At 47.1% G+C, this 576716-nt stretch overlaps 2 protein-coding genes, 1 long non-coding RNA gene and 1 pseudogene across 10 annotated transcripts; 2 read left to right on the top strand and 2 right to left on the bottom strand.

The window, feature by feature from the left end:
* The first annotated feature begins 93633 nt into the window (after nucleotides 1–93633).
* DBX1 (developing brain homeobox 1) lies at nucleotides 93634–97712 on the top strand. Its single transcript, XM_059711135.1, has 4 exons — nucleotides 93634–94000; nucleotides 94659–94760; nucleotides 96676–96878; nucleotides 97350–97712. Exons 1-4 carry the CDS (start codon nucleotides 93634–93636, stop codon nucleotides 97710–97712), a joined length of 1035 nt encoding a protein of 344 aa, XP_059567118.1.
* A 14631-nt stretch (nucleotides 97713–112343) lies between these two features.
* On the bottom strand, nucleotides 112344–478859 carry NAV2 (neuron navigator 2). 8 transcript variants are annotated; one of them, XM_059709130.1, is made up of 39 exons: nucleotides 477123–478855; nucleotides 357104–357221; nucleotides 348972–349024; nucleotides 327068–327140; nucleotides 318408–318666; nucleotides 313819–313887; nucleotides 307473–307633; nucleotides 267569–268670; nucleotides 262474–262586; nucleotides 257214–257322; nucleotides 254972–255361; nucleotides 226002–226124; nucleotides 181296–181434; nucleotides 173558–173849; nucleotides 171870–172572; nucleotides 168860–169318; nucleotides 168176–168241; nucleotides 166738–166782; nucleotides 164124–164284; nucleotides 162407–162595; nucleotides 155891–155943; nucleotides 152856–152879; nucleotides 152667–152741; nucleotides 148021–148104; nucleotides 147301–147412; nucleotides 145894–146039; nucleotides 143078–143250; nucleotides 136654–136807; nucleotides 135475–135637; nucleotides 134653–134753; nucleotides 132411–132506; nucleotides 130512–130680; nucleotides 128042–128277; nucleotides 125691–125845; nucleotides 125420–125491; nucleotides 123617–123813; nucleotides 122572–122690; nucleotides 118417–118620; nucleotides 112344–115777 (listed from the first exon to the last, which is right to left on the bottom strand). In XM_059709130.1, exons 1-39 carry the CDS (start codon nucleotides 477378–477380, stop codon nucleotides 115652–115654), a joined length of 7341 nt encoding a protein of 2446 aa, XP_059565113.1. In that variant the 5' UTR covers nucleotides 477381–478855; the 3' UTR covers nucleotides 112344–115651. The 8 variants fall into 8 exon arrangements, with proteins under 8 accessions (XP_059565113.1, XP_059565119.1, XP_059565114.1 ...); XM_059709136.1 differs by lacking the exon at nucleotides 477123–478855 and adding an exon at nucleotides 373335–373460; XM_059709131.1 differs by lacking the exon at nucleotides 166738–166782.
* On the bottom strand, nucleotides 473017–474272 carry LOC132241059 (uncharacterized). The gene is made up of 2 exons (XR_009454451.1): nucleotides 473549–474272; nucleotides 473017–473345 (listed from the first exon to the last, which is right to left on the bottom strand). It is a non-coding gene; the product is annotated as an uncharacterized LOC132241059 (long non-coding RNA).
* Nucleotides 478860–571893: 93034 nt separating the features above from the next.
* LOC132242426 (small nucleolar RNA SNORA1) lies at nucleotides 571894–572023 on the top strand (annotated as a pseudogene).
* Nucleotides 572024–576716: the final 4693 nt, after the last annotated feature.

The following is a 576716-nucleotide window of genomic DNA, read 5'->3' as shown; positions in this document are numbered from 1 at the left end:
TAACCATCATGCTTTGGTAGGAAGAAGTGTTTTCTATGTACTTCCCAGGGTATCACACAGAATATTAAAAAGTCATGTATTCAGGGTCAAGAGTCAATAAAATTAATAATTTTTACTGCTTCATCAAGGATATTTGTAAGAGTGCCTGAAATTTTTTATTTCCTGCAAGTGTGCGGTGGTACCGAACACAGAGGTTGTGCTAAGCCTCCAGATCACCAACGTTGCTTTTGCAGCATCGGTGCAAATGTCAGCATGGTGGGGAAAAGGAAGTAGCATTTTAGTATAAAGGGGAAATAGTTTTGACCATACAGACCCACTCTGAGAACCACGGAGCCTAACTGTAAGTTACATGAGGACAAGACCTGTGCAGTGGTACGCTGGAGTGGCTAGTATTGGCTTGCAAGAGCTAATGGTTAACTTTTAAGGTTGCATGGCAGCTAATGTTACATTGGCTGTTTGATATCAGCCTTGGCAGGAGTGTTTACTCCATGGCAATCAGCAGGCATTACAAATCAGGGTCTTCTCCCCTTCCTCCCCCCTCCCTCTGCCCCTGCTGCTAGTTAAACATCTACCAACACACCACGGTCTGTGTCCCTGCTTCTGTGTGAATCGGCATCTCCCACGGTGCCTGCCACGTTTACCTATTCAATGAAAATTTGTTAAATAAATAACAGTAAAGAAGTAAGTCCACTAATGCTTGATTGCCTCTGGGCTTAGCGATTATTCAGTTCCTTAATTCCTTTTCTGAAACCCTTGGGCCAGATATGTTTCCTGATTCAGATTTTTTTTTAAAAAAAATCTGAGAATGATAATATCAAACATATAGCCCACATTTACATAAAACCCGCAGCAGTGTCGACAACAGCATCTCAATGAGATGAAAAGGTTATATAAAGTCTCACATCAGTTCATGCCAGGTTTCTCTGCCAGATAAGTTAGGGAACACAAAACAAAACCCTTTGGTTTTCTGAGCTTGGAGGATTTCAGAATGGCAGAAAAAGATGTGGACCTCTCTCAGGCTTTGAGCTGACAATGCCGGGAATTCGGCCCTGTCTGGATGGACACCGCCCAGTGGAAGCCCATTTCCACAGATAGGCAGTACAGGGTTCATGCTCTATAGGTGGGAAACCAGGTCATAGCTTGGGCCACATAAAAACAAAAAAAGATGGGCTTGGGGACATCTGTAATACTTTCAACAAAAATAAAAAAAAAAAATTAAAAAGGTGGGGAAAACACACACACAAACGATGGGCTAGGTGCGACTCCCAGAGTGCGTTGGCCTGAGGAGTGTGGAAAGGCGGCAGTAGGTGGAGACTGACACTGACTGCAATTCCCCCTCCCCGTCCCACTGCATCTTCTCAGGCCCTCTCCCTGCGGGGGGAAAGCAAGCCCCTCTCGAGGTCCTGTGTCTGCCTAAACGCTCAACGGCCGGATTTATTAACTTCGTATCTTAGCGAGGACTTCACGCCAGACCCACCACAGGCCTGAAGGTGGCTCCCGCTGGGCCCCCAGGATGAGGACAAACGGTGGGGCTAAGAGTGCAGTGGCGGGGCGTGAATAGGGCCTGAATCAGGCCGGGCCTAATAACGCGTTTACTAACACCTGTATGAGTCCTCCATCACTAGGGGTGAACTGCTGTCGGACAAGCCATAATCCCGTAAGCTTTTCATTTGCATCTCCCTCATTAGCTGATTAAAACTCGAGGCAGGCAGGTTTCTGCAGCTGCTGGGCCCATTCCTTCACACCGCCTGCCTGGGTGGTTTTGGTAATGAAGTCATGTGGGTGGATGTGAGGTTCATATGTATGGAAGGGATTAAGAGTCTTAGAATTTGTGTGAGCCGATGTTGCCATATTCTCTCTACTGGAGCCCAGTAATTGGATGGGAGGAGAAATGGCAGACCCATTAGTGCGTCTGTTTACTCAGGAGCGGGGTGCTAGAGATTCAATTTTGCTTTCTTTGGCTCCCTCGCCTTTGTGAGGCGGGCCTGCTTTGTCTCCTCGGGCCCTGAGCACCTCCAAACCCCAGCCCTGCTAAGGCGATTCTGTCACAAAGGAGGGACAGTGGTGACTAGGGGCCTGGAGAGAAGAAATGCAGGCCCGGCTCAAGTACTACTTGAAGGCAGCCCCATCCCGCCTAGTCCAATCCTGGGCTAGAGAGCAAGAGATAATTGAAATTTATCAACACTTCTGGGTCTTTTCTTATTATTATTTTATTAGTTCTCCACATTTGGGATTAACCATCCTCGGCATCAAAGGGTCCGCAGGCTCCTTATTTGGGAAGTGAGCGGTTAGACATTTCAGAGGCTTCACAAAGCAATTGTTGTACTTGCCCGGTTTGCATAATTTTAATAGAGGAAAAATAACACGAAGAAAAAATCCATTTCCTGTGCTGTTTGTTCAGCTGGAGACAGAGCTCCTTGTGCCTGATGATGTAAGAGATGCTCCATTGTCTCGCCCCTCACCCCGACAATGAGGGCCCACTAATGTCGTTAACAAAACCGGACCAGGCAATTCTGAACGCTTTGAAGCTGAACATTGTCTCCAGAGTGTATGGGGCGCCGCAGACAGAACGATGTTTATTCATCAGCAGACCTGGGGTTTGCAAAGCCCAGAGACTAGGACTCGCACCAGCAAAGAGTGAAGAACGGAAATGTGGACTGATCCCCAGGCCAGGAGCTTGAAGCTGGAGAATATAGGGGGGAAGTGTGAATTTGGGAATTTTCATTTTCTTTCTTAAAAATATTGGAGACGTAAAGGAGAATATTTCAACTTGAATTTTGTGAAAGTTTATCTTATATTTTTAACTTTTTTACATTAAAAGCCACAGCACTGTTCTATTCGGGTGGCTCTGATGGTTGGAGCATCGCTCCATCCACCAAAAGGTTGTGGGTTTGATTCCTGGTCAGGGCACATAGGGGAGGCAACTGATTGATATTTATCTCTCACATTGGTGTTTCTCTCTCTCTCTCTCTCTTTCTCTCTCTCCCCCCTCCCTCTCTCCCTCCCTCCCTCCTTCTCTCTCTACAAATCAATAAAAATATGTCCTCAGGTGAGGATTAAAAAAAAAAGCCACAGCCACAACCCCATTCACAAATTCTAATGTGAAACTTACTGTGCCAGTCGTCGTACCACTTGTTGAAATATTCCATTTCAATTGCATTTATGTTTTTAATGTCTTTACTGAAGGAACAAATTAAATGCAATCAAATGCAAGACTGAATGCCTGAGTTAGGTCATTTGCAGGGATTTTAGTGGAATCTTTTAGTGAGATTAAGGGATTCAAATGAGACCCTGATAGGCAATAGCAGAGAAACACAATACTAGTCATTACCAAAGTTTCCCACAGTAAAATCAAATTTTTTTTAAAAAAATGAACAAAATACAGCAAGCCAGAAAACCAAATAAATAAATGAAACACTACAATAAACATCCTATGCGTATGCTTATGTCGGTAAAACAAAAGTTTTCCATTTCTATCCCCCTCTGCCTTTATTATTTTAATCATTTTTCCCACTCCTGGTAACAATGTCAGTAAAGTGACTGAATCCCCTGTGCTTGGTGCTGATTCAACTAACATTTTGGAGCCCCTCCTCTCCGCTGTGTTTAATTTAGAGTTAGAAAGAGCTAACCCAATAAAATACACCAGATTTTAACCACAACCCAGCATTGACCACCAGCATTAAAGGAAATCTGGTTAGAAAGATAGTGAGGAAGAGAAAATAGGGGAAAGTTTTATCCTGGCTCAAATAATGATCTTGAAGCCAGAGATTCATTGGATCTGAAGAGTAGAATGATCCTTAAAGATCCTCAAATCCAATGATGCAATCAACATTCTAAGTCAAGCAGGTCAAACTGTGGCCACAGGCCGCACTCGGCCCACAATGAGTATTTTTGTGGCCCAGCCAACATAATGGTATGTAAGAAACGTTTTAATAAAAATTTCTTAACTTAATTGTTGCAATATCCTGTTATACATAATTATTAATAACGAACTACAATGTTCGCTAATGGCTGATTAACTATAATCGTGTTGCATTCATTTCCCTTCCGTGCCTTCTGCACAGGCGCACCATTTTTCTCCACTAATACTAGCAATGAATATTTTAGCAGCCCATTGCCACATCATTAGTCTTGGACTGACTTGTTTGGTGTGCGCAACAGGAAATATTTCGCTTTTGGAGAACAAGAAAAATAGGTTTATTTGCGTTATGCTTATTAATTTGTGCAGTTATTCAGTGTCTGGTAAATTAATGTTCAAGAAAAAATATTCATTTCTGTTAAAACGTTCTATTACTTTATGTTAATGATTACTCATTTATTTCAGCCCTTTGTATTCAGCATGTCTCTATCAAAATAAACCTATATTTCTATGAAAATTGAAGCTTTTGTTTTTTTGTGGCCCACATAAACTTAAACCTTGTTTATTTGGCCTGTGTTAGCCTTTGAGTTTGACATGCTTGCTCTAAGTCCTCTCTTAGCAAAAATTCGATGTAACCCTCTAATTTGTTCCAAACATTTATGACCCATCACATTCTGAAAGTTTGTAATCCTGATCTACAAGCTGATCTTCTGGCCACTTTGCATCCCTCTCAAACTTTACATAATCTTTACATAATATATTCCTCAGGGGAAGGAAATTAACATTTTTGAGCACCTACTTACTAGATAGCAGGTGCCATATAGCTTAGTATGCTAAGTGGGAATAATTATTCTCATTTATATAAAGAAACTGAGGCTCAGGGAGGTAGAACAGCTTACCCAAGGACACTCAGCCTCTAAGCAGATGAGCCACCCTGGTCTGACCTCTTGCTCCATAACAAACCACTCCAAACTATGTGGTTTAAAACAACAACCATTTTATTATTTCTCACGAGCCTGTGGTTTGGTTGGAGGTGTTGCTGGACTGGGCTGGTGTGGCTGGAGCTACATGGTCAGGGATGGCCTCACCCAGGTTTGGCCTCAGCTGGGATGGCTGGGACAGCTGGCCCTGCCTCTACATCATCCTTAAAGAGGCTAATGCATATGGCGGCAGTCTTTCAAGAGAGGGGGAGCAGAAGCTGCAAGGCCTACTGAGATCTAGGCTCTGAACTCTGAGTGACTTCCCATCATTCTAGTGACCAAAAGAAGTCACAAGGCCAGCCAAGGCTCAATGGGTGGGGAAATAGATTTCTGCCTCTTGATGGGAGGAGCTATAGAGAATGTTTGGCCATTTGCAATTGAACACATGGCCTCTCGTCTATGCTTTCAACTCTGGAGTCAGTCCATGTTCAAATCCTGATTTTACCAGGCATTAGCTGTGATGCCTTCAGAAAGTTAACTTACCTCTTCCTGCCTATTTCCCAACCTGTTAAACAAAGATAATGACAGGACCCTCTTCTAAGGGTAGTTATGAGGATTAAGTGATTATAAATTTTTCACTTAGAATACTGCTGGTATAAAGTCTGCACAATACTGTAAGTATTAGTGACCATTATTATTGTTATTATTCTGTTGTTGTTAACTGATATGGTGTACAATCTACCTCAATATTTATTAATGTTATGTGCTATGACCTGGGGACATGAAATAAAGGAGTTGGGTGGGAAATATTTGATATTTATTTACCACCTGTTTATGTAGGCTCTACGCTAGGTGCTTCACATGGAGTATTTAATTCTTACAAGAATCCAATACCATAGGTGTTATTCTCCCTGGTTACAGGTAAACTAAGGTGACTAAGATATGGTCTCTTATTTTTCAAAATGCTCATACATTAGTGTGGAAAACATTACTCAAAAAATGACATCTGTTTTGTTCTTTTACAACACAGTCATGCATATTATTAACTCACTAGAATTCAACATTTTTGTTAGTAAGTAACTGAAGATGCTGATGTGCAGAGAAATTAAGCATCAGAGAGATCCAAAGCTAGTATGGGGAAGTGCCTGGATTAGGTCTGGTGTCTTCAGCCACTTCGCTGTGGGCTCCTCCATGATGCCCAATGTCTCACTTATTTAAATCAGCAAATGTCATATGAGGAGGAAAAATGTCTCCAGAAATTGTTAAGAAACACTTGACTACATGAAGGCAGAACATTCAAAAGAAGCGCAGGATGGCTGTCCCTGATACATTCCGCACCCTGTCATAAAGCTTCCAGGTATTTACTGAAATCAGTTTTGGATGTGGTATGCCTATTAAGCAGATATGGCAACACTAATGCACCATGTCCTTCTCAGGACTAGATTTATAGAGCCCAGTTCATAGCAGGAAACAGTTCCACAACCGGCTTGGTTTGTAATCAGTTCACAGATGCAAAACATGAATCGAAGTCCAGGATGGCCAAAACTAGAATAGCTTTAGAAAACTGGGACCCTCCACTTAGTTGACAATTACCTCAGATCTCAGTCAAGGCTAGATTAGCACAGGTGGCTCCTTTGCATATTGGAGAGGACCAATATAAACCATCAGAAAGAGCAGGGGCTGGAGCCAGACAGACCTAGCTTTTGATCCACACCCCAGGCAAGTCCTTCACTCTATGAATCTTGGTTTTCTCATCAATAATAAAAACACTTTTAGAGAAGTGTAGTGTGGACTGTGTGAGGTCCTACACATAAAATTCTGACCACAGTGCCTGGTACATGGTAACCTCTTCTAACTGGTATAAGATGAATTCATAGTACCCAAGTAAGGAACCCAAGACATGATCAAATCCTGCCCTGTAATCACCCCTTCTTTGGAGGGGGCTACACACATGAGGAACAGAAGTGGAATGGAAATCAAAGTTGAATTTTGGCATCAGCTGCTTGCACACCCTTGTCCCGAGTTCTGGGAAAGCTATACATGGTTTTAGTTTGAGGATGAGGCAGAGCCTTTGCATTCGCCTCCCAAATTTAAATTTCAGAATTGTCTACTCTCTGGTGGATTCATGGAGGAATAAGGTCAAAGAAAAGAGGAAGAAAAAGTTGGTCAGGTTTGGAAAGAGAAAAAGTAAAAAAGGAGACAGAGGAAGGAGATGCAGAAGGAGGAGGGGGCAGAGAGAAGAAGATGAATAGTTGGGCCCATCTAAATGTGCTGGGCCCTGTCTGGATCTGCTCTTCACACAGAGGTAGGAGGAAATGGTAGGGGTTTAGTAACACAGTGACCCTGTCTACTGGTAACCATGTCCTATTCAATGTTTTAGATTCTCATCATTCAGATTAGCAGCTCTTCATCCCTTGACAGTGGTCATGGAAGAAGGTGAGTGAAGGTAGACCCAGCATTGAGACACCCGGTATTGGAAGACTCACCTACTCTACAGCACATAATTGTAATTACTGTCATTGATGTTGTTGCTGTGGTTATATTCCTGTGATTCAGTGTCCCCACTATTAGAGAAGAGGAAACTGAATAGCGAGGACTATGGTTTCTTTCAGCTCTGAATTAATAACAGTAATATTTTAGAAAAACTATACAGAAATAAAAACCTATAAATCAAAATTTACTTTATTATGCTAATAATGCATTGAGAGATAGTGTGGCATAAATAGAGCGCAAAGGGTCATACTTGGGCATATTATTTAACCCTTCTGAGTCTTAGTTTCCCCATCTGTAAATAAAATTAATGATATCTCACACCTGCCAGAATGGCTATCATCAACAAATCAACAAATGACAAGTGCTGGAGAGGATGCGGAGAAAAAGGAACCCTCCTGCACTACCAGTGGGAATGCAGACTGGTGCAGCCACTTTGGAAGACAGTATGGAGTTTCCTCAAAAAGTTAAAAATGGAACTCCCATTTGACCCAGTGACCCCACTTCTAGGAACATATCCCAAGAAACCAGAAACACCAATCAGAAAGGATACATGCATCCCTATGTTTATAGCAGCACAATTCACCATAGCTAAGATTTGGAAACAGCCTAAGTGCCCATCAGCAGATGAGTGGATTAAAAAACTGTGGTACATCTGCACAATGGAATACTATGCTGCTGTAAAAAAGAAGGAACTTTTACCATTTGCAACAGCATGGATGGAACTGGAGAGCATTATGCTAAGGGAAATAAGCCAGTCAGAGAAAGATAAATATCACATGATCTCACTCGTTTATGGATAATAAAGACCATTATAAACTGATGAACAAAAATAGATACAGAGGCAGAGCAGCATGGAACAGACTGTCAAACTACAGCAGGAAGGCTGGGGAGGGTTGGGGGGGGGAGGGCGGGGTAAGAGATCAACCGAAGGACTTGTATGCATGCATATAAGCATAACCAATGGGCACAAGACACTGCGGGGTAGGGGAGGCCAGGGGAAGGTCAAGGGGGGGAAAAAAAGGAGACATATTTAATACTCTTTGTAATACTTTAAGCAATAAAACAAAATAAAAAAACAAAAAAACAAAAAACAAAACACACAAAAAAAACCTAATGATAACTATCTCCCAAATTAGGGAGTTTTAATGAGCTAATCTATACTAATAAAAGGGTAATATGCTAATGAGACTGGAGAGACCGGACATCTTCCAGAAATCCTTCCAGATGTCCTTTTGGACAAAGGCACAGTGGCTGCAAGGGCCGAGGAGGGCCAGCGGCCAGCAGTGGCAGCAGCAGCGGGGTGATGGGGGTGGCACCTTCCTCTGATTGCCCGCCTGGTCACCTCCCACAGAGAGAGGCCATGGGTGGTGGCAGCAGTGGGGCAATTTGGGGTGGGGCCGGCCGCTCGCTGTCCCCAGATCTGCCCATTTGGGTTGCCTCCCGCAGAGGGAGGCCACCGGCTGTGGTGGTGCAATGGGGGACGGGGCTGGCAACTCGTCACCCACGTTGTCCCCGATTGGCCTGCCTGCCAGTCGTCTCCCACAGAGGGAGGCCAGACTGTGGCTTAGGCCCGCTCCCCATGGGAAGCAGGCCTAAGCCATCAGTAGGACATCCCCTGAGGGCTCCCAGACTATGAGAGGGGGCAGGCCGGGCTGAGGGACCCCCCCCCCATGCATAAATTTTCATGCACCAGGCCTCTAGTATGAAATAAAGTCTTGCATGTGGTCAAAGTTCAAGAAATGTAGTTATTTTTATTACTGAAAATATAATATAAGATTATTTTATCAATTCTGATCTTTATTATGCTATTCAATGTACTGCCATTTTTTCAGCTTTAAATTTGTCATTCCTTATCCACCACCTCCCATCATCATTCTGTTCACCCACAGACCATGCCCAGTTGGAGCCCTGTAATAGAAGTAGCTTCAGATTCAGAGTCAGGAAGAACTAGAATTTAATTGAGGCTCTATAATTTTAAAATTTTATGACTTGGGGCCTATAATTTACTTTCTCTGAACTGTCTTCTTACTTAGTTAATAATTCTGTGGCAAAATTTCTAGTTGCTGACCCCAGTATCCATTCTCTTCCTTTTTATCTAGGCATAGTGCTGCCTAGGTATAAGACTACATTTCCCATCTTCCTTTGCAGCTAGTTGTGGTCACACGTCTAAATTTTGGCCAGTGAGATATAATTAGGAGTGTCATATAGCCCTCCTTTAATTGTTCTTATTTCTTGGAACAGAGGTATGATGGCTGGAACTCAACAAACTTCTTGGCCCCTGGGGATGACTTAACAGAGAGCTAAAGGAACCTAATTCCTGAGATAGTAGGGTTCCCATTCCAGCCCAGTAATGTCTACCTCTGAACATCTCATGAATGATTTAAAATAATTATCCTTGTTTAAACTAATCTTATTTTGAGTTTTCTGTCACCTGCAGTCAAACCTACATAAGATAACGAATATTGAAGTTATTGGCATATTATAGGCACTCAATAATTTTAGTCTCTCTCATCTTTCCATCAAATCCATTCCTCTTATTATAGTGAGAGAGCCTTTCTTAAATTCAAATATCAAACAAGAAATTCCACAGAGGTGCTCACATTATCCCCATTTCAAAATCATAGTTGGGTTATGAGGAAGATCAAATGAAATAATTCTGTAAAAATATGTGTAAAACTCTATCTAAATGGGAAGCATCAAGATCTTTCTTGCTAAGGCCACACCCCTTCTGACTACCCTTATTCTTGCTCTCTTCTGCGGAATCCCAACCCCTCCTCGCACATACCTCATTTTCCAGTGACACAAAACGGAACACCTGATACCCAAGTCTCAAACTTTTCTACTGATGGCAGAGAAGAATAAGCACAGGCCCCAGGGATATCTGAAAATAAAGCCTGAGTAGCCTTATGGAAATACCCCAAATTTCTTGGAAGCATTAGATCTTATCTCAAAAAATTAATTTGGATTTTAAATATCCTCCTATTTACATTGATAAGAATATCCTGTTTCAATCCCTCGACTTTGAGTAGCCTATGGCTTTGAGAACTCCCCAGATCCAGATCTGGAAAGGAAGCCTAAATTTTCCATATCTTTGTGCTGTTTCTTCTGCCTGAAGTGCCTTGCCTTGAACTTGACCCTCATAGCCTCCTCTGTAAAAGTGCTCATGATTCCTTTAGGCCAGTGGTTCTCAACCTTCCTAATGCTGCGACCCTTTAATACAGTTCCTCATGTTGTGGTGACCCCCAATTTCATTGTTACAAATTGAACATAATTAAAGCATAGTGATTAATCACAAAACCAATATGTAATTATATATGTGTTTTCCTATGGTCTTAGGCGACCCCCATGGAAGGTTAGTTCGACCCCAAAGGGGTCTCGACCCACAGGTTAAGAACCGCTGCTTTAGGCAAACCTAGTCACTCTAACATGTTGTACATCCCTCCACTGTAGTACTTAAGAGATTATCTCTAAACTGGTTTTGTGGGTGGGGACATTCAGAGTGGGATGGGCTTTCTTTTTCATTAATCTACAATATCCTCCAGGGAAAGGACTGCAATTTTGTACCATCATCACTACTACAATTACCCAACCCCCCTCCCCATTAGAGCCTAGCACTATGCCTACTCCATAATAGATGTTCATTAAAGTTGAGATAGAATGGATAAATGAATGAATGTTCAACAAATAACTCAAAATTAAGAGGCAACTTTGTGGACCTTAACCTCAAATTTCACCCACATGCACTGTCTAGTTTGACTTGGGTCAATGCCAGCAGTGACCTCTTCCATGTATGTGGCTTACCACACTTCTAAATTGGGCCCTGAATCCTTCTACATGGACAATGCAAATATAAAGGCAACTACCTCTAACGCAAGTCACCCCAGGCAGGAAAATCCACTGCCAATGTCCCAATGGTCTCCGAAATGTCAATACTATGAAGGTTGACGCTAAGCTCCACACACCCCACATTATCAAATGCCCGTTTGCTTCATGTTTTGTCTGGACTGTCAGCACCATTTAATGCTGAGCGGGTCCCTTATCTTTATTGATCACTTAATTTATCTTTTCTTAACTTCCCTTGCACCGTCTGGTGCCGTGTGTCCGTCTGTTGAGGCTGTCATGACTGGTTTGCTCTTGAAATAATAGGGGCAGCAGGTGGTGTGACTAAGTCGACCCTTCGCAGAATGGGGGACCATTCCCAGTCCCTGTCTCAACCTGCCAGTGTGTCTACACCCTCCCAGCTGTTCCACATTAAAGCAGTCAACTGTGACTTTACAGTCCGAGTTTTACACAACTGTTTTACAAACCGGGAAGAAGGTCTTTTGTGGCAAATCCTTTGTCAGGAAGTACAAGGGGGGTGGGGGGAGAGAAAGCCAGTTCCAGACTGGGTGCATTTTAATAACTATGCAGATGGATGCAGACTTCTTTACTTTGGTGAGAAAGGGCCATGGATGGGAGTGGGAGGCTGACTGGCAGGAGAGAGAGAGCAGGCTGACTACTTGCTCTTGGGACGATTTAGTAAGAAGAGCAACTGCTCTTTGAACACTAGCTTCAGCTTCAAATGGACTGTATACTCCATGAAAGCCTTCATTCCTCTTGTAGAGGGAAAATAAGGGCAGTTCGTTAGAGCCCTGTGTCCTGGGGTCAGTACTCTGGGGACAGGTATTATGCAATTGAGAAAATAGCAAGAAAACGATGCCTTTGGGACTCAAAAGCCAAGTTTAAGATTTGGGGCTTGTAATCACATGTGAAAAGAAATGAGACCAAGTGAAAAGAGCACAGAGTTTTGATTCAGACAGATCCAGGCTCCAAAGTTAAGTAACTTTGACATGGTCAGTGTTAATGATATGGAATATTAAAATCTCTATTTCTTAAAACAGAACTCTTTCAGCCTTGCTGATCAAGGAAAAAAGAGGGAAGACACAAATTACCAAAGTTAGGAATGAAAGAGAAAGCATTAATATATATCCTATAGAAAATAAAAGGATAATAAGATAATATTATAAACATCTTGTGCCAAAAATGTTGATAGCTTGAATGAAATGGACAAATTCCTTGAAAGACATAGACTACTCAAAAAGAAATAGATGATCTGAATTGTCCTGTATTAAAGTAATTACATTTATTATCAAAAACTTTCCCACAAATAATACATCAGGCCTAGATGGGTTCACTGGTGATTTCTACCAAATAGTTAAGAGAGAAATATGACAATTTTATACAAACTCGTTCATAAGATAAAAGAGGAAAAAACATTTTCCAAGTCATATTTTGAGGCCAGCATTACCCTGATAGTGAACCTAGAGGAAGATATTATAGGAAAAAAAACAACAAGCTAATATCCCTCATGACACAAAAATTCTTAATAAAATTTTACCAGAATCCATCAATATATGAAAATTATATATCATGAGAAAACAGAATTTATCCCCAAAATTCAAGGTTGATTCAACATTTAAAAGTTAATCAATCTAACCAATCAGGTAAATGAACTACAAACAAAATGCCCTATGGTCATATTAATAGATACAAAAATAAATTGACAAGATCCAGTATCTATTCATGATGACATTTTTGGCAAGAGAGGAATAGAAGGGCACAACCTCAACTTTAAAAAGGCCATTTATAACCCTCTATTAAAAAGTATAGTTAACATTATATAAAAATTTTAAAAAATCAAAACTATAGGAACAAGGTCAGGGTTGTCAGGGGCTAGCATGAGGTAAGATTTTGGGGATAATTGGAATATTTTATATCTTGGTTGGTTGTTGGTTACATGACTGCATATACAGTAAAACTCACTGAACTGTACATCTAAAAAGGGTGAATTTTCCTGGTTGGTGTGGCTCAATGGTTGAGTGTCAACCCATGAATCAGTCCACTGGTTCAATTCCTGGTTAGGGCACATGCCCAAGTTTTGGGCTCTATTCCCAGTAGGGGGCATGCAGGAGGCTGCCAATCCATGTCTCTCATGGATGTTTCTATCTCCACCTTCTCCTCTCTCTAAAAGCAATAAAAAACACATTTAAAAAATAAAAAAATAATGAATTTTATTCTATATAAGTTGTATCCCAACCAACCTGCTTTATTTTTGAAAAGTATGATGGCTGATGCCTCCTATAAAAAGCTTTGAAACAAAACCAATGTACAAGTGAGTTAAGGCCACCTTTTAAGGAATAAGTATGCTTATGCATTTATACTGTTACAGAGAACAGAAAAAACATGAAGAGTTTCCCAATGTTACATGAAAATAGCCCAAAACTGATAGGTCAACTTCACAAAGATAGCAGTTAAAGAAAACTCCAGTATTGTAATTATAGATGGAAATACATAAAATATTAGTAAACCTACTTGAGCAATATTTGAAAAAAATAATACATTAGAGCCAAATAGGATTTATTCCAAAATTGCAAAAAAACGTTTCAATATAAGATAATCAGTGTATTTACATTGATTCCTAATTTTGGAAGAAAACCTCAATAAACAAAAGGTAATAATGAACTCAAATCTCAATAAACAAAAGGTAATTATGCAACTAAAATAGAACATTATAAAGAATTATTTGAAATTATCTGAAATACCAGAAGAAATAAAACATAAAGTAATAAAAGTGGAGATAAAGTTACAATTAATACAGATTATATAATTGTCCAGCCGGAACCCTCCCCCCACCCCCCAAAAAATGCAAAGAAATCCTATCATATGCTACCACAAGGATGAACCTTGAGAACATTATACTAAATTAAATAAGCCAATTACAAAGAGATAAGTACTGCCTCATTCTTATATGAGGTATCTGAAGTAGTCAAACTCACAGAAAGAGAAAGTAGAATGTACTTACCAGGGTCTGGGGAGTGGAGGGAATGGGAAGTTGTTCCATGGACAGAGTTTCAGTTTTGCAAGATGAGAAAGTTCTAGAGATCTGGTGCACAACAATGTGCATTTAGTTAACACTGCTTCACTGTACACTTAAAATGGCTTAAGCTAGTAAATTTTATATTATGTGTTTTTACAATAAAAATACTATTGGAACTACTTAGAATTTTTTCTTTTAAAAATAATAATCTATGATTGGAATGCTATAGAAAATTAGCAACCAGTTAGAAAATATAATGGAAAGACAGTGCCAAAATGACAAAACCAACAATATAATACCTTGAATAAACCAAAGCTTGCAAAACCTAAATAAAATAACCATAGGCCCTGGCTGGTTTGGTTCAGTGGATAGAGCATCAGACTGTAGACTGAAGGGTCCCAGGTCCAATTCTGGTCAGGGACACATGCCTGGGTTGTGGGCTCGATCCCCAGTTGGGGGTGTGCAGGAGGCACCCAGTCAGTGGTTCTTTCTCATCATTGATGTTTCCCTCTCTCTCTGCCTTCCTTTATGAATTCAATAAAAATATAAAAAGAAAAAAAGAGAGTGTGTTGTTAATATTGAAAAAAATCATAAAACTTTACTGAGGAACTAAAACAAAAAACTTGAATAAATGGTGAGACCTAGCATGTCCTTCAATGATAAGGCTGATTATTATAAAGCTGTAAATTCTTCTCAGAAGTAAATGATATTTCAATAAAAATTCCAAAGAAAAAATAAAAATTTCAATTAGATATTTTATTTATTTATTTATTTATTTTTAAATATATTTTATTGATTTTTTACAGAGAGGAAGGGAGAGGGATAGAGAGTTAGAAGCATCAATGAGAGAGAAACATTGATCAGCTGCCTCCTGCACAACCCCTACTGGGGATGTGCCCGCAACCAAGGTACATGCCCTTCACTGGAACTGAACCTGGGACCTTTCAGTCCGAAGGCCAGTTCTCTATCCACTGAGCCAAACCAGTCAGGGCTCAATTAGATATTTTAAAAGTACATCCAGAATGTTAAGCTCTGAGAACAGTCTAGAACACTTTAGGAAAGTATCATAATTAATCAGTGTGAAGGGCACAGGGTTAGTTATGCTAGATATTAGATATCAGAACATATTATAAAACTACCATAATTAAAAAGCATGTCATGGTGTACTTTCATTTTCAGAAAAGACAGGAAACTTTTCTGAATTAAAAGGTCAAAAACATACTTAAGCATATAATAAATTTAATATGTGATAAAGGTGACTTTTCAAAATAGTAAGGAAAAGGTCTAAAGTCCATTATTCAATAAATGAAGCTGAGACAACAGGTTCATCACTTGGAGGAAAAAGTTACATATATGTTTATTCCTTATTATATATCCAAATACATTTCAAATGCTTTAACTATTTAAATGTGACGGGTACATATTTAAATAATCATAGAGTGGAAAAGGATAATTTTCCAGAAGAGCCCCACTGGCAATCTGTGACTAATTCTCAACTCTTTCTGAAATTGGTGTTGAAAGAATATAATTGGCCACATCAAACCCCAACATGAAGATCCTTCCAGTTTTAAAAGTCTAAGATTCTGTCAGGAGTTCATTTAAACTAGCAATGCTCAGGTTGGTTGGTTGCCAGGGTCAATGCACAGAGAAGTCTCCTTATCCTAGTCCTTTTCCCCTTCAACTCATCAATGATTACAGATACCTACTCTCTACATAGCCCCTCCTCAGCTCTATAATAGGGAAAATAAACAACATAGAGTCTGTACCCTCAAAGGACTTATAGCTTGTCTTATAATAAGAATTGCTCTTCAAAATGATCATCCCAAAGATAGTGAGATCCAGAATTATCAGGAAAGGTTCAACTGTGTTTCCTTCCTTGGTAACAAAGTGGTGCCAAAGCTGAGAGACCATCTCCATAGAAATCTATGACCTTCTAGAGGGCAGAGCCCAGCCTTATCCATTGCTGTACCCCCCACAGCGCCCAACTTGGTGGATCTCCCAACAGTCCCTCCACAAATGTTACATGGAATGACAGAGGAGCTTGACATGTCATCTTAAATGCCAATAAGCCCTTTTGACTAGTTTCAAAGAAAGCCCAATTTGTATTAAAAAGATTTTATACTTAAACAATAGTCAAAATTAGATACTGCAATAACCTTGATTTTGTTATACTAGTATCTCTGTTTTCACTCTTTGGTCTCAGCTCTTTTGCTTAAAAATTTTCTGCATTTATTTGCATACTTATTTATAGGTTTTTCAGTTGAGATAATAGACATAGCATTCAATTCCTCTGGTGTGTTGATATTTTAAAGTTGTGGGATGCAACGTTTATATAACATTCCTAATTTCCAGGTTTTTTTCTGTGCTCAAATGTGAAGGCCAGGCCCTTAAGAGATAATGATCTAAATAATTTTCACTTTGAGACTAAGTTTAAAACTCAACCATCTATAAAAAACTCCTTTACAGATTTTACAGATTGTTTTTCCAGGAAAAAATCTGACTTTCCTGATAAACTTGCACACATCCATTTATTATAAAATGGGAGTTATGCAATTTATCCTATTTCTGTTTGGTTTAAGCTAAATAACTTTGTCTCTGGTTCACAATTGCTTTCTCTATGCAATTTTTTTTAACCTCTCATTTTTGAATGTCTTACAATTTTATTTAAATTGCCTCAGAACTTCTCTGGAAATTAGCAGGTATAGAGTACTAAAAAGTAAACTGATTACATTAATAATGGCAATTTAAGGATAGAGTCTATTAGGTCCTTCCTCCATTTTCTCTCCTATTTTGTTTAATTACTTAGATCTTGGAGTCTTTCAAGAGCTTTGATTGATTTCTTTTGAAACCCACGTAGTGATATAATCAGATTGGATGCTATTTATTCTTTCTCTCATAATGAAATCAGAAATGACTTCTTTGGTTCCCCAAAAAGAATTTTTATAACAAAAATAAAAAATTTAATAAGCAACCAAAGCCAAGTAGCAGGCAATCGTATTGTCCAAGAAAATACTAGTATGAAAATCTGAAATTCTCCTCGAAGAACAAACATTCAAAATGATATACAAGACAAAATATTGGCACAACCCAAATAATAAGCAACATGTTTTCTTACAGACAGTATCACAAGCTTTAACCAATAATCAAAATCTGGGGTTCAGGTGTACCCCTGAAGACGAATGTCATCAAGCATGATCACATTTCCAATACACCCCTGCATCAGAAATAAAACAATGTGAGAGAGCCGCTGAAATGCCTACCATCACATTGTGGAAGTTGGACTTTCTCTAAACATCTTCAGTTAAAAGTTCTCCAGTTGGCATTATTTACTGTGAGCCGGGCAACCACATAGCGGGACCCGTCACCTCAAGGACCCAGGGTGTAAATTAGAAAGAGTGCACTAGTGAACGGAGTTTGGTGGCCGTTTGAGACCCTGATGGACATTTGTCTACCTCACAAAAGCCTCCGTACAATTGGACACAATTCGTCACAACTGACAGTTTTTCCTCTGAGGAGGCCCAGATCTAGAATGGCACAGATGTCCTAGTTTTTCTCCTTTCTCAGTTTGGATCACAGGGACAAAATTCACCCCGCAGATTCAATAATTCCAAAGCAGTTGCTCTTTTTCCCTATCTCTCTGATGTTCTGAACAGTTTCCTTAGCTTGAGAGAAGCAGCCCCTCAGCCATTGCCAGACCCAACCAGCAGGAGGAGACGTACAGGGGCAGAAACATTTTATGAACCATTATAAAGGCTCTAAAAACCACAAGCTGAGAGACCATCTCCATAGAAATCTATGACCTGCTAGAGGGCAGAGCCCAGCCTTATCCATTGCTGTATCCCCCCACAGCGCCCAACTTGATCTCCCTACAGTCCCTTCACAAATGTTATATGGAATGACAGAGGAGCTTGACATGTCATCTTAAATGCCAGTAAGCCCTTTTGACTCAAGTCTCCCTTACACTAGTTTCAAAGAAAGCCCAATTTGTAGCCAGACTCTACAGCAGGGTCATAAGAAGGTACAACTGCAATAAATCCTTGTGGCAAGCACCATCAAACTCTTGTGCTTTTTTATTATTATTATTCCCAGAAAAATGACAGAGGAAAACAAAAAAATTGTTGTGTAGGCACCTTGCAGGGAGTACAGTTTCTATATAATTGTCTTAAGAGTCATTGAAGCTGTCCTTTAACAACTCACAAATTATCTCCTGACAACTTGAAATAATAGATCTTTTTGTTAAAAGGAGAAAGGTTACGGAGACCAAAGGTTAAACAGGTCTTTTCATCATGATAAATCACTGGTTAATGAGGTCACTATTGTTGGGTATTATAACCATTCCCTTTAATGCCATTACCTCCTGGTTGTAAAGCTGACACTACTAATGGCCTGCATTCTTTGAACTTTTCCACAATATTGACTGGCTTTTCTGAGCAGATGTTCCTTGGATGTGATTGCAAAAAGGTCTACAATTCTTAGTCATGGAAAGAACTTCAAGAAAGCTTATGGAATCCAGGCAGTCTAGGCATTTGCAGAGAGGCAGTAAGAGGCTGCATAAATACAAGAACAAGCTTTAATTCTGTGATAACCACATCCATTTGCTGTAAGTACCTGAGGAGATACAGTGTGGCAACTAGCACTGGAGAACTTAATGAATGGTCATTAGTTAGAAAGAAGGTGATGGGTGCAATTAATATTTGGGTTACTCCTTATGCATTGCAATAAAATACATCTCACTTGATCCTTAAAAAAACTCTCTAGCCCTACTCGGTTTGGCTCAGTGGCTAGAGTGTTGGCCTGCAGACTGAAGGGTCCCGGGTTCGATTCTGGTGAAGGGCACATGCCCCGGGTTTCAGGTCCATCCCCAGTAGAGGGCGTGCAGGAGGCAGCCAATCAATGATTCTCTCTCATCATTGATGTTTCTCTCTCCCTTTCTCTTCCTCTCTTAAATCAATTAAATATATATATATATATATATATATATTTACAAAGTGATCACTAGCCTATTAAAACAAAACAAAGCTCTAAGTTCCATATCTGATTATCCCTTTTAGATGGGGGGGACTGAGAACCTGTGGAGAAATCGTTTTCCTAGGTCCTACAGATATTAGATGATGAGCAAACGCTAACTCCAAACCTTGTGCTCTTTCATACAGTCATTACCACCAGGAGAAGTAAGTAACGAATTCTGCATCAGACTCTGTAGGAAGCATCAGTGGCCACAGATATTTCTTTTACAAATGACAATTCCATGACAGAGTAGTTCTCCATTGTACTTGATGACTGAACAGAAATAGAACTATATTAGTTCACAATAGAAAGATTTTAGAGATCAGTTACATAGGGAACAGAGGCCCCGAGGCAGGCAACTAAGAAACACTCCAAAGTAGAAAATGAATGAATTATAATCAATATCATATTTTTCATTCTTAGGGCAGAATGGCTTCCAGGGCCCATTTTCAATTTTTAAATCACAAAATCTCTCTTCCTTTGTTTTGTTGTTGTAGCATTGTTTTTGTTTTTATGTGGATCAAAAATGAAAAACTGGATTAGTAATCCAGATATATAGCTAATATGAAATCAAATATGCACAATGCCCCCCAGATATACACAATTAGTATTGTGCAGACAGGACATCCTGGTATTTTTAGCAGGAATCATACATCCCATTCAACATCTGATGTCCACTGCCCTTGTGAAAGAAGAAAACAGTGGAACAATGCAATTGCAGTCATGAGAGAGCTGATAAGCACTCAATAAATATGAGTGAATTAAACTGAAAAATGTGTATAGGTTTATACTGTGCTTGTTTCATAAAAAAATTGAAGCATTGAAATAATTAAAATGTTTTACTTTTTGAATTGTTGAGAAAGAACTTTCCTCATAGGGAAATGCAAGAGAAGAGTTTAGGTCAAGTATACTTGGTCACTCATGAAGGGCAATGACTAGTTTTATGTACTTTTCTACCTGTCAGATAGTAGGCATTCAATACATGTTTATTGAAGAAATACATAAAGATACAAATTATGAATGAAAACTTTACAATACACATTATAGGTAATGGCTGAGTACTTTCAAGTTCCCTTTTCAAAACTGGTTCACTTCAAACACTTAAATGGTCATTACAACTCCCATGAGTCATTTAAGTAGGGAACGATTTTGTCTATTTTGTCAGATGGGAAAATAGATTCACAGAGCAGACTGCAAACTGCCTAAAAAGGAAACATTGATGTCAAAAGGAAATCATTTTTTTTTAAATTGCAAAATTTTACTGTCCAAAGTAAAATTGATAAAGTTAATGCAAGAAGAGGCAGTCTTAGTTGTGTACATTCCTGAAAAAAAGGAAAGAGATTTCCATCCTTGGAAAAAGAGTCTTCCCTTTTGCACCACAAAGGGTAAAACATGGTGTTGAAACATTAAGTTAATCTCCCAAGTGCTTTGTTCTGAATCACCAAAGACTCTGAAATAGGGGGAACTCTGGATGTCTGCAATCTCATATCAAAGCCTTAATAATTAGCTGTTTTCCACCTTTTTTTTTTTTTTTTAAAGAACACAGCCCTGGATTCACAGGGGGGGATTAGGCAAATGTTAATTAGTAGGGCTTAATTTCCAAACCAAAGCTCAAACCAGGCCTATTCAACATTGAGATGAAATGTGAAAAAAGTCAGAAACACTTCAGGGTGTTTTGAAATACAGTATATGGATATTAAGTCCTGTATTGGTGAAGCAAAAAATTCTGCTTAATTTTATTTTCACTACATTCAGGTATCACAGAGAGTATGAACTGAAGATTAAACCTATTTTCTCACTTTCAGGGTTTATAGAGCCCCAATTATTAAATTAACTTGAATAGGTGATTTCAAGAACCTGGGCACAGGTCAACAGACAGACATAAACAGAGGATGGCAATTTCCATTTCACTTGAACTTGTTAGCGTTGGCTGGTATCATTATTTCCATTTTAGCCGAGAAAACAGGATCTGAGAAGTGAAATTAGAGGTTAGTATATAAACCTAATAGGTAAGGACTCCTGCCTCTCTGCTTCCATGATTCTGGAACTTTTCCTGCTGACAGCTCAGGTTAGTGGTCAGCAGTATGGGATTATAATGTCTGCAGTGCTTTAAAATGCTTTCGTATAATTGTGTGATAGTATGGATGGGCCAGGTAACTTAACTGTTACTCCAGGGGTGGTCAGTTCACAGGTTGTCAAGAATACACTCACCAGGAGCCGTCATCTTAATACTATCTCAGAAATGATGCACTCTAGTGAGGGGCAAGGCATGCTTGATCAATAGCTCACACTACTGCTAAATTGCATACATGGTGTCAAAGGGGGATATTATTAGTGAAACTAGTATCCTGTTAAATAGTGCAAATGCAGCTAGAAAATGGGCTCTCATGGGTGGAATGAGAGGCATTCAAGACATAAAGATGGCTAAAATAGTTTAGGGATCCTTCCCATGAACAAGGAATAAGAATCCACTGCTTCTATATTTTGAACTCTTTAGGAATGGCACCACAGGGGCAAAGGGGAAGAGATCCAAAGACCCTGAGAAGCTTGCTTTCAAGGAGGGGTAGAAGACAAGTACATAATCCATCAGACCCTCCTGACTCACCACTGTTATCATTTAGTACATATGTTGGCCATAACTTTGTCCCAGTCTATAGGATAAATTCTTTTTTTAAAAAAAATATGTTTTTATTGACTTTAAAGCAAGAGGAAGGTAGAGGGATATATAGAGAGAAACATTGTTGTCAGAGAGAAAAATCAATTAGTTATCTACTGCGCACCACCTACTGAGGACTGAGCCCTGCAACCAGGCACGTGCCTGGACTGGGAATTGAACCGGCAACCTTTTCGTGCATGGGACGACACTCAACCAACTGAGCCACACTGGCCAGGGCAAGAGAATACATTCTGACCTTCAATTTCTCAATCAAAGGAATCCAGGGCACCTTAGTCTAAAGTTTAGGGTTAGAGCATCATCTCCATCCTGCTTATCTAGTCCTGACCTTGGGCTGTCGAAGTTTGATAACTTGGCTTCTGCCTTCTTCCCTGGGACTTGGTAACTTGGATGCCTGGATGAGTATCTTCTTCAACTGTCATACCAAACTCAGAGTTTGTGTCCTGCTCTTGAAACACAGCCCAGTGGGTGAGGTCCACTAGGATAGTATAATCTTCATCAATTTGCTCAAGACAGTCTCAATTTACGCCTATTGATACAGTGTAATTCTTAATAGCATTCACTCTAAAAATGTCCTAGTATGCATAAGAAATTATCTGGTCACTCTATGTGTGAGAGAAGATAACCTCTTCTTCAGCAGTACATTCCCAGTAGTTAGCAAAAGGTCTGGCAGAGAGATGGGGTTCATTATGTGTTTGCTGAAAGAATGAATGAGTAAATGACAGAATATGTCACAGTGTGTCACCTGGGACCAATCTTCCTTGATATTATTTCTGCTGATTTAATTTGCAAACATCCCTTTCCTTGCCTTTCAAATACATTATTACATTTTCTGCAGCCTTTTAAATTAGGCAATGGGTTGAACACATTAAGTATGATTAAAACCATAATTCAAAGTGATAAAATATTCTAAAACAAAACTTCATTTGCAATCTTTGGAAGATCCTAGGGAAACAACTCATTAGTATAAAAACTGGTAAATAAAGAAAAAGAATTAAGCACTGATCCTGCCTTTCTTATAAGACTGGCTGTATCTTACCTTAAGCCATTTGGCACAAGAACTCTAAGATAGTGCCACTGGGGTGAATGTTAAATTAATTAAACAAGGAGGCCATTAGACTGCAGTGACTCTAAGGCCATGGCAGTCTATATCAGCAAACCAAATCTAAGCCTATACATGCCTTGAAGTTATAAAATCAAAACCCAAGGACAACCAATCAGAAACAGCCATCTCAGCTTTAAGCTATAGCCAATCAAATAACTAACTCGCTGGTCATCTGCCTCTCCTTTACAAAGGCCTTTCCTCTAGTTCCTGTGGGCAGAGTACTCCTAGCCACTTCAGGTTCAAATGGATTTTTGCTCAAATAAACGTTTAAAGTTTTTAATATGCCTCAGTTTATCTTTTAACAGGAGGGAGAGACCACATTCCTCCTGACATAAGAAGTCAGGACAGGCTGCATGGAGGAGGAGGGGGCATTTGAATCAGAACATGAAGAGAATGCAGAAGGTTGTGACAAATGGAAAGGCAGACGATAAAGTAGATGAACAAACAGGCAACCAGTGATAGAAGCTACATGGGCAGGGGCAAAGGCTTGGAATCAGGTGAGCTCACAGCCTGGGAAGCTTGAAGGAGATCTAGGAGGTTGACTGAGGGCAAAGAGAGCTCACCACAGCTTGTGTAAGTGTTTTGTATTTTTCAAAGAACATGCTCCATCCAGAACTTGCCTTATCAATTAATGTATCATTGGCTTGTATAGATCTGGCTAATGCAGGCTCTTTTCTACTCTTCCTTCCTCTTGACACAGAGATAATACCTATCAGCTCCCAATATAGACCATCCTCTCCTCAAATGGGGGGGTGGGGGGAATATTAGTTTCCTTTCCACGAAGACAGCCACTGTAATATTCCCCCGAATGTATAGGACCCCAAGTTGAAGGTCAGACTGAAGAGATTGCAAGGCCAGGTGCATTCTGCCAAGTTCCCCCAGCCTGCAGGCATTCCTGACCAAGGCCGTACCAGCTGCGAGCCTCTTCTGAGGAGTGAGGCTGCTCAGGCTCCCCTCATTTATCAGGTTTCCAAGTGAAAGAAGTAAAATTTGTAAAAAAATGCTCATTTCATGTACACTGATTAGCATAAAATTGCTCCTTTGTCTCAGCAGTTAGGGAAGACAATGGTGCTGAGAGTTCTGGCTGGGGAGGCTGCGCCTCTCCCTCCACCCTGAGCTCAGCAAGCCACACCCAGGGAACCAGCATCAGCCACACTTCCAAGTGGAAAGGCTAAAGGCTGGGTGGGGGGCTGAGTGGAGGATGGGGTGGGGTGGGGGGTGGGGGACTCTGGCCCAAACTCTTTCATCTTTGGGTGAAAATATAAAACAGGACCTGGAGAACTTGGATGGGACCAAAAATATTCCTCCCCAAAGTGTGGTTTCTGCATTCCTTTGGGAGTAGTTTAAAATATCAGACACTTCATTCACTCATTTATTCTTTTCTATTTATGCAGTGGCTACCATGCTCCAGCGCAGAACCCTGGCATCTGAGAAAGAGATGAGAAACAGCAAACTGAGTGATTGCTTTTTCCAAGGAGAACTTGGGAAAATTCATTGGCCCTATGATGCTGAGATCGAAGTACATATATTTGATTCCAAAATGCACAATTTTCTACATTTTAATCTCTCTCAAATGGGGATAAGTTCTATAATGAATAGCACCCTAAAGTTAAAAATGGCAGGAATTTTCTTTCTTGGTGCCACATAAAATAATGATGTCTCCAATAATTGAGGGAATCTTGGATTGGATAAAAGTTTTACAGTGAAAGTCAGTGAAAGAATGTTTGAAATTGATAAACAAAAAAGTCTTGTATTGACAAGCTCTGGTCTCTTAAAGGAATTTTCTTCCCCATCCCAACCTTCCACAGGAATATTTTCCAGGAGGCAGAATTGTATCTTATCAATCTGAGATAATATACATATTATCTTTGAGAAATGAGATTGTATATTTAAAATTCCCTAGGTGTTCCTGGTCCCTAACAAAACAGCCTAGAAACAGAATCAATCTTAGGCAAACAGACTTGGTTCTAAATTGCATTTCTAGTACTTATTATACCCCCTTCCCCTCCCTCCTTTTTTTTTTTTTTTGAAGCTTCACTTAACCTGATCTGTAAAAGGCAGATACATGTTCCTAAGGTTATTGGGAATTAAGTGAGATAAAGCATGGCATGTAGGACATGCTCAATGAATGTTGCTTCCCTCTTTATACTGGAAATATAGCTCAAAAAAAATCCCATTCAATCTACAAAACTTGCCCATCAGATCTGAGGAACTGATAACTTGAGCAAGGTCACACTGCTGGTGAAAGAGAAAGAGCTGGGATTTCTGAACACTCTAGTGCCCTATTTTGTATATAACAGCCACCTCCATGAAAATCCTCCTCACAGGCCACAAGCCCTGGTCTCTGGCTCCTGAAGAACCACGATCCATTCAAAAAACGAAGCTCAGAATAAACAAATCCAGCGACTGACGTTAAAATGACTAGGCTATTTGTAAGACATTGATTGAATCTAGCGAACATCTGTGTGAGTTATTGTGTTAAAAACACAGGGGTCATAATTAGCTCTGATATGATCCAATGCCTGTGACCCTCTCCCCTTGACATCCTCTGGGGGCCACCAGTTCTGGCCTGACACAGCTGCTCTGCTACCCCAGTTTGCAGCTATATTGACACAGCCATTTTCATGGTAGGCCTGTTGTAAATTTGTTGTTACATGGTGCGTCTGCCCCAAATTGCACGGTGTACGTAAATTTTTGTGTGTGTGGTGGGGCTGGCACGGGGGTTGGGGGGGTACCGGGGCTGAATGGAGCGTGTGATGGGGCAACCCGCAGGAGACCTAACCCTGATAAATTGTTTACTTGTTAGTGATGGGGCTCAAGAGCGGGCCAGAGGCTGCAGGCTCAGCGGGACAGACGTAGAAGGTGGACCCACGCCAATTACCAGCCATTGTGGTGTCCCATCCCATGATTGACACCAATGTCTCCCCTCTCACCATGGGTCCTTTGACTATCCCAGACCCAACACAAGCCCCACTGTGCTAATACCACGGTGTCTTCAATTTCCTCGGCCGCCAGCAAAAATTAACCTGGGCCTCCAGCCTGGAGAAGACCCAAGGCCTTTATTTTATTATGCGTTTTCCCCCCGTTTTTCAAGGATGAGCTAAAAAATAGAGGTTGCTAAGGCCAGTTGGGCAACAAAGGAAGCAAAGGGACAAACATTATCTTTGGATGACTGACTTCAAAGTTAATGATCTTCCCCACTGAATCGTGCCCTCCGCTCCTCAATGAGGTCTTTTCCATCAGATAAAGAAGCGCCTCTTTAATCCACTAACGCTTCTTTGTCCCTTTGTGGCGAAATGATCATTTCATCAGTTTCGGGGGACTCTCTGGCCGGAGAGGTTTTTTAGCCTGAGTGATTCAGAGGAGGAGAGACAGAGAAGGGTATTTCTCTACTTCATTTTTCCTCAAGTGACGGCTGAATAACTATGCAAAAAAATTAAGGCATAATGACCCAGCAACAGTGACAAAACCTAATTAGTCACGGAGGCCACTGGGTAATGAGCCGCAAAACCCGGCTCTTGAGTGTGTAATAACTGTATTTTTCTCCATTTCTTCCCCTTTAGTCACAGCCTTGTGTGGCATTTTTAACAAACTAAAATGGCACCAGATGCAACAGGGTTCAGACATTTTAACTTGAATTAAGAAACCATATGTTCCGATGAGTCATGGTCTCTTCTTTCCCACAGACCAGGTCTTACATCTGTGAGGTAGCACTGCGGTGGTAAGGCAGTGGTGACCATGGGGACAGTCACCCCGCCAAGATGGCAAGGTGTTGGGGTTGGGAGTGGGGCCTCCAGAACCCTCCCTCGACGGAGGTTCAGTTCCCGCGGGTGTCCTGGAAATTCCAGATGTGAGGCTCAGATACCTGCCCTAAGCATGGTGAGAATGAGAAGCTAAAGGAGGAAGAGCCAGCAGGAGGGGTCAGAGGTGGGAAGGACTCTGTGTCCAAACAATAGAGTCTGGGATGCTAAAAACTGCCTTTAACCATTTCTGAGGAGGTATCACTCTCAAGAGTTTTAAGACACACATCAGCCAAGTGAGGCTTCCAAAAACCTTGGGGTGTAGGGCATGTTACCTCCATCTTTCTGAGACAAATACTCAAAAGATCAGAGGTTAGGGAAATGCAGGAATCAAGATTGGAAGCCACATCTGTGATCATTATCCCAGTGTATTTCCTATGGTTTGCTGTCATGATTATTACTGTTAATAGTAATTTCTCACCCTTAAAATTAGAAAAATTTAAAGGGTGAGAAGTTTATATAGCCTAGTTTGGCATGATATCTCTCCTCAACCCTAAGGTCCAAAGTCAGTGAGGAAAAATGTCCTTAATACATCATTTTTATTTTGAGCAGGGCATTGTCCAAAAGTGTTAGCTTTTACAGTGTTTCTCTTCTACTTCCATGAATATCATTTTAATTCGAGCCATCACCAACTTTGGGTCTGGGATTGGGCTTATGAAACAACAGGCATTCCATACAGTCTTTGTTCTCTGAGAGATGAGAAGGCCGGCTTTTCTTTTGTCCCTCTCCAAACCCAGCAGACCAAGACAAAGTCTCCCCAAATGAATCCAGGTCCCCGTAGACCTCAACAAGGACCTCATTTCCTCCTGAGCCTCTGGCCATGGAATCCCATAAGGAATCTTGAATGAGGAATCCCGTGTGGAATATGGAGTACAGGATTAATCAGAGAACACAGACACAGGTTTGGACAAAGACTGTGTTACCTCCTTGTGGAAATGTTAAAGTAGCATGCAGCACTAGTCAGTTTGGCTCAGTGGATAGAGTGTCGGCCCACAGACTGAAGGGTCACAGGTTCAATTCTAGGCAAGGGCATGTGCCTCAGTTGCAGGATCGATCCCTGGCCCTGGTCAGGGTGCATGCGGAAGGCAACAAATAGATGTGACTCTCTCACATCGACGTTTCTCTCTTTCTCTACTGCTCCCTTCCACTTTCTCTAAAAATCAATAAAGTGCATGCATTTAAAATAAAAAAATTCAACATGAATTCTGTCCCTATAACAGAAACAATATTTGAAATAAAAACACAAGCAAGAAAAAAAGCACAAATAAACAAACAAAATAGACCAGGACTGGCTATATAATTTAGGAGTTTATATAACATAAATTATGTTTTTAACTCCCCATAGAATTGTGGCACAGCAAAGTCCTGGTGCCTGGGACTGCATAACATGACAGCTCTTTGTCTCTCTAATCTAGGACCAGCTGCATAATTTGCTGGGCCCTGTGCAAAATGAGAATGAGGGATCCTTTGTTAAAAAAATAAAATTAGCCCTAGCCGGTTTGGCTCAGTGGATAGAGTGTCAGCCTGCGGACTCAAGGGTCCCTGGTTCGATCCCGGTCAAGGGCATGTACCTTGGTTGCGGGCACATACCCAGTAGGGAGTGTGCAGGAGGCAGCTGATCGATGTTTCTCTCTCATGGATGTTTCTAACTCTCTATCCCTCTCCCTTCCTCTCTGTAAAAAAATCAATAAAATATATTTTAAAAAATTAAGAATTAAGAATAATTCTTAAGAATTTCAACATGGGCCGAAACCGGTTTGGCTCAGTGGATGGGGCGTCGGCCTGTGGACTGAAGGGTCCCGGGTTCGATTCCGGTCAAGGGCATGTGCCTGGGTTGCGGGCACATCCCCAGTAGGAGATGTGCAGGAGGCGGCTGATCGATGTTTCTCTCTCATCGATGTTTCTAACTCTCTATCTCTCTCCCTTCCTCTCTGTGAGAAATCAATAAAATATATTTAAAAAAAAAAAAAAAAGAATTTCAACATGGCTACCGCAAAGCATTAAAACAAGTGCAGAGCCCTTCTAAGCACGGGGTCCTTTGTGACTGCCCAGGTCACACATCATGAAGCCAACCCCGCCAGGAAAGCCCATGCACCGGCGCCTGGGGGTAAAGGCAGGCACCCGACCCTGCGAACAGTCCAGCCGAGGAGGCCGCCTCGCAGCATTATTCCAACTTCTCACTCATAACTGTTCAAAGTTGCCTCTTTCTTCTCTAAACTTTGAACTTCAGAAAGTCTACTTCACTGTCTCAGAAGTACTGCATGTAAACTGGGGAGTTTCTCGAGGCAGACAATGCCATTTCTTCTTGACTCTTCTCCAAACTTTCATCTATTCTAGTGCAGGCAAGCTTGGCTGCTCTGCTCATTGGGCCTTTTCCTCTGCTCAAGTCAAGTCATTATCCTCTTTTTATATACTGCACTTCGTGCCCTTGTGAACCTGTTGAAAAATAGTGAAAGAGAGTTGAAAAGTACCACTGGCTCCTAAAAATAGTGCTGACTACGAGGCAGAAAGGGGGAACTCCGGTTTTATTCAGTGCTAAAGATAACACCACCAGAATGATAGACTCCTCCGAATTGTTTGTCCCCACTGGCCATTGTCCCTTGGGCACTGAATGAGCCTCTTAGCAGCTCTTGAGCGCCTGTCACAGGTAGGCACCCAACAGAGATAATTCCCAGCCTATGCTTGACTGCCCCTTTATAGACCCTCACTCATGGTTCTGAAAGGCCTCAGACACTGTTGAATAAACTCCTACTCGCTTCCATAAACTTTTTCTCCCACTGAATTTTCCGGGGATGTGAGCAGCTTCCCAGCCTCACCAGAGGATGCTTCTGAATGCACTCCTGTTCTGAATCAAAGCCTGACAGCCAAGCTTCTTTCCAAAGCAAGAGAGAAAAAGAAAAACGGGCCATTGGTCCCCAGGAGAATCTCTGGGCTTTCTCCTGCAGGTGAAGGCCAACTCCTGGCAGCTCTGGCCTTCATCCTGCTCTTCTCCTGGGTTTATTTATTTGGGTTGCAGGAGACTTTTTTTTTTTTTTTTTTTAATGAAAGAAAAAAAGTCTCTATCTGTTTCCCAAGCCCTGACTCTTTTGGTTTTGAAAAAGAAGGAATTTCCTTTAGGACATAGAGACTATGGGGCACGCTCGTCTTCAGAATGTCCTAGAAGAGCATGGCTTTAGAGCTGTGCCAAGCTGCACTGGAATCCAAACTCTGTTGTTTACTGATTGTGGGGCCTTGGGCAAGTCACTTGCCTTTCTGAGCCACGTTTTCTCAGCTATAAAAATAGGGCTAATAACAACCTATCTCACAGGCTCTTTTCTTTCAAAGATTAAAACAGGTCATGTATGTCAAGTATTTAGCATGATGCTCAGGAGGAAACAGAGCTCAATAAAATGTAGAATTGATTCCTATCTGATGAATCTCTTTTTCTTACATTATTCCTCTCACTTACTAGATTCCAAATAGCCCTTTTAGGCCAGTCCTTTGCTTCTGAAGGACATTTTCCCGCCTTCCATTCAGATCTTCCTCCTTAATACTTACAACCCAGCTCTTGAAGATGTCCCAGGTAGACACATTTGGTTATATTTCCTCATTCAAATAATGGAATGGGAATGAATGTGACCTCAAGGACTGTTTGAAGGTCATTGAAGCAATGGGCATGAGAATGCTTGGGAAGAAAAAGAACTTTTAATCATTGTTCTTTTAATTCAGTACTCTTTGCTCACCATTTATTTCACTCTGTGAAATAAACAAAGTGAACATTTTGTCCCCCTATTCCAGAAAGATTGAGAGATCCTTTTAGCCAGAAAGAGGAAAATGAGTCCCAGAGTAGGGCAACCTTCTCTTCCTTCCCTGTCCCTCCAGCATTTCCACTGAAACATCATCAATAGAATAGTTTTGAAATATCAAGCACCAGCAACACTGCCTCTGTGAAACCACATGGGATTTGATCAGCATGCTGATGAAGTATGGATCTTCAAAAATCAGCAGGATTGGAGGTTAGAGAGGAGCACATTCTTTCTCTTAACAAGAAAAAATGCATTTGTGCACAATTCTGGTTGTCTCCCTCTTTTAGGATTAGCACAAAGCTCCCTAATGAGGCAAAGTACTAGGAAAAACTGTTCAAAAGAAATCCTGCCCCACTTCTAACCCACCACCAGAAAGAATCCATTACTCTGAAACATTTTTCCTTCAGTTTCAGAAAGCAGGACTGCTTTTCAGTAATCACTTACTCATTCAGCAACCATTTATTGAACATCTACTCTGTGTCTAGTCCCGTTCAACATGTGGGGCTATCGAAATGAGTCAGGAACAAATCCCCATGGCCAAGGACTCACTGTCAAGGTAGGACAATGCGACTATAGGCAAAGAACTCTAAGACATAATTTTTTAAAAACCACTATGGCCCCAAAGAGGTGCATGTAAAATAACATGGAAGGTTAGAAGAAAGGGAGATTAGTTCAATTTTGAAGAGTAGGAAGGAAAGAGGAGAGGATTGGGAAAATTACCTGGAATTGTGTCTTAAAAGATATAAAGTTGCATTTGTCCTTGAGGAGATTGTCTGGGAAGGAGACAAGCTTTCAGTGAAGAAACAGTCAAAACTCGGAAGTGTGAGATCAAGGGGCAAGTTCAGGAACCAGAGACTTAGCACATGTCCATCCAATGTTCAAACAGGACTGAGCTCTGATAGACAGGGACCTTCCTTACACACAGCTAGTGGGCTTGTTTGGAGCCACTTTCCTGCTTTTGGTTAGATTCTACAAATGCTCACCTCCTTTCAAATTACATAGAACTCCACCAGGAAGTGTGGGAAGCCAAATCAGGGTGAGACTTGGTCCCTGTCCCCCCAGGGGTCAGAGCTCTGCTTCTAGGTCTGCTCCTCCCCCCAAAACCAGTGTTAAAATCCTCTTTACTGAATTGAAATTATCTATAGATATTATCATACATGAGATAGTCTACTTGCACATATAATTTCAAAAAAGCAATGTATGCTCTATCAGTGATATGAAGGAGAAATAAAAGGGAAATAATTTATAATAAAACAGCATGCGTTTCAATATGTAAATGCTTGAGGAGACTTAGACCAGTAATCTAAGTGGATCAGAAATGCTCATTCACATATAGAAGTGGTGTACATGCAATAGGGATAAAAGCAGACTGGCACAGCTATGTTTTGTTAGACTCAAATGCTACACTCATTGTTGCCATCAGTGGATGGAATTTTCTGAAATGGTGACAAACTCTTGGCCAAAGGGTTTTCATTTTCTTAACAATGGTTGTTGCATTCCTGGTTAAAAATGTAAAAGATTATTTGGTGTCTATATGTAAAACATAATTAGGTTTGAGCTTTGGATAATTATAAACAAGTTTCTAACCTTGAATGTCTAGTGGAACATGACAAAATCTTGTGGGTGATAGGATAATTACTCATTGTCTGGGACTACACGGTGCATTGCCCCTGCACAGGAAACAACAGTGTTCCTCTCCAATCAATGTGATGACCAGTCCTCATATATGTAAACAGGAAATGACAGTGGTCCTCTCCAATCAATGTGATAACAGTCCCCACATATGTAAATTCCAAAAATGTCTCCTAGGGGCAGTGCCATACCACTGAGGATCACTGGTGTAGAGTTTAGTTGAGGAGCGAAGGTTCACACTCCAAAAGACAGTCAATATGATAAGTAATTATCTATTAAATGTCAAATCAGTCATTCAGAACAGACATCAAATACTATTCAAAGGAGAGCAAGAAAACTGTGGGTTCAAGTCACCAAGACATTCTTCACAACTAACCATGTCAGAAAAATTCTAGACTTCGAAGTCAGATAGACCCTCTCCAGAATCTCAACTTTGACTCTTATTCCCTGCGTGAATTTGGGTAAGTAATTCAACTTCCCCAAGTCTCCTTTTGCCTACCTGTAGGATGGGAGTAATGATACCTACTTGAAAGGCCAGTAGAACCTGGCTGGTGTGGCTCAGTGGTTGAATGTTGACCCATGAGCCAAGAGGTCATCTATTCCTGGTCAGGGCACATGCCAGGTTGTTGGCTTGCTCCTTAGTAGGGGGTGTGCAGAAGGCAGCCAATCGATATTTCTCTCTCATCAATGTATCTCTCCATCTACCTTCCTCTCGCTAAAATCAATAAAAACATATTTTTTAAAAAAGACAAGTAGGATTAAATGAGATTGTACATGTAAAGTAGTTAGGAGAATACCTAAATCATGGGTGATGCTCAACTTGGAGTCTATTATTCTTTTATTTCATAAAATAAAGCAGTCATCTTTTCCTGTGCTTAGACACATACATATCCCCCTTCTCTTTCTTTCTCACTCTAAATATGATTTTTCAGAAGATTGTCTCTTTCATTGATTTTATCACAGACCTATTGCTTCACTGTAAGTCTGTCTCCTCTCTAATTTGGCAATTTCTGTTTTTATCTGCATTATTTCTGTCGGTATCACTTAGTATTCTACCAGGAAAGTAGAAACTACAACAGTTATGTGAACAAAGAACATTTTTTAAAAAATATATTTTGTTGATTTTTTTACAGAGAGGAAGGGAGAGAGATAGAGAGTTAGAAACATCGATGAGAAACATCAATAAGCTGCCTCCTGCACATCTCCCACTGGGGATGTGCCCGCAACCCAGGTACATGCCCTTGACTGGAATCAAACCCGGGACCTTTCAGTCCGCAGGCTGACGCTCCATCCACTGAGCCAAACTGATTTCGGCAACAAAGAACATTTAACTTAAGGATTTAAAGTATTCAAAGACTCAAAGGACAAATTGGATTCTAAGACGGCACAAAACTCATAAACACAGGAAGTATATCCCCTCTTCCTCCTCGGGCTTCCCAGGCCCCCTCTAATCCCTCCCAACGGGTTTATCCAAAGAGAAATTCGGATTGCAGAATCTCCACCCCAGCGTCACAAAGCAGGTATCGAAGGATGGGCTGGGAGCTGGAGAGCTCAGTAGCCAGCACGCCTTCCTTTGCTCTCCTATTCGGTTTTCCTTTCCTTTTTTTTTTTTTTTTTTTGCATAATTTTTATTGAGATATAATTCACATGCCATAAAATTCACACTCCTAAAATATACAATTCAGTACTTTTCAGTATATTCACAATGTTGTGCAACCATTACTACTGTCTAATCCCTGAACATTTTCATCACTCCAAAAGGGACCCCATGCTGTTAGCAGTCACTTCTCATTCCTCAATGCTCCACGCCCCTGGCAATCACTAATCTACTATCTGTCTCTGCAGATTTGCCTTTCGTGTCTGGCTTCTTTCACTATGCATAATGTTTTCAAGGTTCATCCATGTTGTAGCCATGTATTAGTACTTCATTCTTTTCATGGCTAATTAATACTCCATTATATGAATATACCACATCTATTTATCCACTCATCAGTTGATGGTAGAGGTGGTGAGGAGAAAGCAAAAGACAGACAGACATAATCTAAAATTCCTCAGGAAGGTATCCCCTGCCCTTTTCATTCATTACTAGTATTGTGTTCCCAAAGACTGGTACAATGTCGTCTACATAGTAGGTGCTCAATAAATGTTTTAAAGAAATAAATGGAAATTCACCCAGTGTGTGTGGTTCAGTGGTTGAGCATTGACCTATGAACCAGGAGGTCAGGTCATATGCGCAGGTTGCTGGCTTGATCCCCAGTGTGGGACATGCAGGAGGCAGCTGATCAATGATTCTCTCTCATCATTGGTGTTTCTCTCTCTCTCTCTCTCTCTCTCCCTCCCTCTCCTTCCTCTCTGAAATCAATAAAAATTAAAAAAAAAAAAGAAATACCATGGTGTCCTAGTCAAAATATGTGCCTGTAAAGAACAGAGACTCTAGTAATCCATTTAAGTAAAAGTGAGTTTATTGTGAGGATAAAGGCAACTTTCCCATAACCCAATTGCAGAATGTGCAGCAGGGTCTCATGAGAACAGAAAAATTAACCTCTTTTCCCCTGGAGCCATGTGTATCTCTCACTTGGGCTCCTTTGTTCATGTCTAATCTACTCTTCCTCATTATAGATTAATTTCTCCTGCCAAGTTTTAAATTTCTATTCTCCCAAAATTCCACTCTGGGTAGCTATGTTGGCTACCTACCTGCCCACAGCTCCAACTACCCACATTGCCAATTGACTCAGTCTCTGCCTAAATTTCAAACTCCTGGGAAAGAGACTCTAATTGGCTAAACTTGGGCCAGGTGTCCACACTGGTTTAAGCAGCTGTGAAGGCTGTACTTGTGCTGTATTTGTGCAGTTCTTTGTGCTCCCTCTTCTAGACTGTGAGTGAGACAGGTTTTCTAAGGTGAGGCACTGTTTGGGGAGGAAATGGTGATGCTATGTATGTCATGGCTAAGTACAAAGTGAAGGAAATTGCTTTTCACCCTTTGAAACTTTAGGCCATCATCCATGGTCCTATGCAAATGCCTTTAGGATATAAAACACCACTATAAGCACAGACATACCAGCAGTAAGATGCGCCGGTGATGCACTGCTTTTCAAGCCAATATTTCATATGCATCTAGCCTCCAGGAAGGAGATTAGGCTATAAGGTTGACCACTTAGTTCTGGCATATACTGTACAGCATCCCCAGTGCTTCTAATAATTGGCATCTCCTCTCCACTACCCATGGGCACTCTCAGACTAACCATTTGGGCCCATGATCAGGCCCATGATCAAGCCAATGATCAAGATCAGAGTGCTTCCCTGACGGAGAAGTACAAATAGCCATCTCCTTTCTGAACTTCTCCAGGACTCCAACTTCTAGGCACATGCACAGAAGCACATAGGAATCAGTGTGTTAATTTGAATTAATCAGCTGTGCTGAGGCAGGAAAGGAAATGGTAGCTTTCTGTAGAATACCCACCTGAAGCTGATGGTCTGGAATGGTCTTCAGACTCTTCAAAGCTCCCCTAGTGGCCTGAAGGGGACAAAGCTACCTCCCATGCCTCATCTTATTTTCACAACAGAAGATAATCTGGTGGTTTTTTCTTTTCTTTTCTTTCTTTTTTTTTTTTTTTTTTTTTTTTTTTTTTACCATTTGGGCCACATGAAAAAGTTTAACACATGTCAAGTTACAAAATTAGACCTAGAAAAAAAAATAACCTAAATATAGTACATTTTAATACTTGTTTGTATGTATCATTCTGATAACAGTGCATCAAAATTCAAGTTGAATAGTTTAAAAAACACACACTTGCATTTCCTTCATTGTGGCATTCTGTCCTTTTTTGCTTAGTATGATGATAGAACCCTCAAAAACCATAATGTGAATAAATTTTTACAAAATGATATATTAGTGAAAGCCTCTAATGCCAAGTTTATATCATATTCATCCCCCAAATGTCTATAACCTGTTGTTTAGTTTCTAAAAACTTAGTCAGTCTGGAATGGAATTTAATCCTGAAAAAAACAACAATAAAAAGACAGATAAAGTCCAGTTCTTTCCTCAAAACACTTTTTAAAAATTCTTTTTTAAATCTTTAAAGGTTCAGCCTGTTGGTTAACTAAGAGAGTGCCCGGGTTGATTGACAGTATCTGTCAGAGGCAATGAACTCCACTTGGACGTTGCCTTTATGCTGGTGTGTCAAGTTGTTCAACTGTGACCCTTCCATCTGTTCCAGCTAATCTGAAAGTCATTTAGACCCAGTTCCCCATTCATTTGAAACACAGCACATTCTCCTGTTAACACACATATGCAAAGTTGTCTGCTGTCAGCAACCTATGGGTTTTCTTGAAAAGTCTCGCTTACAACATCTGTATAAACATTTACACAACAGAAAATCCATTTCTTGACCAGTACTGCCTCCCTAACTTAATTTTTTCAGACATTTCTAAGTATAGAGTTATTTTTGAACAGACATTAAAAAGTTTACCTCCCCAAATTAACTTTTAAGGAGGAACAGTCAACTGATTTTGACATTTCCAAAAAGAAATCATTGTGTTGTGTCTTAAGACTACTTGAGAATTCATTATCTTATTTTCAAGGATTTGGGTAAACATGAAAATGTTTGCATACTTTTTAAAAGCAACTTTGGGAGGAAATAGTCAAGTTCATCAGATCTACTGAGTCAGAATCTCTGGAAATAGGGCTGGGAATCTGTATACTCAGAAATCCCTCCATGTGATTTTGAGAATCAACCAGGTTCAGAAACAACTGGTCTGACTTACTTACACTTTACAGAGAAGCATTGCATTACTCTACTTTCTTATTTGTACGACTCATATGACTCTATTAAATAAATTACTTAGCTAAAAAAAAGAGTATAATGAATGAAGAAAACAGGAAAGGTATTTGAGTGATTTACACAGATGTTTCTTTGCATTATGTGTAAATTGAAATTGCATTTGGATGTAACACAATAGGAACACTCATATTATCCTAAATGCATTAAGACTTCCTTTGGTCCGAAACTTTTAAAAAAATTGCTTTGCTTTATTTCAGTCTGGTTCCTTCTCTGAACTCTGTCCAGGTCTACCCTGTATATCTCAGGTCTGGCCTCAACCCTGACATTGAATCTCTGTGTGACCTTGAATGAGCCACTTCTCTTCTCTAAGACTTAGTTTGCATGAGGAAGTTAGAGGAGATAATCTCTAAAGACCCTTCTAGCTCTGACATTCTCTGCACATCTAAAACAAGTTCTATATGCATTTAAAACAAGTTCTATAGATCCTTTCTTCTCTGATGAAAATCACCTCTAGCCTAGAATATTATCTCCAACCATACACAATTGGGGGCCCACAAAGGTACAAACTTCTTAAGGTATTTTAAGAAAGTATTTCTAAGCTTTAAGAGCTTAAGGAACACCCTTTGTGAAATGTCCTTAGAATTTAAATTTGCATCACTAGCTCCAAAAGTTTTTTCATTGATCTGTTTACAAAATATGCCACTCTCTTGTTTGAGGTTATACTTCTAATATTCAAAGGCTCTTTTTGTTACATTCATGAACAAATCATTTAATCTCCTCAAGCTTTAGTTTTTTAAAAAATCTATAATGTGGAAATGAATCTGCTTAAGCACAAAAGAAGAGAATTCTTAAGTACAAAAGGAGATAAGGAGGAGATAAGCACTTTCTAAACTGTAAGTTCCACAGCTGCCATTATTATTTTTATTATAATTATTACTACTGCTGCTGCTGCTCATAAGTTGGTCCTCTTCTGTATCACTATTGTGAATAAAGTACCATCCGATAAATTACTGTTTTTGGACATCTATGGAGAAAAATGGAAGGGAATTGCAGACATGTGTCAAAAGTTTTTAAAACATTCATAACGTTGGGCACAATAATTTGACTTCTAAGGAGGTGTCAAATTATGTATCCTATCTTTGCATAAAGATGTTCGTCAAACTACCATTTTATAATGGCCCATATCAAAACCAATGTGATGTCCATGAGTAAATCATCATCCAGGCAACATTGAAATATGTAGCCATTCAAAATGGTGTTTTGGAAAAATATTTAATGACTTAGAAAAAGCTCATGTTACGTAGTAAGGAGTAAAATAAAGCAAGATGAAAACATGTGTTTAAATATTATTGCAATTTTGTGGCAAAATATATTGTCTAAATGTATCTTAACGAAAAAAGATATATGGAAGTATTTTTCAGTGACAAGAATTGGAGTATAGATAACATCTGTCTTTTATTTGTTTCTGTGTTTTCTAAATTTTCTTTTAAACATGTATTGTTTATCTTTCTACAAACTGCAGCACCTCCTTCCCTCCCAAATTTCGAATCCCATATTCATTCATCCAATAAAAGCATATTGAGTATCTACTGGGTGTCTCCATCCGCTGTTAGGCAAGGTGGAAATGCAGAGGTATACAGGGCATGGTTATAGGCTTTAAAGAGCTTGCAGTCTAGAAGGAGAAATTGTTCCTTAGAACAGTACAAATGAATTGCCAAAGAAGAGAGAAAGTTCCTGTTGTTATTTAATAAACAACCAATAAGTTCTGTATTCAATCCCACAAAGAATTGCTATTGAAGTAATAAGGAGTTGATAGAGGTATTTTAATCTGATTAGCATCTGCATAAACTCATCAGAAAATGGAGAGTATTTTAATTTCATTTTTACTTACTGGAATGCTCTTTTCAAATAGATTGGGCTTAGAATCTTCCATTTAGATGTGCACTTCCAGAGCATGGGTCATGAACTGCAGTTGCTTATACTGGCCAGGCAGATTATGTAGATATCTCCGTGGACATTTCTGATTGTCACAACTGGCATCTAGTGGGCAGAAGCTGGGGATGCTGCTAAACATCCTACAATGTTCAGGACAGCCCCCACAACTAAGAACGTCAGTAGTGCGAAATATGAAGTGAGAGGGCTATTGAGATTGATTGCTGAGAAATAAATCTGAGAGATGACACTTGTCATTGATCCAGAGAAAATCTTCCCCAGGAAGATCTGGGGGCAGAATGGGCCAAGCAGGGGAAAGAGCAGAAGCAAAGGCTCTGGGTGGGAACAAACTTGGTATAGTTGAGACACAGAAATCAGGTTAGTCCTGCTGCCCCTTGCCTAGTTCATGATGGAACTTGCTGGATAATCTGCATGAACTGAAACAAAGAAATTTTAAAATGCTAATAGGGTCTTAATCCTCTGGTCTAACTCTCATTTTACAAATGGGGAAACTGAGGCCACAGGAGTTAAAGTAAGTGGCAGAGAACTTAGATCTGGCTCTCAGTTTTGCTCTCTTCTTGGGCATTCTGGTTTAACCATCACTGATTTTCTTTTCTATCCTAAAAGTCTGATCTAATTGTTCTTCTAAATAAAATTCACCATATACTAATAAGTACTTCACGTATGCTATTTTATTTTTTAAATATATTTTTATTGATTTCAGAGAGGAAGGGAGAGGGAGAGAAAGATAGAAACATCAATGATGAGAGAGAATCATTGATCAGCTGCCTCCTGCATGACCCCTACTGGGGATCAAACCCGCAACCCAGGCATGTGCCCTGACTGGACTCAAACTCAGGACCCTTCAGTCCGCAGGCCAACGGTTTACCCACTGAGCCAAACCAGCTCGGGCATGCATGTTATTTTAAAAGTGTTCCCTATAAACGTGTCCTGCATGATCTACTCATCACCATGATACTCTAAAAGGAATATAAGATCCCTGCTTTACAGATGGTAACTTGGAGATTCAGAACACAAATCTAGCCTGTGTTCATGGATTGGAAGAATTAGTATTGTCCATACTACCCAAAGTGATCTACAGATTCAATGCAATCCCCATCAATATTCCAATGGCATTTTTTACAGAAATAGAAAAGATTCTCAAATTCTATTAGAACCACAAAGGACCCCAAATAGTCACAGTGATCTTGAGAAAGAAAAACAAAGATGGGGCCATCACACTTCCAGATTTCAAACTATATCACAAGGCTATAGTAATTAAGAGGATGGGACTGGCATAAAATCAGATACACAGACCAATAGAGAGGTCAGAAATAAACCCATGCATATGCAGTCAACTAATCTGTGACAAGGGCACCAAGAATACTCAATGGGGGAAAGATAGTCTCTTTAGTAAGTGATACTGTAGTGAAGAAAGTGGGCTATGTTCTTAAGAGCCAGGGAGGGACTCTGCCTCAAACTCACCATCTACTTACTCATGCTTTGCATTCCTTAGCCTGAGTCAGTCTCATATTTCAGAATGAAAGAGCAGGCTGCAAGTTTAAGTCTCTGAGATTGGCAAAACAGAGCTTTTTTTTTTTTTAATTTTGTTTTATTGCTTAAAATATTACAAAGAGTGGTACATATGTCTCTTTTTTTCCCCCTTGACCTTCCCCCAGCCTCCCCTACCCTCCAGTGTCTTGTGTCCATTGGTTATGCTTATGTGCATGCATACAAGTCCTTTGGTTGATCTCTTACCATCCCCCCACCCCCCCACCCCAGGAAGTGTACTCCTCTGCCAGCAAAAGGGGAGGAGGGAGGGAGGGTGGAGGGTGGGAGAAAGGGAGGGAGAGAGAGAGTGAGAGAGAGTGAGAGAGAGCATAGAGCTGCTAAAGCTGGAATAAATATCAGGACATCCCAAATTGACACCTTTTCCCCATTTTATCCCAGAGTCAGCACAAAAAGGCTCTGTCAATACTGGTAGAGTTGAGTGAAATTGCATTTGGTTGTTTCACAGCAGGATAATTACATGTCCTAGAGTGTCCGGGACAATGCTAGTTTATGCCCATTGTCCCAACATAAGTATTCCACTCTCACAATTGTCCCAGGTTGGATAATGCATTCTTTGCTCAGGAGCTCTAGGGTCCATAGGCCATAAGCGCAGGGCATCGCCGGGTGCTATCTGGATGAATCTCAGCCTCTTTCTAGCTAGACTCTGTCTAGGGGGCAAAGACCAGACAGAACAACACACCAGCAATTGGCCAAGTAAAGGAAAGATTCTACTCACTATTTGCCACCAGATCAATAATACAGCCATCGGGGACATTTATTGCTTTTACCCATCTATCATTCATTACTACACCTTTTAGTCTCTCTTTCATTCCTCTACCTTCTGGGAAATCTCCCTGACTGTGCTTAGGAAATCTCACTCCCATTACTATTAAGCCAGGGGCCTCAGGGATGGACATGTGACCCACGCTGGTCAATCACAGCATTTTAAGTCCTTGGTCACAGGTTCAGGAATAGACATGTGACCTAAGCCTGATGGATGAGAGTTCAACACTGGATTGCCCACATGTGAAAAGCTTCTCTGCTACAGGATGACTGATAATCTTGAAAATCAATTTCAGGATATTTTGGAACCTGGTTGGATTGCTGAGCAGTTAGGAGAGAGCCTGGTCTCACGGGTGTCTTTCCACTCTGAGAAGAAAGCCTGTCTGAGAATGGAATCAACACAGAAGAAAGGCAGAATAGAGAGCTGGAGAGGAAAAAAATGCATCCTAAGAACATTGTGTGATTTTCTCTACCCAAAGACGCCCCAAACTAGGATTTCCCTTAACATTTAGTTGGGAGTGATAAACTATTAAAAAATTAGTAATTCCATTAAAAAACTAGTAATTCCATTGTGACTATTTGAGGTCTTTTGTATTGATTTTTAGAAAAAGAGGAAGGGAGAGGGAGAGAAAGAGAAACGCTGATGTGAGTGAAAATGGATATGAGCAAAATATCAATTGGTTGCTTCCCGCACACCTCCTACCAGGGATCGAGCCCTCAACCCTGTCATGTGCACTGACCTGTAATCGAACCAGTGACCTCTTGGTGCATGGAACAATGCCCAACCAACCGAACCACACTGGCCAGGGCAATAATTTAATTTTTAAAATCCAGTTTAAGTTGAGTTACTATCTCTTAAAGACAACAATGAGGACAGTTCTATCTAATATCAGAGCACAAGTAAATTATATCTCTCAACCATAAGCCATCAGTAATATAAAAGATCTGGCTCAAGCCCTCCACATATACAGTCTTGTAGCTGCTAAAATGTAAACCAAACTAGGGACCGTCTATGTCATTGTCAGAGTAGGACACTGGTCTGACAACAGGAATTACCACAGGGGGCTTTCTGGTTCAGAAAGAAAGTTCTGAAATACTGGGTTGAAAATATTTGAAAAAGTTTCTCTCCCACAGGACTTCTCAGAGCCTTTAATATGCTAATGACACTGTGAATCTCCAAGTAGGGATGTGGTCTTCAGTGTTTACCAAGCTTATTTCATTGTAATCAACCTCCCCTCCAGCCCCCTATCTCAAAACTTCTAAGTGTCACAGTTGTTAGCTAGTTACCTGCAGCATAAGGACAAGTGTTGCAAGATGTCTAACCCAACTACCTCATTGTACTGATTATAATAGTGAAATCCAGAGAAGTTGTTTTGCCAAAATCCCATCACTGGTAGTGGCAGAATGAGAGCCATAACCCAGGCGCCCTAACGTTCTGTCCAGGGTCCCCTCTACTAAGGGATGTGTTAAACATCTAAAAAGAAAACACTAACTGTCATCTTTAAAATAAAGGGAGGAAATTTCTCTGAAGATGACCTTATTGAAGAGAAACATTTGCAGCTTATAGAACACAGCAATGAGAGATGCGGGAAGGTGGACTTTTCCTGTCTTTTGTTATTGGCATTGACCTGGAGGCCCTCAGTTCTCCTCACAAGCTTAAGGGGCTTAGATCAAGGGCAGATTTTGAAATTGAATTTATTCAGATTAAACAAAACCTTCAGTGAGAGGATTTACTCCCCACAAGCTGTTGCCAAGTTGGGGCTGTCCAGGCCAGGCCCATTTTCCTGAGCTACAATCACTTTGTTCCCAAGTTCCTGGCAGTACCCGGGCAGCCAGTTTCCAGGGACATTCAACATTCAGAGCTTTCTCAGCCTCTTGGATCCTTTCCTATTTCTCCAACATTGTTAGACAGGCTCCCGGTAGGCTGCAGATTTTCTAACCATTGTACAAGGAGGTGATCTTAGAAAACACAGCCAGAGGTGCAGAGTCTAGAAACAAGTTTCTTTCTCGGTTAGCATTTGACCAGTCACAATGAGATTGACCCTGGCAAACAGGCCATGTTGTCCTAATAAACAATCCAGATGACAGGGCAGATGAGAATCCCGGGTTACAAGTAGTTGTGTTTTGGGGATTTTCCTTTTAACACCATATCCCTCTGTTTGCTAAATGCTAATTTCATTCTCCAAGTCGGAAAAGTTGGCAGTGATGTTGAGAGGTCTGGATGTGGCAGAGATAACAGTCACAGGTATGTTTCTCAAAGCGGGTGCTCTGCCTTCAGGATACATTATCCACCCTCTATGTCAAACGTGCTCAGCCTTTAAGTCTGAGGTTCTCTAAGCATTGGGAGGGGCTCAAGTCCCAAGTTTCTACTTCATGTTTATATTTTTAAATGAGCTTTTATTGCTTGTTTTCTTATTATAAAAAGAAATACATAAGTCTTTTAGAAATACTGGAAATATAAGGCAGAAAGAAGGAAATAAAATGATCTGTAATCTCACCACAAAGAGATAAAAGGCATTAACATTTTAGGCTCCAAGTCTTTTCATGTTTAAGTATCTTAACCGAATACTGGCGAGAACAAACTTTGCATTTAGTTCGTAGCCTGTGTGGTTCAGCTTTGCATCAACCTCAAAGAAAATACTTATAATTTATTGAGCTACGATTTAAAAAAAATTTTTTTTTAGTTTTTCAAGCTGGATAGGGTCTGAGAAACCCATTGAACAGATAAGAAAACTGAGCACCAAAGTGTAACTGACTTCCTCATATCAACCCGGCAGCTCAGTGGTAGAGCAGAGATCAAGAAAATCTTCTGGTTCTCAATTTGGCATATTCTTTTCTTCACTGTACCCGCTGTTTCAATGTAGAAAGAATTGTGGTTATAAAATTCAATTTGAGTAAGAACATTTAGCTATGTTGACCTCAAAGCATTGAGGAACTTGTATGCACTAATTATTTGGCATTATGGAGAAGGAAATAATCTCTACATACATACAAACTTCCAAACTATGAAAGGTCAGCTTTTTTAAGCACAAAGACTTTTATCTGAATAATAGCCAATTTCAGGGGAAATTATTCTAAATATGCCCTTTTAAAGATAGTCACATTTAACAACACTTAATCTCATCTTGATGACCCAAAGCTATAATTATGAGCACCCGTTTTTATTCTGTGCTATAATACAGTGAGACCTTCTGGGATTGGTAAATTGTAAAACTCTGAATGGCTCCAGACTGCTAAGCTTTCATAGTTTTATGTTTGCTTTATATGGATTTTCTGTCTCCCCCTTTACAATCAAGCTGTCAGCTATTATTCTTTTTGCTCCCCGTATGTCTGAGATCCTCTCCCCATTTGTTCCCCATCTGCTATGCTGCTTCAATCACTTATGTGCTGCGGAGGCTGATATTCATGTTTGTTAGAAGTGTCTGTAACGTATAAGAAAATAGGCTCTGGGTGAGTAGAGAGGGGATCCCTTAGCTATAAAGTTAGTGAGCAGACTTAGGGACATCTATTTTAATTGCTCAGAAGCTATTTTAAGTTTGTTTTCTCTTTAGATTGGCAAATAAATAATGTCCATATAAATGATACAGCATAGTATTTAAAAGCAGATATAATCAGGCATGAAGAGTTCAGACATCCCTTGCTCATTTATGCGAATCAGTCTTTCCTTGGGAAGAGATCCAAATCTCTAGGCAACACCGTGGGTCTTGGGGATGTTTTCTTCATTTCTTTTAAATTTCTGAAATCACTTTCCAACATAACATTGGTCTTTTCTTAAACTGAAGTGGAGAGCAAATAGGAACACAGCAGAGGCATCCCTCTGGGCCTGACAGATACAGAGCACAGGCTCCTGGCCCCAGGGCCTCCTTCCCCAGGTCTGGTACCTGGCACCAGGGCTGTCCTTCCCCAGGCAGGTCCCTCATCAGGGCTGTCCTTCCCCAGGCCTGGTCCCTGGCACCAGGGCTGTCCTTCCCCAGGGGCTCCTATCCCTTCCCCTGAAATACAACCTCTGCCCATGTTTCACTTGTCCACTTGTTGCTCCTGTCTCTTTAAAAAGATTAACTTTTCACAGCGTAACTCTGATCTTGCAAGTTAAAACAGATTTCCCTTCATCCAAATTCTAAAATTCTCTCAAATGATCCGTAAGACTGATTGTCCTACTCTATTACTACATTTTCTCCCAGATTCTAAATTCCTCACAATACACTCAGCAAGAGTAGACGAGCAAAGGAGACAGACTAGTAACAGCTAACCTCCGAGCTCACGTGATGCTGAGATCATTTTAAAAGCCACCATTGGAGATGGTGCTGTGGGAGCAGCATGGGCTATAAAAGCCAAGCGATTTGCAAAATTATGCCAAGACAAGGAATTACTCAATGCAAACACCTGCTCCGGAGTGATTATCAAATTATCCGCCGCGTAACTACGGCCCTGCCAGTTGACTTCCCTTCTCCCCCACTCACCCCCGCCCCCCACCTCCACGGTCATTTGTATTTACCAGTAAACACCCGCAAACCCACGGCACTCTGCGAAACCCAAAGGCCAAATTAAAGGACGCAGACTGGAGTTAATGAGGGGTTGTGATAACAACGGCCCGGCAACAGCCGAAGGCGCATTAACAAGCGGCCAAGGACTTCCTCGCGCAGGATCTCACTTACAGTTTGAAATCCCTGCACGCTAAGGCTGTTGTTCCCTGGGAACGTCGCCACCGATGAGTTTCCCCAAACAATGTGTAAAGCTGGAAAAGAAAAACTGAGGTTAAAATATCACCCTAAGCTTTCCTTCTACTTCGCCTTCCCCTCCCCACCCAACCTCCTCCAGCCACCACCACTGCCACCTTTCTTTCCAGCTGTCAGTTTTTAAAGTGTATGTTTTAATTTTTCACGGTTGAGCACATCCAAAGCTGTGTTAAGGGGCATGGGATTCTATTCTTCTCTAAAGTCTACATGCAACCCTGGATTACCACAGCTGGCTCTGCTAACGTTTGCAAAGTCTAACTTACTATCTAAGACTATTTCCAAGGCCATTGTGAGCTCTGTTTCGGGCACGAAATCCTCTCCTTGTAATGTAGACCATCTTAAATGGTCCTTTTGTGACCGTGGTCTCCACCCTTAAACAAATGCAGGGCATATTTTCCCTGATGGGTGTCCCAAGGAGAGCTTGGGAAGAAATCGTTTTTATCTAGGCGGTTCACCCAGACACACAGACTTGCTTGTTACCGTATTTAAAGAAAGTGGCCACAAAGAAATAGTCATTGGATTTACAATAGGGGAAACCTAGTATGCATTTCCAAGGGATCACATTTTGGGGAGAATTACAGAATAATTACACATATGCTTAGATCACGAGCATTCAATGAAGCGGACGGCATTTTGAGGATTTAAGATGTTGGGGCTGTGGTCCTCTCTAAGAAACCGGGATAATTCAGACATTCAAATGCAAAACCGCACCATTTGGAGAGTGTAATGCGGTCTGTTCTGGTCACTGTTACAAATTCGGAAAGGATCCCCTGGCTGCAGACATTAGAGGCACTTAATACTTAAATCTGTTTCCAAATGTAAAGCATAGAACAAAAGTGCTGGGCATTAATGAAACGTATCCTAACACTGGTGTGCTGACACATTTCATTAAAGTGTCACTTGGGGAGAGTAAAAAATAATGACAAGAGCTTTGCTGTAACTTGATAAGGTCCTCAGATGAAATATCACTAACTATAACACATTAAACATCCATTTTAACACTATCAGGGTTTTCAGATGGGGCTGGAATTAATTTCATGCTTAGCGTGTTATCTATAAGCAATTACTATAAATGAATCTCTTTTAGAGGTCTGCATGCTGATTGGTTATTCATGTTAGTTTTATTTTAACCATCAGGAAATCAAATATTGCTGGAAGTTATTGCAATTATCTTAAGAAAAATACTTTAAATACCAAATCTCTTGTTTATTTATAAGGCCAGCCATTAGTTAATTCCTGAAAGAATGTATTGTCTGTATTTTTAAAAATAAACACTTTTAACATTTTTGTTGGGTGACTGGACTGGAAAAATAGTTTTCTACTGAACTCCAAAAAATTAAAGTGTTCTTCCAAGCTCAAAATGCCTTTTATAATTAGAAAATGGATAATAATAAGAATTCGACAAATGTAGACCAAAAACTCAGCATTTTATGACTTCAAAAAAGCCTTCCAATTTAATGTTCTAATTCAATGCTAAGTAGTTTTCTATTTTGGAAAAATGTCCCTGTGTAAATACATGTAATTTGTATTTCCAGTAATTTTTCAAAACTTCTCCTAAGATCTTGTGTCCAAAATCTCAAAGTCAGAACTTTGCAACTTTGGCAGCCACCTTAATACTCTTAACAAATGGATTTATGTAAGGTGTTTTTCAACATTAATAGATTTGTTTGATTTTTGTAGACCAGTCCTCTACAATGTGGTGAGGCAAGGAATTCTCCCAAGCAAAAATCGAGTTGCAAAGTCACACAAAACAGCAGAGATAAAACAGAGAAATTAGTCTGAAGCAAAACAAGAGAACAGCACAAGAAACTCGGAGCTGGCAATCTCGCAATGTGAAAGGTTAATCACAAGATTTAAAATCTAATCTTGCTTTCAAAGGCAGCTCATGTAATTGCATACATTGTCAAGGGACATGAGAACAGTGGGAACAGGAAAAAAAATTTTTTTTTAAACAAGCGGGCTTGATATAAGCCGTAAATTTAATATGGAGAAAGGCAAAAAATTAGCAAGAGCAGGCTCAGACTTCAGTAAAGGGTCAGCGCGGGAACCGAGACAGTAGAAATGGCCACAAAGAACCACTTCTACAGAAAAGGGAACCTTTAATTTTGGATAAATATGTATTCCAATGGGATAGTCCCCAAAGACCTTTGTGATTCCATTCCATTCATTCATGTTGCCTGACAAATATTTATAGGGGGGGTCTACGTGTGCTGATATTGTGGGAATACAAAGATAAATCCGACACCAGAGGGAGAAAGTCCTAGCTCCATAAGGCACAAAGCAGAAAGAACCAAGCGAGAGTTAAGAGATGAGAGAAATAATTCCACAGAGGGGATGGCACTTAAACTATGCCTAGAAAAATGGGCAGGAGTTGGCCATAAGCAGGCGAGAATGAGACAGGAAAGCACGGAGTACGTGCAGAAGGCATTGACGACGTCAGGCTGAGTGGAAGCTCATTCCAAACCCAGGAGCAGTGTGAGCTGGAAAGAGAGATGGCATTGATGTATGGGGCCTGGAGGAGTCTGACTTGATTCTATGGAAAGTGGGAACTCACTGGAGTTTTGGGATCCCAGGAACAGTATGATGCTTCGGGTGTTGGAGAAGGTGAATCTGTGTGGGGCAACTGAGAAGAGGAAGAAGAAAGCAATCTCAGCAGAATATATTTCAGGACAGTAAAAATGTAGACCTTTGTGTTCTTGGGCTAGAAAGTACCGAAAACATATCTATGAGTTATGTGTTTCTAAATTTCAAGACTGCCACTTCTTGCTAATTGGAAAAGCAGTAAAAGGTGACACTGAGAAACATGTAGTTTATCAAGGAAGGATGGAAGACCCCAGCCAGTGGGTGATACTCAGACCAAATTCACCTGTTTCCCAGGAGAGAGGCGTGTGATCTTTGGGTGCGTATTAAATGCCAGGGATGGAAGAGATAATAACTACCCCTGAGGATGTATGGAATTCCCTATCACAGCAGGAATATGGGTACATCTCAGGCCTAACCACGACATACAACTGCCAGCCATCCCATGAGCAGCCCCTGTTGCCTGGAAGTGTGCTAACCAGGACAAAACAACCTCCTCATTAACACAGGGAAACAGGCCTCACCGTGTCAGCAAACACATTCAGGGGTTCTCGGTCATAACTGTATGGTGTTAGAGTTTGGGGGAGACATTACTAAAGGGGATAATGTACTAGTGATTAAAAAAAAATTCTGGTTTGTTTTTGTAGTTTCTTTATCTGTCACATTTCTATCGTATTTTATACTTTTTAAGGTGATTTTAAATATGATATTTTTTCATTTCTCCCAATAACCCCATTATTTTGTTTTACAGAAAGAATTACAGACGCCCAGAGAGGATGGGTGGCTTTGGCTCAAACCTCACAGAGGAATGAGCACCCAGAATCCAGTTTCTTGATTCCCCCTCCATTTCATCATCTGGCCTCCTCCTACTTGTAATCAAGAAATGTTCATTCAGCATCTCTTCCACAGAAGGCATGTTTCTAAAGCCTCAGGTTTTTCTGGGAGTTTTAACAAAAAAAAATCTCAGCAGGGTTTTAAAGGCGGAATGAAACCTAGCTCGTCTTTCCTACACAGAGCCCCCTGGTGGCAGGTAAAGTAACAGTTTTGAGTTAGGACGTCCTGAGTTTTTAGGATCTGACTTTACGGAAAGATGAGAATACTGAAACATAGAAAATAAATTGTAGAAGGGTTCATCTAATCCAGCGCTCTTACTTGGCATCGTATTAAGAAACTGATGTTCAGAGAGGTCAAGTAAGAAGCTCATGGCAGCACAGCATCCTGAGCTAGTGCTTCTTTCCAGGAAGAAAGGCACCCCTTAGCATCTTCCTCATTCCCCTTTCTCTTGTGGGTTAACAGTCATGCCCCTAGGCAGTGTCTCCTTAGAGAGCATAAGCAATTGCATAAGTAATTGTACAGATGGACACCTCCTGGCTCCTGCTCTTACTAGTTATGGAACCCATGTGACTTCATCCCCCTTACCCCCTCTGAACCCCAGTTTCCTCATTTATAAACTAGGAATAGAAATCATTTCCACCTCAGTGGGGTGTTTTTTAAGGGTTAAATGAAATACTGCAATGACACACTTTGAACAAGCCTTGATATGTGGCAGTTGTTTCTATGCTTAATCTGCCTTGGTACATCTGGAGCCCTTAGCCCTAAAGTTTTCCTCCTGAGATCCGGAAAAATAATTTTCAGAGGAAGTGAGTGCTTTTAAAGATGGTTCCTTCTTCAAGATGAAAATGGCTATCACATAACCTCTGAGACAGCATCTCAGTGTGCCCAGGGAGCCTGGTTCTTCTTCCAGGGTTACCGAGACTGGTGTTTCTCATGGCAGAGCCAAAGGAATGTACTTCCAACCTCTTCTGAATTCACCTCAGCTCCATGGGGATCAGGGGAGAGGAACAGCGACATTTTCCATAGCCCTCTATCCCTCCCCAGCGGGGGCCCCATCTAAGTTTCTCAGTTAAGAGGCATTGTCAGCCCCTGTTATCTTCAGTTGTCAATGGAAATGAATAAGGATACCTGCTCCCTCCTCCACATAGTTGTTCTGAGGATCAACTTTCAGTATGTGAAAGTGCCCTGAAGACAATGATTATCAGCAACATTGTTGTTAAGTCACCATTTGCTATTTCAACTGATTTATTGGGTACTAAGTATGTGTGAATATGAGAAACAGGATGGGCGTGGTCCCTGCTCACTTGTAGTTTACAGTCTGTGTTTCTTTAGTTTACTATTATTTTTATTGTTGATTAAAGTAAGAATAACTATAACTTGTATATAAGAATAAAATAACAATTATCAGTAGAATGCCTATTGTGGATTAGATGTTTAATTGATAAACAATAATAGCTCCTTCATTTGAATACCCAGGTAGCATGCAAATATCATGTAATTAACTCACAAGAAACCAATAGGTAGGTATTTATAGAGAAACCCTTTGAAGCTGAAATAGTGTAACTTGCTAAAGGCCTTATTTCAAATAACTTTCAAAACACAGTTCCAGAAGCTAAATCTAGCATTATTTTCATTGTGCCACTAATAACTACGCCATTAAGATTTTTGTTTGCCTTTATGTCATGTGGGAATGTTGTGTGGAGCAATCCTGAATGTTACACATGAAAAATTTATCATAACATCACCTGATTGGCACTTCACTCAGTCTGTAATTTTGTATACCTTCAAAGACTCATGTTTTTTTGAAATACACCAGAGATGACAACATAACAAAAGTTTAGGATACTTTCAAGATTATTTAGAGAATTAAATCAAAGAAAGTGCTGGACATTTGTTTTTATAATAAATATGTTGGCCCAAACTTCTCTTCTGCACCCAGAAGTTAATGGAGCTCATCTGGACAGCATGCATTTAAAAGAATGTTTGTTATATCTGTGCTCAGAATCTCAGATGTCTGTGGTACCTACCACAGAATATGACCTCTTGTGTCCATGTAATTTTTAAGAGCACTCTCTTTTACTCTCAAAATAGTCCAGGTTGGGACAATAAATTATACAACCATCGTACCAATAAATCATGGCAGTAAAGAAAATGTCCCATCTTCTTTGAAACTAAAAAATAGAAGTAGAATATTGGACTAACCCTCTTATTATCATAAACTACCCTGAAAACTGGACAGAATATATGAAACAATTACTTTCATACACTGGACAGCAGTCAGCTCAGGAATGTGAGGTAAGCGCTGTGACTGTCCCAGATTTCTTTCCATAGGCATTTTTGAAACCTCAGGGCAGATATGGAAAATCCAAGCAGAGCGAAGTAGTCTCACTGACCACAGGAGATAGAGGTCATATTTAAGAGAGGATGAGACAACTAGAATTTGTGGGGGGAAGTACTGGAAAGAAGAAAGCTAGACAGTGAAAGAGCTCTAGAAATTTGCACAGGGCCCCATGAGTCTTTGGCTGAATATTGAGCTGCACATGCAGGGAGCAAGGCTCCACAGTCTAGGCAAAGCACTGCTGATGTGATATAAGCTGAACAGCCATAGGAGCTAGGCAGGGGACATCAGGTTCTCTAGAGTGGTGAGACCTGACAGATTGCCAAGGACATTTAAGAGACTCCAGTAAGATAACTCCTTAAAAGTAATGCTCAATTATTCTAAGGGTAAAAGGTTTTTCTAGTCTCACACTAATATAGCCTTAAAAAAAAAAGCCTACATCATCACAAACAGGTGCATAACATATTGTGCAACAGGAATTTTCCAGCTCCATTATAATCTTATGGGACCACCATGGTGTTTGTGGTCCGCTGTTGACAGAAACGTCGTTGTATGGCACATGTCTGTGATGTCTGCCACTGATATCAACATAAAGGAAGGAGAAAGCAAAAAAAGTTCCACCCAGAGACCTGTGCAAGCCAACATGAGTGACACCATATATTTGATGAGCTCTTTGCACCTTTCTTGTCTTCAAATGAAAACTGGAGCCATGAAATTCCCATTTGGTTAACATTTAGATATGGCCATGCCAAGCTTTCAGGACCATAAGCATGGAAATTGATGAAATTACAGTCTGTTCAGGGAAATAATACGGTGATGAGAGAAAAAGCCTGTGTCACGATCCTGGTGGCAGCTTGTTAAAACAGGTGAACCTTTTCTTCCTTCTCTACTGGAAAACATCCCATGGTACAATATGCCAAGTAGATGCTCAGGGAGAGAGATCAATGGGGGGAAAAAGGATGACACAAATAATTGAGATATTTTTAAGGGCATGTAAGTCAGTGAACATTTCATTAGTATCATTTCAGCGATTTTCTGCTCTCACAGAAGTAGCCAAATTGAAATCACATCCTTCTACTTAATAAGCAAAAGAATGTGATTATGTTGCCATAACATTTAAGATTTGAGATGGTCGTGTGACAGGCATGAAGGAAGTCAGATTTAAAGAATCTAAGTAAAATTAACATGGCCCTTTCCCATGAATGCTTTTCAGCAGAATACATTAAAAAAATAATCACTTCTTTATGAGCTACGAACAGCCACAACTTAATTTTCAGAGGAATGCATTTCTAGCATGTGCTATATTGAAGTGATTGAAAAAAGCGTTGCTGTAGCTCATCATGGAGCACTCAACTTTCATCTTAAGTACCATCTCCCAAGGTCAAGACTACAGAGTTGTATCAGTTAGTTATTGCTGTTTAACAAATAAACCCCAAACCTTTTGGCTTAAACAACAACCCTTTATTCATTTTCATGAGTTATACTGATCTGGATGAGATTTAGCTGATCTTGACCAGGCTCAGTCCTGGTCAGCTGGGATGTTGACTGTGGGCTGATTGGTCCAACATGGCTTTGCCGGGAGTGACTTAGCTCTGCTCTCACATGGTAGCTCGCCCTCCAGCAGGATAGCCCAGTTTATTTTCTTGGCAATGGCAAATTCCAAGACAAAGAGTAGAAGCAATCAAGGCCTACTGAGGTCTAGGCTCAGAACTGGCATGTGGTCTCTTTACCACATTCTTTTGGCTCAATATAAGACATTCAAAGGGTGGGGAAACAGTCCATCTCTAGATGGATGGACCTGCAAAGCAATATTGCCAAGAGGAAGAATAGATGCCTCTATAATTATCTAATTGAAAATGGATTGCTCCCAATTTACAAACAGATTGGTATCCAAAAGCATACTTGTACCCCATTGTTTAACTCTAGGGACACATATTCCTAAGGTAACAAATGTTAGATTCCCAAGTTAATCAACCTATTATTCCATAAGATTGAAGAAACAACTATGCACTGGTGATATAATCTAAAAATAAATCATGTCGTTGCTAGGAAAATACCAAATAAAGAGGAAATAAACACCATTAAATCAGAAATTACTTTTTATTTCTTAGATAAAAGTGCCGTAAAGAAGCAAGTTTTGTTACAGGAGGATGATGATAGAAGTATTTGGACTCACCAAGACAGTAAGGGACCTGTGAGAAAATTAGGAGTGCCCGGTCCCCAAGCCCTCCTTTACTATCTACCACTCCCATCATCCCTTACCCACCAAGCACCTAGGGTGGGTTCTAAGTTCCCACCCTGCTAAATCTCATTCCGGTACTTACTACTGGGACAAACAGCTGGAGCAATGTTTAAGCTGGAAGCTTTGATTCCAATGAAGATATTTTTGTGACGATGCTAGAAAGAACTTCAGTTCACTTTCAAGTGCTTAGAACTTAATACCATTTGTTCCTTTCCTTGAAATTTATTTATTTTTATTTTTTAAATATATTTTTATTGATTTCAGAGAGGAAGGGAGAGGTAGAGAGAGCTAGAAACATTGATGATGAGAGAGAATCATTGATTGGCTGCCTCCTGCACGCCCCACATTGGGGATGTAGCCCACAACCTGGGCATGTGCTCTGACCAAGAATTAAACTGTGTCCTTCTGGTTCATAGGGGGATGCTCAACCACTGAACCATGCCAGCTGGGCTGAAATTCATTTTTTATGATGTTTCAAACATACAAAAAATACAGAGAATCACATAACAAACACTTCTGTATCTACTGTTCAGCCCTCTCCCTTCCTCAGAGGACACATGCGGACTCAGCTCCACACAGTCATTTCTAGAGAAGTTAGTAATAGTTTGAAATTATTCAGACAGGTATAGCTCATGTCTCTTCCCCCTGTGATACTATATACTCCTGCAGTTAGGCAGTAGATTAAACATAAACAATGACAGCACAGTGATTGTAAAAATGACAACATCAAACTTCAATTATTTTAATCCTGTCGTTTTATGAGAACATTTGGAGTTTTTATGTCTTTAACACAGTGAAACTTCATATTAAGTGTAACATATAATTCATACTTCAATATTTTACCAAATTTGAATACCTTTACAATTAAAAGTATTCTTTTTAATTGTTACTTTAAAGCTAAAGAATTAACCAAATCTAAAAAAATAGTTTCAATTATTATATGACTGTTATGAAAACTATTTTGTCATATAAAGGAAGAAATATTAAAAAATGACCCATTCTGGGTGTCAAGCACAGTAAGTGCCACCACTTGAAATACTGAACTATGTACGTACTTCTGCATTTCTGTCTCTAGTCTAGATCTCTCTTACCAGCTCCAAATTGATATATTAGAGAGGCTGCTTGATAAGTACTTGGGTATCCTACAGACAACTCAAAATGAGTCATGTAAATGGACATATTGATTTTTCCCCAGCCTGTACCTCTTTCTAGCTTTTCAATAAATGACACCACCATTATATATCCAGTTATTAAAGCTAAATCCCAGGAAACACTGTTGATACTTCCCCTTCCCTCACTTTCCATATTCAAATAATCCCCAAGGGATTTCCACTAGTATCACCTTCGCGCAAACCACCTAGAGCCAAAAGCTTCCAGCCTCCCAGCATTTGCACCCATCTCTTCGATCCATGCCTCCCACGAAGCCCCTGGACCAGGTGATGTTGGCTCCTCAGAATCTTTCAGTGACTTCCCATTGCTGAGCATCATTACCTGGGTCTGCAGCCCTGAGTTTCTTGTCCAACATCATTTCAGCACCCTTTCATCCCCAGTCACTGTCCGCTATCTACAGAGGGCTTGTTTCTGATTCTCAACCCCCACCCCAATCCTTTCCCCAACTCAGAACCTTTTCACTTGCCCTCTCCTTGTCCAGAGAAGCCTGGAAGACTTTTACCCCAGGTCTTGGCAAGGGCTCATTCATTGTCATCCTTCAACTTATAGTTTAAATGTCACTTCTTCAGAGCAGCCTTCCTTGATCCCATTTATACCCATTATCAACTTCATAATTATAGTGTTTATTTGGATCCTGGTTAATGGTTTACCTCCCTCATTATAATGTAAGCTCCAAAAGAACAGGTTTGCTTGCTCACCACTGTATCTTCAGTGTCCAATGCAGTGTGGACACACATTGGGTACATAGGAAGTAAATCCTTGCTGAGAGCTGAGAGTGAATCAGTGAACTCTCCCTCCCTGCTCTGCATCTATAAGATTGCTGCAGAAGCTGCCATGCTCTTCTGAGACATGTCCCCACTGGTCCAGGACAGTACATCTGGCTCACATTGAAGCACCAATGATTCTGCTTGTGGATTTTGGAACTGGGATTGAGAGAGAAAGAGAGCTAGCTATTCAATCCCCCTCAGGTAGATAAAGATCCACCATAAAAGCTCAGGGGCCACCAGTGACTTTGTTTTCTACCATGTGAGTCAGAAAAACAAAGACAACAAACTTGCAGGGAGACAAATAAAGCAGAGGAGCATAGAGCAGACAGTCAAGAGACGAGAGCACCCTGACGGTGTCACTGTGCCTGGTCCCAGGTGTCCTGGGGCTCCACTGCTGCCTTGTCCTTGGTGTCCACTGGACATGGCAAAATTCACATGGGACATTTGAATGAAATTACCAAATAAATGGATTAAATTATTCTAAAATACAGTACATAGAATGTTGTAACTTGAAAGACCATATGAGACTTGGAGACCCTCTGTGATTTTGAGACTGTGATTGTTACACAAGTCTTTCCCCTAAAAATTTCCTCCAATCCTCAAATGTATGAAGTTCTTCTTCAGAAACTCAAAATCACAGATAGAAAGTTGAGGGTACCTCCACGACACGTGGAGAGAGCAAAACCAATGGATTGTGTCAATTAACACTGACAAAGGAATCTGGTTTCTCCTACCAAATCCTTTCCTCACCAAGGCCTTCCTGCCTTGGACAGGAACATTTTACAGAAATGTCAGCACCCCCAGGCTCCACGAGGAAGGATTTAAATTATATAATAAGTCAGTAAAGGAACTTTTAATTTTTCATCTACTCATTTGAAGTCAAAACATTCCCAAACAGCCCTAGCCAGTTTTGCCCAGTGGATAGAGCATCGGCCTGTGGACTGAAGGGTCCTGGGTTCAATTCCAGTCAAGGGCACATGCCCGGGTTGCAGGCTCAATCCCTAGTAAGGGGCGTGCAGGAGGTAGCTGATCAATGATTCTCTCTCATCATTGATGTTTCTATCTCTCTCTCCCTTCCTCTCTGAAATCAATAAAAATATATTTAAACAAAACATTCCCAAACATAAAGTAGAAATGTTAGCAGAGAGTGATTAAAAATCACTTTCCACATTTTGGATTTAAAATTAAATGAGAATAATAAGATAAGATACACTGAGAACTAGTTTCTCTCATGACCTCCACCACACACTCTGTGCCATACACTCTGTGGTTTCCTAAAATTTAGCATGCTTCCTTAACTAGTCCCCCCGGCCCCTCGCCTCTTGCCCCCGCCAACTCCCCCACCCCCAGCACCCCGGCTGCTGCGCACACACACACACACCACTGATACACTGAACTTCAGCAAAGAAACAATTTGTCACAGCAACAGCTGAAACAAGAAGTGTCAGCAAGATAGATTAGACTTATTACAGTCTCCAGCACTCATTAGAAACATGATGACTGTGCCCTCATCTTACAGCATGGGCTGGGAAGCCAGAACCAGCCAGAACCTGATGGCCATGCAAGCCCACAGCACTCACTCTCGCCTGGGCCATTGGAGACAGCCCAGGCCCACCGACCGCACCTCTCTCGGGCATGACCACCCTGCCCATTTTGCCCTGTTACCAGCTTCATCAGACTCTCTTGATCGCTGTACAATCCAAATATCGCACAGCAGCACCTTCATAATTAAGGAGACCTACCAAGGAACAGTTTTGCTCAAAGAATTGTTTTTTCAATTCCTTGTTGCACCCTCATCATGGAGGACCTAGAGCCCTGAAGAGTGTGCCCACTTTTCTCATCTTTAATTGGCTGAGATTTAGAAAGAAAAGAAACCAGGGGAGGAGAATGGGAAAAGTAGAGTGGAAAGTACATAAGCTTGGGATCACTTATCACAGACACTCTGCTACCGATGAGCTATAACCACAGGCAAGATGTTCAACATTCTGATTCCTGAGTCCCTGGTTTCTGAGCCAGAAGTCTGCATGCAATCCTTCTTCTCCTCATTATTCAATCACCCCCATTTCCAACTACATCTTTAACATCTGCTTCAGTTGAAGCCTCTGTTTATGTCCCTCTCTGACTTAAAAATCACTCATTGGCTTCGCAGTGATTATAGCAGAAAGACCCACCTCCATAGTCAGCATACAGCCATTTAGGATCTTGTCCCTAGAACTGAAATAGGAAAATGATTGCAAAACCAGCTGGACTTAGCATTGATCCCTCTGGATTACCCCACATCTGGCTCCATGGCTCAGGGTGCCATGGTCCACCTGCACAGCTGGATCACGCCCATCTCTCAGTACCAAAATGCCCGCACATACTGTCCCCCTGTTGGCCTCAGGATCCCTTTATAATCTTAAAAGTATTGAGAACATCAAAGAGATTTTGTTTATGTACATTATATCTGCCAGTTATTACTCTATGAGAAATTAAAACTAGGATATTTTTTAAATACTTGTTAATTCAATATTCTAAAAACTGTGACTTATTAACATAAATAACAGTTGGGTAAAAATAACTATATTTCCAAAATAAAAAATAAAGGAGAAGAGTAACATTGCTCGGCATTTTTGCTAATCTCTCTTAATGCCTGGCTCAACAGAAGACAGCTGGATTTTCATAGCTACTTCTGCACTGAATCTCTGGCAATATCGCATGTCATGCAGCCTCTGCAAAACTCTACTATACACTCGTGAGAGAATAAGAGTGAACGAATCAAATAGTATTATTAAAAAAATAATTTTGAGCTTCTGAAAGACTCTTAGAAGCCCCCAAAAGTTTTGAGATCACATTTTGAGAACGCCTGATCTAGTCTGTGTGGGATGAGTTCAACTTGTCAAGATCAAGGACCATGGGAAACAGTGGAGCTGAGGACACAGCTATTGAGTCAGGCCGACTTGAATTTGAATCTCAGCTCTGCCACTTAGAAGTGTAAGCCCCAGGTTGCTCACTTCTAAGATGGGAATAATGCCATCTATTCCATGGAGTTGTTGTAAAAATAAAATAGGGTATATCTGTGCTTGCCACCATGCCTAGTACATGATAATTACTGGGGAGTGGGGAGACAGGGATAGGAAGAGGGATAGAGAGAGTCACTAAATAGCTTTACAAAGTTATGTGCTGTCCTGACACACTTTGGCTTTAAATATCTAGTTTGAAAGAAAGGTAAAAACATAGATAGCATATTATAGCATGGTATGGCATGGCATCCTATCATATCCTTCCCTATCCTATCCTATTGTGGAAGCTCCTGCAGCCAGGCTGGTAGTTGGTCAGCCACTTGTCCTTAAGTAAAGAAGATTACCCTTGATGATATGGGTGGGTCTCATCCAGTCAGGTGAAGGTCCTAAGAGCAAAAACAGAATTTCCAAAGAACAAATTCTGCCTTAAGGCTGCAGCATCAGTTCCTGCCTGAGTGTCCACCCTACAGATTTCAGACTTGCCAGCCCCCACAAACACATGAACCAATTCTTTTTTGTTAATCCTCACCCAAGGATATGTTCTTCATTTCAAAACTGGCAACAGTCTAATTGAAGGCACACAAATACTGAACAAAATGATTCTTGATGGTTGCAATTCCATTGCTTCATGCTATGAGCAGAGCCTGGACCAGAACAGTCATCGGTTTGAAAACAGACATTGACAAAACAACTATTCATTTCTGTGGATTCTTTTGAAGTTTGAAAATGAACTGTATGTTAATAAACACTGACTTTATTCTCATGACCAGCTCTTCCTTCCCATCTCAGAAAGAAGCACGAAAAGTAAGTCAAGGCTTTGATTCAACTTCTGCAGGGCTTACAATCGCTGATCATATCTTCAGGTTGGCTACTTTTCTGGCCTTCTGTCTGTTTCCCACATTATCAGTCATAAAACTGTTCAAGGTCCAAGGGTCACAGCTAGTTTCCCAAGTGGCATAAAAAGGGCAGTGCAGCAGGGTGCACCCTACTCTCTAGCTGCACTTAGCAAGGGGAGAACGCCAAAGGGGAGAGTTGGGAACATGATCTAAAGTCCCAGAGCAGGCTGAGTCCCCAAATCCATGACAAGGGGAAACAAAGTACACAAGAAGGCAAACCCCAAGTGAGGTTCTAGGGCTCAACAGCAGAAAGGTCACTGATGTCTCCCATTTCCCAAGAGTCCTTGGTTTCCAGCATGGTTAGTGGGTGGATAGGATCATATGAATTCTGGACACCGCCTCTCTCTCCTTCACTGACTTATAGGATATACAGCATCCAGCAGCAAAAAACTACAAACAAGGCTGACAGGTGTGCCCACGACAAATGTAAGCTTTCCCAGGCAGTCATTCTAAGAAAGCATTTATCAGTCAGAGCCAAAGGGACAACTCCAGCAGGTGATCCTTTCATTTCCCACTAATTCAATTTGTGTAGAAATAAGCATAGCTCATTCCCTAAATCTGCCTTTCTCTGGAGGGTAACTTGATATGGCCTGAAATTGCTAACTTAATTCCCATCTCCGGTTACAATCAGGAAGCTATATTTTTACTTGATTAAAATGCAGAAATCTGAGATCTGGAAAGGACCTTAGAATATAGCAAGTTTAGCCTCTTCGTTTGATGGGGAGGAGCTGGAAGGCCACAGAGAAATACGCACATAAAACAGCTCAGCTAATGAATTGGTGGGGATCAGAAACGACACGGTGAGATCAATCCAGGATGCTCTAGCAGGCTGTCCACAATGTGTGGGGTCAGGCGAAGGTGAGGATGGATGTTAGAGGGTGACAGGGTGTTGCTCCCATAGAAATGGCACCGGTGATCTGATCCAACCACTTCCAGGAAGCCCTGGCAGCATTTCAACCTTTGCCTAAATACTTGCACTGATTGGGGTCTCACCATTCCATTAAGGAGACCCAAAAGAAAAGTTCTTTTTTTTTTTTTTCTTCTCATAGAACTAAATCTGTTTTCTTAAAACTTCTACACATTACCCGAGGGGCTCTCACCTTGGCTAATCATTCGGCTCACCTGTGGAACTTCTACAAGGTCCTGATCACCAGGCTACATACCAGGCCAAACAAAATAGAATTTCTGAGGGTAGAAACCAGGCCTTGGTAGTGTCTAAAGCCCCTCAGGTGGTCCCAATAAGGAGCCAAATTTGAAAACCCCTGCATTTGGCTCAGCTAGGAATGCCAGGACAAAGTAGTACAGACTGGGAGGCTTAAGCCACAGAAATTAATTTTCTCACCGTTCTAAAGGCTGGAAGTCCAAGATCAAGGTGTCAGCCGGTATGGTTCATCCTAGGCCTCTCTCCTGGGCTTGTAGATTGCTGCCTTCTTGCTGTGTCCTCCTTACACGGCCTTTCCTCTGTGCATGCACATCCTGATCTGTCTCTCTCTCTCTCTTTTCTTACCAGTAATATCAGATTAGGGCCTCACCCTTATGCTCTCACCTTTACCTCCATAAAGGTCCTATCTTCAAACACAGTCACACTGGGGATTAGGGCTTCACAGATTAATTTGGAGGTGGGGTGGGGTGGGATCAGGAAGACACAATTCTGTTCATAATCGTCCTGCTCATTGACTAGAACTGGTTGAGTCAGAGCTCTTTACCTGAAGTGCCATAGCACCCACGTGTGCCATGAGATGTCAGATTGTTAGGGTGGACAGTTGGATTCCAGGGCCATCAGAGGCCCTGAGACAGCTGCCTCTGGCCCTATGCGGCTACCTAAGCATGCTTTGAAACCAGCACCACTGAGCAGGGCCAGATGCAAGCAATCTCATGAGCCCCCAAATCAGCCAACAAAATGAGCTATGTCTAGCCTTCATTGATCCATCTGATGAACTGAACCTGGCCAAGACTCTCTCCTATGGCAGACAGCTACCTCACAAAATTCAGTGCCGAAGGAGCACACAGCACAGGCCAAAGAGACAGGGGCTGGAGGCCACAAGGTGCAGCTCCCGGGGTTGGCCTCTACTCTCTCCCTTTACATATATCAGGCGGCCTGTTGTAACAGATGAGCTGTAAAGGAGACAGAGAAGCAGCAGTCAGTGGCCTAGTGGCCTAGAGAACAATCAGGAGATCTGGGGGCCTTGGAAGCTCTCTGAGAAGCTTGTTAAAAACATACATTTTCAAAACTATCTGCTGGAGTTTTCAGTATGAACATAGACACCCAAAAATTGTTTATTTTTTAAAACAAGCACTCCTAGTCTTGTTATTATCAGAGAAGCCAGGGAAACACTGCGCTAGAACTTGGCCCTTTTAAACACGCAAGCATACCTCAGAGATTCGGCAGTTCGGTTCCAGAAGACTGTAAAAGAGCGAGTATTGCCATAAAGCGAGTCGTAATTTTTCTGCTGGTGGAGGGACTTGCCTTTATTAAAAAACAAAACAAAACACAACACCCATGGAGCGCAAGAAAACGCGGGATGCCTGTGTCCATTCCAGGGCCCTCACCTCCAAAAACCCTGAACCTGAATCCCCAAGGGACTTAGCATTTGGAAGTTCATCATCCAAACTTCTTGTTTGTTCTTGGGGCCTGTTCTAAAACAACCCACAGTTTCGGCTTTGGGCCAATGAACCAGCTCTCTCTTCATTCTCAAAGGCTGAGCATGTCTATCATCTCTTAAACTAGAGGTGCATCCACCAAAACCATGTGGAATTTATTTTAGCACATGTGTGCTACATCAGGGTCTTGGCAAAGAGTTTGAGCTGGAATGAAAACCAACTAACAACCCAGTGGGCATCCTCAAGGGCAGACATAACAGTAACACTACTAGCGAGAGCTCGCCACCCAACTTTCTTAGCTGATTTAGCTCCCAAAGCACATGGGTCATTTTCCCTGAGTCTCAGGAACCCAAAGGGTTCTGATGCTGGCGATGTCAAGATGGCACTTCCCCTGTGGCTGGGTGTCCTCGAGGCTGCCTCTCCCAACCCAACCTGCTCCATCTGACTTTTCAAACGCTGTGTTCAGAGGCTCTTCCTAGATTTCCTTACTAAATGTTCAAAACTTTCCCCATCCATTGGATCAAAACGGGAAACTTCTTGCCCTCTCTGACACAAATCATTTTAGGTTTTGACCACCTGATGGGTATTTGGGGTTAATTAGAAAATCCCCATCAAGAGTTCAGAGGCCAGTATCAGCTGTCAAAATCCCACATTCCCCCCTCACCCCTCTTTCAAGTGCAAAACAACCTGTGTCTGAAGATGTGCGGGAGATAAAAGGGCGCACAGCAGCTCTGGGGGCTTTGACTCAGTCCCATTCAGGGCCCCACCGCCATGAATACGGCAAAACCTCAAATGAAAGTTTTAATCTCCCCACTGCATTCAGCCTAAGGAGAAAAGGGCTTCCTTTTAACAATTTCCCCCTTAAGCCTTTTGTGTTGCAATGCTCCTGAAAAGAAGCAGAGATCTCACTCCGACCGGCGAGGGCTTTACGCCAAAGAAAGCAATGCACCTCAAGCCCTTTGTGCTGAAATTAGAAGAAGGACTCGCCGGCCCCAAGCAACCGGCGCAAAAGCAGCAACCCGCGGGGACTCAGCGCGCGGGGGGCAGAGGGTGCCCGCGCCCCTGCAGGCGCCCGACTCTGGGCCTAATGGCAAGAGTGTGAACTCACCGTGGGCCCCACTGCTCCTCAGAACTGAGGAGTCTGGGGTGGGAGTACGACAAGGATGGTTGATTTCCCAGCCGGGACACCGGTCTGCAACCACCAACATCTGCTTGTTTTTACACTGCGCCCAAGGAGAAAGAACAACTCCAATCCTCTCCAAGTCACCTTTTGGGGAGAACCTCCTATCGGGGTTCACAGGACCCTGGCTGATGGCTGGGAAGCAGATCCCGGCTGCCTCAACGTGCCTACTTTTTATTTATTTTTTTTAAAGCTTACTTATTAGAGAGGACTAGAGAAATAGAAACATCCATGAGAAACACTGATTGGCTGCCTCCTGCACGCCCCCTACTGGGGATCGAGCGGGCAACCAAGGGCCCTTCAGTCCGAGGGCCCACGCTCTAGCTACTGAGCCAAACCGGCTAGGGCTCGGCGTGCCTACCTTTGGGCGCAGATTTGGGGCCACTGCCGGAGCGGGGCGCCTCCCTCTGCAAACGTCTTTGCGCACAGCGCTCCTCCCGGGCACCCCGCCTTCCTGCGAGGACCCGAGCGAGCTTGCGTCTTTGCCTGCCTGGCTATTAACCCCTTTGCACGCAATTAACGCTACCCGGTGCGGGTCACAAGAAACGGAACCCCTTAGCTCTTCTGTCATTAAGAAAACAAAACGTTTAATGAGTATAACGTTCCCTTCTTTATTCTTCCAATGGGCTACCCTAAATGTTTGAAATTGGCACCTGATACTAATTTAAAACGTGGGGATTAACACCGGAGACGCAGTTCTGAGCCCAGCACGGTTTTATTAGCGCCTTAATTTGGTGTCGCTGAATTCTGACAGCCCAGTGAATGCCACCTTTTCAAAAAAAGTGGTTTGTTGTTGTTTTTTTTGTCCAAAGACACGAGTTCAAAAGGTCCTAAGAGAGCAGAGCGCCCGGCTTTCCGCGCGAGTCGCGCACGGGGCGGACCGAGCCGGCCCTACGGCAGCCCCGGCCTGGTCCCCCCTCCCGCCTCCAGAGCGGGGAACGCGCCCCTTCCCTCCGCGATTCTGTCTCCTCCCTTGGACAGTCTGCATCGCCAGCCCTTTCACCATTTCTGAGCATCATTTTTATTGAGGGTCACAGACGTGGAGCCGTTGCCACTGTCCATGGCCAAATTGTCTTTGATTTTATATTTTTCTTTTAAAAATCTGTTGTGAAACGCCTTCCTCTCCCCCCCCCCTCCGTCCCCCCACCGGTTCTTTTAGGTGGGGTGACTTGGAGTGTAGTCTTCTGGACAGTGAGAGGAGGGGGGTAGGGGTGTTTCAAAAGATGTCTCCAACTCAGACGTTTGCAGAAACAGCGCTGAAAACGCGATAGGGGGTGAATCAGAGCCAAATAGTATTTCATGATTACATATATCTGTGTTAAATGGCGTCTATCACTTTTTTTATATATAAAAAAGCACATAGGAACACTTTAAGATTCCTTCCTTTTCATTTGCCACTTGCCGAATCAAAGGCTGCAGAAAATGCTCTGTTGATCATTTTAAGTTGTGAAATTTTAGCCAACTTCTCACTCCAGACACAAGCACACATACATACACACTTCCAAAATGAGAGCAGGAATAAATGATGGTGATCAGTTCCTCTACATCTATGTTCTAGCTGCAAGCTCAATGTTTTAAAAAACAAAACAAACAAAAACAAATCGACACGGCTTTATTAAAGTGTTTCTAAGTTCCCTTCCAGTTCTAATGCTCTAGAAATAGCGTTATTTCTCAATTTCTGGGTAGTTGAAGTGAAAGCATATCTTTAAAAAACACACACCATAATTAGCTGGATGATTAGATGAATGCAATACAATTTAAGTACTAATTTTAATACTAATAAGTACACACTATGGAAATATTTTTATACAAAATGATATTTCAAATGCACAAAGATTGCTGCTTTTAAAATAACCCTCATGCAAATTTTCTGTAGAGTGAAGACTTTCTAATAGGAATAAACACCCCCTTATTAATCTACTTGTGTGTCTGAGTTTTCTTAAACCAGATTTCTTTAAAAACCAGGCATAGATTTCTCATACACAAGGTATGGCTATATTAACAGTGCACTAAAATTTACAATTTTCTAGAACCAAATACAAACTGAATAGGTTGGATGGCATTTCTTATGTAAATGAGAAAAAAAGGGAGCTCTAAATGTCATTTTTATAACTATGTCTTAGAATTTAAAATCATGCATGTTTTTTTTAAAGACAAATTACATCTCTTCTCATTAGGGAAAATTAGAAGAGATGTAAAACCTAGAGATATCTCTTGAGCAGTGAAAAAAGTCACCCAGAGAAGATAAAACTATTTTTAACTCCACTAAATAAACGGGTGTCAAATTTACATTGTTATGAAGAGGAAATAATCACATTAAGATATTCTACATTTTAGCTGAATTATGAGTAATGTCTCTTTTGTGTGGGTCAATTTATGTGGCTCTTTGAGGGAAAGTTTTCATTTGATTTTGATGCTTTCCGTTAAGTTTGAAATTTCAGTTAAGCTAAGGTAGAAGAGGAACAAAATTGTAGGATATGGTGATATTTGAGTTTTTATTTTTCTAACACTAAAATCTCCTTCAGAAATCAGCGATTTGAAAATTAATTTGTGAGCCTTGTTACAAACTGTCATGCTATTTCTCACAAAAATATTTTCTTGCTTGTCTTAAAGCAAAGAGACAACCTGGTATAAACCACCTGTTGTGCTATCCACCTACTCCAATTAGACAAGTCTCTTGCCTCTGTGGGAATAATGACCACATGAATCACTACTTTCAGACTAACTGAATCTCAACACCACAGTCAGGGTAGTCTTTTCATGCTCACAAAGTCAGCAGGCATCTTGCCTCTCATAAAGCCTCAAATCTATCAAGCACATACAGAATAATTCACATCACTGCCCCTGAAACCCTTTGAAGCAAATAAACAGAAAAAAAGAAAAAAGAAGATTTGATCTCAATTTAAACATGTTAACAGTAACCCTATATTATTCCAGATTTTATCCAGCTGTTTTGGATCTTTAATGAATTTAAACAAGAGAGCAACCCTGTTTTAAGGATTAGAGGATATAAAGGTTCAAAAGGAGTCAAATCCTTTTCTGAACTATGTATCTTCTACCCTGGCTTCTTGCTTGGCAGACTTTTAAGATTCAATGCCATTGATTTCTTTCTCACTTTTCTTTCGCTGCAATGATCTGACTTCCTTATAAATACTTTCCAAACCAGATCTCTCATATTCTTAACTATAAACATTATAGGTCACACAGGGTGGACTCAAAATCATTTGTCTCACAGGGCACTGGGATTTACTTCTGAAGCCATCCATAATCATCTATGTCAGGTTCAATGAAAGAGGGCTTATTTAGTTTCATTCTTTTTTTAAGGAAGACACGAGAAAGAAAAAAAAAATAACCTAAATATGACCACATTTAGGGTTAAGTTGCAACCACTTAATCAAATAATTACATCCCTAAAATGTGTGAATGTGCTTAGTTTTCCCAGAACTACAGAGAAAAAGACATTCTTGTGGATAAGAAAGCTTAATGTCCAATAGGAGCTGATTCTGCAGATTAAGTTCAAATGAAGAGCCAGAGGGAGATATAGAGGTGCAACAGCCAAAAAATGAGGTTTGCAGGTGAATGTATAGAAGTGAGCTGTTGGTACATAGCAGTCCTCACTCTAACTCAGTGGTTCTCAACCTGTGGGTCGCGATCCCTTTGGGGGTCGAACGACCCTTTCACAGGGGTCGCCTAAGACCATCGGAAAACACATATATGATTACATATTGTTTTGTGATTAATCACTATGCTTTAATTATGTTCAATTTGTAACAACGAAATTGGGGGTCATCACAACATGAGGAACTGTATTAAAGGATCACAGCATTAGGAAGGTTGAGAACCACTGCTCTAACTGCTGATTAGAAGGGAGTCTGTCATCATAGTGGGATGAACCAGACCCCCCAGAAGATACTGCTGGGGCTACAATGAAGGGTCATTGTAGAGTGTCCTTAATTTTGCAGTTAAAGTGTTTGGAAAGATACAGTTCTTTTGTCATGGGGAGGGAGAAATGAGGGTTTGGGGGTAGCAGTGGAGGGAAATATTTATTGAACAGTGCATTATACAGGTAAGCATCACATGAATTCTCTCTGATCCCCATTTTTACAGATGAGTAAAAGAGTTCGGAAAGTTGAAGTTTCTTTTACAAGGAGACAGCAACTGCTTGGTGGGGCTGACATTCTGATTCAAGCCACTGTTTCCAAACTATCATGCTGCCTCTCTACTCAGGAGTAGGAAGGCATGTTTTAAGTGTTCATAGAAAGTTTCCATATATATATGGAAATAGGTGTTAAGGCCTCTGTCTTTTCCTATTATCTGTTCTTGCATCATTCATTCAACAAGTTAATACATTTTTCATTAAGCATCTTTTACTTTACATCACTCCAAACTATATTTAGTACAGGTTAAATGCCTTAGTTAAGGTCTCACAGAAACAGGCAATTAGACTGGAGTTCATGCTCTTAATTAAGCACCATTCTTGACTACTTCTGCTGTCATCTTGCAAAATAGGTGATCTGGCCAAAAGGAGGAGAGAATATTGCATAAAGATGATCTGACAAGAGGATGTGTATCTCCTAACTTAATAGGAAATATAGTATTTGGACAAGATTCTAGAGGAGCAAGAATGAATCACCAATGGGAAGAGAGCAACAAAGATGGAGACATCCAAGAAAATGGGATTGACTTTCTACAGAACAAAACAATAACATCCATATTTATCTGTCAGATTAAGAATAAGTGAGACATTACAATACCAAAAAATAACATTCATTGTTAATATAGAAAATATGAAAAAATAGAAAATAAAATAATCCATACTAGAAGTCCCATCACCCAGAGATAGTCACTATTTTTGTAATATAAATTTATATCTACTATATAACACATGTATAGGAACATTTTAAATAGAATTATTATCTTAATATAATTATTTTAAAAAAATTATTCCTAATTTTTTTAAAAAATACTTTATTGATTTTTTACAGAGAGGAAGGGAGAGGGATAGAGAGTTAGAAACATCGATGAAAGAGAAACATCGATTCAGCTGCCTCCTGCACACTCCCCATTGGGGATGTGCCTGCAACCAAGGTACATGCCCTTGACCGGAATCGAACCTGGGACCCTTTAGTCCACAGGCCGACCCTCTATCCACTGAGCCAAACCGGTTAGGTCTCTTAATATAATTTTCAATCTGGTTTTTAAATCACTATTATTATGACAAGTACATTTTCCATGCCATTATAAAGTCTTTGAAAACACTCTTCTTAATATTACATATCATAATTTATTAAACCAATTCCCTATAGTTAGGCATCTAGTAATTTTATTTTTGCCACTATAAGTGCTTTAAAAAAGTCTCTTTGGACATTTCTGATGATTTTATCAAGATTAAACAACACTTTCAGGTTCTTGATACATACTGCCATTTTGTTTCCAAAATGGTTGTTGTCATTTACCCTCCATGAATAAGATGTAAAAACAATCTTTTCACTGCTGGGTGATAATATTAAATTTTTTTTCTACCAATGAATGGAAAGGGAAAGAATGTTATTATTTTATGTTCCTTCATTATTAGGTTGAATATTTTGACATGTCTTTTGATATTTTTATCTTTTATAAATGATCTTTTATGTCCTTTGGGGGTTTTGTTTGTTTGTTTGTTTTTTTGCTATTGATATGCTTGAGTGGTTGATTTTAAAGAGTTCTTTACATATTAACAATATTAAATGATTGTGTGAAACTATATTTGGACCTTGTTTTTCAAAGTCCAGGCCAAATTATGCATCTTTCATTATGGCTTTCCTGACTCCTTTCACCCTAACTCAAGTCTCCTGATTCTAAAGTCCTAACATAATATTCCATACTAAATTATGCACTGTTTGCAGCCCTTTAGAGTTTTTTCTTTTGTCCTCTATGGTAACTTTCCTTAGGAGAGTTAATATCTTTTAACAACTACAAAGATGACCAAGTTGGCACTTGAGTTTTCAGTGTCTTTAGCTATGACACAGTTGTATGTATCCCCATTTAACAGTGATAGAACTAGGGTTCAACCCAGGTTCCTCAGCTACTATGTGGTTATCCTAAGCACTCGACCAGGCTTTCCACTCCTCCTGTAGTGCTTCTTCTAGTTTTCACGTTAGCATGTTTACATTGAAATAAAACCTTTATCTTACTTTAACATTTTCTCTCAGTGTATTTTAAACATCTGAGACACAACTCAAAGAGCTCATGAAGGAGACTGATAAGAAATAGAAGCAAGTCTGATATTTTGGATTTTTTTTAAGAAAAATAAACTCTTTTCTTTCTAAACATATGACTGTAATGATCCTTCACCTTTACAGTAAAGAATATAAAATTTCACCTCAACTTGATTTTATGGGATATACAGATATACTAGTGTGTGTGTGTGTGTGTGTGTATAATTTCCAGGAGTTATTCTAAAATCACAGCACAAGTCAACATCAACAGAAAGGAAATTAAACAGCCTATGGCTTTCAACATCGTGTTTCTCTCAAATTTTGCTCCAGAATTCAGGTCTTTACAAATCACGTGGATGTTCTGAATAAATGGCTTTATTTTTCTTTTCAATAGAATGGGAACTTATTCAGCACTCACTCATAAAAAGCTTTTATTATAAAATAAAATCTCTGAAATGGAAAGGACCCAGGGATGGCCTAGAATCTGACGTAGAGAAGTCTGACCCACAGTGTATTACTTTCTGTGCTATCCACTATGAATGGCTGGGAAAGGGACAAACAAGGAGGAGGAAAAGGTCCCATAGAAAGGTGAAATTCATGCCTCCTCTCTGGAATTGGGCAGGTATGGAATCTAGAGAGGCCTTCAAACTTCTGAAGAAAAGACCTGATTTGGATGTCATTAACATGGCTGGACTTCCAGGCCTTCTACAATGGTCTTTCATTTCCATGCGAATATTGGAAAATGCCCTTCCTAAGGAGGTGGGAGCATGCAGGGAGAACAGACCTCTTTGCCTACATCTCAGCTCATTTACATGCTCTCCAATGGAGGTCATATCGATAGGAGACCCCACCTCTGTCAGCTTTGCGGGTCCCTTAACCTGAGAACCTTGAGGCCCATTGAGAGCTATTCATACTTGGCAGATTGATTTCTTCAGTCATTTTGTCATAGTAACTGACAATTCACTGCCATCCAAGTGTATCTGGGAGCACAATGCCCACATAAATATTGTTGGCAATTCTCAGCATATCCCTTTGTGGAAATGGTAGGTTAATTTACTTCTGCCGCTTGACTTTCTATAGCTACGTGGCAGAAGATCATTTCCTCTGCAACCATAGAGGGAACAGACCCAGTTGGGCTTGATTCAAAGAAGCAGAGAGTTCAGAATCCGCCATCAACGCAGAATGAAGTGAATCAAAACTTCAAACACAGGTTATTCTCAGGGGAGCGGAGAGGGGGAGAGACATGAGAATTTTCTTGTTGCTTCCCCAGCTGTAATCCAACCATCACTGAATGGGGAGGCAGCCATATAGCTGTGGCAAGGCAAAAAGAATGAGGGCTTTGGCAGTAGACATTTCTGGATTTGATACCTGGCTCCACTGCTTAGTCATGGTGACCTAAGTCCCTTAACCTTTCTGAATTCAGTTTCACCATATATATAGTGGGATTACAAAGGTACCCACTTTGCAGAATGGTTTCAAGGATTGAATGAGATCATTGGTTTATTCAGCAATCTCTTCTGAGTGCCTGCTCTGCATTAGGCACAGCATCTAGGATTGGGAAATGAAAATATTTGAGGGAAGAGGTCTCTACCTTTGATTTTAGTGCATCCAATTAGAATGGAAAATAAAACTGCTTCAGTGCAAAATTTGACTCTGTGACTTGGCTTGGAAGAGTCAGGGAAGGCTGCTCAGAGAAGACATCTCTCAAGATTTGAAGGAGAGGAAGTTTGGCAGGCATACTAGCAGAGAGGAGACATCCCAGGCGACAAGAAGGCCAGAGGGGTAGGTGATAGCACTCATATTGTTGCTGGAATATAAAATGTCCAAGGAGCATGTGGCAGAAGACATCGATGAGCAGAGAGAGAACCAAATCACAAGAGCTTTGTGCATGCCCAATGACGAGGAGTTTAGATTTTATTTTATTTTTTTTTTAAATTAAATCTTTATTGTTCAGATTATTACATTTGTTCCTCTTTTTTCCCCCCCATAACTCCCCTCCTCCCAGTTCCCGCCCCACCCTCCGCCCTCACTCCCCACCCACTGTCCTCATCCATAGGTGCACGATTTTTGTCCAGTCTCTTCCCACATCTCCCACACCCCTTTCCCCCCCAAGAATAGTCAGTCCATTCCCTTTCTATGACCCTGATTCTATTATAATCATCAGTTCATTCTGTTCATCAGATTATTTATTCACTTGATTCTTAGATTCACTTGTTGATAGATGCATATTTGTTGTTCATAATTTGTATCTTTACCTTTTTCTTCCTCTTCCTCTTCTTAAAGGATACCTTTCAGCATTTCATATAATCCTGGTTTGGTGGTGATGAACTCCTTTAGCTTTTCCTTATCTGTGAAGCTCTTTATCTGACCTTCAATTCTGAATGATAGCTTTGCTGGATAAAGTAATCTTGGTTGTAGGTTCTTGGTATTCATCACTTTGAATATTTCTTGCCACTCCCTTCTGGCCTGCAAAGTTTCTGTTGAGAAATCAGCTGACAGTCGTATGGGTATTCCCTTGTAGGTAACTGAGTTTCTTTCTCTTGCTGTTTTTAAGATTCTCTCTTTATCTTTTGCTCTTGGCATTTTAATTATGATGTGTCTTGGTGTGGTCCTCTTTGGATTCCTTTTGTTTGGGGTTCTCCGCGCTTCTTGGACCTGTAAGTCCATTTCTTTCACCAGGTGGGGGAAATTTTCTGTCATTATTTCTTCAAATAGGTTTTCAATATCTTGCTCTCTCTCATCTTCTGGCACCCCTATAATTCTGATGTTGGTACGCTTGAAGCTGTCCCAGAGGCTCCTTACACTATCCTCGCATTTTTGGATTCTTTTTTCATTTTGCTTTTCCAGTTGGATGTTTTTTGCTTCCTCGCATTTCAAATCATTGACTTGATTCTTGCACTCCTCTGGTCTGCTGTCGGGCGTCTGTATAATATTCGTTATTTCAGTCCGTGTGTGCTTAATTTCTAGTTGGTTCCCCAATATAAGATCGAGGGTCTTATTAGTTTTCGTGTAGAGCTCATTAAGTTTATCGGCAGCTTCTAAACAGTTCTTGAGAGACCTTAAAAGAGTGGTTCTGAACTCTATTTCTTCCATTGACAATTTTGTCCTGTTTCTTTGTCTCCGCATTTTGTTATGCTTCCTTGGTGCACCCCCTAGTGGTCTTTGTTCGCAGTCTTATAGATAAATCTTGATTGTTGTAGCTAATTCCAGGGAGGGTTTGACCTCCAGGCCAAGTGGCTATGAGAATCAGCTGTGTCAGCAGTGAGAGAACTTCTGTCCTCTAGGGAGGTGCTAATCTAGCCTTTGCCTGAGGCTATCCGGCAAATGCCTCTGTGCAGGGCTTGGGCGGGGCGGGTCGCACAGGATCAACAGGGTGGGCCTGAGAGAGCAGTTATGGCGGCTCTCAGTCCTGTCCCAAGGGGCTCTGCCTCTCTGAGTCCCAGCACCCGCTGCAAAGCTGGGAGAGAAAGCTGCACTCGCTCTGACCGAAGCCAGACAGTCCCGCTTCTCCCGTTTGAGTCTGGGTCCCTAAAGACTCGCCCGGATCTGGTGCTCAGAGTCTGCGACTCCCTCCCGATTGAAAACAACAACCGCGCCCTCCGCCGCCAGCCCGCTCTGTGCACTCCGCACCTCAGAATTTGACTTCAGCACTGCGCCTCCTCTGAGTGTCTGTATGCGTTTCTCTTTCCTCCTAGTTGTGGGGAGTTTAGATTTTAACTCAAGGGGCCTTTGAAATACACCTGTCCCAATTAAGCATTTACTATGTACCATGAGCTGTGCTCAATGATTGTGATATTCTTTGTCTAGTCAGGGGTAATCAAAGACGATGTCACTGTGGAGTTGATTTTCCACTTAGTTCCTTGTGATAAATAGTGAACCAAGTTTATGTATGGTGAGGGGGGTGGAGGATAAACCTTTTGAAAAATTCTACCATGTCTGGAGTCAAAAGACATGGATCCACTTCCACATGGTTTCTTTATCTCTCTAAACCTACCTCCTTCTCTCTGGTGCATGTGTGTAAATATCATCTGCCAAGTCTCAGTGTAGAACTTTATGACACAAAGGATGGTTAATACCTTAAAGAAATGAAGTGCTATCTAAAGCTGTAATCTGCTCCATTTTTCTCCTTTCTGTCTTTGGAGTGTGTGACCAGAAAACTTAAATATCTGAAGGAGCCCAAGCTCTAACAGAAGGGAGCCCCAAGCCTCCCAAGTCCAACACCCCCTATTTCTGAGGCCCATGTAAAGGAGAGTCAGGACTTTGGGGGAACTTTGAAGACAAATTCTAGAAATCCAGATATTTGGGCTTTACCTTGGGGGAAGTTACTTGATCCTTGTGAGCTTCAGTTCCCTCATCTCAAAAGTAAGGATAAATGGAGTCTGGTCAAGATGGTGGGGTAGGTAAACACAGCACTTGGAATCTCACATGATCACATTAAAATTACAACTAAGTAACATAGGCATCATTCAGAATACCTGAAATCTAGCTGAACGACGTCCTATCATAAGGATATGAAGAAGAAGCCACTTTGATACATGTAGGAAGGGTGTAGACACAAAATAGTCAGGCAGTTAAAAATCAGGAGGGCAAAAATAAAATTAAAAAAATCAGTAGGGCTATCTTGGTTGCAGAAGACCTCCCTGAGGAGCAAGGTGTCCTAGCCCCACACCAGAACCTGCAGCCTAGGGTTCCAATGCTGGGAAGAGAAATCCCCGTAACATCTGGCTGTGAAAACCTGCTGGACTGTGGCTGAGTGAGACAGAGGGCTGATGGAGTTCCAGGCAGTTTGCCTTAAAGGGACTGCATATGGACTTACTTGGACTCACTCTCTCTGAGTTCCAGCACTCTGCAGCATGGATATATGAGGAGGAACTGAATTGTCCGGATTCAAAATGAGGGCTGAAGGGGCAACTTTCTCCCAGGCAGAAGTGCTACAAAAGGCCATTGTTCCTTTGCTGAGCACTTGCCCTACAAGCCAGAAGGCACCATATCTGAGTCTCCATCATCCTGGCTCACACTGTTCACCCAGCCCTGGTGATTCTCTGAGATCCCATCCCACTCAATTTACAGGCCCTCCCCAGCTTTTCTAGTGGCTTTTCTATACAAAGAACTTTCTTGGCTTATGCTTTGGACTTTCCTAAAATCTTCCAAACAAGCAGCATCTGGCTTCTGCATACCCCATACCTCTTGCTAAGTGGCCCAAGGCCCGGTCTAGCAACAGCAGCTTTGGTTCACAGTGTGGCCTCTCCCAGACACCTCTAAGCCCAGCCCAAGTAGCAACCATTTTCAGATTGCTCTGTAGCTCATGCTGGGTGGCCCATAGCAGGGCACAGATGGTGGCTGACCTTAGCCTGCACCTCCTGGGAGGCCCCAGAGCCAGTGCATCCAGTAGACAGCTTCAAACCCCAGAATATTACAACCCAACCATCTCCCCAAGTGACATACTCGAGGAGTGGACTCAAGCTGACACCAAAGCCCCACTGAAGCAAGTCCTGCTTAGTAAGGGCAGTCCCTGCATAGCAGCTACTCCTATATAGTCCCAACCTGTCCTCAAAACCAGTTGGCCTGGGGGTGAATCCTTCCCAGTGATGTGCCAATAGCAATCAAGGCTCAACTACAACAGGACAGTGTACCCTGCCCACATAGGGGAAGTACCTGGAGCACCCAGCTCTGGTGACTGGGGAGGCCAAAATGAGGAGACAAAGAAACATACTACCAAACGAAAGAACAGGAAATAGCTCCAGAAAAAGAACTAAATGAAAGAGAGGCAAGGAAACTATCAGATATAGAGTTCAAAACAATGGTTATAAGGGTGCTCAAGGAACTTAGCAAGGATTTCAACAGCATAGAAAAGGACATGAAACCATCAAAAAAAGTCAGGAATGAAGGATACACTCACAGAAATGAAGAATAAATTACAGGAAATCAACAGTAGAGTAGATGAAGCAGAGAATCAAATCAGCAATTTGGAATATAAGGAATCAGAAAACACACAATCAGAACAGCAAAAAGAAAAACAATCCAAAAAATGAGGATAGTGTAAGGAGCTCTGGGAGAACTTGGATTGTATAGTCAGAGGGATACCTTCCTACCATCTCCAACTGATCATAATATAGGTTAGAGTAAGCCACATGCCTCCCTACTCCAGTGACAGGCTCTTGAAGAGCTCTGTCTTCTTCCTCTATGATTAATCTCTGTATAATATCAAAGCATGGAGCATCAGCAGGTGCTGAATAAGTGCTGTTACTTAGCAAATGATTCTCAGTCTGACAGTGAATATTGCAAACTCCTTCATATCAGACCCCAAAAAGGCAGGCACCCAGGCACTGAGTTAAGAACAAGGAGGCTCCCTGGAATCTGGATGGCACTTCAGTGTGTGGAATGAGAAAGCTGGACCTTTTCAAAGTATGAATGTTCCCTTCTGTGAAATGGGGAAAATTCTACCCAATTACTTCCTGTCTAATTTGTTAAAAATTAATTGCACCAAATCTGACGTAATCAGCTCCATTAAGCACCCTGTACAAGGACAATATTTGTTGTTGGTTTTGTAAAGGGACCAGTAAGGTGAGGAGGGTAGGATGGCAGGGCTCCAAGGAGAGAAAATCTCAGTGCTGAGATGTACAGTCAGAAAAGAATGTTTGCAGATAGAAAACTGTTTGTTACAGAGTGCGCTTCCCAGCAGCCTTCTGGCTGGCTCGCTAGCCAGAGGCTAGAACTGTTTCCAAACGAGTTCTGCATAGGCTTTTGAAAGAAAACAACGTGGGCTCTCTGCTGGCAGCTGTTCAGGCTACTGGTATCTTGGAAGTACAATTTTTTTCTCTTTCTTTTTAGCGAAAGACACATTTCTGGGTCCCCAGACACTAGGAGAAGAATGTTTTTTTTTGTTGTTGTTGTTTTGTTTTGTTTTTTGCAGGTGGGCATTAAGTAAAAGTATTCAAATTCACACTATCATTCACAATTTTCAGGCCTGTTTCATTGTGGTGTCAACTAATAGAAAGATTAAACCATGATCCTCTACATAAATCTCTTCCCATGTGTTTATTCATAATAATTTTTTAAAATTCAAATGACAAGACTTGCTCACCAAAGCACAGGAAAGCATTACAGAGTTAAAAAGGAAGGACACACACTTTCTCGACCCATTTCAGCAAATGGCTCACTTTCATAGTAATTCAGCCACTCTAGCAACAAGCGCTGTTTTCAACTGAACTATTATTGATGAGCTACACCTGGCATTTCCATTCACTCATAAGTATTATAATCACACTACAAATTTTTCATCTGACATAAAGCTTGGTGAAATGATTCTTTACCCAGAAACCATCAAAATAGCCACTGAGATGTGAGTAGGCTGGAAACAGGAAGGCAGTTGCAAAGAGAAACTCAAAGACTCGGGAATGTTTCCCTGAAAATGGAAAACTGTGCCATCAAGCCAGGACTCCCCATTTCTCAGAATCCTCACTGTGAGGTGATAGGCAGAACACAGAGAGATTTTAGGGCAGTGAAAATACTCTGTAAGATATTACAATGATGAATATATGTCATTACACATTTGTCCAAACACACAGAATGTGCAACACCAAGAATGAACCCTAAGATAAACTATGGGCTTTGGATGATCATGATGGGTCAATATAGGTTCATCCTTCATTTTTTTTAAAAAAGTACCATTATGATGATGGGGGAGGCTATGCATGTGGTGGGAGCAGGGAAATCTCTGTATCTTCCTGTTAATTTTGTTCTGAGCCTAAAATTGCTCAACAAAAATAAAATATTAAAAAAAAAACAAAGCTATTGGAGGCTCCCCTTGTTAATAGGAAATGGGAGAATATAGACTCCAAAGAAAGGGGGTCCTAGGCTGAGTGGAACCCCCAATGCAGCTGAATTGCATAGAACAGCCTTTTCCCTTCCTGCTGTATTTGGCTCTTGTTCCCTGATATTCTTAACTAACAGGCCATTTTCTAATTGTCATCTTGGTCATATTCAACTGAAGGGAAAGTGAACATAACATTTGTTGAGCACCTTCCATAGGTATTTCTTTCATAGCAGGATGTTTTCTGATAACATTTGGAATTAACCATGTAATCAATATAGGAGTCCTCAAACTACAGCCCGCAGGCCACATGCGGCCCGTCGAAAACATTTATCCGGCCCGTCGGGTGTTTTTGCCGCCGCTGCCTGTCCTGCTTAGCAGCCTACTCGTCCCAGGCCCACAGTGCGCATGTGTGGAATGTCTGAGGGACAGTGAACTGGCCCCCTGTTTAAAAAGTTTGAGGACCTCTTAGAACATAGGATTTGTTCTGCTATTGTTTTTAATGTATCCCCACCTGTAACTTGTAGAAATAGAAGCATTTTGAGCCAACATGGCAGCTTCATTTGAATGGTACTGGTGCTTTCTTTACACACAACATCCACAACAATGGATGACGAGGGAATAAAGGTGATAAGAATAAGTAAGAAATACCAAAAATAGTATCTCTGACTCTATGAAAGAAAGTGCTTTATTCTTGATCAAAAGCTGGATATAATCAAAGCTGGATTTGCTAAGTAATGTTTACTGCAATATTTAAAATTTCCTTTCTCTTAGTGAAATTTCCGTAGGAAAAATAGCTTTGAGATTGAATATCTGAAACCCATGGCCCCTGAGCCCCTTTCTTCCATCCTATTACTGTTTTTATCATGTGCTTTCTTAAAATAACCCTGATCCCCCCCACCATCACATACTGCACTGTGCTCGGCAGGTGCTTTTTAAATAAATAAGTACTCTGAGTCAAAATAGGTCACAGACGGCATGACGTTTAAAAACCAAGTTACTTTGTTTCTCTATGGAACGGCAAATAGACCTGAAATTCTTTTGAGAAACACCAGTGAACCCGAGTAAATCAGAACTGAGCCTATCTACTTCCTGAAACGATGATGTCCTTTGACCAGAGCCTGAACGGAGGGGGTGATTTCCCTCGAGGCAGACTGCCTGCGCCTCCTCTGAACCCGCTACAGCCATCTGGGCCGAGAGCTAAGCTCCCGAAAGCAAACACCAGGAAAGGGCCCCCGAAGAAGGTGGTCTTTCCTGGGAAGAGTTAAACGGGCCTTCGCTCAGCTCCAACCCTTCTCACTCCAGAGAGCAGCCCTGGGAGTCCCCGAGGGGGCCTTTGCTGCTCTGACTTCTCACACACTCCGTCTTTCAAATGAATTTAAATCTTTTCTTGTCCAAATCCCTGCAGAAGAAGAAGAAGAAAAAAAGCAACCACTCTGCAGTTTTTCTACTATTATGCAAATAGATTAATCAGGCAATGCTCCTGTGAGAATTAATTTATACTGAACCCAACGAGGCCTGGACGCTTGCTGACTGAACCCCCAGGCCAAAGCCTCAGCTAGGTAGCACCTCATATTATTCCTTTGACGAAATGTGAACTGACATAAATACTAAGGCTCCCTTTCAATCCGATTACCCCGTTACCTCACATCAATGCTACCCCAGCCATCAGATTCTGGCGTCTTTCCTTTCACCGGCTCCAGGGACAACAGACAACTCCTGCTCGATAAACAAGCACCCACGCTGCCACCTCGGACCCCCACTCTTAACCCATCATCCTCACTCAATGGGCCCTATTCGACAAGGTATTTTATTCTGTTTGTAGGAATCAAGGACTGAAACACAGTTCAAAATCAGGCCTGGCTGTGGCTGTTCATTCAAAGCTGCCCTTTCACACAGTCAGTTACTAAGAGCCCCTGGAAATAACACCCCTGAAGTATCCACCCTTTAATAGACGTCATCCCCTAGGGACGCTCCCCCATCCCCTCCGCTGGGCTCCCTCCCTTACAGCTCATGAACTCTTTTTAAAACACACACAAAACAAATAGCAGCACAGGTTCCCTGGGCTTGCGCGACCTGAGGCTCAGTCTAAATGAACCTACATTTTAAACCATACCTTTGTACTAAACTCATGTTGACAACCACTAAATTCTTTCCATTGCTCTGCATAGAAACTTTTAAAAAAGTTTATTTCTCCCCCATCTCTTCCCCTACCCCCAAACTCTGCCCATTTATAAAGCTTGGCTAAACAATCCACCAGGTGGGGGGAAAGCTTTTCTATGTGGGCAGCTCGGTTTCTGGAAGCCCTACCTTGGTAATTAGATTAACAGGCAATATGTGAATAGCAGGGACCACAACAGACCCCACTCCCTTCATGCTTTATGCCATTTATTGCACATAATTGATAGCAAAATATCTTGACTGATGGCAGAAAAAACTATGGATTTGTGAGCAACTCGCTGTTGAAAATGGAAATGAGGGAGAAAGAAAACAAAGCAGGCTTTATTTGTCCAAAGCAACCTCAATGCATTGTAGTACTTGGTTTTTTGAGAGAGGGGCAGAAGTTACATGTGATCATAAACTGAGGCTGTTGGTACGTTTGTTAGCCTTGTAGTTAGTTAGTTTAAATATTTCTGTGCCTCCTTTGAGCACTATGTATATACAATAGAGGACAGTGACCTTAGAGGCAATGCATGTCTTTCTGAATCGAGGAAGGCAGAGGTACCTCTGTAACCGCTGTCCCTCTGAATTTGAGAAGCCCTTTGAAACATATCCTAACTATGCATATGAAGAAACTATTCACGCTGGAGAAATAAGAGAAAGCAAAATAAGTAGTAAGGTTGAAACACACACTCAGCTACCTATGGAGAAAGTTATGGTTTTACCAAATACCATTCATATTCTTTTTGTGTAGAAGAGGCATTGAGCGAACATATTAGAATTTGTGAATTAATTTTCATTAAAAGTGACACCCTCTTCCTTTCACCCTAACGTTGGTGCCTTTGCCCAAATGTCTAAAATTGGCTGCTTAGCCCTACCTGGTTTGGCTCAGTGGATAGAGTGCCAGCCTGCGGACTGAAGGGTCCCAGGTTCGATTCTAGTCAAGGGCACATTCCTGGGTTGTGGGCTCTGTCCCCAGTAGGGGGCATGCAAGATAGTCTCTCATCATTGATGTTTCTTTTTAAAAAATATATATTTCTTTATTGATTTCAGAGAGGAAGGGAGAGGGGGAGAGAGAGAAACGTCAATGATGAGAGGGACTCATTGATGGGCTGCCTCCTGCACGCCCCCTACTAGGGATGGAGCCCGCAACCCAAGCATGTGCCCTTGGCCGGAATCGAACCTGGGACCCTTCAGTCCACAGGCTGACGCTCTATCCACTGAGCCAAGCCGGCTAGGGCCATCATTGATGTTTCTATCTCTCTCTCCCTCTCCCTTCCTCTCTGAAATCAAAAATATATACAAAAAATAAAATTAAAATAAAATTGGCTGCTTAATGCCTTCCAAGTGCAGGTTTAGTGGCTATTCAGGAATATTTTTTTAAAAATTATTGATTGATTTTGAGAGAGAGAAACATCGATTTGTTTATGCATTCATTGGCCATGACCAGAGCTTGAACCCACAACCTTGGCATATTGGGGGGACTCTCTAACCTACTGAGCTACCCACCAGGGCTTTAGGAATGTTTTCATACCATATTTTCACTCAAAAATAAGGGCAACGGCTTTATTCCTTCCCCTTGGCCTGGTTGTTTACTGTTCATTCAACAAACATTCATTCAGTATCCACGGATTGCTAGGTGTCTGCAGTGGCAGCTCTCAGTGGCATTCGGGATGACCAGTGTGGTTAAAATCCTCACTCCACGCCCTTCCTTTACCTACAGGAATCTTCTGCAAGCTCAGCTCTACTCGGAGTCCTGTCCCTCAACAGGGAACACCTAAGAAAACTAAATTCATGAGCCTAGGGGGCGCAGCCTCTAGTCACTCTCATTGTTGCTGCCTTTTTCCGGGTGACAAAGGTTCCCAGGCTACCCTGATTGACCCTTGCCCCCTAAGTTCCCGTTGTGACCCTTTGTTTCCTTGTCCTTTAGTCCCTTCACAGATCACCTGCCTGCCCAGAACCAGAATTACTCCAAACATGGGGTCTTCTTTACTCTAACCCAGAGATTTTTCAACCTTTTTCATCTCACGGTGCACATAAACTAATTTCTAAAATTCTGTGCACACACACACAAAAAATAGGTATAATTTTGATTCATTCACACTGGATGGCTATTGTTGTGTTGGCTGTTATCATTTTTTCCTTTGACAATCTAAGGGAAAAGAGGTCAGTGCCCCTGACTAAATAGTCAGGTATTGCATGCTTTAAAAATTCTTGCAACACACTGGTTGAAAATTGCTGCTCTAATCCAGTGGTTCTCAACCAGGGGCAATTTGGGCCCCCATGGGGACATTTAGCATTATCTGTAGGGTGGAAATAGAATGTTTGATTTTTATAAACTAAGGAAAACTTTATCAGTTGCTAAACGCCCTCTGGATGTCAGTTTGGCCTTCATGTAGAATGATCTCTTGATCCCTGCAGTGCTTCACAGCAGAAGAGGGCTCCAGACCTGGAATTTAAAACACAGACTAGTCTTGTCAACCTTCAAAATCCCGACTTTCTTCAGAGGATGGTTCTGAGTCAGTACAGAATAGTGGTTATGGCCATAGGTTCTAGGGTCAGACTGAGTTCCAGGCCTCAGCTCTGGCATTTATCTGTGTCAGGATTCAATCAGCAGAACAGATAGGTGACATTATATATGTGTATACATATGTCATATGTATACATTATATGCATACTCTACACAGTAAGTCCTCACTTAACATCATCAATAAGTTCTGCAACTTTAAGAGAAATGACATATAATGAAACCTATGTAACCATAGGCTAATTGATATAAATAATAGTGAAATTCCTAGGGCATCCCATCAATGCTATAATGAAATGTTTTTCGATAACCTGCTGTTTGTATGAAGAGAGGCTGGAACCCACAAACACAGTCTGGAAGCTCACAAGAACAGACTGAAATCCATGACAGTCCACACAGCCTCTTACCTGTCGTTGCAGATGTCCTCCTGCGTCAGGGAGGTGAGCACACAAACCTGGCCCAGGAGTCAGAGGAGCTGGGACGGTGGACACCTGCTGCCCAGCGGCTGCCTCACACCAGGCAGGTGAGCCCGCTCATCAGCCACAAAGTGACCGCTGCTTCCCTCCCACGCTCCAAAGCCCTCAGGTCTATTTTGTACCCACCTTACCTGGGATCATGTTGGGAAGAAAATTCTGAAAAACGGACTTCAGCGTAGGCAGGCTGACACAATGCGAAGCCAACATAGTTACATTATTAAATTTCTCTAAGTTTCTCTGTCTTCTATAGATAAGTGGAAATAGTAATAGTATCTACCCAAAGGGGCTGTTTTGAGGATTATTTTAAATAATACATGGAAAATATTTAACTCAGTACCAGGCATATAGTAAGTACTCCATAAAGCTATCACTATCATTGCTGTTATCGGTTTACATGCTGACATCTAAGAGGAAATCAGGTGTAGGCTTACCTCAGAGATATTACGGGGTTGGTTCCACACCACCACAATAAAGCAAGTATGACAATAAAGCAAGTGGTCATCTTTTTGCCTGTGGAGGGTTTTGTGTTCAATTCGTAAAAAGTGCAACACCTATGGAGCACAATAAAGCAAAGAGCAATAAAGTGAGGTGTGCCTGTATAGGACTAAGATTTTAGCTTCTTAAAGGGAAAGGGCACTACATATCCTCTGTATCTAAATATATCTAGTCACTGGCCCTGGCTGGTATTGCTCAGTTAGTTGGGCATTGTCCTGTGCACTGAAAGGTAGTTGGTTGGATTCCCAGTCAGGGCACATGCCCACTTGGCAGGCTCAATCCCCAGTAGGAGTCGTGCAGGAGGCAGCTGATCAATGTTTTGCTCACATTGATGTATCTCTCTCGTCCCATCCCCTCTCTCTAAAAATCAATAACAAACAAGCAAATAAATCCACTGTTCTAGATACACACACACACACACACACACACACACACACGAAGCAAGCAGAGAGAAAAGTATATGCAGAGGTAAGAAAGAGCCTGCCATCTTAGAGGAGGAGAGAAGAGATCAGGGAGACAGTAACGTTGTAGAAAGGTGGGGGGCTGGCAGGGGCGTGTTCCTTTTTTATCTTAAATGCAATGGGAAGATCCAGGATGGCACAAACTGTCAATCTTGTTAATTCCAAGTGTTCCCAGACCTGGAACATTGCCTGCTAGCACATGGCAGAACCTCAGTATTTGTTGATTGAAGGAGAGAGTGGGGTGATAAGATCTGATCTATGTTTCTAAATCTCTCTAGCTGCTGTAAAGTATAGCCCCAGACTCTCTTTGATTCTTCTGGTAACATGAAACTTGCTATTTATTTTCTTTCTTTTGGCAGCCCTTCCAGTATTTGAATATGGCAGTCACATCACATCCCTCTAGGTTTCCATTTCCCCAGGCCAACAGCCTCAGCTTTTCGGCAAAAGAACTTCTGGGATGATGGAAGTGTTCTATGTCTGTGCTGTCCAATAGAGTAGCCACTAGTTTCACATGGCTTTTGAGCACTTGAATATGGCTAATGTGACTGAGAAATAGATTTTAAATTTTATTTTTTAATTTAAATTTTCTAATGAATTTGAACTTGCCAGACAATATAGTCCCACATATATACATTTATACACATAGTCCCTGTCTAAGAACCTAAGTGAGGGTTGGGTAGGGATTGCCAGTGCATTAATCAAGTACATTGTAAAAACTAAACGTTCGTTTTATTTAATGCTGTGAGGCCAGGTGTTAATACATACACGGTAAGCTGAGCTTGGTTCCCAAGCTATAGAATTTGACTCTCTATTAAACATATTTAGTCTACTAGCATATTTGCTAGTAATATCCATTAATGGCCAACAATAACAACAGAAATCACCACCTAATCATTCAAATCAGCAAAGAGGACTGGCTCAGGGAATATAAATGAAGATTAGACAGTCTTCTGACAAAATCTGGGAGCTTTCCCATCTGGTTACATTCTAGAGAATCAAACAGCATAAAATGAAGAGCTAATACTGATAAAACTTTAGTGTGACTGTGGAGGGTTTTGCTTTTTAAGAAGAGATTAGAAGGGAGACCTGGGAGTAAATACACTGAATTTTGGAGCAGGAAGGGTCCTTTTAGATGAGGCAGGAGAGTGCTCCCAGCACCTGAAGGGTTTACACTCCACACAGTCCCAGAATGCATGCCTTGTGCCAGGCATCAGGACACAGAGTCCACGGATACAGTGGTCCCCCTCAAGGAGTTCATGGTCTACAGGAAAAACAAACATGTCAACTATTTCAATAGGTACAGTTGCCAGAGTTAGCAAATAAAAATACAGACTATCCAGTTAAATTTAAATTTTCAATAAGCAATGAATACTTTTTTAGTGTAAGTATAGCCCATGCAAGAATTGGGACACGGTTATACTATGAACAATATTTGTTGGTTTAAAATTCAAATGTAATCATGCATCCAGTATTTTGTCTGGCAACTCTAAATATAGGGTACTTCAGGAAAATATCTAAGAGACAGACCTCAGAGCACATGTCAGAGAAGGATCACAGAGGAGGTGAGGCTGAAGCCAAATCTTTTCCAACTAATAGATGTTAGCCAGGTAAGGAGAGGACTTAAGGATTTGACATGCACAAAGACACTGGGATTTGGGAGGGAATACCTGGGGACATGCAAGTAGCTCAACAGGGATAGAATACGTAATAGGTAGAATTTTTATAACTGTCTGGGAGAAGAGCCAAAGTCAGAACCCAGAATAGCATTATTGTCTAAGTGATAAAGAGAGAAAAGAGAACTCGTGAAGAGAATAGAAAAGAGCAGTCTGAGAAGGAAAAAGAAAACCATGAAGCCAGGAAGGAGGGAGAAGTCCACAGTAACAAATGCTGCAGGCAGGCCAAGTAAGATAAGAGAAATTCATTGACTTCCGACTGGTGTGGCTCAGTGATTGAGTGTCAACCTGTGAACCAGGAGGTCACAGTTAGATTCCTGGTCAGGGCACATACCTGGGTTGTAGGCTCAATCCCCAGTGGTGATGGTGGGGGACCGGTGGGGTGTGCAGGAGGTAGCCAATCAATGATTCTCTTTCATCAGTGACATTTTTATCTCTCTCTCTCTCTCTCTCGCCCTCCCTCTCTGAAATCAAGAACAAATATGTGTGTGTTTTTTAAAAAAAGAGAAGTTCATTGACTATGCCAACATGGACAGCATCAGTGATGTTGACAAAAGCCATTTCAGTGGAGTGTGATGGCAGCAGGTTTAGAAAAGTCATGGTGAGAATTGAAGGAAGCAAAGGTAGGAATTGCTTCCAAAAAGTTTGGTTGTGGAAGAAGTACCATGCTTAGACCTGGACAAATAGGGAACTAACCTGGGCCCTGAACTGTAGAGAGGCTGGCTCCTCTCTAGCTCCTCCCATGTCCAAGGGCCCACGGGGACAGGCTCACCTAGAGACCATACACTCCCTTTAAGATCCTGGAATTCTTTGTTCAAATGGAACCAAGCCTGTTTTCAAAGACTGTGTAAGCCTCTTCCTAGGTCTCTCTTTCTGAGGGTGGACCATGTCACTAGTGTGCCCATCTCTAAACCTGAGGCATGGACAGGCATGGCTATTTGGAGGGGACTGGGGGGTGAACGGATCTTGAACATGTAGACCAGGTGTCCACATCTTGGATGCATAGCCCTTTATGATGTGGGATAGAGTCAAGGTGGGAAGTGAAGTAGGGTGCACCACAGGCTTCCATCTATAGTCTGACTCAAGTCTCACAAAAGCCAGAGGAAATCTGTTAAGAAGATGTAGTTAGAGATGGACATAAAGTCAAGAGGGGGTCCTTGGAAAATGAGCATACTTTTAAAGAAACTTGGTAAAGGGCATATCAAAACTAAAGACAGAATAATGGAAAACAAGGCCCCTGTATCAATCAGGAGTTCAGCAGCGAATATTTCCAATGGAGAGACCACTTGGAGAAGTGTGGGCAGGATTAAGGAAATAAACAAGGGATATAAATAAATGCACCCAAACACTAGCAACAGTGGAAGGCCATGTGTCCGCTTATATCCCTAGGCCTGAAAGGGCAGAAGGGTGGCAAGACATTGCCAGAGCCCAGTGAACTTGGGAGCTGAGGCTGCAGCTCATCACAGAAATGCAACAAAACAACAAGAGGGTGGAAAGAATACATACCTCAACCTTTCTCCTCTCCTGCCCTTAAGTTGGTGCCACTGCCTCCCACTGACTGAAACCAACAAGAAGAAACCAGACAGCCAGGCATCCTGGGGTCAATGCATTCCCTAGAGGCCAGCCTCGTAAGGCAAAAGCAAGGGAAGAGGAGTAGGAAGTAGACTTGAAAGGGCACACAGAATAAATAACTAATATTGTCCCCAAGGAAGCAGGAGAGGACTTAGACTTAACTCAATGGGGATGGGAACAGAATGGAGAGTAAGTTGTCAGGAAGGAAGTGGAGGGCATTTCTGTCTCATGGCCACCTCTTCTCTCTGCAGTTTGAGGGGAAGGTTAATAGTGGATGAGGGTGAGCAGGCAAGGGATGTTTTGATTTTCCTTCTGCAGATGGGAGCTGGCAGTGGTCTTAAGGCCTTTGTGCAGTATATGTAGCACCCTAAGATAAGGCTATTTGCCCCATCCCTTCCCAATGGTAGAGAAATGTCACATTCTCTTAGGTCGCCATCTCCTTTCCCTACACTGACTAAGCAGAACTGAAGAGCAGGTGAAAATCTCTAGGGACATTTCCTCCTCTTTTTCCTGCAATAACTTCTAGGCCCACCTCAGCCTCAGGTCGGCAAACCTCCAGCAACTCAAAAGCCCACACACTTCAGAATACTTCCTTTTCAAACACTGGCTCACGGCTCAGGGTCCAAAACAGCCTCTACCTGATAGGTCTCTCTTCTGACCAAGTCAAGGCTCCCTGCCTGTTAGAAGAAAACAGATTTCACTACTTTAATGAAAGAACCAGCAGCCTTGCCTGTAATCCATCCATGACAGAGACAAAATGAGCTAAAGAATTTGGAATGTTATAGAGAGAAGTTCCCCCACCAAACCTTCTCCAAAGAACAGACCCTAGATCTACAAATGACTACTCTTCCTTCCTGTTTTAAAGAAGAGAGAGAGAGAGAGAGAGAGAGAGAGAGAGAGAGAGAGAGAGAGAGAGAGAGAAAGATTCTGGTTTAGAGAAGAAAGCCTCAGTCCATAGGCAAGCATCTTTTTCCCTTGTGGGCCCTTAATTGTTGGACAAGATTAAGTTTTATTATTAATACAAGCGCCAGGAGACAGCTTGACAAATCGGTAGAAGCCTTGCAGCACCACTCAGCACAAACAGGCCCATTCTTTGTAAAGCCCACCATTGTCCCGGGTGTATGTGTGGTGGTGCAGGGCAGGCGCATTCATTTCTGCAGGACTACCACCCAGCTCACTAGACCGCTATCTCCCCGCACCCAAGGGGCCGCCTCCACCTGACCATAAAACCAGCCTCACTAAGAGGCATCTGCTCCCATCCCTGAGTCCTTGGGGACCAGAAAGAAGGCGGGGTAAATTTCATATTCTCTCTCTTCTTCCTCCCACCGTCCACAAAACCAGCAGTTTCAGGCCCAGAGAAAGATCCCATACGCTTTCCCACTCAGCACCCATCAGCCAACTTCACCTTCATCCAAGCCTCTCTATCCAACAAGAACCTCGGACACGTAATCGATAGTTCCAGCTTGGGGTGAGGGAAGGGAAACAAAGCTGGGGAGTGGGGGTAGTGAGGAAGGGGGTTCATTGTGGGGCCCTGATTGGTAATGAAAGCAGCTGAATGGCATGGCGACAGCCAGGACTCTGGGAGCAAACCAGTGGTGCCATCATTCCTGTTGTACACCTGCCGTCGGGCCACACCTTGTGGCAGGGCCAGGACTGTAAAGGAGCCTCGATCAGAGAGGCATTAAGCAGGGAGGCATTGTGGGGCAGGAAGTGAGGAACCAGGCCTCAGGGATCTGATCTCCAAATCCAGTGGATCTCCAGCCGGGAGGACCAGAAGCTGCATCCTCCCTAAGCCAATGGATTTGCCTAGAAGCCTTCAGCTCACTCCACTCTCCTTCCCTCCACTCAGGGCACACTCCTCACTCCCAGAAATGCTGTCCATTGGGTGGTCCAGCCCAGGTCAGAGGCTGGGAGCAGCTGAGGCTAGCTGAGGGGTGCCGGAGACCTGAGAGTTTTTAAACCTTAGGAGGTCAGAACTGAAAGGCTCTTAAGCACTCGTTAACACAATCACTCTTTTTACACAGAGGGACACTGAGGCCCGGAAGACAAGGACTTTTCCCAAAGTAAAGTGAGGTGGATCCAAATCTGAGTTAAAAATATATCTAACCCTGAAGTCTCAGAGAAGTAAGAAAGAGCAAAGGATATATATATATATATATATATATATATATATATATATATATATATATATATATATATATATATATAGTGTGTGTGTGTGTGTGTGTGAGAGAGAGAGAGAGAGAGAGAGAGAGAGAAACATCAGCATTTGAAAAGAAGTAAATTTGCCAAACAAAGGGGTGTGGAGGGGGGTGATGGAGAGAAAAAGCACTCAAGGATTAGCTCACCAAAATTTAATTTTTATTCTTTTGATGGGTTTTGGTTGCCTTTGCCCACAACTCACAGTGTGAAGAGCCCTGGGCCGAAGGGTCCAAGCAGCTAGCTAAACTACGACCAAGGCAGCACTGCGTCCACCCTGCTCTACAGAGATCCTCTTTCTTCGGGTTAAAAAAAAGAAAAAGAAAGAAAGAAAAAAGAAAACACAAAACACCCACAAAAAAACACAACACACAGTTAACCACCTGTCAGGGCTGAGGATACAATGAGGCTCCTGGAAAAAGAGCTTTTCATGCATGCGTAATATATTTGTTCAGCTATTCACTTAATGAAGCTGATAAATGTGATGCAAGACAATAGTCAAGTTAATCTATTTAGTAAAATGTTTTGAGACTTTCAGGCTACGTTAAGGAGGGGAGCTGCCGGCGACATTTTCATTTAAATGCGCTCATCTCCCCTCGTAGGCTGCACAAGGGGGTTCAGGCAATCTATGTGAATATAATTTCTTATAAATGTGTCTTTAATGGGTTTAATTCACCCTTGCCAGCTGTTTTGGGGGCTATTTTGTAAGAGCAAAACAAACGTTTCAGGCTTGCAAAGCTAGTTAAAATTAGTTTCGGTCAGAGAGGCCAAGCTATATTTCCTGCAAACCATCTGCTTGATTGGCACAATAGAAGGATTTTCAAGGAAAAGGGGGGTGTGAGTGTGAAAGGAATGGGGGTGGGGGGAGATGCTAGAAAGGGCTGGGCGGCCGGTAGCTCCTTGTGGCCCATTCTAAAGGTGAGCCCTTAGCGGTGTCTTAATAGAGCGGCTTGCCTGGACACTGGGGCGGTAGGACAACTCTTTCAGCCCAAGCCTGGCTCTCCTCCTTTGCCTAGCGGGTCGGCTCTCTCTTTCCCCCTAAAACCACCGAAGCCAGGCGGCGGTGCTCCCCCCTCCCAACCCCCCACCCCAACGCCGCTACCCGGTGTCCTGCCAAACTTGCAATATCCGCTCTGTTGGAAGCTCCAGCCCGCTATGCGAAGTAGAACCTCAGGGCCCAAACCTTCCCTAACTTAGTCACTGCATCTTTTCGGAGGACCGGGAATCTGAAGCCGCTCTCTATTTTGCTGTGCCTTTCACCCCCTCCTGGGCCAGAGCTCACCAGGGGCGCTCCCGGCTCGGCCCCCTCTGGAGAGGGTCTTGCGAGCAACGAAAGCGCAGCGCATTGGTTGGGACGCTCCCACTCTCCCCTGTCCTGGGGAAAAGAATCCCTCAGAAGAGGTTCTGAGAGCCCTTCCTGTGGGTCCAGGGCGCCCCCCAGGAGTCCCGCTCGCTCTGCTGTGGCCTCCGGGGCCCAGCAAACGCGCTCACGGCACTGGCTAGGATCCGGATAGGGCCTGCATTCTCTCTTTTCCTCCCCTGACTTCTTTTCCCTTGAAAGAGAAACAGCCCGGCGCTGGGATAGAGGGCGCGAGTGACTTCTCCGACATAAACTTGAAGATAACGACATTACAATGAATGGCAGGGCGCACAAACCCATGGGCTCAGGTCAAACCGCATTAGTCACAGGTCTTAGCCGCAGCCGCCGCGCCGCGCCGCGCGGCCCCTAGGCTATCCAGGAGTTTCAAAAGACGCGTTCAAGGAGATCACGGAAAGTAAGATCCTTTCGTCCCGTTTCTTGCTTCCTTCGCATTTATTTTGCCTTTTCACGGGCGGCCAGCCCTCTCTCCCGCCCTCCCTGTTCGTCCTTGGCGCCTTAGGAATGCTTGCAGACCGCTGGAAGTGGGGTCCACGTGGGTCGCAGTAAGGGGTTGACCCACATTCCAAAAAAAAAAAAAAAAAAAAAAGTCAGCGCCCCCTTTCCGAAGAAGAGAAGAGAGCAGCGGTTAGTCTGTAATGAGGTCGAGTGGCCGTGTGTGTGTTTGGGGTGGAGCGTGTCAGTGGGCAGGACAATAACTGTAATAGCTACTCCCAGGAGAAGGTCCCAGCGGGAGAGGAGGCCCAGGGAAGGGGGGCGCTAGGAAGGCCGCAGGCTGGCTTTGAGTTCTCACTGCTCCCCAAAACAGAACCCTGCAAACACAGACTGTATTCTGATCTCCCGAAGTTGATCAAGTACTTCCTAGATGAGAAACCCAGCACCTGTAGTTGCTGCTCGCCTCCTTCACACTGCTCCCCGAGGGAAGGAGGGAAGAAAGGAGGGGAAGGGCAAAACGAAGGGGATGGGGGCGGGGGGAGGGAGAGAATACAAAAATACAGAGTCCTTCATCTGCCCTCCGGAAAGCAGCTGGGGAGGATGGTGGTGATTGTGATGGAAAACTTGGTCTTGTGGCAAAGTTAAAGCTCAGGTGTTCACATGCTTTAGATTTTTCTCCCTTACTTTACTGGAAAACTTCAAAAAAAGGTAACTTTTAGAGTTCTTCATAGACCTCCCTGTTCCGGGGTCTCTAATGAACTGGAGCCATGTACTTTCCGTATTTAAATAGTCACTTATTTAAAAGTCATTCCTTGCCCTCGGCGTTCCTGTCGCCCAGGACGTCCATGCGCAGTCAGGGGCGCAGACACTCCACCCTTGCACCGCCTTCGAGTCCTGATTCATTCGGCTCCAGAGCCCGCCCCTCAATAACTTTTTAATTTGAATCAAGGGAGAACTTCAGCAGGCTCCGTTTCTGGCTTAATGTGATATAAATCGCAGATGCACTTTTATTGAATGGTTAAAGCAGCGACATGGAGATCATCAACAAAAAAAGAATGCCTCGAACAAAACCATCCGGAGAAATAAAGCTGGTTAATAAGATTTTTGAGAAAGCTTTGTGTTAAAAAGCAAAAAGGAAAACCAGCTGAAGGTGACAGTTAGTTCATGGTTAATAGGATCAGGGAGGCCTGGCGAGGCTGCACACTTCTCTTGGGGGAGGGTCAGCCTCACTACAGAAATGAATGTAACGTTTAACGCATCTGTTATCACGCAGAGCAGAGAAACCGAGGGATCCAGGCTCAGCGCCCCCTGAGAGGACAGGGAAGGTCTGTCTGCAGGAACAGTCTTGTCTGAGGCCCCAATCAAGGATGGGCTTTCCTGATGTGGACCGACATTCTTGGGAAGCGCGGCCTTCGCTCTGTTTTCGGACGTTTGTACACGGCAGTTAGTTAAGAAGCTGCAAAACCTTGACCAAGTTAAGCGCCCCTACACGAGTAGGTAGGGCAACTCCCTATCTTCACTACTGTGGCTTTAAAGTTCAGGCTGTAAGTGAATTTCAACGGAAACTGCGCAAGGCTCCTTGCTGTTGTAGAACCGCCTGCGTAGCCCTGGCTGTACTCCAGCCACCCTGGGTTAGGCAGCTTCTGGCCCGGAAAGCCCTTTGCAAGCGGACACCCTCCCCGGAGAGGTGCTCCCTTCTGCCCGAACCCCAGGCGAGCTGGTTGGTGACACCCCTAGAGAAAAGTGGCCGAAAATCGTTTTTCAAGTTGCTGGGAGTTTACCTAAGGAGACTTTTTTGACTGCTCAGGTACCCACCAACGTGCTCAAACCCAACGAGTTCCGCATAATGAAATAACTCAAATCAAGACCTCTCCTCTCCACTCCTAGCAGCCAGTAGCCCCTAAGCATCCATTTCAACCCCTCACCCCGGTTTTTAGAGCGGCACCCCCTCCACACATTGACTCAACCCACCTCTCACATCTGTTTTGTGCCTCAGCTGCAGTAACGTTTAGGACTAGAGACAGAAGAGGGAGTATATTTTCATGTTCATTGCCTTGAAATTTTCCGTTGCTCTCCCCCGCCCCCCCCCAAAGAGGGAGGATTATTTTACTGATTGCCTGGAGGTGAATTTCTATGAATATTTATTGATTTATTTTCTAGGCTCAGCAGGGGAGCTGCAAATAAATTTAGTGCGTCCTTTAAATAATTCCTTTTCTATGAGGCAAGATGTCATCTGAAACTCCTAAATAGGCATTTAATTAGCCCGGCGTTGCTTCGGAACAAAAACTCCCGGCCAGAGCTTTGGGGATGCGCTGTCTTGCAAAGAGGCGGTCGATGTGCAGAATTGATGCGCGCCGGCCTTTGTTGCCGGCCCATTGTGCGGGCGATGCTTATGAAGACTAATCCAATCATAAATTGCACCTCTGCGCCAATCAGAGCGCCCAGAGCCTCTGGCGAATGAAGCTCGAGTGGAGAACTTTGTTGAACTTCATTGTCAGAGCTGTCACTTTTCAAAGCGCTTTAACGGGCGGGCCCCTATAAAACCATCACCTCGACGGGAGGACCACGGAGGACTCGCAGGCGCCCAAGTGGCAGCGTTCGTTATTTGGAGACTTTTGCTAAGCCCAAGAGAGAGGGTACCGCGGGGGCGGGAGGGGCGGGAAGCGAGGCATTTACCCTTCCGCCACTGGAAGAAGGGTTATTACGCCCTCCTCGCGCCTAACATGATGTTCCCGGGGCTCCTCGCGCCCCCCGCCGGGTACCCCAGCCTCCTGCGCCCCACACCCACCTTAACGCTGCCCCAGTCTCTGCAGTCGGCATTTTCCGGACACTCCAGCTTCCTGGTCGAAGATCTGATCCGCATCAGCCGACCCCCTGCCTACCTGCCCCGCAGCGTGCCCACGGCCAGCATGTCGCCCCCCAGGCAGGGCACCCCCGCGAACCTCACAGACACCGTGGCCTCGGACCTGGGCTCCCCTAGTCCGGGCAGCCGGCGGGGCGGATCGCCGCAGACTGCCGTCTCCCCTGCCAGCGAGCCTACGTTTCTGAAGTTTGGAGTGAACGCCATTCTCTCCTCGGCGCCCAGAAACGGTAAGTGAGCGCAAAACGCTGAGGGCTCGGCCAGGTGCGAAGTCCTTCTCGCCTTAGTTTCCTGTACGCGGAGGGTACCCACGCACACACCGGCGCACACGGGTGCGCGCTATCCCGGAGGCCTCACGGGAGACTTAGGTTTGGCGGATTCCGGGGAAGAAAAGTCTCCAGGCTCGCCCCACCCTCAGGATGAACTTGAGCCGTTCAGGCGCCGCAGGGAGCGCACAGTACTCTGGCGCAGCTCAACTGAGCGCGCGCTGCTGGGCGTCTGCGTTTTGGCCCTCCAGCCTCAGGGAGCCAGTTTTTTTTTTTAATTTTATTTTAACCCAAGACAATATATTTACTAGCTTAGTTGGTATATGGATCTGCAATTCTTATCTCACTCCTACCTATTTCATTAGTGCCTAGGATAAGATGGGGGGGGTGAGGGGGGAAGAGACAACTCTGAGGACTGTTTTGGGATGAAAGGAAGAATTTCCACAAATGAGGCATGTTAGGAAAATGTTAGATTTTATTCTGTCAACACATTGAGGAAGATGCCTTTGAAACCAGCCTAGGGGTTAGTTATATCATGTATTCAATGAGCAGAATAATCAAGTGCGTGATCAAATTCCCTTTCTGTCTCCCTCTCTTGTCCTCCTCCCTCCTTCTCTTCCAGAAGCATCCCCCGCGTTGCTCCAGAGTGGCCCTCCCAAGACCTTCGCCTTTCCCTACTTCGAAGGTTCCTTCCAGCCTTTCATCAGATCTTCGTATTTCCCAGGTAGGTCTCGCCCCCCTCCCCTTCGCGAGGCTGAGCGGCGCCCCAGTTCCAGCCCGTCGCTCCCTGCCCCGAAGCCATATTTCTCTGTCCACCCCTCGGGGTTATGCTCTGGTTCAGAGGTTGCGAGGCGTACAACATTCACGAATCCGTCGCGCCAATTTGATGCCCTATTTAGCACAAGCGGTGACTGCTTGACACTTTGCACCAATTCCCTGCTCTACAAATTAGCAGGAATTGTCATGGTCCCAATTTGAGGCGGTTCCCTCCCCGGCGAGGAGCTGTTGGCATCCCTTCACGCCGCCGTTTTCCCACAGAGTCAGTGCACTTGGTCACGATTCCCCACAAAGGTTTCAGCACCATGACCAATTGGTCAGCTCCTCCGGGCAGCCACCCACAGACCGGCCCTAGTCCCTCCGAACTACCCAGAGACACCTACCAGCCGGGGCTAATTTCCTTTTAAGACTCATTCAGGGCTCTGGGCTTTCCACGAGACCACATGGGGTGCCCTCTTGTGTGGGATGCCTGGGGTCGCCCTGGGGGAGGGAGGCTGGACCCTCCCACAACCCCAAAACTTCTTTATCCAACCTGATTTCTCAACCTCTTCTCATACCCCCGCCCCGCCCCCAGCCATATTTTTTAAAAGGACCCTTAGGCTGATAAAATAAGTCTGAGGGAAGCCCGGAATTGTTCCTCGTCTAAAAGAGAAGCACCTTCAACAGGTTCCACGAGGTTTTTCATCCTGGAGCCTCAGAGGTGGCTCAAAAACTCTGCACTTGGTCCAGACTCTGAAGGCCACCGAGGAGCCCCTATGCAGAGAGGAGACGGGCATGGTCGGTGGGGGATGGGAAAGCCAGGACCGCACTCCCAACTATCAGCCAGAGAAACCAGCAATTGCTTTTTAAAAGGGGGAGAGAGAATTCACCAACCACCACCACCACCACCACCATTCATGCTGCGGCTGATAATGGAATTTGCTCCCTTTCTCTCCCAACTCAATGCTCTAACAAAAACAACCCGAGCTTTATAAATAGCTTTTCATGTCCATTTAATGAAAATGATGCGGGAGAGAGAAGCCTCTGCCATCAGTATTCTCGCAATGGTCTTGGCCTGCAGTTGTGTTTAGTTTGAAAGTGTAAATCTCTTTTGTCCCGGTAATATATGGCTTTCGCTGCTTGTCCTCAGTCTTTTTCTGTTAGTTCATTACTACACAATTACCATTCACGCTTCATTAGCGTCTCTGTTTCTTTTGGGTCCCCCCCCCCTCCCTTAAAGCGAAACTCTCCCCCTTTTTATCATGCCAATACCCATTGGGAATCGGTCAATGTGCTAATTAGCTGCCACTTTTCATGTATTCCGGCCGAATTCTTTACGTTTTGTGGGGGAGGGGAGGATTTTTTTTTTTTAAAAAAAGATGAATACTGATTGGGTTTTTTAAAAAAAATCCAAAGAGGATTTTCTCCTCGCTATCGAATCAGTAAAGCACCTCATTTTCACCGAAAGAAGGCAAAAGCCGCCGAGGTCATAAAAGCTTAAGAGGGAAACCCAGTGGCCTCAGCTGGGCAGTTTATTGTTGTGATTTATTTTTGCTGTTGCTGTGTTCGCTGATGTCCGCAGGTTTGTTTCCCTGAGACCGTTGAATGGAAAAAACCGCAAACAGGCTATTGTGGGAGCGGTTTTCTGTGTTTCCGTAGCTTTACCTAATCCGGGTTTGCACGGTTGAAAGGGGGCGTTATTTGGGCGGAAAGCGCCTTTCGCTCTCGAACGTTTGCGGGTTCGTGGCCCGTTCTCGGGCGGGGGGGGGGGGGGCGGCGGGGAGAAAAGGGAGAACTTTAAAGAGATGAAGGGATCAGAGAGAAAACCCTGGGGGGGGGAGGGAGGCAGGTGCCCCGCCCACTCACCCCCCCTCCCCCCGCAGCGTCCTCCAGCGTCGTGCCCATCCCCGGGACCTTCTCCTGGCCGCTGGCCGCGCGCGGCAAGCCTCGCCGGGGCATGCTGCGCCGAGCCGTGTTCTCCGACGTGCAGCGCAAGGCGCTGGAGAAGATGTTCCAGAAGCAGAAGTACATCAGCAAGCCCGACCGCAAGAAGCTGGCGGCCAAGCTGGGCTTGAAAGACTCCCAGGTGAGAGCCCTCCCCCACAGCCCCGTCCTCACGAGCTCCCTCCTCCCCCAGGATCTCACAATTTTCTGGAACCCCTTAGGTCCCCTTGTGCAGAAGGGAAAAGTAAGGCATAGAGAGGGAATGAGAGCAGGACCCAGCTTTCTCGGGGCTGCTCGGGACAGCCCACTCCTCTCCCCGCCCTACCTCCTGGGACTCAGCGTCCCCCCCCCGCCCCCGCCCCAAACCCCCCTCCCGCCCTCCCACCTTCTGGGCCCGGGACCCGTGGGTGCGGCGAGAGGCGCGAGGAATGGAGGTGGCGGTGAGGGGATTTAATGCTGAGACCCACATCAGGGGATGGGGGACAGGAGGAGAAGGACACAGCTGCCTCCCCACCCCACACCCCCCGCCGGTGCCCCGCCCCACGCCCTCGTCTCAGAGGAAGGGTCTGCGCTCACCTCGGCCTCTGCCCTGCTCTCCCGCCTCGCGCACCAGGTGAAAATCTGGTTCCAGAACCGACGCATGAAGTGGCGGAACTCCAAGGAGCGCGAGCTGCTGTCCAGCGGGGGCTGCCGCGAGCAGACCCTTCCCACCAAACTCAATCCGCACCCGGACCTCAGCGACGTGGGCCAGAAGGGCCCGGGGGACGAGGAGGAGGAAGACGAGGGCCGGGCCAGCCCCCGCCACCGCCTGGCCTATCACGCGTCCCTCGACCCTCGGCACCTGCGCGACCCGCGACTCGCAGGGCCACTGCCCGCCTCCCCCGCGCACTCGAGCAGCCCGGGCAAACCTTCGGACTTCTCGGACTCCGAGGAGGATGAGGAGGGCGAGGAGGAGGAGGAGATCACCGTGTCTTAGAAGCCCCCCTCGCCCGGGGTACTGTTTCTAAGTGCTTTGAAATGGGAGAGGTGGGGGCAGTGGGGTGTTCCCTTAGTTCCCGCGGTGGACCCGTCGCCTTGCCCAGGGCGATCCAGCCTCTTCCGTGACCCATGGGAACTTTTCCTTCCCAGGCACCACCCCTCAACAGCCTCTCCCCACAAGTTAAATGTAGGCCTTAGCCGCAGCCTTAACTTGTACACAAGGGCTCCCCTCCATCTTTCCTGCAAGCTGTTTTAAACACGGTGGGGCGTTCCCTCCCAGCCTGGGTTTAGCTGGGAGCCAGGCCCTGCTGGTCCTTAGCAGCACAACCCTATGAGGTGGAGACCCTGTGTGGAGGAGGAAACCCAGGTAGGAGCCACAACAAGCTTCTAACTCCAAGACCCCTGACTTCCTAGATCCCTCCACCCGGCTATCTGGGGTAGCAAGGGCCTCCTACCCAACTCCAGATCCTGGTAACCAGTCTTCCCATGACACTGCCCTGAGAAAACTCAAGAATTTCCAAAAAAGAAAGAATACTTACCTGGACCTTCTGGCCTACGGTATAACATAAATCCTGAGTCTTTTCTGTCATACTCTAAACACTCTCGGCGCAAAGAGTTGAGTTCCCTAAATGAGAAGAAAAGTCAGTCTCTATTTCTGTATGTGTGTGTTAAAGCTTTTTCTTTTTTAAAAGAATTTCTGCATCCATAGTCTATGCACCAAGCACTCTACCTTGTGCCCTTGTGTTATTTCTGGGGAGATTTCGCTGACCTGCCAAGCTCCTGAGCACTGGGCATGATGAACAGAGAGAGACCCACAAGCCTCTTTGATATTATTTTCTTTACCGAACGTTGCTGTCTTTGCACAGCTTTTATGAACTGTACACTATTTTGTACACATGTATTGTATGGATATTTTATACCAAGGTTATTGTGAGTGACTCGAAAGGACTGACTAGATTTATTTCTCTCTCTCTCTTTTTTTGCAATGGTTTTTAAACTTTAAAAAGGTAGCTGTTTAATTGCATAACTTATAAAGAAATATTTTGTATTTTTAACATGTACAGATTTTTATATATGTATATATGTATCAAATGAACAAATGCCAAATAAAAAGTAGAATGCATCCAAGGCACAAGTGATATCATTAATTCACAGAGCGTTAGAGCTGAAACGGACAAAGTGTCCAGTCTGAGTGCTGCAGGGATTTACAGAAGGTAGGCTGATAGTCACGAGGGAAGGCACATGTCTAAAGCCACCCAGCTGCTCAGTGGCCATCTGGAACTGGACCCATCTCAGACCCCCAGGCCAGCGCCTTCTCTGCTTCCCTGTCCCACAAAATAAGCATATTTGCTATGGTTACAAGTAAAGAAGCTCCAGTAAAGTACCAACAAGTTGAGGGGGCAATATTCTTTCTCCTCTTCTCTAAGGACTGAAATGATGGACTAAGAGAAACCACTGAAAGCTTAAGTCGTTTAAGTTTGTAGTGGTTTTCCTTTCTCTCCTTGAAAGCATAGTTCCCAGTCCCCAGAGAAACTCATAGTTGGTTTTGACTTTTGTGTATGAACTGATTTTATTAGGAATACCACCCACAGAGGCATGACTGGGGTCCAGATCCAGACTCTGGGCCCCCTCCCCCCAAGGGAAACTGAAGTTCTTTAAGAGAGTAAACAACCTAGAGAGTTCAGATCATCAGGCTATAACCCTGCCTGGGGATTTTGCATCCTTTGAGAGATTGGTTTCTGTCTCATCAGCCACACAGACCACTTTCTTTCTTTTTTTTTTTTTTTTTAATGCTTAAAGTATTACAAAGGGTATTACATATGTATCCATTTTATCCCCCCGCCCTAGACAGTCCCCTAGCCTCCCCTGTCACCCAGTGTCTTATGTCCATTGGTTATGCTTATATGCATGCATACAAGTCCTTTAGTTGATCTCTTCAGACCACTTTCTTTACTATCATAATCCACACCCCAACAGTCAGAAAACATGTTAAGGTCAAATTTCAGTAGTCTGTATTATATTTGAAGTGTGAATATATTCTTTTCACAATGAACTCTCTTTCCAAATAACACCTCCATGCTGAGTTTCTCATATCCTCCCCTGCTGGGCCTGTTCCTGTTTTCCTTATTCTTTATCATCATGGGAGTTTGAAAAAAAAAACTTTATTGTCATAATTTTTTAAATTCAAGAAACCTCCCACACTTTTCCTTCCATAGGAAAGTGCCGAGCATGGTGTCCTGCACAGGGTCGGCCTATGTGTGCCCTTTCAGACAGGAAACTTTCTGCTCTGAGTCACTCAGGGTTTTTCTCCTTCACTCTGCTGTTGCTCTCAGACAACCAGAGGTGGGATCCACGTCTCCTCCCTGCCAGCTCAAGCCTGCCATTTTAGTTATAGTCAAAACCATTCAGGCATGAGCTGGATTAATGTCTTCATCTGGAGGCACGCCGTGTTCATTGCAGCATTCTCCACAACAGCCAAGAGGTACTCATATTCATGTCACTCACTGTTTATAGCAGCTTCCTCAACCCAGATGTCCATCAAAAGAAGAATGGATAAAGAAAATGTGCTATACACACACAATGGAATATCATTCAGCCTTAAAAAAGGAAAGAAATCCTATCACATGTTCAACATGTGAGAACCTTGAGGACATTATGCTAAGTGAAACAAGCTACTAATAAAAAGACACATTCTATCCGATTCCACATATATGAGGTATCTAACATAGTCAAACTCATAGAAACAAGAAGAATTGTGGTTGCCCAGGGTTGGGGTGAATGGGAAATAGGAAGTTGTTGTTCAATGGGTACAGAGTTTCAGTTTTACAAGATGAAAAAGGTCTATAGATCTGCTACACAACAACGTGAATCTAGTCAATACTACTGAGCTGCAACTAAAAAATGATAAAGATGTAAAATTTTATGTTAGGAGTTTTTTTAAATCTCAGTCTTAACAAATAAAAATTAGGTAAAGTGGAAAAATAACTCACATGTTAGAAGAGATAAAATCCAGCAGTGATCAAAATTATGGCATGCAAGTGAAAAAAATTTGAGGTAGCAATATTATCATAAGACAATGTAGAATTCAAAGCAAGAAACATATAGTATAAATAAAGCTTTTCCTATGGTAATAAAAGTTAAAACCCAGAAAGGAAAAACAATACTCTAGAAAATTTTAAAGTATATGCTACTCCCTGTGTTCACAAAGCTTTACTTGAGAACCACAAATGCTGAATTTTTGTCTCATGTTAATGTCTCAGCTGACCATCACAAGGGTGAGAACCATATCCATTTTGCATACTGTTTCCCTAGTGTTGTGCATTGTCCCTAACACATAGTAGGTGTTTGATATGTGTTGAGTGAATAAATAAATTAAAAGGAGGGATAGAGACACTCTAGAGCAGTGGTTCTCAACCTTCCTAATGCCACGACCCTTTAATACAGTTCCTCATGTTGTGGTGACCCCCAATTTCATTGTTACAAATTGAACATAATTAAAGCATAGTGATTAATCACAAAAACAATATGTAATTATATATGTGTTTTCCGATGGTCTTAGGTGACCCCTGTGAAAGGGTCATTCGACCCCCAAAGGGGTTGCGACCCACAGGTTGAGAACCATTGCTCTAGCCATGGGTCTATAAGTTATAATCCTTCAAATGAGTTGAAGGATGACTTAGGCCCATGATAGAAAGAAAGAGAAAAAGAGAAAGAGACACTCAAATACTGCTCTCCTCAGATCCAGACCCATATAGTCAACAGTCTTTGGATATCTTGGGTGTCCCAAGAACTTGTTAAATTCCACATGCCTAGGACCAAGTGCCATGTCTTCTAGTTGCAACATTCCATTCAAACAAAACAACAAAAATGAAACCCCCACAGAAACAAAAAACCACTTTTGTCCCTAACTCCATGAATGCCTTCATTGCTCTTGCTCAAAAATTAGAGACCCAAGTGTCATCCTTCCCCTCCCTCTTCTTCCCACTCCATACAAGGAATCAACCACTGAGGCCTGTCCCTGTATGTACTTTCTGGTTTTCTTTCCATTCTCATTGGCACTACCTGAAAGAAAAGCTATTCTTCTTTTTCTTTAGAATAATGTACTATGAGCTGGATATGATGATTAGCATTTCATATACATTATCTTTCATCCACACTATGACTATTTTCAATCCCATTTTAAGCTTCAGAGATCTTCTGGTTATGTCCTGTCCCCAGCACTAGAGCATCTGAGAAGGGTCTGTGGAGACATTTGCTTAAAGCCTTGAAGGAGGATATGATTTTTATGGGGTGAGAAGTGGGAAGCATATACCATATCATTTCAAGAAATATCCAGAAAGAGCAGAAGGAAGAATGTATCTGGGCCCAGCTGGTGTGGCTCAGTGGTTGAGCATCAACCTATGAATCAGGAGGTCACGGTTCCGATTCCAGGTCAGAGCACATGCCCTGGTTGCAGGCTCAATCCTCAGTATGGGGCGTGCAGGAGGCAGCCAATCAATGATGCTCTTTCATCATTGAGGTTTCTATTTCTTTCATCTTCTCCCTTCCTCTCTGAAATCAATAAAAATATATTTTAAAAAAATATATATATCTGGAATGTGGTTGTAGACAGTGATAGTATAAGAAAATGTTTTTACTTAGAGGCAATAAGTTAAAACAAACAGCTACTAAGCAAAACATTTCCAAAATGCTTCTTTTTCCCTTTTTTCAAATATCCTATCTAATAAAAGAGAAACATGGTAATTAGCTGTACCTCCGCTACCCTTCCCATTGGCCAATCAGGGCGATATGCAAATTAGCTGCCAGCCAAGATGGCGGCTGGCAGCCAGGCAGCTTGAAGCGAACATGAGGCTTGCTTGCTTCAGTGATGGAGGACTCCAACATTCCCCACCTGCTGCTGCCGGCCTCTGAGCTTGCAGTTTGAAACATTGTTACAAATATAGAAGCTAAACAAAACCCCAGAAACCTTCTTTCAGCCAGCCGGGATCTCAGAGCTGGAGTTGAAACAGTGTTTTGATTATAGAACCCAAACAAACCAGATACCTGCTTTCGGCAGCAGAGGCCTAAGAGCTGGAGCCAAGCCTCAGAGCTAAAGCTGGCCCAGAATAAAAAGAAAAAAAGGAGCAGTTGGGAGCTTCAGTCACCCGCCAGCCTGAAAATAGCCCTCAGCCCCTCACCCAGACTGGCCAGGCACCCCAGTGGGGACCCCCACACTGAAGGGTGTGTGACCAGCTGCAAACAGCCATCATCCCCTCATCCAGGCTGGCCAGGCACCCCAGTGGGGACCCCCACCCTGATCCAGGACACCCTTCAGGGCAAACCAGCTGGCCCTCACCTGGGCACCAGGCCTCTATCCTATATAGTAAAAGGGTAATATGCCTCCCAGCACCGGGATCAGCGGAACCGCAAGGCCTCCCGGCACCGGGATCAATGTGACAGGGGGCAGCACCCAAACCCCCTGATCGCCTGTGACTCTGTGTGTGACAGGGGGCGGGGCCACAACCTCCCTATCGGCCCTGCTCTGTTCGTGACAGTGGAAGGCACCCCAACCCCCTGACAGCCCTGCTCTGTGCCTGATGGGGGGGAGCTCTGCGGCTCTGTGTGTGACAGGGTGCGGCGCCCCAACCCCTGATCGGCCCTGCTCTGTGTGTGACAGGGTGTGGCGCCCCAACCCCTCCCCCGCCCCCCGGGCCCTGCTCTGTGTGTGAGACGGGGTAGAGCCATAACCTCCCCATCGGCCCTGCCCTGAGTGTGACAGGGTGCGGCACCCCAACCCCCTGATCCGCCCTGCTCTGGGTGTGACAGGGGGCGGTGCCCCAACTCCCCTATCGGCCCTACTCTGTGAATGACAGGGGGGAGCTCCTCAACCCCCTGATAGGCCCTACTCTGTGCGTGACAGGGGGGAGCTCCCCAACCCCCTGATTGACCCTGTTCTGTGTGTGACAGGGTACAGAGCCCCAACCCCCGTGATGGGCCCTGCTCTGTGAGTGACAGGGGTCAGCACCCCAACCCCCTGATTGGCCCTGCTCTGTGCGTGACAAGGGGTGGCGCTGCAACCTCCCCATCGACCCTGCCTTGAGTGTGACAGGGAGCGGTGCCCCAACCCCCCAATCGGCCCTACCCTGAGCGTGACTGAGGGTGACATCGCAACCTCCCGATCCTCCCTGCTCTGTGCATGACAGGGGGTGGTGCCCCAACTCCCCAATTGGCCCTGCTCTGAGCCTGACCAGGGGCTGCACCTAGGGATTGGGCCTGCCCTCTGCCACCCGGGAGCAGGCCTAAGCCAGCAGGTCATTATCTCCTGAGGGGTCCCAGACTGCGAGAGGGCACAGGTGGGCTGAGGGACCACCCCCCCCCCCCCAGTGCACAAATTTTTGTGCACCGGGCCTCTATTATATATATAATAACAGAAATGGCTCCAGAGTCCTAGTGTGCTGGGCATAGTGCTGCAGCTTTCATTTGCTCTGTCCCTAATTTTACTGCAACCCTGCATGGAAGGCTCAATACCTGCCTCTGACACAATGGGAAACTGAGGCTGAGTAACTCTCTCCCAATTCCCAGAAGGCAGAGAGTCTAGCACATTCTCTTCCCACTAAGGGCAGGGGCACCATAGAACCCAAATCTCCACCCCTTCCTAAACCCCACTACTAACTTCAGACTCCACACTCTTGGTAAATAGTTACTTCTTCTGGTAAAAGGTGTCTTTAGCTGAATTTGGAAAGGCAGTACTAATTAACTATAAAAATGGCTGTCCTGGCTAAGACCTACCTAAGTCTAAAACTTTACACTCTCCAAAAAGACAAAATATTTCCTCAATTTTGAGTTGATGGTTTTACTTTAAAGTAAATTAAAAAAGACTCTTTAATGCGGATGCGGAAACAAGCCCAATTAAGTGCAATATGGGATTCCAGACGAGATCCTGGAGCAGAAAAAGAACATTAGGTAAAAGCAACAACAATCTGAATAAAGTGTTGACTTTAGTTAATAATTATGTATTATAATCATGTATTAAGATTGGTTTATTGATTGTGACAAGTGTAACATGAAATAAGATGTTAATATTGAAGATGAGTGATGAGTACCCAAGACACTCCCTGTACTATCTTTGTAGCTTTTCTGTAAATCCAAAATTATCCCAAAATAAAACATTTATTTTTTAAAAAACCCAAATGTGTTTGTATAGTTAGTTGTATGTGTTTCTATGTGTTACTAGGGAGAAAACACAACCACATTCTTTATAGTTTAAATGACAAAAATACTATAGAGTAAGGTGCTGATTAAAAGGAAAATTTAAATTCATTCTTTGGTAAACCGAAGCAACGACAATGTGCATGCCACCCCCTGCCCCAGCTCGGTTGGGCTGACAATTCTATTATTTACCCTGCTCATCCCTAACCCCCACCTCCCACCATCAGGGGTAAAGCCTCCTGGAATTCTTCTTGGCACAAACATCTTGCTTTAGGCCCATGTTTAGACTGGGATTAAAATAGGATTATTTACACCACATAGGCACCCCAATGGGAAAGGAAGGCCACCCCTACACGTTACTAAACTTTTCTGTAAATACCACTCCCCAGCAATCACTAATAAACTAAGCAAAGCAGATCAAGGGGTGAGAGAGCTGTGTTTTGGTTGTTCTTAGCAAAACGTTTCCTATCAGCAAGCAGCTGCCACTAAACTCCTCATTCTCAAGCCAAAAGGACTCATTTACTGGGACTGATGATGCAAGCAGTGCTAACCTAAGGTTTGTATTCTAAGAAAACTCACCTTTTAAAGCTATAGTTATGGGGAAAATAACCAGGACTGAACAGTTACTAGTTATTGACAAGGCCTTGAACAGGCTAGTTTGCAGAGGCCTGGTTTATGTAGACTTATTTGAGGAAATAGGTTCTCATACAATGTTCTCACATCAGTTTTCTTTGCCTTATATGCACCCCTGGGTTCATGCAGGGTTATTTACAATAGCTAAGATCTGGAAACAGCCCAAGTGCCCATCAGAAGATGAGTGGATAAAAAAAGCTATGGTACATTAACAGGATGGGATACTATGCAGCTATAAAAAGAAGGCTCTCTTACTCTTTGAGACAGCATGGAGGGACTTGGAGAATATTATGCTAAGTGAAATAAGCCAGTTAGAGAAAGAAATATCACATGATCTCATTTATATGTGGAATCTAATGAACAAAATAAACTGACCAACAAGCTAGGTCCCGAGGCATGGATGCAGGGAACAGACTGACAGATCGCAGACAGCAGAGGGAGAGGGGATGGGAAGAGATGAACCAAGCAACTTGTATACATATATGCATAGCTCATGGACACAGACAATAGTGTGGAGAAGGCCTGGGGTGGGACAAGGGCTGGGTGTAGAGGGGCAAAGGTGGGGGTGAAAATGGAGGACATCTGTAATACTGTCAACAATAAAATACATATTTTTTTTTAGAAGAAAAGGAGGAGAAGCAGCTCCCATTGGTTTAGGGTTTGCTGCCCCCAGGCCCTAGCCTCAGGTTTACAGCTCTATCTCAGCAGGAGGTTCCTCCCTCAGGGAGGATCTGCCTGGCGCTGCTCCCAAAGGCTTGTCACAGCAACCTAGACTCAGGCCAATGCCCTTATTATCTCATTTAACTGCAAGTCCCAAGGGAGGATGAGCTCTCACAAGGATCAGTCAGTGGCTGGACAACATAGAGCAAATCTGGTTCCATCTCTGCTCTGCTCTCCTCAGTTGCTTCATCCTAAGGCTGATCTCCAGAAGACAGCACCAAGTCCAGGTTACCTCCAGACATGACAATAGTCAGAGGAAGAGGCATCAGATCTGCTCTGAGAATCTCTCGTAAGAGCTAAGAAACTTTCTGAAAAGTCCTCCCCTCTGCAAAGGCTCCTGCAAGTATGATATGTTTAAGGACCAACCACCTAGGAAACAGACTGGGTTTAACTTTAGATCATATACTCCACCCTTGAGTGGGGAGGAGGGGATGGGGTCAGCCTCGAGTCACATCACCCAGTGGGGGAGGGGCAGATACCTGTGCGATATCAGGGTTCGGTTAGGAAGAAGCAGATGATAGATGCTGAGAGGGACAGAGCATTTACTACAGGTGGATATTGGCAAGTTCACTTTATAGATGAGCAAACTGAGGCTCAGGGAATAACAGCTTGACTAGGAGCACGGCTTGCAAATAGTGGAGCTGGGATTTGAACCCAGTCTGTACAGCTCCAGAGCCTGTGGGCCTCTTCACTTCCGTAGTCACCCAGGAAAGGAAGCCAGGACACCCGGTTCTTGTTCTGGCAGCACCATTAGCTCAGTGTGTGTTCTGGGACCATTTCTCTCCCCTCCCTGAGCCCCACTTCGCTCTTCTAAGTGTAATAATGCCTTCTGGACTTCATATGCAGAGCCCAGGCGGACCACCCATGAGATGAAGGATGTGAGCACCTGGGCAGCTGCAGGTCCAGGGTGGGGTGCGGTGAATCGGGCAGGCCCTGGGATCAAGCCCTTACTCTGCCCCTGATTAGTGAGAGCTCTGACAAGTCCCTTAACTAGTCATTCTGTAGAGTGGGGATGAGGATGCCAATGTCACATGCTTGTTACGTGGATCACAGAAATCCACGAAGGCAAGTTACTTGGCTTAGGAAGATGCCTGGAACACATCAATTCCTTTTCCTATTTTCTTTATAGGGAATTTGGTTTCATTCTCCAAGCATGGAGCAGAGGGAAAAATACCACACTCAATTTTTTAAAAAATATTTTACCTAAATTAGAGGGGTGAAGGGAGAGAGAGAGAGAGAGAGAGAGAGAGAGAGAGAGAGAGAGAGAGAGAGAGAGAGAGAGAATTTTGAAAGGCGAGGCCCATGGATTGGCATTGAATGGCATTGCTTGGGCTTTGCTACCCCCTCGTGGCCACTCTGAGGAATAATGGGCCTGTAATCGCAGCTTGGATTGCAGGAGCTGGGAGAGGTACAGTCTAGTTCCCCAGGGCTAAAGGGGAGGCTACAGCCTGTGTCCCATGTGCTTCCTGGCTAGTGGGATAGCTGCATTGAGGAGCCACTAGTCCAATGCCTTCAATAGACAGACGGGAAAACTATGGCCCTGAGAGCAGGTGGGACTTCTCTGAGGGAGGCAGCCAGGGTAGGAGCCAGTAACCCAGGTCTCCAGACCTCAAGGCCCTGCCTGAAGCAATCCGACTTCGTGAGTGTGAAGGAAGCTCCAGTGACCATCTGGACTCACCTGCCCAGCAGGGTGGGGGTCCCTCTGCAGCTCCTGTGTCAGGTGGTCCTCCAGCCTTAGCCTGGGGCTCAGATGCCTCTGCTCTGCATCCTCCCCTTGTGGACCCAGTTCTTTCCTCTGAGGGTCCCCAGCCCAGCCTCTGACACTGCAGGGCTACAGGAGTGAGATCGGGAGGACCAGGAAGACGGAGAAAGTGCTTCATGACGTCGACACTCTGGGTGCATCACCTCTCTGAATCCTGCAAGACAGATGGGTTAGCCCGGGGCAGCGGGTGCTTTTCCAAAACCTCATTGTGAAGTACAACACTCACAGGTACTATATTTAAGGCAGACTCACTCTAGGAGGGGTGCCCTGGTGCCTCATCCTCTTGACAACTCTGAGGGAGCAAAGTGTGACCCTTAACTGCCATCGTGGGCACTTGGGGCTCCATCCCATTGGGAATCTCTAGGAGCCTATAGAACGTGCCTCCCACTTGTCCCACAGGAGGTCGGGAAAGCAGGGCACTGTCCCTCACTCCTGTGCCTTATTGGCTGCAGGTTGTCCCTGGGGCACTAACTCCCCTGTGAACGTGGACTGAACAAGCCTCTGTGGCACTGGAGGGAGGACTCAGGCAGAGAGAGAGACGGAGGTTGTCGGCGCCAGCTGTCCACTGCAGGCTCAGGTGAAGTCAGGGCCTGGACTGATGCACCAGCAGTGATGCATTTGGCTCATTGATCCCTGTCTGTTATTGATGCTCCAAGGTGGTGGTGGCTGGTCACAACCTCAAAAAAAAAAGACTTAGAATGGGAGGGTCAGTCTCCACTGTTACAGCTGGTCCTGGAGCCAGGATCACTCTTCAGCACCTCCTTTCTCAGTCCCCTTTCTGAGTTGCCCTCCCCCTCAGCCAGCACTTCGTAGGCCTGGATGACTCAGACCTTCCCTTCTGAGGGTTCTCAGCAACTGGTTCCCTGGGCCTTGTGGGGCTGTGGTGGCTGCAGATACTCATTCACAGTTGTTGCCAGGCATGGAAAGGGCAAGAGGTATCCCTGAGAGCTCTTCGAGCTCCAGGCGTGCTCCTTTCTGCTCACATGCTGCAGCCCTCACTCCTCAGCGTAATCAGGGTCAGTTACCTGTCACTCTGAGTGTAGCAGTCCCAGGTGATCAGGGAGCAGGGGTAGTTTTAAACTCAGTGGTAGATGAGTAGAAGGGACCCTCTTCCCACCTCCACCCGTCTGCCCCTCCCACATCAGGGACAAGCACCTCTAATTTTAGAGCATGAAGTTGTAGGGATGGGAAGCAAGAAATCCCCCAGGTGGGTTGCTGGAGGGGACCATTCCTCATTCCACTTCCCAAACACATGTACCCTAACTACGGGCACTTGGACACCAATGATGTCTAAAGGGTGAAAATGTCTACATTTCCTGCAGAACAGGGCCCCATCACAGAATGTTTTACCCAAGCTGGTGCCTTAACTGAGCCTTTAACAGGGCAGTTCAACCTCCAGCTTTATAGCAGGAACCACTAGTGGGATTCCACTGTCACGTGTCCCGTTATTCATAATTCCATGTGGGAGAGCAAACATGTGTTAGGATTATTTGGAAATGTTTATTCTATTCTATTTTCTTGAACTATTTGTCAATTTTCTCAACAAAACCACACTGTCTTAATGGTCTTTATGGCAAGTCTCCCTTCTGGTGGAAAGATCTCTCTATTCTTGATGGGCTGAGCTTCACTCTTTGTATTTTTTTTTAAATAATGTATTTTATTGATTTTTTACAGAGAGAAAGGGAGAGGAATAGAGAGTTAGAAACATAGATGAGCCCTAACTGGTTTGGCTCAGTGGATAGAGCGTCAGCCTGCGGACTGAAGGGTCCCAGGTTCGATTCCAGTCAAGGGCACATGCCTGGGTTGCAGTCTTGATCCCCAGGAGGGGACATGCAGGAGGCAGCCAATCAATGATTCTCTCTCATCATTGATGTTTCTATCTCTCTTTCCCTCTCCCTTTCTCTCTGAAATCAATATATATATAATTTTTTTTTTTTAAGAAACATTGATGAGAGAGAAACATCAATCAGCTGCCTCCTGCACATCCCCTACTGGGGATGTGCCCACAACCAAGGTACATGCCCTTGACCAGAATTGAACTGGGGACCCTTCCATCAGCAGGCCGACGCTCTATCCACTGAGCCAAACCAGTTAGGGCAACTCTTTGTATTTCAATATACATATTAAATCATCTTGTCCATTCCATAAAAACTGTGTTGGGCTTTTCAGTGGGATTGCATCAAAACTATAGTCCATTTGGAAGGAACTGACATCTTTCCATCAAGTCCTCTAATCCATAAACATACCCATTTCTTTGGGTTCTCTTTAATTTCTCCCAATAATGTCTTATAGATTTCTGTGAAGAGCTCTTGCACATCTTACATTGCACTTATTCCTAGGTGTTGGATATTTTTGATGCTCTTAAATTGGAACTTTTTAATTTTTTAAACTTTTGGCTGCATATAGATGTTCAACTGATTTTTGTGTACTGCTTTTATATCCAACACATTTCTCCAACTTGTTATTTTTAATTCTTTTGGATTACCTAAGTACATGTGAAGAAAGACAGTCTAATTGCTTCCTTTCCGATCCTCATGATTTTTTTCTCTTGCTTCTTTGCACCGTCTAGGGCAGTGGTTCTCAACCTGTGGGTTGCGACCCCTTTGGCGGTCAAATGACCCTTTCATAGGGGTAGCCTAAGACCATCCTGCATATCAGATATTTACATTACGATTTATAACAGTAGCCACATTACAGTTATGAAGTAGCAACGAAAATAATTTTATGGTTGGGTCACCACAGGAGGAGCTGCATTTAAAGGGCCAGCAGGTGGAGAACCGCTGCTCTAGGGTCTCTACGTGACAGTGAAGTTATGTGATGAGAGGAGGCACCCTTACCTGTTTCCTAATCAGAAAGAAAAAATATTCAACATTTTACCATTAAATACTGTTTAATATAGTTCTTGCTTTTAAATGTTCCTTGTAAATATTGAAGACATGTTGACTGCAGCCTATGAGAGCCAGCTAGGCCACGCTGGACTCCCAATCCACACAGACTGAGAAAATGTTTGTTGCTTTAGGCTGCTAAGTTTCTGGGGGAACAAGTTCCACAACCAACGCGGAAGGGATGTGTGATCCTCCCCTCAACGGTGATGTTAGGAGCACCGTGTGGCAGAAAGGGCACAGGTTTCAGAATCAGGTAGGCCGAGAAGTCCACTTCTACCATATGAGTTATTTGAGAAGTCCACTTCTACCATATGACTCATTTAATATTAGTCGTCCAGTTTTCTCCTGGAAAATGGAGATAACATCTCCTCTTAGAGGTGCTGTGATTCCGTGTGATAGGGTAAAATTCTCAGTACAGTGTGGCACACAGTAGGTCTCTATATGCACAGCTCCCTTCTTTTACATAAACTGATCATATTTCATAGATGCCATCAGAATATATTGTGTAGCAATGGGGTAGAACATGCTATGGAAAATCTTAGACATTCAGGACATCTTGTTGCCGAAACATTGCACAAGCTCCCCTTCATTTTTTTTGACAGGCATTAAAACTGCCTGTGCTGACCATCTGGATTCTCTCTCCCCCCCTGGTTGGGCCACTGCTGTGCATTACGATGAGTTAGATATCACACGTCATTAACAGTTGAGCCAGCTGTGTAGGATCCATTTCACTAGGAACCCACAGGCCTCACTTCGAACCAAGCCTTGACAATTCTTGTTGCTGCTGTTAGAAGTAAATGCTAAGGTGTAAGGTAATCTCCCACTGCCTACACTCTCTCTTCAATGGATGTCAACAGCAACATGGAACTGGGCCCCCAGTTTAGAAGCTGCCCAGTGAGGCAGGCTTTGGGTTGGAACTCCAAATCTTACCTCTTCCTTTATAGGATCCTGGATAAGTTGTTTTCTCTGAGCCTGTTTTCTTCTGTAAAATAGGAATAAGAATATTTACCTCCCCAGGGTCATTTTACAGATTGCATTGGGGGGTTTGGGAAGCATTTGGCAATTAGTAGGTACTCAATACATTTTTTTTAAAGTCTTTCTTGTGCCAAGGGGTCAAAGAGTGGGCTGGCGGGATACTGACGCTGCTTGTTAGTGTAGTCTAGGGCTCAGAGCACGGGCATCGCCTGGGAGCTTGAGTGTCGGACCCACCCTAGACATGCTCACTCAGGATCCACATTTCTACAAGATCCCCGTGAGTAGCAGTAACTCAGACGAGAAACTGAGAGGATGTAGGATGTTGATGACATCGTGGCAAGGGTGGGTCTGCAAATGTTGTGGGCTCTCCCTGTGTTTGTTGCATCTGAATAAGAATGACTTCCTCTTGGCATGAAACTGAACTCCCAGGAGGACTTGCTCCAGCACAGAAAAGCCAAACCACTAATCTGAATAAATAAGCATCAATTTTATTGAATCATGAATAATTTAAGACTGGTACAATCATCAGCTTTATTCTCCATGACGTGGGGCATGATCTCCAGCAGATCACTGGCAAATCCAAAAACCTCATGACAAATGAAAATTAAATAGGGAGAGAGGGAGGGGAGGAGGAAGGGAGGGAGGACGGAAACATACCGTACACAAAATACTCAATTCCTAGTTTTCTCTTTAAAAATGGCTAGAAAAAATTCATCAAAATGCAGCACTTTAATCGATTATTTACAATTTCTATGTTACAATGAAAAAATGTACATCTTATAGAACATATTTCATAAACTGCTCCACTGGAAAACAACTAGATCAATACAGCAAACCTCCCGTTGAATATCCACAACGTTGGATTATTTTTTCTTCCTTTTGAAGTAGATTCGCCACAATCAAATTTGAATATACAGAATTCTGAAGTTTAGAGCATCAGCAATTAAATAAAAAATGTTCCCAAGATACAACGAAGGTGTAGGCAAATCCCATTCCTGGTCCCCCCACCCCCACCCCACCCCCACCTTAAAGGAAAAGGCATTCCCATCTCATTTATGGCCTGTATAAGTCTTGGCAGTTTGGGAAGAAACTTTTGGCTTCCATTGGTAACTCAACATAAATGTTGCATAGAATTTCATACATTTCAAAATTAGCCTAACTGTAGAAAAAGGCAAAATGGAAGCATTTCGGACAGAGCCCTAAATGAGCACAAAGTCACTTTGTCGAAGGTGAGTGACACGAATAAAGTAAAATATGACCAAGAGGAGAAATGTGCACATCAGACAACCCTGCTTCCGAAGCTCTGGGAAGGTCACTGAGTTGTGAATCACACAAGGGCTACACTACTTGGAATCACTTTCACCAGTCAGGCAGCACCAGGGACAGAGGTCTCGGTTCTGAGCCTGGACCAGTGGGAGGGAAGTCTGTGGGAGAGGGGAGAAGAAAAGAGGTGTCAGAGAGAGAGAGAGAGAGAGAGAGAGAGAGAGAGAGAGAGAGAGAGAGAGAGAGAGAGAGAGAGAGAGAGAGAGAATGAATCTCAAACAATACTGGCAGGTGTCTACTCACAAGGTGACTGGGAAAACTGCCCATGAGGAACAGTCAATTTTACCTCTTCCCAAATTCACAGTATGAGCGTAAGGTCATCACTGGGGGATACATTGAGAAGGACCACTCTTCAGGTTGCCCAGAAGGCTCAGGGTTTGGCCTGTGGTCACAGGCTAATTACATGGTTTAAGGGTTTTATGAAAAACAGAACAGAACAAGACACACTCACACATCCAGATGACTGATGAAGGCTTAGCAGACGAGAGTCCGAGTTTACTGAGATTAAAACCGGGACAGTGTTGAGAGGTTTGTCCATGCACCAGTTAGTGGGAAAAATTCCCCTTTTCCTTTCGAGGAGGGAGAAAATGGTTCTCCAATGCAGTGTGAGCAGTGTCAGGTCAAGCTCTTGTGGTAAAATGAAAACACAGAGAGATGGACCTTCAGAAATAGAAATCTAAAGATGGAATAAAAACCCTGATCATTAACAGAGATGCCCCCACTGGGGTGGAATATTGATTCTCCTTATAAAACAGAAACAAACAACTGAAAGGTTTACCACACTCTGTAAGGAAGATACCAGTATGTTGAAGACACGTAGTAGCACGGCGTGTAACCAGCAACATCACATAGACCTGGAGGAACTTCTGCCTACGTGTTAGCTGGAGACTGTTAAGAACCTAAAAAAATGGATCTTTTTTTTTTCTTTTTTCTTTTCTTTTTTCCCATAGTCACACACCCATACAAATGAGTCTTTTGGATGAGATAAAAGTCACAGCAACGTGAGTTCTCCTACTGAGTGGGATGACTTTTTAGCCCTGTTTGCTCTGATGGGGAAAATAAAAAAACGGACCCCAGGCAGGCACGACACTCATCCATGAACACGGTTAGTACAAAACCAGTAAGGCATCACTTTGGGAAGGTCAGCACCGAAGAGGTCAGGCAAGGCTCGTCCAACGAAGCCCGAGGCTGGGGCATCCAGGAGGGAGTGGCCGGGCTGCCACTCCCTAGTTGAGTTGCATCACGTTTGTTCTGAGAAAAGTGCAAGTCTTCCGAGAGGTGACCTCACCACCCACCTGAGGTTGGAGCTGGCACGCTGGAGGTGTCGACATGCGTTCCGAAGCCTCGAGGACAAGAAGGAAAGGCAAGGTCCCGGCTCCCCCACGTGCTGAGGATGGGGTCCCGGTCCACTCCACAGGACGTGGTGACCCAGGCCCCAGTGGGAGGCGAGTGTGTGGAACTGTGAGGATGGACAACTGAAAACCAAGACTCAACTCCTGCGGTTCTCACTTTCACCAAAGGATTGATTCTGACTACGGGTGGAGGGGGGGGGATGGGGGGGTGAGAGGGTGGGGAAGGGAAGGAGACAAATCTTCAAAATCAAAGAGTCAGAAAGGGAGAAACTCAACCTCATTCTCAAAGGGGTCATCAGTTCTCAAAAGGAGACCAATTCTCACTGGACACAGTGTTTGCAGAAAAGAAACCTGATTCATTTCTAAGGAGACAGACACATGCTGTCTGCCCTGGCAGGTCCGCTCGGGCACATTCTCACTCCTGCACACACACTCGTGGGCTCACCGGAGGTGACGGGGGGAGGTGTGGCTGGACTGGAACAGGCAAAATACCTCTCGGGGAAGGAGAGCACCATTTAGAAAACAGAACAGAGCAGAGAGCACGAGGCGTTTTCTCCTAAGGTTTCCCTGTGCCTAGCTCTGACGTTGGCTGTGTGACAAAGCAAGTGCCTCGTTAGCACCAGTTCTCTGTGGCCGGTTGGGTGAGTTGGCATGGACATGAGGGTGCTGGCGGCCAGACCCACTTGGCAGGGTCTGAGTGAGGGGAAGCCGTGCTGTCGGGGTTTCAAGATTTGCTCCAGTCTCTCTGTCTCTGGGCAGCTGGTGGCAGGATGCTGTTTGGTTTCAGAACTTCAAGTGGGGTTCCCATGTTTAACCCTTTTCGTTTCAACGGTGATGTTCCTTTCCCGAGAAGTATCTTCAGTGACTTGGGGAGGTCACAGCAACAAGGCAAGAGCAATGATTTAAATGGAACCGATGGTAGTGCAGTCCTCACTGTGGAAGGAAGCAGTCCCAGGGGGCTGGCCCGGGATGGCTGCACCCAGGTCTGGGCGGGAGGACAGGGGGCTGGCTCAGGAGGGCATCTTCAGGATGGTGCAGAGGAAGGAGGCGCAGTGGGCGAGGCGAGGAGGAGGTGGGCAGGCTCCATGGCCGGACCCTGTCACAGAGTTGACTCCAGGGACGAGTCCAGGATGTCGTCGTGATGGCTGTTGCTGTTGGAGTCGCTGTCGTAGCTCTGGGGGCTGGAGTAGTTGGCTGCCTCCTGCAGCCTCATCAGCATGTTCATCTGAAAAAGGCAGAGAGCATGAGCGGCTTTCTGGCCAGTCCGCCACCCGCCGGCCCTGGCCTCCTGCGAGCTCACGCCTGCTCCGCCAGACTCACCTTGGGACTGCAGCCCACATGGGCTCTGGGCCAGGCTTCCAGGGTTCAAATCCCGGCTGCACCACTTATAGCTGCGTGACCTTGGACAAGTACCTTAACCTCTTTTGTGTCTCGGTTTCTTTATTGGTCAAATGTGAGTAATAATCACACCTGCCCTATAACGTTATGGTGTGGATTGAGTTAACACATGTAGGGCACTGAGAACAAAATGGAAAGTCCCCCATCAATCTGACACTTATTTTTATTTGGGGGGGGGCACATCTTACTCAAGTCTGGGTAAAGGTGCCAGTCAAGCGTCCCTGCTTCTGGAACATGCTCATCAGTGCCGCTGACTTCCAAAGCATGGGATGCCCCCTTCGACGAGCCTCAAGCTCATCTGTGCCCCAGTGGCTGTCACGGCCTTCACGGGGAGGGGGAGGGCAGCGCCAGGAACAAGCAGAGCCACGGAAAACAGAGAGGCCTGGATTCCAATTCCGGAATCTTTGGACAAATTACCTCATCTATCTGAGCCACCAGTGCCTGGTCTATAGATTGGAGAGAACAGCAGCTCCTATTCCCTAGGACTCAAATAGGGAACAAAATGACATAATGCGTATGGGGCCCTGAGACTAGGGCCTCGCACATAGTAAGTGCTCAATGAACGTGATGTGCCATCACCACCACCACCACCACCACCACCACCACCACCACCACCACCATCATCTTAAAGATAACAGTTTCAAGGTAGTGTCCTTAAATCTTCCCTGACAGATTGTCTTTATTGTTTTTAGTTTGGGAGTGGAGGTGGGGAGTGAACAACTACTTTTATTTTCCTTATAACTATAAATTGTGTGTGTGTGTATTTTATATTTTGCTTAGAAAGTAAGGTAGGAAGGCAGGGTTTCTCTGAGCTGAGGCCAAGACTTGGTGCTGCTGGGCATGACATCCAGCTGCCTCCAGCCAGCAGCCCCAGGATGCCTAGCAGTTTCCCTGGGTGAGTCTGGCCACGGACAAACCATGGGCTGGTGTCCACAGTCATCCCTGGGAGCAGGGAGTGGGGGTGGAGGTCAAATGCAGCCAACCACCCTTTGCATCTGAGATTACTTATTCATTCATCACTTCCACCCACAGCACGTGGTCCCGCATACACACAGGTGTGGCCTGTGCTCTCGGAGGTCTCAGTCCCCTGAGAAGAGAGACTAGTAAACGAGATGGATAGCCTGGGCAGAGGGCATGGGCTTGGGAGGAACACCCATATCTAACTTGTCACTCTGGGAGCCTGGGGTTGGAGGGAGCCCTCAGGTGTCACCTAAACACCCTCTGTGTTCAATCAGTGATACAGAGAGTTCTGGCTGAGCAAAGGATGTCTGGGAGCGAGCCGCCATTCTTCCCTCCAGCCACCGCGCATTCTATTTTTACGTAAGACCTCATGAGCTCGCACCCACAAAAATGTCCCCGTGACTCTGGATTTGAGCAACGGTTAACGTTAGAAATGGCTTCTTAAAGTTTGATCTTTTTCTCTGTAAAACAGTTACATCCACTTAAAGTATAGTTCCTGTTAAAAAAGTCTCAGCAGGACCAGAGCTCCACCCCTCCAGTCTGGAGGACGGCAGGCGACCCAAAGCACCGTTCTTTTTTAAATCCAGCAAATCAATTAGTCAGCACACGGGTTGTCTTTCCATCCTGCCGCATCACTTCTGAACATTTCCTTTCACTAGGTAATGAGAGCTAGTTCTCTGATGTGCTTTTCCCTTTGCTTTAGCTGCCACGGGCGCGCAGGGCTCCCGGCAAGGCATGAGAACGGTATTTCACCAGGGCAGGCTCTGGCACATTTGCTTTCACCACATTTCATGGGGCAGTTGCTTCTTTAGGTCTCCTTCTGCAGGATGACTATGCAGGCGTCTCATATTGGCAGAGCAAGTACAGCAAGTCCTCGAATAACATCCTTTCCTTATGCTATAGGCGAGAGGCCCCAGGACCCTGATTCTTCTATTCCATGTGGTTTCCCTTAAAGTCACAGGACCTACTGAGGAGGTTAAGTGAGGACTTAGCTGAACTGCAGCGTTACCACCACGGGCCCAGGTTCTGCTTAAAGGATCTTTATGGCTTCAGCAATGACAGCGTCAATAAGCAGCTCAGACAATGTTAAGGCCTAACTCACCTCGCTGGCCACGGGGCCCGTGTTCAGGCCTCCTGCCTGCGCGATTGCTGGCCTGGGCTTCTGCTCCTCACCCAGCTCTGCCCCTGCTGTTACTGGGGGAGAGTTCGCTGGAGCAGGACAGCACATGATAAAGGTGGCACTGAACCCAGAGGGCAGAGTGGCACAAGGACAATTAAATTCTCACCTTTGACCTTCTGCTACAGACCATTTCAGAGGGGTTCAAGACATTAGCGAAAAACTAAAACCATAGAAGAAAATCCTGGCAAACGTGTCCCTAATCTTGGGATGGGCCCAGTCACCCAAAGCAAGGCTGGGGCTCAGTCGCCTGTTTCCAGCGGGCCTCGCTCCCAGTAGACAGTAAGTGCTCGGTGATGGCTGAGCTGCTCCGGGAGCTGAGAACTCACCAGCGGGTCTCCTTCAGCGTCGCTGGGGGGCATCTGCTTGCTGGCCGAGCCCTCCCGAGGCATGGAGTAGCCGTCGAAGCCGACATCCTCGGGCCGGAGCTGCAGCAGGGGAGGCCACTCGTGCTGCTGCGGGCTGGCTGCCCAGGGGTAGGTGTCCATCACCCACTTGGCAGGGTCCTCCCAGGGGGCCCGCCTTCCGTAGAGCTAAGGGGAGGCCAGGAAGGAATGGTTAGGAGGGGCTCAGACCTCCTCTGCAGCCCTGTTTTGCAGCTTTCCGAAAAGTTCCCCAAACGCAGCGTTATGCCTCCCCTGACAGGGTAATTCTACTTCCAGAATGCTACTGTAAGGGAGTCATCCAAGGTGCAGAGTGGATGTGCTAAGACTGAAGGCAGCATGACCCACGTGTCAGGAACACCGGCTCTGGAGTCAGGTTGACGGGCTCACGCCTCAGCTCTGCCACTGACTCACTGTTACCCTAACTGAGTCTGGCTGATCTACCTGAATGGTGGCCAGCTTCCGTGGTAGAAACAGTCCCAGCACAGCCAATGCCAGACTACCAACACGACCTCACTGAATGTGGAGCTGGAAAGAGGGGCTGGCTATCAGCTCCAGCGCCCTCCTGCATTACTGCCAGAGCTAGCACCCTACTGCGTTACCGCTACCTCCAGCACCCCCCTGCATTACCACCAGCTCCAGCGCCCTCCTGCGTTACTGCCAGATCTAGCACCCTACTGCGTTACCGCTACCTCCAGCACCCCCCTGCATTACCACCAGCTCCAGCACCCTCCTGCATTACCACCAGCTCCAGCACCCTCCTGCATTACCACCAGCTCCAGCACCCTCCTGCATGCAACCACCTGGAGAATTCCTTCCGCTGGCCACCAACACCACAGGCAGAGGTCACAAATGACCCTGTTCTGGTTAAAACCTCATTTCTTGAGGAGGGTCTGACTCTCATAGTCCCTCTGTAAACTTTCCAAACAGCAGACTGGTCACTTTCAAAACAGCAGACTGTTAACAGAGGTTACATGTGGGTGGTGCTTCTCCCACCCATATATTTCTCAAATTTTTCCATATTAACTAATTTGCTCTTAAAAGAGAAAACGATATTATCACTTAATTTTATAAGATCACTACCATGCCTCCACACTCCTTTCTTTAAGCTTTACTGATAACACGATTTTAGCAGTGAGTCTCAGACAGGATTCTGTGAAGGGGGCCTGTGCGTGTGCGTATACATCTGTGTCAGAGAGAAAGGGAACACAAACATGTGCGGATATTTGGGATCGAAAAAGGCTGTTCCAGAGTAGGAACATTCCTGCAATTTTTAGAAACTTCCCCCTCCAAGGGCCTTCCCCGTGGAACTGGCCTGCTTTGCCCGGGCCAGACTTCACATGGGTGAGGCTGCACCCAAGCCCCATTTCTGACAGCTCCTGCTTCTGTCTCCGCCCTCCCGCCTGGAGGAGACGCTGAGGGCGGCAGGACCACAGAGGCTGGAAGGGGGAGGTCAGCCAGTCCTCAGAGGGGTCTGGCCTGGTGGTTTTCAAATATGTGCCCTTCTCCCCTGACCCCATCACTGAAGAATTTGAGAAACTTTTGGGCTCCACGGAAGGCAGCCTGAAAAACACTCTGTGGGCCCAAACTTTTCAGAGCACAGATGGGTACCCTAGAGAAGGGAGACTTGCCCCGGTCTCAGAGCAACCGGTAATCTGATAAAGCGCCCGCGCCTCCCTTTATGGGGGGTGGGGGAGACAACGACGACACAAAGACCTTTCGAGTTACTCTATAGACACTTTGGCAAGTGTTTACAGTGACAACGCCAGAGGGGAACAGGGCTGGGGCCTGACTCATCGGAATGTGCAACTGGCAAATGCGAGCAGCATCGGCAAGAACAGGAGGTATTTTACAGGCCTCCCCACTTGCCGCTGGACACGTTCCAGTCCAGGTGGTGAATGGCTGGGTAAGGACCGTGGCAAGTACAGGAAACGCTGTGAAGCGCCTTGGCCCCCGTGCAGAGCCTGTGGCAGCGCTAAGCAACAGCAGAGACAGTGGATAGACAGACAGACAGACAAATAGGACATTTGCTTTCACCACAGCACACATTCGGGAAGAGCCTCCAGGCAGTTACACACTCACACCCCACTGGGAAAAGACTCCGGAGTCAAGACTTGCAGAGGTGTCTGGTATCCACTAGGGGGCGATGCCGCAATTCCTCTGGGAGAGGATGTGTCTGGTGGAGGGACTGTCTAGCGGTCAGTGGCGGACCTATCTCAGCAGGAGCCTTGGTCCCCCTCCCCCCACCACAGGCAGCCCTGCCAGAGTCCACCCTGGGGCCTCAACCTCTTCTTAGCTTATAACCTCGGCCAAGAGCTCACCTACTCTGAACCAATGTGCTGCCTTCATGGCCTCTCTACTCACCTAGCAGGGCCAGGTGAGGACTAAATGGCCCCGTCCGGTGCTCAGCACATAGCGAGCATGGAATCAAGGTGACACGGAGGAGAGTAAGGAATTTAAACCTTTTTAAAATAGAGGAATCCTTTTGTCAAGTGAAATCTGACGTAGAACTCCACTACCTGAACCACAGTACTTGGCTCCCCGAACCAACTGAGGCTTCTGGGGAAGTTCGGACAGTGTGCAAGTCAGGGGAGTAACCGAGGAGTCAGCTAGGCTGGGCTCCAACGCTGGCTCATCACACCCCAGAGTCAAGCTGGGGTAAAGCTCCCGGGGCCGTGGTCTCCTCACCTGTCAGGTGCTCTGAGCTGTTAAAGCTACACGAGAGGCATGTCAGGCCCCCAGCACCGTGCCCGGCAAGTAGCAAACCCTCAAAAAACAGTCAGCAAACTTTCCTTCCCAACTAGAGGCATAAGAACACACCAGGTTTCCCGTGAACCAGCAGGTTCCCTGAGGCCTCCAAGGCTCAGCAGGGCGATGAGGTCGGAGGGCTGAGACCAGGGGCTCATTTCTGAGCAGACTGGTAAAATGCTAACTCCAGCCGCCTCCCCTGGTGGCTCCCAGGCTCTGGAAAGATTGTTCTTCAAATGACCTCCCAGCAACAGGAAGGGATGACTTTTCCTGTCTGTATGTCTTATGAGATGGAGGCATGGCTCTGGTTTCCTGCCCTTTTCAAGTTCTTGTCTGAGTGCCTCTGAAGACCCTCAGTGCGGCTGCATGTTACCGACAAGCAATCAGACACTCGCTAGGCTCAGCCAAATGCATGGAAATGACACACAGCCCTTGTACTGTCACACACACGCGTGGGGCACGCACCCTCCGTGATCTCCACAGGCCTACGGCAGCGTCTTGTGTCTCCTGATGCCCAGGACCGAGGAACAGAGAAGCCCTGGGAACCGGCTGCTAAACTGGTTGCTGACTGTTGAGCTGTGCGTGACACATGCTCATCACGGAACCCCGGGGGCCAAGCCCAGAGCTTCTCAGGCTGCCTCCAGGCTCCACAGTAAAACTTCCATCTACGGCTGAGCTGCTGGAGCTGACCCTGGGCTGAATGAGATGGGACATGCTGCCTCATGAGCCCACGGTCACCGGGGAGGGGTCCCAGGCAGGGAGGGAGTGCCATGGCTGCCCGAGGGCGGAGAACCTGGGATTCCAGCCAGAGGCGTGGACTCAAATCCCAGATTTTTCCAGGTTGACTCTTATGACCCCCGGCAAGTCACTTATTCTCCCTTGAGACTCAACTCTTCTCCTCTGAAAAATGGAGATAAAAATATCTCTATATTCCTGGACAAATGCAGGGCTTGAACCAAATAGCAGATATGAGAGGACTTCGTCAACTGTGAAGTGCTACACACGCTTGCTTCCGTTTCTTTGCACTCACTATGCTGAGGGCATCACAGCCAGGATGCATTTACCCTTTGCAACAAGTCTTTGTGGCACAGGATTGTCATTGTCCTTTTCTATCCACGAGGGCATCGTGGCACAGAGAAGCTGAACGACTTGCCTGGGGTCACACAGCTTACAAGAGGCAGAGCCAGGACTTACAGCCAAGTGTGTCCCTGCACTGTGCCAGACTGCTGGCCTCACAGGTGAGGGAGGGGCTGTCACCTCATGTCAGTCAGAATCCCAGAGGAGGAGATAAAGCCCCCTCATCTGGTCACTAGAACAGCCCCCTTCCTCCCCCCTCGTTTTGCCGTGTCTCACCTGGAGTCCTTCCCTGACGGCTTCCAGGAGGTAGGGGATAATTGAGTAGTTCCACAAGTCGGTGAACCACACCCTGGAGCCATCCACGTCGATGGGGCATGACAGGAAGAGCCGGGGGCCTGGGGACCAAACAAAAATCCATCAGAGCTGAGTTGGGGAGAAGCCAGGAGAAGCCACGATCTAAGCATCCCTCCCAATTTCTGAGTGACAGCAGAAATTCCACCTGCCGGTGGCGGGCACAGAGCAGGACACGTGGGCTCTCCAATACCCCTCCTCCCAACCCCCAGGATCTCTCTGCCCCAGGAAATCACCCAAAAGAGAGGAAAGGCTTTACGGAGAAAGATGTTCCTCGTGGTATTATTAGTCCTGACCTTTGAAAATGCAAACACACTAAATGTCCAAGAAAACAGAAATGGTGCCGCGAATGATGGCGTACCCGCACGTGAGTCTATTCCAGCCTTTAAAAATAATTATAAAACTGGAGCAGCAACTCAGGATGCTTATGAGACAATGTGAGGTGAAAAAGAAATGAACGTGCTGTAGGTATACTCTGATGGCAACTAAGTAAAATATCTATGTGTGGACAAGGGCAAAAATCAGCTCAAATTAAAATAATCATGTCAGGAGGGTGGGATGATCAATGACTTTTTTCCTCTGTTCTAAATTCTTAAGCTCCAGGAATGTTGGTAACGTTTTACTTTATTTTTAAAGCAGAGCCTTCGGGGTTGGGCACTTCACTGAGCTGGCAGTTTCCACATCGGCCCTGGCTGGACCATCTCTTGCTGCTGATCAGCCCCAGGGCATTGGGCAAGGCAAGAGGGGCAGAGACACAGCAAGGGATGTGGGCGAGGCAGTCGGGGGTCTGCCTTGGGCTGGGACTGTCCCCTCTGCCTCCTTCTCTGTCCACATGAACAGAACAGAGTCCAGCTGACTTGGGCCTGCAGGGTGCTGCCCTGGCCAGGGCCCCCGGACAGTCTCCGAGGAGCCAAGCTCTGCGCCGCCCTGAGCCAGCCCACCCACCGTTCTCACCTGGCTGCCCACCTACCTATGGTGACGTCTGAGGAGCTGTGAGCCTCCAGGAAGCGGTTGAGGTGATGCCAGACCTTGGGAATCCAGTCGATGATTTTCACCAGCTCCACATTCCGCACCCGCCCACTGATCTCCGTCTCCATGAGCTTCCGCCTCAGGAACCGGCCAAGGAAGCCCTTCACGGGCTCCGTGTGGTTGGCACAAAGCACCCACCTGGGGGACATCAGGTTTTCAATGATTACAACAGTGAAGAAACGAGGGCTAACCTCAAGACTCAATGCGCACGAGAACTAGACAGATGGTGTGTATGCTGACACTGAAGTAGGACTCCCTGTGCAAACACTGAATGTATATTAATTCACTTTTCCTCACAGCCACCCCATGACACAGATATTATCGCCATCCTCATTTTACAGACGGAAATGTGAAGGCGCAGAGAGGTTATGTCCAAGATCAAAGAAGCAAGTTAATAGAAGAGCTAAGGATAGAACCAAGACAGTGCAGCTCCAAAGTCTGAGCTCTAACCACTGAGTCTGCTGCCTCTTGTGTTTGTGTCACTGTGCTGGGCCATAGAGCTGTAAGAATGACTGAGACACATTCGTCCCTGTTCCCAGGAGCTCACAGTCTTGTCGAGGAAGTAGATAAGCAAACAGAGGAATTGAGGCATGATGAAGCCCAGGGAATCAGGGAAGGCTCCTCAGAGGGGCTGTCTGGGCTGGGACTGGAAGAATGGATGGAGCAGCCACATAAGCAAAGGCAGGAGCAGGGGGTAGGGTGGCAGGTGGGAGAGCTCGCTGAAGCATTTGCAGAGACATGGGAAAAGGGGTGAGTGTTTGGGGAAACTGCCAGAGGCCATGTAACCAGACTTTAGACTTGACCTGCCAACCCAAGGAACCTGGATGCATTCTGGAGGCGATGAGGAACCACTAAAGCACTTCAGGGGGGAGGGTTTATGGTCAGATTTGAATACTAGGACGCTCATGCCACTGCCACTGCCACTGGCGTGGAGGATGAGGCCACTCTGCAGGCAGTAGTGCCCAGAGAGGTGATGTGGCGTGGCAGTGGCGGGGGAAGGAGGAGGAGGAAGGACTTGAAGCATCTTTAGAAGAAAGCATGGACAAGACCGGGACAGCCTGGATGCGGAGGGGAGCCACGATCTCAGGGGCCTGGAGGAGGTCACATTTCCCAGGGAATGACAATTGAGGCCCACTTGCCAGAGATCTCCCTCAGGGATGCCTGCAGAGTGGCCAGTGAGAATGGGCGAGGGTGCCATCCCAGGACAGGATTCTTATCCTCATATAAGGGCCAGCAGGAGGCGAGGAGCGCTGGGGTCACCAAGGGGTCAAAGTGGGGCAAAGGGCATTTAGCGATGGCACCACAAGGCAAGTGGCAACCCACCCGGGCACGACAGTGCAGCGGCTCTTCCCACACCCAGCAGGGAGCCCCGCGTGGTGCTGGGGCAGAGGACACATGGCAGCTGGAGGCAAAGGCCCACAGACCCCCAGACAGCTCTTGGGGACAAAGCAAGGGCTTTCATTGCTCATGTTCACCTGGGCCCCCGAGAGGCGCGCCCCTGATGTGCCGGGGAGGCGAGTGGCCTACTGTCCCTGCCCGAAGCTGCCTCCCTGGTCTCTGCTACCCCAGGACTTCGTGACCTCACACGAGTCATCTAATTCTCCCAGCCTCAGTCTCCCCATTTGCAAGCTGCGAATGAGAAATGTAACTACGTGGGGCTATCATGAGAATGAAGGGTGAAGCTGGGAAAAATGCTCCACACGATGCCTGGCACAGATCTGGTTCTCAGAGGGTGACACCTTACCTGAAGTTGTGATGGAGCTGCAGGTTGGGAGTAGAAGAGGTAGCCTGGTTCATTGTGCCGATTATGTAAGGGCTGTGGGGGACATGGAGGAAAGAAGAGGACTTTGTGAGGCAAGCCCAGCTCCGGACAGGCCTACAGGGTCCGTCCAGGCAGCTGGCTGGCTGCCTCCCGGCCCCCCACGCTGACCCCAGCCGTGCATGGGCACAGGTCTGTGCAGCACACCTCCCCTGTGGCCGTTCTCCCGGGGCCAGGGCCCGGAGCTGGCCTTTACCATCTGTGGTCCTTGCAGCTGAGCAGCCCATTGAAGATCTCGCCCAGGGAGCTGACATGGTGCAGGTTGTCCAGGATGATGACGAGAGGCATGTCCGCAGCGTTGTTCTCACTGGCGCACTGGTCGGCAAGGTTGGACAGGTACTGGCGCAATTCCTGCATGGGCCAGGGAAGGGCGGGATGCAGCCGATGAAGAGCACACGCTCAGAGCCTGCACGTCGCCCAGGCCAATGCAAGGGGCAGGCCCTCCACGGGCAGCATGCCTGCCTGCTGCAGGGGTCGGCTTGGGTGATGCGGGGAGGACAGGGTGGGGAAGGCCTGCGTCCTGCCTTCTGGCTTTCACTAGGGAACAGAACTCCTTCAGCCGAGGGCCAGAGCACAGCAGCATGGAGGTGCCCAGGCCCGGTTCTGTATCCCTGCTCTACCACTTCTCTATATGTGTCGCCATTTTTCTTGGATAGTTCTTTTTGTGCCAACCTCCCAGGAAGCTCCAAAGGGCTCCAGAGGTGCCTCACACACCTCTGTGTAAGCTGCATACGTTCCGTATAAGGTGCTCTTCCACGGCGCCTGCCTGAGGGCCGTGTATGCAGAAGCCCTCCATGAATAATATCACACAGCATCCCGTAAGTGCCGCTGAGAAGCGCTATGGCAGACAGACATCCAACAGTGCAGGGGGAGGTGGGTCTGCATGCACAGGGGCCTTGGGAGGTCTGGGTGAAAGGGTGAGATCTGAATTGAACTGTGAAGAATGGCTGGGGGATTGGCTGGAGCTGGGGTCAGAACACAGCTCAGAGTGGCTGGGGAAGGCCTGTGCTCTAAAAAGGAAGAGAAGAATAATGGTGCAGAAGGGGAAAGAGCTGAAATGGCGAGTTAAGGACCGGCCAGAGAACCCAGGATGACTGCCTGGTGATGTCACCATCATGCTGGCATGACCTAGAGCGGGGCACAGCTGAGGGCCTCACACAGCCGAACTTCTGTAGCCCACAACCCTCTGGGGTGGGTACTATGCGTAGCTTCCGTTTACAGAGAGGGAAACTGAGGCACACCCAAGTCAGGTGACTGCCCTGAGATTGCAGAGAGGGCAAGCAGCGGGCTGGATTCAGACTCGGTGCCTGTTCAGTGTGCTCCTCACACCCGACACTCCGGCATGCCAGCCGCCTCCTCCTACGAACACACACATGCCCACGTCTCCCTCATAAGTCACAATGCGGCTTCAGCCCAACTTTTTGAGTTACTAGTAATTTTTCCTTCTTTGAGCTCCTTTCCATCTGGGTTCTTGGCCTCAGCCTTACAATGACAGGGCTCCTGGGCCTCCCACTCCTACTCAGGCCTTCGTGGTACAGAGGGTGAGATGCCTTCTGCACGAGGTGCCCAGCCAGGGGTCCTTCATTCACTGGTCCTGGAGAGAATGCCCCCCTCAGCTCACACCGAAGCTTTCGACTCGGAAGCTCGGACCACTTCTCTCCAGTCCTGTCCCCATGTCTAAGTCACCTGGAAACCTGTGAATGGCCCAGGTTCCCGGCCCACGCAACCTATTGGAACAGGGCACCAGGAAATGAGGGTGAGGAAGCCCCATCATCAGGGATGCCAGGTGATTCCTAAGGTGGAAGAGTCCTTTCCAGTTTACCTTGGACTCTGGCCCCTTTGCAGAGGTCCAGCCAGAGGGAATTACCATTAACTCCACTGTGCGAATAGCAAACAAGTGTGAGAAACCCCTTCCCAACCCGCGGCTGGGACTAGGTCAGACCGTCCAGTGTCTCCATTGCTCCCTGTGAGGCAGGGCCAAGCCTATTTGCTGGCTCTGGAGTCCAAGGCTTTGACTTGCGCTCCAGTCCACTTCTCAGTACCGCCTGAGTGACCTCAGACACATGACCATCTGCCTCAGGCCTCAGTTTCCTCCTCTGTGAAGTGGGGATAGCAGCAACTGGTCCCTTCATGGCTAATAGCTGTGAGCTATGAGGTGGCCAGCTTGCGGTCATGGGGCAGTCTGTCAATAAGAACTATCATTCTTGTTCCAAAAAGGGTTTCATTTTGGAAAAACAATAGCATCACCAGGCACATGATAAATTCTTGGTAAATTGAAGTGGACTTAAGGAACTATTAGCACTGAACATGTAGCTCATAGTGGGGAAGCAAGAAATGAACTAGATTGACTTACAGGTGAAATTTAGTGGGAAGTTTTGGGTCAAAGCCTAACTTCTTGCCATCCTGACCTTCACTGGGCTCTCATAACCACCAAAGTGAGCGTATAGAAAATGCTGCTTTCCCATCAGGGTGGGGTGACATCAACAGTTCTGAAAGGGCCCAAAGGTGAGCCCTGGCTGGGCAGCAGCCTCGGAAAGCTCTCCTCACCTTGCTGGACTTGTGGTCCACGTTGAAGGTGGCGATGACCCCGTCTGTTAGCTCTCGTCCCTCCCGAAGCACCAGGTACTCGGACAGCCGGTTGGCCAGGTAGGTCTTCCCGGTGCCGCTGGGGCCGGAGAGAATGATGCGCCGGTGCTCCACCAGCAGGGAGACGTAGCGCTGCAGGATGGGCTTGGGGATCAGGGACTCGAACGCCAGCGAGTCCAGGCTGTTCTCCGCGAGCCCTGTGTGGGAGAGGAAGTGTCTCAAGTCCTGCAGAAAGGGGAGCTCTGTGTTTGCCCAGCTGGGCCTGCCATGACCGGAGGCCACCCCTTTCCCGGGCAGCCTGCTCACCGAGGCCCTGGTGCAAACTGCCGCCGCTTCCTGCTCAGGAGCAGCCTGGGTGCGGGCTCTGGTTCTGGCTTGGCTGACTTTCGCTCACCTTTCAGACCTGGGCCCCTGGCCTTCGTCTGTTCTCTGCAGAATTCCTAAGACTCTGGGCTCGGCTTGTCTGTCTGGATTTGCCAACCGATGGCGCTTGCCCAAACCTTTGCCTCCCATGTCTGCCAGCACCTTAGGGTTCCTTCCTCACCCTGCTCTCTCCTGAGTGCCAGGCGCCACTGCTTCCCACACTCAGATGCACCATGAAGGCAACAACAGTTTTATCTTAAAAACAAGCAAATGCAAAGTAGGACCATCTGATTAGGGGATGTGAACCCTGGCTGTTCCGGTGTGTAATGGGGGCTGTTGTGTGTATGGGGGGGTTGTTCCGGTGTGTAGTGGGGGCTGTTGTATGTGTAGTGGGGGCTGTTCTATGTGTAGTTGGGGCTGTTCTGTGTGTAGTGGGGGCTGTTCCGGTGTGTAGGGGGGGCTGTTCTGTGTGTAGTGGGGGCTGTTCTGTGTGTAGTGGGAGCTGTTCTGTGTGTAGTGGGGGCTGTTCTGTGTGTAGGGGCGGCTGTTCCAGTGTGTAGTGGGAGGGGTTTTGGTGTGCCTGGTACCCTTTCTACCTTCTCCTATAGAACTCTTTCCTCTTATGGGGAGCTCAGTAAGATGGTTTAAGTATGGCTTGCCCAGCCCCTGCACCCACACAGGTGTGGGCTTATGACTAAGCTGAACCAAAGCCTCTCCCGGTCACAAGGACGGATTCAGTGATGAGTGTCTGACTCACGGTGGGGCAGAACTACCCCGAAGAATTTTCTGTCTTACTATTCCAAAAAGACAACCGCTTTCTTCTAGGTTTCTAAGTTAGAAAAATGAATCAGGGCCATGGGGGCCATGCCATGTGCAGAGAGCTCAAAAAATACAAGAAACTGAGGCAGTGTGGTCCTGGTGCACTGTGGGAACACCCGAACCCAGCTGTGTGGGAAGTGTGTCCTGGGCTTTCCAGGTAAAGGGCCTTTACGTTTCTGTTTTTGCTAAAGCTGGTTTGAGTACGTCTCTGTCGCTAGCAGCCCAAGCCCCGACTGGAATTCCACTTGCCAACAAGGTGAGGCTGCCTGTGAGGTTCAAGCAGTGCCTCACTGCTTGGCACCAGCAGGACCAGGTCTGCGTTCCCAGGTCTAGGATAAGGAATGCCGAGGTACCTTAGGAAAACCTTCCGATCGGGAAACAAAACTTGCACCAAACACCCCCGAAACTGCACTGTTAAACTACAGGCAAGATCAGTGCCCTCAAGGGAAGCAAGAAACAGGACAACCTGCAGGTTGCACTTAGTACCTTGTTGATTGGTCTATTCTTTAAGGTGGTTCATCAAATATAGGAAAAAGGGGTTTTGCAGTCAGATACATTTGTGTCAGCCTGGATTAAACAGCCTTGTGAATGCCCAGAGATAGGACATGAAAGGATAGAGCCTTGAGTGTATCAGGACACTCCCGTCCCCTGCCCCCCAGATCCAGATGGGGATAATGATGCAGTTTCCCAGAGTTATTTGGACATGAGATCCCCTCCCCTCCCCCCAAATACTCTGTGGACCTGGAGTTCCGTGGAACACTCTTTGGCTTGGGGCTCAACATCTCTGGGTGATGAGGCCATCGGAAGCCCCAGCAGCATCGTGCGTGGGCTCAGGGTGCCCAGAGCGAGTCCTCTCTAGCCTACAGCAATGCGTGGCTTCCCCATCTGTAGGATGGGACCCCATCCAAGGCTTGCTGGCAAGAGTAATTCCTTGGCATTGGTGGAGCCCCATTTCCACAAGGTTATTAAGATTCCATCATCTCAGAGTCATCAGGCTAATGGGAACGTTTGTTCTATAATTTCAGCAGTCAACTAAAATTATTTGTTTCCGACGGTGGTTGAAAAAGCTAAGGACGGTTTAACGTGCTTAGGTAAGAATAACTGTGGTCAAAGGGAGAAAAAAACACAACAACCCACATCCATATGCACAAACAACACTGTGGCCACAGTATGCCGAGCCAAGTCTCAGAATGAAGAGACACACATACGCAATTCCTGAAAGCTCCGGCCCCTGCATCCGGGGAGTTACCTTTGACGGTCACGGAGATGGTGGTGTTCTCTCCCACCAGGTAGCCGCAGGGCAGCAGCTCGGGCGTCTCGGAGGTGTTGCTGCGCTTCACTTCCCCGATGCTGTAGCCCAGCACACTGTCCGAATTCAGCCCGAGCTGACTCACTGGGTCGACGTGAATGATGTATTCCTGGAAAAAGTAGAACCAAGACTCCATCAAAGATGTGGCTAAAAATCTGCCCATGACTCATGTTTTCGTTGGGTGATTTACAATCATCTGCTCTTCTTTCTCAGCTGAAGCCCGGGTTGAAATGGGCTGTGGAGCGAGGGCAGAAGGGCTCACGTTCTACGGCATCGGTGCCTCACTGTCACGGGCACTGTGAACGTTTAGTCTGGGTCAACCGAGCACGGAAAAGTCAGGCTGCTTTTCCTGAGCTCAAGTCTCAAAGGCATCGAGACCTGTGAATGGTGCTGGGAAATTTCTGACAAGGAATCTCTCCACCAGGCCCTCCTTTTGGCTCAGAGCAAAGGCCATACGGATGACAAAGGGAGCAGAACCCGGGGCTGCTAGAAAAAAAGCAGCTCCTGGAGCTTTAAACAGGAAAATGTGTCCTTCATCGGGAGAATTCCCTCTGAGGTGAGTGACCCAAAGGTTCAATTTAGGTCCACGAACTTGGAACGAAGAGCCATGGGCTGCGGGCTCTGAGATGGCCAGACGATGGCCAAGGTGGAAGCTCAATAACAGACGTCCACCTTCAATGGTCTCTTTCCTCACATGTGACACCCCACACGTTCTTCTCAGCCCAATGTGTTGTATTTCTAACCCAAGGATGTCCGACTGCCCGTCATCAGAGATACGGTTTTGGCCCAGGTAACAGGATTGGCTGCCCTTGACCTTGAACGCCTGCCTACTCACATTTCTATGGACTGGCCTGTGAAGATGATGAGCAATCTTTGGTCAAAGAACAGAGTTTCCTCTGTATGAAGTCACCTGGGTCTAGATGCTAGAAAGAGGCCAGAGTGAACTAGTTAAGTCAGAAGCAAGACCAACTCAACTGGACCAACAGAATCTGGTTTTAGATCCATGACTTTGGGCAAGTGACCCAACCTTCTTCGCCTTTAAGTGGGAAAATATAGAACCTTCTTTACAGGCCGGAAAATAAATCGGGGTGATGTAAGGAAAGTGCTTGGTAGGGTCTCAGGCACAGAAAACGTGGGTCATTAGTATTTCCCAGGGGACATGACTAATGAACACTTATGGCTGTTGACTTACTTCAGGACAATAGAAAGAAGTGTGCTGAAAGCTTCCTTCAAACCACACTGAATTTCAAGGCTCACTTCAGTACTCTTTGCTCATTTCTCCTGTGTTAAAACCCACTCCAATGATGTGATTGGAATAAATACAAAAATAACTATGCCAACATCCTTGACACTGGCCATTGACCAGATGTTAATGTCCCGTGTAGCACTAATCACAGAATAAAGTGTTGGCAAGGACGTGGGCAAATCGATCAAATCGCTGGAAATAAAGAATGGAAATCTGATGTTTTAGCCACAGCCAATGAACACACACTCCAAAGCAGATGCAATCGGACGAGTCTAAGGTAAAGGTAGATTTGGACAAGAGCAGCTCCCTGTCAGGGGTTCAAACAATTGCTCACTGCTGGAGAAATGACCCTCTGGCTCACCAGTGACGGCCAAGGGCCGTTGGAACAGTCTGGTACGTCAGCAGTCTATACTTACCATCTTCCTTCTGATCATTTGAGTGCCAGGGGACAAGTCCCAGCAACATAAAGATGTGGGAGAGGGGAAAGGCCTGAGAAATGGCCGGGTTCAGGACATGAACCATCCTTCCCTCCCTAAGCCCAGGCCCCGCTTCAGGCAGACTGCCATAGCCATCTGTCTCCTTGAATCACTTACTTTGAACAGCCGTCTAACCACCCCATCGAGCACATCCCACTTCGTCTTGCCACTCACTCCAATGCAGCCAATAAGAAAGATGTGTGGCCTGGAATCCTAAGGGTAAGAAAACGTATGCAGGTGAAAAACAGGTGGACCTTTTCTGACACGCGTTAGCAAGGACCCAGGCTGTCCCAGAGCTCCACCAAAGGTCCGAGAGGGGAATACCAGTCCTATTTGTTTTAACATCAGGTATAATTTAGACTGAATGCAATAGTCTTAACACCTTCCCCTGCTCTATTGCTAAAAATGCAATCTGTGGGGCAGGAAGGGAGGCTCTCCTTTCTGGAATCTAGAACCTTCTACTGAATGCAAACCTTGTCCAGTACGCAGGTCACATCCCTTGCTTGGCATGCTCTCCCCTCTCCTGTCTGCCCTTTTTCCTTTCCCAAACGTTGATGATAAACTCACCTCTTCCAGGAATCTTTCAATGATTGATTTACCGGGCTCAGAGCTCACATTACTTTAATGATTCTGTATACAACTTATATAATGGCATAGTCTGTATTGTTTATTTTTAGGTATTTCTGTCTCATTTGTAAATTAAGTTTGTTGTCTTGCTAGCTCTTAAACTCCCTCAGGATAGACTATGTTTCTATTTTATTTCTTTTTGTTTCTTAAATAATGTGCATTGCCTTTCTTTTAATTAAAAGTGAAAACATACTCAATTGAGAAAAATTTAATAAAACTCTGGGAAATTACAGAAAAATCATCTCTGCCCACAGGGCTCTGCAGAGTGGAGGCTAAGTAATTATATTGATTATAAAGAAGCTAATAGAACATTCCATTCAGTTGGGTTTAAAAATATCTGACATGCTCATAAGGATGTAGAATTAGGTGAGTGGCAGGGGGCAGGGACGGGTGTATCTGGCAGTTAAGCACAATCAGCAGAGAACAGAGCACCAGTCTGCAGCGAGATGACCTGGCCCCATCGCTTGCTTTGTAACCTTCAGTAAGTGATGCTTGAGCCTCAGGATTCTCAATTCTGCGCTGATCCAGGGCCACACAGTTTTTTAAAGTGACTCACAAACTTTTATAAAACATAAAATCTATCTGTTCAGCCGGTAATCACTAGAATACAACACATTCGCAGCTATCACCTGCATGTGTTCTAAGAATGAACTCCCCCCGTTGGCAGTCCATCACTCCACCAGCGAGGCTCTGAAACTGGAGTTCGCTATTGGAGCTTTCTGGGCTGAAATGAGGTGAGAACTGCTGGCAGCCCTCAAATTCCCTGAGACAAGAGAGCCAGCACCAAGTGGAACCCCTGGCTAAGGCAGGTCTGGCTGCAGACACTTTGCTTGGGTGGGAACTACAGGTTCCCCGGCTCTCAGAGACTAAAAGAGACACGTTGGCTGGAATGCTAAGAACTAACAAACAAAAACCTGAAGGGGACTTAGTGACTCATGCAGCCTCGGCCCACTTATCTGTGAGATGGTCATTCACAGCATGACTTGGATTTAATCAATGGGTACTTTACGGTATCTTCCCTTCTTTTTCAGCCGAAGCCCAAGTTGAAATGGGCTGTGTGTGGAACGAGGGGGAAAAGAGCTGACCTTCCTTGGGGTCTCTGCCTCACTGTCACAGGCCTGTGAACGATAGGCCTGGCTAAACACCAACATTGATGTTCAACCCCACTTCTACCCCAGAATAGTCCCTGCTGGGACATGGCCTCCTGAGACTCTGGAAGAGAACGAAAGTACTCAGAAAACTCAGATTCCACATCCCAGCCTTGGTGAGTCAGGATATCCCACCCTTCACTCTTAGCCACCTGTGTGCTCCCTGCACTCGCCCCGTGTCCCTGGATGTCTACTCCACTGCAGCACAGCCGCTAACTGCATAAACTGGTGCTCTCAGTCAGCTTACTTCTGTACCTTCTGTGCTAAGTGTGCTTAGCGGCCTTTGCCCAGCTTTGAAGACATATTACATCCAGAAAAGCCATTGCTGAGTGATGTTAGTGTTTAGTGAGTTGCGTGAAAGTGAAGGTGGGACCACTCTTTATTAGACTTTCGAAACGAGAGAGGGCAGGGCTATTCTCTCACTTGTGTCAATATGCTGCTGCGATTCTGGTTAGTTAAGGAAGGCATTAGTGTTTCCAAGTCCCCTTAGGTGCTGAGGTCATCGGGTTTGATGAAGAAATCGCTAAGCTAGGTAGTGCTACCTGGGGAAAGGCAGGCAGAGCGGGGAAAGGGATCCAACTAACCTCCTTCCACTTCATTTCCTCCTGAAAGCTGACAACTATCTTAACATGCCTGCCTCCTTCCTTCCGAGCCGAGCATTCACCAGTGTCATCCAGCAACATGTCTGCGAATGGAAAACATCAACAGCCTTAGGCACATGGGGCAGCAAAGCCGGCCTCCCGACACCCCCGCTGCCTGTCGGCACAGCAGCGGGACAAACCAGGTGTCGGGGTGTGGGGGATGTAGGGGTGGCGAGGAGGGGAGGGGGCGCAATGAGAATGCAACCACAGAAACCAACGGTGGACCAACCAAGGAATCAGCGGGCTGACGATGTACCTTGCCAAATGGAAGTGCGAGGGAGACTCAACCAAAAGAGCAACAGCAGCGTCATGGATAAGGAATCAAAGCGTCAGCTTCCGTATGCTTACAGAGAAAACCCAGACCATGTCCAATAATTACTGCACCAGCCTGGAATCCAGCCCGCAGGCCGGAAGATCACAGACCAAGCCATGCCCCAAGTGGGCGCTGCTGCCGTGGGGTTTGTATGCAGCGTTCAACTCGCAGGTCAGCCTCTTAAAATGGATCAAACAGAAGTCAGCATGGTGGGCGGGGGGAGCCAAGCTCATGGCTTGGAGCACTTGAGGTGCCGGAGCAAAGCATGACAGCAGTCTAACGGCTGGGCTCATGTTGGTAGCAGACGCACGCCTAGACACACACACACCCCGAGTGCACGCACGCCTGCTGCCTCCCCATTTGATCTGTTGAGCTGCTTATCTTGGGGCTCTGGCTTAGAGACCGGGTGCCGGCTGCAGGCCTGTCCTGCCCCAGCCCTGTGACCCACTCACCCAGGCTGGTTGACTCAGTGAGGTTCAGGCTGTGCTGGGAGAGGCCCATGGACTGCCTCGGGGAGGCCGAGAGGGACACCTGGGAGGGCGCCCGGCTGCAGCCGCTGCCTTGAGACTCTGACTTTAGCCGGTCATTCTCAGCTTTCAGCTTCTCTATTTCACTCTGCAAAGCGTAAAAGAGAAGCTCATTGACTGGGTGGAGAGAATGCGAGCAAGCCTTTTCTGGAGGAGGGGTTTGGAAGTCCCCTGCAGGGATTCAGTGGGTAGCCCTGCCGAGGCAGAGTTAGTTACACCATCAGAGGGATTCACAGTGTTTGTTGCCTTTGCTGCATACACAGTGTGGCAGGGCAGGGACCATCCTTTCAGAGAGCTGGCCTTTGAAAGGCCTCAGAAATGTTTCCCAAAGTCTGAGTGGTAAGTGAAAAGGAGTCGTATCTAAGTTTGAGCAATTCTAGGTTTGACAGATTTGTCTCCGGGATGGCGGTGTGTGTGTGTGTGTGTGTGTGTGTGTGTGTGTGTGTGTGTGTCCCATTTAGAAGAACCCTCAGAGATCTTTCATTCTATGAATCGTTATAAAGAACCTATTATGTGCTAAGCATTCCCAGAAAAAGGGATGCAAAAAAGAATAGCTCAGAAGGCACAAATGCCTTCAACCTGCGGCAGAAGATGAGAGGGTTGTAAGAACAGACCAACAGGACCTGGAAAGGCTTTGCAGAGGAAGAGGCCTCAGGCTGAGCCTTAAGGGAAGGGTCCATGTGATTGTGCAGAAAGATATCCCGGTGGAGGGACACCATAAGACAGAACTTCCTGGCATGCAAAGGGGGCAGAGACTGGCTCCCTCTGGCTGGTGAGAAGAGTCTGAAGAGTAGAGTTGGTGATGGTGAGTGGGGGGTTGAGAGCGACAAGATGCTGTAGAAGGCCTTGAAGGCCAGGTGAAGGAGACCGCGACTCACCCAGGAGGCAACAGCAGAGCCACTGGACGTCTCACATGAAGGAGGGACAGGGCTCTCTGATATTTTTTAGCAATATGTGGGAGGGACTGACTGTAAAGAGAAAGGGACTAGGAGAGCAGAGGGCTGCCACCAGATTCTGATGTGGCCTTGGGGTGTGGCAGGAAGCAGGCACCTGCCAATCCTTCCCAGATAGCCGTGGGCTCCGTCAGTGCCCCTGGGTGCTCACCTGCATCCTGTTCATGGCCTCCCGGAGTTGGTCGAGCTGGTGTGCAGAGCTGAGGGCTTCAAGACGGATGTCCGTCAGTTTCATCTCTTTGTCTCTCAGCTCATTCCGGAGCTGCATGACCGTCTCCGCCTCACTATCCATGCACTCCGAAATGCTAGGGAAAGAAGGATGTTACTGACAAAGGTGCCCTGAGTTCACCTCCTTCCTGGCCTCCACTGACCCCTGGCCCATGCCCGTAACCAGCGGCCCCATGCTTCCTGGAGATGACAATACCAAAAGCCCCTGAAATTCACAGATTTTATGGCTTCTCTACTTTCTTATCTTTGTGGAGCTCTGGCAATCAGAACGGTTTTGTGTGTTTCTTTTAGCAAAATTCCAATAATCTAAGAATAAACAGAGCCAGCAAAGGGGAGTAGTAACCTTGCGAGTTTGACTCCCTAACCCTGCCAATATGTACACAGCTGGGCCCCTATAATGACACCACATGGCCCTTGAGATCTAAACCCACTCAGAAACGAGGTCAACTGTCTGTTTTAAAGATTAGATACTCCAGGGTCAGGCAGCTGAGGGGTGATTTTTATTTGCCATAAAATGGAAGAAACCGAAAGATACCGGTGGATGGAGTTAGTTCTTTTAGCCACTAAAACCCACCCCCCTATGTGTCTAGAGAGCAACATTCTTTCATTCCCCTGCCCCCAATGCTGCTTAACAAGCTACTGGCAAGGAAGAGCAGCATCTCAGGTGGTTAGAGAGCAGAGAGGACCATGTGACATGGAAGTCAAAGCTGTATCTGAAATGTATGCAGCAGTGTGGCTGTCTTTCCCAGATACACCCCCTTCAAGGGAGGTGGGACCCTATGGAGTCCCTCTTTCTTAAAAGGTGGTCCTTCTAGGCTGGGCTCCTTATTTGATTTAGTTAAGGTTGCTCTTCAGATACCTGGCAAGTCATCCCAGAGTGGAAGATCATAAAAGTCAAAAGGAATTGTAATGCTAGAAAAGATGGTTCTATTAAAAACAAGCTCTGTTGATTTCAAAGATCAGAGGGTTTGGAGTGAGGGGCGATCCAGAATAGAAAGCTTTGACTTTTTTGGACAGAAGAAGAAAACAAAACAAAACAAAAAACCCAACAAAACCAAACAACCCCAAGTTCATACAGTTACAAAGCTGAAGCTGATTATCTCTGAAAGGCATGGGGAACATGTGGTCTCTGCAGAAACAATCCCGCAGCCCGTCCATAAAACACAGGGAAGGGATCTGGGGCCAAGCAAAACCTGACCTGTAAGAGTGGTTGAGGGTGTGGAAATGCTAATTGCCAAAGAAAAACCATTTATAATCGTTAAAGAGATATAACTGTACTTCGGGGTCAGAAAGGCTAGAAGGAAAATTAACACCTGAACAGCCAAATCTTTTTGTTACTGGTTTCTTGGCCTGTCCCTAAACTATTTTGATTGGAGAGATACAAAGAGAGTAAAACCACCTCCCATTTTTAAGCGTTGTCAGCAGCCAAGGAAACTTCTCCGCTTCTAAATCTACTGAAACCTCCAAAGAACTCCTGAAAATGTTATAATTATTCCCTACGAGAGACTCAAGGCCAACAGATTTGGGACTAATGGGGCTAGAGAGACAAAAATATCTTTAGAATTCAGACCATCACTTCCCACCTAAGCTCTGTGCTGTGAATAGCTGGGGTTTGTAAGTAAGACTTAACTATAGTCATGCTTCTTTTTCTTCTTTTTTTTGTTGGGTTCGGAGTTTTGCAGGGGGAACTATAGTTTTCGATGCAAATGGAGTATAAAGTCTGAACTCGACTCCACTGGGACACTGGTCTCAGCCAGACCATGCACAGATCTCGAAGGCTCCCATTCACGGCAGAGAGCAGTCGGCCTTGGTTCACGCTGGGTCAGTCTGGTCCGCCTGTACCCACAGCCAGGCACTCTGCTCCAGTCTCCTCCACACGGTCTGTACCTGTTCCCTAGAAAGCTGTCCCAGCAAGAGGCACAGTCATTCCTCAGCACCCACCCGACTCTGGAATATAGAGCATGGGTAACTGCGAAGCTCGGCCAATGATTCTGCCAAGGGCAGCAAACCAAAGTGAAGGTCTGCACAAGGCCCTCCCATGCTCCCTCCACAAGGGGCTGGTTCTCAGAAACACACACTGCAAGGCCACAGGGAGCGATGGCCTGCAACACAGAGATGATGGTGAAAACAAGGTCTGCAGCAGCTCCGAGAGTGGCCCCTGTCCCTACTGCTCGAGGCGGAGCCCTGCCGCCTCGGTTCCTTCTCACACTAGCGCCGTGGGGTCACTCCTGGCACTCAGCAGGCACTCAGTACAAGTTTGTTCACTTCAGGAACCACTTCCTGAAGCTACCAGATGTATATCGTTTCCACACATTGTTCCAGCACATTCCCGCTGTTGTCCGGAAGGCAGGCTGTTGGCAGGCCTAATTTTAAACGCCTCGAGTGCGGGAAACTGCCTTCCCACAGCGCCATTCCTGTCGCCCACGGGGTAGGGCCTTTGCTGAGCGCCGACTCCTCCGCGTTTGGTTTCTTCTTTGAACCCCCTCTCATGTCTAGATTTGCACATTCTTACAAACCCTTCAAGGTTGGAGAAAGCATTTGCTCTCGCCCAGCCTTTGGAAAAGTAAACAAAACAAACCTCTCCTTGTGCATGGATGCTGTGGGTGTCCGAAAGCTGGAGAGCCGAGTCTGCCCGGCCCAGTCCCTGTGGGAAAGTGGTCTGGAGCGCGAGTTCTCCAGATGGTCTGGGGGCCCTGCACGGCCGAGGGCATCATTGCCACTCGCCTTCATCTTATTGGCCGCCCAGCAGCACTGGACCCAGTTAGTGCTCCTGCTTCCAAACAGCTTCTTCTCTCTGCTCCTGGGTTTCCTCCCACCTCACTGGCTGCGCTACTTTCTCTTCTTCAGATGTCAGTGACCCAGAGCTCAGCCCTGGTCCTGCTCTTCTCCATCTCCATTCAACCCCTTGGAGAATCCCTCCAGTTTCCCAGCTTTCAACACCAGCGATGAGCCTACATCTCCCGAGTCTATACCTCCATGAACACTCGGCTGGTTGACATCTCCAGGTGACTGTCTCCTGGGCATCTCCAACATCTCCATGTGCTTCCAACTCCTCTTCCAGAATATATCCTAAATCCACCCAGGACTCCCACTAGCATCAGTCACGCATTCATTCCACCTAATATTTGAATGTCTGCAAAACCAACCATGGAGCTTAGCCTGTAGATTTTTGGGTAATGGTGGAGGGATGGTGGGGGACAAAGCAAGATAACCAAGAAGAATGTTGGTGATATTTGCAATGGTAATAAATGAAATGGGAGCGGGGAGAGGGGATGGTGGCGGGGGTGCTGTTTTTTGCAAGGTGCATAGGCAAGGCCTTATGATAACACTGAGCAGACACCTGCAGGAAAGGAGTCTCTTGGGGGAAAGTGCACCAGCAGAGGGCACAGGCTAGCGGTGGGGAGGGTGACTGGAGAGTTCACAGGAGGGGAAGTGGATGAGGGGAGTGCACTCTCAGCCCCTTATGTGATCTCCCTTCCTCCACTCTTGCCCCCTATATATTCCTTATTCACAAAGCAGAGACTGATCTTTGCAAAACACTATTTCAGATCTCACGTTCTTGCTTAAAACTCTCCAACATCTAGCCATCACATGAAATCAGATGCAAACTTCAAAGCCTCACATGCAAGAGGCCCCACCTACCTCTGTGGCCTTGGTTCCCTGCCCATCATGTGGCAGCCACGCCCGCCATCCCCCTGTTTTTCAGACCCCCAGGCCTGTTTCCACCATAGGCTACTTGTGCTACTTATTTCTCAGGTCAGGAAGGCTGCCCTGCCTGTTCCCTCTCCCTCCCGGCACACCAGTTTCTCATCCTCCTTTGCAGGTGGCTGACCCCGAGCCCTGCTCAGTGGACTGTGGGACGAGGTGACATGTGTCTCTTCCAGACATGGCCCATAAAACCCTCCTGCATGCTCCCCCCCCACCTCCCCCCGCACAGCTGGCAGGACACAGCACCCAGCTGAGGACTCCGGCCCATGGGACAGCCGGCCCCAAGTGGAAGAGACCCGGTGCCTGCATTGCCTCGGCAGGCCACCTGCTGATTATGAACATCTGCACTGAGCTTGGAGGGAACCAGAGACAAACATTCAGATGTCCCCTCTGAGCTTTGGGACTGAGTCTGTTACAGCAGCTCGTCTTCCTGACCAGATCGCACCAGCGGTTGCTCCTGCCATGCAGGTCTCAGCTGAAGTGCCATCTCTGCAGAGGCCCTCTCCTGACCATGCTGTAATGATGCTCTGTAGCCCAACACGCTGTTTTTATCCCAGCATTAACCCTCAGCACTGTCTGATTTTCCTAATTTGCTCAGAGTGATGTGTTGAATGTCTATCTCTCCCTCTGGTACACGGGTCCACTGGAGCAGGAATGTACCTGTCCTGTACGTGGTTGTAACCGGAGCCAGGAAAAGTGCCAGGCACAGACAGAAGCTCGGAAGTGAAGTGTACTGTGTCCTGTCCCTACTACCCCCCCTGATCCCCAGGGGTGGGAATCTGGTTAACATCCGCCTTGGTCTCTGTGGAACATCTGGAGTGGTGCCCTGCTCACACAGGTTGTTCTATACAAAGTTTAAATCCAGAAAGAAAGCAGAGGTGAGGAGCTCCTTTCCTTTCTGCTCCAGAACGATGGTGCATGTGGCAGCCACAGACAAATGGTCCTTTATCTCTTAGGCACTCAGCAGGTCAGAAAGGACTGGCATTCTCAACCACTGGTCTCATCCTTCGCACAGGAGCACAGAGCCCTGGATGGTGGGGGTGGGGGGTGCTGGAGTCCAGGCCTCAGTGCTCCTCCCACTCCCCCTGCTCAGGTTTACCCTTGCCCATAACAGAAGTGCATGTGTCTGCAGCCACCCTTGGACCAGGTGCTCCCCCAGGGACAGGGCTACTAATCTACTTAAGTAAGATGAAGGCCCCTGAAGGGCCCTGCTTCACCGGTGGGCGGGCCCATGCGGAGTTTCCTCCTCCACGTGGTCTGTGCAGCAGGCGAGCTACAAAGCCTGGCCCATCCTCTTGCCCACATTTCCTGCACCCACCGGGGAAGCTGGCCTTGGGACCCTTGTGTAGTTGCTGTCTCCAGGGGGCTGGCTGGGTGAGGGGCCTCAGGGACGGCTCCACAAACCTGGCCGCCTCAGGTTGGAGGACGGAACAGGAAGAAGGAAGCCCTTCAAGCACGGTGTCTGACTTGGCCCCCACAAGAATCCAGTGAGGTAGATGTAACGAATCTCGTTTTCATCAATGAAGAATCTAAGGTGTCTCACTCCAGCTCAGTGCCCATTCGAACCCAGGTTCTGTGGCTCTCTTCTCGTAGGCACTGTCTCATCTTGTGGACAACTGTCTTTGCAGACGACCTGAGCTTCATTCAATTCTTTCTCTCCTAACCGGGTCTCTAACAAAAGTCAGCCCCAGGAGCAGGGGCATCTTTCTCACTGCTGCAGGAAGCCAGCTGGGCCGCCTTCTAAGGGGATACCTCGGTCTCCCACCTGGCTCTGTCCCATGCCATTCCTGACCTGTTCTTGCCCTTAGCATCTGGGCTTATGCTTTTAGATGGGGCACAGGATGTTTTTAGATGGACTATGACCAGTGAGTGCTCAGTGGAAATCATGGGAGGCTGGCTGGGCGAGAGCAGCTGACTGGTCCCTTCTATGTAACCAGTCACCAAGTGGAGCAGTGCCTAAACCAAGGCCGAGCGAGCAAACACGTGTCTCACTTAACAGAACCAGCTGTGTTCCCAAAGAGCTCTGAACAAATGCACTCATTTTAAACTTAGGAGGGGAGTTCAGGGTGATGAGTCATTTTACAAAATATAGATCCTTTGGTAAAGAGAACTGCCACTGAACCTCTCCATTTTTTTAAACTTCCAATTTCTGAGTGCTGACCTCTGAGAGTCAACACCAAATTATGGTCAAAGAAGAAAAGGGTAATCACACTAAGCCTTGTCACCCTAAAGAACCAGAACTTCAGCTAACACTGCCAATGCTTATAACACCATCTCCTCATCACAGCAAGATGGCTGTAGCTCTTTTATATCCATTTATCTTGTTCAATCCTTAGGGTGAGTAGACAACTATTACCCCAATTTGATAAATAAATGGAAACAAAATGAGGTTCAGCAACTCGCCCAAGGCCAACCTACTAATTATCCACAGTGATGTGGCCACCAGAACAAAAACCTGTTTCTTTTCTCTTTCAGCCTCTCCAGTCTTAAATCACTGAAGGGACATGCCTAGTCCCTATGAAGGCAAGACATCAAGGATCCCCAGGAGCAGAGGTATCACAGCAAGTCTGCCAGTCACTCCTATTTGAGAAGGTTCCTAAGGGCCAAAGACATCGTCTGACTCGGACAGGCAGACTTACAGGGAGTTGGAGTGGGAGGTCCTGAGCAGAGGCGTGGAACCCGAGGAGCCGTTGTGCGGTAACTTTGGTGAGGAAGGCAAAGAAGAGTCCGTCATCTCCTCGATGTCTGAATGAGAGGACGCCGACTTGGGGGACTTCTTCTTCCCGAACGCTTGCTTGAAGGAGCTGCGTAACTGAACAGACCAGACCGTCAGCCTGGCAGGGGCCGCGGCCAACACTCAGGCCTATGCAAAACGGGGACATGCAGACCAAAGAGCAATTAGTTCTCCCACGTTTTCCTCCCACTATGAAAAAGGTTCCCAACAGCTCTCTCCAATCAGTGCATTAGGGGAAGAAGAGTTATCTGGTGTGGACAGCTCGAAGGACTGGCCCTGTGGGTAACATTCCATGCCTACTCTCAGGTCAAGACTAGATGCCAACAGCAAGACAAAGCCTGGCTCAGCAGGTGATGTCGGGAGGATGAGGTTACACAGCAACGAAGCAGGATGCTCAGACATGGTGACGGATGCGGATGAGGTTAGTCATATCAATGGATGGGTTAGCTTGGTATCTGATATTAACAGTCTTGCTTACCTCATTGACCTGCCAGAGAAAATGCAAGCAAAAAATGGGGAAGGGGAAGGAAAAAAGACAATTTTTAACAGAGAAAGCCAGTGACAGGGAAAGCTTTGGACTTTTCAGACACGACATGGCTAATTATAAACACCACACACAGAGGAGGTTTCCAGTAAGATCACAAATCTTTGAACGTATAAGGGGCACCTTCCTCCATTATGCAAGGAAAAGGATAGCGAGTCTGGAAGTCCCTACAATCCGAGTTCTTCCAGCTTCTCTGTCTGGTTGAAATGACTGCCCCCACCTTCTTGTGCTGATCATCGTTTTGTCTCTCATCAGTCATCTCTCTAACGCCTTAATTTTTCTGGGGGGGCATGTCTTTTCTTTTCCCTCAGCAACAAAGGGTAGTTGTACTGCTGCACTGGTCCCAACATGGCTGTATATCTCTCTGATATATGTACTTAGGAGCTCCTGCTGTCCTTATATATACATGAGATAACATAATAGCAGGGAATTAGATATCCCACTGTGTTACTAAAAATGGATATTTTAACCATATTGGAAAAAAGAAGCTGGTATATCACAAATTCTCCAAACCATGAGGTGGATCTGAGAATTCTAATGGGAACATAAGGAATTAAAGTGCAATGTTTTCTCTGAGAGCCATGGTAAGCATGTAATTTTCTAGGCCCCAAAATAAGATCTTTTAAAAAGTAATCTCCTTTTCAGAAAGTCCCATTTCCTTCTGAAAACATAGTCTGGGGGCTTTCTTGGCCATTGAGAAATGCAGAAATGGGCCATTCTGAAACAATTAATGGAATTTTTCTTCCATTAATGTTTCATTTATAACAAACTATATGTCCAGCTTAGGGGTGAATCAACATCCCATTCCCCTCTTATTCTTACTTCTGGTCATATTTCTAGAGAGTAGTTATGGAAACAGAAGAATTTGGCACATAAGCCATCAACCTAAACCTTTGCCTCTACTTCTGGTGAAATGCCAGGTAGAAGAGGAGATTACAAAATTTACACAGAGGTAAACTCGGGGATTATCTGAGGATGCAAATTATCCATCCTCCTCAATGGCAAGGATAACCAAGAGTAATAACTTTTAAAGCAAAATAAGTAAGTTTTATTTCTTAAACTGAAGAAAATGAGTAGTCACGATTTTTCATAGAAAAGAATCCTCCCTCACCACTTTGATAATCAAATCAGACCATATTTCTCAATAGCATATTGGAAACAGCAACATGAACTACTTCTATTTGTTTAACTCATAAGCCATTAGTAACTTAAAAAAAAATTCCATCAGAATGATGAGAGGGTCACACTAAACCAGCCTTTTAGCTTGCAGCACAAGTCATCAGTAACCAAAATGATTATTAAATCTTTAACTATTCTGTTCCTAGACCTTGCCAACCATCCAAGATGACACAAAATGAGTGAGAAGTGTATGGAGTGAATGAGGACACCAAAGCTACTGTGAAAACACGATGATGTCAGCATGGACAGATGGGGCCGTCTGAGTACTGGCCAATGTCAGGTCAACTTGGGCTGAAGACAGGAACTCTGCTGCCTCAACAGCAGAACTAAAGACTGAGTTGGGAGAGCAGAGTGGGACTTCCCCAGGAGAATGGGAGAAACTGTTCAAGATGCCTCTATACAGACAGTCAAGGAGCTCATTGGGATCGTGGAAACACGGAGAATCGCTGCATGGGGACCCTTCTATTATACTTGACATTTTGAGGTATAAACCCCAAGATCAGAACCATTCACTTACTGCTAATATCACTGTTATTCAACACACTTACAGGCCATGGTCAAAATTTCTCAAAGAGAAGGGTGGTTTAAGGCTACCATGGCGATTGTGTAAATAAATAGATAGGGATTATGATTAACAATGGATAATTAGTGGTAACACTCCGAAAAATACATTGGAACTAAGAAACTACTTAAGAGTAAATTTGCTCTAGTACCTGCAGGTTTCTGGCCAACACGTGATGAGGAAGAAATGACACATATGAAATGAAAGGTGAGTACTTCACATAAAGTCTCATGAACACAGTGAGACTACAAGGTGGTGGTGATTTCGTAAATCCTAGTGTTTGGCTGAGCACAACATTGATTTTAGTAGAAACCTATCCACAAACCACTCCTTCGGATCTATTCCCAAAGGTGGACGTTCTGAAGTTAAGAGCAAGCCTGGGTTCTGAGACTGGCTCTGATAGTCAGTGCATGAGAGTCTTTGGATGTACACTCACCCAATTCTTTCTCTTCTTTTTCTTTGAATCGCTTTCTATGTTGCTGCCCACGCTGGAGTGGCTGGTGGCGCTATTGATGCTGGACACGCTGTCGGAGGAGTGCTGCCTGCGGATGCGGAGGTCTGCAGACTGGGAGGTACCATTTCCTGCAGACCCAAGGTGGGATATCAGCAGCTGCTGCCTCAAGCCCATTCCTTTGTCCCAGGGAATAACCTCACACCGAAATCCACACACCTGAGGACCACTAGGTGATTCCTGCTAGACATCACCTTCTTTTCCTCATGGATAGTATTAAGGCCCTTGAGCAGGTAGGTGCTATACCGTTTGGTCAATTGAATGGGGGCATACTCTCTCTCCACTTTACATAAATATGGGGAGGCTCAGAAAGAATCCCCCCAACACCAGCTCTATTAAGCTTTAGACAGGCATAGAAATGAGTTTGTGAATTGCAGCGGTAGTCACCTATGTTTTTAGCGCTCCTCTGCTCACTGCACTAGCCTCCTTTCCTCTCAGGGACGTTCCATACGCTATTCCCTCTTCCTGGAATGCTCTTTTCCCTCCACTCTGCCTGGCCAGCTCCTCCTAACCTTCCCATATCAACTCTATCATCAAGTTCTCAGGAAGCCTGATGTCTGAAACACCAGTGGTACCAGGAATACCATTGCCTGAAGTGTCAGTGATTCCAAAATTAAGTCTGCAGACAGTTTTCCTCATGAGCACAGAACTACACCTGCAGCCTGGTTTTTAAGAGCACCGTTTCAGAGTCAGACAGACGGGTCTAGTCCCACTTCTGCTTCTAACTACTCCAGGATCACCTCTCGCCTCTGAAACAGTGTTCCCATCAGCACCATATGGAGAGGACCAGGGTAGCACTCATATGGGTGGTGGAAAAAAAATGAGATCATTCATTACATAACTGAAGCACTGAGCGCAACGCTCAGAACACAGTGAGTGGTTCATAAATGTTCGCCTTCACTATGGCTTCTACTATTACTGTTAATGCCATTACCGCAGGAGGGAACTCATCCTCACGTCCATATTGCCCTCCAACTAGGAAACACACAGACAAAGCAATTCACTCAAAAATATTTTCCTGGACAAACATGAGATGAACTCATTTCAGGTTGCCCCACATCAGTATGGAAACATCAAAGCATTAGTGAAGATAAGGGCTATGAAATATTGACACTTTGCCAAAAAAAATACATTTTCTCCCATTTTTGAGATACATCAGAGAAGAGGATGAGATGGAACAGCTACCTCCCCAGAGGGCAAAAGTCACCTGATGAAGTATCTGCCTCCCAGGACCTGTCCACGGACAGGACACCCAGCCCCGGGTAGAGAGCTGCATCACTCACTGTTAGGGGAGGGCTCCTAGGGGCAGGCAGGCAGTGTTTCTGTACCTACCTTTGCAGTTGAGCTCCGGAGTGTTAATTACTCCATTAATGGCAGCCTGGGCAGCTGCATTCTGTTTCTTTAGCAACTCAATGGTTTTTCTTAACTCATTCAGTTCGGAATCCTGAGGAGTAGAGAAAAAAATACTGGTTGTTCTAAGATCATTCTCTGTAGCCTTAGCTGGTTTGGCTCAGTGGATAGAACATCGGCCTGCAGACTGAAGGTTCCCAGGTTCGATTCCGGTCAAGGGCACATGCCTGGGTTGCGGGCTCGATCCCCAGTGTGGGTTATGAAGGAGGCAGCCAATCGATAATTCTCTCTCTTCATTGATGTTTCTCTCTCTTTCTTCCCTCCCTTCCTCTCTGAAATCAATAAAAAAAATATTAAAAAATCCTTCACTGTATAGAGTTCAACTGAAGTGCAAGTTTCAACAGAGGGTGATAGGGAATACAGGAGTTCTAAAAAAACCTTTGTCTCAAACAGGAGGTTGGGCCAGTTTTCAGCATAGGTATCTGAGCCAAGAAACCAGCAGGAATAGGACCATGACAATCTGTCCCTGATACATGTACCACCTCTCCATCCAGGTCGTATTTTCACTCAACATGACTACTCTTTAACAATTCAAGAAGTACACTAAAATCTATACAATTATCCGGAATGAAAGAGAATACTATTTTTAGGTGTGTTGTTCACTCCAAGCAGGGAGGGGGGAAAGCATCCTTTCTGCTTTACCTTCTGCTCAGCCGTCATGGTCAAACTCTGGAGCCTGATGGTCATGTTTCCAAGACTCTGTTCAAAGGCTGCCACGAGGTGAGCCTGGAGGGAGAGACACAGCCCTGTTACATTACCTTATAAGGTGAGTGTGCCTAAGCAGTGCCAGCCTTACAGACTGAAACCCTCAGAGGGCCACATGAGTTATCCCCTGCCCAATTCTTCAGCCTATTGAGCCCCACTGCCCAGTACCCTTTGGGATACAGTTATTCTAGCTTTTGTGTCTCAAATGCCTCATGGTTCTTCCCACCTCAGGGCCTTTATCCATGCTTTGCCCTCTGCCTGGGATGCTCTACCCCCACTGCCTCCCCGGCTAACTAAGTTTTGCATATCCTTCTCAAGAGATCTCAGCTCACGCTGTCATGACACCCCCGATGGGGTTGGTTCCCTCAGACTCAATCTCAAAAGCACAATGGACTGTGGTATCACAGTCAAAAATACACATGCTCTTGTGACTGCTGCTTCACGTCTCTACACAGCAGGATAACCTTCTGTTCATCAAGCACCAAGCTCACCGCAGAGGCTCACACTGAGCATGTTTGTAGGATGAATGGACAAAGTGGTTGGCATATTTTGCCCGTTATAATCTTCGTTAATAAAAAGCCACAGAAAGGCCCATCTGCTACCTCCTTAGTTAGAGAGCCCTTCCCCTGCTCCCCCAGGGAATTATGCCCTTCTCCTGAGCTCCCCTGCACGCTTATATACCTCAATTAGAGGAATATAATGGCATCAGTTGCATCATTATTTTCTATATTACTAAGACAGTCTTAAAAATGCTACCAATTATAATTAAAATATGCATCCAATTTTCAAAGATGTTAAAATGTTTTTAAAAAAAAGTGTATGTTAGAATTGAGAAATGTGATGTTTTCCTATCTTCCCCCTTCTCCGCAACCCTCTTCAAGGGGAAGATGTGACTTTGTGTTCCAACACCAAACCTTCTTCCTTTTTCCACAGAGCAGCAGGTGATACATTGACTGGCTGACTAAGGGTCCTGATAATATTGTTAAAACAAAGAATAAAGAATGGACAAGTCATGTAATTCTATTGGCCTCAGTTTATTCATCCATAAAATGGGAGCTATAGCTTCTTCCCAGCGTTATTATGAGCATTAAATGAAACAATGTAAGTGAAAATGGTCTATAAACTATTAAGGAAGTGTAAAACACAGGAATAAATGGACCCGGGGGCGGGGGGAGGGGTGAGAAAGGAAGAGGCCTGGGAATGAGAAAACGGCAAAAAATGCTATCAGAACATAAGAATAGGGAGATCAAGAAAGGGTCCTCGGAGACGGGTGGGTGGACACACAGAGGGTTACAGAAGGAATGAGAAGGATACTTGAAAGTCTTGAGAGAAGTTAACACTTGATCAGTTGGAAAATTCTAGAAGAAAAGATGGGTGATGCACACAGTGAAGAGTAAGAGCTGGATACAGCTTTGTGGGGGAGGAGTCATTGCCCTGGGCTGGGAAGAGGGCCTGTGGACACTGCAATTTAAGGAGGAGAGATTTGAGGAGTGAGTCAGAGGCCTCTATCACCAGACCTCATCAAGCGAAAACCATGGTGGGAGATAAGATCGTCTCTAAGATCACCGCTGAGTCTTTTTTCCAACAGCCATAGGGTCTGGCAGGGAGCAGGGCTATTGGTAATAGAAATGCTAAGTGGACTAGCCAGTTTCTTTCTGATTATATGCTCTCTGTCTTAAAAGCCAAGAAAATGCCTTTGCATTTTAAAATAAAGAGATGTACTTTAGTTTGCCCTGGAGAATGTGGCAAAACCAAAGCCAATTTAATTCAAGACAGTCACATAGTGGATGAAGGAAGCCGTCCAGGACATGGACGTACTAGTAAAAAGAAAATGAGTGTTATCCATGCATTTCAAAAGAATGTCAAGATCACATTTAAATGACTGGATTTCCATTTATTTCAAAACTTTGTTTGATTGCCACCCATGATTCTATTCATGGGCATTTATATCTTCTATCCAATAAAAACCAAAACCTGACCCCATGAAGACTGCCAGAGAGAAAGTGTTTCTGCAAAGCTCAGGAAGAAACCACATTTGCTCTGAGGAACCAGAGAACTGTGTTTTGCTGGGGAACGGAAGGACCGACTTTGTGTCATGAACGCAACTATGAAAATACGGGCTGAGGTTGTTGCGAGCCTGGTTCAGGCCTTCTCATCCAGCACCATCTCACATTCCCGGGAAAACAAACACAAGTGGTATAAAAACACCCGAGAAGGTGGCTCTGAGTAGTTTGTCCTAGAAAAACAAACACAGTTTGGCCTGTGGGAGAGATGGCAGACAATAAAACACTCTGGTGGTGTGTGGTAAGGCTAAATATTTACTTTAAAACAATACTGGATTCACTGGCCTTGCGAGGAGCAACACACACTTTTAGAATAATAGTAATGTCAGGGCTCTCACGCTGACTCCTCTGAAACAGAGAGCAGGGTCCCAGCGGCCCAAAGCAAGGTCCCGTGGAGCATGAGGTCATTGGAAGAGTGAACCCAAGTTCATTATAAGTAAACTAGAGGCCTGGTGCACGAATTTGTGCACAGGTGGGGTCCAGCCAGCCCCACCCCCGATTGGGGTGGGGGTGGGGATCAGGGGTAGGGCCGGCCAGGGGAGGGGCCCTGGACGGTTGGTGGGCCGGCCCTGTCCCCTGGTCGAACTCCCAGTTGAGGGGACAATTTGCATATTACCCTTTTATTATATAGGATTACTATCTTTTGATGATTAAGGGTCAATAATTGACAGCTGTAATTCTTACCTAAGGGAGCAGTTCTGAACTTAGGAGGGGGGCTGCTGTTAAATCTCACATATTTGGATTATACCAGGAGATCCTGGCTTACTGGGTCAGAGGTCGGTTCTGGATGTGGTGACCCACATAAAGAGTCCACCCTCAGAAAAAGACCTCTGCCGTTTTTCTGAATAGGATCTAAGCCTCAAAACCCAGATCTCACATCAATTTCCGAAGTTCTTTTGAAAGCATTACTCATGGTGGATGATGTAAAAAAAGACAAAGAAGGATTACAAAGCACACAATGGCCTGGTATGTTAGGGTTTTAAAAGAAAATTGAAGATTTCTAGAAATGTAAGAGAGCTAAAAAAAAAAAAAAAAAAAAAAAGAGCATAAGTGACCACAATCACCAAATACTGAGCTTGTAATCAAGGCCCAGTGCTGTGTGAGGCACCACGTGCAGACTTTAAAGAGAAATAGTTTCCTTGAGCAGCCTCAGGCTCGAGCCAGGAATTACCTGGGCTAAAACTCCAGCTAAATATTAATTCCGGGTACTGACTCAGCTTCTTGGTCCAAGGAAGACAACCTTTTGAAACTACTTTTTACTTAACGGCATGCCATGGGGTCGTGCAGGTTGCTTTCTGACTGGCGCGTACACATGTATTTATGGTCTCAGGCTGGGCTGTGCATTCCTGGGTAGGAAGCCTGGCCCCAGCGGCATCGCAGCACCTTCCAAACCTCAGGCTCTGCCTTCTGAGCTTCAGCCCTGCAGCAGGAGTCCTGTACAGACTGGTCTGATGGGGTAGGAGATCTCTGTGTCTACTCGAACTCCCATAATTCTATAACCCCATACAGGGAAGTTTTCTAGGAGCAAACCTGACCACCTCACAGCTCTGCTTAGAACTCACTGAGAAGGCTCCACTAACAGCTGAGAGCCTTTGTGATGTGCCCTGACCACTGCCTTTCATTGATGCCTCCTTCCTTCCCCCCTTTTCCTCCCCTCCACCTGCCTCTTCCCCCTATCCAAGCCATAGATTCTAATTACACAAAACAACTTATATAATCTCCAAATGCACCAAGCTCTTTCACCTTGGGCTTTTGCACAAATTATTCTTTCAGCATAATGGTTAGTATGCTGTCCTCCCCATGCACCCTCCCCTATACAGTATCCATCAGATGTCACCTCCTCCAGGAAGCCTTCCTGGATCTCCTCCTACCCCACAGAGAATGCGTTATGTGCTTCTCCCACATATTCCCACAACCTTTTCTCTTTATCTCAATCATAACACTTATCATGTCATAGCAAAATTGTTTTGTCTTTCTGCTGTACCAGACAAAGAACACTGAGATGACAGTGACTTGCTTGCTTTGCTGTTGAACCCACAGTGCCTGGGGCATAGTTGGCACTTAAACAATTGCTGAATTGAATGCCGGTTGGCAGTGCCCCCTGAACACGTAATTGTGTATGTTATAATTACAGAGCAGTCAGCTATTTACTTGGGAGCCTTAGATCCCTCCACATTTTTTTCCTTAGATGAGAATTTTCAGAAAGAGGAAGGGAAGAAAATGAACATTTCTGACCATTTAATATATCCCAGGTACTGGTCACATGACAACCCTGAGAGGTATTATCATCACCCATCATTGAGAACAGCAAATCCAAGCGCAGAGGGTAAAGAATTTTCCCAAAGCACAGAGCCTGCAAGTGTCAGCGCCGACATTCACACCCATGATGCTAAAGTCTGCATCCTATTTATTACACCACACTGGTTCCATGGTGCTCCGGGGCAGGAGGCCTTGAGGTAATGCTCAGAAGCGGGCAGGGGCCTCCCCTCCCGATGGCTGCTGCCCTGGGTCTATACTCACATTTGCTGTCAGCTGGGTGGTCAAAGCTGAAACCTTTTCCTGGGAGGCATCCAGCTCCCGCCGCAGTTTGCGAATCTAAAGGGGACAAGGGACAGGGTTACTGGCTTTGGGAGTCCATTTCCAGGTTGAGCTGGGTAAGAGAATTGATGGCAGTGAAAGTGGGAATCCGACCAGCAAACTGTTCCTTACCTCTGACTGGCATTTTTCTTCTGGCTGTAAAGAAAACACAGGGAGATTAGAGGATCAAATCTAATCGGAGGAACAAAGAGCGGAGCAGTCCAGCCTGCCGGGACCGCATTTGGATGAGCCCAGCAGTCTGGAAGATTCATTCGTTTCTTTCCTGGGGTATTTTTCTGGCTAAACTGGTTCGATTAATTTGACTATCTGAAAAGGCCAAAAACAAACGGCATATTATTTGAAGAAATTAGGAAGAATTGGAACACCCCCATTGTTGTGAGGAGCCCCTGTCCCCATGTGGAGACAGTGACTCGGGACAGGGTGTGGTGAGAAGGGGATGAGCCAGGGCAGGGTTTGCCAGATTTAACAAATAAAATATCGGACAACCAGTTAAATTCTATTACTATTATTATTGTTAATTATTATTATTATTTTTAGTTTAAGTATGCCTCATGTCATCTTGGGACATACTTATACTAAAAAATTGTTTGTTGTTCACCTGCATTTCAAATTTAACTGGGTGCTCTGTATTTTACCTGGCAAACCCCACCTGGGAGTAGGGAGGCCTGCACGTAAGTTAACTCTGCCCCAGTTCATCCTCCCTCTCACCTCCCCAGGGCACTGCAGACAGGAAGACGCCTAGAGCTAAGGGAGGCCAGGAGCCCCTGCCAGCCAGCCTGTGGACATCCCAGATTATAAGGATAAATGTGACCTTTACCTTCCTGCTGCCCCACCTCGAGTTCCCCAGTTACCTATGACCCTGAGGAGTAAAGGTGAAGCCTGTGGGTCCTCTTACTGGCAGAACCTTCCATGCTGGGCCCCGTGTCTGAGGTGACACGGCTGTGCCGGTGGGAGAACAAAACGACCTCCCTCCTCCCGCTGGGGGACCCCGCTGCAGGTGGAACCTGCCTTTCCCTCTCCCTGGGTTCCCAAGGGGCTCACAATAGAAGCTCCCCTACCCCTTCCTGCCCTTCTCACCACCCCCACTCACACATTTCCAGGGGAAGCAGGGACTTGGAAGCCAGGCAGGCGAGTGAAAATCACTAAGGATCCTATTTCGTCCTTGGGTCCTCCCTGTATGTCCTAATCCAAATTTATTAGTGATAAACCCATTATTTTTTCAAAAACAGCATCTGGCTCTGGTGCCTACTTCTCTATTCAGAATACAAATGGGGAGGATTCATTAGACCCCAAAGACCCCACACCCATCAGCTGGGGGGCAGGTTCCTGTCGGTCTCCCTTCACTCCCTGCTCCCCACTGCCTTCGCCCCTGACCCTGCCCAAGAGCCCCCGCCCTCCCGGCTGGCTCCTACAACAGCAACTAATTTTTAGGCACCAAACTGTCTAATCCTTGCAGTAACTCCATAAAGTAGGTTAGTTTGTATTCCTTCTGGGGCTCAGATAGGTTTGGTATCCTGCCTACGTCACATAGCTGGACCAACTCCTCATCGTAGAAACACTTTCAGGAGAAGGTCTGGAGATGTCCTCAGGGTCCACTTTTTCCTCCCAGATAATATTTCCTTATCCCATCCATCCATTCCCCATCCTCCTGCCTAATGAATATTTATTGATTTCCTATATGTACCAGGCACTGTTTAAGAACCTAGGTAAGTGAACACGACCAAGTCCCCTACCTCATGTTACTTACATTCTGGTACTAATAACTAGCATTTACTCATTAGTGCCACATGTCAGCAATTCTTCCAAGCACTTTATATTCAGTATTCATTTAACCCTCATAGCAACCCTTGGAGTAGGTAGTAATACTATCACCCCCTGTTTGGCAGATGAGGAAAATTAGGCACATAGAGGTTAAATAATCTACCCACGGTCACAGCTGGTAAGTGGTAGAGCTGGGATTAGACCCAAGAGTTTCATAGTAGAATGAAGACTTAGTGTTTGCACTGCCTGGCAGTTGGAAGGCCATCCCTAGGCTTTCCTAGTAGATGATGGCTTAAACAACCCTTCCCAACATTACTATATAGAAAGCCTTTAAATTGAAAGCCGGGACTCTGTGGTGAAACTTCAGACAAGACGATCAGCTGAAGAAAGAGGTACTTTGGAGTTGGAGGGGTGAGGTGGGTAGGAGCAGAAGAGTATCTCTAGTTCCTTTGAATCAAACCATGTCAACAACCACAGAAGTCTTTGCTTGCCATAGGCCTAAGAAAGAAGAGTCAGGTGGTGGTCTCTTTAATTTGATTCTGAGGTGGCCTTTTACTTACAAGGGGCTATATATAGTTTGTCTTGCTCTGTAGCCCAGAAATCTAGCATTACCAAACGTAGAATTATTAAGCAAACAAACAAACAAACAAAAACCAGCACACCTGTCCTCCACAGAATTAAGGGCTAAAGAATTGTCAATTCTCAATTAAGAAAATATTTTTTCCCTATAGGAATTCCCAAATATTTATGTGCATGGCTATAAAAAGTAAGCTCCACAGAACCAATCTAGCACCATATTTGATTACATTTGGCTTCGGTCACTACACTCTCATTGATGGTGAACATGTAGGAGTGCTTACTCTGTGCTCTGTGCATTGTATTTATTGCTTTACATGCATTTTCTTATTTTATGGAAGCCTATTTTTTGAACACCTATTGGGCACCAGGAATAAAAACAGAAAAATTTCTTGTCCTCAAGGAATTTATATTGTAGCAAAATATAATCTTCAGAACATTTAATCCTCATTACAACTCCAGAAAGTAGGGACAGTTCTTCTTTCTATTTTACAGATAAAGAAACCGAGGCAGGTAGATTAATATACTGTTCAAGGCCTTTCTTTTCAAATTCTACCAGCAGGTGGCTAAGGCTTTTCACACATTCTAACTCGTCACCACGCACAGCACAATGCCACTAACAAAGCAGCCGATTCCTGATTTATTGATTGATACGTTATAGTCAATAGCTGTTTGTAAATTTCAAATCTTGTTCCCTTATAATGGAAATACTCTCTCCAGGAAAAATGCTGATATTTTACCCTTGACATATTTGATAAAGGAACCCCAGCTCGTATGATCATAGCTACACAGCATGGATTTATACTTACTGTTGAATAAATGGACGATGTGCTGGAAACCAAGGAGAGCGAGGATCCATGAACTATTTTAAAAAAAGGAAAGAAAAGGTGAATTACATAGCTGGCTGCTATGAAACCAAAAAAGGGGGGAGGGAAGGAGAAACTGAGCATCACAGGGCACTACCAGGTTCAGAGCAACTTGACCTCACCTTGACCCGACCTTTCCTGGTTTGGCTATAGGTCAGCGTCAAATAAGGAATAGTTTGTTAGGAGATCAGTCAATTTTCTGTTACCACATTTTTTCTACAACCTTCTAAATACTTTTGCCCCCTGACTATCAAAATAATACATGATTACTTAATGAAAATTTTCAAGGACAGAGAAGTGCTAAAAAACAAATCCACTAGAATAACCAGCATGGTTCATAATTCTATTAGCCAGGGGCAACCTGTTACGATTCCTTTCTTTTTCTCATGTATTCATTAGGGTTGAGATTGTGGTGCTTGTGTAGTTTATACCCTGCTAGCACCTGCCACTTGTATTTGCAGAAGAGGAGCTGATTATGGCCATAGCGAAACCATTCTAGAAGAATACTTGCTTACAAACATATGTCTAGAAAACACAATCCAGCGAAATATAGATTCTGTGTTCGATTTCTATCATGTCCACCCAGGGACAAGCAAGTGGTGTCGTCTTTTCCGTTTCTGACTGACACTTTTTGACGTAGGACCATCCTCATACCCCTTTAGCATCCTGCCTGCCCTCGGCCAAGAGGAGACATCCTAGTAGCCGCTTTCATGACATTTTAAAGCCTGGTCTTTTCTAGGACAAGGCATTCTGGCTGACTTCTCTGGTGGGAAGCCAGTCTTTAATGACATTTTCTTGGTACTCTCTCCACAACTTGTTTGAAAGAGAGAACTAGGCATGTGGCAACATCTCGGACCTTTTCATTGGGCGAAGCTTTCCTGGCCACGGTGGAATGCCTCTGCCACAGCGCCATCGCCTTCGGCCTGAGAGTGGGAGGCTCGGGAGTAACTTTCCACGTGTGCTCAGCGGCTTTCACGTACCACCCAAGGATTGAACTCAACTTGAATCAGCAGGTGCAGAAGCCACCTGCCCACAAGATACCCGAGGAACAGCTCAGGGTGCACTCAGGGGCCTCCTCCAAGTGGTTCGGACACTCTGCGTCCTGCACGTGGCTCTCAGCACGCCCGGGAGAGTGCTTGGCCTCCTCAGAGGCTCTGCCCATACCTTCCCTTTGCTCAGGGTGTACCTCATTTCTATCTGTCCAAACCTTCACGATCAGCGCAAACCCCTTCTCCATGAAGACTTTCCTTATTGCCCTGACTGCCACCTGGATGGGCCCTCTCCTTCTGAACCCACAATGCTCTGGGCTTGCCCTGCCTGCCCCCTTCTCTCTTAGCAGGTGCCTTCACACTGAGGTTGCCCCTGCACCACCACTCACAGCCACCTTCCTTAGAGTTCTAGATCTTTGCCTCCGTTCTCCCTCCATCCAGGACTCATCTGACTCATACCCCATAAAAAATCAGTTAAGGTGTTAAAGGCCAATAATGGCTTTCAGTGTTAATACGTCCACACATTAACAGAAGTTTCTCATGTCCTAACCTAGGGACCTAATTGTTCCAGAGGGTAACCTACTTCAGCCCCACGGCACAAGCAGCAGCAGTAGCAGCGGGAGATTATACTGGAGGCCACGCTTGGGGCAGAGATGCAAGTAACATAACCCCTTAATCACACCTTTCAGTCACACTGCCCGCCAGACACCTGCTGCAGAAGCCTGCACAGGGCTGCTGAATGGCCTCTGGCTGCTGGAAAATGGAAGTTTTCCTCTTATATTTCTCCACCTCATGGACTCGCTGACAGCCTGCAGCCATATCTCCATGGAAGCTGGGGCTACAGGCAGAGAAGAGCGCATCTGGCAGGGTTCGGGCGGAGGTACTTACTTTCCTCTGTAATTAACCCCTCTCACTTGGTCAGAAGCAACAGCAAAGCTGTGGTCGAGAGAAAGACTTCTGCCTTCCAGAGTCAACCACAAACTGAATGTGGCTGCCCTGGACCACTGCAGCTGGCCCTCCTCTAAGTGAGCTGAGCCCACAAGTCGGAGCCCACATTGTGCGGTCTGGATACTCTGGGACAAAAGGCCTGTGAAAGTCACAAAGCCGAAACGGCAAAAGCAGGCCATGCATTTCCTCTCTAAACTTGTACCGCCAACATTTTAAAGCTACAAGGAATCTCAGGTCATCTCTGACATTGTGCAATCTGAAACTGAGAGAGACTGTCAACTGCTCAAGGTCACACAGCATTCAGGGACAGGATCTGCTTGCATTGCCCTTAAGCAACCTGTTGTGTTTTTTTTCCACTCCAAAGACATCCATTTTCAAAATGCCTCCCGCCTCTCCCTAAATGTATGCTATTAAAGTTGACTTTATATGTGCACAATGCGTCTGATGGAAATGAATCTACCTGAAATAACTTTGAAAGGCTGTATGTGCGCCATACCTATATCTAATCCACAGGGTTATCATACCCACTTCCTTCCAAATGAATGATGGTTAGTAAATCCCACAAAATCATTGCAAAAGTACTTGTGCTAATTCTTCCTAAATTTCTTGCCTGCTTTCTGGCATGTGATATACCTACTGACACTCTTATAATGAGGTTCTAAAGGGAGATGTGAATTTTTTTTCCAACTGTTTCTGCAACACTGTTAAAAACTCAAAAGAGAGGAAAAAAGGCTCTCCCCAGTGAAATTAAAAACGTAATTGCACTCAGGTGGAATCTAAAATTAAAAATAAATGAATAAACAAAAGAAAAAACATAGATATAGAGAACAAATTGATGGTTGCCAGGGGAAAGGGAGGTTGAGGGGCAAAGAGGTTAAGATGTACTAGTACAAATTGGCAACGGAATGTGACCTACAACATGGGGATTATAGTCAATAATATTGTAATTGGGGGGGACACTTTGTAAGTTATATAATGTCTAACCACTATGCGGTACACCTGAAACTAATATTAAATGCCAACAAATTAAAAATAAATTCTAAAAAAAGAGATATAAAGAAAAAAACACCATCTACTTGTACAAGTCTTATTTTGTTGTTGTTTTTTAACAACTGTGGAAGGGATAAAATCAATCTGGTGCCAAATTTCCCCAAAGATGGAAGTGCTATGTGTTTAAAGCACATCAACAGCAGTTTCTTCCTCTTCCTCACAACTTTGACTTTCCCCTCTGCATTCAGTTCCATGTCACCATGAATCATGGGATTTACAAAAGTCTAGACATTGCTCGTGGGCAAGCACCCATTGTCAATGCCACTTTGCCATGCAGATGTTCCACAGTTGTGCTGTCTGACTCCAGATGGAATAAATTAAAGCGATCTAATGAGGATGCCGTAATGGTCCTGGACCTTTATGAGGCGACGTGTGCTTGTTTGGACAAGTTTCAGTGCTGCACACGCGTTCACTCAGGTACACACACAGCAGAGAAGATGAATACAGCACAGGACACACTCCACCTGCAAGTCGTCATCAGGAGGGCTGGGGATGCTCCGTGGCCACGTGTGGCCAGCACACCCACTATAACAGGAGTTCAAGACAAACTGCCTACTCTACACCTTACGGTCAACATATCCTCCAGTATTGCTGCTCTGAGTGGTTACAATACTCATTTCTAGCTCTTAAATCCAGCGAAACTCCCTCAGCCCCCTATCCTCTGTTCTAGTAGGTTCCCATGTATGATTTACAGACTTGCGCCTGCTCAATGAATGTCCCTGGATGCAACCGATACATAAATGAGGGTGGATACATAAATGAGGGGGGAGAGAATTAAGTTGCTAAAGGGATTAATAGGCAAAGCAGAAGCCAACATCTTGCATTTCCCTCTTGACCTGTTAGGGATTTCTGAAACAATCACAGGTTTGTTTGAGCTTTCCTACCAAGAGGATACTGGGCACATATCCCCACTCTCATGGAACTGGGAGCAGAGGGAAGTGCCTATGGCTCTCCTCCCACATTCTGTTCTGTCACTGACAAGACAAAAAGGGGCACAACCAGAGACATAGCCCTCAGCTGGGGCTGGACTGCCAGCTGCCAGGACACTGGTGCGGAAGCCGAGTCTACAGGCTGTGACGTGCAATAACATCATTGGGTTAACATTTGTGTATATCATCTCATTAATCTCATAATTCTGTGGGCTGAGTACTATTAGTACTCCCACATTATCAGTGAAAAAACAGAGGCAAAGAGAGGTGAAGTAATTGCCCAAGATCATACACCTAATAAATAGTGAAACTGGAATTCAAACCCTGGTAGTCTTACTACACACTCTTAACCATTCATTAGTCAGTGAGTCCTGCCTCCAGTGTCTGACCAGTTCACCCTGGGGAAGCATTGGGGGGAGTGGGTGATGTCCCCCCCAAAGCATTTTGATAGCTGTTTCCCTAACTCACACCTTGAGTGAAGGAACAAAGGGAAAGAAATAGGAATCGCTGGCAAAGTTGCCCACAGTATTTTGATCTTAAAATTCTGATTTAAATGATTTTAAGATAAAAATCCAATCCAAAATATTCCCACTTAGCAAGCAAAGAATTGAGAGGACAGAAGTTCTCTCACTGCTGACACAGCTGATTCTCATAGCCACTTGGCCTGGAGGTCAAACCCTCCCTGGAATTAGCTACAACAATCAAGATTTAACTATAAGACTGCGAACAAAGACCACTAGGGGGTGCACCAAGGAAGCATAACAAAATGCGGAGACAAAGAAACAGGACAAAATTGTCAAAGGAAGATATAGAGTTCAGAACCACACTTTTAAGGTCTCTCAAGAACTGTTTAGAAGCTGCCGATAAACTTAATGAGATCTACACGAAAACTAATAAGACCCTCGATCTTATATTGGGGAACCAACTAGAAATTAAGCATACACGGACTGAAATAACGAATATTATACAGACTCCCGACAGCAGACCAGAGGAGCGCAAGAATCAAGTCAATGATTTGAAATGCGAGGAAGCAAAAAACACCCAACGGGAAAAGCAAAATGAAAAAAGAATCCAAAAATGCGAGGATAGTGTAAGGAGCCTCTGGGACAGCTTCAAGCGTACCAACATCAGAATTATAGGGGTGCCAGAAGATGAGAGAGAGCAAGATATTGAAAACCTATTTGAAGAAATAATGACAGAAAACTTCCCCCACCTGGTGAAAGAAATGGACTTACAGGTCCAAGAAGCACGGAGAACCCCAAACAAAAGGAATCCAAAGAGGACCACACCAAGACACATCATAATTAAAATGCCAAGAGCAAAAGACAAAGAGAGAATCTTAAAAGCAGCAAGAGAAAGAAACCCAGTTACCTACAAGGGAATACCCATACGACTGTCAGCTGATTTCTCAACAGAAACTTTGCAGGCCAGAAGGGAGTGGCAAGAAATATTCAAAGTGATGAATACCAAGAACCTACAACCAAGATTACTTTATCCAGCAAAGCTATCATTCAGAATTGAAGGTCAGATAAAGAGCTTCACAGATAAGGAAAAGCTAAAGGAGTTCATCACCACCAAACCAGGATTATATGAAATGCTGAAAGGTATCCTTTAAGAAGAGGAAGAGGAAGAAAAAGTTAAAGATACAAATTATGAACAACAAATATGCATCTATCAACAAGTGAATCTAAGATTCAAGTGAATAAATAATCTGATGAACAGAATGAACTGGTGATTATAATAGAATCAGGGACATAGAAAGGGAATGGACTGACTATTCTTGGGGGGGAAAAGGGTGTGGGAGATTCGGGAAGAGACTGGACAAAAATCGTGCACCTATGGATGAGGACAGTGGGTGGGGAGTGAGGGCGGAGGGTGGGGCGGGAACTGGGAGGAGGGGAGTTATGGGGGGGGAAAAAGAGGAACAAATGTAATAATCTGAACAATAAAGATTTAATAAAAAACAAAAAAAAACGAGAAAAAAAAAAACAAAGAATGAAAAAGGCATCACTGAATGCAATAAACTTGAACCACTGATGCCTGAATAACAAAGCAGAGAATTCTTGAGAGCAGCAGAGAGGCATGGCTGCCCGGAGCCCCCCAAAGTCATAAGGGTCGTTTGACCGCCAAAGGGGTCGCGACCTACAGGTTGAGAACCACTGTCATTAAGGGCCCATGAGCACTGGGAAACAAACTCTCCAGGAATGCGCTCCTCCAACATGGGGAGCCAGTGGCTGAACCTCAAGATGAGGGTGCATGCCAAGAAGCTATGGCCCATGTCCAAGAACGAGAAACCTAGAGCAAAACTCAGTCAGCTCTAAGGTTCACAGTGATTTTTTAGTAGCATCTTCCCTCGAGTCCTGAGAGTTCAATTAAGAGTCAGACCCTACTATTCAGTTCTCCAGCCCGAACCCCCCCAGTAAGTGGGGGAGTTGGAAGCACTCACAGGTGGACTCTTAGGCCAACGAAATGAACTTGACATAGAGGAGAATTAACTATACACCCCCTAACCTGGGAGACGGATGGCCAGTCTCCTTGCTTACCTTCTTCAAACCCATCCCGGAAGGAGCCTGAGCGGCTCATGGTTCTGCTCTTCTCATCCAGGGACATGGAGCTATTTCGGAAGCGGCTGTCGGTGTACGGGTCATACTGCCCATCGGCATTGGAGAGGCTGTGGGTCCTCAGCATGGTTGGGTTGGACAAGCTCATCTGGGTGACAGTGGTGGGACTCGCTGGAACAAAAGGAATGGAATCAAAAGGTTAGGAATTCATGTCTTTGTTCAAATCCTGGACGGGGATGACGAGGAGACTGCTCGTTATCAGCCATATCCGTCCCCGCCAACTTCTCTCTCTTGTCTATTTTCTAAAAGGTGGTCACATCAGCATTTGAGTTACACACCGAGAGCTAAAAATAAGGGAGGGGAGGTGGGTCAGTTCCAAAGCAGGGCTCTGGGCCTCAGCTTTCCAACTTGGCACGTTCAGACAGGCTCGTGTCACCTTCCAGGCATGAGCTAATTACTCCCTGGGCTCATCTGGAACAATTCTCTCCAAAGCCCAAAGCCCGAAATAGCCCCAGCGGGCTTTTGATCAGATGGGAAGCGTTTGTGCATGACAAGAAACTCCTGCCTCAAAGAGTTATGGCTGGGAAAGAACAGCGTGAACACGGGTCTCGTCGCCTCGGATGGGGAACACTGAATAAGGGAGCCTCAAGAGCTTCGGTGCAGAGGCGGCACATTTACCTTAGCCGAAGCCAGCTTTCTTATTAAAATCCAGTCATTTTAGTAATGTCCAATATTTCCGAAGTATCCCTTCAGTTAACTGAGAATGCAGAGTGAAATCAGACTTGATTCCAAGCCACACCTGTCCTTAAAGACTGAGTTTATTGCTCACAATACTCAGGAAAGGCAGGGTGGCCTCTCAAAGGAAGGCCCCTCCTCCCTCCCATCAGCCTTCCAAGGCTCAGCTCCCATCCTGCCACCTTCATGCGACCTTCCCTGTAATTCCCGCCAGGACTGACTTTTCCTTTTCCTAACTGTAAGTGGTACTTGCTACCTGATCATATTCCGTTTCTACATGGTTTCCTATAAACAGAATCCCCTGACTTGTCAGCAGGGACCGTGTCACACATTCTTTTCCTTTCCCCACTGTGCCCGTCAAAGCATCATGTCAGGAGTGGGCACTTCCAAGAATACTTGTTCAATCAAAACATGGTTTTTATCTCTAGCTTAAGAAAGCATGAGGATGATCAAACATGGGACATGTTCTTTTGTTTTTTTAAAATATATATTTTTATTGATTTCAGAGAGGAAGGAAGGGAAATAGAAACATCAATGATGAGAGAATCATTGATTGGCTGCCTCCTGCACGCGCCACACTGGGGATCGAGCCCACAACCTGGGCATGTGCCCTTGACCAGAATCAAACATGGGACCCGTCAGTCCGCAGGCCGACGCTCTATCCACCAAGCCAAACTGGCTAGGGCTACAACCTAGTTCTTTAGGTCTTAGAAATAGGGTACATATTTCTCAAAAATGGGATCAACCACAGAAAGACGATTACTGATTAGAGTATCAGAAACTTTTCCATTTCCTCTAGTTCCTTTGCTGTCAATCTCCTGTAATCAAACTGCATTGCGGAGGGCTGGCCAGATCCTGAGCGGGAGGAGACCACACGTCTATGACCAACAGCTCTCTTCCAAGCACAAGCTGACCTCTGCCCCAGGGAGCCGATCAACACAGCTAACGACAAGCGGCTACTCACCAAGCTGAGAGAAGTTGAACCTCGTTCCGGAGGGAGAAGTGACGCTGGAGCCGGAGGAGAAAGGGGAATTGGCAGCCGTGTCCTGCAGGCCTCCTGCAGAGTGGGACCGTAACCATTCTTTTGCGTCTTCTTGTGTGCGGAGCTGGGAGGTGGGGGTGTACCTGGACAGACGGAAATCAGGCTGGATTAACTATGAATGATGCTTATAGATAATGAACTCCGGGGAGCTGACGAGGAACACATATCCAAAGTTGATGTTTAAAAAAGTCCGATCACTATATATTCCCGAAACCTACCAAGTTTTTTTGCTACTTGGCCGCCTTTAGGGAAAATTGCAATTCCTGTCAGTTTGAAGGGAACACATAAAAGGAGCAAGGCCGGTGAACGCTCAGAAGAGCCGTCACGGGGCGTATCTGTAACATGTTGATTCATGACAGTGTCATGTCCAAGCCCCCACCCTGACGGCACCGAAGCAACCAAACAAACTGCGGCTTGAGCTTGGAGGATTTTAGTTAGAGAGCTCAGGGCATCAGCCTTCTAGAGCACACACAGGTGGCCATGAATCACGGCACGTCAGAAACCAGACACGAAAAAGTGTGAGGACAGTGATGCCACTGCAATCTAGCATCAACACGTCTTTACAAAAGGAACCCAAGTCGTTGGGTTTCACACAGGGGAGGGGCTGGAGAAGTCCCACAGTCCCCCTCCTCATTGACATTTTTGGTAATAGTTTATCAAATGTCTCCAATGGGCTCAGTGCCTTCACAGACGTGATCTAAAATCACAGAATTTCGCCCTAACTGGTTTAGGTCAGTGGATAGAGCGTTGGCCTGCGGACTGAAAGGTCCCAGGTTCAATTCTGGTCAAGGCCATGTACCTTGGTTGCGGGCACATCCCCAGTAGGGGGTGTGCAGGAGGCAGCTGATCGATGTTTCTAACTCTCTATCCCTCTCCCTTCCTCTCTGTAAAATATCAATAAAAATATATTTAAAAATAAATAAATAAAATCACAGAATTTCTAAATCACTCAAGTGGCCACAGAAAACTTAGATTTACAAACAGATTGCCATGAGGTAGCTACTGATTAAGTCAACCCCGGGATTCTTTTGGCTTACGAGAGGAGTTGTAGGTGTGTTGGGGTTGGATGTGTGTGAATGGAGGGAGGGAGCTAGAAAGGGAAAGTCAGAGTGAGAGGGAATATAAAATGTGTCTTCCTCCATGTTTTCACTCTAGTTGATGGACATGTAACTTTCATGTAACTCTAGGTCCCATCAGTTGCTTGTAGACAGCCTGCCACACATCCCTATTCTAATTTAAAAAAAAACACACAAATTTTAGAAAGCCAGAGCTACATAATTTTCATAGGATAGGTCTGCTCTAGAAAGAAATATATCCAGCATTTTGAAATATCAATATTTAGAGAGGTTAGCGTCCTCTGTGGGCAACAGTGGGGCATCAAATCCAACTCATATTAAAAGTGGCTGAAATGGAAGCATCTAGCATGGTTGCCAACAATCCGCCCCGCCCAGCATGATGCACACTGTTAGGTACAAAAGGTCTTGCCAGCTCCCCTTTCTCAGGACACTGAGCCCCCTCCCACAGAACATCTGCTGGGGGATTTTCCAATACTGTGATTTTTAGATTCCTAGAATTGGCTTTACTCGGAGCTCCTATAGAAAGGAAGCATTGATACCTACCTCACATTACTGTTCAAAATGCTCTCAGCCTTACGAGCTACAGGTTATCAACTACAGACAGACATGACAGTGTTGAAACATTTCATCTCACGTCCCATTTTTTGCAAAAGCACGTAATGCTCAGTGCAGGGTGAAGCTGATGCTACAAAGAAGGAGGCATTTAGAGAGCAGGAGAAATGACAGCTGCAACCACGAGATGTTTAGACCACGCGGCAGGTGTCAGAACTGAAGTTCCTCCGATTGGCAGAGTGAAGTAGATGGTGGAAGCCATGGTGACTTATAGCATCTTGTTTTATCAGGACTAGCATCCAACTGAGCCCAAGCCGTGACTTACAATGAACGAGAGGACATTACTTCCTCATAGACTTTTCCTTCTTTCACCAAAAGCTGATCATACCGATGTCTTGTTGGGCACCGGAAACTGACGCGAATTTTGATTATTATTCAGATGAGTGCAAAGTATCCGTCCTTAGTAATTTTCTATGGGCCGAAAGCTAAATATTTTTAAGCTTGAGGGTGATATTTCCTTCCTCCTTGGCTCGCGTCCTGGCTAACAAATCAACATGCTACAAGTCAAGTCCTTTGTCTCAGAAGGCAGCCTGTGAACTGCATGGTCATGGTGACATGCTCAACGATTAGACCCCCTGGCCCCGGAAACAGCAGGAACTGCTCTCTGGGCTTCACAGGGATGTTGTTCATGACACGGTTTCACCACATTAAGCCCCCAAAAGCACAGCCTCTGCTCAAGCAAATAAACCAACGAATGGACAGATGAGAATGAGAGGGTGTGAGGGCAGCGTTCATCCAAGGTCTGACTGCGGTGGCCAAAGCGGGGACCCCAGCCCAGCCCGAACCCCCACCAGCCAAGCCCCAAAGCCACACCACATGGCATGGATGCAAGGAGGAGACACAGATACCTGAGTCCTTTCTTAGGCAAAGTGTTCCTATCAAGGTGCGGGTCACTGTAGGAAAGTTAAAACAAAAATGAGAACCTCAGAGAAGCACAGAAAAAGCAGGCGGTGTGAGGAGGGAAAGGCTGAGACGGGGCTGATGAGATCTGGGGAAAGAGACTCACTTCACCAGAGGCGCTCCCTTCTCCACTGGCCATGTAGCACCTCCACGGGAAACCAAAGAACCCCAGCCCTGGCCTGCGCTGACCCAGTGCAGACCTTACCCCCGGAGGCCTGGGGCACTCAACCCTACAGGTTCAAAGCCACACTCGGGGGCTGCCGCACCTTGAAGCAGAGCCCGTGCCTTCCGCCGCCCCGTCGCCCATCTCTGCACCATCACTACTGCTTCTCGGAGAGAGAGATGCCAGCTTTTCTGCGCCCCTAACTCGGGGCCACGCCCAGTGCCACCGGCAGTGACTTCAGTGAGAGAAGGGACTTGTAGGAGGGTTTCAAGAGGCCTGCCGTCTGCATATTTGGAATTCACTCATGAATTCCAGGTCCCTCTCCGTTCCTGCAGTCCTTATTGGACGTAGCTAGGAGCTGAGCCCTGGGCCCGAGTCGGGGCGTGTTACAACTTGCTGGCTGATAAAGTCAAGGCATTCAGATTTCCAAAGAACCAGGGTTTAAAGGCTTGGTCTGTGGGTCTGACAACAACAAAGTTTTTGCTGTTGATGGGGTGAAGGGGGTTTTCATTAATTTTTTTTTTTCTAGCACGAAACAACATCTGTTTGTTATGTTTGGCTAAGCCATGCCTCCCCCACAAATTTCAGGTCAATATCCATCTCTGAGGCCCACCCACAGGGCAGCTGGGGGCAAACAAGCCTCTTCATTTATAAAGTCTCAACGCGCCACAGATTCTTTTTCATTATCGTTACAGGAAATGGGCACAGGGAACACAGCAGCCTGCAAAACAGACGGAGCCAAACTGCAGCAAAGGACTTGGAAAGGGAGAAGAGCCAGCTGCGTGGGGAGCAGGGGGAGCGAGGGGAGCGAGGGGGTGGGAGACAAAGGTGAGGGCCAAGCTGCACGGTGGGTGGTAGATCATTTCTGGACTCGGAGGGGAGGAGAGGGGAGGGGAGGGGAGGAGGAGGGAAGGGAGGGAAGCAGGAGCATGCCACAGGAAGGCTGAGATGCAAGTGAGAGCTTCTGCCGCCCCAGTTCAAGTGCAGGTTTGCGGTTCCTTCCCAAGCTGGGAAGGGAGGGGCCAGCCCAGCCCACCTCTGGGGGCTTCAGTGGACAGCGGAACAGACCCTCACTGGCATGTCCAGGGGTCACATACTACACCGGAGCCACGAGCACAAGCGGAAGCCTCAGGCCAACAGCCTCACACAAAACGTTTGGCTTAACACAGAGGGGCAGAGGAACCTGGAGGCTCGGTGGGGTCCCGGGCCTACGATGTCATTACCTGTCCTGTTTCCTGGGCAAAGTACTTCTGCAGAACTTAGGGCTAGCGGCAGGGGAGGAGAGAGGGCTAGAAGTCCAGGCAGGTAGAAAACAAGAGAAGGAACATTAGATCGGAAGAAAGGGGAGGAGTCGTTATATACAGTGATTTTTCTCATACCCAGGGAGACAATGGACACACCACGTGGCAGCGGGACCCGCAGCTCTGGGGCGCTTCTGGTTTCCTGATCTCCTCTCACTGGCCAGCAGCCCCTCAGTAGGAGGGTGTCTGCCATGAGGACTGCGAAATCGAGCCCACTGCCTAAAGAACATCCTGCCACACCCCCGTGGCTGCAGCCGGCCACCCACTCTGCCTACACAATTACAGCGGGAGGAAAAAGAACAAACAGAATAGGATGGAAGGATTTCAAAGGTGGAATGCCATTTCGGATGGATGCATTAAATCTGCCCCCACGAGACTTCCAGTGGCTCCAAACACTGAGAATAACCACAATGAGAAAGATAACAGGAAGCAGAGCCGAGTTTCATTCTACCCCAAACTGGCTTTCCTACAGGAAGACATCGGTGATAAGAAAGAGGGCCGTCTCCCAGGCAAAGGGGTTGCCCCTTGGGATTCCTGACATAATCCTTTGCCTCCTGAAAGGGTGTCTTTCTGAGAGATACAGGCAGCCAGACGCACGCCACCAACCTTTCGGACAGTGTGGTCTTCACACTGTTGGTTCGCACAAAGGGAGCCAGGGAGTCGTCCTTAGAGGAAGCGAGGAGGCCCGAGGAGGAGTTGTGGCTCGGCCCGCCTCCGCTGCTGAGGGAGATGTCGATGGACTCACAGCTGGTGTGCAGGCTGCTGACGGACTGGAAGCCCTTGCTAACTGCTGAGGAGCTGCTGGCATTCGTGCCCCAGGTGAGGCTGTTGGAGGGGCCTGAGTGTGCTGAGCTGGGGCTGGAGGCTAGCGGAGACGGGTTGATGTCCACATTCTTACTGTAGAGCGGACTGCTGCTCCCGCTGCTCAAGGCGCCGCTGCCCGAGGGGGACTCTAAGTTACCTGGCTGGGTCAAGGTGGCATGAGGATTGGAGAGGACCACCGCGTTTTTCATGTTTTCAGCTGTGGCCATGGGCACTTGCTTGCTAGGCTTCCCACCAAAGAGTCTGTGAAGAGACAAAGGGTTGTTTGGGTTGAACACCCAGAGCCAAGGGGCTGCGAGCTACTAGAGTCGGGGGCACAGAGACAGGAGCCTGGGAGTCCCTGGGGGAGGGCACCGTCGTTTCTACTGAAATGGCTCCAGGCATCCAGGGGACAGGCCGCGGGGCTCGGTGCATCACACGAGTCTAGCCTCCAGTTCTACCTGCAGCTGAGACCTGGGGAACAGTTTTCTGCAGGACTATGCATGCTCATCCAAGATCTCGCTTCCCTTTCTTTCCAAGAGTAGCTAGAAAACTGCCCTGGCCCGGGAAACATCTAGAAGGAAAAGAGCTGCCTTCATCATCTTTGCATCCATGACCCCAGGGCAGTTTAACTCCGGGGATTTGGCCGATTAGATCTCTAAGCACAGCATGCTGAGTCAAGAACCTGAGTCTAGATCTGGATGGGGCCCGGGGAAAGCATCTTCACAGGCAAGCCCCGCCTGAAAGATGTGCTCTGAGGGCCAGAGTGCTAGCACCACAGAAACCTTGCCGAGTTCACAGGGCGCTAGACCAGACTCTCAGCGTGAACTGTGTCTCTGTGACAGACACATAGAAATGCCATTCCATGTCACCCCCCTGCTGGTGACCAAAACAGTGCTGTTAGAACACAGGCAATGGCACACACGTCTCCCTCTTCCATTGGCGGAGGGATACCTGGTAGAGGGGCAGAGTTGCTTTAAGTCAGGGGGGTGGTACACGCTCCAGTAACGCAAGTAATTCCATCCACTCAACTCTGCCTTTCCCCAAGCTCCTCAGTGCGGTCAGTTTGATCTCTGTTTTCTCCAAACAGTTCTTACAATTCTCAATTATTGTGAAAACAAACAACCGACAGACCATATAACCAGTCCTCACTACAATATCTGGTGACAGATGAGAAACACTTTGGCCTGGTGACCATCAGAGAATGAAATATCCGACTGCACAATCGTGGCTTTAGGATGCTTACACACTTCCAGCAATGGGGACCTCATTATGTCAAGGCGTGGCTCATCCCAGGGCCAAGCACTTCCAGCGAGAAAACCAAAACAGGATCCATCTTCACGTTTGCTCATTGCTCCTGACCCTGCTCTGTGTAACTACACAGAAGAAGGCCGCGTTTCCCTTGAAGAGAGTTATCACACTCCACCTAAGGCCTACCTTCTCCAAACCCAGGCACAATGAGGGCCCTGAGAGCGCCTTCCGGAGTTAGTAAACAATGAAACTGCCAGGCATTGGCTGAAAGGTGTTCCGTGTTGAACCTAAGAAGCTGCTGCATTCTCAAGCATTCTATTACACTAGCCTAAGGGTCTAGTAAAATGCCTTTGTAGTCACTAAAGGAAATCTATAATACCAAAGAGCGAATATTACATAGAATACTTGAGGCAAGAAGCAGAGAAAAATTTCATTTACAAGGCAATCTGTTAAAAGAACAAAGAGCAGCCCAATAGGACCTTCCCCTGGAAAAAAAAAAAAGTAATCATTACTGAAATTCTAATAATCAAGTCTAGACAAAGAACTGAGCTGCCTCATTATACCTTTCATGTGGAATGCTGCTTCTGAAGTCTCTTCAAACATTCCGATCCATCCCCAAATATGTACATGTGCACATAATTTTTGTTTTTTTCACTGCTCGGTTTTCTGCCCTTGAGACTTACTCTTTCCTACGACAAGAAATTCCCTGGGAAGGTAGAATAAGCCCTGTCCTATGCATATGCAGTTTGAGGATGGTCCAGTGGACATGGATATTATAAGGAGATACTATGAACAGGCAACAACCATACACATTTAAAAGAAAGTTTAAGAAAAAACAGCAAATCATATTTTCATGCAAAAATTTCCATCCAGGGTGGAAATGTGAGAAAATGTCTTATTCCTATTACCTTAAAAGGCAATAGGAAACCAATTTCTCCTTTTTAGAAACACTTCTGCTTTAAGAGGCTTTTTGTTTTATTTTAAGGAAACTAAAAGTTCAGAGACTAATGCGGAATTATACATGCAGTTATAAATAAGTATGCGGAGAATATTGGACTATTTGAGTGAAGGATCTGGCCAAGATCACTGTTTGGCATAATGATGAGGAATCTCAGCCACAGAATTAACAAGACAAGAACTTTCTGCTTCCCTGAGCTACCCATCCAGATATGGATGGTAGCTAACTTTTATTGAGTACTTACTAGGGGCCAGTATTGCTACACAAGATTAATCTCCACAAGAACTCTCAGGTGGGTATTGGTACCCCCATTTTACAGATGAGAAAACTGAGGCATAACTGCTAAGAAAGCTTACATGGCGGCTAATTAAGGTGAACCCAAGATGTGAACCCAGGATGATTGATTGCAGGGGCTTATGATTTTCAACCTAACATGGAAAAATAATTGACTGCAAAGCTGCTGGAAGCATTTGACCAAACAACTTTATCCTAGGACTGATAAAAGTGGAGAAAACAGAGGTTGCTTTAACTGAGAAACAGGAAATTATGAATCCAGGACACCATTCCATATATTCCAGTTCTGCTCAGGGCCACTTCCCCACCTACCTGCGGAGTGTGGGAGAGGCCACGTCAGGGTACTTTGCGCCCGGCTGGAGAGTGGCCTGAGCCACACTGGACACAGGCTGGGCTGCTGGGTTCACCTTCACTGAGTTACAGGAAGCCACGCTCTCGTTGTCGGACGAGATGCCTTTCTCTTTGTCCGTCTGGTTGACCAGACCCGGCAGAGAGCTGCCCAGGGCCGTTTTGCAAGGCTCCCTCAGCTTGGGCACCGGCAGGCCTGCGGACTTGCTGCTGATGTTGGAATCGATGCTGCTGGTACTAGACCTGTTCCCAGCCCCGTTGCGGCTGGTGGACTTACTGGGCCGCGGCAAACTCCGGTACTGCAAGTTTGTCCGGGAGCTGAGGGACAGGTACCCGTCGTCCTGGTTCTGAGCCCCGTCCATGCTCGTCTTCCGGCCAGTGGACCGACCCACAAGCGCCGATGACTTTGGGATTTTGCCCAGGGTGGCTGACCTGCTGGTGACAGTGGCTCCGCTGGCTGTGATCATGGCCAGACCGGCGGCCGAGCCACTCTGCTTCTTGAACCCAAAGCTGTTGGCATTGGCAGTGGGGGTCCTGGCGCTGCCGGGGAGGGGCTTTTTGGATTCGTCCCCACTGCTGCGGCCGGCGTCCGACGGGGAGCGCTTCACCTGGGAGGCTTTGGGAGAGAGCCTTCCTTTCTCGGACACCTTCGCATCGTCGGTTTTTCCTGGGAGAGAAATCGGCACAGTTAACCTGCAAACCCAGAAGCCAGCTCATCAGCTCAGCCTGTTTAAGACCCTCCCCTTCTTCAAAGAACCAGCTCACTTTCCCCTTGGGGAGAGCAGCGCCTTGGGAGGCAGAAGACAGCTTTTTAGAAAGACAATCTAGTCTACCACTGTCACTGGGAGCCTTTTAGGAGATGTCAGCGATTCTACTCACTTGCAGAGCATCTGAATTCACCCAGAGCAAAGCCCAGCCAGCCAATCAGCGCTGTGTCTGGAGAAGAGACCCTGACTTTTACTGAACTTCTCCCTTTGTCCATTCAAACGATGTTCCTAACACTTCCAGGAGGCACCCCTGACTTCCTGCAAAAACACTTCCCCTGTTTACACACACCCTTCAGTCATGGACAATATCAACTCCACATACCAACAGTTTATAAACACTTGACCGTGTGCCCTTGAGGGTTAGCTCCTGCCCAGCACACGGTCATACTCGTTCACTGTGGCCTCAGCCAGGAAACCATCTGCAGACTTAAGCCCTCACACTCACATATTTCCATCTGGAAAGAGGAAGAGCTGTGAACCTGTTTGAAAGAGGATTATTAGCAGAGTCTACACCAGCGACGGCGAACCTATGACACGTGTGTCAGAGGTGACACGCGAACTCATTTTTTTGGTTGATTTTTCTTTGTTAAATGGCATTTAAATATATAAAATAAATATCAAAAATATAAGTCTTTGTTTTACTATGGTTGCAAATATCAAAAAATTTCTATATGTGACACGGCACCAGAGTTAAGTTAGGGTTTTTCAAAATGCTGACATGCTGAGCTCAAAAGGTTCGCCATCACTGGCCTACACCCAGAGAACAAATACCTGAGCATGTACAGGGACTTAAAACCACACACACAATTCCTTGCTAGAGTGACTGCGGTTTTGGTTTTCAAACTGACACCTGTGGATGCCAGACAGCGTCTGCCTCTTACTCACCGGTTCCTGGAGTCTTGAGCGTGCCCGCCGGGGCAGCCGGCTTCGTCCTCGGCATGGTGATGCCCACCTGGGCGGTCATGCCTCGCCGCCACGAGCCCGTCTGGGAGATGACGGGGTTCTTCTTGCCCGACGTGCTTTTGTCAGACTCATCAGACACGTCCGAGGGATTCCGCCGCCACTTGGACCCCGGCTCCATCTTTATGCCGCTGTCTGACCCTCCGTCGGACTTCTTGACATCATCGCCCGACCAGAGGGAGTTCCTCTCCACCTGCGAGTGCTTCTCCGCGTCGGTCTGTGGGTGAGACTCCGAGTTAGTCCCTCCCAAGCCCCAGGTTAGAGAGACCCTCACCACAGAGCAGAGATGCCAATACACAGGATTAAGGGGAGAATAGTAACCCCTTGGTACTCTGGCTATCTTATTAGAAAGCCTGATTTTTGGGGTCCAAGGAAAGTAAAGAATGTAAATGTCCTACAGGGATGTGAGGAAGGAGAGTACAAGGGGCCAGAAGATCACGAGGGAAAGAGCCCCATAGAGAGCCGTGAGCAGACGCAGATGTGGCGAGAATTCAGCCACCAACTCTGCCACTTGGCGACAGACCTCCTCTCACTCGGGCAGCCTGATCTCTAGCCAGCATCCAGCCTCCTGGCTGTTTCCCTTTGTTCTGCCGGCTCCCTATCACTCCCCTGGCAGAGAGAGCTTTGAAGCTCGCGCAGCGCCTGCCTAACGCTCGGAGCCAGTGAGCTCCGAGCCAGTGAGCGAGCAGGCGAGGGTGGCTGCTACTTCTACAGGGAGGGAGAGGGGCTGAGAGGAAACACATCCTCCAAAGCCATTCCCCCCAAGCTCACAGCCGGCGGTGCCTGCTCCTATCCCAGCTCCGTGTCTGTGCCCCATCGCCTTGCTCCTCCTGTGGGATTCTGCTCAGACCGGGGATATGATTCGCCAGCTTTCTTTGGAAGAGCCCTCACCTGCTGGCATGGAACCCAGGAGGGGGCAGAAGTGTGATGTCAATGATTCACTGGGTGAAAAGGCAGGAGCTAACCAGATGGCCTTGGGGGCCTCCCTCAGGGTGGGGCCAGGCCAAGGACAAGCCAGTGGGAGAAGCCATGCAGAGAATGGGGACGGGAGGTCAGCCACACTTTAGGGGGGCCATACTAAGACAGAAGTCCCAGAGAGTGGGCACCATCAGCAAGGCAGGAAATCAAACTGATCACCTGGCCAGAATCTGGCCTAATGCCTGGGATCCACGAGTACACCTTCCTCCACAAAATACACTGGCTGGGAGGGATAAAGTGTAAATACAGACGAGCAGCCCACACTCAATCGTCTCTCTGTCGCCACCATGGACTCCTCTCTCTCAACCCCTTCACCCCCTATGAATTCCACTCATCCACGACAGCCACATGACGAGTGCGTTCGGTCATTCCTCAGCACATACTGAGTTCCTGCTGCTGGTACCAGGCACCAGAGACATGAGGAGGGCGAAAACCTGCTCACCTGTGGGGAACCCCGCTGTGGCGAGGGACAGAGGGAGACTTCCCGCCCTGAGCACAGAGCAGGAGCTCCCAGGAGGCTGGGTGAGGAAAGGTGCGAACAGGCGAACACAGGCCTTCCAAGCCACTGCGCGCTGTAACAAAAAGATGTCACCTGATCCCGGCGATTACCTGGTGCAATAGGGTAAGTAGGTAAGGAGTGCTGTCTTCATCTCAGTTTTACAGGTGCGTGGAAACTAAAGCCACGCACGCCCTGTCCCCCCCCCCCCCCCCCCGCGTTCCTTCCTCGGAACAATTCCAGGATACCCATTCAACCAGGATCTCAGTGCCCGCTGCTTGCAGGCACCCACCGCGCAGGGCCTGAGGATCTGTGGGTAAGACTGGTTCCACACTCCTGGAGCGTACAATCCAGCGAAAGAGGCAGAGATTGCACAAATAAACACAAGCAAATGACTAGTTGTGAACTATGAAGGCTGTTATAAGGATAAAGGTGTCTGAGAGAGAAATACAGGCATTGTCGTAATTTAGATTATGAGAGCAGGGACAACGTTCAGGTAAGGCCTGTCTGAAGAAGTGCCCTAAAGAATGAAAAGAAACTTGCTAAGAGAAGAGTTTAGGGAAGAGCATGCCTGACAGAGGGAAGAGCATGAGCAAAGGCCCTGGGCATGAAAGTGTGGCTCAGGAAGCATTCACCTAAAATGTTTGCCCGGGGCCACTCCCTGCCAGGCAAGCTCTGGGGCACTGGGAATACTTCAATGGCCAAGGTCAAGTAGAAATCATTGCTATCTTGTCAGATACCTTGTAACACTTTCCAATATATTCTAAGAGGTACCGAAAGCTTAGCACGTACCACATCCTGGGGTTCTGCATTCGTTCTTTTAATAGTCATTCCTATGTAGCAGTAATAGTAACAGTAATAGTAACAAACAGTAATAATAAAATTGTAGCAGTAATAGTAACAGTAATAGTAACAAACAGTAATAATAAAATTGTAGCAGTAATAGTAACAACACATTTTATTAAGCACGTACTGTGTGTTGGGCACTGGGCTAAGGTGCTTTACATGTGTCATTTAATTTAATCCTCACCAAAAATCTCTGAGGAAGTTACAGTTCGGTCTCAACTTGACATAAGACAATTGAGGCGCAGAGTGGAAACGTGTCCAAGACGACACAGTGAGGAAGTGGAGGGGCAAGGATTGATTCCACGGAGTCCACGCTTTATGCCTTTATGCCACGCTGCCTTCCTGGAGAATAAGCCCAAGGACACGAGGCATCTCTGCTTGCCCGGCGGCTCCTAACGCCATCCCAGCACCCAGAGGATTCTCTTTCCATACTGGCTTGCTGGTTGTTCCCCAGCCCCGCCCCCTGAGAAGCTCCAGCCTCGCCTCTCGGGTGGGACCCCCCAGAACCCCGATTCCACCAGTGGCACAGAGAGTGCTGGTAGCCCTGGCTCAGGGCTGTGGCTAGAGTCCCCCTCTGTAAAAAACAATCACCCCATCACCACACCCTCACAACTCGGACCTGGCGGCAGCCTCCCCCACACTGCTCTGAACACTGGGTGTCTGCCTGGGACACTGCTGCCTTCACGTTCCTATCTGCTTAGCAAGCCCTCCCTGAGCCACAGGCCAGACCGTCTGGTGGCTCCACTAGGGATCAAAAGATGAAACGGTCCCAGCCTTTCTGTTCCCAAGGCTTCCAACACAAGCCAGCTGTATCCCCACCCCTAACCCCGCCGCCCCCCAGCCCCGGCCCCAACCTCTAGATGCCTTTGTCAGCTGTTCCATCTCAAATGGCACCTAATGTTGGAAGGATTTTCCTGTGGCCCCTACCTGGAAGTCCATTTAGTCACTCAACATCCAGGTGGGGAAACAGCCATACAGGAGAGGGGAGAGGCCTGAAGACTGGAGAGTTCGTGACCCAGGGCCCACAGCGGGGAGGCCGATCCTCAGACTGACAGGGGGGAACCAAGGTGGGGCTGAGCAATGAAGGCGGCGGCGGGGGGGGGGGGGGAAGCCTGGGGCACAATGGGGGGGGAGCACATGGGCTGGAGTCGGGCAGACTTGAGGTTCAAGGACGGGATGCTGCCACTCCTTTGCTGTGTGTGACCCTGCAGGAGGTGGCTTACCTTCCCCAAGATCATTACCTTGCATAGAAAACAGGGGGCAAGTAATCCAGAGGAAATTAAGAAAGAAACAAGGTAACTCTGAGCAGCTACCGAGAACCAGGCACCGAGCGAGAGAGGTCAGATAAAGCGTTTCCAGGGCACCCCCACTCTCTCCCTGCAGGATGGATCTATTTACTGTCATTTCATGGGAGAGGAGGCAGAGGCTTGGAGAGGTTGGTTAGCTTGTCCAAGGATGTCCACACTTTTCCCTGACCCACAACCTGGTCTGGCTGCCCAGCAGGCTGCCCAGCCCTCCCGGAGGAAGTCAGTCAAGGGGCTGTGGCGCCTCGGCGGGGAGCGTCTGCCCAGGCGCTGAGAAGCTGCGCACGATGCCCGAGGCGGATACCTGGGCACGGGTGCCTCGGCCGCGCACACTCAGGGCTCAACATCCTGGAGGAAAAGTCACTTAGACAGGGCCTCCACCTGCCAGGATCGCTCCTCCCCATGCGCCTCCTGCTCTTCCAGCAGCTAAATGAGGCCGAGCTCAAGCTTTCCAGACCACACCGTCCTGTTCCTTAGCTGTCCTTCCTTTTAGCTATTCCTCAGAGGCTTTCGAACCTGAAAACCTAGGGCAACCTGTTTCCCCGGGACACGCTGAACCGCTTCTCCCCGACTCTCCCCGCCGTGCCTGGGACACTGTGCTGCCCACCCACCCAGGGAACCAGTATGTGCAGAACCGGAGTGAGCCCTGGGGAAGGCCGGCCAGGCACATCTGCCCGCTGCCCGCTGCTGAGGGGGAGGAGTAATGGCCCTTCGCATCCCCCCGAGTGGTGCAGAGAGGATGGGGAGGCTGCATCTACACAGATTCAAATATTTGGAGATGCTCCCTGGGCAGGAACAAAGGGGTGCCACTAAAAACCCACTTACAGAGACCATCGCAATAGGAATCTTAGTAACTATTGGTGCAAGTCGATGCTTTATTCCAATTCCTATTTGCTGGGCTTTTATTTAAATACTAGAGGCCTGGTGCACAAAATTTGTGCACAGCGGGGGGGGGGGGGTGCGTGTCTCAGCCCGGCCTGCACCCTCTCTAATCCAGGACCCTTTGGGCGAAATCCTTCTCACAATCTGGGACCATTGGCACCTAACTGCTCACCTGCCTGCCTGCTTGATCGTCCCAAACCACCTCTGCCTGCCAGCCTGATGCCTCTAACTGCTCCCCTGCCAGCCTGATCACCCCTAACTGCCTCTGCCTCGGCCTCTGCCACTGTGGCTTTGTCCGGAAGGACATTCAGTCTAATTAGCATATTATCCTTTTATTAGTATAGATTTTAAACACAGGTCATTTTAAGCAAAAACAACCCAGTGGATAGTAAACCCTTTATTTATTTATATTTTTAATTTTTTTATAAAAATATATTTTATTGATTTTTTACAGAGAGGAAGGGAGAGGGATAGAGAGTTAGAAACATCGATGAGAAAGAAACATCAATCAGCTGCCTTCTGCACGCCCCCTACTGGGGATGTGTCTGCAACCAAGGTACATGCCCTTGGCCGGAATCGAACCCGGGACCCTTCAGTCTGCAGGTCAACACTCTATCCACTGAGCCAAACTGGTTAGGGCAAGGATATTAAACCCTTTAAGTCCCTTGTAATTAACTCTCTGATCATGATCAAGGGTCATGTATTTTTGAACCTGTTCTGATGTGACCTGAGCTCGATGAAAGCAAAAAGCCGGTCAAAGAGGGGAGGGTCCTGGCATGAACTGGATTCAAGTGCACCTGACAGAAAAGCATTTGTGGGTCCCAGCTGCTAACTCTGTGTTGCTGTGGAAAATAGATTCCACCCCGGCTTTGTGCAGAGGGAACACAGACCAGGAGCTTCCTCCAACAGTGTTTTGTTGCTTAGTGTGCGTCTTAGGAGCAAGCCTGTTCCCAGCTGGCGAGTAAATAAAAGAGAAACTACTGATTTCCTGATCCTCCTTGCCTCTCTCCCTCCTTCAGTCCCCTCCTCTCTGCCTCCCTCCCTCTCTCCTCTCAAGTATCTCCCACAGCCTGCCTGCCCCTGAATGCAGACACCCAGGGGTCAATTCCTTGGTTCTCCATTTTAGTATCTAAGGATGTGTGGAAGCAGTTTTTATTTATGTTACGTATGTTATGAAATTAGGATGAATATCAAAGAAAAAATTGGTGTCCACAAGGAAAGGAGAACCAGGGGACACTGTGACGTTTGGCAAGTGGAGGCGGGAGGGACACAGGTGGTCTGGGAGCTTGTAACATGTCTAATCACTGACTGAACAGTGATCACTCTGGGGCAGTGTGACTTAGGGTTGCTTTTTTTTTTTGAGGTATAAGACTCATATAATGAAGTTTGAAATCATAAGTATACAGCTTGAATAAATTTTATCAGTTTAACTTATATAACTACCGCTCAGAAATCAAGCTACAGAAAGAACATTATCAGCACCCCCAAATCTTTGTGCCTCTTTCATCTGGATAGTTCCCCCCACCCCTGCTAACAACCACTAAAACCCATCCTCACTCTCCAACAATAATTAGAAATTCTGGCTAAACTGAAAACTCAAGAAGTCACAGGCAAACTACTTAGAGCAGCGGTTCTCAACCTGTGGGTCACGACCCCTTTGGGAGTCGAACGACCCTTTCACAGGGATCGCCTAAATACATCCTTCATATCAGATATTTACATTACGATTCATAACAGTAGCAAAATTACAGTTATGAAGTAGCAACGAAAATAATTTTATGGTTGGGGGTCACCACAACATGAGGAACTGTATTAAAGGGTCGCGGCATTAGGAAGGTTGAGAACCACTGACTTAGAGGCTACACCTACTACATGGCATCAGGCAGTGAACACTCCTTTCTGTGGACCTGAATTACTCCCACACTCTGACGCATCCACAAAGAAAAGATGCCTTTGAGAGCAAAGAGATTCCAAAGCAGTCCCTATCTGTACAGAGTGAGAAATGCCGAGAAAGAAAGCAGATGAGGAAGGGAGTGAACAGACACGGAAGGGAGTGAGCGGAGGGGGCAGGTCAGCTCTGCCCTCCCAAGGTCCCTCTGGGAGACTCTGTCGGGATCAGACCTTCCACGGGTTCCCCAGAGGCAGCGGCTGCGGGTGAGGAGACCCATCATGGAAAAGATTACAGCCCCCATATGCCAGTGCCATGACTGACCAGACCTTGTGCTGCTCAGGCCCACCTTGGGGAACAGGCGTGAGGATGGCACTTGGCTTTGCACTAGTGAAATGGGCCGACTAGGCCAAACCATCCCTCCGACCACTCAGGAATGCGATGAGGGTGAGTGAATGGAACCCTGAGAAACTGCTTGGAAAGCAAAGACAAGGTGGCACTGTATTCAAAACAGAACAGCTGAGCGTGTCAGGTAGGGGTTGAAAATGCAAGTTCTCAGGGTGAGGCAGCTGTGCACCCTGGGGCCTGGGTGCAGGGCGGGAGGGGGGGACACCTGGGCATCGCTGATGGTTGCCATTGGAGAACCTAGTTTCAAAGAGGTAATATCTTCTGATTTTTTTTTTCCTAGAGAAAAGTTGTGTTAAAATAACACAATTTATAAAATTTGACATGGAATTCAGTTTCAAAGAAAAATAATACCGTGGGCCCAATAAACCACATCGGCAGGAGGATGTGACCTACACCCGGAACAGTGCCCAAGCTCTGGTCGGGGCGTTCTGGTCCTCCCATCCGGGGCTTTCAATCTTTGTTCCCACCTCATCATTCTCAAGGGATCAGACACATGCCAGTGGACGGCTAAGAGGGGACACACACCCCAGGTTAAGAATGGCCACTGAGTCAGCGTCCTATCGTTTTAAAAACATTATTAAACTGAGGTCCAGGAAGGAAACATGATTTACCAAGGCCACCACAGTGAGAGTGGTGAGGTCTCCCCACTCCCATTTCCAGTGCCCTGAGCCTGACCCCCTCCCCTGCAGGCAGAGGCCACTGTTGGGGGACCAACACACAGGCAGTGAGCAGGAGATTGGGCCTCGTCTCATGAACCTGGGGATTCTGCTCACCCCTGATGGCCCCCTGGGCCCACAAGACCAAGGCTTTCTGCTGGCAGGGCCTTTGGGGGAACCTGGGGGTGGGGAACCTGGTCCTCACCTGCACATCCAGGTTTTTGCGAGAAGAGGCAGGTGTGTTGGCATAGGAGCTGATGGAGGAGCTGGTGTTGATGTCATCAGTGCTGAGGTTGTCTATGGTGTCGCTGATCCCGCTGCTGACGGAGCTGCTGTCATCCCAGCTGCCAAGACAAACACATACTGAGCATCAGAACCTCCCGCTGCGCCAGCTCAAGCTGCCGGTGCCAACATACGCACACCATCCCCAGGCTCCCTTCGCCAGCTCAGGCTGCCGGTGCCAACATATGCACACCATCCCCGAGGCTCCATGTGTCATGAAGCCCCAGACAAAGCTCTTTGCTTCTGACGTGACTCATCTTCATGGGAGCCACCATTCTTGCTGTTTTGGACGGGCAGCTGGGTCCAGGGGCTGATATAGACCTTCCCCGAAGGGCTGGGTGCTTCCCTGAGCAGAGGTGGCTAAAGACAGTACCCACCTCCTAGCCTCAATTTCGTCTCGGGAACATTGTAAAAGCCAATGGCCACTTCCCAGGCCTCTCGGCGGAGCAGGAGCCGTGGCTTTGGAGACTAGAGCCGAGAGCGGTGCAGAGAAAGATGCAGTAGCAGCACTCTCCTTGGGCATCAAAGTAAGTACGAATACTCTGGGCTCCACTCCTGCCTTTCACTCCAAGGCAACGAAAGGCAGCAGGAGCCTGAGAGCTCTACTTGTAGCTCTGCCTCTAATCATATCCCAGGATACATCTAAAATAGAATTCTTCACTGCCTACCTCTCAAGTCCATTGAGACCACCCGCACCCCTGCCCAAGGCAAGTGTCTGGGAAACGATTCTTCTATTTCGTCCTTGCCATCTCCCACACTATCACGACATCTAAATCCCCCGCCTGGTCCTGCCGTCTCAGCTGCAATGTGCACCTGCCACCCCACAGTTCAAGCTGCTACCGACTCTGCCTAGGTTACGGCCAACAGGTCGCTGGGCTCTGTGCCCACTTCTAAACATGCCATTCTCCCCATGGCAGCCATCTGAAACGTAAGTCAGGTCCTGCTGCTCCACTTTCGCATGCTCCAGTGGCTTCTTGGGTACTGAAAACTCACACGCCTACTCTGGCCCTCAAGACCCTCTACCTGCCTCCCTCCTTAGTCCTGTCCCCACCAGCCTCTCCATCACTCTCTGGCTCTGACCACATGGGCTCTACTCCTTCTAAGCCAACAGGGTTCTTGTATTCAGGGCTTTCCACTTGTTGTCCCTCTTCCTGGACACTTGCTGCTGCCTCCTTCTCATCTGAAGTGTCACCCTCAGAAAGGCCTCTTTCCTGTCTGTCTATGTATAGCCCCCCCCCCGTCCCCCCCAATCCACCAAGCCTGCTGCATTTTCTCCTTTGGTTGCAGGTGCATCGCAGGTGATTTAAACTCATGGGGCTATAAAAAAGCCTCCAACACTGCTCTACTTGATCTAGAGAAAATAAAAGCAAGCACTATGGTTTCCTATCGTACAGGTAGAGAACCTGAGGCTCAGAAAGGCCGGACCACTAGTCAGTGGTGGAGCAGGACCGGGATCTGGACATTATGACACTGAAGTCAACCTCTTTCCTGTGACGTCAGGCAGCATTCCTTTTTTTTTTTTTTTTTTTGAGGATAGTTCCTTAATTTTATTTATTTTTTATCCTCACCCGAGGATATTTTTCCATTGCCTATTTTTTCAGAGAGAGTGGAAGGGAGAGGGAAAGACAGAGAAAAACATCAATGTGAGAGAAACACATTGATTGGTTGCCTCCTGCACAAGCCCTGACCAGGGCCTGGGCCAGGAAGGAGCCTGCAACCGAGGTACGTGCCCTTGACCAGAATCGAACCTGGGACCCTTTGGTTTGCAGGCCGACGCTCTATCCACTGAGCCAAACCTGCTAGGCCAGGCAGCATTCCTTATGGTAATCTTCAGGGCACACGGGCACACGGCACGGCTCACTTCCCGGGAGGAAGCCAAGGCTTACGGGGGACCAGGTTCACCTTCATACAGCAGGCATGGTGAGCCAGCAACTACTCCTGTTCTGTCTGATAGCAAAGCGCTGACTTAGCCACTGTACCCACCACTCAGGCCTCCACCCGCGTCTTGCCTTGGAAATGCCGGGTGGGTGAGGCCCACCCCCAATAACTCAGAAGTTCTAGTTCATTCCAGCAGCTTACTAGTACAAGGTGCCTCCCTGAGCTCTAAGGGGCAGGCAGGATGACAGAGGCTTAGTGAAAATTTCTTTTCATTTCCTTTCCCTCCAGCACTCCTATTTGGCTTCCAAAAGCCCACCCGGAGGGTCCCACAGAAATGAGGGGAAAATGTGTGCCTGGGCCCCAAGTAGAAGGATAAAGGTAGGAAGCCTGAGGGCTCAGAAGGCGCTGTATTGTGAAGTCACAGGGTCCAGGAGGTCCCAGGCTCCAGGGTCTTAGCAAATGTCACGCATGTGATTCCACTGCTTTGGTCTGGCCTCCATTTGGTTCCAAATCCTCCTTTGAGACCTTCTCCAAATCCCCAAGCCCACCCTCACTTCCCTGAACTCTGAATTCCCAAACTCACACATTTGGATTCATTTCTATACACTCACACCATTTTCTAGTTTTTTCCCTATGGAAAGGCCTGCCCTACCTTCCAAATCTACGCAGAGGCTGCCGGGGGATGGCAGCTGAGTGCCTCTCAGGTGTCAGGCATAGCGCAGGGCACTTTGCATATATTATACATCTCTCTCCAGTCCCCATATCATTCCTGCAAGGCACCTATTATCCTCCCCACGTAACAGATGAAGAAATCAAGGCTGAAAGAATAAGTATCCTGACCAGTGCTTTTCAGCCAATGTTGCTTTGGGTTTAAAATGCAGAACTGTCTATCGATTTCAGAACATGTGCTCCTCTGGCCTGGGTCACGCCTTTCACAACAAGGCCAATCACGGAGCACCTGCCATGTGCCAACCAGCCAACATTTGCACGAATTCTTGCCAACTCTCCTGTATACTCAGAGGTGGCCTTGCCTCATAATGAGGAAACTGAGGCTGTGAGAATCATCGTCCAAGGTCACTCTACAAAGGTAGGGCAGAGCTGGGGGTGAAACGCTACCTGACCCCAGCACACCTCTTCCCCTGCCAGCACCTGCAGGGTGACGCTGCAGCGAGGTCAACCTCGCCTTGTGAGTCACCTCTCCTCCATCTCCAGGCACATAGTAGGTGCTTCTTAAATGCCTCCTTACTGAACTCATGTGCAGAGAAGAGATGGGGCACGTTCTGATGCAAACTCACCACCAGCACTGGATTCAGAGCCCAGGTCTCTCACCACTTCATTCTTTCACAAACCACAACTCTGTGCCTCAGTTTCCTTAGGGGTGACACGTGTATGATACCACCTAGGCTGGGGAAAGCATGACATAACAGATGGAAAAGGCCTCAAATCTGCTCTCACGATTAAATGAAAACCCCAAGTCTTTCATTGCATCGGCTCTGCAATTAGGAATCTAATGCATGAAAAATTCCTGTACTCTGATGAAGAAGGACTGGTGGGAGAGGTGTGTGGCTGGTGAGGAGGCAGGACAAAAGTTGGTAACAGGTGCCCGTGAATCCATCCCCAGATTTTTTTGCTTTGAAATTGTACCTGCTCTTCCTCTGTGGCCTTTCAACACCAGGATATTATTCCAGTGGGGCCCGGGGCACTGATCACACACCTGACTCTTCCCCCTCAGGACCAGAGCATCACGAGGCTTATCCTTGTAACCGAGCTGGCCCTGAAAGGTAGGTGTCAGTGATCTGCCCCACAGAAGAGTGGGAGTGGGGCGACCGGTGATGCGATGAAGGGGCAGTGACACCCAGGGAAGCCCATGCTGGGCAGAGCGGCCTCAGTGTCCCCCGAGCTGCCCGCATGTCAGAAACCAGAGCTGTCCCCACCCTCGGAAAGCCAGCCATGTCTCCTTCACTTCTGGGTCTTTGGGACACTGCGAAGCCTGTCTAGATATAAAACCACTTAGTTTCAACTTGTCTTTCTGCCCCAAATTCAGGGTATAAATGGTCACGAGCCACCAAGGGTAGGTCAGTAAGTCCCGAGATGTATTTTAAGGAAAACTAGCTCCATGAGATGCTCTGTGGTGAGGATGCTGCCTTAACGAGGGGACGTGGGCACGCTGGCTCTTCTGTGCTCCTCGTAGAGATCCACATTGTGCGTGTACCTCTTACTGGCTATGAAGTCCTGGAATGATCTCTTTAACGTCATCTAAAATAGTATTGCCCAAACTTAGATGACCACACAGGAGACGCTGAGAAGAATGAAAACACAACTCTGGAAAAAGTGCACTTATAGCCAAGAGCTGTCAGCCGCCAGCCACTCCATCCTCAGCAGCCCGGAAGGCAGCGAGCAGAGGGAAGCAGCATCTAGAGGAATGGCGCCCGTGGGCTCCTGCGTCCAGCTGTACCTAAAGCAGGAGCACCCCTGGGAGACCAAGCTGTGAGAACTAGTCCTTTCTTTTGCTCAGAACTGGTTTGCTTAGTTTTTTTTACCACTTGGTACACCCATGCCAACTAGTGGGGAACTGCAATTTGTTTGTAAAGTGGCTCCAGACGTGTGGCCAAGAGTCAGACAGGAAAAATGTGGAAGGCATGCAGAGCCCATTCAGGCAGCAAGGACATTAGTGGAATCCAGTCAAGTGGCAAAGGAAATTAGGTGCAACCCAGGATGGGGAACGAAAGTCCATTGACCCAAGTCAGGCGATAAATGTTGAAAGAGGTACAAAAAACTGATTACAACTTCAACTTGAAAGAAACCCAGAGGGTGTGTGTTTACTGTGTGGTGAAATGAGACTCCAGCCCAGAGGCCGGAGGGACCCCAATGACACAGCAGAAAGAACGGCTGTGTTTCCAGGTATGGCTCTCAAGCGGTCATTCTGGAATACGAGTTGGCCATTCCTGCCTCATGGTCTTCAATCTGATGGAGCAAAACCATAGGCCGGTCCTGGGCCCACCTGAGATGATAACCTACTACTCTTAGTTAGGAGAAATGATGTTGAATCCTGGAAAGGTTTAAAAGGATGAAGAGAGATGATGAAGTAAACCACAACATTAATACTTAACTTTTGGATGAAAGTTTTCTGGTCATTGGGATAATCTCTGTATATTTATAATATTTAAAGGGGTATAAGACATACTAGAGAATTTGAAAAACAGTCTTGTGATGGCAATTTTAAATGAGTACTGATTTCTGATGAGATTTTTAAGATAGAATATTTGAAATATGCATTCAGACTGTAAAAAGACTGGGAGTGTTTGAGATAATGTATGACATTTGTGACTGTGATGGATTTGTAAGAGTTGGCTAAGTGCTTAGAAAGATTTTGCTTGTTAGGCTGGTAAGTCCACTCTGTCAGACATATGAAGAGCCCGCGCAAACCAGGTTAGCTAAATTTGTGAACACAGCCTGAATTATTGAAGAAAACGATCCAAGTTTGCACACAGTACTAATTGTTTAGATTCAATTTGTTCAATCTGAATGGATAATCAAATAAGAAGTGGCCATCCTCTTAGTTTGTGCAAAACCACTGGATTTATAGGTGATATTTATAAGAGAGCATTGGTTTAAAAATTAAAACTTCAATAAGCCATATAGTAAAACCTGATTAACTCTAAGAAGCTCTTTTTGAGCACCAAGCATTCCGCAAGACGTGTGGGAAGATGTTAAATGAGCTTTCACTTTCAAAATGGATGGCTTTTACATGAAGGACCACAGGAATCGATGAACCCAAGAAAGCATCTCCCCTCTTCACTTCCCCCAACTCTGGCTCACCTTTGCTCTGCACGTGAAGACTTCCGAGGCTACTCCAAAGACCTTAGTGGAAAAAGCCTTGTGCTCCACAGCCTTGAGAAAGAAGACCCCAGGGCCTGTGCCAGATCAGGCTCCATCAGAGCAGACTGAAAGGGCTGTGGGACACACAGCTGCTCTCCCTGTCTTCTTGTTCTTCTTTTTTTAAATTTTAAGACAGCATGTCATAGATATGCCCTCCAAATTTGTTGGCTGAGGTATTTGGAGAAACGGCAAGAAGATGCATCCACTGATCCCTCACAATCATCAACACAAGAGCACCATTTCCCAGGCAGATCAGTCATGAACCTTTTTCTCTACTCAGTAAAGTGTCCTCCATCGGTCCAGCAGACAACGGCACAAATGGAGTTATAAGCAATCAGGTCTGAAAATGACGTCACCTCCCTTTAGCCAATGGTGGGAAGAAGGAATTCCATCAAATGTTCGCTATTTTTCCTCAAGACTCGGAAACTCAGTATTTTGGATCCTGAGGCAGGGTCCTTGAATGGAGGGATTGAGACAGCAACCAAGGTACGTGACCTTGACTGGAATCGAATCCGAAACCCTTCAGTCCAAGGACCAATACTTTAACCACTGAGCAAACTGGCTAGGGTGGACAAGCCAATGTTTTTTATTTATTATTTTAATAGATTTGTAGAGATTTCAGATAGGAAGGGAGATGGAGAGAGACTGAAACATCAATGATGAGAGAGAATCATTGATCTGCTGCACCTTGCACGCCCCCTACTGGGGACTGAGCCCACAACCTGGGCATGTGCCCTGACTGGAATTCAACCTGGGACCCTTCAGTCCGCAGGTCTTCGCTCTATCCACTGAACCAAACCAGCCAGGGCCCAAGACAACATTTTAACCAGAAGCAAGGCTCTCAATTTGTCTACTCCTCTTGGAAAAATACAGATGAGAAGAGAAAAAAAAAGGGACCAGGAAATCCATCCAAAACGGGAAAGGCTCATAAAACCAGGAGAACCAGTTTCAGAGTCTTCCAAGGGATGCTGACATCACTGCGTCAGGAATTCAAATGCCACTCAGAGGGCTTAAAGCACAACGGGAACAGTCCAAACACAAGCTAGCTGCTACGGAAGCACAGGTGAAAGAGTCATAAATTATTCCGGCTTCTCACACCACACTCCCTGTTTGCCTCACTGCTGTGGGAGCCAGCATTCCACAGAACTGAGCAGGGATTCCACAGGACTGAGCAGGGAAACGTGCTTTCGCCAGGCCCCCTGAAGCACCACCTTTTTTAAATCTCAAACTCTTCTGGGAGTAGGTGGATGCAGCAGGAATCTGTAATGGTCTTGAGTGAGTGTGGTATTACATTGATAATTTCATCTCCCATGAAGCAAAAAGGCAAAACAGAACCCCAAGGTTAGAGGGATGATTAAACGGATTTTTCCACTAGGATTTACACGCCCAGCCGCAAAGATTCTGGCTTTTCTGGGAACAGGAGTTAGTGAAGGTTCTGGAGGGTCATTACACTTCTCAGATGGACTCCCCGCGAGATAATGTTGTTTATTCAAAGGAAAAACATGCTAAACGATGTTGTAAAAAAGTCCGATGGCAGATATCTATTGGTTCTCTGCTCACTAATAAGCCGCAGCAGGTCAGTAGAGATGCAGTACTGTAACTATGGTTCTGAAAAGCAATCTTCACAAAGCAGAGCCCCCAGCCCCTACCCCCCATCCCCCTCTCCTGCTCCAAAGACTCCATGTGCTTCCAGGAGGCCCTAGTGTCCTCAGAAACAGTCTGGGCCACCTCGTCCCCTTTCTGCCTCTTTTCTGGTAACCAAACACACTGCAGAGCCAAGGGCTGTGTCCAGGCCTTACCTGCTCACTTTTCCAGTTCTGCTCCAGAATCCCAGTAGAGCCCATTTACACCGCTGTCCGTGCCCCCTGCCAGACAGTTGTATTCAGTTGCAAAAGCCCAGACTGGTGGAACTTGTTTTCTGGCTATTGTTCAAGGCAATTGTTCCTTCCAAACCCCAGGGCCCAGCCTGGAATGAGATCCTTCAGTGTGGATGAGTGAGCAAGCCCAACCACAGGCTCAGCAGTAACCCAGAGGAAAGGAAAGGGTTTGGCTACCTACAGTTCCCACCAGACAGGTATGTTAACTATTTCCTCCCCAGGAGGTTCTCTCAAGAGCATCATCTCTAACCACTGCTGGGCCTATTAGGAAAACTCACTTTCAAAGAATGCAACAGGGCTCCTGCAGAGGCCCACCTTTCACTGTCTATCTGGGAATGATAATCATATCATAGCCAACTTTAACTGAAGTTCAAAGTTGAGCCAGACTCTGCTAATTAGATGCCTTGCATTATTTCATTTAATCCTCACAACTCGATGATAAAAATAATAACGCTCAATGTGCCAGGCCCTGCCACTTTAGTTTATCCCAGGTACTGTCAGGCTAATACTATATCCATTCTACAGATGAGATGGCTGAGGCTTGGAAAGATAGGCCCGAAGGTCACACAAGTAGGAAATGCTGAAGCTGGGACTCAAACATAAAACCAGGAGTATTCAACTGTTGGGGGCAGAAATAGAATGTTGGGACCAGCTATAATTATAAGAAATATTAACCATGATTGTTTTGTTCTGATTGAAAAAAAAAAAAAGCACATTCCAACCTGGCTGGGAGTTGCAAGCGGGACCTGGGAGCTAACCTGGAAATTTGGCAAAGATTAACAACCTTGTTGCAGAAACCAGAGGCCTCAGGCCTTTGCAAATCCCCAGCCCTTTGCATTGCATATAAAGTGCCCATTTTGCATACCTATTCTTATTCCTGCAGCTGGCTTATGGTGGGGCAGAGCAGATTTTTGTGGATGGCCTGCTGCTCTCCCATACTGCCAGCATTATCCGAATAAATGCTCATATAGGATTCAATCCTGTCTCTGCTGAATTGGCTCAAGTAGTGACAGGTAGACAATTGATAGTCTGGTTATTTATTCATTTGACATATTTTAATGAACACCAAAAGAAAAAAAGATACAGTTACTCAAATAAAGCCACCACTCTCCAGGGTTCACCTCTGGGATCAGCCTACATGACTTGCAGTTCTGGTGCAAAATGACTCAGGACCTGAGCTCAAATTAAACCATGGGCAGAGGTAGACACTAATCCCAGTACATGGAGTCTCCTCTAGCAGGGCCAGGGTACCTCAGAGCCCCAGAGGCTCTGGATCAGTGGTTCTCAACCTTCCTAATGCCACGACCCTTTAATACAATTCCTCATGTTGTGGTGATCCCCAATTTCATTGTTACAAATTGAACATAATTAAAGCATAATGATTAATCACAAAAACAATATGTAAGTATCTATGTGTTTTCCGATGGTCTTAGACGACCCCTGTGAAAGGGTCATTCGACCCCCAAAGGGGTCACGACCCACAGATTGAGAACCGCTGCTCTGGATGGAGGCGGCACAGGCTCTGGAGAGAAGAGTAAAGCAGATCTGTGTCTGAACTCTGGCTCTGTCACCTACTGTTATGACAACAGCCTCTCCTCCAGGCTCAGGGCTCCTTCTGGGTGATATGGTGCTAGTAACACCCAGCCCTCGTAGCCTTTTGTTGGGACCAAATCAGAATTCCAGGCACACAGGAGATAACCGGCTCCTGTCAGCTGCAGTCCAGGACCCAGGGGACCCGCAGGGACTGCAGGAAGGAGACGCAGGCCACACTGTGAAATAGATGATATCGTTCAAGTGCAAAAACTTGCTTCTTTCTGCCATAAATGGACAATGTCCCAGGGGAGAGGCAGCTTCTACAGACGGTGCCAGGTGCAAGGCTGATCGTTTGGGGAGGAGAGAGGGACCACCGGCCCCATAAAGAGGGCTGGAAGGGGATTTAGCAGCACTCAGAACGCCTGGGTTGAGTTTCACCCCAAGGCACCTTTGTCCCATTTTGGTAACTCATTCCTTGAGCAAGTAGGTGGTCCCCTGAGTAAGCGTGAAATTCCTCCCTTTGGCTTGGTTGGGATGGAAACCCCAGCAGCTCTGGTCCAGATGCCTTAGACCCTCATTGTTACAATAGGCACCAGCCAGTCTGCTGACCTCAGTTACACAAAGCCCTCCTCCTCCCGGCTCCTCTGGAGGGCTCTCCTCCGGGGAGGGCTGCTGACATTCGGTCCACTGCCTGACGCTTTTGCCAAAGATCTCCACAAACCCACCCTGGTGCTCTGTTTACCAGAAGATACACGGACCCTCGGCATTCACAGAATTCAGCGTATTTTATATAGCTAATGAAAATAACAGGCAACATTTACACAAGGTGAAACCTTTTAACAGGCACCTTGCTAAGTATATTACATACATAATCCCACACACTCCCCCTCTCCATGACCTCGTAAGGCATAAACTATGAACGTTCCCTTTTCATAGATGTGGAAACTGAGACTTACAGAGGCTAGGTGACCTGCCCAAGGTGTCAGAGCTAATAAATGGAGCTGGATTTGAACCTGGATCTGCCAGATTCCGAAACCCAAGCTCTTCTTAACCTCATTCATTCAACCTAAGAGCAGAGGGAACGATGCTTTTAAATAGATCCTGGTCATAAAAGAACGCAGAACTCCCACTTGTTATCCAAAAAGCCCAGGGTACTTTTTAATGCAATCATTATTCTTAAAACATCCCCAATTAGTTAAAAGGCAAGGGGTAGGGGAGAAGAATTCCAGACAGGGCACTGGCTGGCTGGCTTAGTCTGGACAGATGGAGGGGGGTGTGGAGCCCCAGCACTCGCATTAACCCTCTGCACCTCCCCTGCCGCCCCTTACCCCCCAATACATTTTAGGGGGTCTGGTAACCTGAATGCACAAAACAAAATGCAACAGCCTCAGGGCAGCCGACAGAGGTGGCTGTACCCCAAAACCAATCTGGCCTCACTTTGCAGTTCGACAGGGGCCTGCCCCTTCTGGGGCAATGGGGTAGGGCAGTGGTCGGCAAACCACGGCTCGCGAGCCACATGTGGCTCTTTGGCCCTTTGAGTGTGGCTCTTCCACAAAATACCACGTGCGGACGCACATGTACAGTGCGATCGAAACTTCGTGGCCCGTGTGCAGAAGTTGGTATTTTGTGGAAAAGCCACACTCAAGGGGCCAAAGAGCTGCCTGTGGCTCATGAGCTGCAGTTTGCCGACCACTGGTGTAGGGGAAGGAACTCAGGTCAAGAAAAAAACCACTCAAAGTTAGTGTCACAACCCAAGAGCAGCTCAGTCCTAGCTAATTAGCCACCCCCAGCACACGTGAGCAGCCGGTGCCAAGCGCGGGTCAGCATGAACATGCTGGGTGTACAACCTCTCCCTCCAGGACGCCTTAAGTCCAGCTTTTCAGGAGGCAGGGCACAATCCCAGCCACCCAAGGCCAGCCCCAAGGCTATGAACCTCCCCAGATTTGATTTCCGCTTTAGGCTTCCACCCACTCTGAACTGGGTATAAGCACAAACCCAGCCACAGAGCTATCCATCTGCCCAGGAGCCTCAAAGAGATCAGAGACACCCAGGTAGGTACTGCTGCCAGAGCAGAGTTGCTTCTTAATATACACCCCCCTCCCACCCAGGAACCAGCAGAGTCTGAGCAGCCGGGGCTGGTGAACTTTGGTGAGTTCTTCACAACAAATAGTGCCTTCACCCAGCTGACCCACATTTAAACTCGCAGATTAAACCATCCCAGCCATCTCCCATGCCCAACAAGGAAGGCAGAGTGGTGGAGGGGACCTGGGTTCAATCCCTGCTTATTAGCTGTGTGACCTTGAGAAAGTTACTTAACCTCTCTTAGTTCCAACTGCCTCACCTCAAAATTAAGGATAATATTGCCGGTTGTGCAACAAAAATTAACTGAGACATTGTCTGTTGGATGCCTGGCAAGTAGTTAAGTGGTAATGAACATTGTTTTCTCCTCCCCTTGTCTGGGCTAAAAATAAAGTTCCTCTTTGGGCAGTTTTATAGCAGCCCTAACAAACAAGTACTCATATTTAAATCTCCCATGCCATCTCTCCTGGAGCCTAGTTTCCAGAAAAAACCCACCCAGTCATTTGTAGTATTAGTAAAATCAACCACTAGTTCTTAGAGTCCAAACAAAACCTCCAACTGCAAGTCATTTTAATCAGGGCACTGGGAACCACTAGCAGTTCTTGTGTGGCAGAGGGAGGGGGAGTGTGGGGGCGGACAATGCCTCTACCCAGCTCCCCCTCCCCCGAAAACCTGAAATAAGGACCTAAAACAGCTGGGTGATCAACACTCACTTTTTCTGTATCAGTAGCCTAAGTTGATAAGATGGTCTGGGAAATATTGGCGTTACCCAAGTGACCAGGTGGACCAAGGGCATTTGGGTCATGGTCCAGCTCCCTCTAAAACTATAAAGGTAAGAATGAAAGGGGATGGGGGTGGGGGAGAAGGGTGCTGAATTTCCTGACTTCCCCAGCACTGAGCCCCCGGGGACTTCAGCAGCTGCAGCCACTGACTGCTCTGCCCGGCTTTCTAATGCCCTTCGGCTTTCTAATACCATTCAAGGAGCGACAAGACAGGACATGCACCATACCCACCCTCAAGCCCCAGAGTTTAGGAAATCGTCCTACCTTGTAAGGTTCCTAGGCCAGAGCATTTCACTACATTGTGGTCCTTGGAGAAAGTGGACAAAGACGCTGAATGAATCTCAGGATGGCAGCTCGTCAGCGAGCTGAGCCAGCCCACTTCACGCCAGGGAGTCCCAGGCACCCAGCGACGCTGCTACGAAAGGACCAGCTAGGAGGGGGATCACCATTCCGAAGCCCAGGAAAGAAACCCGACCCACCAACAAAATTAACCCATAAAATGCCGAGGGATCCAGAGGTCAGGCCCCCGTGGTAGTATCAAGTCAGCTGTGAAAAGTTTCAGCAAAGCAAAAGCTAACACCAAGCTCTGAAACTGTTACCGTAAAGCACTGAGTACAAGGGCCCTCCATGTGGTCCCAGGGAGTCTGCAAGGGCAGATCAAGTTGAATAAAATCTAAATGTGAGAAAATATTTTAAATCCCCTTGGACTGTACCAAAAGGTTGGAAAAGTCTTTTCAGTCAAAAGTGCTACTTTTAATAATGAGACAAACGTCACTAATGATAACATTTCTTAGCTCATGACATCAACAACTGAATGCAAAGCGTTTGATTGAAATGATTAGCCTAGAGATGCCTTCTGGATCCCAAGGAGAAAGACACCTACTTGCACAGTTACGATGACATACGTTTCTTCCTGGTGATGTCAATTTTGATGCAGTGCCAACAAAAATGTGCATTAATTCCTCATGCTACTTATTCGTTTTTTCTTTCTTTCTTTTTAAAGAAGCTCAGTCTAGGCATAGCTACTTTAAACATTACGGTACAGAGGCTGAGAGGGGAGTTGGGACAGGACTGAGTCCCAGTGCTGGGATGGGATGGGAAGGGGTTGCACCAACTAATCCCCTATTAAAACCTGTAATCAAGGAATTCAAAAGGAACTATGTAAACAGATGCCATGAACAATGAACAACTGTTTTACTACTGAGAACTCAGAAGCAAAATTATGTTATAGCCACAAGCTTTTATTTCAAAATGAAGAAGGATTAACATGCTCTCCAACAAACCTATCCCTCTCTCCCCAAATCCTACCAGTTGGCTCCTGGCAGCTTTCAAAGACTTTCCCTGAGAAAGGCTGTCCCCCTGGCCTGGGCCACCTCTCTGGTAGGCTGGGGAGTAGGGTGTTGGGTGTGCATGAGTGTGTGTGTGAGTGCCTGTGTGACCTGTTTGGGGAGGGAAGCAATAACTGGTTCCAAGCAGGGTCTCCGTGTGGTCAGCGTTTGCTCAGCAAACAGAAGCCTCTCAAAGGGATGAAGAGCCATTCCTCCCCCACCCAAGGGGGAGGAAGTAAAAGGTCAGCGGTCAGCTCAGGGAGGAAACAGGGTCGAGTGGTGCTTCCCAGGTGAATGCAAAAGCAAACGTGTCCAGGAGCAGAGCTTGTAATCTTAAAGGAGTCCCAACGGAAGTCAATCATTCATATCTCGTCCCTGGGCCCTCCCCTACTTGAAAAAGTGCTGCAGCATCTGCAGTGGGGAGTGGGGGGCAGAGGCCAGGGCGTGAGGAGGGGTGAGTTCAGGGGAGGCAGGTACAGTCCAGATTTATTGAGATAAAAGAGTCAGGACAGACCCAAGTCTGGCTGACAAAGATGCTTTAAACCATTCCTCTTACCTTCTACATGTCTCTGGAACTGAATTTATTTTTGCAAAATGACTAGTTTGAGAATCTGACTGACCTCTGGGTCAATTTGGGTGGAACGGGATAGTAACTATGTATGTGAAGACATATATATGAACACACACATATACACAATATACATAGTAAAATATTCCCACCGTTTGCTACAATTATTCCTTGGTTTAAGCAAAGATCTATATATATAAAAGGCTAAGTGACCATTTGTCCATCCATCTGTCTGACTGACTGACCGGGTACATATGACATGCACTAGCAATTTAAAGATAAATGTTGACTCGCGCATGCACGATACATACAAATTTCTTGCTGGCACCAACCGCATGCGTGTTTTAATTTTATATACACACTATAATATACATACTATTTTAACATGTAATTTTTTGCAGTAATGTAATTTCGCATGAATCTTTCTTCTAATTAATTTCCTTTCGATGTGCACAAATCCGTGCACTGGGCCCCTAGTAGTATATAACTATCCAGATTAATTGTCAAGAGAATCTAAGAAATGTCTGTCCATTCATTTATTCATTCATTTAACTAACTTATGTTGACTGGGCACCTGCGATGTGCCAATCACTGTTCTAAGTGATGAGAATAGAGGCATGAACAAAACAGACAAAAAATTCCCTACTCTAATCAAATTTACCATTTAGTGGTAGAATTATAAAATAAATGAGATGAAATGTCAATTATACAGTATGATAGTGATAAATGCTAAGGAGAAAAAGTAATATAGGTAAGAGGATGTGATTTGTCAAGGGTGGGGAGGTGGTGTCTGAAATTTTCCATAGGGTGACTTGGGAGCTGGTGTTTTGAATATGTGAGGTTCGAGCCTACCAAGAAAGGAACCAATCAGTGCAAAGGTCCTGAGACAGGATACAACTTGCACATTCAACCTGAGAACCCAGAGCCAAGTGTGGCTGGAGCAGAGTGAGCAGTGAAGCAAAGGGGAGCCTAGGAGGTCAGGTCAGAGAGGCTGGGGGAGACAGGAAGATGCCTGAGGAGATCCTGGCAAACCCCTGTAAGACTTTCAGAGAGGATGCACCTGGGTGAATACATGGAGTTTATTCTTGTATAAAAGTTCATGGAAACCTCCTACAACACTACAAATATAATCTTTTTAATGCACATTTTTACAAGAGGGGGCTTGATTGCACAAGGCAGTATACTTTGAAGGGCTCAGCCCTCTTGATGTGGTTAAAAGTAAGAGTCACATCTGCAATGGGAAATGCTCTAAATTCTTTGAGCTACAGGTTCATGGAGCTGGGGCTTTTCCATGCTATGAAAGGTAACACTCAGTATGACTAAGAGATGATGCAATGGGAGGAAAGAAGAAGGAAGGAAGGTCACCAGCTCTATGAGAGAAGATGCCCTTTGGCCCTTTTCAAAGAGCCAATCTTCACCTGTCATTTAGGACCCTGGCTTCTACACAGGCTGAAGACTTTCTAGAACTCATAACATTTTTCTCCATAGAAGCAAAGTTATTGAGGATATTAAAAGTCCCAGGTTAACTCATAGAGCCATTTTTTAAAACCAAAAAGTAACTGATAAACTCTACCCAGGTATCAAAGAGTAGAAGAAAACTTTATAAACAGAAAACTACTGAGATTAGTCTAAGAAAATGTCCACTTATTCTAATGAATACTTTTATCAGAACGACACTAATGAGGATACTTTGCTCCTTCTCCTCCAACACTACCAGCTTCTCCCTTTTTTATCAGCCATAAAACACATCAACCATTTCATAAAATAAAGTTGTATGTCCATGTTTTGCACGACCCTGCTGCTCTTTGCTCCATGTCACAGCAAAACACCGGAAAGTCCTGTGCCCCATTCTCACATCAACCCACCAGACTTGGGTCCTCACTATTCCACTAAAACCACCTTTAATTTCTCCCAAGAACATCAGTGGCTTATTTCTTGCCCAGGCCAATGGTCAGTTCTCTATTCTTCCTCTGAGTTTTCATCAACTGCAGTGCCCAGGGCTTCTTGCTTCTTGAATGGGCCCCTCCTTGGGTTCCCATGCCTCCATCTGTACTTGGTGTCTTCCTCCCCCCTGTTGGGCCTCTCGCTTTCCTTCGCTCCCCTCCCCTCACCTCTCCTCTCCAGACCTCTAGGGTTCTGTCCCTAATCCCTTCTCGCCTCTACCCAGTCTTTTCCTAGGGGATCTCATCCATGGCTTCAAATACTAGATATAGACGAACAACTCTCAAGTTTGTTTCTCTGGCCTGGCCCCCATCATGTACTCAACACATCTAAAACGTAACATACCTTATACTAAACTACTGCTTCTGTCTACTAGTCTCTTCGCATTTCATGGGCCCTGTGCTGTGGTTCCTTCTGCCTGGATGCCCTTTCCCACATGTCCCCACGGCTGCCTTCTTCTCGTGCTTCAGGTCTGGTTGGAATGTCACCTCCTCAGGAATTTCTCCCTAGACTCTGGTCCAGTTACTTTCCATCACAGGATACTAACTTCAAGGTACTTACCAGTCAACACATTATCTTGTTTTTAAATTATTATTAGGGGAAGGAGGGTATTTATTGTATTTTCCCAAAACTAAGCAAGCTCCTTGAAGACAGGAGTGCTGTCTGCTTTTGTTCTGAGCAATCTCCTCCCAGTGCCCAGGGCCCCTCTGACCGACTGGGCACAGCAGGACAGCACGGGGAGGCGAATGTCCGTCCTGCGTAGTCTCCCGGGGTCTCTGGACTGAAGGACTTTAGCTCAATGGTCCTCCGGCTTTTTATTTGGGCACAGACCCATTTGAGAATCTAATACTTCCTGGCTTGGCCCAATTTAGATAGACACTTGGGTGTGTCTCCCTATTAAAACAACGTGTACAGACAACATTTTGCACACAGTTTCGGGGGATCCTTGGTCTCCCTAAAGCCTGGTGAAGGGCAGCTGCTTCTGTCTTATGGCACTGACTTCACACAAGGGCTAGTTTCACTTTGATACTGTGATCCTTCGTTTCCTTAATTTGAGAGTCAGTCTTACACGCATCTGGATGACTTTCTCCTGGCTGGCTAACAACAGGCCAAAGAGAAAAGAAGTGTGTGCCTGCATCTCCTGCCCTTTCTCCGTCTCCTCAGCTCCTCCCTGGGCTCAGGACTGACAGCGGAAGTGAGAAGCCCACGCTCCTGTGAGGTGATGTGCAGACTCTCTGCTCCCCCTGGTCCTGCCCAGCTCATTCTTTGCACTGACACAGATCCCGGGGCCTGCCCTGCATTTCCAGGGAGGAGGTGGCACTGTCCTGGCCTGGATGGATGAAGAAGAAGGGGAAGAAGCTAAATGATGTGGGAAAATGAGAAGCATAGCATTGCGGGCTGTGGAGTTCTCCTGATCGTGGTCTGCAGGAGACAGTGGGAAGGGGCGAGATCCTCCCGGACCTTTGGCAAAGTCTTCAAGTACAGGCATGAACACGAGGGAGTTTGTGTTTCTAACAACAATTGTTAGAAACTTGGTAGCTTCAGGGTAGAAAATGAATGAGATTCAACACAACAGCCACTTGGAGCCTGACCTGTGCTGGACATTGGCAAAAAGGGGGCAATGGAAGACCAGGCCCAGCCCCGGTGGAGCTGGGTCCTCAGAGGAGACGGGCAAGTAAGTCATGCTGGATGCTATGGTAACAGTGACGAAGGAAATAAACGGCGCTAGGAAAGGTGGGGGGGGGGGCACTTCCTTTAGGGAGACTGGTCACAAGAGCACCCGAGGGAGTGGCATTTACGCTAAGAAGACAGAAAGAGACGCGTTTCAGCTCCGAGTGCTTTATCCTGGGAAGCTGCGGGTTCTGTTACCTTCAATTCTTGGGATTGCCTGGAGCCCACACTTGTGGGTTCTCACTCGTGAAAGCGCACACACTCCTCCACCTCTAAACAAAAGGCTTCACTCACCGCCAGGAGGAGTAGCCACACTGTTATCCATGTTGACTCCCCTCCCGTCCTGACCTGAAGTCGGAGGCTTGTGAACAAAACCCTGGACAGAGGGGCTGGAGGCCGTGGCCACCTCTTCTGCCTAAACTCAGCTCCTCTGCCCCCAGCCCAGCACCAGACGCCTTTCCTCACAGGCTGCCAGTCGACTCCAACGTTTCCAACCAAGGACACGAGGCCAAAGTTACTTTCAACGATAACAATAATCCAGACGTAGAGGCTTTAATGCCTATAGCTCTTATTTAATTCTCAGGCTGTGCTAACATCATCATTATTCTTAGGTTGTAGAAAACCAAACTGGAACCCAGAGAAGTGAGATGATATCCTCACGGTCACAGGACTGCCAAGGAACAGACCGGAGCCCATGCCTTCCGGGGCCCAGCCCGTTTTCCAGGAGCCCACAGGGCTTAGTGGCGAACAGCTCCAGGTCCCTGTGCCAGCAGATGACCCGGAGACATTAAGGGGGCCTGGGGCCACTAAGAGGTTATCCCCACACCCTGCAGCTACTTCTACGGCTTCTGGGCGTGGTCCAATTTAGATCTACCCTTTTACCAAATGCCAGGATATCATGGCCTCTCCTAGATTCCCAGTGACTGTTTTCTTTAAAACACTGGCTGGGTGTTGACTTTTGTGTGTCAGGCATTGTGCTGGGGAAACAGTGATGGGCAAAAGAGAAAAGGTCTCTCTGTCCCCTCAGGGTGTGTGTGTGTGTGGGGGGGGGGGGGGCGGGGAGATGAGTAGGGGGGAGGGGGAAGGGGGGAGAGTAACAGGCAGTCAAATGAAAAACAAACGCATTTCATTCCAAACCATGATACACACCATAAGAGAAAAGGATGGTGAGCCGTGGAGCACATTGCAATCCAGAAGAGAAGACGACTGTCCATGCAGTGAGAACAATCTGTGCCCCGCGGCCTGTGCAGGAACGCTGTGCAGGGCTGAGAGTTGGTAATCTGGTGAGAATGTACAACTTTGTGCCGAGATGTAGCTTTTTACACAGTGAGAGCTAGATTATCTCATAAAACCCTATCTCAAACAGCTTTGGCTGATAATAGCAGCCGCAAAGATTCCTGTGTCATTGTCCCCATGGCCAGTTAGGAGTAACAGCAGATTAGAAAGTTAGTTCATCTGGTATTTAGGGAACAACTGAGAGCTGGGCCTTCCTGCATCTTTGATCATGGTAACAAACCTGGTGATTTAGAAGAAAATAGAAAAAAAAAAAACACAGAAAAACAAAAGAGGCAAATCCACATAGTAATCTGCTCTTTAAAAAAGCAAAACAGAAAAGAAAAAGCAAGTTGAAACTAACAGCATGGATATCAGGAGCTCTATTTTTGTAATGGTGTCATGTGTGCTTAGGGAGAATCATAGGGTTCAAATATTTATTTCCGAAGCTGGAGTATTATCTCTATTGAGATGGGTGGGTAATGAATAAAATATTTCTAAGACACTCTTTGGCTTCTTCTAAACGTGGCTCTAGCTGCAAGTGTCCTGGGCAGGGTGAGATAATGGAGGCGGGGGAGGCAGGGCCGGGGTGAGGAGGGGAAGCATGTACTAGTAGGTGCTACTAACGGGCAGCCTTGAACAGATGTGACCTAAGCCAGCAGTCTGGGGACTGTGGTCTCCCATGGGCCCCGGTCAGCAGCTCTCATGCCCTCTCACGCCGTTGAGCATGCCGAGTCACTTCCAGAGTACGGCTCTCAGATTGCCTGCCTGAGCAACGAGTGCCAGCCCAGAGGTTCTCTAAGACCCCTCCAAGCATGAAGGTTTTAAACCCTTCCCACTGAAGTCCTTTTTCAAGAGGAAATTCATTTGCCCTATGAATGTGACTCCTAGTCCATGAGTCCCCTGCTGGGGGCTGCCCTTGAGTTTACTGTGGACTTTCTAGGTGTCAGGTGTTGTGTCAGATGCTGTAATGCCTCCTCCCACAGAACTCTTCCTACAACCCTATGAGGCTCAAAATCTGTTCTGTTTCGTAGCTTTGATATTTCAGTGTTTCCCTTCTGAGTCTAAAGGGACTATAAAATAGGTTCGCAAAACCTTCCACAATCTCTAAACCTCAATCTTGTCTAAGTCAAAAGAAAAGAACTGTTAGTTTGGCAAAGAGCCCACCAACTCTGTTTGCCTAGTGGGGAGGGTAGCTGCAAAGTTACAGACTCGTTAAGAATTAAACTCCTTCCAAAAAACTGAATTCAAGTCCTTCTACTTGACCATTAGTCTCTAAGAGAAACCTGTTTTGAATGGAGAAAGAAATTTTGCTCTGGGTATTGAAAACCAATTGTGTGCCAGAATGTACAATCAAAACTCATAACACCCCAGTAAAATAGATTTTATTATCCCCAACTCACAGATGACCTACAACTCTGAGAGGTTATGTAAATTGCTCAAGGTCACATGGCTAATGAGTGCTAAAGAATAAGTTTGCCTGATTTACAAATCAGAATCCTTCTTGGGTTTTTTTAAGCTCTCATTTTTAAAATATATATATTTAAAATGTTTTTATTGCTTTCAGGGAGAGAAAAGGAGAGGGAAAGAGAGAGAGAAACATCAATGATGAAAGAGAATCATTGATCAGCTGCCTTCTGCACGTCCCCTGTCATGGGCTCTGCTTCGTGAATCAAAACTCTGCGGGGATCAAACCTGCAACCCGGGCATGTGCCTTGACCAGGAATTGAACTGTGACCTCCTGGTTCATAGGTCGATATTCAATCAACCACTGAACCACACTGGCCAGGGCAAGCTCTCATTTTTATTGAGTTTTTATCATGCCATTTTCTATGCTAAATTCTCCGATCTCATTTAATCCTCTGACAAGTCCTATGTAGTGGGCATTATTATCCCGATGCATATGAGAATAGTAAGAAGCAGTGGGGTAAATAACTTGTCGAAGGCACACTGCTAGTGAGACCCCATGAAGCAGAATCCATGACTGAAACCAGCTGAAGCACCTCTGAATTTTTGCCTTGAGTCTGGTCCTTGGCACATGGAGGATGGTTTCCTTCACTTTGCCAATAGCCACCTGACCAGTCAAGTATTGAGAGTGCACTGGCAACCATCTTTACCTAGAGGCCCCTTTCTTCTTCCCTTCCACTCTCCCTCTCTACAACAGTAGGTGACGCCATGGGTAGGTAACATCCTGGTAGTTCCTAGTTCTGTAAATTCATTTAAATGCAGAGAGAAAAACTCTCATTCAATTCACAGCACAGTACAAACAGACATTACATGTGTAGGTTCAGTTGCAGGCAGCTAGCTGGACCCAGACAGAATCTCCATTCTTCAGCCAACCTTCTCCAGACCATGGCACCAGGAACAATGCAGTATGGATTCAAAAGTGTGTGTATGGCGCAAGGCAGTCCCCTCACCAGTAGTGAAATCATACTCAAGGCTATGTGCTTCTACAGGGACTCAAGAGCATCATCTGCACACACACGTCAGAATTAGAAGGAAAACGTAGAATACGGGCTTTGTTTGCAGCCCACACTAGTGTGCATGCATTTAGCTCCAAGAATGGTCTTTGCATTGCTGTTTATAAGCACAAAAGGACTGGAACTCACTGAACATCCATCCGTAGGGAAAAAGTTCATCATTGTGGCTCTTCTATAGAATGGACTACTGTGTAGCCATTAAAAACGATGTTGATAAATCCTGTTATAAAAACCATGCTCGTGCCCTGACCAGTTTGGCTCATGGATAGAGCGTCGGCCTGCGGACTGAAGGGTCCCGGGTTCGATTCCAGTCAAGGGCATGTACCTGGGTTGCGAGCACATCCCCAGCAGGGGGCGTGCAGGAGGCAGCTGATCGATGTTTCTCTCTCATCAATGTTTCTAACTCTCTATCCCTCTCTATTCCTCTCTGTAAAAAAATCAATAAAATATATTTTTTAAAAAAACAAAAACAAAAAAAACCATGCTCATGCTGTAGTGTCAAATTACAACAGTAGATTAGAAAACACTTCTCATCTTTTAGAGGGTGTACAGTGTAGCAGCGAAAATTGGGGACTATCGGGTACACTCCCTGGCTCTGCCACGTCTAGGTGCCTGGCTCTGGACATGTGGCTTAACCAGTGTGCATCTGTTTCATCTTCTGAATAGTGGGTTCTTACTCCTAGAGTTATTGTAAAAATTAAATGAATCAATACACGTGAACAGCTTAGAACAGTACCTGGTTCATAGTGAATGGTCAAGAATGTGGGTCTTTCATTTTATTTACTTTTTAAATATCCATCCAAGGATTTGTTTCTACTGATTTGAGAGAGGGAGAGAGAGAGAAACATTGATTGGCTGCTTCCCATATGCATCCTGACTGGGGTTCGAACCTGCAACATTTGGGTGCATGAGACAACACTCTAACCAAGGGAGCCACCAGCAAGGGCCCAAGAACATTTGGTCTTTTAGAAAATAAATTGTGCTTACACGAATAGGAAAAAGTCTAGCAGTCACCAAATTGTTAAAGGTTGTATGGCATCATAGCTTTTTACTTTCCCCCTACTGTTTGCTTATCAGCATTTTCTAGTTTTCCATAAGAAAACAAATGTTTGGCTTTGTCTTTAATGAGGAAGAAAATCACAATTAATTAAAAAACAAAACAAAAAAAACCCTAAGTTTTAATGAGAAACAGAAACCTCACCAGCCCTTGTTTATTAGAAAAGCAGTGGGTCAGGCCAGGTAGTTACAAACCGTATAGCGTTTCCTGGTCTTTTCTAGTTCAGTGCCCTAATAGCAAGAAAGAATCTGCACCCCAGCCCCGTGGTCCTGAAGATTCAGAGGCAGGACTGGGGAGAGGAAGAGAGCAGAGAGATGGGAAAGCCTGATTTTATTCACAGCAATCCACTTGGTTTAAAATGTCAGGAAGTTTAGAGGATTAAGGGTATTACAGCTGCTATTCATAAAGGTGTTTTGTTAGAGCGTCCAAATAGCAATCTGGTGAAATAAGCCGTGCACAGCCTTAAATGAAAGCCTGCTACAGTACTTAAAGTTTCCTAGAGAAGGAAAAAGACCCCCAGGTATTCATTTACCTCAAGAGCAGCTGCCTGGAAGATACTGTAATGTATCCTTGTGCAGCCAATGCTACAAAACAGCTTACCCGTCGCCCAGTGAGGAAGTTCGAGCCCAGATCACCGCGGGTAGAACTGCAATTAGCAGTAATGAGAGGCATGTCTGCATTCTGATAAGAGCCACAGCTGTACACATATTATAGGCTCGGGCCTCTTTCCACAGAATCCAAGGACACTTAAAACTGCTGGAATCTAAGGGGCAGAAGGCATGTTCGATTTCAAAATTCACAAATTAAACAAGCAGAAGTGCCTGCTACACTTATCTCACAACACATCTGGGATGGGAAGGTCATGGGAAACTCTGGGGACCAGAGGGGAGTCGCTGTTACAGAGCTGGAATGAGCATGCAGGCGCTGTGCCGTGTAAGTCCATGGACACGTGTTCCCATGTTCGCTCTCACACGCGGGGGCAGACAGTCTTGTAAATGAGGCTCTAAATCAAATGTCTGAGGCGCAGATTCCACTCCCCCCTCCCAGTTTCTCATGAGATCATGGAAAGTGTCTCAAGAGAGAAGACTGCTTCACCATTACGGGACGACGATGGGGTCAACGTGAGAAGTGTTAGGGTGGAGAACGGGTGGGGTTTAGAGATAGGCTGAGTGAATTCTGGTTCCTCGAATCAGCTGAGCTGTATGAACGGGGCTCGTCTACCTGTCTGAGCAGTTTTCTCATTTGGTGGTGGTGACTACACAGGTCCTTTGCCCCTCAATATGTTTAGAGGGTAGAAACGGTGGCAGGTGAGTAGCAGGTGTGTATAACGTGTGTGTGTGGTGCTCTGATAAAATTCAGGGTACTATGGAAGCAAACAGGAGGGTCAGCTGGCCTGGTCTTGGGGGTTGGGGTGGTTAGGGCAGGCCTCCTGGAGGAGGTGACACAATGAGAGCTCTGAAGGATCCGAACCAAACTGCAGGTGGGATGGAGTCGAGATGGAGGGAACAGTAAACTAAACACAGGAACCAGTCTCCGCAAAGGCTGTAAAGCGAGAGAGAGGATAGTTTCGGAGAAACGGCAAGGAGTTCAGTGCGGTTGCAGTGAGGGGAAAAAGAGGTAGGAAATAATGAGGCCAGATTTCATAAGCCCAGTAACAGAGTTTGAACTTGACCCTGGGGGGCATCAGGGAGCTCAGATGCATTCACTGCTGCTGTGAAAGCCATGGGAAGCCAGGGTGCAGATCTACCAAAGAAAAATCACCCCGGCTCTGTTCATTCCCAGGTCAGAATCTCCCTCTCTTGCTTGCATTTATCTAATTTCTCTGACAAACAGCATTTTGAAAATTATTTGCACCCCAGGGAAAGCTCCAGGTCACAGCAGGGTCTACCTCATGCTCATCTGTGCAGGTTCTAGGGACTCTGTTCAGACACCACCGAGTTTCCCAGCACCCACCTCCATGCAGTTCACTTTCAGTAACCAAATCCCAAATCTTATACACGACTGGCTGGCTGGTAAACTGAGGTGCCCTTGAAATTTGATCTGAAAAGGAACTGAGGGGCCACATGGTTCAATCCCCTTATTTTATGGGTGGGCTCAGATGAAAAGCAAGTCCTTTGCATGAGGTCACAGAGTTTGCTGACAGGTGAGACCTCAGACCTCCAACCCCCAACCCACGCTTTTGCTTCACCCCCCTCTCTCTCTGTTATGGGCCAGGACTTCCACATTCCCGCCCCGCTGTCAGGAAGATCTCGCAGAGGCCTGTCCAGCCACGAGGGGACATGGAGTCTCATTTGTCAGCAAACTCTGCAGGAAGGAAGGGAAGAGATGGTCCGAGAGGATGAATGTGATAAGAAGGGAAGTAGTGAGAGTGATCTTATCTATTAAAAAAATGCAGCAACATCACAGCAGGTCGAGGAAAAGAATCAACTCTATTTACGCGAGGCACTCCAAGGTAATGAAAAGTGCTCCCAGCGTTACCCTATTTGGAAACAGTTATCAGATGGCAGGGGAATGAAGCGTGTGCAGACGCACACACACTATTCCGTGCAAATGGTCTAGCTAGCAAAATAACCAGAGGGGAAAAAGATCTGAGCAACTTCAATTTTCCACTGCCACGTGGATCAAAGTCACGGCAGCAGCAGAAGAAACACACACATCTAAATTTAGGCATCGCCCACTCCGGGAAATTTCTGTGTGGACAGAGCCCCGGTGTGAATGATTTTCCTCTGAGCCTCTCTATCTGGGCCTGAGCAGGGCCTGAGGGTCAGGCGGGAGGTGCCGGCTGCCAGCCTGCTCTTGCTCATGTCCCTGAGGTCTCGCCTGGCTGTCAGGGGGCAGCGAAAGCTCTGGGAGTTTTTGGATCTCAAGAGGTAGCTGAGGAGAGGACAATGAAGATGAGAGGGGGAAAAAAGACAGATACACATGAAGACAGAAAGATACACACACACACACACACATATTTTAGTGGAAATAAAAACTCACTGTGAGAGAAAACAGAGAATTTCAATGTAAATGTAAAGAAGGAGGCCTATACTTTGTAATAATCTATTAGTTTTGGTCGATTGGTTTCATGTGTATTGTCCCCACTGTGATGTGAGCACACTGAGAGCAGAGACCACATCTGTCTTGCTCACCACTGTACCCTCAGCACCTTGTTAACTGCAACCCCACAGTAACTAATGAATAAATATGAGAAAAATAAATAAGGAGGCTAGTAATGGAAACGCAGACCGACCGACGTAAGCTTACAATACACAGGTTGCGAGTTCCGAACTCCTGTGCTGTTCCCTTGTCTCCACTGACCATCCCACAAGACCGGCAGAGCGGTAAAGCATAGTGATGGTCTCTCCCCATGCTGCAGACACGAAATATTTTGACAAATTCTGAACAGCACAGTAAAACAAAGGGTCCAAGGTGAGGGGCGGGTGTGGCAGACAGTTGCTCTGACCCAGGCTGATCTTGGAAGACCATCACAGCAGGAGCCCCAGCACCCTGGTGGCCACCACTCCAGGCACCTGTTACAGCTGCTGGTCAGCGGGCTCACACACCAGGCCCGATGTAGATAAGAACCAAATGTGACTTACCTTTCAAAGGAGAACTGATTTCCCCAAGGACTGGCTTTTGTCGTCCAGCCAACCTGTCACACCTATCTCCTCCTGGTGACCGTGAATACACTCTGCTGGCTAAATTTAGACGCGGAGGGCCTTTTCTGAGCTGTCATGTCACTGCAGAGAAGGGCAGATCAGTTTCCTCGACGCTAACAATACCACTCACCCGACCAATGCGGAGAGATGAGGCCGGGCGCCAAGGGGCTCACAGGACCTCTCATCGTGGCCCTACACCTCCAGGGAAACTTCCACATCCTGGGCATATGGGCAGCGGGTCTCAGTTATTTATTTATTTATTTAAATGTATTTTTCTATTGATTTTAGAGAGGAAAGGAGAGGAAGAGAGAGAGACAGAAACATCAATGATGAGAGAGAATCATTGATCAGCTGCCTCCTGCATGCCCCCTCCCGAGGATTGAGCCCACACCCCAGGCATGTGCCCTTGACAGGAATCGAATTTGGTACCTTTCAGTCCACAGGTTGATGCTCTATCCACTGAGCCGAACCAGCTAGGGTGCGAGTCTGATTTTAACACTAGATTGCCCAAGGAAGTCATTTTGACTGCTTTTTAATTTCAATTAGAAAAACAATTATGTATATAAGGACACGATGTCTTAGAATTTTGTGACGTTTTGTACAACATATAAATGCGTTTATTAATAATTGTAGTTACCTCCCCCTCCTTCATTTCCGGTATATATATATATGTGTTATACCTATATTGCCCAAAAGCAGTCATTTTGACTGCTTGGGAAATTTTAAATAATCAAATGACTCTTATTATTGAATTGAGTAAATTTCTTATATGACCAGTTCGGCTCTGTATTGAAATAACAGTTTTCATTTTTTTTCGATTACCGTCACATGATAACATATAAGTACATGATAAATTGTCGATACTTGATAAGTTGCAGTTGCTCAATAAGCTAAACTAGTACTTGTTATTCGAATCTTTATGCAGTGATACTTGTTCTAATAAGTTGTTTATTTTATTTCTTTTGCGCCCTAAATTCATGAAAGAAATGTCGAATAGAAGTGAGTTATTGGAAAAGCTAAGGAACATAAGTGCTCCGATATTATTCTTTCACAATGCAGTCATTTTGACTGCTTTTGGGCAATATAGGTATATACTAAGTTTCAGTCTTTCTAGTGTTAAAGACTTCTAGGAAAGGATGTGCCAGCATGTCACTGAATACTTCCTCTGTCTCAGAAAGCTTGCTCCTACAGAGACCTTACCAACGCTTCCTGCGAGACAAGAAGTATATGTTCTTTGGAGACCAGGGTTCTAGTCTCAGCAGCACCTCCAAACACGTGCAAATTCTTTTAGGTTTTTGTAGCTCAGACCCCTCAGCTGTAAAATGAGGATGCCTGGCTGGGTTGTCATGAGGATTAAATGAGTACATTTTGATATAGTGCCTGGTCATAGTAAGTACTACAAAGATGTTAGTATTATTACATCAGCTCCTCCAGCTGTGTCACCTCCAGCAAGTGCACTTCTCCGAGCCTCACTTTAGGTCCCTGATGTGAAACATAAAGCTCACACTGACTCCATTTACAGGAGTTTGTCAGGAGGGACTGAGGCGAAATCCTTGGAGCGCTGAGCCCACTGCTGGGCACACAGGATGTGCTTTCCATGCTCCTCTCCCTATTGAAAACCTGCCGCTCTGGGTGGGAATCCGTCCCCCTCGTTCTGTTGTTACAGAGCGAGTAAAAAGAAGCAAGCCACTTGAGACGGAAATCATTCCCAAATATTTACTGGGCTTCCAGTATGACAGTTCCTCCCCAGGCCCTGGCTGTGAAAGTGTTAAGGCAGACAGGGGGTCTCTGTTGTCAGAGAGCTCAGGGTCTAGAGAGAGTGAACCAGAGGCACATCGGTTCCTGCCCTGCCTGGGAGTGGATTCTTCCTTCCGAATAACAGCTATCATTTATGGGGATTACCACAGGTGGGCCTCACACCGACTGCACCGGGCAGGGCCTCTTATTATCTGCATTTCCTTACTCTGGGCCATTTAATGGTTGGTAAGTGGCTGAGCCGTGATCTGGCTCTCCCGGATTATTTAGGTAAGAGGGTATTCCACAGCCTCGGCTCTTCACCACGGCATCACAGTGCCTCGGGTTTAAGGTCTTACAGCAAAAGAAGCATGAGAAAGCCCTGGCTGATTTGTCTAAGTGGTTAGAGCGTCAGTCAAAACACACCATTGTACACCTAGGCTCACCATGACCGGGGAGAATTCTAGAGGATTAAAAAAAAAAGCATGAGAGAAAAGAAAGGCAGATGAGAAACCCCGAATGCCTAAAGCCCATCTGGTGGCATCTAGAACAGAAGCCATGGCCAGTGCAGGCCAGGGTGGGGGCTAATGCCCATAATTTGAAAGGCAACCTAGTGGATTTAGATGCTATCTTATTACGGCACCACCTTAAGTTACACCGAGGCAGTGGCAGGGAGAGGGGATTTATGAGAACAGCAAGAGGGAGCTACTCTTGGAAGGAGGTTCTGAAAGAATTAACTGTAACCTGATCAGAACATCAAAACACCCAGCGTTTGAGCCCATTGTTTTATGTTCCATTAGCGCGGGTGGTCATTTCCTCGATGGCAGCCGGAGAGCCCTGGCCACCATGCTGCCAGGCTGGAGTGGTGGTGGTGGGGGGGGTGGGGGCAGGGGGGAGGGTGTGCAGCAAGCTTCATGGGAGGAAAGGCCAGGGCTTTAAGTGTGTGAGTCACAGGAGGGAAACTGAAGCACAGAGAATGCTTAGGTGACACTGAAACATGGATTCTGAAACTCAAGGTTCCTCCTAAGAACACGTTAGCTGGGCAGGCTCATGCTTGGGCACCTAAAAAGAACAAATGCAGCCTAACCGGTTTTGCTCAGTGGATAGAGCGTCGGCCTGCGGACTCAAGGGTTCCAGGTTCGATTCCGGTCAAGGGCATGTACCTTGGTTGCGGGCACATCCCCAGTAGAGGGTGTGCAGGAGGCAGCTGATCGATGTTTCTCTCTCATCGATGTTTCTAACTCTCTGTCCCTCTCCCTTCCTCTCTGTAAAAAATCAATAAAATATATTTTAAAAAAAGAGAGAACAAATGCAGCCTTTCAGGTGCTTTGCAGGAGGATGTAGTGACAGCTGTTTCTGGGAGTTCCAGGGGAGCTTCTGGATGGGGCTCCCTCCCTGCAGCTGAAAGAGCCCTGGGGTTTGAGAACCACTTTTCAGGGTCCGGGGGCCCTGCCAGCGAGGAGGGCTAGAGGCTCACCATGACCGGGGAGAATTGTAGATGTCTTCTCTGCAAGTTCTCCCGACTCCCCACGGGCCCTGCATGCCTTCTAGTAGCTATTAGATGTTATTAACAATAGGACAAAACCAGAAGCTAGAAAGCCCAGATCCAATGAATTGAAGGGTTGTTTTTCTCACTGAAGAATGGAAGCAGTGGATCCTAATCATTCAAGATGGTCGGTGACAATCGAGGGCTCTGATCGCCTCCCTGGCCCTCGGAGCAAGTGCGGAGCCGCTTCCCACCACAGCCCTGGCGCGTCCCTCCACTAGGAGCAGCGTGTGCGGGCAGGTGGGGGTGAGCCCCTCGCCTCTCCCACCAGGAGGGCCCAGCTGCCTCCTCCTTGGAGAGGCACAGGCAGAAAACAGGTGTGATTCTTTTACCGGTTGGACTCACGTGGAGCTACTGCAGAGATGGAGGGGGATGGCTCAGGTAGAACAGGAGAGGCCGTGTCCCACACCTGGCCCCGTGTGTCACTAGGGAGGAATGCAGTCATTTAAGAATATGGAGAGGACTTGAGCGGGGGCCAGAGGAGCTGGGTTCTAGTCCTGCTTGCTGTGTGACTCCGGACAAACGATCCAGCTGCTTTCTGGCAGCCGCATCAGCCAACATGAGCGGGAGGTGCGAGTTCCCCCTCAGAGGTGGGCATCATGTGATATGAAACATCAATACAAGTCTCGTTTGAATCCAGTCCCATCAATGACCAGCTGTTCCCCCAGCTGCAATACTAACCTCACCGGGTGGTGGATGGTGTGGACGGATGCACAGCACACGAGAGCACAGGGCACAGGGAGGCCAGGGCTTGTCCTTGTCCACTCTGGGTGACCTCAGAACCCTCTCTCCCGGTGGCAGTCAACATCTGGGCCTGCTCTCTTGGCGCCTACTGGAGGGCTGGTTGCTTAGGGCAGAAGGCATTTCCCAGCTCACTTCCTCCCAGCTGCCCTCCAGTTTACAGCCCATCTATGGGGACACCCGGGCCCCTGGGTGTTTGTGTAGTGTTTAATCATTAGGAGGTGGCCTGTTCTAATACCATGAGCCCAGGGCATCGACAAATAAGTCAGCTATTTGCCTCAGTCTATCAGAGTCTGTTTTCAGAAGGCTTTTCTCCAAGGACATAGGGGTGACCCCTGACGTGGCTGGGAGCCGGGAGCCGGTGACTTCCTAAGGGTGAGGTGTTAAGTATCAGAGTGAAACATCTGCCAGCCTGGAAAACACACCCTGGGCCTTCAGAGAGTACCCCCATCTGGCCCCCGCTTTCCTCCTTCCCTCCCTGCCAAACCCGGGCTACGCATTCTCCTCACCACCGAAATCCCACTTGTTTTCCAAGATCCATGGACAGTGCCCTCCTTCAGGAATCCTTCCCAGACTACCTGCGCCAGACTCTCTGACCTCTGGACCCAGGGCACTGATATCCCGGCCTGCACTGCCCTTTCCCTCAGCTACTCGTGACCTGGTGAGGACACCAGTGTCTATGAAGAAGGCTCTACTCCAGGTCCCTAGGTCCCCCGAGCACGACCACAGTACCCACAAGTCCCCCGTGGGTGCTATGCCGAACCACAGGTCATCTCAGGCAGGCCTGCCTCTTGTCTTTATTGAAGAGCTACCCTGCTAAGGGTGGAACCGGTGCTGAGAGTGAGAAAAACCAGTGTTCACAGTGAGAAATCCAAGGCCTTGCCTGGGGAAACATAACTAAAACTGAAGTTTAGTTCAACAAGTCTTAACTGCTCGTTGATAAATAAGATAATCCCCGCCTTCAACTTAACATAGAGAAAGGAGTCACGGTTTTGTTAGGAGTTAAAATAAAGGCTCGCACAGGGTCCTTCCGGAGCTCCAAGGAAGGAAACTTACTGAGATGCCTAGCAAGGTGGCATTGGAGCTGAATGCTGGGCGGTGTGTGTTGGCCTCGCAAAACAAGGCCAGGGGCGGGCATCCCACGGTAAAGCAAGCAGACCCGGAACACGGCAGCAGGCGGGAGACTGAGACGAGTTAGGTGCTGTGGCTTATGAAGAGGAAGGTGGGGCTGGTGTGGCAGCAGGGGCCACGCCTGGGCGGGCGACGCCAGAGGTTTGCACTTTATCCTGCCTCTGACTGGGGTCACGGGATTTTAAGCAGGAAAGCGATGCCCAGGGTCGGAGCGATATTTGGGGAGGGTCACTGTGGCTGTGCTGGAGATGACATGTGGGGGGAGCAACAGGAGAGTGGCAGCGAGAGCAGGGGACCAGTGCCAGGATCATGGGCCCTGAAGCAGATGGATGGAAGGAGGATGGAGAGAGAAAGGAACAGCTCTGGGCTCCAGGGGAGCTCCAATCTGTAATGGGGGACTGACCTCCTGGGCACCAGAGTGGCTGGGTCATTAGCATGACAAGTGCTGCCTGTGGACCCAGGGCTCCCCTGCAGACTTCCTGCAGGGACATTCAAGGCCAGGGCCCACATTAGCTCTACCAGCTTCAGCTTTGCTCTCTAGCCCTTGATTCCAGATCATTAAGAGCACAGCCCTTTGTTTAAAGTGCGAGGCAAGGCCATTTAATTGTCCTAGCTAGACACCCTGCTTTACTCCCCTCTGTGCACCCCTCCGCACCCCGGCACAACCCCTGCAAGGTCAGTACCCCAGGCCCTCCCACGGCAGCTTCTTCATCCCAAAGCATGAAACATAATCAGTGCACGCTCTGCGGCCCCCTCCAATTATGCCTCTGATCTTGACTTCCAAAAGCAGAGCTGAAATTATAGCCTGGCTCAGAGAGACATACGAATCCACAGGGTCATAAACCCTTTCAAGTACCTTTTCAGGACCTCTGCGGGGGATTTTAACAGGTTTGCACCTCTGAGGCTGTTACAGGAGGTTAGCCGGCCAATTCCAAAGAGTGGGACCTCCTGCCAAGATGCGGACTGTGCTGACTATCCCAGCTTTTGCCAGTTACTCACTGGGGTCTCAGGACTTGAATGATATTTTCTACTTCTTCTCCCACCAGAGTTCCCCAGGAACTGGAGAAGCAGAGGTACAAGAGCTAATGAGACCCCCCGCCCCCCTCACCTACCCAAAGCAGAATCACAAAGAGAAGGGTGCCTTGAGGCATGGAAACGATGCAGGAAGTGGCCACAGCGCGGGACCTGGGCTGAAAGGACCCAGCCTTACATCCAGGCTCCCCAGGCCTCCCTTCCCATCTGCAACCAGCATTCTAACCCCTCACAAATAAAACTTGCTGCCACTAACAGGGTATTCAGGGGGCCCAGGCACTGAGCTAACAGGGTCCCTACACTGTCCTCATTCGCTGTCACAGCAGCTCGATGAAGTGGGCTCATTTTTACGTTACAGATGAAGACATGGGGAGAGTGTGGGGGTCAGAGATTTGAAATAATTTCCCCCCAAAAGGTAGTGGGCTGGGTCAAACCATTCAGTCTCCCACAGGAAAAGCTCCTGGATACCGACAATCCCATATCTGAAGGCAGGCTGGGGTCACAGTTAACTTACTTTGAGGACTTTATGAGGACTGAGTGCGATGGTTCGCCATAAACCACGGCACCAGGGTTGGTCTGTGTCAGCCATAAGAGTTGTTTATTGCCACAGATGCCCCATTCTGATTGGTCAGTGTGCTGTTCTGATCGCTAAGTGCCCTTCTCTGGTTGGTTGGGGCCTGCATTGCAGAGTGGGACAGTCATTCCTCATTCATGGTGTATGTAGTGAGCACCCCTCGGAGCCAGGCACAGTCTAGAAAGGAGATTCACCTGTTTTACTGATACTGATAGTCCAGTGGGGAGACATAACAAAAAATAAAAATAAAATAAAAAATAAACACAAATGCAAACAAGGATGTGAAATAAACAGACTAAATGCTCTAAAAGACACCACAGGGGAGAACTTCGTTAGTCTGAGTGGTCAGGGAAGCCGGCTCTGAGCGGTGGCAGATGTTTGAATTGAGACCCGAAGGAGGAGCGGTGGGAAGAACATCCCTGGAAGGGGGAACAGCGAAGGAGTTTCCTGTGGGAGACTGAATGGTTTGACCCAGCCCACTACCTTTTTGGGGAAAACGGTTCCGAAGGGAGACAGGGTCTGGCAGGTTCAAAAGACTGAAGGGAAGCATGAGTCGGGGTGGATAGGGATTAGGACATGCCCTGCCTTGGAGGCCATGGCAAGGAGTCTGCGTTTCAGTCTATGAACAGTGGGAATCCACTGGGGTGAAGGGTTAGGCAGGGGGCAGGGGATCAGATACACAAGGGGAGAAGATCACAGGGGCTGCTGGGCGGAGAATGTACACACAATGCCACGGAGGGGACCATGGGCCCAGTCAGGAGGCCACAGTGGGATCTCAGTGAGAGACAGCGCGGCCTGGGCCCCATGATGGCAGGTGAGAGAGCAAGAAGGGGAAGAGACTGGAGAGAGCATTCAAAGGAACTATGCCCAAGACTTCCTAATGGACTGGAAAAGGAGAAGAAACCTAAATATCCAGTATGTCTCATGAAACATTCTTAGGATAATAAAAATAATAATACTAAATTATTATGCTATCAGCTATAGCTGGTCTGGCTCAGTGGACAGAGCGTGGGCCTTTGGACTGACCGACGGGTACTGGGTTTGATTCTGGTCAAGGGCACATACCTCAGTTGCAGGCTCAATCCCCAGCCTTGGTCAGGGCACATGTGGGAGACAACCAATGTATGTGTCTCTCTTACATTGATGTTTCTCTCTGTCTCTCCCCCCTCCCTTCCACTCTCTAAAAATCAATGGAAAAATACCCTTGAGTAAGGATTAACAACAACAACAAAAACTCAACCAGAGAACAAAGCAGAAGTTAAAGGGAAACCCTGGAGGGATGAGAGGCCCCGCCCCCAGGACCCAGTCTGGGGTAGGGGCGGAGGGAGCAGGGCAGGGAGGCTTCCCAGAAAAGGCAGGGCAGGGGCCTGTCCTGGAGCGTGAGTGGGCGTCACCCAGATAAGGAGAGGCAGGAGGTTATTCCTGCTTGCTCCTAGAGAGAGCTAGGTCCGTGGACTATTCACCAGGACTTACCTGCCCTTTAGGAGACAGGCAGCACGTGTCCTGGAGAGAATGCTGGCTCTGGAGTCAGACAGGCCTGGTTGAAACTGGAGCTCTGCCACTCACTGCCTGTGCCCCCAGCAAGCAATGTGGACTCCCTGACCCAGGGCTCCTGCCTGGCTGAGTCCTCTGGGAGGTTAAAGCCAAGATGCAGAGCATCCAGGAGAATCCCTGGGACACAGCAGGTGCTCACGAAGTCAGAACTGTTGTTGCTGACGATGAGTGAGTCTCAGACTGGGACCCCAGATGGCAAACTGCCCAGAGTCCGGGAGGAGTGCCGGCAGCCTCCCAAGCGACCGCATCTCTGGTGCACCCAGGGCCCTCAGGAGTTGCTCCCACACGATAAGAAAACATGGATCCCGGCAGCACAAGGCAGGGCAAACCTGAAGATCCACCTTCATCTCCCCACAGAGTGCTCGGCCAGCAAAGCCAGCTCTGGCTGACCAGACAGCACCCAATGTGCTCCCACACTCCCCTTCTTGAGTCTACCCGTGCCCTTGTAAAAGGTGCCGTGACTGACTCCAACCCCAACCCAGATGCCCTGTGGTTCTGCAGCCCATCTCTCCAGGCCTTCCCCATATCCACGTCCCGACACCCCAAAGCAGCAGCCAGGGAGGATGCTGTTTAAGCCTCATTTTGCCACTGGGGAAACCGGAGGGCTGTGCGTCCCTCTCCCCCAAACTCAGGGCAAGCTAACCGAGAGGTAGAAGTCCTGGAGCCATGCAACCACCTCATTTCCCTCAGGCCCCGTTTAATCTCTCCCACACAGTCTTGCACCATCCCTCAGAACATCAGTCTCCCTTCAGATCTCACTTCAGGCAGTTTCACAGGACTGAGCACCGTGGGGTGATGAGGAAGATAAATCAAAGCGCACAGCAGAGGAGGAGAAACAACGGGGCTGCAGCCCAGCAGACAAAGCCACCTCCTCTGGGATGGTACAGAGACAGAGAAATGCCAGGGGCCACCAGGGAGGACACTCCTCACTCCCCGGGGGAAGGGGGCTGGAGGGGGAGCCTGCAGGTCACCAGGTGTGATCAGTGTGACAAAGGCAACTCCTAGCCTTTCCTGAAGGCTGTGGCACTGAAGTAGTTAAATGTTCTTAAGAGAAAAACATGACACTCCTTGCTTCAAGCTTCCCTACTCTTCTCCTAAGTCAGGGTTCCCTCAACAACGCAGGGCCTGGCTGCAGGGCCTGGCTGGAGCCGGAGCCACGCACTGGGCTTTCCTTTCACGGAGCCTGGGGAGTTAGACCTGAGAAGAGGGGTCTTACGGGTCAGTGGTCCTGATGCCATCGCCTGTGTAAGCGAGGTTCCCATCTAGAAGGATGGCACCCACCGAGCCCTGAAGACAAGGAAGGCAAGCGCAATGGTGGAGGGCAAAGGCTGTGTCCAGAGAGAGGCAAATTCAAATCCTAACTTCACACGGAGGCTTTGGGGAAGGGATGTCACCTTTCAGAGTCTGTTCCTTTATACATATCACTCATGGTTTCCTTGTATAAACCCAAGTGCTGTTTTGTGGTGCAGAAGTCTGGTGTTGCCAACTGCATGAAAAATCGCAGGACAGGGAAGTCCCTCCAAGCCTCCCACCGCTGCCCGGTCCCCAGGCTGACCGCCCTGTCCCGGGACAGGCTGTACTGATTTAAGAAGCGATGTATATCCAAGTCCAATTAAATCCTGAGTCAAAACACCCACCCGAATACATGCAATTCACTGCTTATCAGTCACTTGGAATTTTATCTTGATGCAAATAAGACCACAATTGCACGAGCTTCCACTCCTAGCATAGTTATGGTGACGCTCCAAGTTAGAGCAAGAGCCTCTGCAGGGAAGGAAGACCTCCTGCCAGGCATCGGAGGGTCCCGGCCCCACATTCTCATCCTCGGCTCTGTCCGCCGGGGACTCCCCCTTTTGGAAGATTTCATCTGGTCCTTCAGCTCTGGACATTCTCAGCCCCTGCCCCAGCACCCTCCTCTCTCGCCCTCCTCTGGGAGCAGTGAGGCTGAGAGCAGGCTTAGCTCCGAGGTGCAACGAGGATGGACACCCATGTCTCAGGGAGGTCTGCCACGTGCAGTAGTGGGGGCCCTTGGTTGGGTCTGCACACACCAGAGGTCTTGGGTGAGAACACCACTCCTGACAGAACCAGCACAGGGTGCCACCTGTCACTGCACATACCAGAGGCAAAAAGTTCCTGGGGTCCCTGCCCTGCATGGATGAGCTACACTTGTGAGCCACTCCGTTTACTCTGCCCTCCAGTGTCAGACAAGACCACTGACTCACCAGAACCCAGGGACCTTAGGATCAGCTGGTCTGACCCCGCAGATGAAGAAACGAGGGGAGGGGGGACATCGAGACCAAGATGTTCGATGGGGCAGAGCCAGATCTAGGAGTAGGTCTCTTGGTTCCCAGAGCACTGCCTCCCTTATTACATGGGCTGCATCCATAATAATCACCAAAGAGATCACGTGTGCTCTTATGCAAGCTACTGGGCTTCATGCTTTCCAAACACCGCGATGACCTTGCTCCCCGAAGCCTGGAGGACAGCGAGTGGTCCCTGGGCCACTAGCTATCTCCCGGGCCTCGATGTCCTCATTGGCAAAGTGAGAGGGCTGCCCCTGATGATTCTGAAGGCCTCTCCCCCCACCTTGCATCCTCAGCTTCCCACCGGACTGCCTTGGGAGAGGCCGCCTTGGGAAAACACTCTCCCAGGCACGGTGACCTTGAACAGAAACTCGGGCTGGCATAGCTGTGCAGCAGGACAATCTTCTAAAGGTTACACTGTAACCAGGACACCTCTCCACAGGCCCGTGTGAGGGCTGCCTTACACACCGGGCTCATTTCAATCAGCTCTTACATTTCAGCAACAGAAATCCGGGCTAGGCTGCTCTTCAGAAGTGACAAAGGATATTAAAGGAAACAAAAGAAAATCCCAAAGGGATGATGAGATAAGCGGGCCTATTTGGACACTTGGGTAATGTTTCCGAAGGATCTTTCAAATCATCACCGACAGGAAAGGAAACCGCCTGCGTTTTATTATGACAACAGGTTCCCAATGTAGGGCTGCAGTTAGCCCCCAGGGGTACTCCCCGTCCTTCCGGCTCTCAGGGCACCGGTGAAAGTCTCCGGAGAGCTGGCACCTCGAGTTGTGAGGGCTTATTTAGGGCTTCTCTCCCCTCTATTTGACTTCAAGTTTCTTGAGAGCAGGGAGCAGGGACTACTTCCTATTCATCTTTGGATCCCCAGAGCCTATGCATAGTAGGTGCTCAGTAAATATCGGCATTTTCTATTTCTGTCACATATCAAATCTCAGTCCAAATGTTGAAATAAAACTGACCCATAGGACTGTTTAAAAATTCCTTAACCTATTCAGTCACTATCTGCTCACTCTCCCCCCAGAGGAGCTACTAGAGCCCATCAGTCAGATTGGGTGGCACAGCTCCTGGCATCCGAGAGGTAAATAGGAAATATGTAATAAATTACATGACACAGAGTTGGCTAAATAATGGGGGCTTGGCATTAAGTATGTCATAAAATGATAGTCAGTAATGCAATTCATATATTTTCTGCTGTCATACCATACGGGCATATGGTAGAATTGTATATACTTCTCTTCAGCTTTGAATTTAAGTGTAGCCATGGGACTTCCTTTGGCCAATGACAAGCAGGTGGAAGTTACAGGGGCTATTTCAGCAGGAGCTTTAGGAGAGAGTATGTGGCTGACCATTCTCCCTTTCTCTTTGCCATGGGGATTGTCAATGCTTTAAACAGAAGCCCCTCTGACACCTGGGTCCTAGAGTGAAAATGATGAACATACAACAGAGCCTTCTACTAGTCTGCAGTGGCCATTCATGGTGGTTTTTTTTGGAATGTTTGTTACACAGCACAACGTATTCTACCCTGACTGAAGCAAAGACTTGCCCAGGTACCTGGATTAAAACACATGATGTTCTTTTCTGTTGCAGGGCACAGGTGCAGTCAGAGTCTGACTTGGGCGTGGGAGCCTATGGTTTGGGTTGCTGGGGGATAAGCACCCCATTTTGGCTTTCTTCTTTGACCTCTCATTCTTGCTTTCATACTGCTAGACATCTTCTCATCCTTACTTTGAACAGCCACCAGGTCTACAAATTACTTTGAAACAATTATTGAAAAGGCTACATTTTTTGGAAAATGTACTTTGGAGAGTTGGGGGAGTGGCTGTGCTCCCTGCCCCCCAACTAACCACCCTCCTCTCTCCTCTGCGTATCCCAGCAGGAGCTCTGCCAAAAAAAAAAAATAATAATAACTGGGTTAGGGACCTGCTGCCTCAGCTGTGCCTCTAGAGCAGCAGTTCTCAACCTGTGGGTCGCGATCCCTTTGGGGGAGGTCAAACGACCCTTTCACAGGGGTCGCCTAAATGCACCTTGCATAACAGATATTTACATTAGGATTCATAACAGTAGCAAAATTACAGTTATGAAGTAGCAACGAAAATAATTTTATGGTTTGGGGTCACCACAACATGAGGAACTGTATTAAAGGGTCGCGGCATTAGGAAGGTTGAGAACCACTGCTCTAGAGTGTAACCTGGAATGAAGTTATCAAGTTGGGCAACATTAGGAAGTGGACGCTCCTGATCCTCATGGGGTCACTACACTGCTTTTTTTCTTTCTTTTCTTTTTTTAAGTGAAAACATTGAATGGACAAGAAAGGAGACTCCACCGACTGTTCTTTCTCTTCTCTTTACAAGCCCCTGGGAGAATTCCTTTGTGGCTGAAGGTGCAGCTGGTTTGCTTCCTGTCAGCACCGGCCCTCTGTTCAGCACAGGTGGCCCCTGCCCACCCAGTCCACAGGAAGCAGCTCTTACTTTAAAAGGAAGCCAGCGATTCCAGCAGAAAAGAGGCCCCTGGGAAAGGCCAATGCAGTAATTAGTACCCTGTTACCTCGGAAATAGAGATTTGCCTCTAAGGTTCCTTTTATGAGCTTTAAATGAAAGGGACATTCACTCCCGCCTGCTTTGCTCCACACAAGCAGGAGAGGAAAGAGAAAAGGAGGGGAAAGAAAACAGAATGGAGATCACTGGTGCTGGGTACCATGCTAGAGGCATCTCTCTGTCCCCAGAAAATGAGTATAACCCTTGAGTGCAGGACTAAGAAAATGCAAGGAGAATGAGAGAGGAAGGACCCAAGCAAGGAAAGATGAAGACGAAATCGTGTGGGAGAGATCAGGACGGGGTGGGGGAAATAAGGCAAAGTTCATTTTCACTTAGGTCAGTAGGAAGCTCAATGCTCAAATATCCAACCATGTAGCACCTATGGCTAGTTTATCTGTATTCTCAATTTCCTCCCTTTTCTACATGTCATATTCTAACTCACACTTCCCTGGGTTCTTGTGCTTTCCTTTAATACACAATTATTCTTTCATTACATGTGGTTACTCTGAGCTGTTATGGAAAGAAGAGGGCTTGTTAATTAATTGACTGTAAAGAGAAGAGAGGCCAGGGGATCGAACCCAGGGAGCCCTGGATGACTTGCAGGTCCGAGGAATCATCAGAATGTTTTATTTTTATTCAGTACTTTACAGAACAGGCTCACCACCTTCACCTCGTGCACGTCTCACAGTGGTCCTGTGTCCCCCTGGCCAGGTAGCAGAGTGTATCCACGGGTTTTGGAGACCAAGCCATGGACATCCGGCGGGGGGTGGGGGGGGGGGTGGGTCATTATTCTGCCCACCACAGGCTTGGCAGGGAGGCGAGGGGAGAGGTCATTCCCACTGGGGTTCCGTCCCGCCTGTACATCCCAGCAGAGGCTCTGCCTAAGAAATGACCGGACTGGGGACGTACTACCTGGTAGGGGAGTGAGCTCCACCTGCAGCCCGGGAACTCTGGACTGGATTCATCTCCTCTCTGCAGGTCGGGCCTGAATCTGTGGCTGCACTGCTTGGTGCCAGGAGGCCGCCTTGTTCCACACAAATCACAGTCCTGGCTAGGAAGGAGGGCTCAGCTTGGCAGGCTGGCCAAATACCAGGCTGCATAGATACATCCTCACACCGTGGGACTTCTGATTCGAGCTGAAAGTGGGACAGCTCTGGGTGCCATTGCCAGGGCTCCACAGGCCAACAGAAAGGCAGTGCGGTGACTCCTAGTGTGAGCACAGTCTCTACACCTAGAACGTTCAGGGTTTGGGGGCAAGGAAACCCAGTAACAAAAGGGAAAAACAGTTTCTCCATCCCGCATGGCATCATGGGTGTCTTGGCATTATGGAGGGCAATTTATATTTTTTAAATTTTTGGTTATTTTTTGTTAATCCTCACAGGGGGATTTTTTTTTTTTTTTTTTTTTTTTTAAGAGAGAGAGAATGGAAGGGAGGGGAAGAGGCAGAGAAAGAGCAACATCCATTAGTTGCCTCCCGCATGTACCCGGACCAGGACCTGGGATGGAGCCTGTAACTGAGGTACTTGCCCTTGGATCGGAATTGAACCTGGGACCTTCAGTTGTGGGTCGACGCTCTAGCCACTGAGTCAAACCAGCTAGGGCACAACTTACATTTTGTTCAGGTCTCAGGTTGAAGCTTCACCATGCAGCACTAGTTATTTTGCTATTTTTATCATTACCCAAAGTCAATAGAAGCCACTGGCGTTCAGTAAGAGTTCTCCTGGTTCAGGAGGAAGGTACCAAGCAATTCCAAAGTGCCCCTGCTCCAGCGCACACGACAGCCTGGTTTCTGGCTTTCTTGTGCTCTCACTGACAGTTCCATGACCCAGGGGTGCCATTTACAGGGAGGTCTAGCTGCCTGTGCCCACTGCAGGCGGAAGCAGGAGGGGGATGACAGAAAGGGCGTGAGCACAGCCATGACTTGCAAGAACAAAGGAAGAGACCGGAAGTGGAAACTTCCCCGAGGCTGTGCTTGAAGCTGTGAAAGCACCAACTCGCTGGAGTTCAAGAACTTCTGAGGGTGCTGAGGGCACAGACAGCGGTGCATGTAGGAGCTGGCAGGAGTCCAACAACGCTTTTGCTTGTCTGGGATCCCAGCCCCTCGGTGTTCCTGGGGTGTATTTCTTCTTGCCAGGCTGCCTGGCCAGAGACCTCCACACCCAAGTTCTCTTTACTTGTTATCTGGGGCCCCTGACGTGTAATAAGCCACCTCTACGGGTCCCCTTTGATCCTCCCTTCTCAGCTGCTGGCTCTTGTTGGCTGGAAGTAGCCACTGATGACTGTCGGGTGAAAAGTGGAGCCCCGGGTGGCAGCCCTGAGGGAGTGACAGGAGATCAAGGGCAGACGGGCCTTCTCTCGTCATTTGCTGTTTCTCAGAAGCTGCTGGTGACATCTAGATTCAGGGACTCACAGCTGACCTGGTCTCTATCTCCCAGGCTCCGAAGGTACACACTGCTATCAGTTACTTTTAATAACCCTGAAGGTACCCCGGCCACATCCTACTGCAAACAGCTGAGGTCAGGGGGGTAGGTCAGCGCCCTTCAGGCTGTTCTGCAGAGCAGCACGGCTCAGGTTAATGGTTTTCCTGTTCCACGGGAGGTGACCTGCCCTTCGGATGCTTGTCTTCCCTTGGCTCAGGTCTAACTGGGCCTCATCTCCAGCACTTTTCCTACTTCCTCTGTAGAAGCAATCTGTTGCTTGTGTGTGAATCCTTAAGGACTGGGCTCTTTTTATAAAGAACTTCCTGGAAATCTCTCAGCTCTGGGACCTTCTTGTTTCAGGTTAAAAGGGAAGGATTCTGGAAAGGTGCTGGGTTCTCTGCATTTTCCCACTCGTCTAATTTAAATTATTTAAATAACATATTTCCAATTGCGGGGACAAGAATAGGCTTGCCTAATCTGCAGCCAGCCATTTCCATACGACCTTTTAAAAGAATAATATATCTGCACACCATCTGTGATAGTCTACCTTGATATTTCACATGAAATAGCCCACACTATCCTTACCCTAAGCAATATTTGTAAAATCATGGTTTGATGTGATAGGTATAAGTTTGTTTTTTTAATCCTCACCTGAGGATATGTTTTCATTGATTTTATTCTACTACTAGAGGCCGGAGGGATGTCCGGTCTAATTAGCATATTATGCTTTTATTATTATAGATTTTTTTTTGTTGATTTGAGAGGGAGGGAGGGAGAAAGGTAAAAAGGGAGAGAGAGCACAAGAGTGAGAGGGAGGGAGGGAGAGAGGAAGAGAGAGAGAGAGAGAGAGAGAGAGAGAGAGAGAGAGAGAGAGAGAGAAAGAGAGAGAAACATCGATTGGTTGCCTCCCAACAGAGATCAAACCTGCAACCTTTGAGCCACCCAACCAGGGCATAGTGATAAGTGTAATTGTTAAAAAGAAATACTTCCCTGTCTGCCATTTACAATTATTTCCTATCCTACCAATGTGAGCCTCCCATGTTGGGGGACACTCATCTAGAATACAGTTTGGGGAAGAGATTTACATGAAGAACTTTGCAGAAACAAATCTAACACCATTTCAACTGAGCCAAAGATGAAATAATAATTTATCATTATTCTGTTCACAATAATTTTGGAGAGTAAAGAAACTTAACTTATTCTAGAATAATGCAAAATATTTCAGTGCCTAAAGGTCAGTACTTATATGAGACAGAAAATTTATAAGCATTATTAAATCCTATTTTTTAAAGTCACCTGAGTTCTTTCTTTAAAAGTTGGTCAGTTAGCCACTTAGTCTCACATCTGGGGAGAACCAGAAGACATTGCTGTCCGCATGGTCCCAGCACATAGAGGTTGGACTAGAAAAACATAACAGGCACTATCATCTTTCCAGCCCCCACCCAAACCCTCCACTCCAAAAGCAGAACCAAGCTCAGCTGTGATCTGTGATAATTCCATTAGCCCTGCAATGAAGCATTAAATTAAACTGCCTAGTGCAGATTCTTCTTTTGCTACAAGGGGAGACGTACCTTGTAAGGCCTGCACTTCATGCTAATGGATTTACTAACCAATTGCGTGTTTACAGCAGAGCACAAACAAGCAAAATAATTTGGCGAGATTGTGAAATCTCCAGTGGGAGTGTCACAACAGCTGATTTCCCCACCGATAGTATTTACTCTAAAGATTTTATTTCTAGAGAGCTTTACCTTTAGAAAGAACCCTCCCATGGTTCATCTTTCTGTGGAATCTCCAAACCACTCCTTAAAAAAAAAGTAATTACAGGAACACAACTGACTCGAGCTGGCACTGGCGTGGAAAGCCTTTGGTCATCTCTGGTACAAATCACCACCCTGGACCCATGGGGGTGGGGCGGGGGGGGGGCGGTTAGACTCTGAGAAGCACAGACTCCAGTCAGCGGCAGAGCCCGGGCCAGGTCCCCATTCCCCACACTAAGGCAGCGCTCTCTCCATCAGCCGAAGCTTCCCAGCCTTCCCGAGAGAAGGTGAGGACTTTCCTTCAGCAGATCCCCTTTCTGGGGGTGCCTTTGGTGTCTGCCTCTTTGGTTCGCTGCCCTAGTCCTCTGAAGCCAGAGAACCACAAAGTCCCCTTGCAAACAGTATGCTCTGCTAAGAGAACGACAAGGAGCTGGGCTTGTGCTGCAAACACTTGGCTTTCCAACACCTGGGGGTTAGCACCCCTCACATCCAAATTCCACGGTATGTCTCACCAGCCCAGGTGTGGAAAGAGGTCAAGTACGCCAGAAAAATCCTGGCACAGACAGGTCACTGAAGGTGCTGACATCTAGAGGTGCAGCACAGCGGCCCTCGAAGGGGTCTTGGGAATCACAACGGCCCAAACCTCTTCTTTAATAATTGCTCACGGTCACAGAATAGGTTTGCGTCAGAGTAAGGACTAGACACTTGGATGCCAAATATCCCTCTTTCTCTATTCTAGTGTTTTCTGAAGCTCTTTTCGTCTCTGACGGTAGCAGCAATGAAGACCGGTGACGCCCTATAACCTCAACTGCTCAGGCTCTAACCTCAGGGCAGGTGTATAAATCTGAACACTTAAGCCTTGCCTCCCATTACCAGGCAATGGGAGCCTGACGGCGAGGCCAGCTCAGCCGAGGCCGAAGCTCCCGTCTGCACACACACCTGTGCATCCCGAGGGACTCTGTTCCAAGCTGCAATGCCTAGAAAGCTGCCAAACAGTGGAAGGAAAGCAGATCCCGGGGGCCTGCTGAGCTGACAAAGAGGCATAGCAACAGTCAAAACAACAACGAAGGCTCCAGCCTGAACTCCCTGCGCTCTCGCTCTCAGACGCAGAACAGAGCTGGAGCACCCTTCAGCCCTCTCCTTCCTGCTGTGCCCGCTGCTCACCCCAGACACGGCTTTGGGCATCCAACCTCCACGTGGGTGAAGCAGCACCCATTCGCTCTTGATGTCACCACCCTCATTTCTCGGGCCGCTGTGGAAGGACCCCTGCGCCTGGCCAACCCCAAGTGGAGCCACTTACCTGTCGGCGTCTCCGAGGCCCAGGGAGGTGTTTCTTTGCAGGGTCTCCCGCACTACAGCCATCCCATCCGGGAGCCGGTTCAGGCGGCGGGTATAGAGGCCAAGTCCGCCATCGGTCATGTACCTTTAAAAGAAGAGGAGGATGCAAACGTATGGTCAAAAGCAAGTCTCGTACAGTCTCATCGCTCATATCCAGGGAAGGCACTGAGGCTTCATCGTGGCTCCGTCACTGATCGCAGCCCAGGGCTCACGCGGCCGCCGAGTCAGCCCAAAGGATCACCAGCTCGCTCGCAAAAATAGAACTCAGCTTAATTAACCCAGACTCACAGGAATCCATGAAGCAGAAGGGAACTAGTGAATAAAATTAACTGCCAGATGTGTTCATGACATTCTTTTTAATGTCAGCTATTATACAAGCAGGTTTTATTTTTTTACCCAAGTCCTGTGAATGAAACTGACAAGTCATAAGTACATCATAGGAAACAGTACAGAACAGGGCCCTGGAGAATGCAGGCAAGCTTTTGAGAGAGGCGGAAAGAAAGGATAGAGGATGAGAGGCACCTCTGCCATCACAGGCAAGTCGCGTCTCTGGGATTTTCCTTTAAAGGATGGGGATATCACAGCCTTCCCGCCTCACAAGGCAAAGGTGGGGGTTAGTGAGATGAGGCCGATGAAAGTGCTCTGAAATGTGCAGTGGAATCTACAAAGGAAAGACATCATCAGGGTTCTCATCATCTGGAAGTATCTACGATGGTGCATTCACCTTTGACACTGATGTCTTCAGGTGATTGTCACAAAGCTCTCTGAATAACACGAATGCTAACGGACTGCTCTCCAGATCTCTCGGTGAGGCCACAACACTATCTTCTGATGAAATCGGTGTTGTCCAGGGAAGGGGGTGGCCCCTGGGACTTTCTGTATAGATGGATGACTGTCCATACACTAGACCAGTTCCCGAGTCATCAGTAGGAGGTGGTTCAGGTCCGAAGCAGCTTTACAACTCTACCTTGGCTCCCTCACAGAATCTAACACACACACACACACACACACACACACACACACATGCACACACACACACACACATTTTGTTGCTGTTAATCCTCATCTGAGGATATCTTTCCATTGATTTTTAGGGAGAGGGGGAGAGAGAGGGAAAGACAGAGTAACATCAATGTGAGAGAAACACATCTATTGGTTGCCTCCTGCACGTGCCAGACCAGGGCCTGGGCTGGGGAGGAGCCTGCAACCAAGGTACGTGCCCTTAACAGGAATCGAACCCGAAGGCCCACGCTCTATCCACTGAGCCAAACTGGTTAGGGCCACAACATCTAATATTTTAGCTTTAGAATATACAGGTTAGATCAGCCGTGGGCAAACTACAGCCCGCGGGCCGGATCCGGCTTGTTTAAAATGAATAAAACTAAAAAAATAAAAGACCGTACCCTTTTATGTAATGATGTTTACTTTGAATTTATATTAGTTCACACAAACACTCCATCCATGCTTTTGTTCCGGCCCTCCCGTCCAGTTTAAGAACCCATTGTGGCCCTCGAGTCAAAAAGTTTGCCCACAGCTGGGTTAGATCCTAACGGTTTTCAATTCGTGTTTGGGAACTTCTTGCGACATATTCTTAGAAAACGGAATTATAAGGTGCTACGGGGTTGCCCAGAACCAGGAAGTTCAAGTTAGGGGCAGAGAAGAGAGTGCTCAAGGGAGCCATCTGGGGCGAGAAGGAACTCACAGGACGGGACAGGGAACGTCCCGTAGCGCAGCTTCCACAACACCCTGCCTGAACTGAACTCCAATGTCTCCCCTTGCCCCCAGTTATGACATTAAAGACCACAGACAATGCAACGCCAACGTAATGGAAACTGTAGGAGTCAGTCAAACCAATCGTTTGTGGTTGTGCCAACCACACAACAGCACAGACTGAGCTTTTCATTCAACTGTTCCATATTAACGACAAACAGCACTCGGTGAATAGACTAAAAACCACCGAAACTGCCCTCCCAGTCCACTGTCCTCCTAATTTTGTTCCTCTCAGGGAGGGTGAGAGGGCCATGAATCTTGACTAGTCTAAGCCAATCATAGGCCTTCTATACGCCTTGCCACTGACTAGTTTAGAAATGGGTTGGATGAGATAAATTTGGCTAGTGAAGTCATGTCTGCTGGAGACTTCTGGGAAAGTTTTTCCACTCTTAAAAATGATATAAGAGCCCAGCTGGATGGCTCAGTTGGTTGAGCATCATCCTGTGCACCAAATGGTCACTGGTTCACTTCCCAGTCAGGGCACATACCTCTGGGTTGTGGGTTTGGTCCCTGGTCAGGTATGTAAGGAAGGCAACTGATCAACTTTTCTCTCTCATATCGATGTTTCTCTCTCTCTCCCCCCTCTCTCCTTCTATCTCTCTTTCCCTCTCTCCCGAGGAAATAGCAAAAAGATGGCTGTCTGCAAGCCAGGAGGGCGCCCTCACCATGAATCGAATCTTCAGAGACCTTGATTTTAAACTTCCCAGACGCCAAAAGTGTCTGAAATAAATGTTTGTTGTTTAAGCCTAAATAAACAAATACCACTTAATTTTGTACTTTAAATGGTGAATTTTATAGTATATAAATTATATGTTAATTTTAAAAAAGTGATGACAGCTAGAGTTAACTAATTCTTTGTGTAATTACTTTTTAATGCTTGCCTCTCCCATACAGGACAGTAACTTCCTTGAAGGCAGGGGCTATTCTTATTTTGTTCAACTCTGTATCCCATGTGCCTAGCACATCCTCAGTGCCTATTAAATACTGTTTTTGTTGAATGAGTGTAGCCCCAAAACACAGTCATCGGGTGGGGTTTAGCAAGAACTTGTTGGAAGGACACCAGGTTCTCCTTCTTAAATGTCAGCAAACTTGAGATCTAAGACACATGGCAAGGCAAAGTAAACGACCTGTCAGTCTGTCCGCCTGTCTGTCCATCCTTCCACCCACCCATCCAACAGAGGTAGTGACTCGTGGTCCAGCGGTGGGCTACAGGCACACATCCTACAACTCGCACATGCAGAGAAAACCACCTACACCCAGCTGCAGTAACTTTGCCAGAGGCTAGACTTGCTAGAGCAAATGTCCTTTCAAGGACAATTCAGCGGAAGCTCTTCAAAACACAATCTCGCACCATTAAGCAAGGCAGTTAATTTGATGTCAGTAAAATCCTTTCAAGCATACAGATAAACAAAACATTTTCAACTGGGGAGATCTTGTCAAAGGACAAGCTAACTTTAGCATTCACTTCCCTGCCGAGCATTCACTTCCCTGCCGGATTTTTATTGCCGGTGAAACAACACACACAGTTGGGCAATTACACGTACCCGGGCATGTAGACGAGGCCCACACACAACACCCCTGGCTTTCTGTGAAGGGCAGAGCACAGAGCCTGGTCAGCATTCCCGAGACGGGACACGGAGACGTGCTGCAGCCCAGCCCGGCAACACCCAGTTGCAATATAGTTTGGTTGAAAAATGACCACCAATGACAGTGGGATGGCCCTGGAGGGTGGGACTGATGTGATAACTTGGCTTGTCAACTGAGGCTGGGAATTCCAATTTTGTTTAGACAGAGATGAAGGGAAATGCAAGGCTAAATCCAGATCCTCTACCTTCTTAAATGCACCTGAAAGCTAGGGAGCTGAATGCAACTCGTCTGATAATAATTCAGTTTTATTGCAAATCTATTTCATTCATTCATGAATGTGTGTGTGTGTGTGTGTGTGTGAGAGAGAGAGAGAGAGAGAGGGAGGGAGAGAGGAGAGAGAGAGAGAGAGACAGAGAGAGAGAGAGAGAGAGAGGAAGAGAGAGAGAATTTACTTCTAGAGGTTTGTAGAAATATATTCAATATATTAAATCCTATATTTTTTATAATACTATTCAAAATAAATTCTGTTGAATGTTCTCATTAGCAGACAGCATAGCACTGGGGATAGCTGTCACTAGAACCAGCCTCACATTCAATAATCCAATTTGACATACTTATTTCTAAGTTATTATCCACCGATTACAACAGTCTGATTCACAAAAAAGCTCGGAACATATTTTTCAGTAACCCTCCAGCCTCAATACAAAGATACATTTTTTTGTTCAACCCAAGTTTGCACAGGAATTGTCTACAGAACAATGTAAACTGTGTTAATATAAAATGCCGTGATCAAGTTAATCATAATTTACAGGGGAAAGAAAGCATAATTTACAAGGGAAGCCATCACTGGCGTATTCCTCTGAAACACCAGCCCTTGCCCAGCAGTTAGAAAGGCTGGTGTTTCTGAAGGCTGCGGGGGAGAGGAGGGCGGGAGTGATGGCTGCACCCCATCTTGGGGAGCTTTTGGGAGGCGCACGTAGAGTGGAGATGAAATAACTTGCCTGAGGTCACAAGGAAAGGAACCAGCCGATCCAGGGACTGAATCCTGAGCCCTGTGCTGGCTTCCTTCTCTTTGGGGGTAAGAAATAACTAGTGCTGGAGCCTAATGAGGTGCTGGTAACATCCTAGAATTTGCTCGACGGGGTCCTGCCTGAGCGGCCAAGCAACTGAAGGATTCCATATTCTCCTCTGGATTTCGGCAGCAATGGATGGAGGGGGCTCGCTGCCTTGCCTTCCACCGCTTCCACCAGGGCTGGGATGGAGAGTAGGAGCTTCTGCTAAAGACACAAGGTGTCTGTGGGGTGTTTCCCTTGCTGTTCGAGGCTGGGGTGCTCCAGGTTGGCCAATGAACATCAGAGCTAGAAACAGGGCTCTGTGGTCAGACAGACCTGGGTTCCACGTCTCCTCTGCTCCTTGCCAGCAAAGTGACCTCACACGCGTCACTACGACCATGAACTAATGGATACCGACGCTTGCTGGGCACTGAGCAAAGGGCTTCTCATAAATCATGGTATTTGAGCTTCAAAAGAATCCTCTCAAGTGTATTATTCTCTCTAGTTTTCTGATGAGGAAAATGAAACTGGGGTCAAGATCACAGTGCAAGCAGGTGGGTTCAAATCTCAGCTCTGTCACTTTCTGGGTATATTTTCTTTGAATTCTAGTTTCCACGTCTGCAAGACCTCACCGGGCTGTGGTGGGGGAAAGACACAGTGCGCAGACAGCCCAGTGCCAGGCACGTCGGGAACGCTTATCACAGGGCAGTGACTGCATTCCCGTCTCCCTCTTCAGTTCCATCAACACCAGGCTCTGCGCCAGGTACAGGGATGGAAAGACCCGGTTCTAGCCCTGCTCTGGCATAGCTCAAAGCCTACAAGGGGCTCAATCACAGAACAGGTAACCACTCCTAGGTGAAGAGCAGTATTAGAGATGATGTACACCAGGCCCTGAGCACATGGGGAGGGTGCCACAGAGGGGTTTGCCAGCCAGAGGAGGAGGATCCATCTAGGTACCTGGATAACATGGACAAAAGCAAAGAGAAAGGGAGGGGAGGGTAAGCTGGGGGAAGGGTAAGTAGTTCACCGTGGCTGGAACATCAGGAGCAAAGACACCGCTGGGCTGCGTGGGGACTGGGGCACAGTCAGGAAGGGCTTGCATACCAGCTGGGGTGGAGACCTCTGCCTGCAAATCCGGGGCACGAAGAAGGTACTAAGCCAATGAGTAGCAGGCTCTGGCTTCTGTTTCAAAGGGAACCCTCACTCATGACTCCATTTTTGGTGAGCATCTTCTCACTGCTATACCCTTCTACAGATTTTTCAGGATGTACCATCTGCCCGAGTCCTCCCTGAGTCACCCCAGGCCTCTGGGGAATGACCAGACTTGCAGGGTAGACCTCACCATCCCTCCAGCCAAGAGAGGTCTGTGGGGGTGACGTGCCTATGACAAGACGTTTCTCAACAAAATAGGTGCCTCCCCTGTGACTGACACTAGCTACAAAGGAGCTCTTGCATCTCATAGGACCTGTTAGAACAAATGCACTAGATTCTGAGTCCAACGTTCAGTTCATAGATCTCTCCTCTTCTTTAAATTTAATGGGGCAACAATGAGAAACCAGTGGGGCTGGCCTTGTGCCTCACCTTGGGAAGGAGGGACAGGTGGCTCCTTGTTTTCAGGGTTCACAGTTCAACACAGCCTGCGAAGGTGACAAACGGACCTTCACTGACCTCAAAAGAAACCACCTTCCTTTGGCCAGGAACTGGGAAGGTGAGAGGGGACGGGAGGGTGAGAAACACGTACTGCCCTGATCTAGTTCAGCGCACTGCTAACAGAGCATGACATTAAAAAAATCTAAGAATCCCTCGGATGCGAGAAATGAAAGCAGTGCAAACAGGAGAAAGAAAAAAATCAAGCCCAGACGAATGCTTTTCTTTAAAGACACGTCAGCCTGTCTATGTTTTCTGGACACACTTTTGGTTCAACTGTGAACATTGTAAAGAAAATAGAATGAAAGAAATATGTAAAATTTCCCTTGCCAATATCAATATAAAAAGTGAACACTTATATCAACACATACTTTGTGACGCGAGGTTGAAAGAAACGATGTGGGCTGACGAAAGCCTTGAAGTTGAGCCTCTCACTAACATCCAAGTCCCCGAACAACACCAGCTCTCATAGTGCTGCCTTCTACTCCTCACAATGCGGCCTGACATTCATTCTCCAAGTTCATTAGGATGTAAATTGAGTTTCTGGACAAACCTGTAAAAGGATCCCTTTGGTTTAGGGCCTCTTGGAAGTCAGATGAGCAAACTTCACTCTGGGTCACAGAAGGACAAATGGACAAGCTAGTCTAACAAAGCCGCCTGAATCTTTGTGAAGAAAGCAGATCTTTATGACGGAAAAGAAGCTGCTATGTTTGACTCAAGGGTAGAAGAGAATGCATTTGAAATGCAAAAGATGATTGGGGCAAAACTGGGCTTGATTTGTCAGTGCTAATTATAGAACCGCCACACTCCAATTTAGGCGAACACTTAAAATTTTATCAAGGAAACACTTGGGAAAACCTCAACATTTTTAGGCACAAGAACTTGTGCAAGTATGGCATATTTCATTTACCCCTGTCCACCACCTCCACCACAAATGACAAGGACAGAGACCCATTGCAGAATGATTCTCATACCCTCCTCTCAGGATATACTTAATATTTTTAATCCAAATAAAGGTGAATTGTGATCAGAGAACATGGTGCTGCTTCTCTGCGATGGGTCATCCCAAACGTATACACAATGAAACAAAACCAACAGCAGCCTTTGGAGAGAAAGCCCAAGTTGGCAGGTCTTTCCCTGTAACAACAGGACTTTAACATAAATAACCTGGGTTGGACAATACAGATACTCGAGAAACATTTGTTTTCACATCTCTGAGGACTCTGCCGGCAGAGGGGAGACGGGCCTAGCGAACCCGAGCAGTTTCCTACCTTTCAGCTGGATGCAGAGCTGGGGTGCCTGGCAGCCCTGCTGGCTCTTCAGTTCATCACCACGCTGGGATCTACTCCTTTTAGGAGGATGTGGGAGCTCAATTCTCATCTCTAGCAGGCGCTTCCCTTATTTGCTCAAGCCTGGAGCTGCCCCCCCGAGGCCATGCCAGGAGCCACCTTGGCCCAAAGCACAGACCAGGACCATGGCAAACGCTGTCACTGCAGAGGAGCTCTTCCAACGGCCCTGAGCCACCAACCGGGAATATCCACAGCTCAGGGGACAGCGGCCCCTGCCCTGGCCGGTCTGCACCTCCTTTCCATCTCACGCAGTCCTGGCTGGGAAGCAACCAGGTGGCAGGGAAAACCCGGAGTGTTCTCTGATCCCGGTGGGGCAGGAAGTCAAGCTGCCACAGAAGGGACCGGGCTCAGGAGGTCTGGAGCCTACTCGAGCCAGCCAGTCACAGAGCACACAGAGCACGCCTCCCAGGGGAGCACTGCACCAACGTTGCTAAGCTAGTCAGACAAGAGCCCAGCTCCGGCAGGCCATGGGGACAGAGGCAGCTGCAGGAGAAGGCAAGCCTGAGTGAAGGAGGTGTCACAGTGTCTCAGGGCCTCCTTGATGCCTCACTGGGAGGTGGGGTGTGTGCCACAGACTTCATTTCCTAAAGGTAAGTGCTGCAAAGGTACACTGCTGGAGTCACGTGCCTGGCCCTCTACCTGCCACTCAAAATCTGGACCAGGGGCCAGCAGCTTCAGCATCGCCTGGCAACCTTGCAGAAGTGCAGTATCCCGACCTCCTGAATCAGATGCTGCAGTGCAACAAGCTCTGAGTACACGCAGAGAGTGGGACGCGCTGGGCTCTGGATGGGGAGCAGATGACCCACAGGGGACACAAGTTCTTCTGTGTAGACTTACCGTGTCCCCTTTCATTCCTATGTTTTGTGTAGATGTCATAGTTTACACAATATTTCCGTAGCATGGCACATCTCGTATTTAAAAACAACACGTCCAATAGAGGAACAAGCTCCTTATACGACACAAACTGCTTAGTGACCCTTATCTAAAGTAGAAATTTTAAAGCTTAAGGTATGGGGCCCTTTTGGGAAACCCCTGAAAGTGATGGAAACCATCTCACATATTGTCCGAAACATGCATCCGGTGTGAGTCAGGTTCACAGACCCCTCCCCAAACTCCATGCTCGGGGGACCCTCTCCTGAGCTAGGACAGATGGTAGTCCTGGCTGAGATGGGCCTTTCAACACTTTCTGTGAGTTTCCACACCCCAAGGCTCTGGGCTGTGTTTGCTCTGAGCTGACTCAGCCGTGCCCAGGGCATTGCTGTAACTCACACGTCACCCTGAATTTTTGCACACAGGCTCAACCTCACCACCCAACCTCACCACCGCTTTGGGTTTGGGCTTGCTCTCTCGCCAAACTGCTAGCGGAGGAGGGATTGAGCAAGTGGGGAAATTCCTGCCTGGTGATGAAACACGCTGCCAGGGTCTGTGTGACTTCCACAAAATACCAGGTGGAATTTCACACGTTTAACAAAATCCCACATGGCACTCATTTCCACAGCATTTCGGTTTATCCTCCTTAAGTGTCTATGCGCCTATCAACTCCAAAAGTGTTTGAATGTAAAAAAATCTACCATTTTTACTAATAAAACACACAATCACACAGAGAGCCAGGGATTATAACAAGAGTGGATCGATCATTCCTATTTGGATCGATACACACGCACACTTTTCAGACGAGTCCGTCACTATGCCTGCTGGAAATGGGAGCGGGCAGAGGCTGCACACGCGGGGAATCTGACAGCCCCGCGTCTGGAACGTGGTCTGGCCCCGGTTTTCTTTATTGTGGCTCCGCTGTCAGCGTGGCGTTGCAGCCGCGCCTCTCGCACCAGCACAGGAAGCTTTTTGTCCACCCACTGAAAGATGAAACACATGCTAACACACAGGAGACAGTTCTCCAGACAAAGCCCCTTTAAGCTCCTTCCTGGAATGAAACAGATGGTGAAAGGAGGCTGACGGACGGCCAGGAATTCTCAAACCTCTGGAACACACCTGAGTCACCTGGGGAACCCGAGGAAGAAAGGGCACATTTCCAGGCCCCAGCTTCACAGAGGCCGAATGTTATTAGGGGGGCCCAGACCCTGCTCTATTTTTTTTTTTTTAGAGCATTTAAGGTTTATAGAGAAATTGCACAGAAAGTAGAGCTCCCATATACTCCCTCTCTCCTACCACCAGTCTCTCCTATTAACATCTTGCATTAGTGTGATGCATTTGCTAAAACTGATGAACTGATATTGATGCATTATTTGATATGAATGACTACATTCATTATTAGTAATGTCATTAATAATATTCATACCTTATTATTAACCAAAGTCCATGGTTTAGATTAGGGTTCACTGTGTGTTGTATGGGTTTTGGCAAATGCATATTATGTATCCACCATCACGGTATCATACAGATAGAATTTTATTACCCTAAAAATGCCATCCTCCCCCTATTCATCCCTTCCCCCAAACCTGCATTTTCCCTCCATTGATTTTTAGAGCAAGTGGAAGAGAGAGAGGGAGGGAAGGAAAGAGCGAGAGAGAAACATCACTGTGAGAGAGACACATTGATTGGTTGCCCCCCCCCACACACACACCCATGGGGTGCGGATTAAACCTACAGCCCAGGTACGTGCCCTTGACCTGAAATCCAACCTGTGACGCTTTGGTTACGGGCACTCTAACCACTGAGAACACCGGCCAAGGCCAAACCAGCATTTTAACAGACGTGCAAATAATTTCTTGCAGGTAGTGAGGATCAGGAATGCTGACTTAAATCTTGAGATCTGGATGGAGGAACTGTGAGCCAGACTGGCCTCAGTTTCCCTAACAGCCAAATAGTCACCATAATATAGTTTTAAATTTCAAATCCTCACCATGACTAGTCTTGCCCTCTATATTAAGGGGACAATGTGCATGTTAACAGTACCTGATCTCTGAGGGCCCCTCCATCTCACATTAAGGCTTGATAAGCATTGTGAGGACTCCAAGGTTTTTCTAAAATATCAATGAACTCATGGTCTTACACATACAAGCCTACAGGCCTTGGAACAGTGCAGCTGTGGACGCCCAGATGAGGAAGTATGAGTGAGCAGCGCCCGGCACGCTGAATGCAGAGACTGGGCAACGTGTGGGCGGCGCAGCAGGGGCGTCATGAGATGCCAGTCCCCTGGAAAAGCCCCCCAACTTTGTCAAAATATCCTTCCTCCCAGGCACTTCTCATCCACGGAGACGTGCTCACTGGCCGTCTGGATGCTGCTGCACCTTATCATTCCTGTGGCTCCAGACGCGCCTTCTCAACCCCAAAGTGCTCTAGGACACAAGTCCACGTTCCCCATGAGGTCAGCGGAATTTATGATGGTTTTTAGGATTGTGTGTTACCTTTCATGGATGACAAGCACCCCAGGGGCGGGAGCCAGACACCCAGTGTCTCCTCGTCTGGTTTCATGGAGACACCCCCCAGGTCACAACCATAGTCACGACCCAACTGGTGAGAAGCCAGCTGGCGCTCCGGTTTGGGCCCCTGCAAGTTTCACCTTGTCCTCTCAGCGCTGTGGCTGAAGGAACCGTCAAGATGCACGGAGAACATTGGGCAGGAAGGTGACTAACCCCTTCTGCAAACTGAGGTGCAGAGCGGCCTCGGGGGCATCTCCCAACCCCAGCCAGGGTTTCTGGAAGCTGCTGAGGGGCTGCACTAGCGCCACATGCAGGTTGTTGCCCTCGAGATGGTGCCTGTTTTGAGGTGGTGCCATTTGTTCAATAAACATTTATGCAGCCCCTACTGTGAGGCAGGCCCTGACTCGTGTGCTGGGAATGAGAATCAGACTAAGTCCTTGACCTCGAGGCGGGCTCAGTGTCTGGGTGTGGGAAACAGGCCTGCAGATGTTGCATGGGGCTCAGCAAGGGGCAGAGCAGGGAGAGGCCAGAAAGGGCTGCTTCGAGGAAGGAACCCTCAAGTGGCACCTGGAAGGGTGAGCAGGTGCCCCTGGGGTTGGGGCAAGGAAATTAGAGAGGTCACACAGACAAACATGCCAACGCAGAGGACCTACAATGCACAGTGAATTCACCGTGCGGCCTTAGATGCTAAATTTCTGCCAGGTAACATTTTCATTAAGAATATCATTATTCTGAAAAAAAAAATGAGTATCATTATGCAGGACACTCATTCTAAATGGGATTCAATGCATATACTACTAAAGAAATATATAGGCCTCTGCCTTCAAGCATGGGGACTAAGCAAAATTGGGTGACCCCAGGATGCTCAAATTCCCTGCCACGAAATGCACAGGCACAACAGCTGACGACACAGGAGGCCTGACCCTGCTCGCTTTCCCACGTGTCCACGTGCCCGGGGCTCACAAACAGAACTCAGTGGCCTGGAGCTTTGGCTCTCAGTGGGAGTGGGCCCAGCTCCAGGGTGGAGCTGGAGTTTGAAAGAGCATATTTGATGTTATAAATTTACCTTTTAAACCAAAGGTAAAAACTGTTTCCTCCTAGAATTCCAACATGTATGGGCCTGGATGGTGCCACTGGCGTTTTTGAAACAGGGGCAGGCGCAGCGCCGACTGCGAGGACGAGCATGTCCCTCCTCACAGCAAGACGGCTGCTGGAGGTGACTTGGGCATGAGACACCCAGAAGCCACGTAGCCAAGCACCCAGGCCCATCAGCTCACTTGTGCACAAAGAGCAGCACAGGGTGGTGTCACCGGGAGCGACAGGCCCCCCCCCCCCACCCCCCCGGCGGCAGCTGCCCCACTCTGGTGGGAAGGGCAGGTTAACAGGGACCTGAGCACAGGCCAGTGGCCTCGAGAGCAGGAAGGAAGAAACCGGTTGCCTACAGGCTACTCAAATTACCTTCCACCAGTGCAGTAGGAACTGCAGTCATAACAGCTGTCTGGTGTTCACAGACAAAAAGAACAGGGTTCCTGACACGTTTCCTCACTGTTCAACTTATTCAAATGCTTGTACTTGCACAAGGATAAGATTCAGGGCAGCTGACGTAGTTCTTCAAATGGGGCTGGGCACAGCTGGATTTCCCAGACCCTGCACAGCTGGAGTGAGCACATGCAATACTGTAACGCTTTTACTCTTTAAATAACTACCGTTTGCACTACACGACCTATGGAGTGTGACTTCCACTAACAGCCTGGGTGGTGTGCAGACGCTGAACTCATAGCGATTCTCAATAGCTACAGTCCACTCTGCCTCCCACTCCTGTACCTTCCATGTCAGAACCTGGAGCAGGGAAAGGAGGCGTGCACAATTTCTGTGTTTATTTTTTAATTGATTCTAATTTTTATTTATTTTTGTATTAATCCTCACCCAAGGATATTTTTCCCCCCATTGGTTTTTTGAGAGAGTGGAAGGGAGGGAGAGAGACACACAGAGAGAAACATGGATGTGAGAGAGACACACTGATTGGTTGCCTCCTGCACGCGCCCCAACTGGGGCCGAGGATCGAGCCCGCAACCGAGGTACATGCCCTTGACCAGAATCAAACCTCAACCCTTCAGTCCACAGGCTGATGCTCCAACCACGGAGCCAAACTGACTAGGGCAGATTTTTGTGTTTTTAAAAAGGGGATGTAGGTGAGATAATTTTCAGAATGAAAAGCTTTGGTGCCCTGCGACCACACCCAGGCTGGCTCGACCTGGGAAAGCCTGACTTGTCCAAGAGACCTCTTTCTCCTGAACACAACACCCACCTCTGCTCAATCAGCATCGAAGCTTCGGTGGTTCCTATGGGAACCTGGATACCCTGAATCTTAGACCAGGAAGAACTTTTAAAGGTCACATCTCAGCCTTGCACCTCACACAGAAATCGCTTCTGCAATATGTGGACACAGGTTCCCAGATTCTACTTGATTACTCTCAGGAACAGGAGGCTCATGCCCTTATGCAAGAACAGCCCAGCCTGCTTTGGACAGGTCTGCTTTTCAGCACGTTTTCCTTTCACTGGTTAACGGTCATCCCTGTGTTTAGGAAATGAGAAACTGAAGTCTAACCTCCACCTGCTGTTCAGGTTTGGCCTCTGGGATCTGCCCTCTTCTAAGAGTTTTCCACATCAAGCAGACTTGTTTCTACAAATATTTCTATTATGTTTTGGGTTTTGAACCCTTCACCTTCCTTGTTCCCTTTCCCCAAACAAACCTCTGCCTGACTCTGCTCCCCTTAAAACCTGGCACAGAGAACAAAACAGACTTTGTCTAACTTGCAGATACTCTGTTGCTTCCCACATTATTATTCCATTAATCCGGTTAAAGGTTAGGATTTCTAGAGCTCTCTAGGACCTAGCTACAGTACATCTTTGGGTCTCAGAACCTAAAACCCAGCAGGGGGCAGCACCCAAAGGAAAGGAGCTTGGACCTCAATGGCTGAGTCCTCAAGCTTCCCCAAACTGGCTGCACCCTGTAGCAGCTGTATGACCTTGACAAGTGACTTCTCTCATCCTCAGTGTCTACGTCTGTACAGTGGGGGTGATACCATGTTATAGGCCTCCTAGGGTTTCTGTAAGGATTCAGTGAGATAATACTTGAAGGTACCTGCCATGTGAAAAGCTCTCGACAAATACTGGCTGCCATTATGGCTATGAAATACTACTCTCCCTCTCCCTTCATTCTACACCCACTACGGAGCATACACAGTACATCTGGCAGGAGTTAGAAATGCAGGGGTAAATTACACCATCCCCCTGCTCAAGAGTATCTTGGTCTCAGGGACTGTTATACAAATAGACAAAGCCAAAAAGAACTGGGAGGTATGAGCAGGTGTTTGGGAACCCAGAGGAGGGAGCCCCATGTCTGCTGGGGTCGCCCGGGAAGGCTTCCTAGCCTCAGCAGATCCTTAAAGGACTGTGACAGGTGGATGGCAACTGAGTGCAGAGTGGTTGATAGAGAACAGATGGGTGTACAGGCACAGAGTTAGAAGAACATGGTTCTACATCAAGGAAGATGTCAGTGGTCCAGAGTGGCAGGACTAGGATGCCAGTTGGGGGGGGGGGGCTGGGCCGTGAGGGGAAGAGGAGATAAACAGAAATGAGCCTTGGCAAGTGGATCCATCACTCATTAGCCCCTCAAATAAAAGGGAGGGCCTACTTTGTGCTGGGCACAGGAGTTAGTGTTCAGAAGACAGACAAGGTCTGTGCCTCCATGGAGCTTACACACCAACGTGGCCTTGTATGTCATGCTGAACAACAGAGGGTTAGAACATAGCAGGCTGTATGTTCCAAAGATGACCACAGCAATATCTCCTGCTCCATCCACATGATCTTCAAGGTGACCTTGCCACCCTCCCATTGAGAAAGAGGATCTATGTCCCCTCCTCCTGAATCTGGAGAGCTGACTGCTTTGATGAACCCAGTATGGTGATAGTGACACTCGGTGAGGTCTGAGGGTGGGTGATGAAAGGTGATGCAGCTTCACTTTGCTCACTGTACCACTCACCTTTGGGAACTCTGAGGACCCAGGTGAGAAATCTACCCTTCCTAGGGCCTCCATGCTGTGAAGAAGCCACGTGGAGAGGTCATGAGTGTCCTAGCTTTAATTTGTCCCAGGCCAAGTGGCAGTTATGTGAGTCGACAAGCTCTGGAATGACCTGGACCCCCAGGCATCGAGCCAGCACCAGCCCTGGTGGCTCCCAGCTGAGGCTCTAGATGAGGTAGAGCAGAGACCAGCCCTCTCACTGTACCTGTCCTAATTCCTGATGCAAAGACCCCATGAGCATACGAACATGGTGGATTCAAGCAGCTAGGTTTTGGAGTCATTTGTTAATCAGCAATAGAAAATAAAACAGAGTTTATACGGAGAAGGCAATGTGGAGCCAGGTGATAACGTGATCAGGTCTACACTCTAGAAAGAATTTTCTCACCGAAAGGTGGGACAGATCTGTTGGCTGGGCATTGAGATCAGAGGCAAAGAAAGCAAGGAAGGCTTGACTTCAGTCCTCTGGGGAGAAATATGAGCAAGGAGACTAGAAAACATGGCAGGAAACGCCAAAGAGACAGAATCAGCCAACTTAGTGCCGGTCTTCCAGGGACAAGGGAATGAAAGGTCTGAGAGCCTTCCAGGTTCCGGCTGTGGAAGAGAAAGGGATGTGGAAACACGGGAGGAGAAGCGAGTCTGGGGGTAAGACGAGGAGTAGATTTTTAACATGTTTACACAGCTTTAGTGAGAACCCTGAAACACGGTGGCTACGCTCCTGTGTGGTGGTCAGCCTGGCTGCTTAACCCACCCGCTCCATGACCTCGGGCGGGTTACTGCCCTCTGGCGGTGTCCTCGTCCGGAGAACAGGCGGAAGACCACACAGGTTAGTTAGCGAGGCTGAACTGAGACGATGCATACAAAGTGCTGCAGACAGGGTTTGGCATTCAGAAATGCCCAGAAACGGTGGCTGCTCCTATTCCTCTGATCACAATGATCGTGATGACTAACTAGCTTGCAGATGTGGTCAGAGGCTAGGCAGGTTCTTTGAATCCAGAGGGCCCGGCTGCAGGGCATTAATGAAAGCTGTTCCCACGGAACCGCACACGTATCCCTGGTGAATGGTTTATTCAACCGTAAAGTCTGTGTCAACTTCACAATAGCTGCACCAGCCTGCAGAGGCGTGAGGGAAGGCAATCTGTTAGCGGTCCTCAATTTCGTTCTCCCTCCCTCTCTCCCAACGCCATGGTTGAGTGGTTTTAATTAACAACTCCCACAGAGTTAAAGCAAAAGTCACTCGATTAATAAAGCTCTCACTCGCCACGCATGGTTCTCAGGTCTCCAGGTGGCGCTGAGCTTGTAATTGTGTGTTTTGTTTGGGTTCGCAGTGGGTGGGGGCTCTTGAGAGTAGAATTTCCTCGGAGAAGTTCAGGTTCCCCATCTGCAGAGGCTGGAAGCGCAGGTGACGGACACACCCAGCTCCACGAGCTTTAACAGCAAAGGCCGTGCGGTGGGGAGGCTCCTCGGTCAGTCACCGTGCGAAACGGGCTCCGGAGCAGAACCTTCCCGCCTCCAACCACATCACTGGTTCTCATTTCCGACATCCAAGGAACCGGTTTTGCCCCCATTTACTTTCTGCACAGGCACCCGGGGAATGTTGACACAAGTGTTTCTCAGGCTGCAGTAGAGACCTGGGGTGTTTAATTGAAATGAAACACATAATAATGCTTTCGAGGCAAAGAAAAGTATCCGCCTTGGCCACGGCCCCGCCAGCCTGGCCATCCAGTGGTCCTTGTGCAAGCATTCCCCAAGCATTTTCAAGCTGCCATGCAACGCGGCCCTCTGCGCCTCACCCTTCGGAACGCCTCCTTTTAGCTCTCGTTACGGCTCCTTAAGATGGCACGGGGGTGTAGCCAGGGCCTCCGACGTCCAGAAGGCACCCATTCTTCCTTTCTGGCCTTGCCTCCCACCCATCAGAGCATGGGGTCTAGCTACAGCGAAAAGCCACAATGCAGAGTTCTTAGAGCAAGGGCTATGAATTCTGCCCGGTTGAACACATTCTAGCAGTTTGTGTGACCTGTGTGACCTGTTCAAGCAACGTAACCTCTCTGATCTTGGTCTCCCAACTGCAGAAGGAGAACGAAAAACTGCCCCTCTCTCAAAGAGCTGGTCTGAAGAATGAGTGAGACATTACACGTGAAGAGTTCAGGCTGGGGCCTAGCATGTAACGGGGACTGCAATGCAGTTTTGCTGCCAGGAATCACAGGACGGCTGCTGCGGGCCAGGCCAAATGGAGGGCCTGTGTTAGCAGGCACTGTTGGGCCACTTCTTCCTTCAGAGCCAACACCACATTTATTCTCATCCCGTGTCTCTGACAACTTCACCCTTTAAACTTCGCTGCTCAAGTATGCGAGATTTCTGGTTTCAAAACTGATGACCGGGCGATTACAAGCACAAGGCTCTGGGGCCTGGGACCTGGATTCCGACGACACAGCAGAGAGAAACACAGACCCCCGTCTCCCACGCGTCCCAAGATCAAGAAATGAATGGGGGCTTGATTTACAGCTAGAAGACTCTGGGGACAGACGTGGGCCTCTCCTTAGACTGGGACTCTCATTTCACTTGGGTTCTCGAAAATCCTCAGCCCTCCAGAGCTGTCCATGCCGGGGTGTCTGTCTCATTCCTTAGCTATTTCGGGATTAAGAGGAAAGCTGGAAACCTCCATTTCTCAGGGAGATTTCTTATCAGGACCCTGGGGATTCTGGAAGGGATGCCATGGTTCTTGCAAGGCTGCACAGAGTTTTGCTTTGTGGTCACAGCCCCGGCAGGATGCGGCAGCTGGAGCCCTCGCAGATGTTTCTAGGGGCTGATGCGCTGCTCTTCGTCTCTGGGCCGCAGGTCAGCTGCCTCCTGACCCAGATGACTCATTCCCACCAATCATCCTGTAAGGCCTGCTTGCAGACGGTGATGGTTAATTTTATGTGTCAGTGTGCTAAGGCCATGGTCCTGGGTATTTGGGCAAACACTAGTCTAGATGTCTCTGTGAAGGTACTTTTTAGAGGAGATGAACCTTTAATTCAATAGACTTTAAGGAAAACAGATTATCCTCTAGCAAGTGGGTGGGGCACATCCAATCACTTGAAGGAAGGAAAGAATATCAGTCGATATTCCCCAGGGAAGAGGGAATTCTACCTCCAGGCTGCCTTTGGACTCAAGTTGTAAAATTTCCCTCTGGAGAACCCCAATACACAGACCAATTCAGGCCCAGTTGGCAGACTTGTGGTCACTGTACTCAGGACTAAGAAATAGCATGAGATCATCTCAGTGAATATTCTAAGTACAGTGAAGGATTGGGAAGGCAAGTGGATGCAATAACTCTGAGAAGCTGAAGGGGACTACCATTCTGTGTCTCAAACTATCTCCTTTCTTCCTCACCACACACCTGAGGAGAAGGTTACCATTTAACAGACGGAAAACAGGCTCAGAATAGGCAGCGATTTCCCCCAGGACACACAGATGGCAAGTAAGGACGGCAAGGCCAGGTCTTCTGACTCCACTTCTGTCTTCCATGACCCCACGACCCCCGAGCAGCATCATGGGAGGATCATGAGTGCTCAACAAAACTGCAGTTTCTTATCTTGATCTGAGCACAGGCACATATTACCTATTTTTTTTTTTTTTGAGTCTTTCAACATGGGCTTACTGTCCTAGGGCCAAATCCTCCCAACATCATCCAAATGTTTCTTCTCATATTCACCTCAACTCGAACTTGGTATCCTCTAACCTTGCCATCATAAATCTGTTGAGCGGCTCTGTAGCTGCTGCCCCTTGAAAAATAACTGGGAAGGGTATTTTTTTCCCAGTGATTTATATGCTTATGATAAAAATTTATATATTTGGACTGGGTTTTCTAGAGGGAACTACACGAAAACTTAACAAAACTGTGCAAAAGCTTCACAGGGCAAGGGGACCTCAGGGTCCCACCATGACACCTCGGTTCTCCCCATTCCTGGCACATCTGCGAAGCACTGAGCAGAGAAAGAGGAGCCTGCAGACAAGAACACGTCTGCAAGGGGTTGGTCCTGAAGGAGGCGACAGACTAGCCAATTCATGTCCAGCGAAGTGACAGAGGCACCGAGTCACACTGAAATTCCAGGGCGCCAAGAGAAAGCAACAACAGAGTGCCAGACCACCCTTTTCATCTCTTCCATGGGCCTAAAACCATTAAGTAACAATTTTCCTTATTCGTAAAGTGTAAACGATGTCATGAAAAGCTAGGGCCTGGGGGTGACGATGCTCAGCGTACGGAAGGGGTGCCATACACCCCCGCCACCCACCGAGAGCTACAGAGCTGGAGGACGTTTCTCCTGTCTGTGTAACTACTTCTCAATAAATGCGAGCTCACAGGTCCCAAGTTTATCTTGAGGAGAACCTGTAAGGACCAAAAGTGAACCCCCAAAATAACGAGAACCAGATGGGGCAGCCCTAAGAACAAGTTTCGTCTGTCCTACCCCAGAGCACAGCCTGGGGCCGAGGAGATATTTGTTAAATGTTTGTTGATTTGAAATAACTAAAATACAGAGTCTCTCCATAGCGTTGATTAATGAACCCAAGGTGGAATCTCCCTGTTAAACACCCAGGGCCAGCCTGAGTCATGCCCACATGTCCCCATGTTGACGTTGCTTGCCAATGAAGAGCCCTGAGAAGGGCAGGAAGTCTACCTCGACAGGCAGCAGGCAGTCCAGAGGGTGGGAAGGAAAGGAAGGAGTGCCTTGCTCAGTCTGACTCACCACAGCAGGGTTTGCAAACCCAGCACAGCGACTGTCTGCCTGTCTGTCGGCTGGAGTGTTTTGGGGTATTTGTATTTGTCATGTGAATGTCAGTTACAGTCTCATCTCAAACCCCATCCACTGTAAGGAGAGGGTGCCCCGGGGCTGGCAATGAGTAAGGGTGGAAGAGAATGAAATACACTGAGTGCTCTCACCCTGCACCAGGCACTGAACTAGGTCGTATGCGTACGCCGTGTCCCATTTAATCTTGGCGGCATCATCTTATCATGAGGATGAGTGGAAGGAGCTATAACACCCAGGCACGGTATCAGCACTTCGCATGTGTTGGTTATCTCATGACAGCAACTCCAGGCATGTTATTCTCATGTGCAGATCGGGGAAGCTGGCTTCCCAGAAGGAGGAAGTGAGGACATAAAAGGCCCCCGCTGGCTTGCTCTATTCTCAGGTCCCCCCTGGACCCCCCACATCATGCCTCTCAATGCTAACATTTATTGCCACCCACCTTGTGTTAGCATTAAGTGCTGACGCATAGGGAGCCTCCCCCACAGGGCCCCATGCTCCTCCGGGGCAAGTCTAGGAAGGCTGTGGGATTGGGGTTTTCCCCAACCCCCAGAATTACAGTCCACCGGCTGCTCTGCTTAAACATTCAGCCAGCCCTGAGGCCTGAGACAGTCAGAGGGACTGGGTGGGTGTCAACAGGCAAGAGGGAGCACCGGAAACGGACTGAGGGTGCTGAGGACAAAGGTCAACTACTTCCCAGCTGGTTTCAGCAGAGGCTGCAACCCGGGAATTGTCCTTGTCTCTCTGACACCTTCATGCTCCTTGTCAAATGACCCCATGTCAGGCTGAATCAATGTGAAAAGTCCCTCGAACCCTCTGTTCCCAGGGCCTCGGCCTTACATAGAGCCACGTCCCCGCTCTCTGGACCCTGATAGCCGCTGACCGAGCCCACCGGCTCCCGTCGTGACTCTCCAATCCTTCCCAGGCACCATTCTCGGGAAAACATGCCCCATGTCCACATGTTCTCACGCCCTTGCTCTTGACCTTGATCAGCCTGGCCACTTGTTCACCTTTCAAGATGCTGTTGCTGCTAGTGGACCTTATGGTAGTGACATCCACCGAGGGCTCCATCCAGGCACAATCTCACAGGAGCCCCACAACTCCCCTGTGAGAGGGGCCCAGGGTATTTAATAGCTTGCTCCCACACACAGGCTAGGAGTGGTGTTGCCAGCCCCAGAATCCAGCTTGGGCTCCACAACCACACTCTTCCCACTGCCCCTACCGCACAGTAGGCTCTTTATTTTCTGTCAGTTCTCCCTACAGAATTCACTGATTCCCCCACTGATCCCTGCAGCTCAGCACTCCTGTGGTGAAAGACACACGTCCTTTCCATGAGCTCCTGTCTGAGGTATTAGAACTTGGGCACTGGGTCTTGTTCATTCCCCTTGGGCTCAGTGCCTTTGGCATAGTCGCTAGTACACAACAAACTCAATAAACACTTTCAAATGGAATTTTACTGCCTTTTGCCTGGAGCCTCCTCGGAAGGCAGGCCAAAGGAATGGCTGCCAGTTCCCAGGAGAGCCCACGCTTTGGAAAGCTTTAGGACCAGGAGGGTGTTGGCAAGGATCGGAGGGTGAGCAGCCCCTTCAGGGCCCACTTCATTTCTCCATGGGGCTGTTGGCCAATAAGTCTTTTTCTCAGTCCCAGTCTCTGCCTGCTAAATCCACAGTCACCACCAGCGGCGAGGGTAAGTGAGAGAATGCTGGACACTCTCTCCACTTTCGGGCATGTTGTTAGCTCCGTTGTTCTTTCTCCTCTGATAAAAGTGCCTCTCCAGTTGCCGATAAAGGCCAATAGATTTCTCACACTCTGTAAATCAAGGGGGCCCACTGTGGATGCAAGAAGAAGCAGACCACTGAGGCCTCCTCAGCCATCGGGGATGACCGAGACCGGTAGCCGGAGCCATTACTCTGCCACACTGCCCATGTCTCATGACATCACAACCACGCAGGGAGAGCTGCCACTGGTTGGGCAACACTTGGAGAAATCAATCCTGCCCCATGCATGACTCCCTATTCTTGCTTACTCTCCCCCGAGAGCTGTCTGTGAAAACAGGGCTCATTGTATTTGCCTGGGATATTTAACACCAAGGAAAATATTGGACAGGAAGGGGTGTTTATGGTTTCTGTGAATTCGCACATCGGTAAGACCTGTCAGTGAGAAACCACTGAGGGGAGAAGAGGGAAATAGAAAGACCCCTTGACTAGGGCCTGGCCCAACCCCATCTCCAATGTACTGGGCTACTCTGGGCCTAGAGGCTTCTTATTGGAGAGGGGGAGAGAGAGAGAGAGAGAGAGAGAGAGAGAGAGAGAGAGAGAGAGAGAGAGAGAAGGAGAGAGTTTGAAGAGGATGGCAGTGCATTAGGGCCAAGTGACTTGCCCAAGGCCCTAAAGATTTGTCTTCAGAGCTGAGTCTTTACCCTCCCACATCAGGTAAACCTTTCTAACCCCAGAGGCCCACCCTGCAGTTGGCTGACTGGCAACCTGGAGTTCATAAGCATTCCCAGAGCTGCACAAGCCAAGACCACTTCAGAGGGAACCACCCAGAGAAACAGGAGCCCCTTCTGTCAAACCCCAGAGCTGCCCGCCATGCCCTGTGGAACCCGCCGTGACCTGACGCCTTCCAGGACGGCCTTGCCTAAAATCATTTGTCTTGGCTCCGGGGTGCATTTTTGGCTGTTAAGGAGTTCCTGGCTTCCTCTCCTTCCTATCAATTTGCCAGGAACAACAGACGGTCAAGGTCGCTTCAGGTCTGGCCTGGGAAGGCCATGAGAAACAGTCACCAGATAAGAAAGCCTTTCTTGCTAGCGGTGCCGCATGTTTGATTCACAGGCTGCCTGCTGTGTGCTCTGCTGAGTTGGTGACAAACACCTCGCACATCTGTCCCATCGCAGTCAACGGATGAAGAAAGAGAAGAACAGAGGCACTTCCGTCTCCATGACCCCATGGCACATGCTCCACTCTCCGAGCTGCCTCTTTTCTCCTGTACTGTCACTGTCGGGCTCACTGGGACTGAGGTGGCCCAAGGCCTGGAATAATGGGACAGTATAAGACAGGGCCAAGGAGAGGAAGAGCACGTGGCTGGGCCCCAAGCTCAAGGGGCTTCCACCTTAGGCACATATTCATCCAGAGGCAGGCGGCTGGTCTTGGTCCGCTGAAGGCCAGGTGTAGCGTTCATTCAGCAAATATGTGTTGACTACTAATTAAGGAACAGGCAGGCACTGGGCCAGCCAATGATGATACGCAAGCATCTAAGATAGATTTGACTTAACCTTTAAGGGCTTGTAATGGGTATGGGCTCCTTTCCTCATAATCAGTGCACTGAGACCGTCTGAAAATGCTGTATGGGTGCCTTGTTTGATCTTACACACACACACACACACACACACACACACACATGTTTATAATAATGCTGAGGCAGTGCTACCGGTGCTAATGATGGGCATGTTAAGTGCCACAGGAGCCCAGAGGAAAGAATCGCTGCCTCTGCTTGGACAGAATGAGGAAAGGCTTCCACAAGGAGGCGACCTGGTAGGCAGTCATGAAAAGGCAACCCAAGCACAGAGTGCTGCACATGTAAGTGATGTCTGGAAGCATGAAACGCCTTGCTATGGATTAAACATCGTGTGTTGAGCCCCAACCTCCAAAATGATGGTTTTAGGAGGTGGGACCTCTGGGAGGTGATTGGGTTTGATGACATCATGATGGGATTGGTGCCCTCGTAAGAAGAGGAAGACACACCGAGCCCCCTCTCTCCGCCACGTGAGGACAGAGTGGGCGGGAAGGAGGCTCTCTGTGGGGCCCCACCTTGCTGCACAGCGATCCTGGACTTCCCGCCTCTAGAGCTGTGAGAAGTGAGTCTGCTCTGAGCCCGCAGGCTATGGTATCTCGCTAGGGCAGCCCAAGCTGATAAAGACATACCCTGACATGTTTATGAGCTACCAGAACTTCAGCAAGGATGGGTTCCTCAGCGGCTAAGGCACTGAGTCTCCCAGCAGGCACCAGTGTGCACACGGTCCCCGTTGACACAGGAATCCCTGCCACGCGGCAGGGACGACGTCAGCCATTACAATGTCAGCATTGAAGCCCAACTTGTTCAAAACCCCACTTTCTCTCCCACACCAGACTACTCAGCAGGCTACGTTCGGAAGACAAGCCAACTATTACAATGTCCATTTCCTCGGCCCGCAGTCGTAAACCGCTGTAAGGACTCTTAGAGTTAAAAGCAATCAAAACCACAGCGTCACATCCTGTATTGGCCACTAGGTGGAGCTATGTGTCGCACCAAAAGACACCAGAGGTGAAGCTGATTTCCCCAAGTGTTCTGCAAATAGAACCATTGGGTGTCACAGCTGGTGGTGGCAAGTGATGTAAGCCCAAGGTCCTGTGAGGGTAGGGCTGCAGAATAGAGCATTCACAAAATAATTATTAGATACCCATTTGTACTAGTCTCTGAGTTTAGAAAAATAATGGGCCCTGTTTGCCTTCTAGGACCTACATGTTTGGAGTAGGAAACATACGTGCACCCACATGTGTGCACACACACTGCACATTTCTTGAGCATCTCAGACTCTGTCAGGTGCTTTTCAAGTCTTATCTCTAATTCCCAAAGATTAAGAACTTGTTCCAGTTCAGGTGGCAGAGCCAGGACTAAAACTCAAACCTGTTTGCCTCTAAGACCACGCTCTTTCCTCAACACCGTCCAGCCCCTCTCAAACAGTTTCCCACACAAAGTGAAAGGCTCACCCACAGGGTTGGCTGTAAACCAAAGCCACCAGGAACGCACGAGGCAGAGCTAACTCTGACTGGAAAAGTCAGGAGGGCATCACAGAGGTGGTGTTGATTTTAGGGTCAATCTGATGGGCTTGATGGGAAAGGAATTCCAGGAAGGAAGTGGCATGTCCTGATGGCACAGAGCTTTGCAAATGCAGGGAAGAGCCTTCTGTGATGAATAGCAGGCAGCCTAGAGCAGTGGGGCGTGTGGGGGTGTGAAGAGGGATGTGACCAGGGCTAAGGCAGAGAGGGTGGCTGAGGGAAGGATCATAAAGAGCCTCCCACGTTCCGTTAAGACGTTGAGATGTGTTCTCACAGGCAATGGGAAGCGATCAAAGGGGCTTGGACAATTATCTGGTGCTAAATGTAAATGGTCATTTTTTTCCCAGGAGGGGATGTATATTCATACTTTAGAAGATTATACAGCTCAGTGCCTCCTTGGAAAAGAAAAACAATCATCTCTCCAAACATATGGGTGCTAAGTCTGTCCCCTTCATTTTATTCTGCACCATATGTCACCCTGAATGCTTAGAAGATGAGTAGATGGGTTGACTTCACAGATCAAAACTTAGTAAGAAATATCTTCATCTGTTATTTTAAACTTTTTCCCACTCACTACAGCCAAAGCCCAATTTACTGATCTAATAAAGGTGGCAACTTGTAAAGTACTTAGACACGACTGGCGCACACAGGGAGTTAATTTACACACACGCGCACACATTCCGCACTAGGTTCTTATTAATGTCATTTCAGCCCCACCTCGGGTAGACCTGAATGATACAGACAGACATACGTGCGTACTGTACAGTGGAGACAATGAACTACAAAAAATAGCTGTTACCCCAAGTTGAAGTATGGTACTATTTTAAAAACAAAGGTCATAGGTTTTCAGAAACTAGAATTTACTTCCACACCAGGCTTTCTAAATAAACTTGCTGTAAACTTTTACAAGAACTCCTTTCAAAGACCCTCCTCAGGGGTTTATATATTACTCATACATCAAGGCTGTCTCCACTAAGCCAAACACATATCTGGATGAAGACTTGAATCATTTCATTGTTTCCAAGTGCCTGGCTGTTTGAGGTTGATAAGATACCTAGACCCTGTCCGAGACTCTGTGGCTTTATCAGATTCTATAGGCCTGGTGCACGAAATTCGAGCACGGGGGTGGGAGGGTGTATGTGTTGGGGGGTAGCGGGGTCCCTCAGCCTGGCCTGCACCCTCTCCAATCCGGGACCCCTCGGGGTATGTCCAACTGCCGGTGTAGTCCCGATCCCTGTGGGATCTCTCTCGCAATCTGGGACTGCTGGCTCCTAACCACTCACAGGCCTGCCTGCCTGATCACCCCTAACCCCTCTGCCTGCCTGCCTGATCACCCCTAACCCCTCTGCCTGCCTGCCTGATCACCCCTAACTGCTCTGCCTGCCTGCCTGATTGCCCTTAACCACCTCTGCCTCGGCCCTGCCACGATGGCTTTGTCCAGAAGGATTTAAGGAAGGACGTCTAGAAGACATCCCGTCTATCTGGGCTAATTAGCATATTACCCTTTTATTTGTATAGATTTGCCATTAATCAGACGCAACCTCACAGAGAAACCTAACTATAGAAGGTTAAGGACCATGTTAATGACAGTGCTTCCAGGCACAGTGAAGCGAATGGTGTGCCCAGGGCCACAGAGCTCACAAGGGGCTGAGCAGGCTTTAAGCTCTCAGTGTCTGACATCTCAGGCTGTTTTCTTTCCACTACACTGATTGCCTAGGTCAGCAGTTCTCAACCTGTGGGTCGCGACCCCTTTGACGGTCGAACAACCCTTTCACAGGGGTCACCTAAGACCATCCTGCATATCAGATATTTACATTATGATTCATAACAGTAGCAACATGACAGTTATGAAGTAGCAACGAAAATAATTTTATGGTTGGGTCACAACATGAGGAACTGTATTTAAAGGTCCAGAAGGTTGAGAACCACTGGCCTACGTACTATGACTTATTTCGCAGATTCTGAAGCAGAGTCTAAATGACCAGTCCCTCAATATCTACAACCCTGTCATAGTTATCAAAGGAAAAAGGAATGAGTACAAAGGACATTCACTGCCTTGCCCTGGACTCAGCATGTGAAGCAAACTGATAACGTAGCCCCCAAAGCAAACACTAGCATGCATTCCCGCAGAGTGGAGTCATGCTTAGCTCACATTCTGGAAGGTTACAACCAGGAGGAGCTTTAAGTGCCATCTGGGCCATCTCTCCTCCTTTGGGCCGTAAATTTCCACATTAAGAGAATGCGAGAAGAAAAACCAGACCGGAGTTCTCTAGTTTCAGTAATCGGGTGGTTTGCTTACATGTCCACACTGTTATCTACGCTTGCTCTGAGAGCTAGCTCACTTGGTAAAAAAATGTAAGCTTCCCAGAGCAGGAGCTGAAAGGTAAACATCCCTGCCTGTTAGCAGGGGTGAAGGCTCTGGTTTGAGTAGCCAAGGAAACTAGGACTTTCTCACCAAGGGTCAAGCTTTGCGTGCTTCAATGTCGCCACCTTGTGGAAACTGTCAATACTACATCAAAATCAACACTGACCATCTATTGGGGAGTCAGAGACAGATCCAACAGAAAAATAAACTCTATTACAGGATATGAAAATTGCAAAGTAACCTGAAAACTCCTTGGTTATATATGACAGTGAGATGTGATAATGATAACCTTGAGGCCATGCTGTATTCCAAAAGTCTTCTAATTATAATGAAAAGATTAAATCAGAGGCAGCTTAATTTTAGTAATAGGCATAGGTTATTGTAGGTTTACAAAAAACTAGAAACACAAAACGATGCCCTACAGTTAACGCGATCATTTCATAGCAGTCCATCAACCTTCCCAGCCATTCTAGATGGCAGAAACTTGTTAGGTTATAAGGGTTTAGTGGCTCCTGTCATCCAAATTTTCACTACAGGATGGTTCTAAAGTAACAGGCAGAAAGCCAAAGCACCTCTATGTCTAAACTTTTAATTAACTCAAAGAACATTTCTAGTCAGATCAGTAGAGCTAAGCAAAAGTAAATTAATTTTGAAATAAATTCCAGTTGTGCTATTTCAACACAGCAATGAGATACTGGGCACGATGGTGCGGCACAGTGGCTAAGGAGCAGGACCTGGGCTCTGCCTCTGAACTACTACAGGGCCTTGGGCAAGTTAATTAACTTTCCCGAGCTTCAGTTAACTCATCTACAAAATGGGGATTGTGATATCACCTACCTCAAAGGATTGCTGTGAAGACAGAAGAAGGTAATATACATAAAGCACCTAGCACAGGGCTTGGTACAGAGTGGGAGAATGAACTATTATTCAATTATGAAACTACTGACTCAACCATGGGTTCTTGATCACTGTTCATGGAAATCAGTGGCACAAGTGTTATGCCTGATTTTTATTGTCAATCATTTTGGCTGCTAGAATGCTAGAAGAGGGAAAGATCTTGGAAAATTTCTGTGCAAGTGAGGGGAACAGATTAAGTCTCAGGCAAGTGGAATACACAGATGCATCTTCGGTTCACACAGCGATCGGGGAGTAGAGCCAAGAACAAGAGGGAGGCCTAGGACTGCACATGGTCACAGCGCGGCTCAGGCAGCAAGCAGCTCATTACAGAGAGGTTAGGTTTGTTCTGTCGCCCATGAATCCATGTGCTCTTCAATTCAGCAATATCTATAAGCTCCCAGATGTATAATGCACTGTGCATTTGGCAGTGCACAAGCCAGACAATGTCCTTGCTTCCTGGAGCTTATTATTGCAAGCAGGAGGGGATGGGGAGACCATAAAATCTAAACAAAGAATCAGGGTAACTTGAAACAGTGATAAGGTTTCAGAGGAACATAAGACGGGGTGATGGAGAGGACAGGGTAAGGGACAAAGCTACATAAACTACTTCAAGTTGAATGGTCCAGGTGGGCTCCTGCAAAGAGATGCCCGTTGAGCAACAAGAAGGAACCGGCCACGCAAAGATGTGGGGAACCGAATCCAGGCAGAGAAACCGAGGGTGCAAAGGCACTGTGGCAGGAAAGAGCTTGATGAGACTGAGGACTGGGAGGAACAGCTATAGCAGGGGAAGCAGGGGGTGGGAAGGGTGGAGAACCGTGCGATCTAAGAGTCAGGTAAGAGCCAGATCCCGTAGGACCAGGTAGGCCATGCTGAGGAGGCTGGACTCCACCCTGAGTGCCAGGTTTTGATTAAAGAACTGACACCGTGTGGTTTGTTATCAAGTGTCACTCTGGCTGCAGGTAGAGCCTTGCTAGAGCCTCCCAGTGAGGACTGCCAAGCCTGGACCACGGCCCAAGTCACGTGGTTCTTCCCAGAAGGTTTCCCTCTGCACCACACAGCCTTGGACGTGGACCGCAGAAAGCGAAGTAGGCAGCTTGATGGGCTCCAGAGAACTTAAAGTGCTGCCAACACAAATAAACAAACACACACTAGGTGCCAAGCCTTCTCCGCGCTGTGAAGAGAGAAACCCCAAGGACTCACCCGCTGGTGATGTCATCCGTCCGGATGTTCTTGCTCAGGACGTCCCCGTCGCTCATGTAGCCGGGGGCGTCCACGCTGAGGCCCTCCAGGTCCATCTCGTCTCCGGCCTTGTCGGAGACGTCCACGTGGCACACGCTGCTGCCCCTGGACGCCAGCTGCCTCCTCAGAGGGGCAGGGTACACGTAGCGGCCCGACTCGGTGTTGATGAACCGGCTGGCGTTGGCTCGAGGCGGGTACCCGTTGCCCATGGAGGGGGCGTCTCCTGCTTGGAGCCGAGGGCTGGACTGGCCGAGTCTCCAGGACAGAGGCGTGGGCCTGCCCGTCAAGCTGAGGATGCTGCGCCCGCTGACCTCCGTGGTGACGTTGGTGTCAAATGTGGTTTCTAATGTGCTGAACACATACAGGCCGCCTTGGGTTAGAGCCCACTAAGCCTAGAATCCTTTGCAGTTTATATGCTCTTTAATGTTTTTAAAATCATGAACGATTCCCCGTACACAAGACAGGATCCAACACCAGGTGCCCATGGGCCACACTCTGTTAGAACGGAACAGAGGAAGATGTGCACCCATACCGCATTCGGGAAAGCCCAGTGAAGGCTGTTCCCACCAAAACACGGCACAAGGCACTCATGACCACGACCTTGATTCAGTTACCTTAGCTACTGGAATCATCTTTCTAACCCAGGCAGGGACATGGAAAATGCTGCCCTGATAGCAATGGGCACAGAGGTCCCCCGCTGGGATGCTGCCTCACAGCTCCCCCTTCCAAGGGCAGGACGCACCTGCCCCCGTGCAGCTCCTAACGCCAGACCTCCTTCCCTCAGCCCCTCCTGACCGAGCAGGCAGGGGCAGCCTTGACCTTCTAACTCTCTCAGGTTCATTTCCCCCACACGTTGGCTTTACATTTTTGCCCTAAATGACAACTAAACCTGGGGCAAAAGGCTGGAAAGAGTGGTACGTGCTTAGGCTTGAGATCACATCACTTGGGGAATATACCAAAGTGCCAGGGTCCCTGGCACCGGGAAGACTCTTTTGCAGCCCCCTGTGCTTCAGCCCCGACACAGTCAAGGCAGGCGGGGCACCTCCTCAGAGCTGCGTGGGGTCTCCCACTGCGCAGAGCGAGCGGGAGTCTTGCCGGCAGGAGAAACCACCGAGCTGTCCCTTCTGTCATCATCATCCTAGTCCACGCCAAGGAACCCACAGTCAGTCCATTTCAGTGATTATGGTGGAAACTTAGGGGCGTTTCATATCTAATCACAGAGTCCCAGGGTCCAATGGGTGGCTCCATGCAATCAGAAAGCTAAAGGCTTAAGGGGCCCCCCACCAATGCCAAGTTCACTCTCCTCTGAAAGAATCAAGTTGTTTGGTGTCTCGGCTGCTTTTGTTTCCCTCTGATCCTGCCCTGCAAGTGGCCTCACTATCCGTAGGCTGGGGTCCCCCTAAAGTTTGGGCCCTGGTCTTACTTAAGGTGGAACCCACGGTGCTTCATCTCGAGCTGCCAAAACAGCGGGCAACAGGGAAGCCCTGCTGTCTCCTTGCTACTTCACGTATCAAAGCGATTGAAGATGAGAAGCAAAGGAGAGCCTGGGAGATGAGGCAGCAGGGGTGGGGTGGGGGGGAGTACCTAGGACATGGCCTTGATTACCAAAGCCAGACACAGGCCGTAAATCGCCATCCTGCCAAAAGCTTGAAGGGTGTCCTAGGGCTGCATCCTTTTCAGCTTCTTGCTCAGCAATGAAAGCAACCTGATAAATGTTTCCAAGGTAATGCTAGATTTCATCCAACAAAATCACTGTTCAAACACGACCATGCATTTTTATAAAGGTGACCTTACATGTCTTACACGCGTGCATGACTAACAACATTACAGAGTAACGACTATCCGAAGACGGGGCAGGAATTCGAGTTATTCACTTTATCGCTCAGGTCAAATGCAGTTCACCTGCTCGTTTCGACAGCACAGCGTAGTTTTGGGAAATGCACGCAAAGCGGAATTTAAATGGAGCTGGCTGAATGGACTGAGCAGCCTCCTACTTTGGGGAGGAACCTGTCCGTACTAATTCTTGCTACTTACACTCCCCTTCTGCCCGCTGCATGGCATTCTTTGTCAATTCCAGCACATTTGGCAATCAACGTTATTTATTCCATTAATAGCCAACTCAGTGACACAAACAGACTCAGGAGAAGCCGTGTGACCATCTAGTTACCAGCTAGTTCAGTAAAGCAATTCACACTTCAGATACCTGTGTGTAACCTGAGTTCCCCGTAAACTGGACATGGTCTCCTCCAAATTCTGCCGCAGATCGGCGATGTTCTTCACTGTCCGCAGTCGCCGGGCCTCGGGGTCTTCCCCTGGAAAGATGAGGGTTAGGACTGCTTTAATTCCCAGCTAGATGGTGCACGTCACGGGAGCAGGAATTGTGTCCATGATGTAACCGTGGCCCATGCTCAGGGCCTGGCTCACCACGGGTGCTTCAAAAGGATTTGCGAAAGAATGAAAGAATGAAAGAATGAATGAATGAATGAACGCATGCCCAAAGGCGAGTGTTAAATCCAAGGAGAGAAGTGCTGCTTCTCCCTCTAAATCCCTCCTAAAATAAGTGATGTCTAACTCGTGGGAGAAGCATAGAAACTAGTCTGAGACGTAAATACACTGTCACACTGATTCCAATACAGACACGCGCACATGTGGTCCGATTCCCAGGAGCGCTTTCAGCCCAGGTGAAAGTGGGTGAGACATTTTGTTTTCCCATCCATCGGTGACACACACTGCTGTCTACCGGCCCTACGTGACAAAGGGACTTGGCGAGGCTACAAGATCTGTGCTTATTCATCACAAACATGTCTACCGAGAGAGGTTTGCCTTTTCTTTATTATGTCGTCTTCAATTCTGGCTCTTCTACTCACTGGCTGTGGTATCATGGGGAAGGTGCCGACCCTCTCCATCCTCCTGATGCCGCTACCCTACAGTGAGGACAGTAACGGAACTGACTTTGAAGGACCACTGTGGAGACTAAATGGCACAGGGCTGGGGATCCCGGGGCACAGTGCCCACCACCAGCTTCAACTCATGCCCATGCCCGCTGGTGCTGCAGAGCAGGGAGCCACTGGGAAGACTCAGGGACTCGCTTTGGGAGACAAGGGAATTCCATTCTCTGGGCACAATTTTCCACAAAGTACGTGGCCCCGGAGGGGTCAAGCTGGCACGGATGTCCCAGGAGACGCAGGCCACACAAGGCAGAAGCCATGTGCTCTCTCACAGTAAGCAGCCTTGCTTCAGTGCTCTGGCTGTTATAATTTGTTTGGGAAAGAGGAACAGGGGAATGACCACATAACAACGAGAGGGACCAAACATCTTTCCCCCAGAGAAACCTCAGGGGCCGCTGAGAAGACGGAAGAGCCACGATCAAGGGTCTTTAAACACCTGTGACCATCTCAAGCGTGAAGCAACATTTTTAAAGAAATCTCCATAGAGAACATGGTCTATAGCAAGTGGAATCTACATCAGATGCTACGTAGGACTTCCAGCATTGTCATTAGCAGAACAATAGGCAGCTAAGAAATGTCACGGGATTAACCTTCTTTCTGAGACAGAAGACAAACTACTTCAATTGTTCTTAGCATGGTGGTGCCCGGAGGCTGGGGAATGGATTAAATAACAGTTATGTGACTTTATGGAGGAAATTTGCTTTAGCAAACTCTGTATACTTGGATATGCAAGTGTTTTCAATTTTCTCCCTCTTTTTAACCAAGAAAAATTTGGAAGGCATTTTTTTTTTCCCTATTCTTATCTGAAAAGTGGTCAGACTTATACTTCCCACCCAATTCTTTAAAAGACATCTATGTAGGTATGTGTTTTTGAATGAAAGCAGTGACGGAATGGCCCTGGCGGAATGTAATTGCATCGATCTCCCGGGCCATAGTGAAACATCTGCTGCTGCCGGCGTGGCCACATTTCATCTAAGTAAGGCTGCCAACAAAGGTAAGATCCTACGGACAGCTCTAGGCCCTGCAGCCAACATTTATTTTGAAACTAATGACCTTCATTAATTAGCTTAATCACACACAATAAGTCTAATAATTATTGATCCATGTCCCTATTAATGACATGGTTACTTGTGCTAACTCTCCTTCAGAAATTCAAAGATCTTTGAGATGGGATGGCATCTCCCCTTTGCATTCAGTAGCCCCCACACATATCTATTGATGCCCAAGAAATATTATTGTCCAAAAGACGTTTGGCCAGTGCAGGGCTGAAGAAAGAGCGTGGGCTTTGCATTCCGAGAGATAAAGGTCTGAATCGTGGCATGGCTGCAGATTAGCCACTTGACCTTGGACAAGTCACCTATTCTCTCCAAAGGACATCTGTGAAATGGGGATAAAATCCTTCCTTTCGAAGGGTAGGAGGGGGATCAGATGAGATGACACATAAGATATGCCTGGCACAAAATGAGGGCTCATTGGATTCTACTGTCCTGGTTCCCCCTTGGGGGCGTCTGGGGGTCCTGCTGGGAAATGTGCGCTTCCCGCACAGCCCTATATACACCAGATTCCAAGAGCGATACAGAAATGCAAACTAGTAAAATCACTTGCTCTGCTTAGGGGGTCATGTTCTGAACTGTCAATTCTGCCTCCTTGGAAGATGCCTGAGTGTAAGATTCTCCCCAGCTCTCAGACCAAACAAAGTAATAATATACCTGGTAGCCATGCTCTAGTGTAGAGAGCAGGATCCTTTCAGCTCATGTAAAGAGATCATAAAAATTAAGCTATTCCACGTCTACCTGTGCCTTTCGCGTCTGCCAAGGGCAGCCCTCCCTCAAGTCATTGGCCATGATGGAGAGAACACCGCACATTCTGGGCTGTGTTTAGAGATGTCGGGTGAGGGTGTTGAACATGGAAGGAACCTGGGATTCTTACTTGGAAGAGGAAGGCTTAAGGGACAAGCTGCTACATGGCAAAGATCGACATTGTCTGTGGGCTTTAGGAAGCTGGATTCTATCCAGGGATTAGAAATATAAGAATAAAGAACCCTGTTACCCATTAAAGCCACAAAACATGGAAAGGCTGCTTTATGAAGGAATAATCTTCCCGTCACAGGAAATACCCAAGCAGAATCTGAAAGAGGAGTCATCAGTGAGTGACAGGCTGGATAGTAAACAAACAGGAGTGTGTGGTTCCTCCAAACTCTGCAATCCAAGATGCGGTCTTAACTGTAATGCTATGTACCTGACAAAGCACCTCGGGAAAATCCATCTATTTGCATAAGCACGGGGAAGAACTAAGCAACTGATCAAACAGCCTCATAAAAGTCCATTCCTAAATAAACGCACCGTTCGTTTCCATTTCAAGGGATCAGTTATGGAAAAGTTAAATTCAACCCTGTTGCCACCATGCAGCGTCTCCACAAAATAATTCACCCCACAGTCACACACGTGAGGAGTCCTACTGCTTGGATGTAAAGACCCATGAAGAACTGTTCATTAGCCACCAGCACCATTTCACTGAACGGGGGAGAGGCTTGCTCAGGCCCGACTGGCTGCACAGGGCTGTTCCCCGAAGCAGCCGACAGCACTCCGGATCTCTGAGCTCTCGGCTGGTTTCACGGTCCCGAGGCAGCGGAGCCCTGGGCAGGAGGAGAAAAGCTAGCGATCACAGGCTGCTATTGGATCACATGCTCCAGAATGTGTTATGCAGAATGTTCTCTGGTGGCTGCTTTTCCAAATGTGACGTTTGCTGAACCGCATGCCTGACACGCATCCACACTGCTCCTCAGGACACACATCTGATCCACGCGGGGCTCTGAAGCCTGGCCTCGCTCTCTTGATGTGTGCACATAGAACACGAGCTGGGATGTGTGCGGAGACCTGAGCAGGCATATGAGCTCCACACCTTCCCTTGGTCCTTTTCCTGGGCTATCTGTGCCCGCCCATGCGTGCAAGGGAGCTACAAACCCCGGAGAAAAGCAAGCAGAATCCATCCCACATGTGGGGCCCCAAACGATTGGAAGATGGGTCGCTCACAAACGGCTTGAGCACTCTCTGCCCCATTGCTGTGCCCAGCTGGCAAAAGCAGAAGGAAATAGTTAAAAAATTCAGATGATCGTTGGAAATTAATCCTCGGAGCTACTGGTGAGATGGGTAAGATTCGATCATATGGGCTGCAGACCAATGCTGCAGCTGGAGTGGCTATTTAAATGATGTGGTCATGGACAATGAGTCTGATAAATGGATTTCAAACACAGATTCAATAACACAGATTGAATAACACAGATTCAATTTTCAGTGCAACTCTGGAAGTGGTAAGATAGGAGAATAACAGTCACTGCTAAAAGTGCTTACCACTCATTTCCCTGGTTAGAAGTTGCTGGAACCCAGGGCACAGTGGTCGGGAAGAGAGACAGAGGTGGACACCCAGAATGCACTGCAGCAGGCATTCTAACTCAGATGCTAAATTTTCTCCTTTAAATGAAGACTGAAGGTGTAGCGTTAATATTTGTGGAATTAATTCCATGACAGCTGTGGATTCTATGTTTTTATAGAATGCCCCTTTAATCATCATGGCCCGTGGTCGGCAAACTGTGGCTCGCAAGCCACATGCGGCTCTTTGGCCCCTTGAGTGTGGCTCTTCCTAAGCCTTAGGAGTACCCTAATTAAGTTAATAACAATGTACCTACCTATATAGTTTAAGTTTAAAAAATTTGGCTCTCAAAAGAAATTTCAATCGTTGTACTGTTGATATTTGGCTCTGTTGACTAATGAGTTTGCCGACCACTGGTCTAGGCTATAGTTAAATAATTTTTTTTTTTGGTTTTGGTAAAAGCAGCGTACTGTAATCTTTCCAGTTAATAGAGGATGCTGAGAACAATGTTCAATCGGTGTTTCCATACAGGAAAGAAAAAAAAAGGCAGTATCTTGAGTCCCAACTTTTGTTGGAAAGAGATTTTAAGAGTAAACAAGGTGCTTCAAGTTCAGTGTCAGAGCAACCCAGTGCCCCCACACACGTGAAATGGGACGTAGCTTAAAAGATGCTTTGCCAACAGGTAAGAGGCTTATGTGCAGTTCTAAGGAGGAGGGAACAGACTGTGTGAGAGACAGAGCTGGAAAGAAAGAGAAGAAAAATAATAATAAAAATTATAAATTTGTTTAGCTCCGTGGTCGGCAAACCGCGGCTCGCGAGCCACATGCGGCTCTTTGGCCCCTTGACTGTGGCTCTTCCACAAAATACCACGTGCGGGCCCGCACGTACAGTGCGATTGAAACTTCATGGCCCATGCGCAGAAATCGGTATTTTGTGGAAGAGCCACACTCAAGGGGCCAAAGAGCCGCATGTAGCTTGCGAGCCGCGGTTTGCCGAGCAGCAGTTGGCCGACCACTGGTTTAGCTCATCGATCAATGCCACAGCAAACCAACTTCGAATCATGCTGGGTTCATGCCCTCCCAGCAGGCGGTCCCACAGGAGGCCGCATCGCCAAGGGACACAGAGTTTCTGGGGCTCCACACTCACCGGTGAGTTCTTCCAGGGCAGGCTGTCCACTCTTGGAGTAGTGGCTGGGCTCCGTGCTCACCCCCGCGGAGCTGGACTCGGCGGTAACATTCCCTTCGGTGTCTGTCTGGGACCTTCACACACAAACCAAAGCAGAGATGCTTGTCACGAGCGGTAACTCCCACGTCTGGACCACTGCGTTCTTTCCACAGCCCCTCCCCTCCTCCCCAGCCCCTCCTGCAGCAAGAAGCTTTAGGATGGAGCAGACCAGCAGACTGACGCTAAATAATTCATTTGCGCATGTGGAGCAATGTCCTAGAAACAGAGAGAGCCACCAAACTGGAAAAGATGAAATATTCATCGCCCAAATGGAGGGTCTGCTCTCCTGCACTGGGGAAAGCTCCTCTGTGTCCCCATCAGGGCGCTGGGTCTGGCAGGAAAAATGCTGGAGAGTACTGGGTGGTTTGGACCATTTAGTCAACGCCAGACAGCGACTTCTACGTCACCAGCAACACCAGCAAGTCAAGCATAAGATGACTCCACTGGCAGCCCCCTTCCTCACCCCACCCCACCCCACTCCTCCTGGCATGGGCTCTCTGGAAAGGTGACTGTGACACACCAGTCAGGACTTCGTGCCAAGCAGGTGTGTTTGCCCTCCAGGTGTCTGATTCACAGCTCAGATCTGCTGACATGAAAGGTCTCATTGATCATTCTTTCAACATTTGACTGAAATGTGTACTTCCCCAAACCTTCTCCAGGCCCTTATTTGTCAAGACAATTGAGGCAACGGCTTCATGCAATGTGTGCTTGCCCTGACTACCCCTGTTCATTTAGGGCATGCAAATGTATAGCGGCATTCAGATGCATAACCCCGGGTGTAACATTATTAATTCATTAGCATCCTGAGCTAATTCACAACCAGACTTCACTGTCTATGAAGAAAGCATTTGCCAAGAATGAGAACTGTCTTAAATGTGGGGGATGTGCTGATAACCCTCAAGTCATCTATCTAGTCCTCCTCCCTTTGGCCTGGAGCCATCGGTTCCCAGTTCTGGTCATCTCTACCTTTAAAGAGTTTTCATATTCCCAGTGTTCCTCTGCATCCGCTGGCCAGAGGCCCAGCTCTCTTCATCTCTGCCTCGGCCCCATCAGGGCTTTGTAAACAGGTACGCTGCCTCCAGCCCGGGGGCTGTACGTGGCAGCCAGGTGTAAAAACCAACCCACAGATTATGTTCTCATTGGTATGCACACTATTTGAAAGCTTTTGAATTAGTTTCAACATTTAAAAATTGGGAGATTTCACAAGAAATAGCTGGAATTCTGCCTTCTCCAGTAAAAATAAGAAACTCTGGATTGAATGCGCTCCACCTGCCGGTGACACGTGGTGACTGCTCCATCCAGAGGCCTGGAGTTCCCTCCGCCACAGCCCGGCTCATCCTGAGACTCGTGTCTTTTTATACTGCCTTTGGGGCCCAAGCAGGAGACGGGCTCTATCCCAGGCTGCCCCTAGGCCTGCTCCTCTCCCACACCATCTCCACTGTTCTCTGTGATCCTGATGTGACCACATCACCCTCTGATCAAAGGCCACCAATGGTTTCCCATTTCCCACAGAATAAGGTCTACACTCCTTACTGCGTTAGAAGGTGCCCTATTGCACGGAAGTCTTCCTTCACTCCCAGCCCCATCTCCTGCCACTCCTGCCCTGTACACACAGGCCTGCCCTCTGCCCCACCCACACGTGGCTCCTCTCCATCCCCAGATCGTGCCATGTCTTTGGCGGTGTTGTCTCTGTAGTTGTTGTGAGCTCTGCCTAAAGGCCCCGCTCCTCTTTCTTCTTTAGTTTGCTCCTAATCTGCCTTTAAGATGCAGTCCCGAGTCATCTTGAGTTGGAAGCCCTCCCTGGCTTAGCCATCAGCCAGATGATCACGCCACCCCGTGTGCATGCCTACAGCATTCCTTATTCTCCTGAGGCCTGCTCGTTACACTCTGATGTAATTAATAAATCTTTCCTCAACTAGATGGACAGCTCTGCAGGCGAAGACTGGCTCTTTGACATGTGCCCATAAGAACACCACTTGTTAAGTTCACACTCTGAGCAGGCACTCAAGGCAGGATAAATGCACTGAATGAATGAATGAATGAATGAGAAACGTTTACGTCTAGGATGGCGCTGGGCAGCGGGAAGAACATCACACTTGGGGCCTGACCCTGTAGCTGGCTTCAGGTCTGGAGTCCGTAACTTGACAGCCATGCACATGGGAGTAAGTCACTTCACCTCTGAATCCCCGGGCCTGCATCCGTATAGTGGGAACAACGGCAACCTCTCCTGGCTACTACAAAAACCACATGTGGGATGACATAAAAGTGATAGAGGCGTTCACTGTTGCTTCTACATTGATAAACCAAATTCATTCTGAGTGATTCCTAAAATGATTTATCTTCCTTTCATCCCCTGGTAAAATCACTAACATGGAGAGGATATGGGGAGAGCCCTGTAGGTTACATACAGCGAGCCATCAACTGGAGAGAGGGATTTAACGCATCAAGGAAGTCTGCACCATTTTAAAAACCTGTTTGATCGAGTCTCTCTCTCTAGAGATGGAGACAATCAGTCGCAGAGATGCGCGATCTGCAGAGCGGAGACAGTGCAGTGGCCAGCAATGTTCTCTCTCACTGAGCAGAGGGGTTAAACACTAGCTCCCCTGGCTATTAGCTCTGTGACTGAGAGCAAGTTATCTAATTCCTCTAAGCCTCCACTTGTTCAGCTATAGAACGGGGATTTCAAAAAAGGTAGGCAGCTCATAGAAACGTGGGGATGAAGAAATGAGCCGAGGCATGAAGAGCTCTTAGCTGGGTCTCTGCGCACACATGGTGCTCACTCAGCGGTGGTTCCTGAGGCCAGTCCCAGGACCACACAGGGTGCTGCAGGAGGGACAGAGGCCAGGGGCCCTGGCTCCATCTCAGCGCTTTCCTCCCCAGCCTCTGCCTGGCTCACCTAAAGCGAAAAGGCACCTCGAGGGGCAGAGGGACATCAGACAGGGGAAGCTTAACGTGAGGCTTGACAGATACACAAGGAATTTTCTCCTTCCTCCTACTTGCCAGACGCTTGCTCTTTACCATTAAGAGTGTTTCCTCTCATAAAAAAGCTTGAAATGTTTGCCCTGGACAGTGTTCTCAGTGGTTAGAGTGCCAGCCTGTGCACCGCAGGGTAAAGGGTTCGATTCCCAGTCAAGGGCACGTGCCTCGGTTGCAGGTTCGATCCCTGGCCCCAGTCGGGCGCATGCATGGAACAATCAATTGATATGACTCTCTCATGTCGGTATTTTTTCCCCTCTTTCTCTCTCTCCTGCCCTCCTCCCCGCCCCCCATCTCTCCTTCCCTTCCACTCTCTCTAAAACCCAATGGGAAAAATATCCTCAGGTGAGGATTAACAAAAACAAAACAAAAAAGCTTTGAATTTTTAAAGAAAGGTTAGATATTTTATAAACTTGTAAATGATTCCAGACCCAAAAACAGGGGGGATAGGACTGATGGTGATCAAAGACTGCCATATATTTTAATTTTGAAAACTGTTCAGAGAACAACTGTATTAAAAGCTGTGCGTGCAGACGAGTGCTGAGTCGTTATCTAAGCCTTGGCCCTCTTCTCTGGACTGTTAGCTGAGCTGATGACGTGATTTAATAAAAAGATGACTAGCTCCCAGTTACAAGGTTCGGGCGTGACCCTCAGGCCTGACATTGCCTCACTGGCTGGACCCAGCTGGCTTTACTCTGAAACCACTCCAGGCAGTCTTGCCAGCAGCTATTGGCAGGAGTGCTAACAATCTCCTAGGACACCACTCAGGCAGGGAAGCAGGGGAATGGGCACGAGTCTAAGCCTATGAACGGCTATGTACACACGTGTGCATATGTGCACTAGCATTTTATATACAAATATGTACCTGTGCTTACACTTACATGTGACTGTTGATGTACTTCCACATACCTATGGGCGTATGAGTGTGTGTGTACAGCTGTGTATGTGAATGTACTTAGGGTGGAAACTATAAAATGAGAGCATAGGATATGGCATTCAATCATTCAATCCTTAGTCCCCTTTTGCTATGTAGAGGTATCGGTTATCATCCAGCTGTGCAGTGTGGTCAAGGACACGACACATCCGAAGCTCAGGATCGATCAACTGCCTACTGTGAGCACAGCTCTGGGGCTTCCTTAGGATCAGTGCTAGGGGAGCTGCCATCTGCTGGAGAGGACTCCTCCACATGCACCAAGTAGAGCCCGGCCAGTGTCTGCATCCCGCAAAGGCGTGTGGTGGAGCTGGGCAGCCAGAGGCTCTCACGGGGCCAGAGCCACACAGAGCAGAGCGAGCAGCGCCTGGCTCCACGCATGTTCCTATGGATGTGCTGCCATCAGAGTCAGAGACCGAGGGACAGATAACAGACAGAAGGACAGTCGGATGCAAACACCCAGGCTTGTCTCCTCAGTACACCCTGGTTCTTTCCTTCTAGAATTGGCCCCGCTCGCCGCTCCCCATCTCCCTCTTCCTGCTCTCTCCTCCGACACCCCAGCACACAGCAGGGACTGGAAACGTGCTTACTCTGTGTGCTGTGGTGAGAAACGGCGTCCAAGACCACACCTCTGTGAGGAGAAGCCTCAGCTACTCAGCAGGGTGGCTTCTGGGGTTTTCATTTTTAAAGTACATTCAGGATGGGCTGATGTTGGAGCCTGCTGAGTGACACCAAACCACCCCTCACGCATCTGCTCATGCTGCTGCTGCTTCTGAAATGCACCCCCGCACCTCTCCCGCCCCCCCCCCCACCCTCCGCCACCCAGTCCCCACTCCCCATCCCCACAGGCCTGGTGCACTCCTACTCATCCTGGGTCAGCTCAAATTTGACCTCCTCTCTTTAGCTTTCTCTGACTCTCCCCAAGCCCTGCTGTATTCATTGTTCCCTCAGGCGCACTGCCTATACCTCTGTGAGAGCTTATCCCTGGTACCTCAGTTGTTGACCTAAATGTTCCCAGAGGGCAGTCCTGGTTCCTGCCCTCAGTCACCTAGAAGCCACCAGAAAGCCCCCTTGTCCATGGCCCGGGGAGGGCGTGGCGGCTGCTCCTACCTGTACAGGAACGGTGCGACCGTGGCAGTGTTGGGGTGGCTGTACTGCTGCTGGGGCTGAGGTAGCTGAACACTGACGGTGTTGCTTCCTGTGGTCTGGGTGGTCCCGACGGAGCCGCTGACAGTCTGGCTGCTGATGCTGTGGTTCAGGGTGGTCCCGCCGGGGCCTCTGCCTTCCGAGGACGCCAGGCTGGAGGAGGAACTGGAGTGTCTGCCGTCCAGCTGGGGCTTCTGCTGGGGCAGCCCCGAGCTCGGCTTCCCACCCCGGCTCCGCTCCCCGTCCTTGGAAGGGGCAGGGGCACTTGGGGACTTCCCGGGCATGCTCTTCATCCCTGGTTTTGGTATTCCACTGAGGGAAGGGGCCGCGGCCTCCTTCTTGGCACTGCTGAGCTTGCCCCCTTTGGGGATGAAGCTGGCGATCTTGGAGGACTTTTTTGGCATCTCGGTCGCGGCTGCCCCGCTGGGGTCTTCTCTGGGCCCCTCTTTGAGGTCCGGCCTCTCCGTCACAGAGGCTCTCTTGGCAAGGTCCTTGCTTTTCTCCTTTTCCTTCTCCCGCTGCTGTTTCTCCTTCTCCTTCTCGTTGCCTTTCGGGGAACTCTTCTTGGTGGTCAGCGCCCGGCTGAACGTTCTCTGGGCAATGCCCTTGAGTGCGATCTTGGGGCTGCTGGAAGCGGGGCCCGCCGTGGAGAGCGTGCGGCCGGTGGCCTCCATCTCTTCGCTCTCTTCGACGCTGGACAGAATCTCCAGGCGCTCACAGCTCGTGTCCCGAGACCCCGGGCCCTCCCCTGCCTTGGAGCCCCCTTTGCTGTTGAAGAGTTTCAGCTTTTCCAGCATGGACTTCTGGGTGTTGGGCGCTGGCTTCAAGGCTTCGGGGCTGGGCCTGGGGGCCTCGGGCACGGGCTGCTTGACCGAGAGCATGGACGACGTGGCGCTGTGCTTCACGCTGATGGACTTGCTGCGCCAGGGCTTGGTGGCCGCGCCGGGCTGGGGGATGGCCGAGGAGACACCGCAGTTAGCAAGGGTGGAGCTGCTGCCACTCTCGAAAGAAGCAGGTGCACTTTCGCTCATCCCGGGGTGGGAGGAGGTGGGGCTGGCCAAGGGCTCTGCGGAGAAGGGAGAGAGAAGGGAGACTGAGTTACACTGGTGGGCCTGCCTCACTGACGGCGAGGAGGGTCGGCCATGGTGCCTCAGGCGCTCACTCCCAGCCCAAGTGCCTCAGAGCCCCACTCCCTGCTCTGTGCGTTACCTGAGGCTAATTTCAAATCCTTCCTCGACTTCCTCCTGCTCTCCATCACTCACAGTTCACATTTCCGCACGTGCTGTGCAAAGGCACGCTGATCTTAAGATCAAATGTGCATGCACAAAGCACAATTAACACTTATATTTACAGAAAAAGAAACAAACTCACACCTGCACCCCCACTGTGGTGTTGTAGGAAGGATGCAGGAAATGTCTACTGCTTTTGAGTTATTCAGCCCACAGCACCATTTCCCAGTTACGAGAAACAATTGAGCATTATCCAACCCAACTTTAAGAAAACAATATAGCAGATACATTAACACAGAACAGGCAAAAAAAGAAGAAAAAGAAAAGCCCTGGCCAGTGTGGCTAGTTGGTTAGGCACCCTCCTGTCCTATACATCAAAGGGCTGCCGGTTTGATTCTGGGTCAGGGCAAATGACCAATACATAGGGGGCATGCAGGAGGCAGCCGATTGATGTTTCACTCTCACATCAATGTTTCTCTCTCCCTCTCCCTTCCTCTCTCTGAAAATCAATAAAAATATTTTTTTGGAGGGAAAAAAGGAGTAGAAGAAAACCAAGCATCATCTTCACAGAAGGATGATTACCCACAGAAGTTGCTAAGTCCCATCAGAGCAGATCCGTTTTCCCTATGTTTGGCACTTTTAAAGAGTTACAAACACGATTCAGACTAGACTTAAAGTAGGAAAGACTTTTCAGCTTAGCGGATAAGCTGTGCACAGGGCTTCATTGTCGCGGGTTATCTGAAAGTCAAGGCTTCCCCCTTGGCGCTCAGGGGGGATGTCCCCGGCCAGACTCTGCTCAGAAAAGCCTCAGCATATTTCCAAACTGGAACTGGAATTTATTCTGGGAAGGGCGGGTTCCCAACTGGAGTTCTGCTCACCACCAAGGGGGCCCCTATCACGGACATGAGCACCGTAGCGCCCTCCTCAGGAACAGCCAGCACCACACAGCCCTGGCTGTGACTAAGGGGGGCGTCAGAGCCAAGGCAGCAGAAGGCCCGTGGCGGCTGAGCCCCGTGCCCACCCGCACCCGCTGCGCCTGCCCACCCGCCTGCCCAGTGCACAGAGCAGACGGATGCGGCACTTCAGACCCCAGAGCGCACATCCCTGTTTGCAGTCAGAGTGACAGGACTTACCGAGCGGCAGCCACTTTCTCCCGAAACAACTCCCTGTGAAAAGCTCTCCTACCAGAGAAGCTGTCCTTCCAATTGTCACAAGTGTTTCTGGTTAAACTGCTCATGTTTCTAATTAGCTTTTGTCATCCGTAACTGCTCCGGTGCCCAGAAGCCGGCGGGATTAACGGCTGCTTCTTCTGCTCTTTCTTTCCTTCTTTTCTTCCTCTCTCTCTCTCTAATACCTATCTTCCGCTGCCTTCTAGCAACAGAGTAAACTGTGTACAGAGCGGCTTTTTATGATTTAAAAGTCAACGGCCGCCCAAGCGGAGTGAAGGCAGCCCCTGTGTGGGACACGCGCAGTGCGGGGGGGTGGGGGGGTAGGGGGGGTGGGGGGGGGGGAGTGCCGGGGCAGGGGAACGGCTTCCCTCGCTCTCAGCTGCTCAGGGAAGCCACAGCCCAGGGTGATCCAAAGCAGACCTCCCAATGTTTTAAAACACATACATCTTCCTGACTTACTGGGGATTTGGGTTGGGATGGGGAGTGGGGGTGGGGTGCTGCACAATCCTCCCTAAGAAAACTCACGGGGCGGTGCTGGATCTTTTCCTGGGGAGGCCGGAGACTGGCTCAGAGACAGGCTCATGGCACCCACCCACACTGCCTGCCTTCCGAGCTCTCGCAGCCTGGTGCTGCTTCCAGAGGGCCTCGGGGTGTCGGGGCACAGTGTTTGGCACACACGCGGTGAAGAGGGGATAACTGCCCAACTTTAGGGATGAGGAGACTGAAGCTCAGGGAGGGCTAACGACAGACCCTAACTCATGCAGCTGGAAGCGAACGTCCCTGCAATGGGACCCAGGGCTCCTGACACAGTGCTCCTGTGGGACCACGTCACGGCGACCTCCTTTGAGGAAGAATACCTTTCAACAACAGCACGTGAAGGACGAGAGTGCTTTCCAGGCACCGCCTTTCCTATTGCCTAGGTGTGTTTATGACATCTGAGGTGAGGCCTGAGCCAGCCCAGACACTGGAAAGGAGGCAGCCTGTACCCCAGAGGCCGGCTCTCTGGAGGAAATCCTAATGCCCTTCCAATGCCCAATTCTATTTCTCTTAGGACAGCTGTTCTCCCTTTATCAGGGGAGGCTGAGACCTGGGCAGAGCATTCATTCATTCATTCATTCATTCATTCATTCATTCAATATATCCATTCATATCAATAGTCACTCATTCAATGAGCACCTTAGTATGTGCAGACATGGTTCTAGGCACTTGGGATACATCGATGACAAACAAAGATCCCTGCCCTCCTGGAGCATACATCCTAGCGGGAGGAACAAATGACAGTCAACACCATTCATGAATCCATTGTACCATCTGTTAGGAAATAAGTGCTCAGGAGAAGGGCACTTTGGGAGCAGGTTGCAACAGTCTTACAGGAATGACGACGTCACATCTAGAGGCACACTGCTCTTCCCCAAAGAAGTTTTAGGCATATTCCCCACTGACCATGCACTGACCATACACACATGAATCACTGGGCCGTCTCTGCTCCCACGCATTCCTTGGAACTCATAAGGCTTGTTGGAAATGGTTTCGATGAGAAATGCCCTTACCTAGCATCTCTGTGTATTTTTTTTTAAATGTTTTTATTGATTTTTAGAGAAGAGGAAAGGAGAGGGAGAGAAGGGAGGGGAGAGAAACATCGTTGAGAGAGAAACATTCATAGGCTGCCTCCTGCATGCCATCTACTGGGGATTGAGCCCAAAACTTGGGCATGTGCCCTGAATGGGAGTCGAAACAACGACCCCTCAGTGCATGAGGCGATGCTCAACCAAATGAGCCACACCAGCGGGGCAACATATCCATCTGGAAATTAGCCAACAACTAACTAGCTAAGGACTGACCCAGAGTTACACAGGCCCCGGGTTTGTCTAAGTGAAATGTGCAGACTAACTGAAGATGCTCGTCTCCCTCAGGAAAGATGTGTGATGGAGGGAAAGGGCTCACACAATGTAGGCGGGACAGGCACTCACAGAGTCACTTCTCAGGCCCTGGTGAGACAGCTCCCAGAAACTCCTACTTGTCTTTCAGACCCCAGCTCAGTGCCTTCTCCTCCGCCACTGTCTGAGACCCTCCAGCTGAAGGAACTGTCTGGCTTGCATCACATGGAACTGCTCCCTACTCTGTGTTTTCCTAGGAGACTGCCCATACCTCCCCATAAAAGGATTCTGGGGGGCCACCTAATTACACCAGGCACTGGAAATACAGAGTTGCATAAAGTGCAGCTGCTGCCCTCTACGAATTCACTGTCCAAAGGGGCAACAGACCTCAAAACAGAACAGAGCAATCACATAAAGGGCTGTGAGGGCTGTACAAGACCCAAGGACCGGGATCCACCAATTCTTCCTGGAGGGTTTGGGAAACTCTCACAGAGGAGGTGACTCGAGTTTGTCATGCTATGGGCTGGTTTTTTATTCCACTGGTCTGTGAGTTCCTCCAGGACAGACACCCCCGCCCCCTTCCCGATTCATCTTTGTGTCCCAACACCTGCCAGAGCCCCGGAAATGGTTATACAGTTAACCCTAGAAAAACAGCTGAATTTCATGTATAATTTTGACTCCCCCAAAATGTAACTACTAACAACCTACTACTGAGTGGAAGCATTACCAACAACATAAAGTCCACGAATACATATTTTGTATGTTTTATGTATTATATACTGTGTTTTTACAATAAAATAAGCTAGAGAAAAGAAAATGTTATTAAGAAAATCACAAGGAAGAGAAAATACGTTTATAGTATTTATTGGGGGAAATCTATGTATCAGTGGGCCTGCACAATTCAAATCCGGATTGTTCAAGGTCAACTATACATGGTTTCTGAATTATTGGTTGGTAGTTTTGACATTTGCAAGTTATAGTTAATGCAATGGGAGACACAATTTGTGATTAGTCATTAGGGTTTTATTAAAACTTCTCAGTCTAAACTCAGAAAAAAGACAAAACCCCACACCCCAGGATCAGGGCTTGGAGCTTCAGAACCCCTCCTCCCTGCCCCCGTTGGCCCTTAGCCTGGGCTCCCCTGGTTGTGAGATCCTGGGGGCATCTGAAGGACACTCATTACTGCTATAAAGGGAAGCACCTGGAGATGCCTGTGCACTTGCTTTCCAGAACTTCCCTAAGCAGGAGGACAAGGCAGCTGAGGTTCAGATCAATACTGTCGCTTGTGTCATGGCCAAAATCCCCTTAATCATGAAGGGGGCTCAGGGTCCTGTGTGGTCTGCCCAGGTTCACTTGACACGACTCTGTCACTCACTTCAGATGCTGGTGAAGTGGCTGGTGGGGCCTGCTCCTCTGTCTTTGGAAAGCAGCCATCTTTAATACCAGGTGCTGAGATTCTGAGCACGAGTTTTCTTACCAAGCCTCAGAGCTTGTCATCAACAAAGGGTGTGGCCCTAGATATGCTGTTTTGCCCCTCTACGCCCCAGTCGCCCCACTTGTAAGAAACAGGATGAGCTGTCTCCCTAGAGTCCTTTCAGCTCTATTTCTATCCCATCTCAGCGGGACTCCACGTGGCCCTGTGTGGCTGGGCCACAGCCAGGCCTGTCCCTCTGGCCCATGAACGCAGCCCACTCACCAAGTTCTACCATCACTCTCAGCTGTGACACACAGGGCTTCTCCACCTCCAAACAGTCCCCTCCAAAGTCCTCTCAGGATGTTTACTAATAAATGGAGAGACCTGGTCCAAGTATAGTCAACCTTGGAGAAGTTTCTAGTGAATTCAGAAATGCTAGTATTGTATGAAAGCAAGCATGGAAAAGAGAGGGTGGGGTGAGTCCTTTAAAATTAAGAGCACTTCTCTCCTTAATAATGGAAAGCTCATTTCTTTTCTCATGTCTGGGAACCTTTGTTAGAGCAAAGGCATTGAAGAGGGAGAAAGGAGAAAAGCCTGAAAGAACATCAGTATTTCCCCAACACTGCCATGTGGGCCTCTGAGGGAGGTGACCTTGTTTTACAGGGCACATGGGTGAGCACTTTTAGATTTTAAAAGTTACATATTTATCTTATTGCATATTAGGAAAGATAAATAGCCATCTATAAAGTTGCAGTTTCATGACTATTAAATGTAGATTAAATTTGAGTTGATTTAAGGAAAATAGGAAACAAACAAATACAAGTGGTTCACAGATTTGGCAAAAATCACGCGAAAGGTTTGTGAAAGACTAAAGTTGGGGAAGCACTTTTCCATTAAACAAGAAATATTTACGTTATATTAAATCTTTTTAAATGTAATCAACCAAATAGAAATCAAGTCAGAAGGCCCAAATAAAGGCAAGGTTGAAAACTAATCTAAGATGGCTACTTTTAGAACTTTATACATATTTAAACATGACATTTTGCTGAGAATGGCCAGATAGGGCAACATGACCGGGCTTTGTTTAGCCAAAGATATTTTTTAAAATAATCCCTTTCACAAGTTTTTGATTACTAAACATAGTAAGACTGACAGTTTACATCACACCCAACAAGTCTCAAAATACCGTAAGTCAAACTGATAAATACCAAGACACCCTCTTAGGATGTACAATGAACTCTGATAGGTGCTGATCACAGGGCCCCAGACAGACTTTATGTCCCACTAACGGATCTGCAGGCTGCACATCTCGGCCTGTAAAGACCAGCTTACAAGGTCCACCCACCACCAACTGACAAACCACAGCAAGAAGAAAAAGTCTCATTTGAAATATTGCAGACAGGATGCCTTTGAAGAAAGGCTTTTATTTTGCTAATTTTTTTAAGGGTTTAGGGAGAGCATGAATCCTCCTTCAGGAAGGGGAACAGCTTGGTTTTTCTGGCAACCAGCCTTCACCTTCCCAGACAGTAACCGAAATACTTTGTAAATGAAAATACTGTCCACCACAGATAAACAAGCGTGTCTTCCTCTCTCCCTCCACGAGGGCCAACACTGGCCCCGGGTCCCTCTGTCCCCAGCATCTCAGTTCAGATCTGAGTTAGGGAGATGTTGGTGGTCTGGTCCCAATGCCAGCAGGTACCCAGGGAGGGTACTCTAAACCTGCGGATCCCACCTCCCATCACCCTACTGTGATTGCAAGCCTGCCTCGGGGAGGTTTCCCTGCCTAAGTCTTCCCTGTAATCTTCAGGAAAAGGCCTGATTATTGGGCCTGGGAAAATGTTTGCAATTTCCTATAATTTGTTAAGGTGTCAATCTTGAGCATTCGAATGTGTTAGGGTAATTGAAACCAGTTGTGTGTGTGTGTGTGTGTGTGTGTGTGTGTGTGTGTGTGTGTGTGTGTATAAGTACATAGACTCCAGGCACATAGACTAGAGACTGTTTTCAGAGCTGCTTAAGTCAATTTCTTCCCAACCCTGTTAGCCACCAGACCACAGAGCCTCCCTCGATCCACTCAGTGGTGCTGCAGGATGCCCTGAGCCTGGCTGGAGAAGCTTTCTCAGAGCTGTTGTGACCAATGTCTACTATTAAGGGCACAGGCTTCAACACAGTCTTCTCTCCAATTCCTTCTTGGAGAGAACCCTTGGAGGTAGGGAGAGGGAGAAGGAAGGCATGAGAATCACAAGGACAGTGAGAGGGCATGGAGTGAGAAGAAGCTGGGCTCTGGGTCCATATGCTCCGAATCTTCTTGTGTCTACAATTCCACAAGCTCCTGGAACAACCGAGTTAGAATACAGATAGTGATTTATACAAACAAATCTTTTTTTTTAAGTTGTTGTTAATTCAACCCCTGTCAAAATCCCAATGATTGTGGGTTGTTTTGTGTGTGTGTTTTTGCAGAAATAGAAAAATCCACCCTAAAATTCATACAGAATTTCAAGTGACTCCAAATAACCAAAACAATCTTGAAAAAGAACAAAATTGGAGATCGCATAAGTCCAGATTTCAAACGTACTACAAAACTACAATAATCAAGTTTGTGTGATACTGGCATAAAGACAGACATATAGACCAATGGAGTAGACTAGAGAGCCCAGAAAGAAACCTTTGCATATATGGTCAAATGATTTTCAAGACTATTCAATGGGGTAAGGAGAGTACATTCAGGAAGTGGTGCTGGGAAAACTGGATATTCACAGGCAAAAAAATGAAGTTGGATTAATACCTTATACTATATAAAAAATAACTCAAAATGGATCACAGACTTAAACGTAAGAGCTAAAAGTATAACGCTTTTAGGAGAAAACAGAGGACAAAAGCTTCATGACACTGGACTTGGCAGTGATTTCTTGGACATGACTCCAAAAGCAGAGGCAACAAAAGAAAAATAGATAAGTTAAACTTCCAAAAATTAAAAACATTTGTGCATCAAAGGGCACTATGAACAGAGTGAAAAGGCATCCTATGAAATGGGAGAAAATACTTGCAAATCCCATATATAATAAGGAATTGATATCCAGAATACAAAGAGCCCCTGTAACTCAACAACACAACAAACTGATTAAAAATGGGCAAAGGACTTGAACAGACTTTTCTCCAAAGACGATATCCAAACAGCCAATACGCACATGGCAAGATAGTCACATCGTCAATCATCAGGAAACGCAAAACAAAACCACTATGATACACCACTTCATACCCATTAAGATGGCTATTAAAAAAACAAAAACAGAAAATAAGTGTTACTGTGGGAATGTAAGGTGGCACAGCCATTGTGGAAAACACAATGACAGTTCCTGAAAAAAATTAAACATAAAATATGATTCAGCAATTTCAATCCTGGGTAAATACCCTAAACAAAGTAAAAGCAGGGACTTGAACAGATATTTGTACACCTACATTCACAGCAGCATTACGCACCACAGCCAAAAGGTAAAAGCAACCCAAGTGTCCATCCATGGATAAACAATAAATATTGTTTGGATAAATGAATGGATAAACTAAATGTGGTATGTACATACAATGCAATGTTAATTCAGCCTTCAAAAGGAGGGAAGTTCTGACACGTGCTATATCATGGATGAACTTCAAAGACATGCAAACTGAAATGGACCAATCATGAAAGGACAAATACTACATAATTCCACTGGTAAGAGGTACCTAAAGTAGTCAAATTCATAGAGACAGAAAGTAGAATGGTGGTTGCCAGGGACTGGGGGAGGATGGAATGGGGAGTTATTGTTCAATGGGTACAGAGTTTCAGTTGGAGAAGAACAAAGAGTTTGGGAGATAGATGGTGTAATGTTGTACTACAGTGTGAATGTACTTAATGTTTCTAATGATTCTGAGAGAGAGAAACATGGATGTGAGAGAGGAACATCGATTAGTTGCCTCTCATATGTGCCCCAATCGGAATCAAACCCGCACACAACCTTTTGGTGTACGGGACGATGCTCCAACCAACTGAGCCACCTGGCCGGGGCCAGGGCATTGTATTTTTAAATGGCTAACATGGACAATATTATGTGAGATATATTTTATTACAATAAAAAAATAAGAGTTGTATTGGGTGCAGGTAACAGAATTCTGACAACCATGGCCTGCACAGGTGAAGGGTTCACTACTTTATGTCCAGTGTTTAGCATGGGTGTTGCATATACAAAGGGCTCAATAAATGCTGGTTAATTCTTTTTAAAGTTTCTCTGTTAGTTTGATGGTTAACAAATCACATGAAATTGTAAAGTTTTCAGTGCTATTTCATTCTAGCTTGAAAAACAATTGCATTAACGGACTAGTAGTCCTCTAATAAACCCTGGCAGGCACATAAATTACACCACTTGGCTTTTTCTCCATAACTTGGCTGTCATTAACTCTTTGGTCGAGCTCTTTCCTTGATTGGGATGCCTCACTGCCCGCCTCATCGCCTCACACCCATATCCAACCTTTGCCCCCAGTCCCCCTTCCCTGCTATTTCCTCTGGGAAACCAGAAGCCACGCCTTTTCATCTAAAGAGCCACAAGGCCCTGTGGGGCTTCTCTGGGGTCCCTGACCCTTGCTGCCCCGCACAGTGGTTAGCAGTTGCACTCAGCTTTCTTGCAAAAATGGCTAATGCACTAATAGGTGCCCAGAAATGGCTGTTGAAAAAAAATCAAACAACTAAAATCTATTACTCACACTGGACCCCTCCATATGGTTCAAAATTAAAATCAGGTGTGCCTGGCTTTCCCCTCCTGGCTAACCGTGCCAGCTGTTCTCTTTAAAGCTAAATGAACTCAGAAGACTAGAAACCTTGGTGATGTTTGTGATGCTTTCAATGATCTTTTTTTCTTCTTCTATGTATGGTGTAAATCTTCCTACACCGGCCACTGCAAATGTCATATATGAGTACTCCAGTGTCTGTGCAGGTGTGACCCATATCAATGTGCAGGTTGTAGAAGCGTGTTATCGTAACAATGAAGCTGCCTCTTTCTGCACGACCACAAAGTTCCCTGCTCTCCTGGCGACTTTCTCACCCAGGAGGCAGTGGGAAAGAGGCCCTTGACAGCTGGGGCAATGGTGGTGGTATTTCTTTTTAATACATGACAAGGTAATTCTTTTCCTTCAGTGGCTTATTTTGGAGAAAACCAAGTGAAACGAGGGGTAATGAGGTCACTCGCTTCCCTGTTGGTAACCAAAGAGCCGTAAAAGAACATAAGGAAGTATCATTTTCCTACACAATTTCCACTGCCTTTCCTCCAGTTTCACGGGGCACGTTTTCAAACCCCACTAACTGGCATAAAGAACCGGTAAAGCCGAGGAAAGGCTAGACTTGCTGGAAGCATTCGTATACAGCCGGACTTAAGTTTCACCTGTAATAGCAGCGTAGAAAGAGAATACATTCTTAAAATCTCCCCCTCCCTCCCCCACACCCTGTACCTCAAAAGGTGCCCTACACATATTTTTGAAATCTTCCCACTCAGCTGGGTAAGGAGACATTGTTCAACTGCTGACATTTCAAGGAAGATAACTTAAAAAAAGTGTTCCTGTTCTTTATCTTTCATTTCTTGAAGCCAGATCACCCATGAAACACCTCCTTCCTCTCTTTTGAACTTATTTGTTCAAAATCCCAAGCAATATGTTTCAGGAGAAAGCTTTTGTTCTAATTGGTCGAGCCATTTCTCTATCTTGTACCATATATGGCTGTGAAAAAGTACAAAACTGGCTGCAGAAAACCTTCTCCCTTTTTTCAAGGGTGTATGAAATTTCAGAGATTATAAACACTTTTCAGGGGGCCGGGCTCATTCTTGCAGGAGGTCACTGTCCACGCTAACAGCTCTTTGGCAGGGCGCAGTGGTTGTACACTATTGCCAATCCATCCCTCTAAGACACAGTGAGCTAAGGAGTTCTGCAGGCCCCTCCTCTCGGATCCCAGCCCAACCTTCCTGCTTTCTCCTGGGGCAAAGGCCTGACGCTCCGAGATAGGAGCCTCCAAACCAATGTTAAACCAAAATGCTTTCCACTGAACAACACAAGTAATAGAGAGCAGGGATTCTAGGGTCATGGAAAACAGAGGGCTAAACAGAGGCGTACCTTGTTTTATTGTGCTTCACAGATTTTGCTTTTTTATTTTTTTCCAAGTTGAAGGTAATACCCTCTCCTCCCCATCAAAAGAATTATGATTGCCTTATTGCAGTACTCTCTCTATTGCAGTGGTTTGGAAGGGAACCCACAGTATCTCCACGATAGGTCTGTAGTAGTCAAACAGTGTCCTTGCCTGCAGGACTTCTCAGAGTCTTTAATGTGCTTGCTGACACTGGAAATATCCAAGATGAGAATGGGATGGTGTGATTCCTTAAGTGTATTTTTGCTGCCATAGAACTGATGTTATGGAAGAGCTTAAGGAAATAGCCTATTATGGGACGCAATTTGGTAAACACGGTCCTAGTGGAGAAAATGGGCACAAAACTCAAATAAGAGAAGACAGCTGTTCAACAGGCTACAGCCACTAACCAGGAGAGCTATGCACGGGAGAAGGAAGAGGATCATCCCCTGTTACTTCCCGAGAAGTTACAATCTAATAGGCTGTGGAAGGATTTCATGATATGCACTCTGGGCATTAAACATCCTTAATGTGTACCTGTTCCCTTTTATTTCAAAAGGATTAGTGGGAGGCTCTTCACTGAAGACCATGACTGCATGAAAACAGGAAGCAGGCGTCTGGCTGCACCATGATATGCCCAAAGAAGAGATTTCTATCAACAGTCAGGCTCACTGCGACTCAGCCCTGGGACATGGCAGCCACAAACACTGATGTGTTCTTGGCCTGTATTAATAGAAGAATCACATTCTGAACAAGGGAGGAATGGTGAAATCTTCAGAATTTTGGACCTGGGAAGGCTTCTTAGAGATCTGCTATAAACTCACTCATTTCCCAAAACAGGGACAGAGCCTTAGGCAGGTAATGCCTTCTCTGGGGTCTTGCAGTTGGTAAATGGCATAGCTATTGTTGAACTTGGGACTCTGCAGCTGGTTAAATAAAGTAGCTTTGCTGGTCCTACTCCCCAACTCACCAATTCAGAGTGTCTGGGAGGGACCCAAGTGGCTGGAGTGCTAGCTGATCCCCAGGGGACTGTCGTCCCTGTTGAAGTGCAAAAACCAGGTATTTAAGAATTCCAGTCTTCCTACAACACTGAGAAATGGTAGCTTGCCCAGGACCAGAACTAGAATCTGAGCATGACCCTAATCACTCTCAATAAGGAGCAGCCGAAATTATTGAGACATTCGGTGTGGAGAAGAGAACTTAGGATAAGGCAAGTGTTCCAGGAACTCATATCACCAAGGTGGCTTTCCTGTCTCTTTGATTTTTCTGCCCACTGACCCTGAACAGAAGTAAAAAAAAATGGGCCCATGGTTCATGTCGGCTCTGAACAAGAGTGTGTGGACAGTGAGAGGCCAGGGATCCATGACAGCACTGGGGGTGGGGGTCGAGGGTTCCATGGAGAGACGTAGGGACAGCCAAGGAGGAGCCAGAGCTGGGGAAGGCAGTGTTCATAGCAACAGTGGAAAAGGGGAGCACAGCCAATCTGTTTTTATATGTTCTCTACTTCACTTCTACCAGAGCAGCTCTCTTTACATGCAAGATTTTATTTGACATAAGGTTTCCATAGGAAAAAACCTATAACAATATTAATAATTATATGTTAATAAGAATAATAGCCAACATATATGGAGCCTGCACTTTGTACCAGACACTGTGCTAGAAAGCATTTTCAAAAATATGTTTTTATTGATTTTTAGAGAGAGCAAAAGGGAGAGGGAGGGAGGGAAAGAGGGGGAGAGAGAGAAACATTGATGGGTTGCTTCCCGCACGCACCCTGACCAGGGATGGAACTTGCAACCTGGGCATGTGCCCTAACTTGGAATCAAACCGATGACCTTTAGGTGCACAGATGGCACTCAACCAACTGAGCCACAGCAGCCAGGGCTAGAAAGCATTTTTATTGTATTGACTTTTCATCAGCAAGATAAATCCAGTGAGAGAGGTAATGATGGTTCCATTTCACCAATGAGGAAGCTGAGTCATGGGGCTTTAGCAGGTTACCCAAGATCAAACAGATTAGGGCCAGCCAACTTTAATTCAAGTCCACACTCTAGCAGCTCTCCTAGTCTGCTCTGCCTCCAGAGGAGACAATGAACTGGACTCTCAATGCATGTGCTCCTCTCTTGGTACAAGATACAGCATTTTCATCAAGTCTTCTGTCAATGGTTTTCAGAGACTCGACAGCAAAGTTCTCTGACCTTTAACTCCATCCCTGAGGAAAAAGAGAATTTTTCCCTCCAGGAGGTTCTTTTAAAAAATGGGGCTGTCAAACACTAAGCAATAATTTAAGTATGGTTTTTGTTCTTCAAAATGTAGAATGCTGGCAAAATGTAATCTTTCTGCTATTATTTTTTCTGCCAATCAAAATCAGAAGCCAACCAAAGACCTAACTTACTAGATTTCTCGGGGGGAATCAATGCAGAAACTGAGAGCTGAATTGGACTATTATTCACTATCTGTGATTGTATTATGCCAAATGTGCAGAAACAGAAAGAAAAAGAACAGTCATTTATCTGGATTCTGCCAAGAGTGCAGACACTCAGTATCAGATAGATCAAATGATTTCGGGCCTTCGTGGATGTCACTGATCCACACAGCACTCTCCCAGACTTCTGAGCCTTTTCACCTGACAGTTGTCTTCTTAATGAAAAAACAGAATTTTTCTTCTGAAGAAACAAAATACAGCGAGGTAGAAAGTGCCCCGGGAGACTGCTCACAGGCTTGACTCACCCAAATCGGGAAGCAATTTCCTGCAGGTGTCTGCTTTGTTTTATGCAACAGGCCTGGCTGTGACAAGCTGAGGGTAGACTGCGTTTCCGTAAATGGCGCACTCATCCTAGTAACTCTTCTGTGAGGCTAAGACATCTTTTAAAAACAAGACAATTGTGATGAGGCGGGAAGCACGCCAAGGTCATTGCCATATTTTGCATGGTGCTCCTCGCACCACCTGGAGAAGTATGCAACAGCAGCACTTTGTGGATGGGTTCAAGACCAACTGAATAGCTTGGTACCCTGGAGTGGGTTACCTGGGCTAGCTGAGCTCCAGTTAATTCATAAGTGAAAATAAAACTAACACCAGTGACTATCACTTACTGAGTGCTGATCAGGTGGCAGGTACTACTGTGCTGTGCTAAGTGCTTTAAATTATTTCATTTAACGAATTCATTTAATTAGTGATTTCATTCATTCAAACATAAGCAAGCTATGAAATGGGTTTATTGCAGCTCAGACACGTTAGCAGCTTGCCCGACGCCATGACTAGCGATTGGTAGAGTGAGGCTTTAAACACGAAGGCCTGTGCTCCTCATCCATGGACTGCTCTGCGGGGCGATGGCGACCAGAGCGTTCTGCCTTCCCCACGAGGAGCAGAGCAGCAATGATGGGAGAGCACCCTGCAGAAAGCCTGCACACAGATCTTTAATCCCCTACAAACACTGAGCTTTCTCAGAGTGAGGTACAGCTGTGGCAAATGTTGGTAGAATTGTCTCCCATAAGCAGAGGGGGACCAGGGGACCCTCTAAAAGCCCTCTCTGACCCAACTCTATAGAGGAAGAGACAAGTGCCCTTTCCGTGGCCTCGTGCAGTCTAAACTCCCCAAATTTTGCAAGGAGCTCCCCACAGCACTGCCCAGGCAAACTGCAATCACTGGCAAGCTCCCTGTTCCTCTCCCCACCAGGGCCCCGTGTGCCTCGTCCACCTCACCAGGCTCGCTGGAGGCAGCCCAGTTCACACACAGCTCCGCTGTCTGCCGTGATGACTCAGACACTCCTGGCAACATCTGCTCTGTTTCCGTAAGACTCAAAAGGCTCTTCACATGAGTGCGGGTGAAAGGGATTCAAGGGGTTTCTCACCCATGCGCAGGGCTCTGAGACGTAATGTGGAAACCAGGCTCGCTCGAGAACCAGCTTGGAGGATTTAATGCGCACTTACTCATGCCAAAGCTCATTACACGCTGTACCAGGAGATCTCTGTCATCTTGAATAAAAAATTCTGGAGGTACAGTAACCAAGGGTATGATTCGGGCTCAAAGTGATTTGGAGATGTTTCTCCTCGGAATCTTAAAAGAACCACAACATGCAGTGTTTGTTCCTCCATCCATCCTATCCCATCCCAGCCCTCCAACATTTTGGACACGTCCGTTCCAGGAACTTTCCCAGGTGCTGGAGATACAGCAATGAATGCATGGTCTACGCCTTTAAGGGGTTCTAAGTCTTAGAGGTGAGAGAGACCATCAAGCAGAAGTAACAGCGAAGTGTGAAACTGTTGTGATGGGGGATGTTCATGGAGCTGTGGATCACAAAGTGGTGACTTAACCCTGGGAGTCAAGAAAGCCATTTGAGCCAGAGTTTCCCACCTCTGCATAGAACATTTAGAATGCAATTCTTCACAAAGCATTAAAATGAAGTGTCTAGAGACCCAAACCTAGTGATTCCAATCAAATTCCGAAGGACAAAATCCCCAGATTCTCCACTTGATCAGGGTAAAATCTGGTCAGCCAAATGCATCCCTGGTACTAATCACAATCAGTAACTTCAAGGGCATATCCACGACACCCTGGCATAATGAAAAACGGGACACACATGCAATCAGAATGTTATTCCTCCTGCTCACCCAGCATACACATACTCTCTTCATTCAGCACCCTAACTGAATTTACCTCCACATTGAAGGATCAATACTTACAGTCCCAGTCCAGGCTGAAGAAAACGGGCCTACAGACTTGACTCTCTCATTCTTTCCCAACTCTAGCTGACAAGCCAAAAGCAATGTTGATGATTTCAAATAATATCACTGACTACTGATCTAGTCTCTCCCTGCTATCAATCCAGACACCACAAGTTCAGGGCAAATGGCTAAACTTCCTCTATCAAGAGACACATATCGCCGTGACAAAGATGAGAATGAGTGACAGAGACCCCAATGCAATTTTATACTCTCAATTTGGGACTTAAAGGAGGAAATGAAGGCAGGAAACAACTAATATGAGCTCCACACTGGCCAGGACTGAGCTTGGTATCTGGTTTCTGTCCTTAATCTTCACAACCGCCTCCTGAGGAGGGCAGCATCAAGCCTGTTTCACAGAACAGTGAACTCAGGCTCAGGGAGGTTGAGTCACTGGCCTGACAGCACACAGCTGGTGAGGGCCAAGGTGAGATTCAACTTGAGTTCTGTGCAACATGGAGGCTAACAGTTCGTTGCCCTAACCGGTTTGGCTCAGTGGATAGAGCGTCGGCCTTCAGACTGAAGGGTCCCAGGTTCGATTCCAGTCAAGGGCATGTACCTTGGTTGTGGGCACATCCCCAGTAGAGGGTGTGCAGGAGGCAGCTGATCAATGTTTCTCTCTCATAGATGTTTCTAACTCTCTATCTCGCTCCCTTCCTCTTTGTAAAAAAATCAATAAAATATATATTTAAAAAAATAGGAACTGAGTGCTATAAATGGCCATTCCTTGGAAACTAACAAGAAAGTAGGCTTCTGTGTTTGGGGTATTGGGGTGGAATGGAGAAAACCTTCACAGAGAGCAGCTGGGGAAACAGTTCATGGATCTCCCGGAAATCCTGAGTGAGGTTACAGGCAGACATCAATCAGATCTCCCAAGAGCAGGAAGGTCTTTGCAAGGACCACTTACCTCTCAGTTACCCAGGCATTGCATCTGTCTGCATCAAGGGCAGCCCTGCATCTGCTCCTCCCTGCCTTAGTCTGCTCTCCTTTACCTCACAGCACCCCCACTTCCCTCCCCAACTTCTCCCTGTGAGGGTCGCAGCCCAGCTCACCCTCCTCTCATCTCCTCATCCTCTGCCCTTACAGGTATTAGCCCTCTGTGCCCACCACAAGCCTGAGACAGACTCAGCTTACTGTAAATGAATATCTTCTCTAGGACAGAGGTCAGCAAACCAGGGCCCAAAGGCCAAATCTGGCCCACCATTAATTTTTGTAAATACAGTTTTATTGGAACACAGCCATGATCATTCATTTACATTTTGTTTATAGTTGCTTTCTCACTATAATGGTAGAACTGAGCAGTTGCAACAGAGGCCCTATGACCCACAAAGCCCAAAATATTTATCATCTGGTTATTTAAGAGAATGTTTGCTAAGCCTGGCTCAAGAATATGAATTCCTTCAGGCCAGAGACCCTGTTTCATTCATCCTTTTATCTCCAGCACCTGATAAGAATAAATGTTACTTAAGTGGGTGAATGCATGCATGAGGGTTAGAGGAGCGTCATTAGGTCAGGAACCTAATACAGTGATTATTGCAAAAAGGATAATCAGAAATGCTCTCAACAACCAAGAAGAGAGAAGCTAGCTAACTGTGTTTTCTAGTTAAGCCAATTAACAGCAATAACAAAAGCCTTTCATGTTTTAATGTTCATTGATTTGTTTTGTTTATTTTCCCTCAAAAGCATGTTATTCCATTTGCCTTCCTCAGTAAAGATCTAATTGAAAATTCCATGTGATGCTTCAGGCTGCATTTCTGAACATCAGTGTCCATTACTGAAAATCAAAGATGTAGCTTTTACATGTACGGCGATCCATCTTCCAGTTAAATGCGGAGTTATTGTTTTTTTTATATATTCCAAAAATATAAACTTATTTCTCCATCATTTTAATTAGTAATAACAGCTCAATAACTTATTGAGCATATATTGTGTAAAACTCACTGTGCTAAGTACTTTACTTGGATTGCCTAATTTGCTCCTCACAATATCAAAGAAGTAGATACTGCTACATCCCCAATTTATAGATGGGAAAATGGAGGCCTGGAAAGATTAAGTAGCTTGTCCAGTGTCAGGTACACATCTTCTGGCTCTAGTGTCTGAGCTTAATCACTCTATAGCTCATTCACTCATTCATTCACTCTACCAACAAATGTTTATTTGAAGTCTCTACATACCAAGTTCTGTGATGGCAATAGAGAGAGGAGAACAAGGCCCAGTCCCCACTCTCAAGGAGCTCACCTGCTGATGGAGGACAGACAAGATAACCATAAGGCATGGGGAGGATGACTGGGGATTAAGGTCAGGGTGCCCTGGGAACTCAGAGAAGGAGTTTCACACCCAGTCCCAGGGGTCAGGAAAAGCTTTCTAGAGGAAACAGTCTAACCTGGAACAGAGGAGAGGAATTAGAAACTTGGTGGGAAGAATGAGGAATGAGGAGAGGAGAGTACATTTCCAACAGAGAGCAGATATGTGAGATATGTGAGAGCATACGTGCCCTGCACGAAACTGCTCACTGCTCCACGTGGCGGAAACTTCACATGAGAAGGCAGGCCAGCTCACAGGGGCTTTGTAGGCCAAGGTGGCAAGTCTCCACCCTCCAAATGGTCAAACAGAGAGGAGATGGTAATGGAGTGTTCCAAGGTCCATTCTAGAGCAGGGTAGGGAGCATCCGGCCCATGGGCTGTATCACTTGGTCTGACCCTGCCAAGGCAGCCACAGGCGTGTCTCAAAATTCAATAAATCTAGCAGCTTTTTTCATAGAAACATAATTTTTAAGTTGACAATTTTGTATGGCCAGCGAATGATGTTATAAATATCCAAAAGGCCCTTGGAAGAAAAAAGGTTCCCCACCCCTGCTCTAGAGGTTCTCTCGCCTACAATTTTTCCCCTCTCAAGAAAAATCATTTTCTTCTTTATGAAAATAAGGCAATTTCTTATTTGGGATTTCCCCCTACCTGTACCCTGCCAAAAACTAACCCTTGATGGACTCCATGGAACCATTAGACTAGTTGTGCCCCAAATTTAAAGCACTGAATTGGTGCAGCAAATCTGTGTCCCATCTTTGAGTTAAATTAAATTATTCACTGGAGGGACTCAGCTACCAAGCTTTGGAGAGGGAGGAATGTGAAAAAACAATATGATTTTAACAGCTGGTACCAGAGCTCCTCTTAGAAGCTTTGTTTGGGAAATACCTTGGATCTAGGCCACTCCAACTGTAGAAGATGAGGCGGTCGGGGTGGGGTTTGGAAGGAGACAAGAAGACAGAGATAAATTGCTCTGTATAAGGAAGGGGAGGGAGAGATGGACACTGAACAATGCAGTAGGTCCAATATTCCATTATAATCTGCTTGTATTGCAGCACTGTAACCCCTCCATGGCCCTAAACCTCCAGGAAAAATCTACTATGCGCCCAAAGCCTTATGTCACTCTTTTGAGGATCGAGTGAGTTGGGTCGGTTCCAATGGGCAAGAGAGGGATATTGCACATGGAATGGTAAGATACATGATCTACAAGCTCAAGTATTTCAGCAAAATAGGAACGAGGAACAGATACTGACCAATAGCGTGCTTACTGCTCAAGATCATTCTTCAAATTAGGAGCAGACCTGGGACCAGAGCTGGGGCTGCGTGGCTCCCTCCCTCGTGCCTCCAAGTCCTTCTCTCAGGGAAGGACAGGCACAGACTCGGCTGGCACTGGGCAAGGGCTCCCACAGGCAGCTCTGGCTAAACTTTCACATCTGACCAGCTTACCATTTGGAGAGATTCTGACTCCCCCTGCAAGAAAGGGAAGAGCTCCGCCAGGATGTGTGTGAGCGTGAGAAAGCCAGCCACAGACCCAGCCAACAAGAGAAGACTCACCTGGGGTGGTCAGCAGCAAAGCAACGAGAGGAGGAACAGAATTCTCCAAGAATTGCCAAGGACATGGATGGAAACAGCGTGCTGATGGCATATTCCTTACTGAAAGGAGCCCCCACACCCACGTTGATGGGCAGGGGATAAGAAGAGCAGAGAAAGGAGGCCCTTTTAGGTTCTTAATACACATCCCAACACAAAAATACAAAGTGTACAAAAGTGATGCTTCCTTTCATTGAAATAAAGATCAAATTAGGCATCCTCAACGTTTTTCAAAGGCTTTCTGGCCCGGTTATGTTACAGAAACCAGGCAGGGTGATTCAAACCTGCCGTCCATACAGAGGGAAGGGGAGAAATGCCAGTGATTCCGCAGCTGCCCGGCCCGAGTCCTGGAGAAGCCACTGTCACAGCAATGCTGATGCCGAAACAAGCCAGCTTCCAGAGCAGGACTTAACCCAAATAAACCCGAAGGCTATCGATTTAGGAGGCGAGCCTTAAAATAGCAGCCAGGAATGCGAGGGTTCCCTGGGACAACTCAGATGACCTGCCCCATCCCCGCCTTTAGTAAAACTGGGCACTGAAAGTGTCTGTTTAGTTGAGTTTCTAAGCTGCCAGTATGTTTTCAGGTCAAGGAAGACCATCTGGATGCAAACATACTTGGTGAGCAAATGCACAAAGGGATGCACTTGGAGGGGCAGGTAGGGTACCCAGAGAAGTGAGACCAAATTTGGGTCCCCAGGAAAACCATTCCAGAGTTAGGAAGAGGAGTACCCACAGTGTCATGCCCGCAAGGTGAGGATTTCCAGTGCAACTAATGGGATGGTCTTCATGAAGATGGGTATTTGAAATGGACTCTGAAGGATGCATTTTCTTTTAAAAATATATATTTTTTATTGATTTCAGGGAGAGGGAGAGAGGATAGAAACATCAACGATGAGAGAATCATTGACTGGCTGCCTCCTGCATGCCCCCTACTGGGGATCGAGCCAACAACCATGGCGTGCACTCTCCTTACTGGGAATCAAAGGAACCATGATCTCCTGGTTCAAAGGTCGACACTCAACCACTGAGCCATGCCAGCTGGGCCTTTATTTTAAGGAGTGTCTATTCGGTGACGGGTTATGGGACACAGCCATGAGCAGTGACCAGTCTCATGGGGGGATAAGGACAGTCAGGCATTCTGAAATATTACAGTTAAATGCTGTTTTTTTTTTGTTTTCTGTTTCATTTAATTAACATTTTAGTAACCAGCAGCACAGACGGTAAAGTCCAAATGTGATTGATTAGGTGGAATGTAAATATTTGCTCAAAGCTGTGGGTGTTTGAAAGCAGAGCAGCCCTTCTCAAGAGATACAGAAATGCATGAAAATCACTTTTTTTTTTTTCCTTTTTGCAGTTTTTCCCTCTACAAGTTAAGGGGGGGGGGGGGGGGCGGGAGAAACCTCCTAGGGTCCAGATCTCAATTTCATTTCTATTCTTTTTTTTTTTAAATTACAAAACCAATTGACCCTAGCCCAACTTGCTCTTGAGAGTTCACTAATCAACACACACACACACACACACACACACACACACAGAGTTCACTAATCTTTATTTAATTAGATAAAATTAAGAGTCACTACCAAATGGACATTTTGCTTAAAAATTAGAATGTAAGCACCAAAACAAGTTCCTCAGTGGAGCCCTACCCTGGCAGAGGCTCAGTGATGAAGTCTCTGCAGCCCACCACCTCACCAAGGAGACCTGGCTGCCACAGTGGCTGCAGGAGTCATCACGTGCTCACGAAGGCAGAGCTGCCTTTTGCTAAGAGCCACTGAAACTCCCTGGGATGCAGCTGGCCCAGGTCTACATCACCAGCGCTCCATCAGGGCCCTCGTGTCCACAAGTACACTTGTCACTGGATCCTGGTGGGCCTTCCCTTCTATTGTGAGCCCACCACCATGTCAGCAAAGCTCCTTGGGCAGAACTGTGTGTCTCTCTCCTATCCCAGGCTGGGATTCTCACTCCACAGTGCTGGGAAAATGTATTTCTACCCTGACTGGCCTGTGTGGGCCCACTGGGTCATTAAAAGGATTCTAGTACCAATTCCCATGTGTGAGTGTATGTGTGGGGGAGGTGTTCTCCGCCTATCCAAGCAATTCTCCATCATCAACTGGGTATCCTACAATTCAACTCAATTCTGACACTATCTGCCTGGAGATAGCATCAGATCCCACAGGTGAAGGGCTCCCACAAGACTGCCCCCTCCCTCAACCTCAGACACCAGCTGCAAACCCAGATTGCCACCTGTGCTTCTGACTGACTGGCAATAGATTGCAAGTTCCCATGATCCTCTTTCTTGGATCTAATTAATTTGCTAGAGCAGCTCACGGAACTCAGAGAAACATTTTACTCACTAGGTTACCAATCTACGTATATAAAAGCCTAACATGCAAAGTGTCCCCTCGGGAGTTCAACCGACTGGGAGTTTGATTGCTTGTTATGATGTGTGCTGACCACCAGGGAGTGATGCAGAACGAAGGAAGGCCCCGGCTGGCAGCTGGCAGCTGCTAGGGACCGTACCCTTGCATGAATTTCATTCACTAGTTTATTATAACAGGAACAGACAGATGGAACAGATGTGTATGGCAAGCTCTCTAAACCAAAGGCTCCATTACATAGGCATGACTGATTAAGTCATTGGCCATTGGTGATGAAACACAACGTCTAGCGTCTAGCCCCCCACCTCCCCTTGAAGCCAGGGGGTAGGACTTAAAGTTTTAACCCTCTAATCACAAGGTTGGCTCCACTGGCAACCAGTCCCATCCTTAAGGGCCTTCTCAAACTCATTAACCCAATAAGACTCCTCTATGCCACTCATCACTTAGGAAATTCCAAGGGTTTTAGAACCACTATGCCAGAAAAGGGAATGAAGACCAAATATATACCCATTATAGATCACAATATCACAAACATCCACTGTCCAAGACAGATTTGGAATTGTCCAGGAGTTTGCACAGTGAGATGACTGTGCAGAGCACTAAATAGACTGAGGAAACCTGGGTCCTAATCCCATTCCAGCCACCATCAATTTTTTCAATAAGGATTTATTGAACATGGCAAAATGTTACCTGCCCTCAGAGAACTCAGAATCTATCACTGATTTGCTGGGTAGAATTGAGAAAGTCATTTTGGCTGCTTCAGACAGACACATGCTCACACTCATCTTTCATTTCCTTGACCACGCCATGCTCTCTCTCACACCCTAGTCACTGGGCGTGTTCTCTCAGTCTAGATCAGCCATGGGCAAACTACGGCCCGCGGGCCGGATCCGGCCCATTTGAAATGAATAAAACTAAAAAAAAAAAAGACCGTACCCTTTTATGTAATGATGTTTACTTTGAATTTATATTAGTTCACACAAACACTCCATCCATGCTTTTGTTCCGTCCCTCCGGTCCAGTTTAAGAACTCATTGTGGCCCTCGAGTCAAAAAGTTTGCCCACCCCTGGTCTAGATACTCTCCCTCTATGCAGTTAAGTCGCCATACATCTAGTGTCTGCTGGTTCTGGCCAGAGCTGCCTCTCCAGTGATTAGTACAACCCCTGACCCACAAGAGGGGCTCAGTGAGGGGTGAACTTACTCAAAAGTAGCTTCTATGCTAGTATGCCAGTTAAAACCAAAATACCAACTTTGGAATCAGATATCCTAGTTGAAATCGGAAATCTGGCCCTTACCAGCTCTATGATGTAGGCAACTTGTTTAATCACACTGAGCCTGTTTTTGCATCTGTAAAATGGAGAAGATACCTCTGACATCTCCTGGTAATGGTAGGAAGGATTCAGTGAAGCTATGTATGCAAAGTACCTAACATAAGAATTCCTCAAAACCAGCCGCTCCCGTCACCATGATCTTCATTATTATTGTAGCAATGACTTCCTGGTCACAGTCTGTGGCCTCACCTACACTAAAAGCAGGTCCTCAATCATTCACAAGGCAGACATTTATAACATCTGCTTGTTGACACACATAGGGCTTTATGACCGTGATAAAGAGGGGGAAGACGAAGGTGATGGTAGCAATTACTTCCTCTGGTGCCATGATTTGTGACCCTTTGATGGACCTTTGTTTTCCCGAAACCCATAGAGGAGCCGGAGAGGGGGATACCCGCTCAAGCCTGCTCCTGAAGGAACGCACTTCCCAGAGGCTCCACGGGATCCCATGACCACAAACCACCAAGACCTGCAAGACATTTTACAGCCAAGAACCTCCGCCCTGCCCCTCGGGAACCCGCTGGCTGAGGGGATGGAGAGCCGCTCCTGTGCATTAGATCCACTGGCAACTCAGAGTCACAAGTGGTTTTTATCTGGATCAAGGCAAAAAGATACACATCTCAGCTGTCATTTGAAATTCCCAAACCTGCACCAAAGGCTCTCTGTACCACGGTTCCAGAGGGACTGGGCGGGGCAGGGCAGCCCGTTACCTGCCTCAAAGCTGCTGGCTACCTGGGCTCTCCTGGAACTGGGGCAGCTTCTGAATTTGGGTTCCCAGAAAGAGGGGGCTCATTCTCCATCCCATGGACCATCCCATCGGAACTGGATGGAAGTAAAGGGAGAGGAGGACCAGAAATTCTCTTCTCTGCTGCCTTTGACGCAAAGGCAACACCTTCATTTTAATCGAGGGGAAACTGAGGCCCAGGGAGGGGGAGGCACATAACCAGAAGCACTGGGCAGGGGCGGAGCTGAGGTCAGCACACTGGCTTTTCTATGGCATGAAAGCGGCAGTTTGTTTCAACTACTTTAAGATATAATCCACATGCTCTAACCCTCACCCACTCACAGTGTATGATTCCATGGTTTTGGTGCAAACCAGCACCACCATCTGATTCTTAAAAATTACAGCAAAAAGACAACAACACACAAAACCTCCGTACCCATTAGTAGTCACCTCCTCCGCACACATACCCAGCCCAACTGCTACCCCTGGCAACCACTCATCATCTACTTTCTGTTGACATAGATTTAGCTACTCTGGACATTTCATATAAATGGACTCAAAATAATTGGTCTTTTGTGACTAGGAAGCCATTCTTATTGATTTCAGAGAGGGAGGGAGAGGAACATCAATAATGAGAGAGAATCATTGATCGACTGCCTCCTGCACACCCCACAGTGGGGATTGAGCCCACAACCCTGGCATGTGCCCTGACAGAAATTGAACTGTGCCCTCCTGGTTCATAGCTCGATGCTCAATCACTGAGCCACATCAACTGGGCTAGGAAGCCACTTTTTAATGGCAAACTCAACAGCAGACCCTCTGGTTGCTCACTAAACTACTACCCAGAGCTGTGCTGTCAGATACTGTAGCCACTACCTGTGTGTGACCATTTACATGAATTAACAGTGCATATATTAAAAGTCTGTTATCAGTTCCTCCTGTCACCAGCCACATGTCAAGTGCTTAACAGCCACCCAGAGCTGTCACATTAGACAGCACAGAATTGGGATAATGCCTTCCCTGCAGACAGTACCTAAGTCCAGATGTGCTCCCTGCTCCTCCTGGTGTTGGGAAGTTACCCTCATAGCAGAGAGTGAGAGCCAGGAACAGCTCTTGGGAGGGGGAGGGCGAGAAGAAGGGAGGGAGTTAGCGCTAACCCCTCCTCCTGCCCTAGCCACCCCCACCTCAGTGCTGCTCTCAGTGCCAGGGAGCTCCCCCCAACTCTCCCCTCTAGGCCTGAAAAGCGCTCTGTTTAGTTAAGCTCATCCAAAAGGCAGATATGCCAAAGCCTTTGGACGCACTTCAAGGAATCCAGCCTCTACCTCAGCCCTTTGATGATTTCTGGAGCGTTTCATGCCAGAAGGTGATCTGAGGGGCTCCTTAATGAGACTGAACAGTCCTAACCAGTTTCCGGCCAGCAGTGGCTACTTCATGTGCCAAGACATGACCACTAAGGCTGACGACACCCCAAGGCCAGAGCCGTGGCACCCTGGCATGCTCAGGCAGAAGGGGACGCAGAAACCGCCACCCCCGCATCGCTCCAGGCCTTTCCTGGGGTTGTTCGTCGGTTCAGCCGCAGTGCCTTTCCTCTATTGACCAAAGATGCTTCAGTCACCAGCTCCCACAAACCGGGCAGCAGGTTGTTTCAAATTGTGGGTTTGGGTGGATTAAGATGATCAGAGAGCCCAGACTAAAAGATGACTGACGGACAAACAACAAAAAAAGGAATTACATTCAGAAAAAAAAAAACCCTTCACTAATCAAAGGGCCTTTTGTTCCAAAAACACTGTGCAAAAGTCATCAATCATGACCTTTTAAAGTTGTTTTAAAGGAATATAATTAAGTTGGCTAATATCCTTTGGTTTAAAACTCCGCTGAACGGTATATCTGCTTTCTTCTACTTTAGTAGCCAATTTATTTAAAAAGAAAGACAACCTAACAAATGCTTCTTCCAATATGTTTGCTTGTCTAAATCAATGCTTTTGTCTTGAATTCCCCCTTCTCAATGAGTGGCAGTAGGGGGATTTCAAGAATCAATAGGCTACATTTCTAAGATATAGGAACAAAAGATAACCAGGTGGACGGATATTTACTAAACTCTGATAAATGTTCACTTGCTAACAACCTGTTCTTTTAGTGAGGGTCACTGTGTTTTTCGGCCCCTTGGTTTTCAAAACCATCCTTCAACGAACATTGCCCAGAAGAGATGCAGCAAAGCAAGATGTGGTTAGGTGGTTGCTTTAGACATTTGATCTGAGGCAACACACCAGGAGTGGAGAAGTGGCTCTTTGGGGTTCCCAGTTCAGCTGTTCATATGTTCTATCTCATGTCATCCTCACGATAGCTTTATGAGGTTGGTGCTATTCTCATGTCTATTTTAGAGTGGAGGAACTGAAAGTTGAGAGACGTCAAATAATCCATCAAATTTACATGGCCATCAAGCGGAATTGCTGGGACTAGACCCCTGGGGTCCTGACCATTTTCATCACATGACAACTTGTGCCAATTGGTATGAAAAAAAAGTAAAAGAGCCTGGGTATCTGAGGGTCAAGGATCCCAAAGGCCTGAGAACAGGCTTAAGCAGAGCCGGGCCTGTTTTGCAAGATTTTACTTTCATAGGTAGTTCCTATCTTGGCCAAAGGGACCTCATAAAGCAAGCAGAGGTTGCGTCCCTTGATGAATGGATTATATCTGCTAGTCAGAGAGAACTTCTGTGAGACTAGAGTAGCCAAGGATGTTTCAGCCACTCTCCTACTGAGAGCTCTCAGAGCCACACACCCTCATATTTGTAGGGAACTATAAGTGTGTCTTAGCTTATCTTTTATGAGCTCAGAGTATTCCCATTTTCATGCGACCGCAGTGACTACTAGTGACTATTAGTTTGACAAGTGAAATCAATCCATAATACATATTTATTGGCCCCAACTTATATACGGTATAGTGGTAGATTGACTGCAAAACCAGCCCAAGTCTCTGTCCCTCTCTGCCTCACATATGCTTTGTAATGCGACTTTGCAGCACCTCCCTCAATAGGCAGAATTTTTGCCACCCCTATGCATCTGGGCAGGCCATGTGATGTTCCTTGGCCAGCAGAATAAAGCAACAAGAACTGAAGCCCCTTTTCAGAGCTTAGACCTCAGGGCCTTGTACACTTTAACCCTCTACCTTGGAAGTTATCCACCACCAAGAGAAGAGCCTCGACTGGAGTACTGGAGGATGAAAGATCAGGTAGAAAAAGCTGGGTTATCTCAGTACAGACCAGCCAGCATCCAGTCAACCACCCAGACAACCTCTGACACGTGAGCAAGGCCAACCAAGATCACCGGAGCCTGGCACACCTCGGCAGAGCTGTCCCGTCAACCTATAACCTTTCGAGAACTAACAAATGGCTACTATTTTTTAAACTATATTTTAATTGATTTCAGAGAGGAAAGGAGAAAGAGAGATAGAAACATCAATGATGGGAGAGAATCATTGATCAGTGCCTTCTGCACACCCCACACTGGGGATCGAGTCCATAACGCAGGCATGTGTCCTGCCCAGGAATAGAACCATGACCTCCTGGTTCATAGGTCGATGTTCAACTATTGAGCCATGCCGGCTGGGCCAAATGAATACCTGAAACCATAATGTTTTGAGCCTGGGGAGATAGGTGTCAACAAGCCAACTGTATCAAGGCTGGATGGTCCAAAAAAAGATTAGCTACCACAAGCTTCACTATTACTTACCATTTCCTAGGCAGTAACAGGTTCCATGATGCACTGGGGGAAATAATCGCTATTTCTGAAGAAAGGGCTTGAGACAGAAATGGCTCAGAATCGGCTAACAGAGCAACAGCTTGGAGGCAGGCGGCCCTGGTTACAACCCTGGTCCCAGCATGTATGTCTACATGGAAAAGTCACTCTCCTTCACAGGTACCCACTGGTATTGACTCAGAACCAGATGCATTTAATATAAGGCCCCTGGTTCCCTAAGCAGGCTTATTACAAAAGTGCCAGAGCCTGGTTTCTTCCCTGTAAGGTGGGCTCTCTCCCTGGTTTTCCCTAATGAAGGAATGCTGCCCCCTTCAGCATGTATGTGAAATAGGTTTTTTGGGGGGGAAAAATCCTGCATGGAGAACTGCCTGTAGTTATTTATAGCTGGCTCTTCTTAGGAGAGGGCAAGGAAATGAATCCAAGTGTTAAATGGCTGCAACCAGCCATGAATAACTCCTCCCTCAGTAGTCATGGCTTCTTCCACATGGCGGGGATCCTAGCCGGTGGCCTTTCTGATGGCCTCAGAGCATAAGCTTGGCAAATTCAAGACAACTTATCTGAAATTAAGGGAGAAGTCTTCCCTAAGTGTGTACATGGAGTCAAAGAAGTCACCACAAACTGTACACAGCCCACTATCTGCATGAACTGCAGCACAATCAAGAATCAAGGGCATTTTTGGAATGAATGAAGACCTTCAAAGGAGCCAATCCGAAGGCGGAGCGTTGGGAACTTTAATAAACTGTGGGGGATACAGGCCAGTATCAGGCCTTCCCAGGACCTACAAAGACCACACAAACTCTATCCTGTGCCTGAGACCATCAAATCCTCTATGTGCAAGGGATCTTAGAGTCTATTTACTCTGACATACCTACTAATATAAAACCTTACCTCTAGTAACCTCAGCAAGTGATGAGCTAGTCCAGCCGTGGGCGAACTACGGCCCGCGGGCCGGATCCGGCCCGTTTGAAATGAATAAAACTAAAAAAAAAAAAAGACCGTACCCTTTTATGTAATGATGTTTACTTTGAATTTATATTAGTTCACACAAACACTCCATCCATGCTTTTGTTCCGGCCCTCCTGTCCAGTTTAAGAACCCATTGTGGCCCTCGAGTCAAAAAGTTTGCCCACCCCTGAGCTAGCCTCTGCTCGGTTCCTCTGGGCTCAGGGAACTCCCTACTCCCACAACAGCCTGTTCAGCGGTGAGGAAGGTGAAATGGTTACTATTACCATCATCATTATTATTATTGATGGAGCCAATGTTTGTCTCCTTGTAATTTTTTTTAGTTCTACCCTCTGAGGCCAGAGACCAAAAAACACTGGCCCAGGATACAGACCTTCATTTGAAAAGGAAATTGTTTTCTCTCCATAAAACTGTTCCAAAAACATCCTTTGTTTCTAACCACTGGGTGGGAGAGTGGTGTTCTGAGCACTGAGGACCCCTGCAAACTTCGTCCCTGGGTCTCACTTGATGAGGTTCTACCTAATCCAGACAATCAAGTTCATCCCTCCTTTACTCTCCCTCAGAGCACCTAGCCTTCCTGCTAAGCAGTTACCACTAGTGTAATGAGACTATCTGCGTTCTGTTTAATATCTGTCTCTTCCACCAGACTGTAAGTCCCACGAGGACAGAGACCATTATCTCGTTTTCATTTTTGAATATTTAGTGACTAGTATGATGCCTGAGACATAGAAGGCCCCCAAAGTGTGCTGAATAGATGACAGATTGAGTCCGGAGGACACGATGCATAATCGAGGGGAGACTCATTGACTCCATTCCATACAGTCTGCTTGAAATGAGGTGCCTCTTGAAAATGAAGCCAAGTGTAGTGTAGCTTTCCTCACAGCAAAACTCTCCCAGTACCTCCAAGGACCCTCCTCCTCTGAGCCAGACCTGATTCTTGAATCCCCCAGCTGGCAGCGCTGAGGGGAGGGGTGGGAGCCTTGTGAAGAGCACTCTTAGCTCGGGCTTCCTCACCACCCGAAAGTTTTCCACCATGCCACAAGAACCTGATCACGCCCACAGTGTGGGTTTCTTCAGGCCACAGGCATTATGACAAACTGAGGAAACAAATGTGGGGAAGGCCCTGTCTGGAAGAAAAATATTTAGAGTGTGAAGTCTTTTATTTTCAGAAACAGAGTGCCCTGAGAAAGCCGGATTGGACACCAAGGCTCTGGTCAGAGGTGTGATACAAAACCTGAGCAGTAGAGGGCAGCAGAGACTCACAACGTGGACAGGCTGTGACCACTCTCTTGGTGATGAATATTCTGTTATCCCTCCTCTGACATCCTCATCAGAAGATGGGTCCCTGGTACATGAGTTGGAATTCCTGGTATTGGATTCCTAATGAATGGCACATACTGACAGAATCATGGAGGCACGCGGCAGCTGAAAACCTGGCATTTTATCATTTAAAGGTTCAGTTAAGCCCGAGGAGCCATGTCCTCAGCACAGAGGCAGCCATGTATGTGCTCACAGGAAACTCCTCGCTGAGTTGTTGCAGCTACAGACTTGTTCGGTTATGTGGTTCTGGAGTCTCTCTAGTTCTGACCAGCATCCTGTTCTTGTACTTTGCATTGTGAAAAGGTAATTCCTAAAACATGTTTACCTTCTCATGCTGATGAACACTGTCACATACCTCACTTGGAAAAGAAAATTACTTTTTAAAAAGAACATTTAAATCAATGACTAAACTCAGCCCAGACTGCAGATGACACCTGGATAAAAATGACTAGGAGAGCATGCAGAGATGTAAATACTTCCCCTACCAATGGGCCTTGAAATTAAACTGAATCCGTGTATCTGTGACGCTTTCCACAGCAGACGGAAGCAAATGAAATGCTCTATCAGATTTATCACCTGGAGATCGGAGGAGCATCAACTAGTCATCTTCCTGACACAAGACAAATCAAAATAGATTTCGTCTTTCTAAATGATGTATTTTCTCTCTTTCCTCTACTCATTCTCCCTAACATAAAAGGCCAGAGAAAGAATATATGGCAGAACCACAGCTCGCACATTGACTGGGAAACACACCTGTAGTTACAGAAAGGCAACCATGGTTATATCCTTCTCATCCGGAGCTAAGGATGGCATTGCTATACAAGTTATTAATTTCACACATTAAAGGGATTGATGAGTCTCCTCTCACGGCTCTTCTGAATTACACAGGAGATCAAGAAAATGGTTTTCAAAGGTGCCCAGAGAGACTGTCCCAGATACAACTGCTTTTGCCTTCATGGCTTTAGTGTAATGGTAGAGGTTAAGGACAAGGTCTAGGATGGAGTGTCGGAAGGAGGGTGCAGCCCTCGGGCTCCTCTCTAGGTACTTCCCTAGGGCTCACCCTTCCTCTGAATGAGAGAGTCTTCTCATACAGAGTTAACACCAAGCTCTTCAAGGGATGAGTAGGGCAAGAGCCAGAAGACGACTGTCCAATCGGGAAAGTGAGCTGACCCTCTCCCTGGGAGCACCCCCTTGCATTGTATTCCTTCTGCTACCGTCTCTAAACCCCACAAGGATACTCTCTTTTCTGTATTTTCGGCATGGAACCAAAATCCTTTTCCTTATTTACTATCACCTCAACAAAAACAAGGCAGCCTTGACATTTTATAAAACTAAAATCAGAACTTCACTAAAGATTCGTGAGGCAAGAGGACAAAACCAAATGAAGACATGAAGACCTATGGAAGTCAAGTTCAGTTTACAGTAGAAGCTGCTAGTTCTGAGGATGAATTTAAATACATTTACAGCAAAATTTACATGCAAATATAAATGGTTTCCTATTTACTCAGCTCCTGCTCTATACCAGGTAGTAGTCTGGGTATCTTCCATTCCCCAACACAACACACTGCACGGGAGAGCTGAGAACTGAAGGGCAGTTAGAAGGCGGCCAAGCAGCCCTTCCCAGGAGAGGGGTTCTCAACCTTCAGTGCTTTGAGAATGACAGAAATCTGAATTAGAACAATGTTTGCAAAGCCTCGGGATTTGGGATTTTAGCAATGACCTCAAGAGAATATCATGTTGATGGTCCATCAATCATACTTTGAGAAACAACAGCCTACAGGACTGGAGCTTCAGACTTAACAGAGACCTAACACTCTGGACCTGCTCCCTCTGAGGTCACATGTGGGCAGACTGCATATACTGTGTGGGAGTGGGAAAATGCGACTGTTGAGGCATTATTTTGGAGAGCGGGGCTGTGTGTTTTGGGTCTTTTCATCTATTCAGACGGACAAAGTGAATAATTTATTACAAAAGGAAAATGGTATGACATGCAAACTAGAACAATGAAACCTGCCTTTACTGCAGGAGGCTTTGAGCTCCACCCGCTCAATGAAAGGGCATCACCCACAGAAAGCAAATGAAGTGAGGATACATCTCAAAAGATCAGAACTTGGCAACTTTTTCATGCCACGAATAGGAAACCGATGATGTCATAAACTCCAGCTATCAGGAAAAAAGTCACCCCCTTCATGGAAATGTCTACGAGCAACAGGTGACGGACACAGAAAACTTGAATTGGGCTATAAAAAAATTAGAAAGAAAGCATCACATCTAACTTTCTCCCATCACATGGATTATAACAGCCTGTTGCCACTTCATAGGCAAATGCCCTGAATCTCTGAGAGGTGAGCTGACTCGTGTTGGAAAAGGATGAACAGAAGCTTTTCCCTTTTTGTGTGAGATTTTGACCTTGGGCTAACCTGGCAACACTGTTCCTCTGGAAACTTGATAAAGTCAGAATGTCAGCTGTTACTAAGCAACATTGCTCCTGGTGAAAATGACCCTGGAGAGTGAAACCCATCTGGACTGGGAAGAGCTATAACTGAAGTCTAAGTCCTTCTTGGGGAACACACCATCATTTGTGACTCTACTAATGGGGCTAGTCCTTTGGGAAACACTGGAAGTTATGCATATGGAGCTGTTATAAGAGGTCCTGGCTCCTGTGGGTTTTAAGCTAAAGTGACTCCTGTACCTGCCCTATGAGAGTCTGGTACCCTCACACCTGAGCTATCACCTGAGGTGGGAAGGGGCAGCAATATCACCTGGATGGCGGTGTGGGCTGCTGCAAGGACCACTCCACTGGTACAGAAACACCTGCCCTACTGTGCCCTGCCAGGCACCTATGATTCCTACCTATGTCCTTCTGGTGGAACAGAGCTGTGTGTAGCCTGGAATGCTCTTCCCAGGGTGACTGAGCAGATGCCCTGTTGAGCATTACACTTGCCCAAAGCCACACCCCTGGGAAGTGACAGGGCCAGAACTCACTCAGTTGTCTGCCTGCAAAGTAAACTGCAGGACCCTAAACCTTTCCTCCCTCGATAACTATTCTGGTTCAAGAGATGGGTGCAACTTCTCACACATACGAGGCTTTTTTTCCCTCCTATGTCATGTGAGTTCCCTAAGTTTGGTAGCTTCTAATTCATCCTGCCTGCCTGGCCTCAACAGCTGGCCTAATGGTTCACTGAGTTCCATTTCCAGATAATCCCCAAAGACTTCTTCAAGTTCAACGCTATGCCCCTAGCTCAAACGTCTAGGCTGGCTTTCTAAGCCCTCAGACTCCAAGGGTCTCTGGTTGAAGGGTATGGTGACTACACAGCTGATTCCCACAGAGATGATCACCTGCTGAGCTCTGACGGGCATCACGCTCTCCCTGGCCTGGTGCACAGCTCTGGTATGGCAGAGGTCTCCTGATGACCAAGGGAGGCCCTACCCCAACAATGAAATGATCTTGCAGAAGTTTCCCCTTGACAGGCCCTGCATAGGACAAGAGTTTATTAATAGAGTGACCTCAGCAGATGTCCTCTCAGATTAGCTCCTGGACCAGAGCAGCAGGATGAGTCATTCCTCCCAGCCTTCCCTTCCTTTTCTATCATCAAAACTCTGGAGAGAGAAATCATCGCAAATGACATCACTTCTCTGAAGCCCTCCCCAAGCCTTCCTGTCTATGTTCATCTCTTTCCTCGCAACTTTGAGCGTGTCCCTATTACAGAGCACCGCCACCCCCTCCTCCCTCCCGTCCCCTGAGGCTATGAGACCCTGAAAAGCAGTCTCAGTTCTCTCTGTCACTACAACAAGCAAAATGCTGGACATAAAGAGTGACAAAATGAACAGATGAAACAACAAGAAACAGAGGCACCCCAACCCATAATCTTTTCTGTGTGACTCGGACCACTGAATTCATTCCATCTCGTCTAAATTTATGTCAGGAATCCTGGCTAATGGCAGGGCAAGGCAGCTTAGTCATGGTTACATCTCCCGATCACTAACTCAGATAAATCACTTGGTTCACCAACCACAAAGTGACAAGTTTATAGAGATTCTAGATCAATGGGCCTAATGTGGCTAGGACATGACATCGTGCTGAAGGCTGTAAAACTCTGTCTCCAGCCATGTCTGACTCTCCCCTTCCCGGTGACAGGCCAGAGTGAGCAAAGAGGAAGGGAGGGCACAGAATGAAGACCGGAGGAAGAAACCTACCAGGAAGCACCAACAGGGCGCACATCTGACAAGGCTTTGTGGCTAGTGAAACCTGAAGACGTCATTCACACTTCACAGTGACATGGTGACGGATAACCCCAGGCTCACTTTACAGAAGGAGAAACCAAGGCCGGCGAAGGTGAGTGCCTTGAGTGAGGCCATGGTAGCCAGCAGAGAGAGAGCTTGATCTCAAGTTCAAGAGCTTTCGTGCCCTGCCAAGGTCACTGGTTATAACTCATAGCACAGGTCAGTAAAAATGGCCAGTGATCTTGTCTTATTTCAAATAGCTTCTTAAAATAATTTACTTCATTTCAAAGAGTATTTTCTGCTGAAGGGAATGAAAATAAAAGTGGTGTCAAGTGTGTAGAGAAACAAGTCCCCTCATACACTGTTGATAGGAATTAAAAATAGATATAACCTTTTGGGAGGGAAATTTGGCAATGTTAAAACAACTGTAAAATGTGCATATCCTTTAATGCAGCAATTCCACTAAAACTGTTGTATACATGCAAAAGAAATCTATAAGGATGTTAATTTTAGTACTATTTACAATATCAAAAACATAGAAGCAACCTAAACCAAGTATTATAAATATTAAGGTAAATTCATAGGGTTGAGCACCATGCAACTATTATGAAGAAAGAATGACCTGTGAAAAGCTTATCCTTGATTTGTTGATTTTACTTATAAGATTTTAAAAGTCATATGCACATGTGTGTGAGAGTATGTATGTATGCAAGTGTATATTACTCCTGTAATAATTAAACAAACTGTTACTTATAATGCACTTAGAATAGTACCTGGCAAATAGTTAACATTAGGAAAAATTTATCTACCAAAACATGATAATATAGACATGAAGAAATACAGAAGCTACAGTGGCTATTTCTGAAAGGTGGGATTATGTAGGTTTCTTTTTCTTTTAATAAATTTGTGTTGTTTGAATATTGTTAAATAATTTTTATAATGAAAATGTAATAAAGATACACTTTCTATAAGATGAAGAAAACCATATTCTTCAGAAGAAAACATCTTCCACATGCACAGAATTCAGTCTAGGAATACGATACATTTCAAACCCACCTGGCGGACCACCTAGTTCCGCAACGTATTTGCTATCTGGCAGCGTTAAACCATTCAGAGGATGTGAGGAAAGAAGAGGAAGAGAAAACAGATAACATCACAAATACTGAAAAAGACAGGTAATTCCTCTCCCCTGAAAATCTGCGATTCTGGTCTGAAGCCCAGAGCCACTCGGAGCCAACAGAGGAAGAGAACAGCCACCGGGCGTCCGGCATTCCTCGACCTGCTCTGCAGTGCAACCCGCTGACACCTCCCCAGGCCAGGCAAGGCTGAGCCTGCTCGTGCCTGCGGGAGTGAGGGGTGGAAACCACCAGGGGGCTTCAGCGGGAGACCCAAAATGACAACCAGGGAAATTACCAGGCTGTCGTGCGGTACAGGAACATTTCTGGTTTTTATGTCTCGGCTGTGTGCTTGGTCACCTCATGGAAAGAGCTAAGGTATTTTGGGTGAAGTATGGCTTTTCTTCCATCTCCCATTTCAGGTGACGGTTTGCTGTAATCAGAACTAAATTTATAGATGATGACAAGAGGGGACTTACATGTCTGGACAAGAAATCTTGGGGAATCCTTTAACATTTCCCCACAAAGTATAAAGCACTCCAGGGCTTTAAAAAATTGCCGGTTACAATGTCCTTTTATTCCTCTCAGTTCCTTTTAAAAAATGTGACTGTGTGTTGAAATATTTTTGTCATTTATTAACAGAATATTTGAAATTCTCCCTTGACTTACTTATGTGATTAGATCAACTGGTAGGCGTGGAATTCCCGGGTCAATGGGTTACATATAAAATCTGTGAGTTTGTTCACCAAGGAGTGGAATGCCAGAACAATGCACCCAGGGCCTGACTGACTCACATGAGGGACAGGTGAAGAGATTATATCACAAACCTCATCTGAAAGTGGTCCGGACCTCAACTGCAGCACCAGCCACAATGAAATGCAATTTATCTGCTCACAAGTGTGTGTCTCTCTCCAAGTGAAGGATGCTCTCTTATGGCCAGGTGGTTGAGTTATTTCTGTTCCCTCGTCATGCACTATATTTTGTGTGTACGCTGGCTACCTCATAAGCTGTGATCAAGATCGGATTCAAGGGAGAACAGGGGACCATGAAGAAAGGAGGAGGAAATACAACAATCACACTGACTTTTCACCCCAGGATGGTGAAAAAGTTTCAGTATAAAATATCCAGATCTTCCCTAAGCCTGCTTTATCCCAGATCCCTCACACCTGGAACCATGGTCAATTGTTTTTATCCTTCAGAATCCTTAAAAGGACTTTGTGAGCGTCATAGCTCACCAAACATTCTCACATGAATTACCCCACTGCATCCTCATTTCAGAGATCCAAGGGCTCGGGCCAGAGGCAGAGGTCAAATCAGAGTTGAACCTGGATATGAATTCTAGGGCTCAATGACCAGGAAATACAAGTTACTAAATTAGTCTTTTATCTGTAAAATTGGATGAGTGATATTTATGTCACAGAATGTTTATGATGACCAAGTAAGAAAATGAACATCCAAGTCCCTGGAAAAATAGTATGTGCTCAATAATTAAGTATGACTTCTGACACCAAAGTCCACCCCTCGGGCAATGCCTAGTCACAGCCACAGTCCTTTAAGAGGCCTCCTGGCTCTCTGGCTTGGTGCATACATGGCAACCCCTGCCCAGGACAGAGGTAGGTTGGTGGCTGTCTCATCACTGATGGACAGCAACTGGCTGGGCTGCCTCAGTAGCCCTGGGTATGTGGTAGGGACTGGGACACGGTTCCAGCCACCAACTCTGCATCCTCCCACACCTGTTCCATCCACAGGACTTTCTCTTTATTTCCTCCATTTCTTGGACTATGGTTTCACAACCATCCTTCATATTTTTACATGACAGTTTCTCCTTAAATGATCATGAGACAAGGGTAAGCTGGCCCAACAGAGGGTACAGGTTTCCCTAACATCTTCCCAACTCTCCCTCTAGCTCAACCTGAACTTCTCAAACTAACCTTTACTGGGTCAGGCCTCCAGCCTTTCCTTTCCGCGTCCATGAAAAGCACAGTATTAATCATGATTCTGGAATCCAAGTGCCCGGGCTCACTTCCCACTACACCTCTCACTATCTCTGGGTGATCTCAGCAAGTACTTAACTTCTCTCTGCCTTGGTTTCATCCTTTGTAAAATAGGAATCAACATAGCTGGTTTGGGGGAATTCAGTGAGGCACATAGTAGGTTCTCATAAAATGCAGCTATTTATTTATATATAAAAACCAAAACCTTTCTATATATTTTATATGTGTGTACACACACAGAGACATAATATATGGTGAGCGTTCTGAAGGGTACGCATAGGGCGGTTTATATTAGAATCCCTCAGGGAGCGTATAAAGGAGAACTTTTATTTGATACATACTTGTACCAGTTTAAAAGCATATATTATTTTTGTAATTTAAACACACTTTAAAAAAAAAACACACTTTTAAAAAGAACACTCTTGGGCATTGTGAAGAAAGGAGGGAGGGGAGGGGAGGAGAGGTTGGGGGGAAGAGAGAAAAGAAGAAAAATGGTTTGCTTGCGGCAGAAGCCAAGGGCTGGATCAGTCTTGACTGGGTGAGACAAGACTGGTTATAGCTTCGCTGCTAGTTGCAGAGTTCCCAATGCCGTGTCTGGGAAACTCCTGCCGTGTGTCTCTGTCAGCCTTAGAGAAATTCCCTGTGCATTCTCTTGGGTGTTCTGGGAGGAGGGACACCCAGCTCCACTAACCAAGTCATCCTGAGCTGGAGGGGGGCGGGGGGTGAGGATGTTCTGATTTCATCCACAGTCGGAGGGCTGCCCAGGCTCCAGGGGCACTTGAGGCCGTGGGAGCAAGCTCTCCTGGGTCTCAGGAGAAGAGGGGCACATCCTGGACAAACCGTAGGAAGCAACCATGAGGTAGGAAATGCTTGTAAGAGCCCTGAGCATGTCCTCCCAGCGAGTCTAGACCATGCTGCCTGGGAGAAATGAAGGAGAGCTCTGCCTAGTGAGAAAAATCTTCTAAGCTGCCTCAGTTTCTCTGTTTCTCCCGTGCCTAACGAGACACACACTGAAGCAAGCAAAAGTTTGTTTCCTTGGCTCTGTGTAAGAGCCCCCACAGGGCCACTCACGTTTTATCTCCGTTCTACAAGCTCAGTGCTATGTATAGTAAAAATCATACCCTTTTTTGGTAAACGTTCCATCATCAGAACACTAAGAGCAATGTTGCCTACTCCTTATATGTAGTCAAGATCTTCATTAAGCCAATCCACATTTCTGACTTTTCTCAAAGGGTGAAAACTCCTTGTAACTCTCCTCACATCACTCCTGACCGGTAAAAAGCTTTATTAGCTCACAAAATGCACAGCCCAAGAAGCTTGCCCTTCTGGACAACCACCAACTCTACAGAGCATGCTCTAGGAAACTTTATTTTTAAGTTGCAAATCTACATTGCTTTTATCTGTAGCCAGGTTTCGTAAGGGCCCCACCCAGACCAATACAGCTATTCTCGCTGGCAGTGATGTCTCTTAATGTCTTTGCTAACAAAGTTCCTGCCAGGCAAATATGTCCTATGACCTGTCCCCACCACCCTATCAGCAACCCTGCCCCAACTCAACTCCCCCAAAGGAACTGGATCTGCTCTAAGAAAGATGACAAAAAGGACCCCAAAGAAGGTGACTCACCTTTCTCATGGCTGCTTGGTGGTGGGGGTGGGGAGGTGACTGGCTTGGACTTGTCATAGTTGTTAAAGCTCTGACTGCGTCGGTTGTTAGCAGCGGCCACCCCTCCACGTGTTTTGGCGTCGCTGCCTGCAGCGGATACCCTTGTGGTAGGACCTGGAAGTCTAAAATGCAAAAGCAACAGAGTCACAGGTTCAGTCTCAGAAGAACAGAAGTGTCCCAGGAGAAGGAACCGCAACCATGCGGGAGGCAGAAGAAACTATTCAAGATGCGGGGGTCTGTGGAAGTTTGCCTATCAAAGGATTTAGCGGAACCACTACAAATAAACAACTAGGCCAATAGGGACCCCAGGAAACTCCAACAGCAAAACGTGAGCAGTTTTCCTTTTTCCTTGAAGCAAAGGGAGACAATTTGAAGCGGAAAAAATAACTACACGAATATACTTGCTGATTAAAAGTACAAAGCTCATCTTCCCTTTTTTCTTGAATGCATATTTTTACTTTATAATAGGGCCAATCCATGTCCTCTCTAATTCTATCAAGCGTGGAACACAAAGGCCCATTAAGACTCCAAACTGTTGGCCTTGCGTGTGTATCACTTCTGGTAGGTGCTGAAAAGGGTGTTTGCCATAATCTAGATATATATTAAGAAAAATATAATTTATAATAATTAGAAAGGAAACTGCTACCACTCAGAACCCAACACGTCTGCAATGAAAATGTACAGCCTGGCTGGGAACACTGCTCAGACACACATTTTCCTTCAACACCTGACAACCTGTCTCCATTGGCATTACTCTAGGGCTGAGGCCCAGCTTCTCTGTGCAGTGGATGGAGCAAATCATATGTTCTTTCTGTGAAACCAGGAGGAATCTGTTAGTCTAAAGACACACACACACACACTTTCCCTTTAAATAAAACACCTCATTTTGGGAGGTTCGGGGAATAAACTCAGCAGGCCTTTCTGCAGTGTGTTTAAAGATATTGTGGTCCATTCCCCAAAGAGTTAAGGGTAAGACCCCACATCAGAATTTTGGTTGAGGGACCACTAAACAGGCTGTTTCTAATCATCAAAGCTGAAAGATGAATAAATGGTGAAATATTTAGTTCTATCTTTCTGGTAAAGCCTACTTAGCTGTGTTTAAAAGCCACTGGAACCCCAGCAGACTAGCATTAGATCTAGTGATAAGTCTGAATTTTCAACTCATAAAACTTTTAGCTTTCTCTTTCCATGCAAATCTGCAAGCACCAAAGAAGTCTGCAGTCTGGAAGCATTTTAGATATAAGCAGGCAATCACTTGAAACTTTTCCTTGTTGGCCAAGCAAGAAAGATGGTTGGGGGCAAACAGAGAACATGAGCTGGTGTGAGAGGACTATAAATTTGTACAGTTAAGAAGCTGGCCCAGTGCCCTGACTGGGAGCTGGGAGAGAAGGAAGGGGCTGAGCTCTTCCCCCAGACGCATCACTTCCCACTGCACTAGGAGGGCTTGCCCCTCTGTTCATTTTCCCTCTCTTGTTTGGAGAAGATATTCACCCATAAAGACAGGCCCGGAGTGGGGTGCAAGACCAGCAGTGCCAGTGCCTGTGCTTGGGAACCAGATGTGGCCAGCACAACTGATCGAGGCCTTGGTAGCTCTTGGTTCTGCTTCCAATGCAAGCAGCATCCTGCAAGTCCTCCACGTCAGTGCAGAGTAGACACAGCCAAAGGTAGAGCTTCTGTAGGTACAGACGTGGGCTCCTTTGGGCTGGACTCTGGAGGAGTCTTTATGCCCAGATAGGCCATCACTTGTTCCAAGAGGGTGACACAGCAACGGTATTAAGTGGCGCTGGGTACCACGGGGCACAGCATTCTACTCCAGTGTGGAATTTGCAAAGAGCGGGGAAGCAAGAAGCAGCGAGGAGGGAAAAGGTGCTTTCCTTTCAGAATTGTTGGGGAGTCCCCACTGCCCTAACCTGGGGCTGAACTGCAGGTTTTTCATGGCAGCACAGGGCCTTTGGAGAGGCAGGAAATCAAAGTATTGGATGGGATGGGTACAACCTGGAGTTAGGTAGGCAGTCTGGTCCTCTGTGAGGCAGCATGGAGAATAGATAGAACATGGGCTTATGACATTGGACCAGTCTTTTAACCTCTCTGAGATTTGTGTTTCGTGTCTGTAACTTTGGAATAATAATAAACTACCCGATGGGAATAGTTGTAAACTTGAAATGGGATTTACTGTCCAGCCTGTTGTCAGGACTCAATGCATGTTGGTTCCCCGAGACCCATCTTTCCAGCCGAGCATCCAGATTCATAAAGGAATTGGGCATTGCCACAAAGGACACATGCTATGGTACAAAAAAGGATCAGACAAATTAAGGAAATAGAGGAGTCTGGGTTAAAGTATCAGAAGAGAGCTAGACAAAAATCATCGTAAAGAGTCCGAGATCAACATTTCCAACGAGCAGGATAGGCTTGGGCAGGCAGGACTTGCCATCTCCCTAGGGGACATTCCAGAAGAGAATCTGCTTCATCAAGTGTCTGTGACTGACTGAGACCTTATACTTGGGATACCTCTGACCCATCTGTGGGCCCCACTCCCCAGAGCGAAGCATTCTGGCTTTGGATAACAAAGAAAGCTTTGGTTTCTCCATGGGACAGGGGTGGGTGGTGGTCATCGCCAGGTGCTCTTCACTGAGTCAGGGCCTACAGGCACCCCTTTGATGGGAGCGGCATACCCTTCGAATGGCTGCAGAGTGGTGCTAAGGGTACTGAGACATGGAGAAGGAGGTTTTGAAGGCCTCGAGGGCAGCTGATATAGCAAATCAAGGATGGTTGGCACATATTCAGCCATAGAAAGCCACAAAGCTCAGGCCAATGTGTCACCGTCTGCCCCCATCACCACTGCACCCTAGTCAGGACAGCTCCCTGAGCTTGACCAACTGGAAAACTGGGATGAAGACCTAGTAATTTCTTCCACGTTTCAGAGGAAATCAATGTCAACAATGAGCTTTACAACTTGGGTTCGTCTGTGAATGGGTTTGGACAGTTGCTGCTCCAAAATAAGCCTCCTCCCCCTCTGAAATGTTTAGCAACGTCCACCTCACACACACAAGCCACGAATGAAGGTGTGGTGAATGGAAAGTACAGAAAAGGGCTTAGATGGATTACCCCCGAGGGAACCTAAACATTCTTTGGGTTTGAGTCCATTTACAAACCAAATTAACTCAGACCGAATTATCAGTCCACGACTTCAAATACAGGCTTTTAAAGCCAAAGGTGACCGTGAGAACCTAAGATACCTGAGCAATCACAGGGAGGGTACTAGACTTTCTACAAATTGAAGAATGGGTTTGCTGTGGTCTGATTGTTTGTGTTCCCCAAAATTCATCTGTTGAAATCTACTGACCAATGTGATGTTATTAGGACCTGGGGCCTTTGGGAGGAGGTGATTAGGTCATTAGGTGGAGCCCTCATGAATGACATCATGCCTTTATCAAAGAGGATCCAGAGAACTAACTTGCCCCTTTCACTACATGAGGACACAGGGAGAAGTCAGCAGTCTGCAACCCGGGAGAGGGCTTTCACCAGAATCCACCTTGCTGGTGTCCTGCTCTTGGATGTCCAGATGCCAGTACTGTGAGCAATACATTTCTGTTGTCTATAAGCTACTCAGTCTGTGGCATTTTGTTATAGTAGCCCGACAGACTAAGACAGGGTTCTAGCTCCATCTTGTCCAGACCTTAAGGAGTTAATTGGCCACAGCTGACATCTAAATTACACGCATATTGATAAAAGAATATACAAAGTTCAGAAGCAACTTCAAAGGAAAATGATAACCTTGGAGGTTGGTGGAAGGCGAGGAAAGGTTCCAAACAAAAGCAACCAGAGAGAAGATGTGGCACCTGGACTGGGAATGTGAGTAGAGGGCAAGAAGGTAGGGAGTCATGGTGAGAGGCAGAGGTGTTATGCAGAGGGATGCCTATAAAAGGGAGAGGAAAGAAAGGTCGGGTCCTAGCCAGTTTGACTCAGTGGATAGAGTGTTGGCCTGTGGACTGAAGGGTCCCAGGTTCGATTCTGGTCAAGGGCACATGCCCAGGTTATGGGCTCGATCCCCAGTAGGGGGTGTGCAAGAGGGAGCCAATCAATGATTCTCTCTCATCATTGATGTTTCTATCTCTCTCTTCCTCTCCCTTCCTCTCTGAAATCAATAAAAATATTTTTTTAAAAAAAAGAAAAAAAAGAAAGGTCTGCTGTGTGTTGGGGCTTGGGGAACAGAGTGGGAGGAAGTGAGGCTGGAGAAGCAGGTGGGCCCAGAGTATGTCAGTAGGAATCCTGGACTTTGTCCTGCCCCCAGCAATGAGGCATTAATTATGGAGTCTGAGAGCGGAGTGGAATCACTGTCTTCTAGTTCACAGTGCCGGGAGCTGAGCCTCTGGCTAGCATTTTGAAATTCATTACTGTGAGCATCCTTATGCGCCAGGAGAACTCCTACCAGGCCCCAGCCCGGAAGCAGCCGCTGTCTGCACATTAGATTCCCTCTGTGCTGAAGAGCTGGGTCTCGCTCCTGTGGAACAGCTGCAAGTATCCCAGCAGATGCTGCCAGGGTGCCCGCCTCGCTGACGCGAAGCAGAGAGAGAGGAGCATGGCCAGCCAACCCTGTGTCATTCACTCCCCGCAGCGGTTATAGTGCCAGAAGGTTCCAGCGGCTCCTCGGGAAGAGCAACTCCAAACCTCATGATCATTCCATGTCCAAACACAGGTCCAAAGTGACAGAGGATACAGATGGGTTCTTTCAAACATACACATGTGGCTTTTTTAGAAGAAAAAAAAAATTAAGTGTAAAGGAAGTGGTGGAACAAAGAGGCGGAAGAAAGACCCTGCTGCTATCGGAGCCGTGGTCAATTTCTGCAACATGTGCAGAGCCCAGCAGGCAGGGCGGTAAAGCCAGGGTTCTTGGCACATAACCTGCGAGTGCATCCCGGCTCCTCGCGCTGTACGTGCCGATGAGAAGAAAGCTGTTCCCCCCAAAACCACTTCAAAGGCCGGGAGCAGAAGATGGCCCTCCCAGGAAGGATGCAGCTTGTGTGCACATGCTCGGGGCCGTGGGGGAACCGGGGGTCATAATCAGAGATGCTTTTTGCTAGACAAGATGATTAAATGCTAAATCTCTCATCTCCATGGCATCTGCTTTTCAGCAGCCGGGCCGAACTTCTAGCAGCCCAGATTCCTCTCTGTAAGACGGTCGTGTAGAGATCAGCTCCGTGGGACTTGCTGGAAGTGGCCTGGTTGCCTTACCTACCCCAGGTCGACCCCAAACACCAGCATCAACATATCTGCTAGCTATGGTGCACTGACTGCATCCAAGTGTTAGAGGTTAGAAATGACTCTGTAAACCACAGCGTGCCATGAGGCAGGACTATCCCACATCACCAATAAGGAAACACGGGTCATGGAGAGTCAATGATCGGCCTGGGCACCACAGTCAGTGGTGAGCATGAGCTTTCTCTCAGTTGAAATGAAAAGGTGCACTCAAGCCACTGTGCTTCTCTGCCTCCCGCAGGTAGAATGAGCCCAAATACCTGGTGCTCACCAGGGGTGCCGAGAGACGGTAACAGTGGTCAAAGGCAGGACTACATGGAGACCCTTCCCTCCTGTACCAGTTCCCTCCATAGGCCCTTCCCTGCATCCAGATTTAAGGATGCAATGATAGGACAGCAAGCACTGAGTCCAGAGAACTAGCTAATGAGCAAGCCCACTTGTTATTTCAGAAGAACGAGGTGCTATCTCCATGGTACACAGGGCATCTAGAATCAAAAATGAGATACAGCTGCCTTATTGCTTTGTTTCCTCTGACCAGTTGGAGTCATGCTTCAGGTCTTTGTAACTCAAGAGAAAACCAATTGCACATTAGTAGTTTTAACAACAACAAAAAGCACACCACACATAAATGAGATGCAGGTCAGGTGGGATCAGGGTCAGGACAGAGCAGGGAGCCAAACTCATCATAAAACCACTGCAAAAACCACCTAGACACTTGCCTCTCCCTAAGTCAGAATGGATTTTGATGATCAAGCAATCAGCCCAAACCAATGAAATGCAGAAACATTACACACTCAACCTCATTTACACTCTGTCCCTCCCCACCCCACCCCTTCACACACACACACACACACACACACACACACACACACACACCCCAAGGACCCCACACCCACTCTCAGAACTCTCCCAACATTAGCCAAAGCATGTTTGGTTTTCTTGAACTGCAAACATGAAGTGGGGAGAGGGGCCAACAGGAAACATAGCAGGAACAAAGGAAACAGGGGGTTGGGTTGAAACCATGCTTTGCAGGACACAGAGGAAGTCTAACCTAGAGATCTTTTTCTGACCCAGAGTGAAGCGGATGATTTTGCTTTGAGATGAATCCTTGGATGATGCACTGCATGATGGGAAAAGAAAAAAGTGGAAGAGCTGAGTGAGGGGAGAGAAGATACATTAGACACACAAATAAAGGACGGCAGTCTTAGGATAATGCAAGCTCGGGGTTTTTCCACTGCCCGCCTTTCCCACAATATGCAACTTTCTTTCTAGGTTTAACTTTCCTGATTCCATGAGTTTCCAATGTAAAGAAACTGCTACCAAAATTACCAAAAAACTTTTGAGGTTTTCTTTCTTCTTCTTTTCTCTTTTAAACACCAAATACCTTTTTCTGCTACCAGTCATGATAAGGCACTTTTCTCACAATGAGATGCTAAAGCAAGGGGTCTCTGACAGGTAAAAAACAAACAAAACAAAACAAAACAAAACAAAACAAACTTTACACTTTTCTAAAGTGGTTTGATGCTTCTACTTCACAGGCTTTTCTGGGGGCTTTTCTGATGAATGTCCTGAATGTCCCATAAAGTTGACCCCCACCCCCCCAAAAAAGGGTATAGATGTTTGCAAGTTTTGCCAATCTTGAAAACTTTTGCTCTCATTGGCGTAAAAATGATCATTTAAAGTATTATGAGTGTACGAAGTTTTGGGCTATGGGCCATATATTTGTACATCTGAAGAATCTTGGTTGGGATTAGTAAAAGTAAAAGTTAAACTTATGTAATGCCTTATGAAAGATGGAAATACTTACCTTTTTTGAATCCATGTTCCTAAAAGGATCTGAGGTGAGAAATACATTGTTGGTGCCATTAGAAATGCAATGTTGGCTCCATCAATTAAGGAGAGTTCTGTGGCCAAGTTTAAAGAATACTTTCTAGACTCCCTTCTGAAGTGAAGGGAGAGACAGAAGAGAATAGACAAAAATGAAGGAAGGAAGGGAGGGAGGGAGGGATTTTCTGGATTTTCCCTGAACAGCTGAATACTGATACTATGCAAGGTAGACACAGATGGAGAGAGAAGCAAGTCCTGGGTACTAGGCTCCTCGCCTGGCCTCTAGACTATAGAGGAGCTTTGACAGGTAGAATGTGGATCAAGTCCTCAGCCACCACATAGAGTAATGAGAAGAGCTGTGGTAGACAGGCAAAAGTGTCTCCATGTGGCCATGATTGGAAACTTTGCTCTGATTCCTTCCTGCTAACGTTGCATATGTCCTTGGCCAGCTTAAACAACTCCTCTTCGCAAACATCACAGTAAAGTTGCCTAGTTTTAGTATTTCTTATCCAAAGAGGTACAGTATGTAGGCATGTTCATATGTGGCAAAATTCGAACACGGGACCAATAGAAACCTAGCATTGGGGGCTCACATATGACATTGATGATCAGGGACTCAAGCCATTACCCCTGGGATTTTGGTTACTACAGGCAGAATTTGGGGAGAGTAAGACAATGGAACTGAGCCAATGAAGCAATTTTACTATTTTTTACACTTATAGCCAGAGGGCTCGCATGGGCTGCCATGTCCCTAGGACTAGAAGAGAAGATTAGAGGAATGATCAGTATATAACGATGAAACCAGTCATATGCAGAAGTAACTCAATTGGGACAGGACAAAGGATGAGCGAGGAAGGACAGCAACTCCAAGACCAGCCCTTGTCACCACCACGATGGCAGGAACCCTTTGCAATAAATGGATATGAAAACCTGGCTTCAGTGAGTTTGGCTCGTCATTAGGTAAAGCATTTATTAATAGTAGGATGTTTTTTCTTCCTGGGAGGTGGGTGACCTAACTGGAACATCTGGTTCTTTTAAGAAAACAAACGCCTACCATGGAAATGGCTGCCTCAGGCTGGCCAGGTGACACAAGCCCAGTGTTTCTCCAGCCGTGTGCCTTGGAACCCTAGGCCGTGAGATGCATTATGAAATAAGAGTTCTGTGGCCACGTTTGAGGAATGCTTCCTATGCCCTCTTCTGAAGATTCACAGAGCACACATGTCCCTCTCTCCAGCTTCCTCATCTCAATCAGTGCCACCATTTCCCTCGATGCTCAAGCCAGAAATCTAGGCTTTATCTGTGAATCTTCCCTCATTGGCTCCATAGTCACTCTATCTGTGGTCCCGTTGGCTCAGCCTCCAAAATATGACGAGTTGGTCCATCTCTTTATGTGTCCCAACACCTTGACCCCAGCCACTATCATCCAGACACCACAGAAACCACTTCCTCCTATTCTTACTCCCCATGATGGGTGGCCTCCCCCACTTCTTCCCCCTGCAACCTCACTCTCCAAAGATAAGCAAGATGGCTTTTTTAAACACTGCAAATGAAGTCAAGTCTCTCTCCTGCTCAAGACTCTCCCATGGCTTCCTGCCCCCTTTAGAATGAAGTACAGACTTCTTGCCCAGCTTAGCCAGCACTGTGTGACCCGTCCTCAGGGCCACAGCACTGCTCAACTCCAGGGGCCACCACTCACACGTCCTCCACATGAACAGTGGCAGGCCTCTGCCACCTTTAACTTCCCACCTCCCAGCACCCACTGCACTCCAGCCACACCAGCCTCCTTTCTGCTCCTCCACCTGCCAAGCTTCTCCTATCGCAGGGCCTTTGTGCCAGCTGCTCCCTCTGCCTGATCTATTCTACACCCATGCTCTGCGTGGCTCACTCCTTGCCAGTCATATTTCAACTTCGGTGTCATGTCCTCAGAGAGACCCTCCTATCAACCTAACCAAAGTTACCGACCCAGTCCGTCTGAATCCAATCATCTCGTTGTAACACCACCATCTGATATTTTTCTTCCCCCATTTATGTGCCTGCTTCCTCCCATAGAATGTAGAGAGCAGGCACCCTGGCTATTTCACTCATCCTTGACCTCCCAAGTGCCTGGAACAGTGGCTGGCACACAGAAGTCATTCAAATACTAACTAAATAAAGGTATGTTCCAGATTCAAGGATCTGAGAACCTCAATAACAGTTACAACAACTTAACCCAAATTATTTCCCAGTTTCTTCTCCCATAGGACCCTTCCCCCAGCAAGTCATCACCCAGGTAATAAGCACACTGCAGAATCAGTCCTGCTTACGCGGTCATCCAGCTCAGCTGGGAATCTCTGACCTGAGAATGGTCCCCAGGGCAGGGTGCAGAGGCTGGCTGCCTGGCTGGCTAGTCTTCCTTGGGAGTCTAGGCATCTCTGCTAGCTCACAAATCCCCATAACATGAATTGGACACAATTAGATAATTCACGAGGGGGTCTGATGTCCATCACATCCAGCACTGCTGGTTTTAACAGCACAATCGGGAACCAGCACTTCTCATGGGAGCATGAAACCGTCTGTGAGGTACCTGCTGTGTGCGAACCGCTCTGTGCTCTGCCTAACCTCAATGGGCAGCTGAGGGTGTGAAGGTGCGGGACGCCCTGTGCTTATGAATGCTAGTACTGGGGCCTGGAAGCAAAGGCCTATGCTCTTTAGCACAAATTAAATGAGATCAAGTAATCAATTTGATTGGTGACACTGAGGTTTGATAAAGGTTTACGACTTAAAAACAATCATTAGAGGACTTTTCTCTAACTTTACTATGAGTTAAAAAAACTTTCTAACTCCTAATCTCCTCTTTTTTTTTTTTTTTTTTTGCCATTAAAACAAATGCTCCACAAGGTGATTTGCAGAACTGTTTAGGAATACGCTTTCCCACTGTAACACCCTATACAGAAACTCCCCTGACCCTCAGCTTGTACGTCACTCTATGGTGAGTTTCACTGGCAAGCATCATCCCTAAAATCCGGGACCTAGTCCTACAGAGCAAAGGGCCACAGCCGACATGAGTACTACCACTCTAGGGTCAACAAAACCCAGCACATTCTATGGGAACTGCTCCCAGCAGGGATGCTGGTCCCCAGGAAAGGGCTGTTGCTGAGGACCACTTGCCATCTTTCGTCTTCGTTCCTGACATGTCTCTCCTGGCAAAGCAGAGCTATCTGCTGGAGAACTATGGCCTCCAACAGGGAAAATTACTTATACATATAACACCGAACACCCAGCGTGTAGGTCAGCCGTGGGCAAACTACGGCCCACGGGCCGGATCTGGCCCGTTTGAAATGAATAAAACTAAAAAAAAAAAAAAAAGACCGTACCCTTTTATGTAATGATGTTTACTTTGAATTTATATTAGTTCATACAAACACTCCATCCATGCTTTTGTTCTGGCCCTCCGGTCCAGTTTAAGAACCCATTGTGGCCCTTGAGTCAAAAAGTTTGCCCACCCCTGGTGTAGGCAAACACGCAAGAGAAGTTTGAAGTCTATTTTAAAGGCTGTTTACTGCAGACAAGCGAGTGTGTCATAGGCCAGAGTTAAGGCAGGAGCAGCTACTTAGCTTTGGCTGCTGGCGATTCTGACTTTAAAACAGTACACGTCACCGCCAGGCCCAGGAGGCCGCCTCCGTCTCAAGGTCGTGCTAACTTCTCACTAACTATCAGTAGTTCTCAGCAGGAAGAAGCTCACATAAATACTATGTGCAGCACAGGCTAGAATTTGGTCGGTGGGAAGGAGGAGCCCTGGAAAAACAGAATTATCAGTTGGCAAGGAGCCCCCACCTGGACTGCATTTCGGCTTGTGCTTTTGACTGCTGATGTGGTGCTGGCTGGTGAGGCTGGCACAGGGCTTGGGGAGTGGCTGGCACCTGTTGCTGAGGAGTGCCAGCCTGGCACTGGAAGGGGGCCCCGGCCGCCTGGGACACAGCTGGCGGCAGTGGTGAGGAGAGGTGCTGCTTCTGGGGCTGCTGCTGCTGCTGCTTGTACCGGGAGAGGCTGAAGAAGAGGCCTAGGATGGCCTTGAGGTTTCCATTCCTGATTTCTGCGGACAACAGAGAGAGCGGTTAGAGGAGGAGTCCTTTCTTACTCCGACCCAGTGGGCTGCCTCAGCCCTCACCTGAGTGGCATTCCTCTAGGTCTAGGATATGACAGATTTCCTGAACACTTGTGTCATTGGTATCACAGTCAATTAAAACCAGGCCTAAACCACAAAGAAATTAGCTTATTTTCCCGCTGGCATTAGAGTGGATACATGAGGCAAGTTGCAACTGGATGCCTGCAAGTGCCAGGCGGAAACTCTCAGTAAGGGCGGAGCCAAAAAGGTAAGCGTCCCCAGCAAGCCCATGCTTGTTCCAGGGGCTGGGCGATGATCGGGGACACAGAAGGCCTCCGGCACTGGGGAAAACTCACTGGTCTTTGCAGGGCACTGCCAAGTCCGTGTTCTGCACTTTGAGCCACCTGAGTTGCCAAGTGGCTGCTGCTCTACCTGGTCCTCACACCGCTCTACCTGGTCACCCTGCCCTCCAACACATGGTTCTGGGTCTCTCTTGTCCACCGAATAAACAACTTCAATTTGGGATGAATGGGGGGGATAGGCTACAGGACTTACTTCTATGAAGAACTCATGCAAAAACTCTCCTCTATTAAAAGAAATTAGAGCATAGTGTGGAGATAAGACAATTTTTATTCCAGATGGAGTTTTTCAGATGTTAAAATGCATTTGACTCAAGACATGAATAAAGAGCTGCAGAGAAGGAATGACATACTTATTCACAGGCAGAGGCTGTGGGTGTGAGGGTGCTTCTCCCAGGGCAATCTCTTCTTGTATGCAGGGCCTTTAACACCAGATGCAACAGCCAGGGTCTAAACGGACACTGAGGGAGAAGGAAGAACTTTGGGGGCTCCCTCTGCTTTGCTTTGACCCTAAGCTGAGGGAGTGGGGCTGGAGGAAGGGAAGCCTCACCGCATAGGGAACGCCTTCCCCCCAGGTTAGCGGCAGGCTGGGGAAGTGGCTGCTGGTAAAGAAATAGAGTTTCCTCCAAGGACCAGTTGAAGAGCAGTTGAAGAGGCCTCCCATCCCACTGAGCCAAACCGGCTAGGGCCAAAACTTATTTATGACAAGAACTACTACTAATTAGCATGTCTTGGGTTAAGCTTTCTGGGAGCAATCTCAGTCAACCCCTACAACCTGGGAAGTGAGTATTACCACTCCTCTCTTACTTAAGGGACGCAGCTCAGGGAGGTTTTATGATCTCCCGAGGTAATAACTGCTGGAGCTGGGATTTGAATCTAGGTTTTTCTGCCTGGAAGCGTGGACTCCTAACACTGAAGAACTTGGCTTGCTTGTATACTCATCATGTGTGGTGAACTGAAAGGCACGCCAGACAATGTTTTAGTAAGCTAGCTGGTGGTCATGTAAGTACTCTTTATTCTTCTTCTGTAAGTATTCTTTTGTTATGGAATGTGTCAAACATTCCATAATACATTTTTTAAACCCTACAAGCAAAACAAAGAAGGGAGGAACTTGCAAATCAGCATATCCAGGGCTCAGAGGTTGTTCGCTGTAAAAGGTTGGCGTGTCCACGTCAGCATCCTCATAACCTACCAGCCCAGCCCATGGTGGACCAGGGGCCAGCTTTGTCACATTCTCCGCCTGCCGTGGTCCTTAAGGCATTTATTCTGCATAATGGTTTGTTGCATTATTCCCTAAAACATCTTTTTACTTGTCAAAGAGCACAATGGCTCATAAACACACTGTTTTGGGGAGTCAGAAAGACCTGGGTTTAAATCCCCAGTCTCGCATTTATAGACTGACTGACTATTCACAAGATTCAACTCTGAGACCCAGTTTCATCTTTAAAATGGGCGGATGGGTGCTGTACCTCTCGCACCAGGTTGTTAGGAGAAGTAAATGAAGAATAAATAAGGAAATGAGGGCACAGCACCCAGGACACTGCCTGGCTCAGCCTTCCCTCTTTGGCTCAGAAAACAGAGTCACTCTACCTGCGGCATTCTCAGAACTCAGCACAGGAGCCACTGAAGGAAGCCGGGACCGCTGCCCATCCCCCTGTGCCACGCACAGGGGTCAAGAAGGAAGCCAGCCACGAATAATCTCATGTTAGAGAAAACTCAATGGGGAGCTTCTATCTGCTTTTTTTTATTTTAAACAGTCTTTTCATTGAGGTATAATTCACATCCAAAAAATTAAATAGACAATGATCTTTAGTAACATTCTAGTTTTAAACTATATCCATTACCCTGCAAAGAGTCCTCATGCTCATACACATCTCACTCCTGCACTGTCCCCAGGCAACCGCTCATCTGCTTTCTGTTTCCACAGATTTGCCTTCTCTGGACATTTAAATAAATGGAATCATGAATGATGTAGTCCTTTACAACTTCACTTAGCATAATGTATTTAAGGCTCATCCATGTTAGAGCACGTATCATTGGTTTCTTTATATTGCCGACAACTATCCCATCATATGGATGTACCACAGTGTTTATCCATTCTCCAGTTGATGGGCATTTGGACTGTTTAATTTTCTTTTCAGACCACGAAACTCAAAGAGTGGTGAAGGATCTGTTTGGGGTTGAAAGCCACCCAGTTTATGCTATGGGTGGTCATGAACAGACAGTATCCAAAATAGCTAGAATTGTGTTCCTTCCAGAGTTCTAAATGTCATCTGTCTGTTTCCTGGGGCCTGGGACACTGGCTCCACTGGAAGCCTAAAAACAAAATGTCGTTCTGCCAGCCCACAAAAATGTTTCCCTCGTGACATTTCCCAAGGCTTTGGAAAGAGTATTGCTTTGCATCTGATCAACTATCCTCACACTCGCTGAAATAATATAGACCTAGAGAGAGTTGACTTATCCAAGGAGACAGTGGCTAGCTTGTGTCTAAACCAACACAGGAATCCTGCTCTCTTTTCTCCTCTGGTGGCCGCCCCATGTAAACTGAAGAACAAAGTACCCAGCTGTATTCCAGTTTCCATCAGAAACCGGATTGCCTTGACTCTCTGGGTTCCGACTGATCTCTTTGTTCCCATTAGCTGGGACTAATCTGCATAGATGCTATAGGGAATGTGGCACAAAGGGTAGAATAAATAGGAGAGTTATTTTCTTTCAACATTATTTAAGAGAAACCACAGGCCTGATTTACAAAGGCACAAGCACTGGAATAATCTAACACAAAGAAACCTGCTTTGTAGGGAGGAAGGGACTTGGAGCCAAAGGGAGGGTTGCCTCTGACCGCAGAGTTGCAGGATCCCTATTCAATCGCCTTAAGCCACGGTGGGTGGTGTAAGGCTCGCCCAACTGATTGGGGACTGTGGGTTGTGTGGCATTATTCCTCCAGCTGGGTCCTCTCCACAACCTACATTCACCATGTAACTTTCCACCTGACTCTTGCAGCCCTGCTGTGTACTGCCCGCCATGCTGTCAGTGACTCTCTCCACAGGGGAGTGGCAGAAGGGGGTGGGAGCAGAGCCCACAGGCCCCTTCTGGTGAGGGGCAGCAGCAGTCCCACGTGCACTGCCACTCAGGTGATGTGGGTAGGAAGAAACAGAAAAGATCCACTTGTTGCTTTTATGCGAAAGGTCCAGAGAGACCTCCTGCTTTCTGGCTCAGGATGAAAGAAGCTCAGCATCTACATCTGTGGACATCAGAGCAGGAAACCCAGGTCTGAGCTCATCAAGTCAGCAACCGATTTCACTTTAAAAGCACACACTCCTTCTCAGAGGCATCTGGAAGGGTCTTCCTGCCTCTGTTTCTCCAATCTGCAAGATTTGTCCCCATTATATTACCTATGTCCCATCTCATGTCTAGATTTCTCTGCACCTTCCTTTGGTCTGCTGAACGCCTGTGCATTCTGTAAAACCCAGGGGAAACATCACTGCCCCTCTGAAGCCCCCTTGACTGCCCCAGGCAGAGCTGATCACTGCCTTTCTTTGGGCGCCATTGGACTTTGTACATACCATTAGCACAGCTCTCTTATTAATTGGAATAAAGGCTAGTTTTGTATGACTGGCTGGACTCTGTGCACTCCAGTGCCTAGTCCTGTGTCTGGCATATAGCATGTGCCCAGCAAACATTTGGTGAACGAGATAGGATAAGCCATAGCTCCGGACTTCTGCTTCTCCAGTACAGGAAGATGGGCTCAGGGCCAGGTGTTCTCAAACTCCCAGGGATAAAGGCCTTACTTCCTCACAGGGACAGGTTTACAGATGGCCTTGACAGGTGGTGTGTGGGTTGGGGAGGGGTTGAAGGGATCTTGAAAAGCACCCAGGGCAGGGTAAGGCCCAAGCTCACAGGACTCTGGCAAGTCTCCAGGAGCAAACGGATGGGTCCAACTTTTGGGAGCACCGAGGGGGCAAGGAAGCCTCGTCCAGGGCCTGTGCCTCACACCAGCAGCATCTCCACCTGGCTCACGCGGGCCTGTAGCCTCCACCCGCAGGCATCTGCTGTCTGTGCCCTGGAACAAAGGCTCTCTGCGGCTCCCTAAGAGGCAGGTCAGGGCAGGACCTGAGCTGCTGAAACGCTTTGAGGACAGGTGCATACACCCTCCCGGGTCCAAAACCAGCTTTAGTCACTGGGAAGGGGTGGAGATGCACCTACGGGGCTTTCCAACTGCTGATGTTATTTTTCATCGGGAGGAGCCTTAAGGCACTCAATCGTCTTCAAAAGGAAAAGAAAAAGCATTAAAACGACATTATTTCTTTAAACACTATAATGCTTTCTAGTACTCAAGCAGGTGGTTAGAAGTGTGGGCAACAGTGAGCAGTAGGAAAGCAGGAGGCCTTCAAATCAGCAGACTGGGAAGCTTATCCACGGCTGGCCTTGGGGCCTCCCTTTCCCCACCGGAACTTAACCTCTTTGGGCCGCGCTTCCTCATCTGTGTGAATGGGATAATGTGAATACTGACCTCATAAGGTTGCTGGGGACACTACATAAGATAAAATGTTGTGGCACTTATCTCAGTGACTGACACAGGGTGAGTTCTCAATCAATGGTTTCTATTCCTATGATTTAACAGTATGTCATGTGAGATTCCTGTAACCCTAAAATTGTGAATAAAAGGCTCTAAGTACCCTTGCTTATAAGTTCAAGGACTTGACAAAGGTTGGGCCCAGTCATTATCCCTTCATACTGTACAAGTTCAGAATCAGTCTTACCACCAAATACCATCATCATGATCCTTTACTTCCCCCCAAAATCAATATAAGTAGATCTAGATGGGAGAATGTCATGAAGGGTACGGGAGGTTGGCAATGGGAAACAGTCACAGAGACAGGGTATTTCCTCCTTCACCAAGGAGCAAGAAGGTGGGGTCCCTGTACTCCATGCAAAGGCAAGGAGGCTCTAAAAGAATCACTGCAAGTGGGAGTTCTGGCTTTCTAGTCCCCAGTTGGACACCTGCTTAGTAGAGACTTGGCAGGTCTGCCCCTTGCCCACCTAAGTGAGGGGAAGCTGAAAAGAGAGATCATATGGTGGGGGATTTCCTGATGATAGGAGGCCTGTGCTACCTAGTGCAAGTGGGAGACTGAGCCCACACATTCCTGCTGGTTCTATGGTGGAGCATGGAAGGATCATGAGCCCAAGGTCTAGAGCAGGGTCCTCAAACTTTTTAAACAGGGGGCTAGTTCACTGTCCCTCAGGCCGTTGGAGGGCCAGACTATAGTTTAAAAAAAAAAACTATGAACAAATTCCTATGCACACTACACATATCTTATTTTGAAGTAAAAAAACAAAACGGGAACAAATACAATATTTGTATTTGCATGTGGTCCATGGGCCGTAGTTTGAGGATCCCTGGTCTAGAGCCTTACCAGGACCAGTGTAGTGTGGAGACAAAGGTGGCCTGAATCAGGAGGTTGGTACCTGAATGCTACCAGCTGGAAATGAGCTGCAAGAGCTGGTCAAATCTCACACACACCACAGGGCCCTGGGAGCAGCATGGGAGGGAGTGTCTGGTCAGCAGGGAGTGCAGAGACTCCCAGCGGGGACAGTAGCAATTATCCAGGAGGGGACAGCACCTTCACCACCAGCACAATTCTGCTTCTCTGTGCTCTCCCAGTCCTGGAGGCCTGGCCTGGGAACCAGGGAAGGGAAAGAAAGTCACTTTATTATGCCCCACCCCCTTCAACCTCCAAAGCCACCTGCACTGGTGGGGGAAAAGAGCTTTGAGGTTGAAGTTTAAAACTGAACAGGACTGAGTCATAAGTATTGACATAGAACTGTTCTAATAATGAGCGTGACTGAAGGGTTATAAATTCAGCCAAAATATCATTACATGAGTCTCGACTTGGCAGGAAAGATGGGGAACAACACAGAACAGTTGGGGCAATTACCGAAATACCATAAACCCAATAACTGATACCTCAACACACTGGTTATAACTATGTCTCTCTATGCCCAGACTCACAGGGCTACATTCCAACATCGACGAGGGGCGGAGGGCAGAGTGCCTCTGCATGACATGCCTCCATGGTCCAGCAGAGTTCTCAAACTTTTCTGCTTTCTTGCACCTGTGCATGGCATAGATTTTATCCATCTGTTGTCCCAACAGACACCATGAACATGAGCTCTGAAATCACATAGACCTGGGTTCTGATTTTGACACTAGCTACAGGGCTTAGGGATGCCACTCATAATGCCTTTAAGCCAAAGTATCCTCATCCGTACACTCAGCTTATTATAAATTCCAACTTCAGTTGTGAGAGCTGGAGCCAATGCACATAAGAGTCTTAAAAGCGCAGTTGGTATTATTCATTCAACAAATACTTATTGAGTAGATTCTCTATGCTTTAAGATATAGAGAGGATGAGGCAGGTGGCAGGCAGGTAGGTAGGTAGGTGTAGGTGTGTGTGTGTGTGTGTGTGTGTGTGTGTGTGTGTGTGTGTGTGTGTAGATGAATGAGGCAGAAGGCAGGGCAATGGGTAGATAGATGGCAGAATGGCCAGGGGTTCACATTCCGAAGAGCCCTTTCTGCTGAGCAAGACTCAGTAAAGTCCCTGCTGATGCTCTGCTGGACGGGCTCAGGCCTGTGGTCCAAACACTCCCAGAAACTGGGAGGAGCATGTGCCTGCCATCTACTGGCCAGGACAAGGACTCTCTACCAGGAGGGAACAGGTTCCTCAGAATGGGAATTTGCATCTCCCGACCTATCCATGGAAACACCACAAATCAATCACCCCATACCCCAGCCATGTGCACACCACGTGTCATTCCACCTGCATCTCAACCCGGGGGAAGAGGCTCACATCCCAGGGGCAGGGGAACCCACCAAGAACCCTCCTCTCAGAGCTGGGAATAGTCCTCACACTCTACAGCTGCTTCAGAGGCCTCTGGCGGCAGTGTGACCATGCCTGACTGGGGACAGGCGAGGCACACTTGAGTTCCACGGGGGTATTCCAACAGCCCCACTCAGAGACACGAAACACCCACGAGGCACCAGTGGTAGCCAACCCCTCCCCAACACTGGAGGAGTCTGCAGCTCAGAAACACAGCCAGGAAAAGCAAGCTTTCACTGCAGAGCAGAGCAGAGGCAAGAAACAGGTCCCAAATGGAATCCATCAGCAAACTTACCTGCTCCATTGGACTGCTTCCTTCCTCATGCTCCCCCCTCCCCACCCTGACCACTGGAGCGGATGCCAACCTTGCTAAAGAAAAGTGGTGTCATCTGAAGCCCAAACTGCTTACCTGTTCTGGGAAAAGTGGAGGCAGGTGCAGCCTAATGAGTTTGGGAGGATGCCGGGGCCTATGGCAGCTTTGGAGCTGGCAGCTGCTTGTGTTTACAAGCGAATGTTTCCAGAGCAAGATGTTGCCCGAGGAGGCTGAGAATTCAGACCAGCCACCTCCAGACCAATAGCAAACCACCAGCAAACACGAATGTGCTAATTAGCCACCAAATTTGAGTTAATTAAAAACTAATCAGGATGTCAAAATGTAGCGTCTCATTAATACATCAAACGCTTTTATTTTTTTAACCTGGGAAAAGTACTGCTTCTTCTCATACAACTAAGAGATAAGGATTCGGCCTTTCTCCCTGGGAACTGTGCAGTTTAAATATGTTCTGTGGTTAAGTGTTCTCTCTCCCACAGATAAGGCCCGGCTTGATAATTAACTGACCTGCTCGTCAGGTGACTAAAATCAGCACTGGTTGAGCCCTTCCCCGAGAAGCCGCTGTCTTCACTACTCCCTGCCGTGCCTTGCAGACATGGCCAGTGTGGTCGAATTTGCATTCTTGGAGGGATTCTTTAGGATTTCAGAAAGTTGGCACCCTCAGGCCTAGACATGCACTGAGATGCCTCCAAACCAGAAGGAAAACAAAACCAGAAGAGCCCACCAGCGTCTCTTGTCTTTAGCGCATTCATGTTGTCAATAAGAAACAGGTGGGTATTTCTAATGGGGAAAAGACAGCCTCGTGACAAGCGCTGACTCACCTTCTGCAGACAGCCCCTGAATGTTTATTCCCTTAGCTGCCAGGAAATTCAAGCAGGCATCTATGTTTTCAATCTAGGAGGAAAAAAACACAGCAGACACTCAATCAGTGCTCAGCCTTCTCCAGAGCCATCTCTTAACTAGAAACGAACTGCTATGTCAGAGCGAGGGTTCAACAGGCATCGCTGAAGTTCTCAACAAGGAAACACAGGAGGACATGAATGGATGCAGGTCAGGACTCTACTTTGTCTGTACTTGCACAGGAAAAGGTTACCTAATATCCCAACAGCCCAGAGCCAAAAGTCGAGGTCTTGGATTGCTCATGGCTGCCAAAAATAACCAGGGTGGAATTGGAGCTCTTCTGTTGATCACTGTCACCAGTGCAATCCTGAAAACTTGAGCAGCTGCCCGAAAAATGGAGGTGGGGACGAGGTTAGCAGACCCACCCGTCTGCCAGCAGCTGGGAGAAATTTCTAGCCACCAAGGCGGCCAGCAGTCCAATGCGCAGTGAATGGGAGTTTCAGCTGGAATCTGGGTAGTGTTTACTCACAAAATTCTCAGGATGGCAGGCATTGCAGATGACCAGGGAGGGCAGCGACCTTGCTGAACCCCTCTGACCTTTGTGTTTTCTGTGGCATAAAGGGGCACACCCCACAGCCACCTTTGCCAGGGCTGATCCCACGGCCAAGGGCAAGCCAATGTCCAGCTCTCACAAAAGACCCATTAGGTCATCTCCAAAGGTCTGATTTGACTTCAATTGTCAGGGCTAATTATCTTTTGGTCTACAGGAAAATGTTCGGGCTTGATTAATGTCAATGGTGACCATAAGTAAAGGCAATTGCTTTTGACTTGGCACAGGGATCTTTGAATTTCACGCAATTTATATGTCACAATGGAGATCCCCCTCACCTCCACAACTACCCACAGCCTACCTGACCTCCTCAAAACTCTACACATTCTTATGAACTCAAACAAGTATTTAACCCATGGAATTAATTTTTCATTAATAAATGACTGTCTTTCACAGTGTACATGTAACCATCTGCCTTCCCTCTCCCCAAGCAATATCCTGATGATTCCTTCATAGCCACTGAGGGTGAAGCGTCCGCATGTTAAGGGCTCTAATTGAAGTAGAATCTGTTCCAGGCTTCCAGCAGTCTTCCTGAAAGTCATGTCCACCCTCCCCCTGATGTCAGCATCCTTCTTCTCTACCCTCCGTCTTCACATCTTCCAGTGCTTTAAATTAAGCCTTGAGACACCTGAATAAAACTGCACCCATTTCAGAAGAATCCATCAACCATGAGTGTGAGGAGTGACACCAAATTAAAAGAGACTCACCAACATATTTAAGAGAAGCACTGCTTTGCTACCACACTGTAATTCCATAAAAATTTTCTTCCAATGAGCATAAGAGCATTTACTTGTCCCATTCACAGAGTATTCAATGCATACACTATCATTTAAAGTAAGTAGTAACTTCTTGCAAGGCTAGCTGTGGTATGCTTCGATTCAGCCACCTACTGGGCTTTCTTTTAATGTTAAAATCTATTAAAGGAATGAATAATTATAAATAGGTTACCTAGAATATTTTTTCTTCCTGTCGATTTTTTAAAGCCCTGTTGCTCTTTTAATGCATTCCATAATTTAGATGGGTAGTTCTCCACTGGGTGGGGGAGAAAGGGAGAGAAGGAGCAAGGATTTGGTCCCTCAGGGCACATGTGACAATGTCTAAGAATTTTGTCCCTCAGGGGACATGTGACAATGTCTGAGAATTTTGTCCCTCGGGGGACACGTGACAATGTCTGGCAACATTTTGGGTTGTCACAATGGGGGTAGGGGGCCTCCTGGTATCTAGTCCTGAACACACTACACTGCACAGGACAGCCCCACAACAAAGGATTATCCAATGCAAATGTCAATAGAGCCACGATGGATAAACCTGAGTGACATGATCCTTTCAGTCACTCATCCAGCCAACATATTGTTGGGATGTCTGCTCTGGGCCAGGCACTATGCTTGACTCTCCTGACAGCAGCGGTCAGAGTCCTCCTCCCTGTCCAGCAGCCCACATTTCTATAATGCTTCTCTTTAGGGTCCACAGAGACATTCCACACATCCCTACATCCCTCCATTCCAGGGAGAGTCAGAGCATATCCACAAGGGAAGCATTAGGAGCTTCCCTCATTAGGTGAAGAGAGGAGGCTAAGGGAATCGAGGGTGTTTTCTCCTAAGAGGTGAAGCAGGGAGCAATATGCGATGGCCAGATTGCACTCCCTGAAAATGTTAAAACCAAAAATAAGAACTTGGGTCATCATTTAAAAGACGATTCATAAGCCCATCTAATGCCCTGAAAATTTCCCCCCTCCATTATGAATTCTCTGCTCACAGAGGAGCTCAAAAAACATTCCTGAGCCTCAAATCCACTCTTTAATAATGTTTCATTGAGGTTAGAAATCACTCCTGACAAGGCGGCCGAGACCCACACGCTTTTCATCTGCACCCCGGGAAGAGAGCGGAGCCGGGCAGCAGAGCAGGGTCAGCCCTGGATTCCAACCTCCTGGCTGCGCTTGGAATGAGATCAGAAGGGGAGAAAGCTTCTTTGATCCAGGCTCTTGTGATTAAATTTCACCTTAAAGTTTCCTTCCAAATACTGCCCAGGTAAACAACCCATCTTCATATGCCATGAGACTGCAAACTGCCACCAAACCTCGAGAGGGGACCGGCCTGGTGGCAGGAGCCCAGCTCTCATACAGTACGAGGGCGTCGTCCGCGGACTCATCTTTAACGAGGCTCATGTGTGATCCAGACACGCAGTGTGAGATGAGGACCCGGTTCAAATTGGGAGGCAGAGCAAAGGAAAAGGCTCTTAACCAGCAAGTATGTAAATACAGCCAAGGCTGTTCATTAACACATAGCGGCCAATATAAACTACTTTCCAAAATTAGCTGAAGAAATGTGTGCTAAGTTTGACATTCCAGTGATGTTGAGGGGGCAGGCTGAGGAGGCTGTTGTTCTTGTTGCCATAGCTCTGGGATGGAGATCCTGGGGTTTACAGCATTAGCTGGGGCAGAGGCTGGAAGCCTGATGGTGGAACCGCGATGTGGCTCAGAGACCCTGGGAGCAGAAAGATGCTGGATGAATGAGGAGGTTTAGACCAAGATGCACTTCCAAGGGCTTCCCTTTGTTTGGTGCCATACGTGGCCTCCACCCAGTGTGGTCCATGAACACCCAAGAGAAAAGGGCTGCAATGAAGCCTTTCTCCCTGTCTCAGCCAGAATCTCCATCCTGAAGTTGAATAGTTTCTCAACAGTCTCTGAACTTTAGACTTGGCAGAGCAACTTCCATGCACTATGTATGTTGCAGCCTTTGTCTCTCACATCCAGATGTAGATCTCCACCCAAGATAGCCAGAGAGCAAGAAAAACCAAAACAAATGCCAAATAACTGGAAAGAGAAGGAGGGATAAGAGGCAAATGGAAAACTTAACATTTTAATCGTGATTAAGGCTGGACTGGGTCTCACGATAGCATAAAATATGCAAGTCTCAGAAGCGCGGCTGTATAGCTCCTTGGTAACTTAGAGACTGATCAAATACCATCTGTTGTGGCAGTTGTCATGGCAGCATTTTTCTCTGAATACCAGCGTAGCTGAGTGCAAAGCACATGAAAATGATGGATGCAAATGAAGACCATGGGCACCACCACAGCCCAGGTGAAGATAGGACTGCGGGCACACTGAGTAAATGGGGTGCCAGTTTTTATGAGTTAAGAGTGTCTCCTGTCACCAGGGATTCCCTTGGAGATCTCCATCCAGGGAGGGTGAAACTGGGAGGGCAGGCAAACAGCTGCTGGCTGAAGTCAGGCATGGTCACAGCCATTTTTAAAAATCATGAAATGCCTAAAGCTTAGGCAATGGGAGATCCAGACCCGACAAGGATGCGTGAGAAACTTGTAAGTTCTGGGACTGAAAGCACAGTGCAGTTTCTTCATGAGCCTCATAGATCAACAGAAACTTCCTTTCAGATATATGTGATCCTCACACCTGATGTTGCTACTTGACAACAATATATATATATATATATATATATATATATATATATATGTATATATATATATATATATATAGATAGATAGATAGATATATAGATATATAGATATATAGATATAGATATATAGATATATAGATATATAGATATCTTCATCACTCATCCATTCGTTTATCCATTTCTTAGCCCATATATACCGAGCACCTACTGGGAGTCAGACAATGTGCTGGTACTGGGTATACAGTGGTGAATAATAGATGTAATCCCCACTTTGTAGAACTTACAGTCTAATGTAGGGGAACTGGCATTTAATTAATAGTGCACAAGTAACATCTGTCATATATTAGAAGACTTGCCTGGGGGATGGGGGGCAGGGAGAACTTCTCAAGGAAGAGATAGCAAGTGGGTCCACAGAAACAGGGCTTTTTGTCTGTTCTGTTCAATGATATAGCCCCAAGCACCTCAAATGGCATGGGACAGGTTGTAGGAGCTCAAGAATATTGGTTGACAGAGGGGAATTTGAGCTAAGACATTGGAGTTCGCTGGGTATCCAGAAAAGGTTGTACCCACCATAGGAAACCTGATGTTTGAAAGCTTCCAGGCAGCAGGCAATGTACCACTTTTGGGAACCAAAAAAATGTCGAAATGGCGGAAGGCCAGTGGGCAAGGGAGAGCAATAGAGAGGACACTGAGTGCGAGCAGAGGGCCAGCCACATGGGGTTGCACCCAGAAGCTGTCTTGGTGAAGGAGAGAAAGCAGGGATCCTTCCAGTTCTTAGGGAAGCCTTGCCACTGCCCCTATCACCAAGGCAACACCAGGGATGCCAGGGATGGCTCAAGCAGTGTCCAGAGACATCTGGGATGGTAACAGAGACAAGGAGGAATGGAAAAGGAATGTCAGCATCTGTGGTCACATGTACTAACCAGGAAGGTCTGTTTCATATCTAACCTTTCTGACACTCCTTCCTCTGCGCTTTCCAAAAATAAATATAGAAAATAAATCCAATCATGAAACCAAACCAAAAAGCAAAATGCACTTTGGGGGAACACCTTCCTAAATGTCTATCTTACCTGTTGTCTGTCTCTTTCCTCTGCATTCCTGGGGGCCACCACCTGATGCATAATTTGCTCAGCTTCATTTTTTGTGTGTGTGTCCACCTATGTCAGGGTTGGGGCCCAGCATCATCATAGGATCACATGGCTCATGAACCACAATGTGGTCCTGGAGCTGCACAACCCCACAGGATAGAGCTGGTGGAGTCTGACACTATAGTTGTGATCTTAGAAGGGGACCCCAGAATAAAGGCAATGTATGGTGGCATTTCAAATTCTCTATGTGGGAGAATACTCAATAGTATCTCCTCTTGTAAGCCCCACAGGCTGCCACTTGCTTGGCTGATGCTTAAAGCCAACATTGTCCAGCAGTATGAGGGGGGTTCCATACCTTCTGTCCCAGCTTGGGCCACTGAAGCATCAAAGCTTCCAGCAAATCAGCTCTAGCTCTCTTGGTGGCTTTGAAGCAGAATGCTTAAGAACGTGGGACTCGGGCTGGATGAGGCTTGAGTCCTGCTGTCGGGTCTGCTTAAATTTGGCAATATTATCCACCTTACCTTTTATAGTACATATAACTTCAGCTTTCCAACAATGTTGTCAAGAATCCCTTTAAAAAACATTGTAGGAGTCTCTCTGCTGTTATAGCAAATGGGTAAGTCCATATGGATACAAAAATTCTCTCTAGAGGAGAAAAAATATTGATAACAAGAATCTAAAATTCTTCCAGTGACTGTCTTTCCAACTGCCTAGGATAGCTCATGTTCTTATTGTTTTCTGACTTCTCAATTTTTTTCTTGAAGCAAAGAGAGAAGCCTAGGAAGGGAGTTATAACTAAAGGTGCAAACATCAGTCCTTATACTGGAGGCTCCCATAATACGCCCTCACGGTTGAGCTCTGCAGAGTATCCCCTTGAAGAGATGGCAGTCATTAAGAGGAGGAAACTCCACTGGGGATCATCGCTGTCAGAGAGGCTGAATGAATGCCTTTGTGTGCGAACATAACACAGGCTTTGGGGTCAGACAAACCTGGATTCAAATCCTGATCCTGCCATTTACTAAATTATGATCTTCAGAAAGTGGGCTAATCTGTAAAATGGGCATTATACAACCAATAGGTAGAGTAGTGGTTGTCACTAACTGTGAGGATATAAGTGTGATGCTAAGAAAGATCCAATCACCGGCTGTTTTGTACTGTTGTCATTTTTGATGAGAATGTCTCTGAGGAATAGTTCTAAGGTCATGACATGCCCAAAGCTGTGTCTGGGACTGAACCCTTGGAAAACAGAGAATTAGACTAGCTCCTCTGGGCTGCCTTCCTTTCCTGCTCCTGGCTTTCCTCTCAAGCGCTGCTGTCCAGGACTTCGGGGCCTCTCCATCATCCGATGTCATACCTGCCCCTCACCAACCTCTCTCTTGAAAAGATACTGATTCATTCTCAACAAGGCAACTCTAGGAGGAGAGGAAACAGCGGTGAAAAAACAGCGTGGTCCTTCTCTCATGGAGCCAGCCTCCCGGGCAGGGAGCACTGTAAACAAGTATCGCTCCACCAAACATAGCTCACAAACGTGATAAGCGCCAACTTACACCTATCGAGTTGTAGGTGTAAGCCTGACAAGCCTGACACTGACTCACTATGCTCTTTTTAGAAGGCCCAGGCTCTTTTTGAGTCACTGCCATGTGTACATGCTGAAACCCATAAGCTACCACAAAGAGGCAGCAGAATATAAATGCAAAGTAAAACGAAACAGCAGATCCTGGATATTCCCCAGAGTGCAGTGAATCCTCAGTTTTGGAAATATCACTAGAACATATCATTTCACCCACAAAACAAATACACAGAAAGGAACAGGGGAATGGGGTAATTTGTAGATGAACGCCAAGAGCTAGACGTGCTCACCAGCTTGGTGACTAGTTCCCACACACAAGCTGTGCAATTCAGTTTTGTGACTCAGCCAGTTTGCTGTCCGTAGCTCATGGATCTTCTGGGTTGCTCATGGATTTCTACTCTGCAGTTCCAGGGATAGCTAGTACAGAAGTGCAAGGCACATCCCAGAAGCATGGATTACCAGGAAAGCAAAGCCAAGCAGGTAAGTTTGAATGTTTAATACTCAATTCAGAATCCTGCAAGACTTTGCCCTCCCCATGTGGTGACAGCCGGAATGAAGGCGACAGCTCCAATGAAGATGACAGCTCCAATATCCTCTGCCTGTGTTTGTCACGCCATAGTGTTCATTTCCACAGAAGATGTAACTCAATATTGCCCTTCCCTTCTGTCTCCAATTCCTGATGTTCTAGCAATGAGTAGATGATTATTATACGCCAGGCACCTCTGGGACTTTTCACACACATTATCTGTATCTGTTTTTGTGTGTTGTTCTTTTTTTGTTTTTGTATCTCAAAAGCTGTTTGTGGGTATGGCTAAAGAGCTGAACCCCAATTCTAGACTACTGTTGACCATTAATATATAATTTGGGAGATTTTTGCAAGTAGTAAACAAAATACTTTACACCAAGAAACTAGATTTGGCAAATAGTTTCATATTCTAAAATCTCTGACCAAGGCAAAGAGCTACATTCTAACTAATCCAGAATTATACAAGATTAAAGATAATTAAGAATGTGATTAATATTAAAAATCATTCTCAGCTCTGTTTACTGCCATAGCTGGAATGTCAGAGGCATGGCAAAATCCACCAGAGGAGGAGAAGAAGCTATACAAGGAAGGTTTCTATTACAGGATATACTGAGCTTCCCAAGATACAAGATATCTGATGCACCTGTGAGGAAATGGTGACAATTTCTCACTTGTCACATAATGCTAAGCTCTGTTACTCTTTCCATCTTTGTCAAATATTCAGTTGAATCAGATAAAATGGCAATTGTTATGAGTAAAGCATGGCTAAATGTTGGCTATTTCATACAGTTCTACCTATATATCAATGTGTTAGGCAGACACCCTCCTCCTAAAGGCTACAATTAAACTGCTGGGTGATTATAAAAATGGAGTCATTTATAGACAGCATCAGTAAATTCTGAAACTCAGAAGAAAATCTCTGCAAGGCTCTCTCGAAGGAGTCTCACAAGCCTGATGATGACATACAGAAGAAAGGATCAAGTTAGAAGAAACACCCCATTGCCCTGGCCGAGTGGCTCCACTGGTTGGAGCATTGTCCTGTACACCAAAAGGTTGTGGGTTTGATCCCTGGTCAGGGTGCATGCAGGAGACAACCCCAGTCAGGAGGGGACATGCAGGAGACAACCAGTTGATGTTTCTCTCTCACAATACAATACGTTTCTCTCTCTCTCTCTTTTTCTCTTAAAAAATCCATAAAAGCATATCTTCGAGGGAGAATTACAAAAAAAAATTTTTTTTTAAAGAAACCCTCATCAGCAGGCTAACCCCTACAGGCCTTTTGCTTTAGCTTCAGTTAGGATTTCTTCTGCACAATCCCCTTATAGAAGCAGATGGGGACTGGGGAAGGTTTAATTCCAAGTTGACTCATCTCAAAACCTCCATGAAAGGTAGCAGGTTATCCTTACAATATTTAAGGAAACCCAGGTTGCTTGCCTTTCTCCACAGGCCTTCCTGTTCCTACAGGGGAAAGTGGGAGAACGATGAGATTTGGTTCTGGTTTGGCCACCCCATCCAACCCTACATGGCTGCTACCATGCCCACACCAATGTGGGAATCCCTGTCACCCATCAAATCTACTCCATAGGAAAAACCAACTCATGTCAAAGTGCTATCATTTGCATTGTGAGTGGAGAAGACATTCCTGGCTATCTTTGGGCAAGGTACTTTATTCCCCTGAGCCTCAGTTTTCCTTTCAGTAAAATGGATATACTGATTCCCTTCTTGAAAGCCTATAAAGGCCTCGAAAGTAACTAGTATTTGCACTCTTAAAAAAACACAAAGCACTGGGCTAGATTATTTTCCATACATTATTATTTCAGTTCATTTTCACCATTAGAGATGGGGAAATGGAGGCACAGAGTGCCTTCCTGAAATCGCAGTTGTAAAGTGGCAGAATTAGACCTTGAACACTTAATGGAAAACGTTTTAAAGTTATAAACACGGAGATTGAACAACCAAAAAGCAAGAGCTTCACTAATGCTGGAGAAAAATAACCACTGTTTGGTCACTGTCCTTGCCCTTGTCCTCAGCAGTGTGACAAGGCAAGTAACCAATACATCCAAACCAAATCCAGTCTTTACATAAAAAGGACAAAGGACACTTCACAGAGGAAGTCGCTCCTCGAACATCCTTTTGGACATGTTTTGTGGAAGATATTTATGTTCTTTACAGTGTTTTAAATCGTCAGGTGCAGGAGGAGATATTTAAGGCAATATAAACACAGGCATTATTTCAAACTCAAAATTTTCCCCAAACAGGTATCTTTCAAGCCAACATGACAGTGCTTATGATTTCTGAGGGAATTCATGACACTTATAAAAACAGAATAGCTTGGGGCTGAAAAACCTCAAATGTGTGCAGGGGGCCGGGAGGTAACAAATGACTGAAATGGTCTGGGTATAAGGCAATAGGGAGTGGTGGGGAGCATGACAAACACACCCCATACCTACCTAAAGGGGCAGCTGCTACCTATTTTTCACCAACTTTTGCCCGGGGAGTGACAACCCAGGGTTGCCAGGATATCAGATCTTTTCTTTAAAAAGCTGGAAGAACAATTTTTATGAGGTATATGGATCTTCATCTAACCATTGGCATCTGTTTTGTTGTTGTTTTTTTAAACTAAGGGACCCGAACTTAGCTTGCTGGCCACCACTCTCTACCTTTTGCTTAAGTGGGAACCTTGGCTCACACATTCACCTACTGATCAGCTTCCAACATGCAGACTCCATAGGCTAACCATACCTTAACAAAGTGCAAACAGGAATTCATTGCTAATTCTGTTTCATGAAAAATAAATTAAAATAAACACACATACAGAAGACACCCCTTTGATGCTAGGCTGAACCCTCAGAATTCCATCAAGACATATGCAGGGAGGTGGATCCCAGCATGAGGCCCAGATGGCTTAGATATTAAACCATAATCTACATGGTTCTAAATCACCATCCAATTTTCTCTTTCAGCTCAAGATTTGTAGCTATTCTCCCCCTGCCCATCCTCACATTTGCTAAGCTCTTTAACCTTATTGACACCATGTTGCCACTCACAACAACACCTCAGTCCCAAGGTAAGTGTGATGGGATTATCTTGGAGCATCTACCAGGTGCCAGGTGGTGTGGGCAGATGGACAGATGCGACCCCACCTTCAAAGAAGTTCATGTCTAGTGGGATGCAGACAGTTAAGTACATACAATGTGCTAAGCTAAAGTACTATCACTGCAGTTTTTCAATGGAGGACCCAGGGTCACAGAGGTTAAGTGAGCTGGAAAGGGTAGAGGGGCCCATGCAAACTCTCAGACAAAGGCACGTGCACAGTTCAGACCTACCAACTTAGATCTTCCTACAGTTCCAGACAAGAGGATGTCCAAAGCATCCTAACCTTTCCAAAAAGCAACTGATGGGCTCATTCAAAATATTTAGTTAAATTTAAACAATCCCTCTAGCAACCTTGTTAAATTAAAAACATTTTAAACAACTTTGCAAACTAACATAAGTTTAAATGCATGTTTTTGCAGGCATGTCTCAGAAGAGGCTTTTTGTACTTGGCTCTAAGACAACGTTGGCAAAATGTGGTCACCAGACCAACAGCATCAGCCTCACTCAAGAGCCTGTTAAAAAACACATTTGTAATACCTTAACCAATAAAGAAATTTTAAAAAAATGCAAATTCTCCGGCTCTTCCCCAGAGTTACCAAATCAGGGGGGACGCAGCAACCTCTTAGCGAGCTCTCCACACTAAAGCTGAAGAAGCATAGCTGGAGGCTTTGCCAAACCAAACACTTCACTTGTTAATGAAAATAATGTCATTTTGGTATCTTTTCCAGACACCTTGGTGACTAAGTTAAAATACAAAATTGTGAGAGAAGAGACTAGTTTGAGAGAATTTCTTGGCTTAGGATGACTCAAGTTTCTCTAAAGTATTTAAAAAGTAAATAGTGTATTTGACATTAAAATTTGATACGTAACATCATCCGCACTCTCTAAGAAGCTCTTGGGTAGCTGGACCCTTAACTGTTTAGCTTATTCATCAAAGAAGCATTAGCTTAGCACTTCCCATGTATTTAGCACCAGGTGCTGGGAAGATGGAAATTTTTATTGAACTAAGAGATGAAAAAACCACTTATATGTATTACAAAAATTTGATATTATTAAACAGTATAGATGATAAATCTTTCACAAAATTTATTCATATGTCATATTAATTACAAGACAAACACATTCTTAGGAAACATAGTACCCACATGTGAGTTTACTTTTGCATCCAAGAGGTCAGGAATACCTGTTATTTACTTCTAATTACCAGATGAAATGGCACTTGCCACTCACATGACAGCTCGGTGCCACTCACAATACAGGCAAAGCTGGGCCTCTGTCCTCCCTGCTTCTCTACAATGACTCTTCTCTGAAGAGTTCTAACGATGGAGACAACCTGCAGTCAGCTTAGCAACCCAAAGGCCTCACAGTAGCAAGATGAACCTCTGCTATAAACCCAGATAGCTTACCATCTAATATAGTAAAAGTTACTTTGCTTAAGGACCTAAATAGACACCTTTCAAAAGAGGACATTCAGAAAGCCAAGAGACATATGAAAACATGCTCAAAGTCACTAATCATCCGAGAGATGCAAATCAAAACAGCAATGAGGTACCATCTCACACCTGTCAGACTGGCTATCATCAACAAATCAACAAATGACAAGTGCTGGAGAGGATGTGGAGAAAAAGGAACACTTGTGCACTGCTGGTGGGAATGCAGACTGGTGCAGCCACTATGGAAGACAGTATGGAGTTTCCTTAAAAAACTGAAAATGGAACTCCCATTTGACCCTGTGATCCCACTTGTAGGAATATATCCCAAGAAACCAGAAACACCAATCAGAAAGGATATATGCACCCCTATGTTCATAGCAGCACAATTCACCATAGCTAAGATCTGGAAACAGCCTAAGTGCCCATCAGTAGATGAATGGATTAGAAAACTGTGGTACATCTACACGATGGAATACTATGCTGCTGTAAAAAGGAAGGAACTCTTACCATTTGCAACGTCATGGATGAAACTGGAGAGCATTATGCTAAGTGAAATAAGCCAGTCAATAAAGGAAAAATACCACATGATCTCACTCATTCATGGACAATAGAGACCATTATAAACTTTTGAACAATAATAGATACAGAGGCAGAGCTGCCTCAAACAGATTGTCAAACTGCAGCAGGAAGGCTGGGGAGGGTTGGGGGGCAGGAGGTAGGGGGGTAAGACATCAACTAAAGGACTTGTATGCATGCATATAAGCATAACCAATGGACATAAGACCCTGGGGGATAGGGGAGGCTAGGGGACTGTCTAGGGCGGGGGGATAAAATGGATACATATGTAATACCCTTTGTAATACTTTAAGCAATAAAAAAAAAAAAAAGTTACTTTGCTTGAATCCTAGAGCGTATGAGTTTCCTACTACTGCTGTAACAAAATGCACTTCGTGGCTTAAAACAACATACATTTATTATCTTACAGCTCTGGAGATCAGAGGTCCAAAATCAGTTCACTGGGCTGACATCAAGGAGTTGGCAGGCTGCATCCATTCTGAAGGCTCCAGAGGAATCTTTCTAGAGGCCACCTGCATCCTGCATCCTTGGCTTGTGGTCCCTTTCTCTATCTTTAAAGCCAGCCAGCCGAATAGCATGCATTCATTCATATTCTCTCTCTCTCTCTCTCTCTCTCTCTCTCTCTCTCTCTCTCTCTCTCTCTCTCCATAATCACATCTTCTCTCTCACTCTCCTATCTCCCTCTTACAATATCTTTGTGATCACATTGAGCCCACCCAGAGAATCCAGGATGGTCATCCCATCTCAAAATCCTTAATTATAACTAAAAAGTCTCTGTTATCATACACAGTAACATACACAGGTTCCTATAGGGATTAGGAGGTGAACATTCCGGGAGTGTGATTGCAGCACATTGTTTAGCCTACCCCACTGAATGCATACTTTCTGGGCATGAAAAAAAACCTTCTAATGCACAAGTCAATAGAGTATATGTGACTTGTAAGCAGGGAAGGGCACAACCATGGAGAGGACACTCATCATGAGCAAGGTTTATGCCAGGTGCCTTTTGTGCCATCTCTCATTCATCCCTCCAACAACCCTAGGAGGCAGCTGCCATTATTATTCCCCTCTTACAGCTGAGGAAAAGGACTCCTCGATTCAGTCACTTGCCAGCACACATGCCCAGTATGTGAGGTCCAGATCTGCCTGATTCCAGAGTCTATGCTTATTCTTCACCCCAAATCTGCTTCCCATGATGTAATGAATTATCTCAAGGCTCAGCCCACACCTATATGAGGGGCTAGTATAACAAATGTAATTTTTGTACCTCCACATCACAGTCAGCATTTTTTCCTTCTTCAGCTGATTTCCTTATATGTAGAATAGCCTAACCGTTAAGGGAATGGACTCTAGAGCCAGGCTTCCAGGGTTCAAACCTTGCTTGTCACTTAGTAGCTGTGTGACCTCAGACAAGTTACTCAACCTTTTTCTGCCTCAATTTCCTCATTTGTGAAATGGAATGATAATGGTTTTATGAAGATAAAATCAGTTAATGCAGGTCAAATGTCTAAAACAGAAACAGTGCCCAGCTATAAGTGTATATAATAACTGTTTGCCATTATTATTATCATTATCTATAATAATAAAAGCATAATATGCTAATTAGACTGGACATCCTTCCAGGTGACCTTCCAGATGACCTTCTGGACAAAGCTGGGGCTGAGTGGGAAGCCCGGGTCCCAGGTGCCAGAGGGAAGGCAGTGCCGGCAGCCGGGGGAAGGAAGGCCTACTCTTGCAAGAAATTTGTGCATCAGGCCTCTAGTTATTATATAAAAACATGGACAGAACTGGGGCCAATGACAATAACCCTAGGCTCTCCAGCAGAAGGGGAAAAGATAAGATGTTGTTTAGCATGACTCACAGCCCCTGGCAGAGCACAGAGCACAGAGCACAGAAGAGACATCAGGGTCTAAGTTCTCCAGACCCTTTAATGGAATGAACAGAATATATTTCTCATTCCACAGGGTTTTTATGAGAATAAAATGAGTTAAAACCCATAAAGCACTTAGAAGAGTGCTTTGCCATTTTTATTATTAATATTAATTTCTGGAAACTATAAAAATGTCTAAAAATACTTACCTCAAGCAACAGAAAAAAGTCAATAAACTGAAAATTAATTGAAATGTCCTATTTGGGTCCTCTGGATAAACCAAGGAAGAAAGGAATTAAAAGAACGGAAGATACTTTCAGAATAGTGCTCAATACCCACTGCTTAAAGGCCATACAGAACTACCAAGCTAATACCCACTGCTCAAATCACTGCTCAGCTATAGATAATGATGTGAGAACAATGGTATGTTTCAGTCCTCTAGCCACATGGCCAAGTCCAGGCAGCTCCCTCCATGGTCTTTCTAGCCACCCATCTACCCATCCAACATTTGTTAAATACCTACCATATGCCAGTCATGCAAGCCATGGGTGCTTACTCAGGACATCCAAGTGAAAGACATGGTGTCTCCTTCAAGAATGTAAGTACACAGACAACCACAAGAGAATGTGTTATGAGAAATGCAGGCACAGGACACCAGGGGACACAAAAGACAAGTGGCACCTAAGTATCTCAAGTACTTCAAGTAACAATTGACCTGAATATTAAAGGTTAGGATATCTAGGTGGGACAATTGTAAGGTCTTCCTGGCAGACTGGACAGCATGCCACAAAGTACAAAGGCATGAATGCACACAGCCTTCTTGGAGCACCCCAAGTTCTAGTATGTCTGCGGTATAGAATCCGAATGGCCAAGTGGCAAGAGATTATAGTAACTGGATCATGAAGGCCCTTCCCTCTCTTGTGTGGTCAAGTATTTGGGGAAGGAAATGGGGAATCAGTGATGGGGTTAAATAGAGGTGTGACCAGGGAGGCAGAGAGACAGATGTGGAGGTTGTCACCATCTTTGAAAGGCAGTGATGGTGGATATATCACCTTGAGTAGGAAATAGTGGGTGCTTCCTGCTGATCTCGGCCCTGGACACTTTCCACTTTGCTTTAAATTCGAAGTGGCCTGTGGGCTTTACCTCATGCCTTCCTGGAGCTGTAACATATGTGCACCCTTAGGGTCATGTAAAAATAGGCCTAGGGGCCCAGGGCAGAAGCACCTCAGCTGCCCAAGATCTCATGCACTGCCCAGGCATGTGGCTGGCTTTCTGGCAGCTGTTGGGAGGGCTCAAGGTCACTGGGCCCAGAAACCTGATCCTGTTGCAGACGGCCTTCCCTTGGCCCAGGAGGCTCCGTGGAGATACTTAGGTGCCACTTGTCTTTCGTGTCCCCTGGTGTCCTAGCGCTAGGCTCTTCACGGCCATCTCAATAAGCTGCCTTTCACTAAGGGCCACCTGCCCTTTTTCTTGAGTTCCCATCAACAGGCCAACTTGGGTCCTTTCCATAAATAATCAATTTCCCCCCTTCTTGCTAACTCCTGGCTAAACCCAGCTGATTCTGCTGTATCCACAAATGAAAAGTAAGGAGAACAGGGATTCGTGAGGCGAAGATTATTCTTATTTCACCCTCTCTCTGTCACTCAGTGAACACCACATACTCTTAAGCTAGACAGACTTGGGTTCCAGCTCCAACTCTGCTTCCTAGGTGAGTAATCTGGGGCAAAAAGTAACCTTTTAAAGCCTCCATCTCCATGTGCAAAATATAGACAATAATTGCATCTACTTCAGAGGATTGCTTTGGGAAATAACTAATAATTAGGTAAAGCTCTTAACATGTTCCGTGCATTGTGAGTGCTCAGAAATGTAAGTTTTCTCACTGAAACCTCACAACAGCCCTGTGAGGCAGGTACTATTACTATTCCCATTATAGAAACTGGTACCCTGAGAGCCTAAGGAGTTGCTCCAGACCATAGGCAGTCAGTCCTCAGAGCCCATGCTCTAGCCATCATGCCCTGCAGCACCCAGAGGTCAGAGGTGAAAGGAAGACCTAGTCCAGTGGTCAGCAAACTCATTAGTCAACAGAGCCAAATATCAACAGAACAACGACTGAAATTTCTTTTGAGAGCCAAATTTTTTAAACTTAAACTATATAGGTAGGTACATTGTTATTAACTTAATTAGGGCACTCCTAAGGCTTAGGAAGAGCCACACTCAAGGGGCCAAAGAGCCACATGTGGCTCACGAGCCACAGTTTGCCGACCACGGACCTAGTCTGTCTTTTCACAGAGGAGACTCTGGACCAGAGAAACGTGGGCTGGATCCAGGAGCAGCGCTGGGACCTGAGGGCTGGAGCGCCCATGCTCCTTCCCAGCTTCATCGCACTGCGTCTTCCCAGGTGCCGGCCTTCTGATAGGGGACTTCAGGGGCACCTGTGACAGTGAGGAGGGGTGGGCAGGACAAAGGGAGAGGCTAAGATGGCTCTGCCCTGAGCCACTTACTCCTGTTCATAGCAGCAATTCCTCTTTTCTCACGTTCACATATGGGCTCCACATATGCTTTTATTTGTTGGGGGGGTAGCAGGAAGAGACTCTGCTCACGGAATAGAAGTTTGCAAATCACAGACATGTCCTTCTCTGTGTTGAAGTGCAAACTCCTATTGTCTTGAGAACTCGGGTGCTGGCATTTTCCACAGGAGCCCCTGAAAAGACAGGGTGGTGAGCAGAGCCATGCCTTCAGCAGCGGGAGCCCTGAACTTAGGGGTCTATGGAGCCTCAGGGGACACATGGGCTGGCCTCTGGAATCCGTAATCTGCCCAGGCTGTGTGCAAAATTCTGGGGTATGTGCCACATGGGGAGGAGAGGGCTGGTGACTCTTCTCAAATTTTCAAGAGGTTCCATGTCCCCAAACAAATGAATGGCTACTAAGACCATCGTTACCATGGAAACTACCATGGGCTGAGTGCTGACCCTATGCTAGGAAAATGGGGATAATAAGGACACTTACCTCAAAGGGCTGTTGGGAGGATGAACCAAGAGGGTATATGTAAAGCACTTAGAATGGCACCTGCCACAGAACCAACACTCTACAGGCTTTAGTTATATTGTAGCGTTGTAATCATTACTAACCATTATTATCATTTTCATTGCCTCATTAGTCCTCACAAAACCTTTATGAGCTACATATTATTATCAATCCCACATATAGGGCAGGAAATAGAGGCTTCAAAAGGTTAAACAATTAGCTCAAGGCACAGACTAGCAGAGAAGGGACTCCCACTTGGCCTGCCCGGCTCTCAAGCCCAGGCTGGCCCCCAATCTGGATGCACCGAGGGACGGCGGCAGGAGGACTCCCTGAGAGCGCAGGAGGGAGCAGGTGGGCAGGAGGCCCCAGGTGACCCCAGGCCTGAGGTCAGCCAGCCAGAGGGGAAACAGGCCTGGGGCTTTCCACAGAAAGGGCCAGCAGGCCTTGCTAACGTTGCACCTCTCCCAATCAACAGCAAAAAGCCAAGCCACTCAGAATAACAGTGACTTAAAAAGAAAACCACCCCTGCAGTGGCCATCCCTGCCCCAAAGTGAGCCCATGTCCCGGAGCTCCACGGGTTCCAGGAGCAAGGCAGGCCGCCCCAGCACTGGCTGGCCGAGTGCCAAGCAATGTTTCTCCTTCCAAACGAACACATAACTCTGCTGAACACACCACTGGAAAGCCAAAAGGATGCCCCTAGGTTGCCACGGCAACGCTAAACAGACAAAACAGTTAACCAGCTCTGACGCACACACAAACTTACTAAAGGCCAAAAGGACTGATTTGGAGCAGGGAAGGGGCAGGAGAGGGGAGTGTTGTTTCTGCAGTTCCATCTCCAAGAATTTGGCGCCCAAAGAATCTAGGTCAGATTGAAACAGGGCAAAGGACTCAAACATAAGCTGAGACCAAGCTTGTTGGGGAAAGGGAAGTCACTGCACGCCTCTGCCCTTCGGTCAGGGTCACAGTCCTATTTCACAAGGGCTGGGAGATGGGCGCTCCAGAGTTACAGATGCCAATGATCCCAGCTCTGCCTCTGCCCGGGGTAGCGGAGGGGACAGCGCTCCGCTACTCGGCATTCCGATCTTCTCACCCCAAAGTGCAGAGTGCCATGCCGGCCACAGCAGAGTTGGGAGGATCCAGTGGGTAAACCTGAAAGCCCTGTGTGGAGGCACATTAGAGCTGATGTTAAAAATATTAACCACCATTTCCCACCCGGTAGGGGTTTCCTTTTCCAGATCCCCTGGTTCAACTCCTACCCACAGGAGTTGATGATGGTTATTTTCCTTTTGGAGACTTTGCTCCCGGGTCCAGGGGGGTTGCTCTGTGAGCTGTGGCAATTTGGGGAGCAGGGATGAGCGCAGGCTTGTGCTGGGTCTGAAAAGACCACCATGCCTGTGGGGTCTGTTGTAGTCTGGGCTCGTCCATGCCTCAGCCCTCACCTCGGATGCAACATGACAAAGGGTTGATGTTGCTGGGAGGCAGGGAGAATGTCACCAGACACAGCTCACAGCACTCGGGGAGGATCGTTAAAAAGATATTGCAAAACCTTCTTCAGCAGGGTCGGTGACACCCTCAGGGAAATTGATTCTCCAGAAATGGGAATGCTTGTCCACCCATCACTCCGCTGTGGCAAACCCTCTTGCCTTTGAGACTCACCCCTTAGAAGTTATGCTAAAACCTCCCCAGTGCCTGTGGTGGAATGGGCCCCAGTTCCCCACACAGGAGCCTGTGGGAACAGCTGCTCTGCCCCGTTGTTCTCGTTGTCCTCTGGTCTCCTGCCTACTCATCACTGAGTTCCCTGAGGGCAGGAATCACATGTTGTTCACCAAGGGTATTCCCTTGGCCTAGCCCAGTGCCTGGCATTTGTTGGCACTCTGTGAATGTTTGTCAATTGACTGGCTAAAAGTATGCAATGTCATGCCCAGGGTTGTGCACTGAGACCCCTGGAATCTAGTCCACATGCCACAACTATCTGCTTTTACATCCCCATGGTCTGGATACAGAGCAGGACTCGACGCAGAGCCTGGAGTGTAGGATTCAGACCAGGGAACAGAGCCTGGGCTCTGGTGCGTCAGGAGGAGGAGGGTAAGTGAGAGGGTTGGAGCAAGAGGTGAAGGCTTGTGCCTCCCACCACAAAATCAAAGCCCCCATTCCTCCCCACTGGTAAGCCGACGAAGTGAATTTCCCCTTTTGTAACTGGAATAACACCCATTTTTCCTGCTCTGGGATGAAATTGCTTTTCTTTGGCTCCATTATTAAAGGGCCCTGAAGATGCTCTGTTTTCTTAGAGAGTGAGCACATTAACTCCATGCTGGTTATTTTCAAGGGACTGACAGTTACCCTCCCAACAGGTACATTCCCCACCTTCTTAACTCATTGTGCGTCATCTTCCTTTTATCCGCACGATGCTCTCCACATACCTTTTCCTCTGGACTCCTCCAACAAAGCAACATTCAGCAAACAACACGTCTCTATCATTAGCCACCCTAAACAAGGCCTAAGTTAACCTAGGAATCTAGAAACGGTGGCCCATCCACTATGCTATATTCTCAAAGTGTGCTTTCCAAGAATAGAAATGCTCCACTCTATATGCTCTTGCTGTCTCTCTCTCTCTCTCTCTCTCTCTCTCTCTCTCTCTCTCTCTCTCACACACACACACACACACACAAACACACACACACACACGTGTCCTATTAGCCAGAACAACACCAGGCTTGTCTATAAGAACTTCCCGTGTGCCCCAGGCCAGTTCTGCCTTATGAATTTGTCACTGTTTTGTAATATAGGGGAAAGGACAATGGCCCTGTTGTCCTTATTATCATCCTTCTCATTTCCTACAGAGTGGAATGACTGTGGTGGGGGTTCTTACATCTTCCTGGACTCGCATCCTGTAGCTGAACTGTGTTCTCTGCTACATTTGCCACCAGATCACGTCTGCCTCCCTGCCCCTAAGCTGGAACTCATCACCACAGGCAATTATATAATTTTTATATCCTTGCATTCTAAAAAAAAGTCCATAAAACAAAACAGTACTTCCACAGCTGAAAGAGTTATGGAGAAACCACAAAATTGCACTGGTACTAGGATGGTTTATAAATAAGATATTAACATATACAACTGAATTTTCACAAAAGAACCTGAGGTGAGAATCTTATTTTATAAGTTTGAAAGTGGACTTTAACAACAGACAACACCTCCAGTAGAAGGTGCGGAAAATACAAATGTTCCCAATAGAATAAAAGGTTCACTACCTTCAAATGTCAGTTCTACATACGCATTAGCCTGAGCTGGGATGCAGGCATTGACATCTATCCCAGGGGGAAATACTGCATCTCTTCCATGTGAAGATATAACTGCATGCGTAAAATGCCTGCACTAAAATTAAGTCTTCTATCCTCCAAATTTTCTCAATTATTAATACACTAGACAGCTGCAGTAGCTCTAGCAAAAATAGCAGCCACGCTTTTCCAAAAGTCAAAGCAGCCACACTTTCCTATGTAAGGACTGGTTGCTCCCTGGATCAAACGAAAAGAAACAATCTCCAATGGGACAATAAAACAAAGAAACATGTTTCAGAATGTACACTGAAAAGCGACTTCCCCTCACCACACACACACACACACACACACACACACACACACTCACCCTCTCTATTATGAAAAGTTGTGTACATGAAAAAAAGTTGACTGAACAGGCTATCTGTCCAACTCATTGGGATAACAACAATTCAGAAAATTAGATAGTGCAGTCAAGTCATTTTGGTGCATTCTGGAATGAGACTATCAAATTGTGCCTACTCAACTGGAGTGAGATGAGGTTAGAAAAAAAATTATCCTTTTTTTTTTTTTTAGATTTCTAGAAGCAAATTAATGTGTGTGTGTGTGGGGGGGGGAGGAGTTGTCCTTAAGTTGCTACCTTCATATTAAACAGGCATTAACATTATTAACAGACTCTGATAATAATACATCCTTTGTGTAAATATCCATGTTTGAGGGAAAAGCTAAGCACTCAGAGCATCACAATTTAATGTTTTCTCAACTCAACAGTGATCATGGATTTTAATTCAATGGTTACATGCAGAACATGCAACAAGCAAAAAATAGATTTTAAAAGATTCTTTTAATAAAAGCTTTACTATCAGAGCTTAAGCAAGCACATCACAGCAGAGGGAATATCACTTGTCAAGGTTACGTTGAGAATGATCTGCATATAATTCATTTCCCATCACAGTTCTGATTTCACATTGTTCCAACCTTTAAAGAGAATCAGACCACATACATGCCTTCATTTCTGAGTAGGGAGATACCACCACCTCATCCAGGCCTCAGCTTCATACACAAATAGAAATTGCTGTGGGTCTTTAAGGAAGCAGAACAAGTCAGAACAGTCCAAGTTCTAAAGAAGCATATGTTTGCACCAGTTCTGCACAATTTGTTCCTAAGAGCAAGCACCATATTTCGTTGCTGCTGTCTCACCATCTACATAAAAATCACAGCCATTTTGCAGTAAATGCTAACAAATGTCAGAAGAGCAGACCGTGGCTACTTGGAAATGGCTGTTAGTTTATTAATATAATCCCCCAGAGTAAAGCTTATGGCGTGAATGTTTTCAAGATGGTCAATATCATTCAGAGGCAGGACTAACACGACACCAGCACTCTCTACCCCTGTACCACTTACCATTTGCGATCTGTTCTTCGGACAGCCATTGATGTCTTCAATCTTCTCATTTGCTGAAAAAGGAAACACAAGTCAGAAAAATAAATCACCACCACAGACACTTGAAATCGTGATGTTCAGGACCCTTGAGGCCAGCCAAGTCCTAAGGCCTAGACTGGGTTTGTCCAATCAGCACAGGCATGTGAAATACTGAGAGGCATCTAGCAAGCTTTAGGACTTACTCATCCAGCCGCCGTCCTCCAGGGACAGCTGGGCCAAGGTCATCATCTAAAGCAGAGACAACTGCATTGACGACAGTTTTGGAGCAACGGGGCATCGTGGAAATTAAGACTGGGACCGTGCTTTAGGCTTTCAGACAGGCAAGAGCAACTTCCCCACAAAAGACGGGCTGGTTCAGAGTGCATCAGTCTAGCTACGACTCAGCTCCCAGGGCACAAAAGCTATAGATGATATCATGTCACCCCATCTTTAGGCAGAAATACGAACATTGCTTTATACTAACAGGATTACTAATAATCCTATTCCCAACTGGTGGCAAACAGGGAAAATGAGACAGTGAGACTTAAAAACGGCTCATCCAAGGTGCCATGGTAAGTCCAAACTAGATCTGGGATACTCTTGAAGTGATAGTAGCTTTTACCTAGTAAGAGAAGTGAAAGCAAGTGGGTGCACTGAATTAACTGGAAATCAAATACCAATAACATGGAAGAACGGGCCAGTCTCCCATGGTGAAGTGTGGAGGACCCCCTGCAGAATGAGCCCAGGATATCTTTGAGGGTGGAGTTTGTGATTGCAGCTGCCCCAAAACAACAGTACATGTGGAGGTCAGGACACTGGCTCTAGGGGCAGATACTCCAGTCTGAATCCCACCTCTACAGATTCTCAGCTGTGTGAGCTTGGCCACGTCACTCTACCTCTCTGGGCTAAAGTTTCCACATCTATGAGATGGAGCTCATGCTACCTATGTCACAGGAGGAGCTATGAGAAATAGATTACATAATGCCAGTAAAATGCTTAGCACAGTGCCTAGCACACAGTGTGTTCTATAAAGGTGGGATTATGACCCACCTGGGGAGATCTTCAAGGACCCAATGAGTTTTCTCAAGAGAACACTGGATTAGGCATTTTAGAAAGTCTCTTCCACCACTGCTTCTCCTACTCCCAAAAGAGGTGTCACAGAGCATTTAAAAGCACATAAGCCCTGGTCAGTGTGGTTCAATTGATTGAAGCATCATCCTGTCCACTAAAAAGTTGTGGGTTCGATCCCTGGTGGGAGCATGTGCATTCTCTCTCTCCCTCCCTCTCTCTCTCTCTCTCTCTCTCCCTCCCTCCCTCCCTCTCTTTCTTCCTCTGTCTAAAATCAGTTAAAAATAAAAAGCATGTAAAAGATGCACAATGAACAGGATTTAAATGAATGGATATTGGTTCTTAAGTTCACCAGAAAACACAGCCAGAATATAACATTCCTACGTAAACTCCACAAGAACAAGGACTTCCATCTCCTTTGTTTCCTACTGTAACCCCAGAGCTCTGGGCAGTGAGACAAACAGTGACCACTCAGTAAATATTTGTTGAGTGGCACTAAGGAATGAATACTCTGACCATTTCAAACAATCAAAAGTGTTACTGCCTGTTTTGTCCTCTCACTTGTAAATATAGATGTGCATACTGAAAATTAAAAAAATAATAATCCTTGACGAATGTCACTCCTGCATCCATGAGAAACAATGGCAGGCCTGCACTGTGACCGTAGATTTTGATATACCACACTCGAGAATAAACTGTGGCTTTGGAGCATCAGTGACACTCAAGATATCTTCCAAAGTTATGACGGCCAAAGTTATTGGATTCTGCCCAAATCAGCATTAGGTCATTAGTGTCCATTAAAGCAAAGGATGGATAACTGAGATCTAAGAAATCATTTTAAAGATTATGTATCTTCCGGATAAATGAAACCAAAAGCTTGGTCTAATTACTTCTCTGATTCCTTTTCATGGTCTGTCCCTTAAACCATAGTCAAGTGCTCCTTGAATTCAAATTATCACAAGTCTTACGAGCCTAATTCTGCCATTTACAACATTCAAAATAAAACAGTGGGATGGAGCCTATTCCTGACCACGCTAAAGGGTACATGGGAAGAGATCAAACGACTAAGCCCAAACTCAAAATAAACACTGAATAAAAATGCAAGCAAGTCTTGGACATCCTGGCTTCCAATTTCATGCAATTTAAAGACTTCTCCTTTAAATTCTCAAGTATGTCCAAGGTTGTCATAAATACTTAGAGTGATAATAGCAGTTCTGATTCTGCTAGTAAAAAGGAAGAAGAACTTGGTCTTCAGAGCCAAATTTATTAAATCTTGTAGGGGGTCTTTGGCTACAGCCCCAAAGCAGATAACCAGATGCAAAGGCATTGGTCCCCAAAGTCCTCAACTGTGATTACAACCAGCATTCAATGGTAATTTATTCATCCCAGCATGCTCAATACATTCTTAGCCCATTAATGTAGTAACTTATCAGCACACAAGGTAACACTTTAGTAACTGGAAAGCATTAGTGCACTTTTTAAATAAGAAAAGTGGCATCAAACTCATTACTTTTCCAAAGATCTCCTCTGATAAGTTCAGAGCAATTCACCAGCCCATGCATCCATTCATGGTCCTATGTATGTGGGAAAAGAGAGAAACTGGCTGCCCAGAAAGGCAGGTGACTTACCCAAGATCACTCAATGCTAGTAGGTCATCAAGAGAAAGAAGGTACACTCCTGCGTGTTCGAATTTCCTAGTTGTGCTCAGAGGCAGCCCAGATGGTGATAGAAAATAAACTATCAGCTCTCTTCAAGTCTAACAGGAAAGCTGTTCCTCTAGGTCTTGGCTTCCTCCTTCTTTCTAATCCTCTCGGTTCATCCTGTTTCCCTCCTTCTCTCTCACCTCTTTCTTGTTCTCCTGCCTCCGCCCCTTGCTTGAATCCAGCCCCTTCTGGTATCCTCCCTGAGTGACAGAGGAAAGGGGAGCTGTCTCTCCCTCTTGATTCGTGCTAGTTATCCTGGCCTCGTAAACCTTTCTACTAACTCATGGAGATGGCACCGTGATGGCAACTGCTGGCTTTGGGCAGCTCATGACTCAAGAAGGTAATCACACTAATAAGGGGTTGAACTCAGAGAGAGCCAGCCCTCGGTCACTAAAGGAAGGACGCAAAGAGGCAGCAAAGGTCCATTTCTGCCCCACGGGCGGATGGCAATGATGGAAAAATGGAGACCCAAATAACCCCCCTATCTAGGAAGCCCACCTCCAGGTGGAATAGATGAAGACTTAGATAGGAGCAGTGTCCGTGAAAAGCATTTAGCTTTTCCTTCAAGTCATTCCCCAACCTGAAAATCAGCTCTTTCAACCATTGGCTCTTGTACTGAAGCTAAAGCTCAGAACTCACTGCCTGGTACTGGGTAGCCCTGCCTGACTTTGCCTTGTTGACCCTCTGACTCTATGCTCCAGCTGTTTTACACATAGTTTCCTCCGCCAGGAATGCCCTTCCTGACTGCTTCACCTAGTAACTCCACCCTAACTGACTCCAAGTTTAGCTTATAGGAAATAGGAAATTACTTACAGGTAAATTCCCTAATTCCCCCCTCCTCCCCCACACACACTCAAAATCATGCGTCAAGCCTCATAGCACCACAAGTCCTTAATTATTATGCACAATACTCCTCCAGGGTCTAGCGAGAGGCTGTCCCTTAAAGGGACAATCTCCCTTCCTGCAAGTATTGATGGGCCTTTATTGAGATACTTTCTTTTTAATTTTTTATTTTGAAATAACTTCAAACTTGCAGAAAAGTGACAGGAATAGTACAGAGAATTCCTTCATCCCTTCTCATTTTCTCTCCCCCGCCCTCCCACCCGCCAAAATCCCTTTTTCTGTATAGGGCACACTCTTTTTCTGAATTATTTTTCTGTAGTCTACATCTATCATGTCCTTTGCCCCTTATACTTAGCATGTATTTTCAAAGGACAAGAATATTATCTAACAGCAGAATTAGAAAATTCAGAAAATTTAGCATTGATATAATTCCAATGTTCCAATTCTGTCAATTGACGTAAAAAAAAATGTCCTTTATAGCATTTTATTCCAGGCCAGGACCACAAAGTACATTCAGCTGTCATGTCTCATTAGTCTTGAACGATGTCTCAGCTTCCTTTGTCTTTCACAGCACTGATATTCTGGAACAATACAGGCCAGCTTTGTTTTTAATAGAATATTCCACAATTTGGGTTTGCCTGAGATTCCTCAGGATTAGTTTCAGGTTTTCCACCCCTGACTGGATTCAGCATCAGTGCTGTGTTCTCTTGGTTATGACACCAGGAGCACGTTGACATCCATCTGCCCCTTACCAGTAATGTCATCTTGACCCCCTGGTCATGATGTCTGGATTCTCCCCTGTGTGGTTACTATATTTCCCTGGGAACTAATAAGCAATTAGTGAGAGACACTGAGACCATGCAAATAGTCTGCTCCTCATCAAACTTCCTTCTCTCGATTTCTGCAACCATTGGTAATTCTCGCCTTAACTAATCTTTACCGAAAGGTTGTGCTTCCCTCCACATTTATCGGTCAGCATTCTCCTGGACAGTGGGGCCCTCTCTGCTCCATTGATGTATCTATCTGTCTGTCAGTATAGACTTACAGAGTTCCATTTTGTTCCATAGTTATAATCCATGACCATCCTCAACTATTTTGATGCTCTCATTGTCCCTGATTAGATTGTTTTTTTGTCGCCCTGGAGGAAAGAACTAGTACTTGTATAGAGATACCACCAAGGGGGTAAATTTCCACCTAATAAAAGAGCTTTTGAAGGATTCCAATTCTCCATGGTAGATCTAGTTACCTGAGCAGGTAGTAAGCTGCCCATCATATTATTTAACAGAGTCTATTAACTGCATACATGCATCAGGTTGGGGCTTTTAAAGGTCCCTTCCTAAACTTAGAGCTAAGAGTTGCAGCAGAGTCCTAGAAAGGAAGAGGGTATGACATACAGTTTAGAAGAATGTTAAGAAGAATACCGAATGCTGAGAAGAGGAAACCTCCCGGCCACCTGTTGGAAAAAATTCGACCCAGACTTGCAGAAGCAGGGGCTGCAGTGCATAAAATTCTCATCCTTAATCCTTGCTAAATTCTGTGAACCCAGAAAAGAAGATGACGCAGACCCAGGGCCAGGACAGCAGCCGGTGGAATGATAGAGGTCCCTCCAGCCTCTCCTGCAGGGCTGCTGGCCTGAGGGGCAGCCTGGTCACGGGCACTCACTTGAGCCTCTGACGCCTACTCCAGTAGCTCCAGGCCCAGAGGAGTAACAGTCTAGCAACGCTGATGTCATCTGAGTAGATTCAGGGAAACAACCTCCTGAGTAACAGGAAGAACCATGCTGGCTTACATTTCTATAGCACTATGTTTACTGAATTCACAACATACATACTACCATTCACCACTTCTGGGCCCCCGACGGACATCACTAATCTATCATGACACACTGACACTGCTATCAAAGCCTCATCATCCTTCTCCACAAACCTTTCTAGGCAGCACCTACCAGGTGCTATCCAGGAACACTTCACAGTTTTTAAACATATTTCATATTTGATACCTTCCTTGCATTTCATAAAACTGCCACAAAAGCAGACAAAGCAGGCATGGCTGTGCCCATTGTGAAGAAGGGGAAACAGAGATAGCAGAAGTTAAGCGACTCTTCGGAGGTCCCACGGTGGGGAGGGATGGAGCCGGGATGAGGGCAAGGCCTCTGGGCACGGTCCTCTCCCACTTTCTGTCTTTCTGTCTGTGCTGAAAGCAGAGAGGACTCCTGGTAGAAACACTCTGCATGGCCCAAGACTCAGTCAGAGTTGGTCCATTACATGATGTTACCCTGCTGAGATGGGGAACCAAACCCAGCTCAGGTGCAAGTCATCTCTTACAGGCAGGCCTTTCCAAGAAGATGCTACTCCTTGCAAGGTTCCAAGCCTTGCACACTTGCCTCCAGTCCCAGGAAGGAGCAGAATGCTGGCCACAGTCAGTGCTCCATGACTGCCTGCTGAACTGAAGGGAAGAGAAGAAGAGCTTTGTACTGGGTTCAGTGTCTCTGAATTAACAGGGGGGTATAATGCCGCCAAGCACAGAAGCAGACTCACCCAGCTTAGATTTCCCTTGCACACTAGTGATGTGATATTGGGCTACTGGTTCATGGACCTCAGTTTCTGCATTTGTAAAATGGGGAGAATACTGCCTACTTCATAGAGATGTAGAGGAAATTAAATGAGAGAAACATTCAAAAGAGCTTGGTAGGAATAATGATAAAGAGGAGGAGGAAGAGGATGAAAAGAAGAAAGGAGTGTGGCAGATCCAAGAATCCTCTCACCTAAGTTTAAACCCTTGTACAATATTCTCCTGTTGAGTGTGGTGGGACCAAGGGTTTATTTTTTTATTATTATTATTTTTTAAATATATTTTATTGATTTTTCACAGAGAGGAAGGGAGAGGGATAGAGAGCTAGAAACATCGATGAGAGAGAAACATCAATCAGCCACCTCCTGCACACCCCCCACTGGGGACGTGCCTGCAACCAAGGCACATGCCCCTGACCGGAATCGAACCCGGGACCCTCCAGTCCGCAGGCCGACGCTCTATCCACTGAGCCAAACCGGTTATGGCTCAAGGGTTTATTTTTAACCAACAGGATATGGCAAAGGTGATAGGATGGTACATTATATAAGGTTCTTTCTCCCAACAAAAACCTTTTTTCTCTTGCTGATACTGAAGACGTTGACCAAAGTGGCCATGTTGGAAGACCCATATGGCCAGAAGCTGAGAGGGGCTTCTAGGAGCTGAGAGGGGCCTCTAGTGAACAAGCAGCAAGAAGTCAGGACTCACCTCCTATACCTGCAAGGAGATAAATTCCACCAACTCTCTGAGTGACCTGGGCCCCTCCCTGTTCAAGCCTCCAGATGAGAACCCAACCCTGGCCGACACCTGGACTACAACCTTGCACAGGCGCCCCGCTAAGTCACGCCTGCACCCCCAGTACACAGACACTGCGAGATCATAGATATTTATTGTGTCAAGCTGCTAAGTTTGTGGCAATTTGTTTACAGTAACAGAAACTAATCCAGGGAGGAGAGGAGAAAGGAGAGATGGAAAAGGAGGACCAAAGGAAGCTAGTCTGAAGAACCCCATCTCAGGACAGCAGGGAAGCTTCTTTCGCCTTGAGTGGCAGCCACAGTCCAAAAGTTTTAGCTAAGGGCCGACATGCCTGTGTTTTCAGGCACAGCCCCCACAGATGTGAGCAGAGTTACAACTAAACAAGGCTACTTCTCACACTTGAAGGGTAAGCAACTTTCCCAACAATACAACACCCAAGGGGCTGTCCTTTCTCTGTGCCTTCTCTCTTGGCATGAGTTGGCCGTTGCCAGCAACAACACTCAGCCTGATGCCATATATCTGACCCCCTGCCTCCTCGGTCTGCTGAGCTCCCGGGCAGGACCCCTGGGCACATCCCTTAAAGCCCAAGGCAAAGCTGCCCTCCTGGACCAACCATCTCCTCCCAGCACATGGCCATGGCATTAACAACCCTACCACCCAGTTCCCTTCCCCTAATGCTATGCTAAAACCAGAACCAGCCCTCTCCAGAGTCTGATCCTTTGACTTCTCAAGCCCAATTAGAGTTGGCAGGATGAAACCAACCTCATGTTGCTTTTTAAAATCTTTTTATTTTTTGGAAATATTTCCAGAGGAATCCACACAAAAGGTACCAACAGAGAAGGGGCAAGAATGAGAGAATGTGAGAGCCAGAAAGACAGTAGGAGGTCTGAAGCGGGGCAGAGAGCCCCTCCCAAACCACCAGCATCTTCTAGCCTTGGCCAGAGTAAGTCTGTCTTTTCAGAGGATCAAGATGAGATTGCTATGTGGGTGATCTTATCAGGAAAAGGGAGCTGGTACCCACACTCCCTGAGCACCAGCCAAATAAATTCTCAACATATGGGACAGAAATATCGTATTTCTCTTAGAGATTACAGTGTTCCATTCCCCTTGCTCTACTCGACCCTGCCTGGGTCTCCACGGTGACTCATCCATCCCCGGCGTAAAATCTGCTCTTACCCACAACCTGGATGATCTGAGCCAGGAGGACACCGTCCGTCACATCTTGCTGGAGATCCTTGATGAGACGTTTGTGGCCTGATTTGGCTAGATAGTGATTGGCCCAGTCCGTGTAGATCTGCAAAAGAGCAAAGAAGCAACTTTAGGAAGCCAGTCGGACCCCATCTGGTCTGAGGCAGCTGCTTGGGCCTGTGCAGCAGCCCCCGTCCCTCGGGCGAGCTGTCTAGGGCCAGCCAGTGCCATTAACATTCAGGGCATTGTGCCGAGGGGGCATTCAGCAGCCATAGCTGGGCTTTCGCCTATTGAGAGATCTGCGTCAAGGCTCAGGGAAAAGCTAAAGAAAGCTTCAAAACACGCAGAGGCCTGAATGGGCCAGGGGACACGGAACTAAACAGTCTGCGCCAGATGCTTTGAGAGGCTGAGGCTCTAAATGCAAGAGAGGCCTCCCCCACCCCACCGCCGCCACCCCGCCCCGTCCAATCTTTTTCTCTTTATTGAGAAAACGTATGGGGAGGTTACCACCCAATAGGCATCTTTTAATGGGCCATTTCTGGGTATGAAGGGCTATTGAGTTAACCGAGTTCTCAGGAGCCTGGGTCCCTTGTAAAAAAAAAAAAAAAAAGCCAAGTACGAAAACACAGAGCCCCTCAATTACTCTTGTGTGAGTGGAGTTATTGATGGCCTCGCAGTAATCTCAAATTTAATCGGCGTAATTGAAAAGCCAGGCATCATGTTCACTGTTGGGATTCTGTGAACAAAACCCAGCAAATTCCAACATATCTGAATGCAGCATTGGTGTACACCGCACTCCGAAAGGCAGAGGCTGGGTCGCCCATGAGATCAGGAGTGCAGACCCCTTTGCAGCCATACACAGACCTGCTCCTCTTGGTCACACAATCAGCACAAAACGATGTTTTCTTCCAAACAGGCCAACAAGCATGAAAAAGCTCTCACTGAAAACTTTCCTAACTGACATAAGCCAAATGAAAACACAATTTAAAACCTCCTCACCAATTTTGAGTGCTAAGTTCCATGCATGGATTTCTGAGCTAATGGAGGGACATGTAGACCCCATTTGTCAGCACTTTTTCTCCCCCAGAGTGGTACAAGCAAATGACTACTCAAAAAAGATAACTATCCTACCTCAACTGGGCATTTATTAGCACCAACAGTTCACAGACTAATCCATATGGTGTCTGCATCCAAATGATAAAGGTTATCATGGTATCTTCAGCAGTCGGTCTGTAGACCTCCTGTGACTAAAGAGCAGCGGGAGCCCTGCCCTCACCGGGACTCTCGCCCTCCATCCTATTCTTCAGAACATCCTGTCCAGAGTACTCTCACACAATGGGGCCCTCCCCTCCATGCCTCTCAGGGCCCTGGGATGGGGTCTGTCGGTCAGGGCCTGATCTTGCAAAGCATAGAGGGGGCACCTCTGACTACTCCACCTGGGACTATGAGGGTATCAGCCCCAAAAGGGAAGGGCAGGACTGCACTTTCTATCTCCTCAAGACCTGAGAACTGATTAGCCCTGCCCACCCCACCCCTACCCAGAAGCCCAGTCTTCCAGTGCAGAGACCCACAAGTGCACTGCACACTGCAGCGTGGTGCTATTTCACACCTGGGACCACCCTTAAATCCTCCTCACTTTCCTTCCCTGTGACTTCCAAGTTGTCAGAGATTAAAAATCTAATAGAGCTAAAGATCATTTTCAACTTTGTAAGCACTGAGAAAGCTAAGAAAATGGTGTGCCATCTTGGTCATCACAGTGGCCAATCTGAAAAGTCAAGGATCATTAAATGAAATTGTTAACAGGGTGAGAGGGAGGGAGATAAACATTGAAAGGCAAAGGGCCAGATCTGTGTCCAAGTCATGTAAGTAGCTGGTACACCAGGGAGAACTTTTAATGTTACACAGCAGTCAGAAATGGCTCTGCCAAAGAAATGAATCTCTCTACATCAGGCTGTTTAAAACAAGAGCTCTTCTTCTCTGAGCTTTAATCCACCAACACACCGCTGCCAACTTAATCTCCCAGAGCACAGCTCTCATCTGATCGCCTGCTCAAAAGATCATCAATGACTCTGCACTTCCCACTGAATTAAAGTTCTCAGCGATCACACTGAGATTCAAGGGCATCGTATTATCCCCTGCTCTTCCCCAGACCATGTCTGATCCTTTTGCAGAGGAGGCAGTGCGTGTGGAAGTTAAGCGCATGGGTTTTAGAATTGACCAAGTCAAGTAGGCCCCTGGCTCTGGGCAAATGAATTTCTATTAGCTTTGCTCAGACCTCAGTTTTATCCTCCATACAATGGAGATTATGCCAAATATATTAGAAACAGGGGTGGCACATTGGGAGCCGGCCAAACACATCTGACATGTGTTTATAAACAAAGTTCTACTGGTACGGTCACACCGTTGCTGTCCATGGCTGCTTTCACTCTACAATGCAGAGTTGAGTAGTGGTGACAGAGAGACCTTTTGGCCCACAAAGCCTCAAATATTTACTACCCAGCTTTTTACAGAAAAAAATAAAATTGCCACTCACTCTGTGTTACAGTGACTGAAGGAGATATGTCTACACCTACCAAGCGCTCAGCGGTAATGATTATGCTGACCCTTAGGAAAATGACAAACCTCACACTTCCCAGTCTCCAAACGCATGCCGGCCCTCCCACCTGAGTGCCTCCACCTAGGGCCACCCTGCGAGGCCCAACCCAATGCCAGTCCCCAGCCTCCCTCCCATGAAGACCCTTGTGAGTCCCTGATTGCATCCCGAGCTGCATATGATGCAGAGTGTAGAGAACTTGAACAGTGGAACCACTTTCGCACCCTCACCATCATATTTCGGCAGAGACTGTGTCTTGCCCATCATTGCTGCCTCACAGGGAGGGGTCACACGGCAGCAGGTCGGTGAGTGATTGCCCCGTTGAGCTGAACAGAAAGAAAAAAGGGCGAATCCTTGGGAAACTGATTACATTTGAGACTTAAATAATGTGTTCTCGCAGTGAATCCCCAAACCATGATCTCAAGTCTCTTTATCGATTGAAAAGAGCAAGGAAGAGAGAAAATAAATCACTCTATAGCTCAGGTTCATCAATCAAGATCCATCCAACAAGAATCATTAATTATCTGGAGATTCCCCTCCCCTCCCTCGTCTCCAGCTCTCAACTTTTTGCATAAGTGAGTCACAAGAAAACACCCAGGTTTATTTTAAAAACCAGTTTCACAGGCCATGCTAAGAAGCCCTGACATGAGTCAGCCCCATCTACGTCACTTGCTGTCTCAGTAGTTCATGCAGTGAATACCATTCTCCCAAGGGGCACCCTTGGAAAATAAACCCACAATATCCCCAGGCATCAAAACAGGCTCCCTCAGGGGATTGCACAACTCAGCAAAAATGGAGCTGGGTACGTGTGAAAGATTTTAGGCAGCGGCTAAGCTAAAGCATGCAGGCTTCCTGTCTAAGCCTCAGACACTCAGAATCCGCTTCTCCAGAGCTGTCTCTTTCCCAGAGTTCTGGAGCCTTGAGGGCTGCTATTACTTTAACCCTGAGTCCACTGACCCATGATCTGTGAACGTTCAGAAGAAATGAACAGCAAAAAGAACCACACAAGAAGAAAGAACAAAACCACCGTCCCCACCCCCAGCTCCAAAGAAACGAGTCTAGAGAAAAGCTCTAGAATCATTTCACCCTAGCAACTGAGGTGTCTTTCCCATTGCCTCCCCACTCTGATCCCCCTCCACCTCCCTGAGCTTAGCGCTCTCTCCACCCCCAGGCTGCTGTCAAAGGCTCAAAGAAATAAAAGGGGGAAGGTGATGGCAGCTGAAGAGTGACTTTGTTTTGATTCACTTATTACCCCTGACAGAATTTCAAGGAGCATGCCAGTCATTTGTTTGCTTATAATGCCACATCCTTCCATATCACACAGGCTGAAATCAAAGAGGGAACATTTTGACAGATTGACTGAAGTAAAGAACCTGATTATTAGCTGTAACAAGAAAACATAATAATCACACTGTGTTAAACCAATGAGGATAATAAGTTTATACTGCAATTAGCCTTCAAGTGAAGTGTGTGTGGGGGGTGGGGGAGGGAAGGGGTGACATTCTAAGTAAGGAACCCAAGAAAAATGCCGCAAAACAAATGCATCTATGGACTCAACTATAAATCCAGACCCATATGCCGGACAGCCTGATGGGGCCGGAAGGCAGTGGTAGCATTAGGATAGCGGCTCCGGGAGAAGGGTGAAATGTATCTCTTGGAAGGAAATGCCAGTGTGACGAGAAAGTGAGCCAATCATTCAGCATCAGAGGTGCTTTCCGGTCGAGCAGTTGTAAAGGGAACACTACTGTTTGGCCTCCATTCAAGAGGTCTCGCTCTAACTATGGCCACGTCATCAACATACTGTTTCCATGACTGAGCAGTACGTGATTAAATGGTTTAGATCTGCTTGTTCTGAAGTACAAAAATAATATTGCAACAATAGCATAGAGTGTTTACCCAGAACCTGAATACCACTAAGAGTGATTATCTAATTATTCACAATTTTATGAAAATCAAAATGCACCATTTGTTATCAAGGGTAAAGCTGGTAACACGTTCACGTCTGCATCCCCAGCATCTAGCAAGGAGTATGCTACCTACCCCACAGGTGCAGCCACATAACCTTTAAACTGCATGGGGTGGTGGGTGGGGCCTGAAATCAGCTGGTGGTTTTTCCCCTGCTCCCTGGTCTCTCAGAAGAGTCCCATTCTGCCCGATGTCCTTGGTGCCACCACATGCCCACTCGGAGGGCAATGACTCTCCTTCCATCCCACCTTTGCCATCTCCCGATGCATGACTTGATTAATTTGTGCTTTTTCATAAGTCCCAGTAATCATAAGGGCAGTGTATTTGGAGTCTTGGGAGCTGGTGTGGACAAGGACTGAGATCTGGCTCTGCCTCTTACCAGCTGGGGAAGTCATGTTCTGGCTGGGGGTTGGGGTCGCTCACCTGTGCAACAGTGATAAACAGGGTTGTTTTACGGATTAAATGAGAGCATATGTGTCTGGCACACAGGGTTAAATAAATGGTGCTTATTCATATGCCAATTAATAAACTCTAGGCTATCTAAATTCTGGGGAATAAGTTATTCTAGACTGTGAAGAGTTTACACTTCAGAGAGCCACACATTTTTATTCCATTGGAAATCTTTCCCAAATGGGTTATCATGATCCCTGCTTTTTAAATGAACCCAGTTTCATTTTTTCCTTGATGGCCCACAGACATCGCTATGAGTAATAGTGTTTGATGCCCTTAGGGCCTGCTGAGTTGCTGGGCCTTCTGTAAAAGAGCCAGTTCCTTTCAAACTGGGTGTAAAGTAAGAGGCTTGATGGGACTTTGTGGCAACCCTTTGAGCTGCCTCCAGGTTCAGGAGAGAAGGCTTTTGGCTCTCAGCTGGTCTCCAGGCAGGTAAGGCTGCTGGGAAGCTGGGCTCCAGGAGCCCCAACGTGTGACTGGGTTGTGTGTGTGTTCCTACCTGAGCACATGTGGAATGGTACCACCAGCCCTCCCTCTCAGCATATGTTTTGTAGTACGGTTAAGGTTTGCAATACGGCTAATGTGAACTTATTTATACCAAGGAGTATACATCTCTGCCTGGACCCAGAAGACAGTACATAGCAGTGGGAAGGGAGGAACCCACTGCTGTTTCCTCCCTTGTTATCTCCAGTAATCTACTTATCCACAACCACCAGAGATACACCCTGATACCTGCCCACTTGTGTGTATACATAGCAAGTGGCTAGAGAGAAGGGCAGGGCTTATCGCTAACCTGGATTTCCATCTTGCTCCACACCCTGGCACCATCCTTACTCCTGCTTTACCCATGAATATCAAGCCAAGATCCACTGCTTTAGAGCCACATGCTCACTCGGTGCTTTACGCAAGCACTGCCTGAGCAGCTGCCTGCACTGGGTTCTGCTCTTGCTGCAGTCTTATGTAGTGACTTCAAATGTCTGTAGTCACTTCAGAGAACACCTGCTAGTCAGACCACTTAGGTTCCAATCATGCCACAAGCACTTCCTGGCAGAGTTATCCTAGACAAATGACCTAAACTGCCTGAGCCTCAGCGTCCTCGTCCATAAAATGGATCAACTGCCTATTCAGGTTATTGTGAGACAGTAACCTAACAGTGCAGGGCACAGAGTGAGGGCTCAGTATGTGAGCTATGATGATTCCCAGGAAGAAGACATTCAATGCAAGCACTTTGCAAACAATGGATTCCTTTAGTTCTTGCTACTCTATTGGGAAAAAGATATTATTTCCTTCTTTGAACAAATGAGGAAATTGAGGCTCTGAGGGGTGACATGACTCTCCCAATGTCACGTGACAAGTATGCCGGGTTGAGAAGAAGTAACTAGCTCCTAATGATGCCACACGGCTGCTGAGAAGCCGGCACGGGAACCCCAGCCATCGAAGGTCAAGTGCCACAGCAGTGTGGGAAAAGCAGCAGGAGAGGGCAAGGCTTACTGCACAATAGCCAATACAGTGTCACCCTGTCCTGCCCCTGGGAACAGAGCGGCCGCTTGTCACTCAGGGATAACAGATCCAAGAGGGGAGCTGACACTTTCCCATGTCACCAAAGCACAAAGCAAACATAACTTCACAACAGTGTCACAAAACTAGAAATGCCAATAGGACATGAGTTACGGGTGCAGGACTGTATCCAAACAGGGAAACACTCAGGAGTAAAGTCCCCCAGTTCCAGTCTGAAGTGGGGCAAGGCCAGCCTGAGACCCTTGCATGGAATGCCGGGCTGGGCCTGGGAACGGCCCACAGCCACACAATGGCGGCATTGTCTGCCAGGGACAGGAACAAGCAGCAGGTGGGCGTGCACAACAACTCCAGAGGTTTTGAAACTGTGCCTTTAGGAAAATAAACCAGGCTGGTGAACGTGTTGGGGAGGGACTGGTGAGATCTTAAGGATGAGCATGTAGGTGCTTGCTTACTCCACACGTTGGGTTAACCCACTTTCAGTGCCTATGATCCCCCCTTTTATGCACTCGGTTCTCTTGGGACAGGCATCGCTCTGCACCACATTCATAGTAAACACAACACTTTCCCATTCACTTCCTCACTTGGTCACCATCACCTATGCATGAGGGATAGGTGCTTCTGTAGAGAGCCTGCTGTGTACCAGGAGTTTACACCTGTGACCTCATCTATAATCTCTCCCTGCTGAAGTGATAGCTCCAGGAAGACAGGAATTTTTATGTTTTATTCACTGAAGTTTATCAAATATCTAATACTGTGCCTGGCACGTAGTAGGTGCTGACTAAATATCGGTTAAATAAATGAATGATCATCCCCATTTTATATACTGAAAAACAGAGGCTCTGAAAAGTGCACAGGGTCCCAGAGCTAAGAACAGGGGCCACTCCATTGGCCCCAGGCAGCCTGCCAGGAGCTCTCACAATGGCAGAGTTGCAGCCAGTTCTCCTGGGGCCTCCCTGGAGAATCAAAAAAGGGCAGGCAAGGATGAAGACAAAATTGCTCCTGCTTGCTTCCGAATAAAATGGGGCCCCTCAACAGTGCTTCCTCTCACCCCCTCCAACCTGAGAAGTGAGATCGTAACAACTTTCAACCGCAGGTTTAACAGCTCAAGAAAACCCAAGTGTCAGAGCCCACTTGGAATTTTTCAAGTATTTCCTGGCGCTTCCCGTGTTCATTGGTCACTAATCCGGCATGCTCTCCTTCCAAGTGCTTCCTCTACGGCTGTGGTGGGGGTCGGGCCCTTCCTTGCAGGTCTGGGGCAGCTGCTGAGCACTTTCACAGTAATCATCCCAAAACCCACAGGAGCTTCTCAGCGCTGCCTGGCAGGGTGGCCACACCTGAGGGGATGGTGACAACCTGGGCAATAATACAGGCCTCTTTCCAGTCTGCTTCTTAACTGACCTTTTACATATTGGCCTCTATTTGGTCTTGCAAATCTCCACAGCTCCCCTCATCTGCACACTGACTCCGGGTAAAGAGATGCCAGCCACCATGCCTCTCGGTCACTCCCATCCAGCCCAACTGCATCGGCTTAGCTTTCCAGGCACAGGCTCTTCCCCAGCCAGGACCCTGGAGTCCTGGGTGACCTCGGGCAGGTTGCTTAACCTCTCTGAGTCTCAGCTTCCTCTCCAGGGGATTTTGGACAGACAGAGGGAAATACTAGAGCTAAAGAACCCCACACATATTTGGGCACAGAGTATGCCAAGGTTTGTAACCTTGGGAAAACCATCCTTCTGAGTCTCAGCTTCCACATCTTTAAAATGGGATGATGACCTATTATTCCATTGTCTATTGAGGGCTATTGTGTCTAATGTTTGCAAAGCTGCTTAACACAGTGCCCAGCACATGTTTAATGTTAAATGTTAGTTCCCTTTCCTGCCTTTCCTCCATGTCCCCAACCCATGAATCTCTCAGGCCCACCTCTCATACCTTGGGCTCCGGCTGCATTAAGCTTCAGCCCCGCTGGTGGGTTTCCTGGCCTGGCATGTCCTCCCTCATCTCGTCCACTGAGCAGGACATTGCCTTCTAGAAACCAACCCGACTGCCAGGCTTCTTTCCCTTCTCTGAAACCCTGCTGTACTTACGATTAAGCAACCCTGTGTGTCTGGCTCCCCAGCCGCTGTGCCTTTGCCCACGCTGTCTTCTCTGCAACCAGTACCCTCCACCCCACCACCTGGGAAACGCCTACCCAGTGTCTTAAAACCTAGTCAAGTGTCAATCCCTGCAAAGCCATTGCCAACCCACCTTCTCATTCCCAACACAGAATTATTTGTTCCTTCTTCTTGGCTCCAAAAGCACTTTGCACATGCCTTTATCACGGCTATTATACCTACCTACTCACATCTCTCTCAATGAGGGCTTCTTAAGAGTAGAGAACAACTTTTATACATCTCTGAAACAGTAAGATGGAGGACCTTAGAAGCATTAGAAAGGTGAAGAAAGGTGCACAGGGTCACAGAGCAATGTCTGACTCATGGCAGGGGCTCAGTAAACAAACATTTGCACCCCTATGCTCATAGCAGCGGAATTTACAACAGCTAATATCTGGCAACAGCCCAAGTGCCCTTCAGTAGATGAGTGATAAAAAAGCTGTGATACATTTACACCATGGAATACTATGCAGCAGTAAAAAAAGAAAGATGTCTTACCCTTTGAGACAGCATGGAGGGATCTGGAGACTATTATGCTAAGTGAAATAAGCCAGTCAGAGAAAGACAAGTATCACATTACCTTGTGGAATCTAATGAACACAATAAACTGATGAACAAAATAGATGCAGAGACACAGACACATGGAACAGACTGTCAAATCTCAGAGGGAAGTTGGGGGAGGGTGGGTGGGAGAGAAGAGATTAACCAAAGAATTTGTATGCATATATGCATAACCCAAGGCCTAGGGGATGGTGGGGGTGTGTGAGTGGGGGCTAGAAGGGTTCAATGGGGGGGGGGGGAGGGACATATGTAATACTTTCAACAATAAAGATTCAAAAATAATGAAAAAGAAAAAAACAAGCACTTATTGACTTATTGGAGGGTGAATGGATGGACAGAAAATGAAGGAACAGATGGACGGAGGGAGAGGGGGGAATAGACTAACCAATGTACAGATAGATGGACATATGGATGGGTGGGTGGAAGGAAAGATAGATGAATAATTAAATGGGGAAATGGCTGGCCAAATGGATGAATGAATGGATGGGATGGATGAATGAATCTGTTCCCTTCACTGTCTCGATGCCAAAGTCCTTGAAATCACAAAAGTTGATGTACCTTTTAGATCAGTCTTAGCACAAGGCATAGAACAGGAACTGGTAGGCAACACTCCACTGTGAGAATTCCCAGCAGCAGCATAGCAGGGCCCACCTGATAGTGAATACTCGAGTTCTTTTTAAAAAGACAGGCATTGCCCTGACTGGTTCGGCTCAGTGAATACAGCGTCGGCCTGTGGACTGAAGGGTCCCAGGTTCGATTCCGGTCAGGGGTATGTAACTTGGTTGTGGGCATATCCCCAGTCGGGGGTGTGCAGGAGGCAGCTGATCGATGTTTCTCTCTCATCGATGTTTCTAACTCTCTATCCCTCTCCCTTCCTCTCTGCAAAAAATCAATAATATATATATATATATATTTTTAAAAAATAAAAATAAATAAATAAATAAATAAATAAATAAATAAATAAAAAGACAGGCACACATAACTAGAGCAGGCAGGTACTGGCTCAGGAGTCAATTGTTAAACTTACAGGAAATTTCCAAGCGGGTTGTTAAACACAGCCATTATTTACAAAGAAATATCAGAAAGAGAAATTAAGAAAATCTAATTTACAAACTGCATCAAAAAGAATAAAATACCAAAGGCCGGGTTTTCTTCTCTGGGCAGCTGTTTCCTAATTGTCCAATTCTGCATTACCAGATTGGTCTAAAATTATTCCAAATATTCTCTGAAAGGATTAATACAATCTGTATGATTAGATATTTCTGATTCTCTACAATATTCTCTTAGGTGTTTCTGGATCCCAAAGGACCAATTCATCCTCAATTACAATTACAGTGTTTTGGTGACAGAACCTCTGGTGATCTGGTACAGCCCTAACTTTACAGCTGAAGAAAGAGAGGTCCATTGAAAAATGTAATATTAAATTACTTTTATGTTATTACCAAGCCAAAATATATTTCATATAACACAGGCACTCTATGGACCTAAAATAAATATATAGGCCACAATAAACCCTAATTAAAAATGAAGTAAATAATAATGTAGCTTTTTTTGTATGCTAAAGCTGAACTTAGCAAATTGAATATTCTAAAAAATAAAATATTTGCTTTCAAATTGTTTAAAATTTTCCAAATTCATTAAAATTTAATTGACATATAATGACCTGCATATATTTAAAATGTATAATTTGATGAATTCTAACCTAGATATGCCCTTGCAGTCATCACTACAATCAAAATAAACATTTCTACCAGCCCCAAGCACTTCCCCCGCAACCTTTATAACCCATCCCTCACACTGCTGCTGTTGCAAGGCTAATACTGATTTGCTGTCATTATACCCCCTGGCCAGAAAGCCAGTTGCTAAAGCACTAGGCAAACACAGGTGAAACAGGAAATATTATGTTATTTCTTCCCTCATGGGGACCTGTATGAATATGCAAATTTAGGGGAGCAGGCTGAGCTAAAATGCTTTAAATGAGAAAAAGAGAATCCTGGGAGTGAAAGAGATGAGGTTTAAAGCTGGGAAGCAGGGAGTCTGTGGGGTGGGGTGGGAGGAGGGAGAAGACCTGGAGACAAAAATCTAGGGGCATTTCATGAAGTGGTCCATGACCTGAACTGGCCCCTTTCAATAAAATCGATATTCTTACGGGTGCTTCCTAGGGCAAATGAAATCCTCAGGCAAAACAAGAGGTGCCAAGTCCTGCTTCCCAGTGGGTGAAGGGACAGGAGAGAGTAAGCCGGAGCCTCACGTGGTTAGGTTGCTCCCAGTTAAGAGTGATGAGGTTTACCCACAGGGACAAGTGGGAGGACGGTGAGCTCGCAGTATCCCTGGGCAGCACGTAGCAGCTATGGTCACAGGGCACTTCTTCAAGGAATGCTGCCTGGAAGGCCCTCTTCCCTGCCTCCTCCCTCCAGCACAAGGCTCCTGGGTTTTGGCATCAGTCTCCCAAACATTTCTGGTCTTAGGCTGCCCAGCCTCCCCCTGCCCCCACAGTCACTCCAATACCCTCCGAGGTGTCCCAGCTGGCCCTGCTCAGAGTGCTCCCTCGCTCCCAGCCACTGCCTCAGCCTGACCAGGTAATTAAAACTCACCTGAACCTCCTTCACTTCCATGGGGGCTTGCTGGGTCTCAGGTAGGTAGCTGCTAGGGATGGCCAGGGGAGTCACTGTTCCCAATTAGCATTTCCAATGGAATCATCAATACTTTAAAGTCAGGAGATTGATGTGAAGAAATGGAATCACTCTGGCAAGCTTGGAGGAAGTGTGTGTGTGTGTGTGTGTGTGTGTGTGTGTGTGTGTGTTGTTTTTAATGGTAAATGGTTTTTTATTTTGGTTTAGATCTTTTAGGACCATTCAGATCACAGCAAGTGAGTGGCGGTAAGCTGTGTATTGCTTCTTAAAATTCATACTACCCAACACAAACTGTGATTATTTGAGGATGTTCTCTTACCCAAGAAACCAGAGTAGTGGATGGTAGTTTAAGGATTCCCCTGGGTCAAGTTGCTTGAGAAGATTACATAGCCGCCTGGCTTACCAGGGAGGAGCGGATTTAGTGAGGACCTCAAGCGTGGGGTGTGTATGGGCAGCCAGGCTTTCCCGCTCTCCTGTGTGAGAAAAGCAAGGTGGTGGGGTCCGTCTTGGTTTCACTTAGAGAAAGAGGGAGGTGGAACCGGTTGGGGGCCCTGGAAAGTAAATGGGGCAGCATGTCTCCTTACTCTGCCCACTTCCAAGCAGGTGTAAGGAATAATTCCATGCATTTCCCTGAACTTCATGTTAGTGACGAGAAAATGTGTAGTGGTTCTGAGTGTGCACCTCTTAATGCACAAATCCAGGCAAGTTACTTACACTCCAACTCAGTTTCTTCCTCTGTAAAGTGGAGGCAGTAGTATTGCTAAGATAGCAGTAGTACTACTAAGACATGTGTAGAGAGCAAGGAGGATGGGCCAGGTACAGAAAGTCACCAGGGCAGAAAGGCCTGTATGCCTAGCAAGGGGCAAAACTGGGAAGACAAGAACCCCCCCGCCCTCCCCGCCCAGGGTAACCTATCCTCCCCTAGCATATCACTGGTCATGTGGTCTGGACCCCTGATCTTTCATATTGCTGGTCAGGCAGTTTAGACCCCCCTGAACTTTTTCTCCCTAAAGATAACATCTAGGCCTCAGTTGTAGTTCAGCTCCAGGCCTAGAAAAGCAGCTAAACCAGACAAGTAAGTGATACTTGGCTATCTCAGGATGTCTAGCTACATGGACTAATGACTCCCTGCCCTGGCACTGACCAATCAGTGGAGACCAGGACCCTGAAAGAGCACATCTGGAAAGCTGATGAATATTTTATTAAGACCCTTCCCTGAGACCTCCCCTAAGATTTCCACCTGCAAGAAAGAGATAAACACACTCAGGACAAAGGACCCAGTGCAAGTTCTCTCTCCAAGGAGCACACCCATGCCATTGCCTTCCCCATCTCCCTCCCACACAGGACTGTATCCCCTAGCCCAGCCGTGGGTAAACTACGGCCCGCGGGCCGGATCTGGCCCGTTTGAAATGAATAAAACTAAAAAAAACAAAAGACCGTACCCTTTTATGTAATGATGTTTACTTTGAATTTATATTAGTTCACACAAACACTCCATCCATGCTTTTGTTCCGGCCCTCTGGTCCAGTTTAAGAACCCATTGTGGCCGTCGAGTCAAAAAGTTTGCCCACCCCTGCCCTAGCCTCTAAGGCACCCCACAAGACTTGCAACCCTTGCAACCTGGGGAGCAATGGGTATCAGCAGCTTGTCTTGGGCTAACCCCCTGAACCCGTCTCCAAGGCCCCCTTTTCTCCGGCTTCTCGGTGAGCCAAAAACTTTCCTGTTGCTTCTCCTATGCCCTTCCTTGTTTCCCTGTCCTAAGGATATTTTTGCTGCCATCATGGACCCAGCACCCTTTGGCTCAGTGCTATGTAGCCTTTCCCTTTGGATATCCCCATCCCCCAACCCCTTTTCCTTAAATAAATTCAATTTCTCTTTAATCACTGTCTGAGATGGCTATTTAGCATGCCTGTGCACCATGGACTTTAACCTTCCAAGTATCTAGCATAAACTTATACTAAGGATTAAGTGAGAAAAAGCAAGCACCTGTGAGCACACACACATAGGTATTTCATGAAGGGAATGATGCTTATTAAGGAAGACCCAGGTGCTCCAAGTCATTGGGCCAGGGGGACCTCAGAAAGCTTGACATCCTCATAAATGGTCAGAGAGCGCCATCCCATTGGGCAGAGAGGCACAGGGCCTGGTCAAGGCAGCGCTGGGCCACTTGTGGGAAAGTTGTGTGGCAAAGCCTTAAAAATCTCTGGAGGGCAGGCAGTTCCCAGCAGTGGCTGGCACTGCCCTGCCTGTTCCCCAGTTGGGAGCCTCCTTCCTTTCTCAGCAACAACTCGGCCAAGGGACTTGGCCTCGGTGGAGGTGGCCGTTGTGCCCTGGGCCCCTCTCCAGGCCAGATGTCAGAACTCTCAGGCCTCGGCATGTAGGGCTTTTTTGCGTTTTGTATTTTTGGAATAGGCTTTTCCTAGGAAGACTAAACGATACCAAGCTGGCACCCAGGAAAGAAGAAGCGGCTCCCCTACCCCGGGGACAACCTGGCCCAGAGCACAAAAGAACGGTTTGCACAAAGATACTATTTATTTTACAAAGTCCTGGAAGCAAGCCCTGATTCATTCATCTCCAGAGAAGAATAAAGTCCTAACTGCAGCTCAGCCTCCCATCTGCAGTGGCCACAATTTACAAAGCTATGTGGTAGACACAATTGAATATGAGCCTCGCCGTGATCTGGGGAAAAAGGGAGGTGGCACATGCTCCCCATTTCATAGATGAGGAGGAAAGCGCTGAGCTGGACAGATCAGCATCAGCATGGCAGCCCCGTATTCTAACTCAGTCTGGCCACCCAGGTGTCGCAGGGCAGTTACAAAAACCAGGCCCAGCCATTGGATGGCCACGATGGGGAGACATTTCTAGGACGAAACTGAAGGGAGTCTTGTCTTGTGAGAAAACGGGAGTTGGGATTCTGTGTCTACTCAGCCAGGGTCAGCAGGAGATGGAAATCCCCGTGCAGTAAGAGAATGCTCATCGAAGCTGGGAGCCACATGCCATGGCTTCATTCTACTGAAATATCTATTTTTAACAACCTTCCTCAGAAAGAAATCTCTTCCACAGGGCCGTGAGCCTAGATCCCGGAGCTGAAAAGTAATAATAACCCAAAGACACCCCCGTTCCTCGCGCTTCGCCTGGGGTGGGGTTAGACATCTAAAGCAGAGGACACAGCAGTGCCCAGAACCCCGGCAGCCTTCCCCCTCTAATGAGCCAACACGCCCGGAGGACGGAGGCAAGGAGGAGATGGAAAATACTCAGAGGGCTCCATAGAGCAGCTCACATGGAAACAGCCTCAAACTGCGTCAAAAGGTACCCGTGGGGGGAGTTTTTTCCTACAGCATTTCATACCAGCATCAGTCATGTCCTTGCCGGTACAGAATACCTACTCACCCGAGCAAATGTTTTGGGGGCTTAAACGCTTCACAATCCATCATTCCAAGGTCAGTTATGCACAGTCATCACTAAGCAAATAAGAGCAGCACACTCTTCCCCGGAAAATAAGCCTTTCCTAAAGCTTACAAGGTTGCTGTCGCCTAGGGAGGGAGGTTTGGGGGAGGGGCAGGGAGACATATGGGGAGGAGGAGGATACACTACATCATTTTTTTTTTGCAAGTTAAACAGACCACATTCAAGTGACCATTCTGATTGTCAAACCAGAACGCCCCTCTGCCAGGAGCCTCAGGACTGCCTTCAACCTCAGGGTTGCATTAACAAGCAGGCGGAAGGCTAAGGAGGCATAAAGAAAAGAAACGCATCTTGTCTTTTCGCTCGATGTTGCAAGCTCCCACATGGTCTCCCCACAGGAAGCCGAAAGCCACGGAGGTAGCTGCTGTGTGGCTGGAAAGATCCCATCCATGTTGCCTGGCCAGGGGTGGGAGAGGTCGGGATGGGAAATCACTTCGAGTTGCCCCCAGACAAACCCCCTCTGCGGGGAGGCCCTCTGAGTACTGCCTAATGGCTGTCAAACCCTCAGCAGAGGTCAATCCTCCTCCCCGCTGGAGACCTGCCACACCCGTTGGCACCCTCCACCTTCCTGATCGTGGCCTTTGGTGTTTGCAATTGTAGTTTTTTTCCAGGCCATTTACAACTTCCAGACACATCCTCTCTACCTGCTCTAAAAATACACCCCTGGGCCCGCAGCTGTGAGGGCACAGGAAACAAAAAGCAACAAGGAGGTGGCAGTTAATACCGAGAAGCAGAAGCATTCTGCAGATGAAAGATTGGCTTGGAGCCCTCTTGTTCCCACCTAGCAGAGAAGACAGACAGCAGCCATCTCTAAACACAGTCCCAATCCAAGCAGACCTCATCCTCTCTCCCCACAGGCCCTGCCGGAGTCCCTCGAGGCTGCTTACCACTTTATAATGGTCGCAGGAATCCCAGCTTTGGCCCCGGGCGGGAACCCACAAGTTGATGCTTATGGGCATGGCTTGACCCACAGCACGGTCCCGGCAGTCCACGGCCTGCACCCTCTCGGGGTGTCCAGTTCAAAGCACTGTGGAGGCGTGTGAAGCCTCGAAGGTTAATTTTAGCTGAAGTCACGCTCCTGCCGCGGTCAGATTTTCTTACACAGGCCACCTCCTGAATAGCGGCAGCTTATGTTACCCCAGCCCGCTGGGCGGCCCTCTGGCCCTGGGCCCTGACTGCAGACAGCTACAATTCTTCCCTCTCCATATCCCCACCAAACTCCCTTTGCCCTCCAAAATAACCTGACTCCCCGGCTTACATTAAAGAAAATAAATCACAATTCCTTTGCTGCCCCAGGCAAACAAGCTTGGGGATGGCACCCCACCCCCCTCCTCTCCCTCGCCCACACATCTGAGAGGCTGAGAGGCTGGGCAAGGAAGCTCCAGGCCAAGGGGCTGCACAGACTTCACTTGAACTAGACAGTGGCTGCTGAGGCCACACAAGCGCAGAAGCCCGATGTGCTTTAATTTTCTGCAGTGAGGTTCTGACCGCCTTTGTCTGCGCTGCTGGTGGTGTGGTGCCCACACGTGTCTCATCTCCTTCCTGTCACTCACTCTGTCACAAGGAAAGATCATACTGCCCGCCCTTCCATTTCTCTAAAAGGCTGACGAAGGAAAGGAATCTGCGTGTTTCCACCCAAAGATCTCACTCTGGCAAAGGAAGAGAGTGTGGGCCCTCATTCAGCTCAGCAGAGGTTTGAAAAAGCTATCTGGGCCTTTGCATGGCGGCCGGATCCCAGATCTCAGCACTCACTGGGCGAGTGTAGACGCAGGAGGAAGGTCACCAGGAACAGCCCATTTCAGGCCCCACTTCTCGCCAAAATCAGTGATTGGGACCCAGGAGCTGACGGAACCAGTTTGTGCAGGAGTTGCTGACCAGATGGAAGTCTGTTGTGCTCTTGAGATGGCCTCCTCTCAATGTGGACAGGGCCATGGAAAGGCTATGGAAAAATTAAACAAATCCAGAGTGGCCTACTGAACCTCCAAACAAACCCTATAGCCGATAACCTTGCAGGCAAAACCCTGCTGTGCAGCATTTGAATAGGCGTGAAGACCACACCCCAAAACTGCTCCCTGTGGGATGCAATGCCTTGCCTTTGCCCCACTGAGGTCTACCTGCTACACTCCCACGCGGCCTAGGCTTCTCCTTCATAAGACTCATCATGCCAGTAATCATTTCCTGCACTCAGGTATTTATGGAGCATGTGCTCCATGGCACATACTCTTCTAGGCTCAGAGGAGTCAACAGTGAATAAGAAAAGTGCTCTCCTGGGGTTTTAATCTATTGAGGATGAGGGGTGGCAGAGAGACAAAATGGTGATAAACTAGTGAGCAAGCTGGTATCAGAGAATGATAAATGCAACAGAGCCGAAACCGGTTTGGCTCAGTGGATGGAGCGTCGGCCTGTGGACTGAAAGGTCCCAGGTTTGATTCCGGTCAAGGGCATGTACCTTGGTTGTGGGCACATCCCCAGTAGGAGATGTGCAGGAGGCAGCTGATCAATGTTTCTCTCTCATCAATGTTTCTAACTCTCTATCTCTCTCCGTTCCTCTCTGTAAAAAATCAATAAAATATATTTTTTAAAAAAATGCAACAGAGAATGAATGGTGAGGAATAGAGGGCTAATACTATGGGATGGAAGTCAAGAATGGCCGCTCTAGTCTGGCCTATGTGGCTCAGTGGTTGAGCGTCAAACTAGGAACCAGGAGGTCACCAGTTGATTCCCAGTCAGGGCACATGCCCAGGTTGTGGGCTTGATCCCCGATGGGGGCGTGCAGGAGGCAGATCGATGATGTTCCTCTGTCATTGATGTTTTATCCCTCTCCCTTTCTCTCTCTCTAAAAATCAATAAAACCAAATTTAAAAAAAAGAATGGCCTCTCTAAGGAGGTGATGGTTAGAGACCAAACTAATAAGAAAGAGACAACCAAGCAAAGTCTCAGGGGAGTGGTTCTCCCAGACCAGCAGTAACAGCATCACCTGGGAAGGTATTAGAAATGCAGATTCTCAGGGCCCGCTCCAGACCTTCTGGATCAGAAACACTGGGGAGAACCCCAGCAACCTCACTTGAACAAGCTCTCCAGGTGACTCTCAGGCACACTACAGTTTGGGACCCACTGATCTTGGGAAAGAACATTCCAGAGGGGGGAGTCTTTAAATAATAGGAACCCCCCAGCCATCAGCCCGTGCCTAGCACATAGTAGGAATCCAATAAGTATTTTTTTCACTGCTTGCCAAACTTAAAGTCCCAGTTCCCTGGAACCCAGGTAAAAATCACAGAAAGATATACATCACAAGTGTTATGTCCTAAAACTCCAGCAATAGCACCCACAAAGGAAGAGAAGGAGGTCATTTAGAATTCGAGGTGGCCAGAGTGAAGCTTTATTTAGTGCCTGAAACAGCCAGCCACTAAGATCGACTCTTCCCAATCTAATAAAACTTGGCATCACCAAGTTGGCAATTAGATTTCCTGTAAAAGGCTAAATGCGGTGGCCGTCTGCTTCCTGGTTCTGAAACTCAGTAAGAAAGGCATTAGTGTGTGGCAGCTGGGATAATCATTTAATTGATCTTCTCCAACCATAGAAGCCTCCTTTCCCCGATACAACCCACTGAATTGTAAATCAATGTCACCTTCAATGAAGGCAGGAAAAAGCACCCTCCTCCCCAAACCAAATTGGAGTCAATTTCCTAATGAGGCCTCAGTGAGACTATAAATGGGTGCTGCCACTTCCCCCCTCTGACTCCCTCCCGGGCCACCCACACAGCCCCATCCAGGCCAGTGGGAGCTCCAGTGACATGCAAAGCAGGAAACAAGGGGCTTCCCATGTTAGGGGCACCAGGACAGAAAGGACATGGTTTCCCATGTCAACCAGACCCGACTGAAAGCCCCAAATTGGATGCTATTTCAAAAGCATCTGGAAAGGCATCTGGCATAAAGGAAGGGTTCAATAAATCATATTTGTTTTTCTCCTCCTCATTAATGCTATATGTAATTTCACTCTTTATGCAACAAGTATTTATTGAGTACCTACTATGAATCCTTAGTAGAGAGAGAAAGATGGAGCTTGCTGTCTTAAGAGAGTGACAACATTAATCAAACAAGTATGTCCAATAAAAATACTATAAAAAGGTGTCAGAAGGAAAACGTGGTAAATGCTATAAAGATGAATACGTACTTATTCACCTAAGCCTATACAGAGAAAATTCCAATTTAGAGCTTATTAAAATACAGATTTCCAGGCCTTGGGTAGGCATCTAACTCAGCTCAGGGCATGGACCCTGGCACAGAGGTATGCTTAATAAGCTTTGGGGGCTGGGGTGGGGGTTCCTTCCTTGTAGGAGTGGAATGTCACAGACAAGCTAGGGGGGAAGGTTAGAATAATCCATATGATAGTTGATTAGAGTAAATGATTACAAATTAAGTTCATAAACTAAGTGATACTACAGTTTATCAGTATAAATTATATACGGATCTACATAGTAGATCAGTATCTATAAACTAATGTTTAGCTTATTCTAGATACAATATTTGTAGGTATGTGTATATACATGGGTTAGTATACACAATTTTCTTATTCTGTGAACTAAAAATGTCTACAAACAATAACACCCTGGCAACAACATAGTCAGTGCCGGTATCTGGGTTTCTAATACGATTTCCCAGTACAAGGAACCGGGGATCCTTGGAGAAATTGCTGATTCTTGGACTGAGATGGAAAATATTCAAGACAGGCCTGGAGCATGTTACACTGCAGAAGGTAAGGCTGTGTCCCCACACCAAAGCACACTGATGGGGGTATGTCAAAGGGACACAGGAGCTGATGGACAGAGCACCCGGCAGTCAAAGTTGAAACAATTTGAGCAACAAAATTAATAAAGTAGTATTGGATTAAAACCCAATCTGAAACAAATATTCATTATTCCATACTTCTATAAATAACTGAATAACTAACTAACTGGGGAGAACAGAAAAATCTCCCATGTAGAAAGAATTTTAGGTGAGTCACATAGCTCTGCTCTCAAAGAGGCGAAGATGCACGGCCCCTTCTGAAGAGTGGGCTGCACAGAGAACTTATGGAAAGGAGGAAAGAGTAACTCTACAGCGGGAACCTGACCAGCACCACCTCAGCCAGGTGACCAAGATTAACTTCAACATCATCAAGTCACGTTGACAGCATGTACCCTTAATAATATGTGGTGAAAATGGCACTTTACCTCTGGGGTCTTTCTCTCCAAAACCACGTCACAGTCCAATCATGACAAAAAGCATCAGACCAGTCTCAACAGGGCCAGAGACATTATGCAAAATACCTGACCAGTACTCCTCAGAATTATCAAGGTCATCAAAAACAAGGCACATTCAAGAAACTGTCACGGCCAAGTGGAGCCTAAGGAGACATGACATCTTAATGTAACAGGGTGGGATCCTGGAACAGGTAAAGGACAGTAGATCAATAAGTAAGGAAATCTGAATAAGGTATAGACTTTAGGTGATGATACTGTTTTCTTTTTTATTGATCGATCGATTGATTGATTTGAGAGAGGGGGGAAGGGGGGCAGGGAGGGAGAGAGGGAAGGAGAGAGAGACACATTGATTTGCTGTTCTACTTATTTATGCATTCATTGGTTGCTTCTTGTATGCGCCCTGATGTGGAATAGAACCCACAACCTTAGGGTATCAGGAGGATGCTCTAACCCAGGGGTCGCCAACCGGTGGTCCGTGGACCACTGGTGGTCCATGAGGTCCGAAAGGGTGGCGACTGCTGGTTTAAGGAAACCTTTAGAGCAGCGGTCGCCAACCGGTGGTCCATGGACCACTGATGGTCCGTGAGGTCCGAAAGGTTGGTGACCGCTGCTCTAACCAATTGAGCTACCCGGCCAGGACATCAGTGATACTGTTTTAATACTAGTTCATTAACTTCATATGAGTTAACAATAGGGAAAACTTGGTGTTTGATACATGGGAACTCACTGTACAATCTTCACCACTTTTCTGTAAATTTAAATCCAGTCTAAAGTAAAAAGTTTATTTTAAAAAAATACAAAGCTCCATAGCCAATTCTTAAACTCCGGTGGATAGCACATGGATCTAGCCATTTCAAGGGCAGAATGCTTTGCCTGATGTTAGATTTGGGACAAAATTTCAGAAACATCATTTACTTGGACACACACACACACCATACATAGGTATACGTATAAAGTTTATAGCCTAGTTACTATATACAATAAACTCTTCCTGCAGGGTTGAATTTCCTAGGATGCTCATTAGTAACCTTAAGGATAAAAGAACTTAACAAAAAAAGAAGGCATTCAAAACTCCAGGTTTTGCTTTGATCCTTTCAAAAGGACCATGAAAGAACTATTTGTGCCCAAAGAATAAGGCTGGGACTCTCCCAGTTAACAACCCTGAGCCCTCACTCAAAAGATCCCAATTGTCCTTAAAGATTCCACAATTGATTCTTCCTTACCTTTCAAAGAAGGAAATAGAAATGCCTGAGGTTCCCCCAAGTGAACCAGATCAAAACGTGTTGTGAGGCATTGTAATTAATAATGTACGTCAGGGAACACCAGGTCCTAAGGACTTCAGTAGAGCAAAAACGTCTCCAAGATGAATTTAATACTCAATGGCCCATGTTCTGAAAATGTTTAAGAGGAAAAAAATAACCACCATATGATTGGTAGCATAAGCCAGCTTTTTACCAGCAATAGGTGGCAGCATTTCTGCTCTCTGGGCCACATTCTAAACAGTTGTACAAGCTATTAATAGACAATTAGAAGACACGGGTTTTTCAAGGTCCTGCCACATCCCTGTTTTCCATTAAAGGATAAACTCTTTCTACAAATCACTTTTGCCAGAGATAACAAAATCACATCTCTCTTATTCACAACAACAAAAGAAAAAAATAATAAAGTGACAAATTAATTTCCCCAAACATAATAAAACTAATTTAATCACTGCATCCTGGCCATCTGCTTCATAGATGTAAATCTAACTGCATTTTCTGCTGCCTGATAACTTGCTTAATTTAGTTAGCTCGTGTGACCCTGCTTCTGTGAGCAGTTCTCAATGAGACCTCCTCTTGTTGGCTTCTGGACGCAGAACTGGCTGAGCCAGAATGTTTCTCCGTGGAGCAGTGATGGGGCAGCCCCTCTCCAGCTGGCTGCCCATCCACAAATAAAATTTTAAAGAGGACGGCTCAGATGGCTAGAATTTCAGCTGACCTGAGCTGGATAGTGGGTACCACTGGGCACTTCCTAGGTGTCAGCCATTAAGCCCTTTATATACACTTGCCACATTTAATCCTCACATCTTCGAGTTAGTTTCTATGACTAGTCCTATTTTATTCACGAGGAATCTGAGGTCTGGAGAGGTTAAAGCGCTCGCTTAAGGTCTTAAAACCAAGCCAGTCTGACCTGTCAGCTCAAGCCATTGGCCCCCATGCATGTGAGCCACTTAGGGCTGCTTCTACAAAGCCTGGTCTTAAACAGAGGCCCCAGAGAAAGAATGGGGCAAACGTGCAAATTGCAGGATTCAAAGGAAAATCAGAGTGCCGGTTTCCAGGGTTTCTAGATTTTCCCTCTCCATTGGACGAGGGATGTAAAAAGAGATGAAAGTGTGGAGAGAGGGGACTCTTTGATAGGAGCGTATCCTTGGAGAACCATGTGCTATGAGCACATCTCTATCCACCCACTCAACCTGAGGGCAGGGCGGGTATGTGCTTCAGTGGGGTTGCTGGGGAGTCCGGCATGAATGTTCCGCAGTGAGGGAAGCTGTGGTCTGAGATCTAACCCCTGCCCTGAGAATCTGGAGGGAGAGAGAGGGTGCAGAGTCAGGAGACCAGTACAGGCTGGGATTGTATCCTTGGAAAACCATTAGGGCAAAAGGATTGAGTGTCACTTTGGAGAGAGTGCACACCAGCATCCATCTTAGGTCCTATGAAGGAGCCCTTGAATGCCCCACAAAAGAAAGACACGGGATTTAAACAGAACAGGACACCAGCCTAGGCAGGCACCATCCAAGGAAGCGTTTTTCCTCTGCACAGTCCCCTGGGTATGGAGGAAGGCCGACTGCTTCCCTCTGCAGGGTCCTGACCCGAGTTCAAGTGTGCGGCTTGGATTAGTCTTATAAGGGGACATTCTAATGTCTCATCTGAGACTATCTTTGCAAATTATTGTGACCACAGGACTGTCTATGAGAGAGTGAGAGGAAAGACCATGGCCAGCCAGAGCTGTCATCCATGGTAGGGAAAACACTCAATCTACAGTGTCCACAGTCTACATATTCCACTGGCCCAATATGCTGGTGACGTGAAGTCTCCATTCCAGCTTCATGTTTGAGTTCCCTGGGGAGCTTTTAAAAAACACAGATGCCCAGGCCCACCCTCAAAGGGTATGACTCAGCAGGTTTGCATGACCCACACAGTTGCCTTTCTTTTCAAAGGTCTACGGCAGTGGTCGGCAAACCGCGGCTCGCGAGCCACATGCGGCTCTTTGGCCCCTTGAGTGTGGCTCTTCCACAAAATACCACATGCGGGCATGCACGTACAGTGTGATTGAAACTTCGTGGCCCATGCGCAGAAGTTGGTTTTCGGAAAGGAGATAGATGAAACAAGTATACAAGACGAGTGTGGATGGGAGAGTTGGAAGGGGTCGACCTTAGCGAAAGTACCTGAATCAGATTGAGGACGTTTTTAGCAAAGGCCAGCTTAGGCGTACCCTAATTAAGTTAATAACAATGTACCTACCTATATAGTTAAGTTTAAAAAAATTGGCTCTCAAAAGAAATTTCAATCGTTGTACTGTTGATATTTGGCTCTGTTGACTAATGAGTTTGCCGACCACTGGTCTAGGGGATCCCAATGCCCAGGCAGGGTTCAGAACTCTCAGCTCACAATCTACATATAGACACATGGATAATGATCTCTGAAAGGGGAAAGGAGGAGCATTTCATCAGCACCCAAGGTACTTCTTAATATTTAGAAAATCTGTATTATACAGTGGGAAGGGCATCACAGTCATGGAATATGTGCCATGAGGGCGGGACTCCAGCATTACCTTTTCTAATCTATCAAAGTATTGGCGTATGGTTGCAGACAAGAAGTACAAGAATGTTAAAATCAATTCTCCACTCACTCCAGAAGGAATCTCAGCTTAAAGATAAGAGAACTGAGGTTCAGACATGTTATATTTGCCTCATGTCCAGCAGTTAAGAAGGAAGGTTGACATTTGACCTGGACCTTCTGCTTTGAAAAACCAGGTTCTTAAGACTCCCGCCCTTCTTCCTACGACTCCACATGGACACAGAGATCAAGACGTACTTTCCCCGGCCCCAGGCCCGCTCGAGTGCCAAAGTTTAAGTTGAAGAAGTGCAGGTACTTGAGATGAAAGGGATCTGATGACAGCAGAGGTGACGAATGCAAGATCATTTCCTACCCAGAACATCAATGTCAAGGCCACTGAAAATTAGTTGTCACATACCAACCACGTGGTATCCCTTTGATGGGGAAACAGAACTCAGGAAAGGAGTATTTTCCAGTAAGAAGTTCACGGAGAATTCAGCCATGTATAAAATACATTAGCTTAGAAAGCCAGAAGGAATTTTGCGTGACATTTTAGGGCCTTGTTTATTTTCAGCTAAGAGTGTGGGAAAGAAATTCTATCAAGACGGAACACTGTGGCTACTAAGGCAAACTCAGCATGAATGAACTTTTAAAAAGTGCATGTTTGATCAGCCCCAAGTGAATGAACTATCAGGTGACGAAATAAATAAACAAAACCCTCCATAGTGACATTCCAGGTTCAGAAATCAGACACGCATGGCTTCATGGAAATTGTCCAGGCTTTGATTCCAGGAAGAAGTTGGTTTGCATTCTGGCTCTGTCACTAACCCACTGACCTGGGAACTCTGGGCAAGCCAGTAAGCCTTTTGGCACCCAGTGTTCTCTTCTGTGAGATGGAGATGTGAACCCCTGGTTTAGAGGGATGCTGGGGAGGGGGCGGTTGAGGGATGCTAGGGACAATTCCAGCAGCCAGACACAGGAGACCCTTCAGATTTCACAGCTCATCTTTTTGAAGAAGCTAGACCAACACTGTGAGATATTTCAAACAAATAGAAAGAGACAGCCCGATAAAAGGTGGCTTCGTGGCACATGAAATTTTAATGTCAGTGACAGTTCAGGTTTGGCCCTGGTCAATAGGAACCATAAATAGCTGTCACCTAATGGCCGTGTCCTCTTGAAAATGGGTTATTCGTCTGAGTCCATCTCCCAGAGGACAGCTGCAAATACCATCAATACTGGCACTAAGCAACAGCCTTATTTATAGCCAAGGGACAGATTCCAAAGATAGAAGAGGTCACGGAGGCTGAGCCCTCCAGTTCTCCAAACTCCCAAATTCCTAGAGGGCTGTGAGGTGAGGCAGGAGAGCAGGTCTTACAGGACAGTCTCCAGGCAGTGGGAAAACTGTAGATAAAAGTGAGAAAAACTAAAATGTAAGGAGAGATTTGAAAAGAAAGAAGCCGTGAAAGGAGGAAATGTGGGTGATGCCACATATGCCCGGTGCAGCTGAGTTAACCACCAACATCAATGAGACTGCCCCATCTCTCAGCTAATCCCTCACCTTTAACAAGTGGAGAACTCTCGAAATCGACCAGCATGCCTCTACATTCAAGCAAGGGCTGGGAAGTCCTCGCTGGCCACACTTGCTGTGAAAGCATACTCTAGGACCTGCAGAATCAAGTCCCAAAACCTCAACTTGCCTTTCAAGAACTGCTACCTAAGCTGGCGCCCGATCTCCCACTCCTCCCCTCCACTTCAGCCCAATGCAACTACTGGCAATCCCTCACAGAGAACCACCCCTTGCCACCCTCTGGGCATTTACTCCTGAGGTGGGAGTGCCAAGTTTTCACAACTTGGGATCCTGTGTATTTCTCAAAGAGCAGTTGGTGCAAATACCACCCTTTTTCTCAAAAAATTTCCTTGGGCTGTTCATGCAGGTACTCCAGTGTCTTGGCCCTATTTCACATTTTGTGGTCTCCGAGGGCAGGATCCAGGATCATTTTCTCCCTATTCCCTTGCAAGTTCAGGGCCAACTCAAGTGCCAATAAGTGTGTCTAGGATAAATGGTGAATGGATGCATGGAAAGATGGAAGGAAGGACGGCAGGACAGAAGGAAGAATAGATGGATGTGATGGATTATAAAGAAACCAGCAAGGGTGGGAATGCAGACTGGTGCAGCCACTATGGAAGACAGTATGGAGTTTCCTTAAAAAACTGAAAATGGAACTCCCATTTGATCCTGTGATCCCACTTGTAGGAATATATCCCAAGAAACCAGAAACACCAATCAGAAAGTACATATGCACCCCTATGTTCATAGCAGCACAATTCACCATAGCTAAGATCTGGAAACAGCCTAAGTGCCCATCAGTAGATGAATGGATTAGAAAACTGTGGTACATCTACATGATGGAATACTACGCTGCTCTAAAAAGGAAGGAACTCTTACCATTTGCAACGTCATGGATGGAACTGGAGAGCATTATGCTAAGTGAAATAAGCCAGTCAATGAAGGAAAAATACCACATGATCTCACTCATTCATGGATAATAGAGACCATTATAAACTTTTGAACAATAATAGATACAGAGGCAGAGCTGCCTCAAACAGATTGTCAAACTGCAGCGGGAAGGCCGGGGTGGGTTGGGGGGCAGGAGGTAGGGGGGTAAGAGATCAACTAAAGGACTTGTATGCATGCATATAAGCATAACCAATGGACATAAGACACTGGGGGATAGGGGAGGCTAGGGGACTGTCTTGGGCGGGGGGATAAAATGGACACATATGTAATACACTTTGTAATACTTTAAGCAATAAAAAAAAAAAAAAGAAACCAGCAAGGAACACATTATCCACTGTGTCATTTGTCATCCTGTACAGCCAGGAAATGGAATGTTCTGGTTATCACAATATTCTGATTAATAGAGTGCTCCTCCCCAATACCATTCACAGATTTGACCACTGACCACCTCAAGATTGGAATAAAATCCACCTTGCCTTTCACATGAAATAAACAAGACTGTCTTTTGTTGAGGATTCACAACACACTTAGATGTCTTGCAAGACTCAAGGTTAGGAATTGGAGGATCGCCACTGTACTGTGCTGTGTGAGAAGGATGGTTTGCAAAACACCGACTAAAAGAGTCCTAGATAACTAGATGTATGTTTGGTAAAAACCATAATTGAAAATAAGTAATTTTTCTAGATTTCTTCTTCAGTGGAGGCCTACAAAATAATAAAAAAAAAAGACTACAAAGTCCCATAAAGTTTGTATAAACAGTATATACTTTCACCAGACGACCCTACAAATCAATAGAGACACAAAGAAAACACACGGAACCCCATGAGGTCTGGCTCTTTCCACTATGACTCAATGAGCAAACCTGAATTTAGAAAGTCAGTAGAAGAAGTCACTAAGTACAGTGGCCGCAGATAACATTATAACCTCTCGCTTGTGTCTTGACCTTAATCTCAGCCCTCCCCTGCCTCCAAGCCCTCCTTACCCTCGCCAAATGTTCCTCGACAAGGCCCACACTTGACCACTCCCCAATCCCACCAGCCTCCAATGGGGTGAGGCAGAGGAAACAGGGGTCCAAGGAGCCAGGTGCTATAATTTTTAACCTGACACCTTCCAGGCTCGCAGGTAGCAGAACTGGTTCTGCGTACACAGTTTCCTCATCACAGAGCAGAGAGAGAAGAGTGAGGGCTTCCTGGCCTGTGCATTTTCCTGCACCTCTGGAGAGTCCCAAGTATTCATATGATAGGTCTCTCTCTCTCCAGCTCTTCCTGGTGCCAGGCTCTCTGCTCTCTATCAATGAATTATATGCAGTATCTCAGTTCATCCTCATAACATCTTCTGAGGCAGAAATGACTGCCTCATTGTACAGATGAGGAAACAGACACTCCAGATGGGCAAGTGACTCTCCCAAACTGCACAGGATTTGAACCCACATCTGTCCCACAAATGCTCTCTTGTCCTCTGCCCTTGTCCCCCTGTGCCAAACTGAGTAGCTATGGCAGCTTCTGAAGCTAGAGAGGGCCAGTAGAGGGTGGGCTGAAATGTTTCCCCTGCCTGGGTCCCAAGGCAAAGCCGACACCGTGCACTCAGAGGCTCCATCTGAGTTGAACAGATGCACTGGCGATTCCATTGTATAGTTTTGATATATGGCACCAGCACCGTGTGCCCACCTGGGATTGTTTTGGTGCCAAGAATGAACAGAAGGGAACGTATTGCAGAACTATTAACCTTGGCAGTCTCTTGCCACGGGAAACCGCTGGCTGAGCTTTAATGAAATCTTGTACATGAGCAGAAACATCTGTATCTCTGGTAAAAATGAACCCCAGCCTGAACACACAACCATCTTTGCAAAAAAACACGACACACCTAGAGAGGGATGGAAAGGAAGCCTTTCTCTGTGATCAACATGACTGTTTATAACAGTCAGGGCGGGGCTCACCTCTGTCTGTGTTCTCTAGTCAGGCTTCTTAGCTTCTTGAGAACGAAGACATCTTCTAAATCTGTGTAACTTTCCTAGTGGGCAAGCAAAAGTCCTGCAAACTGTTATTCCCCACTGACTCCTTCTTGTCCCCACGAAACCGTTCCCTGGGATGAATAAATACTGACATACTGCTTTGAGCCTCGCCAGAATAATGAGGCCTAATTGCTTTAAGTGTCCTGAATTAATCATTCATTCAAGCCAAAACTAAGAGCATGGCCATTGTCTTATTTAAAAGTGGCATGGCTTGGTGGTGAGCGTCCTCCTATGAACCAGGAAGTCATGGTTCAATTCTTGGTCAGGGCACCTATCCAGGTTGTGGACTCAATCCCTAGTAGGGGGCGTGCAGGAGGCAGTTGATCAATGATTCTCTCTCATTATTGATGTATCTCTCTCTCTCTCCCTTTCTCTCTGAAATCAATAAAAAAATATATATTTTTAAAAAGGTGCAGCAATAAGCCAGTCCACAAACCACAGGCCTCAGAGGCCACTGTATAACTAGGGAGCATGGCATCTCCTGCTAGGGGGCCTTTCCTGAAAAAACAAGCAGCAGGAGACCTCCTGAACCCCAGAACCAGACAGTCCTCTCCCCATCTCCCTCCTCCCGGTGCACAAATTCCCTGTACCAGCACCAGCTAAGTGTCCGCAGGGATGAGGACCTCTCTGACCCTAAAGAAGCCATTCGACAATGCCTCAGAAAGCTCTTCCTGCACTAAATTAAATTTTGGTTTTAGTTTGGTGGAGGGATCCCCAGAGATTAATTCTTCCAGCCCTTCAGAGAGAGAAGATGGCATAATGTGTCTCCCATGAGTCTTTATATAGTAAAAGAGTCTCCCATAGACACTCTTCATAGAGCAGGGCTTTGGTTCTCCCACACCCTGGCTGCTATCCAGAGAGTGGGTAGCGATGGATAATGACGATAGTGATGATTATAAAAATATAAGCCATGATCTCAACTCTTATTAATTAAGCACACAGTATGTGGCACACACTATTCTCTGCACTTTAGAGGCACTTTTGGGTCCCCAGGTAACCACCCTGGGGGTTCAGGCCTATTATTCTGTTCATTTTACATTTTGAAGAACAGAAGCTCACAGGTGACATAACCTGTCCAGGGTCACAGAGCTAGTAAGTGAAGGTGTCAGGATTCGAACTCAGGCAGACGCCCTCCAGAGGCAGCCCTCGTTGTCACCATGTCAGAAGAGCTACATTCCAGCTCAGCCACATCCTCAATGTGGTCGGCCTGGCTCATGGTATTCAGAGCCACCGATGTCCATGTGCCTGACATCAAACTTCCCCCGGTGGAGACCTGGAGCCCAAAACCGCCTTCCACTGCTGGGAAGTCACTGATCCCAAACAGTCAGGGCGGCACCTTTGCCTGCGGAGAAGTAACCATTAAAGAGGGCGCAGGGACAGGAAGGGGGAGGTGGTGGAGACAACCTGCTTATTGTTAACAATCTGGAGGCATGTGGGGCCTGGAAGACACGGCAAAGGGTGAGGTGCCAGAGGGCGACAGCGTGGGCCTCATCCCACAGCAGCACAGGGCTGCAAGGAAGCTGCTTTAGGGGAGCAGGAGGAGGGGCCGCTGGTCCTAGTCAGAGGCAGGCTGCCTTCTCACAGGCTGACTGTGTGTCCACCACTTTCCACTCCCCACGCCAAGATGGGACTCCGCTTGCCAAACGGGTTGGACTAAGTCACAGACAGTAAAAATGACCTGTCTGGCTGCCATGGCCCTGATCAAAGCTGACTCGTTTCAAAGGCCAACTGTCAGCAGCTTTGGAGATTGCAATCAGACAATGAAAAATAAACTATAAAGTTACTTCAGGGGTTAAAACAAAAACAAACCCTGAAAAAATAAAGTTTTCTTTTGTGCTTCTGAAATTCTGAGCTCCTAATAACTGCATGAGGGGACTTAGACACTAATGAAGGAATATGTTTGGGTCCTAGGGTAAGACCCTAATGTTCATGTGACCTCATGCTTGTCTAAGATGGGGAATTTTCTGAAGCTGTGAGCTTAAATAAATTACCCAAGGCAAGAGATCAGTCTGGGATCCCAGGTGTTTGGAGACTTCAACTTTGCTTCCACACACACTCATGTTTTAATCACAGTGCACAGAGGGGTTCCAATAGACACACACACAAATGCACACACGTGCAAGCACTAACACAAGCATGTGTTTGCGCACACAGGTATATATATATACACGTGTGTATACACACACACAAATGCACATACACAGACATCCATAATCCTTCCTTTTCACTTTCTCTCTTGAAAAAGACAAGAAACCTCCACGCTACTGAGCTAGAATCACACTAAGCTTATACCTCAGAGTAATATGATTTAAAACAAGATCAGGGCCTGCATCTTTAGAGTACAGTTTGGTCAAAAGAGAAATTCACTGAGCAGGTCTTGGGTGTCTACGTAGAAATTGAATGAATTAACTTACATGGGATATGTTGGGGAAATTGGAAAATTTCCTTGCTTCCCAATCCTGTGAACTATGAAACCTACAGATATGCCTAGGAGGGGGCAGCCTTGCCTGGAGACTAACCGAGGTCCTCTCTTCCCCTTTGTGAGGCTGTGAGCCACCCCCGAGCACTGGAATGTCCAGAGGACCCACAACACCTGGGCTGGTCAGAGGTGGGCCAGTCCACTCTCTGTCTAGAACTGCCAGTGAGGACAGCATGCTTGATCGATTCTGCCCCGGGGGTGAGGGGGGAGGACAGAGGTGCCGCAGGGGCAATGGGTGGGGTGTTGGAGGGAAGCATGGTGAAACCATCCCTAATGTCACACCTGCATAAATAAACAAATGTGTCAATTTGGTAAAAGATGAGGGGCTCCCTTGGGCTCCGGGATGCTGCCAAGATATGTTCTTCTATCCAAGTCTGAGGCCCTGGGCTGATGTCCAGGGACAGGCAGTTAAAACCATTTCTCCATTAAATTACTCTCCTGAAAAAGAGTGTGTTCCAGCCTCCTCTAGATTGCTGAAAGTCACACCAGGTGGGTCCACACCAGGTAGAGTCGCTCGGGGCTCTGGTGCGCTGGCCAATACATGCGGAATAAGGCAAGGGGGAGACAAAGGAAGGGGTCAGACAGCACTCACACACCTGTTGTCTTCTTGCTACTGCTGCTGCTTCTGGGACTCTGTACTCCTAAGAGATTGCAGATGCTCTGCAGGCGAAACAAGCAAATGCTGGACTGTCCTGGCAAAGGCAGGTGATAGACTTCCAGAAGCTCAAGGTGACAGCAGATGCCCTGGCCAGCACCCAAGTTGTCCAGTTTCAGTTTAGGAGATACCAGATTCATTGTACATAGCGGGCAACTGATTCCCAACCGCACACTGCCTGTCCACACTGAGACTCACTGGGTGGGTCCCTGTATTTGCTGCTGCTTAACAGTTTAGGTGACAGGGACACAACACTGAGCATTTACAGAATTGACTCAGTGAAGATCTGCAACCTAGAACACCCTCTCTTCTGCACTTTTCTAAATCCTATATATGTTTTCTCTCCTGGGAGTCCCCCACCAGGGAGCCTAGGATCTCTGGGGTCCTCACCCGTGTACTGGGGTCTCTGGAGTTCACAGTGGCATAAGAATGCTTCCAATTAACCAACAGGAAAAGGACGGCTGTACATGGCCACAGAGTGGGCCTTCAATAACTGGTGATGTGTGGATTTGGCCACTCCCTGTTGAAACTTTCAATATCACCCCCTATTTTCAGGGTGAAGTCCCAACTTCCTTGACCTTGGCAAAGCCTTTTAGGGCCCAGCCTGGGCTCACCTCTCCTACCTCACCTCCTTACTCCACTCCCTGAGCAGAGTGAAGGAGGTGGGTGCTGGAGGGGTTAAAAGAATGCCAGCTAGGGTAGTCTCAGTGTTTCAGATCTATGGATTTGGGGATTTTGCTTTCAAGGACCCAGAGATTGATGGGAGGCAGTCAGACACACTGGAAAAGCTACAGATTCTGAAGTCAGTTAAATCTAGACTTAACACCTCCAACCCCCGATCTTCCACTTGGCAACCTCAGGGAAGTTACTTAATATATCTGAACCTCAGATTTTCTATGTATGAACAAGTATCAATGTGAAGAGACCTACGAGATAATGTATGTAAAGTACTTGGAACAGCGAATTCTGAACCCCAAAGCCCTAACTCAGGCTTCCAAAGACAAATTCCACTAGAGCAGTGCTTGGTCCACAACAGGAAATAAGCGCCAACCCCCCCATCCTCAGCCTCCTTTCCAACAACAACCCCTGTACTTTCTAGTCATCCCCACACATGCACGAACCACCCTCTCCCCACATCTTTTGAAAGCCATTTTCCCACAACCAATGAGATTGGCAGTGAAGATTTCAATCCAGATTTATGAAAACCCATAACTGGAAGATTAAAATTCCAAATGTCATCTGGATAAGACGGGCCAGATGCTTGAAGAATTGCAAAAGCCTCAAACTCTTTGCACTGGCAGAGAAGTGGGAGTTGTCAAGAAGCTCACGTCAGAGGGTTTACTCTGTTGAGAAGGGAGCGTACTTCCTCTATGAGAGAAAAGATCACTTGCAGTGGGCTGAGTGGGCATGCTGCATCTCTAGGGGAACTTAAACACCAACCACTGGCATTTGACGTGGGCTTGTATTCACTGGGAGGCACCAGGACACAGGGTTGGCTCATGGGCCCTTCTCCTGGGTGGGTCTGGAATGTGTCTGTCTATCTGAGGGACCAGGGACTAGAGGGAAGGGAACCGCCAGAAGAGGAAAGCCTCAGAGGCCAAATCATCAGGACCAGATTCACACCAACCGACTTTGGCTGGCAGAACCGCCTCCCACAGATCCCAAAATACTAAAAAGGGAAGGTGACAAACATTTCCAGAACCCCTACCATACATGCATTCCCACCATGAGGAACACTCCACACAAAACTTCATTGCGTCCTGACAACAACCCGTTGAGGGTCATTGGTGTCATCCCTGCTCTGGACAGGAGGAGACTGGTACTCAAGGAGGCCAAGTGATTTCCCCAAGTCCTCTGAGCCCCAAAGACAAAGTAGCAGAGGAGGGATTCGAACCAGGTATTTCTGATTCGAAAATTCATACCCGATCCCAGAACTGGCTCCTTTTAACCAGAAATGCCACATCTCACTATCTGTTTCCGCAGAGATTGGCCCACTCCCACTGACTACCATGATGAGAACAGCTCAGGGATGGAAGATAAATCAACAACGTCATGGTCAAAGCATGAAAAAATAGGACAAAGAAGAGAGAAAATGATTTGTGTTAGAAAGTTGACCTTGACCACAGTCTAAGATCAAAACTACCAGTAGGTTAAGGAAAAAATGCTTTTCGGAAGGAATCTGCTTCACTGACCAAACTGAGAGCCTAGAATCACCTGGGATTCAGGAATGGTTAGGAAGGAGCTCATCCTCTTGGGAAAAACCAATGAAGAAAAATGAGGCGGGGGGGGGGGGGGGGGAGGGAGAGGAAAACCTGAAGGAACAAAGTACTATCAACTTCTCTTATCTTTAACTAGTGGCCTGGTGCACAAAATTCATGCACATTAAAGGGGGATTCATTAGAGGAAATATTTTAATATTGCTATTTGCCCTTTCTCTATAATAGAAGTGACAGAGAAGAAAGAAAATTAGTAAAATGTATATGAAAATCTTCCTCCTGTCAGAGTCTGGGGCACACCACAGAACCCAGAGTCAAGTCCCCACCCACCCATGTGCGCCTCACAATCACATGAGACCCAGACCCGGCCGCCCCCCCCATTGGGTTAGATCCAGATCCAGCCAGTCCCACCCTTGTCAAGCCCTGCCAGGCAGGGGGTGCAGCCTCAGGTCCCCTGGCCTGGTTCTGGGGCCAGGGGTGTGACCTGAGGTCCCCCAGCCCGGGCTTGGGCGGGGGGTGCGCCTTAAGGTCCCCTGTGAAACCCTGCTGGGCAGGGCGTGAGCCTTAAGGTCCCCCATCAAGCCCTGCCGGGAGGGGGGGTGCAGCCTCAGGTCCCCCTTTAAGCCCCGCTGGGCAGGGGGTGCAGCCTGAGGTCCCCTGGCCCAGGGCAAGAAGAGCATCCTAAGGTCCCCTAGCCCATCACTGGGGCAGGGGGGTGCACCTTGAGGTCCCCCATCAAGCCCTACCAGGCAGGGAGCACAGCCTGAGGTCCCCTGGCCTCGCGCCAGGGCAGGGGGAGCGGCCTGAGGTCCCCCGGCTCAGCACCAGGGCAGGGGATGCACTCTGAGGTCCCCCATCAAGCCCTGCTGGGCGGGGAGCACGGCCTGAGGTCCCCTGGCCTGGTGCCAAGGTGGGGATCATGGCCTGAAATTCCCCGGCCTAGCATCGGGGCAGGGGGCGTGGCCTGAGGTCCCCTGTCAAGCCCCACGGGGTGGAGGGTGGGCGCAGCCTCAGTACCCTGCTGATTGCTCGTTAAGGCTCATTATGGGAACTTGGCCTTCACTGTGGGTGCAGCCATCTTGTGTTAGGGAAACCCCGCCTCTGCTGTGGGCACCGCCATCTTTGTGGCTGACAGTCAATTTGCATATTCTGTCTTTATTATATAGGATGCTCTCTGGCCCTGGACTTTTCTCATGTCAATCAAGCCACATTCTCCTACTAGATCCACCTGCATGCCTCCATCTAGTGTCACTCTTCTGCTCTCAAATCTCCAATGACCCCTTTTATCATTTGAGATCAAATCCAGAATCCTTAGCCCAGCATTTATGGCTAATTAAAGCCTGCCAGAGTCTCACCTCCACCCTTCCTTCCCTCCACCGAGAGGCAATGCGGCTTAGTAACTGGCCTAAAGTATGAGGCTAACCTGGGTTTAGCATCACAGTTCAGCTGTCCAATAACTGTGTGACCTTGGGTGGGTAACTTGGGCTCTCTGTGGCTAAAATGAGGAGAACTAACATTCAGAGGAAGAATGGTGCACTGCATGTAAAACATTTTCAGTATAATGTAATAGAACCTAGTAAGTGATCAAGAAAAGAGATTGGAGATTTGTAAGCCTTCATACTAAAAGATAGGTCGGTAACATTGCATTACTCTACCTCTTTCTCTGATCAAAATCCTCCTACACACTCTGACCAAAATTCTGCAAGGATCAGATCAAGCCAATACTGTTTTCTTCTTATTGTGACCTCACTGGTACTCACTGCTTGTTACCATGTAGATGAGATTTGCTTACCCTGCACTTACTCTGCCTTATCTCTTCATGGTTATGTTGTCTATTGGCACTCAGTATCCATTTCTACCCCCTCCTATATTCTCCTCCACCTGTATATTGCAGTCAGGAAGCATGTCCTCGACTCCCTTGCAGCTAGGGTTCTGGGTATGATTTAGGTTCTGCCAATTAGTTACATCTGCATGAGTTCTGGAAGATAGAAATGAGTAGAGGGGCCTGGCAAGCAAATTCCAACATATGAGAGTGACTGTGGAAACTAGACTCCAGGTTTTAACGCCTGGTCATCAGCTTCCTGGGAGTCAGAGGTAGGTGAGTGGAGGCAACAGGATAATATAAGAATTTCCGCCCAACAGGCCTTCTAGATCTCAGCTATGGTGAGTTGACCTTAAAGCCAAGAGTCCAACTGTACCCTCCTAACTCTGTCCTTCCTATACTTTTGCATGTTACCCATTTCTTGTATTAAATCCCTTCTTGTTTGAGTTCCCTAGAATGATCCCCAGGTTCTAGACTGACACTAACTGGTCAAGTCCCTAATTTGCTCTTCAACTTCTCAAGCTTAGTAACTATGTACCATATTATTTATATGCAGTTTAACAAATAGTCTTGGTCATAGGAGCTGCTCACTATATCAGTCCATCAGGAATCCACATTTATTTCCATCCTTGCAGCCATCTCAACTTAAATAGGCACCTTCCCACAGCACCTCCCAAAGCCATTACAGTCTGTGCAATTGACAGATAAAGAGTATATATTACCCAATAGGGCCCATGGCCAAGGAGACCTCAAAGTCTGTACAAAATCTTATGCTGGGAAAAGAAGGAACCGCCTACATTTGTCACAGAGCAAAACCTGGATGACAAAATCAGATCTGTCCTTGGGACAAATGTTCCCTATACTTTTCAATCAATCTGAAGTCGCAAACTCAGAACTAAGAGTTAGACCAAGACTTTCTGACCATTCTGTGACATTCAGTAGCTTCTCCTTTCCAGGGTCTGCCTTCCTTTCTCTCTGGTCAGTAAAAGTTAGGCTTCCTTTGTGAATCCGCTTTTCACAGAGTGGAGGAGACCAGCCACTGGTGGCATATTTGACAAGATTATAGATTGCACACGGCTGAATATTTCATTTTAATACTATGGATTTATTTTTATGATTAGTTTCCATTATACTCAACGATGCTGCTTTTGCATTTATAGTAGAAATATAGTTTCCTCTTTAAATAAATTTCTCCAAATTAAGTAGTCCCTTTCAAGAAAACTAATAAATAAGCAACACAAGTGGTGGACAAATATGGCAAAAGTTATGAATACGGTATAAGAGTGAGTAAGCTTGGGTAACACTGACAAGTCAAATTTTACAACTGTTTTGTGAGGAATTTCAAATATCTAATCTAGTTGGCTTATCAGGATAGTATCAGATGACTGAGAATGTTCATAATTCATTTTAAGTAACTTTCTGACCCACTTCTCTTCTCAGACTCTTGGGAATAATTTGGCCTTACAGGGAGGCTGTTGGATGGAGTCCGGAATTCTAGCCTTTTGCAGACTGGGGCACAGGGCAGGTGACTCAACCTCACTGGCTTCGCTCTGTGCTTGGGAAAGGAAGCTAGGGAACCTGCCTGCTACTACACAGGTGCTGATGCAGTGACATCTTCTAGATGAAATTATTAATTTCAATGACTGTCTTTAGTTTAATATATTTATCTAAACGCAGTTTTCAATACATATGATCCTAGTGGTGGGGGAGAAGACGTTTGCCAGAAATCATTCAAATAAATGAATGTCAACTGGGAAAAATGTTAGTATCTGAACATATTCTTTAAAAAACACTTGCTTATTTTGGGTCCTTGTGAATATTTATGAAGATAAACGATACTGAAACTGGAATGAGCAATCCATCTCCCCTCCTTCCTGCCAGTGTAGAGTTTTTGGGCAATTCTCAGAGTCATGGGCTCCTCCTCTTCCAACCAGACATGACAGGGCAGAGGGCAGACTCCGCTCTGAAGCTGGAGCAGGGAGCGGCCGCACAGGGCCAAGTGCCTACACTCCAGGTGCCCACTGGGATGCACAGGCACTTGCTCCCTGCTGAGGAACTGGCTGAGGAAGTCAGGAACCAACAGCTGTGGTGGCATACAGTTGGCACCAAATAAAAGTAGCTGACTCCCTCAGCCACAGAGCCAAGCCAACTCCAGGACACAGATTCACAATTACCTGAGGGAGAGGAGGTAGGTGATTTTCTCTCCAGCTATCCTATAAAAATGCTACTGGCACCCAGGGTACCGCCACCTCCCCCCCCCCAAAAAAAAAACCCAGCATAAGAGAAAAGGCTGGGAACAATGCCAAGAAAGTATCTCACTACTAACAGTACAGGAGGAGGCCAAAGTCCCAGTGGACCTACCACAGTCATTTTCAGCTCAGATGTCACAAAGCACATCCTAGAATAGGTCTGATAAGGGAAAATGTCTCCGGGGAAATGAATGTTTTAGTCACAGTAAATAACACATTGGCTCACAGTGTTTTGTGAAGGGTAGGGTCATACCTACTGCATAAGGCAGCTTGAGTTGGGTTCTCAGCTGCTCCAGGGCCTGTCCACAATTCTAGGATTTCAGAGAGGATGCGAGAAACACAATGTCAGACACCACAGTGCAACATAACAATTGCTGAGGGCAAGAGAAACGCCTGCTGGCTTAGGTGAGTTGCAAGGAAGTCTCCTCACAACTCCAAGTTCTTATTCAGAGGACCCTGCTCAAGTATACTGCCTGTTCGTTGGGTCTTTCTTTCATTTGACAAATAGTTATTCCCCCTACCTTTGAACCAGACATTGTGCTAGGTACCAGGGTTCAGGAAACATCAGACAGGCATGTTCCTGAAGTTACGGAACTTACATACAAACCTGGTGAAATGGGTGATAAACAAGTTAATATATTTATAAGGAAGACAATTCCAGTGCCTGTGGTGTGATATCAGGGAAGTGCAGAGAGTGACTGAATGGTTGGGGGTCAGGGAGCAGCCTACTCTGATGATAAAATGAGAAGGAAGCTGCATGTGAAGAGCCATGTAAGAATGTTCTGGGCAACACAACAAACACGACAAAGACCCAGAGGTGGGGAAAAGCTCAAAATTATAAGAACAGAAAAGCAACCCCAGTGCCTGCCACCAAAGGGAAAATGGTGGTGTGAGATGCTGGCAGGAGGCAGGCAGGGCCAGTGATGCAGGACCTCCCACGGCATGACAGGGGTGTCTGGGTTTTCTCCATGCAGGGGGAAGCGTGGAAGGTTGTAAACAGGGAGCAACATGGTCTATGTTTTCAAAACTTAGTGAGAAGAACGGATGGAGGGGTAAGGTCAGGAGTGGTAACAGGGAGGCAGTTACTTGGCAACTGGAACAGTCCAGGTGCAAGAGGCGTGGGCCAGGTGATCACAGTGGCGACTGAAGGCCATGAGGAAAAGCAGTTGAAAAGGACGGGCCCACTTCGGCGCTGAATCAAAGCTTCCTCAATAAATAGGTTATAACTTGGCTGGAATTTTACTTGAATTGATTGGCTTTTCTAAACTCAATCATCATAAAAGTGAGACTGATGATATGAACAAAATAAACTGAGGAACAAAATAGAAACACAGGCATGGATACATGGAACAGACACAGCTGTCAGAGGGGAGAGGTGCTGGGAAATAGATGAAAGAAGGTGAAGGGATGAACCAGAAACATGTATACACAGACACACAGACACAGACACAGACACAGACAACAGTGTGGTGACAAGCAGAAGAAAAGGGGGTGGGGGTAGGTGCAGGTGGGCAAAGGGTGGTTTGCTGTGCCGATACAGTGTGCTGATGTTGTTTTGTTGGTGAGTTGTACCCTTGAAACCTGTATAGTTTTGCAAACCAATGTAACCCCAAAACAGTCAATTAAAACAAAAAGAGATGCAGTAAACAAGAAATGTAAAAATAAAAGTGAGATTGATTACATACACAGCCATTAGTTCTAAAGCAGAGATGGGCAACGAATTTAACAGCAGTAATGTTGTGTGAGGTGTGCACTGAGACAGGCTCAGCGCAGTACCTCCATTCTTATTGAAGACAACTGGCTCCCTCAAAACTGGGCTGTCAGGGGCTCCCCATCTTCCTCTGTCTCCCCTACCCCACCCCCAAAGCCCGTTCTTACTTTGTAGTTTCAAAGTTAAGGGCCCGGAATCTCCCCAGAAGGCACTGTAACTTCAAGGAAGAATGCGCTCTGGCATACACTTAGGTAAACCCAGAAGGCATGCGGAGATAAGAGTATTAAGGGTACCTTTTAATGAAGCAGGAAGTCTCGAATAGAGAAGAGATGTCCCAGAGGGAGACATAAACCAGAGTCGAATCTCAGCAGAGGCTGTTTCGTAATTGCTGGTTTGCAGAGAAGACCTTGGCGCACAATACCCTCCTGCTGCAGACCATGGTTGGGCTTGGAACCAAGAGGGGGCCACGCTCTCCATGGCCTAGATCGGAATCCCCCTGGCAGTGAGGATTCTGACTTCCGGAAGAACTCATGGGGGCGCAGCGGGAGGCTAAGGGACCCGTGAGAGGCAGGAATGTCACTGGCATGGAAATTCCTAAAGACCTGGACCTGGGTATGTATTTATTACGGAGACAGGCAGGGGGGAGGGTCATCCTTCAGTTGCTGAATGTAATCACCTCCCACTACCACTTTGGTATGTAAGTTAGCTATGCATGTGAAGAGCAGGCACCCCCACCACCCATGCCCAAGGCAGACCCTTCCGGATGCAGGGGCTGTGCAGGGATGGCAGAAGAAGGTGGACATTTGGAAAGCATCTGCTAGGGGCCGGCACCATGTTAACACCTCTGCTCACAGAGATCCACACTGTAACCCACTAGAAATCCTCTTAGGTGGGAAGAAATGACGAGGCGGGTAAATGAGGCCCAGAGCCTATAACTGGTGCGCAGCAGAGCTGAAATCTGACAGAGCCCATCCCAAGTCCCATGTGCTTTCCACACCTACCAACCACCTCTCCTCTAGGAGGGCTGCCTGCCCACTCTCTGGATGGGCACAGCCAGTATTCCAACCGCTCTGCTTGCCCAAGCTCTTACCTAGCTTAAGACAGGCGATCAGCCACAGATGTTCTCGCCTGGGAGCTCTTTCTAAGGGAAGAACGCTGCAGCACCCCAACTCTGCTACAGTTGGGACTGCGGCTCTCTCCTCTGTCCATTAAGCTGCTCCTCTGATCAGCTCTCGGGCCCAGCTTCTTCCTGTCCCGCGCCAGGCCTGGACACCAGCCACGCATGCCAGTGTCTGCTCCCCATGGGCTCTGTACCTGCCCAGGAAGGGAACTTGGCGGGCTTGGCATGCTCAAAGGCTGGAGCAGATTGGTGTATGCAGCATGTGGGGCGGGGTGGGAGCACGAGGGGAGGGTTTCCAGGATGCAGTTCTCCTGCCTTGGCCTCCAGTCACCTGGCAGCTGTGAGTTGGTAATGGTTAACCCGGGAGAGTGTCCATCCTCCTCTGGTGTCCTCGGTGTGAGCAATGCCAACCCCCATGGGTCTCACCTGCAACCAGCACCTGGCACAGTTCCTAGCAAGTGAGTGGTTAAGAGTATAGATTTTCAAGCCAGATTGATTTGGATTCAACAGTGTGGCTAATCCTCTCACTGGCTCAGGGTAGGTTATTATCTTCTGAAACTTAGTTTCCTTATCAATAAAATGGGGGTGTTAATAGCACTTATGTCATAGGATGATTATGCAGATTAAATGAACTAATGCATGTGAAGGCACAGAACAGAGCTTGTCATGTCAGTAAATGCTACAAGCAATATTCTAAGTGAATGTCATTAAAGCTGGCAGCAGATACAGCCCTGACAGTCCTCCTTTTTACAAACAGAAAGAGAAAGGAACAACTTAGCACCAACTTGGCGGCAGAAGCTGTGCCACCTGCCTCACAAACACAACATTCTCACACCTTTGGAGGCAATAAAAGATCCGGCCATTTACTCAGCACCTACTACACAGGCAGGGGCTTCATATGTACAATCTCTAATCTATTCAATAATTCTGCTGGGCCAGAATTATTCCCACAGAGGAGGAACCCAAGGTTCAGAGAAGTCAAGTAACTTACCCAGGGTCACACAGCCAGTGCAAAGCAATAATAATGAGAGCGACATCTGTGTAGTCCGTACGCTGTGCGAGGTACTGTTCTGAGAACTATACACATATTAATCCACTTAATTTGCAGCACACCCCAGATGGGGAGGTATTGTGACTATCCCTACTTCACAGATGAGAATAACTGAGGCCCAAACTAGTTAAGCAAGGTCACATGGGGCTGGAATGGGAACCAAGGCAGGCTGGCTCCAGAGCCTTGCTTTAACCATTGCCCTAACTACCTTTCCAAAAATAAAAAGCAAAAAAGCCCCTGCACTGCTCACTGATCTGTCCTGCCTCTAAGAAATGAATCCTGTGGGTGCTGAAGACACATTTCTAATGAGTGACAACTATGTTGGAAACAAAAAGGCACGGGGCTCAAAGTAGACTTTGGGCTGTGATCTTAAGCAAATCATCTTCCCTCTCTGGATGTCAGGTGGCCCAAGTACAAAAGGGTTGGCTTGGTCTAGAACTCTGCACTGAAATCTAACAGTGTATGGTTCTCTGAAACTTGCCCCTTCCCGAAGAGACCATGGAGTCCCTGCAAATGTGGGCTGAAGCTGCTGACAGGCCCTTTGCAGAGCAGCCAAAGCACGTCTAATGGAAGGAGACGGCATGTGGCCGGGCACTTGAGAGCCGCCCGGGAGTGAGCCTCTGAGGCCGGGAGATCCTGGGCAATGTACCAGGCCCTTGGTTTTTCCCTTTTGGCAACGAGAGGGAAATAACTTGCCTTAGTGGGTTGCTTTGAGGTCATAAAAATGGTCATAAAGCATTTTCCCAGATTCAAAGTCCGAGTTTGCAAAATGCTCTTGAACTCAGCCATGAGAAGAGTAATCAGAGAAGAAGTCGGGAGTTTGCAGGATTCCCAGAAAGCAGTCTGAGAATGCAAAGAATCTTCATTACTTCTCCATGCTTCTAACAGCAGAGAGTCTGGTCCAGAAAGAGGGAACAATCCCCAAGACTAATTCAAAGCAACTCAGAACATATTCAAAACAGTACCATGTTGTTCAGTATAATTATATGCTATTCTGTTCCTCAAAGTCTTTATCTCTCCCACTGGAGAATAAATTCTCAGAGGCTATAAATTTATCTGTCTCTAAATTTATCTGTCTGTCGACTCACTGATTCATTTCCAAGATGAGACCTGAGCATCCTTCCCTGTATACCAAACTGCCTAATTCTCATCTCTTTTTCTTAAGTGTCTTGATTCATGTCAATGCACATGTATTGGACACTTACTATAGGGCAGGCAGCATGACATCTACATTTTCTGGTTACTTCTAAAAGCTACATATCAAAAATGGCTGAAAATAACATCAGTGTTTTACACTTGAGCTAGGGATAGTGGATCAAATCCTCCCCTTAAAGGTTTCAGAAGGTCAAAGAATGATCTTTGGATTTCAGCTACTTGCTTAAAACCTATTTAATTTAATCAGTATGCATTCATATTCCATCTATTACATGAATTCTTACTACATAAAAATGACCCATTCATCCATTCAGCAATTATTTCATGGGCTGCGAAGCTTCATTAGCAAGTGTGCTAATAGTCCTGAGGGGTTCAAAGAAGAAAACTGGCATATTACTTATTTTATTGGAAGTTTAATTCCAGAGTTCTGCTGTTACCAATTTTAAACTAAAGTAATGGCATCTCTCTTCCTTAAGAAGGATGATAAGCTTATTTCATTTATTTATTTAGTCAATATAGTTACTGAGCATCTATCTTGTACCTGGTAGTGAAGATATGTTTAAAAGCAGTCAAATTGTGGTACATTTACACAATAGAATTCTATGCAACTGTAAAAAAAAAGAAGGATCCCTTAACCTTTGAGACAGCATGGAGGGACCTGGAGAATATTATGTTAAGTGAAATAAGCCATTCAGAGAAAGACAAGCACACATTATCTCACTCATATGTGGAATCTAATCAACAAAATAAACTGACCAAGAAAAAAGATCCAGAGACACTGAAGCATGCAATAGGCTGACGTATTTCAGAGGGAAAGGGGGAGGGGGCAGGAAGAGATTAACCAATGAATTTATATGCATAGCCCAATGGACAGACAATAGTGGGGGGAAGACCTTGGGAGGGAGTGGGAGTGGGATGGAGGGGGTCAATGGGGGGGGGGGAGAGTAAAGGGACATCTGTACTACTTTCAACAATAAAGATAAATTTTTTAAAAATGAATTATTAAAAAGCAGTCAAAGCATGATTCTTGCCTTCACGGAGGCTAGCAATCTGTCTTAAGGAGATAGCCCCTAATGGAGACAGGTGTTATAAAAGAAAAAAACAAGGGACTAAGATTTTGAAGGAAAGACCTACATGAGATAAATGGAATAGGGAAGGTCTCGATAAAAGCTCCATTTCGGTGAGTCCTAAAGGATGAGAAAGAGCTGGTCATGTAAAAAGTGGGGAGCAGAGCATTCAGGTCAAGGGAAACCATAGGCCAACTCCCCTTGGTGAGCTCAAGACAGATGGTGCAACTGTTGCCTGGTGAGCAACCAAAGGAGATGCATATGAAACAGGGGAATTGGCAGAGCAAACGGTGAGGGGTCTTTTAAGCCATGGCAAGGAGTTGGGATTTTATTCCTCATTCAAGAAGCCACTGAAATGTACTTGAAACAGGAGAGTGAAGTGATACCATTTCTATTTTGACACCAACTGGTACCGTATGGAAGTGGACAAGAGTGAAACGATGGAGACCAGTTAGCGGATGACTGCAGCTCTGAGTGCAAGGTGATGGGGCCTTGACCATGAGTAAATGAGAAGTGGTCAGAGTTCGGATCTATTGGGAGGTTCAGGAAGAAGCTCTTCTGATTGGAATGAAGAAGTGTAGAAGAAGGAGGGATCTAGGATGGTGCCTCAAGCTCTGGGTAGAGCAACTGGTAAATGGCAAAACAGTTTACTGCAGTGAAACTCAACAGCAGTGATTTTGCCCCCTAGGGGACATCTAGAAATTTATGGAGACATTTTTGATTATCACAGCTGCTACTAAACATTCTACGTGGGTAGAAGCCAGGGATGCAGCTAAACATCCTGCAAGGCACGGGACAGTCCCCACAACAAATCATGATGGGCCCCCACCAAATGTCAACAGTGCCGAGGTTAAGAGAGCCTGGCTTCCAGAAGTGGGCAGAGTGTGGAAGGGAGACAGTTTGAGGGGTTACTTAGCACCACATCTGGGACATATTACTTTTGAAGCATTCATGTTAAATTGTCCTTGGAACCACACTACTCAGAATGGAGAAAGAAAAAGCGGGCCGGCATCCAGGCTCCTGGGAAGAGTCAGTCCTCTCTGAGCTAGAACCCGGTGGTCCTACCCAAAATCTCCCTTGGCAGCTAAATTATGAGAGAAACTTCAGCAAATCAAGAATGTGAGTTTTTACCATCCACCTGATTTGCAACCTTCCCTTTCTCCTGCCCCAAATTCTGCCTATTCGGAAGCCCAGCCCCAAGCCCTAGATTTGGGAGGCTTCCATAAGGAAGCTGTGTCTGCATTCAGGAGAGTGTGCTGCTGTGGGCGGCAGCCACTCTAGGTGTGCCACCACCCCGTCACATGCCTATCTCTGTAAGGTTTCTGACATCCCCGGCAGGAAAAGCATCCACCAGTCTTCCAGATATAGAAACCGAAGCTCAGAGAAGTTAAGTAACTTGCCCAAGGTCACAATGACTTGGACCAAATTCTCTTTGTTTCCAAAATCAATGCGCTGTGCAGGCTGCCTTCCTCGGGTCTCCCGCCGCCCTTCACCTACCGTCTGTGCAGGGTTCCTAGGTCCTGCTTCAGACCGCAGCTCCCAGCACACGGTTCTCCTGTGCACACAAGTGACTGCCACAGAGCTCTTGCTCGATAATTTGTAGAAGCGTGTCCCCATGTTCCCTCAGATTAGTCTGGCCTCCCCAGTGGGTCTGTTAAGAGCTGGGTGACAGCGAAGCATGTGAAGGAGAAACAGAAACTGCCCACCCACCCCCCTCACCCTCTTTCCCAAGATCCCACTTGGATTCCCCGAAGAAGGAAGTACCATGAGTATTTCTGGCTTCCCTCTCGGTACCCACGGGAGATGCTGTGCCTAATCTGACCTGGCAGAGATCAGCACTCTGAGGCCCTCGCTCCCCACCTCCCCCTTTACTGGCGGGTGGCGTGACTGTGTTTAAGGGCAGGAATTGGGCTCCATGAAGTCTCTTTTGCTGCTGGGGTGCAAACACATCTGACTCTTTTTTTAAATTTAGCATCTCCACCTGGGAGTCCAGGCGGTCAGTTATGTTAGGTCGGCTCTGTGGCCAGTTCGTGAGAGAGAAGGCAAGCAGCCTTCCTTTGCACTCAGGCCTTCCTCATGTTCTTCCCACTTTATCAGAAGTCTGAGATTTGGGGAGCTGATAGGTGTTTACCAGCAAGGTGCTTACACAGGTGAACAAAGGCCACCTGTCTTTGTCCCTAGGAAGGGAGGATGAGTGAGGGCACAGTGCTGATTTATGTTACATTCACAGAACCCTTGCATAGTTTGGGCCACAGTTTAGATAAGTATTCAATAAAACTTGAAAAAATGACATAAATAACCTTCAACCTGACACTACCAAACCAATCCATCATGTCTTGTTCCCCTCTCTCTCCAGCCTGCTAGTCCTGCTGACGTTCTGATTTTGCTCAGGGGCAGTGCTATAGCCCAGGTTTCCCAGGTCAAAAGCCTCAGGAATCTTTAAACTCCCCTTCTTTGTTGCTGGCCACTGACAGGCGGCTGGTCAGCCCTGTCAACTCCCCTCCAAAGCAGCACAGCTCCCCACAGGATGCCTTTCCCATGCCGCGACCTTAGTATCACTTACTCTACCGAGAGAAGCCCGCCAAAGCGTAAGCCCTGGGAGGAAAGCTGACATCTCCATCATCCTTGCATTACCCAGAACCCACCAGAATACCTGAGACACACACCATGCTCGGAACCTGGGGTAACTGTGAAACCACCCTTCCAGCTGACAGTCTTGGGCCAGGGGAAGTCAAAGGGACTGCTAGTAGGGGCTGCAGTGTGCCTTCTCCCACATGTGACACTATATATCTGAACTAAAAGGTCTTCATCAGACCCCCACTGCTCCCAAAGCACAGCCGCACCTCACCTATAGTACAAGGTAAATAAACTCTGCCTTCAAGAAGCTGAGCCCCAGAACCCACCCACCAACTCCCAGCCTGGAACATGCAGCACAACGCTGAGTTAGCTGATTTCATTGAATTCCAACATCAAGGGCCTGGTGATTTGCTCCCAACCTCAGTATAGACCTCCATTCTCCAATAAGGGTAGGAAGAGTTCTTAACTTGTGTGTGTGTGTGTGTGTGTGTGTGTGTGTGTGCGCGCGTGTGCAGGAGGGTAGAGCGGGAGGAAGGAGAGATGAGGAAATGACCGTCCCCTTAGGAGGTACAGGGTGGCGCTCCACATGCCTTGCATTCCCCTAGCCCAGGGTGCCTGACTTCACTACCTTGGCTATCCCAAGCAGCTACAAAATCTTGAAACACTCCAGCAATATTAAACCTGTAGTGGACCTCTACTGCAGCCGGAACCAAGACTGATTTGGAGCTCACAGAGAACCCAGGACCCCCTGCCAGCTACTGCTCAGATTCACTCCAGTTATTTTATTCACCTACAATAAACAACCTACATTCTATGTGATGTAACTGTGCATTAGGTTGAAAAGTCAGAATGATTGAACACATAGCATGTTCCAGGTACTGGGTTGGTTCTGGGGAATGCAAAGATGATGGAGACTCGACTGCTACCCTCCCAGGGCTTATGCTGTAGCAGACACTGCTCCGTCAAAGCAAGCCGAAAGCACGGTGGTGGCATGGGAAAGGGGGCTGTTTATCCACAATGTCCACTGTGGAGACATAATCAATAGTACTTAGCAGCTGAAACATCTTGGAAATGCACCATATGTAGCCTTGAAACTCCACCTGTCTCCCTGAAGAAGTATTATTTTATTTCTTTTAATATAGAACACTTTCAGGAACCAGGTGAAAAGAACAATGCACCAAATTCCACATTAGCGTTATCTGATTATCATCTTTTTCATCTCATGGTACACCAACTAATTGCTAAAGTTCTGTGGCACAAAACTTTTTTTCTTACCAAAACAAACAAATAAACAAACCCACGCATAGGTATAATTTTGATTCATTCACACCTGACGGCTATTGTTGTGTTGGCTATTGTCATTTTTTATTTGACAACTTAAGGGAAAAGAGGTCAGTGCCCCTGACTAAAGAGTCAGGTATTACATGTTTTAAAAATTCTTGCAGCACACCAGTTGAAAACTGTCAGATTATATATATGCTTTTTTTCTTTTGTGAGCAACTTGCTATCCAAGAAGGTCCATGAATAGCACTTTTCTCCTCCCTACCTGGTGCGAGCGAGGTGTGCAGCCAGCCTTTACTGAGTGATAAGCATCTTGGGAAGGAGAGAGGCAGAGAGCGTGTACCAGGTGCTCAGGAAATAAAATGTAAGATAAACCTTGTTGTCCTCAAATTGCTCTGGGTCAGAAATCTATTTACTCAAGAAGGGGCCCCCTTAACCCAAAATATAGCTCAATCTGGAACAGTACCTAACAAAAGAGACAGTGAGACAACTCCCGAGGACGGAAAACTACCTTGTCTATAGCAACCTGCTCCTCCCCGTACAGCAGCCAGACATTACTTTTTAGAGAGAACATTTACTACTGCCGTTAGCACTTAAAAAAAACACAATGCAATAAACTCACTTCATTTCATTTCAAAACATGAACTCACTGCTATCTCAGGAAATATCACCTTACTCTCTAGATTAAATGTTAGCTGGAGTCTAGGAAGCATTCAACAATGAGAAAGCAATATACTTTAGTTGGCTTCTCTAGGCTCAAGTTTCACCAAAACAAGTTTTGTGCAAAGATTAGCCAAGTACCGGGTAATGGGATAGGGCAGGGTTACGTCATCCGAGGCCCATTTCCAAAGAAACATGGCTTTTCCAGGTGGAATGCTAAGTGCTCTCTCCTTGCTCTTTATAATCTTTGTTACACCAACTTGCAGGATGAGTCATGGCAGGTGCATTACAGCTGGAGAAAGGCCACAAGGCCTTGGGCAGGTCATTTCATCTCTCTGGGTCTCTGCTTCCTCCACTGTGGAATGTTGGGGCCACTAGTCCAGGGGCCCCTTCCTCAACTAACATTCCAAAATTGTTAGTCCCAATTCTACTGTCCAGCTCTTGCTGTGGCTGCACCAGCATGAAGTCCCCCTTCCAACCTTTGAGTCCAGCATTCAAACACAGGGTGACTCTTACATTCTATGCTTATGGATGGATGGAACTACTTGGTAGATCTAGACAACTCATTTCCCAAGTCCACTGCTCAGCTAAATGTCCAACCCTAAACATTTATGAATGCACCTTAAACCCCTCTCTTGACCCCTTCCCAAGGAGAGGCATGAAAAAGAACAATTTTGGCCTTTGATCTGATGATGAAGGCAATGCATTTTTATTGACTGCAAATGAGGTGTCAGGTCCTGTGCTGAAAGCTTTACTTGCAGTATCTCATTTAAGTCCCACAAAATCCCTATTTGGTGCGCATGACAGACACTGGAACTGAGGAGCAAAGAGGTTAAATGATTCGCCCAAGATCTCATAGATAGAAGGTGGCAAAACCCAGGATTTGAATCCAGGTCTCTCTGCTATGTTTTAGCCAATCTCTGTCCTTGAAATATTCAAGTGTAAATATAAAGGCATCTGGCCTTGCCCAGGACAGAACTGGTTTATACCTCCAGCGGTTCTCTACCTGTGGGTCGCGACCATCGGAAAACACATATAGCATATCAGATATTCACATTACGATTCATAACAGTGGCAAAATTACAGTTATGAAGTAGCAACAAAAATAATTTTATGGTTGGGGGTCACCACAACATGAGGAACTGTATTAAAGGGTCCTGGCATTAGGAAGGTTGAGAACCACTGGAACCCAATGTGATTATTAACAGCACCTTTTTCACTCTCAGAAGTGTCCTGGGTTGAATAATAAATTATACAGTCACTTACTTACAATGCTTCCCTGAGGGGTGATGATGATAATTATTATTATACAACGATGTCACATTTGCAGCGAAGCCTTCCTTAACCTCCCTATATGAAAGCTTCCTCTCCCAGCCTCCCTAGCCTTCTTACCCTGCTATATTTTCCAACTTAGCATTCATCTTCATTAAAAAGGAACATACATCTTGCTTATCATCTGTCCCCTTCACTAAAATATAAATTGCATGCAGGCAAATTTTTTTTGTTTACTAGTGACTCCCCTGTAAATAGTAAATGTTTCATAAATAGTTATTGAATGAATGCACCATCATCTTTGTAACAATAGCTGATATTTATTATGCATTTACTATGTGCTGGATGTTGCTCAGAATACATCTATTTTATCAAACAAATGATAAAAAAAGTTTGGAACAGTTACCATCATCATCATTTTACAAACGAAGAAACAGAGCCTCAGAGAGATGATACGCTCCCCATGACACACAGATGGGGGCAGAGCTCAGAGGGTTAGACGGTGACCTCTAACCACGACTCTGGGTCTGGCAAAAGAAACACCGCATACACACCAGCAGTGCAGGATTAGGGGGCAATGGGATTCAACTGCTGCCTGTGAAGAGATCCCAGGAGGTGGTGCCATCAGGTGGCTTCTTAGAAGGAAGGGGACTTGAACTGCGCTTTGGAAGATGGGGTGAATATAGACAGAGTGAAGACGCATTCAGTCCCAGGGAGCAGTGGACAGGAGGAATCACAGTGCTGACCATGCTGACTGACACAAGCAGCTTCTTTGTGGCAGCCTGCAGAGGGAGATTTAAAACACTGTTGTCACCTGGCCAGTATGGCTCTTTGGAGGTCATGGTTTGATTCCCCATCAGGGCACATGCCCGGGTTTTGGGCTCGATCCCCAGTGTGGGGTGTGCAGGAGGCAGCCAATCAATGATTCTTTCGGATCATTAATGTTTCTATCTCTCTCTCCCACTCCCTTCCTCTCTGAAACCAATAAAAATATTTTTAAATACACTGGAGATATCTATAAATAAATAAATGGATGGATAGATAGATAGATAAACAGATAAATAAAAGATAAATACATACATACATACATACATACATACATACATACATACATACATAAAACACTGCTGTCACCTAGTGAGCAGGATTCCACAAAAGGTTTCTGACTAGGAATGGCGCAGTCTGCTTCTTGAAACTTCACACCAGTTACCTGCCAGAGAAGTTGGCCAGAGCGTAGACTGTGGACCGAGGCTCACTCCCCAGGCCTCTGCAGGCCTACATCCTCCTGAGCCCCAGGCACATATTGTGCTTGTAAATCCCTGTTTAGAGTACCTCCCTTCCCACAGATATGTTTGTGTTTCAGGTCCTATCATATTCCCTGTGAGCACACAGCCCTTCTCTGACCAGGACAAAGATAATGTATAATGCAGGTACGCACCCTTGTCCGACAGCACAGTGTTAAGACCAGAAGTAGTTAATATCTTTGGTAGCTAGGAAAATCCTTTCCTACCTCCCAGCCCTCCCAAATACCTCCATCACACCTTCTTATTACTCTGTTTAAACAATATCTTTCAACTCATTCTAACCTCTCACCCTATTAGTCATTCTCAGTGGTAGGGCAGGTTCTTTTCACAGCATCTCCACCTCCGCCTGCTACTCCTACAACATCAGCACCAACACATTTGTGACATCTGAGTCAAACAGCCCTAGGGAACAGCCCGTGTCCCCCAGCCAGGAGCCCTATGCTTGAAGCTGGCAGTCTAGCCCACACATATCAGAGAGGCGAGAGACCCTGAAGAAAAGCCTAGCAACATGCCTTCTGGGTGGTTGGCAGAAGCCAGAAACAAAACAAAACAAGAAAAAAAAATTTTTCTGGCTTCATACAGAAACAATTGCATAAGTAATGTGAGCACTGCTAAGCCACCAGAGGGACCAATTACCAAATCTCTACGTCTATTAACACGAAAATGAAGGAATATAAATGCCTCGAGTCATCCAAAGGAAGTCACTTACTAATTTCTGGGGTTTTCCTTCCTCCCTTCCCAATATTCTAGTCTTTATTTTCCCACTAATTAACCAGAGTCAAAATCTTCCTTACACGCTTTGGTTTAAATTCTGAAAAGCATATCAAGGCTATGATGGCTCATTACCCACAAGAGAAATGCATATGGAAACATTCCTGTATATTTCATCCTGGTTTCTCCAAAAAAGAATGGAATTCTTGCCCTGAGATTTTTAGATTGGACAGAGAATAAACATGATCATTTCAGTACCGGGGAAATGGTAACATCTATGCCAATTATAATGAGTAGAAAACAGGAGAGCCCTGGCCTGTGCGGCTCGGTTGTAGTGTCATCCCGTACACCAAAAGGCTGATTTGATTCCTGGTCTGGGCATATACCCAGGTTGCGAGTTTGACTGCAAGATCGATTCCCAGTTGGGGTGCTTATGCAAGACAACCGACTAATGTTTCTCTCCCACATTGATCTTTTTCTCTCCTTTCTCTCTTTCTCTGTCTCTCTCTCTCTCTCTCTCTCTCTCTCTCTCTTTCTCTCTCTCTCTTCCTCTCTTCTCTCTCTCTCTCTCTCTCTCTCTTCCCTCTATCTCCCTCCCCCTCTCCATCTCTATCTCTAAAATTAATAAAAACATATCCTCAGTTGAGGAGTAAAAAAAAAAAAGAGAGAGAGAGAGAGAAAATTCTAGAAGTCCTTGAGACTGGAAATGACTGATATTTTCCAACAGAAGAGGGGAGTACCTTTAGTGAATGATCAATGAGCTTTATTCAGAAAAAAAAGTAGAAACTGTTAAGAATCAGTGTATGTACAGAAAGATGAGTAAGAGGTGAAGGACCATTGTATTTTAAACCCAGGACCTGAGTCCTCAGGAGCTGTGCAGTGCCTATAGCTTCCTTGCCTTGGGAGGGCACAATATAACCGCAGGAAGGCGGACAGGGCCCTTTAACCCACCAACCTCTTTTAATCTGCCTGTTAGCCTGGCTGAAGACAGGCCCAGGGGGTCTTTGACCAATGCTTCTCTGGGGAAAGGTCAAGGGTCAGAGGCACATTCCCTCATCATCATTATTCTCAATTATTCTTCATTCAGAGCCACTCTCCCCTTCACTTTGAGAAAGGGCCTCATTTGTGTTTTCCAGAACACTGAAGGGTGATGACCCAACCCAGCCCTGATCCCTGTGTTTCCTTCCCTCTCCACCTCATTCAGCATCTCCCTGGCCAACGGGGATGACAGGGGGTAGCAACTCACAGAGGCCCCTCACAGAAGGAACATGGGCAGTGAGAACAAACCTGTGCATCGCACACTCACACATACAAGGCACCCAGGGCTTATAATACAATAGTTCAAAGCACAGTGTTTCCCATCAGATAAAACAGAGGTTCTATGAGTTACTAGCCCTGGAATCTCAGGCGTGTCACAACTCTCTGAGCCTTAATGTCCACATCTGAATAATTGGGATAATAATAGTTTCTACTTCATAGGGTTATGGCGGTGAGGATGAAATGGAATAAAGCTCAAAGTACATAGGCTTATACATGTTAGCTATAATACAACTAATATTCTATTACTTTAGGAGTAATATTTTTTATCTTTTCTTGATGATAAGTATAATATATGGTCATTGTAGAAAATTTGGAATATAAGGAAAAGTATGGACAAAAAGGAAAAAAAGTCCCTGCTTCTCCGCCAGAGCTCAGCATGGTTAACAGTGGCAGTGTTTCTGTTGTCTTCTCTCCTAGCACAGACATGCACACACCACTGCTCCGTATTACAATCACAAGAGCTACCATTCGCTGAGCTCAAAGCCTGATGCACAGTTTTGAAAAAAGTTTCACTTACTGATTTTAGAGAGAGAAAGGAAGCGGAGATGAGAGAGAGAGAGAGAGAGAGAGGGAGAGAGAGAGAGAGAGAGAGAGAGAGAGAGAGAGAGACAGAGAGACAGAGAGAGAGACAGACAGTGATTCACTGTTCCACCTATCTCTTGACTCGGGATCGAACCCAGAACCTTGGTGTATTAGGAAGATGCTCTAACCAACTTAGCTACCCGGCCAAGGCCTTATGCATACTTCTTTTCTAATTCTCTATGTCGCCCTGTGAGGTGTGGCGGTACTCATTTACAGGCGAGGAAACCAACACTGGAAGAGACTGTGCAGCCGGCCCCGTGTCAAGGAACTAGCAGTTCCTACAGAGCTGTGACTGCGGGTCTCTGACTGGACGGCCTAACTCTGCACCCAAGGATGGGCTGCAAGGGTGGCCTCTCTTGGTGCCTTTTCTCCCCCTATTGTGTGTCTCTGCCAGTTCTCAGAGGATACGAGCTGCTCCAGAAGTGGCCTCATTGCCCCTCCTTGTCCTCTCTAAGCTGAAAGAATCTAAAAGAAGGAAACTGGGCATGATAAGGATGTCAGAACCACCCACGTCAGGCGCTGGAGCTGTGCCCCAGGCTTACCCCCTCCCAGTGGGCACTTAGGTCTGAGCAGTCACCTCTTCTCACTTTCATCAAAGGCCCCGTGACCCTGTCGGAGGGATTTGGACAGAAATAGGATCTACCAGCTACTGCCTTCCAACCTAGGTGGGCAGGTGCGTTTCTCACATTCCCCTGCAAAGATAAGGCATAAAGTTTTGCTTCTAATTACTTTTGGCCTTATTTTGATCCAATTAGCCTTAAAATAGAACATGAAACAAAGCCTTTCGTTCCACTATTCAATCAGAGCAGGGAATTTTCAAGCCGTGGGTTAAATGACTTCATGTTTCGTGAACTGCATCAGTGATAAAAGTTCAGACCCCCACCTCTGGGTCAGTTATTCACACACAATTGACTTCCAAGATGTGCCCAGCAAGCTCTTTCCTACTGAGGGCCACTAATGATTCAAAGGTTAGAAAGGTTTGTTTCTCCCGAGCTCATTAGGAGAAGAAACCATTCACCCAACGGCACAATGGAGAGCGGGACAGAAACCGAGTCTCATGTACCTTTAAAGAAAATAATATCGACAACTGTCGTTCCCATAAACAGACACCCATATTTCAGAATCCGAACTGGATCCTGTTTCTATATTCTCATCTCATCTGTTCACAACCTGGGAAAGAGGACTGTAAAGACCTCTTTTACAGAAAAGGGAACCTGATTCAGAGGTTAGCAACTGGCAAGGCTGGGATTCAGACCAAGAGTCACCTTAGAGCAAAGCCTTTCACAGCCAGCATAGCCTCCCACCAGGACTGGGTTCCTCATGGAGTAAGTACACACAAATAACTGGTAAATCATCCACTGGGGAAATGAAGAAACAAAAAGCAAACCAATGATGCCCCAGCTAATCTGTGGTTTCTAGGAGCCTGTAGAACAAACAGCTAAGGCCCATCCTTGAGCATAGCTGAGGCTATCGGAATGTCAAGACGCAGCCATCACCTCTTCCTGCCTGAGGCCTGGGGCAGAGGGGTGCAGGAGCCCGTAAGTGCTGCTCCCCCAGTGCTTCCAAGTTGTTTGAGCTCCTCCAGCCCCTCCCTCACCCGGGAGAGGGGTACTTTGGTGGACCACCACTACCTTGGGTGGTCCTCACAGTTAAGTTGAAAAGTTAGACTCGGGTCTAAAGACCCAGATAGATCCTATAAAGGCTGACCTTTAACCCACATTGGGGAAGCTCCCTTCATAAGCTAAAAGGGCACCAATATTGGAGCAGTGAGGACATCCCAGCCCTTACCATGGCCACTTGACACCAAGCTCCAGAAACTGTCCCCAGGGATGCTCCACCTTTTCTCTCCCTGGGCAATAATTCTTTCTTTCCTTTTTTTCCTCCTTTTTCCCCTGATGCTTTCCAGTCCAGACCAGGACCCAACTTCCCGGTGCTGCTTCTCAGAGTGGCGACTCAGGTGTAGCTTGAAGAGAAAAAGTGTGAAACTCTGGGCTCTCCCACACAGTCTGGTTGGCGAAAGATTCCAGGAAAGGATTAGGGAGCTGGAGTCCTGACATAGTGCAGCAAAGGTGCATGCCGGCTGCTCATGTTACAGCACATTAAACGGAGTTGTAAAATAGTAGCTTAAAGTTAGACAGGCCAAACATAACACAAGAAGTATGAAAAGCAAGGTGCCATTTTTCCAACAAATAAGCTCATTATATGAAGAGGCAGCTTAGGTTGATTTAGCATCTTAGGCTACGATGCAACTGCTATGACTTTTTTTTCTGCATCTTTAAAGAGCTCACCCCAATAACTATTAACTCCAGTTTATTAATAAGAGCCATTTTTAAAAAAATGTATTTTTATTGATTTCAGGGAGGAAGGAAGAGGGAGCAAGAGATAGAAACAACAATGATGAGAGAGAGTCATTGATTGGTTGCCTCCTGCATGCTCCACACTGGGGATGGAGCCTGCAATCCGGGCATATGCCCTGACCAGGAATTGAACCATGACCTCCTGGTTCACAGGTCCATGTTCCACTACTGAGCCATGCCAGGCAGGCGCTATAACAGCCATTCTTTATTGTATCCTTATGTGCCAAGAAACCTACAAATATTATTTCTTATCGTCGCACCAGCAACAGGGTGAGACCTTGCCCCATTTTACTAGCAAGGAAACTGACAGCCAAAGGGGTAAAGGACTTGGCCACAGCTCAGGATGACTTTGATGGGGAGTTATGGTCCTCTCAGTTGACACCACCAAGTAAAACACAAATAACAAAAGAAAAACCCAGAAAAGAGCTTTCCATCGCATTTTCCCCCTGGGATGGGGAAACAGCCGAGCTTCCTGGGCAGAGGAAAAGGCTCCTCTCCTCAGCCCTCCCAGGAGCGATGGGCGGTTATTTTTGAAAACAGAGGAGGGAAAAAGTACCTGCAGCCTAAATGGTTCTCCCAAGCTTGAAAGAAAGCTAAGCCGTTGTGAGAGGCGGGAGAAGAGGACCCCCGCGCTCATTCAGCTGCGCTCACGTCCTTCCCCCCTTACTCCTCCACAACCCCAACAAGCCAAACCGCCATAGAGATCAACACCCACGTGCATCCCCAAAGTATCAAAACACAAAGGGGGCGGGTAGGAAGGTAAGACCACGATGACCAGGGACGCCCCGAGAAGGCAGATCTGCTCGCAGGAGACTAACCCCAGCGTGTGCAGCCCAAACTCCAGGGATTCCTAGGTGGAAGGGGCCGGGAGATAATGCAGCCTTTTCCCACGCCCCTGCAGCCGCTCACACACACACACACACACACACACACACACACATCGACTTTCCTGGTTTAAAAAACAAAACACCAAACCTGAAATCCACCTTCAAAACAATAAGGGAAATACCGAGTACGGAATGCATTTCAGGGGCTTTCCAGCCTTGGAGACAATCCCTAATGGGGATGGGGGTGGGGCGGGGGAGGGGTGGGGGTAAAGGTAGAGCGGTGCCCCAGGGTCTGAGCCGCCTTACCAGCTTCATGGTGGTGTTATTCTGTTCCCAGCGCCACAGCATCACGCTCATCTTACTTCAGGGCGAGGAGGGAAGGAGAAGAGGGCAAAGGGGACAGGGGGGCGCAGGGGGGCCGAAGCACCTGCCCGCGCGCCCGGCAGGTCCCGCCTTCTCGTCCGGAGTTGTCCTCTGGGCCCAGCCCCTCCAGGCATCCCGGGCGCCCGCAGCCGGCCGGCTCGCCCCCGCCCCGGGCGCTGTGCGTGCGGGGACCCTACCGGGCCGGCGCCCGCGCTGCCCGCTCCCAGCCGCCTCCCGCCGCGGCCAAACCAAACAACTCCCTCCGTGTCCGAGCGCCCGCGCCTCGCAGCGCGGAGGCCGCTGGGGCCGGCGGAGGGAAGGTCGGGTGGCCGGCTCCCCGCCCCCTCGTCCCGCAGGCCGCCCCGCGTGGTCCCCAGCGCTTCAATGGGCAGGCGAATCCCTGCGGAGGGCAGGGGATTGGGGAGAGAAGGTTGGAGGGGAGAGGTTCTTAACTCTTTCGGGGGAGGGTGCGGGTAGGCGGGGCAGCCGGGGGCATAAACGGGGGAGGGGGGGTGTATTAGGGGCGGGGGCTGGGTCACCGGGGTCCTGAGCCCAGGCACAACTCGCGCCTCTCCGCACGCGTGCTCAGCATCCTCTGCATTTTCTTTCTGCACCAAACTCACCCAAGTTGCCCAGAGCAGCTGGGATTTTGACTTCAGGATCTATGCACCATCACCACCATCTCTACACCGCCCCGCCCCCCGCCACCCACACCCCGCTCCCCCAGCAACATTCACTAATATTACTACTAAGGGAAGGACACAGCTCCAGTGTTGTCAAACACACCCCCACAGAAAACAAAACAAAACAAAATAAAACAAAACAAAACAAAACATGGTGACCCTCCAAGAAGGGGAACAGGTGGCAACAGCGGAGGAGGACAGGGGAAGAGGCTGTGTGGCCTTTGTGTCCTCTTCTGCGCCCCCACCTGCCGCAGGCTCTTTCTAGGGACCTGCAGCCCCCACCTACGCTTTTCTTTGAGACTTTGGGAGGCTGGGCATCTCCTGCCCAAACCTGGGGCTAGGTCCAGCATCCCCTAATGGAGCAGTGACCCTGCAGGGGTCCCCAGCTACTTTCAGTGCCCTGTAAAGGCTCAGGAACCCTTCAGCTCCCCAGGCAAGATGGCACTGGCCACCCAGACCAGACTGATTTGCGCTGCTGTGATACCTCGGGATGGAAACCCTGGCCCACCCCTGCTGACAGACACCTGTGGCACCTCATGGAAATGCCTTATTGCACATTAATTTCAGGGGTCCAAACTGTTCAAAATGAGAGGTGATAAAGTGGGCCCTAAACCTTTTAAACGTGATCTTTAAAAATGCCAATTGGATCAAAATGTTATCCCACCTAAACCTTTCAGGGTTTGGCTCTCCTTCACAGTTGAAAAATCCCAGGTCTCTGGCCTACAGCTTCCTCTCCCACCCTCTCCCCCTAATCTGGCAGCGACCTTCCAGAGATCCCCAACAACAGTAGCTTTCTTTCTTTTCTTCAATCACATCTCAGTCCTTCCCACCTCAGGAACTTGGCACCTGACAGTCCCTCTCCCTGGACCACTGTTCCCCCTACTACCTACCTACAGGCATATTTCTAATGTCACCTATTCAGAGAGACTGGCGATTTTTAATGCAGCGACTTTCTCTTACCCACATTCTCCTAACCCATTACTGCTGTCTTTCCTTCCTTTTTCAGTGTGTGAACTTAGCTAACTTGCATTCTTATTTTCTGCCGCGTCCCAATAGGCTAGAAACTCCACAGAAACAGGGACCTTGCCTGTTCTGTTTCCCCACGGTGCCCCCAAGTGCCTGGGACAGTGTGTGGTGCCTGGTGGGAGCTCGGTAAATGTTTCCCAAACCAAAGCCCGTTGACAATGTCCTCCTCTAAGTTCCTGCAGCTCCCTCTGCAGTGAGGACTGAGCCAGATCCAGCAGCACATCCCACATCCTGCCTGGGGTCCTGACCTGCCCCGCATGACTGCAGGAGGCCCTGTTATGTACATCAATACACACATTTCTGGAGAATGAAACACAAGCAGTAATATTTGCTGCCTTACGGAGAGGGGCACATCCTAGGGGAAGAGAGAAAGACAACATCTGAAAACTTATGTCATTTGAAAAAGCAGATTCCACATTAAAATATCTTATGTATTTGAAAAACAGATTCTAAAACTTTTTTTTTCCCTGAAAATAAAGTTTGGCAAAATCTTATTGGCCAAGAGAGTAAAACACAATCTCTCTATTGCAGCTGTTTTAAGCAGGGGTCTTTGAAGCTGGGTGGGAAGACGTAGAGTCCAGAAACCTGTGAAAATGCTGTGAGACTGGGTATTGGTGCATTTTCTGGGGAAGACCTACAGGCTTATTACATTTTCTAGGATATCCAAAACATTAAAAACTGCACATCTCCAGGAAGTCACTGAATGAACAATTACTAGTAGTTCCCCATCAAAATCTTTCCTGGTCAGAGATGGAAACCACTATTCCTGGTGCATGGAGGAAGGGTGGGGTTGGGTAGAGAGGGCATCTGCCTCAACTTTAATTAAAGGCAATAGATCCTGTGGCCTTGCCTTTCAGACATCAAACCTTCAGACCATATGTGTGCTAGCTCATTTAACAAACTCTCCTGGAGCGTCTGCCATGATGCACTCAGCTGGCTCTGCTGAATCAGAAAGAAGCCTCTCTCGTGTGTGTGTGTGTGTGTGTGTGTACGTATGTGTGTGTGTGTGGGGGGGGTGCCCCTACCATGCACACACACATACAGTCTGTTAAAAGATGGACACATACACCAACAGGTTCAATTTAATGGACAGGTGCTACAAAAGAGGGGCCATAAAGAGAAAAGATATGACCATGACAGGGAAGCATGGAAGAGCTTCACAGAAGTAACACTGAGCTGCATCTGGAAGGATGAAGGCAGGTTCCACGGGAGGAGGGATGCATCCCAGAAAAGTGGCATAGCAGGTGCAAGGGTGTGCCGGAGTGAGAAAGCATGGCAGGTTCTGTGTGGTCAGAATGTGAAGATCATGTGGCAGGAAATGGGGCTATTTGTTAGGCTAGAGCAGGCCAAATCCCTGAAAAGGGGGGTCCACCCTTAATTCTTATAAACCAAGGGAGTGCTTTGATTAGAAGGATCTCTCTAGCAACAGCAAGAGGATAGCTTTGAAAGGTGAAGGTTGGAGGGAGAGAGATGAGTTAGAAGGCTGTTGAAATCCTGAAGAAGACAGAGAATGAGGAGAGGTATATGGAAAGGGGGGCTGCTATCACCAGCAATCCACTGATGCAGTGGGTGTCCCCTAGGGGTAATGGCTGGGAGTTCACCCCCGCAGGCGTTTGGACCCTGCAGATTTTCAGAAGTCGCTCTGAAAGCCTCCTACACCTTGGAAAGCTTTTCATCATTCACCAAGCTGCCTCTCCCAGGGCCTTTCTTCTCCCTCCTCCCTTTTCTGTAATCTTCCACCAAGGCTTTTGATGTGAATCAAGGAAAAGAGATCAGCCTGTGTTAAACACATGAGACAAAGCAGTGGAAACAATGCTCGTGAAGGTCTGCCCTGAAGGGTGGTCTGGTTCCTCCCAGCTGTCAGCCTCTTTTTCCCCTCATGGCTTTTGGGCCCATCCCCTGGGTCTGACAATGCAGCACTGACACCTACAGGCAATGACCCCCCCCCCACCCCACCGCCAGCTTAGCCTAGATCCCTGAGTGTGACCTCCCCTATACTCCCACAGTAGCCACAAGGTAGGGCCCTAGATCCTGGTATTGTGCAACCCCTGTTGGCACTGACACCCCAGAGACTGGCTCTGCCCTTTGCTGAAGTATCTTATATTTCAGACCTTTCCACCCCCAGCATGAAGAGTTCTGTCCCACATGGGTCAGCATTTGCTTATTCCCTTGCCTGTCAGACTTCTCTGAATTTTCGACACTTGCCCAGCTCTGGGAGGGACGTGATCAATATCTCCTGAATGAACATTGGAGTGCCTATCTTGCTCTGCAAAGCAGAACAAAGCGGGGAGGAGATTCGGGCCAGAAAGCAGGGTTTGAGGCCTGGCATCGCAAAGATCTGCTCATCCAAGGACCCTCTTCCCCTGGCCTGTAAACCCATGCTCTGCAAAGTCCCCTCTCACCCCTCACTTCTGCAAGGCCAGCCCCCATCTGATAAACTAATTTGAGTCCAGCTGGTATTGCCTTAATGTGTTTCCCAGATAACACACTTCAGTTTAACAGGGGTCCTCCAATCTTTCAGCCAAAGCGGTGACTAATGGGGAGAGCTCAGACGCGGTGGGGAACGCCTGACATAATGGGGCTCTCTAGACTGCCCCAATGTGGGATGATGTCTTTCCACCCACACGAGGCTGATCATGGGGAAAGTCAGCCTTTCCGTGATCCGAGCATGACAAAGGGAAGAGCAGAAGCTGTGTGCCACCCCAGTAGGTACAAATAAGCGAGATAGCTAACATAGGGAGTCTGTTACTCCCCCGCAACCCCCCCCCCTCCCCGTGACAGGGCTTGACCAGTAAAACCACAGAAGAGTTTAGCATCACTTGTCAAATGAAAACACCAGCCATATTAGCCGCTACTTATTAAGCATAATACAGGGCATCTTTCACTCATGCATCACAGCAATGCTAAGAAAATTTTCCCCATTTTGCAGTTACAGACTCAGAGAGGGACAGTGCTTGGCTATATTCAACCAGCTCAGAAACCACCAAACAGAAGTGTCGCTCAGGCCACCTGCCTAACCCCCTCTCTCTGCAGTGGCCGTCTTACTGTTATACTACATGTAGGAAATGAAACCCCAGAAATGCCATCCCTGGGAGCAGTTTTGCAAATGACTTTAAGACTTACTTTAAATCTCCTTCAACTCTGGGAGGGCCCAGAGGTCTTGGAGGTGGAGGAAGAAGATGAAGGCCTGAGCACAGGACGTGCCATCTCCCCTCCACCAGCCTCGGAGGGGAGTGAGCCCCCCGCCGAAAGGTCAGCCTGCGAACACTGGGGTCTCCAGGGGGACCAAGGCCATTGGAGGGTTTGAAAGTAAGATGTATGGCTTTCGGCAGGGCAGACACAATGTCACACTGACAAGCCCACAAATGAGTGAATGCGCCTCTGAAAAGGGCTGGGCTGGGCCAGCAAAGGATTTCTGTCCCTCCCCTGCCCCTTGTCTTTATTTCTGAGATAAACAATTATGTAAAGGCATCTCCTAGTGCACATACTGAAGGCCACTGCTTTTAGCATGTTCCCTGAACAGGGTTTCATTTGTTATTTCTTGGTTCCCACACCATTTACCTTCTTCCTTCCAATGACAGGGGTCAGGTGGTGGTACAGAGTTTCTGGGTAGAGCAGTGCGTCCCGTGGGCCCTCCCAATGTCCCTGTGGGCCACTCTCTCTCCTGGACTGGGCCACCACAGTCACACCCCACACCTTCGCCAAGGCTGTTCCCTCAGCATGGAGTACCTTTCCTTCCATTCTCTGCCAGACAATCACCTGTTGATCTTTGGGCCCAGAGTAAAATTAACGGTGCTGATGAACTTCTCTTAGAGTCTCCCTCCCCCTATCCACCCCGATCCAAACTTTCTATACCCTCCTCTGTGGTCCCCGGTACTTTGTTTCCATCTTCTCAGTGGCCCAGTCCACCTCCTCTCCCAGCTGCGGGTAAACACATCTCATTTGCTGTTATGGGTGTTAGTATTGATGATAATATTACTAGCACTGGCTTATAAGTTGCTTAGGGACAGGTGCTCTGCATTGCTCCTCTTTGCACACCCAGAATAATGCTTGGCTAACGCTGGCATCATTAAACAGAATTAACACAGTCCGAATGCTGGGACCATAGGGGGTTTCAAGATCATGCAGCCCCTCGCTCATTTTCCAGACAAATCCCGGTCCCCTGTACAGAGCTGCTTCTTCCACTGCACTGCGCAAAATGCACTGAAAATAAACCCAACTTGCTAGACTAAAGATTCACTTGTCTCCTGGGAATTGGGATACTTGACATTTCCTTTTAAATATGACCAGAAGGAGAGCTTTGGGGAGAGTGAGGATTATGTCTTACGTCTCTTCCCCCCACCCCCCTCCACCAAACACTGCCAAACACGGAAGGGGCTTAGGGTAAAAAAATGAGTTTCAGGATGAATGAATGAAGAATGAAAGACTGACTTTAAAACTCCTGGGCAAGAGATTTTAGACTTACAGGAGGCCGTCAAACTGGTCCCAAGCAATCCAGGACACATCTCCAAAGAGCAGGTTTGCTTTTCCTTCAACTGGGAGGGTTGCCAGGTGCCCCTGGTATTTATTTGTTCCCTTCAACATCCCAGGCTTGGGGGCTCCTCCTCCAGACCCTTCTCCTCCCACCACCTCAATGAGGCAGATAAGGGTTGGAATTGTGCAATCATTGGGTGACCTCTGACCCCCTTTGAAGAGCCTCCATGCTTCCAGTCCCCCCTCTGCACTCCTCCCCCCAACCTCTAAGGGCCTGCTCCCCCAGCTCTGACCCCATGAGGTGTCAGGGGGTGGGGACCTGCAGACTTTTTTTGGAAGTGGCTTAAAAGACTTATTTTAGGCTTATCTAGCCCCATTCAGTTGGGCCAGGGGTTCATGTAAGGTGAAATACAATTGTTTAGGGCAAAACCAAAACGTTTTTAAAAATTCTACCACAGGACTGTGGGCACAGAAATATAGACAGCTATTGTTGGAACACTTAGAAAAGTTAAATGGTTCCTAATTTGTGTCCTCTGTTCTGGTTTTGCGTCTGAATGATTCAGAGAAACAATTTGGAACGGAGTTGCCCTCAGACTCTCACTGGGTTGTGTTGGTTTGTTGAGCTTCGCTTTGTTTTGTTTTCAGTGGTTGTGGTTTGATGGAAGGGAGCATGGTGTAGTTCTGTTTATTTGATTTTCCCTGTGGGACCAGCCCTTTCATTGTGGGCCAGTTCTGGTCACCAGGGATTAAGGTTAGCAATTTAAAAGGCAGCGACTTTCCCAAGGGGCTGTGGGCTACACCGCCTGGGAACCATTCAGAAACTGCACACCTCTCTAACAAGCTTGCTATGAGGAATGCAGTTGCTTTTCTCATCGCAATGTTAAGTGATTGAGCAATTAAAAGAACACAAATACCCTCGAAGTGGGTAAAAAGATTATTCCCCAATGGGATCTTTAGAGACTTTTCCTTTGGAACAAAAGCAGTTGGTAAACTGATTCCACTTTTGTTAGGCATCCTGGCCCTCACAGGAGATTGCTTTACACACACACACACACACACACACACACACACACACACACACACACACAGTAGTGTATGCAATGTACTCTGAGGGCCTCCTTCTCCCAGTCCAGGAGGTGTCCGTGCTCAGTGCTATTGGGATGAGGATGGGGCTGGCACTCTGGGTTCAGTGAACAGGGAGTGGGATGAGGGGAAACAGGAGGAAACAGATGTCTGAGATGCACCAGCCGAGACAGTGTGTGTACACAATCACCCTCTATTCCAAAGTCAAGAGATGACAAGCTGGGGAATCCCAGAATGAGGGTGCCATTGTTTAGTAAAGGAAAACTCCCAACACTGCTAATGACTCCCTTTTGGCTTCTGTGCAGGCCCATGGGATGACACTGGTCGTCCTGACCGCTCCTGAGGATGAAATAGCCTGGGCAGTTCTGGGTGTTTCTCAGAGCCTGGAGCCCAAGTCCCGGGGAGGCTCTCCAGCACCAGCCCCACCCACAGCCTCCTCACACATGATGTCCATGTGTGACTGTCATGCTGCAGTCACACATGGACATCAGGAACTCATAATGACCTTGCATTATGTTTGTCAAAACACTCTCCATCACTTACCCAGGTAGTTATCCTTCAAACTAGTCTATGAGCTATAAGCTGGGTGGCTGGCATGCTCCCATTTTTCTAAGGAGGACCCTGAGGCTCAGAGAAGTTAAGTGAGCTATTCAAAGCACAGCTGCTTCATGAGAGGGCCAAAGCTAGATATTATCCAAATACTCTCTCCTTGGTTTCTCAAGACAAGTGGACTTTATATGTTATTATTAGTAGTAACAAATATAATAGCACAAACAATAATACTTTCATAAATAAATCTACAATGCTCTAAAGGCACCATTCTGAGACTTCTGCATGGAATATCTCATTGAATCGTCATATTAACCTTATGATATAGGTTTGAGAATTATATGTTATAAAGGGAGGTGGGGGGAAACAGGCATAGAAAAATCAAATAACTTGCTCAAGGTCATTGAGCTAGTAAGTGGTATCACTAGGATTTAAACTCTGCTTAGCTACAGAATCTACATTTTTAAAAAATGCTTTTATTGATTTTTATAGAGAGAGGAAAGGAGAGGGACAGAAATATGGATGAGAGAAACTTCTTTCGTCAGCTGCTTCCTGCATGCCCACTACTAAGGATCAAGCAACCTGGGCATGTGCCCTGACCCGGAATCAAACCAGTGACCTCTTGGTTCTTGGGTCGATGCTCAACCACTGAGCCTCACTGGTCTGGCCAGAATAAACATTTTTAACCTGTGCTGTTCTCTCTCTCTCTCTCTCTCCCTCTCTCTCATTCTCTCTCTCTGTGGGTGTGTATGATAACATCATAATCATAATGTGAGCCTAAGATCAATAAATTACATAAATGCACTCCACCAAAAGGCTTTTGACAAATAATAGGTGCCATTCCCACTTAGTGGGTGTTATTTTTTTTGCTTATTTTTGTTTTTGCTTGCTTTTAATAATTGCTGCTACTACAAAAATTCCATCAAATGCACCAAATTCTTTCTCAGATCATGAAATCACAGATAATTTTTTATTTTGTATTTTTTTTTATTGATTTCAGAGAAAAGAGAGGGAGAGAGTAGTAGAAACATCAATGATGAGAGCAAATCATTGATCAGCTGCCTCCTGCAAGACCCACACTGGGGATCAAGCCTGCAGCCTGCACATGTGCCCTTGACCAGAATCGAACCTGGGACCCTTAAGTCCACAGGCCGATGCTCTATCCACTGAGCCAAACCAGCTAGGGCCATAGATAATGTTTTAAATAGCTCTGTGATCTGGGGCAAATCATAAACCTTTCTGTATCTCAGACTTCTTTTCTGTAAAATGGGTATGATCATATCTCTGAGGATATTTTGAAAATCAAGTGAGATACTATATATGAAGGCAATTGGACAATAGTAAATTCCTAGAACTAGTTTCCCAAAATTAATTGATGGGAAACAAATTTTAGTATGTTCAACATTACACATATGTTTGAACTATAGGACTCCTGGGAAAATCTTGGAGAATTACTTGGAAACAGAGTACTGCTTCCCAAATTTATTTGACTACAGAACCCTTTGGGTGGAGCATTTCGTAAGCTACTACTCTAAGGAGCCCACTTGAGGATATGTCTCCCATAAGGTAGAATCTGGTATGGATTTTCCCAGAGGATTCCCCCTTTTCTTTCTTTCGTTGTTGTTGTTGTTGTTAATCCTCACCTGAGAATATTTTTCCATTGATTTTTAGAGAGAGTGGAAGGGAGGGGGGAGAGACAGAGAGAGAGGAACATTGATGTAAGAGAGACACATTGATTGGTTGCCTTCCACATGCACCCTGACCATGGCCACGGATGGAGCCTGTAACCGAGGTACATGCTCTTAACCGGAATCAAACCCAGGACCCTTCAGTCTGCAGGCCAACACTATCCGCTGAGCCAAACCAGCTAGGAACAGAGTATCCCCCTTTTCAGCAATGTTTAGAGTAGCCCAAGGTCATCTGAAATCACCCCTAGATTTTCTCACTTAACTTTGAGACTCTTCTACAGGAGACATAAGCCTGTACTTCCATCATTATAACTGTCAGTCGAGGCACCACAGGACATAAAAAGACTGAGGGGCTCTGGGGCTCCAACAGTAATGTGACAAGAGCCTTAATATTACCTCACTCTGTGTGTCCTACACACAAGCTGGCTCCTATGAGGGAGGCTCCTATAGAGTCACACCAAAAGCCAGTCACTCAGAATGTGTGGCTGGCCCCAGAGAGAAGACTAAGATTGTAAGGATGGCCCTATTGCTGATGGATCCCCATCCTTCCAGCATGGAGCCACTGGGTAAGGAGTGACAATGGGATTGCCCCTGCACATGGAGCCCAACTGGAGGAGAATGCGTACCCTTCTCTGCCCGGGCACCACTATCCTATGGAGGGGGACAAGGGGTGCCTGAAACACCCATCCTTTACTATGATAATGAAAATTGCTAATATTTGAATATTTGCATACTTAACTTATCCCAGACACTGTCTAAGCTCTTTATATAAATCATCACATCATCAATTTCAATTCTCACAATACCCTTTTAAAATAGTACCATTACCATTTTACAGAACAGGTAACGAAAGCACAGAGGTGTTAGGTACACTGCCAGTCATCACACAGCTCACAAGTGGGGCAGCTGGGATTCTAACATGGATTTGTCTGAATCTATAGCCTTGGACTTAGGTGTTCTAGAGCAGTGGTTCTCAAAGCGTGGTCCTTGGAACAACATCATCACTAATACCTGAGAACTTGTTAGATGTGCAAAATCACAGACACCACCCCAGACTTACTGAATGAGAAACTCCGGCAGGTCCCACTAGTCTGCGTTTTTACAAGCCCTGCAGCTCATGCTGATGCCAACTAAAGACTGAGAACCACTGCCCTGGGGGCAAAAGCTTTGTACACAGATGTTATCTGAGAAAAGTAACACAGTCAGCCCCAGCATAAGAAATCTGGCCCATTGTCTACTAGTATCACCCAGCAACCAGCAGACACAGAGGGTAGTTATTCTGGAAAGAAGGAATAACAGTGAGGTCTGGTGGTCCCAGGGCATTAGGACCACAACAGAACAGGGAGGGCAATCTGAGGTCCAGCGTGGGGGTGGGGAGAGGTCAGCATGGCCCAGGCCTGCATTGAATCCGCCACGCCATTTCCACCCCCTTCCATCCCATTCCCCACCCTCCTTCTTCACACAACCACAGACTCTCGGGGCTGTGCAGGCCATAGTGAGCCCCAAGTTCTCTTCCTTCCAGGCACAGGTCCCCACCTGAGCAATGCCCCAGTCAAGAGGGTCACCCGATCTGTTTGATGGCCAGCTTATTGTCCCCAAGGCAGTCTTTCCCTTCTAAAAGCTTCAGGCTGTTTCACTGCATTTCTGTGAGTTCTCAGTTTCCTTACACCATCCCCTGCCATTCCTCCCCCCACCTCCTGGAAGCCTCAGTGAGCCAGTCCTTCAGATACTTGCCAGTGCCCAGGCTTCTCTTGTTTAGGGCAAAAGCCACAGTTCTTTCAATAATTCCTCTTCTACCTGTTTTCATATCTTTTTGCCAACAGGGACCATCTGAAAAGGCTCCTGAGATATCCTCAGAGAGGGGCACCCCGGAGCCCTTTCAAACTCACCAAACTCCACTTAAGGGGGTAATATTACGCAGGCCACGCCGAGCGAACAGGCCTGGGCTGCAGGCCCAAGTGCTGCCCTGAAGAAGGGGCGGTCAGGAGGGAGTGCCCGCTGCTGTTCCTCTTCTTCCGGATGCAAAGATGGAAAACGACAGCCTGCCCTTCCCAGACTGCCTCCCTGCCTCTGCTTCCTCAAGGAAATGTTTTCCCAAGACCCACTCAACTGCTGCGAGGGCGGGCCGTCCTGGAGAGAAATGTTCCACCTCACGTGCCTGCTCTCCACAGTGTGCAGGAGCTCTTACTCCTGGCCTCTCTCTGCTTCCCCAATTGGTGGGGGGTCATCGTCCCCATGGGAACCGCTGGCTCTTGGACTTGGTGAAGAGCAGGCAGAGTCAAGGCCCCGCAGCCCCTCTGCAGTCAGCGGGGACTGAACCTGTCTGCAGGGGAGAGAGAGTGGCGAGTCTGTTTGCCGAGTGTGTGTGACCTGGGTCAAGTTATTTCACTTCTTTGGGCCCTACAACATCATCTGCTCATGGGGATTATGAGAGTGCCTCTCTCGCTAGGTTGCTCCGAGGCCCACGTGAGACCCACATACAAGCACTGGTCATGGCATCTGGCACACGGGCAGTGCTCACGCATGCTTATTGTTCCTGTCGGTATCACTGTTTTATACGAGTTGATTAGGGATCAAGTTACACATAACGAGAGGCTTTTTAACTCTGCAAATACTTCCTTTATTCTGTCATTTGGTCCTAATAACCCAATGAGAGGAAAAAGTCAAGATTTCCCACTAGCATTGTACAAGTGAAAACACTAAAGCAGGAAAGGTCAGGTGACCGGTCCAAAGTCACACAGCTGACCCACTGTCCGATCCCAGATCACCCGAGTGCCTGCCTTGGGCTCCTGGAGCGAGGCTCCAAGGACCATTTGATTGATGCTATCACTGTATTTTTCCCTCATGTTAGATAGCTGTCTCATTTTCTAAACTCAAGAGCTAGACTCATGATCTTGGACATAATATTCCCCAATCTGAAGTGTACAGGCTCCCCTGTTGCGTACCTACCAGTTTCTATTCTAAGTGGCATTCAATGAAGAGATTCCTTTAGCCTTTCACTCCCTGACCTGGCTCCTGAGTCTGGGCTGATCCAGTCCCTGCTGGTGTATGAGTCAGTTTACAACTAGGCTCACTGCCCAATCCAAGGCTCACTGTCTGACCCGGAGCCAGAACTCGTGGGTATATGGTGCTAAGTCCTCCTGGAGTCCTCCACAGGACCCCCCCACCTTTCAGCCCACCTCCAAGTAGCCTCCTACAATGGCCCCAAGAAAGGGCTCAGCCTGTCTTGCAAGGACCCAGATCCAAGTCCATTTATCCCGAGGCTTCTGGAGCAAGACAGGGTGGGAGGAGGACATACCTGACTGCTCCGGATGCACCCCTCTAGCTTGCCATTCCCAAGAGGCCTGAAGACTCAGATTCTGGGGGATTTGTCCCTGGGGCTGGGAGTCACAGTGGCTCCAGAAATACCAGATTTTTCCATCCTATCCCCTCTAGGCCTGATAAGCATTCTCCCTTCAACGTCTGCACTAACTGGTTTGCAGGCTGGCTTGGCTTGCGTTCCTGGGAAGGACACTTTATCTCAGTGTTCTTCCTCTGGCTCTGAGAGATGCTTCTCTCTCCCCAAGAGACATCAGGCATTGGCTCTGCTGAGCACTTATCATCCAGGGATGCTCTAGTGACATCAGCTTCCTGAGAGCTGGACAGTTCCCTTCACTTCAAAGCCTGGCTTTGGCCCTCCTCCCACCACTCTTCTCCACCCCCATTTTCTCCCCCGGATTCATCCTTCAGACCCGACAGCACATGGAAGTGGATTCTCACAGTCATCACTGTCACCCAGAGCACAGCTTGGCGCCTTCATCCAATCCCTCTTTATGAGACAGAACCAATAGGGCTGAGCATTTAAAAATAGGGCCACCTTGTTGCAAATGAGTGATACTGCAGGGGTTGAAAGCTATCTAGCTACAGGGTAGAACAGTTCTTACATTCATTAATTTATGCAACAAATATTTTTTGAATGACCGCTAAGTATCAGATTCTTTTCTGAATGCTGGGGAGAGAGAGAGAGCTGAACAAACAGACAAAACCTGCCACCATGGAGCTTACATTCTAGGGCAGCAGAACTGACAAACAAAGATATAATCCAAACCACAGAAAGAAGTACAGCCAGGTGAGGGCAGAGTGTGCCTTGGAGGGAGGGGACAAGCACTCTAGAGGGACTGATGGGAGAGGCTCCTCCAAGGAGGCAGCAGCAAGCAGAGACTCAAACAAAGAAGGAAGAGAGCCAGGAAACAGACCGGAGGGAACAGTGTTAGGACAGAGGGACAGGAGTGCACAGGCCCTGAGCAGAAGGTGGCCAGTGTGCTCAAGGACAGCAAGAAGGCCCCTGAGGCTAGAGCAGAGTGGGCAAGATGGGTGGGAGTGGGGGTGAGAGATGGGCTGGAGAGAGAGGTCAAGGCCAGCTCTTGTAGAGCGAGGATGGGCAAACTCCAGCCCTGCCTGTCTTTGTAAGCCCATGAGCAAGAACAGTTATTACATTTTTAAAGGGTTAGAAGGAGGAGGAAACGGGGATAGAGATAGAAACAGAGACAAAGATAAAAGCAAAGAAGGAGAAGAAGGTGACGGACTCCTATGTGGCCCACCAAGCCTAAAACTGTTACAGAAGAAGCTTGCTTATCCCCTAGTAGAGAGATCTGAACGAAGGCCAGTAAGCCATTTGGGTTCTATTCTCAGTATTACAGGAAGCCGAGGAGGGTGAGGTAAGTTCTGAGCAAGGAAGTGGCCTGACCTGGGGCACACTTGTCCTCTATTACTCTGGCTCCACGGGGAAATGGGTGTAGGGTCCAGGGAGGCGCCGGGAGGTGAGCTGGCGCTATTACATTCACACGGGTTTGAGGATGGTGGATGGGTCTGGGATGGTGGACATGCTGTGGTGAAAAGAGACTGATTGTGAGACACGTCAGCTGAGTTGTCAAGTGGAATGTGGGATGCGAAGCAAAGGGAGGAAGGAGGGACCCTAAGGCTTTCTGCTTAAACAAGTGGGTGAATATGGATGCCACTTATGGAAATGCAAGAGACTACAGGGGAAGCAGATGGCGAGATGGTTTAAGAAATCAAAAGTTCTGGTTTGGCTACGATCAGTTTGCTTAATTAAATATCAAAGTGAAGATATGTCTATACACATATATGCAAAATGCACACACATGTAATGTAAAGGATGGTGATGTCACTGATCCTATTTGAAAAAAAAAGAAAGAAAAAAGAACAAGTTAAAGACTCACTCTTACAAGTGAAGTATTTGATATTCATTCCCACAACAATCTACAAGGAAATATTTCTCCATTGGTCTCTCCCATTTTACTGATGAGAAAACTGAGGCTTAAAGAGGTTGAGCAGTTTACCCAAAGTTATCTATGAGGCTGGATAGTGGTAGAGCTTGGACACAAAGCCAGCAGTTCAAGTTCTCAACCCTACATCTACTAAACTGAACAACACATCCGTGTCTACTCGGGAAAGCACCCCTGCTTTCTTACTGCTTGTGTTCAGGCATTTTTATTTGGAAAACATAGTGGACAATTAAGTTCTTGAGCTGATTCTACAGATCAGAGACAATAAAATATCCTTGTTTTCCACCTCTAAATTTTGTAAAATTGAATAAACACATTTTAATGATAACATTCTTTCTTATACAGCACTTTTTACATTTGAAAGTACTATTTGCTTATTAATTAAAATTAAAATATGGAAAAACAGAAGGGGGAAGATTAGTAGTATTTCCAACCCTTAAACACAGCCACGATTCATATTCTGCGACTTTGAAAAGGCTACACTTGACCTGCTGTATCAAGAGCAACAACTAGTTTCTGAGGTTCAGAACTATGGGATCCGAAAGTGAAGAGGACCCCAAAGGAACCAATAAACCTTCGGCAGAGGAGCCAGGTGATTATAAAAATGACTGACACTTATTAAAACCACACGCAGCTGTGTGTCAAGTGTGCTAAGTGCTTTAACTGCGTGACCTTATTTAATTCTCACACCCATTCTACAGTTTTCATCACTCCCGGCCAGCAGAACCGACACTCCACCCAGGGGCCATGAGCCCCAGAGCATCTGCAGTCTCACATCACTCTATGTCTAGAGAACAATTAGGACCCACCAGAGGCTGGGGGATACGCAAATAAATATTTCTTGAACAAATAAATCAAAACTAAGTCATCTGATAAATTCAGAACAAAGTAAAGGAGAGGAAGACAGAATGAACTGGGGCAACTTAGGAATGACTCATTCATTCAGTCAACAAGTACTTATTGAGCATGTACTAAGTGCCAAGCAGGAGTAGACACTGGGGACCAGTGGTGAACATGACAGAGTACAACCCTGGCCTTCCAGTGCTCACCTTTTAGTGGATGGATCACCATGGGAGGCTAAAGCCCAGGAGATGCTCAGCGTGGCTTCTCCTTAGGCCCCAGAGGTCTGCCTTATTTCACTCTGGTGCACATGATCACCCTGTGCCAACGAACCTGTTCTAAAAAGTGAAGAACTTCAGGAATAAATAATAATAATAATAATAACCTAATTACAAAGCACTTCTATTTTACTAGAGGCCCAGTGAACGAAATTTGTGCCTGGGTAGGATCCTTAGCAGCTGCTGACCAGGACCCCCCTTCTTTGGCTGCCAGCTGCCGGCCAGGGCCTTCCTTCATTCCGCACTGCCCTCTGGTGGTCAGCGCACATCATAGCGAACATTCAAACTCCTGGTCAGTCAAACTCCCGAGGGGACACTTGGCATATTAGAATTTTATATATATAGATTCTTTAGACTGAACATTATCTAACTTGTGCTTCCTTGTCACCTCTTATTAGCTTATTTCTGTTCAGTTTCCAATCAGACCCACTAACTGGAATTTTTAACCGGAGGCTATGCCCCTTCAGGGATCCCCATGGGTGGGAAAATGTTACATGAATATGCATTTTGCAGATGGAGAAGGGGCACAGAGTGGGGAAAGGGTCCATTGCTTTTGTCGGATTTTCAAAAGGGTATGTAACCTCAGAAAAGCAAAAATCCATGGCTGTAATCTTTTTCCACTCCAGGGATATTTCCCACAGTCTGTGAATGTTGACTCTTTTTCCCCTGTAACAGTCGCTCGTAGAGCTGAGACTGAGTGGCATTTGGGGTTTGCTTTCAGGAACGATGCGAGTACGGCATTGGTATTTTTCCAGGCACGGCATAAAACGGAGCTTAATTCATTCACTTCCACATTGACACAAGGGGAAATGTTCCAGTTCCTCGGCTGCTGAGAAAGGCAATGTCCCCCTCCAGGCTTCACACAACCCTCTTTCACTTGATTATTATTTGAGTCTCACCCCTGGCCCCGACTCCACACCGTGGGTCTATACCATTTCCCTGAGTACACACAGTCTTCGACTCCTTAGAGCCCAAGAAAATAACACTGTTCTGATAGTCCGAGGCAAGAACAGACTTCCTAAGCAGGTTGTTCATCTGCCAGAATTCCTGCTCACTCTGCTTACTCTTGAACTCCAGATATCAATCACCGTCTCTATAGAGTAGAGAAATGGAACAGAAAATACAGACGGTCTCCTGTGTTTCCTTTTTGTTGAAAGCAAGTAGCACATTCAAGTGGAACATTTAAGAGTCAAGGTCGTTGTGAGCACTCATTGCTTCCACGCATACATATCAAGTGTCTACTGTGCTCCAGACACTTTCCGAGGGCTGAGGACACAGTAATAAGCAAGACAGCCGTAGTTCCTGCCTCTGGAGCTCATGGACTAGTGCAGCAAGGACACGTCATGGTGGCTTCCTCTCAGGCCCCAGAGGTCTGCCTTATTTCACCAACCTGTTCTAAAAAGTGGAGAACTCCAGGAATGAAAAAACTCATTACAAAGCACTTCTATTTTATTCTTTAATCCTCACCCCAGGATATTTTTTCCCATTGATTTTCAGACAGAATGAAAGGGAGGGAGGAGGGGGGAGAGAAAGAAACATCGATATCAGAGAGACACGCCGACTGGTTGCCTCCTGCACAAGCCCTACCCCAGGCTGGGGATCGAACCTTCAACAGAGGTATGTGCCTTTGACTGGGAATCAAACACAAGACCCTTCAGTCCATAGGCTGACGCTCCAACCACTGAGCAAAACCAGCCAGGGCTCCATTTTATTCTTTAGACCGAACATAGTCTAACGGGTGCTTCCTTGTCATCTCTTATTAGCTTATTTCTGCTCAATTGTTCTGAGAGGTATGAAAAAAATATGAAGCAGTATTGGGAAATAAAAATCCCTTTATAGTACTATAGTGTTGAAGAATGAGAAATATATCAGCTATGGTAAATTAACAGCTGTGTTGAGACCTGAGTAGAAGTTTCCAAGGCCAAGGTACATGGAAAGAGAACAGATTGGGAGCCACTGAGGATGTGCAAAGGCCCTGGGGTCACAACTAGTTCAGAACATAGGAGGAACTGGAAAAAAAAAAGCCTGGGTAGCCAGAGCATAGAAAGTGAAAACACAAATGGCTAAGAACAAGGCGAGAAAAGAAATAGGGGGTCTGTCTATCTAGATACAGCTTTATACGTCATTGTAGGGATTTGGGTCCTTATCCTGAGAGCAATGGGGAATCATGGAAAAGCACTGAGAGGCTTTGTGAGACATGATCAGATTTGAGGTTTAAAAGATTATTCTGAACACAGTGTGAGGAATGGACCAGAGATGAGCAGGTCATGTGGGAGAAATCTGGTTCAGAGCTTCTTCAGTAGACCTGGGGAGAGATGCTGGTAGCTTTGACCAGGGTGAAGGTAAGGGACATGAAGAGAAGTAGACTCCCCTAGAGAAAACAGGAAGATAACAGAGCTTGACAAGGAGATAACAAACAGAGTTTGATGTGGAGGTGAGAAGGAGGGTAGCATTAGTGCTCTAATCAGTTATTTCTGCTTGTCTCCAAAGCAGTTCTAGACACGCCTTCCTACCCTACGTCCAGGAGATGACCATCTGAACCAGCTGGGGTTAGAGAACGTCAGGTATGAAGCTGAAAGGAGTCACTAATTCAGAGGCTCCAGTGACAACAGCCATTGCTGTTCATTGAATGAGCCAAGGCTGTCCCCACCCGGAGTCTTTGAGTTGGCAATACCGCTGCCCGGCTCAGGCACCCACCCCTGCTCTTCATGTGGCTCGTGCTGCCTCCTCAGAGCAATCTTCATTAAGCTCCTCATCTAACGCCGCCCCCAGCCATTCTCAAACACATCACCCCCTTTGCTTTCTTCATAGCACCTGCCAGTCTCTGAAATAAATGTATGAATGCATTTGTTTACTGATGTTTTATCTGCAGTATCTTCCCACAAGAAGGTAAATTCCATGACAACAGACACCTTGCTATTCTTATTTCACAAGAAAACAGTGCCTGGTGTATAGTAGACACTCAATAAAAAGATAAATGAATAAATGACTCCCCAAAGACCGAATGCCCCCTGGACTTCCCTCACCTTGGGAAATCTGAATAGAGACACCAGCTTTGGCTCTGGGCTTTGATACAGATGGAGCAGCGCCCCCGGCTCAGTGTCTCCACAAGCCCTTCCAGACTCAGCCTCCATCTGAACACAGGGCTCAGGTGAGCAACAGGTTTCCAAGAAATAGTACTCCCAAGGGGGTTTCCTGTTCTCAACTCCCCAAAGCGGAAGAACCACAAGCACTGGCATGTTTCCAAACTCCACACCTTGGGGCACGAAGCAAACATGATAGGGTCCTGGGACGGAATTACTTATGTTCATACATGACCGGAAGAGCTCACGAGCAGACATTGCTTGTACTGCTGATTTGTTACTATTCTCCCCTTCCCCTAGTTTTCCCTATAGATCGCAGGGCCAAAGTCAACTGCACTGTAGTTCATAACTGGTTCTTTTTAACCCGGGATACTGGGCAGGATTTGGTTCCTTCTTGGAAAGGTCTCTCAATTCTTCTCCCTGAATCCTCCAATTTTATTTTGAAAAGATGCTGTTTTCATAACATGAACATGAGGACTGCATTCTGAGAGGGCAAAGAAACAGGATGTGGCCAGGCCCTTGCAGAACCCAACAAATAGACGAGTCAAAGCTTAGTCACCAGTGGACGGTCAGTTCTCAGAGCTTGTGAGTCAATAACTTCTGTGCATAGGTCTTTGATCTCTTCCAGGATCCTGCATGTCCCCAGGCCAGGAGGGAAGAGACTCATAACAGCACCGTCCAATGATGATTTCAGCTGAAGCCATCTGTGGTGCTGGTGGGATAAGATGAGCTGTCATAGCACAAATCTACTGCATTGCCCTGGGATGGGACAAAGGATGGGCCCTGGCACAGCTGGCTTAGGCTGGGTACCTCTCTCCAGCCTGTCTCCCCGAGGAGCCGTGCCTGGGCTCACACACTGGTAGATGTGCTGGGGCTGCTTGTGAAATGAAATACAAACAAAACTCTGTTCTAAAACTCTAATTCGCATACTGGAATTCTCACTTTATAGGGCAGTGATGGCAAACCTATGACACACGTGTCAGAGGTGACACGCGAATTCATTTTTTTGGTTGATTTTTCTTTGTTAAATGGCATTTAAATATATAAAATAAATATCAAAAATATAAATCTTTGTTCTACTATGGTTGCAAATATCAAAAAATTTCTGTATGTGACACGGCACCAGAGTTAAGTTAGGGTTTTAAAAATGCTGACATGCCAAGCTCAAAAGGTTCGCCATCACTGTTATAGGGAATGTTTTCCTCCTAGATATTACCTTTCAGGCAATGGAGACAAGTGAGAAGATCACAGACTTTTTATTGCCCGACCCCTCTACCCCACCCCCTGGGCGGGTGGAAGAGGATGAATAAAAGCAACTTGTTATGTTACGGAGGCCTGAGCTCAGGGCAACACTGGTAGACCATCTTGCCACCACTGTGCATTCTGTCACACTCTACATCACTGCTCATCTGTAACTTCTGCATCTGTACCCCCCGAATGGTAGCAGCAGGCACCCTATATTCAATACTCACTGTGTGGTGAGCACTTTATAGATACGATTTTATTCTGTCTGCTCCCATGAGGTAGGTAACCATTATTATCTACATTTTACAAAGCAGGAAACAGGAATCAGACACGTTTATGGACTTGCCCCAAAACACAGCCAGTCGGTACCCAAGGTGGGAACCAGCCCCTTCCCCGACCCCGGAAGCTCCTCTCTGCTCTGGGGCCAGACTCTGCAATCAGAGTCCATTTACCCTGCTTACCAAGTCAGGGAAAGTGTGGGTTTTTGTTTTTGTTTTCTTTTTCCCCAGGAAGATCTTCACCAACCATTGTTGTAACACTAAGTCAAAATAATACCCAAGCGTAGCCCCCTCTTATCCGTGAGAGTGCTGGACAGGTGTGTCTCTAAGGCGTCTTCCAGGTTCAGGGTGCTATGGTTTCTTTCTGACCAACTGCACAAGAGCTCCTTCTTCCTCTCAAGAGGAAGTTTATTAGGTTCATTCGCCAGCAATGCTCTGTAGATGGTGGGGTCCTGACAAAACCCCCACGTGGGCAATAAATTAAAGCCAGTCTCCTGGGCGCACGGGAGAGTGGGCAGATGAGGCCGCTCTGCCTCCCTGGGGAGGCCTTGACTCCCATCTTCGCAGCCTCGGGCCTGGTCACGGGGTGATTACCACGCCAATCCCTGGTGTACCAGATGGTGACGACCAGCCCCTGTGGGTGCGGAGGGCACCCCGAAGCCCCCAGGTCGCTGCCTGCTTTCCCTGCAGCAAAATGGGAGAGGGCTTCACAGGCTCCAAGCCTGAGCCCACCCGTCAAGGAGGCCACCCACCAGCACGCCCTGCCCTGCCCTGCCTGAGCCTTTCCTCCACCTTCATCCCTCACTAGACACCAATGTCACAGCCAATGACACAGCAGCACAGTCACCCCAGGAATCGGCCTCAGCCAGAATGGTCCCTGTCCCACACTGTCTCTTACAACAGTCACCCCCTTTTCACCACGGCCACTGTCTCCTGCCCCCCTACCCCCATGACCCTGTACCACCCTTCCTCGAACTGCCTGAGCTCCCCTCACTCTAGCTCCTCCCGCCCCTCTCTATTCCTCAGAGACCTCTGCTGTTCCCCACCTGAGAAAGCGCCTCCTCAGGCATTTCACACAACTGCCTCCTTTTTACCATTCAAATCGCAGCTCCCAGGGCCCCTTCTCCGAGAGGCCTTCCCTGATCACCTGTCACTCTGTCACTTCACCCGGTTTATTTCCTCCATCACCCTCACCATGATTTGAAATTATTGTGTTTATGTATTTCAACACCTGTCTCTCTGGCATTAAAATATAAATTATAGGAAAGCAGGAAACACCTTTCCCCCATCTTGTTCACTGTTGTGTTCCCAGAGCCTTGAACAGAATAGTAGATGCTCAATAAACAGTAGGTACTCAATAAATAGAATAATAGGTGCTCAAATAATCTAAACTTCATTTTTCATAAAGTTGAGGTGGTAATATTACATAAAAAGGCTGCTATGAGGATTACAGACAATATATATATATTGAGGCTTTGTCAAAGACTGAAGTTTTACATTATTATTATTGCATTGAGAGAGGTAGTGTAGACTGGGGAGTAAGTCTGCAAGCTCTGAAGTCTGAATATAGCCTTCACAACCAATGTGCTGTTAGAGCTTTAGCAAAATATTTAAATTCTTCTTTTTTTAAATATGTTTTTATTGATTTTGAGAGAAAGAGAGGAAGAGAGAGGAATATAGAGATAGAAACATTGATGAGAAACATTGATTGGCTGCCTTCTGCATGCCCATGAGGTAGGTATCCACAACCTGGGCGTGTGCCCTGACCAGGAATCCAACCAGTGACCTCTTGGTTCATGGATTGACACTCAACCACTGAGCCACACCGGCCAGGCAAATTACTTAAAATCTGTAAGCCACAGTTTCCTCATCTATGAAATAGAGATAACAACAGTGTCAACTCCTAGGGCTATTGCGCAGGTTAAATAAGACAACCCATGAAAAGCATTCAGAACAATGACTAACACATACCACACCTCCAATAAATGTAAACGATTACTGTGTTTACACATTTTTTTCATTATACCTTCCCATTACACACCACAGCCTACAAAGCACTTTTTCACAAATCCTCTCAGTTCATGCGTAACCCTCTAAGGGCCAGGAATTCCCCTCTTTATTTTATAGCTGAAAAAAACGAAGGTTCAGGGAGATCAAGCAGCTTACCTGAGATCACACAGCCAACAAGAAGCAGAGGCGGTAAACCCTCCGATTCAGGAATTCAGGCTCTCTCCTTGTCACCCAACCTACAGCCCCAGAATCTGAAGACATCGCGCTGGGCCAGTATGGAGACATCCTGCTGGGCTGCTTGACTATCCCTGTTCCAAATAAATAGAAGTCCTGGGCCTCCACGCACTCGCTGAAGCCAAGTGTGTCTCTCCAACAACCGCTCCCTTGGAGGCTGGTCAAGGGTTTGGCAAAACCACAAAGGCCGATGGAGCCTGTGGCTTCCGCCCCCTGAGCAGGCCCAGAGTTCCAGTGCTCTCCCAGCTTCAAAGCAACATCAAAATAGCCCAGTGTTTGCTGGAGGTGGGTCAGAGGGGGGCGCTGAGGTGGTCACCCAGGACTTTTTCACTGCTTCCAGCTGGTGCAGAGTGTTCGCTGGGCATCAGGGTCTTGCCCGTGGAGCAGCCTGGCCCAGAGCCCCTTTTAGACTGACCCTCTACCCTCCCTCAGCCCCTGGCCCCTGTCCTCGCCAGGACTTGGCAGCTCTTCCTACACCAGGGACAATTCAGGAAAGGGACTCTGGGCATGAGTCCGAGGCAGGGGCCAAGTGTAAATGACGTGAGGGGAGAGCAAACTGCGCTCACCAAAGAGAAACTGGTGCCCTGTCTGTCTTCTAGACTCCCAGCGGGAGCAGATTTGTTGTGACTAATGCATCAGGCTTTATATGCGGCGTACTGATCAGCCCAAGGAGCAATGGAGGCGAGTGCAGTTTCCAAAGTTTCCGAAAGGAAGAAAAGGCTGCTACCCTCAGAAAACACTGATGGAAGCCCATGCTGCTCCATTCCCTAATGGAGAAATGAGGACAGGGAGCTGTGGCCAGAGAGAAAGCACAGGGAACCAGTCAGAATTGAGGAGGCATTTCGGTTGGATCCTACTATCCTACTCCTAAAAGCCCTACATGTGGTTCCTTGACCAAAATTCAAATTCCTTGGCACTACCTTCATGAGCTGATCCAGTCCTGGGTTGAATGGTTTCTCCTCAAAAATTCATGTCCTCCTGGGGCCTCGGAATGTGACTTTATTTGGAAATGGGGTCTTTGCAGATGTGTTTAGTTAAGATGAGTTTGTAATGGATGAGGGTGCATCCTAAATCCAATGACTGGTGTTCTTGTAATTAGGCCACGTGAAGACTCATAGACACACAGCGAAGAACACTGCATGAAAATGACGACGAAGATTAAAGTAATGGGTCTACAGCCAAGCAATGTCAGGAATTGCCAGCAACCACCAGAAGGGAGGAGAGAGGCAAGAGGCATGAAATAGATTCTCCCTCAAACCCTCCGGAAGGAACCAACCCTGCTGGCATCTGGATTTTGGACCCTTATCCTCCAGAACTATGAGAGAATAAATTCCTATTGTTTTACACCACCCACTTAGAGTGTTTTTGTTTTTGTTTCTAATGGCAGCCCTAGAAAACTAATATACATCCCAATCTACATGTCTAGATCAAAATTACCCTCCTCACACTCCATGCATGGGAGGCGGCTCTTAACACATTTTTAAAACAGTGACAGAGTTCAGGTCTTATCTCTGCCATCCTAGCTGCTGTGTGACTTGGGCAAACCTCTCTTATTTTCAGTTGTCTAATCTATAAAATGAAGATAATAGAAGAGCTGTTGTGAGGGTCTGAATGAGAAAATATACATGTAACAAGAAAGAGAGGCTGTATCAACCACTAGAATTGCTCTTGGGGAGGTATTGCATTTGTTTGGAAATATAGCAAAATAAACCATTTGCAGGAGGGTACATCCCAAGGGCTAAGATCAAGAAAATGCTGGGGGCTGGAGAGCTGGTGATTAAGATTATGGATTTGTATTATGTAAGATGAATGGTAAAAGTTGGCTGATTAAGGGTGAGGAATATAAAGTCCACAGGATCCAGCCGGCCTGGCTCGGTGGTTGAGCATCTACCTATGAAAAAAGGAGGTCGCAGTTCAATTCCCAGTAGGGGCACATGCCTGAGTTGTAGGCTCCATCCCCAGTATGCGGTGTGTAGGAGGCAGCTGATCAATGATTCTCATTGCTGATGTTTCTAATTCTCTATCCCTCTCCCTTCCTCTTTGAAATCAATAAAAATATTTAAAAAAATAAAGTCCACAGGGATGAATCCAAGAGATAAAAAAAAAAGGGCCAGCAAGAGAGTGAGGGAAGGAGGAAGCAACACCTCCTCATACCATAGTGTGGCTAAGGGAGACTTTGGGGGGAAATGTCTAATGGATTATTTTCAGTTGTTTGTGATGAAGTATACAAGATAGGTAAGTTCATTCTCCCATCTCCCCTACAAAATATCCAGTGAAGTCCAACTTGGGTACCAACATCTTTATGATTATGGATTCTTTTTCTTTGCTCTTGGAGAGGTATTGAGTTTGAAGACTGGGTTGTCTTAGGGGTAAAAGTAAGAAGAGCCCACATAGACATGTGAGCTAGAAAACCAGAGACCTGGGGGACAACTGGTTTACCCTCATTACAAGTGGCCGCATATTGCAGGTACTTTATAAATTTTATACATAAATGTTTGCAACAGCCTCAGTCCTCACCTTCCTGACCATGTCTTATTCTTCTTAAGCTTATAATGACTTCCCTTCCACTACCTCTTCTTCAATATCTCAATCCTACCCATCCTTCAAGAATCAGCTGCCTCCCACGTGAAGGCCCTAGCCAAAAAGGGACTATCTTCCTTTTCCCAAGTTTGTGCAGTATGTGTTCCCATGTGACAAGGACTGTATTCTTTCTGGAGTTAGAGTTAGTAAAAAACAAGGCCAAAAAGTCATGCAGAGGCAGATAAGGGAAGATGAACTCAGAACAAAGACAAAGGCCCAGAAGGGAGTGGAGGAGGGGAGAGAAATTGGGAGGTGGGGGCACTGCAAAGCTAAAGGGCCAACTTCGTTCATGATCACTGTGTCTGGCTGGGTGAGAGGGACAGAGGGAAAAGGTGACCTCTCTAGCCGGCCCTTTTGTGGAGCTGAAATTCAAGCATTTCCCCTGACTCTTGAGTGTCACTCTGAAGCACAGTGAAAACAATTCGTATGCTGGTAATGTGGTTTCCTGGAAGCTCTCTACAACCACATGGGCACAAATGACCCAAACCTCCTCCTGCCAAGCTTTCTCCCAGCCCTCCCTCAAAGCAAATAGATACATCTACCAGGGCCTGGAATTGGCATTAACCTCAAAGGTAGGGCAGGTGAAAGGCTCAACCCACTTACAGGGCTCTGTATAGGAGACCAACATGGGCCTGGAGTGAAAAATAACTCCATTTACCTGTTCAATGAGAACAGGCAACAACCAGGGACAGCTCCCCACCTATCACCTGCCCTCGGCACCTGTCCTGGAGCCCAGGCTACTGAGCTGCTGAGAGCTGGAGATGCAGGAAAAAAAGTACATTCTTGCTGTTCTCTAGGAGGTCCTTGTGCAGCAGGAGACAAATAAGCAGGCAGGGTGTGTGACCAGCTGCAAACAGCCACCGTCCCCTCACCCAGGCTGGCCAGGCACCCTAGTGGGGACCCCTACCCTGAAGGATGTGTGACCAGCTGCAAACAGCCATCATCCCCTCACCCAGGCTAGCTAGGCACCCCAGTGGGGACCCCCACCCTGATCCAGGACACCCTTCAGGGCAAACCAGCTGGCACCCACCCATGCACCAGGCCTCTACCCTATATAGTAAAAGGGTAATATGCCTCCCAGCACCGGGATCAGCAGAGCCGCAAGGCCTCCCGGCACCGGGATCAGCGTGACAGGGGGCAGCGCCCAAACCCCCTGATCGCCCTGCGGCTCTGTGTGTGACAGGGTGGGGCACCCCAACCCCCTGATCGTCCCTGCTCTGTGTGTGACAGGGTGCGGCACCCCAACCCCCCCCCCCCGACACACACACACACACAGGCCCTGCTCTGTGTGTGACGGGGTAGAGCCATAACCTCGCCATGGTCTTAGGCGACCCCTGTGAAAGGGTTGTTCGACCCCCAAAGGGGTCAGGACCCACAGGTTGAGAACCACTGCTCTAAAGAGAAAGACTGAAAAGCAAATGCATGCGTGCTATGTAGGCCGGAGTGATAAGTACTACGAAAATAAACTGAAGGAAGTATGGAGACTGTGGAGCTGCTATTTAGATAGGTTAGTCAAGGAAGAGCCGACAAGAAAGAAGTGAGGGAACAAGCTCTGTGCTTATCTGTGGGAAAGCATTTCAGACTATAGGAACAGCAACAACAAAGGCCCTGAGTTGGGGATGTGATTGGAAAACGCAGAAACAGCAAGGAAGCCTACGGGGTTGGAGCCGAGTAAGGTCTGGGAAATGCTCTAGGGACATCCCTCTCCAGCAAACCAGGTGTGGCCCCCCATACCCTGCCACCATCCAATGAATCAGACCCAAGGAAGCTGCTTTCTCCTACCACCATCTCCAGCTAAGAAGGAATGAGTCATTGAAAACTTGACTTTAGTGACTAGCAGTATAGGGTGATGATTAGAAGCTCAGGCTTTATTGACTATATTGCCTATGCTATACTCTATACCTGAAACTAATATAATAATGTATATTAATTATGTCGTATTTTTAATTATATGACAACTGTAATTTTAAAACTTTAGAAATGATTTAAAAGAAAGCTCCGGCTTTGAAGGCATACACTTCTCGGTAAAAGTCCCAGCTCTGTTACATACCCGCTGTGTGCCCTTGGTCAAACTACCTAGGTTCCATGAAGAAGGAATCACTGAACATGGAATTAGGAGGAGACACATATGTCTGGCTCTCCAGAGCCAGTACCAGTGAGCTCTAGCAAACCATTGCCTCAGTTTTTTGTTTGTTTTTTCATCTATAAAATGAATTTCACCTCAAAAGTACTTGGTAAGAATGAGATGAGGCACCTATAAAAAGCACACAGCATAATGCATGATGCATAGTTGATACTCCATAATTGAGCACTGCAATTCTTATTCAGTAAGGATGTTGAATTTTGGCACTTGAATGTAGAAATTAATTTTCAGAGGACAGATGGCAAAGGGCCATCAGGAGGGCTATGGCCTTATGTGACTGTCTCTGCCTCTTGTGTGATTTTGGGCCAGTTGGTTTCCCTCTCTGGGCTTCAGTTACTCTACCTGAAGTGAGAAATATTAATAAAGTTCCTTCCAGATTGGACAGTCTGAAACTTCCTACTTTGGGGACTGTTCTAGAATACCATTAGAAAGAATGAGCTGTTGTGAGCTATCAAGGCAGTGGTAATGGTGGGATGGAAGTCACTAGATTCTCACCAATATTAAAAGCTACACAGAGGTGACAAATGTGTACAGAGTCTGGGACAGCAAGCCTGAGTGAGTTCTTCCCTGGCAAAGGTCTAAGAATTGTTTGAAAGGTTGAGGGAAGTGAGGAAACACACCTAAAAAAACCCCACCACATAAAACACCAAGACATATGGCAGGAGTGAGAGAGAAAGAGCTGTATGAGTGAATAGGTTCACGATTGATAGGTTTTCAGAAAATGTCTTTAGTAAACATTATAGAAAGGAAGGCTATTTAGAATTCAGAAAGGAGTCACTGGTGAAACTTTGGGTGAGATGAGCACACCAGAGGCAGGCAGGGAAATGAAGGCGAGAATAATGAGGCCTCTGACATGATCTTCACTAAGCACAGGCAAGGAAGAGAAGGAGAGAGAGACATTAGTCAGAGACCAAGTAATGCCAAACTCGGTGGAACTGAACACTGAATCTGCCAAGCTGAGTTCCTTGTGCCTCCAATGTCCTCATTAGAATCCCTTTGAAGTACAGCAGACTATAATTTCGGAGAGCCAAGAACAAAGCTCCATCCAGCCTTTGGCTCACATGGCCCATCAGTAGGGACCAAGTATCTGCCATGGCTCCTCTAAGCCACAGGCAAGAGGCAGGCAGCCATCCCTCCCCACCCACCACCTCCCGCAGACCACAGCCTGCACGGAAAGGTTTTGTGGACTTTGCACTTTCTTCCTAAAAGTCTCTGGACTGGCCTGCGTTCCTCTCTGGGGACAAACCTATCACGTCTGAATGCTGTGATCCCAGAAATTGCTTCCCTGGCTATTCCGGTTTGGAACTCCGATTTCCTCACAAATGAGTGGTCTTCTCAAGCAGCCTGAGAACCCACAGCTCTTCTAAATCGTGACAAGTAGGTGACTTAGCTGAATTTCCACCTCGATAATCCCTGTTCTAACACTTTGGGGTCAGATATTGTTCCCATAAGGAGCTTCACTTGGAGGCCTTAACATCCAGGGAAATGAAAGGGGAAGCGAGAGAATGTATTTCATTCCGACTGGAGCTCAAATCTAACAGGTGAGCTTAATTACTGGCGTCCTCCAGCTCCCAATCAACCAGCTTATGACCAAGAGAAGGAAGCTGTAATAAAATGTAATGACACTCTAGTCAAGCTTGACACTGAGCCGCAGCGGTGACTGGAGTGGTGAAGCAGATGCTGAAAGAGGGGAGGACAGACCTGTGACAGAGACGCGCCACCGACTCTCACATCTCGGTCTCATCATGAGTTCAGGCCCGTGGAGTCAAAGCTATTAAATGCCGAATTAAATGTGTCTCCAAATGATTGTCAACTATAGCCTTTAAGCTTCTTTAAAATAAACCAAGAAACGAATCAGTCATTGTCAAATGCTCAGTGTGATGTTGCCTCTAAAAATAAGGGTCCATCTGAAATTCTAAGAGCATCTTATGGTGATGCTTGCACAATCTGTTTGTAAAATGTAAAAGACTACTTACTGTAAGACCTCTGAACACCCCAGAAATGATGCTAGCTGAGAGTCACAATCTCTGGGTTTCAATACTGTCTTTGGCCAATTACCAGTCTTGCGGTTTGGTCAAAGTCTCCCCCATCTCTGCCTGTCAGTATCCTTGAGGATGCTCACTCACCTCTTTGTCTTTCAGCATCACGATCCACCTTGGAAGCCCGGCTGAGAGATGCCGTCATCCTCCCTCCAAGCCTGCTACCTCCTGGTCTGCACCTCGCTATAGAAGTAGTACTCTACTCCCTAGGGAGTGTTAAAACCACCATCACATTGCTGCCACGAACCCCCGAATGAAGCATTTTACCAACATCATTGCATTTAATATTCACAATAGTGTTCATTCACTTAGCAAGTATTTATTCAGCACTTCCTCTGGGCCAGGCACCATGCTAGGTGCCCGGAATAAGGTGGACAATGAGGCAGACACAGCCCTCCTCCCAAGGAGCGCATGGTGTATAATTTTCATTCTATCCGATGCACAGGTGAGGAAATGAGACTCAGCAAAGGCAAAATAGTGGAAGCAGCAGAGGTGGGATTCAAACTCCAGATACATTTCTTTTTCCTTCTCCCAGACTCCCGGAAGGAGGTGGATCCACATCTCTGTGTCTTACCATCCTTCTCACAGATGCTAAATAACTAAGGCTGGCTTCGCTGAACTCTACAATCCTTGGTCACCTGAAGATGTGGGTCAGGAGGTCTGCCTCACTGTCTCCTGGCGCTGATGGGAAGGGCGCATGCAGGCACCCGTAGGGCCTCTGACCAAGTTGAGGGAACCATATTCAATCGGAGGCGTTTTGCTCCTCAGGAAATAGTCTTGATGGCTCTGCCTTAGGCATCAGAGCTTTCACCACAAAACCTCCAGAGGGCCCAGCATACCCTGCAAATGCTGGGCTAAATGGCCATGTGCTCAGGTCTCCTGGGCTGTGCATAATCCCTCTACCACTTGCGGGTGGGGCCCTGGGGGCAAGGGCCCTGGCACCCTGACCCAGTCTTCCAGGCCCTTCCAGGTCTCTACATGGACACAGAGCTCTTGGTTTCCAGATGGGCTCACTGTGAGGACGGAAGGTGACACTGGCTCTTTCCCAGAAGGGAAATACTAACTGCTGAGGAAAAGTATTAAGTGAGTAATAGTCTACCCCAACTCAGCCTGATTTTTATTTTTAAAAAACCAAAGCTTGAAAACAGTCAATACCACTGCCTAGACCAGTGATGGCGAACCTTTTGAGCTCGGCGTGTCAGCATTTTGAAAAACCCTAACTGAACTCTGGTGCCGTGTCACATATAGAAATTGTTTTATATTTGCAACCATAGTAAAACAAAGACTTATATTTTTGATATTTATTTTATATATTTAAATGCCATTTAACAAAGAAAAATCAACCAAAAAAATGAGTGTCATAGGTTTTCCATCACTGGCCTAGACACAGTCAGGGAGCAGCAAAGGGGAGCAGGAATGGGACAATAGTCGATTTGCCTCTCCACAAGAGCACAGTGTAGACACTGGATGGTCTGAGCATGTAGGTTCAGCCCCAGTCCCATGTCCCACATTCCCCGCCCCCCCCCCCACACACACCCCTGGTATCCAGTGAGCCTGCTGTATTCAGCCCTCTTTGATTGTCCTCCTGTGTAAGAATGACACAGTCAGTGTGATGGAAGGTGATAATTTGGATCTTGTTTGTGCCGTGGGACCTCTAACTACCGACTCAACCTCTCTGAGCCTCAAGTCTTACAGCTATAAATTGGATATAATTATTCCTACTCCAAAGAATTATCAGGAGGTAAAAATAATATGAGTGGTGACAAAATAAAAGGTAGACAATAATCATGTTCACTTTTTTTTCAAGCAGGGGTTTTATTTTATTTATTTATTAGAGGCCCGGTGCACAAAATTTGTGCACTGGGGGGGGGGGGTGTCCCCTCAGCTTGACCTGCACCCTCTCCCAGTCTGGGAGCCCCCAGGGGATGTTCATCCTTAGTGATGCCACAAATGTGGGAGAGACTCCTGCCACCGCTGCTGCACTCGCCAGCCATGAGCCCAGTTCAGAGCTTCTGGTTGAGCCATGCTCCCCCTGTGGGAGTGCATTGGCCACCAGGGGGAAGCTCCTGCATTGTGCGTCTGCCCCTGGTGGTCAGTGCACATCATAGCGACCAGTTGTTCTGCCGTTCATTCAATTTGCATATTAGCCTTTTATTATATAGGATTTTTAATCCTCACCTGAGGATATTTTTCCATTGATTTTTAGAGAGAGTGGAAAGGAGGGGGAGAGAAACAGAGAGAGAAACACATCAAAATTGTTGCCTCCTGCACACACCAGGGCCAGGGAGAGGTATGTGTTTTCAACTAGAATTGAACCCAAGACCCTTCAAGTCCACAGGCCCATGCTTTATCCACTGAGCCAAACTGGCTAGGGCCATGGATGGCTTTTTAAGAAGGGAGGGACACAATAAGAGCTGAGCTTCATAAACTTAATTTTGTGGACCTTCATCAGGAGTACAGAATGTGGGACCCATCTAGAACGGGGACATGACTAACTGACACTTTGGATAGGACAACAGGAAGGAATGGAAGCGGTTTCCTAAAAGAGACATGGGGTGGGGTAAGGGGGGGCGGGATGAGGTGAAGAGGTTAGATGTAACAGAAGAATGTAGAAATCAGATAAAATTTAAGTAAAAAAGAAAGAAATCAGTTTCTAATTTTGCTATCCACAAAGACTTATTAAATCCACCTTCTTTTGATTAATCCTCCTTCCATGCCCTTCCAGCACTCTCCGAGTTAATGACAGTAAACATGCTCCATAAATAAAAAGTATAATAGAGAGGTAATTGATGCTGAGCCATCTAATTCTGAATTTCTAATCATGCTCTGCTGACATTAAAATCAGATTTCAGGCATGTGTGACAATCAATTGTACTCTAGTTTAAAATAACATTCGCACACACTGAAGTCAGTGAGGGAGAGACTCACTATGCACGGCTGCCATCGGCTTCCATATGTCACCCCAATATGTGGAGCTCCACTTATGTGCCTGCCAGGCTGTGGCACTGTCATTGCCTTGTCTTCTGTAAAGTCACACAATCAAAGATGTTCAAAGAACAAAGATGGACCGTAAGGTCTGGGTTGAGCCAGGCCAGCAGCACTGGCCATGCGGGAGGGCATGAAGGGGACCACGGCTATAGTTGAGCCTACATTTCTGTTTCTTACTAGCTATCTGTCTTGGACAAGTCACTTCTCTTTTCTCTTTTAGCCTCTCCATTTCCTAATCTGTAAAATGGGCATAGTATTTTCAGATCACTATGTTGGTGAAAACTGTAGGTTTCCGATGCTGCTGGGGATTGGGACCCCCTGAGCGGGTCCAAATGTTGCCCAGTGCTTCTGGCGATGGCTGGCTAAACCAACATGGCCTGAATTTCACACCCTTCCAGTGTCGAAAGCCAGGGTGAGAGAAGGTGACAACAGGTAGGGAAGCAGGTATGTGGACAGCTAACCTGGGGACCAAGTCCAGGGCCAACTAACACATTATGGCAGATGGCTTAGGGTCCACGATACTTGCAGGGTCCTACAGAAAGGTTTTAAATATATATATATATATAAATCAGAAGAAAAACTGAATACAATCCAGCCTGGATAACATTTGTTGTATACCAATGGAGTCATAAAATATATTTTTAAATATCCTTTTCTTTTTTAGTGGAAGAAGTGGCTCCCAAAGGCAAAAATGCTGGGAGCCCATGAAAGTCATGATGCAGCCCTGACCAAGACCATGGTCCACTGCTAATGAATGCAAATGGGCCTCCCTTGTTACCTTCCCAAAGCCCAGGTTCGTTGCTCTGGGACAGATATCTCTTCCTAGACATCAGGCTCTTCTAGAGACAATGACCAGGTAAAGGTGAGACTTCCAGTCTCCATGGCAGGCTGGAAGGGCAGAGTCCTGAGGTAGGCGGGGTGGTAAGCAATTCCATGTTGCCTCTAGAATCATGCCTTCTGATTGGTGGGAATATAATCTGGTGCAAACTTTCTGGAGAGCCATTTGGCAGTATTTAGCAAAATCTAAAAAATATGTACTTTGACCAAACAATTTTGCTTTCAAGAATCTATCTTAGCACGGTCAGTGTGGCTCACTGGTTGAGCATCGACCTATGAACCAGGAGGTCACAGTTCAATTCCCGGTCAGGGCACATGCCCAGGTTGCAAGCTTGATTCCCAGTAGGGGGTGTGCAGGAGGCAATTGACCCATGATTCTCTCTTTTCATTGTTACTCCTATCTCCCCTCCATCTCCCTTCCTCTCTCTGAAATCAATAAAAACATAATATTTTTTTAAAAAAAGAATCCCTCTTAAAGTCCGTTGTGTGCAACTGTGCAAAGATAAAGGTATAACGAACACGCCATTTATAATGGCAAAAAAACAGAACAGCCAAATGTCCATGAGGAGGGCAATAGCCAGTAACTGTGCAGAGCGACCAGCCATAGCAATAATGCAGGTAAAGAGAAGATATTTGGCCTCCGTGCCAGGAGATGTGAGGAGTGAAAGAAGGCCTCTGCAACATGGTGAGTATGGGAGGTCCCACCTGGGAGAGGAAAAGATAGGTCTATTTGAGTATGTTTGTTTTTGTACAGACACTTCTGGAATGATGCACAAGAAACTTTTCAGAGAGGAGATTGCTGTGAGAGTGAGACGGAACTTGGTTGAGAGAAAAATGAATGTTTTCTGCTCATTGTATACCCATGTCGCTAAATCTTTTTTTAAAAAAACTACCTGCATATTTTCTTTTTAAATGAAAGGTACTAATTGAAACCATAAAAATGAAAACTGTGACTTCCGAAGAAGCCCGGTGCTCCTCCACCCCCACGGCTCTGTCCTAACTCACTACCTCCTAATGGGCCCCAATGTGAGTGATGTCAGAAGTAAACATTCTGGAAGCATTTGGTACAGAGGGACGAAGTGAGAGCCAACACCTGGGACAGGGAGAGAAGGGCAGGAGAGCATTTTCCTGGGTCTCTGGCAAAGTGTGTCACTGGGTCCTCCCTTCTGCTCAGTGAAGTGTGGGACTCTCCCCTGGATGGGCCTTCATTCCAGGTCTCTTTCTGGAAGGTCTCCACCTTAGACTGCACAAGGACAAGGAGGCAGAAAGCTTGGGCTTAGCACGAACCTTCCATTTCACTGAGTGATAACCTCTGTAAGCCTCGATTTTTCCATCTGAAATATGGGAACAATAGCCCCAACCTCAAAGGGCTACTTTGAGGAAGAAACAAGACAATCTCTATGAAAACATCCAACCCATGTCTAGGTGCTCAACTGCAGGTGAAGCCAGTGGAAGGGAAGGGATGCTTTGAGTCGGAGAGCACATCACAACCTGAAGAGACCCCTTAGGGCCTGAAGATGGCCCCAATCTATGAAGGGGGTGGGGTGTGTGTGGAGGGGGGAAGCAGACACTCCAGGCCCTTTGGCTGGACCTGTCCAAAGAGCTGCCCCAGAAGGATGGCGAGTAGCCCGTTGTCCATCAGCGGGAAGGGATGAGCTAATGCTTCCTGTGCAGGTCCAGATACCATCGCATTCCTAGGGCTAGAGAAGCAGGTCCGGGCTGAGTCCAGCCCATCTATGTGGCCTCATCTTAGAGTACTGTGTCTTTTCCCTCCTTCAGACCCTGAATTTATCCTTGCAGAAAACCCAGACACAAGTGCCTTTCCCATAACTGAGAACTGCAGACACCAGGCATTCGCCACCTGACACTACCTTTGGGTGAGGAGGTCATAGGCAAGCCTCAGGAGGGAGAAAGGGCCTAGGATGCACAGCCTGGGTTGTAGACCCCAATGCTTCACGCCCTGAATATATCCTGTGCCAGCGAAGAGGGAGGACCCACGTCCATTCTTGCTCCTGTCTCTGCATTGGGTTTGGGTGGTCCAACAAGGCCAGGCCAAACCCCTGACTCACAAGACCAGAAGCACTGACCTCACTTTGCCGCTGAAACCTCCCAACCACCACCTCTCCCACTGGTAGAATCCTCTGCAGTTTATTAAGCCCTCATGGGAGCCTCATGATGGCCAAGTTGATGTGGTCAATTTTCATTACATTTTAAATAAGAAACAGACTCATCGGAGTTCAGTTGTTTGTCCCAAATCCCAGTTAGGGGAGTGCAATTTGAACCTAGACCTCGCTGTTTCTCCTCCCTTGATCTCAGTTTTGCCCTCTGTTACCATGTGCAGGTTGATTCAGACCTTCAATTCTTAGGACTCTGTGAGCTCAGTCCCTTTAATGATATTGCAAGTCTCCATGCATGTGTTGCTGCCAAACGCCACCAGATGGCAATAGCAACCATGGCAGCGGCCAAGGTAGACAGGAAGGTGAGCCTGTCTGGCACTAGGTTCAGACCTCCAGAGCTGCAGCTTCTAATCCATGTAGATATTCATCTGGACAAGGACAGGGCCTGCTTCTTGATTCCCTGCCTGTCTGGGGTACCAGGGCCAAAGGATGCCTGCTCGCAATATCTAGAGATAGGCAAGGTTGACAGCAGGCCAGGCCCCAGTGGAAGGCAACCAACTCCAATAACCTACCTGGCAGCAATGCCCCATCTACCCATACCAGGCATGCAGGAGAGCAAGGATGCAACCACACCAGGTCTGACCTGGAGCATCTCATGCAGAAGGTGGCAGGTGGTCCATGGGTCTTCATTGCAAACCACACCCACATCTTTGCCCATCCCAGACCTATGTGATGATCACATGGGAAATAAATTCTATACTCAAAGCGGCTGCTTATCAGGCCCTGACTATTAGCCAAACCCATGGTAAGGGTCTTGCGCTTACTTCCTTCAGTTCTCACAACAAGCCTATATGGCAGGTACTATTAGCACTCCTGTTTTACAGATGAGGAAACTGAGGCAAAAAGAGGCTAAGTAACTTTCCAATGTCACCAGAGGTAGGAAGTGGCAAACCAGAATCTGACCCTAAATCCAAATGACTTCCAAGCTCATGCTCTTCCAAAAAGAGTTTGTCTTGGCTGGAATATAAGGGGCTTGAGAGGGGTAAGTGGGAGGAGACACACCGTAAGGGGAGCCTGAGGCCATTCAGGAAAGGGCTTTAATTCCAGTCTTTGAAAATGGTGTCATTAGAGGGTCTAAACTTCTCTCTTGATCTCTTTCCACAGTCTCACATCCCGCCTACTGGGGCTGCTGGCTGTTGCTGAAAACAGCACAGGGCAAAGGTTTGGAGCATGAGCTCTGGGGCCAGACTTGTTGGGTTACTCACTAGCTGGGTGACCTTGAATGCAACCCTGAGCTCTTTGCACCAGTTTCCTAATTTGTAACTGTGATGATAAAAATATATATATATATATATTTTCTACTTCATGGGCTTTCTGTGATGATCAAAGATGATGGTATTTGTAGTATGCTTTTAACATGCCCTGGACATAGTAAATGCTCAATAAATGCTTGCTACTATTACCAACTGGGCTACCGAAGCCAGTATTGTCTATAGTTCGGTTCTCCCTTCATGTTCCTTCCCTCTGCGTCTTGCAAAACATCAATTAATCTCTTTCCCTGACTATGTCTCCATGTTTTCCAACCTCCACGCCTTTGCCCATGATGTTTCCTCTACATGGAATGTCACTTACCCTACTTCTGTTGAACAAACCCCTCCAAATGTCAAGGCCCACCCAGCACTTCACACAGTCCTTTGTGCAGGCAGTCATCCATCCCAGCACTTCACATACCTCTGTTCATAGCAGGTGCCTGCAGAGGTGCACGGGCAAATGACTCCTCACCAGGATTGGAATGGCTGCCCTGCAGGTGTGCCAGTTTGGAGTACAATAACTACAGGAGAACTTTCTTTATCTTCTCCAAGAATAGGATAATGCATTTTAGTCTCCACTGTCCTCTTCAAATTCATGAAGCTGAATTTCAAGCACAAAAGCAAAGCCAGGGCCTCAGAAGTCCCTCAGCCAGCTTGGCCAAGTCTGGAGATGCCAGCTCTTCCTCCCTCATAAGTAGAAAGATGAGGGCATTTCCCCCACCCCAGGCCACTGTCAATACATCTGACTCAGTCGCTGACTCAGGCAAAGGAAATGTTTGGCCAAGAATCGTAAACTCACATTCCTAAAGTGGCCTGCGCTGGCCAGGTGTAAGACCACTGGGAGTGGTGGGGACTGTGGTAAACAGGGAACACTACCTAAAAGCATTAAACATTTTTTAAAAACACTGTGCAAACAAATGTATCCACAGATCTAATTCAGCCTGAAGGCCCCCAGTTTGCAACCCATACTCTTACCTTAAAAATTTGCTACTGACCCTCAAAAGAGGGGAATGCAGGGTGTGAATGCAATATGACCTCTGAAGAAATAATTAAGGGGACAGACCTGAGTTTGTATTCCAAGTCTATCATTTCCTCTCTGACCTTGGACACCTCACTCTCCCTTTACCCATTTTCTCATCATTATAATGGCACTAAAATGAGAATCTGCCTCCTAGGGTTGCTATGATGAATAAATGAGAAAAGGTACATGAAGAGACTAACAAAGAGTCTGATATATGTTAACAACTCAATAAATGATTTTAAGGGGAGGAGTATAAGGGAAGAGGATATGATTTGGATGTGCCTCTAATAGCACTAACTTTTGCCATTGGCTGTCTTCTCCCAGCTACTGCCTCTTCTCCCAACAGGAACCACTGTGTGGCCCAGGGGACAACACCTAACTTGCCGAGCTCCACGGCGGCCCTGAGCCCCAGCACACAGCTCTGCACTGCTGGCGGCAGCCTGGGAGAGGCAGCCAAACATCCCATCTGCAGTTACTAAAACACCTTCAAAGAGCTGTCTCAAAGCCCAGGCACTGACAGCGATATGACTTCCTCTACAGGGGAGAGCCTCAGAGCTCTCCTCACAGGGGCCAGGCACTGCCCTCCCTCCTCTCCCCTAACCAACAAGTGTCACCTGCAACCTCACCCACCATGCCAGTGGGCAGGAGCCCAGGCTTAGGTGTCTACGTTGTCTAGAAACATGGCCTTCCCCTCCTTGAAAACTCACCCACAAATTTCTTTACTAGGAAAAGCCACCATCCACTCACTGGGCTCCCCATTCTTTCTCCGGAACCACACAGATGGAGTTGTCTTTTCATCTCCTGGATGTGCCTCCCCACATCTGTCACCCACATTTAAGATCTGCATCTGGAATACTGGAACTCCAGCCCCCGCAAGGCAGATGGGCTCTGAGTGGATCCTCAGCAGATATCTGTCTCGGGGCCCTGCTCTGCCTGGGCTCGGGCCACACAGAGTGGAGAGCTGAACCCCTACCCAACATTTCAACCCTTTTATCCCCATGAATTCTCCTACACGGTCTCACCTTCTCAAAAATAAGAATCCAACAAACAGAAACCCACCTTTTCTTCATGGCCCAGGAAGCATCATAACCAGCATTACTTGCTGTGGGGCTGACGAGAGTGGATTTTTTGGTCCCTCTGTTTGCTGTCAGGCTGTCAGTAGTTTCGAAAATTCATTGAGCTATCAGATCGCCAACCTACTGCAGCCTCTAATCAGCTGCTTTGGATCTGCTTAGGTCTGAGAAATCAGATACTAACCAGCAATAGCCACCATTCATTGGATACTGTATGGGCACTGGATTTCCTGTTAAGTGCGTTCTTTCCACATGTGATTTCATGGAATCCTCTCAAGCACCCTGGGAAGTACAAACTCTTATCCCCATATTTCAGATGAGGAAACTGAGCTAGAAGCATACGTGCCTTGCATAGAAGCATAGAGCTAGGAAGAAGCAAGGACGGTTCTTAAATCCAGTCTCTTTGACCCAAAATCTGTGATGCTCATATACCACCTTCCACCATGTTACCCTGGCTTGGGATTATCTATTCAACAGACAAGCCCCTTTCCTCACTCCTCTTTCTGTCCCTCCTCCTTGTAATGACTCCCTCCTGTGGAGTAAAGTAGCACTTAAGACACAGGAGCTTTGTGATAGTTTTCTCAAGGTACCCAAGTCTTTCCAAGTTACTTGCATTTTGTGGTCCCACTCCAGGTGGGTGGGAAAGAGAGGCTGGCAAGGGGATTAGGAGAATGAACACCTGGTCCAAATCCAGCCCTGCCACTAATTACTTTTTAGCAAATCAATTATATAGAGTAATCCTCAGTTATCCCTTCTGTAAAATGGACACAATTATAATTTCCTTATAAACTTATTATGAGCAAGACATGGAAAAATACAAAAAACATCTTAGCCCACAGTAGGCATTCAACAAATGATGGTCACTCAATTTGAAACTGACCTCCAAATAAATCAGTCTATTTGTTTAGCAAAGATGCTAGATGCCTCGCAGAGATCCTAGATGCCCCAGGAGACCTAAGCCTAAAGAACAGACGCTCCCTGAGAAGAACCAGAATTTTCCGCAGGGTTTTGAATGCTGACAAGAGTTCTCACTGAAGTTTAGCAGATGAAGTTCTGTTCCATTAAACATGCCTATGAAGACACTCTTGTCTTTTCCCTTCTGCTTCAGCAAAGCTGCAGAGCCTGGGACAGCCAAGGACACCCTCATAACTGTGCCTGGTGCCCAGCCCACCATCCCTGGACCCCAACCAGAAGTGGCTTAGAAGGCAGGCTGATAGTGAGTAGCTCCAGTTTGCCTAAAAGGAAGCTATTTTTAATCCTAGCAGCAGTGGAAATTGCATACATTAACATAATCTCAAACTCACCAACTCCTTCCAGTTTTTCATTTTTTAAAAAGACATTTCATGATCAAAAGCCATGCCCGGTCTGTGTCTGGAGCTGGGTGATAGGAGAGGGGGAGATACATGGTCACTGCTGCATCCTATGAATGAGCCATATGTTTGGAACTGCCACCACCCCCCCATGGACCTCTCTCTGCAACTTGAGCTGCCTGAGCCAAAGGCTCTTTGGAAAGCTCTTCTGTTTCTGAAGGCTGATGCTGGTGGCCAGACAGGCCCTGGCAGGCCAGGCTGAGGTTGCCCCCAAATTGGGCAGATGGCAGCAGATGGCACCCAGGTGGGCAGCCGCCAGCACTGCAGCTCCTTCCTCACCACCATGTCAGCCTTCCAACCTCGGTTTGTTCTTCCCATCCCTGCAGGTTATTTTTATCATGGGGGAAAAAAGTGATGCTATTTCTCTGCATTTTATCCTGAAACAAGTCACACCAGCTCCCTCAAAAAAAGCACCCAACAGATGGCTCTGGTCCCTTGTGCTCAGAAAAACAGCAAAGCTCCGGGCTGTCAGCAGGTTGTTAAAATTTCATGCAATGTGCAGAAGGCATGGCTTCAAACTCCTTTGTTCAGAATGGCATAGAGGTTAGGAGTTCAAGTCCCACCTCTGATTTGGCTGTATCATTTCAAGCACAAGCAAGTGACCTAACCTTCCTATGCCTGTTTCCCCCTGGGAGTGATAACAGTGTTTACTTGATGGAATGAATGGATGTGAAGATTAAATTAATCAATACAGTACCTGGCAGTTCTATAAGTACTGGTTAAAACTGTTACTGCCTCTGTTGTAAATTAAACCTTTGTGGGTCCAGCAAGGAATGCGACAGGGCTCTGTCTAGGATGCCAAGGGAGAGGGCTGTTCCAAGGGCAACACTAACACCCAGTACCACCCATGTATCTGGCTGAGAGAGCCAGGGAGAGTGGCCCAGGTTGAGTTCACTGCCACCCTGAAACCAGTGGCACTGAGCTGCATGGCACTAGGTTTAGTAACAACACCCACGGAGGAAGTTTGAGGTCTCCTAGGGGAGTTCAGAGTGGAGGTGGGGCACCCACTGCAGCTTCTATTTAGTGAGCACTTCCTATGCGCCAAGTCCTGGGCTAAGCTCATTCAAGGCCTTCTCTGATTGACTCCGCTCACACTGTCAGGATGGTACTATCATTATCCCCATTTTACAAATGATCTAAGGTTGTAGGCAAGTAGGCCAATACCTCCCTCTGGCCTGGCTGACTAGAGAGTGGTGCTTGTCATGACTACGTACCACTGAGGTGGGGGCTGAGGGCTGCTTTCCACCCTCCCAGACTGAGAGGGCCTCCCTGGCCTGACCCAGCCCTCCATGGCAGACCAGCCGAGAGAGTGTGTGGTTCATGACCCTAGTGGGATGCGGGTCCAAGGCCTCTGGGTTCCAGGCACTGCTGGGGTGAAGCACATTTTTGGGGGGTAGAATGTGTGAACTTCTCCTGTCCCTGCCCAACCCACAGGGAATACTCACATTCCCCACCTCTATCAGCCAGTTATTGAGTCTGTTAACATGCCAGCGGGGGACCTGGAAGGAGAACACCTCACCCAGTGCTGGCCATGAATGCTGAGCGTGAATTGCTCTGTGTCAGAATGAGTGTGAGTTGGAAGGAAGGGCCAGGGGTTCGAGAAAAGGGACCCTGGGCATGTTTTGAGGCAGCGCACCCTCATGCAAGGGTCTGGCCGGCACGAGCCTTCTCAGAACTGAGCCATCCAGGGTCCCCTTCTCTCAAGCCGTCCTCCCTTCACTGAAGCAGATGATCTCACGCACACTGAGGTGTCTGTGTCTGACACAGGCTTATTATGTTCTTCCTTTCAAACAGCACATTTACATTTTCATACAGGCATTTAGGAAATTGCTACCTTGCCTTTGCTGGCCGAGTGGTGGCTTCGCCAATAACTACCGCTGGGACGCGGGCTCCTATAAAGGAGCACTGGCTCACCTGGGAGGATTGCAGAGCCTCCACCCCCTCATTCCTTCCTGACTTGGGCACCTCGCCCCACACTCACTCTTCCTTCAGTGGCTCTTAGCTTGACATGCTTCTCTCCAGCCTCAATGTCCACCCCCATGCCAGGCTCTTATGGCCCCTCTGTGCCACAGTTTCCTCATCTGTAAAACAGGCCTAATAATAGCATTTTCTTTATAAGACTGCCGCAATCGTTAAACAAGTTAGTGCATGTAAAATTCTCAGAATAGTACCAGTACATAGTAAGCCCTTAGTAAACATTAGTCATCATCACCATCACCAACAGTAACAGCAGCACCAAGATTTCCAACGATCCCTGGTCATGCCTCAGTCTCTGTCCTTTCCAGCGTCCTGAGATAAATCCCTTACCCATGATTTTCAGCTTGCCCTCCCTTACTCAGAATCCCACCATAGCTCCCACTTTCTGGGATTGAGACCAAAACACCTCTGACTGGTCAGCCTCCAAGGCCCTCATTCTCCAGCCTCGGGCCTGCCTTGCAACATCAGCTTCAGTATGTAGTTGGTCCAAGCGGGGCTCCTCACTGTCATCTCTCACTGCACAACCGCCATGTTCGTTCCTGCCTCTTGGCTTTGCACAGGCTCGGCCTGTCCTTGGAAAACCCTCTTTCATCCCTCCATGTAACCAAAATCCTTTATCCTCTTTAAGGAAAGAGGTGAGGTCAGACACCAGCTCTGGTCCTGTCTCTCCTAGGAGCCTCAGTCCTCTGGTCTGAAGTCAGGCACTAATGGTGCTCAGTGGCTTAATGCCTACCACTACGGTAGGCGGAGCATCTTGTGTCTTCAGCTGGAACCTTGAAGGCAGGCACATGCCTTCTGCTGTTTGGGTCTCCCCTGAAGCATGCAGACCTAGGTGCTTGAGTGATAGTAAGGCATGGGCTCCAGAGCCAAACACTTTTGAGCTCAAAACCCCAGCCCTAGCCAGGTTGCTCAGTTGGCTAGAATATCATCCCGATACGCCAAGGTTGCGGGTTTGATCTCTGGTCAGGGCACATACAAGAAGCAACCAATAAGTGTATAACTAAGTGGAACAACAAATTGATCTCTCTCTCTCTTCCTCCCTCCCTCCTACCTTTCCCTCCTCCCTCTCTCTTCTTCTTTGCCCTGGTGCTACTATTTACCGGTCACGTCACCTAGGACAAATCAGCCAGCCTCTCCAGCTCATTTTGCTCATCTGTAAAATGGGTTGAAGACCTAACCCCCAGAGAGTGGTCAGGAACTAACCTGATGCTATGCAAGAAGCCCCACACAGTGCTGCACACACAGCAAGTGCGCCGTAAAGGTTAGCTCGCTGCCCTTTCCCTTCAACAAACAATCATGGTTATTGGTTATTATTCTGCTAGAAACCAGAGTACTGCCTTAAAAGAGCAATTTAATCCACCTGCTTCCACAGGATTGGTCAGCTGAAGTCTGCCTTTTCCTATGAGAGGCCCATCCCAGCCTTTCCACAGAAATGCCCCCTCTTTTCAAAGCTGCTTTTGTGTTCAAGACAATGCAACTAGCATCCATGCCAACAGCATAATTGTGCGGGCATGGGTTAACAAAAAGGTTTAAGAGGATCATAAAATCGCCCACATCTCAGACTCCAAGCCCAGCAAAGGAAGAATGGGTTTTGTGAGGCGTATAAATCCTCAGATTCCTAAAGGATGCTCTTTCTCCCCGCCTCCTGCTGGCTGAGGGGGCTGGGATTGGCATAAACAGGCATACCGAGATCTCCGGGAGACACCCAGGTATCTGGACAGACCACAACTGGTCAAGGAGAGCCCAGCACCAACTAGTCCCCAGACATCCAGAGGGATGTCGGCTCAAAGCAGAGCCCTCTGAAGGCGGGTGACCAAAGGCCTCCTGGGAAGCAGAATGCATGTACATTCGCCACAGCCCCCCCTCTGGCTATGCCTCTTTGGGCTGGTTACCGACCACGCTGCAGTTCATTCTCCACCTGATACCCCCTACTTCACAAGGTAGTTATGAAACTCAAACAAGGCCCTCTTCATAGCTGCTCACACTCGCTATGTGCCAGGCTTCATGCTGTATATGACTTGGTCTCGTCTCATTCTCTCAACCACGCCTATGAGGTTCCATTTTACAAAGGAGGAAACTAAGGCACAGAGTAGAGATCGAACTTGAGCCCAGGCCTGTTGAAATCCACAGCCCATGTTCTCATTATTCTTTGCAAACAGTAAAACACTATCCAAACATCTGGTGTCACTGTTACTCACTTGAAAATACTACAAAAAGACCGACAATCATGCCCAGAGATGTAACTAGAGGCAGTGTGCTGAGGGGGGTGGTATGGAGGGGCCTGGATCCCAAACGTTCCTGCCCGCTATGCTTCCCCTCTCCTTCAAACCCATACCCCCTACACACTTACCATCTAGAACCATATATTGGTAGTACATGTTCACATTCATTTTACTTAGAATCTTCCGCTGGTGCCTCTAGGCAAGGAATATTGTTCCCATTTTATAGATGAGAAAAACTGAGGCCCAGAGAGGGTAAATGACTGGCCCAGGGTCACATAGCTAGTCAGCTCAGTGATACCACCCATGATTTCAACTTGGATGCCCTGACCTCAAGACCCCTTTTCTTTGTATTTATCTGTCCCCGTAGCTGTGGAATACCCTCTTGAGATTCAGCAAGCCCCTCTGTGATTCCCCACCCACTCACAGTGCTTATGGTTTGCTGGATCCTGGTTGCTCCTTTGTTGATTGTGTATCTGGCCTATGGGCTCCTCTGAGGGCAGGTATCACATCTGGCTCATTCACCATTAAATCACCAGGGCTCAGCCCAACGTGATCTGCAGTAAGTGCATAGTCACCAACTGGAACTGCACCTCAAAGCTTCCCTTCCCATGTGGGGGTTTGGGGAGAAAGATGCAGGTCCTGAAAGGGGTGGGGTCAATAACAACAATGGGACTATGGCTGCCTATTAGTAAGTGACTATTAATTCAATATCCAGAATCCTATGTATGGGAGGTAGAGGAGGTGGAGAGTGGGCCCAGCAGAGGCCTCCCACTCCCCATGCCCCACCTTGGCGGCATCAAGAAAAACCTAGCATATCCTGTGATACCACATGTATGCTCATCATGGCTCATCATAGCTAGGGTTTTCAGATTGAGCAACTGAAAACAGAGGGTTCCCAGTTAAATTTGAACTTCAGATAAGCAACCAATAACTTTTAAATTTCAGTGTGCCCCATGACACACCCAATGGGCCCATATCTTGGCTCAGTCCTTATCGTTTATTAGTGTCTGTTCAATACTTAAATATAATTTTTAAATTATTTGTTATTTATGTAAAATTCAAATTTAACTGGGCACTCTTCTTTTTATCTGACAAACCCACTGTAGGTGCCCTAAATTGTTGGGGGTGGAGGAGTTATTTCTCCAAACGGGTTGAAAAGAATGTCCCTGAGGACCAAGGGGACACTGGAAAGGGCCAACCATAGTGCCGGTGAGCAGAAAGTCCTCCAAGGAGCCAGAAGGCGCCTCAGGCTGGAAGAGCCGCCTGTGGCCTGGGGAACAGGTTCATGCTGCTTCCTGGCATGGGGAGGAATGTGGAGCTGGCCCAGCTGCTCCCATGAAGTAGAGCTGGCATAGCAGAGCACGTCAGAGGCACTGGCTCCCAGCCCTGGAAGTCAGCGTCTGGCCTCCCAGCCAGCACCGCCTGCCCAGCCCTGGGCCTCTCTCCTCGGTGGACCAGACCCAGGACCCCAACAGGCCCATTGTCATCCTGCCCAGGGCCTCAATGGGGCCATTCAGGGGCTTTGGGACAGACCCCTCTGGAGGGCACTTCCTCCTCCCCCTCCAGGGTGCCCTTGGCCACAGCCTTTGCTTGTGTGGGTGGGGGGTCTGGCTGTGGTGAAAGCAGCCAGCAGCCAGGCCAAGATTACTGAAGGCTGGATTGTTGACAGAGGGCACGGAAATGCCCCACACGTCACGGGACTCCAGAGCATGCGGCCCACACTGTGCCCCTCCCCGCCCCACCTGGGACAGCTGGGCTTCCAAGGGGCCTGCACTTGAGGGCGGAGCAGCAAGGCCTCCCCTGCATTCACTGAGGAACTGAGGGTGATTGTCAGAGCCAGAGTGAGTTCAAGTGCAGGGGTTGCCAAGTCCTAGCTGTGTGGATTACACAAGTTGCTTTACTTCTCTGGGCCTCTTTTTCTCCATCTGTAAAATGAGACTAATGATGTCTACTTCCTCAGGTGGAAGTTGAATGAGCTAAATCACGTAAGCATGGAGCATGGCACTTAGGTGCTGAATGAATGTTCCCTTACCTTTTATCCCTTCTTATCTATAGCTCTTCCCAGTGCACTGAGGACCCCAGAAAATGGTCTCTCCAGGACCAATGATCCCAAGGCCACTGCTTGGGAATATCTTGGTTCAGGTTTTATCCTGGGGACACTGGGCCCTTTGCAGACCTGGGACTCTGGCTGAGGCCCCTTTCAGCTCGCACAGCCCATAATAAGTAACATTCAAATACACACCTCCTCATTTTATCTCTGGCCCTCTTTCTGCCACTCCACTCTGGGGTCCTGAGTGCCTCAGATCTACTTCACACTCCCAGATCTCCCACCTCAGGTTGCTCCTAAACTCTGATTTCTGAATGAGCAGAGGCTGATGCTGAACTCTAGGGCCACTGTCAGGAAGCTAAAGGCAGCCAGCTCAGACCTTAAATGAGAACAAAGGGGCACATACTCAGGGTTCATTACCCCTCACCAAGAATCCTGGGTAACCCTTTTTCGTGACTGACATCCTGGTGTGATGCCCACCAGACATGGCAACCTTCACCCTTGGCAGCAGGGAGAGAGCCAGGGCTTCCTGTCCACCAGACCCCTCTACCATCTGCTCATCATACCGAATCCAAAATACGCTGCCCTATGTTCTCTCATGCATTCAAACCTCAGCCCATCTTACTTTACCTAGGATCTCATTCTAGCTCCCTCCTCCTCTTAATCCCCCAATTTGATTTTTCACTGTGGGCCAGATTATTCACTTGGTCATACTTGTCAAAAATATGCATGCTTGGCCTCACCCAGATCTGCAAAATCAGAGACTCTGAGGCTGGAGCCCAGGGTTCTGCATATTTACCAAGCCGCCCAGGTAATGCTGATGCACAATGAAGCTTAAACACCACTGCTGTGGAGGAAGAGATGCATGCTTGGAATCTCTCTGGCCCCATAGGACCTTTCTCTGCACACTCCCTTTCCTGTTATTAACTGTCTGAAAGAATGAATTAATTGGTTTCCCTTTTGCCAAATTACACTAATATAATTGAGCACTGCCATCTCATTTCTTGCCTTGGCTTTTCTTAGGAGGTTTCTACCCAGATATTAGGGCACAGCAGAAAATACACACATGCACACATGCACACGTGTGCACACCTGAGACCTAACATTTATGGAGGATGCGTCACAATGCCAGGCACTCTGCTTCATGCACAGTACCATGTTTGGTGCTCAGAGCAGCCCCATGAGGACACTCTCATGCCTCTAGAGCAGGTGAAGATGCATGGGCAAGTTTGGCAACTTGCTTAAGGCCTCACCTCCAGTGGGCAGAGCTAAATCCAAACCCTGGTCTGCGTGGCTGTGACCACTTGCACTACCCTGACTTCTCTGAGGGGGGCTGGTCTCAAGTCCCCCAGAAGATCTCCACCAAGTTTGCATCAGAATCCCCTCAGAGCCCTAAGAAATACAGATGCTGAAGCCTGCCCCCTGGCCTGTATCTGTCGGGGAGACAGCTGGGCATGTGTACTGTTTTGACAACTCCACAGGCTCCTGGCAAAGGACCACTGGACATGTGCCCAGGTCATGCCACTGGTGAAAGCAGTGTCTGGAAAGAGAACTCACATTTCTTGATTCCAGGAACAGTGCTCTTTCAACCTCCCCACACTGCCTCACATGTTACAGTGCTCCCAGTGGTCAAAATGGGTTTTCTACAGCCTCTTGAGGTGCATCTGGGCACGCGCACGCGTGCACACACACACGTGCTCACACAGAGGTCCACATGTATGCATACACACACAAACAAGTTCTTGGTATCAGGCTAATCATCTTTCAGTCACAGGGCTTTCCTGTCCCCACTTAGGGCCGAGGCTGAACTTGAGTGTGGCTGAGGAGGTCCCTCCTCCAGGTGGCTTGGATGGGGTTAAATGAGGCAAGTCTAGGGGAGCTGGGGGAGGTGGCAGAAAGCCCCTTTCCACTCCCTCTGCCACATTTCTTCCTCCTCTGACAGACTCCTCAGTGAGGCCACCAAGGCCCCTCCCTCCACCTGTGATGGCCCATACCTGACTGAGACACGGGTGTGCACAGGACAGGAGGTTTCCATGGCACCAGTGATCATGGGAGCAGCTTTTAAATAGCCCTGGTTTACACAGAATAAGGTGAAAAGGCGCTGACATCAGCCTGAGACAATAATTTCACCAAAAGCCTGATTCAGGGGCTTAGCCTGCTGCAGTTTTATCAATGGGCTTTCCCCAAATCAACACACGACTGCAGCATGATTGAAAGGAATGCCTCCGCAGACAGACTGATTAGACTTGCACAGCACCTGCCTCCTGAGGGAGCTTACCTAGGCAGGATGGAGAGCCCAGCACCGCCACTTAATGAGTCCCTCCTCTTGGTGCTCCAGGATGCATCCTGCCTCCTTCACAATGACGAGCTGGTATCAGGCGATGCAATTTCCAATTGCAATTCAAGGAGAAATGGAAGGAGACTTCCATAAAGCAAAGGATCATGGGAGTTGGGCTCTGTTCAGACTGTGGGAAGCACGGTCCTGCCTCTGCTATAGGGGCTAGAAAGGATTTCACAGCCGTCTGTGAGAAAGGCTAGGGTGAAACTGCCCCTAGTTCCCGAAAGATGCCATCTCTACCAGCCAAGAGCACACCCAGCAGAGCAGAGAGCTAAGGTCCGATAATCCGAAGCTCCCAGGTTAAAGACTAAATTTCTCTTCCTTTTGCAGTTACCAGAGTGCGGCCTCCCACCAGGCTGACCAAACATTAGCTACAAAGCCAAGTGTGCAGGTGAATGAGACAGAACAGTGTAAGAAATGGAGTGGCCATGTAGTCTAGATGTTTCTTTTATGACACCCTCTCCTAGAGGTGCTCTTCCATCCCTCCCATGCAATAAGGTCTATGCCTCCAGACAGAGGTAGCCACTGAGTACTTTGCAGGAAGGGGGTTTCTCTTAAATACTTCCTTTGAAGGGGTGAGGGCATAGAAGCTCCTTCATTTCTTAAATTTTAATTTGCCTATGAATTGTCTGTGGGGTCTTGTTAAAATGCAAATTTTAACCTTACCTGTAGCCGGGGTGGCTCAAAGGGTCACAGGTTCAATTTCTGGTCAGGGCACATACCAGGTTGTGGGTTCCATCCCCAGTCAGGGAGCGTACTGGAAGCAATGGATCAATATTTCTTTCTTACCTCTTTCTCTCTCTCTCTCTTTCTCTCTCTCAAATCAATAAAAGCATATCCTCAGGTGAAGATAAAAAAAATATGCAAATTCTGATTCAGAAGGTTGGGGCTAGGCCTATGGTTCTGCATTCCTAACAAACTTCCATGTGATGCCATTAATGCTGGGCCACAGATCATACTCTTATTAACAAGGGTTTAAAGCACAAAAAGTGACCAGGAGAAAGAACAAAGAAGAAGGAAAGGGAAAAAGAGAAGGAAGGAAGGAAGGAAGGAAGGAAGGAAGGAAGGAAGGAAGGAAGGAAGGAAGGAAGGGAGAGAGAGAGGGGGAGAGAGAGAGAGAGAGAGAGAGAGAGAGAGAGAGAGAGAGAGAGAGAGAGAGAGAAAGGAAGGAAGGAAGGAAGGAAGGAAGGAAGGAAGGAAGGAAGGAAGAAAGAAAGAAAGAAAGAAAGAAAGAAAGAAAGAAAGAAAGAAAGAAAGAAAGAAAGAAAGAAAGAAAGAAAGAAAGAAAGAAAGAAAGAAAGAAAAATGGGACCAGTGCATGTCGGCAAATCCAATTCTCCACTCCACATCCTACTGTGGGCATCTCAGAGCCAGCCCTAAACTCAGACAAAATAAGAGTCTGCTCATAGGGTAAGTCCCCACCCTGAGGGAATCAAAAGAAAAAAGATACGTTACCTTTTCCCAGCCAACCTGACTCATTCGCTTTGCACTAAGACACTCACCCATCCTTTGCACTAGAAGCTTCCATGAAAGAAACAAAACTAAGGGTACGACATTTTGACCCATTAGCATCTTTAGAGACATATGGTAGATTCCTTAATAGGGTCTGGAGAAATAGTGTAAGTAGGAGCCCTGACTTGAACTCAGACCTGGATGCTAGTCCCAGCTCTGCCTGGAATCTTGCACAAGTCCCTGTCATTTACTCACTTCCTATTTAGTAAACACTGACTATGTGCTGGGCCCCGAGTCTGCCAGTCAAGAGCCTGAGAAGCTTTGGAGGCTGGGAGAAATGACCTGGTTTGTGCGACTGGGCCAGGGTGATGAAACCAAAGGCCACCTTTACAGCCCTCTCCTTTTCCCAGTCTAATGCATCTCTCTTCCCAACTCTGTTTCGAGGAGCAAAGTACCAGTTATTTTTAAGAAACAAAAATAATCTGTCCTATTAAGGGAGAGATATTTTAAAACCACTGAATGGATTTTTCCTTCCCTGCTTTTATTGATACATCTCCACTCCTTCCAGTTCTAAAATAAGCGCCCTGTCTGCCCATACACTAATCCAAAGGCAACACACTGCAGATGGCGGGGGCCTGGGCGAGCCAGGCAGAGGTCGCTTGGAAGGCACCAGACCTGGAGCACACAACAGGCAGCCTGGCCAGCTTGGCCTCGCCCATGGCTGGCTTCCTCCGAATCCAGGTGACGAGCCGGTCTTCAAAACAGCCGTGGAATGTGGCGAGAGTTGGCTTTTGCAAAAGACACATTTCTGACCAAATTCCAGTTCTTTGGAATGGAAAACCAGCAGCTTCCTGTTACAAAATGTACCAACAGTTCATGCGGAGTACACAAGTGTGGGCAATTCATATACTTTGAATCTAAATGTGGCTAAAAATATAATGAAGCTGGCATATTTTTAGCCAGGTAAACATTTTTAGGGACTAGGTCAAATTTATATTGGTCTTTGCTCTGGGGCGCAGAGAAGAAATGATTTCAAATGAGTGAGAAGCAGGAACCAAAGGGGAAAGCACACAGTCCACCAGGCAGTTGGGAGTCCCTGATTCCTGGTGACCATCTCCAGCATGAGGGCCCTCTCTCAGTAGAGAGGCAGCACCTCACACAGGACAGAGCCCAGGCTGCTGTGGGAGGCAAGTCTCAGCTGGGTTTTAGTACCTCTCAGGCAGAAGAACCTTAAACAAGATTTCCTCTGTGCCCTCAGTTGTCTCTCTCTCTCTCTCTCTCTCCTCTCCACCCTCAACTAGATCAGGGTTCAATTAGAAGCAGCACAGAGGGCAGACCACACAGTGGGCAAGTAGGCAGGCTCTGCAAGCTCTGCCCGAGTGTCAGGCCTGGCTCCTACACTTACAGGTGGGTGACCTTAGACAAGCTGTTATGCTCATCATGCCTTGCTTTACCTGTAAAATGGAGACCGTAACAAACATGCCTACCTCAAAGGTGACTGCTTTTGTGATCACGAGATGGGAAAATCCATATAAAGTGCTTAAAAGAGTACTCAGCGCATAATAAGTGCTCAGTAAGCAATGGTGATTGTATCTATCCCACGCCAGGCACACTTATACACACTGAGTGCTTTAATCCACATGACCCAATGAAATGCTATACTCTCCCTGGGGAAACTGAGGCTTGGCAGGGCTGACTTATCCAAGCTGCAGCCCAACAACTCTTTATTGAGTGCCTACCGTGTTCCAGGCCCTATACTAGCACTGGGGAAGTTAGCAAATGAATGAGGAGGTAGGAGTTTAATCTGGGTCTCTCTGACTTCCTGAGTGCAGGGTGTCTAAGAGGCTGGGCAGAAAAAGCATGAACATGAAATCAAAGAGTTCCAGTACTGACCATGACCTTCTTGGGGCCTCATGTCTAAAATGGATGGAATGCCACCAGTCTCATCACCTTGTTGTGAGGCTTAAATGAGACACATGTGCAAAGTGTCTGGCCCATGGGAGGTATTCCATGGTGATCTGTTGTCACAATTATACCAGCCACAAAGAGGTTCTGGTTTTCTGACTTTTGAGCCAAATGTAAAAGCTGTCCAATAAGAAGGAATCAAGAATACTTAACTACTTGGTAGAAGGAAGAGAAAAAGAACATAGCTCAAGGCTGCTTCCAATTCTTCAAACCATCAGGGCCGCCAGAGCAGAACATCTGATCCCCATGAGTGAGCTGGAAAGAACACTGGGCCAGGAGTCTGGAGGCCTGGGTTCCAGTTTTTGCTCTGCCTTCCGAGCTGAGTGACAGTGGGCAAGTTGTGCCCCTCCCTGGGCCCTGTTTTCCCCATCCGTACAAAGAACCTGTGGGAATAGATGGCCTCCGAGGTCTACACTGGCTCAGATGCCCCAAGTCTTTGAGGCATAGATCATATAGACGTCCCAAGTAAGCCTGGTTATTCTAAATCTAGTTTTGTCACCTAAATGACACTTCTCTCTCCAGGGCTTGCCTTCCTCCGTCAGGAGACAATTAACAAGCAAAGTTAGCACACCGGAAGGTCTGACAGCTCTGGGACACTTGCAGCCCACACAGTTTGACATAAACATGCGTCACTCGCAGGTCTGAAAAGAATCAAAGCAAACCAGCGTGAAACGGGGCCTGTCTGCGGAGCTGTAGCCCAGCAGCCTGTGGCAAGACAGGAAAGAGGTCCTGCCAGCTGTTCCGCACATGGATCCCGCCAGGCCCAGCAGCACAGGGTGACCTGGGGGACAGCAGCCACAGCAGTGAGAGAAGGAGATCGTGCCAGAGTGCAGCAGGCTGGGGCTCCTCATTCTATCAACGCGGAGCCTCTGGACACAGGCTGGGGCAGGCACAGGAGGCCCCGACCAGAAGGAACAGGGAGAGGGCAAGCCCAGGAAACGCGGAGCAGGCTCCCAGGAGAAGAGCATTGGGAGGCTTCATAGTCTTCAGCAACATCTCTGTATAGGACTTGGGCCTCTTCCAATAACTGGCAGAAGAAGGCGGCGGTTAGGAGCGTAGATTTTAGAATCAGGAACACCCAGGTTCAAATCCTGCCACTGTCCATACAAGCTGTGTGACCTGAACAAGTTCCATGACCTCTTTCAGGCTAGCCCTCACTGATTCTTCATTTTCTCCTTACTGGTAAAACAGGGTCAATATCGGCTCAGAAAGTTCGTGTAAGGATTACATGAGATTAAGTATGGAAATGGCACAGAAGTGGTTGCTGTGTTCATTATTCCTAGAAGGCTTGCCCCATCTGAGGACTCTCTAATGACCCCCCCACACACACACACTTTCTGTAACGAACTAAAATCTTTCAGAACCCTTCTCAGGTGCCCCTTCCAAAGTTCTGGGGGCACCAAAGTCCATGGTGTTCTCTCCCCTTCCCAGTGTGCAGTACCGCCATTATCACACCCTGACAGATCTTCTTCCACTGAGCAGCCAGTTTGGACGTTGTAAACATCCTTGTGTAAAGGAACCTGCCCATTGCCTCCACCCAGCCAGAGCAGGCGAGTTTCCCTAAGACCCACCATTGGGGAGTTTTGATGCTGACCTCAGCCAGTGTTCAGGTTGCCCATTCTGTGTCTCCTATGCTTGGCCACGCACCCTCACTTCTCAGTTCACCCCCCAGTGGGAGTTCTGCAGGTTCCATAGGGCTGAGCCACAGCTTTATGAACACAGCTGGTGCTCACTATCCACATATTCCTGTTTCTCAATTCTTCCTTTTATTTTCCCACGCCCATTCTTCTTTTCTCCTGCAAATATTAACTAAGAATCCACTTGGACCAGGAGGGATCGGAACACTTAGTGAAACTTGAGGCCGCAGAGAACTTGGAGTTTCACACATCCCAGATTGGGTTAACTGATATTATTAAGCAGCTAGCATTTTTTTTAATACTGAAAGAATATTTTCAATATTCCCAAATTCTGGGGCACAGAGGAGGAGCCAAGTGGCATTTGGATCCGGCCAATGGAAATTTTACAGCAATTTACTTTGATTCAGTATTAATAGTATCTTTTCAAATATTTTCATCAAAGTGCTATCACACTTGCTATTTAAGAACCTTGACTTTGGGGTCAAACAGATATGAATTCAATGCCTGGGTTGGCCACTTTGCTAGCTCTGCTAGATGGAAAAGTAGCCAAAACTCTCTCAGCCTTGGTTTCCTTAGGGTGTGAGATGCTTAAACCAGTGCCTCGTTCATAATAACTGCCTCTATTAAGCTTCACAATAACTCTTCAAAAGAGGCAGAGTAGGTATTATCCTGTCTCTTTTATAGATGAGGTAACTGAAGCTCAAAAGACAGTGTGACTTCTTTAAGGTTACACAGCAAAGTGTCAAAAGAGACAACTAGAGCCCTAGCCAGTTTCGCTCAGTGGATAGAGCGTCGGCCCAGAGACTGAAGGGTCCTAGATTCGATTGCAGTCAAGGGCACATACTTTAGTTGCATGGCATGTACTTCAGTTCCCTGGCCCAGGTCTGGGTGCGTGCAGGAGGCAACCAATTGATGTCTCTCCCTCTCCTTTCCACTCTCTAAAAATCAATGGAAAAATAATCTCAAGTGAGGATTAACAAAACAAGAGAGAGAGAGAGAGAGAGAGAGAGAGAGACACTAGAATCAAAGTCACTGACTTCCAGAGCTGTCACTTCTATTTCTTTTCAGGAAGTAGCATCTACCTCATGGGATGTTGTGAGGATTAAATGAAATTGTACATTTCTGTTATTATGCCTTATGCTTATGCTGAGACTGAGGTTATGTTCAGTGTCAGTGACCATTATAATCATTATTTTTATTGTGTCATATTGCCATGAGTAACTGATTTTGTTCAAAGGCCCCCAAAGATCTCTGGTAGGTAGGCTCATAATTATTTTGACCAAACCCCCATTTCTATCTTCTGTCTCACCAAGACGAACAACCTAAAATTGTTCGGAGTTGGAACAACCTAAAATTCCCTAAAGGTATTAAGGTTTCACTTGGAAGGGGAGACAGTATATTCGGAGGCTGTGGGGCCATTGTTTGCAAAAACAAGAGAGGGTCTGTTTTCCTTGGGAAAGGAAGCACTAAACCATGAGTCAGTCTTTAGGTTCTGAGTGGGAGACATAGGGTTCCTGCAGAAACGTATGTGTCACCACAATTGTCTTATGTGGATTGAAGCACAAAGCCTGACCCAGTTTTGTTCTCAAAATCACATGGCCCATTCTGCCCAAGACATTCTAGAAACACATTGTCCATCTCCTTAAACAATGTGCCCGAGTCACTATTGAAAAAGAAAAGACAGAGTTGCCATTGAAATTGACCCTATGGCTATTGGTAAAACCACTGGGCAGCTGGCCGTGCCTTCGGGCACCTTAATAACCAAACTGACCACAAGGTCTAGCTCCCACCACAATCAGGCCAGGCATGAAAAAAGAGGGCTTCCCTTCTGCCCTCAGAAAAATAAGGAACCATTCAATAGTCCAGTCAGTGGGACTGTTCCACTCTTGGTCTTGGGCAGGGTCATTGGTGTGATCACCTCCACTGTGCCAGCTCAGACTGGGTGTACACAAGGAGCCTTCCCATACATTTGGTTTGCAGCAGATCCCTCAATGTGGTTAGTGCTGTAGAGATGGCATTTCTGGGACCAAAATATAGAGGTTGCAGTTCACAACTCTGGATATGACTCCATTGGAGGAGATTGCCCTTAATTTACTCTCACTCCCCACTCATCTAACCAAAGCCCTGCTATGCTCTCTGCTTTCACAGTGCAAGCCATCTGTCCTTTTATGTAATCAACCGTGCACTTGGGAGGCAGAGAAGTAGGGTGGAAAGAACATGAACTTGGAATGAGGAATAGTTTCCAAACTTGGCAGTGACCTTGGGTAACAGAAATAGGCAATACCTATTCCATGCTTAGTACATGGCAGGCATGGTGCTCAGCAGCCTACTTGTATTATCTCACAGAACCCTCATAGCCGATCGGTGAGCATCAATATTTCCGCTTTATAGGTGAAGACACTGACATTTAGGTGTTAAATATCTTGCCCGAAGCTTGGCTTCCTCATCTAAAATCCATAGACTGCTGCTTTCCATCTTACCTAGTTTCTGTGTCTCAAATTGAATTATATAAACGCCACAGATTACCAAGCACACAGCAGATGCTCCACAAAGGCTCCCTTCCCTGCTGCTGAGGCTGATTCTAAGAAATAAGAAATCTCTGACCTTAAGCCAAAATCTCACTGGGTGCTTTGACTTTTTCAAGACTGGCTTCGGGAGCATCACCAAGGCCTAATTAAAACACTTCTCTCAAGGCTATGTCTCTTATGTCTTATAAGTAAATGAAATGGGACACCAATATTTGGTGCTTCCATCTTGGTCACTGAGAAAAAGAGTGTGAGAAGCGGGAAGCAAATCTAACTCTTCTGAGAGTTGGAAATCGGGCTATAATTCCTCCAGCCTGGTCTTTGATGTGTGTGTGCTTACATGTGCTTATTACTTTAAGCTGTTCCATGTGTATATATTTGTATATGTGTGCGTGTGTGTGTGTGTGTGTGTATGTGTGTATACACACATATCCAGAAGTAGATATAAAATGGTACACTAAATATATATAAAATGGTACACTAAATAAGCCACCAGTTCCACCCTTAAAGTGTCTTCAGAAAATTAACCCAGGGAATAAGCAATAATATGTGAACTATAAACATTCTTGCATGTTGGCAGATAACCATGCTACACATTCCCCTCCAAGAACTGAGAAAGAGAAGAAAGGGAATAACACAATAGCAAAAAAATGCACTAATCAAATCCATAATCAACTTTGATGATGGAGCACGGATTCTAATCAAAACACAATGGGGTAAAGTTGCAACAGGTTGTAAGCTTGGAGCTGAGTGCTCTTCCCAGGGGCCTTGCCTGTACTTTCTTTTTAAACATCTAAGACACCCACAGAGGATTTCAATCACTTCTAATTACTTTTTTAAAGAAATGAGATGCAAGTTGAGCACCAGGCTCCTAAAAACAGGAAATATCAAAGTATTATACATATAATATATTTTCCCCCTGCAACTGCTTCTTAAAAATAGGCTAACCTCTCCTCAAATACCTCATGAGCATTCCTTATCTGAAGGTTGGTAGGACAGGGTTTCTGAACCCACACAGAGCCAATCTCTAAAACAATTCTTTGTAAATGATCATAATTTAGACACCATGTTAAAGAGCAAATGCTATAAAATGTTCATTCTTGGGGGAAGGCCCAGGTATCCCAGCACCAGGAAGGGAACTTGGGAGGATTGCTGCTTCAGAGCACAGTTACCTCCCTGCACTGAGGGTCAAGACCCAGCTGCAGGTTGTGGGAGAGATTCAAGGTGAGGGGCTTGGGGAGTTGACAGTGGGGCTGCACCTTGGAGCTATTTTCTGGTTTGCTGGGGGAAATGGGCTGTCACTGGCTGAGGTGAGTTGCTGAATAATAGAAGAAGCCGTGAGAATGGCCTCCTTTCCCCTATAACTACCATGTTGAATATTCTGAACCCCAAGCTAATAATAATAATCACTATCATTTCCCAAGGGTCTGTTATGAACTGGGTATTTTATGGACACCATCACCCCAGTTTCTCATAACCATCTTGCACGCTCAGAATTAATATCCACCAGGAAGCCAGCATGCAAATCTAATTCTTCAGCTGTGAGAAGACTTTATTCTTTTCTCATCACCTTTTAAAAAGAAGATACTAGGCCCGGTCAGTGTGGTTCAGTGGTTGAGCGTGGACCTATGAACCAAGCGGTTGGGGTTCGATTCCAGGTCAGGGTACATGCCCGATTATGGGCTCGATCCCCCGTGTGGGTTATGCAGGAGGCAGACAATTAATGATTCTCTCTCATCATTGATGTTTCTATCTCTCTTTCCCTCTCCCTTCATCTCTGAAATCAATAAAAATATTTAAAAAAAAAAAAAAAGAAGATACTAGATACGGAGCAATTACCTACTGCGTGAAGGTGCAGCTTCCCTGTGGTGACATCAACTCCTGCTCTGCACCACTGGGTGGCCCTGCTCCTCATCCTTCCCTGTCATGCCCTCCTCACCTCACCCCTTCCCCACCCAGCCATCCCATTCCTGCCTATCACTGAAGCCCAGCCACCTTCTGCCTCCTCCAAGAGGCCCTCTGGACTTCTCTAGCCATCAGGGTCCTTCTCTTCCTTTGAAGCCCAAACATACCTCTCAGCCCTGTCTGTGATTTTTCCTGTTGCCCTTGGTACATTAGTTATGTCTCCCAATTAAGACTATAACAGGGGTCCTCAAACTTTTTAAACAGAGGGCCAGTTCACTGTCCCTCAGACCGTTGGAGGGCCGAACTATAGTTTTAAAAAAAAAAAACTATGAAAAATTCCTATGCACACTGCACATATTTTATTTTGAAGTAAAAAAACAAATGTTTTCAGCGGGCCGCATGTGGCCCACGGGCGTAGTTTGAGGACCCCTGGACTATAAAATCCCCAAGGCCCAGCCATGTTTATTTACCCTGTTCATCTGCCGAACGGCTGAAGGAGGCAGCTATAGAGAGTGGAAAAACCACTGGCCTTGAAGCCAGAACAACCTGAGCTGGAATCCCTGCTGTACACCTGGGGCAGGATGACCCTACGCAAGTGACTCCACCTCGCTGAGTCTCACTTACTCTTGTGCCCAATGGTTAGAGCAGTGGTCTTACAAATCAGGTCCTGAAAGAAATCAGGAAGTCTCTGTGGTTATCTCTATGTAGCATCATGGTTAAGGGCATGGAGTTCACAGACAGTCAAAGTCTCCTAATTCAACTTCTGCTACTCACAAGGTCATTAACCCAGACTTTGCCTCAGTTTTCTCATGAGTAAAATAAAAGTAATAACACTTATCTCATTGGATTTTTGTAAGAATCAAATGAGATATTTTATGTAATACCTTTAGAACAATTCCTGACACATAGGCAATGCTATGTAATGATTTGCCATTATTATATTCCTAGAGGCCTGGTGCACAACAATTTGTGCACTCGGGGGGTGGGGGGGGTTCCCTCAGCCTGGCCTGTGCCCTCTCACAGTCTGGGACCCCTCGAGGGATGACTACCTGCTGGCTTAGGCCTGCTACCTGGGGCATTGGGCCTAAGCTGGCAGTCAGACATCCCTCTGGCAGCCCGGGAGCTCTCGAAGGATGTCCACTTGCCAGCGGAGAGCAGGCCCAAGCTGCCGTCGGACATCCTTAGCGCTGCTGAGGAGACGGGAGAGGCTCCCACCACCACCGCTGCACTGGCAGCCATCAGCCTTTTATTATTATAGATTATTGTTATAGGAAATTATTGTTATAGAAAAGGCCATATCTGCTTTAAATGTTACTGTAAGGATGAAATGAGATCATATTAAAGAGCCTGGCACATCAGGCCCTCAATAAGTGGTTCTGCCCTTCCTTCATCTTCCTATTGTGTTTGTTGTACTAGGCAGGTGATTGATGCTCTGAAAAATCCTTGTGAACCAAGTGATACCTTCTCACAGGCTTAAGAGAATAAGCTATGCCCACATGCCCTATCTCTTAAATAACTAATTTTATTGTGTTCCTTATTTGCCAGACACTGGGCTAAACACTTCACATATGTTATTTTTCTTAATTCTCACCATTTGTGTGGTTGTTTATGCCCATTGTTACAGATGGGAACACTGAGGGAGGCCCAGAGAGGTTAATAGACTAGGTCACCAGCTATTATTACATGGTAGAGATAGGAAACCATGGATAGTTACCTGTCTTTAAAACCTGTGCTATTGACCACTGCACAAACCAGTCTCTGCCCCAAATCCCCTAAATAAAATGGGACTCAGAGGCCCCAAGATATCATTTAACTTATCATTTTATGAGTATCTTCCAGTGATAACTATTACACTGGGGACTACCAGATGTCAAGCCAGAAACAGCCCTTTAGCCATAATGGAGAGGCTTTCCCACATGGTGAACAGGCACCGTATCAGGCAGACTGGGCAGTAGCTGGGTCCAAAGAAGGGAAAATCCCTTCTGCCAAGGTCATTGTTGCCAGCGTGGTGCAGTGAGAACCAGGATCTTCCACTTGCCACAGAGAAGAGCCCCCAGGAATCCCAGTCATGCAAGGAAAGGGCAGGCTGGTAAAAGCAGGATAGCCTACTGGGAAGTGGCCAGTGTCCTCAGCAGTCCATCTAAACCTTCCTCATGGTCAGTGAACAAGATCCCACCGAGGGAAGGCAAAGGCGAATGGGGCATTCTGGAAACTGTGCACCAAAGATGAGGGAGAGAAGCAAAACCTTGAGGGATGAGACCGTGCCAGCTGCAGAACCTTTTTTCAGGAAAGAGGGTGATGAATCACCTTTCCAGAGCCTTCCCAGTGCAAGTCCTCCAACAGTGTTCAACAAAGGGTCAAATGGGTGAAGCAGAACAGCTGCCTGGGTGTGAACAATCAACCCCAGCATCTACTTTCCCTCTCATTCCTCAGGTCCCATTATTAGGCTGGATGTGTCACATCCCAGAGTTACTGCTCTGGCCTCCCACGTACAGCCCACTACACATCACAAGCCCCACCTCCAAGGATGAAGGGGGGTGGGGGGGGGGGGACTCTGACAGAATGTGCCCATGAGTCCATTCCCATTTCAGAGCTCACTGGACAAATCTCGTGGCCAACAACAGAAAAACAGAACAGAACACAAAACCTGAGCAGAGACAGGCCGCAGGAGCACTGGGGGAAATCTTGCCTTCCTCCCACACGCCATCACTCAAACCTGTCAGCTTCCAAAAACGTTTAGCAAGTGCAGCAGCAAGGGTCATGCTTATCAGCCTGGTGTGGGAGCTTAATCTGCTTTGAGGGCCTTCTCCAGCCCAGAGCTCCAAAAGTCTGCTTACAATTAGCTTCCAGCTCCAGTTCCTCCATCAGAAAGGCTAGGAATGTGTTGAGTTCTAGCCTCTGATCAGAGAAAGCTCAGGAGAAGGTGGAGACAGTGTCAGCAGAGACTTGAGTGCCAATAAGGTCAGCTGGTCTGTTGCCACTTCCCTGACACCAGCCCCACACTGCCTCCCCCTCTGGCTTCCTGTCTCTCCTGACCAGGACAGTCATATCCGTCAAGTAGGCCTGTCCCCAAAAGTCCCTGATGACTGACTGCCAAGAAAATACAGCGTGCCCCTGCTCCCTCCTACCAGAAGAGGGAAGAAAAAACAGCAGGGAGGGCTGGAGGCCAAGAGAACCGGATTGGCCCCTGCTGATTTCCTTAAAAGAGATTGAATGGCCAGGGCCTGTCACCGAGCCGAATTGGGTGATGTGAGCTCAGTCTGGAAAGGTAGAAGTCATCACTTCTCCTCAAGCCACCCCTCACCCCTACCCCCAGTTACCCGGGCTACCAGCACCAGGATCAAGTACCCAGGAAGGAGGGGCTTAGCTTTGGGCCGCCATTCTGAGCAGCCACCCCCACCTCCACCACCACAGCCAGCCAAGATGCTACGAGTCTCCAGCTGGCCGCCCAGCCCCGGCACTGGCCACTCCTACTGCAGTCCCAGCACCAAACCCAGACTCCTGTCAGTCCAAAAGATGCAGCAGGGCGGTTATCTTCAAGACCAGGGAACAGGTTCACTGCCACACTCAGACTTTGCAACTAGGGGGCCATGGAGCCCAACGAGGCCTCTGGTCATTCCTTGTCAGTGATAGAAATCTCTACAAAACTGACAGAGAGACGATGCTGCTTTTGAGGGCCAAGCCCTCAACATGCAGGACCTGACATTTCCAGGGCTGCATAGGTTTTTTAAAGAACACCTGGCCGGGCCTCCCCGCCCCCACCCCACCCCCGGCAAAGGAGACCTCAGGAGGGCCCGCCTGGTCTGGTATAGATCCTTAAGGCAAACCCGGGCCACACCCACCAGCCAGCCCACTCTTCTCCCGCATCCCCCAACCTGCCGGCCTTAATGGAATGGTTCCCTTCTCCGCCCACAGAGTAGCCCTTTCCCCCATCCAGCCATGCCAACCCCCCAAAAAAGTATCCCCCCACCCCCACCCCCGAACATTGGCCCGGCACACAGCCTCTCACCTGGGTATCAAACCCGTTCTCCACCGAGCCGCTCTTCCGCAGCGGCAGCCCCTCCCCCGCCAGCTCCTGCAGCCCGTGCGCTTTCAGCGGGATCTGGCTGGGAAAGACGGTCTTGCTCACCTCCACCTTGCTTCCCAACTTGAGGTAGCAGGGCTGGGGGCCGGCCCGGGCCGGGGGCACGTGCAGAATGGGCGCGGCGCTGTGCACGGGTTTGGGCAGTCCCGACTTCATTTTGGAGGCGACCAGAATGGCCGGCATCTTCTCCCGGGGCTTCGGTTTTCCCAGCACGTCCCTGGCAGCGGCAGCGGAGGCAACCGCTAAAGGCAGCGCGGGCAGCAGAGCAGGCGCCGGGCTCGGCCCGCGAGGCGCCCACCACCAGTGAAGAAGGAAAAAAAAAAAAAAAAAAAAAGCCGAGGTCGGGGAGCTCGGAGCAACCCGGCGAGCGCACCTTCGTGGTGCGGGAATGCTGCAGAGGATGGGTCGAGGCGCTCAACTGGTCCGGCTGGATGGATGCTGGATGGATGCTGCAGTCGGGTCCTAACGCCCCTTCGGGGTGGCCTATTCAAGAGCTCTGGGAGGTCAGGGACTGTTGCCTCTTGCGATTCTTCTCCTGGGAACCCGAGGCTTGGAATCCCATATTAATTTGTCACTGCATCTCCGAAGTGAGGAGGCCCCTTTGGAAGAGAAGCAGCGGGCACGCACGCCTCCGCTCCGGGAGGCTGCGGGTGTGAGCGGCGAGGGAAGGCGCGAATCGCGGAGGAAGGAGAGGGGGGGTGCTCGGAGCTCAAGGAGTCTCAAGACCACCGAGAGGAAGCTGCCTCCCTGATGGCGAGCACCGCAGTGTCCCCCGCGACGCAGAGGCGCGGCGAGAGCCCCCGAAAGGTCTCTCTAGGCGTGACAGTCACCACTGCCCCGAAGCCCCCCGGACAGATAGCACCTGAACGCCTGCGGGTCTGCACATGCTCCGTGAGCTATAGTGCAGCAAGACTATGGCCGTGGGGCGCGGGCACCGGGACGCGCGGCTGGGCAGGGCTGCGTTTGCGAGCGGCTGCCGCAGTTCCCGGGAACGCTACGCTGGCTGCGGGGCTCCGCGCGGGGGAAGACAGGCTGCTTCCCCGCGGCTGCGGCGCGGGCTGACAGCCGGGGCCACCCCGACGCGCCCATTGGTCCGAGGCGCGCCAATCAGCGGCCGCGGCTCTCACTGCAAAGGGGGCGTGGCCTCAACTCCGGGGCCGCGGCCGAAACTCTGGGGCGCGCTTGGCCGCAAGTACAAAGCGGGCCGCGGCCGCTCTGCGGCACTGCGCTGGCGGCGCGCCTCCCGCGGGCCCACACCCCGCGCCCTGAAACCTATTTTTGAAAAATGCCCTTTCGAACGCAAACGTCCGCCTCCGTCCCCTCCGGCGGGCACGGCTCGGGGGAAGTTTTGTTTCCTTTTTCAAATTATTCTGGCCACCTTAACGGTTTAAGTCTTCCGGAGTCGCGCCCGAGGCCCCGCGGCCCCCCAGCTGGCTGCTCCCCGTCTCCCGCGTTAACGACGAGCCAACCATTTCTCTTCTTTTCTGCCAGGCGGCCCGGGGGGCCTCCCTATAGCTTCCTCTTCAGTTTTCAAAGGCCGCACATTTCACTTAACTATTTGAAGTATTTATGGGCAAATACAATACCCAGGGAAGCTTCCCGCCCCGAAACAGCTCCTCCTTGCAAGCTGCCGGGACTCTGTAATTAGTGTCCGGAGGAAGCCAGCGAGGCTCCATGGCCCTGGCTGGCTCAGGCTGATCCCTGCTGCACTTCATGCAGGAGCCCCTCCCTGTCCGTGCCTTGAACACACTGGCCCCACAGGTTCCTCGACTTTCATTCCCCCAGGATTTCTTCCCTCCTCTCAGTCGCAGTTTGGGTTCTTCGCTGACTCCAAGGATGTGAGGATTGAAAGGGGTGATCCCGGCAGCCAGAACCCTCGCGGTTCATGGCTGAGGAGCGCTGCCTGGATTTAAATTGGACACATTCTTCAATCTTACATGCATCCTTAGAAAGCTGCGGTTTTCACTTGGAGTGAGGGGGAGATTTGACTGCATTTATATAATGCGCTGCTGTTTGGATTAAATGAGATAGCGCATGACAGTCCTTGAGCACAAGTACCTGGCGATGTCAAGGGCTAATAGAAGTTGAGTATTCTTATTCTTATTAATGATTGCTACTCGCCCCTCCCCCAGTCACCTCTGCATATAAGCTGCTTATCTTTCTTCTCTGTCTCCGAGATACATTTTCTCTGTATGCCCACCCTGTAGGCTGATTTACAATACTGATGGCATTGACTTATCATTTTCCAGACCAGAGGAAACAAGTTTAAACAAAAGAAAAATAAAACTCTTAAAACAGCACCAAGAAATGAGAAGGTGCTTTCTTATCCTGGTCTGTTCCCTTTCCCACCTTATGTTCCACCTATTCTATATTATAAATAGCAACTTCTGGTCTAGCTAGGCCCGTGGTCGGCAAACTGCGGCTCGCGAGCCACATGCGGCTCTTTGGCCCCTTGACTGTGGCTCTGCCTAAGCCTTAGGAGTACCCTAATTAAGTTAATAACAATGTACCTACCTATGTAGTTTAAGTTTAAAAAATTTGGCTCTCAAAAGAAATTTCAATCGTTGTACTGTTGATATTTGGCTCTGTTGACTAATGAGTTTGCCAACCACTGATAGGCCGAAATGCACACAGTCTCATATATAATGTCAGGTATCCTCCCTCCCTCTGAAATTAAATCACACATGGTCTGTGCCATTTACTGAGCACTCTGCCTTTTGCCATCTGATGCCACCTTGTTATCGATCATTTCATGTGTTTATTTTCTCCTTAAAGAGAGACTGGAAGTTAGGAACTGCATTTAAACTATTATTAGGTTTTCTCGGCATCAAGTATCATGCTGTAGACAGAATAGTCAATGAAATGATCAAATGAATGAATGCTAGCAGCAATTCTCCAGGAGGAGAGCCTTTTAGATTCCTACCCATAATTCTGGTTTTGACGGTGTACCAAGAGTTATGGAAAGATACCACAGTTTTCGACTTTAAAGATCCTGGAGATATTCCAAAGTATTTCCATGGCCCTAATGCTGTGGTTCTCAAAGTATGGTCCCCAGACCAGCAGCAGCCCCTGGACACTGGTTGGAAAACCCCCATCCCACTATGCTGTACACCTGAAACTACTATAAAATTATATAGAATGTCCAGTGTAATTGACAAAATAAAAATAATGGTTTAAAAAAAACCCCACCCCAGACCTACTAAACCAAAAAGCTCAGGAAGTGGACCCAGCAATCTGTTTAACAAGTGTTTACCCAGTGATTTTGATGCATTCTAATGCCTGAGGACTTCCTCCAGCCTCAATGAATACATCGTGCATTCAGTGCTCTTCCCGGGCTTCTTAAGCCTAATATACATAAGAATTACAGGAAATCTTGCTAAAATGCAGATTCTGATTCAGTAGGTCTGGAAGGGGTCTGAGGTTCTGCTTTGGGGTAAGTTTCCCTGTGATGCCCATGCTGGTGGGCTGGAGCTTTTGAGTAACAACAAGGCTAAACCAGAGGTAGCAAAGGGTTTCATCTCAAGAGTCATCTACAGCTAAGTGACTTTCTGCCACACTGTGCTGAAAAGAATTCTGAGGGTGCATCCATGTAGTTTAGTTGTAAACAGCAGTCTGATCAATTAATAATGTCTGTTGTGGGTACAGAAATAGAAATAATGGCATACATGCTACGTGTTTGCCATCTTTTATCTCCCGTTTAACTCCTGTTTGCTGCCAAGGTCATTTGTTAATGTGTACCCGCAAATGTGTACTAATAGGAAAAACATTGCATTCTTTTTTCTTTCTTTCTTTTTTTTGGTATTAAAAGTACCTGTTACGAATTAATACTGTAGAATTTGATAAACATATGAGCATTCACTTGAACCCTGTGGGATTTATATAACTAAAGTCTGATCATTTCTCATCTTTCTTGCCAGAAAATGTGAATTTTTTTCAAGTGTATTTCCAAATTTCTTTCCCTGCCTCCTCATCCCTTCAATAATTTTATTTGCTCTTTCCTGGAACATTTTTATTTCCCTTTATAGCTTTCCTATAAGTCACCGTTTCTTAAAGCAAAATGTTTTATCAAAATAAGCAGATAAGTGCGTGTGTGGTGGGGGGTGGGGAGGGGAGAAGCTACATTTCCCCTGCAGCAAAAAAGATAATTGCAAGATTCCTCCTTAAATAAGATCATCTCAAATTATTAAATAAACTATAAAGTTACTCCTTTCACACAGATTTTATGTTCACATGAAAAGTCATTTTAAATCAATATCTTTGGTGAGCATTGTTAGCTAAAGAAGTCATTAGTTCAGAGAATGGCAAACTACTTTGAAAACAACACACAATCCAGACTTTTTTAAGGTTATGTTTTAAAATATATGCACTACGGACAGCCCACCATTTTAAATCTCAACTTTGACAACCCTTCTCTCCTTTTGTTCTGTCTGACTCTAAGCTTTCAAAATGGCCCACATGTCAGTGCTGGGGAAATTTGAAACTTATTAGTATTTCTTTCAAAGCTCTCTGGACTACTGAATCATCCTGAGTTCGGACAGTTCCCTGGTTGTACGAAGAGCCAACCTCAGATCAGGATGGGCCAGCTGCATCCCTTTCTGATCCTGACATCAGTCTGGTGATTAGTTGAGTGTGAATGGGGCTTCAGAGCTGACCTGCAAGTGACCAGTCCCATCAACCCATCCTTCATTAGGGTTAAAGGCCCCTGGCTGCACCTGACCTCCCAAGAAGACAGTCCTGTGAAGATCCTGAAACATCCAAGTCACAGCCTATCACAAAAATGCAGGGATGGGGGCGGGGTAGTCAACAGCCTCTTGGAGACTCCTGACTATAACAGATGAAGGGACATGTTGCAAGTCTCTGGAATAATAAAAGAAGTGAAACATTCAGTTTATTTGGGAGTAAGATCACATTAGCTTATTTTCCAAAGCTCACTTTTCCTTAATTTTCTGTGATATGGTTGACAACTATAACACATAGCTCAGAGATGGCAATTTAGAAAGTCTGCTCACCTTGCCCCCAACAACTCCTAATCTGCCTTCTTCCAGCTGGGTCTCTGGGTCTGCATGCAGATCAATATGCACAATGGTGATTTCTGGAAGACTGTGGTTCTGCCACCTGAAGATTTTGGAGTGTAAGGAGTCTATGTGAAGGGGTGTGTGTGTGTGTGTGTGTGTGTGTGTGTGTGTGTGTGTGTTTATGAGCATTGAGGCAATGACCCTGACTAAATGCTATATAATAAACTATTGATTAATCAGTTATGGGGTGGCTCAATCATTAACTCAATGAATAAATTATTGAGTGCCATCTATGTGCCAGGCAGTGGGCAATATGATAGGGAGAAAATACTAAGCTCTTGTTCTCTTCTCTCCAGGTTTCAAGAATCATGCAACTGCTGTTTCCAAGCCTGAGGCTTGCCCTTTTTCACAACTGAAAAATGGAGAACTCACCATGTAGTCAGGGAAGCAAATAGAGAGATGAATGGCAAACAGTATAACTGATACTCTAATAGAAGCAGCTCATAATATACAGTGATAAACAAGGCACAAAGGAGTGTCAGCTATTCATGGGATTAGCAGCTAATTGATTAAATTAACATGCTGATTAATAAAAAACTGAAAAGGAATGGAGAGAGAAATCTTTCCTTTCCACCCTGAGTGTTGTAACTCTTTGAGGATAACCTAGCCTCAATAAACCATTGGCTAAATACTAATAAGAATAAATGTAATAGAGAAAAATTTAAAACTTAGACTGTGACTATTTTGCCTCCTGCAGGTGAGGGAAGATGTGTAAATAAATCACATCAGTGGGAATATAAATCACATAGCACTTCCTCCCACATTCAGGCACTTGGTAAGTAGGCCAGTCGAAATTTCAAAGTCAGCCAGCTCTGGGCTGGTTCAGAGAGAACCTCTGAGACCTTAGGTTATCTTAGAGATAACATTAAGGAGCATTTGGATATCAGAAGGCCAGCCCAGGGCATAGAGGTCAAGCTATATCGTTGTCCATTATAAGGGGAAAAAATTCAGTTTCCTGGGAGAGGTTTAATGTGAAGGGCCCCCAAAATGGAGTAGCCAGAGTGATGTGAAGGAACTCCTGAGGAGGGACAGGAGCAGAGCAAGGTAGCAAAGTAAAACCGTTTCCTTTCCCCAGAATTGCAATAAAGCCTGCTATGCCACCACATGCTTTGAGAGACTCCATTCTGCTTTTGATGGGGGGAATTTGTTGTTGTTAATCCTCACCCAATGATTTTTTTTCCCATTGATTTTTTTGGAGCGAAAAGGAGGGAGGGGGAGAGACAGAGAAACATCGATGTGAGAGAGACACATCCATTGGTTACCTCCTGCATGCACCGCAACCGGGGCTGGGGATCAAGCCTACAACTGAGATATGTGCCCTTGACCAGAATTGAACCCAAGATCCTTCAGTCCATGGGCTGACACTCTAACCACTGAGCCAAACCGGTGAGGGTGAGCATTATTTTTTAAATTACCTGGGTTTTGAATCTGGACTCATTTTGGAGAAGAAAGAGAACAGAGAATAGAGTGAGATCCTGGGTTTTATGGGAGCAGAAATTCAGAGTCAGGGATGGCCATGAGAAAGAAAATTGCCTCCTCTCCACCACCTTAATTCCTCCAATTCCTCCCAGCCCAACTCAGAGATTTGCAGAACCCCTGGAGAGAATTAGTTCCCCATTTGATGTGGGATAGGAGTGTACACAAATTTAAATAAGAATGTCTCCTGACAAAAGGGATGGGAGCAAGGAAAATGTATATAGAAGATGAATACCAAGATTGTCTACAGGCAAAGAGGTGAAGTAGAAGAGGAAAGTAACCTTGGATTCTCTAGTCCATGCAGGTGGCTATAGCCAGATCAGTCCTGGTGACGTGGTGAAGCTCCCCCAGTATTTTGTGCTGAGCACCATCTAGGCCTGTACCTGCGGGGAGTAAAGGTGAAGGGGACTGAGCTGACTACATCCAGATTCTTGGCTGAATCTTACCTGCAAGCTTTTTTCTTTCTTTGTTTTTTTGCTTGTTATTTTTAATGCCCTACCCACTTTTTTACTATTGCAGATGAAGAAGAAATTGTATCAATCGAGAAGGCTAGCTAATTGAGTTTCAAACTGATCTTTTTAAAAATTAGATTCCTTGTTTTGTATCATCGATTCTTCTTTCCACACATTAGACCTGACAATCCCAGTAATCATGATGATGCTGGTAAGAACCATAATTTACGAAGCTATTCTTACTGTGTGCCAGGAGCTACAGTGAACATCATATACCTCATCTTTAATTCTCACAACAATCCCTTGATTTGTATGAATACTGTTATTTTCATTTTACAGAAGAGAAAACTGAGGCCCAGAGAAGTTTTAGTATTTTACCTAAGCCCCACAACTAAGTAAACAGAAAAGCAGGATTTGAACCCAAGCACTCCGACTCCAGAGCCTGAACTCTGAACACTGGGCACTAGTGTTCACTATATACTATTAAAGGTATAACATAACAATAACAGGAGAAACGATGATGATGGCTTCCTGTTGAGATGTGCCTTTGTACACATCATTGCTGTGACCCCCAGAGCACTCCTGTGTGGTGGCACAATTGTTCCGTTTTCACAATTGAGGAAATAGGCAGCAAGGCTCCGTAAGCACCCAGGTTGTGAATGATAGTGGTCTTAATAGTAAGGCAAGGAATGGGCGCAGGCCAGTTATGGGGGCCTGTTTGCCTAATGCTCAGGCTCTGAGACAGAGCTACCTGCTTGCTGGTGTCCACTGGGAGGCAAAGGTGGGCCAGTGGTCCTTATAAAAGAAGTTTAAGAATCACTGGGGTGCTTGTTACTGGGGGTGCTTGTTGAAAGAACAGTTCCTTAAAACCCCCTCAGCCCCCAAGAGACCTGGAATTCTGAACCTGGGAGTCTGCATTTTAAACCAGCACTTGGTGACTCTGAATCAGTTGGTCCTCACGCTTTGCTTGCAGCCTTGGCTGTCCATCGGAGTCACCCGTGGAATTAATAAACTAAGGCTGCCCAGGCCCCACCCTGGACCAATCAAATCAGACTCCCTGGGAGTGGGGCCCAGGCATTGGTACATTAGTAGAGCTCTCTTGGTGCAGGCAGATTGAAAAGCACTTCTTTAAGAAATGCTACAAAGGCTTTGCTCTCTCAACCCTTTAGAATGGAGGACTATAATGGCAATAACCTGGGTAATTTTAATCAATTGACAGCCAATCTGAAAAAACTCAGGCCTTCTTTTACTTTCTGAGCAAAATTTTCTCATTGAGAGATACCCTCAGCCAGTCTAGCTGCCCCTGCAGCCCAAACACAGCCACATAATTGCCCGAATGGTGCCTCTAAGTCAGCACCGCCAACGGCATTAAACAGCCTGACCATGGCTTCGTGTGGGCCTCTAGGCACTAAGCGTCATGTTCCCTGCCGCCCTCTGTTGCGCTTCCTCTTTTGGTTGCTGCCCTCATCCTGAGAGCCTCATGCCTATGCTCTGTCTCTGCCCCCAGCGTGGAGCCTGCGAGCACCCACTGGGAGAGGCAAGGAGAGGGGCTGCTGGCCTATGTCTGCCCGTGGGAGGGAAGCCAATGGTGCCCAGGGCTCGGGCTCTCAGAGGAGGGCTTGGAACAGTTAACTCTTAGAGGTCTGTGCTCATAAAAGGGTGTATTGGCACCCCTTCAAGTTATCAACAGCGGATAACTTAAAAAAAGAAATCATTTAGCCCTGACCAGGTAGTTCAGTTGGTTAGAGCAGTGGTCGGCAAACTCATTAGTCAACAGAGCCAAATATCAACAGTGCAACGATTGAAATTTCTTTTGAGAGCCAAATTTTTTAAACTTAAGCTATATAGGTAGGTACATTGTTTTTAACTTAATTAGGGTACTCCTAAACTGGCCTTTGCTAAAAAACGTTCTCAATCTGATTGAGGTATGTTCGCTGAGGTCAACCCCTTCCAACTCTCCCATCCACACTCGTCTTGTATACTTGTTTTGTCTATCTCTTTTCGTTCATCTTCTCTGTATGTCCACCCCCCACTTCTTCTAACGCCACTTCTTCAAAATAGACTCCCCCAGGCGGAAAAGTGACTTCTGCGCATGGGCCACGAAGTTTCAATCGCACTGTATGTGCGCGCCCGCACATGGTATTTTGTGGAAGAACCACACTCAAGGGGCCAAAGAGCCGCGGTTTGCCAACCACTGGGTTAGAGCGTTGTCCTGATACTCCAAGGTTGTGGGTTTGATATCTGGTTAGGCCCATACAAGCATCAACCAATGAAATCATATATTTATGTTTTTACATATGTATAAATAAATCCATCAGGAAAGACAAGGAATAGGAAGGAGGGAGTCACACCAAACCGTTAACAGCAGTTACTTCTGAGGGGCAAGATAGTAGATGAGTAATTTCTTCTTATTTTATAACATTGTTTTAAAGGGTTGGAAGTATGGTGGTTTTAAATTACTTTCCCATAGGATTTTCTGTATTTTTCCACCTTTATTAAAAGGGAGCACTTATTAAGCCCTATAGTGAACCAAGCTCTGTGACAAGTATCAGGGACCTGGAAGTTGGCCTGCTTATATCCATCTCTGCCCTCCGCCTTTACAGGCAGGAGAGGTGAGCCCTCTCCCAAACAAACAGATAAACACTGTGTTAGCTAACAAAGATGAAAATCCAGTTTTACCTGCATATATACAACAAAGTCACCGACCACAGGGTTCTCTCCTAAGAGGAGCAGGAACTGTCACTCCCGAGATCCCACCTGTCTTCCCTACCTTCCCCGGAAGCAGCTCCTCCCAGAATCATTCTCTGCACAAGTGCCAAGACCACCCCTGAGCAGCGGGAATAGGAAATCAATTCTCTTCTGACTGATCTCTGAAGCTGTCTCTACAGCCAGTGACGCTGGCCTGAAGACAGAGTCCCCCTCCTGCAGAAAGAGAGGAGATAGACGAGAGAGGGCCCCAGTATGCCTGAAATGAACCCAGCCGGGTATGTGTGAAAGGCAATTCTAGTTCACACTACCCCTTGGCTGAGCTCAGAGCTGGTCTAAAAACTGTCAACAAAGCAGAGACACCCATGAGGATCTTTTGTGCCCTGAGATCATTCGAAGCCACTAAGCATAAACAGCTGTGTTGATTTCCGCCCGTTCTCCAAACCCAGGGCAAATAAAACCTCAGAGCTTGAAAAGAACAAAATATACAGAGATTTTCTTTTCTTTTTTGGCTTAGAGAGATATTGTTTTACAAACAGTGGAGCAAGACACCATTAATTTTTTTTAATTGCCTGGCAAGTTTCTTGAAGCTCCACATTGTACAAGAATGTTAGACATTCGCTGATAAATGTATCGGGGTTTTCTCCGCAGGGCAGTCTGAGCATGTGTCAGTGTGAATCTGACAAAGCCAGTCTCCCTAAGGCTGCACCAAAGACTGTCAAGCATCGTCATCCTGGCTTCTTTGATTCCACAAAGACCACCTTTTCGAACTTTGGGATGTGGAATGAACTCCCATTTGGAATCGGTTGCTTGTTAGGGTTTTATCTTTCCCAAGGGGGGACCATGAAGGGTTGGGTTTGGAGATGGGGAATCCAGTCTTCAAAGGCGTCTGGCCTGCAAGGCTGACTTCCTGCTGAGTTATCAAAGACAGCTTTCTAAAATACTCTCATGGCCATTTTAGCTCCTTCCTTGCCTTTGATCCTTTATTCCTAACATTCAATTCTGTCTGGTCTCCACAACCCCATTTTTTTCTGTTTTTCCCAAAAAGGAACAAGTTGGCAGAGCCCTTTGTCACTATTCCTTGTGTCTAGGTTCCTTTCTGACAAAGTAGAGTGAAGGAGAGAGAAGACTGGGGCTGGAGTCAGGCAGCTCAGGGTGAAACTCCTGAATTCACCTCTGATTGACTGAGGAAGTGAGGGCCACTTCACTTCTCTGACCCTCAGTTTATTCATCAGTAAAATGGAAATGACGATAACTATTTCACAGGGTTGTTGCGAGGATTTCAGATAATGGAAACTGAGGGCCTACACTCACTGGTGTGAGCCTAGAACCTTATAGGTGTTATACTCATTCATTTAAATAATATGTTAGTGCTACCGAATGCCAGACAATGTGCTAATCACTGGTGATATAATGTTTGCAAAACAAAGTCCTTTTCTCATGGAGCTTACAATGTAATCAGGGGAATGGACAATAATTACATAATCACATCAAGCGAACCTTTAACTAACTACTAACTGAGGTACCCGTTATGATAGCAGATAAAGAACCTAGATCCCCTTTAGACTGTTGGGCAGCCAAAGCTTCCAGAGAAGTGATGTTTGTGATGATGTTGGGGTGAAATCTGGATGGCAAAGAGGGTAACCAAGCAAGGATGGAGTCAGGGTGCTGGGGGTGGGAGGTTTAGGCAGTGAGCAAGAGCTGAGTCCCCCCACATTCTCCTCCCTCTTACCCATGGGGGGTCAGAGACAATGTCAAGGTTCATTGAAGTGGAAAGAGTCCCACAGACATGCATAGATACAGGTCGCTTCCCCAGGATGCTGGATGATGCCCTGGAGTGTCAAATGCAGGTATCTCCCCACCACCACCACCACAGCCTTATCCCAAACCGCCTGCAGTGCCTGAGGCCGTCATCTGCAAGGGAGATACCTCTTCCTGAGAGAGGCTTTGTTTTCAGAAACTAAAACAAATTCATACTGGAATCTTCCTGACTTTTCCAAATCCACAATTAAAGTCCACACTTTGTGGCCCAGGTACCAGTTACCATGCAGGTGCAGAAAGCCCCTGGGATGGTGATAGGGTTGGGGGTGGGATTGAAGCAGTTATGTGCCAGAATCTTCATTTCATTTAATGTCTCCAAATAATGCTAGGAAGCAATATTTTCTCCCTTTCACAGGTGAAGAAACTGAGGCACAGATAGGTAGAGTAGTAATTTCCCCAAAGTCACACAACCAGAAATCAGTAGAACCAGGATTTAAATCCTAAATTGTCTGCTCCCAAATTCCACGCTTTTTCCATGACACCCTATTTTACATCAGTCACCTGGCCTGAGCCCCGGATCCTGCCGCTTGTGTTCTGAAGGTTTGGCAAATCACTGCCCCTCAGCAACATGGCACTGATTCCCTGTGGGCCACAGTGTGGCCCACACCTTCCTACAGCAGCTGGCTGACAGCAGGATGCAGAGACCTGGGCAGGAAGACAGCGTTTCTGTCTGCGTCTAGGGCAGGGGGCTAAGCCACAGTGCATTAGAGTTCAGGTATGGAAATAGTCTCTGGGAAATTTGAATCTTCTATGTGCTCCTTTCTTTCCTCTTCCCTTCCATGACACACACACACACACACACACACACTCCTCATGCAGCTTGCATCTGGCGGGAAGGCATGCCAGCCGAGGTGTTGAAATCCATGGAGAGTCATGATTTGGCACCTGCGGAGTACTTTTCAGCACTTTGGAATGACAGCTTATTCGTCCACACAACCCTTCCAGAAAGGTTGTATGTGTGCCATCGTGGAGAGAGGGAATCAGAACAGAGACTGGGAGTCGTCAGGCCAAGCTGGAGTTGAACTTCTCACCCCTGCTCCACGCTGGGAGCCACGGGGCTCTCACAGGTGCCTCCTACTCCTGGTTCTGCTGTTCAGTTCCCAGACGACCTTGGGAAAGCCACCAGTCCCCTTGGCCTCTTTCTCATCTGGAGGTTGTTCAGTGGCTGTCAGCCGGGGCTCTCTAGACCCATAGGATCTTAGGACACAGTAACGGCAGATCATGAGGCATAATAACAGCTGCCATTTACCAAGAGCCTGAGGCACACTTCCTAGGTGTCTTATGAATAACATCTCCAATTCTTAAGACAAACCTACCAAGTAGGAATGCTCACCCTATTTTATAGATGAGAAAACAGATCTTCCTACAGGTCAAGGGACTCACTCAATACCCTGTAGTAAGTGGTAGAGCTGGGATTGGAACCCAGGCTCCTGTGTGTAACTGTTCCAGCCCACTGCTTCGGAGAGGTAGCCTCTCCCCTGGCTTAGCTAATGGATAATGTGTTTCCAGCCCCTCCATGGCCGCCCTGTCACAGCCCAGCCTGCGCCCTGTGATGAGCCAGCACTGGGCAGCAGCCTGGGAAGGTTCTGGTGGCTTGATGAGCAGTGGGCACAGGCGCTGGGTAGGCAATGCAGCTTCCAGAGAAGGGAGGCACCGAGCCAGCTGCTCTGGGGCTGACCCCACAAGTCCTGATAAGATGTCGAAGCAAGAGTTCAGTGGGGAAAAGGAGTAGAAGGCCCTTCTCACATTCCTCCCCACTCAGCGCGGAGCTGCTGTCAGAGCTGATTGCCATCACAGAACCTCTGCACCTCAGCGCTCTCTCCCAAAGACGCTGACCTACTTTCTGTTGTGTAGACATGTATCCGGAGCCCCCAGCTAATACCTTTGTACTCTAGTTGGTCTAGGTGAGAGCTATTCCAATCATCTACTGAATAAGATCCAGTCTTCTCGTTCAGGCTCCCAGGGGCCTCCCTGCCCTGCCCTTTCCCACCTCTCCAGCTTCCTCTCCCTAGTTTTTTTGTTTGTTTGTTTGTCACATTCTCTAGTCATTTCCAGACACACCACCCATCCCACACGTCCACACTCGAAGAGGCAGGACAGTTCAAAGGTCAGCGCAGCTCTCTGCAGGCAGACCGCCTGTGGTGCTATTCTTTTCCTGCAATGCTGGATAACCAAGTGAGTCAACCAACCTGTGCCTCAGTTTCCCCATCTTCAAAATGAGTACATTAGTGGTATCTATTATATAGGATTATTGTGAGGGTTAAAGAAGAAAATACATGTAAAGAATACTTTTTAAAAAGCTCCTGGCCCAGCCAGTGTTGCTCAGTGGTTGAACATTGACCTATGAACCAGGAGGTCATGGTTTGCTTCCAGGTCGGGGCACATGCCTGGGTTTCGGGCTCAATCTCCAGTGGGGCACATGCAGGAGGCAGCTGATCGATGGTTGTCTCTCATCATTGATGTTTCTATCTCTCTCCCTTTCTTTTTCCTCTCTGAAATAAATAAAAATGTATTTTTTAAAAATGCTCCTCGATTATTCTACTGTGCAGCCAGGGTTAACGGGTTCCTGGTGTCTCTGTGATCCCAAGAGAGTGAGGAGGCACCTTACTATGCGTGCTTCAAGGCCTCAGGGCTCAGGTGGCACAGTGACTGGCACAAGCCGCCATGCTGGAAATAGATTTTGAATGAATATATGATTCTTTGATTTGGAAGATTAAAAGGTAAACAATCCTTTCCCCAAAGCCAGACATTTAATCACTCCCAAACCCAATGTAAGCTCCAAACCAGCAAACCATGATGCTGGTCACTGATAGGTCCTGCAGGTTGAGGACTCCACTGTGCGATGCTGAGTGGACGGGGCCTGTCTGAGTAGATAACGTCCATATTGAAACTGACCCCTGGGCAAGCTAGGAAGAACAGAGTAAATGAGTCCACACCACTCACAAAAGGGAAGCAGACTTTCAACATGAGACAGGTTTTCCAGTAAGTCAGTGTTTGGCTGTTGACCTGAGGTTTCTTGCTTGTTTGTTTGTTTTTGGTCAGGCTTCCAAGTTTCAGGGCCTGTGCCAGTTTCAGACTTGAAATGGACAAATGCACTTTCTGAGCCCTCACACCTAATTCCAGATGGAAACACGGCCCTGCTTCTGACCAGCTCCACTGCTGGAACAGAAGTTATTCTTAGCACAATGGTGTGGGTGGCAAGCCAGGCTTTTCTCTTCTGTGATTGATGTTCAATTAGGCTGCTGAAAACTAGGACAGCATTTCTATGGATGGGGGATAAGGTTGGAGCAGGGCGTGACCCAGCATCTCTGGGTCATGTAGCATTTTGCTTTTTCTCTGGTGGTGTGCTGCCAGAGAGGGACTCATCTGAGGAGCTATTAGCATATGAAGCATAATGGAATTCAATGCAGAGGACCAGGTGCTGCCTTTGTATTAGCCAAAATCCATTGGGGGGGGGGGGGGGGGGAAGGCAGGAGAAGACCAGCAGTGTTCTTTGACAGAATTTATGTGGTAACTCAGAAAGGACAAAACCTTTAAAAAACATGTGACAATAAAGGACACATTTCTAGCTTGCACCTGTACCGAATCGAGGCAGCTCGGCTGAATTAAAATGTACACAGCAACCCAAAGTTAAGCCAGGTAATGTGACAGAAAGTCATGCCAGCAAAGCCTAGAACAAAGGGCTGGGACCAACCATTTCTCAGATGCCCGTTCTGTGCTAGGCACTTACAGGTAACATCTCATTTCATCTTCGCAGGGTAGAGCATTGTCATTTCCTTTTTATAGACTACAGCACCGAGGTACAAAGAAGGTAAATAACCACTTCAGGTAGTGAGTGGCAGAACTGGGTCGTGAATTTCCATCCCAGCCTCCTACCTCTGTGGTGTGTCCTGAGCTCTGACTCAGCCCCCTCAGGGAGGCCACCTTGGGCTTCCCACTAAGGGCAAGTGACTGACCTGCCTGGGGGAGTGAGTGAGGAGGCAGCAGCTGGAGGTGATTCCCTCATCAAGTGCTCCGGTGCCAATGTGTCCCTTGGCCTGACTCGGCTGGAGTGAGCTCTTATTTGTTTTTTAATCCACACCCAAGGATATCTTCTTATTGATTTTAGAGAGAAGAAGGGAGAAAGAAAGAAAGAGAGAGAGAGAGGGGAAGGGGGAAGAGAGAGAAAGAGAAGAGAAGAGAAGAGAAGAGAGAGAGAGAGAGAGAGAGAGAGAGAGAGAGAGACAGGTGAGATTGCCTCCCGTACAGGCCCTGATGAGGGATTGAACCCACCACCTAGGTATGTACGCTGACCAGGAACTGAACCTGCCAGTTGGGGGTGTATGGGGCAATGCTCCAACCAACTGAGCCACCAAGCCAGGGCTGGAGTGAGCTCCTGATCAAAGCAGCAATAGCCGCCTCAGGGAGTGGCACAGATAGTGCTTTGCTGTTGGCCATGGCCAAGGGGAGCAGCAGGGGACTCTTGAATGGGAGGACAGGCTCCAGAGACCATGGAGGAACATGTGAGCAGATCACACCAAGCTGGGGGAAGAAAGGGCCCCCTTTTCAACCTAGAGAAGTACAAGGAAGACCTAACATGACAAAGAGTCCAGCTCTCTGCTACATGGACTTAGACAAGCTATGGCTAATGGTCACTGAGTGTGCCCCCAAATCTGTCTGCATGAGCCAAGTAATCTCTACTATCCCATTCAAAGGAAAGGGGGAGCCAGGCACCCCCAGGTTGACCCCAGAGACCAAGGATATTGGAAGTGACATCGAGAGGATGGCTTAGTGGCCCATTCAGGAGGATTGAGTTCTGGCCCTACCTCTGTGACCAGAGCTGAGTTACTCTTACCCTCTGAATCTCAGCTTCTTCATGTGGAAAATAGCAATAAAACTACCCTCTACCTTCAGTGGACTTTGGAGATGCTCTGCCTGCCCTCAACTCCCTCTTACCATTTCCATGGCCTTCTCCTCCCCCAGCTTCTAATGGCCAGCACCCGTGACCTTGCCCAGAGGCCTGCCTTTGGGCTACTGGAGCCCCTTCACCCACGTACAGAGACTTGCAAGTATCTAAGCCTTTACTGTCCATCCCCACAGAGGGAGCCTGTGGCCAATGATGGGCTGTGGGTATGAAAGCCCAGCTCACTTGTCTTCAGATGGGACAAACTCTGAGGTGTAACTGAACCTTCAGAACTCCCCACAGAATGATTTTGCCTCAAATCACATGTCCTCATTGTCCCTGTCCTCCTGCTTCCCCCTCCCAGACTGGTTTGTCCCATTTCCTGTCTTTAATAAATCACGAATCCTTAAATTCTACTCCTCGAGAACCCAACCTAAGACACCACTCTGTTGGGTTATTATGAAGATTCAATGACATGATTCATTGATTCATGAAGAGTGCTTAGTTCAATGCCTGGCACACAGGCAGTAATCAATATATGGTAGCTGTTTATTTCTAGATGGAACCAGATGATATTGTCAATAATGAATATTTTTTATTAAAAAATGGTAATTTCATATGGCTCACCCTAATGTTATTTTATAGTCCAATCTCCCAACATTCCCCTGCCTTGGTCTAATGAAGACCATAGCCTGTCCTGGTGGGTCCTCAACTCAGTGTCTTTTCCCCTGGTCCGTCCTCCTAGAAAAATGCTGGCTTCAAATGAGCCCCCGGTTGCTGGCGTTTGGGTTTTGCTGGCTGGGGCTGGGCACAGAGCACTTGTTATTTAACCAGAAAGCCCTGTGAACTAGGGCCCCACCTAAAATGGGAGAAAGGGCAGGGGTGAGGGCGGGGGAGATCAATCACTACTTGTCAGGTGGAAAGAACCAGATCATAAATAGGAAAAATGTTTTCAACTTCACCCAAGAGCAGTGTTTTGTAAATACATTTTTGTTTTACTTTCCTGAAAAGATGACTTTGGTGGCCTCTTCAAGCAGGCTGCTGTGAACCAGCTCTTTGAAGGGCCATGTGTTTTTATGGCACATTTCAGCATCAAACACTGAGTAAATGAATACTGTGTTTGTGTCGGCATGGCACTTCTGGCTGACAGTCATAAAAACTGCATGGAAAATTGCTGTTTATATTTCCTCCAGCTATCACTGCTCCAACCTCATGACACTGGGGAAAGTTTACGGTACAAACAACCCGTCTGCTATCTCACTGAAAACACAGCATCCCCTCCCCTCCCATCAGGAGGGGACCCTGTGGAGGGTGAGAGTCACGCGCAGTCATCGCTTCAAACACAGAGGAAACCGAGGGGCCAGGCAGAGACAGCGGTGGCAGATAAGTGAGAGACAGTGAATCTGAAAATATGGGGGCAGGAGATACCCAATGACCTGCTGCAATGGCAAGTCCCAGCCATAGGTAGCCAGGGAGCTACTGAGCTTGGAGAGCAGGCTTTGGTCAGGTCCTCATGTAGCAAGGAATCTGGACAAGTAGCAAAATCTGTTCTGGGATTAGGTGTGGAGGCAGCCTACTGCCTGGGAACCTTGGCTGCTCTGTGACCTCAGCTTGGAGCCCATCAGGTGTGCAACAGCACAAAGAACACTTATCGCCTGGTATAATTATTATCTAATTTGCTTATTTATTGTCTCCCCCCACTGCTCCCCTCATCTCAACACACATGCACACATTTCAATACAAGCGCCATCAAAGCAGGGATTTTTTTCCCTGATGCATTCCTAGAGCCTAGAACAACATCTGGCACGTGACAGTACTCAATAGATATTTGTTGATTGATTGAATGAAATACGATTACCTATGGTCAATACGCAAAAATGCCTACAAGGACCAATAATGATATTGAAGCATTAAGTAAAATTTGATTTTGCTCATTCTATTCTACTTACAAAGGGAGGAGAAAATCCAGTAAAACTTAGAAGGATTTGCAACAAGAAGGACCAAAACAAGAAAGAGTTTTTGCTTTATCAGAAAACACCATTAATCAGAACATCCCTAATGATGATGTTTTGTCTGTAGAGCACAGAGTATTTAGATGGTTCCAGATATTCATATGTTTAGCATTAGGTAGCACCAAGCCATGAGCTTTCTCAGACAAAAGCAAGCTAAAGCAAACATTTGGTTGAGGAGCCAAATGACCCAATTTCTCAAACATTGGTTTCTAGGGGGTACCTGTGAACAGAAGTGCCTGGTGAGTCACCTGCAAGTCACAGATCGGGGAAGAAGTGGTAGCGTTCGTTCCGGTTCAGACAAGACTCAAAACTCTAACAGGGAGACCTTGAACTCCTGTGGGATTTCTCCCAGTGAGTCTGTGAGCACGGCCGGAGCTGTCAGATGATCCCATTGATGTCTCTTTGGCAGGAGAAGAGCCGCACCCAAAGTCACAGAGGGCCCACAGATGTCATGCTGGCGCTCCGCCATGGAATCACAGCCTGTGTCTCTCACTGTCATGGCCGGCCCCACACAGAACCCTTCAAACCACCAGGCCAGACAGTGGCAGGATCTGAGCCGTGTGGAAAGTATTCTCAGCCCCACTTTAATTGAGAGCAGAGTGCACACGCTTTCAAGTATTTCACTGTCTATTCTGACACCAGAGTGCCAGTCAGATAGATGGAAGTCTTTAGAACTAGATAAACCCAGTGTTAGTGAGAAATGGAGGAAGAAGGTGGGTTTGGGCCTTCTCAGCCTTGTCTCTAGCTAGGCTACTGTATTCACAGGGTGCTGGGTTGAGTGGGAGTGAGGGCTGCTGTCCCTCCTCATAGTTAGGACTGGAGCAGACCTCTCCCATGACAAGGGTGTAAGAGTAGGCCTGGAAAGATGGGAAAAGTCAGAGGAAGACTCCAAAAGATGGTCTTATTCAACTGGTGGGCAGGGTGGGGGGTGGAGCTGGGATCCATTGAATGATCACTTAGGACTGCCTCGTAGCCTGTAGCCACATGAGGCAACTTGGTCCTTGATGTGGCAAGTCCGAACTGAGATGTACTCTAAGTGTAAAACACACACTGAATTTTCAAGATTTTTGTATGAAAAAAAGAACGTAACTATCTCATTCATTTTTATAGCAATTCTATGTTGAAATGAGAATATTTTGGGTATAATGGGTGAAAGGAAATATATTAAAATGAATGTCATCTGTTTCTTTTTAATGTTGCTACTAGAAAAACAGAAGGCAGCAGGAAAACAGGAAGACCAAATATAAGATGGATTGACTCCATAAAAGAAGCCAGAGGCATGAGTCCCCAGGAGCTGAGGAGGCTGTGGAGGGCAAGACACTGTGGACATCGCTCATTCACAGGGTCGGAGCTGACTCAATGGCACATAACACACACACACACACTAGAAAATCTAACATCACAGATTCGGCTTAGAACATATGATATTCCTACTAGACCAGTGGTTCTCAACCTTCCTAATGCTGCGACCCTTTAATACAGTTCCTCATGTTGTGGTGACCCCCAATTTCATTGTTACAAATTGAACATAATTAAAGCATAGTGATTAATCACAAAAACAATATGTAATTATATATGTGTTTTCCAATGGTCTTAGGTGACCCCTGTGAAAGGGTCGTTCGACCCCCAAAGGGGTCACGACCCACAGGTTGAGGACCGCTGTACTAGACAGTGCTTGTCAAGAGCCTCGTTCTTCTAAGTGTGATTCCCAGAGCAGAGGTGGCCTCACCAGGAGCTTATGAAAATTCAGATTCCCAGGCCCTGTATTTTTAATAAGATCCCCAGGTAATTCATTTGCATATTGAAGTTTGAGAAGCACCAGCGTTGGTCCTTCCCTAGGACTCTGCTTCACTGTGGGTGGCCAGGCCAGCTTTGAAGTCTAAGGCAGAACAGACCCCAGGGGAGAGAAACCTCTGTGCAGTGTCATGGCACTAGTTTGGAAGTCACAGGATCTCAGTTCTATTCCTGCCTCTGCCTTGAAATTTCTATGTGACCTTGGTTGAGTCACTGCACCTCAGGGGCCAGTTCCTCATTCTGCAGATGAAGAAACTGGACTGAAGACCTTCGAAGCTCCTGCAAGAGCTTTCCCTGTACCAACTGGTATGACTGGAAGCTGCTCCTTTTGCAAAGGTTCCCAGACAAATCCTAGGGAGGGTTTTGTTTTCAGGTTGCTCTTGTATCAGAATGCTCATGACCTTCAGAATGGTGACATGCAGTGGGGAACTTGCTACATGTGCTGGTATGTCCTCCTTTGGGTCCTGAAAAGTTTACAGGCATTCGTGGGAGATATTGTGGGTTTGGTTCTAGCCCACTGTAATAAAGTGAGTATGGCAATAAAGAGAGTCATAATCTTTTTGTTTGGTGGAGGATCTTGCCTTCAGTCTGTGAAAATTGCAACCTCTGTGGAACACAGTAAAGTGATGTGCAATGAAAGGAGGTATGCCTGTACCTTCATTAACTAATACTTGTGTTACAATATGCTGAGCACTTGCTATGTGCTGGGACTGTGTCTAAATGCTTTACACATGTTATCTCTTTTAACACACGCAATGACCCTAAGAGATAAGGTTCACTATAACTTTAAAAAAATATGAAGCAATTAAAGAACAGAGAGGTTAATTAAGTTGCTCAAGATTAGATAACTGGTGAGTGGTCGAGTTTGGATTTTTTTCCCAAGTAAGCCCAACTCTTCATTCTTAACCAAAACAATAAATTCCCTCGGGGCTGTTCTGAAACTCCTTTCACATGTGCCCCCAATCTGCCAGCGATGCCTATTCTCCACTTGCCTATTCTCCACTTGCTTTTGCTTTCTGGGCCCCCAAATATTTCCTTGACTGCTGACATCACAACCCCAGAGGACATCACCCTTACTCATTGTCCCTTCAGCCTCCCAGCCTATATTTGTGGACACAGCAGCCGGGGGCCACGTTCTCACTTGGTCCAGGGAGCAAACACGCAATACAGGTATGTCGGCTGCTGACCCAGGCCCTCCAGACTGTGGCAAAGTCATGACTACTAGCAAGGAGAGGAGTGGCCTAGAGGAGTAGCCTGAGACTGTGAGATGGCAAAAAATAGGATTAAAAATAGTATCAAAATAAATAAATAAATAAAAATAGTATCAAAATAGATATAAATGGCAGAAGACTACAGTCTTGATTTTTTTTCTGCAATATTTGTTTGAGTCACACAGGTGGTTAATATCATGCATCTGGCAATCATGACAGTCTCTGTCAGCTCAGCACCCACATGCTGGAAGTCTCACAGGTGGGATACTCAGTCCAATTGCTACACTGATGTCAATGCCCAGTGCACACATATCTGGCAAGGCTGGTTTCCATGATCGGTGCTGGCTGATAAATTTATCCCCAAGGAAATACTCTGAAAAGCATTAATACTAAAATAAATCCTTTTCTTTTTAAAGATCCCTCTCTTCTCTCATGATTACATTTTTATGTAAAAATAACAACTCCTAAAGTAATGCAATCAGAGCCAGGAAATCAAAAGGCAGTTCAGTCGGCTGACAGTGAACGCAGTCTGGGGAGGGCTTGTCCTGCCCAGCCGATGCCTCCTGCCCCGCCAGGCTGCCCCATTCTTGTGTCAGCCCTCAGTCACTAGTGTCACCACAGCCTCTGCTCCAGCCGTTTCCAGTGACCCCCTGCCCTACCACCTTGCACCCCGCTTCCCAAACCTTTCCTCCCATTCCTGGGTCCAGGCTTTTTGCCTCATCTGCTGCTGATGTCTCTTGTACTTATCTCTTGAAACTGACACATTACTTCCACTTTGGCAGCCAACCTCTCTGAGTGTCATTTGTATTGTTCCCATAGACTATTCCACTCTGGCTGCTCCAGGGACCGACTGAGGCTGGCTCAGCCTGGCCTCCTCAACTCTGTCCTGGCATTGTCACATGACCTTGGTCCAGAGCAAGTTTGCTTTGACCGAGAGGGCCAAGACTGGGCCACCTAGAGTGGCCACAGCAGGGTTCTCCCTCCTCTTAGATTCCCAAAGCCTCCAAGAGCTCCTCCCGGGCCACACAAGGCTCTCCCTCCGAGTTACTACTAGCAAGGGAATGTGCTCCGAGGCCTCCTTTAATCTTGCTGGGTTTTCAGAGCTAGAGCTAACGTATGATTTTTCATCTAAATTGGGCTCTCCTGGTATTGGAAGGAGATGCTATTAATAATGATGCTTGGGTAGCAGGCACAAATTGGGACTGTCCCCGGCTAAATGGAGTATTTGGTACCCTTACTCATAGCCCAACTTCCTTCTCAGCGATAAAGTTTGATAATAGGCAACTATATCCCTATGTTGTGTAATAGACACCGATTACTTGTCTGCTCAGCATCACTCAGACTTGTCCCCAGAAGTACCCACCTGTATAGCAGAGGGGAACAGGTGTGTCTACCCCTGGGGACAGGTGCAGAGTGTGAAGGGACCACTTAGAGCTTCTTGACAGCGGAACTTTTCTTTGAAATCTCAAAAGGGCACATTAATTTTGCCATTCTACTTAATAATATACCCTTGTTTTTTTTAAAATACCTGCATATTTTTTTCTGAACATTTAAAGTAAAATAGATACCTAGGAAGATACTTGCTGCAGGGTCACCCTGGTTTTGTGTCCTCCTGGTTCTCTAATGTCACCTGAGAAATCTGACATTACAACAACCTCTCACCAATGAGGGGTTGGGTAGGGTGAACAGAAAACCACTCATGCTCACTGTGTCCAAGTTGTTTGTTAAAATGAATAATAATGCCACAGATCCAGGGCTAGTTGGGGGCCTGGGATTGCTTCAGCATTTGGCTTTCCCTCTACCCAATCTTCTGTTCCTCTGTGTGTGGCAGATGGAGGCCCATAAACCCCCATGCAAGTGTCTCAGGGAGTAGAGGCTTCACCGTTATGCAACTCAAGGCCGTCACTAGGATTCTTAGCCCCTTATGTAGAGATTCTTGTGCTTGGCAAGAGGCCACCTCTACAAGAGACCCTCCCCAAATGACAGGCGTTCCTGTGAGTCCCCAGGCCCTCTTTCATCCCACTCCATGGTTTCTGAGGAAGTCAGAAGGCAGTTCCCTAGCAGGCATGCATGGAGTGCTGGAGTCTGCAGCAGTTTCCTCTGGGTGGAGGATGGGAGGCAGGTTGGGCATTAAGACTCTAGGTTGAATCTCCGAGACCCAGCTAAGCGTGAGCTCCTCAGTGAGGCCTGACCTAACCATGCAGTTGGGGCCAAGCACTCATTCCACAGTGTCCCTGTGCCTTCATCCGACTCAGCAATGCCCTACACCATTCAAACACACACACACACACACACACACACACACACACACACACGTCCCACAACACCAAGGCACACTTCAGCCATTTGCTATATTGAGGGCTTAATACATCTTGCATTGGATTTCTCCCCTCCTCCACCTCCTTCCTGCAGATGTAGAATTTCCCTGGAGATGAAAGGATAATTTGAAAATTAACTTCTTATTTCAGCTTTTCTTCATAGCTCCAGATCAAAATGCACAGGGCCTGGAAAGTAATGATTAGGAGAGGGGCTGCGGGGGACTCGGGGTTGCTGGTAATACTCTGTGTGTTGACCTGGTTCTGGTTACCCAGTGTCCTCACTTGGATGAGTCATTTGGCTGCATGTGTACAGTGTGTGATCTTCTCTGAATGCAGGTAATGAACATTTAGATTTGAAACGAGCACAGAAGCTGGTTGTAGCTGAGAGGGAAGGAAAGCTGTAACCCGCTCTCTGGATAAGACATTTCTCAAGCTCTTTTCTGATTCTCACGTGTTCACAAAGCTGAGAGCTACTGTAGGGCTATGGGGCTGCCAAAGATTCAAGATGACAGGCTGAAGGCCTGTGCCATCTCCCTGCCTCAGGGAGAAGGCTGCATTGAGAACATGCTAGTTTTATGTCTCATGCTGCCCTGCTAGGCTCTGGGCAGACTCACTCCTAGAAGAACAAGGCAGAAGTGGTTAAGAGCCGAGTGTCTCAGACCGACAAACCTGCATACAAACCCTGACTCTGACACTTTCCAACGCTTGACCTTGGGAAAGATATACTGGTATAAACTTTCTAATCTTCAGTTTCCCCATCTGTAAAATGGGCTAATAACAGTGCCTGCCCCATATAAGTGCTGTGGGGAATACCCTGTACTGAAAGTGAAGGGGTTATCCCAGTGCCTAGCAAAAATGTAAGTGCCCATTAAAGACTAAATGTTTTAATTTTATATGAGGAAACCAAGACCCAGAGAAAGGAGTATCTCTTTGAAGGTCACGGAGCCCGGATGTGACCATGACAAGGACCAGCAAGCTGCTTTTGCCCACAGTGGAGGCCCTGGGCAGGACCATGCTGCCATGCTACACTCAGGCAGGCTGAGTGGATTGCAATGGGTGACATACAACTTGCAGAGAGGGGACTGTGGTGAGGCCAACTCCCAGGTGGAGGAGAGCTGGAGGGCACACCATGACCAGGAGTGCTTCCCAGTGAGCCATTGCCTGACACAAAGCAGCACGGAAGCCGAGGGGCAAGAAAGACTCTCATCCAATAAACACCGAGTGCCAGCCTCGTTGGCCAGGCCAGGTGCTGGGGCCAACATGGGGAGCAAGAAGGGCCCTGCCTTCCTGGAGCTCTCAATCTGGGAGGCGGCAGGTGGAGAGATTTCCAATCATGCTCATGACAAGAGATGGGTTATTCAAAGGTTAAGCAAGGGGCACATATCACAGGGAATCTAAGGGGAATGAAGAGGGCAGAGAATGTGCAGGGAGGTGCTGGGGTGAGGCATGGGCACAGGAAATTGTAGAATGAGGGGGCCGTTGTTGCTGGAATGCAGAGAGCCAAGGGGGCCATGCAAGACCTCCTGAGCCACGCTGGGAATGCTGGACTTTATCCTGAGGGATGTGTGAAGCCTCTGCAGAATTCTAAGTTGGGAAGTGACATGATTGAGATCTGCTGTCACTTTTCACAAAATCCTGAGCCCTTGAGAGTCAGATCCAAAGGCACCGACTGGTACAGCGAGTGGGAGGCTCCTGCAGCCTTGCCCAATTCCCAGCGCCACAGTAGGTGCCCTAGGGATGGATGCATCTGCATTTGACAGATATGGAAACTGAGGACCAAAGAGAGAGAGTGACATACCCAAGGTCACGGGGCACTTAGAGGCAGAGGCAGGTCTGCTCCCCCAGTCTCCAGGCAGTCTCTGTGGCTGCTCTTGCAGCCATCACCTTGCTCTGCAAGGCTACCTCACTAGTTTGTGTGAAAATCTTTCAACTCCAAAGGGACTGATATGCTCTTAATGGACAGGAACAGGACTTATGTCCAGAGGCACTAAATGCATGTTTGCAGAATGGAAGAATGTAAGTGCACAGCCCAAATGAGGACCCTGGATCTGCTCCCCTACCCTGTGTTCTTCCTTCGCAGTACCTTAGCGCCTGTAGAACTTACCCTCATCCCGGCCACACCTGCAGATCTGCTCCAGTGGAGACTAGGAGGGAGTGTGGCCACAGGGCCCATCCACAGGGCTGCTGGGAGCCTGCTTCTTCCACCTACTGCGGGGTCTGGAAACTCCCAAGGCCTCTTCCTCAACTGGTTCCCACCAGACGGATGATATCATGGGCCTTTGAAATAAGAGGAAAGCTCCCGCTGGGCTGGAAATTAAGGTGATTTAAAGCCAGATGGCAGAGCTTCTGAGCAGAGAGGGCACAGCAAGTCATCCAAACATATCACGCTGGAGGTCGGCTGGGGCTCTGGCATGAAGGTGCTGGCTGTTGTGGAGTCAGGGCCCTGGGGGCTCCACGGCTGGGGCCTCCACTGAGGGCAGGACAGGGGTTCAGATTTGGGTCTTGCTCCCGTCCTGGCCCAACCCCACATTAACCACAGGTAGAGTCTTTGGCTTTTCCTGAGAGAAGGGTTCCAGGTCTGAGCTCTGTCTGAAGGAACCTGTGCTCCTGTGGAGAAGGACTGAGGCTGGACAATGAGACTCACCAACACCTGCGATGAGTCAGGCACTGTGCTGGGGGCAGGGGATTGTAATGACCTAACCAGTGGCAATGTCCCAACCAGTAGCTCTTTAGGCACAGGAACAGGGCCAGCCCCCCAACATGGAGGGAGGGATGCTCTGCCCTCAAAGGGAATGGGGGCTCCCCTATTCGATCATCAGGGTGCAGGAAATGAGGTGAGCATCGGGACTAGAGGAAGGAGACATGCCCTCCTGACTATTATGCCCATAGGGCCCGCAGTATGGAGAGGCCATGGACAGTTCAGGATCAGTGAGCTGCCCTTGGCCACTGTTTACCATGGCGGAAGCAGCAGCAGCTCAAAGAGCAGCAGGTTTGGGTGTGTCTGAGTGCCTGCCCTCTTCTGAGAGGTGAGACCATCCAGGGCTGACCAAGCCTCTGGGGTCGCAGAGATAGCTGCTGGTGGTGACACCTGGGCAAGCCAAGCAGTGACTTCACCTGGGGCGTTAAAAACCCTGACTGTGGTGTGGGGACGAGAGGGACCCATGGAACAGAAGCACCCCCGCAACTCTCTCTGCAGCACAGGTGAGCAAAGCCCTGGCAAAAGCCCCTTAGAAATGATGGGCAGACATGGGGACAAGGCTAACGTCCAGTAAGTAGATTAGGCTGTGACAGTTGGCATGAAAAGGAAGTATAAATCTATTTTCAACTGAGTTCAGGGAATACAGACTAGCTATTATCTTAATTTCCACCATAATTACCCTTCAAGGGAAATAGAACTAATTATGATCCCCACTTTACAGATGAAGAAACGCTATGTCAGTGAATTGCAGTTTTTAAAGCTCACAAATGAGCAGATTAAAAAAAAAAGTGGGGGAGTATACATGGGTTACTAACTTTTATTGAATTTTCCTAAGTAAGGAAGTTAAACAAATATTTTTTGCTATATCTATATATTCACTATCACTTCTTGATAAAAGAAAGAATACATTAATGTTGAAAATGTAGGAAATAAGCTAATTGGCATAAAGGCTGGTCTTTTAAACTCAACCAAGTTATATTGTTGAAGGCCTAGTTGAATATCCTTATTTTTCTCACCTCCCTGGGTACCTGTGAGATGTGGCACTGGTTTGTGGAGCTGGGACCCAGGAGCTGAGTGACTCTCCCAGCTTGAAAGGGGCAGAGCCAGCTCACCCCAGACCTGACTCAAAGCCAGGCCTTTCCAGATGCCCCACACAGCTGTGTCCGCTGTGGCCAGGACAGAGGACACCCGCAGAGCCATCCACATGCTCTCCAGGGAGCATCGGTGCCTGCTCTGACTGCCCTGCCCACAGGCCTCTTGGATGGGTTGAGTCTCTTGGCTGAGAAACTGACCAGTGACACCAGCACAGAGGACTTGGCAGGGCACACAGCACCATATGTTTTTCTCTGCACCAAATTATGGCCCCCAAAAATTCAGCCCTTGTGGGGACACAAGCAGTTAAACCGAAGGGCCACCCAACTCACCCTTTTCTCTTTTAGAAAAACACATCCAGTCCCAAGCTGCTGCCCTGAGGAACCACAAAATGGTTCTCTCTCCCCGGCTGCCCCCATTCATCAGGCTTAGAAGGGTCCCAGAACGAGGCCACTGATGGCTTCCCAAACTCCAGGGCACTCTTGCTTCCTCTGAGAATCACAACATATTAGAGAGCCTAAAGGGTCATAGAATCCAACTTCCCCATTTTATATATGAGGCAAAGCAGCCACCAACACCTAGGTCTTCTAACTTCTAGCCAGAGCCAGATAAATTCAGGTTGGTCCTCCCTCATCCTAGCTGCCTGACCTTGCCTGATCTTGGCAAACCTTCACTTCTCCGAACCTCAGCGCTTTTCTCTGAAAAACGTGCAAAATATATACCAGCCTCCCAGGGATCAATTAGGCCATGTACACAGAACACTCCACACAGTGCTGGGCACCTCGTCCATAAAGTGCTCAGGACATATTTCCTTCTGGACTGTTTACTAACTTCTCTTAATGGAAATAGTGGGAATGATAATAGGCTCTCAGAGATAACACATGGATGTAAAAGGCTTAGCCCAGTGCTTGGTTCATAGCAAGCACATGGAATCAACTAGTATTAACATATGGTCATTATCAGCCCTTTTTCTCTGTCTTCCTTTCTTCCCTCCCAAGTCTTCCACTCCTGGATGTAGGTAAGAGAAAAGTGCAAAGTACAAGGTGTCCCACGGGGACTGTGTTGTAAGCGGGGTTAAGGTGGGTTGAGTCTCTGGTGGTGGTCAGCAGCCCTGGAGCCAGCCCTGTGGGTAAAGTCTACTCCATGGCATGCCCCTCCCTGAGGTGCTCCATCAGGGTCATGTGGCCAACTCAAGCTTTCTCAACCATCTGGACACCTTTCCAATTCCCTTCTCGGCCTATTCCATCAGGCATGGTGTCCTAAGTCCTATGTGAAACCACCATGCAGCCTCCTGAGGCTGCCAGCCACCTGACACATGCCTCCCCCAGGAATCCCACTCGGATGTGCGGATCCAAGGTAGCTTCCTGACCATCTGGCTGCAGGAAACGCTCCCGGGGCTTTAATGAGAAGCTCCAGACACTAGACAGGTGCTGGGCACATGGACTTCCTGGGCCTCACCCCTCACTGGCCAGGGGCTGGCCAGGTCCTCCCACAGCCACAGACCACTGGCCTGAAGGACCCAGGAACTCTCCCCAAGGGAGGAAGCTGTTGCTACACCTCATTCAACTGGTCTCCTGTTCAGGAGGATGTAGGCGGACCAGAGGGCCACTACTGACAAATAACCGGGTCAATAAGCTTCAAAAAGACAAAGCTGACCTGCTCTCAGCTCAGCCCTCCCTTGCACAAGGAGTGCCAAAACGACACCAGGCTTTGGGAAGGAGGCCCTGGCTTCCAAGGCTGAGTCAGCCGCTAACTGACTTCGAGCGTTTCCTCATCACTCGAACCCTCAGTTTCTTCATCTGTAAAACAAGGCAATCCTTTTTGGGGCTGTAAAGCTTGCGAGATCCAGCTGGGCTGAGGGCATGAGATCTCATTGTCCTCCCAGTTTCAACCCTTCCCAGAAGGCCCTCAATAAAATAGATTGTTCCCACAAAAACAAACAAACAAACAACAACAACAACAACAGAAAACGAGGGCAAAGCACCCTATCTGTTATGAATGCTGGGAAATGAAACTGAACGTTGGTGATGCTTAGTTCAGCACCTGGCATGTCATTACTTAATGATGGCCCAGTTAGGGCAAAGCCTAAGAGAAAGGATACCCACTGGGTTGCCTGACATCATCTCCTGAAACTAGATCGTTTGTACTCAAGCCCTGGCTCTGCCTCTCTCTAGCAAGTTAATTAACCTTTCTGTGCCTCAGTTTCGCTATCTGTAAGTGGGGATAATGATAAGACCTACCTCAAGTGGGCTCATGATGATTAAATTAATTTTGGGAAAAATGCTTAGAACAGTACATGGCACATAGTACGTGCTCAGTAAAGGTTGGATGTTAAGAACAGAAGTAAATGATTCACCAGCAGCCTGAAATAAACTCCTCAACTATGAGTTTCAGGAAGCCCGTTATCGTTCAGCCTCGCTGAAATGACAGGTGGGCAGAAGGCATGAGACCCACACCTTTCTCCGGCACGAGCTCATTCCTAAGCAGAGGAGCCGTGTTTGATGATAACAATGATCATTTCTAGGATGCCTGCCATGTGCCAGATGCTTTATGGATTTTACCTTCAATCCTCACAGTAACCTCTGAAAGTGGCATTATTATGCCCTTTTTACAGATAAGGAAACTGAGGTTCAGAGAGGTGAAGTGACTTGCTCAAGGGAGCACAGCAGGCAGGGATAGAGGCAGGATTCAAACACAAGTCTATCTGGCCTGATAACCACGCTGCCTTGCTTCCCTAAACAGAAAGGAACCCTGTCCCTTTCGTGTGTGGGTGTGTGTCCACCAGTCCCTTAGCACTCATTCAGCTCCGCTGGCCCAGCTGAGGTGGTTGATATTCAAAAACTGAAGGGTGTGGGGGGCGGGCAGGGATCTAAAAACAATAAGCAGTGATTCAGGCTGAGTCCTTACTCAGGCAGTTACGGGAAACGGGCGGGAAGCAACAGCCTTAGTCACTGGGGAATGGCCGAGCCCCTGACTCATGGGCAGCAGGTCACGCTGCTCAGGACAGAAACCAGCACTGCTTTCAGTGCCAAACAGCAGGGAAAGCTCTGGTGAAGGGGAGCAGGAGATGAAAGTAACGATGAACCGAGGCGAGAGCTGCTTCTGTGAGTAGGAGGCTAGACTTGCCCTGGTCCCAGGAACAGCATCCAAGCTCCGGTGTCTGGCATCCCAGTCTCTATCTGTGGTCGCCCCCAGCCTTTTCAACCTGATTCCTCTCTGTTCTCATTGAAACACCTTGCACTCCAGCCAAATGGGATGAGTCACCACGCCCTGGTTCTCTTTACTGCCTGGAATGTCCCTGTCCCCAGTTCCAGGTGCCCCAGCCGCCCCCTTCCCCTGGCCCTTGGACCCACATGCGCGGCTCTCCTCAGTGGGACCCGCCCTCTTGCCTTCAGCTCTGAATTCAGTCCTTCATTCCTCAACTATTTATGGAGCACATATGATGTGCTAAGTTCCATGGTAGTTGCTGGAAATTCACAGATGGACCAGACAGGGTCCCCACCCTCAGGAAACTCCTATCTAGTGTTCATGGAGTGAGGGACCCAGGTGTACACAGCTAACTGGATAACAACCTCCACCAGGGAAGGGCTCTCGTGTGGGAAGCACAGGGCAGTTCTGGGGGGCCCTATCTCACTCAATGAACAAGAGGAGGCTTCGTAGAGCAGGTGATGTTTGAGTTGAATCTCAAAGAGTAGAAATTAGTCAGGAGATGGCCAATTGGGGAAGAATATAAAATAATCACTCTTCTAAATGCTTAACAACAAAAACTTAGGCAAATATTGTAAGTTTATCATATAAAAAAGGGAAAACATGAAGAAAAAAACAGATAAGCAAAATAATAGCCAAATTTCGGAGTAATTCCTTCCAGTTCTTTCTCTATTTCTATATATATAGATACATACATTAAACACACACACACACACACACACACATACACACAACACCAAACATGTTTATCTGTTTTGTGCCTGCTTTAAAAAGTATATGTCTTTATTGCTTTTAGAGGGAGAGGGAGAGAGGGAGAAACTTCGATTGGCTGCCTCCTACACGGATCCCTACTGGGGGTTCAGCCCACGACCTGGGCATGTGCCCTGACCAGGAATCGAACCAGTGACCTTTTGGTACATGGGATGATGCTCACCCAAGTGAGCCACACCATCTGTCACCCTGGGCTGGGCCCATGTTCCACTACACACTGTGATGGAGCCAGGCTGCTCTTGCCCAAATGGCTTGCCTGGACATCACTCCACAGCCAGACTGCCACAATTCACGTTTGGTGACACCAGGCACAACTCCTCAGCAGAGTGTGAGGAGGCAGGGCAGTCTGGGTGTGGTGTCAGCATGGCCTGGATCAGACTGCTGCGTGCCAGGGAGGCCAGTAGAGACGTTGAATTCCCCGCTCCACAAAGCTGACCTTCGAGCCTCTTCGTGGCTGGCAGCCTTTACTAGTATTCTGCCCTTCAGAGGCACTGCCTTCCCTCCTGGCACATTTAATATGCACTAACACACGCACCCATGATCACAGGGTGCTCCTGTGGCCTTTGTGTCCTAGAAATGTCTTAAAGATCTGAGGGGAGTCAGGAAGCTCTCCAGACCCAACCAAATGCTTCTTTTATCCCCATAAAAAAAGGCGGCCAGCTGCTGTGGCCTGACCCTCAACGAGCCAGGCCTTAGAAGCCGAATCGAGTCACGATTGGGAAACCACAGCATCCTTGCGGCCTGACCACTGAGGGACAGGACTGGGACAGCCTCAGCACACTGGGAGCTGAGGTGCCACTGACCACGACACCACCATCAGCCTGGGCAGTTCTACCTGGCAGATGCCTCCACCCCACAGACCATGTGACTTCCACATCTCCCCTGGGGCATGGGGATAACAAAGGCTGTCCTAGCACTATTGTACAGCTGAGAAGGCCAGAAACCAAGCTACAGGAAACTGGTTGCTATGGTTTCCTTGAGTGCAATGCCATAGAAATCGCTTTCTAAAAAATAAATTTTTTTGAAAGATTTATGTTGTTTTTATCAGAGAGTGGTAAGGAGGGAAACATTTATTTTAATATTTACTATAAGCCAGGCATTGATCTAGGTTCTGAATTCTCCTAGCAAACCACTACGTTTGGTAATTTATCTCCATTTTGCAAATGAAAATATGGAAGTGCAGAGAGGCTAAGATACCTGCCCACAGACACACAGCTGGAAGGTGGCAGAGCCAGTTTTGAACTCAAGATTGTCATGTTCCAGTGCCTTCTTCCTTTAAAATATATACGCTGGGATTCAGGAGATTCTGCAACCCAGATTATTCTTAGCATGAGGCCTGGCTCTAGAGCACGGAGTGGGACAGGGGAGCCAGGGAGGAGGGAAGGAGCTAAATCAGAAATTGGAGAATTATGGAATGAGGATTCTGGTAGCTTCTGATGCACTAGCACCAAACTCTCAAGGTGGGTGTAAGTATCATGGGATTTGGCATCCAAGGGCCTGAGGATAAGGTCCACTTTCCCCACTCTCAGTCTGAGCCTCAGTTCCCACATCTCTAAAATGGGTGTAGCAATCATACCTGCCTCATAGGGCTGTTCTGAGAATTAAGTGAAATACTGAATGTGAAAAACATGACACAGTAAGCATTCTGGAAATGTTAGCACTCTGGCTCTTGTTACCATTATTAATTATACTATTTGTGAAAATCAACATGTATATTATGAGTTGCTGTGCAAACATCAATTAATGTAAGGAGGATTTGGGCAACTTTGGGGCTAAATCAGTGGAGGGACCCTGGGAATGGCCATGTAGGTGGTGCACTCCACACCCTGAAGGACTGTACCTAGAGGCCCCGATTTACTGAGGGATGAAAAAATTGTCCTATCACCCACCCCCTAGTGAGAACTGTGCAGGCTTTAGTCCCACCAGTACTTACTGAACAACCAGTACGTGCCCTGCCCTGTGCCAAGAGGAATACAGGAATACAGCATGGCCCCTGCTCTGCAGGAGCTCACAGGCTGAACGAGACAGGAAAGGCACGCACACTGACCATTCCCTTACAGAGTGGTGCCTGATACGGGGGCATGCGCAGTGGGTGTCCAGAGAGAGGGAGCTGGTCCCTCCAGGGTGGGTAGATGTGTGTATGTCTGTGCATTGCGTGCAATGGTGGGCAGGTAAGACTTCTCCAAGCAGGGGACATTTAAATTAAGCCTTAAACGATAAGTAGGAGTTTATCAAGTGAGAAGTGGGAGAGGACAGGCTGGGAGGAAGGAACAACACCTACAAAGATACAGGGGCATTCTGGGAACATGTGGTTAGAGATTCCAGGGTTTCGCATGGTGTGGAGTTGGGGAAGTCAAGAGGTGCAGGCAAGATGGGAGATGAAATAAAAAGAAGGCCAGGGCCAAGCTGTGTAGGGCCTTTAATACTTTGCTATAAGGATCCGGAGGCTTCCCACTGTCAAGGCAAGAGAAGGAAGCTGCTGTATGTGGAGGACGTGACCAGGAGGCCCTGGGGGAGAGAGGGGAGGAGCAGAGCCATGAGGCTGGAGGAGGAGCTACCCTTGATCTCAGGCTCTTACTGTCAGGCAGACACTCTTTGCATGGAATTTCTCCTTTAATCCTCACCCACATTCCACAAGGTGGTCCAACTATTCCCCATTTTGCGGATGAGGAAACTGAAGCCTGGCAAGGTCCTACATCAGATTGTAGCCTGGGCGGGCCTGTTCTTTCCCCTCACAGAGACTGCTCCATCTTCCTGTAGGCAGAGAGAACATTTTGGGGAGGCCAGAAGAGAGGTGTGATTCAGAAGTGGGCCTGTGGGTGGCCGGGGTTTAAAGCCTGATGTCTCAGGCAGAGACATGAAGAAATACCCAGGAAGCCCGAAGCTCCGGAAAACCTGCTCTCTGGGTGACCTCACTCACAGCAACTCCCAGCTGTCACCACGTGTCCACTGAGATTCCTTTCTGGGCTGCCCCCACCTTTTCCTGGCCCAGGACAAACTCCCCACTCCAAAGCTTGGAGAAAGGAGAGGGGAATTCATTTGCTTTCCCCAGGGGAATTCGACCTTCAGGGTTGGTGGCTTGTAACTTTCCATTGAGAAAAACTGCTGGCTGGGAGCTGATGCCATTCCTGTCTGTCATGGGCACACTCGGGGCCCCAAGGCTGGCACCCAGAGCGGCTGTCTCCCGGGAAGGAAGATGCATGTATGTGCTTTGTCTGAGAGCTCAGCCTTATGTCCCTCCTGTGCAAAAATCACCCCAGGGTGCAAATAGAAATGACATCGGGGCCTGGTGATCATCAGGCCAGGGTCAGGAGGTTTCTGGTAGCTCAGGGAAGAGGTGGCTTCAAGGGCTCCTGATCAGAGGGAGCAGAGAAGTGAGTGGGGACCAGGGGAGAGGGCCAAGGATGAGCCTGATGCTCAGCCAACAGCTCATTCCACATCCTGGGCTGCAGGCACTTGGCTGTGAGGCCCAGGCCTGACGGGGACCAGAGCTGCTCTCCAAGTGCCCCTGAGTTGCTGCTACTTAATTAGCTCCATGGCCATAAAAGGCTGGCTCAGCTGGGAGGAGGCGCCTGGCCGAAGCAGCAGCAAACTGAAGTGTCATGAAAGCACAGCCCCTAGAAGGAGAAAGGGAAGGGCAGGGTGGTAAATTCAAATCATCCTGGGTCTGTTGTTTCTAGCGATGCTGGGGTTCTGCCTCTGAGCGCTGGCGTGCCCAGGCTCAGCCCGTCATGGAGGGAGGGAACACCTCTCAGGAGGAGAAGGATGCAAACCAAGGGCTTCGGTGCATGTGTTGTTTAATCAAAACCAAAAGCAATGCACAGAAACTTTCAACCCTCCCAACCTCATTTCTGGCTATTGTGTCACTCCGTGTCCCCATCTCCTCCAGTTAAGACTCTGTGAGAAATTCGTTACAGAATCTAGTGCCAAGCAACCTGTTCTCAAAGATGTTCGGTTATCAGGGTGGTGAGAAGAGAGGTTTGGATTCAAACTCGTCTGGGTTTGCAGGTTGGTTTGGGCACTTGCTGGCTGTGCGACCTTGAGGAAGGTCTGATCTTTGTTGTTAAACGAGGAAGATGAGATCTTCTGAGAGTTGTTAGAAGAATTAAGATTCTGTGTGTAAGGCATCCAGCACAGTGCCTACCACAGACTAAATACTCAATATAAACATGGGCATATATGAATATATTTATAGAATGCAGGGTAGCCTCTCTGCCTGGTCCTGTGAGTGGAGATGCTATTTATCAGCTTGGGCTGCTGTGTGGAAATGATAATGGTGCTCACCATCGGCTCAGTGTTAGTCCCTCTCCCTTTCTCTCCCTTGCCTCTGCTTATGCTTATCTAGGCTGCTCGAAGGCTCAGAGCCAGATTCAGTGTTAAACCCAGCTTCTGGGCCGTGGCTGTTACTGATTTTCTCTTTCTATCAACCCTCTTGTATGCATGTAGTTTGTGGCAACCTGTTTCACATTCCTTTTGGGAGAAAGGCCAGGAGCAAATAAACAAACATATAAACATTCACAAATCTACATTCTGTGTCCCAGAAACCCTTTCCTCATCCTCTGTCTGATTCTCTCAGATCTAAACCATCTCGTTCAGAAAGGCCCCTGGCTCCTGACCCTCACTGACGCTAAGAAGAGGCACGTGGCTTGCCCAGGACCCATCCCCAGCCTGAGCTGATCAGTGTAGGACATGCCAGCTCTCAGCTTCTCTTAGGCTCCTTCCTTACAGTTCCCCTCTGCCATTAGGTATGTGCCAATTACCCTCAGGGCATCCCTCCTGCCCTCTGTCCCCTGGGTCCAGCAGGTGGGAACAAATTCTTACTGGCCACCATTTGTCAGGGACACCGTGACTCCTGAAGACACTTCCAAGAGGCAGGTCCCATCAGTATGCCCACCTACGGGTAGGTTAACACTTGGAGAGGTGAAATCGTGTGCTCCATTGAGGTCAGTAAGTAGCAGAGCCAGGAAGGGAACCCAGATCAAGGAAAAACGTGCCAAGGGTGCCACCTTGGCTAGTCCTGGTATCCAAGAGGACCTGCCTCGCTGCTGGGGGTCAGGGGTAGATTCAGGTTCTGGGCCTTTTTGAGAATAAAAAAAATACTGAGAAGAAGTTAAACAACCACACAAACCCCAAATGCTTCTTGACTCAGGACCTGGCATGGGGCTGGGGCCTGTGGTGGGGGCCGCTCAATGCTCTGTTCTTTTATTGAACACTCACTATGTGCCAGCTATGAGCTAAGTGCCCTCCACTTGGAGTCCCCAGACATGCAACACTGGTCCACCCCTCCATACTCTTGCCCTGCTGTTCCCTCTGACTTGTTCCCTCTCCCCTTTCCTCCCTCATTCCTAGATGTTCAGGCTCAGCTCAAAAATTATCCCCAGGAAGTCTGCATTCCCACTGTGCTCTTGAGGTGGCCATCACTCTATTGCAATGGCCCGTTTGTAAATGTCTCTCCCTCGAGACAGGGCATTCTGTGGACATGGATTGTGCTTTGCACACCGTTCATTTCCCACATAGAGAAGCATGCTAAGTGCACAGCAGGAGCACTCAGAGGTTTGTTTCTCTAAGTCAGGAGTGGGCAAACCGTGACCCATGGGCCAAACTCAGCCTTTGGCCTGTTTTTCTATGGCCCCTGGGCTAAGAATGATTTTTGCATTTTTAAAGGGTTGTAAAGAGACAAAATAAAAATGAAAATATGAGACAGAGACCGTATGTATCCCTGCAAAGCCTGAATATTTACTATCTGGCCCTTTACAGAAAAAGTCTGCCAACCCCTGGTCTAAGCTGTTGAAATGAAGTCCCGAGGGGCAGGGGGGGCAGTGGAACTACTGGGGTGAGTGGGGTTTGGTCTGAGCCCAAGGAACTTATTTGGCTGCAGGAGAAGACGGGGCCATCAGGAGCAGAGGAGAGGGTGAATGATGCCTGTGTGCAGTTGGCCCAGGGGATGCAAGAGAGAGGAGGGTTCATGGAGGGAGCTGAGTTCACGGGTGAGTAGGATTTCCAGTCTCCATAAATAAATAAGAGACAGTCCCAGATGATGGCCAGGACACAAAAGCTAACTGAAAGAAGAGGCCCTGTATAAAGGAGATGGGGCCTGAGAAATCACACCATCAATGATGCAGGGTACATGCACAAATGCCTGCATGTGCGCTAGAGACGGTCCATTATTTGTAATTATTTAAGCACGTACATGTTGTTGGTGAGACAAGAACAAGAGTCTAAAAGAGACAAATGGCAAGAATAAAATCAGAGATACATAGCAAACAGCACTAATTGACCTCCACCTTTTTTGGTAGACTTAGGTATAGCTTCAAAACTCCTCTCAATCAACCTCCATCCCCTTCTGCCACTTGGAGCTGAAGCAGGAGATGTAACATATGTGCCACCTTTAGACTAGATGGAGTCCCAGACTCTTGGGCTTGGAGGACAGGGGCCACGAGGCCTGGCCTAGCCAGGTGGGCTGCCCTGGAGTGTGGGTAGGGGCTAGAAGGACACATAGGGTCCTCCACTGGCAGTCCAAGGGGGCTGGATGAACCAGATTGTGGCTGGAAAGCTCTTAGGCCAGACTGTCAGGGAAGACAGGGTGTCATTATTTATCCACACAAAGTGCTTGGCGGTTGTTATTTTATTAATAATTTCCTGTGGGCTCAGAGGTGCCCACAGCCACGGCATCACTGCACTGGCCACTCCCACTGCTCTATAGCCCAGCTCAGCTTCAAAGGCTGGGCATTCCTTTAGGTGCGGAGGGACCAGGCAATTAGCACCCGCCTCCTCCCTCCTCTGCCCAGTGAGTCAGGGAGATGCTTGGTCAGCAGCCCCTTTCTGCTGGCCTGGCCCCTGAGGACTGCAGACACCCTCAGTGCGAGGCGGCAGGCGGATTGAATGAGACAGAAGAGGCTGTCCCCTTTCCACAGCGCTCCCTGTGGAAGGTGCCTCACTCCACGGGCACTTAATGAGCTCCTGTTGTATGGAGACCCTGGGGACACAGCAATGGAGGGGAGAGGTCTGTGCCTTCCTCCTGGAGCCTTCATGGAGTCCAGCAAGGCCAAGACTGCCCAGCAAGTTCAGGCTGAGGCCTAAGCAGAGATACAATGGGTCAAGGGGTGTTACTGGAGGTGAGGGCAGAGAACATTCCAGGCAGAGGCCAGACAGAGTGTGTGTGCATATTTGAGAAACAGAGGCTCAGAAAGTGCAAGATGGGCTTGGTGAGGAGGGGCCTGCAGTGCCTGGTCTATGTGGGCAGAAGCCAGATCATCGGGGACTTTGTGGCCAGCTGCACATTTAGACCTTCTCCTGAATGCATCAGTGGTCACATGCAACAAGTGGTGTGATTAAATTAGGATTTTAGAGACACTTGAAATCTGGAGGCAAGTAGAATACCAGTTCTGACCCATTGGGCCTCACCCAGGAAAAGGAGGAAGGAGTCCCATCCACTGTGGGCCATCATGGCAAGCTGGGTCCACAGTGGGCACCAGCATAAAAAGGGTGTTGGAAGACCTGGAATTTTCTAAGAGAAAAGGATAAGGCAGGGCCCATCAATCAAGCTCAAACCACTCAGTCAAATGCTTCTGGCTCAAAGCACCTGCTCACAAGAACTGAGCTCCATCAGAGCCAGGACATCACCAGTGGAGGAAGAAGAGGAAGGATGTGAGCTGCATGGCACCCAATGCCTGGCACTTAGTAGGTGGCTTATATAGTTAGCACTTATATAGAGCACACTGTGAACCAGGCATTGCGTTTTACATATATGTACTCTATTCTGGTATCCCAAGACTCCATGAGACAGGTGCCACTGTTATCCACATTTCATAGATACTAACTTTGAGGCCCAGAGTGGGAAAGTAACTTGCCCAAGGCTGTACAGCAAGTAAGTGGTGGAGCCATGGAGCCATTTTAAGTGAATGAGTGAAGAAAGGAAGAAAGGAATGAGAAAGGTCACCTGAGGAATAGGAAAGGGAGATGAAATGGAGCTGATGAGACCCAAGGGATGGCAGTAATGCAGGGCTCTGGCACACCTGGAGCCCATGGGAGATGGGCAGTGGCGCTCACTTTGCACATGTCTAGTGCAATTAAATGACTTTGTACACAGAAAAGCCCAGTTCAGCTTTTGACACCAACAAATAGCTCCATAAATTGTGGCTGGTGCAGCTTCTGGAGCTCTCCACCTCTCTAATTGCTGAGTATGGTGGTCAATTGTCCATCCCTCGGTTTATCCATTTGCTCATACTCCAGTTTACTGGTACCCCAAGACAATGGACAATAGATAAATTCCCCAGGGTTCCTAATTGTGTCCCATAGGCCTACGGTGTGGAGTGAAATTGCTTGATTAGAATGAAGCGAGGCATCCTTCTCAGTTACACAGGTTCTTCCTCCACAGAAACTTATTTAATGCCCCGGTGGGGAGAGAGCCAGAGCGCCTGCAGTCTCACCTCTTATTCTCCAAGCGGATGATGAGTCAATGGGAAAGAGCTAGTGAATCAATTCTGGGCAGCTATTGACTGGACACCAGAGCAAGGTAGCTCTAGTCCCCTCCTCAAGCCAGCTTAGAAATAGGGTGAGTCAGGGCCCTGGATGAGGAGGGACAGAGAGAGAGCCATCCCACCGTGGACTGTGATGGTTCAAGATCATCACTGAGCTGTAAACACACTTCATGTCACTGGGCTGTAGAACCCAAGACTACTTCTTAAGGCAATTGATGGACATAGCATTTCATATGGGAAGTGCAGATCTTATTTATATGTGGTAAAAAGTGTTCTCTTTTATACATTCTGGAACATTTCCCTTCCTGCGCTGCCTGCTCGGATTCCCTCCTTTCTTTGTCCTCTCTCCTCCCCAGAGGTGTCCTCCTGGACCTCGGAGGGCAGGGAGGGGAGATGTTCAGTGGGTCTGGGGGCCCAGGCTGGGGGATTTAGGACACTTTGGCTAAACCAGGCTCCAAAGAAATGGGGAGGGGTAAGGGCAGTGGATGAGAGTGTGGAGAAAACAAGCAAACAACTGGAGACGCTGGACTGGATCTGAGTCCCTTTCCCAGGGTTTGAGAAATACAAATAAAGGACTTCCTTTTGTTGAACTTCCTTTTGGCTTCGGATCTGTGTTCTTTTAACCATGACACTGCTCAACACCTGAACTCATAGGTCACTGCTTTCCAGACTGTGTGCTTTCAGCCAATCTCATGACAAAAAATAAATAAATAAATTAATATATATATATATATTATATATATATATATTTTTTATATATATACATATATATATATAATATATATATATATCACACATTGATACTAGTCCAGTGAGTTCTCCTCAGAGATTAGGCATTGACTTGCCTCACTCAATCATTTATTCATCAATTCACTCAACAAGCTCATAATTACCAAGCATGTTCTAGTACCTGTGCTGGGCACAGAGGGTCCAGAATGGTTCCGCCCCTAACCCCCCAGGCCCAGTCCTAGGCCCTACAACCCACCAATTGAACTGTCTCTTTATTTTCACTCTCTCCCCCTGCCTCCTGGTGCCCCCGAAGCACACCCAGAGGTATGGGCTGTCCCCACTGTTGTCCTCCAGCCTGAAGAAGTTGCCAAACTTCCACCCACGTCCCTAGTCAGACACCACATTGCACTTTCTTTCTCATGTTTGACTTCCCTGCCTGAACAATGACTATCTCAAGGTCAAGGGCCAGGTCTTACTGTATAAGCTCCAGAACCCAGCACTTTCCCAGATACTAATGAAAGGAATCTGGCTTCCCTGGTATGTGCTGCCTCCCTCCCTGCCCCACACCAGACCAACGGAATCGTAATCCTGACAGGTGGAGCCAGTGACAACACCATGTGACGTATTGGAATTTGGCAGATACAGTGGGCCTGGGGTTAGCTCTCCTCCGCTAGCCGCCCCTCCCCTGGGAAACATAGCACAGGTGACATGCTCCTTGGCTTTCAAGTTTCACAACACCTAGGCCTGGATTCCAGTTCTGTTACTCACTAGCTATGTGACTTCAGCAAGTTACTTAATTTCTCTTGAGTTCTGGGTTTTTCTTCTGTGAGGTGGAGATCATCTATCCCTCATACAACTAACTGCTCTGAGGCTAAACATGAGAATGGATATAAATATGTCTCACGCGTTACAAGCACATAGTAGGTGCTCAACGAATGCTTATCCATTCCCTCTCTTTCCCTGAGCAAGAGGGGCTCAACACTCTCCTCATGGCAAGTGCTGCCTGGCCTCTTGAAACCCTCAGAATGTAGCTACTGTTTCAAATGAAGCAGGCTGAGGCTCAAGGTTTGGGTGACATCAGCTCTCAGTGTCTACTGAGATTCCAAGTTCCGTAACCCGCCCCTTTGCAAAGCTTGCCAGAAGCTCCACGGATGGCAGCCTCATTTCTCCTGCTCTGGGAGGAAGACTCATTTCTCTGGTCAACCTTGTAACTGTCACATTGGCTTCAGGGAGGAAGTGCTTCACTAACTGGCTCTCAATGAAGCTTGGACTCATGACCTCTCCATTAATATCCTGCAGATCAGTCATGACTGGGCCGAGACATGCAACGTGACTACTGAAGGCTGGGGGACAGCAACAGGGAAACACAGGCAGTGCCAAGAGACTGGCAAATCTGGTTTGTTTTCAGTTTGGAGTCCCCAATAGCTATCTCCATGCCCAGCTGTGGGACCCATATCCATGTGACAAAGCATCAGCTTTCTCCTCTCACTCGAAAGAGCTTTCTTTCTTTTTCTTTCTTTCTTTCTTTCTTTCTTTCTTTCTTTCTTTCTTTCTTTCTTTCTTTCTTTCTTTCTTTCTTTCTTTCTTTCTTTCTTTCTTCCTTTCTTTCTTTTTTTAAAAATCCTCACCCAAGGATATTTTTCCATTAATCTTCCAAGAGAGGGGGAAAGACAGGGAGAAATGTCGATGTGAGAGAAATACATCAATTGGTTGCTTCCTGCACGCACCCCAACCAGGGCCTGGGCCAGGGAGGAGCCTGCAACCTAGGGACGTGCCCTTGATTGGAATCAAACTCGGGACCCTTCGGTCTGCAGGCCGATGCTCTATCCACTGAGCAAAACCAGCCAGGGCTCAAAAGTATTTTCAACCAGAAGAGTCCAGGCTGAAAGAATGAGGCCTGCAGAAGGAGCCAAGGGCCAGTCTCGTCTCCTCCAGTCACTGAGTTCAGGGTTAACCTTCCTCCTTGAAGGGTGGTCTGGTCCTGTTCCTGCACAGTCATAGCCTTACCCTGTGGGAGGGAAGGAAGGTTTCATTTCATGCAACAGACCAGATCAGTTGGCACCAGATCTGGAGCTCTGTGCTGTGGAAACTGAAGCTGCATCTGGGTTCTGTCATTAATACCATGGGCATGAGTGTGGGGGTGGCAGCCACATGCCACACACCTGTCATCCCTGCCCTCCAGTAGAAAGCACGATATTATAAGTTGAGTCCAAACGCCTCACATCAAAGGTGCGTGGATGTTATTATATCTCGAGGCCTTTTGTTCTGCTGGGAACTTGGATGGAATCTGAGATACAAGAGGAGGTTGGGAGCAAAGAGTTGAGGACATTTGAGTTGTTCTGAATAACAGAGGGAGAAAATGCTGGATTTTCCACACTCATCTGGAAGGAGAGATATAAGAATAAGAAACGACAGTGGGGAGAAAGAGAAAATGTTAATAGGATGGTGTGGGGCTGGGGCACGATTTGGTGAATTCAATCAAACATGGAAACCAATTGAGAGTAGGAGGCGGGGGACACTGGCATGGTTTGGGTGACAGGCTCTGCAGTCGCGTGTCTGAGTGCAGTTCCTTAGCTCTGCTACTTCCCTGCTGTGTAACCCTGACATGTTTCTTACCCTCTCAAAGCCTCACTCTTATTTGTAAATTGGACTTATCAATAGTGTCTAATTCATAGGGTTGTGGGGACAATCAAATCAAATAATATATATAAAATGCTTAGCACAATGCCTCCCATATAATGAGCACCCCATAAACATCAGCTTTTGCTATTTTCATTTATCACAGAATCTAATATTCAATATGAAAATACATGTATTTCTGAAATACATATCCCCTCTTTGTCTTGCCAGCAAGCTTTATTATACTCCACACACATACACATTGTCTTGTGTGAAAGAGATTGGGTTTCCAAAGCAGAGAATGTGACAACACAGAGTCAACATGAGCAGAGTAGAAAGTGAATAATATGTGATTTGTTCCTTGATCCCCCCTCACCTGATAGCCAGGAGACGTGGGTTCCGATCTGACTGTTGCCATTAATTCATTGAGTGCCTTAGTCTTCTTATCCATTTATAGGAAACAAATGTCATGAGTCCTACCTCACCATAGATTCTCATTTGAATCAGATGGATGTAATAAAGTAACACAAAATTAACAATAAAATCCATTGCGTACTAAGTGTCAGATTCTGCTCAACATTTTCACACTTGTTCTCTTTTTTAGTATCATAATCACTGTTCATACTGGGCAACATGTCCTCACTTCTCACCTATGGACAATGAGACACAGTACATTTAAGGGACTTATCCCAAATCATACAACTAGTGAGGGAACAAAGCCAAGATTACAATCCAGGCCTATCTGGCCTTCAAACTCCTGTCCTTACCTTCACACCTTAGTTTCAAAAGTCCTCCGACAAGTTAAATACATCTTACGAACAGAAGGTACCCATGCCTCTTATTATTATGCTGATTTTGACTTTGAATCATTTCATCAAACCTAGTCCCAAGAGCAACACTGCAGCAAAAAGAGTGGAAGCAATCCAAGTGTTCACAAATGGATGGATCAACAAAATCTGCTCTAGCCATATATTGGGACATCATTCAGCCTTAAAAAGAAATGCAATTCTGAGACATTCTACAACATGAATAAACCTTAAAGACATTGTGCTAAGTGAAATAAGCCAGACACAAAAGGACAAATACTGTCTGATTGCACTTATATGAGGTGTCTAGTATATTTGAATCAATAGAGACAGAAAATAGAAGGGTGGTTGCCAAGGGCTGGGCTGGGGTGGGGTGGGGTGGGGTAGAAAGTTCATTGTTTAATGGACACAGGGTGTCAGTTTGGGAAGACAAAAAAATTCTGAAGATGGATGGTGCTGAAGGTTGCATAAAAAAGTGAAGATGATACTTAATGCCTCAGAAGTGTACACTTAAAAATGGTTAAAATGGTAAAGCTCATGTTATGCATATTGTACCACAATTTAAAAAAGAGTGACAAAGCACAAAAGCTCCATTTCCCCTCAATTGTTAGAATGTTTATACAGAAAAAGGCTATTATTATTATTACTACTCCTATAATTAGAAGGGCAGTTCTCCATCCTGTACTGGGGCCACACCACCCTCATGCTCATGTCAGAGTCTTAGAGTGGCAGACGTATGTGGTTTAGAAATTAGATTCAGTATTGTAGTTTTAGATTTAGAAATAAAGCAGTTACCTATTACTTTTATAATATACCTTGTCCAAATCCTCCAGGCTGGTGGGAATGGGGTCAGAAGGGCTGAGACACCCTGAGTCCAGCAGTCTAAACTTGGTGGTGGTTGGGCATCTCTGGCTTCTGTTAGGATCTGCTTGTCTTTCCCTCCAACGTGCCACCCCCCCCCCCGCCCCCACCAGTGCCCTGAAGACCTCCAATTACTCTGGACAAAGCTAGGATTAGTCTCTCACTGCCCACCTGCCTCCTTCCGGACCCCCACCTCTTGTTGCCGCCTGGATGTCAAGTTCACAAGCCTGTGAATCATAACATCCAGACCAGGAAGTGATGAGTGATAGTGGTGACTCATCCCAAGTCACATCAGCAAAAGGACCAGACAGCACAGGTGATGGGCTCCCAGATGGAGGCCCTACCCGGGGTGAGGGAGGGAGGTCCAGCCCTGCCCAGGCAGCCCATGCGACGCAGTGGCCTGGTGAGGTCAGCAGAAAGCAAGCCTGTTTCCTTCTGTCCAGCAGTGGTGTTTGTCTAGCCTGTGCTGTGCTGCCTAACCTCACATTTTCTGGGGCCGTGAACCTGTGTTTACTCTGAACAGCTCCGCTTGCCAAGCTCCTGCTGGGGAAGGGAACACAAACAGAGAAAATGGGACGCCTGCGGTACTTCTCTCCGGAACATTTTCTTTCCAAACAAAAGTTGTTTGCCTTGAAAGGCTCAATTTCTCAATGGCAGGCAGAGAAATAATCAACAGACTAACAACAACAACAACAATAATAATAATAATAATAATAATTCTTTTTCATGTAGGGCTCAGCATACTCAGGTATTACACTAAGCGCTTTATGCAGAATAACTCACTGAAGCCTCACAGGAAAGAACCCTGTGGAGTAAGAACTCCATTTACTGATGGGGAAACTGAGGCCCTCAGGGACCAAGTCTCTGGCTCAGGGCTCCCACTGTTAGGAAGTGGTAGTAGGATCACGATTTGAACTCGGGAAGTCTGGCTTGAGCATCTGTCTTCAACGTCTCAAAAACACTGCGCTCTACACTAGGGAGCCATCCTCGACTCCACCCTCTCTCTTGCCCTGCAGCTCAGATCAACCCATCAGCCTCGTCTTGAGGATTCTACTTCCTTAATACAACTCAAATGTGTCTCCGTAAGTCCAGGCCACTGTCATCCCTTGCTTGAATTCCTGCAATTTCCACTTCAGAGATCTCCCTGCTTCTGTTCTGACCTCTCTCCTCCCAAGTGTACTTTGCACACACAAGCTGAAGGCATCTTTCATTATCAGAAATTGGAGCATGTCACCTCCCCTCTGCCAAGTCCCACTTAAAACCCTTCCCCAGTAGCTTCCCATTGCACCAGCCCCCTTCCCACAGCCCACAAGGCCTAACACTGCCTGGCCATATCTATACTTCCTTGCTCACCGTTCAGTCCACCTGAACTGGCCTCCAACATTTGCCAAGCCCCTCCCAGCACTTGGCCTTCAAACACAAGTTCATCCACCTGGGTTTTGCAGGTTCCCTTTCACCCAAGAGGTCTCTGGTTTGAATGCCAACTCTTTCCAGTCACCGTCCTTGACTCTTTATACATTTAGGTTCTCCTGTTACTTCACAACATCACCACTTGAAATTGTACCCTTACATTTCTGTATTTTTCTTTTTGCTGGCCATCTTCCCCACTGGGCGACAAGCGTCACAAGATCAGGGACATGTCTATTGAAGTCACTGATGTGGCCTAATGTTAGGACAACAGAGCACACTTGAGCAGCTAAGTATGCATTTGTAGGGTGTTTTTTTGCTGATTTCCATCTCCCCCAGGACTAGGGGAGAAATAAATGTGCCAGGTTTCCTGACTCCACAACCCTCCTCTGGCCCCAGCGAAGCACACTTGATTCTGAACATCAACTCAAGTCTAACCAGTGGAGTATTTGCACAGCAGCTCTCTGGCAAAAAAACAATCCCTGATGTGCAGCACTTGCTGATTTCCATGGTGTGAACACTCCCACTGTAGCTGATTTCAAGCAACCAGTGTGGTGCTGGTGAATGCAGAGTTGGGAAGAAATGCATGCAATTAGCTCTTGTCAGCCAGCAAGAGCCTGCTCCAGCGCACTGCTGGGCTCATCCAGGTCTAGAGCCCATACAACCCTCAGTAAGGGGATCTAAGGGAAATCACACTCAAAGGGCTCGGCACGAAGCACCCTTTTTGCCAGTTCCATCTTTGACCAGGTGGCATGGATCTGGTGCTATGGCTGGTGGTTCCACGTTTGGACTTCGGTGTCTGTAACGCAGCTGTCCCTGCCTTCCAGCTATGTGATCTTGACTAAATCATACAGCCTTCTAAGACTCACCTTCCTCATCTGCAAAATAGAGATAATAATGGAGATAATATGGTTGTTAAGATGATTAAATGAGTTTCTATGTGTAAAGTACTCACTATAGAATAATAGCCTAAACTCTGGAGTAAGATAGCCTGGGTTCAAATACTGGTTCTGCCACTTATTAGCTGTGTGATCTCAGGCAAGTTACTTAACCTCTCTGTGCTTCATTTGCTTAAGTTGTACAATGGAATAATAATAGCACCGGTCTCATAGAGTTGTTGTGAAAATTAAGTGACTTCCTAAATGCAGAAAGCCTAGCTCAGAAGAAAAGTTATTATTTTGGGGGAGTAAATGTCAGTAGTACATATAAAAGCCCTTAGTGCAGGGTCTGCTACACAGAGAGGGATGGATAAATAGTAGCTTTCATTATTAATACCTGACCTTGCACTGTGGTCCCCAGCCAAGTCTCCACCTGTGTCCCAGATCTAACACTGCATCTCTATCACCCGGCCTCTGTCCCTAGTCTGATGATATGTCCAGAAACTGGCTTCCCTCCATCCCACCAGGCTCCTCTTCCTGGTGAGGTCTTACTGCTTGGGCCTATTACTGGTCTCATTCTCTCGGGACACCCAGATCTTCTTCTAGTCACCCCTCCCCCCCGACCTGCTTACTGCCTGCACAGGGCTCTGGAGCCCCAGGACATCAGACAAGCTTTGCTTTGTGGGTGAGGGGCATTGGCACCATCTTTCACTCAAGGCCCTCCCATCTGACCCTCCCTGCTTTCACTAGCCCATGAGTTCCTGGCCTTCTCAGGATACAGGCCTGGAGTGCTTTCAGAGAGTCTAGGAAGTGGGCAGCACAAGGATGGTGAGAAGTGGACAATAACTCAGATATACGCACATTTCCCTAATATACAGAACCCACGTGACAATGAGCCCCAGGATGTGCCACAAGCAAAAGCACATAGACACTGAAAGTTGTCTTGATTCAAATCATCAGCTGTATATACCTACCCTTTATGAACCACAGACTTTTAAAAAATGTATTAAATACACAAAATAAATCCTACCTGCTCAGTGGTGCTGAGAAGTACAAACAAAACAACTTACGTGTGCACCTGCCATAAATTAGATGCTCAAAAAAGAGTGGCCATCATGGTGGCCATCCTAATCTACCCTAGACTCTCCTGCTTTCTCCAACTCTACACATTGGAGAAACTTTGGCCTTATTTTCTCTATTCATACTCGCTAAAAATTCCTATGGATTTTTATACTCAGATTCATATCCCAGCCCAGTCCTCTCCCCTCAACTCTGATCTGTAGAGCTAACGTCCCCTCAACAGCACCACTTCGATGTCTAGAAGGCGTCTCCCCTCCCCCCAACAGGCTTTCCCGCCCTGGTGTTCTCCATTTGAACAAATGCCATTTCCATTCACCTAGCTGCTCAGGCTGGGAGCCCACGGGAGAGCCCCGATTCTTCTGTCTCTCACACCCCACATCCAAACCCGGTCAGCGCTACCCTTACAATATGTCCTGGACCTGATCACTCCTCAGCTCCTCTACCACTACCACCTCAAGCGACCATCACCGCTCTCGGTCCCGGATGCAGATTCTGAGTCCGTGGTGTGGAATGAAGCTGGAGGATCTGCATCTCTAGCGTGTCCCAGGTGACGTGGGTGTCGTTGGGTCCCCGGGCCACATTGAGGAGCCTCTAACAAGTGTCCACACTTGCCCACTCACTCTTCAGCAGCAGGAGGGATGTAAACTATAAATCAGATCAAATCACTTCCCTACTCAAAACCCTCCCAACATCTTCCCTTCAAACATGGAGTGAAGCCTGAGGTTAGCCTCGCCTGCACCTCTCCTTGTGACCTGGCTCTGGGTCCCCTCCTCGGCCTCACGCCTGTGTGCCTCTCTTGCTCATGGTACTTCGCCACAGTGGTCTTTCTGTCCCTCAGACGCACCCAGCTGCCTCCAGTCTCAGGGGTTTGCATGTGCTGGTCCCGCTGCCAGATGAGCGCTGAGCTGCAGAGTCCAGTGCAGCCGGAAGCTCCATGAAGACAAGTGAGATGGATTCCCTCTGGGACGGGAATGGGCCTGCACCTCTGAGAAGTGACCCTGGAGCCCCTCCTACAGCCATTCTCCCTGGAAATGGAGGTCGCCATGCACTGTCAGCATGCTGTGTTTTGTCATTTCTCTTTGCTATTTAGAGAGACACTTAGCTTGAAGCTGTGATGTGAGATCATCTTAGGGCAGCAAAGCCAAGTGAGGCTGCCGTGCCCCTGCATGGACAGGTCCTAAGACGAATGCCCAGCATCTGGCACCCCTGCCCCCATCAGGATCCTGGCTCCTTGGCAAACAAGGAAGCAGCTGGCAATCTTCCTTCTCCAACCAGGGCCCAGAGGCGTGCCAGGCTGCTGTTTCGTCTTTGCAGTCAACCCTAACGGTCCATCCTGTCAGGTCATCCAGGCGAGAGGTGGAAAACAGCGTGGCTCTGCCAAGCGAGAGGCTCTGAAGTCTGTGCTCAGGGGTCACGCCCCAGCTCCTCCAGCGAGGACTGCTACCCCAGGCAAGCTGCTTAGGCTCTCTAAGGCGTGTGCTCCTCGTCAGTGAGTTGGGCATAACAGTGGTTTGCTACCTCACAGGATTATAAATATGAATATGCATCATGAGCTGAGCACAGTGCCTGGCACATGGTAAGCACCCAGAAAGTGTTAGCTACTTGTTATGGCCATGCCTCGTTTTCTCCTGTCTTCCAAAAACCCAGCAACCAGGGCACAGAGTTGCATGGAAAGAACATGAGTTATGATGCCAGGCACGTCTGGGTTGGAATCCCAGCCCTGCTTGTCTGCATGTCTTTGGGCAAGTGGCTTCACCTCATTTTTCTCATCTGCAAAATAAGGGTATTAATAGCCACACCCTGGGAGCGTGAGGACCACTCATGAGTGCACGAATGTAAAATGCCTGGCACTTAGCAGTGGCCTAGTAAATGTTAGTCTCTCTCCCTCCTGTCCTCCTCTACCTCCCTCTGAAGCTTGCCCCTGCATTCACGGTGCCTCTTTCTCCCTGTACAGTCACACTGAATAAATGAATACATTAAGTTAGTGTGAGCAGATACTTTCAGAATCCTGGCTGGTACATCACTGCCATCCATCATGAAACATTAACAAGAGCACTTAAAGGAACACAGCGCATCAGAGACAGAGTGCAGCTCCTCCATGGCTCTGTGGTTCCTGTGCCAAGTGTCACATGTTATTAAAGCCAAGGGCAAGAGATGCTAAGATGAGGGGGAGCCCTAAGGAGAGCAGGGAAGATGGGTGGTGACTGAGAACCTGCCTGTGCAGAGCTAGGGTTCAAAGCTGGGCAGCCTCCTGCCTTCCCCAGAGCTTTGCAAATAAAAACCAATGCCTTGGCCCAGCCGATGTGGCTGAGGATCAACCTATGAACCAGGAGGTCACAGTTCGATTCCCAGTCAGGGCACATGTCAGGGTTGCAGGCTTGATCCCCAGTGTGGGGCGTGCAGGAGACAGCCAGTCAATGATTCTCTCTCATCATTGATGTTTCTATCTCTCTACCCCTCTCCCTTTCTCTCTGAAATCAATAAAAAAAATATATAAAAATAAAATAAAATAAAACCAATGCCTTGTAGTCTCAAAAAAGGTGGAAACAACCTAAATATCCATCAACAGGGACCTAATTATAGAAACTACTAGTGGGCTGGTGCACAGATTCGTGCACATTGAAAGGAAATTAATTAGAAAAAATATTTTAATATCACTATTCACCCTTTCTCTATAATAGAAGTGTCAACCAAATTCATGATCAACAATGACAGATGGAAACACATGCGTGCGATTGGCGCCAGCGAGAACTTTATATGTATCGTGCAAGTGTGAGTCAACTTAGCCTTTTATATATAAAGAATAAACTTGCTTAATTAGATCTGCTTTCTGATTTAGCTAAACTTTTTCCAGCCCAGTGAAGCACCCTAACTTCTCTTTCAGGCAATTGTCAGCAACACAGCAGTAAATATCAACATGAAACAGATTATTATTGTAAATCATGTAGGAAGAACAAAGGGTAAAATATTTAACTGCAGCAGTGTTTGGCTATACTCTGCACAGTGAGAAAACCTGAAGTCATTTTCAAGGTCCACCATTTCTTACTTCTTTTCAGTCGGGTCAAGTTTCTAAGCTTCCTAAATCTCCGTTTTCTGGCTAATGAAAAGAAAATAGGATTCCACTGAGTCTCCTATCTACCTAGTCCAGGACTTCTGTGAGGATCAAATGAGATGAGGCACGGGAAAACACTTCACAGACTATTTGGTTAAAGTGCAAATGTTTCCACCTGGCTATAAAGCAAGTCGTTCGTGTTCCTGGGCCGATAAAAACTGCAAGAAGGCTAGTCACTTGGGAGAGGAAGCCAGGAGTTGCTAAGTGAACGTTTCTGGGCTGCACTGTGGGCTGCATTTTGCACCATGGGGTCTTGGCAGCATCGGCTGTAATTTGGTGGGCTGTTGTTCGGGGGTGGTTGTGGGACCCGTGTACCACTTGGGGGAAGCCACATGTTGCTTTGTGGGTGCCAGGTCCGAGGTGCTGTTTTTCTGTAAATGGACAGTGAGCATCATGGCAGCTCCTGCATTGAGCATTTGTCCCCTGTTGGTGAGAGCGCATCATAGAGACCGGTTGGATGGGCAGAGGGACACTTAGCATATTAGCCTTTTTCATATATAGATAGGCCCTGTGAAGTATTCCATACTCTGCATGCATTAGAAGGAAAGGAGTGAATTTATATGTGCTGCCTTGGAAAGCTGCCAAGTGGGAAAGCAAGGTGGAGAATGCTATGTATGGGATGCTTCCATTTACACTAAGAAAGCTCTGTAGTCGTATACGGACATAACATGTAAATGCAGGAGCTGTGGGCCACTCTTACCTCCAGGCAGGGGAGGGGCATTTGGGGCAGGCATGGAGGCTGACCCACACTTTTGCTTCATACCAAATCTATTTCTATGCTATTGATTGTTTTCACACATATTACTTGGGACATTAAGAGAGAAAAATAAAGGATGGGAAAATCAATATTTTCCCACAAACCCAAGCCCATCTACCCAAAGACGCTCCAGGTCTGGGGGAAGCCTTGCTTTCTCTCTGCATATCACGGTTGATTCTGAGAAACGTCCAGACACACTCTCCCATTGCCAGTCCTTGACCTGCTTTGTCAGCACCTCTGTAGCCGTTTCACTGGGTAATATCCTAGATTCATCCTTGTCAGCTCACTCCTTGCTCCAGGATATACTGTGGTCTGCTGTTACAAGACAATGCATAGAATATAACGCAAACTCCTCACCCTGACACTCGAGGTCCTCAAGGATCTGGCTAACTAGAGACTCACCCTTCCAGGTCAGAAAGAAGCATATCCTGTTACACTTTCTGATTCAGCTTGCCAGAAATGGTCTTTAGAAACAGATGCCATCTGTCAAGGCTGCCATCTGCCCTGGCTTGGCTATGAAGGCCAAAGGGGATGACCAGCTGCTCCACCCGCCTCCACTTTTCACTTGGATTATCTGCAGGCTCTTCAGTGAAGCAGGATTGGTGGTAATAATTCAAATGATAAAACCAATTCCCATGCATTGAGCGTTTGCCTCGTGCCCCACAGTGCTGAGTGCTTCCCATACAGTGTGTTACTGATTTCTCGCAACGCACTTTCAAAGTGAGCATTGTGTGCTCACTCCCTTTACAGATGAGGAAACTGAGGCCCAGCAAGTATAGGTGAAAGGGGGTTCCTGAGCTCCAGGCAGTACTGCCTCCCCCAGGCACTCTCTGTAGCAGGAGCTCACGGATGTGTGGGCACCTCTGTAGTCACAGTGGCCTGTTGGGGTGTGTGGGGAAGGACATGCCTTGAGTGTGTCCTGTGCACGTGCCACATTATGGGTCCCCTTGTGCCTCACAGGTCCCAGAGTGCCCGGTCCCTCTCTCCCACGGGGAGTTGCACCTGGGCTTTCTCTTCTTCCCATGGGGCCTGGCGGGTTGAAAATGCTTGAGTCAAGCTCTTACTTAATCTGTGTGCTCTTATAGGACCCTTGAGAAAAGACGTTCTCCATAGAGATGAGCTGTGAAGAATGCCTCCAGAGGAAGGCTCTTTAAGTGTGTCAAGAGCATCTGTACAGCACACCTAATGGCTTTGAACAGCAAACCTGGTGGCCTGGCTTTTCTTCTCCCAAGAGCCTCCTTGAACTAAGACTCAAACAATGGGATTCAGGGTCTGCCTTGGCCATCAGAACTGGGTGATCCTGAGCAAATACTGCTCCCTCTTTAGGTCAACTTTATTGAGAAATAATTTATGTGGGATAAAATGCACCCTTTTTAATTGCTCAGTTCTATAAATTTTATAAACGTGACCCTTCTGTAACCACTTCCAGAGTCAAGATATAGATGTTTCCATCAATTCAAAAGCTCCACGTGCTGCTTCTGGTAACTAAAGATTTAATGTGTCCTTTTCAGCATTTTATACAGATGGAATCATTCTGTATGTAGCCATTTGTTTGTCTCTTATCACTCAACATGATGCTTCTTGAGACTCATTCATACATGTATCAGTAGTTCATTCCTCTTCATTACTGGGTAGTATTCTATTGTCTGACAATACCACAATTTGCATATGCATTTACTTGCTGTGGGACATTGGATTGTTTCTAGTTTGGGGTAATCACAAAACTAGCTGCTAGGATCACATAGGAACAAGTCTTTTGTGGAAACTCCATGTTTTCATTTCTCTTGGTTAAATACCTAGGCATGGACGTTCTGGTTCCTGTGGGTGCTGCACAAAGGGTACCTTAAAACAACAGATATTTGCTGTCACAGAGTTTTGTAGGTTAAAGTCTGAAATCAAGGTGTTGGCAGGGCCATGCTCCCCTCAGCAGATCCTTCAGGGATTCTGGAGGCTGGGTGTGGAGGGTCTGTGGCACCTGAAGAGATGTGGGCTGTAGAGTAAGTAAGACCTGAGTTCAAGTCCTGGCTCTGCCACACTCAGGTCTGTGGGGAAGATTTTGTGCAAGTTATTTAACCTCTTTGGGCCTCATCATTTATATCTGTAAATTGGGGAAATCAATAATTTCTACCTCACAGAGTTGTTGAGATGAAGAATTTTCTACTTAAACCATTTCTGGCATCACAGAAAAGTGTTGTATGATTCCCTCTAATATGTGTCCATTAGCAGCTGTCTCTGGCCTGCACCCTCACCCTAAAATACATCATAACCCCACACTCTGGGAAGCTCTCCAGGCTCCGCACCCTAACTCCTCTGAGCGCATCCTCCCTTCTGACCTCTGACCTCCAGCAGTTTGGGGCACGTGGCACATGCCACTGCAGGGCCTCAGCTCAGACGCAGCTGTAAATCCACATCACTGCCTGCCATGCATGGCTGCCCAACGCTTGTCTGCACAAAAGACAAAAAGCAGGAGGAAGCCAGCCTGCCAGGCCTGTCCTGCCCCCTTTCAAACAGCCCTGATGTGCTGATTAGAATATCTGTATTAAAAGAAACAGAGCTCCCACCCTCACCTCTAGTTTTCTTTAGCCAGCTTCACTCTGCAGCCCAGTAATGTCGATAATGCAAGACGATTGGAACGCCAACCACGTTTGCATAAAGTCACACTCAGAGATGCTGGGCATGCATTTTCTGACATTTGCCAGGGAGGCCATTAGCATTTCTGCTGATGGGGCTGAAGCCCCCAGCCCTGGCCTCTTACCCAACCCCACTTGCAAAGCCAGGGGATAATCCGCAGGGCGGGCACGGCTCCAGAGAAAAGCTCTGTGTCAGGCGCTGTCATCGATCCAGTGCGGCTCTGCTGCCCTGGCAGCCAACTCGACTCTAAAGGACATTGAGGACGTGTCAGAGGCGTCCCCTGTTCTCTGCCTCAGCCATGGTGTCGCTTTGGATTGGACTTGGTTTTGAATTCCTACCTGTCTTTTACCATCTGGGTGGCTTGGGAGGAATCCCATACATAATATATCTGGGCTGCAGTTTTCTTCAACATAAAATACCAGTAACTTTTTTACCCAAAGAGCTGTGGGGATGATGAAGTGAGCTATGTCTTTAGGTCATACAGCAAGTGCCTTGCTCATAATAAAGTCTCAATAAATGTTAGTTTCCTTTCTTCTCATCTGTCCCCAGCCTGTGCATGTCCCTTATCTAACTCTTCCTGTCGTTAGCTGCCAGACTAGGGATGGTGAACATCTGGCGCTCTTAGCACCCCAAGCTCTCACCAGGGCCATGGCGGGCATTGCTAATCTACCCTAATCTGTCCCTACTGTGGTATGGTACTAAGGCAGAATGATGGCCCCCTAAAGTTATCCACACCCTATACTTCGAAATCGTACATATGTTATGCACCATGGTAAAAGGACTTTGCAGATGTGATTAACTTAAGATTAACTTAAGGGTCTTGCAATAGGGACATGATGCTGGGTTATCTGGGAAAGGAGTGCCCAATGTAACTGCAGAGGTCCTTAAGTTGTGAGAGGAAAGCAGGGGAGCTGGTGTCAGAGAGATGCAGGGGGAGGAGGCCTGGCCTGGCCACCGCCGGCTTTGGAGATGGAGGAAGGGGCCACCCACAAGGAATATGATCGGCTTCTAGAATAGGAAAAGGGCAAGGAAATGGGTTCCCCCCAGAGCCTCCAGAAGGATTGCAGCCTCCCTGACATCTCTGTTGTAGACCAGTGAGACCTGTGTTGGACTTTTGACCCCAGAGTGGGAAGAGAATAAATTTATGGTGTTTTGAGCCATCAAACTTCTGTAATTTATTAAAGCAGCAATAGGACACTAATACACCCATCATATTTCCCCATCATAATGTACTTGGCCTGAGAATTCTTTTCAATGTAGTGCTCTAGGCAGTCCCCAGGGAGGAATACCAGATGTGACCTTTAGTCAAGGCCTCACCTGGGCCATACAGTGGCTCATCTCGAGGTGCTCTGGGCAGAGCCTGCCCTTGCCCGATGGCCATCTGTCCTGATTTGGGGTATTTCAGGTCCTGCCTCTGCTGCCTACTTTCACCTTAGCTTGAAACCCAACAAGCTGAGGTCCACAGCCCAGCCGGCTCTAGACCTCTTCCTGCATGCTCAGACCCCTTGTTGGCCCTAGAAACCAGACCACTCTTTTCCAGGGCTTCATTCTCAGAGTTCCAGCAAGGGGCTGGCTTCTGCAGTTGCCCCAGGACCCACAGCTGGAGGATCCCCTGAGCCAAAGAGCCCACATGAATGGCTGGATCAGAAGGAATGGAAGACCACAGCCTGCCTCCCAGCTCCCACTTCCCTCAGCTTCAGTACAAAGGCCTTCACCACAAGGGGTGATATTAGATGCATAAATTCATATCCACTGGCCTGTGGCCACTGTGAGAACAAAGGCTTCTTACAGCAACACCCATCACCGAGGAATGCTTCCTATGGAGGAACAAAGAGAAAATAGAGACGTTTTCCTTCTGCTTGGGAATGTGGAGGAGCTACAGACAAGGACAAGGCTCCCAGGGGATGGGCACCAAAGGGGAGAAAATAATGACTTATAATTCAAAATGCCATGTGGTCAAACATCTTTACCCCAGCATCCATTTCCGGAGTTCACCCCCGCTTCCACACACATCCTTCTGCTGTGTGCAAACACCACCCCGTCTAGGACAATCCAACCCACAGAGAGACAGCCATGTGTATGTGTGTGTGTGTGTATGCACCACCCAACACACCAGTCCATGGGTATATGTGCACGCCTGCAACCCCAGGCATCAACATGCTCATCCCATATACGGAGGCATCACAGTACATACACACATGGTACCAATCTACCAACACTTAGACACGTAAGTATTTAACTCCATTGAGGTGGCTAAATACCAACTTCATGGAAAGCCTGTGACTAAATATAACCAGTTGCCTAAATATAACATGCATAGTTAGAAGCACTGACACAGGCATCCTGTGGCATACATGTAAGTGCATGTAGAGTCAACATCTCAAAACCACGGTGATCCCCACTTCATGCACACACCCAAGGCCCACACCGATTGGGCAGCCAAGCAGAATGCAACCTGGCACACAGTCTCCAAATGTCTTCACGAAAAGAAGCAAAAGCCAAGTAAATAGAAACAGAGGCCTTTGGTGGTTTTGTTTCTGCTACAGGACTGCCACCTGACTCGAGGGGCTGAGTGCTGTAAGCTGCCCCCTCTCGCAGCAGGCAGCCCTGCGAGTGAACATAGGGTGCGTGCACGCTGACAGCGTTGTAATCATTTCCCAGGGCCTTCGGTGCCCACATTAGCGCGTGTATGCACGCACACACACACGCACCCCTGACTGTTTGCAGCTGCCTTTTCTTTTAAAATCTCTCAAATGATACACTTTGCAATCCAGCCCCCCTCCTGTTTGGCTGGGCTAAACTATTTTGGGAATTGGCACAGATGCTGAGAGCAAAGATATTATTCGGAGATGCTCAACAGAGATCAAAGCTGCTTAATCAAAGCTGTGGACTCAGTGCACAGCGCCTTGGCGCAACCACAGCCCAGGTGGAGAGGAGGAAAGCGAAATAGATGATGTAGGAGACAGGCAGAACCCAGTAGTGCAACCCCACATCTAGCGAGAATGGAGCCATCAGACTCAGGGAGGAACTCCTGAGGTCATCTAAGTCCCAAGCTTCCCTGACGCTCCATGGAAGTCTGTTCAAAACAGCCCAGAAAGAGAATCTCTCTGCTGAAACGCCCCTCAGGGAGGAAGATTTCCTAACATTGTGTTGAGCAATTCTTACACTTAGGAAAGGATTTTGCCTCCTGGTACAGGTCTGATGAAACACTCTAGGACTCACATGGACCACGGCTCCCTCCCTGGAGTGTTACTGGGTGGGGCTGGCTGACACATGAAGGGTAGGTGCAGATGGGGAAGTCATTGTGGGCCCAACCCAGTGTGAACGTGGGGACAGGGGGAGCTCAGAGGAATTGCTTGTGGCTTACATTCCTCACCAAAGGTATTCCACCGAAAGAACCCCATTTCCTGACCACCCCGCATAAACAAAAAGCGGCCATTCATTAATTCATGAATTCAACAATGTTTGTTAGTACCTACTATTTGCCAAGCTCTGCTCTAGCTGGGAAAACAGCATGAGCAAGACAACGTCTGTGCCCCTAGGGAGCTTACAATTCTAGATGGAAATGGGAGGGATGGATAGGGGATACAGGTCAGGTTATAGGTAATTAAAAACTATATTTCAAATTGTTCTAAGTGCTGGGAAGAAAATAGACAATGTGCTATAAAAGACAGAGAGAGTAAGGAGAGGCCATGGGGACTGGGGACAGAAGGCTTGTGTTCATCTAGATAGGGTGACCACAGAAGCCTCTTGAGGTGTGACATTTGGGGCGAAACCTGAAGGATGAGAATGAATCAGCCATGTGAACAGTGTTCCAGACAGAGGGGACAGCAAGTGCAGACAATGGAAGGTGGTGAGAACTCGCTGTGGGTGAGGCAGGCCAGTGTGGCTGCACATCTCAAGCAAAAGGGGAATGGAAGGAAGTGAGACCGGCCAGTGGGCTCAGGCCAGCTCAGGATAGGCCTTGTAGGTCATATACTCTTCTTCCAAGAGTCTTAACTCATGGACCACTGTTAAAAAAAAAAAAAAAAGCCCTGACCAGTTTGGCTCAATGGATAGAGCGTCGGGCTGTGGACTGAAGGGTCCCAGGTTCGATTCTGGTCAAGGGCATGTATGTTGGTTGCGGGCACATCCCCAGTAGGAGGTGTGCAGGAGGCAGCTGATCAATGTTTCTCTCTCATCGATGTTTCTAACTCTCTATCCCTCTCCCTTCTTCTCTGTAAAAAATCAATAAAATATATTTAAAAAAAAAAAAAGGACAAGAGAAGCAGAGAGAGCTAAGAGTACTGCAGGTGCTACTGGGTTGGAAATAATGGTCACTTGGACTAGGGTAGTGGCAGTGGGGGTGAAGAGAAGTGAGTGGATTTGAGATTCATTTGTAAGTAGAAGGATGGATTTGCTGATGGATTGAATGTGGAGGGTGAGGGGACTGGAAAATCCATCATCAGCCAACACAAAAGCAAACTGCCTAGAATCAAAAGTCCCAGCCTGAGAGGGACCTTTGAAGTCACTTCTCATCCAGAGTTGAAATTTACCTTTGTCCCTACCAGGAGGTCATCAGCCCCTGTGTCCATGGACAACTTCAGGACCGGCCTGCCCATGGCCTGATAGATACCAACGATCCCTGGAGAGCCTTCCTGTTGTGGTGCTGGATTCTGCCTCTCCAAAACACCCATCTCTTGGTCCTTGTGATGGGCCTTTCTTGGGGCCATGAGGAAATCGTGAGCTTCCTTCCATACAGGGGACTTTGGATGACTGTGGACAGTGCTAATGGTATCCTGGTCATCTTTTCTCCAGGCCAACTATCCCTGGTGTCTCCCCAATTGCTCAGGGCCACTCCTGGCTTGACATCAGTGCCACAACGTCCCTTCACAATGTGATGCTCAGGTGTGGCTCTTGGACTTCAACATACGAGGTTCAGAGAATCCCCAAAGGACCAGAAGCCAAGACATCATCTTTGCCAAGCCCTACATTTGCATCCCTTAGCTCATGACCCAGCCATTTTGCCCAGAAAACTGGGCTGGCTTACCCCTGTCCTTCTAGCATTACCTTTCTGTTCACAGAACTACCTTTTTGTCCTAAAATGTTCTCTTAGGCCCAGGGATGAGGTAACACAATCCAGAGCTGTGTTTCTCAAAGTAGGCCCTGACATGATAGTCCCATAAGATACTGCATGAGAAAAGGGATCTTCAGGTGCATAAATCCTGGCAATGCTGTGTATTATAACATATACTATTATATGCATTTATTTAGATATACATTACAGATACATATATAATGCATATGTATATGTGCGTATATTCTATACTATACTATGACCTTCTCTTGGAGTTTCACAATGGACATGAGCAAGCTCTGACGGTCGTGCAGGAAAGACACCATTCAGCCTGGCTGACTAATACATTACCTAAACTTATGGACCGAAGCAACCTTTCTTCCTGGAACGCCTACAGTAGCTCTGCTTTGGGAAATGCCATTCCAGTTGACCGAGTTACGAGAAGGGTAACTGAAGCCCCAAGTCCCATTTTGCTTGAACCATTTAGAAGTTTTAAAGCCCAAATGGTGTTTTTGAATTCAATTACCTGCTTAATGGGTTCTTTCTTTCCTTATTGGCACTTACAGCCTGGCTTCATTTACCTGCACACACAGATTATGTCCAGTGAGCTGGAGACCATTCGTTGTCTCTCCTCCTTCCCCGCAAGCAGCCCGGCTGAATTCAAATAAGTCATCCCATGGCTGTCAACCAGGTCTTAGGTGGGACTGAATGTTTGCTTCCTGTTGCCTAGTCATAGGAGGGAATTCCAACAGTTGGGGACTTTTCCCACAATTTCCTCACTTCTGGCTCCATCTCCCTGATCACACACAAGGCTGGTCAGTGCGGGGTCACCTGGCACCCCTGGGACAGGTGGAGGAGGGTGGCAGTGGGAGAACGCTCTGCCATGGGCCCGTGATACACCCAGGAAGTCGCTGTCCTCTGAGCCTCCATTTCCCCACTGGAGACACTGAGACCCCTGTCCTGCGATGGGTTTGCTTTTGCCGCCTTCACGTCAACAGGCCTGAGGTGGTCAGTTTCCCAGAGAATCAACCTAAAAATACAGCAACGGAAAATGTCCTCCCCACACATATCCTTATTCAAAACTGGAAAACTTCTTGAAATAAGTACTTCCTTTGTTGATAAAATATCTAGGAATATTTTGCCATTCTACGTAGGATGCCAGTCCTAATGTGCACTGTGGAAGGGCTGGTGACAAATAGCAATGGTGGTGATGGAAGGACTTCAGGGGCCTCATGTGGCACTGAGCATGTGGTGCCCTCATGTGGGGCCACTCGCAGAGGCTCTGGCCATTTCATAGAATGCTCGGTGACCAAACCCTCCTCAAAGCAGTGAATCTACTTTATCTCTTCTATTTCGTGCAACAATGCTGAACGGGGGCTGCGTCAGGGCATACTGTTTGCACAACATTCTAGGCCAGTGGTCGGCAAACTCATTAGTCAACAGAGACAAATATCAATGGTACAACGATTGAAATTTCTTTTGAGAGCCAAATTTTTTAAACTTAAACTATATAGGTAGGTACATTGTTATTAACTTAATTAGGGTACTCCTAAGGCTTAAGAAGAGCCACACTCAAGGGGCCAAAGAGCCGCATGTGGCTCGCGAGCCACAGCTTGCCGACCACGGTTCTAGGCAGAGTGAGCCATCCTTCTCCGGGAGTAGTGGGCTCCTCCGGAAACCCACCAGATCAGGCCAGCCTTGTAAGCAGGCCTTCCTAAGGGCAGCAGCCTCAGCCAGCTATGTTCCTGCTTTTCTGCACAAGGGCTGATGCCCTCTCTACTTTCAGGTGAAAAAACTCAGAGCTCAGAGATGCTCTCAACCACCTGTGTACATTCGGGCACATTGTTAATTTTGCTGGGCCCTCGTGAGCGTCCTTGTGGGTAAAAAGTAGGGCTGATCATGGAAACTACCCTCAATCTGTGAGGACAAATGTATAATTGTATAGGCTTGCATATAAAGCATCTGGAACAGTGCCTAGTACAGAGTAAGGACTCAGTGAATGTTAGATACTATTTTATAGTATTAATGGGTCCAAACCACATGGCTAGTAATTGGCAAAGTGAGGCTTCAAACTCTAGTCTGTCTTATTCCACTATATATGTCTTATTGCTTCCAGAAATTTCTGCTTTCTCAAGCCGAAAGCTTGCTGTTTTGGTTCACGTGGTGGAACACATGGCTGTGAAGGCCCCTGTATTTTACTTATTATTGTTCAGACACTGAGAGACAAGCTGGTCTCCTCCTTTCAGAACCACCAGTAACAACTTCCCAGGGAAGAGAATGATTGGCCCAACCTTTGTCAGGTGCTCAACCCTGGATCAATCATGTGGGCCCAAGGTGTGAGATCACATAGAATTCTAGTAGCTTCTGCTGAAACCATATGGATTTGTGGAAGAGATTTCTGAAAAAGGGGGTTTGAGGCAGACAATCCTGTACATGTCCATTACTAGTGGTTTAACAATATGCACCTCACAGGGTTATTCTGAGGATTTAATAAGATAACATATGTAGAATGTTTAGCACATAGTAAGTGTTCAATAAATGATAGCTGAGCTTACATAGTCAGAAATCTGAAATAAAAGCCAATATACTAGTCCAGGGGTGAGCAAACTTTTTGACTCAAGGGCCACAATGGGCTCTTAAACTGGACTGGAGGGCCGGAACAAAAGCATGGATGGAGTGTGTGTGTGAACTAATATAAATTCAAAGTAAACATCATTACATAAAAGGGTACGGTCTTTTTTTTTTTTTTTTTTAGTTTTATTCATTTCAAACGGCGGGATCCGGCCCGCGGGCCGTAGTTTGCCCACGGCTGTACTAGTCTATCCTGAGAAGGCACCTGGAAACTCACAAAACTCCCTGTAGCTACAAATGACCCCATTCGACCTTGGGGGGGTCAGCACTGGCAGGATGGGTTGGGAGGGAAAGTTGTCAGGGGTTCCCAAACATGGAGATAAACTGTGGGTGAAGAGAGCTGTGCAGAGGCTGAAAGTGGAAGCAAGTCCAGCAGCCAGGGGACACAGAGACTAGAGGTTGGGCCAGGTAGAAGTTACTGGCTCTTCATGTGACTAGGACACCAAACCCCAATTCATGAATGGAGCAGGAAAAAAAAGGGGGCGGGGGGCAGAGGTGCTTTGACTGGCTGCTTCATAGAAGCCTTCACTTAGAAGGAATGGGCTACACTGTGGCCCAGCTAAACACACTCGGCTTCCAGCATTGAAGCTCCCTTCGTTTAAGAAGAAGCTCATTATCACATTTTATGAGGTGTGGGTCTATACTAAGTGGATCTGAACCGATCGGGTCTTGTATATTAACCTAGAAGGTGTGAGGCAGCCTGACGTCCCAGCATCCTTCAGAGTAAGTGAAAGACAATGTAAAGAGTGCAGAACTCAGTACCTAAGAGGCCAAGAAAAGAACTGACTGCAGGGACTTGAATCTCTTCTCTCTTCCAGTGTGAAGCAAGTTGGCAGCTTTCTGGGCTCCAGACCTGTGGCCAGCAGCCCCTTCCTGGGTGATCTGCCCCTGAGTTACAGGTGGGGCCTTCTGGAAGGTGGTGAGCATAGAGAGCCACACACTCTGAGCCCCTTTCCAAGGGTAGGGGAACCTCCAGCTTCCCACTGATGCTCAGGGGCCAGTCCTTGCTTCTCTAGGGCAAGAAAATGGTTCCCAGAAACAGACGTGGAAAATAAAGTAGGACAAAAAAAAAAAAAGACACAGTTGTTCAGAGAACATCACAAACATCTCTGATTTCTCCAAAAGCTAGCAAATGCACTGACCATACCTGCTGACCAGGTCCCTCACAGATGAGAGTCGGGCTTGTGGAAACAGTGCTTAAATTAGCTGCTCGGGTATTGACTGTCCTTTCAGGGCATGAGTTTCAGTTAGCCATTGAACTAGACATGGACCCAAAGGCTATATGAGGTTTGCTGCAATACAGGCCCCAAATAATGACCCATACTGCCTCATCAGACCACTTTCAATGCGCCCTCCCTTTCCATCTCCAATGCTCATCTGCCCTTAAGGTAAAATGGTCTGGGTTAGAAGAATACTTTTCTGACTGGTTCCACCGCCTCCCGTCTCTCACCCTCCAATCCATCCTCCACACTGCAGCTGGAGTAATTGGTCCGAAAAGCAATTCTGATTGTCACGTCCCTGCTTCAAATTTTCTGGTGATTCTGCACTACTTTTAGGATGAAATCCAGAAAGTGTGGCTTATATCAGCTGGATGCTCCGCTCTTGCCTCCCAGTACAACCACATGAATCACCCTCCATCGCATCACTTTGGTCCCAACTTTCCCCACCTCTTAGAAATGTTTCACTCAGGTCGACGGAAATACTGCTATGTACTCACCAAAAGCCACTTCACTTTCCTCCGGGGGACCTGGCAGAAGTGTCAGATTTGGAGGCTCTACAGGATGGCAGCCATAAATGGGAGGTGCCTGGGGCCCCGAGTCACTGCACGGAAGACAACCATCCAGAACCACCCAGGTGGGAACACCAGTGCTGGACCATCGCATGAGCAAGAAACACACTTTTATTGTCCAGAATCACTGATACTTTGGGGACATTTGTTAGAGAAGTTGGCGAATTCTAACCAACACATGGGCGTGTTCTCTTAGCCAACAGGCCTGTGCAATGTGCTCTCTCTCCCTACATCTTTCTCTTTATTTTATGCTTAGAAAATACCTAATTATCCTTCAGTACTCTGACATCACCTCTTCTGAGAAGCCCACCTTGGTTGTCCAGACTGAGTTAGGAAGGAGCCTCATCTCTAGAGTGTCCCAGAATCCTGTACTTTTCTTCTGTCAGCGTACCTCTCTCCATTTGCCCACCTCTTCCAGTTACTAGACTGTGGGCAGGGACTGTCCCATTCATCTCTGCACTCCCAAGGTCAGAATAGGGCTTTCTCAGAGTAGAAGTTGAATAAATGTTTTTTGAATGAATAAATGGATGAATATGGATGAATAAATAGAATAAGTTAACACATAGATTTGCAAGTGGGCTATTTCTTGATAATAACCTATACATTGACCTAATGACACCTCCTACACATTGGGGGCTGGGGACAATGTTGGGGAATCTAGGGCCTGCAGCCCAGGCTATTGAGAAACCTATGTAGCAAATTTGTTGGACAGTGGATGGCATAAAAGCCAGAGCTGTGGGTTCTCTGTGTGTTATGGGTGTAAGTGAGAGAGCAAGAAAAAGTTTGGAAACCTTAGCAGGGTGAGAAAGGAACATACTTTTATTAAGCATCTACTATGTGCTAGGTGATTTAAATTTATTATTTCAGTGAGTCTATCTTTATAACAACCCTATAAGTTATCCCTATTATCCCCACTTGGCAAATAAAGAAGCAGGCTCAGAGAAGTTAAGTGACTAGCCCAAGGCCACACAGCTGGTAAGCAGCAGAGCTAGAATCCAAACCAGGCCTGGCTGTCTTCTGAGTGGGGGCTCCTCCCAATGCACCTCAGAGGACAAAGGCCAGACATACCTGGATTCTCCGTGATACCCTAGACTTGCACAGCTCTGAGGCCCTCCCATCAGTCCTGGCCCTGGCAGAACGCTCAGAATGCTTCCCTGGGCAGCGGACGGTGAACTGGGACTGAGGGGGAGGGTGAAGGGACAGGCTGCTTCCCCCTCTTTCCCCTCCCCCCGCCCCCAGCCGGGGTTCTTTCAGGCAGGCCTGATTTGCACAGCTGCCCCAGACACTGAGGAAACAAACACTGGGCTGTTGGGTCAGGTTCCCCTGATTTCTCAGACGAAGGAGCCAGACTGGAGCCAGCACATTTCTCAACGCCCAGGCAACCGCTGACCAGGCCTCCTGGGCTCTGTCTCCACTGGCAGCCATGACTGGTGCAGCCTCTTGGCAGGCTGAGCAGCCAGGCCCTGCTGGCAGGTAAGGGCCCAGGGTCCTGGATGCCAGGGACCACCCCCTCTGTCTGGGCAGACAGGGCCAGGAGCTTGGCCAGGAGCCCCAGGCCCTGGTCTAGCCTTCACTTGCCTCAACATCCTGGCAGTGGAGCAGAGGCCCCTGGATTGCTGGCAGAAAGGTCAGGAAGGGAAAAGTCCTTCTGGGATGTGGCTAGAAGGGGAGGTTAGTGGGGGAGAGACTGGGAGGAGTTTGAGACCCAAAATGAGCTATCTCAGTGGCCAGCATCTTTAGAGGGGCCTCTGCTAGTCACTGATAAACAGACATAGCACATGTCCCCAAGGAGCTTGGAGTCTAGAGAGGGGGGTGGACACCGGAAACATAATCTTAGCACAGTGTCAAAGCTTCTTCGGGGTGCACCGCTTACTGCTGTGTGGCTTTGGACAAATGACAAACTCTCTGGGCCTCAGTTTCCTCATCTGTGAAGTGAGACTAATTAAAGGGTTTGGATGAGAAGCATATGGGATAAAAGTGCTTAGCAAAGTACCTTGCTCATTAAAATGGTGCTTTCTAAATGCTGTGTGGATCTGTGTCCTCCCAATTAGAGGGAGTCTGTGCAAGTCAGGAGCTGGGCTTATCTTTCTTTTATAGCACCATGGTTTCTAGCCTGGAGCTCAGCAGTTAGTGTCCTAAGAAAGAGGTTGAATGCATATCCTGATGGGATAGAAGCAACTGCCTTCTATAATAGCTCCCGTATGTCAGTCTCTCCCCAGTGGGCTTGCTTCTAGGAATCAGCCTCTTTGAACTGACCACGATGAAAACCACAAAAGAGGCAACGGCAGGCAGGACGAGGTTGGCCAGCGTAATAATCCCCTAATAACGAGCCTGGGTAATCTAAACTTGATAAGAGTTCCTTGAATAATCAAGGACAGACAGCAATTGTGAGAATAACTCCTATCTTGGTTTGCAAAGCTCTACCGCACACATTATTTCATCCTGGGAGCCCAATAAATATGTGTTGATGGAATCTTACACCCGCCTCGTGATACAAGGTATTGGGGTCCTAATTTAACTGATAAGGAAGCCGAGCCTCAGAGAGGTACGTGACATTGCTGGGAAAAGATGGGTCCTGTTTGAGGCTACCTGTAGTGTCCTTTGCACCACACACCTTTTCTATAATAGATGGTAAATGGGGGTATCCAGTCACTGACACCCTCCCCACATAACCACCCCGAGCCAGAAAGGAAATCCAACCAACCCAGCTGCTCTCCGTGTGCTGGTCTGGGAGATGGGTCTTTGAAGAAACAAGTAAAAGCTATCCCTGCACCCAGTGCCCTGCCCACCAACAGGCATGTTCCCTGGTGGGTGTGGAAAGATGAGAAGGGGGCAATTGGCATGCCTGGAATGCAAACAAACAATGAAGCTGGTGAGAGATTGGCTCAGGTCTCTCTTGCTGATGATGGAGGGTGTGTATAATATGGAAATAAAAATTACACAACTGAGCTGTCTCCTGGGAAGGCAATGGCTAATTAGCTGTCTCACAGCACACAGGCTCCTAATCACAGAGCAATCCTCACCCTCGGATTGCAAACCTCAGCCATGAGCTAGGCATGACGCCCAGAGAGGCAGCCCTCTCCTGGGACTCGGGCAGTCACCACCGCCAGCACTCAAAGGGCGCCTTCCAGGTGGCAGGCTCTGGGCTGGGGGTTTGCAGTCTCAGTCCTTGAATGCAAGTCTCCCCTTAAACCCTGAGAGTGGAGTGCTGAGTGTCCTCATTTACTAGATGTGGGAGCAGAGGTAAGGGGACCACCCTAGTCTTGATGGGGAGGTGAAAGGTGGTCGGTGACTCTAGAAACAAACAAACAAAAAAGGCAGCCCTAAATCCATAGAGAAATAATTGTTTTTGCTTTCTCCTCACCTGGGAATTTTATGGAGTGAAACAGATGACCAATCCTTGCTTCTTAGAGCTAAAAAGGCCCTCAGACAAGATTCAGGCCAGCGTTTTGCAAACATTTTCTTTTTTAAGCAACAGGACCCTTTGTTGAAATGCAATCTTGTGTGAAACCATGGTAGATAAAATGGCGCCAGGAGGAGCTGTCCTGGTAGGTGTGGGCACCCATCCATCAGCCTTCTTCCTTTCTTGTTCTCACCACCACATCTTCCTGGAACCCTAAGGTTCCTTGGAACCCAGTTTGAAAACCACTGTCTGTATTTGACTTGCACATGAAGAAACAGAGAACTAGAGAAGCTCAATGATCTGTCCACCTGTTTGAAAAAGCCAGTGAGTGGTAGAGGCAGACCACAAATCACGCTTCCTATTATTTGGATTCACAAATCAGGTTTCTTCTTATTATTATTTTTTATCTGTATTATTTGTTTGTTTGTTAAAAACATATTTTATATTAATTTCAGAGAAGAAGAGAGAGGGAGAGAGAGATAGAAACATCAACCATGAGAGAGAATTGATCAGCTGCCTCCTGGACGCCCCCGCCCCCCCCCCCCCCCCACTGGGGATTGAGCCCACAACCTGGGCATGTGCCCTTGACCGGAATCAAACCTAGGACCCTTTAGTCCGCAGGCCAACACTCTATCCAGTGAGCCAAACTGGCTAGGGCCTATTATTTGTTTATTAAAAAATAATTTGCCCAAGGATTTTTGGCTAGACCAGGCAGCCTTCACTGCTCTAAACTATGTAGATACATATAGATATAGAGGACATAGATACTAATGCTATATAGATACAGAGATAAAGATAAAATATGCAATTTATTGAGCATTCTTTGTGCCATGCTATGTAGATATATCAGGGGCCCAAATTTGGGGGAACTTGGGCCTCATTCCTCAGGGCTGGGGAGACTGACAGGGGCCCCCAGGGTTGCCTCACAAACCACCGGATGGAGAATTTCAGTGAAAGTGCCCGTAACAGCGCCATAACAGTGCCGGAGGAGAATAGGGTAGAAGAGTTGCCCTGGACTGGCAGGGGGGAAGGCTTAGGGGAGGGGAGGACTTGAACAACCAGAGTTGGGAGGGTTGGTGGGACCATAACAGGGGAGGCATTGTGAGCAAAGGCTGAGAGGCAGGCAAGTGCAGGGTTAGACTTGGTGAATACACTGGAGCCTTCAGAAACTGAGGTCAGGGCAGTCTCTCACCCGGCTCCTTTCCTAACTGGATCTGTCCGTCCCACCCTATCCCCCTCCACAGCCCCACAGCCTCCAGGATCTATATGGGGGCCCAGCCTCTTCCTTTTTAGCAACTGTCCTGAAGATAGGAGGGGAGAGTGGGAGAGAGCAGGAAACAGGAAATTAATTTTCCAAGGCTGTGTGTGTGTGTGTGTGTGTGTGTGTGTGTGTGTGTGAGAGAGAGAGAGAGAGAGAGAGAGAGAGAGAGAGAGAGAGAGTTATGTAAGAAAAAATACCACTGACATCAAACACTGTCTGAACCTAGTTCTGTCTTTTTACGAAGGGGTGTAATTCACCTTGGGGGAGTTGTTTGACATAACTTTATTATTATTATTATTATTATTATTATTATTATTATTATTATTATTATTGGAAAATGCTTTATGGGCCTCTTTGGTCCCTGGTCTGGAAGGGGAAGGAGAAACAGAGAGAGCGAAATTGCTCTGCCTAATTGACATTTGGGCTTTGTTCCCTGGGACCTCCAGAGGCTTGATTGGTGAAAGCTGGGGGTACACTTGGAGAAAGGGCTCCGAAATGGAGGAGGGGGAGCAGGAGGCACAGGAGGAGGAAGAAGAGCAGGAGAAAGAGGAGGAGGAGGAGGAGGAGGAGGAACAACAGGAGGAGGAAGAAGAGCAGGAGAAAGAGGAGGAGGAGGAGGAGGAGGAGGAGGAGGAGGAGGAGGAGGAGGAGGAGGAGGAGGAGGAGGAAGAAGAGCAGGAGAAAGAGGAGGAGGAGGAGGAGGAGGAGGAAGAAGAGCAGGAAGAGCAGGAGGAAAAAGAGGAGGAAGATGCAACCTGAACAGAGCAGGAGGTGCACTCTATGGAGACAGGGAGTGGCCACCTCATTTCTCAAAAATAGAGTTATTTTCTGCCTACTCATATTTCAGCAAAAGCCTGGTGGCCTCAGAACCTGTGTCAGTGGCATTTTGGAATGAAGGTGGGCACAGGAGAGAGGACTATGGTCTCAGGTGCTTAGAGCAAGAGCAGGTCATCACTTTGGGAGTGTTCACCTGGGGAGGGGGTGTTTCTCAGAGTAGCAGGGAGAGGGCATGAGCTGTCTTATTTGGATAGTATAGTAATGGATGCTGCCAAAGGCTAAAAGGCCGGGGACTTTGTGTATAATTATACGTATAATTACATGTGTACACATGTTTATGATTCCCACAATTACGTGTGCGTTCATCAGTGTCAATGCCTGAGTGACTGCGGGTAAATGTGTGTGTATCTGTGAGTGTGAGTAAGGGTATGGGAAAACCGACTATCCTGGGAGTGCGTGTGTGTGTATGGGTCCCAGAATTCAGAACCTGTGGGCACATGGGCACAAATAAACAGACAAATGGTTCCTTTCCTAACGGGAATGTGTGTGGGGATATGTGAGTGTGTTCCTCAGAACACTTAGGAGTGTGTATGTGTGCCACTGAGTGTGCACAGGGCTGTGTGGATACTTGTGAATGTGTGCTACCCGATACTGTGCGTGTGGACAGATGTGCCAGGGGGCGGAGGCAGACCTGGCCACCTCTGTAAGTGTCCTCCACCCCAAGGGCCCAGCGCGGCAGGCGAGGCTCTGGGCAATGGAGAAGGGGAGTGGACGTTCCGGGTGTGCTTGTCCCAGAGCTCTGCTCCTTGCCCAGGACATTCCCACTTTCCATCCTTGCGAAGGAACATAATGTCCACTGGCTCCTCTCCTGCCTGGTGAGTCCAACTCCCCTGCTGCCTGGGGCTGCGAGGCACTTCCTGACCAGGACAAGGAGCATCCAGGGAGCCAAACCCTGGGGGCAGAGTGGGAGGGAGCCAGGTCCCACAGCGACAGTGTCAGCAACAGGAGAGCCGCCCCAGGAGTGGTTCAAGTAGCCAGCATTTATCAGCATTTGCCATGCCCCGGTCCCATGCAGAGCATTTCACATGGATATACTCACTTAAGCCTCCCTACAGCCTCGGTTGCTAGGGCTTACCATGATCTCATTTTGGCAGACGAGGACACTGGGACTCGGATTAAGGAACGTGTTCAAGATGGCACAGACAGTGAGTGGCAGCCCCCAGCGCCTCCCATGTAGCCCATCACCCTCAGTGCGCAGAAGCCTCATGTGTCTCTTGGCCCCCAAATGATCGTACACAGCCCAGCCATCTTCGCCTTCTTCAAACACCCCTCTGGCACCTGATGGTCTACATTGTGCCAATGTAGACCGTGCTGAACCTTTTCATGTTATATGTGGCACGTATTTTGCTTTCCACTTATTACCACAGTTCATCTCCATAACTGTATTATAAGTTATAAGGTTGATGTAACTTCCATTTTACAGGCAAGGAAACTAAGAATCAGAGAGGTTAAGTCACTTTCCCAAAGATACACAGCTCATATAGGTTGGAACCAGAATTTGAACTTTGGTCTGACTCTAAAGCCTCTGTTTTTTAATGATTGCATCATCATATTTCAGCCCCGCAATACTCCTGTGAGGGAGGAAATATTTAGCCGAGGTTCTGAGACAGGGCACAGAATTGGTAAGTAATAATTACATATGGTGTCAGATGGGTACCAGACTTATTGGGGTGAGCCTAGTTATATAACTGTCTAATCACTATGTTGTATACCTGAAACTAATGAAAAATTGTATGTCACCTTTAATTAAAAAATGAAAAAGTAATTTTCCCAAGAACACATACTAAGGAAGGAGCAGAGGCAGGATATGAACTCAGGTCTATGGGAACTTCAGTGTGCTCCTGCAGATGCACACCTGAGACTGCATCATAAAGTGTGTGTGTGTGGAGGGGGGCGGGGTTCTATACTTTTTCTATACTTTTTCTGCAACCTCAACCTGTCAGCTCTAGCCAAAATCAGTCTCTCTCCTCCCAGCCCCAGGGAAGCCACCCTCCTCACTTAGCCCAACTCTCCCCTTCTCAGATTTCTCATGGTCCCAGAGGGCACCCAGGTACCTCCCTCAGAGCCTTATTCTCCCCAACCTGACTGGGTTTTTCAGCTCATTCTTCTTTGTGTGGCCCCATCTCCATGCCAAATCTGGGGATCCCCATTACCACAGCTTTTCACAGGGATAGGCCCTTGTGAAAAGTAGAGACTCAGACTGTCCCCATTTCTCATCCTGATGATGAGGGTGTGTCTTGAGTCATCAGGAGCCTGACCATCTATCCAGTCATCCAAAAAAATATGTATTAAACACATACTATGTTCTAGGTACCATTCTAGGTACAAAGAATAAAACCAGACAAATGTACCTGCCCTTATGGGTCTTATCACCTAGGGGGGAGAGAAAGATAATAAATAATGAACAATATATAAATGCAGAGTATGTTAGATGATGACTAAAAGGAAAAAATAGCATAGTTCTAAAGCAGATTGAGAGGTGACTTTCAAGCAAGACTTGAAGGAGGGAGTGAGGGAGCCATGTGGATGTCTGTGGGAAGGAAGAGTGCTCTGGGTGGAAAAACAGCAAGTGCAAAGGCCCTGGCGTAGATGTGTGCCAGTGTGGCTGGGGTGGAGTGAGCTGGGGGAGAGTAACAGGGGAGCAGTCAGATCATGTGGAGACTTGATGGCCATTGTAAGGACTTGGAATTGGACTTGGACTCTGAAGCAGTGGTTCTCAACCTTCCTAATGCGGCAACCCTTTAATACAGTTCCTCATGTTGTGGTGACCCCAACCATAAAATTATTTTTGTTGCTACTTCATAACTGTAATTTTTCTGCTTTTATGAATTGCAATGTAAATATCTGATATGCTGGATGTATTTTCATTGTTCGAGACCCACAGGTTGAGAACCGCTGCGGGGTCTTCTTCCTCCCCTCTTCCACCCCAGATCCTTGCTTTGCTGTCTTCTTATCATTCAAATGTGGACCAAAACTGCCTCCTCAGGGAGGCCTTCCCTAGGACCACCTTGTCTAAGTGGTATTTTATACCTCACCATGCCCTCTTCATCACGACTGCCACATCTCACCTTCCCATAGCACTCGCTGTTCTGGAAATGAGCTAATAAGGATTTTTCTGGGTTCCAATGTTTATTGTTCCCCTTTGTGCCTTCACTCATCAAGGTAGAAGTTCTTTGAGAGCATGGGGGTCTGTGTCTTTCTCATTTGGTGTGGACTCCCCTCTGCCTAGAATAGCATAGAGCATTATACAGCGAGGTGGCAAGCAGCCTGTGATGCCCCCAAATGCCAGCCTGTTAACACTGTGATATACTCCAGCTCATAACTGTGGTCCTGTTGGGAAGGCAGGTGCCCACTTTCTGCAGAAATCCCATCCTGCCCCTCCGCCAGCTGACACCATCCTCCTAAAATGCCTTCCTAATACCTATTAAAATTGAATATGAGGTTTAAACTCAAGTTACAAGCTAAAAGAAACCACTTGCAAAGCTGAGCCCTCGTCTTCGCCCTCAACGAGGCCATCAAAAAATAAATAGCTCTTTTCCTGGAAATTCATGGTATTGCCCTGCCAGTCCATCCATAAAGCTGTTGCCTAGAGAATTCCATGGAAGAAAAGGAAACAAAAAGTAACCAAGAACCTACCAGGTGCTTTACATAGATCTTATCACCCAGGCTCCCAAGCAAGTCTGCAATGTAAGGTTATTACTCCTACTTTACAGAAAGGAGGCTGAGGCTCAGAAGTCTGGTAGCTGTCCCTGTCTCAGTAGTACATGGTGAGCTATGGCAAAGCCAGGATTCAGTCTTAGGTCTGACTGACGCCACATCCCTGTGCTAACCGGCTCCAATTCAGCACAAACATTCTTTTCTTTGGAGGACTTAGAAGAACCAAGAATTGGAAAACAAGAAAAACAAGGGACCTGTTTCAGCGGAGCTGGGGTTGGTGAGAGCAGCTCGTCCCTTGTGCCAGAGGAGCCTTCCTGAGCCCCACGCTGCCCAAGCAGGAACACCCGGCACCTTGGGCCCTGGCGCGGGGAAAGCCCAGTCCTCCCCATCAGCCAGGGCACTTGGAGCAGCCCTGGCGTCCCACTCACCCGACTGAGTGCCCCACAGGGAGTCTCGGGCTGCCTGCCTGCCTTCCAGACTAAACATTCCCTTCTCCCAGCTCTCCCTGCTCCACGGGGCCAGAGTGTCCTAGGAGAGTCTCAACAAGACAAGTGAAGGATAATTTACACGTGTCTGTGGACACCCTTGGGAGAGAGGTGGGCATGTGCCCAGGCTTGCAAACACACATGTGCAGGGGAGTGAGCCTTTGCACACTGCTTGGGGGAGGCACGCCAGCCCAGAGATTCACAAATACCACACACACGCACCACCACCACCACCACCACCACCACCACCTCCACCACCACCAAAGGCAGACATTGCTATCTTTGAATCCTGGTGAGGAGAGGTGGGCCCACATTATAATACTCACACACAGCACCCAGACACCACGTGCCCTGGGCTTTGGGCACAGACACAGACACCTGAATGTGGACACGTACACAGTGTGCAGGGCTGTATTTTGGAAAAATTGGAAAAATAAAAAAATACAACCTGCCAATGTTTCTGCTATGGGCCGCTTGTAAAACTTGTGCAGCCTGGAGAGAGGCCTGCGCCCTGTAGCTGTGTGTGGGCTGTCAGATAACGTGGGGAACAGTGAAAACAAACTGCTGGAAAACGGGGTGGGAGAGAGGTGCTTTGCTGACAGGGTTGGGGTGGGGGCTGCATGGAGGGTGGGGTGTCCCAGCACCTGATACAGAGTCTCCAGCTGATGGGCTACGGCCTCAGTTTTCTGGGAGGGAAAGCAAGCCTGCCCTGATGGTCACTTTGCTAGGAGTCAATGAAATGAAATTTAAGCCTAATGCCTACCACTGGCACTGGCTATGTGACAGCTGTTAGGACAAGCTCACACCCCCACACTGCCACAGGCAATGGACTCGAGTCATCCCATTGCGGCCTTCAGTGCGGCCCCTGTTAGAGCTGATTTATTAGAGTGCTGCTTATGTCAAATATATTATTGAATATAATATATATTCAATATAGGCACTGTCCTAAGCACTTCACATATGTTATCATATTTGATTTTTACAACAACCAATTTTATAAACGAGGAAATAGAGACACAGAGATGCTAAGCAAGTTTCCCCATATGGAATTCAAATATGAATATAAATCTACTTAGGTGATGAAAAACTATAGTTATTATGTATCTCTCTCTCTCTCTCTCTCTCTCTCTCTCTCTCTCTCTATATATATATATATATATATATATATATATATATATATATATAATATATAAATACATATGTAGCTATACCTATATCATATTTTTTATCTATCTATCTATCTATCTATCTATCTATCTATCTATCTATCTATTATCTATCTATTTTTTGTTGAGGGAAGTCAGCCAAACAGTCCAGTGGGCACGAGTGACCCTAGCTTCTCAGGGAATGAATATAAATCACCCATCCCACCACTCAGCTTGGCGCCGGCAGCCATCTGGTGGGGCCATTGTGGCTTCTCTTTTGGTCATTATTTTGAATATGAAGGATTGGTACAGAAGGTGGTATAAAAGTCACCAAGGAGAGGACCGTGTTAAAAGTGAACATTTTTTGGTGGTCAGAGGAGTCTTTAAGCAAAAGGTCCAGAAAACAGTGAAAGTCACAGCTATGGAGCAGGCCCCTCCACTCAGCTTTCCCTCTGTACCTGGCCAGGGAGCTGGGTGCCTGTCCCCCAGCATCCAGACACGCACCCAGCACACTGAGGAGATGCGTGTTTAAAAGAGGCTAAGGTGTCAAGAGTGACCCCCAGTGTAAACTATGGACTTTGGGTGATAATGTTGTGTCAATGAAGGTTTATCAGTTGTAGCAAATATGCTCCTCTGACATTGGACATTGATAGTGGGGAGGCTGTGAGCATGTGGGGACATGGAAGTATATGGGAACTTTCTATACTTTCCCATCATTTTGCTGTCAACATAAAACTGCTCTAAAAATTATTAAAGTTTATTAATGAGAGAGAGAGAGAAGAGGAAGAAGGAGGAAGAGGAGGAAGAGGCAGAGGAGGAAGAGGAGGAGGAGGAGGAGGAGGAGGAGGAGGAGGAGGAGGGAAGGGGGAGGAGGGTACAAGCCACCTCCAGGTCCAAGGGTTTCATCTGTGTTCTGAGCAGCCACGAGATTTCTGGGAGGTGCCTCCAGGGCCATGAGGGGCTGGGGCTGGAGAACAGAGGAGCAGACAGCAGGACTAGCAGTATCAAGCCCCCTGCCGCACCCCCCATCCACCCAGCCAGAGCTGTCCTGATTTTATTTACTTTATCAATCAGAATTCTGCACAAACTCCATCTGAAGAAGGTTGTGCTGCCGGCCATGCTTTAAGAACCTCTGTCTCAGAGGCTCACACGTGGCAAAACCACCACCCTCCCTCTTACCTCAACAGCCCTGCGGTTTGCAAAGCCCTTTCACAAAAGGGCCCTAAAGGCAGGCAGCTCGCCTTCAGGCCACCTGACACCAGGTTGGGCATGTAGAAAGTGCTCAATAATTATGTATTGCATGAACTATGACTCATTTGGGTTTTACAGCAAATCTAAGAGGTGGGCAAGGCAATTTTGGTTTTACTCATTTTACATTTATTAAGTTGCTTACAATGGGCCAGGCACTGTGCTAATCACCTTACATAAATTAACTTATTTAATCCTCATTACAAACCTTTGAGGTAAGTAATAGTATTATTAATGTAACTGGAGCCCAGGGAAGTTAACTAATCTGCTGAAGGTCATACAGCTGCAGCAGAGATTCCAAATCTGGCAGCTTGGCTCTTACCCATCATGCAAAGTTCTTTTATACCCAGTGACACCTGGGCTGGGAGAGTTGCAGGGACCCCTTCAAGTCCTGGGGAGGGTTAGTGGTGGGGCCAGGCTCAGATCCCAGGAACAGTCAGATCTCCTCCCACCTCATCCACACATGGTTACTACAGCCTGGGCAGGGCACGGGGTGGCTGACTCCCCACCACCTAGTGAACAACAGGACACTCCCTGCCTGGGAGGCCAAGGGCAGCACTGCCCAGGAGATCCACCCACAGCCAAGGCCTGTCTGATGCAGAGGTGAGGGCAGGGAGAGGAAACAGGAAGACATATTCAGAACAATAACAAAAAAGCAAGATAACAGCACAATCTCTTTTCCTAAAGCTTCCCATCTGGTCCATATGTTCAGCTCAGACACTGGATGGACCCCAGCCAGTTGTGGAATTTTGCCAGCTGGGTCCCTGTGATCTGGGAAGGGTCTGGCCTGATTCCAGAGGGAGAATCCATCTATCCCCCCATCTTCTAGAACTACAAGGAAGTGCCCATGTCCAGGAATGGTGACAGACCCAGGCTTTTACCACTATATCCATCCATCCATCCATCCATCCATCCACCCACCCATCCTTCACCCATCCATCCATCCATCCATCCATCCATCCATCCATCCATCCATCAACCCGTTTATCCATCATCTATCTATCTATCCATCCAGCCAGCCATCATCCAATAACCCATCCTCCATTCATCCATCCAACCATCATCCATCCATCCATCTACCTATTCACCTATCTGCCGGAACTACAAAGAATAAGCGCCCCCACTGTGCTGTGCTTAAGCTGATGGACCTCGGAGCTTCCTCCCTAAGGTTAAAGGCTGTGTGAGAACTGGATGTGGGTAGGCTGTGACCAAGCTCTCCAGGCTATGAGGCACTTCACCTGTGAGAAGTTGTTCATGTGATGTACGTATTAGAAAGCAATAAGAGATTTCTGAGGCTTCAAAGGGAGTTTGTTTTATAGAAAGCTCAGAGCCAAAGTTGTAGACCACATCAATGTGGCATATCTGAGCCAAGGCAGGTCCCCCCACCCTTTATTTTCCTCTAACTTCCTCGTCTACATATAGGTTATGATCTTATATTAGCTCTTATATTTTAAACCTTCTCAAATCCCTTTTGGAAGAATGTTGAATCATGAAGGGAAACAAATGATTGAGTTGAACTAATGCAGATGGAATAAAGGGATATTCACGTCAGGAACTGAGAGTTCAACTTTCTGTTACCCTTACTCATGTTCCTGGGCATGAGGCTGCTGTCAAATCGAAGGATTGACTCTTGCTGGCCAAGTGATGGCAGCCCTTCAGGAAGCAACTCTCCAACCCGTTTAGGGGCATCTGAGGTGGGGGCCCCAGCTTCAGTGTTCTCACCTTGAAATGGGGGTTATATTAGTTCCTGGCCTACAAGAACGACAGGAAGAGGCCTGGTAAGAGCTCAGTAAGGGTTAGCTGTTTACTGCTGGTGGGCTTCAGTTACCCATGACTTAAGCCAAGGGACCGGCCCACTCAGCGCCTTCTCCCTCCCTCTCAGGCCTTGAGGATAGAGAGGGAGCAGAATCTTTGAGAACACAGAGCCTCACGTGGCCAAGACAATTGTTCAACTGCACCTAGATCCTGAATGGTAACATCCCCCTAGTTAAGGCAGGGTGAGGCCTGCAGGGGTCAGGTCCTCTGCTAAACCCTCAGGGTGCACGGAAATGAAGACAGGAGCCCTGCTCCCAAAGGGCTCAGTGTCTAGCAAGGGAGACTCACCTGCAAGCCCCCAACTACAGCACCAGGAGGGACGGGCTCTCCTTTAGGTCTTTGCCGTGCTGCCCCCTCCATGGTAACACCTTTCCTTCCCTCCAGCCTCCCTTCATATTCCTCTCCTCCCCCACCTCCCCTGCAAGTCTCCCTTCACTTGTATTTCCACACACTTGTATTTCGATAGCAAGTATTCTGCATTCTCTGCCTCTCCCTCCCCTCCTTTCCCTTTTCTCAACTTTCAACTTCAACTCTAGTCCTAATTTTTATATTTGGAATTGGTTACTGTCTTTTGGCAGTAGTATAAATGACTTAAAACATGCCTGCATCTTATTATTTAATTAATAAATGTCATGGTATTATCTGCTTTTATTATTATTATCATTACTAATTATTATTATTTTTAATCCTCACCCAAGGTCATACTTAAAGACGTGCTTAAACAGAGAGACGGAGATAGAGACAGAGAGAAACATCGCTGTCTTCCATATGTGACCAGGTATGTGCCAGGACCAGGAATGGAACTGGCAACCTTTTGGTGCATGGGATGACATGACGCTCACCAACTGAGCCATTCTGGCCTGGCAGTGTTAACTGCCTTTAAATAGGAGAACAATGGCCCTCTAGAGATGTCTACAACCTAATTCCCTGAGCCTGAGAAGATGTTACTTTACATGACAAAAGTAATTCTGCAGATTCGATTAAGTTAAGGATCTGAACATAGGGAGATTATCCTGGATTATCCAGGTGGACCCAGTGTAATCACAGGGCCTTTGGAGATGGAAGAGAAAAGCGGAAGAGCAAGAGGAGGGAGTGCGCCGATGAAAACCGAGGTCGCAATGATGGGACTGATTGCTGGTGGGAGCGGGGGTGCGTTGGGGGGCGGTAAGACGTGGGCTGTGGGAAGCCTCTAGAAACTGAAAGGACAAGCCTACAGCTTCTGGAAGCCCTACGGACACCCTGAGTTTGGACTCTGACCTCCAGAAAATAAATTTGTGTTGTTTCAAGTCACAAAGTTAGTGGTAATTTGTTACAGTAGCACCAGGAAAAGAGAGAGAGGAAACACTTTGTCACAGGAGAGATGATAGTTCCTAGAGTGTGCAACTGGGTTTCGTGGGAGGGAGGGTGTGTGTGTGTGTGTGTGTGTGTGTGTGTGTGTGTGTGTGTGTGATGAGACTTGTCCATATGGCAAATGGATGTCTTTTCTCCCCCAGATCATAGCTGACACAGGACAGATTTCCTCAAAATAAATGGAGCTCTCATTTCAATGGAACCTTTGTGTGGAGACAAGCTCGCATGGTGACGTGGGCTTGGCCTGGGCACCCCTTCCTCTGAAACACATCCAGGGCATCACTGTGTTCACGCACTAGTAAGCCCTGCAGGGCAGTCGGCTTTGCTTTTCTTGTGCTTTCTTTTCACAGTGAATCGGCTGGTCTTCAGCTGGTGTCCTGGGTTTTGTGCAAGAGGGGGCATGAGGCAAATAAGATGGGGGAGTGGAGGCCCAAGAAAGCGTCCCTATGGCATTTTACCATTTATAAACACACCTACCCTTTACAGTTCCATGTGAGTCCTACGAGAAGGACCCCATAACAGAGCCCATTTGCCCTGCTGGAAGGTGGTAGGTCATAGTGGTGTGGAAAGCTGGACTGGAATCCTGGCTCCTAGCACTGTGGTCCCTAGATCTGTCACTGTTCTTTTCCTCATCTGTAACATGAGAGGATGGGGTGGCTCTCAGTGCACAATGAGATAATGCTTCTATGTGCATGGCACAGTCCACGAAGAGAAGTAAGCCCTCAATACATGGCAGCCCTTGCATGTAGCCTCCTGATCTGGAATAAAAATAAAGGCCCTAACTGGTTTGGCTCAGGGGATAGAGCATTGGCCTGTGAGCCAAAGGGTCCCAGGTTTGATTCCAGTCAAGAGCATGTACCTTGGTTGCAGGCTCCACCCAGGCCTAGGTCCTGGTTGGGGCTCGTGCAGAAGGCAACCAATCGGTGTGTCTCTCTCACATCGATGTTTCTCTCTGTCTTTCCATCTCTCTTCCACTCTCTCTAAAAATCAATGGAAAAAATATCCTCGGGTGAAAAAAAATAATAAAGAAATGAAGGATAATAAAGAAATAAGACAAGGTTCTGTGTTCGCTTGTCTTGTTAGAGGAATCTCTGCTGAAAGATTTCCAAAAGGGACGAAATATTTGTTTCCTTGGCTCCCTACATGCCCAAAGCTTCTCCTACCTGCTGTGATTAAGAAGCCTGTGAACTGAGTTTCCATTCTGCTTAATGGACCTGTTTCTTTCCCATCAGTCGAGCCACACTCATTCATTAGAGGCTCCGAGGCTGCTAAGGAAAAGGGCTGAGCTGTGAGTGGGGAGGTCAGCCTGCAAGGAGAAGTGCCTTTGCGTGGGCAAGTACAATCCTGTGACGGGGTAGGAAGCCGCAGTATTGGCTCAAGCAGCAGCCAAATACATCTAAATGTAGCCCCAGCCGTCTTCTGGCTGCAGCCTCAGCTGACAGCTGCCCCAGCTCTGCTTGGAAAGGCCGTGCCTCTTCAGCTGCCCTGCCCAATGCTCATGATGGCAAAGTGAGCAGAGCCCGTCCCCATGTCTAGCCGGTCCCTGCCCTCACCTCTGCATCTGTTCCTGTGGGGACAGGCACACTGAAAGGATTCATCCCATCTGCTCTGGGCCAAGATGGCTCCCCGTTCCAAGGGTAAACACCAGGGAACTGGGAGGGAAGTCAGGACTGAGGTCACACAACCCACCCCCCAGGGCCCAGCTGAGCAGAAGCTGAAGGGCTAACTGTGAAGCCAGGTCTCCTATCGAATGCAGGAGGGAGCACCATTCTCCACGGTGCCTCACCAGACCCAGAGGGACACAAGCCGAGAGGGGGCAGCTAGCCAGTGAGGAGGCAGAATGGAGCACAGCCTTGGGCAAACTCCCCGCTCCCTTCCCAGTCCTGGGACCTGGGCTGTGGTGTGAAGGGTGCACACCAGCTAGAGCCGGGCACCTCCAACGTCAGGACACAGGCTCTGAGTCACTGGGGGATCTTGTTAAAATGCAGATCCTGAGTCAGCCGAGATTCTGGTCAAGGGCATGTACCTTGGTCAAGGGCATGGATTAGGGCCTGAGATTCTGCATTTCTGTCAAGATCTCAGGTCAGGCCCACCTTTGGGATAGCAGTTAGCCTGAGAAAACATACAATAAAGGATGATAGAGAAACAAAAAGGAGACCTCTCTCTGGACTCCCATGATGATCGGGTGCTTATCTCTAGGCAGAGGTCATTTAGCGTGTCCTTGCACCCTCATGGCCTTTGGGGTTCACACTATGTGCTCTTCTGGAGAATTAACAGGGGCCAGGGCAGGGCTTGGAGATCTGCATTTGACTGACACTAGGTGCCTGCTTGCAGCAGCCCTGGGAACAAAGAGGTGGAGTTGGGGCTGAACAGAGCAGGAAGCAGTGGGGAGGGGGAGGGGGGGGAGGGGAGGCGGGCAATGAGGAGAAAGGTGGGAGACAGAGGTGGGGTCAGAGAGGAGCTTTGGGGCCCTGACCCTGTCAGCTGTGACATCTGGGGCCAGCTGACCTCTCTGAGCCTCAGCTTCCTAATCTATAAGTAAGTATTATAACATTTTGACTTTAGAATTAGGGTGAGGATTAATAATGCAACACATGTGAAAGCATCCAGCAAATTACCTGGCCCATAATAGTAGCCAACGTCTAATACATTTTGAAATAAATAGCAAGTAAGCAAGGTCAGCCCATGCCGGATCTAGACAGCCAAACAAAGAACGTGGCTTGTGTGGCAAGAAGCCAATCGCAAATTATTCCCAACTCTGCAATAAAGCAAGGGCCCCCCGTGGCCCCCGAGAGAGAGCCGCGTAACTGCCTCCACATAATTCTGAGTGCATAAATGGAACTCAAACAGATAAAATTATAGCATTCAACCCAGTCCCGAAGGCAGACCTCTCACGAATTCCCATTAATCTGTTGCCTCTGAATGGGTGTGATTGCACAGGCCCCGGATTTTCTGGAATCATGGGCCAGCTCTCACTCACAGACTCAGGATGAGCGGCAGGTTGGGTGGGACTGCACATTAACAGGGCTGCCCTGGGAGACAGCACAGCCCGCCCCGGGCCTTGAGCCCCAAGGCCCCCTAAGTCTGAAATCTGATGAGGCTAAGCAAAGAAATGACCCGTTTTGCAGGGTCCTTGCTGGAAGGAAGCCTTTTGGAAGAAGCCTTGCCAGGAAGCCTGGGAGGCGGCCCCGCCCTCCTCCTCCTGTCTCCCCGTCCTCACACGCTCTCTCAGACAGGCCTTCTCAGCTGAGCAGGACCTGGGCCATTTTTCATTATTTTTTTCCTTTTTAAAAATAATATTTGGAAATGGTTTGCGGCCCGGATATTTAAACATTTCCACCGAGTCACTATTTTCCCCACAGTGTATTATTTTAAGTAGATAGAAACAAAGCCAGCACTCCACAAACAGAACCAGAGGAATTGGTAAATGCCCTTAAAGTCAGCCTAGAGGACGGATGATCCTGTGGCCCTTGGGAGAGGGCTCCTCCTAAAAGCCAAAAGCTGCAGATGAGAGTAGGGGCTGCGGGGAGGCTGAGGGCCGGGGAGGCACAGCAGTATCTCCTCTGGGTGTTTTGTTCCTCAGGAAACACCCCCTGCCCTGTCTTCTCCCAGACCTCTCAAAATGCTAGCGGCCAGCCTGGCCGGCTGGCAGGGCTCCGTGGTTGAGTGTTGACCTATAACCAGGAGGTCACGGTTCAGTTCCTGATCAGGGAACATGCCCAGCTTGTGGACTCGATCCCCAGTCGGGGGCGTGCAGGAGGCAGGTGATTCTCTCTCATCACTGATGTTTCTATCTCTCTCTCCCTCTCCCTTTCTCTTTCTGAAATACATAAAAAGATTAAAATTTAAAAAGCCAGTGATCAGCCTGCGTAGTGGTCAGGAACATGTCTGGGTTCACTCCTGGGTCTGCAACTCAGGAGCTAGAACTTGAATAAGTCCATTCACTTCTGAGTACCTTAGTTTCAAAGGTTGTTATACCTGTGAGGTGTTTAGAACATAGCCCGGCACAAAGTGAGGTTCAATAACTTCATATGTACCAAGCCACCAATAACTAGCATGTCCCCAAACTCCGACCTCACCTGGCCCACCCCTGACCTTCCACGGTTCCTTATCTCCGTAAATGACAGCCCCATTCTTCCAGTGGCTCAGGCCCCAGACCTGGAGTCGGGTTTTGACTCCTCTTTCTCTCTCATACTCCACAGGTAACTCATTCACAAATGCTATCCGTTCTATGTCTAAAATATATTCGGAAGCCAGTCACTTCTCACCCCCACCACTACCACCCAACTCCAACCAGGGCCTTTTTTTCTTGCTGGCTTTTGGAGTAGTCTCCTACTCTCCCTTCCTGGCCCCCCATCTCTCCTCATCCGCCAGAGAAATCCCTTTAAAACATTTAAGTCTGATTATGTCTCTCTGCTTAAAACCTTCCGAAGGCTCTTCAACTCACTCAGAGTAAAAATCGGGTTTTCCCTGGGCCTACAAGGCCCTGTGAGCAGGCCCCACGTCCTCTCTGATGCTGTTTCATCCACTTCTCCCCCCTCGCTCACTGTTCCCCCAGCCACACTCTCCTCTTTGCTGTTCCTTGAATGTGCTGAGAATGCTCCTGCCTCAGAGCCCTTGCACTTGTCTTTCCCTCTGCCTAGAACAGTGATGGCGAACCTATGACTCAGAGGTGACACGCGAACTCATTTTTTTGGTTGATTTTTCTTTGTTAAATGGCATTTAAATATATAAAATAAATATCAAAAATATAAGTCTTTGTTTTACTATGGTTGCAAATATAAAAAATTTCTATATGTGATATGGCACCAGAGTTAAGTTAGGGTTTTTCAAAATGCTGACACGCCGAGCTCAAAAGGTTCGCCATCACTGGCCTAGAACATTGTTCTGTAGAAATCTTAGGACTCCCTCCTTCACTTCTTCAGGCTCTGCTCAGATGTCACCTCTCCTCAGAGAGGCCTTCCTTGAACCTCAGATATAAACCTTCTCTCCCTTGCGACACCCCTTTCTCTGCTTTATTTCCACTTTTAGCTCTTACCGCCAGTTATAGTATAAATCTTTGTTTCTTCGTGTTTCTTCTCTCTCTTCCTTTTAGATGTTTGCCCTACTATAGCAGCAGCTCTGTCCCTTTTCTCCATTGCTATACTTCTAGTCTCTAGACGCATGCCTGGCACGTAGTAGGAGTTCCAAGGTGTGGGCTGTGATGGGCAGGGTCAGTGGGGCCATCCAGGGGCCTTTGATAACTCGTCCACTTAGCTGACATCCAACCAGGCACTGTGCCCAGTGCCAGCTATACAGCAATGACAGATAGCAGAATTCAAAGACCAGACTAGAGCTCTTAAGAGAACAAGAATGTACTGCTGTTACAAGGACCAGGAAATAGCACATAACCAAAGAATTTGTGGAGCACTTTACAGTTTATAAAGTGCTTTCCCACACAGCACTGATTACAAAGTCATGTGGCACAGTAGAGAAATGGTGATGGCGGCTGCAGAAAGCCCGAGTAAAGGTCTCCCACCTGCCGTGGCTGCACCACCTTCAGCTCGGGACAACCGCCCTGAGCTTCCATCTCCTCGTCTATAGAATGGTGCCATGGCGGGTGCCCACTGAATACCTTATGCATGCCAGCTACTCTTGTGCTTTTATGTGTATTGACTATTTTGAACTTCAAAGCAACCCTATAAAATGAGGATGATCGTTACCTCCATTTTGCAGGTGTGAAAACTAAGAGGCAAAGTTGCCTGAGTTACACAACTGCTCAGCAGAAGAGCTGAGATTTGAACCTAGTCGCTTCGGCTCCAGAGTCCGTGTTCGCAGCTGCAATGCTGTACTGGAGACAATGACCCCCTCAAAGGTTTGGGGAGGCCAATGGCATGACTATACCTGTCCGTGTTAGAGGGAAGTAGTAACCATTCCAGTCCACGCTCCCACACATGGTGTTAGAACAGTTGCTTTAACAGATACTGTGGCTGACCTGGCCTGACTGCTGGCCTAGCTGAGGGGTCACTCACAGACAGTGACAGCGCGCCTCTGCCTGGGGGGCATTCTCACTCTGAGAGAAATGCTTCATCATCAAACAGGTCATGCCAGGTGCTGGGTGCTCACACCCAGGAGCACCCCTCAACCAACGAGGCATGTGAGCTGGTGGACAATAACCCCATCAGCGGGACAATTGTGCGGTGTGTCCCACACAGTCCCTCAGAGGGTCCCCAAGGGGATCGAGCCCCGCTCCCACAGTTACCCAGCCATGAGTGCACCTTTTATCGACTTTCTCCTTGCTCTGTCTCACTCCCCACTCTTGCATAAGACTCCCTGGAATCACTCCCCAAAACTGCTTGCATGAAACCCTCCCCTTGGGGTCTGTTCTGGAGGAGCCAACCCAAGACAGGGATGCAGAGCAGTTTGGAGGGAGAGGAAAAGAAGAGATAGCAGCCGATAGAGGCTTGAGATTTTTCTAGACAGATACTAGAGGGAGAAAGCTGGAGAGAGGAGGGGCCTCCCTCCACCCCACACAGAAAGGAGGGCCCCGGTAACTGGGAAAAGGGACCAGGTCTTTCTTCTGCTGGTTCTCAAATAAGATAGCACCTCACACTTCACCTGACACTTCAAGAACATTGGCCATCATGGGATCTGGCAAGAGCCCCCATGGCCCTGGAGGAGATTACAGGGCATTCCTGGGACATGCCTATAGAATGAACACAAGTAAGCCCCCCTCGTCTAAATAAACTGAGGCACAGATTTATGAAGCAGTTTGTTCTCCCTCCCAGCCCTCCCACACGCCTCTCCTCAAAGGCCAGGCCTGTTTGCTTATTTCCTTAATCCCAAACCCTCTGCACCCTCAGAGGGCCCCTTTGTGTCCTGGATGAAATGGAGCATTTTGCCTTGTAGACACGATTCTCCCAATGAACCTCCAAACGCAGATTCACAATAACACAGCATCGTGGTTGGGGAGTCAGTGAACAGGAGGTAAGAAGAAGACCACAGGAAAGGACGAATTGAGGTCAGCAGGTTCCTGGGGCCACTTTGCAATTTCATTGGAAAGAATTCTCAGGGGGAAAGAGACCAAAGACTGCGGTGGGAGAAAGCTAATGCCTGGCTCAGCAATGTGGCTTCTTCCCTGGACAGGTGGGTCATGCGGGGAAGAGGGACAGGACACATTGAGGAGGGCTGATTGCTGGCTGGTGATGAGGAAGAGAGCTTTGCCACCTCAAAATGACAGCGGCCTGAGTCGCAGCCCGTGGGCCGGGTCCAGAAGGTTTCCCGTCCATTTCATTAATCACTGAAGCTGCAGAAACACCGAGAGCCAAGGGCACGGCGGCGGGGGGGGGGGGGGGGGGGGGGAGCTGCCTCGGAGGGTCCACATGGGGAGACCCTTTGGGAAAATACCGTGGAATAGAAACTCAACACAATAATTTGAAAAAGACAAAAAACAAAATCTGTCCGTGAAAGAATATATTAATCAGAGCAGACCCGGTTCCCTCAGAAGCAGGATTACCTTGTGGTCAAAAGCTTGGCCGTGGAGACTGAGTACCTGGGAAGGGAACCCCAGCCCTGCCACTTGGGGGCTGGGTGACCTTGAACAAAGTAGTTAACCTTTCTGTGTGCCTCAGTTTCCTCCTCTGTAAATCAGGGCTGATGATGCTAATTATATTTACTCCAGAGAGTTACCTATGAGGATTAAATGAGTAAACACAGTGGGGCCTTGACTTACAAGTTTAATTTGTTCGGAGACTGAGCTCGTTAAGAAGCTCGTTAACTCAAATTACTCTATCAACTCAATGCAAAAAAATCGGCTGAGAGACAGCTGGTATCTCAAAAAACTTGTTAGTGGGACACTCGTAAGTCAAGGCCCCACTGTACATCTGAAGCACTTAGAAAAATGTCGCCACATAAGTACCTAATACATGCTAGTTGTGATCGCTACACGGCTTCAATAGACAATAGCTCCGCCTGGCCAGCATGGCTCAGTGGTTGAATGTCGACTTATGAACCAGGTCACAGTGTGATTCCCAATGCCCGGGTTGCAGGCTTGATCCCCAGTGTGGGGTGTTCAGGAGGCAGCCGATCAATGATTCTCTCTCATCATTGATGTTTCCATCTCTCTCTCCCACTTCCTTCCCCTCTAAAATCAATAAAAATATATTAACCAAAATAGACGGTAGCTCCACGGTGCTACCATATTCTTACAGGTGTGATAGAATAAAAGTTAAAAAGGCACAGCAGCAGGAAAGCAGGTCAGACCGAAGACGAATGCCAAAGCTTGGAGACTCAGCCTGAAATAAAGCCACGGAGGGCCTTACCTGTGCACAGCTCTGCCAGAGCACAGGGGCCACTCCCTGCACCTGCCACAGTGCAGTGCGACCTCCGAGGTCCCCCTGGTATCCCCAAGACCTCTTCAGTGCAGTCGAAAGGCCCCGTTAGGCTACACGTCAGAAGTGTGGCTGAGATTGGGGCTCTGCTCCCACAGAAGAAACGGCACACCCCCTCCTCACACCCAAACACAGCTCTGCCATCGGGCTGTGCCTGTGGCTGCCATGGTCAGTGGCTGAGGCCTGGAACCCGGGTACACGGAGGAGCATGCTCCTGGCATGGCTCACAAGTGGAGGCCAGCAGCTCGGAGGTCTGAGTGGTGGGTGGTGTGTCTCAGACCCACTTATCTTGATAGCAGAACCCCATCCTCATCCTTTGCTCAAGACAAAGGGCCCCGGGTTTTCTCTGCAGAGATGTCTTCCAGGGAGAAATAGTCATTGCCACCCCTCCGCTCATCTCATGCAGACGCACGCGCCCCAGCTGAACCCACAGTTCTGTTTAAACGTCCCTCCAGCACCCCAGAACTCCCACTTTTTCAGCGAAAAAATGCCCAACTCAATTCAGACTCCTGCAGCTTGGGAATGAAGCAGGAATTAAAACAAAGGCAAAGGGCCACTATCAGTAATTATTTCTGAAGTAACAAGCAACTAATTGAGACGTAGTTATTAAAACCAATACTGTAGGCAGTAATTAAACTGCAGCTAACGAGGAATTCGGCACCGGGCTCTGCAGCAGCCACACTCAACTCCTGTATTCCCCTCCTCCCGGGTGAAGGGGAGAAAATAAATGCCTTCTTCAAAGTTCTATGAGATATTCGTTATTCTGGAGATTTTTGCCCGGGGAGGTCAGTGTGGCCGGGCAGGGACCAGACAAGGCACAAGTGTGAGGAGCCTGAGAGCACGGAGGGGTGGGGGTGGGGTTCCAGATCGGCTGCTATCCCCCTCAGGTCGGTGACATCATGGGAACTGGCTGGGGGGTAGCCTAGTCAGTGGGAGAAGAGCTGAATTGGCTCTTTTATACATAGATTTATTGAGTGACTTGAATGTGTTAGAAGCTCTAGAGATGCCTTTGTACACATTATTTCATTAGCAAGATGTGCCATTAGGAACTGCTTTATGGATGGGGCCAACTTGGCTCAGAGAAGAAACGTCACCTGTTGGAAGTCACCTGGCCACTGTACAGAGTGAAGCCAGGGCTGGAACACAGAGGAGGGGGAACTGTAGGCCACTTTCTTGCAGGCAACCTGGCTATGCGAGGCAGGTATGGAATCAGTGGGAGCAGTGGGTATGGCTGCCTGATGAGCTTGTCAAGTAACCAAAATATTCCATGCCTCACTTTCTGCATCTGTAGAGTGGGCACAATTATGCCTATCTCGTGGGTTTGCTGTAAGGACTACTCACCATGTTGCACATAAGCATTAAGCAGTGTTTAGTGCAATAAATATAAACATTCAATAAATGCCAGTGATAGATGCCGCTTTGATGCTTTTGGAAGAGGCCGGAATGTTGATGAAACTCATCGTCTGAGCATGGCAGAGTTGTTGCAACAGTGGAAGTGGTGGAAGTCTCAGCAGAGTGTCTGTCCGCCTGTGTCCCTTGGGACAAACAAAGCCAGTGGGCCTGCTCTTCTCTGAGGCCACTGCCCTGGAGTCTGGGGCAGCGGGGGACTGGCCGGGCTCCCAGACAGCCTGTCTCGGGCCTGGAGCACAGAGCCATTGCCTCACCAGCTTGTAATGAGCTGCGTCTCCATCCTGATTAGAGGCACAATCCTCACTCAGAAAGACTCGGGGGAAGGAAGTGACAGCGTCGTGGGGACAGGGCACAACCTCGCCTTCCAAGGAGGGGCTGGCCTCTGGAGAGCTGGTGACTTGCAGGTCACAGTCCAAGATGGTGTCCCTCCCCAGAGAGGAGGCTGGGCAGACCCCATGGAGCAAGTCTGGGTCAGAGCAGGAGACGGACTGGGGCTCGCCCAGGCCTCTGTCTGCAAATCTGGGAGGCAGCTGCTCGGAAGCTCTGGTTTGCCAAGAAGGGCAAGCAAAGGAAACCAACATTCGCTGGGCACCTTCTGGGCACCAGGCCTGATGCCAGACCTGTGACATCATCACCGTCATCAACATTGTCCTGTTAAATAGAATGTGAGGGCACCATCTTTTCCAAAACTGGACTGCAGCCCATTACTGGGTTTTGAAAACAATTTAGTGGGTGAAAAATAGCATTTTAAAAATGATGCAATTTTAAAACAACCGGAAAATTTCAGAGAGCACTGCACAGAACTCAGATGAGTACCACTTTGTAGGAGTTTCATTTCTTTAATATGTGTGTGTGAGTATTTGGGAGCTCGGTTGTCATGGGGATAGAAATCGTGCTCATTTCATAGAGGTGTTGCAGGGATAGAATGAGTTAACAGGTTAAGTGCTTAAAGTAGTGCTGCAGAGGCTGCCAGCACTCGCCCAAGTCCCTTGAAGATAGTTCCGTTTGCCTGTACCTGCCAGCGGCTTCCCAGGTCTACCTCCCTCACCCCTCTCACTCCCCCACACACTCTCTGCACGGGAATATGCTTAGCTCAAGCAGCAGCGCAGGTGAAGGGTGGCAGAATTAATGCCCCAGACACTCCTATCAGCCAATCAGGACTGGGAGATGGTGGGTAAACACCACAGCCTTGAGGCTGCTCAGTGCAACTATTGGATTCAGAGACATGTCCCTCACAGTCTCTCAGAGGGTGCCCAGGGGGTTTGAGCCCCATGTGTCCACAGAAGTAGCTCCCTTCCCCATCTCTTCCCCTCTCTCACTATTTCCTGGGATCTTCTCCCAGCTACATGTCTTGTACCATATCTTTGCCTTGGTGCCTAATCTTATTTTGGAGGGACTCAACTTAAGACAAGCAGATTCTTGGCCTGGCTGGCATGGCTTAGTGGTTGAGGTCATGGTTCGATTCCTGGTCAGGCCATATGCCCAGATTGGAGGCTGGATCCCCAGTGTGGAGCGTGCAGGAGGCAGCCGATCAATTATTCTATCTCATCATTGATGTTTGTATCTCTCTCTCCCTCTCCCTTCTTCTCTGAAATCAACTAAAAAAAGAAAAAAGAAAAAAAAAGAAAAGCAGATTCTGGCATAAAGTGCTCAGTAAATTATTATTTCCTGCACATTGGCTGAGTACCAGGCATAGTGCTAACACTCAGTGCCTCAACTTCCTCATCTAGTATATTGAAATAATTTTAGTTTCCTCTTCATAGGTTGGTATGAAGATTAAATGACTAATTGTGCAAACCACATATCTGACAAATCACTTATTTCTAGCATATATAAACAACTCCACATTAAAAACAATAATACTACAGGTACAGCCACTATGGAAAACAGTATTAAAGTTCCACTTCTAAAGAAAATGAAGACCCTAACTTGAAAGATATCTGCACCTCCATGTTGATTCCAGCTTTATTTACGATAACCAAGATATGGAAACAACCTAAATGTCTATCATTAAAGAAAATGTGGTAAACATATACATGGAATACTACTCAGCCATAAAAAAAGAAGGGAATCTTTCCATTTGCAACAACATGAATGGACCTTTGAAGGCATTATGCTGAGAAAAGTCAGAGAAAGATATATACGTATAATTTCTGTATAATTTCACTTTATATATGGAATCTAAACAAAAACAAAAATTAAAAAAAAAAACCCAAGCTCACAGATACAGAGAACAGTTTGATGGTTGCCAGAAGTGGGGGTGGGGGATGGGTGAAATGGATGAAGGTACAAACTTCCAGTTATAAAATAAATAAGCCGCGAAGATGTAATGTATAGCATGTATCCTATATAATAAAAGGCTAATATGCAAATAGACCAAACGGCGGAATGACTGGTCGCTATGATGCTGACCACCAGGGGGCAAACGCTTGATGCAGGAGCTGTCCCCTGGTGGTCAGTGTGCTCCCAGAGGGGGCGCGCTGCTCAGCCAGAAGCCGAGCTCGCGGCAGGTGAGCACAATGGTGGTGGCGGGAGCCTCTCCCACCTCCGCGGCAGCATTAAGGATGTCCAACTGACAGTTTAGGCCCACTCCCTGTAGACATCCCCCTAGGGCTCCCAGACTGTGAGAGGGTGCAGGCCAGGCTGAAGGACACCCCCCCCCAGTGCATGAATTTTGTGCACCAGGCCTCTATTAGTTAATAATATTGTGCTGCATATTTAAAAGTTGTTAAGAGACCATGTTTTAAAAGTTCTTATCACAAGAAAAAAAAAACCATTCTGTAATTCTGCATGTTGATGGATGTTAACTAGTCTTATTATGATGATCATTTCACAATATATACAAATATTGAATCATTATGTTGTATACCTGAAACTAATGTTTTATGTTAATTATACCTCAATTAAAAAAACCAAACAAAATATCCAATTAGAAAGTGGACAAATGACATGAAGAGACATTTTAACCAAGAGGATATACAGATGGCAAACAAGCATGTGAAAAGATGTTCAACATCACCAGCTATTAGGAGCATGCAAAATAAGACTATGATGAGATGTCACTACACACCTATTAAAACAGATAAAATAAACAATAGTGATAACACCAAATGCTGGCAAAGACGTGGAGAAACTGAATTATTCACACATTGCTCATGGGAATGTAAAGTGGTACAGCCAACCTGGAAAACAGTTGGCTCTTTCTTTAAAAAAACTAAACATGAACTAACCATCTAAATCAACAATTGCAGCCCTGGGCATTTATCTCAGAGAAATGAAGACATGTTCACATTAAACCTATACATGAATGTTTCTAGCAGCTTTATTTGCAATAGCCTCAAGCTGGAAATAACTTGGATGTCCTTCAATGGATAAACCATGATACATCCGTTCCATGGAACCTTAGTCAGCAACAACAAGTGGACAAACTCTTGACACACACAACAGCTTGAATGGATTATGCTGAGTGAAAAAATTCCAATCTTACAAGGTCACATACTGTGCCATCCCATTTAGATAACACTGTTGAAATAAAATTATGCAGATGGAAAACACATTAATGGTAGCCAGGAATTAAGGGTGGTAGAAGAGGGAGGGGTGCGTGCAACTGTAAAGGGATGGCATTAGGGAGATCTTTGGGGAGATAAAATAGATCTGTATCTTGATTGTGGTGGTGGTTACACAAATCTAAACAAGTGATAAAACTATACAGAACTATATTCAGACGTCATCATGCCAGTGTCAATTTCCTGGTTTTGATACTGTACCATAACTATGTAAGATGTAACCATTGGAGAAAACCGGATGTAGGCTACAAGAGATCTCTCTGTACTATTACTGTATAACTTCCTGCAAAACTATGATTTAAATGAGCTACTTGTAAAGAGTTTAGATCAGTGCGTAAGTGAGCAATTAATCAATGTTAGCTCTCATTATTATGATTCTATTGTCATTATTACTTCATGCAAGTCATCTTCTTTAATGCTCACAATAAGCTTGTGAAAAAAGGGATTTTTTTTTTTTACCTCCATTTTACAGACTGGAATACTAAGACTCAGACACATTAGATAACTTATCTAAGTTCACATATCCAGAAAGACCTAGTAGTTGAAGCCAAAATCCATGAACTTCTCACATACATGCAGGTAAGAAGGCCAGTAAGATGATAATAATTATATATTATTACCAATTATAATATATAACTTGACCTCATTGAGTTTCTAACATAGTGAGGAAAGTAAGAGATTTAACTCAAATCCAAGCAGAATGTCATACATATATAAGTTCTATGGGAGCAAAGGTGAGAGAAGAGTAAAAATATTCCAACTGAGGAGACCTAGCTAGGTTTCCTGGAGGAGGTGGCATTTGGGATTGTTTTGAAGTAGGAGCTCAGTAGGAGTAAGAAGGGGTAAAAGGGGGTGCAAGAAAAGGCATTCCAAGTGCAGAGAACCTGGTCATTCAGGAATGGGAGTACTTGGAGAACAGTGACAAGCCCAAGGTGGGTGAAGCAACTGTATGTGACTAAAGGCAGACACAAATGAAGGAAAAGCCAAGGGCAGTCGATGAAGATGGGCTCCGGATGACAGACTGGGGATTGAGTTCATTCTCCCAGCTTTGGTTCACTGTGTCCCCCAAAGCCAAGGAAGCCGAAAGGCCAATGTCTAAGTCAGTGGTCGGCAAACTGCGGCTCACCAGCCACATGCGGCTCTTTGGCCCCTTGAGTGTGGCTCTTCCACAAAATACCGACTTCTGCACATGGGCCACAAAGTTTCAATCGCACTCGCACCTGCACGTGGTATTTTGCACAATGAAATTAGACATAACAAGGGGCCAGCCTTCTGTTTATACCAAAAAAGCTGGGCAGCGCTCCACCATGGGCTCTGAGGTCCCAGGAAGCAAGGGGCTCTTCCATTTCAGGACCCCAAGGTAATGTTTTCCAGGATCCTCCCCAGATCCTGGAGGCAAATCCCTGCCTCCTGTGGGGTTAGGACCTGCAACAGTTACACTGGGCTTTGGGATTTTACCTGTCAATAGTAAGTCATGAACCCCAGCACACTTGTACTTATCTTTCCTCCCTCTTTGTGGTCAGGATCCAGGTCTGTCTGGGTCATTGCTGAATCAGCCCCATAGAGGTGCCCATATTTAATTCCATCTGATTGATCCCATATCAATCTATTGGGCACCTCTGCTAGGGTTTGGAGGGGAAAGACCAAGATGCAGTCCCTTAGTGGAGAAGAGAGACATCCACTCATAGTGAGATGGCAGTGCCGACCATGTAGAGGCAAAAGGATGCGAAACTACCCTGGACTGTGACGGGTGGAGGCTGTCACATTTGCATAACTTACCATAACGCATGTGGAGGTGAAGCCTTCTTGATGAGACTGGGCACCTTTGATCATGGTGTCCAGAGATGGTTAATGGGGCTAAACTGAGGCACAGCTACACTTCCATTACAGAAAATGGATCTCAGGGCGACAGTGAGACCTGTAACATTTTGCTAATGTCTTGAGCGATCACGGAATGCAACACAGCCACATTAGCAATGTACTAAGGAATAATACATTTCAGATCCTTGACCAAGAGAGCAATGCACTTTCTGCTGTCCAGCCTCCGGAGCCCTAAAGTGAATTAGTTGAAGAAACTAGATTGCAAAAATGCTAGTAGGATACTTTATGAAGTATGTCACCAGGATGTCTGTATTTAAGTGGAGATAAAAGCAGCCCCACTGAGAAAATTGTGACAAGGCTGACGGGCAGAACAACTGTGGATTAGACATGGGGTCTTAGGGAAAGGCCTATGTTGAAAATAAGTCTTGACTCAAGTTGTGGAGTAAGGAAGGTGACTTTGATGGGCAGTGGAATGAATCATCACATGTAAATTTCCTTGAACAGGAATTTCCCGACGTCACATGTGGAGGTGGTATTGGTCGACTTCGGGTCTTTGCAGTCAGGGCTGTTGCCAGAATTACTTCCTCAGCTCTCCATGCCGAACTCGGTTCCCCTTGACCAGACTGTCCCTGGGGGCCTGGCTCAGCTGATGCTTTTGGGAAATGGATGTTGAAATGTAAAGGGCAGATTTTCCAGATGTATGCTCCAGCTTCGGAAGGAAGACTTAGATTAAAAGGAGCAGCTGAGAGGGACCGCAGAGGTCCTTTGGGACAACTGCTTTCAAGCTGGGTTTTTAGAGCCTAGGGATTCTGTGGAGGTACCTGGGGGGCTGGCAGGGGGGTTCTGAGGGCCTGGGCTCAGGGTCCCCACCTGCTTCAGCCAGAAGAGCTCAATGTGGCCTTTCTTACACATCGAAGTTCTAAATATGTTGGAAGAAAGGCTCCATGGTTTTAGGTTTACAACCCACTAAGCTAGTTCAACACAATCGGTGTCATCATTACAATTTTTTACCCTGTGCTTTGCATGTGCCAGACACTGTTAAATCCTCACAGCAACGCTAAAAGTTAGGTACTATTATCACCCCCACTTCACATAGAAGACTTAGGGCCAGAGGTTGAGGAATTTGACCAAAGCACACAGATCATTGGTGATGAAGCCTGGCTTTAAGCCCATGCGCCTGGCTCCTGAGCCCACACAATTTTCCACTGGGAGGTACTGAGGAAGGTGAGTCCCAGGGAGAGGCAGGGACTTGCCACAAGCCCCACCGTGAGCTCAGGGCTTCTCCCTCCTGACAAGCTCCTCCCACCTCTCCTTCTCCGTCCTCATATGCCTTCTAGAACCAATTCGGAGTGGCTTTAAATAGACCATCCCTTGGTTACCAAGCATCTGTGCACCCACGCTGGGAGCCGCACAGAAGGAGCTGCAATGGCTGATCGGCTTCGGGGACACGTGTTCTGAACAGAGCTATGGCTCTCTCTCAGCCTGCATCTCAACCCCACCCTCCGATCTAGATGATGTTGAGTGCTTTTGGCATGACATTCCAGGCCCTTCAGAGTCTGCACTCGGTCTGTCTGTCCAGCCTCACCTCACTTGCTCCTTTACTTAGACTCTTGCTGTTGCAGATACACATATACCCTATTCCTTTGCCCATGAGGTTCGCTCTGCTAGAATACCACTCCTGTCTTGTTAGCCTGGCATAGTCCTCTTCTGATGTCTCCTCTCTAGGGCCCTGACCGCCCTCCCAAGGCAGAATCAATCACACCCTCCCCAGACCCTCCTCCTCATAGCACACACTGCCCGGTATTCTAACCATCGATTTCACTTCCTTGATTCAAAGACATGCTGGGGTCCCATTTTACTTTCCCCAAATCAGGACAGTTCTTACAGTCCATGCTTCTCAGTATTTCCTGTCTCCTGAAACACTGTTTTTGAATTGATAAAGTATTCGGTAATCAATGTCTTCATAGGATCCAGGAAATACAGGACTTCTCTGTCTCCCTCCAGACTGAGCCCACCGGGGTTGGGGGCCATGACCACGTGTCTGTGGACCTTCAGTGGCCAGCATAGGGATGCACGGTACTCATGGGCTGGATAGCACCCTTTGTGTCCAGGTTACCAGGGGGCCTACAGGGCTCCCAGTTCAGGGTATCCTAGAAGCCCAGGAGATCCGCCAGCCATTGCCTGCTGCCCATTGAGTTCATGCCCTGGAGAGAAACATGGGCAAGAATAACAGACTTCATTTCCCCATTGTGTTCGTCTACTAGGGCTGCCATAGCAAGGTACCAGAGCTGGGTGGCTGAAACAACAGAAATTTATTTTCTCACAATTCTGGAGGCTGGAAATCCAAAATCAAGGTGTCAGCTGGGTTAGTTTCTTCTGAGGCTTCTCTGCTTGGCTTGTAGGTGGCCACCTTTTCCCTGTGTCCTCACACGGTCTTTCTTTTGTGTGTGCATCTGTGTCCTAATCTCCTCTTTGTATAAGGACACCTGAGTCATAATAGATTAGTGCCCACTCCAATGACCTCATTCATTTTAACTTGGTCACCTCTTTAAAGAACCTATCTCCGCATACGGTCACATTCTGAGGCACTGGGAGCTAGGCCTTCAGCATATACATTTTAGGGAGAAACAATTTGGCTCATAACACCCCTTAAATATTGACCAGGCTCAGTGGGAAGCATGTCAACCTCAGATTCCAAACCACTCCACACCCCATGCTCTTCCCTCTCAGAAGAGCCACAGTAGCTGACCAGCCCCTCGCTCTTAACTTTCTTGATCTCCAAGAGAGGTTTCCAGCATTCCTCTTCTGACTGGTCTACCTCTTTCTGTCCTCACTTATTTAGTTTCCAGCTCTGATCACTTCCTTATCCAGACCTTCCAAACCAAATCTCCAATGGCAGTTGCCCACCTCTTCTCCTCTTAGAGCCTCACCCCTATATAGGAAATACAGGAATCTTAGACTTGACAAGATCTCTCAAAAACATGCTCAGCACTGCTCTAAGGGCTGGGGATTCAGAGACAAAAGCAGTGATAGCCTGTGTGGTCCTAGATGTAATAGCACCCTAACTACTTAATCCTTAAAGGCTTCAATTTTGGTACATTTCCCTTTCTGTAGCAAATACTACTAATTATCCATCAAAATTCACGTTCTCCCCTCCATAGTTTGTGGTTTTCCATGTGAATGGGCTTCCCAGCAAACTACTATAGTTCCCACCCCACTTTGCATCTGGGTGTGACCATGTGACCCTTCAAAGGGAATGTAAGAAGTGATGAGAGCCATTTCTGAGCTCAGGCTTTTAAGAACGGGGTGGGCCTTTGCCACATTCTTTTTCACCTTCCATTGGCTGGATGGCAGGTTAGTTCAAGGATCTAGAGAAGATGGTGAAGGAGCCTGGGTTCCAAAATCTTTGGGTGGAAGGAAGCCACTCACAAACCAGGAATGTCAACCTTGGACTAGTTTGTGAATGAGAAATAAATTTCTATTGTGTCTCAGATAGTAGGGGGGGTGAGCGCATGTGCTGCGGGGTGGGAATGTTTGGGGAGAGATCAATGGGGGGGGGGGGAAGGAGACATATGTAATACTTTAAACAATAAAGAATTTAAATTAAAATAAAAAAATTAAAAATAAAAGCAAAAAAAGAAAGAAAGGAATATTTCTATTGTGTCTAAGACTTTGTACATTTTGGGGTCTTTTCGTTATAGAAGCCCTATGTTACCCTAACACAATTTTTAAGTAAAGTTCAGACATGTCTTTGTAGCTCTGCTGCTTCCCTTCAAAAGAGCTCTGTGATCAGCCCTCCCTCAAAGCCAGATGACTTTAGTGCAAACCATCAGAGTTTTCTATAAAAGGACTTTAAAATCCTGGTAAAATAAGCTTTCAAAATTTAAGAGAAAACTGTAAAGCTTCCCTGAGAAATTCTCAAGCACCATCTTCCTTCGCCTGGGAAATCAATCTGGGTCCAGGGCAATTTTTTAAGCAGCCAGAAACCCTTTTCTGGGTTCCAGCACCCCTGACTGTGGCTCATGGAGGGAGCTGGCAGAGCAAGGACCACCTGGCCAAGAGAAATGAACAAGTAATGGAATCCCGGCCCCCCCAGTTGGGTCAACAGCATGAGTCAGAGTGCTGCAGAAATAAAGAAATCCCATTCATAAATTTTCCCTCACCCCAGCTTAAGAGCTTTCAAAGTCATAAAGTCTATATAAAGCCAGAAAACCTACAATTGTCCAATTAGAGGTTTTATCCAGGAAAACACACATTTTCAAAGTCACCGTTTGGTCCCCATGCCAGGACTATAGCTGGGCTGGCTTGGCATGCTGAGAACTCTGGGTTTTATAGACTTGCCAGTTCAATGAGACAGGACAGAGGCCTTCTCAGAGCCTCTAACCCCATGGTATGGTCCTTGAGGGGCCTGGAGACACCCAAAGCTAACCATTCCTAACGTGAGAATTCAAGAAAAGCTGGAATTGGCTTACACTAGCTCATCTGGGAGGGAAGTAACAACTAAGTGCTTTCTATTTACTATTCTTGAGTTCCAGGTCCTGTTCCAAATACATAGCACACGTTACTGCCTTTAATCTTTAATCTTACCCTTCAAGGAAGGGCCTATTCATCCCCATCTCCCAGATGAAGAAAGTGAGGCCGGGAGAGGTCAAGCAATATGTTCAAGGTCGTATGGCTCAGCAAGTAGCAAGGTTCAAATTTGAACTCAGGCCCAGTGATTCTAAAATACTTCAACTCTACATTCTGTTGCCACTCATGACCCCAGGGCCACCCCTCTCTGTCTAGCCAGGCAGCTGCATTG

The sequence above is a fragment of the Myotis daubentonii genome, chromosome 9 (assembly GCF_963259705.1).
Source record: "Myotis daubentonii chromosome 9, mMyoDau2.1, whole genome shotgun sequence".
Lineage (NCBI taxonomy): Eukaryota > Metazoa > Chordata > Mammalia > Chiroptera > Vespertilionidae > Myotis > Myotis daubentonii.
This window is presented reverse-complemented; position numbering and strand designations above follow the sequence as displayed.

Excerpts from the sequence above, each read along its gene's own strand:
- DBX1 (XM_059711135.1), top strand. The coding sequence starts at position 93,634 with ATGATGTTCCCGGGGCTCCTCGCGCCCCCCGCCGGGTACCCCAGCCTC. Across the intron at positions 94,001-94,658 it reads CTCCTCGGCGCCCAGAAACG|AAGCATCCCCCGCGTTGCTC; the intron begins GTAAGTGAGCGC and ends CTTCTCTTCCAG. Across the intron at positions 94,761-96,675 it reads CAGATCTTCGTATTTCCCAG|CGTCCTCCAGCGTCGTGCCC; the intron begins GTAGGTCTCGCC and ends CTCCCCCCGCAG.
- NAV2 (XM_059709130.1), bottom strand. The coding sequence starts at position 477,380 with ATGCCGGCCATTCTGGTCGCCTCCAAAATGAAGTCGGGACTGCCCAAA. Across the intron at positions 313,888-318,407 it reads CAAGCCGAAATGCAGTCCAG|TGCATCATCCAAGGATTCAT; the intron begins GTGGGGGCTCCT and ends CCCATCATGCAG. Across the intron at positions 152,880-155,890 it reads CATCGTCCATTTATTCAACA|CCAGAAGAAAAATGCCAGTC; the intron begins GTAAGTATAAAT and ends TTTTCTTTACAG.